The sequence below is a fragment of the Hemiscyllium ocellatum genome, chromosome 3 (genome assembly GCF_020745735.1).
Source record: "Hemiscyllium ocellatum isolate sHemOce1 chromosome 3, sHemOce1.pat.X.cur, whole genome shotgun sequence".
Lineage (NCBI taxonomy): Eukaryota > Metazoa > Chordata > Chondrichthyes > Orectolobiformes > Hemiscylliidae > Hemiscyllium > Hemiscyllium ocellatum.
In genome coordinates this window covers 103,482,738-104,052,026 of record NC_083403.1, presented here as the reverse complement: position 1 = coordinate 104,052,026, position 569,289 = coordinate 103,482,738, and the positions used below count along the sequence as shown (strand labels likewise).

The 569,289-nt window shown below is 42.1% G+C and overlaps 6 protein-coding genes across 10 annotated transcripts; 2 read left to right on the top strand and 4 right to left on the bottom strand.

Annotated features, from left to right (window-relative positions):
- Positions 1 to 10,412: 10,412 nt before the first annotated feature.
- eif2ak2 (eukaryotic translation initiation factor 2-alpha kinase 2) lies at positions 10,413 to 71,876 on the bottom strand. Its single transcript, XM_060821471.1, has 21 exons — positions 71,806 to 71,876; positions 65,165 to 65,295; positions 60,618 to 60,735; positions 58,321 to 58,460; positions 54,501 to 54,630; positions 52,701 to 52,780; positions 48,963 to 49,032; positions 45,312 to 45,424; positions 44,766 to 44,874; positions 37,458 to 37,498; positions 34,667 to 34,742; positions 33,055 to 33,083; positions 32,209 to 32,272; positions 30,411 to 30,451; positions 28,874 to 28,993; positions 27,248 to 27,331; positions 22,461 to 22,656; positions 18,679 to 18,804; positions 14,026 to 14,130; positions 12,728 to 12,790; positions 10,413 to 12,629 (listed from the first exon to the last, which is right to left on the bottom strand). Exons 2-21 carry the CDS (start codon positions 65,281 to 65,283, stop codon positions 12,546 to 12,548), a joined length of 1,908 nt encoding a protein of 635 aa, XP_060677454.1. The 5' UTR covers positions 65,284 to 65,295; positions 71,806 to 71,876; the 3' UTR covers positions 10,413 to 12,545.
- A 9,366-nt stretch (positions 71,877 to 81,242) lies between these two features.
- Positions 81,243 to 96,096, bottom strand: gpatch11 (G patch domain containing 11). Of its 2 annotated transcripts, none has more exons than XM_060821449.1 (8): positions 95,995 to 96,096; positions 93,728 to 93,954; positions 92,484 to 92,525; positions 90,639 to 90,759; positions 88,932 to 89,022; positions 85,449 to 85,562; positions 84,474 to 84,555; positions 81,243 to 82,112 (listed from the first exon to the last, which is right to left on the bottom strand). In XM_060821449.1, the coding sequence occupies exons 1-8, from the start codon at positions 96,072 to 96,074 to the stop codon at positions 82,057 to 82,059; spliced, it is 813 nt and encodes a 270-aa protein (XP_060677432.1). In that variant the 5' UTR covers positions 96,075 to 96,096; the 3' UTR covers positions 81,243 to 82,056. The 2 variants fall into 2 exon arrangements, with proteins under 2 accessions (XP_060677432.1, XP_060677442.1); XM_060821459.1 differs by having other exon boundaries at positions 95,983 to 96,026.
- A 323-nt stretch (positions 96,097 to 96,419) lies between these two features.
- Positions 96,420 to 220,747, top strand: heatr5b (HEAT repeat containing 5B). Of its 2 annotated transcripts, XM_060852486.1 has the most exons (36): positions 96,420 to 96,576; positions 100,737 to 100,957; positions 102,495 to 102,706; positions 105,555 to 105,663; positions 119,926 to 120,075; positions 121,373 to 121,544; positions 126,474 to 126,631; positions 132,129 to 132,378; positions 140,456 to 140,608; positions 142,225 to 142,475; positions 145,695 to 145,806; positions 147,717 to 147,869; positions 150,144 to 150,243; positions 155,145 to 155,254; positions 159,392 to 159,555; positions 169,322 to 169,497; positions 173,471 to 173,576; positions 174,030 to 174,220; positions 176,001 to 176,160; positions 176,250 to 176,439; positions 177,221 to 177,390; positions 178,809 to 178,953; positions 182,088 to 182,267; positions 187,563 to 187,814; positions 188,721 to 188,902; positions 190,965 to 191,033; positions 193,241 to 193,420; positions 194,396 to 194,630; positions 199,893 to 200,141; positions 200,734 to 200,861; positions 206,473 to 206,620; positions 209,048 to 209,320; positions 216,388 to 216,612; positions 217,101 to 217,252; positions 217,995 to 218,208; positions 220,195 to 220,747. In XM_060852486.1, exons 2-36 carry the CDS (start codon positions 100,832 to 100,834, stop codon positions 220,500 to 220,502), a joined length of 6,153 nt encoding a protein of 2,050 aa, XP_060708469.1. In that variant the 5' UTR covers positions 96,420 to 96,576; positions 100,737 to 100,831; the 3' UTR covers positions 220,503 to 220,747. The 2 variants fall into 2 exon arrangements, with proteins under 2 accessions (XP_060708469.1, XP_060708470.1); XM_060852487.1 differs by lacking the exons at positions 96,420 to 96,576; positions 100,737 to 100,957; positions 102,495 to 102,706; ... (1 more) ...; positions 119,926 to 120,075; positions 121,373 to 121,544 and adding an exon at positions 122,073 to 122,101.
- A 13,320-nt stretch (positions 220,748 to 234,067) lies between these two features.
- On the top strand, positions 234,068 to 380,774 carry strn (striatin, calmodulin binding protein). The gene is made up of 18 exons (XM_060852478.1): positions 234,068 to 234,627; positions 290,732 to 290,835; positions 299,807 to 299,880; positions 306,760 to 306,838; positions 307,540 to 307,707; positions 311,390 to 311,540; positions 317,619 to 317,757; positions 334,514 to 334,624; positions 336,558 to 336,701; positions 336,863 to 336,999; positions 340,957 to 341,132; positions 345,072 to 345,119; positions 345,228 to 345,349; positions 347,745 to 347,912; positions 352,613 to 352,750; positions 365,541 to 365,645; positions 374,058 to 374,144; positions 378,171 to 380,774. Exons 1-18 carry the CDS (start codon positions 234,382 to 234,384, stop codon positions 378,338 to 378,340), a joined length of 2,367 nt encoding a protein of 788 aa, XP_060708461.1. The 5' UTR covers positions 234,068 to 234,381; the 3' UTR covers positions 378,341 to 380,774.
- Positions 380,775 to 392,157: 11,383 nt separating this feature from the next.
- vit (vitrin) lies at positions 392,158 to 464,395 on the bottom strand. 3 transcript variants are annotated; one of them, XM_060852445.1, is made up of 20 exons: positions 464,163 to 464,395; positions 453,765 to 453,896; positions 451,818 to 451,877; positions 450,052 to 450,208; positions 447,478 to 447,611; positions 445,475 to 445,552; positions 444,696 to 444,890; positions 442,681 to 442,740; positions 442,507 to 442,569; positions 440,482 to 440,547; positions 439,584 to 439,646; positions 437,753 to 437,803; positions 437,467 to 437,532; positions 436,951 to 437,007; positions 410,264 to 410,320; positions 403,758 to 403,905; positions 403,486 to 403,589; positions 402,034 to 402,260; positions 398,768 to 399,281; positions 392,158 to 392,863 (listed from the first exon to the last, which is right to left on the bottom strand). In XM_060852445.1, the coding sequence occupies exons 2-20, from the start codon at positions 453,796 to 453,798 to the stop codon at positions 392,685 to 392,687; spliced, it is 2,313 nt and encodes a 770-aa protein (XP_060708428.1). In that variant the 5' UTR covers positions 453,799 to 453,896; positions 464,163 to 464,395; the 3' UTR covers positions 392,158 to 392,684. The 3 variants fall into 3 exon arrangements, with proteins under 3 accessions (XP_060708428.1, XP_060708437.1, XP_060708446.1); XM_060852454.1 differs by having other exon boundaries at positions 453,765 to 453,863; positions 464,163 to 464,394; XM_060852463.1 differs by lacking the exon at positions 437,753 to 437,803 and having other exon boundaries at positions 464,163 to 464,394.
- Positions 464,396 to 471,353: 6,958 nt separating this feature from the next.
- On the bottom strand, positions 471,354 to 557,984 carry opn6a (opsin 6, group member a). Its single transcript, XM_060854922.1, has 14 exons — positions 557,879 to 557,984; positions 557,010 to 557,215; positions 555,657 to 555,756; positions 554,541 to 554,645; positions 552,073 to 552,296; positions 550,528 to 550,916; positions 489,258 to 489,324; positions 487,158 to 487,213; positions 486,255 to 486,321; positions 480,125 to 480,180; positions 479,222 to 479,288; positions 473,204 to 473,259; positions 472,301 to 472,367; positions 471,354 to 471,359 (listed from the first exon to the last, which is right to left on the bottom strand). The coding sequence occupies exons 1-14, from the start codon at positions 557,982 to 557,984 to the stop codon at positions 471,354 to 471,356; spliced, it is 1,572 nt and encodes a 523-aa protein (XP_060710905.1).
- Between the last annotated feature and the right edge of the window lie 11,305 nt (positions 557,985 to 569,289).

Here is a 569,289-nt window from a genome sequence, read left to right as displayed (position 1 = left end):
AAGGTTAGTTATGAGGGAAGAATATAGAGGGGGGAAACCTCTCAACATTTCAGAAGTATTCAGATGATCACTTGGAATATGATAGCCTAAAGACTATGGGCCAGATGCTGGGAAATGGGACTAGGTGTTTGACACCCAAGGTGGATGTGATAGGCCGAAGGGCCTCCTTCAGGCTGTGAAACTCGACAACACTAACTGGCGGCCCTGGTTGTTTTCTTGGAAACAGAGGAGGTTGACGGAGTTCTCACTGAGTACAAAATTGAAGGGCCTAGAAAGAGTGCTTAGGAAGAACCAAGTTGAGACATCTGAAACCAGGAGGCATAAAATAATTGGCGGAAGAATTGAGCAGGGATTTGAGGTGATAAGATTTTGATCAGAGGGGCTGTAACTTAGGATGGAAACACCAGAAAACTCAACACCTCAAAAATACTGAAGTGTTATAACCTAGAGAGTTAGGGACCAAGAGCTGGAAAAAGGAATGAGGCTGGAGAGCTATGTTTAGGCTGGCACAGCCCTACTCAGCCAAATAGCCATCTACTGTACCGTAACCTTTCCTGTTTCAATGGCTTGATGTGTATGTGCTTTCAAATGTGATGGGAATTTACAGCACAGGAAGAGACCACTGAGCTGCTTATGCTGGTTCCATTTCCCCTCTATCCTTTTATATTCCTCCTCTTCAAATAGGTATCCAATTACTTTTGAAAAGATGTTCTAACGCCTACATCACAAGTGTTTATGGCAGTACATCCCATGGTTCACTAGTCCTGAATCACACCCTTTCCGCTGGACTATTTCAGGAGAATCTTTCACCTCCATCACCTAGTTCCACATTCATCCCTCAATACAAACTCTCATTATAGAGCTAGAACCATTTTCCAGGTTTAGTTCTCTGCTGCACTCCATCTCCCTCTCTCCACCTCAATCTATTTCCTGGTGTCCGTCCCACTCTCCCTGTCATTCTCTCCTCCTTGTGTCTCTCCGACTCTTCCCCTTACTCAGATTGTGAGTGTAGATGTGGGTGACTGTCAGTGATGGCAAAAGATGAATGAGGTGTAGGTGTTGGTGCAGGTATACATTGACATGGGTATGGTTGTAAATTGAATGACTGGGCATAGATGTTGGTGAGAGAGGATATAAGTTTTGGTGTGAGTGGGCACAAGTGTCAGTGGGACTAGGAGGCTGTAGATATTGGTGTGGGTGACTGTGATGTTGGTGTGTGTTGGTAACGGTGATCAGGTGGTTGTAGCTGCTGGTATGAGTGTAAGTGGGTGTTACAGTGAGTAAAGCTGAGTGCATAGGTGGATGTAGGTGTTAGTATGAGTATTGGTGTGACTATGTATATGCAGCTGTTGGTGTGAGTGCAGGTATATTGTTGGGACAGGTATTGGTGAGAATGTAGGTTTGAGTGTTGCTTTCAGTTTAGATGTGAATGAGTGCGTATTGGTTTGAGTGTAGGTGTGCTAGTGTGAATGAGTGGGTATTGGTTTGAGTGTAGGTGTGGGTGTTGGTGTGAATGAGTGGATGTTGGTTTGAGTGTAGGTGTGGGTGTTGGTGTCAATGAGTGGGTGTTGGTTTGAGTGTAGGTGTGGGTGTTGGTGTCAATGAGTGGGTGTTGGTTTGAGTGTAGGTGTGAATGAGTGGATGTTGGTTTGAGTGTAGGTGTGGTGTTGGTGTGAATGAGTGGGTGTTGGTTTGAGTGTAGGTGTGGGTGTTAGTATGATTGAGTGGGTGTTGATGTGAATGAGTGGGTGTTGCTTTGAGTGTAGGTGTGCATGTAAGTATAGATGCTGGGGTGAGTGTAGGTGTGACTGCAGGTATGGGTGTTGCTGTGGGTGTGAGTGTGAGTATTGGTATGGATGTTAGTGTGAGTGCAGGTGTTACTGTGGGTGTGACTGTAGGTGTTGGAGTACAGTCATAGAACATAGAACAATACAGCACAGAACAGGCCCTTCGGCCCACGATGTTGTGCCGAACATCTATCCTAGATTAAGCACCCATCCATGTACCTATCCAATTGCCACTTAAAGGTCGCCAATGATTCTGACTCTACCACTCCCACGGGCAGCGTATTCCATGCCCCCAACACTCTCTGGGTAAAGAACCCACCCCTGACATCTCCCCTATACCTTCCACCCTTCACCTTAAATTTATGTCCCCTTGTAACACTCTGTTGTACCCGGGGAAAAAGTTTCTGACTGTCTACTCTATCTATTCCTCTGATCATCTTATAAACCTCTATCAAGTCACCCCTCATCCTTCACCGTTCCAACGAGAAAAGGCCGAGAAGTCTCAACCTATCCTCGTACGACCTATTCTCCATTCCAGGCAACATCCTGGTAAATCTTCTCTGCACCCTCTCCAAAGCTTCCACATCTCTCCTAAAGTGAGGCGACCAGAACTGCACACAGTACTCCAAATGTGGCCTAACCAAAGTCCTGTACAGCTGCAATATCACTTCACGACTCTTGAATTCAATCCCTCTGCTAATGAACACTAATACACCATAGGCCTTCTTACAAGCTCTATCCACCTGAGTGGCAACTTTCAAAGATCTATGTACATAGACCCCAAGATCCCTCTGTTCCTCCACCTGACTAAGAACCCTACCGTTAACCCTGTATTCCGCATTCTTATTTGTCCTTCCAAAATGGACGACCTCACACTTGGCAGGGTTGAACTCCATCTGCCACTCCTCAGCCCAGCTCTGCATCGTATCTAAGTCCCTTTGCAGCCGACAACAGCCCTCCTCACTGTCCACAACTCCACCAATCTTCGTATCATCTGCAAATTTACTGACCCACCCTTCGACTCCCTCATCCAAGTCATTAATAAAAATTACAAACAGCAGAGGACCCAGAACTGATCCCTGCGGAACTCCACTTGTAACTGGGCTCCAGGCTGAATATTTACTATCTACCACCACTCTCTGATTTCGACCGCTTAGCCAGTTTTCTATCCAATTGGCCAAATTTCCCTCTATCCCATGCCTCCTGACTTTCCGCATAAGCCTACCATGGGGAACCTTATCAAATGCCTTACTAAAATCCATGTACACTACATCCACTGCTCTACCCTCATCCACATGCTTGGTCACCTCCTCAAAGAATTCAATAAGACTTGTAAGGCAAGACCTACCCTTCACAAATCCGTGCTGGCTGTCCCTAATCAAGCAGTGTCTTTCCAGATACTCATAAATCCTATCCCTCAGTACCCTTTCCATTACTTTGCCTACCACAGAAGTAAGACTAACTGGCCTGTAATTCCCGGGGTTATCCCTATTCCCTTTTTTGAACAGGGGCACAACATTCGCTACTCTCTAGTCCCCTGGTATCACCCCCGTTGACAGTGAAGACGAAAAGATCATTGCCAACGGTACTGCAATTTCCTCTCTTGCTTCCCACATAATCCTAGGATATATCCCGTCAGGCCCGGGGGACTTGTCTATCCTCAAGTTGCTCAAAATGTCCAACACATCTTCCTTCCTAACAAGTATCTCTTCTAGCTTACCAGTTCGTTTCACACTCTCCTCTTCAACAATACGGTCCCTCTTGTTCGTAAATACTGAAGAAAAGTACTCATTCAAGACCTCTCCTATCTCTTCCGACTCAATACACAATCTCCCACTACTGTCCTTGATCGGACCTACCCTCGTTCTTGTCATTCTCATGGTTCTCACATACGCATAAAATGCCTTGGGGTTATCCTTGATCCTATCCGCCAAGGATTTTTCATGCCCTCTCTTAGCTCTCCTAATCCCTTTCTTCGGGTCCCTTCTGGCTATCCTGTATACCTCCACTGCCCTGTCCGAACCCTGTTTCCTCAACTTTATATAAGCTTCCTTCTTCCTCTTTACTAGACATTCAACCTCCCTCGTCAACCAAGGTTCCCTCGCACGACCATTTCTTTCCTGCCTGATAGGTACGTACATATCAAGGACATGTCATATCTGCTCCTTGAAAAAGTTCCACATTTCCACCACATCCTTCCCTGACAGCCTATGCTCCCAACTTATGCTCCTCAAATCCTGTCTTACAGCATCGTAATTTCCCTTCCCCCAATTGTAAAATCTACCCTGTTGTGCGTACCTATCTCTCTCCATAACCAAGGTGAAAGTCACAGAATTGTGGTCACCATCACCAAAATGTTCACCCACTAACAAGCCCATCACTTGTCCCAGTTCATTACCGAGTACCAATCCAAAATGGCCTCCCCTCTGGTTGGACAATCTACATACTGAGTTAGAAAAGCTTCCTGGACACACTGCACAAACACCGCCCCATCCAATCTACTTGATCTAAAGAGCTTCCAATCAATATTTGGGAAGTTGAAGTCGCCCATGACTACGACCCTGTGACTTCTGCACCTTTCCAAAATCTGTTTCCCAATCTGTTTCTCCACATCTCTGCTGCTATTGGGGGGCCTATAGTAAACACCCAACAAGGTGACTGCACCTTTCCTATTTCTGACTTCAGCCCATACTACCTCCAAAGGCAAATCCCTCTCAAACTTCCTTTCTGCAGCCGTTATACCATTTCTAATTAGCAATGCCACCCCCCCTCCTTTTTTACCACCCTCCCTAATCTTACTGAAACATCTGTAACCAGGAACCTCCAACAACCATTCCTGTCCCTCATCTATCCACGTTTCCGTGATGGCCACAACATCGTTGTCCCAGATACCGATCCACTCCTTAAGTTCACCCACCTTATTTCTGATACTCCTTGCGTTGAAGTATACGCACTTGAGCCCATCTCTGTGTCCGCAAGTATTCCCTGTCAGTGCTACCTTCTCCAAAGCCTCCCTACATTCTTGGACATCCTGACAAACAGCTAGCTTACGGTCAGTGCGGTTGTAAGTGTGAGTGCTACTGTGACTGCCGATATGGGTGTTGCTGTGAGTGTAGGTGTTGGCATTGGTATGAGTGCTTGTGTGGGTGTAGGTGAGAGTATCAGTGTTAGTGTAGATGTGGGCGTGCATGTAGATGTTGGAGTGAGTGTAGGTGTGGGTTTAGACCTGGGCGCTGTTGTGAGTGTACATGTGGGTGTATGTGAGAGTGTAGGTGTGGGTATAGGTGTACTTGTAGGATGTACAAGTAGATGTGCAGATCTAGGTATTGGAACCCATGACCTTCTACAGAAATGAGAGTAATGCCAACACTGAGTCTATAGCTGACATTGAATGAAAAGAGCCAACAAATCTGTTGTGTTCAGAGAGAGGGAGCAGGTTTTATTTTGAAGATTGAGATACATCAAGCACTGAGTACGGTGACTCCAAATGACACCAACGCCAATCACCAACATTTATTAAATTTTATTGAAAAAACAAAGAGCTTTCACAGGGTCATTCCTTGTCAGGGACAAATCCTTAAAAACAATTTCATGTAGATGACATGAAACAATTGTTTGTGCAATGAAACACATACCATAAATTTATCAATAAACTGTTACTAGAAGGTCTATTCAATGAGCATGGAGTTCAGTGTGTATATTGTGTATACGTACAATCCACACTTCTCTAAGTACACTAAACTATAGCCAATGCAGAAAGAAGCCAACTGGGTGGTATTTGTTTAACCAGCTACATCAGATCTTTCAAAATGTCTTACAAAATGTCCAGCTAGCTCCATAGTCCACAGTACAGGCAGAAAGGGCGTGGGAGAATGACTCATCCAGTCCACCATTTCATAGAAACCTGGGATCCACCGTTCAAATGGCTCTTTAATGTCGAGCCCTCACCAGATAATGTTATGAGCAATGTTTGGTTGGATCCTTTGTTTACTGGACTTATAGCGCACAAACTAACCATTCAGCCTATCTGATCTCTGCTGGTCTTTGTGGTCCATATGAACCTCTTCGCACAATACTTCATTTGACCCAATCAGGATAACCCTTGATCAGCTTCCACTTAAAAGTACCAATATATTATTCCATATGGTAGCATGTTTCACATTCCAGCCACTCTCTGGATAGAGATGTTTCCACAGAATCCCCCATTGGATGTACCAGTGGCTCACAAATTTACATTCCTTATTTTGGTCTGCTCCACACACACACAAACGTTATTCCTACACCCACTCTGTTCAACCTTCTCATTGTTTAAAAGACCCCCTTAGGTCCCACCTCCACCCTCAGGATGCCCCCACACCCCAAAGTCCTCCTATCTCAAGACCTGTTTCCAGAGAAGAATCCCAGCCTGTGCGGTATTTCCTAGGCCGCAGGCCTGGATTTACACCAAGTTGGCATGGCTTGGGAGCCCTTTATAAATCTCCACCATATCTGCTCCCAGGAGGAACAATTCTACCCCAGGTATCCTCCTATTTCAAGGACCGCAATTTCCCCTCCCACATGATCAACAACACTCTCCGGCACATCTCCTCCACCTTCCGCACCTCCGCCCTTGAACCCCACCCCTCTAACTGCAACAACGATTGAACCCCCCCCCTTGTCCTCATCTTCCACTCCACCAATCTCCGGATACAGTGCATCATCCTCCACCATTTCCACCACCTACCCTTGGGATCTTCCAACAACACAGCATTCACATCAATTTCACCAGTTTCCTCATCTCCCCTCCCCCACTTTATCCCAGATCCAACCCTCCACTTCTCTCTTGAACATCCTACCTGTCCATCTTCCTTCCCACCTCTCCGCTCCACCCTCCACTCTGACCTATCACCTTCCACCCCCCCACCTTCATCTACCTATTGCCTCCCCCCACAGCCCCACATCCCCTCCTATTTATCTAGCAGCAAACCCCCACCCCACATCCCTGATGAAGGGCTTATGGCTGAAATGTCGACTCTCCTGCTCCTTGGATGCTCCCTGACCTGCTGCGTTTTTCCAGCACCACACTTTTTGACTATGATCTACTCCTCCACAATGTTTATAGAGTTGAACTGTAGTTCATGATTTGTCATAGTTTACTCCATCTCAAAAGTGTCATGAACTTTTAAAAGACATTTCGATAAGTACATGAATAGGCAAGGTTTGGAGGGATATGGGCCAAGCGCAGGCAGGTGGGACTAGTTTAGTTTGGAATTTTGATCAACGTGGATGGTTGAACCAAATGGTCTGTGTGCGTGCTGTATGACTTCATGACTATGACCAAGCCTGTTCCTCACATTCTCTGATGTGACTCACCTGTCAGATTTTGGTGAGTAAAACCACTACAAACAAACTTGGGACAATAATCATAGAGTAATTGGTTTGGAGAACAGTGTGATGTCAACAGCGTGGGTTCAATTTCCATCACTGGTTTGAGGTTACTATGAAGGACTCTCCTTCTCAACCTCTTCCCTCGCCTGAAGTCTGGTGGGCCTCAGGTTAAATCACCACCAGTAGCTTCTCTCAAATGAGAGAGCAGCCCCTATGGACTATGGGAACACAGCAAAAAGAGTAATACAGCGTGGAAACAGGCCCTTTGGCCCAACTCATCCATGCTGACCCAGTTTCCTAAACTGAACTAGTCCCATTTTAGAGGGATAGGCTTTTGGCCCATATCCCTCCAAACTGTTCCGATCCATGTACCTGTGCAAATGGAAAGTGTTGATAATTAAAAGAAAATGGAGTAAGCAGACAAGTGGCAGGTAACATCGGATCCTGGGAAGGCCCCAGGGAAGCGCAAGTTGTTCAGTTTGCCAATGGTAAGGAAAGATGGGGCACTAGACAAAGACGAGTTGCTGAAAAGGCTGCCAGTGTGCAAAGCAGAGAAGTCCCTGGGCCTGGATAAGTTGCAGCCTACACTGTGGAGGGAAAGGAGATGGGAATTGTGGTGTCTGGTTTTCCAGTTCTCCGTGGATTTGGCAGCAGAATATCGCAAACATTACATCCTTGTTGAAAGAAGGAGGTGATATACTCAGAGGGATAAACTTTAAGAGACACTAACTAAAGGCAAAATGAACTGACAGTTGGGAAAATGCGGGCTAAAAATGAAAGCATGGGTTTATTCAAAATTATCATTGACTCAGTTATTCTTTAGTCAGCTCATTGAACAGGCTGATGGGTAACACTGGGAGAGACTGAAATGGATAAACATGGCTAATCAAATTCAGGAAAGTGTGATGTAATATTGTTTTTAGAAGGAGGAATGGCTTCAGGAAATATCAATTAAATTACACCATTTCAAAATGGGTGCAGGAACTGGGAGACTTGGGGCTTCAAATAGAAAGATCTTTGAATGTTGATGAGTGTGTTTCAAAGAACAAGCAGCATCCCTGGCTCCATAAGTAGAGTCAGAAAAAATAAACACTAGCAAGTCTAAATCCTAAATCTAAGGAAACATTGTTCAGACTCTAGCCTGACCGATCCAAATCTGGGCCTGTAAGGAGAAGGCCAGGGCCTGAGAGAGAGTGAAGAGAATGATCCCAGGGATGAGGTATGAATCTCAGAAAGACTTGTCCTCACAGAGAGAGTTTTCCATCTGAGGACATTCCAAACAATGAACATGGCATCAATGACCATTGGGCAGTTAAAAATCAAAACAAATGTGAAACTTGTCATTACTCACCCCAAATTTCACCAGAAGCTTCTCCAAGTCCTTTCTGACAAACATCTTCCAAACTTTAAAGATCTCCATCAGGGCCCCTCTTGAACTTGTCCAGAGGAAAGAGCTCTGTACCAGCGCAATCTCTTCTAGGATTCCGTTAAAGTCCTCATGAAGCCGTTCTCCCACACCTGGCACCATCTTTGCAAGTCCCAGCCTAACTAGCCTCTCCTTATAATTTAAATCCTCCTTTCCCAGCAATATCCTGGTAAATCTTTTCTGAATCTTCTCCAGCTTAATAATATCCTTCCTATAACTGGGTGATCAGATGGGACACAGTATTCCAGAGGAGGCCGCACCTATGTCCTGAACAACCTCAACGTGACATCCCAGTTCCTCTACACAAAGGTCTGAGCAATGTAGGCAAGAGTGCGAAATGCCTTCTTAACCACCCTGTCTACCTGTGACACAAACTTCAAAGAGTTATGTACCTTAACCCCTGGGTCTCTCTGTTCTACAACACTGCCTAAGGCCTGACTTTTAATTGTATAAATCCTACCTTTGTTTTAGCAAAATGCAATACTTCACATTTAATCAAATCAAACTCCATCTGCCACTCGTCAGCCCACTGACCCAATTGATCAAGATCTTTTTGTACTCATCTTCACCACTCTACCACAAATTTTGGTGTCATTTGCAAACTCACTAGCCATGTCGTTAGTTGGGTGGCACGGTGGAACAGTGGTTAGCACTGCCGCCTCACAGTGCCAGGGACCCAGGTTCAATTCCTGCTTTGGGTGACTGTCCACATGGAGATTGAATGTTTTCCCCGTGTCTGCATGGGTTTCCTGCAGGTGCTGCAGTTTCCTCCCACAATCCAAAGATGTGCAGGTCAGATGAATTGGCCATGCTAAATTGCCCGTAGTGTTAGGTGTATTAGTAAGGGTAAATGCAGGGGAATGGGTCTGGGTAGGTTACTCGTTCGTGTGGACTTGTTGGGCCAAATGGCCTGTTTCCACACTGTAGGGAATCTAATCTAATCATGCCTTCTATATAATCATCTAGGAGTGCAGAGTTGTAAAAGTGTAGAAACAATGGTGGCCAATTTGGACACAGAAAGATCCCATAAAGTGATAATAAACCAATCATTTGTTATAGTAATGTTGGTTGAGGGTTCAGGAGAGCTCCCCTGCTCCTTTGTTGCCTACCTATGTGGAAAGAAAGGATCCAGTTCACCTCCAGCAGCACAAGGTGATTTGTCCTCAAGTCCCAGACTGAGAGGGGAGAATGCTATGCATTCTCAGGCTATACATGAGCTATGGTCAACACCAGCAGGCATTAACAACAGAGACTTACTCGTGTAGTGCTGTTTCTGGATTTCAAGTTCACACCAACATATATAAATGACAAACAAAAATGGACCCGACACTAATCCCTATGTAGTAATGCTCGTAACAGGCCTCTAGTCAAATAAAACCCCCTCCACCACCACTCTCTGTCTCCTGCCATTAAAGCCAATCTTATACCCAATTGGCAAGCTCACCCTGAATCCTTTGTGATCAAATTTTAACCAATTAGTGTTTGCAATTTTAGAGAAGATTTGTAGCCTAGGTTTTGGGTTTGCTCGCTGAACTGTTAGATTTGCTCTCAGCTATTTCAAGAGGGCACCATCACTTCCAGTTCTTTTTCTGAGAGGTAGGTAATTGGGGTCCAAATCGATATGTTTGTTAATGGAGTTCTGGGTTGAATGCCAGGTCTCGAGGAATTCCTGTGTGTGCCTTTGTTTAGCCTATCCCAGGATGGATGTATTGTCCCAGTCCGACTGTTGTCCCTCTTCGTTTGTGTGTATGGATATTAGTGATAGTTGGTCATGTCTTTTGGTAGCTAATTGGTGTTCATGTATCCTGGTGGCTAGTTTCCTGCCTGTTTGTCCAACATAATGTTTGCTCTAGTCCTCGAAAGCCTATACAACGTCTGCCGATTCCTGCAAAACAGACTTAAACAAGAAGACACAACATGCCCAGAGACTGTAGCCACCCTGCCATACATTAAAGGCATCTTGGAGGTGACGACCAGACTACTCCAGCCCCTAGGCATCATGATAGCCCACAAACCTACCACCTGACTGAAACAGCTCCTGATCAATTTACCAACCCTGTACCAACAGCCAGCAGAACAAATGTCACATACAAAAATACCCTGCAAGGACTGCAACAAACATTACATTGGACAGACAAGCAGGAAACTAGCCACCATGATACATGAGCACCAACTAACCACCAAAAGACATGACCAACTATCACTAGTATCCATACACACAGATGAAGAGGGACACCAGGTCGACTGGGACAACACATCCATCCTGGGACAGGCTAAACAAAGACATGCACGGGAATTCCTAGACACCTGGCATTCAAACCGGAACTCCATCAATCAACACAATGATTTGGACCCCATTTACCAACCTCTCAGAAAAAGAACCGGAAATGATATCACCCACCACAACAGACCAAGGCACATAAATAGCAAGTTGAACAGAGCACCAGTGCTTCATCGGAGGCTCACTGATGCTATTACCGAGCATGGTGGCAAAACATCTGAGAACAAATCTACCAGCTCAGTGAGTAAACTTACAAACTTTACCAATTACCATGTGGAACCTTGTAAAAGGCTTTACTCAAGTCCATGGTCAAGAGGACTACCTTAAAAGGAGAGACAGAGCAGTGTGAGCCAGGGAATTCCAGAGCTCTGGACCCAGGCAGTTGAATGAATGGCCATCAATGGTGGAATCATTAAACTCAGACAGAGAAGAGTGCAGAGTTATAAATGTTTTGAAGAGCAGTCACTGTCATAGTGCAGGAACTATGGTGGCCATTTTGGACACAGAAAATTCCCATAACATGATAATAAACAGATAATTTGTCTAGCAATCTTGGCTGAGGGGTCCGGAGACCTCCCCCTCTCCTTTGTTGTCTACCTAGGCAGATAGACAGAGCCCAGTTCACCTCCAGCAGCACAAAGTGATTTGTCCTCAAGTCCCTGACTGAGAGGGGAGAATGCTATGCATTCTCAGGCTATACATGAACCATGGCCAACACCAGCAGACATATACAACAGAGACTTACTAATGAAGGGCTGCTTTTGCATTTCAAATTCACACCAACACACTGGCCAATGGGGCCAATTTCCTCACTCTGTACTGTGAAGAAACAGGGTACTGGATCAGTGGTGCTGGAAGAGCACAGCAGTTCAGGGAGCATCCGAGGAGCAGCGAAATCGACGTTTGGGGCAAAAGCCCTTCATCAGGACAGTTTGGCTCCTCTGAAAGTCTGAGAAAACATGTTCAAAGCTAACAGGGACAAGATGGTTGTTGTTGTTGCTTGCAGCTGCTCTCACTGGGAGCTCACACGTATCTGTCTTATACGATCCTCACACTGCAACTCAACTTCAACCACCCACCCATCCAGTTATTCCCACATCTGACCCTCTGCTGTGCTGCCCCTCCACTTTATTCTCCCAAAGAGATCTCTGCAGGTTTTCAACTCTGATAAAACAGCCTGGAATTCCTGAAGTCTTATCGCCTGCATGTTTCTGGAAATTGAGTTCTGAGCATATCCCTTAGTGCTGACTGACACTTAACTCTCGTTCAACAGCAGTCAAACCAGTTGGTTTATTCATTGCTGTTCATGGGTTCTCACTGTTTGCAAATTGGTCACCACATTCATTATAACAGTGACATCAGTTACAAAGTACTTCTTGGTTATAAAGTGGCACCTTAAGGTTCTGAGGAAACCCCACAAAATACCTGGCCAAGCAACTTGAGAGGAGACCATATAATTTGACCAGGAATTCACATTAGATTAAATCTAGGTTCTTTACAGTGATCCAATTAGCAGACAAAGTAACATTCTATGCGTTCTGATAGTATTAAGTTTCAAAGATTGAATTTTGATCGTTAAGACTAACAGTGACCAACCCATTGACTTCTCAGTTCTAGTGTGCTATCTGGGAAAAGTCCTCTCACTTCAGATTTCTGGAAAAGCTTTTTGATTGCTTTGTAAGATTCAAAGTTCCAGATTCTCCTTGACTTCATTTGCTTCTGGTCTTTCACTCGCAGCCTGAGAGAGCATTTTTTGGATTATTGAAATCTGAGGACGAGAGACACAAAAGAGGTTTACCACTTACTGTTAACATGAAGTAACAGAAGTGATTATCCGGTATTACACGGAAACCATGACGCTGTTACCTTGACTTCAGAGTCCTTCAGACAGCATGGAGGGAAGTTTCCCTTTCTGACATCATTCCAAATCTAAATAAACCACAAACAAACACCAAGATTAGCAACTCCCCCGCTGGCTGTAACTGTGTTTTCCTTAATTAGCTCAACAGGAAGGCCAGCAAGTAACTGGGTCTTTAATGTGTGATCTGTAAAGGGATTCATCAGAGGCCAGTACTTCCAAGTCTTTTCTAAAATACACACGTCTATGTATTCAGTCCAGGTCTGAACCACATTCCTACCCCAAGGAGCCGATCAAAGCCAATCTTACTGTTACTTTGCAAAAGACCAAAGATTGGATCTAGACCCAAGGATTCGACACAGTTAGAAGGGCAATGTTGCTAGGAACATACTTACAGGTCATTTCTCAGTTATATGTGTCTTCATCCAAGGGTTTACATTTTGGGGCAACATGATCTCCATTAATGCTGACTGCTTGGCAGCTGTTTAATGCTCCATGGAGCGTCAATTAGCTAGATAGAGTTGTCTTTCACTTCGAAGAAAGCCCTGTCTGGGATTGGCTGACAACTCCACTGTGCCAGCAGGGCTCTTGGAAGCAGTGAGGGGCACCTACTGCTGCAGGGTCAGGCGGTGCCATCTGTCTGAGGAACCACAGAGAGCCCCCAGACCAGCTAGGGCACCCACCTACAACAGGGAGGTCCTGGTGGAGAGGGAATGAGTGTTATTGGTGGGTAGGTGGGGCTGGGTGTGAACACCCACTGGAGGGAGCAGACCCATAAGGCCATGATTGGGAAGGAGAACCTGAAAGGGGGAAGGAGGAGGAGGAGGAACCCTACTCCCTTTTCTGCCCTTCAGAGCCCTCCCGCTCCCCATTTACCCTGAGCTAACCCTACAGACCACAGTACTGAGACCTAGCAGGAAACAGTCCTGAAGTGGCCATCAATTGAGGTAACAATGCTCCAGGAACCTGTGAAACTGTGGACAGGTGAATAGGAAGGTGATGGAGTGCCCTCCCTGGGCACTCTGCAGCTACCCCCTGTCTGCAAACCTGTCGGTCAGGGTTTGTACACTTTGCTCTGGGTTTTAGGACAATGAAAGCAAGCTGCACAATGATAGTGTTGTTCAGAAGGCTATTTCATATGTCACCTGGCTTTTCAAGTTAATGCAGACGGTCAGGATTCAAGCTGGCCATCAGCACGGTGTGTGCACTCTTCTGGCCCAGATGCTTCCTTCCAGGCCAATGAAAATTCCCAGCTCTCCCCCGCACCCCCGTACTGCCGGCTGGTTATTTTAAGTGATCGAGATACCTTGCTTTTTTCCATTGTGGTCCCATGGCACATGAACAGAAGCTCAAAGAATATCAGCCCCAGTGCATAGATGTCGACTTTGTGATTATAGTCCTCGCCTGAAAACTGCATCGAGAGAAGGAAAACAAAGTGGAAATTTCAGCTGAGGACAGCTCTGGAATTTCCTGACAAAGAGTCTCTGCCCATCACCAAGTTACTCATTCAAATAGCTCCCAGTTGAGGCACAGTGTCATACTCCCACACAGTGCTCTGGCCCATTAGGAGTTATATTACATGCTGTTTACAGGAGAACAGGAGAAATAGGAAGAGGTGGAGATTGTGTGGGCCTGTTCAGCCTTCTCCATCATTTAATGAGATGGTGTCTGAATTCAAGTTATATATTAAGGATAAACAGGCAACGAGGGAGAGAATTGTACCCCTTAAAGATCAGCAAGGCTGCCTATATGTGGAATCGCAGGAGACAGGGGAGATACCAAACAAATATTTTGCTTCTGTGGAGAAGGAAATGAATAGTGCCATCTTGAAAAATGTCCATAATACAGAGGAGAAAGTTCTGGGTGTCTTAAAATGCATAAAAGTAGGCAAATCCCTAGACATTGATCAGGTGTACACTAGAGTTATATGGGAAGCTTGAGGAGTTATTGCTGGGCCCCTTGCTGAGATATTTGTATCATTGATAGCCATTGGTGAGTTGCTGGCAGTCTGGAGGTTGACTAATGCGATGCCACTATTTAGGCAAGGTGGTAAGGAAAAGCCAAAGAACTATAGACCAGTGAGCCTGACCTCGGTGGTGGGAAAGTTGTTGGAAGGATTCCTGAGGGACAGGATATACATGTATTTGGAAAGCCAAGGGCTGATTCAGGATAGTCAACATGGCTTTGTGCGTGGGAAATCATGTCTTACGAATTTGATTAAGTTTTTTGAAGAAGTAATGAGGAGGATTGAGAGGGCAGAGTGAGGGACATGATCAAAATGGACTTCAGTAAGATGTTCAACCAGGTTCCTCATGGGAGACTGGTTACCAAGGTTAGATCACATGGAATACAGGGAGAACTACCCATTTGGATACAGAACTAAGATACAAAGGTAGAAGACAGACGGTGGTGGTGGAGGGTTGTGTTTTTGGACTGGATGCCTGTGACCAGTGAAGTGTCACAAGAATCAGTGCTGGGTACACTGCTTTTTAACATTTATATAAATGATTTGGATGTGAACATAGGAGATAACACCAAAATTGGAGGTGTAGTGGACAGTGAAGGGGGTTACCTTAGAATATAATAGGATCTTGATCAGATGGGCCAATGGGCTGAGAAGTGGCAGATGGAGTTTAATTTAGTTAAATGTTTGGTGCTGCATTTTGGAAAGGCAGGACTTATACACTTAATGGTAAGGTCCTGGGGAGTGTTGCTGAACAAAGAGACCTTGAAGTGCAGGTTCATAGCCCCTTGAAAGTCACAAGTAGATAGGATAGTGAAGAAGGCGTTTGGTTTGCTTTCCTTTATTGGTCAGAGTATTGAGCCCAGGAGCTGGGAGGTCATGTTGCGGCTGTACAGGACATTGGTTAGGCCACTTTTGGAATGCCTCATCCAATTCTGGTCTCCCTGCTATAGGAAGGATGTTTAAAAATTGAAACGATTCAGAAAAGATTGACACAGATGTGGCCAGGGTTGGGGTTTTGAGCTACAGGGAGAGGTTGAACAGACTGAGGCTGAGGCTATTTTCCTGGAGCACTGGAGGCTGAGAGGTGACCTTACAGAGATTTACAAAATCATGAGGGCCTTGGATAGGGTAAATAGACAAAGGTCTTTTCCCTGGGGTCAGGGGGTCCAGAATTTGAGGGCATAGGTTTCAAGCGAGAGGGAAAAGATTTAAAAAGGAACTAAAGGGCAACCTTTTCACGCAGAGGGTGGTGCTTGTATGGAATGAGCTGCCAGAGGATGTGGTGGAGGCTGGTACAATTGCACCATTTAAGAGGCATTTGGATGGGTATGTAAGTAGGAAGGGGTTAGAGGGATATGGGCCAAGTGCTGGCAAATGGGACTAGATGAGGTTAGGATAACTGATCGGCATGGACAAGTTGGACTGAAGGATCTGTTTCCTTGCTGTTTATCTCTATGACTCTATAATTCAACTCCCTCTCCCACCTATTCAACATATCTCTTGATTCCTGAGAAACAAAAATTCTGTCTAATTTAGTGTTAAATATATTCAACAATCGGGTATTCCCAGTCTGCTGAGGAGGAGAATTCCATGGATTCGCAACTCTAAGTGATTTGAATCTGAATTTCCACTCATTTCAGTTCGAAGTGACTGACTCCTTATCTTAAGACAGTACGTCCCCGTTTTCTGACCAGTGAAAATGATCAATATCTTCCCTGACAAGCCCTGTCAAAGTCTCGTATGTGTCAATGAAACTGCTTCTGATCCCTCGAACCTCCAAAGGAAATAGACCAAATTTACTCAGCCCTCTCATCAGAAACAAGCCCCTCATCTGAACGACCAATTTAGTGAATCCTTGGCGTGCTATCTCCAATGTGACTATATCCTTCTGTGAATGTGGAGATGAAAACTACCCACTGCATTCAAGATGTGGCCTTTACCAAAACACAATACAATTGTAGCAAGACTTTTTTAAAAAATTCACATACACCAATCCCGTTGCACCAAAGGCCAATATGCATTTCTTTTCCTAATTGATGCTGCACAGATATACTAACTTTGTACATTTCCTGTATGAGAACTCCCAAATTCTCCTGAACACTTTAAAATTTCACATCTTTTGAATCATTTTTAGTGAATAACCTGACACTTCCTTATATTGTATTCAATGTGCCATCTTGTTGCCCACTCAACTTTAACTTTAAAATCTTTGTAGCCTCTCTGTATCCTCTCATAGCTGACCTTCCACCTAGCTTTGTATCCACAGCAAATTTAGACAATTTACTCTTCCTCTGGCCATAAATAAAGGCTGTAAGTAGCTGAGGTCCAAGTACTCAACCATGTGGCACTGCACTAATCACAGCTTGCCAACTTGTAAAGGTCTTATTTATTCCTACATCCGACTTGTATCCATTAACCAATCTTTTATCCATTAGGATTTTCCTTTAGGACAACCATGTTTATTTGTTGTAATCACACTATACTCCTCGTGTATTGGTTAAGACTTCCTTCATAATAGATTCAGCATTTACTCAAAAAGTGACATTAGGTTAGCCGGCCTGTAAATCACAGCTTTCTCTTCTTTCTTAAAAACTGATGTAACATTTTCTAACTTCCAGTTTGATGGGACAGCTCCCAAATCCTGATAACTCACTAAAATACTCACTAAATGTGCGATCTGCTGCCTTGTAAAATCACACCTCACCTATTCTGGCAGAATGTCAGTGTGATATTACAGGGGACAGAGGTAACCCAGCACTGGCAGTCAGGCCCGCTGGTCACATTCCCTTTTTGATGGCTGTCTCCTTTGGCGGCAAGTTCCACTTTCCAACTACGTTCTGAATTCTCTCCTTATTTCCTGGAGATATTGCGCACCTAGGTCCCTACCTTTAGATTCTTACAAATGGAAGTATTCTGTCCCCATCCACACTGCCATCACATTCATATTTTAAAGTCTTAATAAGATTTTTTTTTAAAAGAAGTGCACAATTGGGGCCATTCAGCCCTTTGTGTCTGATCTACCTTTCTCAAACAACATGGCTGTTCAGAATGTGGCCTCAGATCCACTTTCTTTCCTATCTGCCCCCTACTGTCCCATTAAGCCTTGGCTCCCCCATAATCAATCATCTTTGACTCAGCTTCACTGATCCTGAGAGAGGAACGTCCTAAACACTAATAATCTCCTGAGAGAATAAGTATTGCAGTGCTAAAGGAGAAACTCCCAACCAGTTTATTTTTCACAATAGCTATAATCTTTTTAGTTCTCATCTGTTTTATAAATCATTGCTTTCACTCCAGCCTTTCCTTGACTAATCTCAAGTGTGGTTAGAGCTGTGCACAGAGATATTGGTGCCTGAACGGAGCAGCTCCAATAACATTCAAGAAATTTAACACCATCCTGGATAAAGCAGCTCACCACCTTTAACATTCAGTCCAGTCAGTGTGGATTGTTACAGGATGCATAGCAGAGATTCACCCAGATTCCTTAGACAGCACCTTTCAAACCCACAACCACTTCCAGCTAGAAGGACAAGCGCAGCAGATATGTGGGAATACCACCACCACTTACCATCCTGGCTTGGAAATATATCGGTGTTGCTAGGTCAAAATCCTGAAATTCCCTTCCTAAGGGGATTGTGGATATACCTACAACACATGGACTGCTGCTGATCAAGAAGGCACTCACTACCAACACTTTAGAGCAACCGGGAATAGACAATAAATGCTGGCCCAGCTCGGGGCACCCATATCCCAAAAACAAATAAAATTATATTCAACAGTAACTTTACAAAAGGAATTTGGCTAGTTGGGCAAAACAGAGAATTTTGCAGGGCTATGATGAAACAGCAATGACTAAGACTAACTGGGGTAGCTCTATCTAAGACCTGGCACAGGCACCATGGCCCAAACAGTCTCCCTTTGTACTGTTGTCACTTTATGCTTCCCTTTTACAAAAACTCTGTGATGGTAAGAGGCTCAGCCTGTTTTCCTTACCTGTTCTGGACTCATGTATAAAGGTGTCCCAACGTGTCTGGTCAGTGCTTCCTGCTCATTCATCGTTGTAACAAGACCAAAGTCACCGATCTTTATGATCTCTCCTTTCAGGAAGATATTTGCTGGCTTTTTTCACCAAGATAAATTTAAAATAGAAATTTCAGTCCATTTAATGCATTGTAAAACATTACTTTCTAAAGACAAATAGAAAAATTCAGTCAATCATATGGCTGTGATTTCACCCATCACTTCAGAATAGCCCAGCTCTCCAGCTGGGGTTATATCCACTAAATCTGGGCTCCTACCAGAGGAGACACATTAAACAGACAGTAAGTATCAACTCTTTTAAGCATTTTAAGTACTCCAATTAGATCATTGCTCACTCTTCTATCTTTGAGGGAATAGTTAAATCTATGTATCCTGTCCTCAGAATTTAACCTTGTTCATCCTTGAGACAGTTTTGGTGAATGGATCCTCCCTTAGTTTTGCTGTGCAGAATCTAACACAATATTCATTTATTAACAATCAGGAAACCCCTGTGTTTATAAAAGTTACTGCTGAAAGGCAATACCTGAAGGCTAGGTATGAGCAGGAGCAAGGGAAGGACAGGAAAGGGAGGAGGCACGGAAAAAAGGAATGAAAATAAGAAAGTGTAAGAAAAATGTCTGTGCATTTCTAAAGCTTCTGCAATCTCAGGGCTTCTTAAAGAACCTTACATCCCAAGAAGTTCAGTCACCCTTGGAATGTAAGAAGTGTGGCAGCTAATGTGTGTACAGCAAGCTCCCATGAACAGCAATGTGTTGACCAGGCAATCTGTTTTAGTTGGGTTAGAATTTGCTTAAACTAATTGAAAAGGGAAACTGAGAAAATGAAACTGACCCTCCCAGAAATCAGAACTGTGGTCGTGCCTTGGAAACCAAAATCTCTGGGGAGACTGAAACTGGTTGAGGCCAAATAAAGGGATGCAGAGTCATCCAACCTTAATTGTAGGTGCAGACAGATCCAATGATTACATACAAACAATGGAAGAAGGCAGAGGCTGTTTTATTAGGGTATCAGGGTCTGAAAGGGTTAATGCTGAGGTTTGATTTAAGCACATGTTGATGTCAAATGAACTCAAGTGGGAAAACAACATTGAATTTCACAGGAATAACAGCAAATATTGATCTCTTTCTCATTGTCCCAGTCACTATATTTATAATACTAATGTAACTTGTATCTAACTGCTATCATGGAGTGAACTACTACTTGTTAAAACAAAGTTAATTCCATAGGCATGAGGACGGATCGGACCCTAGTGGACTGAGTGGGAAGATGAGAAGGTAGAACAGTTGATGACCAGTGTCATTAAGGAGATACACAATTGTTCCCAACTAAAATATGTTCCAGAAAGAAAGACTGTAAGACACGAAAAACAAAATACAAGGCTAAGCAAGGGAGTTAATGATAACATAAGGACAAAACTAAGGTATACCATATTGCAAAGGCCAGTGGCAGTTTGGAAGATTGGAAGAGTTAATCATAAAAGTTATAAAAAGAACAAAGGTAAATTATGAAAGAAAACCGGTGCAAAACACAAAAATGGACACCAAAAGCTTCTATAAGTAAATAAAAGGAAGAGAGTAGCTCAAGTAAATGTTGGTTTCTTGGAGGATGAGTCTGGGGAGTTAATAGTGCAGAACTAGTACCAGCCTCATAGTAAGAGTTAATGCAGGGGTTATGGAAAGAGAGGAACTTAGAACAATCATTGTCACTCAGGAAGAATACTGAGCAAACTATTGGGATTGGCGGTAAACAGATCCCCAGGGCCTGATAGCCTACATCCTATAGTATGGAAGCAGGCCCTTCAGCCCATCAAGTCCACACTGACTCTCTGAACAGTAACCCACCCAGACCCATCCCCTTACCCTATGTTTAGCCCTGACTAATGCATCTAATACTATGGGAAATTTAGCATGGCCAAGTCACTGACCTGCAAGTCTTTGGACTGTGGGAGGAAACTGGAGCACCCAGAGGAAACCCACGCAGACACGGGGAGAATGTGCAAACTACACTGTCAAGGCTGGAATCAAGCCTGGTCCCTGGCACTGTGAGGTAGCAGTGCTAACCACTGAGTCACCGTGTCACCCCAAAATCGCACACAGCAATTATTTGGAATTATATTCCCTTTCACCACAACAGCAGACATACGCTAGATTAGGTTCCCTACAGTGCAGAAACAGGCCATTCAGCCCAACAAGTCCACACTGACCCACACCCATTCCCTTACATTTACTCCTGACTAATGCACCCAACACTTTGGGTAATTCAGCACAGTCAGTTCACCTGACCTGCACATTCACCTGATGAAGGAGCTGCGCTCCAAAAGCTAGTGCTTCTGAATAAACCTGTTGGACTATAACCTGGTCTTGTGTGATTTTTAACATAGATCAGTCAGTTTAACACGTCATTTGGGAAATTGTTAGAATCCATCATCAAGGAAGTAAAAACGAAAGTCAAAATAAAACTGCATTGACTGATGGATTGCAGGAACATTTGACTCATTTGCAGAAGTTTTTTTTTGAAGGGGTGACAGGCAATGTGATCATGGGGAATCCTTCAGATGTGGTATATGTGGACCTTCTAGAAGGCATTTGACAAGGCGCAGCACAAATGGCTAATCCACCAGCTAAAGTCCCATGGGCTTGGGGGTAATTTATTAGCTTGGCTAGAGAATTGGCTAACCGACAGAAGGCAGGGAATCAGAATAAATGGGTCTTTTTCTACTTAGCAGGATGTAACGAGTGGGGTGCCACACATTTCTGTCTTTGAGGTCCAATCTATATTAATAACTTGGAGGCAGGAGAGAAAGAACTATAGCCAAATTTGCAGATGAAGGAGAGATGAGGTCCTGGAAACAGAGTTCAGGGAGTTTGGTAGGATGTTAAAAAGCAGGACCTCTAGCATTTTAATCTCAGGATTACTTCCTGTGCCACATGCCAGTGAGGCTAGGAATAGAAAGATAGCACAGTTAAATATGTGGCTACTCGGCAGGTATAGGAGGATCATTGGGATGAATTCTGGGATAGCTGGGCCAATACAAGGAGGACAGATTGCCTCTAAACCGGACGGGCATCGATATCCTGGCAGGGAGGTTTCTCACTTTCCATAGATTCCTTACAGTGTGGAAGCAAGCCATTCAGCCCATGGAGTCAAAACCAACCCTCTGAACAGCATCCCGCCCAGACCCAGCCTCTACCCCTATATCCCTGCATCCCTCATGGCTAACTCACCTAGCCTACACACTTTGAACAATTCAGCATGGCCAATGGACCTGACCTGCACATCTTTTGGACTGTGGGAGGAAACCAGAGCACCCGGAGGAAACCCATGCAGACACGGGGAGAATGTGCAAACTCCACACAGACAGACAGTTAGCTGACACTGGAATCAAACCGGGGTCTCTGGAGCCGTGAGGCAGCAGCGCTAACCACTGAGGCACTGTCTTCGTATCGCTCAGGAAAGTTTCAACTAATGTGGAAGTGGGATGGTAACCAGAACAATATGTCAGCGAGTAAAAGACTGAGCAGAGTCAGAGACTTAACGCCATTAAGACTGAGAGGCAGAAACAACAGCTAGGTTTTAGAGGCATCTTGACAGATCTTTGAATCGTCAGGGAATAGAGAGAGAGAGACAGACTGCGTAGACCCAGAAGGTTCTTAGTTAAGAAAAATGTCATGTTTTGGTACAATCTTGATGGGCTGAAAGGCCTGTTCCTGGGCTGTACTGTTATTTATTCTAACCTTCAGGTCCCGGTGAATCATTTTGTTCTGATGAATGTAAATAACTCCTTCCAATAGTTGATGAATAATGTTCATAATAACTCCATTCTGAGTGGATTCATTGTTTTGACGTTCCAGCATCCATTCTTTCAAGTTCTTCTCGTACAACTCCATTTGAATAAAGAGGGATTCCTTGAACTGGCGGCCTTTCCGGCAGCTTAATTTAAAAAAGCAAACGTACGATTTATTGAAACAGACGTTTAAAAATATGACCAATAAAAAATTGTTTAAACTTTCCAAAGCCGGTGAATTTCTTGTTTCGAGGTGAAGTTTGAACAACATTTTCCAGTTATCCAGCAATGTAGCAGAACACAGGAGCAATTATCTAAGAACATCCACAATCAAGTCACAAAAGACAGATATTAGAAACGTAACAGGTTCGTTTTAAAGTCATCTTAAAGGAGCAGAGAGACAGGCAGAGACTAAGAGGTTTATGAAGAGAATTCAAGAGGGTAAGGCAACTGAGAGCATGGTTGGCAAATGGAGAGGTGCAGCATGTGTGGATGAACAAGGAACTTTGGAGGAAAATACCTGTGTCACAGGCAAATAGCAACACCTGTAAAATAAAACAAGAAATGTGGATGCTGGAAATCAGAAACGAAAGCAGAAACTGCTGGCAAAACACAGCAGGGCTGGTAGCATCTATAGGGATTAATCAGGGATAACATTCCAAGTCCAGTGACTGTAATATCTCGAATGTTTTGAAGAAGGTGAAACATTAACTTGGTTTTCTCCCGACAGATGCTTTCAGACTTCTATGTTTTGCCAGCATTTGCTCCCTTTCGAATGTGATGACTTTGCTGGCAGGTAGAAAACAGTGGGGGAAGGATGATTGGAGGGTGATATTGTGCAGGAATCGGGTGAAATTTCTTCAGATCAACTGTTGCAACTTTGGGGGCAGTGTCACCGAAACTCCAACAATATATCAGCGTTCACATTTCAACCATTCTTCCAGCGGAGATTCCATTGGAAAGAATTTGGGGAGGTAAGCGGGATGAAACATCTATTTATTTTTCAGGAGGATCTGAAGTTTTATCACAAGGAGGACCTCTATTTTATGTAGCTACGTTTTGGTTTTCAGGAGCTCCTTTCTCAGTTGTGCTAAGTTATTTAAGTGGAGCAGTCACATAGGAGCCAAACCTTCTATGTTTGTGCTGACGTCGGGGCTATTTACCCTCTTCCTACCCTCCTCCCACCGTGTGGCAGCTTTCTGTACTCCCTCTCAGTCACTGTGAACAGGACGGAGACAGGGAGCGGACTGAGACAGAGACCCGGAGCAGAGTGAGACAGAGACCCGGAGCAGAGTGAGACAGAGACCCGGAGCAGAGTGAGACGGAGACCCGGAGCAGAGTGAGACAGAGACCGGGAGCAGAGTGAGACAGAGACCGGGAGCAGAGTGAGACAGAGACGGAGACCGGGAGCAGAGTGAGACAGAGACAGGGAGCGGAGTGAGACGGAGACCGGGAGAGGAGTGAGACAGAGACCCGGAGCGGAGTGAGACAGAGACCCGGAGCGGAGTGAGACAGACACCGGGAGCGGAGTGAGACAGACACCGGGAGCGGAGTGAGACAGACACCGGGAGCGGAGTGAGACAGAGACAGAGACCGGATGCGGAGTGAGACAGAGACCGGGAGAGGAGTGAGACAGAGACCCGGAGCGGAGTGAGACGGAGACCGGGAGCGGAGTGAGACAGAGACCGGATGCGGAGTGAGACGGAGACCGGGAGCGGAGTGAGACAGAGACAGAGACCGGATGCGGAGTGAGACAGAGACCGGATGCGGAGTGAGACGGAGACCGGATGCGGAGTGAGACGGAGACCGGATGCGGAGTGAGACAGACACCGGGAGCGGAGTGAGACAGAGACCGGATGCGGAGTGAGACAGACACCGGGAGCGGAGTGAGACAGACACCGGGAGCGGAGTGAGACAGAGACCCGGAGCGGAGTGAGACAGAGACCGGGAGAGGAGTGAGACGGAGACCGGGAGAGGAGTGAGACGGAGACCGGGAGAGGAGTGAGACGGAGACCGGGAGCGGAGTGAGACAGAGACCGGGAGCGGAGTGAGACAGAGACCGGGAGCGGAGTGAGACAGAGACCGGGAGAGGAGTGAGACGGAGACCGGGAGAGGAGTGAGACGGAGACCGGGAGAGGAGTGAGACGGAGACCGGGAGCGGAGTGAGACGGAGACCGGGAGCGGAGTGAGACGGAGACCGGGAGCGGAGTGAGACAGAGACCCGGAGCGGAGTGAGACAGAGACCGGGAGCAGAGTGAGACAGAGACCGGGAGAGGAGTGAGACGGAGACCGGGAGAGGAGTGAGACAGAGACCCGGAGCGGAGTGAGACGGAGAGCAGGAGCGGAGTGAGACGGAGACCGGGAGCGGAGTGAGACAGAGACCGGGAGAGGAGTGAGACGGAGACCCGGAGCGGAGTGAGACGGAGACAGGGAGCGGAGTGAGACGGAGAGCAGGATGGCGTCTCGGACCGGAGCGGGATGACTATATAAAGCATGAACACTGTTTGTATAATTATACTGCTCATCATAAATGATCTTAAGAAATCCGTAGCCTAACATTGGTCTGAATTGTAAATCAAAACACATAATGGCATGAAAAGAAATTCATTTCCTCAGCGTAACATTAATGTAATATCTTGACTCACAAATGTTGATCTGTTATCTGTGAAACACTAGGGTTGACTTTTACACAACACTGACATTTACTCCAGTATATACGGTAATTAGGGTCATGAGTGCAGCTTGAATGATAAGTCCCATTTGTTAGATTTCTTGTTCAAAGCTGAAAACCGTGTGGCAATGTCCCTGAGTTCCCTCTGACAGCACGGCACTCCCTCAATGCTGACTCTCTGACAGCACGGCACTCCCTCAATGCTGACTCTCTGACAGTGAGGCACTCCCTCAATGCTGACTCTCTGACAGCACGGCACTCCCTCAATGCTGACTCTCTGACAGTGAGGCACTCCCTCAGTACTGTATACCAAAATTGGAGGACGGTGAGGAAGGTTACCTCGGATTACAACAGGATCTGAACCAGATGGGCCAATGGGCCGAGCGGTGGCAGATGGAGTTTAATTTAGATAAATGCGAGGTGCTGCAGTTTGGAAAGGCAAATCAGAGCAGGACTTATACACTTAATGGTCAGGTCCTAGGGAGTGTTGCTGAACAAAGAGACCTTGGAGTGCAGGTTCATAGCGCCTCAGGTAAATAGGATAGTGAAGAAGGCATTTGATATGGTGTACCTTTAATGGTCAGAGCATTGAAATAGGAACTGAGAGGTCATGTGTGACTATACAGGATATTGGTTAGGCCACTTCTGGAATACTGCGTGCAATTCTGGTCTCCCCTGCTATAGGAAAGCTGTTGTGGAACTTAAAAGGATTCAGAAAAGATTTATAAGGATGTTGCCAGGATTGGAGGATTTGAGCTACAGGGAGAGGCTGAATAGGCTGAAGCCATTTTCCCTGGAGCACTAGATGCTGAGGGGTGACCTTATAGAAGTTTACAAAATCATGAGGGGTATGGAAAGGGTAAATATACAAGGTCTTTTCCCCAGGTGGTGGAGTTCAAAATTAAGGGCATAGGTTTAAGGTGAGAGCGGAAAGATTTAAAAAGGATCTAAGGGGCAACCTTTTCATGCAGTGGGTGGTGTGTGTATGGAATGAGCTGCCAGAGGAAGTGGTGGAGGCTGATACAATTACAACATTTAAAATGCATCTAGATGGGTATAGGAATAGGAGGGGTTTAGAGGGGTGTGGGCCAAATGCCAGCAAATAGAAATAGATTAATTAAGGATATCTGGTTGGCATGGACGAGTTGGACCGAAGGGTCTGTTCCCCGTGCTGGACATTTCCCTGACACTATGCATTTCCAACAGTGCGGCACTCCCTCAGTACTGACCCTCCGACAGTGCGGCACTCCCTCAGTACTGACCCTCCGACAGTGCGGCACTCCCTCAGTACTGACCCTCCGACAGTGCGGCACTCCTTCACTACTGAGCCTCCGACAGTGCGGCACTCCCTCAGTACTGACCCTCCGACAGTGCGGCACTCCCTCAGTACTGACCCTCTGACAGTGCGGCACTCCCTCAGTACTAACCCTCTGACAGTGCGGCACTCCCTCAGTACTAACCCTCTGACAGTGCCGCACTCCCTCAGTATTAACCCTCTGACAGTGCAGCACTCCCTCAGTATTAACCCTCTGACAGTGCAGCACTCCCTCAGTATTAACCCTCTGACAGTGCGGCACTCCCTCAGTACTAACCCTCTGACAGTGCGGCACTCCCTCAGTACTAACCCTCTGACAGTGCGGCACTCCCTCAGTATTAACCCTCTGACAGTGCGGCACTCCCTCAGTATTAACCCTCTGACAGTGCAGCACTCCCTCAGTATTAACCCTCTGACAGTGCGGCACTCCCTCAGTATTAACCCTCTGACAGTGCGGCACTCCCTCAGTATTAACCCTCTGACAGTGCGGCACTCCCTCAGTATTAACCCTCTGACAGTGCAGCACTTTGTCCTTACCGACTCTCCCTAATAGTGCAGCATTACCTCAGTCCGGACAGTACAACGCTGCCTCACACTGCACTCGACAATGAACTAAAGTATTGTGCTTAGGTCACTGATGTCTGATTTAAGCAAGAACTCACATTTATGATTGCTACACACATTGCTCCTTGTCAGAAGGTTAGAAATGTTTCTGACAGTACTAGCCGATCTTATCAATGTCTTCAGTTACCTTTTCCCAATCCAGGAGGTGTGGTATCGAACTATATTTCGATGTTCTGTCTTCGCCAAGGACTCAGCTTCACGTTTTGTTTTCCTAATTTGATTAAAAGGAAATTAACATATAAGAATCATAAAATCACGAGAAAGCAGGCCATTCAGCCCATCAGGTCAATGTCAGGTCTCATATGAACCACCAGTTTGAGCCCATCAGACTATTCTGAAAATGGCTGTTGGATTCTCGTTGAGAAGTATTGATGCATTCTGCTTCTACAATGGTGTGGCGAAGTATTCCCCCCATCCCCATCTGCATACAGACATCTTTCTCAGCTTCGTGAGTTGTGTGTGTTCGCTGACAGAGATTCTCAGTGCTCTGTCACTCAGCAGGGGTAACATTCCTCATCACTGTACCCGCCATCGTAGCAAAGATCCGAGTCAGGTTCCGAACCTTCCCTGTGATGCTGAACAAGGCCTGCAACTTTGTGAAAGAAGTCCAAGCAATGACACGGTGGTTCAAACTTCTGTGTGACAGATCATAAATTTAGTTGTGAAATGTCAATTGTCCTTTTCAAGGAGAGCAAACTAATCATGCTTAAGCACACACCCGCCCCTGCCCTAGCCTGGCCAATTCTGAAAAGATATCTCAGTAAGCCTATTGGAACCGTACAACACGTGAGGCCACACAGCCCACTATACCTGTGTCAGCTCCCTGAAAGAACTATCCAATTAGCTCCACTCATCTGATCCTAATCTAATTTCTTCTTGAAGCTTACTGTTAGATTGCCTTCCAGCGACTGTTCAAGCAGAGAATTCTAAATCTTAACAGCTCCTGCCACAAACAATGATTCTCCTCAAGTCTTCTCTGGGTTTTGAGTCAATTACCTTAAATCCATCACCTCAATTTGCTCATTCTTCTCCTATTAGTGAGAGCAGTTTCTTCTTATTCACTCTATCAAAAAGTTCAATTACATTTCCCAGCAAGCCTTTGTGCCACATGGAGAACAATCTCAACTTCTCCTGTATCTCCACAAGACAGAAACCTTGTGATCTCCAAATTGTTCCCTGCTGTTTTTACTTCCTCACTATAATGTGCTGCCTCAACTCCAACACAACTCTCCCACTGTCCCTTATTAACAAGGACAGATTCACACAGCATACAAGTGAGACCCACATAGTGAAAGGATCTGTTCATGGTGTCTTGAGGGGCTATGAATGCAGGATACCTTGGGGACTGGGGAACTCAGGGTGAACAGTGTCTTGGGGACTTCAGGTCTCCAGGTGGATGGTGTCTTGGGACTTGAAATCTCTGGGTGAAGGGTGCCTTGGGACTGAAGGTCTGTGGGTGAAGGGTATCTTAGGGACTGGTGGACGACGGGTGTGAGTACTGAGGGTCTTTGAGTGAAGGGTGTCTTGTGCACTGAAAGGCTACAGGTGGAGGATGTCTTGGGAACTGAAGGTTGGTGGGTGAAGGGTGTGTGGAGATTAATGGGCTCAAGGGTGTAGGATGCCTTGCGAACCCGGGGTCTATGGGTGAGAAGTGTCTCGAGGACTGAAGACCTTTGGTGAGAGTGTCTCGTTGCTTACATTGTACTTCTTTTTATAATAACAAAGAAATGAAGAAGGCTAAAAGTTAACTCACTCATTCTGCATTAAGACTTCCTTGATGGCATAGTACTGTCCATCAACATTGTTCTTAGCTTTGTAAACATGGCCAAAGGCTCCTCCTCCGATTTCTTCAAACTCTGAAAATCCGTCAATTCTAGAAATGTTCAGTACATCAGAACAATTAACAAGGAACACACAAGCATCCAAAAACTTCCTCATGCTCACATTTCCCCTGTCTGACAACAAGAATGAGTATTTATATGATGCCTTTAAAGGTGCTAAACCAAACCAGAGAGTTTCACAGAAACGTTTAAAAAAAAATTTCATGCTTAGGGTTCAACGAGAGGCCACTTTGTTAAAACCAAAACAGGACATGACCTATCAAGCCAGGTTTCAATCTGGGATCTGACATGTCCATTAATAACATCAGCTACAACCAGCACCAGCAAGGACTCAGCAGCTAAAGCCACAGTCACCAGGGATTCAGATATGTGCAAGAGGAAAGATTTCAGGAGTGCAGAGATTCTGCAGGGCTATGGGGGCTGGATGAGATTGAAGAGATAGGGAGGAACAAGACAATGAAGGGATTAGAAGACATGGTTGAGGATGTTAATATCGTCTTCAGTAAGCCTGGCAACAGCGTCGTTCAATGAGTACACGTATGATCAGGATTTACTAGAAGCTCGGACACCACAGTGTTGGGATGAGCTCTAGTTTGTGGAAGTGGGAGATGATGGCACCTACCAGAATATTTGGGCTAGAAAGGATGAGAGTGAGCTACATAATCCATTTCAAAAGTAGATGGTTAATTATTAACATAGGGTTAGAGGTACAGCAGGTCCTTCATTGTTACCTTTAACAGACAGAGAATTGGAGGAAGGGGAATTGCATGAGATTTGCCTTGCAAATCTTACCCTTCTGGAGTGCACTATATTTGTATTGAAGTATTGAAGCAAAAACACATAGGCCTACTGTTTGAGTGTGGGCCGAAAACTCCCATCATATACTGCTGTGAGGCAGTACCTCAATACTTTCATAAGATTCAAACACATTCTGGCAGGTTGGATAGTGCAGCGGTTATGTCAAACTTGAGTGTAGGTTCGACTGAGGCACTTTGGGAATTTGAATAGTTTAAAACTTAAACCCAAAAATAAAAAGTTGTTTGAAGTAAAGGGGACTGTGAAGGGGGAAGGAATAACTGCTCTCTTTGGTGAGGTCTAAATGTACATCCAATTCTGTCCAGAGAGATCCCATCAGGCAGGTCAGTTCAGAAACCTGGCTTTGGGACATTTTACATCCACCTGAGGAGTCAAAACAGGGCCTGAGATTATCCTTACACCTGAAAGGTGGTGCCTCTGACAATGTAGTTCTTTCAGGTGTACTGAGGTGGGTCTACACGTGTCTGAGCCACAGCTGAGAGCAGTATACACTGTTTGCCCCCTGTTATGGTGATCCCAATGCCACCTGATGGAGTGACACTTTCAAGGTATTCCACAGTGACCGGAACAAAGTGGCCTACATGAGGGAGTATTGTTCATTCACAGCATTTTAATGTTTGAACTATCTCTTACTTCATTTCCAGGCCTTGATCTTGTCCATTTTTATTGTTCATCTGTAAATTTAAAAGTGAAGAGGTCATTAGGTTTCTGTTTGGTTTGGACATAAGGTAGGACATATTCCTAGGAAAACATGAGGAACTGACAGTCATAGCTTCCACGACGACTGAGAGCACATGCCTGAATTCTTGTGGGAGGTTCCCAAGATCTAATCATTTGTTTCAGGAATGTTCAGAATGCGGATTTAATCCAGGGTAAGCCAAGGGCAAGGAAAACAGTTCTGAGGACAAATGTTTGAAAATATAGAATATTGTAATGGTTTGGAGAAATTGCATTGCTTCTATCCTTTGCAGGTCGCAATGATGCCTTCAAGTGCTCAAAGATTCACCACAAGGCTTCCCAAACCAATGGTCCCACAGACTGTGGGATACACTTGGCTCCAGCTCCTCTCTGCTGGTGTCCACCTCAGTCCAGTTCAATGGTCACAATCGTGCTCTAGGCAGGCTGCGCAGTGACTTAATATCTCATGCAGAAAACATTCTGAACTCAGCGACTCAAGCTCCTGAAGTGAGATTTGAACTCGTGACCTCCTGAATCAGTCATTGGAGGGCACAAAGAGTGGGTTAGGCATCTTGAGCAGCACAGTCAGTTACAATTTAGGTAAGCTCAGCAGCAATTTGTGTGCAGCACCCTCTCCCCCACACACAGAGTACAAGGTGAGTGATCAGACAATATTTCTCTGCTGTTGGTGAACAGAGAGAAGTATTGATCAGAACATTAGGAGACTTGATTCCCCATCACATCAGCCTGAGGAGATAGATAAGACTTTGGTTTAATGAGGCAGGGAGAATATTGGAGAGAATCTGAATAGAATTCGAACAAGGAATGTTCAAGGTGCCCCACAAAGAGACTGGGACCCACGCAGGTACCCACGCGGGACTGGGTGGGTTACTCTTCGGAGGGTCAGTGTGGACTTGTTGGGCTGGAGGGCCTGTTTCCACACTGTAGGGAATCTAATCTTTATTCCAGGAAGAAGCGGACGGTCCTGTGATCATCCCAATGGGAAAGTGTTACGGGATTGCATGTCCACTGAAAAAGAGAAAGTGGTTGCTGCCCACAAACTGGAAACTCTGAAACTGCTGTAAACCTGAAAATTATGTTCTGAAGAAGGGTCATTCGGTGTGAAACTTTAACTCAGCATTACCTCCACAGGTGCTGCCTGAGTTTCTCCAGCTAATTCCATTTTTGCATTATTTTAATGTCTTATCTGAAAATAACACCCCCAACTGTGCAGAAGTCTCTCAACACTACAATGGAGTGTTCACCTGTAGTTTGTGCTTTAGTCTCTGAAGCTCTGGTTTAGGAAAATCCCAGGTATTGTGATTTGAAGAATTAAGTGGAATTTAGGAGAAATGTTCTCATGAGTAAGATTCTTAGAACACAGAATAATTATCACCACTAGATCATTGATATGACAGTTATTTATATTATTTATATAAGAACTTTAAAAAGTTCCTTCATGAAATGTGGAAAATTGCGAGTAAGGTTGGGATTTGTTCCCATGCTTGATGATCCTTGACAAGGTGGTAGTGAGCTGCCTTCCTGAACCACTGCGGTTCATTTGGAAAACCAAGAGAAAAAAACAGAAGAGGGTACAGGGAATTTCCCACTCAGGTACACAGCTCTGCTGTGAGTAAACACAATGGACTGGAGAGAATCCTCTGTGCGGTAATGTCAGTCATCCTACAAAGGGAAACAGCGTTCAAACAGCAAGTCCTTGAACAATTGGTCTTTTGAGAACTGAATAGGGTACCTGAGAAGATGCAGAATCTGTTTCCGTGCTCAGACGAGAAAAGCTTGGTGCTAATGGCCTCGTGCTATAAAAAGAAACAATTTTCAATCACTCTGACTTTCCAAATCACCAAACATCCTTCGGCCCCGCCCAGAACAGATCTCCTAACTCACAAAGGGATGGAATGAAGAAACCTCACTGAATCAAAAACGATGATATAAAACACCAAAATGTAATCACTCACTGGTCAAGACTTTCGGTGCCAAGGAATCTTCCAGTGAGTGAAACAGCTTTGAATGCAGTCATTGTCGTAAGGTAGAAAATACCACAGCCAATTTGCTGACAGCAAACACACACAAAATGGCAATGGGCTAATAAAGACGAAAAGTGCTAGAGAAACTTGGCAGGTCTGGCAGTATCTGTGGGAGAGGGATGCAGTTCGGAAGAAGTCACTGGACTCAAAAACTGACAAAGTTTCTCGCTCTACAGATGGTGCCTCATCTGCCGAGTTTCTCCAGAGCTTTGCCTTTATTAATGTGTTTTAAACAGTAAATAATAACAAATATTCACCAGGTGCATTCCTTCCAAATAGTAACCGTGGGTTCCTTTGAGAGCCCTCAGATTGGGTTTAACATCTCACCTGAGAGGAGGCATCCCAGAGAAGATTGATTGGGGTGGGGGGAGGGAATCAAGCAGGATAACCTACTCAAGTCTCTGAGAGTGAGGCTTGAACATTAGATCTCCTGACTCACAGACACGATGCTTGCTCACTCAGGCACAGCCGCCACCATTAGCTATTGTATAAATACCAACAGAATGCACCAAAATCACAAGCAGAATGTATACTATGCCAATGAATAATCATACCGTTTTGATCTGGATCCAGTAGTAGAATCCTAGAAAACAAAAATTAGAATTAGTTCTGAAGACGAGAACTGACAGCTGATAACCAGTAGTCAAAGTTTGCTTTACTGTCATAACACAATCATAAATGGCACAGAAGGAGGTAATTCAGCCCATCAAATTCATGTCAGCCCTCTGTAGACCAATCCAGATGCCTCCATTCCCTCTGTCTACCCACTTAACACTACAGGTTCATTTCCTTCAAGTGCCAGTAGAATTTAGGTTTGAAATCATTCATTGTCCATTTGGACATGGACTGCTTCAGTATCTGAGGAGTTGTGAATGGTGCAGTCATCAGCAAATACACCTACTTTTTTTTTTAGATTCCCTACAGTGTGGAAACAGGCCATTTGGCCCAACAAGTCCACACCAACCCTCCGAAGAATAACCCACGCAGACCCATTCCCCAACCCTATTGTTATCCCTGATTAATGCATCCAACACTAGGGGCAATTTAGCACGGCCAATCCACCTGACCTGCACGATGGATTGCAAGAGTAAACCCATGCATTCACAGGGAGAACATGCAAACTCCGCACAAACAGTCACCTGAGGCTGGAATCGAACCCAGGTCTCTGGTGCGGTGAGGCAGCGGTGCTAACCACTGAACCACCATGTCACCCATACTTCTGACCTTATGATGGAAGGAAGGTCATCGATGAAGCAGATGAAGACGGTTGGGCCTAAGACACTACCCTGAGGAACTCCAGGTGAATGTAAAGTGCTTCTAGTTTGCATTTCCACAATCCAGGACTGCATCGTTTAAACAACTAATCACGTTTTGTATCAAGGGCAAAAACAGGATGAAAACAGGCTGATCAGTGTGGGGATGGGAACTGGGGATGCAGCGGGAAGAGTGAAGGGGAAAAGCAGGTCCTTCCTCCCAGCATGGAGCTGGTCAGGCACATACTGCAGATGGGCTGGGTGTGTGCTTGAGGTGTCCTGAGGTTGTGCCTTAATTTCAAAAGAAAAAAGAGAAATTGCATTTCTATAGCACCTTTCAGAGCTTCATGGTCTCCCAAAGCACTTCACAACCAAATAAACTTTTACAATGTAGTCACTAACATAAATCAGGAAATGCAGCAGCCAGTCTATACACAAGATCCAACAAACAACAAGCAATGATTGGTTAATGTATTTAAAGATGTTGGTTGAGGAATAAATTGATTTGTCCACCAGGGAAAATTCATCTGCTTCTCCAGGTAATAGTCTCAATGGATAAGAACAATGATTTCTCGTTAAAAAGAGCTGACTGGTAGTGAGTTTAACCTGAGGGTCACCATTCCTCAGGTGAGACTCGATGGGCCGAATGACCTTACTTCCACTCCTATGACTTATGGTCTTATGGGGACTGAGGAGACAACATAATCTCAGCTGTTGACATCATTCTAGATTGTGAACCAGCCAACTGAGCTAAACGATCACTTCCAAACGTATACTGTGGTCAAGCAACCTAACGAAGGGATTAGACAAGGCCTCAGTTCCATACCTAGTCTGACAGATAAGACTACAAAGCAAAGCTAGCAAACTAACACAGACAAGGGAGCTGGAATTTTGTCTGAAAAATGTACTGTACCATTGCACGAGAATGAGGTGCTTCTTTGGAGTCCATGAACACAATGAAGCTGGAACCATCCGACTTTTCAGAATCCCTTCAAAAAGAATCAGAAAGATGTGAGGAACACTCACTGAGTCTGTACATAGGTTATAATTCATTCCCTGCCACCAGTAAAATATACTGCACAGACCACCCAGGAGAAATATTACTAACCACCTCTGAAAGAATGGTCGAACACCTTTCTCAACAATTTGCAGGATGAATTTCATTCAATCAACTAAATCAAATAAAGAGGCGAGGACCACTTATATTTATAAAGCTGCCTTTAGCATAGTAAATGTCCTGAAAGATTTCAAGGAGCATGACCAGGTGGCATGTGGTTCAGAGTCACAAGAGGAAATATTGGAGTTCTTTGATGAAGTTACAACAATGGATGCTCAAGTGTAGTACATACACATTGTGCAGAAGTCCATTGTGTGCAATAGTGAAGTGTATGCAGAACTGCATTATGTACAAAAGTGCATTGCACGCAATAACGAGTGAATGTAGATGTAAATAGAGCACAGTAGATGTTCTATATATGCACCGTCAAAGGTATTTGATGAAAGTACTTTTAAACAAACCTGTTTGGAAGGAGGAACCATATGGTTTAGATTAGATTAGATTAAATTACTTACAGTGTGGAAACAAGTCCACACCGACCCTCCAAAGAGCAACCCACCCAGACCCATCCCCCTACATTTATCCCTTCACCTAACACTACGGGCAATTTAGCATGGCCAATTCACCTGACCTGCACATTTTTGGCTGGGGGAGGAAACCGGAGCACCCGGAGGAAACCCACGCAGACACGGGGAGAATGTGCAAACTCCACACAGACAGTCGCCTGAGGCGGGAATTGAACCCGGGTCTCAGGCGCTGTGAGGATGGTATTATGGCTACATCATTGGCAAAGGCGTAGAAGGCCTTTTCTAATAGTAGAGAAGTTTGCCTCAGTCCCCACTGTCACTATTAGGAACATTGTTGTGAATGACCTGGCCTTGGGTAAAGACAGTACAATTTTGCTGTTTGCTAATGATTAAAAATCCTTGGCAACGTTGCAAATAAGCCTGAAGGTAGAAGATAGCAGAAGGATGCAGAAGTGAGTGGTCAAGCCTATGGCAGATGCAGGACAGCATGGCTAAATGTGAGTATATTGTGTGCAATACAATGCGACACCAATGTGAAAATCAGTATTATTTAAATGGTGATGTATTGGGAAGTGTGGATATACAAAGGAATCTGCAAACGTAAATGTTCAGATGCAGCAAGCATATGGTATATTGGCCTTTGTTGGAACAGAATTTAAGTTCAGAAGTCAGGATGTCTCACAAGCAGTTACACAGGGCCTTAGTGAGTCCACACCAGGTGTATTGCATGCAGTTTTAGTATCCCTAACTAAGAAAGGATAATACTTGCCATAGTTTGAAATATAGCAGAGCTTCACTAGATTGGGAATGGCCAAACTGTTCTTTGAGGGAAGATTGGTTCAACTGAGTTTAGAATGATAAGAGGGGATCTGGTTGAAGTGCATGAAATTCTAACAGGGCTAGTCAGATTAGATACAGGGAGGATGTTTCCCCGGTTGGGGAGCCTAGAAACAGGGGACAAAGGTGAGGAAAGACTTCTTTGGTCTGAACCCGTGAAATTCTCTACCACAGAAGACTCTGGAGGCCAAGTCACTGAATATATTCAAGAAAGATTTTTTTAAAATTAAAATGTATCCAGAAGTATAGGCAGAAAGGAGGAATATGGCATTAAGAGACGATCAGTCATGATTATACTGAAAGACAGTGCAGGATCAAAAGATAAAAATATGGAGCTAACATTATAGATATTTTAAGTTTGACCTGAGGGTTATGATTGATGAGAAACTGAACTGGTCCTGTAACCATGACTGGGGCCTGGGCAGGGTGGGGAAAGGCATCAAATTCTATATCCATCTGCTCGAACTTCACTCCGATTCTTAAAGGTGCACAAATATTTGCGGCTAAATTCAATGAACCTTCCGTGGGAAAGAAGTCATTGGTAAACAATCGCTGAAGACTGAGCCACCACCCTCGGTCTTCTACTTTCAAGCCAGTTCTGTATCCAAATGCTAGTTCTCCTGTATCCCGTATGATCTAACCTTGTTAACCAGTCTACAATAAGGAACCTTGTCAAATGCCTTACTGAGGTCCCTGTATACCACGTCCATGGCTCTGCCCTCATCAATCCTCTTCGTTACTTCTTCAAAAAACTCAATCAAGTTTGTGAGACATGATTTCCTACGCACAAAGCCATGTTGACTATCCCTAAGCAATCCTTGCTTTTCCAAATGTATGTAAATCCTGTCCCTCAGGATTCCCTCCAACAATGTACCCACCACCAATGTCAGGCGCACCGGTCTATAGTTCACTGGACTTTTCCTTACCATCTTTTTTAAATAGTGGCACCATGTTAGCCAACCTCCAGTCTTCCGGCACCTCACCTGTGACTATCAATGATACAAATATCTCAGCAAGAGGCCCAGCAATCATTTCCCTAGCTTCCCACAGAGTTCTAGGGTACACCTGATCAGATTCTGAGGATTTATCCATCTTTATGCGTTTTAAGCCATCCAGCACCTCTTCCTCTGTAAAATGGATATTTTTCAAGAAATCACCATCAATTTCCCCACATTCTATTTCTTCCATATCCTTCTCCACAGTAAATAATGATGCTGTTTCGAACAGATTTCACGTCATTCAGATTATAGCACAGTTACCTGGGATATCCGTTACAAACTTACTTTAAAGAAAATCCATCTTGTGAAATACTGTTTGATTCGTTCTGTGCCAATCAGACAGCAAGACCAGATCCGGAACAGGATTGAGGGAATAAAGAAAACATTAAGTTAGAGTTTGAGAAAACAAACCCAAATCGATGTCTTGAATTGAATTACTTTATTTTTATTGTATATTTTGCATTCTTAATAAGAACCTCCCACTGTTAACAATAAGCTAACAACTGTTACTGGGGCATTTATCCAATCCAGGCTGTTGTATTTGGGTTTTGTTTCCAATGCACTTGCACAGTCCCTTGAAAGCTGACCAATTGCACTCTTTGGTTCATGCTTTGAGTATCTTCAGACCTATTGTCTTTACCTTACAAATGAGATTTAACTGTGAGATAATACCTACAAATATGACAACATAGATTTCTGAAATTCTCCCTTTCACAACATTACTTCAACTTTGTAGGCATTCAGCCAACAAGTCCATGGTAGCTCACCATTTGAGTCTCGTCTCAACCCTATACATCTCACCATCGGCACATCCAGCTAATCCTTTCTTCCTCATGTACTCAACCTGCCTGCCCTTAAATGCACCGACATGATGCACCTCGTTATTTGTGGTCATGAGTTCCACGTTCTCAACACTCTCTAGACACAGCAGATTCTCTTGAACTTCGCTGAATCCTGGAAACTGACAGCAGAAAGGCCATTCACCTATCATGCCTGTGTTAGCTCTTTCAAAGATTGGTCATGATTAGGGCCATTTGTATTTTGATCCATCACCTTGCAAAGTACCCATTCTGCACTCTTCTCACATTATTTCACCAATCATTTTCCATCTTCTTTTCAGTCAGACTGTTCTAGATCCCAAAAACTCTCTCTACGAAAACATTTCTCCTCATCTACCTTCTGGATCTTTACTAAAGATTTGAAATCTCTGACTTTACTGACACCTTCACCACAGAGTAACAGAAAAGTATGGAAGCAACAACTGTTGTCTATGTGGATTTGAAGAAAGTGATTCACAAAGTACCACACAACAGGTTGGTTAACAACTCGTGACTGAACATTTCAACTCCCCCTCCCAGTCCACCAAGGACATGCAGGTCCTGAACCTCCTCCATCGTCAAACCCTAACCACCCGATGCTTGGAGGAAGAACGACCTCATCTTCCACCGTGGGACCCTGAAACCACATGGGATCCATGTGGATTTCACTAGTTTCCTCACTTCCCTTCCCCCACCTTATCCCAGTCCCAAATCTCCAATCAGCACCACCTGCTTGACCAGTCCTACCTGTCCATCTTCCTTCCCACCTATCCCTCCCCTCCAACCAATCACGTCCACTTTCACTTTCATCTACCTATCGCATTCCCAGCTACCTTCCCCCCACCACGCCTCAACCCCCTCCTATTTATCTCTCAGCTCCCTGGCCCACAAGCCTCATTCCTGATGAAAGGCTTAATGCCCGAAACATCGGTTCTCCTGCTCCTCGGTTTCTGCCTGACCTGCTGTTTTTCCAGCATCACACTCTCAACTCTGATTTCCAGCATCTGCAGTCCTCACTTTCTCCTGTTAAAATGAGGGCCCATGTCAGCTCAGATGGAAATGGTTTAATGATAAAAAAGCAGCCAGTCAGAGTGAATGGTTATTTTCCAGACTGGAGAGGAGGAGACAGTGGAGTTCCCAAAGATATCTTAAACAATATATAAATAACTTGAATATTGGAATACAGAGTAATATTTCAAATGGTGTGGTCCATGAGGAGACATGACAGAATGGTTACTGGAATGGAGAACTTTAGCTACAAGGTTACGGTGATAAAACTGGCATTGTTTTCCTGGCACAAAAGAGACTGAAGGCCAATGTGATAAAGCAGTACAGGACTCTAAGAGGTTTGGATGTGGTAATTGATAAAAGAATTCCTCCAATTAGCTGATGCACAAGAAATAATGGACACAAATCTAAAGTTTTGGGCAAGAGATTCAGGAGCAATGTAAGGAAGAGAGTTCTTTTCCACAGCGAGTGGAACTCACTGGGCAATGGAAGCTGAGATAATGAACAATTTCAAACAGGAATCTGGATGGACACTTGAAGAAAATAAACTTGTACAGCATGGGGTTAGAATTGGGAAAGAGGATGGACTGGAATATTTCATGGAGCGCTGGCATAGACATGATAGGCCAAATGGCCTCCTGCACAGTAAATGACACTATAATGTGGGATATGAACTAATAGTAGACCAAGACCCGATAGGAGTAGCAGATTCCTGCTCCCAGAGGAAATGGAGGGAACTGATGGGGAAGCTGCTACCTGTATCTGGATGTAATGGTAATTCTGCAAACAGATTATTCCCTCTACCACTGAGCCAACTTCTATTCAAATTAATTATGCAGCTTGTTATTGGAAGAAAGAGGAGAATTGAATTCTGAATCTCTACCTTATAAATTCAATACTTAAAGCAATAGTCTATTCTATTACATTGCCAATGGTGCTTACAAGGAGCTAACCTGGTGCAATGGGCAAAATCCACGCGAAAATGTTAGACATACCACAATTTATCTGCAAGGTGCAGTCCACTCTAACATGAAACAAATGCTTAACAGCGCACAACATTCACACTGTCATATATTATACAAATGACACCAAGTGTATCGTCTCACATTACCGAACACAATCGTACATTATACAACACACACCAAGCATCTCATAACACACTTCCACAGAATACTGCGCAAACCGAGTGCACTGTCCTACATAATATAACACACAAAGCACATTACAACACACACTCCCACAGAATACTGCACATACTGAGCACACTGTACTACATTACACAACACACACCAAGCACATTACAACACACACTCCCACAGAATACTGCACATACTGAACGCACTGTACTACCTTACCCAACACACACTCCCACAGAATACTGCACATACCGAGTGCACTGTACTACATAATGCAACACAAAAGCACATTACAACACATACTCCCACAGAATACTGCACATACTGAGCACACTGTACTACATTACACAACACACCGAGCACATTACAACACACATTCCCACAAAATACTGCACATACTGAGCACACTGTATTACATTACACAAACCACCGAGCACACTACCATGCACACTCCCACAGAATACTGCACATACCGAGTGCACTGTACTACATAATCCAACACACACCAAGCACATTACAACACACACGCCCACAGAATACTGCACATACCGAGTGCACTGTACTACATAATACAACACACACAGAGCACATTACAACACACACCGCCACAGAATACTGCATATACTGAGCGCACTGTACTACCTTACACAACACACCGAGCACATTACAATACACACGCCCACAGAATATTGCTTATACTGAGCACACTGTACTACATAATACAACACACACCGAGCACATTACAACACACACTCCCACAGAATACTGCACATACTGAACGCACTGTATTACCTTACCCAGCACACACTCCCACAGAATACTGCACATACTGAGCACACTGTACTACGTTACACAACACACACCAAGCACATTACAACACACACTCCCACAAAATACTGCATGTACTGAGCACACTGTACTACATTACACAGAACACCGAGCAAAATACAACACACACTTCCACAGAATACTGCACATACTGAGCACACTGTACGACATAATACAACCCACACTGAGCACATTACAACACACATTCCCACAAAATAATGCACACACTGAGGGCACTGTACTACATAATACAACACACACCAAGCACATTACAACACACACTCCCACAGAATACTGTACATACTGAACGCACTGTACTACATTACACAGCACACACCGAGCACATTACAACACACACCGCCACAGAATACTGCATATACTGAGCGCACTGTACTACCTTACACAACACACCGAGCACATTACAACACACACGCCCACAGAATACTGCTTATACTGAGCACACTGTACTACATAATACAACACACACCGAGCACATTACAACACACATTCCCACAGAATACTGCACATACTGAACGCACTGTATTACCTTACCCAGCACACACTCCCACAGAATACTGCACATACTGAGCACACTGTACTACGTTACACAACACACACCAAGCTCATTACAACACACACTCCCACAAAATACTGCATGTACTGAGCACATTGTACTACATTACACAGAACACCGAGCAAAATACAACACACACTTCCACAAAATACTGCACATACTGAGCACACTGTACGACATAATACAACCCACACTGAGCACATTACAATACACATTCCCACAAAATAATGCACACACTGAGGGCACTGTACTACATAATACAACACACACCAAGCACATTACAACACACACTCCCACAGAATACTGCACATACTGAACGCACTGTACTACATTACACAACACACACCAAGCTCATTACAACACACACTCCCGCAGAATACTGCATATACTGAACACACAGTACTACATAATACAACACACACCAAGCACATTACAACACACACTCCCACAGAATACTGCACATACTGAACGCACTGTACTAGATAATACAACACACAATGAGCACATTACCATACACACTCCCACAGAATACTGCACATACTGAGCACACAGTACTACATAATACAACACACACCAAGCACATTACAACACACACTCCCACAGAATACTGCACATACTGAACGCACTGTACTACATTACACAACACACACCAAGCTCATTACAACACACACTCCCGCAGAATACTGCATATACTGAACACACAGTACTACATAATACAACACACACCAAGCACATTACAACACACACTCCCACAGAATACTGCACATACTGAACGCACTGTACTAGATAATACAACACACAATGAGCACATTACCATACACACTCCCACAGAATACTGCACATACTGAACAGACAGTACTACATAATACAACACACACCAAGCACATTACAACACACACTCCCACAGAATACTGCACATACTGAGCACACAGTACTACATAATACAACACACACCAAGCACATTACAACACACACTCCCACAGAATACTGCACATACTGAACGCACTGTACTCGATAATACAACACACAATGAGCACATTACCATACACACTCCCACAGAATACTGCACATACTGAGCACACTTATTACATTACACAGAACACCGAGCACATTACCATACACACTCCCGCAAAATACTGCACATACTGAACAGACAGTTATACAGAATACAACACACACCAAGCACATTACAACACACACTCCCACAGAATACTGCACATACTGAACGCACTGTACTACATTACACAACACACACCAAGCTCATTACAACACACACTCCCGCAGAATACTGCATATACTGAACACACAGTACTACATAATACAACACACACCAAGCACATTACAACACACACTCCCACAGAATACTGCACATACTGAACGCACTGTACTAGATAATACAACACACAATGAGCACATTACCATACACACTCCCACAGAATACTGCACATACTGAACAGACAGTACTACATAATACAACACACACCAAGCACATTACAACACACACTCCCACAGAATACTGCACATACTGAGCACACAGTACTACATAATACAACACACACCAAGCACATTACAACACACACTCCCACAGAATACTGCACATACTGAACGCACTGTACTCGATAATACAACACACAATGAGCACATTACCATACACACTCCCACAGAATACTGCACATACTGAGCACACTTATTACATTACACAGAACACCGAGCACATTACCATACACACTCCCGCAGAATACTGCACATACTGAACAGACAGTTATACAGAATACAACACACACCAAGCACATTACAACACACACTCCCACAGAATACTGCACATACTGAACACACAGTACTACATAATACAACACACACCAAGCACATTACCACATGCAATCCCACAGAATACTGCACATACTGAGCGCACTGTACTACATTACACATCACACACCGAGCACATTACAACACACACTCCCACAGAATACTGCATATACTGAGTGCACTGTACTACATTAAACAACACACCGAGCACATTACAACACACACTCCCACAGAATACTGCATATACTGAGTACACTGTACTACATAATACAACACACACCAAGCACATTACAACACACACTCCCACAGAATACTGCACATACCTAGTGCACTGTACTACATTACACAACACACCGAGCACATTACAACACACATTCCCACAAAATACTGCACATACTGAGCACACTGTATTACATTACACAAACCACCGAGCACATTACCATACACACTCCCACAGAATACTGCACATACCGAGTGCACTGTACTACATAATACAACACACACCAAGCACATTACAACACACACGCCCACAGAATACTGCACATTCTGAACGCACTGTACTACATTACACAACACACACCAAGCTCATTACAACACACACTCCCACAAAATACTGCACGTACTGAGCACACTGTACTACATTACACAGAACACTGAGCAAAATACAACACACACTTCCACAGAATACTGCACATACTGAGCACACTGTACGACATAATACAACCCACACTCCCACAGAATACTGCATATACTGAGTGCACTGTACTACATTACACAACACACCGAGCACATTACAACACACACTCCTACAGAATACTGCACGTAATGAGCGCACTGTACTACATTACACAACACACCAAGCACATTACAACACACACTCCCACAGAATACTGCACATACTGAATGCACTGTACTACATAATGCAACACAAAAGCACATTACAACACATACTCCCACAGAATACTGCACATACTGAGCACACTGTACTACATTACACAACACACCGAGCAAATTACAACACACACGCCCACAGAATACTGCACATACCAAATGCACTGTAATACATTACACAGCATACACCAAGCACATTACAACACACACTCCCACAGAATACCGCACATACTGAGCGCACTGTACTACATTACACAGCACACACCAAGCTCATTACAACACACACTCCCACAAAATACTGCACGTACTGAGCACACTGTACTACATTACACAGAACACTGAGCAAAATACAACACACACTCCCACAGAATACTGCACATACTGAGCACACTGTACTACATAATACAACACACACCGAGTACATTACAACACACACTCCCACAGAATACTGCGCATACTGAGTGCACTGTACTACATTAAACAACACATACTGAGCACAATCCCTCAGAATATTACACAGCTTGAGGAATACCTGCAGTTCATTCAAAGCAAGAACAGCAGCTCTCTGTTTGGCCTCCTGTTTGTTTTTTCCAGTAGCACTTGCAAAAGATCTGTCATTTATTACAAATTTCAGAGTAAATCTGGAAAACAGGATTGCTCAATTAGTCAAGAATCCTCCAAAAATTGCTTATCTGAAGTGAAGCGCAGCGACACCCACGTCATCTGTCATAGAACAGTGCAGCACAGAATGGGCCACTGAACCACTGAGTCTGCTCCAACTCCTCTGAGAGAGCTCTCCAATTAATGTCACTAGCTCTCTGTCTCTTTCCCCATAGCTCTGTAATTTATTTCCTTTGGAAACAATGATCTAATTCCCTCCAATGAAGTTATTTTTGAAAGGGCTTTCACTGCATTTTTAGGCGGTGTATTCCAGATCAAGTCATTTCACTTTGGATGAGAAGTTGGAACTGCAGGTGAGAGAGAGTCATCCAGCTTGTCAGCCTGTGGGTGGATTTGTTTAACAAGAAGTCAGTCTTTCCTTTGCTGTTGTAAATGACTAGCACAATCGCTCACTTACTCTGGAGTGTGGGATGGCCCGCGTTTAGCCACTTCCACAACCTTGCAGATCCAATTCCGTTTTTGGCAATACTCGTTCAACTCTCCGATGGCATTTTTCGAGCTACAGGAGAGCTACAGTTGATTAAAAAGAAACAGGGTGTTTAAAAGGTGTAGTTTGTTTCTATGTCCTCTTATGAAGATGAATTGTGCATGTTTCAGCTCAGCAGGCATTTGTGAATGTTACATAAAACAGCATGACTGGGTGGAACAAGGCCACCTTGGAGCTGTGTCCAAGACTGTGGATCACCTCACCTCACATCTGATGCAAAAACACCTGGACAAATCAAATGTGACCTATCCAACAACAACTTGCATTAATGTAGCACCGTGAAGACCATCAAATGATCCATGGGGCTCCACAGAAACATTACACAAGAAATCTAAACACGTAGCTAAGTATTTATAAAAGCTGGTTACCCCATTTGGTTTCATCAAAAAGAGGAGCTTTTTAAAATGTCTGAGAGGAGGAGAGAGATGGAGAAGGTGAGGGATGGGAATTCTGGGCTGTGGTTTGTCTAACTTTTTCCCATGGAGTGGAGGGCGCATTTCAATTTTTCTCTCACCTGGTTAGAGGGCTGGTGGGTAAACCTCAAAACAGCAAGGTTTAGCCTAACAGTAAAATGAACTTTGCGGTTCAAGGGGGCAGGAAATTGATAATTCCAAAACAATAAATTGATTATTCAAATAAATAAATAATAACAATGTCTATTTAAAGTCCAAGTAACAGAGCTAACTAATGAAGTCTTTTCTCTCACATAACTTTTGCTTAAATACAAAAGATCGAAAAAGGCCCTTAATCCTGATCAGCTGAGGATCTCCTGACCCCTAACTCCCGACCCCGATATCCCAACCCCCAACCCTCCCAACACCCTGACCCTCACTCCCCAACTCTCTGATATCCCAACCCCTACCCCTCCCAACATCCTGACCCTCACTCTCCACTCCTCTGAAATCCAAACTCCCTGCTATCCCAATCCCCACCCCTCCCAACATCCTAACCCTCACTCCCCAACCTCCACCCCTCCCAACATCCTAACCCTCACTCCCCAACCTCCACCCCTCACAACATCCTGATCCTCACTCCCCAACCTCCACCCCTCACAACATCCTGACCCTCACTGCCCAGCCCCCACCCCTCACAACATCCTGACCCTCACTCCCCAACCCCCATCCTTCACAACATCCTTACCCTCACTCCCCAACCCCCACCCCTCACAACACCTTGACCCTCACTCCTCAAACCCCACCCCTCACATCCTGACCCTCACTGCCCAACCCCCACCCCTCACAACATCCTTACCCTCACTCCCCAAATCCCACCCCTCACAACACCTTGACCTTCACTCCCCAACCTCCACATCTCCCAACACACTGACCCACACTCCCCAATCCCCAACCCTCACAACATCCTGACTCTCACTCTCCAACACCCACCCCTCCCAACACCCTGGCCCTCACTCCTCAACCTTCTGATATCCCAACCCCTATCCCATGAAATCCCAACACTCATCCACATATCCTCAACCCCAATATACCGACCCTCACCCCACACCACAAAATGCTGACCCTCATTCCCCCATCCCCAATATCCAGAATCCCAACCCCGATATCCCGGCACTCAATCCCCCGATATTTTGAACCTCACTCCCCCAGTCCTCCAAATCTCCCAAGCTCCAACCCCAATATCGCGACCCTCACATCTCCAAACCTGACATTCCAACACCCACCCCAGAAAATCCTGACCCGCATTCCCTACCCCTGATATCCCAAATCCTACCCGGATATCCTGACCCTCACTCTCTCCCTACCCAAAATCCTGACCCTCACTCTCTCACCCCTCAAAATGCAAATCCTCAATCCCCCCACCCCCTTGAATTCTGGTTCCCACCCCAGAAGTAAAAAAAATCCTGAACTTGACCCTCACCCCAAAATCCTGACCTCACTCCTCATCCCCTGATATCCCAAACCTCACCCCTATTTGGACCAGGCCAGACCCCCTCAAACCATTTCAAGAAGGAAGCCTAGACCTTAACTTTGCTAATTATTTCCCGCAGGTATAAAGTGGATATACCAGGATGATGCAGCTGGTCAAAACCCCTCAGTTTTAAACAAAACAGAATTTATTTACAGAGTACTGAATGAAATACAAACAAAAGAGAACAGAATACCGAATAACATATCTGAAAACCCAATAGACTAACCCAGCTTAATGATGCTGTTCCAAATGTCACCATTCCCCCTTTGGCAAAAAGGTGATAATCAGGCACAGGTTCTTACAGGAGAGAGAGAGATGGCAGGGAATTTAGCATGGAACTTCCTTCTACTGTAACTGTTTCAGTGGAATCCCCAGTTTAGCAGCTCGGAATAACCAAACTGCTAAAACCAAAACAAACCAGAGATAAACTGAGCTGGGAGAACTGGCCACTCCCCTTTCATTGTACAGTGTTTTTTTTTTAAAACTTGAAAGCATGTTTTCTGAGACAGGAGCTGTTAGCTATAATCAAATTGGTCCTGAAATTCATACAAACCAGACACAGCAGAACCTATGCATTAGATTAGATTACTTACAGTGTGGAAACAGGCCCTTCGGCCCAACAAGTCCACACCGACCCACAACCCACCCATTCCCCTACATTTACCCCTGCCCCTAACACTACGGGCAATTTAGCATGGCCATTTCACCTAACCCGCACATCTTTGGACTGTGGAAGGAAACCGGAGGAAACCCACGCAGACACGGGGAGAATGTGCAAACTCCACACAGTCAGTTGCCTGAGGCGGGAATTGAACCTGGGTTTCTGGCGCTGTGAGGCAGCAGTGCTAACCACTGTGCCGCATTTATGACCCCTCTCAAAAAAAACCAAAAGACCGAATAACATTGTCAAAGGAGCAGCATTGTCACACCCCTACAACAACCCGACATCCTGACCCCTTCTCCTATTCTCCATCATGTGACCCTTGATGGCCTGCCTCTGAGCTCCATCCTTTGCAGTCTCACTGAAAACCTCCCTTGTCCCTGTCCCATTCAGCAGGGCCCATCAGCACTGGCACCAGAAACTGCACCCAGTTAAACCAAACATGTTATCTTGCTCATTGCTCTTCCAATCAAGGTTGGCCTCCTTCCTGCATTTGTTGCTGATAGGCTGAGAAATCGTGGGAGGGAAACAGCCTCTCATAGAGCCATGATTATAATCAGGATTGGGGCACAACTGGGGCTCGCAGGTGGTTACTGTGAATGGGAGGGCAGGATCATGGAGAGAGATTTGAAAACAGGTTGAGGATACACGTTAGCGAAATCCTCAGTCACACTGTGTAAAAAGGAAAGGACTGGGATGCCAGATTATTGAGGAAAATCACAGACAAAAAGGGGGGAAATAAATAATCAATTCCTATCACCAGACTGTTGTTTACACTGGAAAGGTCTGACTTTGAAAAGGGAGTCCTATCCTCATCTACCATCAACAAAGAGTTATCCCGGCTCAGTTTGACCTGTAATGATAATGGATCACTCACTCGTGGAAGCCTGAAAAACTGTAAATATTTATCCTGAAGGAAGTGGGCTGCTCTGAAACAGCTTTACCATTCTGAAAGTGAAGTTTGCTACACTTACATCCATACTGACTGTGGAAATGAACTCGTCATCACCCTTCTCGACCTCACTACTCTGATCTTCCATGAACCTATAAAAGAACAGAACTTGCATTTACATAGCACCTTTCACCACCTCAGGATGTCCCCTGCTCTTTACAGCCAAGTAAATTTACAACACCGCAATGTCGAGAATAAAGCAGCAGCCAGTTTGTGAAAGCTGCTACCCAGAAGCAGTGCTCCTTAAATGAGCAGACCATAGGGATTCTGGTTATTGGCTGGGGGATAGACTCTGTCCAAGAGAGCTAACAGAGGCTCCTCTGAGAAACAGTTGCTGGTCTCGCTTATGCCCATGCAGGAGGACAAATGCAAGCTTGTTTTAACATCTCATCAGAACGATGATACTCCAAGACAGCAGCACTTTCTCAGGACCGCACCGGATTATCTGCACAAGTCAATCCCAGACTGAATTTGACAGTCAAATACTCGTGATTAACACTGACCAGTGCCCAGGGTCATCTCTGCTCTTGGAGCAATGGATGGAAGGCAGGGTAGGAGCAAACAAAAAGGCATTTACTTCGAATCTTAGAGTCATAGAGATGTACAGCACGGAAACAACCCTTCAGTCCAACCTGCCCATGCCGACCAGATATCCCAACCCAAGCTAGTCCCACCTGCCAGCACCTAACCCATATCCCTCCAAACCCTTCCTATTCATATATCCATCCAAATGCCCTTTTATGTTGCAATTGTACCAGCCTCCACCACATCCTCTGACAGCTCATTCCATACCCGTACCACCTTCTGTGTGAAAATGTTGCCCCTCAGGTCTCTTTTATATCTTTCCCCTCTCACCCTAAACTTGTCTATTTAATTTTGTAAACCTCAGCCTGTTCGGCCTCTCCCTACAGCTCAAATCCTCCAACCCTGGCAACATCCTAGTAAATCTCTTCTGAACCCTTTCAAGTTTCACAACATCTTTCCAATAGGAAGGAGACCAGAATTGTACGCAATATTCCAACAGTGGCCTAACCAATGTCCTGTACAGCCACAACATGATCTCCCAACTCCTGTACTCAATGCACTGACCAATAAAGGAAAGCATACCAAACACCTTCTTCACTATCCTAGCTACCTGCGACTCCACTTTCTTTCAAGAACTATCTGAGTTAACTTGTCACAGCAACTGTTGCACCAGCTCACAGTGAAATCCTACTCAGTCCACTTGGCTACAGATGCCTGCACTTGGTGCACGCCAGGGCTTTTGCTCCGCACTCCAGGGACTATAGCAGGGAGTGATCTAACACAGTGGGCAATTAAAGGCTAATCTCAGAATTCTATCCTCACCAGAGGCAGGGCCTCTGAGAGTGAAGAGAACAAGCTGATGATACAAATAGAAACTGCACGATTTTGTTTCAAGTGTCATTCAGCTCCATGGGGAAGTGGGCCATGTTATGGCTATTCTCTGTTGCAGCACACAGGAGCACAGCTGGAGGACACTCAGAGCTCCACTTGCTATCCTTGCCTCTTCCAGACAAGAGTGCATCAGATTAAACCAAGTAGCCCAAAGGAGGGAAGGGAGGTTGGAAGGACGGCGAGATCACAAGAGAAATGGGAGAGAAGGAGAGGGAGAGAGGGAGAGAAGACAAGGGGATAAAAGACAGAGGAGGAGAGGGAAGAGCAAGGGAGGAAAAAGAGAGAAGAAAGAGCTAAGAGACACAGAATGAGGAGATTAAGATGGAGAGGTAGGGGTTGTTAGATAGAGGGAGACAAATACGAAGGGGCAAGGAGACTGTTTGATACAAGATAATGCATGGCTTAGAAAGGGTGGACGCTGGGAATTTGTTTCTATTAGGTGGGAAGACTAGGACCCATGGGCACAGCCTTAGAATTAGAGGGGATCAATTCAGAATGGAAATGAGGAGACATTTCTTCAGCCAGAGGGTGGTGGGCCTGTGGAATTCATTGCCGCAGAGTGCAGTGGAGGCCGGGATGCTAAATGTCTTCAAGGCAGAGATTGATAGATTCTTGATGTCACGAGGAATTAAGGGCTACGGGGAGAATGCGGGTAAGTGGAGTTGAAATGCCCATCAGCCATGATTGAATGGCAGAGTGGACCTGATGGGCCGAATGGCCTTACTTCCACTCCTATGTCTTATGGTCTTATGTTTGGAGTGACAGAGAAACAGAGACAGTGTGCTGGGAACAGACAGAGAGAGAAAGAGAACACAATATTTCTCAAGTTGTGCTGAAAGGAATTAGATATTAAGTTACAGTGAATCAGGTTTTTCAGATGCAGTGTCACCGACAGACAGACATACCAACAAGGAACAGGAGCAGGGTATTCGAGTCTCTCCACCATCCAATAAATTCATGGATTATGTGACTGCAAACTCAAACCCTCGCACCCACCTATTCTGATAACCTTTCACCTCCTTGCTTACCTAGAATTTATCCACCTCTTAAAAATATCCAAAGGCTCTGCTTAAGTCTCCTTTTCAGGAAGGGTTCCAACGACTCAAATTTCTCAGAGAAAAGATTTACCTAATCTCTGTTTAAAATGTAAAACTCCTCATAGAGTCATACAGCACGGAAACAGACCCTTTGGCCAAATTCGTCCCAGGTGACCAGGTTTCCTAAACCGAACAAGTCCTATTTGCCTGCATTTGGCCCATATCCGACTAAACCTTTCCTACCCATGTTTACCTGTCCAAGTGCGAATCCTGATTTTTAAATAGTAATCCCTAGTTCTAGATTCTCCCACAACAGCAAACCCCCTTTCCAGCTTTCAACCTGTCACAACCCCTCAGTGTTTTATGTGTTTCAATCAAGTCACCTCTTACTGCTCTAAACTCTTGTGAATACACACCCAGCTTGACGACCCACCCATTCCAGGTATCATTCTGGTGAACCTTCCCTGAACTGCCTCTAATATATTTGCACCCTTCCTTAAATAAGGTGACTAGTACTCCAGATGTGCTATCACCAGTGCTCTATATAACTAAAGCATAATCTCCTCCCTATTTCATTCAACTCCCTTCGCAATAGATCATAGTATTCTATTAACTTGACTAATTAATAGCTATACCTGCATATTAACATTTTGCAATTCATGCACAAAGACACTCAGATCCCTCTGCATCTCAGAGCTCTGTAATCTCTCAACATTTAGATAATTTTTTTTATCCTTCTAACCAAAATGGACTATTTCACATTTTCCCATACTAAATCTAGTTACCGTATCTTTGCATACTCACTTAACCTATCGGTGTCCTTCACTCCTCTCCACAACTTACTTTTGGACTTATCTCCTGCATACAATTGTTTATATAAATTATAAAGAGTAGAGGCCATAGCACCAGACCCAGTGGCACACCCATCATGACATCATGCCAGCCTGAAAAAGACCCATTTATTCCTACTTTCGGCTTCCTGTTAGCTAGCCAATCTTCTATCCATTACAATGTTACCCCCCAATGCATGGACTTTTATTTTCTGCAATAACCTTTGATGTGGCACTTTATCAAAGCCTTCCGGTAATGTAAGTTTCCCCTTAAGCACAGCATATGTTACCTCCTCAAAGAACACCAGCAGGTTGGTCAAGTGTGATTGCCTTTTCACAAAATCATGTTGACTCTGGCTAACAATCTGGATCCCAAGCTCTGTTATAATTTATTAAATAATAGATTCTAATCATTTCCCTATCACTTAGAGTAACACACAAGAAAAAGTTATCCATTAAAACAAAACCTAACCATACCTTTTGAGATTCTGGTCGGTGGAGTCTTCTGCAGCGCTCTTGTGTTGTTCTTCATTTTCAACATTGAGTTTTCTCATATTCTTATTCACAAAGGGAGAAAACAGCAAGAATTTAGCAGTGTGTGTGTGAATCTGTCTGTGTGCTTGTCTGTCTGTGTGTTTGTCTGTCTGTGTGTGTATCTGTCTGTGTGTGTATCTGTCTGTGTGTGTATCTGTCTGTGTGTGTATCTGTCCGTGTGCTTGTCTGTCCGTGTGCTTGTCTGTCTGTGTGTGTATCTGTCTGTGCGCTTGTCTGTCTGTGCGCTTGTCTGTCTGTGTGTGTATCTGTCTGTGTGCTTGTCTGTCTGCCTGTGCATGAATCTGCACTTCCTCACGAGATGCACTTTTCATAAAATCATTGTTAAACAAATATCATCCCGTAAATGCAAATACAAAATTTCACTGCAGTTGTAGAAAATCTAAAAAAAAGTGAGCTCTGGAAATGCTCAACAAGCCTGAGAGCAACTACAAAATGAAAACAGGAATCTGTTGAAAGTTTATCAACCTGAATGTTTAACCTTGTTTCTCTCTAAGAAGCCTGAACTTTGAAGTAGTTTCATCATTTCCTGGTTTTAATAATTTCCTTTTCAAATATTCAATTAACTTTTATGACTTAATGCTTTTTAATTCCCTCTCGATGGTATGGGGCTAGTAAGTACCAAACATACTGCCCATTCAAAGTGGATCTGAAAACAAGTGGGAAAGATGTACTGTGCAGAAGAATCATTCTTTCTACATAAGGATTACAGTACTGTAATAGCATTATCACATTAGATCAGCCATTTGCACTGTACTTTTCTTGTATTTCAATGTCACATTGAACGCTCATCCTCTCAAAACTAGAATGAGAAATCCCAAGTAATGATCTTTAGAAAGTTGTAGGTGAACATTACCGGAAAACAGATTCTGTGATCAGTATAACCACTAGGGAAATAAATAGTTTTCTGGTAATGTGTTTTTTCCCTCTCCACTTTCCTAGTTAATGATGTATCGGAATGCTGAATTAGAGTGACAGAGACATAGAGATGTACAGCACGGAAACAGACCCTTCGGTCCATGCCGACCAGATATCCCAACCCAATCTAGTCCCACCTGCCAGCACCCAGCCCATAACCCTTCAAATCCTTTCTATTCATATACCCATCCAGATGCCTTTTAAATGCTGCAATTGTACCAGCCTCCACCACTTCCTCTGGCAGCCCATTCCACACACATACCACCCTCTGCGTGAAAACGTTGCACCTTAGGTATCTTTTATATCTTTCCCCTCTCACCCTAAACCTATGCCCTCTAGTTCTGGACTCCCTGACCCCAGGGAAAAGACTTTGTCTATTTATCCTCATGATTTTATAAACCTCTGTAAGATTATCCCTCAACCTCCGAAACTCCAGGGAAAACAGCCCCAGCCTATTCAATTTCTCCTTTTAGCTCAAAGTCTCCAATCCTGGCAACATCCTTGTAAATCTTTTCTGAACCCTTTCAAGTTTCACAACATCCTTCCAATAGGAAGGAGACCAGAACTGCATGCAATATTCCAACAGTGGCCACAACATCACCTCCCAACTCCTGTAATCAAATTGGTGGAATGGACAGAGAGAGGTCGTGGCCTGTTTCTAGCATCAGGCCCATGGTCCCCTAGGCTGATTAGGGCAGCAGTTTAGTGAAGAATTCCTGCCTTATTTCTCATTGTTGTCCCGATTTTCCATCCTGTTTGCAATAGGTGCTTGTGCATTTTCACTCTGTAATTATGCTGATCCACTACCTCAGAAAGTGACGGAAGTTCAGCAATTTCCTCATAGGCGAGTAGTGCAGCTTCATGCTTGGCTTCTTGTTTGTTTCGACCATAGCCTAATGGGTATTCTTTTTTGTCCATGAAAACATTGCATGCAAACCTAGAACACAATGCAAGAACATCATGTATTGTCATTCTAAACCTGTGCAATAAAGGAACTGACATTTAGATACCACTTTTAATGTGGAAAATAGTTTCAAAGTAATTCACACAGCCACCACAGAGCACGACAATGTCATGACAAAGAGAAAGTCGGAAAGGCTTGTGTTAATCTAGTGTCTTTCGTAATCTCAGCACCTCCCAAAGTATTTTACAACCAATAGTTACTATTGTAATGTCGGAACACAGCAGCCAATTTGCACACAGCTCCCACATATGCCATGGTAGCAATGTCCAAGATCACCTGATTTTGTGATGCTGGTGGAGGGCTACACATTGGTCAGAACATCCTGCCTTCCTTCAGGTGGTCTCGTAGGTTCCTACATATCGACCAAAGCGGCTGACAGGGCCTTGGTTTCAAGTCTCATGTGAAAGACAGCAACATGACATTGCAGCAATCCCTCAGAACTGAATTGGACCATTAGCCTGGAGAACGTACTCAGTTTTCTGCATTTGGAACTTGAACCCATAAGCAACTAAGTCAGAAATGTATAATCACTGATTTGCAGCTCACACTGTTATTAGCCAAAATATAAAGTCATAAAGATGTACAACATGGAAACAGATCCTTTGGTCCAATTTGTCCAAGCCAACCAGATATCCCAACCCAATCTAGTCCCATTTGCCAGCACCCGGTCCATATCCCTCTAAACCTTTCCTATTCATATACCCATCCAAATGAATTTTAAATGTAGCAATTGTACCAGCCTCCACCACTTCCTCTGGCAGCTCATTCCATACACATACCACCCTCTGTGTGAAAACATTGCCCCTTAGGTCTCTTTTATATCTTTTCCCTAAACATATGCCCTCTAGTTCTGGACTCCCTGACCCAGCGAAAAAACTGACTATTTATCCTAGCCATGCTCCTCATGACTTCATAAATTTCTATAAGGTCACCCCTCAGCCTCCGATGCTCCAGGGAAAACAGCCCCTGCCTGTTCAGCCTCTCCCTGTAGCTCAAACCCTCCAACCCTGGCAACATCCTTCTCTATCTTTTCTGAACCCTTTCAAGTTTCACAACATCCTTCCAATAGGAAGGAGACCAGAATTGCATGCAATATTCCAACAGTGGCCTAACCAGTATCCTATGCAGCAACAACTTGACCTCCCAACTCCTGTAATCAATACTCTGACCAATAAAGAAAAGCATAACAAACACCTTCTTCACTATCCTATCTACCTGCGACTCCACTTTCAAGGAACTGTGAACCTGCACTCCAAGGTCTTTTTGTTCAGCAACACTCCCTAGGACCTTACCATTAAGTGTATAAGTCCTGCTAAGATTTGCTTTTCCAAAATGCAGCACCTCACAATTATCTAAATTAAACTCCATCTGCTACTCCTCAGCCCATTGGCTCATCTGATCAAGATCCCATTGTAATTTGAATTAACCTTCCTCGCCGTCCACTACATCTCCAATTTTGGTGTCATCTGCAAACTTACTAACTATGCCTCCTATGTTCATACCCAAATCATTTATAGAAATGACGAAAAGGCAGCGGCTCCTTGTGGCACTCCACTGGTCACAGGCTCTTAAAGCTTGGGAAGGAAGGGATAGATAGGGGATTTCTTAGGACTGAACGCCCGAAGGATTAGCTATCAATGGCCAGGGGACAGCAGTTGGTGATGTCAAGTCAACAGAATGCAAAATTCGAAGCGAGGAGGAGGCTGGTTGAAGAAGCTTAGAGAAACAGAGGGAAAATTGTCTTAGAAGGGTTTAAACTGAAGCACATAAATGTGAAATCAGGCATTAACATGAAAGAGGAATATCACCACAATTAAGTACCTAGAATGCAACTGATACTCAGAGGACTTCAAATTCAGCTTAAAATCCACCCTTAACATCCATTTGAACCTGGATGTCTGGATGAAACAGCTAATCTGGGCTAATCCTGGATGACCATGCCTGATTAGTGCTGGTCTGGATTAATCCTGGATGACCATGCCTAGTTAATCCCGGTCTGGGTTAATTCTGGGTGATCCTGCTGATTAGTGCTAGCCTGGGTTAATCCTGGATGACCCGGTCTGGTTAGTGCTAGCCTTAGTTAATCCTGGATGACCTGTCTGGTTAGTGCTAGTCTGGCGAATGGATGGAACAATTCACAATGAAAGATACCATGTTGTTTCATTGGCCAGCATTTGAGTTTGCTTACCAAAACATCCCATTCACTTTACAATAACTTACATTAAAACAAACTTTAACATCCTATTCCATGTAATGCATTTGAAGTAAAATTTAATACTGAGCCAAACTCAAGAAGGTCAAAGAAGCAAGTTTTAAGAAGTGTCTTAAAGAGAGTGGAAGATAGAAAAATGGGGAGGTTTACGGAAGAAGGTCCAGAACTTAGGACCATGGGAACTGAGACAGTGGAGAAATGGGAATGACAATGTGAAAGAGACCAGACCTGAAGGAGAGTAACTATAATAAAACCACATAGTACAGAAGGAGCTGTTTGGCCCATCTGTACCACTAAAAATACACTACTACCTACAATAGGACTACTCTCCTAGGCCCATAGCCTTGAATGTTATAACACTTCACATGCACAACCAAGTACTTTTTTAACAGTTGTGAGATTACCCACCTCAACAGTCATCCCAGGCACTAGTGGCATGGGGAGGTGCCAGTACACAGGTTGACTGGTCAAAGAAAGTGTGATAACAATGGTCACTTTGTTAGATTATAAGAACTCTTAGTAATGAATGGTGTATTCAGTGAGGTTACCATTCTTTCACCAAGAAAGGCAGAGTATAAATTATTAACCAGGGAAATCTTGGGAAATTCACAGGCAGGTCCATTAACCAGGAACATAGGGAAAGCCACAAACCAAGGATGTGGAGAATCCATTAACCATGAACAAGGGAGGATCTATTAACCAGGAACGCAAGTAGCTTCATTAACTAGCAGTAATGGGGAGATCCATTACCCAGGAGCCAGAGGGGTTCCATTAGCCAGGGGTGTGGGAAGATCCATTTACCAGGGGCACGGGGAGGGAGGGGATTCTTTTAACCTGGAGCCAGAGAGGATCCATTCGCCAGAGCATGAGGGTATCTAGTAACAAGGTACAATGAGATCCTTGGATTTTAAAGATTTTTGCATGAACATAGTCATCACAGACTAGACCGTTGCCCATCCCTATTTGTGATGGCGAGTTGCCTGCTTGAAGCTGTATAGTCTTTGGGGCTAGGGACACTGCAGTGCTGTTAGGTAGGGGGCTAAAGGAATTTGACCCAATGACAATGAAGGGTTAGTTCAGTGTCTGATGATCCAGTTTAATTCCTTCGACACATTTCAGTCTTTCATATGATACAACTTGTTGGTTACTTCAGAGGACAGTTAAAATCAAATACATTGTTGTTGGTCTGGAATCCCTAATAGCCCTAAAGGAAATCAGTAAACCAGGCGAGGTTTTATAAAAACCAACAACGCTACATGGTCACTATTAGGTTAGCCTTGTATTCCAGATCTTACTGAATTCAAATTTCACCATGTGCAGTGGTGGGCTTTGATCCCATGTCCATAGATTATTAACCTGGAGTTCTGGATTACTAGACGAGTGAAATTAATAAGACACCTATCCACTCTTAGCAAGAATAGAAATCTGATTTATCTTTAAAAAAAACTAACTTTTGTACATGATCCATGCCTGTGTCCAGTTGCTGAAACCTGTACTCGAGATGTATGCCTTTCTTCTGCCCATACTCGTTGAGCTTGCTGATGTAGTTTCCCATGCTGGCAGGAGATATTCGAAGGCTACCGCCATCAGTCTACATGAAAGACAAATCAGAAGGTACGGTACTGCCTTTGTTTTTACAAGCATACACAACCCAAACTGAGGCTGCTTGAAAAGGTTATCACCTGTGCGCATCAAGTATCAGATACGTTCAATGACCCATTGAAAGTGTTTTCATTCCTTGTGATCATTCTTCTGACCAGACAGTGATGGCAAATCAGTCACTTATTTTTAATAAAGTCTCCCAATTCCACATGGATTTTAAACTAACTTCTAAACATGACCTAACAAAAAAAAAGTTGCTTTTACATATTTGAGCATGTTGGCTCAGTGGTTAGCACTGCTGCCTCACAGCACTGTGGTCCTAGGTTTGATTCCACCCTTGGGTGACTGGGTAGAGTGTGCATATTCTCCTCATGTCTACATGGGTTTCATCTGGGTGCTCCCAGTTCCCTCCCACAGTCCAAAAATGTGCAGGTTCGGTGGATCAGCCATGCTAAATTGCCCGTAGTATCCAGGCATATTTAGGCTAGGCGAATTAGCTAAGGGTAAATGTGGTAGTACAGGGATAGGGTAGGGGGTAGGGGGTGTGGGTCTAAGTGAGATGCTCTTTGGAGGGTCAGTATAGATTTGACGGACCTAGTAGCCTGTTTCCACACTGTAGGGATTCTATGGATTCTATTAAAGATAAACGGACCAGATTTTGAGAGAAACTGTTTGCCCAATCAGCAGCAAAAAGGGGCTTTTGACCAGAATCTGAGAGATCCAACTAGGGTTGGAGAGTGAATTTTATTTATTCACCTTGTGAGTCACTTGCTGCACCAGCATTTATTGCCCATCCCTAGTTGCCTTTGAGAAAGTAGTGGTGAGCTACCTTCTTGATTTGCTGCAGTCCGTGTGTTGCAGATCGACCTATAATACCCTTAGGGAGAAAATTCTAGGATTTTGATCCAGCAACAGTGGCAGTATACTTCCAAGTCAGGATGGCGAGTGGCTTGGAAGGGAACTTGCAGGTGATGGTGTTCCCATGTAATTGCTGCCCTCGTTCTTCTAGATGGAAGTGGTTGTGGGTTTGGAAGGTGTTGTCCAAGGATCTTTGGTGAATTTCTGCAGTGCATCTTGTAGCTAGTACACTCTACTGCTACTCAGCATTAGCTGGGAATGGAGTGGATGCTTGTGGCTGTGATGCCAATTGAGTGGGTTGCTTTGTCCTGCATGTTATCAAGCTTCTTCAGTGTTATTGGAGATGTACTCATCCAACCAAGTGGGGCGTATTCCATCACCCTCCTGACTTGTGCCTTGTAGATGGTCGATAGGTTTTGGGAGAGTCAGGAAGTGAGTTACTGGCTGCAGGATTCCTAGCCTCTGACCTACACTTGTTCCCACAATATTTACATGGTTAGTTCAGTTCAGTTTCTGGTCAATATCAATGCCCAGCATGTTGATAGTTGGGGATTCCTTAATATCAATCAAGGTCATTGATGAAGCAGCTGAAGACGGTTTCATGCAGGACACTACCCTGAGGAACTCCTGCAGAGATATCCTGGAGCTGAGATGACTGACCTCCTACAACCACAATCATCTTCCTATGGGCCAAGTATGACTCCAACCAGCGCAGAGCTATAATTGTGCCTCTGGAGCAGAGGATCTCTGTGCTCCCAGAACATCTGGTCAAATTCCAATGCAGTTAAGAGTGTGAGGACAGTCTCTGGTTCCAACTGCATGTACTTGAGCTTTACAGGTAGTTACTAACCAACATTTAACAGACCAGCAGGGGTGAAGGAAGTGCAGGAGTTTATGAGAATGGAGGGCATGACAGGGTGGGTGTTTATTCGTTGCACTACGGCTGGGATTAGGGAACTGTGAGAAAAACAAATGTGCAATTTGGAGGGGGTGATCAAGATGAAGAGTGACAAGAATGTTGGGTTGGGCTAGACAAGGAGAGGAAGGCTGATATGAAGAGGAATGAGGGATGGGATAGGGTGGGGAAAAGAACACAGCCTGAAAATAATCAGAGAGAATAATTTGAAATGTATCCAATCTCCCTGTGCATAGACTTCTCGGAGACACAAAGCAATAACTTGTCTGGAATTGAATGAAAGTTCTCCCTAATTGAAGAAACCTTTAAAATGTAGAGAAAATAAAACCCTAATTGATTTTTTTAAAACAAAATGCAACACAGACTACTCACCAAGTCAATGTTCAATTTCTCCAGCGCAAGTTTGGCAGCATTGTGCTTAGCTTCCTTCTTGGTTTTCCCCTTGGCTTCTGGGAATGTTTCTTCATCAATCACTGCATTGAATATGAACCTACATCAAAAGGAACATTGGAGGAAGGGCAGTATAGCACAATTCTTTTATCCTGCCTGTACCTTTACTGATACGTAAGATAGGTATGAAGATGACTTGAGGGACCTCAGGCTTCACAGAGATCTCCTCCACTTTGTGTTCCAAGTGTATTGAAACTAAAACTACTTCATCAGAAAGAGTGAACAGAGTGGCGCTCTCTGTCTTTCAAGAAAAGAGAAACCTGCAACAGGGTCTTCAAAAACGGCTTGACAGGGTGGATCCACAAGGTGTTTCCACTTGGGGGAGAGACTCAAATAATGCCCTAAATGTAAGATAGTCACTAATAATTCCAGCAGGGAATTCAAAATTTTTTTTCATCCAGGAATGGTGAGAATGTGGAACATGGGAGTGAAGAAGAATGGCAGAGATGCATTTAAGGGGAACTTGCGAAGGGGACAGAAAGGGAAAGCTGTCGATGGATGAACTGAAGAGAGTGGAGGAAGCTGATGGAACACCAGTACTGGTATACACCTGTTGAGTTGCAGTCACTGAGAGGAAGCATGCTGATATAGTACACAGCGAAGAAGGTAAATGATATGTTGGCCTTCATATTGAGAGGATGTGAGGACAAGAGCAGGGGTTTTGTTTTTGAGGAGGTAACAAGTAGGATGTTACAAGGAATGATGTAATATATGTGGAGTTTTAGAAGGCTTTTGATGAGATACCACACTTGATAACAGTGTTGAAGGCAGGACTTTAGCATGGATAGAGGTTTGGCCGACTAATAGACAGAGAATTGGGATAAGGGGAGAATTTTTAGGCAATTAATCTAAAACTATATTGGAATGCAATAGGGATCAGTGCTGGGACTACAACTATTTACAATACATATCAATGATTTGAATGAGGAAAGTGAATATACTGTAGCCAAGTTTTTGTGGATAATACAAAAATAGGTTGGAAGGCAAGTGCTGAAGATGGCTCGGTCTGCAGAGGGATGCAGAAATTTAAGGGAGAAGAAAAAACTTGGTAGTTGGAATATAATGTGGGAAAATGTGAAGTTATGTACTTTAGCAGTAAGAATAGAGAAGCTGAATATTATTTAAATGGGAAAGACAGCAGAAAAAGGTACAGAACAGAGGGATTTGGGAATCCACATCCTTCAATCACAAAAAGCTGGCATCAATGGGGAAGGCAAAAAATATGCTGACTATTATTTCAAAGGGAAAGAAACATAAAAGTAGGGAGGTTTTGCAAAAACTGTACAAGGCATTAGTATGCAGATGGAATATTGCAGACAGTGTTGGACTCCTTATCTAATAAAGATGTCCTCTCATGGGAGGCAGGCCAGAAAAAGCCTGCTAGATTGATAGTAGGTTTGGAGGGACTTTCTTATGAAGATAGGTTGAGTAGATTGAGCCTGAACTTGTTGAAATGCAGAAGAATAAGAGATAACCTTATTGAAGTATACAGGATTGTTATGGGACTTGAGAGGGTAGATGCAGAAAGGTTGTTTCCACTTCGGGCAGAGTCTAGGACTAGAGGGCATAATCTCAAAATAAGCAATCACACATTTAAGACAGAGATGAGGGGAATCTCTGCTCTTTAACGGTAGTGAATCTATGGAATTCTTTACCACAGAGGACTGTTAAGATTGGGTCATTGAGTATATTGAAGTCTCAGGCAGACAGATTTTTAGTCAGTAAGGGAATCAAGGGTTATGGAGAAGGTGCAAGAAGGTGGAGTTGAGGGTTTTCATATCAGCCATTATCTCTTTGAATGGTGGAGCTCACACAATGGGCTGAGTGGCCTATTTTCACTCATATGCCTTATGATCTTATAGATGCCTTGCTACAATTGTACAAGGCTTTGCTGAGACCCTACCTGGAGTATTGTGTGCATCTTTGGGCTCCTTATCTGAGGAATGATGTTCTTGAGAGAGTGCACTAATGGTTGACCATACTGATTACTGGAATGAGAGAACTGACGTACGAAAGGAGACTGGATCAGTTAGGGCTGTATTCACTGGAGTTCAGAAATAGTGAGGGGAGAATCGTGCAGAAACCAATAAAATTCTAACAGGAATAGACAGATGTGATACTATGGACTTCAGAACTTTAACAATTCTTTGAAGGGATCAACAATGATAACCATTTGTATGCAGAAAGAATCAACAATAACTCTGTCTGAAATAAACTCTTAAGGGACGTGGATAACCTTATAGAGAAATTAGCCATGTCTGGGAGAAGAAGGAATCAAACTGACATGAATGAAACTGTTTTAACTGGCTGCCTTGTCCCACAAGGATAACTAATTACCTTGCAGAAGAATCAAAAGAGTTAATCACAGGAAAGCTGTGTCTTCAAACAGGCAGTCAGTCCCAAATATAAGAAGGAACACAAACGTTATTTCAGATAAGAAGGCAAGCTGCAGACTGAAGTGTTCCATAGGGGTAATCGACTTTTTGGATGAATGGAGTCTAAAGAATCATCAATCATATCACACTATGGACCTGAAGGATGAAAATTATTCTCATGTATGACTCTATGACTCCACCTTAATCTTTCTCAGGGACTGAGCCTCCACTGCCCTCTGGGGTACAGATCTCCAAAGGTTCACAGCCCTCTGAGTCTCAGACCCAAAAGGCATCCCTTTTACTCTTACGTTGTACCTCCTGATTCTGTACTTCCTACCTAGGGGAGACATCTTACTTGCATTTCCTGTCTATCCCTTGACATATTTTGTAGGCTTCAATGTGATCTCCTTCCATGCTTCAAAACTCTCGGGATTAAGGCTCCAATTTGCTCAATTTCTCTTCATAGGACAGGCCCACTATCCTGGAACAGTTCTGGTGAACCTTCAAAGCAAAATATCTTTCTGGATATAGGAGACCAAATCACACACAGCTGCAGTCTAACCAAGCTCTTTCAAATTAAAGCAAGACTTCACTACTTCTATACTCAAATCCTTGTCGATTTTTGTCCAGTTATTCTTTTCTTTATTTCTTCATGGGATGAGGGTATCACTAACAGGTCAGCATTTGTTATTTATCACATATCACCCTTGAGAACTGAATGGCCTGCTGGGCCATTCATTGTTAAGAGTCAATTACATCACTGTATGCCTGGAGCATACGTAGATGAGACAAGGCAGGAACAGTTGACTTCCTTCCTAAAAGACATTAGTGAACCAAATGGACTTTGACAATATTTGATAACAGTTGACGTCTTCACCATTACTGAGAGTAGCTTTCAGTTCAAGATTGAGTAACTGAAATGAAATTGCCATGGTGGGATTTGAATATCTCTCTCTTTGAGTTTGTTTCCATTGATGAAGCCAAAACGTGACGAGCGGTCTGCGCAACCTTTCAATGTGGAGCCTAGGAGTTTGTTATTTCTGTGTGACACTCACACAGCCAAGTAAAGGCATGGAGTGGCAATGGAAGCTAGCTTATTGCAAAGAGCAGTTTTTGTCAATAAGAACTGAGTTCATCTTTAAAATGTATTCATTCTTGGAATACTGTCATTTCCAGCATTTAATATCCACTCCTTGTTAGCCTTTTCAAAGGAGTTGGTGTGTCTTCTTTGATCACTGCACCCATGGGATTATCAGGATTCTCTGCAATCTTGATACAACAAAGTGGGCCATTTCTGAAAATAGTCAAGGGTCAGTCACACTGGTTTGGGGTGAGAGTTACCTATGAGCCAAACCAGATAAGGGAAACACATTTCTTCACTAGAAGGACAGCAGTGAGTGATTTAGATTCTTACAACCATTAACAGCTTTGTGGACATGTTTACTGGTAACAGTAAAAACTGAATTCATTTCTCAAACAGTTCAAGGATGACCACAGCAGTATCAACAGCACCCTACCATTGTACACAACACAATTAACAAGCAAAGTTTGCTGCTGTCACACAGAAAATGGTCACATCACATACAGCACATGCAAATTCCAAAACCAAAACGCATACTGGCCTCGGCTAGTTGGAAGCTCACGATTATCACTGAAGTTGCAAGAAGCATTCAATAGTCACTTGCATTGATATGGCACCTTTAATATTGTAAAATGGTTTGGGATGTTTCACAAGTGCGCTATCAGTCAAGATTTGATCTCAAGTCTCGTGAAGTATTAGAACAAGTGAGCAAAAGCTTGATCAAAGAGGAGTATTTGAAAAGGTCAAGCGAGGGTTAAATGGGTGAGAGGCTTACAGAGAGGATTTCAAAGGTTACAGCTTCAGCAGCTGAAGACATGTTTGCTAATGGCAGAGTGATAAAAATCAGAAACTCACACGAGCTCCGAATTGGAAGAGCAGTTTGATCTTAGCAGGTTGTAGAACTGGAGGAGGTTACAGAAATAGGGAGGAATGAGGCCACCTAGTGTTTCTTGGTGTGGAATGATACAGTTTTGGACAACAAGGTGAAAGAAATATATTTCTAAACCACTTACACAATGTCGTGAGGGGGCCCAAACTGTTTGCATTCCCATTTCAAAGTCTTTCCAATTTTATTTGCGTGCAGCTGGAGTTGCTCCACAGCTTTGTATAAATGAGGACTCGAAGTTGCCATTTCTTCCAGAGGCTGCAAAAATTAATATTTTCAATCAAACCATACAGGATATGATGAAATAATAATCAATAGCTTGTTATGGTCTAATCATGAACCATAAACAACTACATGAAATCCAAACACCTCGCTTTAACATAAAGAACTGCACTATGAAATTTCAATTTTTAAAATAATAGCAAATTTTTATGTATAACATTGTCTTAAACAAACCAAGTGGTATTATCCAAGCAATATGCTTTCTAATGATAATACGCTATACGTGTAGTTTTTATTTGTCCCAAGAACTCTCTTAAATTTTATGGTATCATATTTGCATCTATCAGCACCACACAAAGGTATGCCACAGTCATCTGGAACTTCACTTTAGGGTTTCTTAGTATTCCAACTATTGACAGAGGTAAGACTTTCATTTATTACTTCCTTAACGTGGCTGCCTCAGTCCCTTGCTATTATGGCTTTCTCATTACCTCAGCCATTTCTGTTGATCGCTTGATTTTGCCCCAAAATCTGTGAGGATCTCTGTCAATTCTTCTAGTAGCTTCAACCCACACAATCATCCAGCTTCTGTTCCCTCCCAAAGTTCAAACTGAGATGAAGCCTCACCCACATTCCACATGGTGAGTGATGAAGTTGTTATTTTCACCATTCAAAATGCAAACCTAACTATCATTGACTTTGATGATATCCTTTCAGTGAGCTGCTACTGCATATACCTGGTGCAAGCTGCAACTAACTCTTTCAGCAAACACTGAGATACACTAAAACCAGAGAAACATCTTAAGTTCCACCCATTTCCATGACAATATAGTATGATCTTGAACTGACCTTATGATTAAGTACCCTATCTTTGATCTGATTTTTTAAAAATTAATTTACTGAATTCTTTTAGGGTAATTTGCCTCTAACTTAGAGATACATCATACATTGTTGAAGTTGCTCCATCTTTATGATCTTACATTGTTAGCTGTTAACATTTTAAGACACCAAGGCCAAACCTTTTAATGGCAATAGATTTTGAGTGTCTTTTAATTTGACATACCCCATTTTCCACAGTTAAACTTTAAATTTCTAAAACAAAAAGTTCTTTATCGCCAAAAAAAAACTCTCAAGCTGGAGTTAACGGAATATTTTATAAATGAGATTGGTAGATTTTGTTTGACGGTGAGTGGTATTAATATTACAGAATCAAGATTCTGATCTAACAGAAGACTCGGCTCAGTGGTGCGCACTGCTGCCTCACAGCATCAGAGTCCCAGGTTTGATCCCAGCCTCGGGTGACTGTCTGTGTGGCGTTTGCACATTCTCCCTGTGTCTGCGTCAGTTTCCTCCCACAGTCCAAAGATGTGCGGGTCAGGTGAATTGGCCATGCTAAATTGCCCACAGTGCTAGGTGCATTAGTCAGAGGGAAATGGATCTGGGTGGGTTACTCTTCAGAAGGTCAGTGTGGACTGGTTTGGGCCGAAGGACTTGTTTCATCACTATAGGGAATCTAATTTAATCAAGACTTAAGGACTAAACAGCCTTCTCCTTTTCCTACCCTTTCTCTCAGTCTAAACATAGAAATATAGGAAGCAGGGGTAGGCCATTTGGCCCTTCAAACCTTCTCTTCCACAGAATATGACCAAGGCTGACCATCCAACTCAGTACTGCTTTGTCCCCACAGCCTTCAATCCTTTTAGCTCCAAGAACTACATCTCCTTCTTGAAAACATTCAACACTTTGGCGTGACAATAAAAATCTAAAATCTAAATCTAAATCTAAATCAACTGCTTTCTCAACCGATGCATGATCAGACAACAATCATCAAGATTATCCCAGGTCAAGTTTAGTTTAGAGTCGAAATCCCAACATTGCCATCTGTCACCTATCATTATTGACGAAGCATTCAGATATTTCATAGATTTTTGGTTCACATCCAATGGCTTGGAATTTGTTCTTTAACACCAACAGTGACCTAATCCTTTCAATCACTCAACATAACAGACCTATTAAAGATGAAAACCACCGTAAATATATCTGGATGTGACTACACTGCCTCAGCTTGCCAGACTTGCACGTTAACACTCATTGGCAGCCTTTACACTTGGTGCCTGTCACTCATGCTTATCAAATATTTTATGAAAACCATCAATTACTAGCTATACAAAACCAAGTTAAACCCTGTGTCACGAGCTTTTCTAAGAAAACTGACAGTGTAGTCGGTCCACTGTCCTTCTGAAGACTGGCCCTACTCTCACCATCTTTCACAACACAGTCCCACAGATCTCTGTATATCATGTCACGATCTCTCTGATCCTTAGACTGTGTTTAAAATATGAAATAAAATTTCTCCATATTGAAGTAGCACAAGTATCACAGACAAAAAAGAGACAGACTGCCAAAGCTTTTGGTCTTGCACTCAACTGGACAGGCACAAGAATGCCTAAGTTCAAAGGGAGCAACAATTTGTATTGCATGGGAAAAAAGTGCTGATTGGTTGGCAAGTTGAGTCTGATCAGTCGTGACATTACCATGGAGAGTGCAGCAAAAGCTTGGTTCCCTCAAGCTTTTCTTTATAGTGTCTGGAGCTATCCCTTATGCCTGTAGAAAACAGATTCCTGTATATGAATATTTTCCACCTTTTTGGAAGCCTTGTTAAAAAGGCTTGAACTATTTGCTCACCATACAAAAGTATGGTGTCAAAATGGGGTACGCTAAAGCTATAATGCAAGACAATAAATATTGTAATCACATTATTACCTGCTGTCTACTACAAATCTTACAAATGGCCTAAGGCCGCTGATTTCAGATATTAAAAGTGTCCAGTCTATCTGAAGATATTCTGGAAGGTTCAAAAATCTAAGTAACAGGTAAAGACAGTTATTTCATGCTGCTACTATGTAGTAATGATACAACTGATATTTTCCATTAACAGGATTCTGCAATCAAGTCAGGAACATAGTCTACCATACAAATGTTCAAGCTGTTTTCTTCATGGCACACAACTGAGTGATGTGGTATGTGAATTTCAGTGCCAGTGTAATAGCACATATATTGTCATGTGTCCCAATGATTGTTGAGTTGTGTTAAAAATCACGTCCCTTTGGCTGCCTGTAGTAGGCAGACTACTGGCCATGCTTGACTCACAAATGTTCAATAAACGCATGTAATGTTCTAATGATAGATGTAATTCCCTGTTTTGATATCAGTTATTGAACAATCCTGTGGGTGACATGCGTTATGCTAAAACCAATTTAAGACAATCCATTGGGCTCACAATCTGGCCAAACAATCAGCACACGTTTTTCATGAGATATCAATCATTACTCTCCACCATTGCACTTTGGAATTCTTGTGACTGTCCTGATGAACACAAGACAAAAGGCTTTGACGGGCTATCTCTTTCTCACCACTACAGAACTGTTGTTGCAAGGGATTGAAGTGTTAATATCAGACCACCTGGTGACTTTCACAGGGAATGAAACTAGGAGTCACGTAGAACAGGCAGCAGATCCAATATTGCCTGATGTAAACTTTCATCCAAATCTAAATCATCTCCCCCACCCCCACCACCACATAGATAGCAACAAGACAACTACAAACTGGATGCAACTTTTCCAAACACTTCCCATAAAACTCACATTACAGCTGGTAGGAATCCTGGTAGGAACATCTGTTTGTCCTAGGTACAGGAAAATGTATTTACTGAAGCCTTGAATTGGAAAGCTGGAACAGTTTGTGTGCAACGTTGTCTAAGATTCATTCACACCACAAGCCTAGCATCCTGCAAAGTAATTTCCTGGTCTGACTTAGCTTTAGGGCAGTGCACAAGCTAAACATACATTTTAAACCCAGAGTTAAATTTATTCCAAATATACTGAGATGTGATCTTCAAGGCTGACACATCCATTGAGTGCTGTCCCAGTTCCTGTCTTTTCAATAAGACCTTTAGGTGTCTAGCTGCTTGCGTGCACACAAACGTTCCCAGTGACACAATGTAAAGAAGCTCAGGAAATTCTCTCTCATGTCCTGGCCAATATTTCACCATCAAACTCTCAGAGGGTTGAGAGTCTTTGGAACTCCTGGCCACACAGAGCTGTGTGGACAAAGTCTTTATGTAGATATTTGAGTCTGAGATAGGGAGATTCTTCATCAGCTGGAGAATCAAGGATTATAGGGAAAAAGCAGGAAAGTGGACATGAGGAATGTCAGATCAACCAAGATCCTACCGAAGTGCAGAACAGCCTCAGTGGGCTGAGTCACCTACTCTTGTTCCCATTGCTTATGGTCTTAGAAAGAGACACGTCAACTTTCAGTTTAAAAGAGAAAAATGAGATTTGAAGATTTTTATCGTTCCCCCAATCCCTGCACACCCAAGGAAATGAGCTATAAAATGGTGGTACTTCTGTCAGCTCCTGAAGGAAGCTAATTACTGTTATATGGAATAGGAAGGTGACTGGTTTAGGAGAAGGTCAGATGTCAGCAGAGAAACATTGGCTGAATGTACACAATTCAGTCACTGGCAGACTAATTAGTAAAGAATTTCCCTTCAACACAATCAAATGTTCCACTTAACACTCTGAAACGTCTAGATAATTTTGATAAAAACATGTTTAGTGTAGAAAATATATAGGCTTTTTTCTCCAGTTATATCATTTCAATTTCCTTTCCTTCAATTCTCTATTAATTCGATGTGAACATAGGAGGTATAGTTAGTAAGTTTGCTGATGACACCAAAATTAGAGGTGTAGTGGACAGCGAAGAAGGTTACCTCAGATTACAATGGGATCTTGATCAGATGAGCCAATGGACTGAGGAGTAGCAGATGGAGTTTAATTTAGATAAATGTGAGGTGCCGCATTTTGGAAAAGCAAATCAGAGCAGGACTTATACACTTAATGGTAAGGTCCTAGGGAGTGTTGCTGAACAAAGGTACCTTGGAGTGCAGGTTGATAGCTCCTTGAAAGTGGAGTCGCAGGTAGATAGGATAGTGAAGAGGGTGTTTGGTATGCTTTCCTTTATTGGTCAGAGCGCTGAGTACTGGAGTTGGGAGGTCATGTTACAGCCATACAGGACACTGGTTAAGCCATGGATATAAGTTTGCTCACTGAGCTGGAAGATTCATTTTCAGACATTTCGTCACCACACTAGGTGACATCATCAGTGAGCCTCTGCTGAAGCACTGGTGTTATTTAAGCCACTTTTGGAATACCATGTGCAGTTCTGGTCTCCTTCCTATAGGAAGGATGTTGTGAAACTTGAAATGGTTCAGAAAAGATTTACAAGGATGTTGCCAGGGTTGAAGGGCTTGACCTACAGGGAGAGGCTGAATAGACTGGGGCGGTTTTCCCTGGAACATTGGAGGCTAAGCAGTGACCTTATAGAGGTTTATAAAGTCATGAGGGCATGGATAGAGTAAATAGACAAAGTCTTTTCCCTGGGGAGGAGGGAGTCCAGAATTAGAGGGCATAGGTTTAGGGTGAGAGGGGAAAGATTTAAAAGGGACCTAAGGGGCAACTTTTCACTCAGACGGTGGTACTTGTATAGAATGAGCTGCCAGAGGAAGTGGTGGAGGCTGGTACAATTGCAACATTTAAAAGGCATCTCGATGGGTACATGAATAGGAAGGGTTTAGAGGGATATGGGCCAAATGCTGGCAAATGGGACTAATTTAGAATATCTGGTTGTATGGATGAGTTGGACTGAAGGGCCTGTTTCTGTGCTGTACATCTGTACAACTTTATGACTGTATTTAAGCCAGCAATAAAGATGCGCTAATACAAACAATATATAACAAATAATAGTAAGAAAAGAGGACTAAAGATGCTGGAAATGTGAAACAAGCAAAAAGTGCTGGAAAGTAGCGGCTCTGTCAGCATCTGTATAGAGAGAGAGAAGCACAGCTTACACTGGAGTTTACTGACCACTTTCTGATCCTTCTGACAAAGGATCACTGAATTTGACTTTGCATTCTGTCTCTGCAGGCGACTCTGAGTCAGACTTTCAGCAGTGAAATGAGGAAACCTTTCAACAAGGGTGTGGAAAAATCAAATTATCTTGAGCAACAGTCAACCAAAATGATACAAACTGATTTAAACATGCAGAGATTTATGGATCTTTGTAGGAAGATGGGGGAAAGCATGGAAAGTAGATCAGGCATCTCGCGGGATGGTGGAACAGGCTTGTGGGGGTAAGGTCTGGCCCTGTTCCTATGTAACACAGGCAACATTTGCAAAGCTGTCTAAGGCCAAGGGACCGATAGAGATCGGTTGTAAAAAGATACTAGTCTCCCAGATGTTCCAGGTGGATGAGAGGTGCTGACAGACTAACAGTGAGGGTGTTAAACCCCCAGCCTGCCACTCAGAGAGCGCCCGCGTAGCTGACAGTGAAATATTAATTAAATAAGCTGGAAGGAGGGTTTTGAGCGGTGAGCCACACACTTCTCCCCTGCCTCGTTTACCATGCATTGCCCACCCTTTTGGACAGAGTCTAATCTAAGATTATTCCGTAATATGTTCAGACCCCAAAAGAATGTCAACTCACAGTCAGTGTTCACAGACGCAACCTCCCGTCTCTCGCAGCGGAGATAGAGTCAACGCAATCTGCCTCCCCCTTCAGCCGGAAAGAGAGTTTCGTTTCTCGGCCTCTGCTCCTTTCACTTTCGCTTTCTTGCGGTGTCCCTGTGCAGCCGAGAGGCGCAGAGCCCTCCCTCAGAGCTGGGAGCTGCTAGTGGGGCCCACACTGCAAACACACGATCATGTTTCAGGCAATGAAACCGGGCTTGGATGCCGCAGGGGAGGGTGTTTCAATACACACTGAGGTTTTGGAGCAGGGGATTGGAATTCCCATTGCTGGACCTGTTTGAAGGGAGGGTCATACACATTGCTCAGCTGATAGGGAGTCAGGATGTTAAGTATCGTCAATATCTCCGCCACCAGGATTCTGTTCTGTGAGGTACAGCTGCATCATGGTTACTATCGAGTGCACACACTCTTCAATGGAAGCCATCAGTTTGCATTTCAAGGTCTGTTAGGTTCCACGTGGACCCCTTTCCAAAGGATGGAAACCCAGCTCCAGCCTCGAGTTTTCTCTTCAGCTTGTTCCTCCTCTGAGCAGGAACTTATTGCCCCCCCCCCCCCGCGTCCCCTTTATGACAATAGCTAAGTCAGATGTGGAGGGCTATTGACACAAGAAGCACCATCCCCGACTCATTGCAGATCGATACCCACCAGCTGGCAAGGCTGCTTGGAATGTCATCTTGAGAAACGCAGGCAGACACTCCCAGTGTGCTCATGTGTAAATCCCTGGGTAACTGGTCATAGTCGTAGAGTCATAGAGATGTACAGCATGGAAACAGACCCTTCAGTCCAACCCGTCCATGCTGACCAGACATCCCAACCCAATCTAGTCCCACCTGCCAGCACCTGGCCATATCCCTCCAAACCCTTCCTATTCATATACCCATCCAAATGCCTCTTAAATGTTGCAATTGTACCAGCCTCCACCACATCCTCTGGCAGCTCATGCTGCGGCTGTACAGGACATTGGTTAGGCCACTGTTGGAATATTGCGTGCAATTCTGGTCTCCTTCCTATCGGAAAGATGTTGTGAAACTTGAAAAGGTTCAGAAAAGATTTACAAGGATGTTGCCAGGGTTAGAGGATCTGAGCTACAGGGAGAGGCTGAACAGGCCTGGGGCTGTTTTCCCTGGAGCATCGGAGGCTGAGGGGTGACCTTGTAGAGGTTTACAAAATTATGAGGGGTATGGATAGGATAAATAGACAAAGTCTTTTTCCTGGGATCGGGGAGTCCAGAACCAGAGGGCATAGGTTTAGGGTGAGAGGGGAAAGATATAAAAGAGACCTAAGGGGCAACTTTTTCACACAGAGGGTGGTACGTGTATGGAATGAGCTGCCAGAGGATGTGGTGGAGGCTGGTACAATTGCAACATTTAAGAGGCATTTGGATGGGTATATGAATAGGAAGGGTTTGGAGGGATATGGGCCAGGTGCTGGCAGGTGGGACTAGATTGGGTTGGAATGTCTGGTCAGCATGGACGGGTTGGACTGAAGGGTCTGTTTCCATGCTGTACATCTCTATGACTCTACGACTATGACCAGAAGTTCTTCAAGTCTATTATGTCCTGCAACCTAAAGCACCTTAACAGACCTCATTTCAATTACAATTTCAAGCCCTGTATGTAACACGAACAATATTTGCAAAGCTGTCTAAGACCAAAGGACCGATAGAGATCGAGAAAGGGGTTGTAAGAACATACAAGTCTCACAGTTGTTCCAGGTGGTATTTGGAGCTCCAAAAAAATACACATGACAAATATCATGTTAAACCATGCTGTAAATAAGTGTAATCTCTCAACAACATCTGTGCACTCCAGCCCTGACAGGGAGAGGCAGTTAATGCATAAGCTCACCATCATGTCCAGGTTTCTTCCCACTGCACCATTCAGACTTGGCCCAATATCAGTTGTTGCTTCAGGATCGTTAGGTTAGGATCCTGATTCAGCAAGACTGAAGAAATAACTGTTTTTCATTTGACTTGGATGGGAGATTCGAAATGGTGATGTGTTCCTATACATTTGCTGCCTTTGTTTCTTGTTTTTGGAAATAAAAGTAGTGTTTGTGAATTATTTTTCATTTGTTCATGGGATGTGGGTGTCACTGACTGGGCCAGCATTTATTGCCCATCCCTAAGTTACCCTTGAGAAGGTGGTGTGAAACTGCTGCATCCAACTGTGACCAGTCATTTGTGGACAAATTTCCTCATTGTCCAGTAGATGCGAGTGAAGAATCATAGAATCCCAACAGTGTAGATCCAGGACCTTCGGCCTAACAGGTCCACACTGATCCTCAGTACAGTAACTCACTTAGACCCATTACCCTACATTTACCCTGACTAATGCACCCAACCTACTCATCCCTGAACACTATGGGCAATTTAGCATGGCCAATTCACCTGACCTGCACACGTGGAAACTGGAGCACCCGGAGGAAACCCATACAGACACAGGGAGAATGTGCAAAACCTACACAAATAGTTGCCTGAGGCTGGAATCGAACCCAGGTCGCTAGCGCTGAGAGGCAGCAGTGCTAACCACTGAGCCACCATGTTGCCTCATAGCCTCCATTGTAACCAGTATCTCCACTAACTTGGTGATATCATGTGGAGTGATTCAAACTCTCTGAAGTTCCAGCACAGCCAGTCAGGCAGCATCCGAGGAGCAGGAGAATCGACGTTTTGAGCAGAAGCTCTTCATTCCTGATGGACTTATGCTCAAAACATCGATTCTCCTGCTCCTCGATGCTGCCTGACGGCTGTGTTTTTCCAGCACCACACTCTTCAACTCTGATCTCCAGCATCTGTCGTCCTCACTTTCTCCCCGTCTAAAGGTCCAGACTGGTTGAACATTTAATCCCTATAATTGATCATAAAGATTTGTTTGCACAGAGTTTTGCAAGCTCAGGTTTAGTATTTTTCACTTAAAGTCTATCCTCCATGGGCTGGTCCAGTCCACGTTACCTGTATTTATGAAAATACAGTAAAACCTGTATAAATCACCATAATTAATCAGGCACCATTTTAATTACATAAATTATTTTTTTTAAAAATGCAAATAAAGTCAAGACAATTTTGTTTTGTTCCGACCACAGCTTCTTGATTTCATAAATGGCTACCTGACATGCCAAAGCTATCCCTGAGGCCACAACACCAAGGAGGAGGCACGCTGAAGCAGCAACTCCCCCACCCCTCCCGACCAGAGCCAGAATACTGTCTCTGCCAAAGGTCCCTCTGCTGCTGACACTCTACCCCCCACCACAGCCAGGAGACTATCCCAACTCTCAAGGACTGCGTCCATTCTCAACTTCTGATGCCCGACAAAACATCCAAATTAATTCCCAAGGATCCAGGGATCACTCACTTCACCGCCATTGCAGATACCACTGAAACACCAAAGGAAAAGAACCCACCCCAATCCATTAACACTGGAACAGTTGCACACATGGCCACAAAGAATGGGCTGGATCCACCACTCATCAGCTCCCTGCAACCTCTCCCCACCACCACCACCATCGAAAGGAGAAAAAAATAAATTTGATTCAAAAGTTAAATGAAGAAAAATAAAGGATGTGGTTGGCCGTATGAGAGGGAGTGGACGATCCAGGAGCCTGAACACCTCTACCCTGCCACCTCTGCCATCTTATTCCTACTTTGGAAATAGAACCAGTGTGGTTCAAGATTGGGATACAGACAAACTCTAACCTCACACCTTTAATGCATTGTCTGAGCTGAGATGTCACCTTTTTTTTAATAAAACCTTGTTATGTCGAGGAAGTGACTTGGAAGAAGTTCTGGGATTTACATATTAATGAACCAAAGCCTGCAACCCATTCTAAAAGATGAAAGACTTAACAGCAATCTAGGTTTGTTCAATATATCGTTTTGGTTACATGGCACTGTGATCTTTTGCTATAAATTTTGTGTCTTATGATCCTGTTCCACAGCTACCTGATGAAGGAACAGCACTCCAAAAGCCAGTGCTTCGAAATAAACCTGTTGCACCATAACCTGGTGTTGTGTGATTTTTAACTTTGGCCACCCCAGTCCAACACAATCACCTTCGCACCACGACTGTAGAGGATGGCATTTTACTGTGAGGAGCAACAGTGATTGTTCTGAGCAGAAGTTGCCAGCAGATACGGGCTGACCTCCACCAGGGTCATGCCGGGGTGTCCAAAATGAAGATGTTGGCAAGAGGTTTGGTCACCGGGATTGGGTGCAGACATAGCCGTGTTGGTGGGGCAAGAGTACCAACAAGGATAAAAATTACTGCCAGAAATTCTTCCACATTCGTGAGAATGACTGGGTAAACCCTGCACTCAGTTACATATCAATTATGCTGCTCCTTTCATGGACTCAATGTTCTTAGTCGTTGTGGACTCCCACTCAAAGTGAAAATGTGTGGGGCTAGAAAAGCACAGCAGGTCAGGCAGCATCAGGAACAGAGGAGTTGATCTTTCAAGGATAAGCCCTTCATCGGGAATATTGTACATGTGTAGACTTCACTTGTCAAACACGGGGACAACAATAGAAAAACTGCACATGGGTTTTGCAATGCTTGGGTCCTGGAAGTGTTGGTCACAGACACCGGCCTTATTTTACCAGCAGGGAATTTGAGTATTTCCCAAAGTCAGCTCCATACCATCCATCATCCAAAAGCCTGGCAGAAAGAGCAGTCCAAAGTTTGAAAGCAGATTTAAAGAAACAGCCTATAGCTTCACTCAAAACTGGGTTTCTATTTATTTATCAGACCACCCCTCATGCAACCATAGGGGTAGCTCCAGCAGAGTTGCACATGGGGAAAACAGCTTGCACCAGGTTAAACCTGATCTTCCCCAACATAGGGTGGGGTGCAGTGGGGGAACAGTGTCAGGGGACACAAAATTCCTTTAGGTGAGAGAGACAGTTTACCTCAGGGGAAGACATTTGGTGCTAAAACCACAGAAATGGGTAAGAGGTGAGGTCAGGTGCCATGACATGTAAAGTTCAAATAGGTGAGGCAGTCCTGAACAAGCATGTGGACCACATGAAAACTGTAAACTTGCAAATGGAGTAGAAGCAAAATCTACCCTGTCCCTTGGAACACGTGCAAAGACTGTTGGAACTGACGAGTTCTCCCCTGCCTTCTAGCATTGAAGAAACCTTGGAGTCTGAGATGGACATGGTGGATGTCACAACCCTGATGTTTTTACTGCCTGAAGAGAATGAATTTCTTCTGAGATGATCCAGGTGCACAAGGAGAGCTACGGTCTGGTACACACTGTTTGCATGTGAGGCTGAGTAGGAGGAACCAGGAGAGACAATCAGGTGAAGAACAGGCTTATGTCCCTGAACTTAGGAGGGGAATGGATGTAGTGATTGTAACGAGGTCAGCCAGGTGGATCTCATGGAATGGTGGTTTCTGATTGGACCGGATTAACAGCCCCAATCAGGGAGTGTGGGCTGACAGATATAAACAGGCACACCAGCGATTCTGTTCAGTCAGATCAGTGTCAAGTAGGATGTGCATGTGAATAAAGGGTGACTCGGGGATGAGTTATCAGCCTCTGCGGTGGTATTTCAATTACTGACTAGTAAAGTTTGACCAAAACCTCCCTACTATAATATGTTGGGTTAGATGAAATTGAATTTAAATATCTGCTTTGAAATCTTTCGAACTGTTACATGCAACTTTATTTTCTATTTATTCTATTTCATCTTAACTTCATTTACCTAATAATGAACATCGTTGAATGTTAAAACAAACCAGCATCACGCGCTTCTGTTTCAGTGAAAGACCATGTTACAGAAAGAAAAAACAAAATAGATTTGTCAAGCCAGATTTCAGTCTGGAATCTGACTTGTCCAGTAATTGCATCAACTGGGATCATAAGTGTAATATGAGAAGTTTCAGCAAAATGTGCATTCTTTCAATAATACTCAAGTTCTGAACCATCAAACATCATGTTCAGTCCTTTGATGAACAAACGTAGGAAATAATTACACACACACACACACACACACACACACACACACACACAGTAGATATTTGGAACTTTGTCCTACAAATGACATTTGGCACAAAGTTTAATTCTGAGATTGAAAGTTTTGTTAACCAAAGATATTAAGTGATATTGGACAAAGGTAGATAACTTGGGCCATATCTTCTGATCAGTGGTGATGCCATGCACATCATTGCTGACTGCAGAAATCATTGTACCAATAAATGAAATGCACATTCAACCCAGCTGAAACTACAAAGTCTCATCACAATCTTGGAGAAGACTGGCAGACAGGACCAGAGAGGGTGCATGGCACATTTTGCAAATATTAAATGAGCTGTTGTATTAAGAAGTGATCTTAAAATTCTCAAATGATTCAATGGGGAGACCAATAGTTTACATTGTGGATGGGAGAGTGATGGTGGTGAAAGAGGAGATGGGAATGGATAGTCAGATTTGGGATCAGGGAATGGATAGTCAGGACTTGGCAGTGGTGGACATGGTAATTTGTAGTGAGCTGAGTCACGTTATTTATCAGTTACATTAGAGCTAAAGTGGAAGTTAAATGTCTAACAAGTCAACTCTAGGGTTATTGGTTTAAAACAGGTGGAGACTTGATAGAAGGTTCACCGATTCCAACCCTCTTCCCAGCTTTGCTTCAGAGTTAGCTGGACAACTGACAATCCTGACTTCAAACTCTGCTTCTGAGTGCTGCATTTCTTCGTCACCAGAGACCACCTACTTCCCCCTTCTACGGCTTTGACCACCTCTGTCTTGCCTATGTTCATTTGCTGCTCAAACCCTCAAGCATGTCTTAGTTACCTACGGACTCAACAATCAACTGCTCCCTCGGCCAGTTCCCTATCACCTATAAATCACACCTCACCCAAAACTCTGCTTTCTGTGCCCTATAAGACACCAGGTTCCATTCACCTAATGCCCATGTTCTTGTTGATCTACACAGGCTCAAAATCTCCCCAATGCCTACAATTTAACACATTCATTCCTGTGTTTAAATTCTTATCAACTCTTTCGTTGTGCATCCTTTAACTCACCACTTGAGGGCAAATGTTCAGCCTAATCCTCAGTTTTAGTAATTTCCTCCTCCCCTCCTAATGCCCAGACAGGCAGGAGTGCACAACAATTGGCACAAGTGATGTTACTTTCCAGAGCAGCACACTTTGTTAGAATGCGACATTTTGTCTGTTTATATACACAAATGATTCCAACCTTCAAATCACAGGGAAAATGTTAAAAGTATAGGCTGCTCCAAATACAGAAATAACTTGTGCCCTTTAATCTAGGAAATATCCCAAAGCAGAAATAAAGACACTTAGTGGAACAAATGGTGGGAAAGATTGGGAAGGATGACCAAGGGCTTGGTTGAAGATTATCTAGTGGAGAACTCAAGAACAAGGGCATAGAATCTTAAAATGGGCCACTCAGGAAATCAGAAAGCATTTTTTCCACATAAAAACGAGCAGCAATCTGGAATATCCTTTCCAAAAGATAAGGTGGTTATCTAGAAAGTAGACAGATATATACGAGTTAATGCTGAGGAAAGAGCTAGCCATTATAATGAAGATATGGTGGAGTTTGATATTGTGTAAGGAATGGAAATGTCTTGACTTTGGATGTAGGTTTGCTCACTGAGCTGGGAGGTTCATTTCCACCAACAAGCCACAAAAAGACATGACCCTCTCTCACTAGTATCCTCACATACGGACAAGGAAGAACACTAGTTCGACTGGGACAACACATCCACACTAGGACAAGCCAAACAAAGACACGCATGAGAATTCTAGAAGCATGGCATTCCAACCGGAACTCTATCAACAAACACATCGAGTTAGACCCCATCTACCACCCCCTGAGAAAAATAATAGGAAGTGACTTCACCACAGGAAACGACATCACCACAGGAAATGACACCACCAACCCAAACATAAATAGAAAGCAGGAATGTTCAGCAGTGCTTCGCCTGAGGCCACTGACGCTGTTACCTTGTAGGGTGACGAAACATTGGAAATGAACCTTCCAGCTCAGCGAGCAAACCTACATCCAAAACCTCAACCTGAGCTACAAATCTTCTCAAAATTCACTATGTCTTGGCTCTTCCCAATTTGTGGATTCAATTTCTATATTACATAAAACATAGCACAGTACAGGCCCTTCAGTCCTAGTCCAAGATCAGACTAACCTACATGCACTTCATTGTACTACCTTGCGTGTCCAATCCGAGTCGCGTTATTGTCCCTATTGCATCTGACTCTACACAGAGTGGTGGGTATGTGGAATGCACTGCCAGCATTGGTGGTAAAGAACTTTCCTCTGACACCTCTCCTAAACCTTCCTCCAATAACCTGAAAATTATGTCCGATTGTGATAGACATTTCTGCCATGGGAAAAAATCTCTAGCTGTCCACTATATCTATGCCTCTCATTATCTTGTACACCTCTATCAAGTCACGTCTCATCCTTCTTTGTTCCAATAAGAAAACCTGTAGCTCCCTCAACCTTTCTTCATAAGGCATGCCCTCCAGTCCAAGCAGTATCCTGGTAAATCTCCTCTGCACCCTTCCTAAAGCTTCCACATCTTTCCTATAATGTGACAACTAGAACTGAACACAATATTCCAAGTATGGTCTAAGCAGGGCTCTACAGAGCTTCAGCATAAGCTCACGACTCTTAAACTCAACTCTCCTGCTAATGAAAGCCAATGCACCAAATGCCTTAACAACCCTATTAATCGATTGGCAACTTTGAGTGATCCATGGACATGGACCGCAAGATCCCTCTGTTCCCCCACATTGCCAAGAGTCCTGCCTTTAACCCTGCACACTATCCACAACTCCACCAACCTTCATGCCATTGGCAAACTTACTAACCCATCCTTCCACTTCCTCATCTAAGTCATTTATAAAAATCACAAAGAGCAGAGATCCCAGAACAGATCTTTGTGGAACACACTGGTCACTGAACTCCAAGCTGAAGACGTTTCATCTCCCACCACCCTCTGTCTTCTATGGGCCAACCAATTCTGTATCCAGACACAGGTTTCCTTGTATCCCATGCCTCCTTACTTTCTGAATTACAAGGGTCACTACTACACTTTAAAAGTACTTGATTAGCTGTGAAGCTCTGAAGACAGAGGTTATGGAACGCACCATGTAAATACAGTTTCTTTCTTTATTTCAGTTAGCAGATATCAAATAAGGATGGGAGAATGATCTAAACACTAAAATACAAAGCAAGAAATAATGTGAATATCTATAACACTTTTCACAACCCAAGCACATCCTATCATGCTCTATAGAAGTAATACTTTCAGAGTGTCACTGTTATAATATGAAGGCTAGGGTATGTTACATATATGTTATTTTTCTGTTACTATTCAATCTGATAATCATTGCACAAAAGGCATGAAGCAAAAACAGTTTATTTTTAAATCTGTAATTTATATACAAACAGAAACAGAAGAGTAATAGGGAATATAGAATCTAAAATGAAAAATCTGCAGTAGATTGAAAAACTGATATTAATCATGTGTCCAGCACATATTTACCACACACTAGGCTTTATCCTTTAACAAAGATTACAGAACAAATCATCATTGATGAGGAATCTGAAATTTACAAGCAATTGCCCTCTGACTGATCTCGGGTATAGGCGAGATAGATGAATATTATAACTAACTTCTAAGCACAAAACTGCTAATGATTCCATTGTAAATTTGTGAACAAGAATGAAAACATCTTATCTTCTTAATCTTTCCCATCATCTACACATATCCATTTACCTTTGCACTCAGCTGTCTTCATGTCAGACCATGAAAAGATCTTGCTGTACCTTGTCGGGATTCAGACTTAACAGGCTTTGATCCACAAACTGAAATTTCAAAACGACAAAGGCAGTATTCCCAGTGAATTGTTTTCAGGCAAACAAAGCCACACAATACAAGTCAATAAATACAGAGGTACTTTAATGTAAAATAACAAAAACATAAATATTTTACATGTACTGTAGCCCATCTGTCAAAATGGCATCATTTAGTTCATCTTCTTCAAATACAAGTTAGAACACACACTGTTGCCATCAGCATCCAGCTTGGAATTGACAACTGAGTTTTGGAAGTTTTTTTTCATATTCAGAACACTCCATTCCAGTTTCAGCACAACAGTTCCAGAGCTGCCACCATCAGTGCTATTTCTGTCTACTCTTCAGTGCGCTTCATCAGTCAGCAGTGGTCAGCAGCACAATCCCCAGGACAGTTATCAGACAGGTCCTCCTCATCTGCCACAAATCATAAGCAACATTTTTTCAAAATGCTGGAAAGAAGCAAATGTGAAACAGCAGGATATTTTGAAAATATTAACACGAACAGAGTCAACATGGTTTTGTGTATGGGGAGTATGTTTGACAAATTTGCTAGAGCTCGATGAGGACATAAGCAGAGTTGAGAAAGGGGAACCAATAAACTTAATGCATTCAGATTTACGATAAGGTGCAATAATTTAGCACAAGAGGGAGCTGAGTTTTGGGTGGTTCTGTATTGGCATGGATTAAAGATTGGTTAACACACAAACAGTTTAGATCAATGGGTCTTTTTCAGATTGGAAAGACTGGTGGAATGGCATAAGAATCAGTCTTCAGGTCTCAATTATTTACTGTCTATATGAATGAATTGGAGGGGCAGAGCATAATGCATCCAAATATGCCTGTTATACAAAAATGTGGGAGGGCATGTTATGATGAGGACCTGAGGAATCTGTAAGGGGATTAGATATGTTGAGGGCATGGGCAAAAGCTTGGCAGGTGGAGTTTAATATAGAAAAACAAGGGGTTAGGCAGATATAGAAAGAATCAAAAGGCAGACATTATTTAAAAGGAAGAACACTCCAAACAAGCACAGCAGAGGGATCTGGGAGTTCTTGGCCACAAAACAAGCAGTTAGCATGCAAGTGCAACAAGTAATTAAACAGACAAATGGAATTTTGGTCTTTATTGAGAATGAGTTAAAATTTAAAACTAGGGAAATCTTATTACTAGTGTACATGGTATTAATAGGGCTGCACCTGGAGTACCGTGCACAGTTTTGATCTCGGTATTTAAAGAGGATGTAATGGTGTTGAAGGCAATTCATTTTGTTGAATGAGTAAAGTGAAATACCACCTCTGGACAGGATAAAGAGTAGGGAGGAAACAGGATGTTTGATGAAGGCATTTTTAAAACCTTCACTTGTGGGACCAGTGTGTTGCTGGCTGGGCCGCATTTATTGCCCAGTTGCCCTTAAGGTGGCAATGAGCTGCCTTCTTTAACCATTGCAGTCCATGTGTAGAGGCAGACTCACAATACCTGGAATTTGACACAAATGAACAGCAACATGTTGTCAAGTCAAGATGGTGAGTGGCTTGGAAGGGAATTTGCAATTAGCGGTGCTCCCACTTATCTGCTACCCTTGCTCTTCAAGATGGAGGTGGTCGTGGGTTTGGAACATGTTGCTAAAGGATGTTTGGTGAATTTCCTCATTGTTATCTTACAGACAGTACACACTGTTGCTATTGAGCATCAGTGGTGATGTTTATGGATGCCAATCAAGTGGGCTGCTTTGTTCTGGATAGTATCAAACTTTGAGTGTTGTCAGAGTTGCATTCATCCAGGCAAGTGAGGGGCATTCCATTACACTCCTGACTTGTGCTTTACAGATGGTAGACAGACTTTGGGAAGTCAGGAGGGCATTTACTTGTTTCAGTATTCCTAGCCTCTGACCTGCTCTTGCAGCCATTATACTACTTTGGGGAGTCCAATGAGTTTCTGGTCAGTAGTAACCGTCAAGATGTTAAGAGTGGGGGATTCAGTGATGGTAAAGCCACTGAATGCCAAAGGTGGTCAGATTATAATTTATTGGAGATGGCCATTGCTTGGCAATTGTTTGCCTCTTTACAGCACAAGCCTGATATTGCCCCAATCTTATTGCATTTGGACATGGACTGCTCCCATCTGCCATTTCAAAGACCCCATGTAGGACCAGATGAGATGAATGGAAATTAAGAACTGGGATGCTGTGTTAATTGAGGGAAGATGGAGTGGGGGTGTCAGGGAAGAAGCTGTAGAAATCAGCACAAATTTTGCACTGCAATCCTCTGATTTCTGTTTCCTCTAGCTCTGGTTTCTGGGACATTTATCACTTCTTCCTCCCTAATGCTGAGACAAGCTATTAGCTGCTTAGGCCCTCAGCTCCATAAGAGTGTTGGCTGCAGTTCAAAAAAGAAGAAAACAGGCTACAAATGGTTTCAAGATATTGAGGTCATGTAAGATGCAAAATAAAAGCAGTCCACTCCAGTGAAACATGTAGTAGGTAAAATACATCACAAAACAAGAAAACTACTTTGCATTATTTGTCAAATACAAAAGAGGGATATTCAAAATACAGTTGGATACTGAACAGCCCAGTGTTTGGAATTTTAATGGGCTGAAGGACATTTATGCAACAGATTTTAAAAAGAAATGTTATAAAACATAATTTATGGGAAATCAACTCAACTCTTATAGTTAACCATACAAACCAGAATACTTCACTTCTGTAGAATGGGAATAAAAGGAAGCATGCAACAATCTCAAAACTTTCTAAAAATAGGTACAGTGTATTTTTACCTTGGTAAGAAATTGCACACCAGACACAGTAAAAGTATTTCCTCCTGAGATATCTGGTCAAAATCAGCAGTTTTTCCTCAGTCTGAAAAAAGAAAACACTACTCCAATTAACAAGCTTATCTTCTACAAAGAAAATGACAACTTGACAACACATCACATTCCTGCAATCCACAAGTGGTAGTCCACTGTGCTCCCCTACTGCAGACGTTCAAACCCATTGTAATTGTGTGATCCTGATGTGGTCACTCACTGTACTCCCACACACCAGATTAATAATGTGTTGCCTTCTCCTACATCAGATCCACTGTGTTCCTATATGAGGTGAAGGGTGTAACTTTTGTCCAAATGGCTTCAGGCAATGTGGGATGATGACAACAGCCAAATATCATGTAGTTTAAAAGAATTTCCATTTAAAAATCAGCTTTCATGAGTTAAACACTTTTCATAGCTTTTCACAGTCACTTTTTGAAATGCAATATTTTAATGAGAACACTTGTTAATGATTGAGGAGAGGGAACACTGCAGTCAAATTGTGCACAGCAAGACTTGACAAACAGCAATGTCATAAATAGATAACCTGTTGTCAGATGAGGGATAAATATGGTCAGGTTACCAGGAGAATTTCTCCTGCTTGTTCTCAAATAATGCCACAAAATCATCTGCATTCACCTATGCAGAGAGACAGGGCCTTGTTTCAAGGTCTCATCCAAAAAGTGCACCTTTGACACTGCAACAGTCCGTTGGTGCTGCATTAGAATATCACCCTTATTTTGCACTTAAGGAAATGAAGGAAGACTTGAATTCCCAACCCTCTGAGGTAAAACTGCTACACATTAAAGTGTGGATGGGTTCAATGAAGGGATGGGTGTTACTGATCGAGTTGAGGCCAGTAGGAACCAGGAAAACATGTCTCTTAATTATTGTACACAATCTTTAACGAAGACTTTAATAAGTTCTGATAAAATAGACTTTTACTGTGTGAATCATTTCATAATCTTGTCCACTTGATTCTTCATCTTCCTCCTTTCCACCATCATCATCAATGGAAGTGGGTAACCAATACCATGTTTCTTGTGGAACATCTATACCCTGTACATGAAATAATGAAGGACATTTAATATAACATTAATAGCAGATACATTTAAGTTCTGTATAATCGCATTCTATCTTATCACACTTATACAATTTTGTTAACATGTTTCTGGGAGGAATGTGTTGAGATAACGACATTCCCTTACATAGTGCTTGCACTAAAAGCAAACAGAAGCTCAAAGTGCTCAAGAATTTGTTACATCTTGGTCTCTGACAAACAGTTAGGTCTGGGTATTTGACAGGAATATTGGTTTTTCATGTTTCGGGGGATTTCATAACATTCCCAGCACTCAGGGTGACAGTGAATGCCCACTATTAAATCTACAGCTATACCTCCAGAGGTTACTTAAAGTAGGCACAAACACATTCGCATCCCAGTGTGAAAAAGTGAATCAAAGATAGATAAATTGAAGTATAATACTTTCTAAATGCTTACAAACAAGGAACTGCAGAGAGATTTGAGATTCCAAGTATTGAAATCATTAAAAGCTAGCAATCACGTGCCAAGCAAAATCAAAATAAGCTAATGGGTTTGGGGACCAGTGGCCTAAAGAAGCTGGTTTACCAAGAGAAGGAAGTTGCAATTCATTCTAGAGTTTTGGTCCCATTAGGTCTAGTGCATTTGATTCTGGGCACTGTATCTCAAATGATGTAACTGTAGCCTTCCAGTGTGGAAATCTATTGCTTGTAGACTCCAATTATCTAGAAATGCTGCAGCAATCCAAAACAACCTACAGCATCCTTCTACAACTGTATTTTAGGAAATGGAACATAAATTTCATATTGGGATAAGTGAAATTATTTGTATTAGCTATTATTGCTTTATGACTAAGGAACAAATAACTACTTTTTTTCCCTTATTCATGAGATGTGGGTATCATTGGCTAGGCCAGCACTTATTGCCCATCCCTCATTGCCCAGAGGGCAGTTAAAAGTCAACCACATTGCTTGGGTCTGAAGTCACAGGTAAAAATGGCAGCTGCCTTCCCTAAGGGACATTTGTAAATCAGATGGGTTTTTCCTCCAAAAATCAACAGTGGATTTGTGGTCATTGTTAGACTCTTAATTCCAGGTTTTTTAAAAAAAAACTTGATTCTGCATAGTGGAGATAATACCACTAGGCAATCATTTCACCCTATTTACAAATAAGGAGTCTCCCACTTAAGAGGAAAAGAAGTGCTTTTTGGAATGAAAATATTTTGTGCAGAAGACAAAGATCAGTTGATCTCTATGAAGAAATCTCTCTGCTAAAGTTACCAGTTTCCAGCAATTCATCAAGTGATAGGAAAAAGCATGGGTGCCCATTATTCCACATTAGAGATATAAGTGAAACACCTCTAGTAAATGAACTATGGAAAGTAAAGGTTCAAAAACAGTTCTATTGAAAACTGCAGAACTGGTCAGGTAGGTTGCAGTGACAAATGGAATTTAGCCTGGAGAAGCGCAAATTGATGCACTTGGGGAGGCCAAACATACCAAAGGGATCCACAAGTGTGACCTTGAAGGGAATGTCCATAGAACTCCAAATGTAGTTGGTAAAGTAGCTCAGGCAGCATGTGAAATGTTTTCCTTAGTTAGTTTGGCCACAGCTTGAGAATGGTGTGTAATTCTGGCCAAATCATTAATAAAAAGGTGTAACAGCATGAGCAAGGCTTTAAAGGAGACTTATGGAGGATGATGCTGGGACTGGAAAGTGCAAGAGTGAGGAATGATCAGATAGGCTTGGATTACATGTGGTTGGGGAAAGTTAGTTAAGAGGTACAAAAGTGTGAGGGGGTCTGAATAGAATTATGGGAAATGCCTATTTACCTGAGCAGAGAGTTCAGCAATTACGGGCATAGATTTAAATGAGATTGATAGAAAGATTAAAGGATTGGTCAGGAAAGAGAGGGTGGTAGTGGTCTGTAACTCACTGCCCAAAAGAAAAAGAGAGGCAGAAACCTTCAACTAATTTAAAAGATGTCTGGATGTGAACCTTGAGTGCTGTAACATGTGGGATTAGGATAGGTGGTTTGTTTTTAAGACATTACGACCAAATCAGGCATAGTGGCCTCTTTCTGTGCCTTAAGCTTTCTATGATTCTATAATAAGACAGGATTCAGAGATATTATGCTGCATTGTCAGCGGAACAAAATTAAAGTCTACAATAATTTTCGGAAGTTTTTATCAAATATAAAAACATACTGAAAATTAAGTTTGCTGCAGGAGTTTTTGCGCACAATGGCTAGAAGGATGAGGGTGGAGTGAAATTCTGCATCAAAATTGGGTGAAATGAGTGCTCCAGTTGCCTGCATAAAGGACACAGTGGCCTCCTGTGGGTCATGTTCAGATTCCATATAACCGATGAGACCAAAAAGCACTGACTAAGAAATAAACAAGTGTATAAATGGAGAAGTCAAAATTCCACAGTTCAAGCTTCAGATGTGTGCAACAAAAAGCCGTTCAAGGATGATGGCTGCACCAAACAAAATCATTAGATGGTTAATTAAAAAAAAAGTTTCACAAGGAATCCTGCTTGAATTTTTGTATGACGTTGTCATCAAATTGAGTTGTTAAGGTACAATCTAATATCAAATTGTTCAAAAACTGGACTACCAGACTCAAAGGAGAGGAAGATGATCTGTTGTTGAGGGATGATTTTGAAACCAAAAATACCAAATGTTACCATGGAATCCTCATGATGGCACCATAACCAAAATGACTCAATGAATTAAATGACCTATTTCTTGTCAATGCAAAAGACAATGATTTTTCTGGTTTTGAAAATATTTTGATTGTGGTTAAAGATATACTTGCAAAACACATTCAATAAAACATGGCACACTGATTTAATTTGAATTACTGGATTTGTTTTCACATTTCAAACTTTGATCACCGATAGCAATAGGCAATTAGCTGCAGGTCATATTTATACTAAGCCTGCAAGTGGATTCCCATTTTTGGAAGGATTCCTCGAGATTTCAAAGGCTTATTTTTGTGGTATATCCATGGTGTTCTTCAGTTCATTCACTAAAATTCTGAAATTCAGAAATGACTTGACCCCAACCTTCTGGATTGGAGAGCCTGTAATAGGTTGGATTTTCGGATTTATTTGGGGGAGGAGGGCAGTGCAGATTCACCCAAACAATATCAGGACACAGGGAGTTCAATGGCACGGTCTGAATTTGGCTTGTAATTTCTCAAGTGGACAAGTCTGAAAGAGGGTCAGATTGAACTGTTTGTGCTACTAGGGCCATGCAGCTAAGAAGGATAAATGACATTGAGGCACAGATCAACCCTGATCTAACAGAATGGGTGAGCAGGCCTGAAAAGGCTGAATGGCCTACAACCTGTTCCTACAACCATGTTGAAAGTTATTTGGAATACCTTCTGTAAATCCAGCTGTTGACAGGCAACTTGACTCTTCCTTAAATCTCCTTCCATCTGAAGTTGATCCTTTTTTTTCCGGACCTGTAGCCTGGGAAAGTCAGAAATTAGACAGCCATATTGAAACCACGAGCTGATTTTTAAAAGCACCAAGTCTGGACAATATAATAATGAATAACAATCTATATTTAAAGAACATCTTTAACACACAAAATATCCAAAGGAAATTTCACAGGAGTATTAACAAACAATATTTGCTCTAAGCCACATCAAGATATTAAAATAGATGACCATACATTTGGTGAAATAGGCAGGTTTTAATAAAAGAATTAAAGGTGGTGAGAGAGGTGGAGAGGTTGAAGGATAGAATTCTAGAGCTTAAGGCCTCAACCACAAAGCATGGCTGCCGTTGCTGGTGATTAAAAAAAACACTTCTCAAAAGAAATTCATGTCTTTCCAAAGTACAATGCCTAGAATTGAACACAATACTTCAGTGGAGGCCAAATCATAGCTTTAAAAGGGCTCACCAAAACTCTTATTTTTGTATTCCATATTTCTACTTATAAACTCCAGGATTCCAGATTCCTTTTCAACCACAAGGTCAGCACGATGGCTCAGTGGTTAGCACTGCTGCCTCACAGGGACCTGGGTTCGATTCCAGCCTCGGGCAACTGTGCAAACACCACGTTCTCCCCATGTCTGCATGGGTTTCCTCCAGGTGCTCCGGTTTCCTCCCACAATCCAAAGATGTGCAGGTCAGGTGAACTGGCCACGCTAAATTATCCAAAGTGTTCAGGGATGTGTAGGTTAGCAATATTAGTTAGGGGTAATTGTATAGTAATAAGGTAGGGGAGTAGGTTTGGGTGGGATACTCTTTGGAGGGTCAGTGTGAAATTGTTGGGCCGAAGGGTTTGTTTCCACACTGTAGGCAATCTAAATTCATTTGCTCAATGCCCTATGTTTAGTAATTTGTGCACATATGCCACCAATGCTCCATTGCCGTTTTAGAATTGTACCTATACTTCCTCCAATTGTTTTTTGAATGCGTGGATCCCTGAGGTCTGTGCATCACAGTGACTTCTGAAAGTGCTGACTGGGGCTGCGTGGAACCTTGGAGGAGCTTCACTGCAGCTGCATGGCTGTGCAGCTTAGAGGAAACGAGGACTGTACAAATTAGTTTGTTGCCTCTCAGCTAAAATTTCTTACTTCACACTTCCCTGCATTTAATTTTATCTGCCATGCTTTTGCCTTATCCCACCGTCCTGTCTGCCCTCCTAAAGTCTGTCACTATCCTCCTCACGGTTCACAATACTTCTTGCTTCAACTCTATAAATTTCCAAGATTTCTCCAAGTGAATGCCTCCTCCAATTCTGGCCTCTTGAGCATCCCTAATTTTCAGTGCCCCATAAGTCTTGTGTCATCTGCAAATGTTGAAGTTGCGTCCTGTAAACACATTATGCTGTGATTATACAATCATCAGAAATGCACTGTAGTGGCCCCACTATTGAGATAGCTTATGTGACAGGTTCACATAGGCAGGTGACATTATAAATATGTACAAAGGAATTTATATCAGAATAAATTGATAAACATTTTATGACTTTACATTAGGCTTAAGTTTTAAAATGGATACGATTTACAAACTGTTCTTTTTCTTTATTTTTAAAAAAACTGAAAATTCAGCTATCAGTCCAACACGCACTATACCTATATTCATTAAGGGCAAATTCCTCTGCTCGTTTCTTCACTTGTGACATTTGTTTGTGATGTTCAGTCTTTTCCTCAGCTCTCCGTTTTTCTGCTGCCTCATGGCCAATTCCACCGCGTCCTGCAACGATAAAACATCATTCATCAACAGCTTGTACATCAAGTCAACCACATATAAGATTAGACTAGATTCCTGAAAGTATGGAAACAGGCCATTTGGCCCAACAAGTACATATTGACCAATTGCCCTACCCTATATTTATCCCTAGCTAATGCTCCTAATACTATGGACAATTTAGCATAACCAATCCACCTGACCTGCATATCTTTGTGACTGTGGGAGGAAACCAGAGCACCCAGAAGAAAACCACAGATACGTGCAAACCCACAAATATGTGCAAACTCCATATCTGTTCTTATCAAAACACTGTTACGCTTTATAAAAAGGTTTGCAGCATTGCTGTTTATTATTAAAGTACATCTTCACATATGTATGTAAGTATTTATTTACAGGTATAAGTCCCAGCAATCATTGAACTAACCACATCTGCAGTTTGTCTAATTAGGAAAAGTCATTTTTAAAACAACCTGCCCAGAAACGTAATGACATACCTTGGGGGAAGGTGAGACTTTTACCCAGACTGTCTGGCTCAGAGATAGGCTACCAACTGTGTCGCAAGACCCTACTTAGAAAGGTCAATCAGGCAACAGCTCTTCACTGTGACAGAAACAAGTCATGATAATGTGTGCATCTGGTTTCAAATCAGGAACCTTTTGTGTATAAAGCAAGTCTGATAACCACTACATTACAGAAGCAATACTTATAAAGGACAGAATCCACAGTTAATGCCAATAAGCTAAGTTAAAGATTACTAATATAAAATTAACATCTAACAGTCATCCTCAACCACACAGAACTGCTTCATTCCTAATCTCTGAAGCTATCCAAATATCATAACCTTGCCTCCTGCATTCTTACTTCAAAATGATTTGCCCTAGTTCTCTCTCTCCTTCTCTTCTGTTTCAGTGCTGCTGGAGATTTTGAGATAACAGAAACCTGAGGAAGATGCCAATCAAATGGACTACTTTAGAGAATTAATCAACTCTCTCCAAGACTTGCCCCACAAGTTCTTTACTAGAAATAAACTGATCCTCACTACTCATGGAGCATCATTGTCTGGCCACACTGTTGCTCAGCCTAGTCATCTTCCACAGGTGTGTTTCGATCACTGTACTACTGTTTCCCTTTCCATTGTGTCAGTGCTGATCTCATTAATTCACTTCTGCATCTCCCCCTATACAGATCAGCCTGCCCTTTCTCCATGTGTGTACAACAAACACGTCATTGAAACATGGTTACAGTAGGAAACCAAAACAGTAAGGACAAGGAGATTCCCTGGCTTCAAAACACATTGATAAAGAAAGCTTCTGGACAAAGAAGGATTCTTCATACTAAACCCAATCCAGAAGATAGACATACTTCAAATAACTTGTATAGCTACCCTAATTCCTCATTACTTCCTTCTCCAATCTCCCAGATTCTTCTCACCAAACGCATCATCTCTGTTTAGCCTATCTCCTGTTCCCACAATGTCTTTCCCACTCAACTCTTAACAATTCAATTATTCTTCGCTCTGTAATGCACTGATCATTTAAATGATGTCCCATAATATAACTGTATCACAATCTTTAGCATAGTGGTTTTGGAGTGAACTGGATATGAATACTCCCAACATCTGTAGCTTTCTTTTAAAATCCATACCAACGCTGATCGAGTATAAAATTTGTTGCAATAAGAGAATGGAGATATCTCTAAAAAATCATGGCGAACTAGGATCAACTTACCAGTTTTAATCTGTAGTGGAATAGGTTCAACAATCCCATTTCCTGAAAAATGAAAGATTGGACTTAAAAGATTTTAATGACACAAGCTTGAATTGTATAATTTATTAATCACTAATAATCCTGTGATGAATTAAAGAGAAACATCTTGACCTGGATGACTGGGACATGGAACTCCAGTGAGTGGTTGAGAAAAATAGTCAGGATGAATTTAAGAGGGAGTACTTTTGACAACATGTGAAAGAAAGGATAGAATACACATATGGTAAAATAGTATTAACAGAAGCTCAACTGATTGGGCTTGGGAAGAGGGAAAGGGAGAGGGAGCGTGTGTATCTGTAAGACAAAATAAACCTTCGGTTAAACTAGGTCATTCTGCAAGCAATTCCACACCAAGGCTGTTGGAAACCTTGGGTTCTCCCCCGCCACAAAAAAGCTTGCTGATGATAGGGTTATTTGGTATGAGTTTATTTTATTGTATGCATTCAACATATAAACCCAGGCTGTGCACATCCTGAATCCGGCCTCACTCCAGTGTTGTCACCGCTGGCCATTATTTCAGTATCTTTAGAAAATATTTGGTGGGTGGGGATATTATACTAATGGTTCCCAAAGTATCTGGTACCTCCTTTGCAAATTTGAGCTCATATCTGTCTCTTTTCTCCTTCAGCTTGATAACACTCCAGGATTTCTTCAACTGAAGGCTTTCTCCAATTCTGGCCACTTGAGCATCCCCAATTCTCCATGCCCCAAAAGCAGTGGTCATATAAGCAACTGCCTGGGCTCTAAGCTTCAGAAATCCCTCCCAAATCTCTATGCCTTGTGACTTCTTTCCTCCTGTCAGACATTCCTTAATATCTACCTGCTTACCCAAGCTTCTGGTCACCTGTCTCCAATCTCCTGATGAAGCAATGGTGTTGAATTTTGATTTACGTTATGTTCTTGTGAAACACTTTGCAATGTTTTACCACATTTATAAATGTTGTTGCAACACCATGAAGTGATAGAACATATTGAATGTTTTACCACATTTATAAATGTTGTTGCAATACCATGAAGTGATAGAACATATTGAAATCCTACAAAAGCAATATTTTGTTTCAAATGGAGTTACCTTTTGTTGTCATATTACATTTAAGACTTTATCATTGCAATTCACACAAAAGTCCGTAAATACTGTGATTAAATGCAACTGTCCACACACACCTCAAAACAGTGTCTTAGGTCTAAGATGATTGACAACGTACCACTTTTGCCAAGACCATGACCTTCTTTATATCCCATCTTCTGAAGCAATGTGAAGCCCTTGTTTTCACTTCCTAACGAGCTTTGTAACATGGTCTCGCGTCTCTCTTTCTCCTCTTCCTTTTTGCTCTTCTGCTTGTTTTCCAGGATCAATTCCATTGCACGCTCCCTCTTAAGGATTTCTTCTTTCACTCTTCTGACCATAACCAGACCTGGTTTAACATCCTGCCTAGGTGATCACAAATAGGAGTATTATCTTTAATTTTCTCTGAAAATTATGATAAGGCAAAGAAATTTGACAAAGGTATTGGCTTTCCATTGATGGGACACAGTTTCCACACGCTGCTCAATGAGTGGTTCCTCAAGGACCCCTTTTTTGGGTCCACATATGTGGCTATTTGACCATAGTAGGAGAAAGTGAGGACTGCAGATGCTGGTGACCAGAGTTGAAAAATGTGATGCTGGAAAAACACAGCAGGCCAGGCAGCATCCGAGGAGCAGGAGAATCGACGTTTCGGGCATAAGCCCTTCATTTCATGAATGAGGCTGGTGTGCCAAGTGGGCTGAGATAAAGGGTGGGGGAGGGGATTTGGGGGAGGGGTGCTGGGAATACGATAGGTGGAAGGAGGTGAAGGTGAGGGTGATAGGCTGGAGAGGGGGTGGGGGCGGAGAGGTCGGGAACAAGATTGCAGGTCAAGAGGGCGGTGCTGAATCCAGGGTTGGGACTGAGATATGGTGGGGGGAGGGGAAATGAGGAAGCTGGAGAAATCTACATTCATCCCGTGTGGTTGGAGGGTTCCTAGGCGGACGATGAGGTGCTCTTCCTCCAGGAGTCGTGTGGTCAGGGTCTAGCGATGGAGGAGGCCAAGGACCTGCATGTCCTTGGCGGAGTGGGAGGGGGAGTTAAAGTGTTCAGCCATGGGGCGGTTGGGTTGGTTGGTGCAGGTGTCCCAGAGGTGTTCCCTGAAACGTTCCGCAAGTAGGCGGCCTGTCTCCCCAATGTAGAGGAGACCACATCTGATGCAGCGGCGGATACAGTAAATGATGTGTGTGGAGGTGCAGGTGAATTTGCAATGGATATGGAAGGATCAATTGGGGCCTTGGAGGGAGGGGAGGGGGGAGGTGTGGGCGCAAGTTTTGCACTTCTTGCAGTTGCAGGGGAAGGTGCCGGGAGTGGAGGTTGGGTTGGTGGGGAGTGTGGACTTGACGAGGGAGTCACGGAGGGAGTGGTCTCTCTGGAACACTGATAGGGGAGGGGAGGGGAATATATCCCTGGTGGTGGGGTCTGTTTGGAGGTGGCGGAAATGATGGTGGATGATATGATGTATCCAGAGGTTGGTGTAGGGGGCATCTATCTTAATTTTCAACTAACACAGGCAATAAATGGCAGCATTGCCCACATCCAGGAAAACAAACAGTCAAGCAGAAGATGTCTCCCCTCTGCTCTGGAAAACACTATTACCAGAACAACTTAATTTGTCACCTGGTTGCTACTTGTGGGAACATGGCTGTGCACAAACTGCAGTACCACATTTGCCTATGAAATTAGAATAATTACATGTCAAAAGTAGTTCACTGCTATAACAATAGAACAGACCATTCAGCCCCTCAAGTCGGCTTCGCCATTCAACTTTATCAGAGCTAATCGTCTACCTCAGTGCATTCTTCCCATACTACCTCCTGAATTTGACATCTTTAATATGTAGAAATGTATGAATGTCTGTCTTGAATGTTTCAGCCTCCAAAGATCTGACAATTCACCGCCGAGTGAAGAATGCCTCATTTCTTGATTAATGGCCAGTACTTACTCTGAGAGTGTGTACCCTAGTTCTGGACTCCCTAGTCAGGGAAAACATCGCTCCTGCATCTAACATCAGTCCTGTAAGAATTTCGCATACTTCAATGAGATCATTTCTTAGTCTTGTAAATTTTTAAGAATACAGGCCCTGTTTCCTTAAGTTAGAAATCACACAACACCAGGTTATAGTCCAACAGGTCGCTCTAAAAGCTAGTGTGCTTCCAATTAAACCTGCTGGACTATAACCTGGTGTTGTGTGATTTTTAACTTTGTACACCCCAGTCCAACACCGACATTTCCAAATGCTGACGGTTTCCCTGAGTTCTCTTTGTGAAGACAATCTGCTCTCTGACCCGCTGCCGTTCTCCTCATCCCCCTCACTTCGATCGTTTTTCTGTCTCGAGTCAACACTCTCTACAACTGGCCTCTACTCCTTCTGATAGGACCGTGACCACGGACCCGAACTCTTACTGCAAATTGACGAACACATCCGACATGTAATCATCTTTCTCCTCCTCGACCTGCTCCGGCCGCACGCCCCCAGCCGCCATTCCGCCAGCCTCAGCCTCTGTCAACGTCGAAGACTGGCCAGTGCACATGCGCAGAGCTGCCAGCAGGCGAGAGACGCGCGTGCGCAATGTGGAAACGGACACCCTGTGCTGTAAGTGCACATGCCCAGAGCCGGTGGTCGGGCAGCACGCTGTGACTGCGCGTGCGCGACTCTGTGTGTAGGGAGAATGCCGTGACTGCGCGTGCGCGACTCTGTGTGTAGGGAGAATGCCGTGACTACGCGTGCGCGACTCTGTGTGTGGGGAGAATGCCGTGACTGCGCGTGCGCGACTCTATGTGTGGGGGAGAATGCCGTGACTGCGCGTGCGTACTGTCGGTGACAGATGGTGGTTGTGGTGGTGGGGAGCTGCTGATGCTGGCGCTGGGGGCGGCTGCGGTCTCGGTCTCGGAGTAACTGACAGACTGAACAGCAGTCCCTCCCTGCCCGCGGCGGAGAGAAGCCCTTACCGGATTCCCAAGCTAGGATCTGGAAGCGGAGAGTAGGTGAGTAGCTGGGCCGCAGGGTGAGGCGCTGTGGCCCCGGGGATTATTGACTCGGCGCATCGGCCTGTTGCCGGCCAGACGCCGGGAGCTGAGGGGGACAAGGCATTGTTCAGATTCCTCTCATCCCAGCCTCCCACTGACTCCCTCCCCACCTAATCCCCACCCCCCCACTCTCCTTCCCACCCCCCCACTCTCCTTCCCACCCCACCCCCCCACTCTCCCTCCCACCCACCCCCCCCCCCACTCTCCCTCCCACCCCACTCTCCCTCCCATCCCCCACCCCGCCATCCCCCCACTCTCCACCCCGCCATCCCCCCAGTCTCCATCCCCCCAGTCTCCATCCCCCCAGTCTCTACCCCCCCATCCCCCCAGTCTCCACCCCCCCATCCCCCCAGTCTCCACCCCCCCATCCCCCCAGTCTCCACCCCCCCATCCCCCCACTGTCCCCCCACTCCCACCCACCCCTCCCACTCTCCTTCCCACCCCCCCCACCCTTCTCTGCCCTCAACCTCACTCAACCCCCTCCCCACTCAATCCCCTCCCCACAATTAGAACATTTAGGAGCTTCTAGCTACACATTGAGGATCTGGTATTCTTAAGGTAGTGCTCACTCCTCCCTGATCTGGGCTGACAACTCATTCTTATTTAAAGTACGTATTGAGTAACACATTGATAGGAGGAAATGGTTGAAGTATCCTCCTGTTTAAACTCATGAGCCAGTAGGGTTGAGTACAAATCCACATTTTTAGTTATAGGAGTACAGGAGGGACATCAACATGCGTACAGAGTGAAACTGTTAATATTTCAGCTCAATTACATTTATCTAAGTCTTATCAGGAATTCAGCTTCTTCGGTTTATTCTGTCACCCACTAAGGTAATTACTGTGTATACAGGAGGACAAAGAAATTGAAAAGAGAGAATATGAATATAAAATAGCAAATGTAAAAGCATGGTGTCAAAGCCTCTCTAAGTATGTAAACAGAAAATTAGCGAAAGCAAATGTGGGTTTGTTACAGGCCAAAGCAGGAGATTTATAATAGGAAATAAGGAAAGTGACAGGTTTTAAACTGATACTTTGTATGTGTATCTTCATAAATTAAGATACAAGCAGCGTCCCTGAAATAATTAAAATCCAAGCCTCTTGTGAGAGTGTGGAATTGAAAGAAAAACTGAAAATTGTATTATTGGAGATATTCATGGGAAAGTTGACAAATCTATGGGAAATCATCCAACCCCAGGTTATAGTCCAACAGGTTTGATTGGAAGCACACTAGCTTTCGGTATGCTGCTCCTTCAGCTGGTTGCCAACCACCCGTTGAAGGAGCGGTGCTCCGAAAGCTAGTGTGCTTCCAATCAAACCTGTTGGACTATAACCTGGTGTTGTGAGATTTTTAACTTTGTACACCAGTCCAACACCTCCAAACCATGGGAAATCATGATCTTCATCCCAGTTCAAAGAGCTGGCTACAGAGATATTGGATGCATCGGTCTTCAAAGTGTATTAACTCTGCAGTAATGTCTGCAGATTGTAAAGTCGTAAATGTATCTGCACTTTAAAAATGGAAGGAGCGGAAAATGGAGAGAAGTAGGGAAAATATTAGAATCAATCATATAGAACATGATTCCTGCATTTTTAAAAATATAATTGTCTGATTGGACAGAGTCAGCATGGATTTATGAAAGGGAAATCAAGTTTGACAAACTTGAGACTTTTTGAGGATGTTAGAAGCAGAGTTGAAAGTGAGAACCATTGGATTTTCAGAAGGCTAATACAGGAGTCTAGTACAAGAGATTTAGCAAACAAAATTTAAAGTTCAAGGAATCATGAGTAAACTATTAACATGGATAGAATAATGATAAATGCGAGAACACATTAAAAAGGTAAATGGGTCATTCTCAGATTACCAGGCTATGACCAGTGGGATGGCATAAGGATCTATGCCTGGACCCCAGCTATTCACAATATAGGTTTACTTGAACTTTGAGGCTTTTGATAAGATTCCGTACAAGAAATTAGCATGTAAAACTGAAGCACTTGAGAATGGAGGTAGAATACTGACATGGATGGAGAACTGGTTGACAGACAGGAAAGAAAAAGTAGGAATAATTTGGTCATTTTCCAAATGGTAACCAGTAACTAGTGAGGAAAGATCAGTGCTAGGACCCCAGCTATTCATAATAGATATTAATGGTTTAGATGAGGAATTAAATTAGATTAGATTAGATTAGACTTACAGTGTGGAAACAGGCCCTTCGGCCCAACAAGTCCACACCGACGCGAAACCCACCCATACCCCTACATTACCCCTTACCTAACACTACGGGCAATTTAGCATGGCCAATTCACCTGACCCGCACATCTTTGGACTGTGGGAGGAAACCGGAGCACCCGGAGGAAACCCACGCAGACACGGGGAGAACGTGCAAACTCCACACAGTCAGTCGCCTGAGTCGGGAATTGAACCCGGGTCTTCAGGTGCTGTGAGGCAGCAGTGCTAACCACTGTGCCACCGTGCCGCCCAAGTTTGCAGATTACACAGCGCTGGGTGGGAGGGTGACGAGGATTCAGAGATGCATTAGTGTGATTTGGATAAGTTGTGAATGAACAAATAAAGTATAAAATGGATGAATGTCCAAAGGAAGGCAGATTATTATCTGAATGATGACAGATTGGGAAAGGGGGAGGTGCAAAAATATCTGGGCGTCCTTGTACACATTAAGCATGTTGGTGCAATAGGTGGTGAAGAAGACCAATGGTAGTTGGCCTTCATAGTGAGAGGATTTGAGTACAAGATCAAAGATGTCTTGCTTCACCTAGTAAATGGTCATCGCACCGTCTCCATTGCCTCAAATCCTTTTTTTATGCTATTGAGCCTGGAACAGCGTAGTACTCCAGGTGTGGTCTAATCAAAGTTCTATATAAATTTAACATGACTTCTCTACTGTTTAACTCTGTTTTCTGGTAGAGAACCTTTCGTGCTTTGTTTGTTTTTAGTGGCCTTATTAACCTGGCAGGTGCTGGGTCCACTGTTTTTGTCATTTATGTAAATGATTTGGATGTGACAATAGGAGGTATAGTTAATAAGTTTGCAGATCCCACCAAAATTGACGGTCTAATGGACAGTTATCTCAGTATTATGCAATCTTGATCAGATGGGCTGAGGAGATGGCATTTAATTTAGATAAATGTGAAGTGTAGCATTGTAAGGCAAATCAGGGCAGGACCTGTAGACTTAATGGTAGGATGAAAGTTCCTTCAAGGTGGAGTCACAGGTAGACAGGGAAGTGAAGAAGGCATTTAGTACACTTGCCTTTATTGGTCAGTGCATTGAGTATAGGAGTTGGGATGTCATGTTGTGTTGTATAGGACAGTGATTAGGTCACTTTTGGAAGACTGTGTTCAATTCTGGTGTGTCTGTTATAGAAAAGATGTTAAATCTTTTCTGCACCCTTTCAAGTTTACAAGAATTTTGGGGTTGAAGGGTTTAGCTGTGGGGAGAGGCTGAATACACTGGGGCTATCTTCCATGCATTGTCAGAGGTTGAGGGGTCACCTTAATGAGATTTATAAGATCATGAGAGGCATGGATAGGGTGAATCTTTTTCACAGGATAGGAGAGTTCAAAACTAGAAGACATAGTTTTAAGGTGAGAGGGGAAAGATATAAAAGGGATCTAAGGGGACAACTTTTTCACACAGAGGTGGTACGTGTAGGGAATGAGCTGTCAGAGGAAGTGGTGGAGGCTGGTACAATTAGAACATTTAAAAGCATCTGGATGGTACATGAATAGAAAAGGTTTAGATGGATATGAGCCAAATACTGGCAAATTGAAATAGATTAAGTTAGAATATCTGGTCGGCATGGACGAGTTGGACTGAAGGTTCTGTTTCCGTGCTGTACAACTCTATGACTCTGACCCGTTTTGATGCCTCTTGTGATACAGTAGTAGTGTCCCGACTGCTAGACCAGGGGATATGGGTTTAAGGCCCACCTGCCCCAACAGTGTGTCATAATTTACCTGCATAGGTTTATTCGAAAATATCTAGACTGGTCACTCTTTGCACCACATGCTTAATTTTTGAAATTGTTCTTCCTGAATAAGCATAGTGTGATTTGTCATTTGTGTAATGCTGATCTAAATAAATGTTTTTTTTAACAGAGCTGAATTGTAACCCTGGATTGTTATGAGAGGCTGAATCCTCAGTCTGCTTATTTTTATTTACTTGTGGGCTCGCGCCCAGATAATTGAGTGGAATGGAGCTAGCCCACAGCTTACTGTTAAATGAAGAAGCTCTGGCACAGATAACTGAGGCAAAGAGGCCTGTGTTTATCTTTGAATGGCTACGATTCTTAGACAAAGTGCTTGTGGCTGCTAATAAGGTGAGTAAAAGTCTGAATTATTCAGGGTTTGAGTGTTTCATGTCTGAAAAAGGCTAAAGAGCAGGTTGAACTAAATGAAGATGCTGAATTGGAAAACAGCATGAATTGTAAATGATTGACTCGTTGGCATTTTAGTGTACAGGAGAAAGTAAGGACTGCAATTCCTGGAGATCAGAGTGTGGTGCCCTTCATCAGTATGCCCGAAACATCAATTCTCCTGCTCCTCGGATGTGGTCTGTCTTGCTGTGCTTTTCCAGCACCATACTCTCCACCCTTTGTGTGTAACAGCATTTCTAGTAAAATAATTGATTACGATTTTTAAGTAGGTGTCAGTCTAGAAGTATATTCCTACAAGTTTAAAGAGGATACAGAATTGTGTAATGGAAAGGAAGATATCAAGTCAAGTGCCAGGGCAATAAAAGTGAAACGTGAGGTCTGCAGATGCTGGAGATCAGAGCTGAAAATGTGTTGCTGGTTAAAGCACAGCAGGTTAGGCAGCATCCAAGGAACAGGAAATTCGACGTTTTGGGCCAGAGCCCTTCATCAGGAATGAAAGTGAAACCACTATACTATCATTTCCTGAATAAAGGAATCGCTCGACTGGTTCCTTTTTCCCTTCTCCATGCTCCAGAATACACACATCTGCCCAGCTGAATGACCTTCTGTATTTTTTCTTCAGGCTGCAATGATATTGTCGTAGGCTTCTGGGATTGGAAGCTTCTTTGATAATAGTAAAGGGGAAAAGGCAGTTATTGCCCAAGAAGTCAGGGTCAGATGACCAAAGGATCTGGAAGAGATGCAAGGGTGAAGGGGTAAATGAGAGCTTAGAGTAGTAGGTGAAGGTTTTAAACATTGAGGTGCTTGGTGTAGTATAGGACAGGGGTGATGCATTTAAGAGACCAGTTCACACATGGAAGTGTTTGGGTAAGTTGGAGCATATGGGAATAATTAGAAGTTAGTTGAGACAACATTAAAGTAATGAGTTACTGTTGCAGAGTTTGATTAGTAGGGGCACTCAGGTAAAGGTGCTGACTGGCAATATTACCCCGAAAAGGGAAAACATTCTTGCTCAATGACGTAAGAGATTTGAAACTCTGCCCTACATTAAATGGGCGTCAAGAGTTTGCAGCCAAAGAAAGGATGTAGTCAGTAACAAGGGAGATGACTTACTGGCAGGAGCCAAATATCAGTCTTCCTGCGCTGTCAGAGAAAATTGTGACTTATCTACGGTCTGATGTCAGACAGACAGTCTTAACATAAGTTTGAAGGAGAGGAATTGGGTATCAAGAATGTGTTTAGAAGTTGACCTCATAATATTCTGAAAGATCAGTATAAGGAGGAAGATGAGGGAGACCCCTGGGTGACTCCATAAGTACAAGGATGGGAAGTGTCAGGTTGTTGTAAAATGAAACAGCTCAGCTGCATTTATCACCAAACAGGTCAATAATATAAGAATTTAATTTATCCTTAAATATTACTTCTCAATCTCAACTGATTTGTATTCCTTTTTTATTTTTTTCCTGCTTGGTGGCATCAGGTGGATGTGAAAGAAAAGCAAAAGAAACTGGTAGAACAGCTAACTGATCTAATAAGCGGCTCATCAGGCCCTCCCACACGCAAGCTGTTGGCTAAGAATCTTGCTACCCTCTACAGCATTGGGGATACCTTCACAGTCTTCCAAACTTTGGATAAGTGTAACGACATCATTAAGAATAAAGATGACACATCTTCTTACCTGCCTACCAAATTGTAAGTGCAAAACAAGGAAAAAATATATGGTATAGCTGATGTGACTAGTTTAAATGAAGTAGGTAGTCTGTGCAAGAGCTAACTGTGGAGATTGTATGAAATCTTACATCACAGCTCAAGGCCAATTGGTCTGTACTGCCTATGCACCACTTTGAAAGATCACATGAATTGCCATTTGAAAATTGCTAGCAATGCCAGCAACCTGAGAAGTTTTACCTCCATTCAGCATATCTGCGTGAGACTCTTTGAATGAAAAATTGGCAAATAGTTTGTCCGAAGAAAATAATAAATTTTCCACAATACTCCAATTAGGATTTATTTTATAATGTCTTCATAAAGTGCATTACGAAGACTTGGCATAACTACTTTTTTCTGTACTGTGTCCCTATTTATAAAGTCAAGGATTCTGTATGTTCTTGTTTTAACAATCTTCTTACCTTCTGTCACTTTTGAAGATTTATCTACACATACCAATGTGGCCTGAACATTCTCTGTGGAATACTGTTGTACTGTGCACTTATCCCCAGTCTAAAAAAATCACTCCCACTACTTGCTTTCTGTCCCTTAGCCAATTTTGTAACCAATCCCATTGGCTTCACTTTTTCTAATAAAAGTGCTGAGGCTTAGGTGCATCCTGTGAGGAATTCCAGGAAATTCAGCAAGTTTTCCATCTGTTGACCCAGACTTAGTTTGATTTTATTTTTGTAAAATGATGGAAGACATTTTCAAAGTGAGTGAGTAGAAGGCTTGCTGACATCTGGAGGGAAGTAGTGGTATAGAGTTGATGGTCTGAATGCCTCTTAATGGACAGAAACAACCCCACAGTAGAACCAAGCAGAATGTTTTCTAACTCTGAGCATAATTTTTAAAGACTTCTGCTAGCTTCTTTCTTGCTGTTTGCTCACATTCCCCAAAAACCTTTGCAAGAGTTTAGTAATATGGAGATAGGGGTAGAGCCTGCTCTGCCACTCTGATTATGACTGGTTAAGTACTTTTGAGTCTTTTTCCCCACATTATACCCATGTTACTCTGCATCATTGGTCTGTTGAAATCTATTAATCTCCGCTTTTAAATATACTCAAAACATTCAAGCTTCCACAACCTGCTAACATGGCAAATTCCAAAGATTCACAGCCTTCCTGAGTAAAGATATTCGTAATACACTCAGTCCAAAGTGGCACCCTTATATTTTTAAATTATGCCTCCCTGATTTTAGATCCCATAACATGCCTCTCCCCCTGCTCCATTTTGGTCTAGTCCCTGCCCACTCTCCCTAACCTCCCAGCATGTCCCGCCTGCCACCCCCACCTCGTTCCTATCTTTGATGGTTTGCAATACCCGTAATGCGCTTTGCTTGTAAATGCTTAATTGGCTACATGGTATTTTTACTTGTGGTTATTAGTTTTTTTTTGAAAAACGTCAGTGGTTTTGGTGGTGGGAAGGTCACTGAGTTGTGTGTGATAACGCATCTGGGTAGACAGCAAAAGGAAAACAAAGTCTTGCCTCCATCTGCTCTTTCTATCTTGTTTAAGTATTTCGTGCATTTCAATGAGATTACCTCTCATTCTTCAAATCTCTAGAGGACAACTCAGGAACACGTCTGGTGAACTTTCGTGGCATTATCTGGATGGCAATAATATCTTTCCTGAGAGAAGGAGACCAAAACTGTATGCAGTACTCCAGGTGTAGTCTAACCAAGATCCTGCACAATTGAAACAAGATCTTGTGACTCCTGCACTCAACCCCTCTTACAATAAAAGCTAACATTTCATTAGTCTTTCTAGTAGTTTGCCCACCTGCATGTTCGCTGCCTTTGATTTATTGACAAGGCCACCTGTACGTCTCCACATTTTAAGAATAACTCTGCCTATTGGTTTTTCGTGCCATAGTTGATAACTTTACATTTTTCTTTGCTATATTACATCTGCTCACTCACAGTCTGTCCAAACTTTTTTGAAGTCACTTTGCATCTTCCTCACTGCACACATTCCCACTATTTTTGAAGAGTAATGCAACCCATTCCCCATATTTATATTTTTTGGTTTCCCTGTTGCGTTTCCAACATAACTTTCCCTTGTCAATGTCTACGGTACTTCATTTCTCTCTCCGTTCCCAATTGTGTATCTCCAGCTTCTTTCCCTTCCTTTCTCTGCCCTATTATTCGCATCTAGGGCTTGATGTAGCCTTTTATGCTTCACCTTACATCATTTCAGCTGCTCTCAAAATTGTTTAGTTTTCATCTGTATGTTTCCTTTCACAGTTTCCATATTAAATTATTAAAGGGATTAAATTATGAGGATAGATTGCATAAACTATGCTTTTAATCCCTTGAGTATGGAAAATTTAAGAGGTGACCAAATTGCTATATATTAAGATTCTTCATGGATTTGATGATGTAGCATGAGAGAAGCTATTTCCTCTGGTGGGAGAATCAGAGCGAGAACACACAACTTTCAATCTTGAATGTATTGCTGTAATTTTAATGTGAGGGAACTCTTAATTCACATGAAGGGAAGTGGAAATCTGGAACTTTTTGTTTGCTTGCTGTATCTGAGTCTTCTCTACTCGATTCCTATTGTGTGTGCACTCACCACCACCACCTATTTTTTCCCTTCTCCAGAAAGGTTTGGGGAGAGTGCCCTGTCAAATGAAAATGTACACAGATTTTGTTTTAATTCAGTAAAGGTATTAAAGGATATGAGTCCATTGCAGATAGATGGGGTTAAGACACGGATCAACAATGGGCCAACTGAATGGTGAAACATATTGGAAAGACTGAGCGGTCTCCTCCTGCCTTTTATGTATGTGAGAAAATAAGATTATTCATGCTGTGTTTCGTTGTCGACAGGGCGGCTGTGGCCTGCATTGGAGCATTTTATGAGAAGATGGGCCGAATATTGGGTAGCTCCTTTCCTGAAACTGTCAGCAATCTTTTAAAAGCCCTGAAAAGCGCAGAGGTAAGCCGAATGCTTATAAATACCATGTGGGTGGTGTGGGATTTACGTGGTGTACAAGTTTTCAGAGTGAAGCCTTGTTAGTTGGAATATTGAGTAGAAAGGAATTATACTGTCTTCAGGAGTCATCTGCTGCGTAAAATCCATCTGTGCTGATGTATAAACATTTTAAATCAAGCATAGGCAAGGATACAGTTAATGCAACTATAAGCAAAAATGTCAGCAATGTCATATAGAGTTAGTGTTCCAAATTTTGGCAAGGTCACGATATTTTGGTGGACTTATAGTCGGGCAATGTAATGTTGCAGAAGACTAACTGTGACCTGGAATAAGTTGGTTGTATCAATGTTCCTTTTATCAGTGGGTTGCATCTAAGTGCCATAAAGTGCTTTGCTCTACAGCTGGCTAAATAGGATGACAGCCCTTACCCTGAGCATGGTTAGGATCTGTAGAGTACAGATGAGTGTAGCAGAGTTTTCTGAATTATTCACTCCCCTTTCCTCCTTTCAGTCATGCTCACCAGCATGTTGCCCAAATGACACATTGCAATGTAGCCTGTAACTGAAGGAAGTTCAGTCCCATTAACAAAGGAGTTCAGTGCAGGAACGTAATCACATTTACTTTACAACTGCTGGTTAGTCTCAGGTTAAAGATTGCTTTTGGCTTGTGACTGTTGTTATGGACCAGGACAGACCCCCTCAAAACATTTTAAGAAGGTAGCCCATACCCTAACTTTTTATTAAAAAGGCGAATGTAAGGTAGATATTCCAGGAGTGATGCAGCTGGTCAAACCACTCACCTTTACGCAAAACAGAATTTATTTAAACACTGCAGTTGAAACACAAACAAAAGAAAACAGAATTTGGTATAACTTATTTGAAAACCCGACTGACTTAATATCACAACTTAATAAGGGAGCTATTTCAATCCCTGCAATATGCCATAAACACACCCCTTGGCAAAAGGTAAATTCAAACAAGGTACTTACAGGCAGAAGAGATTTCAAAGAGAAAGTTCAGGCGAGGAACATCCGGTGAAGCATGGAACCTCTTTTCACTGTAGCAGCTTCTCTGCTATCAGCAGTTTCTGACTTCCTGCGAAAAAAAACCAAACTAGGAAAAGACCTGAACTGGGAGAGCTGGCCACTCCCCTACCATTGTTTAAAGTAGCCACGTCCAACTATATCAGCACCCCTGTCTTTACTACCCTTCTTGAAAAACAGCAAGGTTAAAATAACCTTGTTAAAGGGGTAGCATCATCACGTCTCCCCTCCCCTAAGAAGAAGAACCATCAATAGACAAAGATGGCTTCATTTTGAAACTGCCTAGTCTTACCCTGCTAGTACATTACAATACATATACATTAACTATAACCTTGCAAACACTCTATTTCAGTCTGTTTACTGCTGCCACCAAATGCCTCAGTTTTTCATCTTAATAGGTTATGATCAATATATTTGATTGTTTCAGACAGATTACTGGCAACATAAATGTTGTAATGCCAACACCAAGCTCAAAGTCTCCCTCTCAATTGTTGAACATTTGTGTTGATGAATGTTCAATTTCCTGGAGAAATATTCAATAGGTCTTTCTATTTTCTCATCGTTGTCTTGTAAGAGTACAGCACCAACACCCACATCACTCGCATCGATAGCCACCTTGAAGGGCTTTGTGTAATCAGGTATGGCCAATACTGGGCAGTGGTAAAGACAACTTTCAGGCTGTCAAGTGCTTCTTGACAGTCAGCCGTCTACTGAAACTACTTGCATTTCTTTAGTAATTCAGTGAGTGGAGCAGCCATACTGCTAAAATTTGAATTTCCAATAGAACCCACTCAATCTCAGGAATTGTAGCACTGCTCTCTTTGCCGATGGTATGGGAATCTCCCCAATAATTGTTATTTTTACATTCAATGGGGTCATTTGTCCATGGCCCAGGAAGGTGACTTGCGCTTAGGTAAATTCACTCTTAGCGAGGTTTATCACCAAGTCTGCTTCCTGAAGTCGATTGAATAATTCTCATAAGTGCTGCAAATATTCCTGTCATGTGTGACTAAAAATTACCAGGTCATCGATGTAAACCACACAATTGGGTAATCTGGAAATGACTTTATTGGTTAGTCTTTGAAATGTAGTTGGTGCATTTTTCATTGCAATTGGCATGACTCGAAATTGTGACAGTCCATTCAATGTTAGTAAACCCAAAATTGGATTTGCTGTATCGGATATAGGTACCTGCCAGTATTCTCTGAGTAAGTCCAGCTTAGAAATATAAGTTGCTTGTTCCACGTTTTCAATGCAGTCTTCCAAACATGGAATCAGATATGAATCAGACTTTGTAACTGCGATAATCCGCACATGATCATTGGGTGCCATCTGGTTTTGGCACCATTACTATGGATGAGCTCCAATCACAGCAACTCACTTTGATTATGTTGCCGAGGAGCATGCATTCAATCTCTTTTTGAACATGTGCCAACTTTAGAAAGTTAGATCTTTAAGGATGTTGTATAATTGGAGCAGCATTTCCCCTACATCTACATCATGCATAATTAGGTTAGTTCCCAGAATATTTCCCAATGCGATAACAATAACTCTTTCACATCATTTCAATTTTCCTCAAGAAGGTAACTCAATAATTTAACCAATTTTTGACAACTTCCTCATTGTTGAATTTAATTTGAGGAATATCTAATTACGAATCCTCTGAATTTTGGTCTTCCCTCTGTGATGTAACCAGTAACGCATTCTCCGTTTGCTTTCCTTCCCTGCTAAAATCTATCGAGCATATCCATGTGACACACTGAGATTTCTTTTATCTGGAGTCCTTACCAAATTGTACACCTCACTCAATCTCCTTTTGATTTGATAAGGTTTGCTAAATCTTGCTTTTGAAGGTTCACCTATCACTGGAAGTAATACTACCACTTTATCTTCGAGAGCAAAATTGTGAGATTTTGATTTCTTGTTTGCTTTCTGTTTCATCGTATGCCGTGATATTTTTAAATGCTGTCTAGCTAACTCCCCTGTTCTATTTTACCGTTTCCTAAAATTTGACACACAGTCCAAATATGTGGTCTTTGAATTCTGATTCACCAATTTCTTCTCCATAAATTTTAGTGGTTCTCTCACTTCATGCCCAAACACTACTTCAAATGGACTGAATTTGGTCAATTCATTTGGTGCATCTCTAATGGAAAAAAGTACAAACTGAATTACCATAATCTCCTAGACCATCCATAACCTCATCACCTCAGGGGATTTCCCATCCACCGCCTCCAACCTCATAGTCCCACAACCCCACACCGCCCGTTTCTACCTCCTGCCCAAAATCCACAAACCTGACTGCCCCGGCCGACCCATTGTCTCAGCCTGCTCCTACCCCACCGAACTCATCTCCGCGTACCTCGACACGGTTCTGTCCCCTTTAGTCCAAGAACTCCCCACCTACGTTCAGGACACCACCCACGCCCTCCACCTCCTCCATGATTTTCGCTTCCCCGGTCCCCAACGCCTTATCTTCACGATGGACATCCAGTCCCTGTACACCTCCATCCCCCATCACGAAGGACTCAAAGCCCTCCGCTTCTCCCTTTCCCGCCGCACCAACCAGTACCCTTCCACTGACACCCTCCTTCGACTGACTGAACTGGTCCTCACCCTGAATAACTTCTCTTTCCAATCCTCCCACTTCCTCCAAACTAAAGGAGTTGCCATGGGCACCCGCATGGGCCCCAGCTATGCCTGTCTCTTCGTAGGATATGTGGAACAGTCCATCTTCCGCAACTACACTGGCACCACCCCCCACCTTTTCCTCCGCTACATCGATGACTGTATCGGCGCTGCCTCGTGCTCCCACGAGGAGGTTGAACAGTTCATCAACTTTATCAACACCTTCCATCCCGACCTCAAATTCACCTGGACTGTCTCAGACTCCTCCCTCCCCTTCCTAGACCTTTCCATTTCTATCTCGGGTGACCGACTCAACACAGACATCTACTATAAACCGACTGACTCCCACAGCTACCTGGACTACACCTCCTCCCACCCTGCCCCCTGTAAAAATGCCATCCCGTATTCCCAATTCCTTCGTCTCCGCCGCATCTGCTCCCAGGAGGACCAGTTCCAATACCACAGCCCAGATGGCCTCCTTCTTCAAGGACTGCAGATTCCCCCCAGACATGAGTGACGATGCCCTCCACCGCATCTCCTCCACCCTTGAGCCCCGCCCCTCCAACCGCCACCAAGACAGAACCCCACTGGTTCTCACCTACCACCCCACCAACCTCCGTATACAGCATATCATCCGCCGTCATTTCCGCCACCTCCAAACGGACCCCACCACCAGGGATATATTTCCCTCCCCTCCTCTATCAGCGTTCCGCAAAGACCACTCCCTTCGTGACTCCCTTGTCAGGTCCACACCCCACACCAACCCAACCTCCACTCCCGGCACCTTCCCCTGCAACCGCAGGAAATGTAAAACTTGCGCCCACGCCTCCTCCCTTACTTCTCTCCAAGGCCCCAAGGGATCCTTCCATATCCGCCACAAATTCACCTGCACCTCCACACACATCATCTATTGCATCCGCTGCACCCGATGTGGCCTCCTCTATATTGGGGAGACGGGCCGCCTACTTGCGGAACGCTTCAGGGAACACCTCTGGGACGCCCGGACCAACCAACCCAACCACCCCGTGGCTCAACACTTCAACTCTCCCTCCCACTCCACTGAGGACATGCAGGTCCTTGGACTCCTCCATCGGCAGAACATAACAACACGACGGTTGGAGGAAGGGCGCCTCATCTTCTGCCTGGGAACCCTCCAACCACAAGGAGTGAACTTAGATTTCTCCAGTTTCCTCATTTCCCCTCTCCCCACCTTGTCTCAGTCGATTCCCTCGAACTCAGTACCGCCCTCCTAACCTGCAATCTTCTCCCCCCCCCCCCCCACCCCACTCCAGCCTATCACCCTCACCTTGACCTCCTTCCACCTATCACATCTCCATCGCCCCTCCCCCAAGTCCCTCCTCCCTACCTTTTATCTTAGCCTGCCTGGCATACTCTCCTCATTCCTGATGAAGGGCTCTGGCCCGAAACATCGAATTTCCTGTTCCTTGGATGCTGCCTGACCTGCTGTGCTTTAACCAGCAACACATTTTCAGCTCTGAATTCTTTTTATCCCAATCATCTGGATAATCTTGACTATAAGGCCTCAACATGGTCTTTAATGTCTGATGCCACCTTTCTAGCCCACCCTGTGATTCTGGATGGTACACAGTGGATTTGAATTGTTTTATTCCTATGCTGTCCATAACCACCTCGATTAATTTTGATGTAACATTTGACCCTTGTATCTCTATGAGTAGTTCATATCTAGTGAAAGATTTGAGTGACTCTCCTATAATCCTTTTACTGTGATAGTGTGTAAGGGAATGGCCTCTGGAAATCTAGTGGACACATCCAATATTGTTAACAAATTCTGATTCCCACCTTTCATTTTAAGTAGGGATCCTACGCAAACAATTAAGACTCTTGTAAAAGGTTCCTCAAATGCAGGAGTGGGTATTGAAGTGGGGGTTTTATTACTGCCTGTGGTTTTCCAATTACCTGACATGTCTGTCAAAATTCAACTACATTCCTGTGCAGTCCAAGACAGCAAAAATATTTTTGTATTTTTAACTTGAGTTTCTCTTGACCCTAAGTGAACTCCTACTGGGAGTTCTTGCCTTACCTGCAACAGCTCCTTTCTATTACCTACTGGTAATACTACTTAATGAATCTCTGCCTGTTTATCATCTGCCTGAATATGTGATGGTCTCCATTTCCTCATTAAGACATCATTTTAAGATAGTGGCACTCAGGGATACATTCAGATTATTCTTCCTCGTATGCTTTGTGATACAATTGCTTCAATTTTTCATCTTTCTGTTGTAACTTAATTAATTTGTCTGAACTAAAGATATCCACGTTGTTCTCCACCTGTTCCTGTTTCGTTTCAGTCATTTGATCAAGTACGGTGTCTGATAATTCTACTTCAACTTTCTTATTTGTACTCTGATTTCTCCTTCTGTTTAAACTGGTGGCTTTGTGATCTTGTTACCACACTGTCAGGAAAAATCCCAAAATATGCTTCCTGTAATACCTCAGTTGCCTAATTTTCCACTAGCTTTTCAACCACAGTAGGCAGCATTCCTACCTGTGACCCGGCTATATCATTACAAAGGACATATTGTATTCTTGGAGCCAAGAGTTCTTCCAATACTCCTACCACTGCTTCTCCACCTTTCACTGCACATTCTAATCTCATTCTACATAATTGAGGACTTCTTGTCTCACCTTCGATTCTGCAAACAAGCACTTTTTATGGCATATTCCTTTTGAATTACATGTCGCCTCATCTCTCAAGGATTGACATGATCCTATATCTCTCAATATTGTAACGTCTTTACCTGCTGCTCCTGGCCTATGCGAATAAACCTTATCATTGCAAGTAAATGATTTAAAAAGTTCTGGCACTTCCTCCTTAACCAACCTCTGACCAGGTTGTACATTCTGGTGGATAAGGACATTGGATATGATGCTTTTTAGCCTCCACTGTGCTTTCTTTTATCACTCCAACAAAATTCACCGGCTTATCCCGTTCTCCTAAATTTAGCTTCCCAGTGCTTTCCTAACCCATCAACACTGATTTCGTGCGGCCTACTTTATTGTAGTGAAAACTCCGGAGCTTTTTAACTTCTCTTTCTCCTTCATGGGTTTCCTTTTTAGATTAGATTACTTACAGTGTGGAAACAGGCCCTTCGGCCCAACAAGTCCACACCGACCCGCCGAAACGCAACCCACCCATACCCCTACATTTACCCCTTACCTAACACTACGGGCAATTTAGCATGGCCAATTCACCTGACCCGCACATCTTTGGACTGGGGGAGGAAACCGGAGCACCCGGAGGAAGTCCACGCAGACACGGGGAGAACGTGCAAACTCCACACAGACAGTCGCCTGAGTCAGGAATTGAACCCGGGTCTCAGGCGCTGTGAGACAGCAGTGCTAACCACTGTGCCACCATACCACCCTGTGGTAAGTTATCATTATGATCTTCACTGAGATCTACTTTTCCCTTACCACGTGAGGATTTTTCTTTTCCCAAATTTCCACCCTTACAGATTGAAGTTGATGTTGGAAGCCAAGCTTTGACTTATGGACTAACTCATAATCATCAGCCATTTCAGCTGCTAATGTTGCTGTTTTAACTCTCCTCTTCCACATGTGTTTTCACTACCTCAGGGAGGGAATTTTTGAACTCCAAAATAATCCAGTCCGTAAGAGCGTCATATCCAATGTCTTTATCCACCTGTCAAAATTATTTAGTTTGATCCTTTCAAACTCAACTGTGGGTTTGACCAGAGTCCGTCCTTAGATTCCTGAAGCGTTGCCTGTAGGTTTCTGGTACAAGCTGACATGCATTTAAGATGGATTTCTTCACCACCTCATAATCCCCAGATACCTTCTCTGATAGTGATGCAAATATCTCACTTGCTGTACCTATCAGTTTTGTTTGCATTAAGAAAACTCACATGATCACTGGCCACTTCATTTGTTTAGCCACCTTCTCAAATTAGATGAAAAAGCAATTCTGCTCGTCAAATTTAAGCAATGCTTGGACATATTTAAACAGAACCCCACCAAGCTTTTGACTACAATAGGTTTGCACATCCTCACTATCTTCCTCATTAAGCTTACCTTCTACCTTCGCCTCAGTTCTTTTAAGCCGATTTTCCTGTCTAAGTGCCAATTTCTGAAGTTCAGTCTCCCTCTCTTTCTCCCTTTCCTCTGCTTTTAATCGTAATTCAAATGCTTTATTTCTTTTTGTCTTTCTTTTCCTTTTGCCTCTAACTGAAGCTGCTTCATTTTCAATTGAATTTTAGCCATTTCCAAAGATTCTGGTGGCATTTCCAACAAAGAATGACTAGCTTGGGGCCAGTCAAGGACAGTTGTGGGAAGTTGTGCGTGGAGTCTGAGGAGTTAGGGGAAGCACTAAATGAAGATTTATCGTCAGTATTCACACAGGAAAAAGACCATGTCGTTGATGAGAATACTGGGATACAGACTGAGGCCAGATAGGGTTGAGAATCATATGGAGGAGGTGTGAGCAATTCTGAAAAATATGAAAATAGTTAAGTCCCCTAAACCAGATGGGATTTATCCTAGGATTCTGTGGGAAACTAGGGGTTGCAGACCCTTTGGCTTTGATCGATATATCATCATTCACGACAGGAATAGTGTCAGAAGACTGGAGGATAGCAAATGTTGTCCCTTCCTCAAGAAGGGGAGTAGAGACAACCCTGGAAATTATAGACCAGTGAGCCTTATTTGTGTTGTGGGCAAAGTTTTGGAAAGGATTGTAAGAGAGAGGATTTATTATCATCTAGAAAGGAATAATTTGATTAGAGATAGTCAACATGGTTTTGTGAAGGGTAGGTTATATCTCAAACCTTATTGAGTTCTTTGAGATGGTGACCAAACAGTTGGATGAGGGTTAAGCAGTTGATGTGGTGTAATGGATTTCAGTAAAGCATTTGATAAGGTTCCCCATGGTAGGCTATTGCAGAAAATAGAGGCATGGGATTGAGAGCGGTTTTGGGGTTTGGATCAGAAATTGACTAGCTGAAAGAAGACAGTGTGGTGGTTGATGGGAAATGTTCATCCTGGAGTTCAGTTACTACTGGCGTACCACAAGGATCTGTTTTGGGGCCATTGCTGTTTGTCATTTTTATAAATGACCTGGATGTGGGTGTAGAAAGATGGGTTAATAAACTTGCGGATGACACTAAGGTCGGTGGAGTTGTGGACAGTGCGGACGGGTGTTGTAGGTTACGCAGGGGCATAAATAAACTGCAGAGCTGGGCTGAGATGTGGCAAATGGAGTTTAATGTGGAAAAGTGTGAGGTGATTCACTTTGGAAGGAGAAACAGGAATAGAGAGTACTGGGCTAATAGTATGATTCTTGGTAGTGTGGATGAGCAGGGAGATCTCGATGTCCATGTGTGTAGATCCTTGAAAGTTGCCAGCCCAGATTGATAGGGTTGTTAAGAAGGCATACGGTGTGTTAGCTTTTATTGGTAGAGGGATTGAGTTTTGGAGCCGTGATGTCATGCTACAGCTGTACAAAACTCTGGTGCGACTGCATTTGGACTTTTGCATACATTTCTGTTCTCCGCATTACAAGAAGAATGTGCAAGCATTGGAACGGGTTGCAGAAGAGATTTTCTAGGATGTTGCCTGGTTTGAAGGGAAGGTCTAATGAGGAAAGGCTGAGGGTCTTGAGGCTGTTTTCATTAGAGAGAAGAGGGTTATGAGGTGACTTAATAGAGGCATGCAAGATGATCAGAGGATTAGATAGGGTGGACAGTGATTTTTCTTGGATGGTGATGGCTGGCATGAGGGTACATAGCTTTAAATTGAGAGGTGATATTTTAGGACAAATGTCAAAAGTAGGTTCTTTATTCAGAAGTAAGGGCGTGGAATGCCCTGCCTGCAACAGTAGTGGACTCGCCAATTTTAAGGGCATTTAAATGGTCATTGGATAAGCATATGGATAATACAGTGGAGATTAGATGAGCTTTAGATTGGTTTCACAGTTTGGTGCAACATTGAGGGCCAAAGGCCTGTACTGTGCTATAATGTTCTATTAAATGCCGAGCTATTGCTGTAATTATCTCTCCTTTTCTCACGGATGAAGGCAACTCCAACTCCAGCTTATCTGTCAATTCCAGCAGTTTTGCCTTGTTCACCTTTTGTAAAATCTCCAAAGTGATGTCTTCCACCCCCAGAAAATTCTTAGTGACTGAAAAAGCTATTAATACATCAAGCACTGTTTATACCAATCCAATTCACCACCTGGAACAAAAGACACTAATACCTACCACTCACTACCTTTGAGTACAAGAACCCTAATCCCAAATTGGAATATTAGAATAAATTCCACCAAGAGCCCCCAATCTGTTATGGACCAGGACAGACGCCCTCAAAACATTTTAGGAAGGTAGCCCAGTCACTAACTTTTTTTCTTATTTTCAAGGGAAATGTAAAGTGGATATTCCAGGAGTGATGCACCTGGTCAAACTACTTCACTTTAAGAAAGAGCAGGATTTATTTAAATACTACAGTTGAAACAAGAGCAAAAGAAAACAATTTAGTATAACTTATTTTGAAAACCCAACCAACTCTATATCGCAACTTAACAAGGGAGCTGTTCCAATCTGCTACCAGCAGTTTCTGACTGCCTGCTGAAACAAACCAAGCTAGAGAAAAGCTGAACTGGGAGAACTGGCCACTCCCCTGCCATTGTTTAAACTAGCACATCCAGATATGCTGGCACTTCTGCCTTTAAAATCCTACTTGGAAAAACCCAAGGACAAAATAACCTTGTCAAAGGGGCAGCATTGTCACATTGTGTTGGCATGGCAACCTTTTCAAATGAGAGCTAGAGTTTTCGACTCAGGGCTGCTCAATTGCTAAGTCTGAAGTTCTGATTTTTTCACAGAAGTTAAAACAGTATTCCTCCTTAGTTCAGTCATTACATTAGTAACCTGATTCTTTAAAGTGTATTTGAATACTATTTAATGTTTGAATACTTCCAATATTTTAATAAAAGCAAAGTCCTGCGGATGTGGGAAATCTGAAACAAACCATGGTTAATGCTGGAGAAACTCTGGTCTGGCAGCATAATTGGAAAGAGAAACAGTTAACATTTTGAGTCCAGTGTGAGTAGTCTTCAGAAATGCGAAAGATCAAAGACCACCATTGATAAGAAACTCCTATGTCAGATCAGCTGTCCCAGCTCAATGACGGTTTGACAACAAGGACCTCTGCAAGCAACAATTGAGCTATTGCAGGCCATACTCTTGAGCTGCGGCCAGACTTGATTTGTATCAGTGACATGTAGGAGCACTGGGGAAATTCCAATATTTACTCCTGAATCCTCTGGCTGTAATGCAAGGACTGTCAAGCTGATGCTGGTGTCCTCCAGCTATCGTTCTGGCAAACACCTGCAAAATTTGATGGAGTGGACACTGTTCGAATGACCTAATAGCATCTTTCCCATGAGATCTTGCTTTCTTAGATTTCAAATTCCAGCATTTCTGGAGGAGGACAAAAAACATGAGGGGCACATGGAAGCTCTACTTGGGAACAGCTTGCTACAAGTCATTTCAAACACTGATAGTTTGTCCAGTAAGCTGCATGGTGCCTTGTTACTTCATCCTGCTGAGGCAATGTTGGCAGAGAAAGAGAAAAGTAATCAAGTCCCATGCTTTGGGTTCCATTACCTCATATATTGCCATGCTCCGTGTTCCAAAAAACCCTGAGTAGACGTCATCCTTGAATTGAAGGATAACAAACAACAGCAGCTTTTTATTGTAAACACCAGAGTGTGGTGTTTAACCCTGTCTGTTGTGAGCCTGTTTCCTTCCACCTCAGCTGCCAGCTGATCCAGAGTGAGAGAGCAATGCCCAGTAGCACTGCGGTAAAGTGAAGGCCCAAAATGTTGGGCCAAATAACAGAGAGATGAGTGACAAAAGTACTTTGAAAGTGAGAGTTTTAAATAGCTGTTTAAGTTTGACTCTGTTTCACTGCACACGCCTAACTACTCAGCTTCAAATTATGCCTTTAAACTGTTTAATATGCACAAGAGACCAAACCAGCAGGCAAGAGATTAAACTCTGACATAGCAAATAATATCAACATTTATTTAAAAGAAGATAAATTTACTAAAAATGTACAACAGACATTTATAACTTTGGTCAGCCTGGGCAGAGGTGTAAGTCCATCCTAGTTTCCTGAGCTAACAGGAATTCTCTGAAATCCTGGGAACACTGTACCAATAAAGGCCAGTCTAACTCTTACAACTGTCTTCACATTTAAATTAGCATTACCTCAGCCTGATTCCAGCACAGTATTACAAGGCAATTGGTGGTTGTTGGGTTAAATTAGCTTGTGACACATTTGGTATTTGGTACAAATTCCTGGTGTCCCATCACAATATCTCAGGGTAATTGGAATATTGGTAGAGTATTCTTTTTGAAATTAGTTATTTATGCACAATGCTCCCTGGAGTGAACAGTGAAATTGTCTGTGAGATCTCTCTCAACTGATTTTATACAAGCCTTCATTCATTCTTTGGATACATCATCCAGATGGTCAAGGTCAAATGGAACCTGTGTGTCATATACTATCTGAATACTTTGTTCACACAGAGAAAGCTTACAGCAGTAAAATAACACATTAAACTCCAAGCATTAAGAAATTATCCAGACTTCTAACTACTTCACAGAGCTCTTGTGGCACAATGGTAGTGTCCCTCACCCTGGGCCAGAGGATCTGAATTCAAGTTCCGCATGCCCCAGACATGTCAAAACATATCCAAATGGGTTGAATAAACATATGTGTAGTTACTTGGCAAGCCACTTATTGTTCAATTTCTATGTATTTGATATTCACTACCTATTAATTTGTTTTCATTCTTTACTAACTATACAGTAATTCTTGTTCAATACATATAGTATTCTGCACTTAAAATGATTCCTTTGACCCACTCTATTGAAATTTGACCTTATTAGCTTACTATAGTAAATTCTGTCATATTACTTGTATTATTTGTAAGTAACTGATTAAATAGCATGGATTCAGTTTACTTGAAAATCTCATACAGATTTATTGAACAGCTCTGACTGATCTAGAGTTACAGATAACTAGGTATGCATCCAGACTTCAGCTTGTTTCTACTAGAACAGCAAATGGCATGTAGTGGTTTATTCCTGGTCCTTGGCCCATTAGCTGTTAAAGTAATAACTTGGGAAATATAAAACACAAACTTTGGTCAATTTCAGTTGAACTAAATTAACCTCTATTGCCCAAATCTACTTGCAAGCACCTTAAGCTGGTAAGCCTCCATATTCTTGGAATGTCTCTATAGAGTTGTTTACTTTCCCTGAGAACAGTTTAACCTCCTTAATTGAAAGGCGAAAGCTCTGCTCTTGTCTCGATATCTCCGTTTTGCATTTAGATAGAACATTTCACAACCTCAGGAATTTGTATAGTCACTGTTGTACAGTAATGTCGGAAACAGGTGCCAATATGCACATAGGATAAGCTGTTGCAAATAATATTGTGATTATTACGTCTCGTATTAGTGATATTGATTGAAGGATAATTATTGGTCAGAATATGAGGATGTACTTCCTATGGTGTCAGCCTATGGTGTGTATTCAGGTATTGATGTTGGGCTTGAACCCATGACTTTCTGGCTTAGGCTAGAGTTCTGCCATGGTAACAATGTTCCTGGTATGAAAAGTCAAACTTTGTAGGTAGCAGTAGCTTGAAAATTGAGAAGCAACAATGTGGCTGATTGGTGCAGACAATTCAGCCACTTATTGTAAACTTGAAGACTGCGATCAAGTCACCCATTCAGACTGAGTAATGAAGCAGAAGCATTTCCCAATATCACTCCCAAATAGTTGTTTTCCATCTATGATAGCTTCAGAATGAGTGAATCTTCTCTGACCCTTTTCCCCACAGTTTCATCATATCCTGTGGAATACACTACCGATGTTCCAACTACCTGAGATTTTGTGATGGGACACCAGGAATTCTTACCCAATACCAAGTGTGTAACAAGCTGATTCTGCCCTTGAATGGTTGTGAAGATAGCCGCCTTGTATTATTAAGCAGGTGCAAGAAGTGTTCTTGTGTGCTTCTTGCACTGCTGCAGATCATGTGCGTAGGTAAACCCATAATGCCACTAGGGAGGGATTGCCAGGAATCTAATCCAGCAATAGATTTCTAAATCAGGATAGTGTCTCACTTGGAGGGGTATTTACAAGTGGAGGTGCTCTCATGTATCCTTAGACATTGGAGGTGGCTTTAGAAGATGCTGTTCAAGGAGCTTTGGTGAATGTAATAAGTCAGTTACACTGTCAAAGCAGCTTAGAAAGTGTTGTGACTTGTGTTTTTCCTTTCAATTCAATGCAAATTATAACCAGGTATTGCTATTCTGAATGCTAGGATGAGGGGGTTTAAATGCTAATTTTAAATATCTTGGCTGGTTCTATCACCTCAGAAGAAGTGAAACAGATTGCCTCAGTCCATTCTTATCTACCTATCTCGAAACTTGCTTCATCTGAATACCATCACCTGGTCTTGACTCTATGGGTGCAAAGCCCCAGAAGGTCTGTTACTCTTTAAAGTCTCTGTATTTTCAACAGTCACAGGGTCGTACTGAAATCCTACTGAGTCTACAGAAGGTACTCAGTGGTTTGGGTGGTGCAGCTGCTTCTTGCCATCGGGATATCTACAAAAATGCCCGCTCAGGTTTGACTGACCGATCCATGGCTGTTCGGTGTGCAGTTGGTAAGGTAAGGGCTGTGGTTTTGAATTTTTGCCCTCTTTTCAGATTTTCAGAAACTCTCCAGATGCAGTATTGTTGTGAAAGGTGCAGTATTGTTGTGAAAGGAAAGTTGACAGCCAGCTTGCATGCAGGTAGGTCTCTTCGTGATTGGTTAATCAGTGTGGAGTGGTGTTGGGTTAAAGCGAAATATTGATTGAAAACCGAAAGAATATTCTGTTGTTATTTGGATGGTGACAGTGGATTTTTTTACCTCTCCTATAAAGTGTATTCCGTCAGTACTGCTCTAGGAATATCCATCTGGGTTTGGAGGTTGAATTCACAATTCTGACTTGGGCATAACTGTGACCATTGGAAAATGGCTGGCCATCAGATTACTGACAATCAGTTGTGCAGTGTTTAAAGTAAAGTTTATTTGGCAATTTTTCTTGGTCAGTGATAACATACTTAAATATAAGTAAACATGTGAGTATAGGAGTTGGAAGGTCATGTTGCGGCTGTTAGGCCACTGTTGGAATATTGCATACAGTTCTGGTCTCCTTCCTATCGGAAAGATGTTGTGAAACTTAAAAGGGTTCAGAAAAGATTTACAAGGATGTTGCCAGTGTTGGAGGATCCGAGCTACAGGGAGAGACTGAACAGGCTGGAGTTGTTTTCCCTGGAGCGTCGGAGGCTAAGGGGTGACCTTATAGAGGTTTACAAAATTATGAGGAGCATGGATAGGATAAATAGACAAAGTCTTTTCCTTGGGATCGGGGAGTCCAGAACTAGGGAGTTTAGGGTGAGAGGAGAAAGATTTCAAAGAGATCTAAGGAGCAACTTTTTCATGCAGAGGGTGGTATGTGTATGGAATGAGCTGCCAGAGGATATGGTGGAGGCTGGTACAATTGCAACATTTAAGAAACATTTGGATGGGTATATGAATAGGAAGGGTTTGGAGGGATATGGGCTGGGTGCTGGCAGGTGGGACTAGTTTGGGTTGGGATATCTTGTTGGCATGGAAAGGTTGGACCGAAGGGTCTGTTTCCATGCTGTACATCTCTATGACTCTATGTATTATGATTGTTTCTGGTCTATAGCTATGGATTGTGAATGAAAGATGTTGCAACAAGAACGTCGGGCTTCATTTCATGTTCAGGTCTCTGGATTGCAGCTTCAATCCACAGCTTTGAGTTGAGATGAGAGTGGTATCCACTGAACCATGTCTGTAACTCTGGCCATGAGATGGAAAGAAGGAGGGCTATGGATTTTTGTTGGACATGTTTCTGAGAGCATGTGCACTCCTGAGAATGCCTTTTATCTCCTAGTGTCTTCTGGAACTACAAAAGGAGTCGGTCTTCATGTGGACCACAGAACTGGAAAACCTAGCTACTCTTTGCTTTAAAGCTCTGGAAGGATCTAATTATGGGGTCAGAGTTGCAGTGTCCAAATTACTCGGGACCGTCATGGCAACAGCTTTAACACCCAAACAAGCAGCAGGTAAGCATTACAGAAAATAATGTATTGGTTTGTTTCCCAAGAACATAGGAATGTAAGAATGTAGAAACATATGGACAAGAGTACGTCATTCAGCCTGTTGAGTCTGACTCACCATTCAATACAACCACAGCTATCTGCATATTTTCAATGCTGTTTCCTCACCATATCCCCATAACCCTGTACCACCGGCAATTAAAAATCAATCTTAAACAAACTGAAAGATTGCCCACCCCCAGCCCTCTGTGGCAGTGCATTTCAAAGTTTCACAACCCTCTGAGTAAAAACGATACTCCTCATTTCAGACCCAAGAGTCATCCCTCTGATTTTTAAATTGTGCTTCCTGGTTCTAGACTCCTCAATCAGAGGATTCATTGTGTCTTTACTCTGTCTATCCCTTTCTAAGGATTTTGTAGATTCCAATGAGATCACCTCTCAATCTTTGAAACGCGAAAGAACAAGGCCTGCTTTACCCAATCTCCCTCTATAGGACAGTTCTGCCATCCTGTGAACAAGTCTGGTTATTGCACTCACTCTGTGGAAATTATATCTTCCATGAGGTAAGGAGATCAAAACTGCATACATTACTTCAGGTGAGGTCTAACCAAGCCCCTATAAAACGGAACCAAGACTTCACTATTCCTGCACATTCGTCGTCTTGTGATAAAGGCTAGTGTTTCATTACCTCTCCAAATTGCTGGATGCAGCTGCATATTAACCTTCAAAAAGTTGTTGAAAAGGACGCCCACGTTCCTTTGTACATCTACACTTTCCAACCTCTTATAATTTAAGACGTATTCTATACATCTGTTTTTAACCACCAAAATGGATAGCCTCACCTTTTCCCTCTGCTTTGTTCTTGCCCATCACTTTCTGTGGATGCTGATACATTACCGACTATCCCATGTCCTTTTATCTTTCCAACCCCTAACCCTGTAGGGGATTTTATCTAAAGGCTCAAGTATATAATGTCTATTTTATCAATTTTGTTCGTAACATCTTCAAAAAAAAACCCAAGTTCAACAAGCACAAATTTCCATTCGTGACTCTAGGCATTCATGAGGCTCTGTGGTCCAGCAACAACAGCAGAATTGTATTCCACAATCTGCAACCTCATGGCCCATCATATTCACCACTCAGGTTTCGCAAATATCCCCGTCCTCAAATGATGGAAAAGCCCAACACTTAAGTGCAAAAGATGAGGCTGAAGCACTCACAACAATCTTCAACCAGAAGTGGCAAGTGGATGATCCTCCAGTGGTCCCCAGCATTATAGATGCCAGTCTTCCGCCAATTTGATTCACTCCATTTGATATCAAGAAATGGTTTGAGGCACGTGATAATGCAAAGGCTACAGACCTTGACAACATTCCGGCAATAGTACTGAAGAGTTGTGCTCCAGAACTTGCCACTCCCCTAGCCAAGTTGCTCCAGTACAGTTACAACATCTACCCGATAACGTGGAAAATTACCCAGGTCTACCTTATATGCACAAAAAGCAGGATAAATCCAACCCAACCCCATCAGTCTACTCTTGATCATTAGTAAAGCGATGGAAGGTGTCATCAACAGTGCTATCCATCAGCACCAGTTCACTAACATCCAGTTTGGGTTCCACCAGGGCCACTTACTTCCGGACCTCATTACAGCCTTGTTCAAACAGGGACAAAAGAGCTGAATTCCAGAGGTGAGGCAAGAGTGGACATGAGGATTGCATTTGACAGAGTGTGACATCAAGGGACCCGAGCAAAACTGCAATCAATGGGTTTTGGGCAAATTCTCTGCTAGTTGGAGTCATATCTGCTACAAAGGAAAATGGTTGTGTTTGTTAGAGGTCAGTCACCTCAGCTCAGGACCTCTTTGCAGGAGTTCCTCAGGGTAGTGTCCTGGGCCCAACCATCTTCAGCTGCTTCATTAGTGACCTTCCTCCGTCATAAGGTCAAAATTGGAGATGTTTACCGATGATTGCACAATGTTCAGCACCATTTGCAATGACTCAGATACTGAAGTAGTCCACGATCAAATGTAACAAGATACTAACAAATCCAGGCTTGGGCTGACAAGTGGCAAATAACATTCATGCTGCACAAATGCCAGGCAATGACCATTTTCAATAAGAGACAATCTAATCATCACCCCTTGACATTCAAAGATGTTACCATCACTGAACTCCTCCACTATCAACATCCTTGTGGTTACCATTGACCAGACGTTAATTGGACTCGTCACATAAACACAGTGGCGACAAGAACAGGTCACAAGCTTAGAATATTGTGGAGAGTAACTCACTGTCTGACTCCCCAAAGCCCGTCCACCATCTACAAGGCACAAATCAGGAGTCTGTTGGAATAATCCCCTGTTGCCTGGATCCATTCTCTGTCTCCTTTAATGGTCCTCAGTGTTCCACCAATTTGAGTTTCTCCATGTGATATCAAAAAATAGTTGGAGGCACTGAATAGTGCAAAGGCCTATGGACCTCGACAAATTCCAACAATAAACAAAACTCAAAGAAGCTTAACACCATACAGGACAAAGCAGCCCACTAATTGGCATCATACCCACAAGCATCCACTCCTTCCACCACCAATGTTCAATAGCAGCAGTGTGTACTTTCTGTAAGACGCACAGCAGAAATTCACTAAAGATTCTTGGACAGCAGCTTCCAAAACCCATCTAGAAGGCCAAGAGCAGCAGGTATATGGGATCACCACCACCTGCAAGTTCCCCTTCAAGCCACTTACCATCCTGACTTGGAAATATACTGCTGTTCCTTCAAAAGGGCCAAAACCCTGGAATTCCGAACCTCAGGACACCGTGGGTTAATTCAGTGTGTGGACTACAGTGGTTCAAGTGGCAACTTACCATTACCTTCTCAAAGGCAGCTAGGGACAGGCAATAAATGCTGGCCCAGGTAATGATATCCAGTGCTCATGAGTGAATAAGAGAATCCTTACTGTCTATATCCGATCAAGTAATTGTCAACAGATGTCTATTTATATGATCCTTTAATAGATTCTGGCATTTTCTGTATTACTAATGTAAGTTTAACAGTCTGTATTTCCCAGTGTGTTCTCTCATTCTCTTCTTACACAGTATGTTTATGTTCAAAGTTTGTGAGAAGATTTGTAGCTCGGGTGCTCGTTGTTATGGTTCTGTTCACCGAGCTGGGAATTTGTGTGGCAGACGTTTCGTCCCCTATCTAGGTGACATCCTAGGATGTCACCTAGACAGGGGACGAAACTTCTGCCACACAAATTCCCAGCTCGGCGAACAGAACCACAACAGTGTGTTTACAATCTGTAGAAATCATTAAAGAATCTATAGAATTCTTTAGAATGTAGGTCAATAGAATGTATATAGATAGTTGAACCACTCGAGCACTCTGAAATGTAGACCATCAGATTTTGGAGATTTGTCAACTTTCAGCCCCAATAATTTCTCCAGTCCTATATTCTTGCTAATACAAGTTTCCTTCAACTCCTCAGTCTCTATAACCACTTGCATCTTTAGTTCTGGTACCTTTTTGGTATTTTTCTCAGTGAAAACAGACACAAGGCAATAATTTAGCTTCTCTGCCATTTCTCTATTCCCCATTATACATTTTCATGACTTTTCCTTTAATGGACCCACATGTTTTTTAGCCAAACCTCTCTTAGGTACATAGAAGCTTTCACAGTCACTGTTTTTTTGTCGGGTTGCATTTAAGTTCTATTTTACTTTTCCTTATCAATATTTTTGTTGTCCTTTGACGTATCAATGAACATCCCAATCCTCAAAATTACTGCTATATCTAGGAGCTTTTTATGTTTTTCTGTCAGTCTTATACAATCCTAAACTACTTTTGTTAGCCATGGTTACTGGCCTTTGTGGTTTTTACACCTTGAGGGAATGTATAGTTGCTATAAGTAATAGTTCTGTAAAGACTATCTATTGATTGTGTCAAGTCATTTTTTTATCCTACTTTGCCAATCAATCTCAGTCATACTTGTGCCTCATGCTTTCATTATTTCCCTTATTCAAATTTAACACCCAGAATTAACTGCCTTATTTTCAAATGTAATGCCATGTTCTGTGTTAAGTGGTCACTCATTCTTAAAGGTCCTTTTGCAATAAAATGGTTAATTAGCTTTTTACATAATACGAGATCTAAAATAGCATGTACTCTAGAAAAATAGAAGCAGGTGTTCACCAGTCAGTCCTTCTCAAGACAACTCGAATATTCAATGAGAAATGGCACATCTACTTCAAAGAAAGTTTTCTGCACTGTCTACACATTCCAGAAGGATCTGGAAGGACCCTGATATGTGTGCTTCCTTAGAAATTATTTCAAAAGCTTTTTTTTGTCAAATGGGCATCTGTATTCTTTAGCAATCTGGAGATATTTAAGGTCTATCGTGCATATTTTTAAAACACTGCTTTCTGGATACAATTTTCTTCTCTGCCTTTTCTTTAATCCTGTGTAAATTTATTACTGCTAATTCCATCATCATTTAGGATAGACATTCTGACGTCAGACGTACAATCCTGAACCAAAACACTGCCTAACAACTCCACACCAGTGTCTATATTCCACACAGGCTTCTTCCCCCACCTAATCTAACCATACTAACAATCCCTTCTGTACAATTCTTGCAGATATTTTGCTGCCTTCCTCCCTGGAATAGCAAGCTCAATGTTTTAACCTCTCTTTTTGAGTGTTTTCCTGAATTTCCAATTGGAATTATTAGTGACCATCTTGTATTTAACAGGACCCAACTTTTTCTCATCCTTGCAAATGGAGACATTGTCTCTTGCTTTATCTAATGCCTTCATAATTTTATAGACCTTTGTCAGGTCACACCTCAGCCTTCATTTTTCTTGAGAAAAGAACCCAGCTTATTCAGCCACTTCTGCTATCAAACATATAGTTAAATATACATATTTTCTTTCTAGTGATGCGGCAGAACGTAAAGCGTGCCACCCTGGAGGAGGTCTTGGAACTGTTGGCAACAGGATTTCTGCGTGGTGGTACGGGATTCCTGAGGAGTGGTGGAGAGATGCTGAAAGGTGGCGGGTCTGTCAGCCGAGAGGTGCGAGTTGGCGTAACACAGGTGAGTAACTTCAGGTGGCAGAACTGAATATGGTGCAGAGCTGGAAAGGTGTTTTTAAATGAGGGCTTGGAATTAGACCCTAATCTGAATTTCATTTATTTCCCAGCCTCTGCAATATTGCAAGTTTATTTTAGTATTCAGTTAGCTACTGTTTGTCTTCCAGGAACGTCCCACTTGGAAAGGTTGCTTCTTTCTTGATCATGTGATTTGAAACTGTCAGCATGACATCAGCCACCCCAATCTCTGTCCACTTAGACAAAAAATGGACATGAAATGCTTAGTGTTTCTTTCTTTCTCCCGCTCTCTCCCTATGCCAACTGAATATTTTCTATCTTTTTTGTTTGCTTTTATTTATTTCTATCATCTGCAGTATTTTGTGTTTGTTTTACTACTTAAGCAGCTATGATTTCATTGAACCATCTCACCTCTGTGAAAATCTGTCCATAGTGTTGTTCAGTTTTTTTGGTAACCTCTATTCTTGCTCAGGAATGTTATGTAAAATGTCCTGTTTCCCTCCTTTAACTCTGCCACATATCCTTCCTTGTAAAGTTCACTCATCTAAAATCCACTCTGTTCCTCTACTCCAGCTTTTTCATAATCGTCTGACTTTTATCCAAAGTGACTTTGACGGTCTGAATTAGAAATGGAAATGCTATTGTTCTATTTTTTCCTCACAGTGGTTACTGTTTCTTCTTGTATCTCCAGTGTTGCTGCAATTTCTAAACTCTGACTTTGCTGTTCGATTTCTCCACTGTCTTTCTCCTAAAAGGCATGGCACTGTGGAGTGGGAGCTGGGACTCCTGTTTTCTTAATGAAAACATATGTGGTAAAGGAAATACTGGAGCCAATCTTCCTACATTTATATTTCACCTTGGAGTTACACATTACAAGCACAAATCCCCTAACCCAACAACCGGCTTCGGTTTGTATCTATTTATAAGGAGCCTAATGAAAGTCCAATTAAAATATACACATTTTGCCAAAGGTGCCAAGTGGATGATCCATCTTTGTCATCCTCTATCAAAGACGTCAGTATTCAGTTTCACTCCACATGATGTCAAGAATAGCTGAAGGCACTGGATACAGCAAAGGCTATGACCTCAATAATGTTCTGGAAGTAGTAGTGAAGATTTTACTGCAGAAACAAAAACAGAAGTTGCTGGAAAGTCTCAGCAGGTCTGGCAGCATTTTTGGAGAGTTAATGTTTCAGGTTCAATGACCCTTTCTGATTTCCAGCATTCACAGTTCTTCAGTTTTTATTTGTACTCCAGAACTAGTTGAGCCCATAGCCAAGTTGTTCCAGTACAGCTACAACCCTGGCATTTACCCTGACGTGATAAATTGCCTGCAAATGTCCAGTCAAAACAACAGGGTAAAAAAGCAAGATACATATTAGCCACTTATCACCCTTTCAGTCTCTCCTCCAGACCTGCATAAGCTGTACCAGGGATACAACTACATCACTCGCTTCTAAAGACAATGAAAAATTGCCCAGTGATGTCTGGTCGTTAAAACAAGGCTTGTCCAACCTGGCCAATTACTGCCCCAGCAGTCTACTCTCAATTATCAGTAAATTGATGGAAGATGTCAATCAGCAGTGCTATCAAGTGGCAATTGATCATCATAACTTGCTCACGGATTCCTAGCTTGGGTTCTGTCAGGACCACTCAGTTCCCAACCTCATTAAAGCCTTGACCCAACACGGACATAAGAATTGGAGAGGTGAGGTGGGGTTGACAGCCCTGGACAGCAAGGCTGCATGGGACTGAGTGTAGCATCAAGGATCTGGAATCAGGGTCAAACAGTTTGCTGGCTGGAGTCAGAGCTGGCACATTGTAGGAGGTTGGTGATGATTGGAAGCTGAGAAAAAAGATTTAGAAGGCTGCAATCCTGGTAAACATTGTGAAAAATATTTAAAAATTGATTGTTTTGGGCTTGGTGATAGCAATTTATAAGTGATGAGAGTTGTATTCCATGTAAAATAGCTGGCATAATTTATACTGATGCATTCTTTTGTGAGAAACCTATGCTGTTGAGTAAACCATCTTTAAGGCAGAAATGAAACTGGACTTGGAGAATGGTAAGACACAGTGGGCACATACAGATCAGCTGACCAATCAAGCTTCAGATATAATATCATGTGTATGATTAATTAGGGTAAGAAAAACATTCTATAAGTAGCATTTTGATTTAGAGTTGCTCTAGATTTAATGCTATAGCTGATGAATTACAAGGTTTTGCGGGTGACGACTACGAATTTCAGAAACCCCTTTCTCTGAAAAGTATCGTTCTTCAGAAGAGTCACTAATATATTGATATGTTTCCAAAAGGGCTAAAATGATTTAAGGTTACTTTTCCAGCTTTGGGAGGGATCATTCTGACTTCAACTAAGGAGACCAAAACTGCATTCAGTATTCGAGATGTGGCCTCACCAATACTCTGTATAATTGAAGCATAGCATCCTTACCTTTGTATCAGTTCTTCTCAGAATGAAAGATGACATTCCATTAGTCTCCTTGATCTCATGCTGTACTGCATACTAATGTTTTATGACTCCTGCACAAGAATGCTTAAATCCCTCTGCAGTCAATCTCCGGTTATTTTTATTCTGTCTTCCAAAATGAATAAATTGACATTTTCCCACATGATACTCCACCTCCCACATTTTTGTCCACTCACTCAGTTATCTTTTATCCATATGCAGACTTTGGTATTGTCTTCACAATATATATTCCTAGCAATCTTTGTGTCATCTGCCAATTTAGCTACCATGCCTTTACTGCCCTTGTCTAAGACATCATTGTAAATGATAAAATGTTGAGGCTGCATCCCAGATCCCTGTGAGACTCATTTGTTTTTTAAAAAGGTTCCTAGGAAGGCGCCCATTTGTGCTCGGAGACTTGCAAGCTCACAACACCATCAGTTTGATTAGTTCTGCCTCCCAAGTGATTATAATTTCTCTAAGTGTCTATTTCTTCCACCCCCTGATTTGCAGCTAATAATTGAATGTTTTTTGTATGTTTTTGTGCTGTGGAGACAGAAGCAACATATGTCAATTTCAATCATAATTTCCTTTTTGTCTACTATTAGCTCCCCATCCTCACCCTTGAGAGGACCAACACTGAGTTTACTTCCTCTTTTCCATTATATTTATCAAGTGAAATTCTTGCTGTCTGTTTTCAAATTCCAAGCTAGCTTCCTCTCTCACTCTAATTTCTTTCTCCTGATTAGTCATTCTCAGCCATTCTTTATATTCTGACCATTCATTTGAGCTGCTACTCACCTTTTTGCAGTTTTGCTTTTTTCTTCAGTATTATGATTTTCTTAAATTCTTCAGTTAACAATGAATGGTGAGTCCTTCTTTTAGAACTTTGAGTAGAAATATACTTATTCTCATTCTGAAACATCTCCTTAAATGTCTGTCACTGTCTCTTTTGATCTATCCCCACCTTAATATGCCAGTTAACTTTACCTAGCTCAGATTTCATGTCAGCATAGTTGTTTTTATTTAAGTTTAAGATAATAGTCAGCCCCAGGTTTCTCCCTTTCCAACCACATCTAAAATTTAGTGATCTTGCGGGTGCTATTAGCTGGGGGGTGGGGGTGGTAGCTGTGAAGTCATTAATCTGTTACATTATGCAATACCAAGTCTAACATAACCTGCTCTCTGGCTGGTCCCAGAACATGCTGCTGTAAGTAACTCTTTCAAAAAGCGTTCTGAGTTACTCATCCAGATCACTGATTTGGATTTTTCCAGATTATATGTCAAACCCAATATTTCTCTTTGTATACTTTCTTCTACGTTGTGGGTAGTGTTAGGAGGCATGGAGACAGTCCTATTAATGATTTTCTTCTCCTACTGTTCCTCTGCTGCAACCAAACTAATTTTATGTCCTGATCTCCTGAACAAAGGTCAGCTGTAATCAGAAAACTAGGTATATCTTTGTGTCATTATGTGTCTTTGTCTCTGAACTCATCCAATACAACAAATATATCAGCAGAGATATTAAGCCATGCAGCAGTTACTGAAGTATTAATTATTTGAATTGATTTATAGGTGAAAACTTTGCTTTTTTTTGTTCCAGAACATGAGCATTTTCTTGTTGTGGTTCTGTTCGCCAAGCTGGGAATTAGTGTTGCAGACATTTCGTCCCCTGTCTGGGTGACATCCTCAGTGCTTCTGTGATCTTTCCTCCGGCATTTATAGTGGTTTGTCTCTGCCGCTTCCGGTTGTCAGTTCCAGCTGTCCGTTGCAGTGGTTGGTATATTGGGTCCAGGTCGATGTGCTTATTGATTGAATCTGGATGAGTGCCATGCCTCTAGGAATTCCCTGGCTGTTCTCTGTTTGGCTTGTCCTATAATAGTAGTGTTGTCCCAGTCGAACTCATGTTGCTTGTCATCTGAGTGTGTGGCTACTGAGGATAGCTGGTCATGTCGTTTCGTGTCTAGTTGGTGTTCATGTATACGGATAGTTAGATGTCTTCCTGTTTGTCCTATGTAGTGTTTTGTGCAGTCCTTGCATGGGATTTTGTACACTACTTACAAAGTAGTCCTAGTGGTCGTAGTAGTCTGGCTGTCAGTTCAGAAATGTTTTTGATGTATGGTAACATGGCTAGTCCTTTGGGTTGTGGCATGTCCTCATTCCGTTGTTCTGGAACTAAAAAAAAAAGTTTTCACCTATAAATCAATTCAAATAATTAATACTTCAGTAACTGCTGCATGACTTAATATCTCTGCTGATATATTTGTTGTATTGGAGTTCAGAGACAAAGACACAACAACAAGCACCCGAGCTACAAATCTTCTCACAAATTATGAGCATTTTCAAATGATTGCACCAAACTTCTGAAAGAGTGCAAACTTGATCAATAATTTTCAAAATACATTGAATAAGCATCAGAAAGGGAAGTCTGCAGGACTTCATGAGCACACTTACACTCTCATTCTCTGCTGTATGATTCGGTGATTCTGAAGCCTCCCCTCACCCTTTGACCCTAATTGTAACCACATCCATCAATGCTGGTATAGTGCATTAGGTGGTGGGTCTTTGCAGTGCTTTCCTGAACTACACCAGTTCTGGCTATGTAAAAACATACACTGTGAAAAAGTGTGGATGAGGTGTTTCTCATGAATACTTCACCTACAATTTTTGTCTATCTTTGCCACTGTCGAGAGTGTAGTGCTGGAAAAGCGCAGCAGGTCAGGCAGCATCCCAGGAGCAGGAGAATTGACATTTCAGGCATAAGCCCTATCTTTGCCACTGCTCATCTATGTCGCTGGTCCCATGCTCCAGTTTCACAATAATAATAGCCACCTTTGAATTTGCAGCTTTTGAAATGCGCTGGACTGATTCATTTGTTACAAACAGTAGTTTTGAAATGGACTTCAATGGCAATGGAAAATTATTAACATAATTTGCCTACAATAAGTGAGGACAGAAAGGATGTTGCGTGTCTTTAATTCTTTGGTTAATCCTTTTCTATTGCCTTTGTTTCAGGCTTATGTTGTTTTTGTCACCACACTTGGGGGACAGTGGCTGGAGCGTAACTTTGCGACATTCCTTACCCATGTCCTAGAGCTTGTGTCACATCCCCGGGCCACTCAAAGTCATGTGGAAGCAGTATACTCTCGGCGTTGTGTCTCATTCATTCTTCGAGCGACTGTGGGCAGCATCCTTGGTGAAAAGGCTCAGATAGCAGCTGCAAAGGATGTGTGTCAGGCCATTGCCAAACACATGAAGACAGTGGGTAAGAGAAAGATAGAAAGTGACCATTCAGCCTTCTCTAAAAGAGGTATTCAAATCACACCATTCCCCCTCTCATTTCCCATAACAGTATATGACTGTCTCTACTGAAGCTATTTTTCTAGCATTGGATGTGAACTAAGCCGATAACTTCAAAGAATCAGAAGGACACTATTTAGCCCATTTCTAGCTCCAGTTATCTAGTTAGTCCCATTTCCTCCTGTTCATTTTCCTAAATGGTTCATTTTAATACCATTATCGCCATAGTTTAGTCCGACAAGATATGGTGAAAGAGTTGAGAAAATGTATTTGCTCATGTCTAGTGTTTCTTGGCCTTTCATGGGCTTTGTGAACTCCCTGGGTCAGATCTGATCCGGAAAACAAACAGTGAAATTCACAACTGATCTTGGAGGAACCTGTTTGGGAGAGGTCACAGCACAGAAACAGAAAAGTAAATAGTTTTAAGTATAGCCTGGCTATAAATGTACATTAGTGAGTAGAGTGGGTCTTTTCTTGATTATGATTAGATTACCTACAGTGGGGAAACAGACCCTTCGGCCCAACAACTCACTTATTTTCTCAACTGCGCTAGTCTCAGATTGATCTCTTCCTTACTATCTCCCTGGGTCCCATGCCCCCCACCCAGCAACATCTGTCTGTGCCCCTGACTAGAGAGTCCCCTAGCACAATCAATATCTTGGGACCCGATGTACCCCTCACCAACCCTCTGGAGAGCAACGCACCCAGACCCATTCCCCTACATTTATCCCTTCACCTAACACTACAGGCAATTTAGCATGGCCAATTCATCTAACCTGCACATTTTTGGAGCACCGGAGGAACCCCACGCAGACACTGGGAGAATGTGCAAACTCCACACAGACAGTTGCCTGAGGCAGGAATTGAACCCCGTTCTCTGGCGCTGTGAGGCAGCAGTGCTAACAACTGTGCCACTGTGCTACCCATTTTTTTTGTGTTTTTGTTGGGATAGATCTCTTGAGTAATTTTTAAAAATATAAGCCATATGTAATAAGTTAGCCTGGAGCAGTGTTTTACAGAGCAATAAAATGATGCTATTTTCCGGATCTGTAGATTGGACGGAGCAAAATGGGCTTTGGTAGAGTAATATGCTCTTCTTGTCGGATGTGGGAGTTTCAGGAGAGTTTAAGGGTTACTGAGGATTGTATCTGCAATAAATGTCGTTGTTGGTTGTGAATCCTGTCAGATCGAATGGATCACTTGGAGCAGCAATTACAGGCAGTGAGGAATTTACAAGAGCTAGGGGGTCAGATGGATGCCTGTTATAGGAAGGGGGAAAAGCCAGATAGATGGGTTAATTCCAAGAAAGGGAAGAGAGGTAGGTGAGTAGTACAAAAGTCTTCTGTAGCTATCCCCATTTCAAACAAGTATGCTGTATTGGTAAATGTAGGGGGTGATCAACTTTCAGGGGAATATTGCACGAACAGCCAAGTTTCTGGTATCAAGACTGGCTCTAATGCAATGAGGGGTACATCGGGTCCCAAGATATTGATTGTGCTAGGGGACTCTCTAGTCAGGGGCACAGACAGATGTTTCTGGGTGGGGGGCATGGGACCCAGGGAGATAGTAAGGAAGAGATCAATCTGAGACTAGCGCAGTTGAGAAAATAAGTGAGTTAAACAGTCAGGGCAGAGAACAAGGTAGGACTGATAAATTAAACTGCATTTATTTCAATGCAAAGGGCCTAACAGGGAAGGCAGATGAACTCAGGGCATGGTTAGGAACATGGGACTGGGACATCCTAGCAATTACAGAAATGTAGCTCAGGGATAGACTGGGCTGGCAACTTAATATTCCAGGATACAAATGCTACAGGAAGGATAGAAAGGGAGTCAAGAGAGGAGGGTGAGTGACATTTTTGATAAGGGATAGCATTACAGCTGTGCTGAGGGAGGATATTCCCAGAAATACATCCAGGGAAGTTATTTGGGTGGAACTGAGAAATAAGAAAGGGATGATCACCTTATTGGGATTGTATTATATACCCCCTATTAGAGGGAAATAAAGAAATAAATTTGTAAGGAGATATCATTTATCTGTAAGAATAATAGGGTAGTTATGGTAGGGGGTTTTAACTTTCCAAACATAGACTGGGACTGCCATCGTGTTAAGGGTTTAGATGGAGAGGAATTTGTTAAGTGTGTACAAGAAAATTTTCTGATTCAGAATGTGGATGTACCTACTAGAGAAGGTGCTAAACTTGACCTATTGTTGGGAAATAAGGCAGGGCAGGTGACAGGTGTCAGTGGGGGAGCACTTTGGGGCCAGCGACCATAATTCTAGTAATTTTAAAATTGTGATGGAAAAGGATAGACCAGATCTAACAGACAAAGTTCTAAATTGGAGGAAGGCTAAGTTTGATGGTATTAGGCAAGAACTTTCAAAAGCTGATTGAGCACAAATGTTCGCGGGTAAAGCGACAGCTGGAAAATGGGAAGCCTTCACAAATGAGATAACGATAGACCAGCAAACGTATATTCCTGTCAGGGTGAAAGAAAAGGCTGGTAGGTGTAGGGAATGCTGGATGACTAGAGAAATTGAGGGTTTAATTAAGAAAAAGAAGGAAGCATATGTCAGGAGAAATCGAGTGAGTCCTTAGGGTATAAAGGCAGTAGGAGTATACTTAAGAGAGAAATCAGGAGGGCAAAAAGGGGACATGAGATAGCTTTGGCAAAGAGTTAAGGAGAATTCAAAAGGTATTTACAAATACGTAAAGGACAAAAGGGTAAGTTGGGAGCGAATAGGGCCCCTCAAACTTCAGCAAGGCAGCCTTTTTATGGACCTGCAGGAGATGGGGGAAATACTAAGTGAATATTTTCTATCGGTGTATGCAGTGTGGCGAAGGACATGGAAAATATAGAATGTGTGGAAAAAGATGGTGGCATCTTGAAAAAGGTTCATATTACAGAGGAGGAAGTGCTATACATCTTAAAACGCATAAAAGTCGATAAATCCCCTGGACGTAATCAAATGTACCCTAGACCTCTGTGGGAAGCTTGGGAAGTGATGGCTGGACCCCATGCTAAGATATTTGTATCATTGATGGTCACAGGTGAGGTGTCAAAAGGCTCGAGGTTTGCTAACATTTAAGAACGGTGATAAGGACAAGCCAGGGAACAATAGGCCAGTGAGTCTGATGTCGATGGTGGCCAAGTTGTTGGAGGGAATCCTGAGGGACAGGATGTACATGTATTTGGAGAGGCAAGGACTGATTAGGGATAGTCAACATGACTTTGTGCGTGGGAAATCATGTCTCACAAACTTGATTGAGTTTTTTTTTAAAAAAAAATAACAAAGAGGATTGATGAGGGCAGAGCGGTTGATGTGATCTATATGGACTTCAGTAAGGCATGTGACAAGGTTCCCCATGGGAGACTGGTTAGTAAGGTTATATCTAATGGAATACAGGGAGAACTAGCCATTTGGATACAGAACTGGCTCGAAGGTAGAAGTCAGAGGTTGGTGGTGAAGGGTTGTTTTTCAGACTGGAGGCCTGTGACCAGTGGAGTGCCACAAGGATCGGTGCTGGGTCCACTACTTTTCATCATTTATATAAATGATTTAGATTTAAAGATAGGAGGTACAGTTAGTAACTTTGCAGATGACACCAAAATTGGAGGTATAGTGGACAGCGAAGGTGGTTACCTCTGGTTACAACAGGATCTTCATCAGATAGGCAAATGGACTGACATGTGGCAGATGGAGTTTAATTTAGATAAATGCGAGGTATTGCATTTTGGGAAAGCAAATCTTAGCAGGACTTATACACTTAATGGTAAGGTCCTATGGAATGTTGCCCAGCAAAGAGACCTTGGAGTGCAAGTTCATAGCTCCTTGAAAGTAGAGTCGCAGGTAGATAGGATAGTGAAGAAGACATTTGGTATGCTTTCCTTTATTGGTCAGAGTATTGAGTACAGGAATTGGAAGATCATGTTGCGGCTGTACAAGACATTGGTTAGGCCACTGTTGGAATATTGCATGCAATTCTGGTCTCCTTCCTATCGGAAAGATGTTGTGAAACTTGAAAGGGTTCAGAAAGATTTACAAGGATGTTGACAGGTTGGAGGATTTGAGCTGTAGGGAGAGACTAAACAGGCTGTTTTCCCTGGAGTTTAGATTAGAGTGGTGCTGGAAAAGCACAGCAGATCAGGCAGCATCCAAGAGCAGGAAACCGCGTTTCGGGCAAAAGCCCTTCATCAGGAATAGAGGCAGGGTGCCTCCAGTGTGGAGAGATAAATAAGAGGAGAGTGGGGGTGGGGAGAAAGTAGCATTGAGTACAATAGGTGAATGGGAGTGGGGATGAAGGTGATAGATCAGAGAGGAGGGTGGAGTGGATAGGTGGAAAGGAAGATAGGCAGGTAGGACAGGTCATGAGTACAGTGCTGAGCTGGAAGGCTGGAGTTGAGGTGAGGTGGGGGAACGAGAAATTAGGAAATTAGTGAAATCCACATTGATGCCATGAGGTTGAAGTGTTCTGAGGCAGAAGATGAAGCATTCTTCCTCCAGGCATCAGGTGGTGAAGGAGCAGTGGTGGAGGAGGCCCAGGACCTGCACGACCTCTGCAGAGTGGGAGGGGGAGGTGAAAGATTGGGCCACAGGGCAGTGTGGTTGATTGGTGTGGGTGTCCCGGAGATGTTCCCTAAAGCACTCTGCTTGGAGGCGTCCAGTCTCCCCAATGTGGAGGAGACCACATCGGGAGCAACGGATGCAATAAATGATATTGGTGGATGTGCAGGTGAAACTTTGGATGTGGAAGGCTCCTTTGAGGCCTTGGATAGAGGTGAGGGAGGTGGTGTTGGCGCAGGTTTTGCAATTTCTGTGGTGGCAGGGGAAGGTGCCAGGAAGGGAGGGTGGGTTGTTGGGGGGCTTAGAACTGACCAAGTAGTCACGGAAGGAAAGGTCTTTGCGGAAAGCGGAGAGGGGTGGGGAGGGAAATCTATCCCTGGTGGTGGGGTCCGTTTGGAGGTGGTGGAAATGTCGGATGATGTGGTTTACGCGAAGGTTGGTAGGGTGGAACGTGTGCACCAGGGGGGTCTGTCCTTGTTACGGTTGGAGGGGTGGGGTCTGAGGGCGGAGGTGCGGGATGTGGGTGGGATGTGTTGGAGGGTATCTTTAACGATGTGGGAAGGCAAATTGCGGGTCTCTAAAGGAGGAGGCCATCTGCTGTGTTCTGTGGTGGAACTGTCCTCCTGGGAGCAGATATGGCGGAGGCGGAGGAATTGGGAATACAGGATGGCATTTTTGCAGGAGATAGGGTGGGAAGAGGTATAATCCAGTTAGCTGTGGGAGTTGGTGGGTTTGTCAAAAATATCAGTGTCAAGTCTATCATCATTAATGGAGATGGAGAAGTCCAGGAAGGGGAAGGAGGTGTCAGAGATGGTCCAGGTGAATTTAAGGTTGGGGTGGAATGTGTTGGCGAAGTTGATGAATTGCTCAACCTCCTCGCGGGAGCATGAGGTGGCACTAATGCAGTCATCAATGTAGCGGAGGAAGAGCTGGCGAGTGGTGCCGGTGTAACTACGGAAGATGGACTGTTTTATGTAGCCAACAAAGAGACAGGCATAGCTGGGGCCCTTTGGTCTGGAGGAAGTGGGAGGATTCGAAGGAGAAATTGTTAAGGGTGAGGACCAGTTCAGCCAAACGAATGAGTGTCAGCAGAAGGGTACTGATGGGGACATCGGGAGAGGAAGAAACGGATGGCTTGGAGGCCAAGGTCATGGCAGATGGAGGTGTAGAGGGATTTGATATCCATGATGAAGATGAGGCATTGTGGGCTGGGAAACTGAAGTCTTGGAGGAGGTGGAGGGTGTGGGTGGTGTTTCGAACGTATGTGGGGAGTTCCTGGACTAGGGGGGATAGGACAGTGTCAAGGTAGGTGGAGATGAGTTTGGTGGGACACGAGTATGCTGAGACAATGGGTCGGCCAGGGTGGTCAGGCTTGTGGATCTTGGGAAGGAGGTAGAATCGGGTGGTGCGGGGTTCCCGGACTGAGGTTGGAAGCTGTGGGTGGAAGATCTCCTGAGGTGATGAGGTTCTGTGTGGTCTGGGAGATGATGGTTTGGTGGGGGTCATGGTCGAGGAGGCGGTAGGAGGAGGTGTCTTCGAGTTGGTGTCTGACTTCAGCAGCATAGAGGTCAGTGCGCCAAACTACCACTGCACTCCCTTTATCTGCTTGTTTGATGGTGAGGTTGGGATTGGAGCAGAGGGAGTGGAGGGCTGCACATTGTGAGGGTGAGAGGTTGGAGTGGGGGAGGGGGGTAGACAAACATTTCAACTCCCCTCCCACTCTGACGCTGAAGGAAGAACGCCTCATCTTCCCCCTCGGAACACTTCAACCCCATGGCATCAATGTGGATTTCACCAGTTTCCTCATTTCCCCTTCCCCTACCTCATCCCAGTTCCAGCATTCCAGCTCAGCACCGTCCTCATGACCTGTCCTACCTGCCTACCTTCCTTTCCACCTATCCACTCCACCCTCCTCTCTGACCTATCACTTTCATCCCCTTCCCCCATTCACCTATTGTACTCTATGTTACTTTCTCTCCACCACTGCCTCCCTCTCATTTATCTCTCCACCCTGGAGGCACCTGCCTCGATTCCTGATGAAGTGCTTTTGCCTGAAACGTCGATTTTCCTGCTCCTCGAATGCTGCCTGACCTGCTGTGCTTTTCCAGCACCACTCTTATCTAGACTCTGGTTTCCAGCATCTGCACTCCTTGTTTTTACCCTGTTTTCCCTGGAGTGTCGAAGGCTGAGGAGTGACCTTACAGAGATATATAAAAGCATGAGGGGCATGGATAGGATAAATGGGCAAGGTCTTTTCCCTGGGGTGGGAGAGTGCATAACTAGAGGGCATAGGTTTAGGGTGAGAGAGGAAAGATATAAAAGGAAACTAAGGGGCAACTTTTTCACGCAGAGGGTGGTGTGTGTATGGAATGAGCTGCCAGAGGAAATGGTGGAGGCTGGTACAATTTTATTATTTAAAAGCGTATTTGGATGGTATGTGAATAGGAAGGGTTTGGAGGGATACGGGCCAAGTGCTGGCAAATGGGACTAAATTAGGTTGGGATATCTGGTCAGCGTGGACGAGTTGGACCGAAGGGTCTGTTTCTGTGCTGTACGTCTCTGTGACTCTATGACTCTTCAGTCAAATCCCCAGTGGCAGCGTATCTGCCATTAGATGGCAGCAACAGGATTTCCTTTCCCTTTACTGGCAATTTATAGAAGGTTCACAGTGGTCAGCCTAACTACATAACTTCAAATTATTTTGTCAGCTAGTTTTTGCAGTGAATTAGTTTTCTTTCCGATTATGATTGATCTGCCTCCTGAAAATTTGTGGAAAATGTTTTTTAAAAAATCTGCCATTACAGCTGTTTCTGTCTGTCCTGTACTCCTAACATTTGAGTTACCTGGGAATCCATTCCCAATAGATAGCTGAAGGAGAAGGTCTTGAATGGCTTTGAGTGTAAGTTTGGTAAATGGGATGATGGCTATTTTATTGAGTGGGGTTTATATACTGAAGGTGTGGTTGAATCAAATGGCCAATGTTTTATCTGACAATGGGGAGTTCTGAGTCTATTCCTTTCGTTTCATTTCTGGAACCTCGATCTGATTGACCAAACTATTAGTCTGCAAATATATTTTGTGATTATGTTATTGGAACCCTGGACAAGTCATTCTGAAACTCGCACTTCAAACCCTAGTGCACTTTAATGTCTGGAAGTAAAAAGCCAGTTTCAGTGATATGGGCCATGAAGCTATTGGATTATTATGCACTAATGCCATTTTCAGGAAGCACTTTTATCGTGTCTACAAGTCTGTCATTCCAGTCCTACACAAATGCAATTAATTCTTAAATGCTCTTGAAGCAGTCTTAAAAAGCCTATCAAACTGTTAAGTATAAGGGTTGTTTATTTTCTCAGTTTTTCATGCACTCATTGCATGAAATAGAATTCAGTATATGTGTTTTCTGTTTGGGAATCATGTTATTTAAAATGAACCCATGTTAATGATCTTAAGTCTCTTTATTTCATTTATGGTAGAATCTGTGGTGAACGATGCCAACAATGACAAATCAGGTGCAGCTGACGTGTCTGCCAGTCAACATGTGATGGTGTGTGCCCTACAAGAACTTGGCAGCCTGGTACAGAGTCTAAGTGCCACTGCCTCTCCTCTCCTCCAGGAACCCACCATTGGTATGTGACCACGCAGTTGCTGCAAAATTTCATACAAGCGTATTGCCAAAAATAGGAGCTTACATTTGTAAGCCACCTCTAATGTAGTAAAATATCTTAAGTACTTTGCCTCACCATCTTCCAAAGCTAGTTTAAAACATCTGAAGTGCAGTCTTGTTGTAATGTTGGAAATTCAGGACTCCATTTGCTCTCAGTAGTTTCTTACAACTGGTTATGTGATAATGATCGGATAACTTATTTTATTGTTATATTGCGATTATAAAGATTAATCACAGCATCGAGGTTTACTCCCCTGGTGTTGAATAGTATCCTAGGATCTTTTTATCCAAGAGGGCTTACTGAAGTGTCAGCCTTGATTTTAGTGCTCGTGTCCTGGATGGGATCAAACTCCCAATCTTGTGTCCCAGAGGTGAAAGTGCTATCTACTGAACCGCAGCTGAAATTTTCACAGAAATGTTTTTAAGCAAAAATCACCCACTGAGTTAATGAAGGAGTACGTGGATTAGGTGACCTACAGTTTGGTCAGATGTAGATTTTAAGAAAAACTCTTAACGATCATTGTAAAGTTTTAATGAGGGAATTCCAGAGCTTGTGGCCAAGACAGCTGAAGGCAAATCCACAGTGAAAGGAGGCAGGGCATTTTAGTGACACCTGCTTTTCAAAGAAAAAAGCCTTCCAAGAGTAGAGATGAATGAGTAGGATTGAATAGCTGTCTACAGTCTGGAATCTGAGACTGTCAAGATCCCACAATTGCTCTGCATGGTATGTATTAGGACTGTAGGGCAAGTATAGTTCAGTGAATAAGTGCAAGATAAAAGCGTGAGGCCTGTATTCTCAGCTGGGAGTGAACGTAGAATTTTACACCACAAGACGGAGGCCTGTATTCCTTGTACCGGCTCTTGGCAAGTTCTGTTTGTCTTAATCTCGCACTCCAGCTTTTTCCCCCTAATGAATTATCTTCAAGCACATGTTCAATTGCCTTTTGAATGTTACTGTGGTTCTGCTCCATCAACCAAATAGTCAGTTCCAGCTTAGAACAACTGTCTATGTGAAATAAGTTACCCTGGCTTCCCCTCCAATTCTGTTCTAACTATTTTTAAGACTTTGACTAACTAGCCAGTGTAAACTTTCTATATAGTCCATTATAACTTTGAGCAATTCTTATTAAATTCCTGAGAGAAGGGAAGATTAATCTCAGCATCTCCAGAGTTTTCACATAATAGAAGTCCTTCATCCCAGGTGTCATTTGTGTAAACCCCTTCTGTATTCTCTCCAGGGCCTTGTCATCTTTCCTAAAGTTTGATGACCAGAATTATATACAGTACTGCAGCTGGGTTCTAATCATTATTTCAGCATGTTTTCTGTAGCACAGTAAACATGTATCCTGCCATCTAATGACTGGAGCTATGTTGCTGGCTGGAGAGATACATCCCAATCACAGTTCATCTTTGTTCTTTGTGCCTGGAGAAAGAATTTGCTCAGAATCTAAATTTTAAAATATTACAGAACAATCATTGATAAAATAAAGTCTCCAAATTAAATGTCTTGGGATTTAGAAAAGATAGTTTGATATTTTACCATTGATTCTTGATTTTTTTTTTGCCTCTTCTTCAAAGGTCTTCTGGAGACAGTGACCTCAGTCCTCCTTCATCCTAGTATGGCAGCCAGACTAGGTGCCGCCTGGTGCATGCGCTCTATAGCTGTGGCATTGCCTTACCAGCTGACTCCACTGCTGGACAGCTGTGCAGAACGCATCAACAGTCTGAAGACATCACCAGAAGCTGTCACTGGATACAGTTTTGCAATGGCTGCATTGCTGGGCAGTGTACACCAGTGCCCTCTTGGAATTCCTCATGCCAAAGGAAAAGTAAGTGCAAAGACTGGCATTTGTATAGGGCCTTTCTTGACCTCAGGGTGTGCCAAAGCATTTTACGGTGAGTGAAATGCAGTCACTGTTGTAATGTTGGAGGTACAACTGCAGATTTGCACAAGGCAAGCTCTCACAAAGCAATCCATCAATGGCAGGTGATATGTTTTAGTAATACTGGTTAAGAGCTAAATTTGGTCATAGTACCAGGGTGAATGTCTATTCTCTTCACAATATTGCTGTGAGCTTTCCTACATTTATCTGACGGGAAAACAAGGCCTCAGTTTAACATCTCATCTGAAAAATGGTATAAAGTGCAGCACACTCTCTCAATGCTGGTTGGGACTGTTTAATAGATTTAGGTACTCAAGTTTCAGGGGACCTGACCCTGTGATTTTCTGATCCAGAGGTATGAGTACTATCAACTGAGTCACATCAGTCAGCACAGCATGCTATGAGATCTAAGAGCTACACTGGATGCAATTCTCAAATAAGAGTTCAAATCTCACCCAGACTAATGAGAATAAAACCCATCTGATGACAAACTCTGAAAATCCTTTCTTTTGTTCTTTATCATTTCTTGGGCTGTGTGCTCTCCTGGGAAAGTGCAGAGGAAATTTTACTCTGCAGCTGAACTGAACAAATCTGAAAGGTTGCTGGCTGTAATGACTTTATAATGGCATAGGATTGTGTATTCAGCTCTTTGGAAAAAGCTACTCAATTTGCTTTCCTCTCCTGTTCTTTCCCCACCAAATTACAGTTTATTTTCTAACTATATCAGTTATTCCCTTTAGCAAGTTACTATTGAAGCTGCTGTCACTGTTTATCAGGCAACACGTTCCAGATTGTAACAATTTGTTCCATTTAAAAAATTATCATCTCGTTTCTGGTTCTTTTTCTGATTATACTAAATCTTTATCCTTTTTGGTTATTGATCCCTGTGCCACTTCTGGGAAACTATTGCTCTGTATTTACTCCATCAAATCTATTCTTAAGTTTTGCTATCTCCCTTAACCACCTCTGCTTGAAGGAGAAGTCCCTGTTTCTGATGTAAGTGAGATTTAGTTCCCAGTATTCTGATTGCATGTTATGAATTATAGAACATAGAACATCAAAAAGTACAGCACAGAACAGGCCCTTAGACCCACGATATTGTGCCGAGACTTAATCCTAATGTAAAATAGTAACTTAACCTACGCACACCTCAATTCACTGCTATCCATGTCCAGCAGTCGCTTAAATGTCCCCAATGACTTCACTTCCACCACCTCAACCTGCAATGCATTCCATGCATTCACAACTCTCTGCGTAAAGAACCTACCTCTGATGTCTCCTTAATACCTTCCTCCTAATATCTTCAAACTATGACTTCTCGTATCAGTCAGTCCTGCCCTGGGGAAAGGTCTCTGGCTATTGACTCTATCTATTCCTCTCATTATTTTGTACACCTCGATCAGGTCTCCTCTCTTCCTCCTTCTCTCCAGAGAGAAAAGTCTGAGCTTATTCAACCTTTCTTCATACAGCAAGCCCTCCAGGCTAGGCAACATCCTCGTAAACCTTCTTTGCGCCCTCTCCAAAGTCTCTGTACCTTTCCTATAGTAGGGCAACCAGAACTGGACACCATATTCCAAGTGTGGCCTCACCAGGGACTTGTAGAGCTGCAGCAAAACCTTGTGGCTCTTAAACTCGATCCCCCTGTTAATGAAAGCTAAAACACCATATGCTTTCTTAACAACCCTATCCACCTGGATGGCAACTTTGAGGGATCTACGTACATGCACACCCAGATCCCTCTGTTCCTCCACACTGCCAAGAATCCTGTTTTTAATCCTATATTCAGCATTTGAGTTCGACCTTCCAAAATGCATCACTTTGCATTTATCCAGGTTGAACTCCATCTGCCATTTCTCATCCCAGCTCTGCATCCTATGTCGCGCTGCAGCCTGCAGTAGTCCTCTATACTATCGACAACACCTCCAACTTTTGTATCATCTGCAAGTTTACTAACCCACCCCTCAACCTCCTCATCCAAGTCATTTATAGAAACTACAAAGAGCAGAGGCCCAAGAACAGAGCCCTGCGGGACCCCACTCAACACTGTCCTCCAAGCAGAATATTTTCTATTTACAACCACTCTTTGCCTTCTGTCAGCCAGCCAATTCTGAATCCAGATAGCCAAATCCCCCTGTATCCCATACTTCCCGACTTTATGAATGAGCCTACCATGGGGAACCCTATCAAATGCCTTACTGAAATCCATATACACCACATCCACTGCTCTACATCGTCGACCTGTCTTGACACATCCTTAAAGAACTCGATAAGATTTGTGAGGCATGACCTTCCCCTCACAAAGCCATGCCGATTACCTTTAATCGCACTATGCTTTGCCAAATAGTCATAAATCCTATCCCTCAGAATTCTTTCCACAACTTTGCTGACCACAGACATAAGACTGACTGGTCTGTAATTGCCAGGGATTTCTCTATTATCCTTCTTGAAAAGTGGAACAACATTTGCCTCCTTCCAATCCTCCGGTATACGACTCCCATGGAGAGCGAAGAGGTAAATATCCTCACCAGCGGCTGAGCAATCTCCTTTCTCTCTTCCTGGAGCGGCCTAGGATAAATCTGGTCTGACCCTTGGGACTTATCAAATCTTAATGTTTTCCAAAATTTCTAGCACATCAACTTCATCAATCTTGATCTGGTCAAGACTGTATCCCAGCTCTTCTAAGTTTTCATTTACAACAAGTTCCATTTCTTTGGTGAAAACTGAAACAAAAAACTCATTTAGGGCTTCCCCTATCTGCTCAGATTCCACACACAAGTTCCCTCTGCTATCCCTGATCGGCCCTACCTTCTCCCTGACCATTCTCTTATTTCTCATGTATGAGTAAAACACCTTTGGGTTCTCCCTTATCCGTCTTGCCAAGCCTTTCTCATGCCTCCTCCTGGCTCTCCTTAGTCCATTTCTGAGCTCCTTTCTAGCAAGCCTGTAATCCTCTAGAGCTGTGCTAGATCCTTGCTTCCTCCACCTTATATATGCTGCCACTTCCCTTTTGAAGAGAAGTTCCTCTGTTCTCGTCATCCAAGGTTCCTTAGTCTTACCCCTTACCTGTCTCAGAGGAACAAATTTGTGCATCACTCACAACAACTGCTCCTTAAATAGCCTCCACATGTCTGCTGTGTTGATTTGCTTCCATCTCTTTCTCTGTAGATGGTGGTGAGTATTGCGGAGGACCTGTTGCGCACAGCTTCTCAGAACAGCCGCCTGTCACTACAACGCACGCAGGCTGGGTGGCTTCTCCTGGGAGCGTTGATGAGCCTAGGTTTGTATATGGAGGACACTGAACCTAAGAACCTGCTAATACAGCAGTTCACAGCATTACATTCTTGTAAAATTACTGAGCAGACAAAAGGAATACAGAACTTTTTTGGTTCTTTGGTGTTGGCTGTGAGCAATTCCAGCACAGTCTGGAACTGAGCATAGCACAGTCAGGTGCAGATTCCACTTCCCTCACATCTACCCTGGCAATGACTGCCTGCCCCACTTCAGTAGAGCACCCATCTTACATGGCATCATTTCCAATTCCTGCAACCATGCTTAGACTAGTTATAAGTGACATTGTCAATTATTTGGAACAATAGGATGTGGACTGAGAGTGGTCAGCTCTATATTTTAGAGAGGATATGTGTATTCAGCAGACCAGCCAGTCCAAGGGATAAATGACCAACTGTACACTCATTCACCTTCACCAAGAATGACATAACAGGCTAAATATCCACCTGCAGTTGTTGAGGGAGCTACTTTGGACAAGATCATTTAAGTCCAGTGTAGCTTTAGGTAGTACATTGCTTTTGGAACATTACCACTTCCTCAACATGATTCCCTATGACACTATTTGTACCATCCACTGTCGTTCTGCTGCAGACACAATGCTGAAGAATTTCAGCAGATCTCCTACCATTCTGTGGAGAGAGAAACTGAGTTAATGTTATCTCCTCTTCAGTTCATACCGAACTTGAAATGTTGGCTCTGAACAAACTCATGTTCTCTCACCATGGATGCTGCCAAACCTGAGTTTCTCCAGCATTCTGTGTTTGCTTCAGGTTCCCAGCATCTGCAGTATTTTATCTTTATTTTCTTTTAGTCATTCACAAGGTTAGATTAGATTAGATTACTTACAGTGTGGAAACAGGCTCTTCGGCCCAACAAGTCCACACCGACCCACCGAAGCGCAACCCACCCATACCCCTACATTTATCCCTTACCTAACACTACGGGCAATTTAGCATGGCCAATTCACCTGACCCGCACATCTTTGGACTGTGGGAGGAAACCGGAGCACCCGGAGGAAACCCACGCAGACACGGGGAGAACGTGCAAACTCCACACAGTCAGTCGCCTGAGTCGGGAATTGAACCCGGGTCTCAGACGCTGTGAGACAGCAGTGCTAATCACTGTGCCACCGTGCTGCCCACAAATGTGGGCATCACTGGCCAGTTCAGCATTTATTCCCAATTCCTAATTGTCGACAGGCCAATTAAAAAATCAACCAAATTGTTGAGAGTCTGAAGTCCGGTGTGCCAGACCAGGCAAGGACAGCAGATCTTTCCTAAATGGACATTAATGAACCAGATGGATTTTTCCAGCAATCAACAATGGTCATCATTAGACTCTTAATTCCAGATTTTTTTTTGAATTCATATTCCAAGATCTGCCATTGTTTTGGGCTGGATGACTTCTCTTGGGTGCATTGATAAGCCTAGGCTTGTATATGAAGGCTGGATTTGAAACTATTAATTCAGAGACCTAAATAGTCCAGTGATAATACCACTAGGCCATCACCACCTCTCTGTCGTTCTGCCAGTATGGACCACATACCCCTTCCTTCGGAAGGTCAAGTTAGAATCCAAAACTCTAAACGCCACTCACTATTGAGGTTTTATATTATAGCCACAGCTTGTATCCATGGAAACTGTCAGGTAGTGAGTAGTTATGACGATTTCAAAGCGTAGTCTTTTGTTTACTGCTTCCACAGATTGGATTAGTATCCAGGAATTTGGCTCAAATTTCTCTAGTAATCAGCAGTGAAGTAGGGGTTGGTTAGACTCTATTCAGGTTATTATTTTGAGGCAGCAACTTCTCTACAGCTTAAATGGCTTAATGTTTATGACCATGCAGATGTGTTCTTGCTAAGCCTCTATCTATAGATGAAATGTTAACCTTTTCCCTCAGGCCCTTCAGTTGTTCGATATCATCTCCCCAAGATGCTGCTTCTGTGGCGCAATGTGTTTCCACGTTCCCTAAAAGAACTGGAAGCGGAGAAAGCTCGAGGAGATTCCTTTACGTGGCAAGTGACCCTGGAGGGGCGAGCTGGTGCATTATGTGGTAAGGAACAACTCTCAACAAATCATGTGTCACCAGCTTGATTGAGTTTTTTGAAGAAGTGACAGAAAGGATTGAGCAAGGCAGAGTGGTGGACGTGATCCATAATGACTTCAGTAAGGCGTTCGGTAAGGTTTTGATAAACAGAAGTTGCTGGAAAAGCCCAACAGGTCTGGCAGCATCTGTGAAAAGAAATCAGAGTTAACATTTCAGGTCTGGTGACTGTTCCTCCGAACTCACGGTAGGCTGGTTAGTAAGGTTAGATCACTTGGAATACTGGGAGAACTGGCCATTTGATACAGAATTGGCTCGAAGGTAGGAGACCAGGGTGGTAATGGAGGGTTGTTTTTTGGACTAGAGGTCTGTGACTAGTGGTGTGCTGCAAGGATCAGTGCTGTGTTCACTGCTTTTTGTCATTTGTATAAATGATTTGGATGTGAATGTAGGAGATACAGTTAATAGACGATACCAAAATTAGAGGTATAGTGGACAGCGAAAAAGGTTACGGGATAGCGATCAGTTGGGCCAATGGGCTGAGGAGTGGCAGATGGAGTGTAATTTAGATAAATGTGAGGTGGTGCATTGTGGAAAGACAAATCAGAGAAGGACATATACACTTAATGGTAAGGTCATGGGGAATGTTGCTGAACAAAGAGATCTTGGAGTGCGGGTTCATAGTTCTTTGAAAGTGGAGTTCCAGTATGCTTTCCTTTGTTGGTCAGAGCATTGAGCATAGGAGTTGAGAGGTCATGTTGCAGCTGTGGAGGACATTGGTTAAGGCACTTTTGGAATGCAGGTCAAATCTGCTATAACGCACGTTTCGTTAACAGCAATTCGCTGTTATACAATTGACAAAGTGGGGGCACTGTTTCTAAAGTTTTATATGAAGTTTTATTGCAATTCCAGCCCCGTTACTTTAAATGGTGCTGCTAACACAATTTTCTTATAACATGGGATTGCACAAGAACAGCACCACCATATTACTGTACACCATACAGAATTACTGTATAGTGTCTAATCTTGGTCTCCCTGCTATAGGAAGAATTTTGTGAAACTTGAAAGGGTTTAGAAAAGATTTACAAGGATGGTGCCAGGATTTAATGTTTTAAGCTATCTGGAAAGGCTGATTAGACTGAGGCTGTTTTCCTTAGTGTGTTGGAAGCTGAGGGGTGACTTCATGGAAGTTTAAAGAATTGTGAGGGCTTGGATGCAGTGAACAGCCAAGGCCTTTTCTGTAGGATGGGGAACCCAAAGCTAGAGGGCATATGTTTAAGGTGAGAGGCGGAAGATTTAAAAGGGACCTAAGGGGCAATTTTTTCTCTCCGAGGGTGGTGCATGTATGGAATGAGCTGCCAGAGGAAGTGGTGGAGGCTAGTACAATTACAACATTTAAAAGGAATCTGGATGGGTATATGACTAGGAAGGATATGGGCCAAATGCTGGCAAATGGGACTAGATTTATTAAAGATATCTGGTCGGCATGGACTAGTTGGACCAAAGTGGTCTGTTTCAGTGCTGTACATTTCTATGACTCTATACGAACAAGAGTCGACCATTCAGTCCTTTGAGCCTGGCCCATTGTTCAATAAGATAATGATTGATCTGATTTTAACCTCAACTCTACTTTCTACATACCGCTAGTAATCTTTCATCCTCTTGATTATATCGGCTAATGTCTTTCATGGCATTGTTTGTGGATTATTAAACTCCCCTACTGGTCACCTGTTCAGCATAAGATCATTGGTATGATTGGAGTGAAATTTGAATAGCAGGCCTTTTAGCTATATTGCTGTCTGCCATGTTAAAAGTCACGTTAAGCCACCACCTACTTTAATCCCAATTCCGCATCCTAAACCACCCCTCCCCTCCTTAATTGCATTTTCCGTCATAGCTTTCCCAACGTTTCCCTTCAAGATCTCAAAAGTATCTTCTTCAACTACAAATGGTAACAAACGTGTCTTCTCACCACTCTGTGGAAGAAATAAGTCACTAGGCTGAAAGAGTTGGTATTTCTATTTGCTTTTAAGAAGTGTTATTTTTTAGCTAATTGTAGTGTCGGTGTGCATCCACTGTGCTTTCCTCTGTTGGTTCCCATTTCTTCAGTACAGTCCACTGAGGAATGACCACTTGGACACAGTTCTTGACAAATGTGAATACAGTGCTGCGTGAGATTTCAGTACCTTCAGTGGAGATGGAGAGGAGGCTGTGAGGAAAAATGTTTTAAGAAAATGAGCAATATTTTTAAAAACAGAACCTACTTCTTCCTCTCTCCTGCAGCTATGAGGAGTTTTGTGGCTCACTGTCCTGAACTTCTCACCGAAGATGTAATTCGTAGACTAATGACTCCAATTGAATGTGCGATGCTAATGCTATCACAGTGAGTATCTCACAGCAGCTTTGCCTCACAGCTGAGATTAGTCCTTGCACTTAGCAGTATAGATATACACCTATAAATATTTAAACTAAACCAGTTAACGTTTATGGTAGGTTCTTGATACTGAAAACTACTGACCATTCTTTGCTTATTAATGACTAAAATAACAAAATGAATACCAGCTGGGGGAATGTTGGGAGAGTGTTGTAACAGTGGAGTTTGGAAGTGCTATGTTTGAGAGCATTGATCTAAGGAGCTAAGTAGATGCTGGAAGAACTGGCCAGTGACTTTGTTGGGGACATGCTCTCAAGCACAGACACAAATAAGCCAGTGTGCATGGAAAGGGTTAGCAATCAAACTTCAAGCACACTGGACAAACGAATGACAATGAAAAGAAGGATAGTTAATACATGACTGAAAGTGTTATTTCTGAATGCATGCAGTATAAGGAATAAGGGAAATGAGCTTGTGGCGCACATCGAAATTGGCAGGTAAGACATGGTGGGCATCATGGAGACATGGCTGCAAGGGGTTCAGGATTGGGAGCTGAATATTCAAGAATATACATCTCATTGAAAAGATAGGCAGGTGGGCACAGGCAGTGGGGTTGCCTTATTAGTAAGAAATGAAATTAAACCGATAGTAAGCGAATGAAGTAAGGTCCGATAGTGTAGAACCTATGTGAGTAGAATTGAGGAACCGTAAAGATTAAAACACCATAGTTGGAGTTATACACAGGCCTCTGAAAAGTAAGCAGGAGCTGGGGCGCAAGATACACCAAGAGATAGAAAAAATGTGTGGGAAAAGCAAAGTTACAGTGATCATGGGGAATTTCAATTTGCAGTGGACTGGGAAAATCACGTTGGTAGTGGATTGCAAGGAAAGGAATTTGTGGAATGCCTACAAGATGGCTCTTTGGAGCAGCTTCTGATGGAGCCCATTAGGGAACAGGCAATACTGGATTTGGTGTTGTGCAATAAGGCAGACTTGATAAGGGAGCTTAAGGTGAAGGAATCCTTATGAGGCAGTGATCATAATGTATTTGAATTTAATCTGCCATTTGAGAGGGAGAAGTCAGAATCACACATAACAGTACTACAGTTGAATAAAGACAACTACAGAGGAATGTGGGAGGAGCTGGGTAGAATTGACTGGGAGAGGTGCCTAGCAGGAAAGACAGTGGAACAGCAGTGGCAGGAGTTTCTGGGAATAACTCAGAGAAGCACAGCAGGGATTCATCCCGAGGTAAAAGAAGCACGGTACAGGGGGGAATGAAGTAACCATGGTTGACTAGGGAAGTCAGGGATAGCATAAAAGCAAAACAGAAAGCATATAATGTGGTGACAAGCAGTGGGAAACCAGAGGATTGGGAAGCTTACAAAAACCAACAGGGGGCAACAAAAAAAAATAAAGATGGAGATATGCGGGTATGCTAACTAGTAATATAAAGGAAGGCTATAAGGGTTTCATTAGATATATAAATGCCATCATTGCACTTTTTCCTAACTACTTACTCAACCCGCAAATTTTCCTAGACTAGAATTCCCAAGTCTACTATAAAAGATAGGCTCTGGTCAGACTACTTTTGGAGTATTGTGGATACTGATTGCTGGAGAGATAGTAGTGGGGAACAAGGAAGTGGCTGAAGAACTGAGGAACTAATTACTTTGTGACAGTCTTTATGATGGAAGACATGAGTAATAAAAATTCAAGAGAGTGAGGGAGCAGAGCTGAGTATAGTGGCTATCACCAAGGAGAAGGTGCTCGAAAAACTGAATGGCCTGAGGGCGGATAAAAATCACCTGGACCAGATGGACTACACTCCAGACGCCTAAGGGAGATAGGTAGCTGAAGAAGTAGTGGAGGCACTAGCAATGATCTTTCAGGAGTCGCTAGAATTAAGGAGGGTCCCAGAGGACTGGAAAACCTCTGACGTGACACTCCTCTTTAAAAGGGGAGTAAGGGAAAAGATGGAAAGTCGCTGACTGATTAGCCTAACTTCTGTCATGGGTATGATCCTGGAACCCATTGTGAAGGATGAGATTTCTGAATACTTGGAAGTGTATGGTAAAACAGGGCAAAGTCAGTATGTTTCATCAAGGGGAGGTCACGCCTGACAAATCTGCTAGACATCTTTGAGGAAGTAATGAGCAGGTTAGACCCAGGAATGCCAATGGATTTCAAGACTGCCTTTGACAAGGTGCCACACAGGAGGTTATTGAGTAAGGTAAGGGCCAATGGTGTTAGAGGCAAGGTGCTGACATGGATAGTAGCTCGGCTGTGGCAGGAAGCAGAGAGTGGGGATAAAAGGGTCCCTGTCAGGATGGCAGATGGTGACAGGTGGAGTTCTGCGAGGCTCACCACTTTATACATTAACAATCTTGATGAAGGAACTGAAGGCATTCTGGCTAAGTTTGCAGATGATACAAAAAAGGTAGCAGGACAGGTAGTACTGAGAAAGTGGGGAGACTGCAGAAGGATTTGGACAGGTTGGGAGAGTGGGCAAAGAAGTGGCAGATGGAGTACAATACAGGAAAGTGAGAGGTCATGCATGTTGGTAGGAAGCATAGAGGCATCGACTATTTTCTAAATGGGGAGAAAATTCAGAAGTCTGGATTGCAAAGAGTTCTATTCCAGGATCCTCTCAAGATATACTTGCAGGTTGAGTCAATAGTTAGGAAGGAAATGCAATTAGATTAGATTAGATTCCCTACAGTGTGGAAATAGGCCCTTCAGCCCAACAAGTCCACACCGACCCTCTGAAGAGTAACCCACCCAGACCCATTTCCCTCTGACTAATGCACCTAACACTATGGGCAATTTACCATGGCCAATTCACCTGGCCTGCACATCTTTGGACTGTGGGAGGAAACAGGAGCACCTGGAGGAAACCCACACAGACACAGGGCGAATCTGCAAACTCCACACAGACAGTTGCCTGAGGCTGGAATTGACGGTGGGACCCTGGTGCTGTGAGGCAGCAGTGCTAACTGTTGAGCCACCGTACCACATTTATGATGGCATTTATTTTGAGAGGACTTGAATATAAAAGCAGAGATGTTCTTCTGAGGCTCTATAAGGCTCTGGTCAGACCACATTTGGAGTATTGTGTGCAGTTTTGAGCCCCATATCTCAGGAAGAATGTACTGGCCTGAGAGCGTGTTCAGAGGAGGTTCACGAAAATGGTCCCAGGAATGAAAAGCTAAACATATAAGGAATGTTTGAGGACTCCGGGTCTATACTTGATGGAGTTTAGAAGAATGAGAGGGGGAGGAGGGATCTAATTGAAACATACAGAATATTGAATGGCCTGGACAGAGTAGATGTTGGGAAGGTGTTTTGAATGATAAGAGAGACTAGGACCTGGGGGCACAGCCTTCAAGTAAAGGGAATATCTTTTAGAACGGAGATATGGAGAAACTTCTTCAGCCAGAGAGTGTTGAATCGATGGAATTCATTGCCACAGAAGGCTGTGGAGGCCAGGTCATTCAGTATATTTAAGACTGAGAGAGGTTCTCGAGGGTCAGGGGTTACAGGGAGAAAGCAGGAGAATGGGGTTGTGAAACTTTTCAGCCATGATTGAATGGTGGTGCAGACCCGATGAGCTGAATGGCCTAATTTCTGCTCCAATGTCTTACGGTCTTATGCTGTGTTTTTTTGTGGAAAGGGTGTATAGTACATGGTGGGAGAAATGCCCTGAGGTGAATGTAGCCAGTGTTTGGTGGGTGTGTGTGGTTTAGCAGCTTGGCTCAGGTTAAATAAAAAATTGGGCAGAATTTATCTGATGCCAGGGTTTCCTGCTCTGCTACTGGACATGTTAGCAGGTAACACATGCTTTGCCACTAACTGAAGTCTCAAGGACTGTTAGTTGGCAGGAGGTGAAGCTTCTGCACTTCATTCAAGTGGAAGACCCACCTCTGAGTGCAGTTGGCTAATCCAATTAGCCAGATACTCTTTATGTCATTGCTAAGTAATATCCACTGCTGGGACAATGAAGACTCCTAGATTCCAAGTACCAGAGCCCCAAGTTACAGAAGTTTGTGGTCTTCATGTGTGGTCAAAAGTTGTGAAGGGAGCACTTGGGGGATGAGTGTGGTGGTGAAGTGACCAATATTGAAGGGGAACCTGTAATGGAAATAGGCCTCTTGCCTGAGTGGGATTACCTGCTGGTCTTCAATCATCCTTCCTGAGCCCCTCCTGCCTGTGTCACAATTGTGCAGAGGTGTGAAGATAGTGTGGAAGTGCCAGAATGTTTTATGGTCTTGTTGACCTGCCAACAAAGACCCATAAAATCCTGTCCACTGTGACTACGTACATTTGAGACCGAACCAAGAAAGAGAGAGATCAGTACGTACATATAAATCATGGCAGAGTACATCAGCGTCAAAGCCAATGCCATCTGTTTGAAGTCCAAGTAGATAGCTATCACTTGTGTTTACTGACTATCACCATTGTTCCACATATGTTTGTATGTAGAATTTATAATGTAGAAACAGGCCATTTGACTCAACTGGTCCAAGCCAGTATTTGTGCTTTACACAGGCCTTTCTTTTCATTTAAGTTTATCAGTGTCATACTCCAATTCTTTCTCCTCCTTAGCCTTTAGCTCCCTGGTAAATGCATATGTATTATTCACTCAAACCACTGTCTGGTAATGAGTTCCACATAATCCCCACTTTCTGGTTGAAGAAATTCCTGATTTGATTTCTTGATCAACATCTTGTGTTTTCCAAATTATGCTTTGTGTTGTTTACAACTCAACATCAGACATTTTCAAAGGTTGCATGAAAAGGTTGAAGTTTATACCTCCTTTTTAAAACCCAAGAAATGACTAAAAATAAAACCTGAGTAACAAGACTCAAGAAGCAAATCCTCCTTGTAACCAGAAATCATTAATTCACCAGCATTCCGTCAGTCATAAAGGCATATGGAGCACAGCTGAAGGCAAGTGCAGCAATGGTGCGTTTGCGTCTCTATGACATTCTAGCTCTTCTGCCTCCGAAAACCTATGAAGGTAAATTCATTTCCTTTTGAAGTACAAAAAAACTATTTTAACTGGCACCTTATGAACCAGCACTTTTTCTGTATTATTCTGTCCAATGATTATAGTTTATTTGTTTACTTCTGTAAATGTACTTGTTAAATTGAATGGCCACATTAAATATCAACAGTTGATTCAATTTTAAGTCAGTTTCTACTCAAATACCACGATTTGTGACAATGACCAAGTAGTTGAGGGTGTGTGAGAATTTTTTCTGCTGGTAAATTTTATTTAAGGCAAAGTTGCATTATTATTTAAGATATGTAAACTGTAAATTAAGTATAACAGTGATGCTTATACTCCCTGCATTATGTTTCTATTATTTAATGATTATGCGGACCTCTTGATTATCTGGAATATTTGATCAACCATAACACTCCTGGTCTGACCTGTGTTGGTTTATAAAAGGTTTGCTGTATAATGTAATTGCAAATGAATTTTATTAAATTTGCCATCTGTAGAAATTAAGGAAATTATTTATACGTACCTACAGAAATAATCCATTGTGCTTGTCCTGTCTATGTTGATATTTGTGCTCCATCCAAGCGTCCCCCACCCTCTCCCTATTGACATAATTTCCTTTTCCTTCCTGCTTTATGCTTACCCTGCTGTCCCCTTATATGTCTAAGCTATTTTCTTCCATCACTCTGTGCTACTCGCCAGTCTCTGAGTTAGGTTTTACCTGAGTTTCTTATTGTATATTCATTCACAGGATGTGGGTATTGCTGGCTAGACCAGCATTTATTGCCCATCCATAATTGCCCAGAGGGCATCATCCACATTGCCAGTCAACTCATTTATTGGTATCTAGTTTGTATTTATGACACTTTTGTCTTTAGTTCCCTACAAATGGAAATATCTTCTTCCATTCAATTCTATCTGACCCTTCCTAACTATTAAGAGTTAGGGTTGTATAGTATGGATATAGGCCCCCCTCAGTGCAACTCGTCCACGCTGACCAGGTATCCTAAATTAATCTAGTCCCATTTGCCAGTATTTAGCCCATACCCCTGTAAACCTCTACTCATATACCCATCCAGATGCCTTTTAAATGTTGTCACTGTACCAGCCTCCACCACATCCTCTGGCAGCTCATTCTATACACACGCCACCCTCTGTGTGAAAAAGTTGCTTGTTATGTCCCTTTTAAATCTTTCCCTTCTCATTTTAAAATTATGCCGTCTGGTTTTGGATTCTCCTACCCTTTTAAAAAAAAAAGACCTTGGCTACTTACATTGCCCATGCCCCTCATGATTTTAGAAATCTCTGTAATGTCATCTCTTAGTCTCCAATGCTCCAGATAAAATAGCCCCAGCCTTTCCCTATAGCTCAAACCCTCCATCCCTGGCAACATCCTTGTAAATCTTTTCTGAACCCTTCCAAGTTACACAACATCTTTTCTATAGCAGGGAGACCAGAATTGAACACAGTATTCCAAAAGTGGCCTCAAATGTCCTGTACAGCTGCAATTTGACATCCCAACTCCTATATCAATGTTTTACCAAGTCCACTAGATTAGATTACTTACAGCGTGGAAACAGGCCCTTCGGCCCAACAAGTCCACACCGACCCGCCGAAGCACAATCCACCCATACCCCTACATATACCCCTTACCTAACACTATGGGCAATTTAGCATGGCCAATTCACCTGACCCGCACATCTTTGGACTGTGGGAGGAAACTGGAGCACCCGGAGAAAACCCACGCAGACACGGGGAGAACGTGCAAACTCCAATAAAGTTGAGAAAACCAAATGCCACTTCTCTATCATGCAACTCAACTTTCAATAAACTTTAATCCTTCACACCAAGGTTTGGCAACATACTCCATGACCTTTCTATTAAGTGTATAAGTCCTGCCCTGATTTGTCTTACCAAAACCCAAAACCTCACAATTATCGAAATTAAGTTCCACCTGCCACTCTTCAGCCCATCTGACCAAGGTCTTGTTGTTCTCTGTGACAGCCTCCTTCACTGTCCACTACACTACCAATTTTAGTGTCATCTGCAAAATTACTAACCCTGGCTCCGATATTCAAATCCATATCATTTATATTAATGACAAAAGCAGTAGATCCAGCACTCCTCCTTGCTGGTCTCAGGCCTCCAGTTCAAAAAACAGCCCTCCACCACCACCCTCTGTCTCTTATGTTCAAGCTAATTTTGTATCCAAATGGCTAGTTGCTCTGAATTCCATGTGATCTAATCTTGCTAACCAGTCCACCATGTGGAACCTTGTCAGTCACCTTGCTGCATTCCATATTGACAATATCCACTGCTACACCTTCATCAATCATCTTTGTCACTGATTCAAAAAATCTCAATTTCGTAAGTGAGACACTATTTCCCTCGCACAAAACCATGCTGACTATCCCTAATCAGTCTTTGCCTTTCCAAACATATGTAATCCTGTCCCTCAGAATCCCATTCAACAACTTGCCAACCACTGACATCAACCTCATTAGTCTATAGTTCCCTGGCTTTTCCTCACTATCTTTCTTAAATAATGGCACCACATTAGCCACCCTCGAGTCTTCCAGCACCTACCGTGGCTATCAATGAAACAAATATCTTTGCAATGGGCCCAGCAACCCCTTCCCAAGTTTCCCAACTGATCACATGCATTTTAAGACCTCTGTTTAATGGACACTTTTCAAGATGTCACTATTTATTTCTCCAAGTTCTTTAGCTTTCATATCCTTCTCTGCAGTAAACACTGATGTAAGATACTTGTTTAGTATCTCACCCATCTCCTGCTGTTCCACTCTGATCTTTGTTGATCTTTAAGGCTCCCTATTCTCTCCCTATTCTCTCCCTAGTTACTCTTTAATCTTTAATGTATTTGTAAAGTCCCTTTGGGTTCTCTTTAACCCTATTTGCCAAAGCTGTTTCATGTCCCCTTTTTTTTCCCTCCTGATTCCCCTCTTGAATGTACTCCTGCTGTCCATATTCTCGTCTGTCTTATTTCCCAAGAGAAGATCATGTTTCGCTCATCCTCTACTAGGTGCATTCACATACTGTACAAGCTTAACAAATTTATCAGTCTTACCCCGTTCTCTGCCTTGCTGTTGCCTGTCTTGACTATTTGACTTTGTCCTTTTCAACTGTACCAACCTCAGACCTATCTCTTTTCTCACTACTTTTTGGATCCCACTCCTGCACTACCTGGCTACCTTTTATACTTTTCCGAGAGGTAACCCAGCTCCCTGACTGTATCTGTGGTTTTTCTACTTTCCTGAAACTGCCCTTCATCACACTCCCAACTCCTATAAATTCCTGATTGCCTTGAAATGTCGCTCCAACTGATCCATGTGGATTGGCAACCAAACACACTTTCTGCAGATATAGTCTTCAGGAACATTGAAATTCTCCCTAATTTCCCACATATGACAGGAAGATCTCATCACTCTACAAAAGACCATCTCTGCATCTTAATAATTTACAGACCAAGAACATAGCACAACCTTACTGCTATAAAAACACTACTCTAGGATAGCTTGGTTAAACATTTTAAAATATAAAACATAGATATAAAGAGACAGATTTCAGTAAAATATTTTTTAAAACCTTCACCTACTCATTATTAAATTGTTAAAAGGGTATAAATTATCAGTTCTGGTATAAATCTATCTGTCCCTCTATATCCTACTTTACAAAATGGAGACAGAATTATTCACAGTAGCAAATTCTAACTTCCTGTGTGTTTTGGAATGTGTGCATGCTGAGTTATCTGTTGATGTTAATGTCTAACATTTCACAAGTCACTGTCTCCCTGGTTAGCTTTGGTACTGTTGATCCACTTTTTGTTTGTGATGACTGATATCTGTATCCAACCAGCTATTGCTACTATATTAACAGCACTGAATAATGTCTTTGGTTGTTCAGAACAGAAGCTGCTCATGCTTAGTAATCATGACACCTGCTGAATTGGCAGACTATGACCTATCATGTGCTGCCATAGAGCAAATAATGACCGTGAAAAGGCTATGTAGAAAAGATCATTGCAGAATTTGTCTATTATTTTGACTGCATGATCAAATTGAATAATGTATCAACATTTCCGTCACTATCTTGTGAAAATGCCACTTAACTATGCTTCATTCCCAACAGGCAGCTTCAATGCTCTCCTAAGGGAGCTAGTTGCTGAATTTACATTAACTGACAATTCTGCTAATACAACTACTTCCCTTTTGCGGTCGCTCTGCCACTATGATGATAGTGTTCTCCTTGGCTCCTGGCTTCAAGAAACAGACCATAAGTCAATCGAGGATCAAGTGAGTAGTGAAAGAGCCTCTGTTCCACAAAATAAACATGTTTTATTTTCCTTCATTGATGCAAACAGTTGAGCTCACAAACATTCATAGTTGCGAGGATTTGATTATTGGCAAACTTTTCAGTCATTGTTCACTGGGGTACAAAGCATTGTGGGATTTCCACGATGACTTGAGCGGTCATGTTAAGCTGGCAGTCTGTAATAGGTCTGTCAGGACACAAGGCAGGCAAGAAGAAAGGGAGGTTTATCACCTATTCTGACGAGTTCCAATAGGCCATTTATTGTTGCTGTTCAGAATAATGGCAGTCATTGACAGATAAACCTGTCAACGGGATTGTCTGCACCAGATTGGCTGGTTCAGATACTGACCATCCCAAATGATAGTACTTGGCCATTGAGCCCGGTCCTGAGGTTCAACACTTTGACAATTGCTGTTCTGGGCCCTGCTGCTTTGTACAGCCCCCTTAGAGTTTGGAGTCTCAACCACCAAATTTGTCACCCAATCCAATTGTGGATCACAGGCCATGTTTTGGAAAGCCCTCCTTGAGGATGACTTGCTGCACTCTGCAATGAAAAACATCCATTTCCCAGATCTAATCACTTATGTAGGTTACGTAGCAGCCGATTTCCCCAAACAACAGGATCCTGGAGATAGTGGGTGTGATGACAAACCAGTTATCTGTTTTGATGATGCTGATTGAGGGATAAATATAGGTTCAAACCCAGTATTAGCTGGTTGGCAAATACCCAATGCAGCCCTCATGGGGAGAGCAAGTGTTTCTTCACTGAGTGTAAGTTAAAATGGGATTATAGGTTTTCTCTCAGCAGTTTCCCACCACTGCTTGAGGTAGGGGTCAAGAAAGACTTTTCGGGCAGGGATCTATACATAAGGAATAGAGGATAAAAAGACAAAAAGTGGAAAGATGTTATGATGCTTTCAGCCGAGGTTGGCCTGAGAAGTCGTGGATTTGTCCAAAACTCTCAGTTCTCATTCATTCCATGACTCAGCTTCCTGATTCATAAGTGGAAAAGCCGGAATGCTGCAGCTTGTGTACAGTGATCTCTGATATCCAGTGGAGCACGACTCCCTGATGTGAGTAGATTACTTGTATGTCAGGATTGGGGGGAGCAGGTGTACTTGGTGTGTATATTTTCCAACTTGAAAACAAACACTAACTCTGCTACTTTCTTCTATTCTCACCATTTTCATGTCAGCCTAATCTAATATCTCTCCTAAATCATTCAGTGAAGAAACTGTATTTTGTTTGCATCTTGCCGTTTGCACAGAGGTCCATATGTGGGTTACCTTGATCATTTCCTTCTCAAGCAGACCTGTTACATGCAAAATGTGGTAACAAATTCCTAGAATTTCTACAAATTCCATTCTCAAACAACTATTGAACTGAACAACTTACCTAGTGGTATTGTTCAAAGGAGTAATAAGAATGTAATAAGTAGTAGCTGGAGTAGGCAATTCAGCTCCTCACGTCTGTGCCATTATTAAATATGATCATGGCTGATCTCACCTTCAGCTTCCTGCCCACTGTCCATCATCTTTTAATTTATTACTAATTAAAAATCTCTCTATCTCCTCAAAACTTACTCAATGTTCCAACATTCTCCATATTCTGGGGTAATCATTTCTATGGAATCCTGACCCTTTTGAGAGGTGTAATGACTCTTCATCCTGTTCTAAATCTGCAGCCCTTTCTGCTAAAATTATGACCTCTTGTTCTAGATTTGCCCCATATGAGAAAGCATCTGCTTTATGTCTACCTTGTCAACCCTATTAGCATCTTGTATGCTTCAATTAAATGAAATCATCACACATTTTGACAGATATGTTGGCCTAGAAAGAGTTTAATACAGGTTTACAAAAATGATATCTGAACTTCGGGTCAAATTATGAGGAAAGATTACATTAATTAGGCATGTTTTCTCTCGAATTTACAAGGTGAAGGGGTGATCTGATTGAAGCCTTCCAAGACAATAATGGGAAAAGGCAAGGTAGATTAGCCCCACTGGTGGGGATTTTAGAACTCTAGGGAATGGCCTAAAAATTAGGGTCAGACCATTTACGATAAAATGTACTTTCCGCACACAGTTTGGTAGAGGTTTGGAACTACCTTCTACAAATAGCAGTGGATGCTAGATCAGTTCATTTTAAATCTAAGATTTTAGTAAAGCAAAGATGTTAAGGTATATGAGCCAAAGGCAGGTATATAGAGTTAGGCCACAGATTTGTAACCTCATTAACAGCCTTGAGGGGTAGGAGGTCCTACTTCTGTTCCTATATCCCCTTATTCTTTTGTTATTCATTCTGATGTTGGGCAAGGCACAAGAATTCCCTGCTCCTCCTCTTTCCCATCCACTGAGAGGAGAGGTAGGGCCTCAGTTTAACATTTCATTTAAATGATTGCATCTCTGACAGTGCAGCACTCCTCCAGTTCACACTTAGAGTATTGGTCTAGATTATGTGTTTGAATCTGAAGTATAACTCCAGTATTAATTTGGCACTTTAGTTACCTTCTCTTTTGATTCCTACAATCCATTTGGAGGTCGGAACAAGTGTATTATTTTAAAAACCTTTGTTTTCAGTAACCGAAAGTCTACAAGGAAAAGTTGATCCTTGTTGCAGATGTGACCAGGTTTAATTTGACAAGTGAAGGAAGAAATCCAAGCTCTGCTCATGAGTAAACTGGAGGGGTCCTCTGGACTCAACAGAGTAAACTCTGTTAGAGGCAGTACTTTTCAGATTAGGCACCTTAATCCAAGTTTCGGTCTTCACAGCTGAACATGAAAAGTCCATAAAACTATTTTGAGGAAGAAAAATGACAACTATTTATGGGATGTTGCCATTCGCAGCTGAACAAGTATATATTTCCCATCCCTAGTTGCCCTTGACTAGGTGGTGATGAACTGCCTTTTTGAACCACTGCAGTCAATCTGCTGTAGGTAGACTGACAATGTCATTAGGGAGGGAGTTCCCGAACCTTGATCCAGTGACAGTGAAGGAATGAGGAATTGCAGTATGTTTCCAAGTCAGGATGATGAGTGGCAACTTTAACACTATAACATGGTTGACACTGAGTCATAAGAGCCATAATATTTCTAAAGAGGAATAGGACAAGTGACCAACAATTTGCTCAAAGGGGCAGGTTTTCAAGAACCCTGATAGACAATTGATAGGAAGAGCACCAACAACTATTGGAAGTGAATTCAACAACTTAGATCTTAGATAGAAGGAAACATGACCACAATTGGATTGCCCCAGTTTTATGGGGCAATCCAATTGCCCTTATACCCTTAATCAGTATAACTAAAACAGATGACCTGATCAGTTGTCGCATTGTCAAATATGAGGCACTCTTAAGTTGTGCATAAACTGGCTGGCATATTGGCCACATTTAAACAGTAATAATAAGTACTTAATCAGCTGGAAATCATTTTGGAATTCATGAGCTAATGAAAGGTGCTAGTAAACATAACTTGTTATTAATTTTAAACTCTGCTGCATTTCTGAAACAGTCAAGGTAAGGAGCTACCTGCTTCCCTTGTACCGTCCCACTCTACAGTTATTTCTGCATTTTTGAATTTTCACAATTATAAAGTTACATGTGAATAACTAACTATAGGTCTGAGAACAGGAAAACTGTATAGATGTTTACCTGAAACAGTGTGAAAAGATTGTGAATCAGTAATAAAATAGTCTGTCTTATTCTAGTTGCTTATCTAGTTTCTCTACAATACCCACCTTTTCTGGTGTTATAAGTGTAATCAGCTGACCTTTTGCTGCAAGTATTTTAAATGCTGTGATGATCTCTTGTTTAAGAAAAGTCAAAAGTATATCCTGGGATTGATTTGGCTTTGTTCAGAAGGACCACTGTAAGAGAAGATGAGAGGGAGAAGAGAAAGAAATGAGAGAGATAGAGAACCATAAAAAGAAATAGAGGGAGACATCTAATGAAAGGAATAAAGTAGTTTCATAACCTTGATCTGCATTTTCCCACACTACACAGTCAGCATGTCTCCCCCTCCTCTCCCCTCCCGGTTCAACACCACCAAAGTCACCAGCTGTTTACTACCTTCTATCTGAGCATCATGTGAGCCCAGGCCTTTTCAGTTTGTTGCCACACAAGTGTGGAATGATAAGTCCCTGAATTGTTAACTTGGGTCAAACGCTTTCTAGACTGGAGAGCTTGTAAATTCAAAACCAATGTATATATTAGTTCACCGTTATAAATTGACATTAAAATAATTATCAGAAAATGTCATTTTGCTTGTAATGATGTGATATTTAGAAAGAGAAATCCATGTGTCTTTGGAGCTTCCTTCCCCATCTAAAACGGAAGAATTTAAATTTCCATCTTTCACAACCTTGTATCCTAAAGTGCTATTCAACCAGTGAAGTATTCTTTTGAAGTGTTGTCACTGTCATAATGTAGAAAAAAATGAGGTAGATGATGTGTGCCCAGCAAGCTCCTACAGCCAGGATTCCAATTATGATTGGTAGTTGAGCAGTAAATATTTGGTCAGGACACTGAGGAGAATACCCCTGCCCTCCCTCATAAAGTAGAATGGACTCTCTCAATGGTTTTCAAGTCTCAATGAAAGAATTGTACTTTCAAGCATTGCTGTATTTTCTCAGTATTGCTCTGAAGTGTTGGTATAGACTGCATACTCACGTTCTGGTGTACCAGAATCCACAACGGTATCTTGAATATATTCCATCGTTTTTCTACAGTGGTGCTTATTGGCTTCAACATACAGTTAACTGTAATCATTTATCAGCATGAATCTTTATATATTGTATATATCATCAATTCATACATGTCCATTAATATCAAAAATATCCAAAAGGATAAATTATGAAGAGCAAGTGAACAGGAGAGGACCATTGTACATTATGGCTGATCTGTGAATTCATTTCTTTTTCCCATTGTCCCATCTCTCTTAATCTCCTTAGATCAAAAGAATCTTGGATTTATAATTTACAGTTGATATAATGATCGTTACCTTTTGTGTGAGAGTTCCAGACTTATACCATGAGAGGAGGAAGTGGAGTATAAAGGAGTTGGAGAGGCACAAGGGTTTTAAAGAGGGAATTCTAATGGGTAGACATTTTATACTGAATAATTTATTAATGATCATAGTAGATGTTGAGCTATGGACAACCAAGAGGGAGTTCCCAACAATCCACGAGTAAACACAATAAAAGAGCTCCCATTATCCTGTCTGGAAGAGCTGGTGTTGGATCCAAGTCTCCTCATTGGCCAAAGGGTCAACACCCAAGGCACTACTGACTTTTGGATGAGATGTTGCAATGGATTTGAAAGATCCCTTGGAACTATTTCAGAGAAAAGAAGGAGATCTCTGTCTGGTGCCCTTACCAATACTTATCCGTCATCCAACATTGCTGAATCGGATTATCTGGCTCTTCATCATGTGATTGTTTGCAGGATTTTGTTGTGTGCAGATTAACAGATGCTTTTCTTAATATTGCAGTAGTGGCTCTGTTCAAAAGCACTTAATTACTGTTTGACATTTTGGAATATAACAAAGTCATGAAAGACACTATAGAAGAATAAGTCTTGGTATTTTGCACGACAGAAAAGGCTTTTCCCGAAAATATGCCTACCTAATATACATTAGATTTGTGGAAACAAGCCCATCGGCCCAACACGTCCACACTGACCATCTGCAAAGTAACCCACCCCTCTGACTAATGCACCTAACAACTATGGACAATTTAGCATGGCCAATTCATTTGACCCGAACATCTTTGGAATGTGGGAGGAAGCCCACACAGACACTGAGAGAATGTGCAAACTCCACACAGACAATCACCTGAGGCTGGAATCGAAGCTGGGACCCTGGTGCTGTGAGGCAGCAGTGCTAACCACTGAGCCACTCAATGTTTATGCAAATTCCATTTCCTGTATCCAAGGATCTTCAAGGGATAATTCCTTTTTGAAAATACTAATGTATTGGTGAGAGTGCTGCGATAAAGAGTTGACTTAGCTCTTTACAGCTTACCTACGGGAACAACGTTCAATAAAATCATTAGGCAGTTTTATTGAGTCTAAAGTGCTGGTTCTGAACAGCAGGGTAGAAAAAAACCTTGGGAACCTCATAATGAGGCTATTACACTTTGAGAGTCATGAAATGCCATTCACTAATACCAATGGAATGGACAAATAGTTCAAAGGAATATGTTCTCAGGGGTAAACAGTTGAATAAAAATATTTATTTGTGGGAGAATGCAACATGTCCTCCCAAGAGTCAAATAATATGAAATAAATTGGGTTGTTGAAAAGAATTAAGAATAGGAAGTGACTATTCATACCTTTTTAAGACTGATTCATCATTCCTTTAGATTATGACTGATCTGTATTTTAATCCCATTAGATAACCTTGGTTCTATATCCTTTAATATCTTTGCCAGAAAAGAATAAAATCTATACCTGCAAGTTGAGAAATTTTTAATTGAACCCCATCCTAATAGTGTGGACACACAGACAATAGGTTTTCACAACCCTCTGTGTGAAGACTATCCTATGCTGTAGAGGAGAAACATAGCTTCAAGTTACCAATATCATAAGAGATCTCAGCATCTCATTGCAGCACAATACAGACTTCATATACAGTCTGAGGCTCTATAAGGCTCTGGTCAGACCATATTTGGAGTATTGTGGGCAGTTTTGGAATGTATGTTCAGAGGAGAATCACGAGAATGGTCCCAGGAATGAAAAGCTTAACAAATGAGGAACGTTTGAGGACACTGGGTTTATACTCAATGGTGTTTAGAAGGATGAGAGGGGGATCTAATTGAAGCATACAACTTACTGAATGACCTGGACAGTGATGTTGGGAAGTGGTTTCCATTGGTGGGAGAGACTAGGACTCGAGGGCACAGCCTTAGAGTAAAGGGAAGACCTTTTAGAACACAGATAAGGAGAGTGGTGAATCTATGGAATTCATTGCCGCAGAAAGCATGGAGACCAGGTCGTTGAATATATTTAAGACTGAGATAGATAGGTACTTGAGGATCAAGGGTTACAGGATAAGGCAGGAGAATGGGGTTGAGAACCTTATCAGCAATGATTGAATGGCGGAGCAGACTCGATGGGCTGAATGGCCTAATTTCTGCTCCTCTGTCTTATATGGTATCTGATTTGAATATACCGAAAATACCAACACAACCAAGGTTTTACCATGATCTGAATCCCAGTGAACAACTTATGTTGGAGTTAATTGGAATATCACTGGAAAACTTAAATATCATGAGTCATCCTTTGGTGGTAATATTTATTACAGTACTTTCTAACACATTGCAGAAAAGCCAAGGATGGCCCCTCATTCTGTGATGCTCTGTATACCATGTCGTGTTCATTTGATTTGCTTGAAACCTCACTGATGCCCTTTGCAATCTGATCGCGAAGTGCCTGATCTGAGTGAGAGCTGTGAAATGAACATGACTTTCCTCAACCATCTGGAGGTTGCTGCTTCATCACAGCGAATCTGTGAGACATGGTCTTTTTTTTTTGTTCATTCAGAGAATGTGGGCATCACTGGTTATACCAGCATTTATTGTCCTTGACAAAAAAAAACCTTGATTTTCTGGCAACTTCATGATAAGCTGCCTTCTTGAACTTCTGCAGCCTCTTTATGGATGTATCCCACAATACTGTTAGAAACAAAATTACAGAATTTTGACCTAATAACATATTTCTAACTCAAGATGGTTTGTGATGTAGAGACAAGCTTGTAGGTGGTGGTGTTCCCATGCACCTGCTGCCCTTGTCCTTCTAGGTGGTAAAAGTCGTGGATTTGGAAGGTGCTGTCTAAGCAGTCTTGATATGTTGTTGCAGTGCTGACTGCTGCTACTCAATGTCCGAATGGATGTCATAGGTATCCGAATAGGTGCCAGTCAAATGGATTGCTTTGTCATAGATGATGTTAAGTATCTTAAGAGTTGTTAGAGTTATACTCAGCCAGGCAAGTGAAGAGTATTCCATCATGCTACTAACTTGTGCCTTGAAGGTGATGGATGTGCTTTGGGAGAAAGGTGAGTTACTAGCTGCAGAATTCCAAGCCCCTGAATTTCTCATCACTACACTGTTTATTTTGTTCCTGCAGTTCAGTTCTGATCAATGGTAACTTCCAGGATGTTGATAAAGGAAAATTTAGTGATGGCATTGAATTTCAGAGGGTGATGTTTGGATTCCCTCTTGTTGGAAATACTGACATTGCTTCACTCTTACGTGAGGAGAAAGTGAGGACTGCAGATGCTGGAGATCAGAGCTGAAAAATGTGTTACTGGAAAAGCGCAGCAGGTCAGGCAGCATCCAAGGAACAGGAGAATCGACGTTTCGAGCCTAAAGAAGGACTTATGCCAAGTCCTTCTTTAGGCTCGAAACGTCGATTCTCCTGCTCCTTGGATGCTGCCTGACCTGCTGCGCTTTTCCAGCAACCTATCTTTCAGTTTTGACTCTTACGTGACACATGTTACTTGTCGCTTATCACCTGAAGCCGAGATGTGTCCAGGTCTTGCTGTATGCTTGTGTTGTCAATATATCATTGGATTAGTGTACAGAGAATGTGAACTGCTATCCCATCATAGTTTGACAATTTGAATTCCATCCTAAAAAGCTAATGTTAGAGAGAATAACAATAAATTATCAAGATGTCATTGAAAACCCAACAGGTTTGCTAATGTTCTTTAGGATTTCTGCCATCCTTACCTGATCTAGTCCTATGTGTGGCTTCAGTCACATGAGTATACCAAGTGCTCCACAAAGCTGCGAGTTATTTACAGGATGGTTCCAACCTCCAGATGACAGGAGAATAGGAAGATAGATGGGTAAGTGATGGGATGAAATAGATAAGGAAGAAATAAGTATCCAAGAGAATAAAATTAAAAGCTGGTGTGACTAGGCGAGTTGAAGTGAAGTAAAATTAATGACTGAGCTTGAAGAAATGGAGACCAGAAGTAATGGCACTGGTATTGAGCGACAGCCCGATGTGCATGCACAAACGACAGAGAATTCGTAATGTGAGGTACATAAGGATGAGGAGATTAGGCAAAGTTCTACACAGAAGAAAGGGAGAAAGCAACAGTTACATGTTAAGCATAGATTTAATCCTTCTAATCTGGATTTAATCAGTGGGAGCTTTCTATGCTCAAAATGGCTGTATCACTTTCTATATAACAATTATGTCTATGTTTAAAGTCCTTAGTTGGTTGAAAGGTAATTTGTGTCCTGAAAGGGTTAAATGCATTTTTTTTTTGACAAAGGAATAGTGAGCAGATATCTTTAGGTTAATTGGAGCATTTATTCTAAATCGTTGTGGTTCTTTGCAACATAAAAATGGAAGAAGCAGGAATATGCCATACTGTTCCTCAGGTCTGCTTTGCCATTGAATGAGGTCTCAGCTGTGATTTATTTCGTTACACTTTACTGTCCTATTCCCATACCGCTCAATACACGTATTCACAACCTTCTGAAGTAATTCCATCTCATCACAGTTTGAAATAGCTGCCTCTAGTTTTAGATTCCCAAGTCAGGGAAAACATGAGACGTGGACCAAAAACGTTGAACAAAAGTTGCCTTTCTGTTAAATGTTCTGCTGTGCGATCAAACCTAACACATGCAACCCACTTCGATGCAGTGTTCCCCAACTGATATGAATTGTATTTTTTGTTGATGGTGTAACACCCACGAGAAGAGCGTGCTTCATTAAGACTCAGTACAATTTTTTTGCAGCTCCAGCCAAACAGTGCATCAGGAAGCGGAGCTTTGGAGCATGATCCATCCTCCATCTACCTGCGTATTCCTGTAGGTGAGGCAGTGCCTGGGCCTCTTCCACTCGGTGTATCGGTCATTGATGCCTCAGTTGCCCTCTTTGGTGTGGTCTTTCCTCATGTCTCTTTCAAGCATCGGTGAGCACTTGACTCAACTTGAACATATATCAAAGTCAATATTAATGTACTGGATAAGTTTGGGAGCAATTGGATCATATAGGGATGAGTGTTTGTCTTGAGTTTGATGGATTAGATGCTCTGTTCCTGCCGACCAATTTCTTATGTTTGCCAATTGTATCCTACAAATGAACATCAGCCTCGATCTCTATGGGTCTTTGTACTAGTGAAGTAGAAGAAGATATGTCTAAGACACCCAGGCTTTTAAGTTCCTTCAGAGAGGGAGTCTGTGGGGTTCTTCCTCTATTATTAGATATACTGTCTTCACCATTGAAATAGTCCATACTTGTTATGGGTAATCTGTTCTGTGGAGGTACTGATAGAAACTATTTTTCCATCCCATAGGCATCAACAACAAAAATGCTGCTTATCCCATATTAAGTGCAAAGCTATTTGGGCAGTTCAATCATTCTTGTTCACCAGTATAGCAGAAAACGTTTTGTTCCTTCTTACTATCATAACAAAGAAGTCTTTTTTTTTCTGTTGCTATTCATTCACGGCAACCCCAGTCCATTATGAGAGTTGTGACCATTCTGAGGAGTGAAGCCTTGGGGCTGATCTAGTTTTAGTGTACAAGAGAAAGATACGGAAGGAAACCCACATTTCAGAATGTACAAAGCACAATCATCTGTTTATAGTCTGAAACTCGAGCGTGTCTCTGACTTGCGTTCCATTCCTAGATCATGTGGTGGTTGGAGGATCTATCCTATATGTTGAGAAAAGCACGTTAACTACTGTATACAAGCCTGCTCTGAGTGGTGACTGTGTTATGAAGGGTGTTATCTATGCACATGTTAATTTTAAAGCTGTTGGGTTTAAGAAAATTGGAAAGATGAGTAAAACAGCACTAGAAGTGCTCCCAGATCAGTAGCATTAGCTGAGAGAGAATCAGCTTTAATGTGTCAGGTCAGTGATGTTTCATCAGCATTAAGAAAAGTTAGAAAAGGTTTTAAGCAAGTGAAGACTGGGGGAAATATGGTAGATAAAAGAACAAAAGAGAGGGTAAGCATGAGAGATTAAATGACAAGGGTCTCATGGTGCAAGGACAAAAGGAATGATGACAAGCATGATAAAGAAACAAATGGATATCGCACACAATGATGATCTTTTGCCATTGTAAGACAACAGTAAGATACAACCCAGTGAAGAAAACATGTTAAAATGGGGGTAAAAGGTTATAGTCTGAAATTGTTAGCTCTAGAAGGTTGTAAAGTGCCTAACTGAAAGATGAGGTTTGCTTCTGGAGTTTTGTATTGAGCTTCATTGGATCACTGGAAGCCAAGAACTAAGAAGTCAAAGTGAGAGAAAGGTGAACAATTAATCTGACAGATGACTAGAAGCTGGGAGTCGCGTTTGCATGGTGGGAGGTGTTTCATTAGACAGCCATTGAAATGGAGAGTTTGAGTTCCCTGATGTAGAACAGACTAGACTGAGAGCAGTAATCTTAGTGTACACACTGGAAGAAGTACATACACTTCATCTGGAAAATTAGGGACTTAGGTAGTGAGACTGAGAGGGTGTTACATCACCTGCACTTGCTGTGGGATAGCAGGGGGGTGTTGGAATTGGCAAAGTTGAACAAGGATTTCATAGAAGGAACAATTCCCTTCAGAATGCTGTAAGGGGAGGCGAGGTATTTGGTGGTGACATCAGGTGACGATGGAAATAGCAATACCTGTTGAATATGGAGGCTGGTGGGAAGGTAGTTGAGGACATAACAATCCTTATAATGATTCTAGGAAGGAGGAGAAAGGGTGATAGCAAAATGTGGAAATTGGGACAAAAACAGTGGAAGACCCTATAACCATAATGGGAGGATTCTTCAATAAGGAAAAGGAGCATATGAGAGATGCTGGTGTGTAGAAGGTTCCTTCAACAGAATAGATGTGACTTGAGAGAATGGAATGAAATCCCTACAGGAAGCAGGGCATGAGAAATTGTAGTCAGGATAGCTGGGGCAATTGGTAGGCTTAATGTAAATATTCACAATCTATTTGCATAAGTGGGAATAGAGAAGGCGAGGAAGTGAAAGATCAAAGATAGATCCTGTGAAGGTGTGAGAAAGGTGGAAATTGAAAGTATGATGAATTTTTTTCAGTTCAGAGCAAGAGCAGGAAATAACACCATACATCCATAACACCCGAAAAATGGAGGAATGGAGTAAGAAATATTTCTTTATCCCACAAAAGACAGGTCTTGCTAGGCCCATACAAGAACCCATGGAAGGTCATTTTATTAGGAGGATGAGGGTGGAGTTAAAGGAGAAGTTGAGAGTGGAAATGAGCTCATTAAGGTGGAAGGGAAGGTGAGTGGATGGACACTGGTGGGCCTCCATTGGGAAAAGCTTCAACCTTCCCTTCAGTCATGAGAAACAAGCATACCCTTCTTACTGTTTTGCACCAGTTATCTGGCAATTAAAATGGCCTTTAGGGTGTACTCCTGGAAACCAGACAAAGTAACCCTAATGAATAATTATTATTGCAGCAACACATATACAGCAATACTCATCCCTCCAATCCCTCCAAGGAGGAAATATAGCAATTTAATAACTTCCTTGAATAGCAAATCATTGTGCTTACTCTGATCAATGATTAACCTTTGTATCCTGTCTCAGACCACAGATTTTGCTCTGTTCTAAGAAATAATTATCTTTGGTTGTCAGTTCCCTGGAACTTTGATTTGGAAAGAGGCAGGAGATCACAAATTCAAGGCAGATACTTTCATGAAGAGTTCTGGTAATTAATGCAATTGCCATTATTCCAATTTTTGCAGTTTGCTGATATTTTGGGAATAAAGCATGAATCACTTTGATTAGAATGGAGCTTGTATAATCTTTGTATCCAAGTGTTGAGTATTCAGAGAATGGTCAAAATCTGGGGTTGAGTCTTCTCCATCACTATACCCCTGTACCTGCTTGACCCACAGTTACACCTTCCTATACCTAACCATTGGCTAGTTCCAAAGTTCTATTTAACCTAACAAGTGTTTTTGCCTCCTGGAACTAAGTGTCCAAGTGTATTTCTGTACCTCTGATACCTTTCAATGTTAGAGCCAAACCCATGCCAACAACCTTGGGCCAAAATTGCTTATGCTGCAGACAAGATGTGGGTGTACAGGATTGTGATGCATTCCACAAACTCCTACATACTGCATTCATTGGCACATCAACCTTGCTATGTCTGTCTAACTTTATTCATTTGATTTAACAGTTGATTGACAGTTAACTAGCACTGCCAGGTAGTTCCTATTAACTAGGTATCTTAACTAATTTTCAGGGTTGTTTGCAGTTAAAAAGTACTAGGTAAAACTCTCTCAATTAAAATTGCAACTTGGGTAACACTTAGCAGAGAGATCTCACTTGTACCGGATTACTGACTTGGCATTTGGTTCCTGAAGCACTCTGTCTTTAGATCACACTGATATCCAGCTTCAAAAGTCCAGTGACGAATTCTGTGCTGCTTTCTAATCGTGTGGAGAGGCAAGAAAAGCAGAAGCAGAGAGATATTAGGATAAGAAAAGACAGTGAGTACGGGAAGTACGAATTTGGATGGTTTTGTTTAGCACTTCTCATTAATCCTCTTCATTTCCAAATCAAGTCTCCAGATGATTGAGAAAGGTGAGCCAATCCCGCTCAGTGCCACAGTACATCTGATCACTAAGTGAGGACGTATGCTGAAAATGAAGATTGGACGTTTACTGATTGCCTATCATGAATTTGTGCTCGTAACAATTGTAGGTGCTGTATGTTCTTGCCAGGCTGCTGCTAGTCCTATCCTTTTGGATCAATCAAACTGCCATATATAAACTTTCACTATAAGAGTTGTTAATTTGTTGATTGTGTTTTAAATTCATCTAACATTAGAGAATGAAATCTGTAACTTCAACACACAAGTCATTAAAGTGCTATTTGTGTTAAGCTGATGTGTTTCCACAGGCTCCAGATGTTGGATCATTTTGCTGAATGCATCAAGCAGGCGAAAGGGGTTCGTCAGCAGGCTGTACAGATCAATATCTTCACTGCTGTTCTTAGTGCACTCAAGGTAGGGATATTTCACTGAGGTCCAAAGAAACTCCAAAAGGGCAACAAGACCTTGATCCATCATCTCAACCAAAAGTTGACACTTCCAACATTACAGCACTCCCTCAGTTCTGCACTGGGAGAGTCAGCCTAGTTTTATATGCTCATGTTTTTGAAGTGGTGTTTAAACCCTTAACTTTCCCAGACAAGTGTGAGTGCTACTTTCCAATCCATAGCTGCCACTTGACTAATTCCTAACACAGGCCTACACCTTGGTGTCATTTGTGCACTATGATATTTTTGACACTTTCGTCATGTGGCAGTTTATACAAAGCACTAGGCTTTCATTAGAATGGTGATCACCAAGTGACCTGTTGAACTAATCTTTTTCTACCTTGTGCAGTTCCTACATTGTCACCTATGAGAGTGAAGCAGCAGAGAGCACTGTTACTAAAAGTGTCGTTCTCCTTTCTAGGGTCTAGCAGAGAACAAGAGTACTCTGGGACCTGACGAGGTACGGAAGTCTGCACTGGCACTGGTCATGGGTGCTCTTGATAACCCCAATCCAATTTTGCGATGTGCTGCTGGTGAGGCTCTGGGGAGGATGGCACAGGTGGTAGGAGAGGCCACTTTCATAGCCAGGATGGCACAGCACAGTTTTGACAAGTATGATTTCAAATAACTTTGAAGCTTCAGTTATTGTCGTTATCGGTGTCTTGTCTCTTTTACTAGTCGGCTGCTCACCCCTCCGTTCTTGTCAACAAATCCTTTTTTTATTGTGCATTGTCACTGTTTTGTGTTAAATTACATTGAATATAAAATCGGCAACACAGAAGTCAACATTTGGGTCAACTATTCCATGTTAATTCTTATGTTCCTGACAGGAACCTCCATCTACCCCTCTTCATCACAACGACCAACATATCTTCCAATTGTTTCTATCAGGTGCTTAACTACCTTCATCTTAAAGGATCTTTTGTTATTTGGCTCAACTATTCTCTGAGGGCTCTTGTAATACAGTGGTAGTGTCCTTAACTGTGAACTGGGAATCGCAGGTTCAAGTCCCACCTACTCCAGTGGTGTGTATTAACATCTCAGAACTGGTTGATTAGAAAAATAGGTCACCTACTCTTGGAAGTAGGTCACCTGCTCTTGGAGGAAATGCCGGACTTTGGAACATTTCTTTTCAAATCAGTGTGTGCTAATTAAGTGAATCTGCGATCAGAAAACATAACAGAGATGATCGCAAACCATTTTAGGTTTATGGCCAAGTCACTGCTGATACACATCTCACTCATTGGATTTCATAACTCTTGGCTGTTCCCTTACCAACATCAGTGCAAACTTTAATTTGAGAAAAAATACAAAAAGGTCCCGTTTTTGAACAATGCCAGTTTTTGGGGAACCAGATTTGAGAGAGAGAGATCCTACCCATTTCTCCCTACTGTCTGACCTATCACCTTCATCCCCATCCCCATTCACCCAGTGTACTCTTTGCTACCTTCCCCCACCCTCCTCTCTGACCTATCACCACCATCCCCACCCCCATTCACCTATTGTACTCAATGCTACTTCCTCCTCACCCCCACCCCCCTCTCATTTATCTCTCCACTCTGCAGGCACGTTCCCTCTATTCCTGATGAAGGGTTTTTGCCTGAAACGTCTATTTTCCTGTTCCTCAGATGCTGCCTGACCTGCTGTGCTTTTCCAGCACCACTCTAATCGAGACTTTGGTTTCCAGCATCTGCAGTCCTTGTTTTTATCCAGATTTGAGAGAGAGTACCTGTGACTAACTTTGATTCATGTCCGTAGTTTTTTGATTTCCCAACACGTTACAACAGTACTCTACCAATTCGTACTCCCATTTCCTCCCTTTCTTACATCACTTTGTTCCAAATAGGAATTGTTACGTTTCTCACTGCAAAGGTTTCCTGAATGGGATTATTGATTTGGGCTATTACTGGGAGAGCTATTTCTGGTCAACCTGTTCAGCAATGCCATTAGACATCCCTGGAACAGATGGAACTCGAGGCTCAGAGGTAGGGACACTATCACTAACACCACAATAGCCCGTTATTGGGGGAGATTGCACAAAAATTGCTGGAACATTTTCATCCAGATCTACATTAAAAAGCACCTTGAACATAGTAAAATGTCACTAAATACACTTCCTATTCCTGTGTTTTTTTTAAAAAAGGCTGTTTCAACCATTGTTTTATTCAATGCAATAACGACACCCACTGTTTAAATCTTAAGTTCAGTATCCCCATTGAGTTAAAAGGAGCTTTCCATCATTGTGAGTACAGGGGCATAGACACTGGTGGACTATACACCTTTGCTCTGAAAATATCAGCTACGTTTAAGAACTAGACAATTCATAGATTCTGCTCAATATAGGTATTGGGTTTATCAAAATGGATTTCCTTGTTAATTTTTGTTTTGGTAGACTAAAATCTGCTCGTGATGTGGTGTCCAGGACAGGGCACTCACTTGCACTTGGTTGCCTTCATCGATATGTTGGTGGAATAGGGTCTGGTCAGCATCTGAAAACAAGTGTCAGCATCCTGTTGGCACTTGCACAGGATGGTACATCCCATGAAGTACAGGTAAATCCATTCAGGATCTGAACTCGTAATGTGTTGACTCTACATACTTCAGTAATGGTGATGCGTTTGACTGTCTTTATATCTTCCAGACGTGGGCTCTTCACTCACTGGCTCTGATTGTGGACTCCAGTGGTCCCATGTATCGTGGATATGTGGAGCCCACACTGTCACTCGTTCTGACATTGCTGCTGACTGTACCACCATCACACACCGAAGTGCACCAGTGTTTGGGTCGTTGTTTGGGTGCACTAATCACAACTGTTGGACCAGAACTGCAAGGTAGGTTGATGGAAAGTGGTGAGATGTGAACAGCTAGGGGAATTAATTGCTGGGTATGACTAGATCAACATCTTTCAAGTAACGTTTGCTAGGAGTGTGAAATGCTCTGAATGTTGATTGTGTGGTATTTTTACAATCAACCATCCAAGTTGTAGAAAGAATTAACTTTGTAAATAGTTGCTGTTCACCTTGTCAATTGTGCTAAAAGAACAATTATTTGTGCAATGGACTCTCTTCTGAGTCAGTGTTGTGGGAAACATTTGAGACACTTGAATGCAATCTCTTGGCTGACACTCCCAGTGCATCATTGAGGGATTGTTGCATTGTCAGAAGTACTGTCAGAGTGGTTAGACTGAGGCACTGTCTGCCCTTTCCAGATAGGCGCCAAAGATTCTGTGACACTAAATTAAGTAGTGCAGGAAATTCTTCTGGGGTCTTGGCCTCCTTTAATTGATACCACTAAATCAGATTGTCTGGTCATCAATGTGATTTGTTGTTTCTGTGCACCACTGTGTGAAATAGTCCATTTTTTAATAGTGACTGTGCTTTTAGAATATTTCATTGGGTGTAAGTTACTTTGGAAAATACTGCAGATGTGACAGGATCCAAATTTTTCCCATCATGTCTCAACTCTTATCTGCTTCCTAATGGAATAATAATCCATCTTTAGCAAAAGTGAACCCTTTTGCTTCACAGAATTGTTTGTATAATGTGGAAGCTATTCAGATTTGCTGTTGAAATTTCTGCCTATGTTATTCATTAGTTTTTTTATTCTTTCTAGGTAATGGAGCCTCCACATCCACAATACGTTCTTCCTGCCTTGTGGGTTGTGCTATCATGCAAGACCATTCTGATTCCCTTGCCCAGGCAGCAGCAATATCCTGCCTGCAGCAACTTCATATGTTTGCACCACGTCATGTCAATCTGTCCAGTTTGGTGCCCAGTCTCTGTGTAAGTGGTATTGATCAATATCAGTGTAGTTTGATGTAGCGAAACTCAGTAGCTGACACTCACCTGAGTCAGAAAGTGCTGCATTCTAGTTCTACTCCAAGCACCTGAGTGCAGTCTTTGCTGTTAGTTCGGCTGCAGTATGGACAGAATGTTGAAGTGTTATCTTTCAGATCTGACATTAAGCCAAAGCTCCATCTGTCCTTTGGGTCAGCGGTAGAGTTTTTGTGGAAGAATCAAAGGGGGATTTCTTCCTTGTGATCTGACTGATCTTTGTCCCTAATCAACATCACTAAAATAATGATTAGTAGTCAGAATCCACGCATTTTGTTGCTGTCATTTTTCCACTTTGAGTGTGACCAAACTTTAAAATCACTTCATTGACTGCGAAGCAGTTTAGAGTTTCCTGAGATCATGAAAGGTGTTATCTCAATGCCAGCCTTTTATTTTTACTTGATATTGTTATTCAGTTTGGAATAGCTTTCTCTCAAAACATCCTGACTGTTAACTTCAGGCTATCTTTGGGCTTGGGATGACTGACAAGTAAGATTGAATGCAACTGAGGTATCCATGCAGTAGTCTATCACAATAACCCAACTATTATCATGACTTTCTGAAGTGGTTTTGTTTTATTTTTAATGGTGGTAAAGGTTTTGTGGTTTTTGCTGTCCTGTGATGTAGGACCTAACCGCTTCAGTTTTGAGCTCCAGCTGTTAACCAGTGACAGCAACACAGGAAATCATTGGTGGTGGAAGCAGCTGACTCTCGGCAATGTCCTGTGTCTCGGACAGAATTCTTGTAAACAGCATCCCTTTATGTCAGGTGCAATGTTGGATATGACAGTGACTTCATTGTCTGACTTTGTACAACAGTAATTTCATGGAGTATTTGTAGTGAATAGATTAAATACATACTCTGGACAGCTAGACAAACACATTATGAAAGGGTTTGATAGGGTAAACATAGAGAAAATGTTTTTAATTAGGGTGCAATAAATATACAGTAAATATAGGTTAGTCACAAGGAATTGAAGAGAAGCCTACTGACACAGAATGGTGAGAATATGGAACCTCGTACCATGTGAAGTAATTGTCATGAATAACGTTTAAGGGGAAGCTAGTTAAACAAATTAGGGAAAAAGAAAGAAAAATATATGCTTAAAGTGAGATGAAGCAGAGTGGGAGGGGGCTTGTCTGTAGAAGAATACCGATGCAGACCAGTTGGGCTGAAAGGCTTGTTTCAATGCTATCAATGTTACGTAACAGCAAATGATATGTTATTTAACATAGACGATTGAATGCTCAGAGCGCAGGTCTACATTTATTCCAATTATTATGAATGCTCACAGTCCCTTCAGCCTCAATGGGTTTGTAGCAAAGTCAGAATTTAACAGCTAACATCAGATACTTTACCTGCTGCAGGTCCACCTTTGCAGCTCTCACCTGCTATTGCGCAGAGCAGCAGTCGCCTGTCTCCGTCAGCTCGCTCAAAGAGAGGCAGCTGAGGTCTGTGCCTATGCAATGACTCTCACTCGGAGTGCTGGAAACAAAGAAAGCAGTGGCATTGGTGAGTAATTAATTATAGAGTCGGGGTGGAATAGAGACACCTCTGTACTTAGCTCAGTGTGGAGACATAATTTGACAATCGCTATTGCTGAGCGCATTAGACATGTGCTTGTGTGCTGTTCACCTGGCCTCTGTTCAAATAAAATAAAAAGACAACAGATAGTAACATACCAAATCGTGATAAGAGTTGACATGATTGGGTCATTTGTCCATCAGTCACACCTGAAGATCTCATCAGCCTGAGTTAACATTTCAAGTTTGTGATTATCTGGTTCTGATGCAAGATTGGTGACGTGGAACATGAACTCGCTTTCTGTCTCCACAAATGCTCCTGAATTTTTTGTTTCTCTTTTAGATATTTATCATCTACAAAATTTGCCTTTTGTGTTCTACCAGAGAGTCTATTGACATCTCTGTCAACTAGTAAATTGAAGGTAGTCAGAACCTATGGCACAGTCATATCAAATAAACTATTTACTCAACAAATAGTCTATTTAAACAGTTCACTACAGCAAACAATCTAGAATCTATTTCACAAACATAGAATTGTATCAATGCAAAGATATATGTAGGCCCTTTGGGCTTACACAGGCTTTCCAAATGAGCAGTTCACCCAGTGCCGCACTCCCACCTTCTCAATGTTGCATGTTGAGCCTTTTCAGACTTGTCCAACTTCATTCGAAAGTTTCTGTTGAATCTGCCTCCACCACACTGTCATGCAGCACATTACAGTCTTTAATGACTTGCTGCATGTCAGAGTTATTCCTCATGTTGCTTCTCCTATTTATACCACTACTTCAAATCTTTGCCCTCTTATTTCTGATCCTGTCATGAGTGGAAACAATTTCTCCATATCTACCATGTCTCTGTCCTTATGATTTTGAATACCTCAATCAAATCTCTTCTGAGCTGTATTTTCTCTATGGAAAGCAATCCAGACTTCTCCAATTTATCTTCATAACCAACATTCCTGATCTCTGAAACTATCCTCATGAATCTTTTCTGCACTTTCTCCAATGCCTTCACATCTTTCCTAAAATGCAGCTGTCTGTTGAGCCCAGAGTGTTATAAAAATTTAACATGCCTTCCTTGCTTTTGTGCACTCTGTTCCTATTAATAAAACGTAGGATACTGTTTGCTTTCTAATCATGCTCTCAACCAACAAACTTCAGCACTTTGTGCTCTTGTCTACCCAGTTCTCTCTGCTTCTGTACCCCTACAGAATTGTGCCCTTTATTTTGCTCTGTTCTTCAGACCAACTGAATCTCTTCACATTCCACATCATTTGCACAAAAAGGAAATGTCTCTGCTCCAGTGATCCAGCTTCCATTGTACCAGTCTGTGAATCCTAAAGTTATACATTCCCCTTTCCAATCAGGATTCCACCACCACCATCCCCTGCCCCAACCCATCCGCCACAAACAAAACATAGATGCCTTGGAAAAGCTTCGTTGAAGGTGGTTAGTCAGTGATATTTAAATAGGAGATGAAAAACCCTGGGGCATTTTCCATCTCTTGCAATGCTGCCATACTGAAGGAAGCCATTTGTTCTTTTTTGCCTGTGCTGGCTCTTTGAAAGAGTTATCCGATTAATCCCATTCCCCTGCTCCTTTATACAAGCTTTTCCTTTTCAAATATTTATTCTCCTCCCTTTGATAGTTAGTTTTCAATATCCTGTTAAACAGTACCTTCAGTTAGTGTCATTGCGTCATTGAGATGTACAGCACGGGAACAGACCCTTCGGTCCAACCCGTCCATGCCGACCAGATGTACCAACCCAATCTAGTCCCACCTGCCAGGACCCGGCCCATATCCCTCGAAACCCTTCCCATTCATATACCCATCCAGATGCCTTTTAAAACTTGCAATTATACCAGCCTCCATCACTTCCTCTGGCAGCTCACTCCATACACATACCACTCTCTGTGTGAAAAGGTTGCCCCTTAGGTCTCTTTTATATCTTTCCTGTCTCCCCTAAACCTATGTCCTCTAGATCTGGACTGCCCCACCCCAGGGAAAAGACTTTGTCTATTTATCCTATCCATGCCCCTCATGACTTTATAAACCTCTACATGGTCACCCCTCAGCCTCCAATGCTCCAGGGAAAACATCCCTAGCCTATTCAACCACTCCCTATAATTCAAACGTCCAACCCTGGCAACATCCTTATAAGTCTTTTCTGAACTCTTTCAGGTTTCACAACATCTTTCTGATAGGAAGGAGACCAGAATTGCATCCAATATTCCAACAGTGGCCTAATCACTGTCCTGTACAGCTGCACATGACCTCCCAACTCCTGTACTCAATACTCTGACCAAAAAAGGAAAGCATACCAAATGCCGCCCTCACTATCCTTTCTACCTGCGACTCCACTTTCAAGGAGTTATGAACTTGCATTCCAAGGTCCCTTTGTTCAGCAACACTCCCTAGGACCTTACCATTAAGTGTATATGTCCTGCTAAGATTTGTTTTCCCAAAATGCGGCACCTCTCATTTATCTAACTTAAACTCCATCTGCCACTTCTCAGGTAATTTTTGCTCTCCACCACACCTCCAATTTTGATGTCATCTGCAAACTTACTAACCAAATCTCTTATGCTCACATCCAAATCATTTATATATATGATGAAAAGTAGAGGATCCAGAACCAATCCTTGTGGCACTCCACTGGTCACAGGCCTCCAGTCTGAAAAACAACCCTCCACCACCACCCTCTGTCTTCTACCTTTGAGCTAGTTCTGTATCCAAATGGCTAGTTCTCCCTGTATTCCCCGTTCTCCCAGAAGTAGCAGCATTCTTTGCAAAAACAAAAATCTCTAAGTCTCACTCCTGGTTCTTTTACCAGCTTTCTTACATCTTTGTTCACTGGTGACTGCTGGAAACAGTTCCTCCCACGCAACTCTGGTCAAAATCTTTCTGTAATTTTGAACGCCCGTATTAAAATTCTGTGTGCGACTATGTCATAACTTATTTTTATTGCCTGAAATGTTTTTGAGATGCATAAGATATTCCTGCACTGGTGTCTATCACCAGTTTCTAACTAAGACATCTGAAGTATTCTGAGAAACAGGTTTGACTGGAATTTCAATATTTGTGGCAGTGAAGCGATTAAAATCTGCACAATTTCCACATCAGATGTGAATATCACAGAGACTGGCCTTGAAGGAGTGTTGTTTGGAATGCTGGATCGTGAGACTGACCGCAAGCTGTGCGCTGACATTCATGACACTTTGGGCCACATGCTTTCATCGTTGGCAGTGCAAAAACTTTCACACTGGCTAAAGCTGTGCAAAGATGTCCTGGCTGCATCAACTGGTAAGAAATCAAATCAGTACGCTGCTTGAATGTGTCCTGGTTAGTGGCTTGTGTTTTCAGACCTGCTGTTTCTCTACTTCCGCAACACAAGGCTGTCATGTTTACACATTGTGAGTCTGATATTTGAGAACATTAGAAAAGGTGGAGACTATTTCTACTTTGAAGCTGGTTCTGTTCAGTAGATCCTGGCTGATGTTATGATTCCAGCTGATGTTATTGCTGGACAAGTCAGATAACAATTTAGTTTGATAGAGGTGCACGGAAAATTATGGAAAAAGTTTAAAGGATGGTAAGGCTCAGCAGAGGGTTATTCCAGTTTACAGAACAAAGAAGAAAACAGAACATGAAGAAACTTAGGCACACAGCAGATAAGGAGACAACTATGAACAGGAGAGCAATCAACACATCACTAAGGGTGTTGGACACTTTCATGCACACCGTATATGAAATGAAGTAAATGAGCTTGCAGCACAGATTGAAATTGGCAGGTACGGTGTTGTGGGTGTCACAGAGACTTGGCTGTAAGAGGATCAATGTTGGGGACTAAATATCCAAGGATATGTGTCCTATTGAAAGGGCAGGCAGAGGGGGTGGGATACCTTGTAAGAAATGAAAATAATTCAATAGCAAGAAGTGATATAAAATCTGAAGGCGTAGAATCTGTAAGCTGAGAGTTGCAGAGCTGCAAAGGCAAAAGGGCCCTGATGGAAGTTGTATACATACTTTCTAGCAGTAGTCAGGATGTTGGAAAGAAAATTATTCAGGAACTGGAAAAGCTATGTAAGAAAGGCAATTTATTAGGGAGTTTAAGGTGAAGGAACCCCAAGGAGGCAGTGACCATAATACAATAAAATTCACCCTGCAGATGAGAGGGATTAGATGAAATCAGATGTAACAGTATTACAATTGAGTAAAGGTAACTACAAAGACATCCAGGAGGAGCTGGTCATAGAGTCATAGAGCCGTACAGCATGGAAACAGACCCTTCGGTCCAACTTGTCCATGCCGACCAGATATCCCAACCCAGTCTAGTCCCACCTGCCACTCCCGGTCCATATCCCTCCAAACTCTTCCTGTTCATATCCATCCGGATGCCTTTCAAATGTTGCAATCATACCAGCCTCCACCACTTCCTCTGGCAGCACATTCCATACACATAACACGCTCTGCATGAAAATCTTGCACCTTAAGTCTCTTTTATATCTTTCCCCTCTCACCACCCTAAACCCATGCCCTCTAGTTCTGGACTTCCCCACCCCGGGAAAGAGACTTTGTCTATTTATCCTACCCATGCCCCTTATGATTTTGTAAACCCTGATCAGATCACCCCTCGCCCTGATTCTCCAAAGAAAACAGCCCCAGCCTATTCAACCTCTCCCTATAGCTCAAATCCTCCAACCCTGGCAACATCCTTGTAAATCTTTTCTGATCACTTTCAAATTTCACAACATCCTTCCAATAAGAAGGAGACCAGAATTGCACACAGTATTCCAAAAGTGGCCTAATCAATGTCCTATACAGCCGCAACATGACCTCGTAACTCCCGTACTTAATATTCTAACCAATAAAGGAAAGCATATCAAATGCCTTCTTCACTATCCTGTTTACCTGCAACTTTCCTTTCAAGGAGCTATGAACCTGCACTCCAAGGTCTCTTTGTTCAGCAACATTCCCAGGATCTTACCATGAAGTGTATAAATCCTGCTAAGAATTTGCTTTCCCAGAATGCAGCACCTTGCATTTATCTAAACTCCATCTGCCACTTCTCAACCCATTGGCCCATCTGATCAAAATCCTGTTGTAATCTGAGGTAACCTTCTTCGCTGTCCACTACACCTCCAATTTTGGTGTCATCTACAAACTTACTAACTATACCTCTTAAACTCACATTCAATTCATTTATATAAATGACTAAAAGTAGTGGACCCAGCACTGATCCTTGTGGCACTCTACTGGTCACAGGCCTCCAGTCTGAAAAACAACCCTCCACCACCACCACCCTCTGTCTTCTACCTTTGAGCCAGTTCTGTATCCAAATGGCTAGTTCTCCCTGTATTCCGTGAGATCTAACCTTGCAAACCAGTCTCCTATGGGGAACCTTGTCAAACACCTTACTGAAGTCCACATAGATCACATCCACCGCTCTGCCATCATCAATCCTCTTTGTTACTTCAGAAAACTCAATCAGGTTTGTGAGACATGATTTCCCACGCACAAAGCCATGTTGACTATCCCTAATCAGTCCTTACCTTTCCAAATACAATTACGTCCTGTTCCTCAGGATTCCCTCTGACAACTTGCGCACCACCGAGGTCAGCTCACTGGCTTGTCCTTACCACCCTTCTTAAACCAAAGTTGATTTGAAGGAGAGCGAAGCAGGGAAGATGATGAAAGAGCAATGGCAGGAGTATCTGGGGTAATTCAGGAGGTATAGCAAAAATTCGTCCCAAGGAAGAAGAAACAATCTAAGGAGAAGACAGGGAGACAGTGAAGTCTCCAGATGTTGGAGATCAGAGTTGAGAGTGTGTTGCTGGAAAATCACAGCATGTCAGGCAGCATCTGAGGAGCAGCAAAATCAACATTTTGGGCCAGTGCCCTTCATCAGGAATGAGGCTGGGAACCTCGGGGGTTAAGAGATAAATGGGAGGGGTGTGGGGCTAGGGAGAAGGAGAAGACAAGGAAACTGTGGCTGCCAAGGGACGTCAGGCACAGCATAAAAGCAAAAGGCAAAGCATATAATGTGGTGAAGGTTAGTGGGAAGCCTTTAAAAACCAGCCAAGGATAACTTAAAAATGCGATATTGAGGGAGATGATAAATTATGAGGGTTAGCTAGACAGTAATGTAAAAGAAGCTTTCAAGAGTTTATTTGGACATATAAAAGGTAAGAGAGAGGCAACAGTGGACATTGGACTGCTGGAAAAAGAGGCTAGAAGTGAGGAACAAAGAAATAGTGAAGCAACTGAATGGGTGCTTTGTATCAGTCTTCACGGTGGAAGACACCAGGCAGCATGCAGTCAGGAGCAGAGGTGTGTGTAGTGACCATCACTAAGGAAAAGATGCTGGGGAAGCTGAAAGGTCTAAAGGTGGATAACTTGCTTGGACCAGATAGACTGTACCCATCGAGATTTGAACAAGATAGCTGAGGAGATTGTGGAGGTACTGATTGTCTTTCAGGAATCACTGGAGTCAGGGAGGTTCCCAGAGGACTGGAAAATGGCCAATGCAATACCCCGTTTAAGAGGGGAGGCAGAAGACAGGAAATTATAGATGCGTTAGCATGACCTCTGCTGTTGGTAAGAGTTTAGAGACTCCATTATTAAGGATGAGAGTGCTGAGTACTTGGAAATGCCTGGTAAAATAGGGCAGACTTAGCACAGTTTTGACAAGAGGTCAGGCCTGACAAATCTATATAATTCTTTGAGCAGGGAATGAGTAAGTTAGACAAAGAACTAGTGGATGTGATCTGTTTGGATTTCCAGAAGGCCTTTGAAAAGGTGCCTCACAGACAGCTGTTGAGTAAGAGATGAGCCCATGGTGTTAGGGGCAAGGTACCAGCATGAATAGAGGATAGACTGGCAGAAGGCAGAGTGCAGAGATAAAGGGGTCTGTTTTGGGATGGTAGCTGGTGACTAGTGGAGTTCCATAAGGGTCAGTTTTGATACCATTCACACTGTACGTTAACAATCTGTACGAAGGAACTGAGGCCATTGTTGTTAGGTTTGCAGATGACATAAAGATAGGTGGAGGAACAGGTAGTGTTGAGAAAGTGGAGAGGCTGAGGAGGACTTGGATAGGCTAGAAAAGTAGGCAAATAAATGGCAGATGGAACACAATGTGGGAATGTGTGAGGTTATGCAGTTTGCTTGAAGGAGTAGAGTTTTAGACTGCTATGTAAACAGGGAAAGGCTTCTGAAATCTGAAGCAGAAAGGGACTTGTGTCCTAGTTCAGATTCTCTTAAAATTGACATGAGGCTCAATTAATAGTTAGGAAGGCAAATGAAATATTAGCATTCATTTCAAGAGTGGTTAGAATACAAGAGCATAGATGTACTACTGAGGCTGTATAAGGCTGGTCAGATTGCATTTGGAATATTGTGAGCAGTTTTGGGCCCAATATATAAGAAAGGAATTGCTGATGTTGGAGGTGGACCAGAGGAGGTTTACAGGAATGGTTTCAGGGATTAAGGGCTTGTCATATGTGGAGTGATTGAGGACTCTCAGTCTGTACCCAATGGAGTTTCGTAGAATGATGGAATTACAGAATACTGAGAGGCCTGGATAATGTGTAAGTGGAGAAGATATTTCTTCTGACATAAGAGCATGACCTCAGACTGAAGGACAACCCTTTAGAACTTAGATGAAGAGAAATTTCTTCAGCCAAAAGATGAGTCTGTGTTAGTCATTGCTGCAGAAGGCTGTGGAGGCCAACTCATTGAGTGTGTTAAAGACAAAGATAGGTTCTTGATTCATGGGGATCAAGGTTTACAGAGAGAAGGAAGGAGAATGGAGTTGAGAAACATATTGGCCATGATTGAATAATCATGCAGACTCAATGGGTCACATAGCCTTATTATGTGTCTCATGGAAAATTAAACTCACAAAACTGCAGGTTGGGTTTTGACAAGAAAGCAGTTTATTATGCAAAGCAAAAAAGAAACAGAATAACCAATAGAAAAGCCAAACTATTTATACATAACACGAGTTTAAAGATTTCAAAGCACACAGTAAAATACAATCCCATCAAATCCCCTCTCTACCACATCTGCAGGGCTTAACTGTAGCTTCAATTTCCAGTCTCAAGAATATTATGTCACAATTCAAAACTATCTCCCTTGTTCGGAAGCAACTTATCATCCAGATTCAGCCAAGACTTCTGCAAATCTGAACCCAAAAGGTTTCTTCAAGCTGTGGATATCTTGGATTTCAGGGAAGTGTTAAACCCATGCCCAGCAACCAGTATGTATAAAGAAAGACACTGCAAATGGCAATATGATAATGTCCAGATTATGTATCTCAATAAATGTTGGCCAAATTGCTGGAAAGAACATTACTTCTCTTCAGAATAATGCTATGATGTGTTTTATATTCTCTTGAAAGGGCAGATGGGACCTCAAATTTAAAATCTCATCTGAAAGATTGTGAATGTGTGTGTGGCACTGGACTGCCAACCTGCATCTTGTGCTTGTTGGAGTGAGGTATATAAATCCTCCATGTTCTGAGGCAGGCTAGAGTAAAAGAACATTTTGTTTTTAAAAGCGCCATAATCTGATTTAGGATTTTTTTTGGCTTCACAGATGCGAGTGCAGTAGATCCATTAGAAGCAATGAAGGATGAGGATGGAGAGAAAAAGGATGAGATGGATGATGACATTATGTTCACCAGCATAGGTGACGATGAGAAATCCAAGCCCTGTGTTGCCCCACGGTGGGCTACCCGTGTGTATGCCGCCGAGTGCCTGTGTCGTATCATCATGCTGTGCAAGAACACGGACGAGACACACTTCGATCTTGCCAAGGCTAGGGTCTTGAGACTGAAGAATCCCAAAAGTAGGTTGTGTGATTATGTTGTTCAGGAGTTGATGTGCATTCTCAGGAGAGCAAAGTCTCACTCACTTTGTGTGACTTACCAAGTCTGTGACAAATACTAATAATTCCATAAAGCTGTTGCATAAACTTTAAAGTGCTTGTGTTATAATAGTATTTAAGTAATAATGGTACCTATAGTATGGCAGTTCCTTTATAAACTTGCTTAAATTGCAGTGTTTCAGTTTTGATACCACTAGACTTGATTATTCCTGAGGTCTCCTAGGCGGCATCCATTTCTTAAACTTGAGCCTCTCCTGAACTCTGCCCTTACCCTAACTCCCTCCCAAGTACCATTCAATATCTTTCCCCCCCCCTCCCCCAACATATACAATGGCCTCCATTAGTTCCCTGTGATATCTCTTTTTTTAAATTTATCACTCTTGTGTAAATCCCTCCATCATCTCCACCCTTTATCTCTGTAACCTCCATCAAACAAACAACCCTCCATGGTCCCAGCACTACTTCATCTTTAGCTTCTTGTCCATTCCCAATTTTCATTGCTCCACAATAATTCACTGTGCCACCAGCATTTGTTTTATTTCTTTGTCCTCCTTTAATATCTTTCTACCTGCCTCTTTGACCAAGTTTTTGATTACATGCCCTTGTATCTCCTTAAGTAGCTCAGTGTTAAATTGTGATTGGTATTTTTGCTGTGAAGTTGTTTTACGATGGTAACAGTGTTGTCCAGGTGTAGCCTGATGTAGTATAAAATAAGCAGAACAAAAATTAAACTAAACTATTATCACCAACAGAACAAACAAGTTTAAAACAGCTCCGGTTTTTACAGGGATGAGGTGACTTCTGAGATTGTGCCTATGTTTCCCAGATTGCCAGTCTTTCACTGTCGTCTTTTTCACCATGGTATAGGTGAACTGTTGGTGTTGCATCTTTCTGACCTTATTCGCATGGCCTTCATGGCTGCCACTGACCACAGCAACCAGCTGAGAATGGCTGGCCTTCAGACACTTGAGGACATCATCAAGGAGTTTGCTTCTGTTCCAGAGCCCGAGTTTCCAGGTCACGTGATCTTGGAGCAATATCAGGCAAATGTAAGACAAGCACCATCAGTTAGTGCAAGCTACTAACATGAGAGTGCTTAATTTGTCTCAGTTATATTGTGCATTAACCAAATTAGTGAAGCAATTAACAGAAGAGGTGTTCACATGCACTTGCTCGCAACTTTTTGCCACCACCTTTTATAATAGACATTGCCTGTGTAAATTCATTGTACTTTAATTACAGCCCCTCATCATGGGAACTTCCCCATAATTACAGCCCCTCATCATGCCATACTTCCTTGGCAAGGAAGTATATTTGCAATTGTACCAGTTTACATGTTTTATAGATGTGCATGTGGGGCACTTAAAATGAAATATAAAAATAATATTTAAACTTCAAATGAGAAGTGAGTTATGTTTGTGTACTTAGTTCACATTGTCCACCCTCTTGCATGCCTTCTCTAAGAAGAAAAGTTTGGTTTTGATTCCCAGTGTGCCATAAAGTCTTACTGCTTTTCCATTGAGTGCAAGCACAATTTAAAGACTTAGAATTTATCCATCAATAAGCTCTCTGTTAACATGATTTGCAGCAGAAAACATAGTAATATTGGTCGTAGATTTTATAATGTGAAATGCAGCTTATTATTTTGGTCAGTGAGAGACAACAAGGCATCCATAACAATCTTCAGAAAGTGGTTGTTGCTATTTATAGGCGTAGATCTCTGACTTGGAGCCTGCCTGTTTGAGAGTATTTTGATATTGCAGTTCACAACTGACAACTTTCTGTCCATAATTGAACAACTCTGTGCAGTGCAAGAAATCAAGGTGAGGCTCAGACTAACTCTTGGGTAAAACTAGTAGTGAGTTATTCCTGGGGACAGTCCTCCTGCACCACCCCACAGTTATGTCAGATCTCCACTGCAGATTTATATTTGTGGGATGCAAAGTGAAATAATTTTAATTGCACACTGAGCTATGCAAGGATACATGTACTATCAATTCCAAAAGCTTGAACTAAAGCATGCCAAAGTTTTACCCATTTTATGGCCAGTGAAGTAGAATACAGAGGTCATGCATCGATAAGTTTATTTAAAATTTTAGTGAACCTATGCTGGAATACACTGCAGCTTCAGACTGTTCCAACATTATGTACAATGTTGAGTCAAAAGATAGGTTTTTAAAAATTTGTTCATGGGATTTGGGCTTTGCTGGCAGAGCTAAGATTTGTTCCCATCCATTGTTGTCCTTGAGAAGATGGTGGTGAGTTGCACTCTTGAACCGCTGCAGTCTGTTTGGTGTCGGTAGATTCACAATGCTATTAGGGTGGGAGTTCCAGCATTTTCATCCAGTGGCACTGAAGGAATGGCATTATATTTCCAAGTCAGAATGGGTGGCTGGGAGGGGAACATTCAAGTGATGGTGTTCCCATGTATCTGCTGTCCTTGTACTTCTAGATGAATGTGGTTGAGGGTTTGGAAGGTGCTATCTTTGGTTTACTGGGAAGCTGCCTGGTGTGAATAAATAAAAATATGAAGCACAATTTTGACAAATTGGGGCTGTTCTCAGTCTGGTGATTTGTTTAGCCTGAAGGTATGAGAGAGAGTAGATCATTAATGATCGAGGAATCTGAAGTGAAAGGGTGTAGCTATTAAGTGTTAATGTGTTAGGTCCCAACAACATTAATATTGGGAATGTACACGGAGCCATGTCCTCCCATTTGTTATTGTCAGTCACCATGCATGCCTGAATGGAGCAGGACTGTGTAAACATGTTGTGAGATCAATTACCTCTACCTACACTAAGGGAGATCCAGGTCAGAGGTGGGCGTACAACACTCTTGTGCTTTGACCGGCACCACACTGGGAGAGTAGGATTACTAAAATTACCAAACATCCTTTTGTGGTTAGCCCCATCATTACAAGTGAGAGTATGCTATGGATAAATTATCTGAAAATCCCCAGGCTGTTGTTTCTTGGATCCTATTTGTGGGTGAAGAACAAGGAGGACTATGTTGTTATGACTTGTGTTGTCATTCTGTGAGCAGGATTGCTTATGCTGTAGTAACGGTAACCTGAATTTTCATTATCTGTGAAGTATATTGATTTCAATTCAGGTTGGAGCAGCCTTGAGACCAGCTTTTTCCCAGGATACTCCATCCGACATTACTGCTAAAGCCTGTCAGGTAATTTATTAGTCACTTTGCAATTCTCAGTAAAGTATTTGATCATTAACACTTCACTGAATAAAAGTGTTTATTTTTGTTTCCATAAATCGTAAATTTCTGACAATACTCCTCACAATGACCCTCTAATTAAGAATGGCTTGCATTGCTATCATTTTCAGTACAAGGTCAGATTGTGAATGGGGAAAGACAATGGTCTAATGGTATAATTGTTAAACTATTAATTCCAAGACCCAGGTCATATTCTGGGGATCTGGTTTGAATTCTTCCATAGTAGATGTGAAATTTGAATAAAGAATCTAATAATGACCATGAAACAGTATTGATTATCGTAAAACCCAGCAGGGCTGGCCTACATGTGATTTCAGACCCACAGCGATGTGATTTGATTCTTAAATACCTTTGGGTAATTAGGAATGGCCCACTTCTCGTGAATAAAGATAAACATTTTAGGCCAAAGCAACCTTTGGTGATTCTCCTGAATCCCATTTGTTTACAAGCGTTTGTCTAACTCCCTGTTGAAGCCAATTGAAGATTTTAGTCCTATATTGTGTGTCAATAAATTGTTTCACCGTAAAATAAGCTTTACCTGCATTTCCCATTTCCTTCATTAATCACAGGAGGAGGCAGTGAACTCCTCAGACATATGATATTCAGAAATTCACTGATCTGTGTTGCAATCACATTTGCTTGCCTTTCCCACTTATCCAACAAAAGTCTGTCTCACTCTCAAATCTCCAGCATCCACATTTTTCTGGGGATTTTAGGGCTTCAGATTTCAGTTACTGTTTGAGCATTTTCTCAGTTTCAGTCCCGAACAGGGAACTAATTTTAAGATTGGTAAATTCAAAAAGTGGTGTCTCAATCAGAGAAAATAGTTTCATTGTATTAAGACTTAATTTTTATTATTTAAATAATGCAATGAGGTCATTTTTTAGCCTTCTGAACTTGACGGAATAGAGCCATGTCTAAGCAATCAATCCTATCTTTAACCCCGAAGCCCTGATATCCCAGATTCTGCAGTTGAGATGAGGGCCAACATGTCACACCCTTTTCATTACTACTGGTGGCACTGCACTGAATTTTCAGGATTTGTATATTGGACAAGCATCACTTTTTTCTTCCTCCACGTCTCCTAGTCTCCCGCCATTCAGAAAATATTCCTGTTTGTCCTTCACAAATTAAAGTTAGATAGCCTTATAGCTTCCTTATATTGAACTCTGTCTGCAGCAGTTTTGTCCACTCTGTAATTTCCTGCTACCATCTACACAACTAACTTCACAATGTCTGTCATAGAGTCCTCTGCAAACTAAATACCTAGCTTTGTATTCTTTTATCCAGGTTATTAGTGCACGTTGTGAGAAGCTAAAGCAGACGAGATGATACTGGGGAACTTGTCGCATCCCTCAAATCAATCCTCAATCTGGAAACATGACTCAATTTGCTTACATTTCTAATATGTCAAAAGAACAATTACTGGTATCCAATTTGACCAAAATAATCTGAATATTAAATGTTCATCTCTTCATCACTTTTATTATATCCCCTCTCCACTTTCTCTCTCCAAAGAAAATTTGCTCCCATGATATTAATGGAGGGATGAATACCACCTCCCAGACACATTACTTCCAACTTGTAAACTTGACAAATGTGGATAGTGTAAAACCATCTTCTGATTTTAAGAGGCCTCAGAGTAACAGTTGTAAAACTGCCATATTTTGGGTGATCAGTTTATCACCTGTGAATGCAGCAAAAGTTTGCTGTTAAAATCCTTCTCCTGATGTTTCAATCTCTCAGGCCCAGCCTCTCTCCTCCCTACCTCTTATAATCTCACCCAACCATTCTGAGTCTCTACACTTCTCTAATATTGGTCTTTGGCACTTTGCTAATTTTAATCACTGTATCTTGTGCAGCCATTCCCAAGGTCCTAAGCTCTGGGATTCCTTCCCTTAAGGTTTCTGCCTGCCTCCCCCCTCCTCCTCCAAGGCAGTTCTTAAAATGTATCTCTTTGATCATGTCTTTGGTCACCTCCCTAATATTTCCTTATGATTTTGTGTCAAATTTTGATTGATATTACTTCTGTGAAATGTCTCCAAATGTCAAAGGCACTATATAAATACAGTTTGTTATTTTTAAAAGTTGTTGATGTGTAAAATTGTCTTAACTAGTTTTATACTGGAATTAGCTTTTGTTATTACTTGATGCAGGTTTGCAGCGCTTGGATTGGAAGTGGAGTGGTTAGTGACCTAAATGATCTACGCCGAGTACACAATTTATTGGTATCCTCTTTAGACAAAGTGCAATCTGGAAAGGGCTCCCTGAGTCAACTGTACAGTGAGAGTGCTACCACGATGGAGAAGTTGGCTGTGCTTAAAGCTTGGGCAGAGGTAAGCTTGCAGGGGTGAGTGTAGAAAAGAAATCAAAACACTATAGTCAGCAGAAGAAATATCCAAGTGAAAACATTACTCCTTTCTGACCTGTCAATTGTTTATACTGAGCTGAGTCCCATGAGTACAGTACCTTGTCCATTTAGTTTCAGCAGTTAGTCATTTGATTGTGGAGTGCATGTCTGTCAAGGGGCAATCCTGCTGTGAACAGAAACTTGTTTTCCATTAAAAGTGAACACATAGCTACAAGGAGCTGGAGGACTAGCTGAATTTATTAAAAGGTACAACCTAATAATAGAATACATTTCTATCTTTCTAAACTTGTTTTGGAATTGTCTGTTCCCTTAACTGTGACTTCGGTACTTGAGCTTAAAACATACTGGAATGTTCACTGTAATGGCTGCTTAGCCCGTGAGTTTTGTTTCATTGATATTTATAATCCCTGTAACAATCAGATCTTTTACTGTGACAGTCTATCTCCTGGTAGCAGATAGCAATGACATTTATACTTCACATTAAAAATGGGTTGTTTTGACAGCTAAGTATTAATAAACTCACCTCTGCATCCAGATCAATCTTAGTGACAGTTTCTGTATTTCTTGTTGTAAAATCATCTTCGTAGTCTTCTAATCCCAGTAGAGTGGGAAGTTTGGGTTAGTGAATTGACAGGGTCAGTTGTTATCCTGACCCTGTCCTGTGCATTTAAAATGCAACTGCACACTGGGAACTTCATCTTAGGATGATATCAAGTATAATATGTAAGAAGCTCAACAGCAATCCAGGCAGCTACATATCTTTTTCCCCAATCCCAATGTTTTTAACTTTTAGACTTAACTTGGAAGAATAATTTCCCTTTTCTATGTGCTGAGTTCAAGAATTGTCATGTCAATTAAAATTGAATAAAAGAATTAGTAGTCTTAGAAACATCATTTTCTCCTTTTGACTTAGCCCAATGCTTGCCTACCATCTCTTCAGGTCTATGTTGTAGCCATGAAAACCAAGAAGGAAGCAGAAGCCAAGCCGGTGACAGCTATGAAGAATAAGGAAGAGGACAATGGTTTCGATGCCATGGATGAGCTCCCTCCAGACAGCTTGATTACATTGGTTGAGCCGGAGCTGCCTATTCTAAGTCGCCTCTGGCTTGCAGCACTGAAGGACTATGCCCTTTTAACTCTGCCACCTGAATTTGCCAGCCAGTTGCCATCTGATGGTGAGAAGTGTTGTGTTTTTACCTGAGCCCTGCTTTAGCTCTGTTAAGTTTTACACTGTTTTATTAACACCCTCCTTCAGATCTAGTTTTGCACATGCTATGGATTTTAGCCCATAATCAATGCTAATAAGTTCAAACAAGTCCATGGTCCTGCCTCTTCATTTTTCTATGACCATCCCCTTTAGAACTCTGAGATCTCCGTGCTCCTCCAATTTTTGGCTCCGATTTCTAATCGCTCCATGATTGCTGACTGTGTCTTTAGCAGCCAAAGGAGCAAGCTCTGAATCGCTCATCCTTTTCCTATCTTTACTGTTGACTGTTCCTTAAAAATATCCTTTCAAATATACCACTTTTCCTAACATTTTATTCTTTATCAGACCTTGTCAGATCTTGTCTGACAACACTTCAGCATCATGGCATGTTTTACTACATTAAAAATGCTACATAAATGCAGTTTTTTGTTCATTTTTCACATTTTGGTTGTAACAGGGCATTGTTTGGTTTCTCTGTTCAACGTACAGAGTCTACAGCCCAAACATTGATTCTCCTGCTCCTCGGATGCTGCCTGACCTGCTGTGTTTTTCCAGCACCACCCTTTTCGACTCTGACTCTCCAGCATCTGCAGTCCTCACTTTCTCATAGTACAGAGTCCACATTCTGCTGTTGCCCTATTATTGCCAGGCCCAGTTAATGCACAATGGCAAGTTGCCATGCAGCTACTGCAGTCTTGTGAACTTTGTATAGTTACATCATCTTATCAGTGAAACCTTGTCAATCAAAGGTTCCAGTTTTACCACATAATCTGTCCACCACTCTCTTGCTTGGCAACCACATTCGCTGAGATGGGGTTTTGCAGGACTTACTGGCAGCAAATTAAGTAACTGGTTTCCTTATCTCAAACTTAGAAACTTCTGCGGCGAACCATGTGTGGCTTCAAAAATATGTCCAGAATATAGATAAATGTGATTAAATGATAAGATTATTGAATCAAAGACAACACAAGCTTGTCACCTGCCAAGTGAAGTTAGAATGTTTTGGCCTTTTACTGTGTTTGTCAGCTCTCTGAATTAAAGGGCCAGATTTTATCAATGTACAAGTCATCCAATAACTTGTGGAATATGCAATATATCCTGTGATTGTGAATCACCACAAACCACTAAGTGTACTGCACCATTCCATCAACTTGAAGTCAGCATCTCGTCCTCACTTCCCCTATCAGTTTTATGAAATTGCCACATTTGCATCTTAATTATCCATTAATCTGGTCACAAAGTTAATTGAAAGCTTTTTATTGTGTGATACATTGATTGGCAGTCAGTGACATTTATCTGGCCCAGAAATTTAATAGGGACCTAAGGGGCAACTTTTTGGCGCAAAGGATGGCGTTTGTATAGCATGAGCTGCCAGAGGAAGTGGTGGAGGCTGGTACAGTTACAGCAATTAAAAGGTATCTGGATGGGTATATGAATAGGGAAGTGGTACAAGTACTGGCAAACGGGACTAGATTAAATTGGGATATCTGGTCAGCATGGATGTATTAGACTGAAGGATTTGTTTCCATGCTGTACACCTCTACGACTCTATGACTAATTATATGTATGAGTCTCATTTCTCAATTGTGAATTCTTTGAAAAAGATTAAAAATGTTTATTTTCTTTTCTGCCTCCCTTTCCTAATCTGATTTTTGTTCCTGTTTATTTCTCTGTACCTGATTTGACTTTAATTTGTGACACACCCCCACCTCAGTCCTTTCTCCATTTATAAAGGAGATAAACCACCATTCATCAAGTCTCCCGATACCTTCACCACGCTGTTACCAACTTGTACTTCCATCAACTTTGTGGGAAAAAAATTTTGAAGTCTAAACTTGCACAAACAATACTATTGAATAGACTGGCTAAATGTAGGTTGCTAATTTAAAAGATTTTTTATGTTATCACTGACAAAGCCATGAATCATAGAGATGTACAGCATGGAAACAGATCCGTCGGGCCCACTTGTCCCTGTTGGCCAGATATCCTAAATTAGTCTACTCACATTTGGCCCACATCCCTCTAAACCCTTCCTGTTCATGTATCCATCCAGATGCCTTTTAAATGTTGTAATACCTCCCTCACTTCCTCTGGCAACTCATTTCATACAGGCACCATCCTTTGTGAGAAAAAGTTGCTCCTGAGGCCCCTTTTAAATCTTTCCCCCCCTCGCTCTAAATCTCAGCTCTCTGGTTCTGGTCTCCCCCACCCCAGTGAAAAGACCCTGTCTATTTACCCTATCCACGCCCCTCATGATTTTATAAACCACTATAAGGTCACCCCTCAGCCTCCGCCTCCAACGCTCCAGGGAAAACAGCCCCAGCCTGTTCAGTCTCTCACTTAACCTCAAATCCTCCAACCCTGCCAACATCCTTGTAAATCTTTTCTGAACCCTTTCAAGTTTCACAACATCTTTCTGATAAGGAGGAGATCATAATTGCACACAATACTCCAAAAGTGGCCTGAACAATGTCCTGTACAGCTACAACATGACTTCCCAACTCCTGTATTCAATACTCTGACCAATAAATGAAAACATATTAAATGCCTTCTTCACTATCCTATCTACCTGAGACTCCACTTTCAAGGAAATATTGAACCTGCACACCAAGGTCTTTGTTCAGCAACAGTCCCCAGAACCTTACCATTAAGTGTATAAGACCTGCCCTGATTTGCCCTTCCAAAATGCAGCATCTCACATTTATCTGAATTAAACTCCATCTGCCACTCCTTGGCCCATTGGCCCATGTGATCAAGGTACCGTTGCACTGTGAGGTAACCTTCTTCACTGTCCACTACACCTTCAGTTTTGGTGTCACGTGCAAACTTACTAACTATACCTCTTACACTCAAATCCAAATCATTTATTTAAATGATGAAACGCAGTGCATCCAGCACCGATCCTTGTGGCACACCACTTGTCACAGGCTTCCAGTCTGAAAAGCCACTCTCCACCACTACCCTCTGTCTTCTACCATCAAGAACAGCTAGTTCTTCCTGTATTTTATGTAATCTAACCTTGCTAAACAGTCTACCATGAGGGGCCTTGTCGAATGACTTACTGAAGTCCATGTAGATCACATCCACTGCTATTCCCTCATCAATCCGCTTCATTACTATTTCAAAAAGCTAAGTCAAGTTTGTGAGACATGATTTCTCACTCACACAGCCATGTTGACTATCCCTGATCAGTCCTTACCTTTCCAAATACATGTAAATCCTGTCTGTCAGGATTACCTCCAAGAACTTGCCCACCACCGATGTCAGGCTCACTGTTCTATAGTTCCCTGGCTTTTCCTTACCACTTTCTTAAATAGTAACACCATGTTAGCCAACTTCCAGTCTTTGGTTCATTGTAAATACTGCCTGCAGAATAGTAGACCTACTGTCCCCCATGACATCATTAAATCATGCCTGATTGAATCTACATTTCTGGCTTCCATTCCTGTATCAAGAACCTCCACTTAAAGTGCAAAAACAGAAATTGCTGGAAAACCTCTGCAGATCTAGCAGCATTTATGGAGAGAAAACAGAGTTAATGTTTCGGGCCTAGTGACCCTTCCTCAGAACCATTTAAAGGTTTTCTCACTTTGTGCAAAATTTTCTTTTGAAAGGCTTTTCAAATTTTCCATCAACCTCCAGATTTGTGGCTGAGAGAAAACTTTCAGATAAGTTCCTCATTGCAGAATATCAGCCTCTGACATTATGTGATAGATATGGTGGTAATGGTGCTGCACCTGAAAACAAGTGTATCCAGCAGAACCCCAATTGAAAACCTTTATGTAAATCCTTAAATTAGTTTTGGTTTTTCATTTGAACCAGAGTGAGTCCTAAAATTCCTGAAGTTCCTGCATTTGGGGCAAAATAATTGATCAATCTGAAAATATGGGTCAAAAGTCAAGACGTTGCTCCTTCCTTTATGTATTTTCAAAATGGATGAGATGTGTAAGTGAGTTTTCCTTGCTTTTATCTTCTGCTGTGGTAACTGAAAGAAGTACGTACTTTTTTTTGTGAAGATGTTCACACCCTCAAGATCTCCCAAAAAATCTTGCAACCGATGAATTGATTTTTTTCTGCCTTGCATTATCCTTTTTAATATAGAAAATTCTGCAGTCCACTTCTCCACAACAAGACCTCACAAAGAGTAATAAGATAATGATCTGATAACCTAACTCGATTCAAGAGATCAGAGTCTAGATTAGAGTGGGTGCTGGAAAAGCACAGCAGGTCAGGCAGCGACGGACAAGCAGGAAAATCGACGTTTCAGGCAAAAGCCCTTCATCAGGATTGAAGGCAGGGGGCCTCCAGGGTGGAGAGATAAATGGGAAGGGAGGTGGGGCTGGAGGGGAAGGTAGCCTAGAGTACAATAGGTGGATGGAGATGAAGGTGCTAGGTTAGAGGGGACGGTGGAGCAGAAAGGTGGGAAGGAAGAATGGCAGGTAGGACTGAGACATAGCTGACACCCAATGGGAGTCATGATACATAGGAATTCTTACTGATTTGAGTTTCATTATTCCTGCCTCCCTCTCTGGTAGACTTAAAAGCCTAAGGAATCCAGGTTTTAATTATCAAGCAATAAATAGCTGTTGATTCAAAGCAAATTGAAAATTAGGCTTTTCTAATTTAATGCGTAACAATTTTTGGGATTTCCTGCTATCCCAATTGGCAAAACGAAATGTGAGACAAAGTTATGTCAAGTTGAAGATTTGCACTTTAGTCCATTCCTGGGGAGCTCTCTGGAATTTCTGGTCCACAGTTTGGGTGAAAAGTTGAAGCTCCGACCGTAGAGTTGTCCAGCACAGAAGGAAGGCATTCAGCACACCATGTCCAAACCAGTTCTTTGTCGCAGTTATCCAGTTCTTCCATGCTCAGAGCCCTACAAATCCACTCTAGAACGTATCCAAATCTGCAGCTAGTTGTGGTGCATAAGTTAATGCTGTTATTGAATTGGAAATGATTGTATATCTCTGCTTCCGGATTTTAATCACTCCACCGTTTACGCCGTGAATTTGGGAATTGCTTTAGATGTCTCAACTTCTCTTGCTCTACATTTTTGACCAAGCTATAGATCACCTCTCCTCATACCTCTCTCCTTCTTGGTATCAAATTCTGTTTGATTATGACTTTCTTTGAAGATTCCTTGGATTGGATTGGTTTGAAGGCATCGTATGATTGAAGGTTTCTCTGAAATGTGTTGAATGTTTTGGTTTATTAGTGTACTTTGTTACAGGAGGTGCCTTCTATACGCCTGAAACAATTGACAGTGCCCGTCTACACTACCGTGCTTCCTGGGCTCCCATCTTACATGCAGTGGCACTTTGGTTGAACAGCACAGGATTTTCTGTTCCGTGCGAGCTGACGACCCTGCCAGTTCAAAGTGGGCACAAGAATCAGTCGGGCACCTTTCTAGCTCAGGCGTCTGGAACTTCAACCAAAACTCTGCAGGAGATTAACACAGACAGATTACAACTTATTTTTGGTAAGTCAATGCTTTCAGGCTGATGCAAGTTTTCACTTCAGATCAAAAGCTTCTGTACATTTAGAAATAATTTTCAAATGATACAACATGGAAAGAGACCATGTAGTTAATTGTGTTTATGGCAACTCTTTGGTGGGGTTATCCAATTAATCCCACTAGCCCTGCATTTTATCCTTGACACTGCAATTTCTTTCAACTTCAGTCATCTATTAAATGTGCTTTCATGTCTCTTATAGATAGTGTTTTTGGAATGGTAACAATTTGCTGTGTAAAATAAATCCACCTCTTCTCCCCAACCTGGGCCAATTAACATGAAGTGATATGTTATTTATACACAATCATGCCTATAGGAAAAAAATTCTCATCTATCCTGCCAAATCACTTCAACTTTAGTACCTCCATCGAAGTTCACTATAACTTTCTCTGCTCGAAGGAGACCAATCCCAGCTTTTTGTGACAGCCCCTGCGCTGTAATCTCTCAACGCCGGTGGTATTGTAAATTTTCTACATCCTTGCCATGATCACAATTTGAACATTTTCCTCCATTTAAGAAAACTGAGCCTGAAAGAGGGGATTTGGTTCTTATTTGCAGGTATCAGTATTGAGTTCCTGTGCTCTCCTCGACCTGAAAATCCCCTCGAGCATGTAACATCCTGCCTGAAGGCGCTTCATACTTTACTGGACTCCCCTTGTGCTAGAACATACATCGGAGAAGATCAGGTACAGTGCTAAAGCGCAACTTACTATTGTTATGATTCCAGTTGAAAATGCTATGGGCCAATACTTCTCATCCCAGCCGGGTCACCTCCGAACTATGCTAAAAGCTTTCAATCTCCGGGTTTCCTGAGCCAAAATTAATTCTTGATTATTCAAAACTAAAACCCAGCTAATAACTTTTAATGTTTACCCTATCTACCAGAAACAGCTACAGTTTTCAAAACAAAATTCCATTAATGCATCCCAGGGGTTCTAAGTCACCTGTTCTCTGAAACATACTGGATTATGTTACTAGTGGACTGTTTGATTTCTTTTTTAGAAGTCCCTGCACACAAAAAACTAATATACACATGCCACTATTGTGGGCAAGTTGTTGGAGGGAATCCTGAGGGATAGGATGTACATGTATTTGGGAAGGCAAGAACTGATTCAGAATAGTCAACATGGCTTTGTGCTTGGGAAATCATGTCTCACAAACTTGATTGAGTTTTTTGATGAAGTAACAAAGAAGATTGATGAGGGCAGAGCAGTAGATGTGATCTATATGGACTTCAGTAAGGTGTTCGACAAGGTTCCCCATGGGAGACTGATGAGCAAAGTTAGATCTGCTGCAAATGTGTTGCTGGTCAAAGCACAGCAGGTTAGGCAGCATCTCAGGAATAGAGAATTCGACGTTTCGAGCATAAGCCCTTCATCAGGAATTTTTACTCGAGCAAAGTTAGATCTCATGGAATACAGGGAGAACTAGCCACTTGGATACAGAACTGGCTCAAAGGTAGAAGACAGAGGGTGGTGGTGGAGGGTTGTTTTTCAGACTGGAGGCCTGTGACCAGTGGAGTGCCACAAGGATCGGTGCTGGGCCCTCTACTTTTTGTCATTTACATAAATGATTTGGATGCGAGCATAAGAGGTACGGTTAGTAAGTTTGCAGATGACACCAAAATTGGAGGTGTAGTGGACAGTGAAGAGGGATACCTCGGATTACAACAGGATCTTGACCATATGGGCCAAAGGGCTGAGAAGTGGCAGACGGAGTTTAATTCAGATAAATGCAAGGTGCTGTATTTTGGGAAAGCAAATCTTAGCAGGGTTTTGTGAAGGTTTGTAGCTCAGTTTGAGGTTTAGGGTGTAGGTTTGCTCGCTGAGCTGTAGGTTTGATATCCAGGCGTTTCATTACCTGGCTAGGTAACATCATCAGTGGCGACCTCCAAGTGAAGTGAAGCTGTTGTCTCCTGTTTTCTATTAATATCTTTCTCCTGGATGGGGTTCCTGGGGTTTGTGGTGATGTCATTTCCTGTTCGTTTTCTGAGGGGTTGATAGATGGCACCTAGATCTATGTGCTTGTTTATGGCATTGTGGTTGGAGTGCCAGGCCTCTAGGAATTCTCTGGCATGTCTTTGCTTAGCCTGTCCTAGGATAGATGTGTTGTCCCAGTCGAAATGGTGGTTTTTTACATCCGTGTGTAGGGCTATGAGGGAGAGGGGGTCGTGTCTTTTTGTGGCTAGTTGGTGTTCATGTATCCTGGGGGCTAACTTTCTTCCTGTTTGTCCTACGTAGTGTTTGTGGCAGTCCTTGCATGTAATTTTATAGATGACGTTGGTTTTGTCCATGGGTTGTACTGGGTCTTTTAAGTTTGTTAGTTTTTGTTTGAGAGTGTTGGTGGGTTTGTGTGCTACTAGGATTCCGAGGGGTCTCAGTAGTCTGGCTGTCATTTCTGAAACTTTGATACATGGTAAGGTGGTTAGGGTTTCTGGCTGTGTTTTGATACATGAACACCAGCTAGCCACAAAAAGACACGACCCCCTCTCCCTCATAGCCCTACACACGGATGTAAAAAAACCACCATTTTGACTGGGACAACACATCTATCCTAGGACAGGCTAAGCAAAGACATGCCAGAGAATTCCTAGAGGCCTGGCACTCCAACCACAACGCCATAAACAAGCACATAGATCTAGGTGCCATCTATCAACCCCTCAGAAAACGAAAGGAAATGACATCACCACAAACCCCAGAAACCCCATCCAGGAGAAAGATATAGAGTCATAGAGATATACAGCATGGAAACAGACCCTTTGGTCCAACCCGTCCATGCCGACCAGATATCCCAACCCAATCTAGTCCCACCTGCCAGCGTCCGGCCCATATCCCTCCAAACCCTGCCTATTCATATACCCATCCAAATACCTCTTAACTGTTGCAATTGTACCAGCCTCCACCAGCAGCTCATTCCATACACATACCACCCTCTGCGTGAAAAAGTTGCCCCTAATGTCTCTTGTGTGAAGATCCATGGGAATAAATAGAAAGCAGGAGACAACAGCTTCGCTTCATTTGGAGGTCGCCACCGATGATGTTACCTAGCCAGGTAATGAAACGTCTGGATATCAAACATACACCTCAGCGAGCAAACCTACACCTAAATCTTAGCAGGACTTATACACTTAATAGTAAGGTCCTAGGGAGTGTTGCTGACCAGAGAGACCTTGGAGTGTAGGTTCATCGCTCCTCGAAAGTAGAGTCGCAGGTAGGTAGGATAGTGAACAAAGTGTTTGGTATGCTTTCCTTTATTGGTCAGAGTACTGAGTACAGGAGTTGGGAGGTCATGTTGTGACTGTACAGGACATTTGGTTAGGCCACTGTTGGAATATTGCGTGCAATTCTGGTCTCCTTCCTATCAGAAAGATGTTGTGAAACTTGAAAGGGTTCAGAAAAGATTTACAAGGATGTTGCCAGGGTTGGAGGATCTGAGCTACAGGGAGAGGCTGAACAGTATGGGGCTATTTTCCCTGGAGCGTCAGAGTCTGAGGGGTGACCTTATAGAGGTTTACAAAATTATGAGGGGCATGGATAGGATAAATAGACAGGGTCTTTTCCCTGGGTTTGGGGAGTCCAGAACTAGAGGGCATAGGTTTAGGGTGTGAGGGGAAAGATATAAAAGAGACCTAAGGGGCAACTTTTTCACGTAGAGGGTGGTACGTGTATAGAATGAGCTGCCAGAGGATGTGGTGGAGGCTGATACAATTGCAACATTTTAAGAGGCATTTGAATGGGTATATGAATAGGAAGAGTTTGGAGGGATATGGACTGGGTGCTGGTGGTTGGGACTAGATTGGGTTGGGATATCTGGTCGGCATGGACGGGTTGGACCGAAGGGTCTGTTTCCATGCTGTACACCTCTATGACTCTATCTAAATCCTGTCTCTCAAAATAAAATATAAGGTATCTGATGATCACAATACTATCAACTCTCTAAGTTACTAATTGTTTTATGGAAGATGTTTCATCAGGTGATGGTTGTGAAGGAGTTATGCCCTTATTATGTTGAGCTCAGCCAGTCTGGTAATGCCACGCAGATTGTGGGTGAAGATTGTGAGTTCTATATTCACCTTCATTGGAAGCTGATGTCTTCTGTAGAGCTCCAGAGAGTATTAGTAATCATGCCTGACCTGTAATTTAGCTTGTACTTATTACTGTAATGCAATAAACCATCTTGTTAACTAAGAACAGTACCTCTTCTGGAAAGATTGTACAGTAGTGTATCCTCTGCCACTTAGGTAGTGATAGGACCTACACAAAGAATAGACAAAGGATTAGTAGCATTGAAATATCTCAACACCTTTCCTTTGAACCACATGCTGGCAGAGGTGCCTGCAGTGGTAGTCAGGCTAATACTACAACAGACGGCATGAATTATGCTACAGTTTGGTGGTGCCAATCAACATTCCCTCTAAACTGCGTGCATGCTCCAATGTTCCATGCATAACAACTGGCATACTGATGGGGATTGCAGCATCGTTTTCAGATTCTGGAAGCACTGCCACGCATGGACCTTTTGTAGGTACACGCAGAAGGCAAAGAAACAGGGAATGCCAGTGCTAACCAATTCTTCCTGGCTCCTGGATTGAGATTAATAAGTCTATTGCATGCACACAGCTCTGACAGCTGGTGGAAAAAGCATTTGGCTGATTTGTTTGACTACATTCCAACGCAGGTCCCACAGGTCAAAGAATCTAGTTTCCCCTGGCTTAGGAACTGATAATTAATGTGCTTCTAGAGAACATGTGCCTTGACTTTATAAGAATGCATTGTTAATATTTTGACCCCAGTCCAGTTTTGTGTATAATGGAATAACTGAGTCACCTTACAACAACAATGTGTCTTTTTACACCACGTTTATGGATTGAAGTCTCCCAAAGATGCCTCAAAGGAAGATTACCAAATTAAATATGACACAAAGCTAAAGGAAGAGACATTATACTGGTGACTGACATTAAAAGTCAACATGATCCTGGAAGTTTCAAGGTGGAACTTAAATAAGGAGGAAACAGCATTGGCAAACAGAAGAGGCTTTGGGAGAGGATAACAGCTTAGGGCTTGGCAAGCTGTAGCCACACAGCCATTAGTGGTGTGTTAATCGAAGTGGGAGGTGCACAAGAAGCTTTAGTTGAAGGAATATGAGAGTTCTTGCAGGGCTGTAGATCAGAGGAGGTTCTAGACAAGAACTCCTGACTATTCCAAAACCAGCAGCACATTAATATTAATGAACTCAATTCATGCTACTAATTAACATTTGTTAAGGGACTGAAAATCACAAAATTAAAAATGGGTCAATCAATCGATGAGGTTTCTGGCGTTAGAATATAATTTTATTTTACCTTTGCTGGAGAACAGTTTCACAGTAAACCAGGTACTTTAGGTGTGGGATGAACTCTGGAACCCCAGAATATCCTGGGTTAGTCTTGCAGCAAAAGGAGAACAAAGCCAGCAATAGCTCCAAATTCCAATCATTATTTTTGTATCATTTGTAGGAATTTGCATTTAATCTGTGAAAAACATTTTTTGCAGTGAAGAGTTTATCAATGATCACAGAAAACTGGGGTTGGTCCAGAGTGGCAGGATCCAGCTGCATTTCCTTCAATGCTCATTAACTTAGGAATACAACAGAGTTTTTGAAGAGATTAAATTTTACTTGTAGAGCACTTTGAAATAAAACTGGCAATGAATATATTATGTGATCATGCAACATGCTTTCAAATGGACAGGACGATGTCAGGCCATACCAAAGTGCTTTGCAGCCATAAACTACTTTTTGAAGTAGTGTCACTGTTGTAATGTAGGAAATGTGACAGTCAATCTTAACGTTGCAAACTCATGCAAGCAGCAAGATAATGAACCAGGAAGTGTGTTATAGTTATTGCTTGAGGAATAATTTATTGCCCAGAATTCTAGGGAGAGCTTCCCTGTTCTTCAAAATAGTGCCATGGAATCTTTTAAATCCAGCTAAGAGAGAAGCCTAGGCCTCAATTTAATGTCTCATTCTAAAGATGGCCCCTGTGACAGTGGAGCACAATCTCAGTATTGCATTAGGTGTGACAGTGGATTTGGTGTTTAGTCTGACTTGGACAAGAGCAAATTGCTTATTGAACTGACATCTGAATTATTCGAAAACATGAAGATTTGGTAACCTTTCCAACAGAATATGATCAAACTAAGAGCTGAACTGAAATTTGTTTCATTTTGCCTTTTAAGTAAAAAGAAAATATCATTTATCGAATCACGTTCATCAGCCGTTGCTTCTGTTTTAAGCAGTCTTTCTTTGATTTTGTTACAGCTGCTCACCGTTGAGCTTTTTAATGTGTTGCATCGTCTGTTACTAACCTGTGGGCCTCCCTCTGTTCAACAACAAGTGACTATGGTTATACAACAGACTATCCGAGCTGCTCAGGATCATCTTCAAGGTCTGTTAAAGCAGAATCGTGGTAAGTTGAAGAGGAAAAGTGGTTACTTCTGAGATGTATCCAGTGAAAACTTTGTGTTAGAGTCTGCTTTATGGATATTGAAAGGCCAAAGTCACAAGTGCAGTTCCAGTTGTCACAGGAATGTGCATCAGGGATTTGTATCCACTTGTACCCACACTTTTATATTTATTTAAAGGCAAGTATAAGATGCTGTGTTTCAGATGTGATTCAATTGGTCCATCATCACTCGTCTTTAATCAAAACACACATTTAATTCTTATAACTCAGTCAAAATACAAAAAAAATGAGTACAGCTTTAACTCTATTGACATATTTAACAAGACAATATATTATTTACAGGGGAACCTCAATTATCCGAACGAGATGGGCGAGCACTATTTTGTTCAGAGAATTGATTATTCAGTTAATCGATTCAATGCCTTCTGTCTGGGGCTTGGAATTTTCTATTACGTCTGCTCGCTGTTCAGACAAGGCAGCGGCACACAGCGCACGATAGCCTCCGCTGCCCCACCTCCATCCCATACAACACTGCTCCCTGTCTAACACCACCCTCCCCCTAACCCAGTCGAACACCAGGCCCCTGCCCACCTCCCAACTCTATCCAACAGCATCTCCCCCACCACCCCCCCCAAAACCCCATTCAACACCGGCGTCCACCCACCCCCAATCCCATCCAATACTTTTCCTGCCCGCCTGCCCCACCACCCCGCCTTTTCTCGGGAGCAGCTAGACTGGACACCCACGATAAGACTGCTGCCGCCTTTTTGGGTGGTGAGTCCACGCAGGGACACACACACACACACACACACACACACACACCAGCACAATGTTGGAGAGGTTATATGGGGAAGGGGGTGGGGTTAGGGTACACTCCTGTATAGAACTCCAGGGTAAGTGTGGGGAGGGAGAGAGAGAAGGAAGGGGGGTGAGTGGGAGGTCAGTCATTTAGAGATGGTGCCTGCACTCCCATCAGTCCAGGACTGTTCTCAGCAGCACGTTTAATCACTGTAAACAAAAGACGCGATCAGTGTTGGACAAACGTCTTTGATGTAACGTTTCTATTGGGACCTCGAGATCTCCTTCATATAATCCAATTTTTGGATAATTGGTATTCGGATAATCAAGGTTCCTCTGTAATCATTAATAATCAGTTGTTCCAATACAAGCAGCAACCCACAAACATACCCTTTGACAGAAAAACAATTCAGCAAAACACTTATGGTTCTTATGTGCTATCTTTTTCCAGTTCAGAAGAAAGAAACAATCTGCCACTTTTAAGTTTTAAGAGAAATCTCACTGTCTAAGACTTCTCTGTCACAACTAGGAACCCAAGTTTTTACCTCTGCAGCCAGCAGAAAACCCTCTCACTAACTCAAAGCAGAAGCTAAAAACCTTCCTGAGTCTGCGTGAACCCTGACCCCATCCACTCATGATTTGTTTTTTCAAAAAGAAACCCACCCAGGAAAGCCTCAAACTTTGTACCAACTGCCAGTCTGAAGGAGACATTCCAGCATCACTGTGGCAACACTCCTCTGCAACAGCAATAGCACAGAACATATCTCTTAAAGGACAGTACCGTCACAATCCTACCCAGCTTTCTAAAGTGTGCTCTCAAAAGTGAGGTCTAGGTCAGGAGCTCCACGTTTTGTCACGGAATGAGAAAACCCATCCACATCCGGTACCCTTCAATATCTTTCACTTGTGGGCATATATGAGCAGAATCATATTGTTTATTCCTATCTCTTTACAAATAATTATGGAGTGAAATTTTATTCAACAAGGAAAAGGCCATAGCACCCTCAAGCCTGGTCCACTGCCATTCAACTGAATCAATGGTTTGGGATTGGTCAGCTCTATCTTCTTGCCTGTTATTTCCTTTATTCAAGTAATGTACCAGCATTTATAGCTCATCCCTCAAATGCCCAGAGGTCAGTTAATAGCCAGCCATATCATTGTCGGTCTGGAGTCGAACGTAGGCAAGACTTAGGTACAGGGTGACAGATTTCTATCCGTGGACTTTTAGGACAATCAACAATGATTATTGATAGCTATTACTCTCTCTTTTTCACATTGAATGTATATTTTACGAGGTACAGAACATTAGCTTGGGGTTCTGGATTGCTAGTCTAGTGACATAACCACTATTCCCATCACTACTTATTCCTTGACACTTCAATTCCCTTAGTGTCTAAAACACTCTCTCAATCACTGTCTTGAACATCACCTGAATATCCAGTCCTCCAGGTAGAGAATTTCAAAAATCCAAAACCCCAAGCTTTTCCTCATTTCAGTCCTAAATGGTCTCTTATCCTGAGAATAGAGCACATGATTCTAGAACCCTCAGCCAGGGAACACAGCATTTACCCTGTCAAATCTGCAATTTTCTTTGTTGATGCTTTGTTTAAATTGAACTTCGTTGTCTTCCAGATGACAAATGTGCACCTGAGGAGGACCCACTAACTACTTTAGGGGAAGGAGGGAAATCTGGTGGCTTGATTCCTGGCAAATCTGTTGTGTTTGCTGCATTGGAGCTGCTTATGTTCATTCTGGTACGACACCTCCCACAGCTGAATCCGAAAGTGACAGACTCTCCTAGTCACGTTGCCAGCAAGACGCAGTCATTAGCAGATGAGAGTGCCCAGCTTGTAGCTGTCAGTGTTTCCATCCTCGCTGATTTACCATCGCTTTGTTCTCCAACAGGTAAAAACAACTTAGAATATAACTTCTAAATGAGTACTATTTAAGACACAATGATTTGGGCAGTGTTTTCTGGGTGGAGTGAATGAGTTAAATTTACAGATCTTTGTCTTAATGTTTCCCACTAACCTGTTGATAATAGCTGGATTTTGCATCTTTTTGTATAAACTTAAAATTAATTTGGTTAAACTTTACTTAGAATTCCACAGACAATGCGCAGCCCACTGGTCCATGTCAAGGTTTATGCTCATCAGAGATCTCCAGCCATCATTCTTCATGTCACTGTCCTTCTGTTCCTTTCTCCTACTTGCAGTTATCCAGCTTCCCCTTCAGTGCATTTATACAATTCACCACAGCTACTCTGAATTCCAAACTCTCATCTCTCTGGGTAAATAGACTTATCCTGAGTTCATTTTTGGATTGATTAGCAATTGTCATTTTATTGTGGTCCTTAATTTTGGATTTTGTCACAAGTGTGAATGATTTTCCACATCTACCCTCTTAAACTCTTTAATCTCAAAGATCTCTATCAGTTCGTTCCTTTAGTCTTTCCTTATTTGGAGGAAGAGTCCCAGCCTATTTTTAAAAATCTTTTAACTGATAATTTCTGATATCAGATTTGTGATTTTTTTTGGAAACGGACCCTTCAGTTCAGATATCCCAACCCAATCTAGTCCCACCTGCCAGCACCCAGCCCATATCCCTCCAAACTCTTCCTATTCATATGCCCATCCAAATGCCTCTTAAATGTTGCAATTGTACCAGCCTCCACCCATCCTCTGGCAGCTCATTCCGTACACATACCACCCTCTGCGTGAAAACATTGCCCTTAGGTCCTTTTTATATCTTTCCCCTCTCACCCTAAATCTATGCCCTCTAGTTCTGGACTCCCCTACCCCAGAGAAAAGACTTTGCCTATTTATTCTATCCATGCCCCTCATAATTTTTTGAACCTCTATAAGGTCACCCCTCAGCCTCCGACGCTCCAGGGAAAACAGCCCAGCCCATTCAGCTTCTCCCCATAGCTCAAATCCTCCAACCCTGGCAACATCTTTGTAAATCTTTTCTGAACCCTTTCAAGTTTCACAACATCTTTCCGATAGGAAGGAGACCAGAATTGCACGCAATATTCCAACAGTGGCCTAACCAATGTCCGGTACAGCTGCAACATGATCTCCCAACTCCTGTACTCAGTACTCTGACCAATAAAAGAAAGCATACCAAACGCCGCCTTCACAATTCTATCTACCTGCAACTCCACTTTCAAGGAGCTCTGAACCTGCATTCCAAGGTCTCTTCATTCAGCAACACTCTCTAGGACCTTACCATTAAGTATAAGTCCTGCTAAGATTTGCTTTCCCAAAATGCAGCACGTCTCATTTAACTGAATTAAATTCCATTTCCCACTTCTCAGCCCATTGGCCCATCTGGTCCAGATCCTGTTGTAATCTGAGGTAACCCTCTTCGTTGTCCACTACATCTCCAATTTGCAAACTTACTAATTGTCCCTCTTATGGTCGCATCCAAATCATTTATGTAAATGACAAAAAGTAGAGGGCCCAGCACCGATCCTTGTGGCACTCCACTGGTCACAGGCCTCCAGTCTGAAAAAAACCCTCCACCACTACCCTCTGTCTTCTACTTTGAGCCAGTTCTGTATCCAAGTGGCTAGTTCTCCCTGTATTCCATGAGATCTAACCTTGCTAACCAGTCTCCCATGGGGAACCTTGTTGAACGTCTTACAAAGTCCATATAGATCACATCTACCGCTCTGCCCTCATCAATCCTTTCGTTACTTCAAAAAACTCAATCAAGTTTGTGAGACATGATTTCCCACACACAAAGCCATGTTGACTATCCTTTGTTAGTCCTTGCCTTTCCAAATACATGTACATCCTGTCCCCCAAGATTCCCGCCACCGAGGTCAGGCTCACTGGTCTATAGTTCCCTGGCTTGTTTTTACCGCCCTTCTTAAACAGAGGCACCACATTAGCCAACCTCCAGTCTTCTGGCACCTCACCTGTGACTATCGATGATACAAATATCTCAGCAAGAGGCTCAGCAATCACTTCTCTAGCTTCCCACAGAGTTGATCAGGTCCTGGTGATTTATTCAACTTTATGCATTTCAAGACATCCAGCACTTCCTCCTCTGTAATATGGACCTTTTGCAATCGTTTTGAATGACAAAGAATTGGTAGATGAAAGCAAGCATGTAAAGCAAAAGAAAATGCATTTATACAGCAGCTTTCATGAATGCAAGATGTTTGGGTTGTAGTGTAGTAAACACACACAGTCACTTCCCACAAACAGATGCTGACCAGGTAGTATGTTCTTTACTTCAGTAAAGCTTGCCATCAGTAACTTCTCATGGTCAGGAAGGAGAGATCACATCGAGAGAGAGGCAGCCCAAGTATACAGTTCAGGGGATTTAGAAGCTACTTGGGAATTCAGTGCAGAGGGGAAAAGGTACTTTTAGCTTTACTTTTGATCCATTGTTTGTAAGGTTTCTTAACAGGACAAATTGAAGCCCAAGGTCAGGGGTCCACATAAAAAGTGACATCACAGGTAAACCATAAGCTGCCTGCCTGGTGCCTGGGTTCAGGAAATCTCATCAGGGCTGTAGAGGAAATTGGAGTGGGAGGGGAAAGATCCATTTGTCATCCATCCATAAGTACTAACGATATAGGTATAGGTAGGGAACAGATTCTGCTGAGGGCATATGAGCAGCTAAGGACTAAATTGGAAAGCAGAACCAGAATGGTGGTAATCATTAGATTCCAGCAAGTTGGTGCAGGGTCAGCAAGATTAAAGAGGTAACTGTGATTCAAAGCTTGTTGTGGGAGGAACAGATTTGAATTCATGGGATATTGGCACCAGTATTGGGAAAGGAGAGACCTGAACGATGGGATGGGCTCTACCTGAATCATGCTGGGACCAGAGTTCTTGAGTCTCATAATTCGGGATATGGATATTACTTTAAACCAGATAGTGGGGGTGAGAGTTCAGTTGCATGGAACTTATGGAAAACGTAGAGCTCAACAGAGGTTAAAGTTTCCAGAACAATTACTAGGACACGGAACAGTCAATGTAGGATTTGAGGGTGTTGTGCTTAAATGCATGCACTACACAAAACAGGGTAAATGAACTTGTAATGCAGATTGAAATTGGTGGTGACAATGTTGTGGGTATCACAGAGACGTGGCTGCAAGGAGATCAGCGCTGGGAATTAGATATCCAAGGATTTGCGTCCTGTTGAAAGAACAGGCAGATGGGCAGAGGGGGTGGGTTATCTTGTTAGTACAAAATGAAATTAAATCGAAAGCAAGAAGTGTTATAGAGCCGGAAGACCTAGAAGGAATTTGTGTGGGCAGAGTTGAGGATCTGCAGAGGGGAAAACAAAATCTGATGGGAGTTGTGTACGGGCCTCCCAGCAGTAGTCAGGATATGGGGAAGAAAAAATATCACGAAATAGAAAGGGCATGTAAGAAAGACACTATTAAAATAATCATGGGGCGGGTCTTCAATATGCAGGTGGACTGAGCAAGTCAGGTTTGGAGTGAATCTCAGGAAGAGGAATTCATGGAATGTCTTCAAGATTTCCTTTTTGGAGCAGCTAGTGGTAGGGCCCACTATGGACCAGGTAATTCAAGGTTTAGTGATGTATAATAATGAGACTTGATTAGGGAGCTTACGATGAGGGAATGCCTGGGGGACAGTGACCAGAATATGATAGAATTCACCCTGCAGTTTGAAAGAAAGAAGATTTGAATCGGATGTAAAGGTATTACAATTAAGTAAAGGTAACTGCAAAGATGTGCGGAAGGAACTGACCAGATTGGATTGGAAGGGTAGATTAGATTAGATTACTAGATTAGATTACTTTACAGTTTGGAAACAGGCCCTTCGGCCCAACGAGTCCACACCGACCCGCCGAAGCGCAACCCATCCATACCCCTACATTTACCCCTTACCTAACACTACGGGTAATTTAGCATGGCCAATTCACCTGACCCATACATCTTTGGACTGTGGGAGGAAACCGGAGCACCCAGAGGAAACCCACGCAGACACGGGGAGAACGTGCAAACTCCACACAGTCAGTCGCCTGAGTCGGGAAATGAACCCAGGTATCAGGCGCTGTGAGGCAGCAGTGCTAACCACTGTGCCACCGTGCTGCCCACTAATAATGAGACAGGGGATAATTCTGGAGAGACAGCAGAAATCCTTCCTTGGGGAAGCATGCTAATAGGAGGACGAGGCGACCATGGTTGATAAGGAAAGTCAGGGTGGTGATCTTTGTGGAATTACTGGAATCAGTGAGGATCCAAGAATACTGCAAAATGGCTAATGGAATACCCCTGTTCAAGAAGGGTAGCAGGCAGAAGACAGGAAACTATAGACTGGTTAGCCTGACCTCAATAGTAAGATTTTAGAGCCCATTATTACGGATGTGTTGCAGAGTACTTAGTAGAATATGGTAAAATAGGGCTGAGTCAGCACAACTTCATCAAAAGGAGGACATGCCTGACGAATCTGTTAGAAGTCTTTGAGGAGGTTATGTGCAAGTTAGACATGATCTATTTGGATTTCCAGAAGGCCTTTGACAAGGTGCCACCCAGGAGGCTGTTAAATACAATAAGAGCCCATGGTATTAGGTACAGGGTGCTGGCATGGATAGCTGACTGGCAGAAGGCTAAAGGGATAAAGGGCTCTTTTACAGGAGAACAGCCAGTGACTAGTAGAGATCCACAGAGGTCAGAGCTTAAAAATGTGTTGCTGGAAAAGCGCAGCAGGTCAGGCAACATCAAAGGAGAAGGAGAATCGACGTTTCGGGCATAAGCTCTTCAGGAATGAGGAGGGTGTGCCAAGCAGGCTAAGATAAAAGGCTTGACGCCCCTCCTTCAAGTCCCTCCAGCCTACCTTTTATCTTAGCCTGCTTGGCACACCCTCCTCATTCCTGAAGAAGGGCTTATGCCTGAAACGTCGATTCTCCTTCTCCTTGGATGCTGCCTGACCTGCTGCGCTTTTCCAGCAACACATTTTTAAGCTCTGATCTCCAGCATCTGCAGTCCTCACTTTCTCCACAGGGGTCAGTGTTGGTACCTCAACTATTTGCGCTATGCACTAATGATCCATACAAAAGAACTGAGGGCATTGTTGCTAAATTGCAGATGGCACAAAGATAGGTTGAGGGACAGGTCGTGTTGAGGAAGAGGGGAACTGCACATGGATTTGGACATGCTAGGTGAGTGGGCAAAGAAGCGACAGATTGAACACAATGTGGGAAACTGTGAGGTTATGCATTTTGGTAGAGGTGTAGACTATTTTCTAAATGAGAAAAGGCTTCAGAAATCTGAAACACACAGGGACTTGGTCCAGGATTCTCTTAAGGTTAACATGCAGGTTCAGTTCGTGACATTCATTTCAAAAATGCTAGAATAGAGGACCAGAGATGTACTGCTAAGGTTTCGTAAGTCTTGTTCAGACTGCATTTGGAATATTGTGAGTAGTTTTGGACCCCATATCTAATGAAAGATTCTGGTTTTGGTGGGAGTCAGGGGGAAATTTATGAGAATGATGCCAAGCTCAAAGGGCTTGTCATATGAGGAGCGGTTGGGTCTCTGGGTTTGTACTAAGTAGGAATTTAGAAGGGTGGGGGGTGATCTGATTGAAAGTTCCAGAATACTGAGAGGTTTGGATAGAATAGACATGGCGAAGGTATTTGTTTCACTCACAGAAGAGACTGGGGCCTTAGAGCACAGCCTCAGAGTGAAGGGATGACCCTTTAGAACAGAGATTAGGAGGAATTTCTTCGGCCAGAGGGTGGTGAATCTGTGGAATGCTGTGGGAACGAAGCATGCCATGGGAACGAAGCATGCCATGGGATCCTCTGAATTCACCCATCAGACCACATGGGGTCTTGGTTTTTAGATGACAGTGCAGCCTCAGTACTGCACTGCAATGTTCAGCTTAGGTTTTAGGCTTGAGCCTCTGAGTGGAATGTGATAAACCACAACCTTTTGATTCCCAGGTGGGATTACTACCTGCTGAATCATAATCGACACTCATATGGGGATTATGAGAATAAAATCCTTTTTAAGTTGCTACTGTTGTATCAATACCTTTTATTTTGTCTATGATATGAAATTTTACCAGATGTTTTGTTTTGAGAAAGAATAAGTATGAGACAGTGTTATCCTTTAAAAGTTGCTTCAGTTGCATTAACATTTGGAAAACACATTCTCCTATTAGTTATTTAAGCTTCTGAACAATTTGCCCTCCTTATTTATCTAATTTCATCCAATAGTCTATGACATTTAACATTGTTCAGAACCTGCAAATGTTTACAACAGCAGTGGGTGACATGGTGGCACAGTGGTTAGCACTGCTGCCTCAGCGCCAGAGACCCGGGTTCAATTCCCACCTCAGGTGACTGACTGTGTGGAGTTTGCACATTCTCCCCATGTCTGCGTGGATTTCCTCTGGGTGCTCCGGTTTCCTCCCACAGTCCAAAAATGTACAGGTTAGGTGAATTGGCCATGCTAAATTGTCTGTAGCGTGAGTAGAAGGGATAAATGTAGGGGGATGGGTCTGGGTGGGTTGTGCTTTGGCGGGTCAGTGTGGACTTGTTGGGCCGAAAGGCCTGTTTCCACACTAAGTAATCTAATACAGCAATGTCAGATCAGAGCATGGTGGTGGACAATTGAAGCTTGGCATTATTATCATATGTACTGATCTGGCACTGGGCTGTTTGATGAGTTCACTGAACTCCAGTACAAACATGTGAGAACAAAGAAGTGAGTATGACACAGACTGGAGTGGTGGGGAGCATGAATTACAGAATACAGAACAGCCCATCATGGCTGTTCTGATGCAATCTTTCCAATTGGATCCAATTATCTGTATCCTGTTTCCCTGCTATTTCCTGTTGTCTGTTTATATTTTTCTTTTCAAATCCAGTTCTCTTTAGGAGATGTAACAGTGCTTGCTCAGCCACTTGTAGTAAAACATGCAATATCTTTGTAAGGCATATATAACAATGGCTTGTATTTGGTTCAATTTTCACAGGCAGTATGACTGTACTACCCACAATCCTTTACCTAATCACTGGAGTGCTGAGAGAATCAGCAGTGAAGTCAGCTGATAACCACGTGTCACTCCCAGTCAGTGCAGCACTGCAGGGGATCAAAACTATCATTACTTCTCCATTGGCCAAATCGGATGAGATTCACAAACAGTGGAAAGATCTGATCTGCAGCACCCTGGCTTCCATCTTGGAATATTCCAAACCAGGTAGGGCACATAAAACACAGTTAATATTTAGTAGTTGGCCTTTTAAAAATAAATGTTGTCTTAGTTCTTCCTGGCTGGTTTTTTGAGAACCTTAACTCCCTTTTGTCTCACAATGGCCGACTAAGGATAGAATTGCTTTTAGTGATGGAGAATCCAACATTCAAAGTCGCTTGCTTGTTTCAGAAGCCAGTAGCCAGGAACAAGATTAAAGTGGTTTGCAATTTCAGGCACAGGAATAACTGTCTGTCAGAGCTCAAGGCCTTGTACACTTAATTCAAGTGATCTGAAGAGATCGGTATTGACGGTGCGAGGACACACTGGGTTCAGGATTGATCAAGAAAGGATGATCTGTATATCAAGCTTCTAAGGTTTAATATAAATGTGCTTTGCACTAAACCTTCAGCGCTTGATACCTAGATCATCGAGGTATCATCTACTCCTGTGCTAATTCAGTAATTACTGTCACTTGGTTCCCGTCTTTCCGTTAGATGAATCAAAGCCGAATGTGGATGAAGTGAGCATGCTCACAGCAATCACTCTTTTCCTGCTATCTGCCAGTAATGAGGTGGTTGGGATTTCGTCTCTCCAGAATTGTTGCATCGAGAGATTTGCAAGTGCTTTAAATTCAAGAGACCCCTGGGTAAGACTTATTGTACGTCTCCTTTTCTCTCAGAGCCAAAGGCAAGAAATACTAGATGAAGATTAATAAATGCCTGGGAAAATTAATCATTGAACTTGGAGTGTTGTCAGCAGAATGGATTCTCTTTCTTTTAATTCATGCTTCCCCCTCTCCCCCACCCCCTCCCCCTCCAGTTTGTGCCTTACTCACTTCTTTGTTCTCACATGTTTGTACTGGAGTTCAGTGAAATCATCAAGCAGCCCAGTGCCAGTTCAGAACATATGCTGATAATGCCAAGCTTCAATTGTCCACTACCATGCTCTGATCTGACATTGCTGTACTTTCCCAATATGTTCTTATTTAAACCAGTGGTTCCTGCACTTCAGTGAAACCTGATCTGTGCTAGACAGATCCTACTTGTTCTGAACTCCACAGATCTAGATCCATGGTGCCTAGTTCTACCTGGAAGCTTTGTTCTCTCCCCATCCCCACTGCAATCCTCTCTCCCTGCTGCTCTGCTTGAGCTGAAGGGTATCAGTCTTGGTCTCTCTGCTCAGAAAGCCAGCCTCACCTCTCTGGCCCTGAAACAAATAATTACATTTATAGCCAATATGTTGTAAGCCTGTTGGTTTGTTTGTTGTGGAACCTCTAGGAAGTTTTTTTTTGTGACTGTGCCTGTTTTCCAGGAAATGTGAATATTTGTATATTTTTTGGCATTGGCATAACGTGAAACTGAGACATTGGCTCCTCTGTCTTTTTTTAGGTTCAAGCAAAATGTTACCAGTTGCTGCTCTCGGTTTTCCAACAGTCAAACCGAGCCCTCTCCTACCCATATATTCATGCCTTGGCTCCACTGGTCGTTGAGAAACTTAAAACGGTGGGGAATCAGAAACTGGCCAATAGTGCTGAGCTTCAAGCAGCACAAGAAGGAATCAAAGTTCTTGAGACCCTGGTAAACCTCGCAGGGGAACAAAACAGTAAGTAGATCCCTGTACTATGGTAGCTCCTGTTGTATCAGTCCATCAGACAATGAATTGAAGAGAGGCTCAGCCCCTGTGTGATCAGTCCATCTGACCATAAGCTGAAGACCAGAACAGCACCTGCAATGTATTACTTTCTCATTGCTTGACCCAAAGATGCAAGCCTGCATATTGTACTTCAGTCTCTGGAATGGGATTTAAAACTTTAACCTTCTGAATAAGCTAAGAGGATTATCCATTAGCAATGGCAATAATCTAACGTGCTGGAGTCCCACCATTGAGTATGGAGTTATATGTGCAACCTTGATCTTCTGTTACTCGATGCATACTGTGTCAAGACTGACACCGTGTTGACTGAACGTTCACCCAAATTCTGATACTACTTCCCATTAATGCTGCAGCTGGTGCTGGCATATTTGCAAATGACTGTCTTCAATAAATTTAGCTTTATGAACCAGAATTAATATTCTTTCAGGCTTTGATATCACTTTAAGAATAACAAAGCTTACCACTTTAGCCTCTCAACATTAGCGTAAATTTGGACTGAACCATAATGCTTATTTCTGGTCCATTATTCTAATCACACCTTCAGTTACCTCGATAGGAAAGTTAAAGGACCTTTACCCAAGAATGATTTGTGCTATAGCCTGTTTTCTTTCCCTTTCCTTTACCCCAGATTGAAAAACATTCCAGAAATGTGTGGGTGTTCTGGGATACAAATAATATTCAGTATAAGTTTGTGTAGGGGAATTGTTGACTTATGCAGTGATGGTTTAGGGTAACTATGATATGTGATGTGCTCAGACCATCTGTGTCACTGCTACACCAGTTTGTGGAATCAGCTGTTGCATTGGCCAGTACACCAAAATTTATTCCATTTCTCTAATGCCATTCTCAGAATCACTGATTTAAACAGAGCTGACATTTATACCATGGCTCATCACCAGACAAATTACTGAAGAAGTAGTTGATATGCAGACAGCCAAAATGAGGATAGAAATCATCGAATGATACTGCACAAAATTAGACTATTCAAAATTTGCCTTTGTCAAACATGGAGAAACTAGTCAGCCCAATGGCCCAGCAGTTTTTCTTTTTCTAAAATATCTATCCAGTTCCCTTTTTTGACAACTGTTATTGAATTGGCTTCTACTATCCTTTTAGATAATACATTCCAGATTGCTATCAATTGCATTCTCCTCAAAATTCTCCTCAACTCCCTTCTGCCTAAAATCTGAGTCTTCTACTTACCTATCTGGAAACCACATGCCTCATTCATAACTTCCTACAAGATTCCAGATTTAATGTTGAGGATTCTTACACCTACTTCCTCTTGACTGTTCACTACTGTGGTACCACCTCCTCCAGTGGGTCTGTTCTACTGATTGGTACAGAACACCCCCAGAATGATGATGGAACTGTCTGAGACATTGGACTCAAAGCAAAGAGAATATCGCTGTCGCACTTAATACCAGATGTAGGTGAGAACAACTTTGCAGGTTTGACTAAGAATGCTGTGGCTGTGTAGTTCCCGGTGTCGAGGTCAATGCTGAGTGATCAATCAAGCATTTTACTCTTATTCATCTTTTTAATAATTTGATTTTGATATGTTTGAGTGACTTGCAGGTCATTTCAAAGCACAACTAATAATCAACCCAAATTGCTGTAGATCTGGAGCTCCATGTAAGTCAGACCAAGTAGGCAAGGCAGATTTCCTTCTCTCTCTGAAGCAGATGTGTTTCTATGACTGTACAGTAATTTTGTGGTCATCATTATTGAGAGAAACTTTTTATTGCAGATTTATTAGCTAATTGAATTTAAATTGCTGTGATCACTTTGAACTCAGATCTCTAGATCACGAGCTTGTCCATCTGCATTAGTCCAGAAGCATCAGCACAATGCTGCATTCTAGTAATGGTATACACTCAGGGACGAGCATCTCTGGATTATTGCCCTAACGAAAGCTCCCTCCTTCCTTCTCAGGAAGCCAGCTGCTTGCTCTTCTGGTCCCCACTCTCATTTCGTATCTGCTGGATGAGAAGACTTTCGGCTCGGCTCCCACAGCCTCCAAGGGTCTTCATGAGCTTGCTCTGCAGGATCTCATGCGCATTGGTCCCCTCTACCCTGGTGCCTTCAAGGCAGTGATGGGGGCAGCACCTGAACTCAAAGCCAAGTTAGAGGCTGCTATCCGAGCTAGCCAAGCCAGTTCCCGGGCCAAAGCTGCAAGCCAGCAAGCCAAGCCAGCTGTGCAAGCTGCACCCACCATCAAGCTCAAGACAAGCTTTTTCTGAAATTAATTGGAGGTGTTTTCACATTGGTACATCTCTACGACTTGGAAAAGTATTAAACTTCCCCTTCCCTATTGTTTGAGTCAACTCTCCTGATGTCTTCTGTACAGGTTATGATTTCTGTTAGCTTGTAAATTGTTCAATGAAGAAAGCAATTTGGGTTTAAAGGTTTAAAATTGTTTGTGTATAGATATCACAATTATATCACAAAGAATGTTATAAATAAAGAGGAAAAGATTTTTTTTAAAGAGTATCGTCATTTTTTAAATCATTTGCAGTGACCTATCTCTTATGTAACAATTCAGTGTGTTACTCCTACTTCAATATATTTCTGTTCTTATAGATCATTGAAACTACCTCATTAAAAATAAAAATACCCTCAACAGCTGCCTGTCACATGGTTGCCTGGTACTGTCATCCTTTGTTCACTTGGCTCTGATTACAAAGGTCTTAAACTCAAACTTAATGTAAATTTCACCAGAAACATTCCACATCTCCTGCGTTATCGTTTTGACTTTTTACATCAGTGTTTTCTTGAAGGTATCACCCAAATACCTTCCCTCTAGATCCCCTTGTATGTCTGAATGCAAATGATGTGATTGATACATTTTGGGAAATATATTCAAAATACTTGTATCAGTATCACTAGGTCTACCGAGCTACAGATTATTTTCCAATGAGTTAAGGAAGTTTATGCTCAGTCATGTTTTTGAAATTATTCAAAAATATTAGAGGTGGAATTTACAACTCTTTATGCATCAACAACAACATGCATTTAAATTGTACTTTTTTAACTTAGTAAAATATACCGAGACACTTCTAGGGAGTATTATCAAGCAAAATTTGACGCTACACCGCATGTGACGTTAGGACAGATGACCAAAATCTTGGTCAAAGATGTAAGTTTCCACGAGGGTCTTCTAAGTGGATTGACGTTGGGGAGTTCCAGACCTTAGGGCTGGCCTGTCAGTGGTTATGATTAAAACTAGAAGTATGCAAGAGGCCAGAACTGGAGAGCCACCTTTAACAATAGATTTTCCAGAGATGGAGAGGGACCATGGCAGCAAGGAGCTTGATGAGATATTATAGGTGAAGCGATACCAGACTGGGAGCCAATGTAGATCAATGAGCATATTTGTATTAGATAAGCAGGACCTGGTTCAAAATCACTTCATCTGAACTATCGTCATTCTTTCTCCTCCCAACACTACAACCCTCCCCTTCCACTCTTGCAAAATGCTGTCCCCCTCCACAGTTCAATTTGGCCCTGATGAAGACTCATTTAGACCCGAAACCTTAGCTTGCTTTCTCTTAGTGAATGCTGCCTGGCTTGCTGTAATCTCTAACGTTTTTTTTCAGTTCAAATTCCAGCATCTGCAGTAATTTGCTTCTACTTGGTTCGAGTAAAGTTCATCTTTTAAAGAGAGATTGTCAAATAAAATCACATTACTGCTCAGTTCACATCTGTAGTTTGTTTTTATACCTTTCAGAAACCATACTAACCTGAGAAAAGCTGTCCAATTTTATTTCATTTATCAAAATTTGTCTTTTAAAAGGAAATCTCTAATCATACTGTCTGTTTTGTTGACTAAAGATGTAAACATTCTACTTATCCACATCAGTGTGTGAGGAATATAGACAAAATCTTTCCTCATCTTAATTTACCTTCTATTATAAGTGGTTTCATGGTGAAAACAAAGCAAGTCTCTTATTGAAAAGGAAGGTGAGAGATGACTGTTCTCCAACTTGCCCTGAGGAGATTTTGCTTTTATTCACAGGATTCAATGGCACAAGCAAGACCAGTATTTATCATCCACATCAATTTGCAGCTTGCCTGTTTCAGGTGGCATTTAAAATTCAACCACATTGCTGCGGGTTAGGAGTCAGATGTTGGCTAGGCAGGGTAAGAATAATATATATCCTTCCGTAAAGAACATTGGTCAATCAAGTGGGTTTTTACAATGATCTAGAAATTAGAATTACTACAGTGTAGAAACAGGCCCTTCAGCCCAACAAGTCCACACTGACCCTCTAAAGAGTAACCCACCCAGACCCTTTTACCCCTGATAATAACCTATATGATGGGCATCTTAGGATGGCTAATTCACCTAAGCTGCACATCTTTGGATTGTGGGAGGAAACACCCACAAATATGGGGAGAATGTGCAAACTTCACACAGTCGCCTGAGGCTGGAATCAAATCTGGGTCCCTAGTGCTGTGAGGCAGTAGTGATAACCACTGTGCCACCCTTAAATAGATGCATTTAATTAATTGAATCTAAACTGCACTGGTGGAGACAAACTCCCATTTTGGACGGCATGGTGGCACAGTGATTAGCACTGCTGCCACACAGTGCCAGAGACCCGGGTTCAATTCCCGCCTCAGGTGACTGACTGTGTGGAGATTGCACATTCTCCCCGTGTCTGCGTGGGTTTTCTCCAGGTGCCCTGGTTTCCTCCCACAATCCAAAAAGTATGTAGGTTATCTAAATTGCCCGTAGTGTTAGGTGAAGGGGTAAATGTAGGGGAATGGATTTGGGTGGGTTGCACTTCAGCAGGTCGGTGTGGACTTGTTGGGCCTGTTTCCACACTGTAAGTAATCTAATCTAATCATTGCCTGATTATTAGACCAGGCTTTGGAATTATGTTTTCAGTTAAAATAACAATGCTGCCATATATATTCTCAAGTGTAATGGGAGGAGAGTTGGTGGAGGATTGAAAATGAGGTGAAAGCAAGGACGGACAAGAAAACTAGGAGTTTTGATGGTCATACAAAGGGAAGACAGAGTAGGGCTGGAAAAGGGAGAAGGGATGGGAGGTCTATAGATATGGGAGCAGAATTGAGCTATACGGCCCTTCAGTCTGTTTGACCATTCAAGCATGGCTGATAAGTCTTAACCCCATTCTCCTGCCTTCTCCCTGCACCACTTCTTAATCAAGAACATATCGATTTGACATAAATAGTTTCCCCTACTAGTGGAAACATTTTCTCCATGCCCACTCTATCCTGGCCCCTCAGTATTCTGGAAATTGCAATCCGAAACCCCTTCATCTTTCTTGTACTTCTCCCCTGAACTCCCTCGTAGCACATACTTCCTTAAAAACAAAACTGCTCACAGTATTCAAAATGCAGTCTGAACAGAGCCTTATACAGCAGCAGCAGAACATTTCTACCCTCTTATTTTAGCCTGCTTGAAATGAATGCTGACATTGCATTTGCCTTCCTAATTGACAACTACACAAACATGTTAATCTTAAGAGAATCTTGAACTAGGATTCCCAAACCCCTTTGTGCTTCCGATTTCCAAAGCCTTTTTCCATTTAGAAAGTAATCTATGCTTCCATCCTTCCTACCAAAGTGCATAACTGTGCACTTTCCCATGTTGTATTTAAACCACCACTTATTTTCCCACTTTTGTAGCCTATCCAAATCCTCCTGCAGCCACTCCACTTCCCGAACACTCTCCCTTCATCTATCTTTTTGTTACCTGTAAACCTGGTGACAAGGCCCTCCGTTCCTTCATCCAGATTGGTATATAAAATAAATGGTTGTGGTCCCAGCACTGATCCCTGCGCAACTCTACTTGTCATTGACTGCCATCCTGAAAAAGACTCCTTTATCCCTACTGTCTGCCTTCTGCCCATCAGTCAATCCTCTAACCATGCCAGTACCTGGCCCTTCATATCTTGGGCTGTTATTTAAAAGCCTTATATGTGACACCTTATCAAAGGTCTTCTGGAAATCCAAGTAGATCATGTCCATGGCTCTCCTTTGTCTAACTTGCTCAGTACTTCCTCAAAGAATTTATGGATTTGTCAGGCATGACCTCCCCTTGATGAAGCTGTGCTGACTCTACCATGTAAGTGTGCAAGTACTCTACAACCTCATCCTTTATAATGGACTGTAAAATGTTACCAATGATAGAGGTCAGCCCAACCAGCCTATAATATCCTGCCTTTCGTCTCTCTCCCTCTTAAATAGAAGTGTTTCATTCACCATTTCTCAGTCCTCTGGGATTCTCCCTGAGTCCAGTGATTCCAGAAAATTCACCACCAATGCATCGAAGGTCTTCTCAGCTATCTCCTTCAGAACCCTGGAGTGTATTCCATCCTGGTGAAAGTGAGGACTGCAGATTCTGGAGAACAGAGTTGTAAAATGTGGCACTGGAAAAGCACAGCATGTCAGGCAGCATCCGAGGAGCAGGAGAATCGACGTTTTGGGCATAAACCCTTCATCAGGAATGGTGGTGGAAATGGGGCTGAGAGATAAATGGGACGGAGGTGGGGCTGGGGCGAAGGTAGCTGGGAAGGCAATAATAGGTGGATGCTGGGTTGGGGGTGATAGTGATAGTTCAGAGCGGGTAGGTGGGGAGGACAGTTCAGGGAGGTGGTGCCAAATTGGAGGGTTGGATCTGGGGTGAGGTTGGGAGAGGGGAGATGAGGAAACTAGTGAAATTGACGTTGATGCTGTGTGCTTGGAGGGTCCCAAGGCAGAAAACGAGGCACTCTTCCTCCAGCTGTTGGGTGGCTAGAATTTGGCGGTGGAGGCGGCCGAGGACTTGCATATCCATGGGAGAATGGAAGATGGAGTTGAACTGGTCGATACAGGGTGCTGGGGTTATTTGGTGCGTCCGTCCAGTCTGGATGATCTATCTACCTTTGATCTTTCAGCTTCTGCAGCACCTTCTCCTTAGTGATGGCTATTACACTCACCTATGCCTTGTGTCTCAAAGTTCTGGTGTGCTACTGGTTGACATAACTGTCCCTAAATCAGTTTATTTAGCCATCTTATTAAACTTTTAATTAGACTACTGAATTTTAAACTTTTGAAATGGAGAAGGAAAAGAAAGATTTACCTGCTCTTTTCCTATGCTGCCTCTGAATTCCCCAAACTATATACTCACTCAGATTCTGGCTCACTCTAGATGTGATCTCAGCTTCCTGGCCATGCATATTCAACAGGCTCTCTTAATAAAGCTGAGGACAGCATTAAGGGCCAATCTTCCTTACAAATTACTCCTGAATAACTGTTTGAAGCCACAGATGGCTTGTTATCCTGCCAGGCTAAAGTGAGGACTGCAGATGCTGGAGATTAGAGTCGAGAGTGTAGTGCTGGAAAAACACAGCGGGTCAGGCAGCATCCGAGGAGCAGGAGAATCATTGTTTTGGGCAAAATTCCTTCATCAAGAATCATCAGAACCTTTCCTGATGAAGGGCTTTTCCCCAAAACGTTGATTCTCCTGCCCTTCGGATGCTGCCTGACCTGCTGTGTTCTTTCAGCACCACATTCTTGTTATCCTGCCAACAACCAAAAGAAAAAGAAAAACTGGCAAACCAAAATTTAGTGAGCAAAGGCAGACGAAGTGCAACATTAGACTCACCAGCCAGACCCCATCTGCGGCCATGTCTAAGGAAGGACATAGCAACCCTCTTAGTGGGTGCATTGCACATTCACCAGAATTATAATAGAGCTCTGCTATGAGGACAAGTTGCATAAACCATACTCCCTAAAATGTTGAGCATAAACTCCATGGAGGGTTTAAGCTTATTTGTTAGGAGATTGGGAACCCAATTACATCTCTATAAACAAGACAAAGTACAGAAAAAATTCAGAGGGCAATAGCACTAGAATAAAAATTGTAAGGTGGGATCAGACCAGCCATGGATGGCACAGTGGCGCACTGGTGAGCACTGCTGCCTCACAGGGCCAGGGACCAATTCCGCCCACTGGTGACTGTCTGCAGGGAATTTGCAGATTCTCCCCTGTTTGCTTCGGTTTCTGCCGGGTGCTCTGGTTTTCTCCCACAGTCCAAAGATGTGCAGGTTAGGTGGGTTGACCATGCTGACCTGCCCATCGTGTTCAGGGATGATTAGGTTAGGTGTGTTAGCCATTGGAAATGTAGGGTTACGGTGAAAGGGGAGGGAGATATGTCTGGGTGGGATGCTATTTGGAGGGTTGGTGTGGATTTATTGGGCCAAATGGTTTGATTCCACACTATAGGGATTCTATAAATTAGACTTACCATGTATATTTGTGAATACATGAGTAGTTTGGTGTACAATTGGTCACACAGGAATAAGTTTAGGTGATAATAATTGAGACCTTGCTGAAAGAAGGATTGGATCCCAAATATTCCTAAAAATAGGATGTTCAGGAAAGATAAAGGAGGAAAAAAAGGAAGAGGACCAGCACTTTTGGATTAGGAGAATATTGCAATATGGGACAGAGAGGATTCACCAGACTCAAAACGTTAACTCTGATTTCTTTGCACAGATGCTGTCAGACCTGCTGAGCTTTTCCAGCAACTTCTGTTTTTGTTTCTGATTTACAGGATGCACAGTTCTTTAGGTTTTCATTGTTTGAAGGTTTGTTCTCAGAGCAGGGTTCTGCAATATGCACCCTGATTTCGCACAACACATAATCAGATCTACTTTCATTTCCACTCACACATTCAATCCTACTCTCATATCAATAGCTATTCTAAAACTAATTCATGTACCCCTTATGATCTTTCATTCCCACCATCACATTCTTTGATAAGTATTGAAGAAAAAAAACCCTATACGTAGTGTTTTCAACAATCTCCTTTTGCCCTATCTCAATATCTCTTTCCATCTTTGATCAACACTGACCTTTCCTTAACTATTTTACTCAATTTATGTTGAGAAAGAACTTTAAAGAAAAACTCATATTAAAATGGTACATTTCAGGACAGGCACATTTGAGTTCAGGACACTCCAAAGTGCTCTGCAGCCATTGAAATACTTTGCAGCATAGCTACCACTGTATTCTAGTGAATGTAGCAAGCAATCTCAATAAACAACAAAGTTCCACTGACAGCAACTTGATAATCACTGGTTAATTTGTTCTTGTAATGTTTGGTGAGGGGTAAATATTGTCCTAGATATTAAGGAGAACTTTCCTGGTCCTCTTCAAATGGGAAATTTTATAATCACCTGAGAGGTGAGACAAGGTATTGGTTTCATGTTCTTTCAATGTAATTATAGCAGTTCTGATAATACAGCACTCGATTTGCATTGGATTGGAAGTGACATCCAAGATTACTTGATCAAGTATCTAGAGGGGAACATGAAGTTACGGCCTTCTGTCTCAGATGCTGGACTATTTTTTCTCTAATTATTTACAAGATTTTCACCCTAGTCTTTCTCAACTATTTTTGTTATATTCCCTCTACATTTTCTGTTTTGGGGTTGGTTTTATTTTAAATTATTATTCCAATAATTTTCTTTCTTTTCTTCATTTATCCACATTTTCTTCCTGTTGGCCAAGTCTGATCTGTATTGTAGTCACCTCGCTTTTGTACATTTCCTGGTGTACTTTCCCCCTCCGCCTCGCTCCTCCTTCTACCAATTTATCCAAGTTAATTCCATTAAATCCTCATTAAAGTTGGCTTTTGCCACAGTTAAATATCTTGATCATTGACTACTCCTTCATCTTTCCAATTTTTAATTCAAGCCTAGTATTTTCAAGATTCTTACCTACATGTACCCCTACCCTAACCTTAGCAAATTATTTCACTTGATCTAGTTAGCGTGTTTGTTTAAATGAAACAAAAGGAGAAAATGTCATAACTGCGCATGAGAAATTCAGCAATTATGAATAAATGAGACTTGGCCGATATAGAGGTTAAATAACTGGCAGTGTATTTATAATACTTTCTATTCTTAGCTTACATTTTCAGCTTTTACAATTTCTTTTTTAGCAAAAGTAAAGATAGAAAATGTAAGATAGCATGAAGAAAATAGTGTAAACACTTCAGGTCTTTCATCAAAACAATGCAGCCAATTTAACCCGACACAAAACTCAATTTCACAAATTCTGAAATACCTGCATCTATGTAATTTTTTTCAGGACTACAAGAACCCTCAAAATGCTTTATAGTCAATAATGGTACATTCTGCAAAAAGAGTGGTAGGGATTAACCAGGAAACTTCAGGTCAATATGTCTAAGTATTGGAAAACATTCTGAGGGACAGAATTAATCTACTTGGAGAGTCAAGATTTTCCAACATGGCTTTTGTCAAGGTCAGATTATGTTGATTAAGTTTTTTTGAGGAGTTGGCTAGGTTTGTAAGTGAGAGCAGTACAGTTGATATAGTCTACACAGACTTCAATAACTCTTTTGACAAGGTCTCGCAAGGTAAATTATAAAGCAAAGAGTCCTTGGGATTCAGGGCAATTTGACAAATTGGATCCAAAATTGGCTTAGTTGCAGGAAGAAATGAAGATAACATAAACAGCTAATCAGATGAGCTGAACAGTGGCAAATAAAATTTAGTCCTGAAAAATGTGAGGCAATTTTTGTTTATTTCAAAAGTATACTTTATTCATAAAACAACATTTTGGTATCTGTACAATTGGTGATGCCATTCATATTTATAGATTGCATTTCTTTACGTACAGAGATCAGACTTAATCATTTATATCTACAAGTCTGTGTGTTGACCATCCAAATGTTTAACTGAGGCGTCAGCGGAGCCCAATTACTGGGTGGGCCCCCTGTTCTTCTTCAGCAGGCAGACCTTACACAGTGGTCTTTCCCCACCATGCCTTGGCAGCAGCTGCCCCAGGCTTCAGCACGTCCCTCAGCACATAGACCTGGACCTTGGAATGTGCCAGTCTGCAACACTCAGTCAGGGTCAGCTCCTTCAGCTGGAAGATCAACAGGTTTCAGGCAGACCAAAGAGTGTCTTTCACCGAGTTGATGATCCTACAGGCACAGTTGATGTTCTTCTCAGAGCACGGAGTCCTGCATCACGGCGCTGCTCGGGATTAAACCCCTCGACAAACACCACTGCATTCCTCTCCAGACTTCCTTTGCATAGGCACATTCCAGAAGGAGGTGTGTGACAGTTTCGTCCCCTCCACAGCCGCTTCGAGGGCAGCGTGTGGTGGGGCAGAGAGTCCGGGCGTGCATAAAGGATCTCACAGGCAGAGCCCTTCTCACCACCAGCCAAGCCATGTCTTGGTGCTTGTTGGAAAGTTCTGGCAATGAGGCATTCTGCCAAATGGCTTTGACAGTCTGCCCAAGGAACTGCTCGACAGGATCCGCCCTCTCCTTTTCCCAAAGGGTCTCAAGGACACTATATGCTGACCACTTTCTGATGGACTTGTGCTCTGATAAGAACAGATTTTTTTACTTCAAAAATATATTTTATTCATCAAAAATATTTTGATATTTGTACAATTGGCGATGGCATCCACATGCATACACCGCACCTCTACACACAGAGACCAGACTTAATAATTTGTATGTCCAGATGTTTAGCTGAGGCGTCAACGGAGCCCAATTAATGGGTGGGCCCCCTGGTCTTCTTCGGCTGGCATACCTTACACGGTGGTCTTTCCCCACCGCACCTTGGCGGCAGCACATCCCTCAATATGTAGTCCTGGACCTTGGAATGAATGTGAGGTGATGCATTATGAGACAAATAACAAGGCATGGGAGTGTAACTTGAATGGTAGCACTCTTGGAAGTACAGAGGAATAGAGACACCTTAAGAGTATCTGTACATAGATTCTTGAAGGCAACAGGGCATTATCATTAGATAAAGATGGATAAGAAGGCATACAGATTCTTGTGTTTTTTTTTGTTGAGGCAGTGAATCCAAGAGCAAGGAGGTGATGATGAAGCTGGGTAAATCATTAATTAGATCTGTTCACTGCATGAGGAAGGATCTCATTGCACGAGGTGCAGAGAGGATTTACCAGGATGTTGTCTGGGCTGGAGTATCTCAGCTATAAGAGAAACTAGATAGACTGAGATTGTTTTACTTTGAGCAGAGAAGGCTGTTGGGAGACCTCATAGGTTATGAGGGGCATAGACAGGAAAAAACTTCTCTCCTGAGTAGATGGGCCAATAGCTGAAAATGTGTTGCTGGAAAAGCGCAGCAGGTCAGACAGCATCCAAAGAGCAGGAGAAGGGCTCATGCCCGAAACGTCGATTCTCCTGCTCTTTGGATGCTGCCTGACCTGCTGCGCTTTTCCAGCAACATATTTTCAGCTCTGATCTCCAGCATCTGCAGTCCTCACTTTCTCCTAGAGGGACCAATAACCAAGAAGTTTAGAAATAAGGTATGGGGCAGGAGATTTAGAGGGGATTTGAGTTTATATTCACATTGAGAGCAAATACCTGAAATTGTGGCACAACATTTGAGAAATATTTGGTTGAGCAACTAAAATGCCTTAGTACAGAACACGATAGTCCTAAAAAATGGGATTGGACTGGTGCTTGATGGCTGCCAAAATAGGACAAAGGGTATTTTGCCATGCCGTAAAACATGACGACTTTAAGTACTTTTTAGGTTATAAAGAAAGATTTAGTGCAGGAAGCCAACAGCAATTTTGTGCACAGCAAGGTTGCATAAACATTACCGAGATAAAGATCAGAACATGTTTTTGGTTGAGAGATAACGATTGGATTAAGTTTTAAATAACAGGTTTGTTATTACCTGTAATTTTTGAACATTTACTTGAGGGACATGGACATTTATTGCCCAAGCCTAGTTGCCCTTGAAAATATGGCAGCAAGCTGCCTTCTTGAACTACTGCAGTCCACGTATTGTAGGAAAACCCACAATGTCTTTTGGTGAAGGAGTTCCAGGAGTTTCAGCCAACAACATTGAAGGAATGGCTACATATTTCTAAGTCCGGATGGTAACTGGCTTTGAAGAAAGCTTGTAGTCGGTGGTGTTCCCATGTATCTGCTGCCCTTGTCCTTCTAGATGGAAGGAGTCATGGGATTGGAAGGTGCTATCCATGGATCTTAGGTAAGTTCCTGCAGTACATCTTGTAGAGCATAGAAACTGCTGATACTGAGCATCGGTGGTGGAGGGAGTGGATGCTTATGGATGTGACACCAATCAAGTAGGCTGCTTTGTCCTGATGGTGTTAAGCTTGAGTATTCTTGAAGCTGCAGTCTTCCAGGCAAGTGTGAAACATGCCATCATACTCCTGGCTTATTCCTTGTTATTGGTAGGTGGGCTTTAGGGACTCAGTATCTGAGATACTCACTACAGTATTCCTTTCCATCTGACTTGCTCTTGTAGCCATAGTGTTTATATGGCAAATCCTGTTGAGTTTCTTGTCGATGGTAACCCCAATTGATAGTGGGAGGTTTAGTGATGCTAGCACTATTGAATGTCAAGGGATAGTGATTAGATTTACTCTTACTGTAAATGGTCATTGCTTGTCACTTGAATTATTTGCCACTTATCAGGTCAAGAGTTGAAAAATGTGGTGCTGGAAAAACACAGCAAGCCAGGCAGCATCCGAGGAGCAGGAGAATCAACGTTTCGGGTATAAGCCCTTCTTCATTCGTCATTCCTGAAGAAGGCCTTATGCCCGAAACGTCGATTCTCCTGCTGCTCGGATGCTGCCTTGCCTACTGTGTTTTTCCAGCACAACATTTTTCAACTCTGGTACTCCAGCATCTGCAGTCCTCACTTTCTCCTAACTTATCAGGTCAAGCCTGGATATCATCCAGATCTTGTTGTATTTGAACATGGACTACCTGAGAAATCGCAAATGGTGCAAAACATTGTGCAACCATTGGCAAACTTACCTTCTTCTGACATAATGATAAAGGAAGATCATTGATGAAGCAGCTGAAGATGGTTGGGCCTAGGGTACTACCCTGAGGAACTGCTGCAGAGGTGTCCTGGGGCTGATGGCTGACCTCCGACAACCACAACATTTTTGCTACATGCCAAGTGTGTCCCCAACCAATACTGTGGAGTAACCAGTTACTCCAGTTTTGCTGGGATTCCTCGATGCCACACTATGTCAAATGTAAAGGAGGGAAGGTCTTACGAGGAAAGACTGAAGGGACTTGAGGCTGTTTTTGTTAGAGAGAAGGTTGAGAGGTGACTTAATAGAGACATATAAGATAATCAGAGGATTAGATAGGGTGGACTGGGAGAGCCTTTTTCCAAGTATGGTGATGGCGAGAACGAGGGGGCATAGCTTTAAATTGAGGGGTGATAGATATAGGACAGATGTCAGAGGTAGTTTCTTTACTCAGTGAATAGTAAGGGTAGGGAATGCTTTGCCTGCAATGGTAAGGATTCGCCAACTTTAAGTACATTTAAGTCATCATTGGACAAGCATATGGACGTACATGGAATAGTGTAGATTAGATGGGCTTCAGATTGGTATGACAGGTCGGTGCAACATTGAGGGCCGAAGGACCTGTACTGTGCTGTGATGTTCTATGTTCTAAGAAAGAAATTAGGCTTTTTTTATACATAGTGGCCCGTGTGTGGAGTAACTTCCTGAGAAAGTGGTATATGTGGGTACAATTACAGCATTTGGATAGATACGGGGCTTATGCCCGAAACATCGAATTTCCTGTTCCTTGGATGCTGCCTAACCTGCTGTGCTTTAACCAGCAACACATTTTCAGCTAGATACATGAATAGGAAACATTTGGAGGGATATGCACCAGGAGCAGGCAAGTGGGACTAGCTTAGTTTGGAATTATGTTCAGCACTGACTGGTTGGATCAAAGGGTCTGTTCTGTGCAGTATGACTATAATAACAATAAAAACTGTCACTGTTGGCTGGCCTCTAGAATTCAGCCGTTTTTTCCATGTTTCAACTAAAGCTGTAATGAGATCAAGGACTGATTGGCCCAGGCCTAACCCAACTTGAGCAAGCAGGTGCCCAGGTTGGAGAGCAGGCTTCCGAGTTTAAATTGTTGTTCTTTTATTGGCCAAGTCCAGCGTTACACTTTTTGACTCAAACACATCTGACAAGAGACCTTCCATTGGATTTCACTGCAACCCACTCTACCCTTCCGGATGGGCGGGACTGAGACGGTGCAGGTCTGCACATGCGCATTGTGGCTCAGAACGCGGCGCCCGCCCCGTCAGGGACGCTTCCAGGTGCATCGGCATGAAATTAGAAATCCAGCGCAGGCGCAAAGCTGGTCGGCCCCGCGTTTGAAATCAAAAAGCGCGGCGGGTGGGGGTGGGCCCTGGATGACGGTTGGGGACGTCATGACGTTGCGGCACGAGCGGCTAACTTGAAAAAGAACCTGTCGGCGCATGCGCAGGCAGGGTCATGTTCTGTCCAAAGGGGGCTTTGGCAAAGGACGGGCCGTCAAGAACGGTGGTAAAAACCAGACATTGCTGGGGGAAAATTCAGCACGGGTGAAGAAAATGTAGAGTAAACCGGGGACCCACCTTCACAACTTGTCAACCACAGAGCAAAAGAACTGCAGATGCTGTAAATCATAAAACAAAACCAGACGTTGCTGGAGAAGCTCAGCAGGTCTTGGCTGCAGAGAAATCAGAGTTTAGTTTCTGGCCCGGCGACCCTTCCTCAAAAACTTTGAATCCCCCCCCCGAGGAGTGGAGTGGGGTGGGGTCTGAGGAGGGAGGGCGGGCGAGAGAGGGATTGGGATGGGGTGTGAGACGGGGAGGAGAGGGGAGGGGTCTCGACTGGAGGAGGTGAGAAAGGGACGGCTGCAGAGGGGGCGGGGGGGGGCAGGCAGTTGCGGCGAACGCGCATGCGTCTCCGCGGTGGGCGGGGCCAGAGCCGGAGAGCGAGCGAGCGGCCAACCGTCAGTGGGCGGTTTCTGTTGGTGACAGCGGAGTGAGAGCCAGCGGCGGCGGCGGCAGCAGCAGCGTTATTAACATTATCAACGCCACCAAGCAGCAGCAGCTCGAGCTGGCCGCGGCCATGGAACACCCGGCGCGGTTTAAATTTTAACGGCCGCCCTCGCGCGCGCCGAGCGGCCAGAGGGCAATCCAGGGCCGGTGGACTCAGCGAGCACCCGGGGCGGCGTCACTGCCACCCGCGGTCGCAGCCGCCGGTGTGGAGGCCGAGGGGACGGACGAAGGGTTTTGGGCCCCGGCCATGGACGAACACCCGGGAGCCGGGGTGTTCTTCGGCAATAACTCGGTGCTGAGCGGCGGCGGCGGAGGAGGAGGCCCCGGGCTTGGCAGCAGGAACCTGCAGCCGGCGCAGCAGCCGCCGGGGCCCGAGGGGGAAGCTCAGAGGCCGCAGTACAACATCCCGGGGATCCTGCACTTCCTGCAGCACGAGTGGGCCCGCTTCGAGGTAGAGAGGACGCAGTGGGAGGTGGACAGGGCCGAGTTGCAGGTAAATAACACGCCCCTAGTCTAGGCCGCTCGTCATGCTTGGAACCTCGATTACTGACCACCTCCCCCCTTGATCAACAGTCAGGGGGCGGTGGATACAGTAAGATGGCCGCCTGTCAAAAAGGGAAGAAGAGGGTGGTGGTGATTTTTATTCAAAGACCCTCATCTTTGCAGCTTTTCCCCAACGACGATGGCGCTTTAAATCAGAGGAGGTTTGCATCATCGCTCCAGAGGAAGTGTGTGTGAAAGGTGTCTTCAGTAGCATTCTTAAACTGAATTGGGCAAGTTGTGTGTAGCTACAAGTTAGCAGGACCTTGAAGAAAGAGCAAGTGGGTGTCTTCATTTGAGTTCTTTCCAAGAACCAGGACAGGCACGATGGGTCGAATGGACTTCCTGTGTGCTGTCTGATTATGTGGAATGTTACTGAAGAAATATGGCCAGTTAATTGGTCAGGATTGTCAGTAACTAGCGGGAACAGACTTATAATAGACAACAAGAGCACCAGACGGACAGAAGGTTTTTTTTGAGACAGCCAGTTATGATGTGAATGCACTCTCCGGAAATAAAGAACGAACAGATTTATTAGTGGGAACTAGATAAATATTGGGAGTAGGAGGAGATTTCAGAGGTGTGGCTCAAGATCGGGGAGTGTATGTAACTGGATAGCTCTGTGAAAGAATTGGGAGTGGAATGATCTGTGCGGTGTTGGGAAATCTTTTTCCCTGCCTTCTCCATGCAATACCCTTTACCCTCACCAGTCCTGGTGATCCAGCTTGTATGGATCGATCTGCATTATTTTGCATCTATTAGAATGTTGGTTCTTTCTTGAGTAGTTCTAAAGAGCAGTGATTTAAATTGGTTGTATAGGAGCAAGGTTTCATATTGAGTTGAAGGGTTCACAAAGAGGAGAGTTACCTTTGGCCTCATTACAGATTTAAACATCAATAATTTAACAATCTTTGTTCGGTGTTTTGTGTTGTTAGCTATCAATGAATCATAGTAACCAAAGGTTACGCAATAACATTCCAAACGAAGTAAAGCAGTTCTGAATAGCTTAATGTTTTTGTTATATTGCAGAGGATTCCACATGACGTATCAAACCAAAACCTGAGGAGTTTTTGATTATTATGCACCTTCCTCTTAAACTTTCAAATATGTTTATTAGTTGTGAAATTGTAGTCATTTACATGCCTTGTTTGGAATTTCTGAATTTGGAATATCTATGACAAGTCATTATGCTTAATATTATAGTTCGGGATTGCCTTTCAACAATTTGCATTGTGCCTTGAGCATAACATTTTAGTTTTAGGAAAACGTGTTAGGAGAAATTGACAAGTCTGTTGAAAAGAATGATGAAAAAAGTCATTTCTCCATTATTATAGAGCCAGGCCCAAATTAGAGATCTTAGTTTTGTGTATCTTGTGAGCTCTCTGCCATTTACGTATTATCAGGGAGTAACCATGGGATACTGTTCATGCAGCTGGTTCTATTAATATACCTATTGCATTGTTTTCAGGAACCTGCAGGATATGAAACACTCCCAGCTTTTCTATTTGTATAAATTAATGTAAAACCAATTGGAAAGCCAAGATGTTTGTGTACCCTGTTATGCATGAAATATAATTTACTTAGCCAGATATTCTATGGCTTTGGCACTTCAACATTCATTGTCTTTAAATATGAATTCTAGAATTACCTATCAATTCAGTATGTGGAAATAATTCTTCTGGAAGATAGTACTTTCAGTATCTTTAACATATCCCCACTGCTTTCCTGTTGTCTGTTCCCTCTTGAGTTCCTCTGACTTGGTATTGAACCTAGGATTCTGGAAACAATTGTCTTGTTGAAATGTTGATAAAGTGCTTACAACAACAATTAATGGCTACTTATATAGAGCAGGAGCATTGTTAAACAAATCTTGATACTTATCCACATGGGGACCACAAGCTTAGTCAAAGAAGAAACCTCTTAATGGCGGAGAGAGATAGTGTATTTTAGGGAATGAATTCCAGAGACACCCCACTGGCCACAGTTTTCAATCATTCTACATTCAGAGCTAGGATTGTGATACGTTGGCAAGGTACAAAGGTAACTAAGGCATGAGGTTTTCAGCAGAAGGTGAGCTCATTTAGACAATGTTATGAAGATGGAAGATGGCATGGCTATGTAATTGGAATCTTGCCTCGGGTTTAAAAGGACAGGTTTACAGGTAACATGGTGAACAGTCAGACAGCTGTTAGGGAAAAGAATGGAGTTTCTGGTGGGAGCAAAAACAGTAATCGTGCTTTTAATAAAAGTTTCAATCTTGCTGCAACTTTACAAATATGCTAATCAGATTGTACCTGATGTACTGTGAGCTGTTTTGGTCTCTTTTATTTAAGAAAAATATTGGAGGTTATTCTGGGAAGTTTCACAAGGATGCTTCTGGTATGGAGGGATTGTTTTGAGTGAAGGCTAAACAGCTTAGGACTTGCTGGAATTTAGAAGAATGAGACATCATCTCATTGAAACGTATAGAATTCTTAAGGGGCCTAATGGTAAATGCTGAGTGTTTTTCCTTAGGAGAGTCTAACGTCCGAGGGCATACCCTCAGAATAAAGGGGACTTATTCCTGATGAAGGGCTTTTGCCCAAAATGTCCAAATGCTCGGATGCTGCCTGACCTGCTGTGCCTTTCCAGCACCACATACTCAACTCTAATCTCCAGTATCTGCAGTCCTCACTTCCTCCTCAGAGTAAAAGGATGCCAATTTAAGACTGAGATGAGGAAGAATTTCTTCCGAGAGTTGAGTCTTTGGAACTCTTGGCCATGGAGAGCTCAGCGGACAGAGTCCTTGTATACATTTGTATTTGAGGCTGCTTGTGATCAGTAGGGGAATCTAGGATTGTGGGGAAAATGCAGCAATGTGGACATGAGGGATGTCTGATCAGCCATGATCCTATTAAATAGCAGAGCAAGCTTCAGGGGCTGATCTCTTTACAATGAGATCACGAATTAATTCAATATCAGGTCTAGTGTAAGTTGCTTTCTGGTTTATTGCAGAATGTGCTTTTCTTAGAAACCATCCTGAGACAAACTTCTCACCTAGGCTACCTTTGACCTTTTTTCCAGTTGTAATTAAAACATTCTTGTATTTATTGCCATACTTTTCTGACAAGCCTTTTTTTTTCTTCCTTCATACTCCATCATCTTTGTGGTTACTATTAGTGAGCTTGCTCTCGCTGTGTGTTGCGAAAACTTGTCTTTGTAATTTCTCGTCTCTACCCAAACTGCTTCTACATTCTGGTTTCCTGAACTTGGGTTATCCATCTTGACTGCGATAATACCATCATTAAATTACATAGCCACCCCTCTATCTTTCTGCTGTTTCCTCAACTTGAGGTCAAGTTCCAAGACATCTTCCAGCCATGTCACTATAATAGCTATCGGATTGTTCTAATTTAGTTGAGTTTTCCTTATCAGTTAATCTATTTTGTCTCAAATGCTGCATACTTTCAGATACAGAGCCTTTACTTTTGCCACTTTGTTTTTGTCGCCTCCAGCCTTTGTTTGCTTACTCTTAAATTTGTACAATCTATTTCTTCCTATTGCTGTTTTTCATTTCCCATATAAAGGCCCTTCTCTCTTGGATAACTTTCTTTTAAACCAGGTCTTCTTAAATTTGATTCCTTAGTCTCATAAGAAATAGGATTAGGCTCTTCAGCCCCTCGAACCTCCTCTGCCATTCAATAGCATTGTGACTGATCCGACACTTCTCACTTCAACATTCTTGATTTTTCCTCATAACCCTTGGTTTCCCCTACTGATCAAGAATCTAGCTATCTATCCCAACCTTAAATATACACACAAGGGCTCAAGCTCCCACAGGTTTCTGTGGCAAGTTGTCCCGAAGACATGTAACCCTCGAGAAGAAATTCTGTCTCATCTCAGTCATAAATTGACATCCCTTAATTCTGAATCTATGCCTTCTAACTTAAGCTCTCCCATGAGGGGAAACATGCTCTCAACATTTACCCTTTCGGACTCCTTAAGAATCCTGTACGTCTCATTCATCTAACCTCTAGAGTCCCAACCTACTTAATCTTTCACATAAGGCAATCTCGATATGCTAAAGATCATCTGAGTAAGCCTCTGTATTGTCTCCAATGAAACACCTTTTCTTAACTAAAGGGACCAAAACTGCGCTCAGTACTCCAGATGTGGTCTCACCAGTGTCTTGTACAGTTGCAGTCAGATGTCCCTACTGTTATACTGTAATCTCCCTGAAATACTGTCCAACATTCCATGAGCCTTCCAGATTACTGCTGCACCTATGTGCTAGCTTTCTGTGTTTTGTACATTAAGTACCCTTTCGCTTTGTAGCTTTCTGCAGTTTTTTCTCCATTGGTAATACTTTTTTTTAAACCTCCCAGAATGAACAATTTCAAATTTTCCCTCACGTTATATTTCATTTGCTAACTTTTTGTTCACTTAACCTATCGCTATCTCTCTGTTAACTGTTTATATCCTTTTCTCAATCTGCCCTTCCACCTATTTTTGTGTTGTCCGCAAATTTGGCCACAGTCCATTCGCTTCCTTCCTCCAAGTAATTAATATGAATTGTAAACAGTTGCACTCCCAACAATGATACGTATGGAATCCAACTAGTCATGAGTCGCCAACTTTTTAAAAAAAAATCTCTTATCTCCACTTGCTGTTTCCTGTTCATTAGTCACTTCACTATCTATGTCAATATAGTACCTCCAATACCGGGGGCTGTTACCTTATAACGTATCCAGTGCCTTCTGGAAGTCTGAGTACAACACATCTGCTGTCCCCCTCTCTCCACTCTGAGACTTACCCCAAAACACACTCATAAATCATGTAGACACAATATTCTCTTTCATGAAGCCATGCTGACTCTGCATGATTTTTCAAAGATTCTGCTATTGTTGCTTTAATAATTGATTCCAATACTTTTCCAACAATAGATGTTAAGCTGATTGGCTTATAGTTACACCCGTTTTGCCTCCTTCACCTTTAGATTAGGGCTGTCACGTTGGCAGGTTTCCAATCCTCTGGTACATCTCCAGAGTCCAAAGATTTTTGGAAAATTGCAACTAATGGACCCATTACCTCTTGGCTACCTAGTTTAGGATCCTAAGATGCAAACTGTCAGGGCCTGGGGATTTATCAGCTTTTGGCCCTGTTAGTTTGTCTAGTACTACTTCTCTCATGATGGTAATGGTTCTTAATTTCTCCCCTGTATTCTTTAGTATGAATGAAATGTTCAAAGTACTTTCCACCACAAAATCTATTTAATATCACTGCCATTTCCTTGTTCCCCATAACCGTCTCCCCAGATTCCTTTCTAAGGGTCCTATGTTCATTGTGACCTCTTCCTCTCTAGATATGTAAAAGAGCTTTTACTGATATTTTTTACATTCTTTGCTAATTTGCCCTCACAGTTTATTTTATCTCGCACATCTTTTTAACCCCTTCCCTGGCGACTTTTTTTTTGGAGAAAATGTTTCATTTTCAGATAAATATTTTTATTGCTTTTTTATATTATTTTTAATGCTGATTATGGAAATAACTTTTTTGTTTTTATCTATTTCCAATATTTTACTTGAAATTTTATTTTGAAGATACCATTTTCGGCAAAATAAAATTGGTCTTTCAAGTAGTTCATCTTTCGACCAGTTCATTTCTTGATCTGGCATTTTCACAATACCCCCAAGCATTTTCAAGGTGAAAAACACACAAATTTCTGCCTTTGTTCAATCTCTTTCTCCAGTTTGTTCAGCAAAGCGATTAGTTTTGTCCACAACTCAATCAATAATTCTGCTGTCACATAAAAGACTAAAAAAATCCAAAGGAGTCATATCAGCTGTGTCTTGATCAATTGATATTCCAGGATTTCCAGTGAATGGGAAGTGTGGTGGTGGAGGAAGCGTGCATTCTTCCGACACCACGTGTCGGACACCAAATTCGTCCATCCTCCTCCTCGCTTGAGAGAGAATAGCCATTATCAGACGAGCTTGCACTCCCATCTGATGTATCCAAGCTTCTAATGGAAGGTTCATACTCATTGTCATCTTCTGAGCCTGACATCTGGGCGTAATTTGTAAAAAAAAACAGAAAAAACTGAACGACAGTGTGTGCCCAAAAGTGGTGCGTCAACGCTTCTTGCAATGCCTGAGGCGGAAGGGACACAGCTACCAGACGTATGAGTCACCGAGTATACTCGTTTCTAGCTGAGAAGGGCCCAGAAATGCCAAGAATTGACGTATCAACTCGCCTGTGGCTGTTTTTGAAATTGTGTTTTGGACGAGTTTACTCGTCGCACTCTGATTAACTTGGGTGAAGACAAGTTACCTCGTCTTTGTCAGGTAAGGGGTTAATCCTCCTTTGCTGAATTCTGAATTTATTCCAAACTGAGAGACTATTACCTGCCCGCTTATAAGCATTTTCTTTCACCTTAATACTCACCTTAACTTGCCATGGTTAATATTGCCTTCTCTTTGAATGTTGCGTCATATTGTTTGTGAGAGTCATGAGTTATCTCCTTAAATGTCTGCTAATGCTTGCTTAGTGACATTCCTGCTAATCTGTCTGAGCAGTTCACGTTACCTAACTCCATCCTAATTTATTGTAAATGCTTCTATTTAAGGTGGATTAAATTTAGATACATGTGAGCTGTTGCATTTTGGTAAGGCAAACCAGGACAGGTCTTACATGGTGAATGGTAGGGCTGTGGGCAGTGTTGCGAAATGAAGAAACCTAGGGGTACATGTGCATAGTTCCTTGAAAGTACAGTCACAGGTAGACAGAGTGGTGAAGTTGCTTGGCATACTTGCCTTCGTTGGTCAAAATGTTGAGTTTAGGAGTTGCGGCTACGCAAGACATTGGTGAGGTTACTTTTAGAATACTGTATACAACTCTGGTCGCCCTTCCATTGGATGGACGTTGTTAAATTTGGGAGAGGGTGCAGAAAAGAATTAAGGATGTTGCTGGGACTAGAGGGTTTGATTTATAGGGAGAGGCTAAATAGGCTGGGGCTCTTTTCCCTGGAGTGTCTGAGGCTGAGGGGTGACCTTATAGAGGTTTATAAAATCATGAGTAACATGGATAAGATGAAGAGCCTAGGTCTTTTTCCTACAATGGAACTAGAGGGTGTAGGTTTAAAGTGATAGGGGCAAGATTTAAAAAGGACGTGAGGAGTAACTTTTACATGCTGAGGTTGGTGCATGTGTGGGAACAAGCTGCCAGAGGGGTGGAGGTAGATACAATCATAATATCTAAAAGGCATCTGGATGGGTATATGAATAGGAAGGGTTTAGAGGGATATGGGGAAAAGGGGTTAGGTCAGATTGGGATGTCCGGACAGGGTGAATTCGTTGAATCAAAGGGTCTGTTTCTGTGCTCTGTGACTGTAAGTTACACACAGTTGTTTCCAGCACAAGTTTGTCATTCTCAAACTGACTACTAAGTTCACCATGTTATAATTGCTATTTTGTAGGCAGTCTTTTATTCTAAGGTCGTTTATAAAGTCTGCTTTTTACCCATTTCCAGATCCAAGATAGCATGCTCCCTTGTTTGCTGTGACATGGCCCTTGGAAACTATCTTTAATGCAAGTTATCAATTCGTTGCTCATGGTTTTGAGGGCTTTGAATCTGTAGGAAGAGCAGAAATCTCATTGAGAGCATTCAAATATAGAATGCCAGGAAAGATGGATGTGCACTTGGGAGATGATCGAGAATTTGAAGACTTTTGAGAGGAGAGAGAGGTTGAAAACAGGTGATCAACTTGTAAGCATAAATATGTTGTTAATTATTGAGGGGGGAGTGATGGTGGCGGATTCTAAGTACACTTAGTATGCAAGTTGATTGATCTAATGTGGGAGCCAGGAAGGAAGTTGGGTCATCAGGAGGTGGATCTGCTAAACAATTAAAATAGTTTTCAAAATTAAAATAGTTTTCAAAATTCAAATTGTGTCTTGCTCAAAAGTTTGTTGTCTTATTGTAAAGCTGGTACGTATGGATCTGTCATAAGAACAATTGATGACTTAAAGTAATCATACAAGAATACCCAGTGTTGGAATTTTTGTTGAGATTTTTCTATGTAGCTTGCTGGACCAGTATGATATGATGACCGTCCTATGGACAGATGATGTGAGCAATCTGGACATTGTTTTATGTGTGGAAAAAGGGGTCTTTTTTACATGATAAGTTGGGCACTTGATTTTTGATCTGTTGCGAGTTAGTGTCGTTTCTTTGCCAGTTTTCATCTTACACAAATATAATCAATGTCACCAGTTAAACCACATGCAACATAGTTGGTTAGTAACTGAGGAAAGCTAGCAGAACTACTGGCAGAGAAAGAACAGAAATGAAATGCATTGAATGTGTGCTGTACCATAACAACAATATTTCTTGGATGCGCATATACTTCAGTATCTGATTAATTTTCACTATTTAATGTTTGATGTTAATTAAGAGACTTCATACACTTTGGATCTTGACTTTTCTATAAATATTATACATTATTTCCTCTTTGTTCTCTGCAAGTGTTAAGTTTCTGCAGCTAAGATTGTTCTTCCTACAAAATAAACCAACATGCATACAAGACATCTGATTAGGCATTAAGTGAATGAGAAATCCATTCTCCTTTGGAGTATGCACCAGAAATAGTTTGAGATGTCATGGTACATTTTTGATATCTGTGAACTGTTTTAGTTTGGATTACCTATTAATTTGAGTTGAGGTAACTTGTGCTATCAAAAGCAAAAATGAACAGGAGATAGATTACAGAATCCTCTAACTTTGTGTTATCTATTCTGTTCATTGATATTGAGTCATGATTGAATGACAAAGCTTCAAATAGAAATGAACCTCACTGATTTTTTTTAAGTTCCTGATTTCTAAAACAAAATAGAAACCTGAAGGCCATAAGACTAGGAACAGAAGTAGCCATTCAACCCATCAAGTCTGCTCTACCATTCAACGAGAATATGGCAGATCTGATATTTCTCAACTTCACAATCCTATCTTTTCTCCATAACCCTCAATTCCATGGTTTATTTTAAGTCTGTCTCAGCCATGAATATATTAATGACAGCCTCGACAGTCCTCTCCTGTAAAGAATTCCACACAGTCACTACTGTCTGAAAAGAAATTCCTCCTCATTTCTGTTTAAGTATGTCACCCCATACTTTGAGTTTAAGGACTCTGGTCCTAGACTCCACAATGGGAAACAACTACCCAGCATCTACTCTGTTAGGCCACCTTAAATCTTGTCTTTCAATAGGTTCATCTCTGATTTTTCTAAACTCCAATGAATAGATGTCCAACCTACTCAACCCTCCTCATAAAATCCCTCCATGCTTATGATCAAACTAGTGAACCTTTCCTAAGTGGCCTGCAGTGGCTGTACATTTTTTCCTAACTATAAGGGGACCAAAAGAATTCAAAATATTTTAAATGTGGTCTAGCTAGTGCCTTGTATTGTTTTTTAGCAAGACTTCCCTGTTTTTATTCTCCATTCCCTTGGAAATAATTACCAACATTCCATTTGCCTTCCCTGTTACCTGCTGAACTTGATCCTAGCTTTTGTGATTTATGCATGATGACCCTCAAATCCCTCTGTGCTGCAGCTTTCTGCAAATATGTTTTCTATTTATATAATATTTCAGCTCCTGTATTCTTCCTGCCAAAGTGTATAACACTCCCATTTTCGCATTGTTTTCCATCGGGCAAGTTTTTGCCCATTAACTTAACTGCCTTTGGAGACACCCTATCGTCTTCACCACTGGCCTTCCAACCTATTTTTATCATCGACAATCTTGGCACAAGTGCATTTCTCAACTTCATCCAAATTGCAAATACATAGTATAAATAATTGTGGCCCAAACAATGGTCTTTGTGGCACCCCAGGAGTTACATTTGACACGCTGAAAATACCCCCCCTTATCTTAAATGTGTCTTTTATCATTTATTCAATTTTCTAGCCATGACGGAGTACTGCCTTCAGTACCATGGGCTCTTATCAAGTAGGATTATATGCTGTGCCATATCGAACACCTTTTGACAATCCAACTCTATTACATCAACTGGTTCTCCTTTGTTTATGCTGTTTATTCCTTCATCAAAGAACGAGGGAAGGGATGGTTACTGCTTGTGTGAGCTGTGGCCTCTAATCAGACAATTTTTTTTTAGATTAGATTACTTACAGTGTGGAAGCAGGCCCTTCGGCCCAACAAGTCCACACCGACCTGCCGAAGTGCAACTCACCCATACCCTTACATTTGCCCCTTACCTAACACTACGGGCAATTTAGCATGGCCAATTCACCTAACCTGCACATCTTTGGACTGTGGGAGGAAACCGGAGCACCCGGAGGAAACCCACGCAGACACGGGGAAAACGTGCAAACTCCACACAGTCAGTCGCCTGAGTCGGGAATTGAACCCGGGTCTCAGGCGCTGTGAGGCAGCAGTGCTAACCACTTTGCCACCGTGTCAGAAGTGCTAGTGAGCCTTCCAGTTGGAGTAGTATTGAAGGTATGGACAGACTTGGAATTAATTGTTGAGGTATGGTATAAATTTTATGAAATCAAGTAACTTCTTAACAAAAGAGCTGGTAATTTTCTAATAAATTGCATTAAAGCTTGAAGTTTAATCTCCAGGACGACGAGCCTTTTTTTTTGTTGTTGGATACTCTTGATAGCTGTACCAAATTCAATAATACCTTAATAGTATCCTGTTTTTGTTTGAGGAACTACCTTTGTTATGTGAAGAAATTTTTAATTTGCATTGATTAAATGTGATTAATAATTAAATACTGTAACCGGGGATTGAAAATAGTTGTGGAAGTTCAAGTTTTAGCTGTCTTTTCGCCTCAGTTCACTTTTATGTGGCTTTTCTGTAATTGTATTCCAAAATGGCACACAGATTTGCTTGAAAAATGAAGTAAAGGTGTTTATGAACTTCTATCCATTGCGGTTAATGTGGAAAGAGGATTGAACCATGACAGTAGGATGGGTGTACAGCAATAGATACATTCTAGATCCATTTTGCTGTGTTTGTGTGAAGATCCGAATACAGATCTTTACACCAACAGCACGGATGTCAGTACTTTAGTTAATAAAAGTTGGATGTAGAATTATGTTATTTTGGAATAATGGAGAGACCAAAAGGTGATTTTGATTTCACAGAGGAGATGGTGAATTAATATGGAGTTCAATTGTAACACATTATAATAACTATCTCTGCGGAACCATTTGTGTAAAGGTTAGTGAATTCATTAACTTGGAACTTGCTTCATTGCAGCAGGATCAATGGATGAGAGCAGAATATAAATGATGTATGTGTGGTGATTCCTCCTATTAAATAAAGTATATTGATCTTTAAGCTATCCATTACCGCTTCAAGTTCAAATATATGTAGTTAAGAATTGGATGTGTGGGTGATTTAGCACACAAGTTCTGGGGCAAGAGTACTTATTTGAGGAAGCAGTTTTCAGGTCTTGAATAGGTCCTGCTATAAGGACATGAGATTTAGGCAATTAATTGCACTGTATCTTGGATGGCAGATCTATCAAATAATGCACAAAGTGTGTGCCCCATACTGCAACAGGGCCTGTGTAGTACAGTGGTAGTGTCCCTCTGAGCCACAGGTTCAAGTCCCAACTGTAGAGATGTGTAATAACACCTCTGAACAGGTTGATTGGAAATTTGGGATATGTATTTAAATATAGCTCTAATATGTTACATTTGGAGAATAGTTACTATGAAATCAGGAGAGTAAGAGGTAATTATAAATGAAAAAAAATTGTCTTTGTGTTAGGAATACAGAGGAATATTATCATTTGTTAATGCAATAAGTTGGCTGTTTAATTACAAAGCTTCGGGAATTTTCATAATATAGGAGTGTACAAACATTTTAACACAATGGAGCATTCCGGTTCACGGGTTTAGAGATTGCATGTCAGTAATTACAATACATAACAATACGATGAAGAATTGTCTTAGACATGGTGTTCCCTTGGAGTGCTTCTTTGCAGCTTCATCAGAATGATAACCTGGGTTTCGAGGATTAATTAAGACAATTTGTAGGGACTCGATTTGTATTCCATTGAATATAGGAGAATGGAGTTGATCAGAAACAAAAATGATGGAAATACTCAGCACAGCAGGCAACATCTGTGGAGAGAAGGAGTAAGTGTTTCAGGGTTCAATGATCTTAACCGTAACACCATAATAAATAGTAGCAGCATTACGTCATTTGTTCCTTTAGAATCTGCTCTGCCATTTGATCATGACTGATATGTTTCTCAAACTCATTCTCCTGCCTTCTCCCTGTAACACTTGATCCCCATACTAATTAAGGACTTATCTATCTCTGTCTTAAATACACTAAATGACTTGGCCTCTATAACCTCTGCAACAATGAGTTCCACTGATTTAATCACCCTCTGGCTGAAGAAATTCCTTCTTGTTTCAGTTGTAAAGGGTTTTACCTTCACGCCAAGGCTGTGCTGTTGGGTTCTAGTCTCTCCAGCTAGCAGAAATATCTTCTCCACATTTACTCTAGGTCTCCTGAGATCTGTGTGGGATGCTCCTGTTCAGAAAGCCAGTGCAGACTCAACAAGCTGAATGACCTCTTTCTGCCCTGGAGGGATTCTGTGACTCTTTGTATATTTTAATACCGTGATCAAGAAAGTGCGTGCATGGTGACTTGGAAGCCAAGAGCAGCTGTGGATAATTTATAATACATAAATGCAAATTAATGTGAAAATAGTGTTGGCTGAACAGAATATGTATTGACAAACTCTTTAAATTTTTATAGCTGGAAATCCAAACTTTAATCACAAATGGCAAGTAACATTCATGTCACACAAATTCCAAACAATGATCACCTCCAATAGTAGACCATCTAAACACCATCCTTTGACATTCAATGGTAGTAGCATCACTTAACATTCTAGGAGTCACCATTGCCCAAAAGCTCAACTGGACCTACCATATAAACTGGTGCTACAAGAGCAGGTTAGCGGCTAAGAATTCTCATACAATCCCTACAGTGTGGAAAGAGGCCATTCTGCCCAACAAGTCCACCGAAGAGCATTCCACCTAGATCCATCTTGGTATCTATGAAGTTCCCATGGCTAATGCACCTAACTTACACACCCCAGAACACTATGGGCAATTTAACACACCAATTCAGCTAACTTGCACATCTTTGGACTGTAGGAGGAACCGGATCACCCGGCAGGAACCCACACAGACATGGAGAGAGCGTGTAAGCTCTGCATGGACAGTCACCTGAGCTTGGAATCAAACCTCTCTTCCTGGCTCTGAGAGGTAGCAGTACTACCCACTGAGCCACCGTGCTGCCCTCAATATTGCAGTACTCCCCTAAGTCTGCCCGCAGTCTACAAGGTATAAGTCAGGAATCTGATGGACTACTCCCCAACTGCCTAGATGATTGAAGCTCCAAGAGCACTCAAGAAGCATGACACCATCTGGGACAAAGCAGCCTGTTTGATTGGCACCATATCTGCAAGTGTCCCATCCCTCCACTACTGATGCTTAGGAGCAGCACTGTGTACGATCTACAAAATACACTGCAGAAATTTGCCCAAGATCTTATTCAGTACCTTCCAAACCCATATCAACTTCTATCTAGAAGGACAAGGGCAACGCACATCTGGGGCCACCATCACCTGCAAGTTCCCTTTCAAACCACTCCCCATCCTGAGTTGGAAATATATCATCATTCCTTCACTGTTGATGGGTCAAAATCCTGTAATTCTCTCCCTCAGTGGATCTACAGACAGCACGTGGACTGCTACATTTCAAGAAAGCAGCTCAACAATACCACATCATGGTACAGGAAATAAATGCTGGCTAGCCGGTGGTGCCCACGTCCCATCAGCGAATTAAAAAAAATACGTGGCAGAAGCTAGATGATCCAGCCAAGCGGATGATAAAAGATTGATGCAGAGGAAGTTGAATAAGAGTGAAAAACAATTAAAAACTATGATCTTGAAAGTAGAAGGCAGTGTGCTATCATAGTTGCATCTAAACTGACTATAATGTTGGCTTAGCAGTTTAATGAAATATGTTTTTGGTGTCACCGCGCAAGTTGTGACAGTACTGATCATTTAAGTCTAGTCTAAGTCCTCGGACCTGCAGCTTAATGAAACTGGATAATGAATCAAGGTGATGTGCATCCTGATTTGACACTTTCCTGATGGGAGAAGCTGGAAATGCTTGACAGTTGTAAAGTTTTTAAAAAATTTTCATGCACTTCATTTATAACTGTTCCTTGCAAATTACAAGGCAATTATGAATATTCCCATAGAATCCCTACTGTGTGGAAACAGGTTATTTAGCCCAACAAGTCCATACCGACCCTCAAGGTATATCCCACCCAGACCCATTCCCCTACCCTGACTACATTTCCCCTGACTAATGCTCCTAACCTACACATCCCAGAACACTACGGGCAATTTACCATGGCAAATTCACCTCCCTGCACACCTTTGAACTGTGGGAGAAAGCCAGAGCACCCAGAGGGAACCCACGCAGACAATGAGAATGTGCAAACTCCACATAGTGGAATCTGGGCCACCATATGTACGGCAAAGATTCACTAAAGGATAATTCCTGTAAATTCAGCCCTAATTTGTTCCTGACTGAGGCTGTGACATCCTACTCTTCTCACCCTCTTGAATAAGTTTTGTGAATTATTTGCTTTATTATTTTGGATTGTAAACTGAGATTGATTTAATTCAAGCAGGATAATTAATCACAGCATTTATGACATTAATGCTTGAACACTGGCAGATATCATAAGCACCAACCTTTAAAGTTGATTCCCCTCAAAATGCTTTGAGTTGATTTGCAGATTTTATTGTTGGATCCATTTCTTAGACCCGAAGATTGTTATGGTACTATGTTTCCTGTTATAAAAATGTCTAAGTACTGTAAGATGAACTTTCCATTGGTAGGTTATAAAATTGCTGTTAATCTGTTTTTGCCAAAAAGCTTGTTTTTTCGTGACTTTTATTACAAAATGAATCCATTCTCTGTGAATAATTTTAACAACTTTCTCTGAATAATTTATCGTAATTGTCCTAAAAATGACAATCCAATCTTAATTTGCCTGTGAATGAGTCACTTATTGCTCAGCAGTCAGCACTCTAAAGAAAACTCTTATCAGTGTACAGTTTCATTTCCTTTTTCGTGGAGTAAAATCTGAAAGTTTACTGTCTCTACTTTTTGGGTTTGATTGATTGTCAACCTGCAGATCTCACTTTTAAACAGATTTAAAAAGTGAAGTCTAATGCTTGGAACAGATGGCACTGAAATGATTACTGTTAAGCACTGTAAAGATTTGTGTTTTGGGGCAGATGGTCTAATTAATTCTAAAAAGCATATAAATTGATTCAATTTTTACGAATGTAATTTTTCAAAAGGTGGTTAGCATCCCTTTGCTTCCTGCAAATTTACAGACTGAGTCGATCCCTTGAGCCAGCTCCACCATTCAGTAAGATCCTGATTGGTCTGATTACTCCATAATCCTTCCTGCCTGGAAAAACTGTCACACCCTTGCTGATGAAGAATCACTGGTAAAGTGATAGAATTTAACAATGAATTTTCTCGGATAACAATGGAGGGAAATCTTTAACACTAACTTCTTGCACTGTGCCCATGATGATGAGTATAGAACAAAGAAAATTACAGCACGAGACAGGACCTTCGGCCTCCAAGCTTGCGCCAATCCAGATCATCTATCTAAACCTGTCGCCTATTTTCCAAAGATCCGTATCCCTCTGCTCCCTGCCCGTTCATGTATCTGTCTGGATACATTTTAAAAGATGCTATCGTGCCTGTCTCTACCACCTCCACTGGCAACAAGTTCCAGGCATCCACCACCCCTTGTGTAATGAACTTTCCACACATATCTCCCAAAGAACAAAGTAGGTCTGGAATACTAATACCTCCAGCCCTCAAACATAAAGAACAGCATCACCATCTCATGAGCAGAGCTGCCTGGATCAGGGACAAGTGTGTGGTGTTGATGGTTACCTGGGGGGGGGTTCCCTAATTTGGGGCCAGTTGTTTACTCAGGAACGGGGCAGGGGACGACAGGATATTTTTTGTGTGGCCAAACATGGTGCCCACTGGTGGACTTAAAATCTGAAAATATTGGGATTATCGCACTGCAATTAGTGGTTTCGTGGCTTGATGTGTCCCAAAGCTTCAGGACAATGTGATCCTCTTTGTCTCATTATCCTACACATCTCCAGGAGGTAAGACAGAGTCTTGCTTAGCATTTACCACAGGAAGAGGCATTTGGACCTGAGTCCTGTTGTTTATGGTCTGTCAGACCCTCCATACACCCACTCTTCATCTGAACCCAGCAGCATAAATCCCAATTCCTTTTCCTACCTCCCTTTAAGAGCATTGATGCGAATTGCACTGTGGTTGTGACAACATGCAGACTTTAATTACTTTAAAGTGTGAATTCAGGTGTGCCTATTGATGAGTTTAACCTGAGAGTCACCATATCTCAGGCAAGGGGAAAGGTTGAGAAGGAGCATAACGTTAGATACAGAGCAGATTAGGAAACTTCCACTGATCCCTGTGGGTGTATCCCATTGTGAAAAACCTGGTGTGAATGTCAGTTTTAGTAATTAAAAATTGAAAGTGTGGTGGGATGGGGTAGCATGCTATGATTACCTAATAGCTACTGATTTGTGCTACCTAACTGAATCCCACCTTCCACTCCAAGGAGAGCTCTGTATGCAGTATTTATAATGTATTAAGTGTTGATTGGACGTTTCTTGTTATACAAAGATATCAAAAGTTATTGGAGGTAGATGGAAGTGTTAGATTCAAAACAAACAAATCAGTCATCTTTCTGAATATTAGAGCAGGCTTGAATGGTTGAGTGGTCTACTTGTCCTATTCTCATAATGTTAGTACTCTTTAAAATAACTCCCATGTTTATAATGTGCCCTGTTCATTCCCATGCCAAAATGTTTCAAGGCGCCCTGGAAAGTCTTCAATCTCTGTTCCAAAAAAAAGTTCCTGCCATACTTCAGCTACACAGTCACTTATCTCTCAAATGGAAACTGTTCACGCTGTCCTTCCTCACTTCTGACAAGGTTTTGTTTTGTTTCTACCTTTGCTATTCACTATAAGAGTTGTAGAGTCGTAGAGATGTACAGCACGGAAACAGACCCTTTGGTCCAACTCATCCATGCTGACCAAACATCCCAACCCAATCTAGTCCCACCTGCCAGCACCCGGTCCATATCCCTCCAAACCCTCCCTATTCATATACCCATCCAGATGCCTTTTAAATGTTGCAATTGTACTAGCCTCCACCACCAAGTTTGGCAGCTCATTCATACGTGTACCACCCTCTAAGTGAAAAAGTTATCCTATCCATGTCCCTCATGATTTTATAAACCTGTATAAGATCACCCCTTAGCCTCCAACGCTCAAGGGAAAACAGCCCCAGCCTATTCAACTTCTCCCTATAGCTCAAATCAGCCAACCCTGGCAACATCCTTGTAAATCTTTTCTGAACCCTTTCAAGTTTCACAACGTCTTTCCGATAGGAAGGAGACCAGAATTGCACGTAATATTCCAACGCTGACTTAACCAATGTCCTGTACAGCCGCAACATGACCACCTAACTCCTGTACTACATACTCTGACCAATAAAGGAAAGCATACCAAACGCTGCATTCATTATCTACGTGCGACTCCACTTTATGAACCTGCGCTTCAAGATCTCTTTGTTCAGCAACACTCCCTAGGACCTTACCGTTAAGTGTATATGTCCTGCTAAGGTTTGCTTTCCCAAAATGCAGCACCTCACATTTATCTAAATTAAACTTCTCCTGCCACTTCTCAGCCCATTGGCCCATCTGGTCCAGATCATGTTGTAACCTGAAGTAACCCTCTTTGCTGTCCACTACACCAACAATTTTGGTGTCATCTGCAAACTTACTAACTATACCTTCTTACGCTCACATCCAGATCATTGAAATAAATGATGAAAAGTAGTGGACCCAGCACCGATCCTTGTGGCACTCCACAGGTCACAGGCCTCCAGTCTGAAAAACAACCCTCCACCACCACCCTTTATCTTCTACCTTTGAGTCAGTTCTGTATCCAAGTGGCAAGTTCTCTCTGTATTCTATGAGATCTAACCTTGTTCACCAATCTCCCATGGGGAACCTTGTCGAACATCTTACTGAAGTCATGTAGATAACAGCTACCGCTCTGCCCTAGTCAGTCCTCTTCGTTGTTTCTTCAAAAAAAACTCAATCAAGTTTGTGAGACATGCTTTTCCAGGCATAAAGCCATGTTCGGTTTGTATTTTCCTTTTCCAGTACTTATTCAGTTCCATTTTGGAGAAGAGAGTCTCGATAAGCACTTTGGTTTTGTCTTAATTCTCTGCCTACACCCCTCCTTGGCTTTCGGAACTATGGAAACATTTACTACTTTTATCATCTCAAAATATTTCCCAATTTTAAGAAACCACTGTTAAATCACAAACACCTGATAAAGGAGCGTCGCTCCGAAACCTAGTGTGCTTCCAATTATACCTGTTGGACTATAACCTCGTGTTGTGTGATTTTTAACTTTGTAAACCCCAGTCCAACACCGGCATCTCCAAATCATGACTATTAAATCATGTTAACCTTGTGTTTCAGGATTGGAATATTTCAATTTTTAATCTTTCCGAAAGTTCTAACTGCTGTACCTAGTGTTATTTGCTACCCTGTCTTCAATTTCATTGCAGTAATGCTGTGTCCCTGTTTGGTTTACAATGATACAGGGAAAGTCATTATTTTTCCAGAGGACCCATTGGCTACTGTTTGAGAGGAGTGACTGGCGCAGAGTTTATCATGCCTTCAGCAATGGAAGAGGTTGAGAAGGTGGCACCTTCATGGTGATCGCAGCCATTATGTCAATTGATTTCCCCATTGTTGATGTTATTGCATTGCAAACCAGTTATCCAGCCAACTGAGTTATTCACCAATGTCCCGTTTAGAATAGTTTTTAAATATTGCCCAGAAATTCTATAGTTACAAATAGATATGATATGGGGAGCTGGCTTGTAACAGTCTACAGTTGCATAAATGAAATATTATAGTACCACTGCTATTGTGTAACTAATCACACCCACTCTTTTAAAATATTTGTGACGATGTAGTTCCCTCCTTGAGGAGTGCCTTCTGTGGGTGCTTGAACAAACGTAGACTTGTGAAACAACTCAACAGTGTGCACATTCTCTCCACTTCCTTCTCTAAAGCTTTCCCCAGTAGATGATATTGCATCCTTTTCTATATGTACTTCAAAAGGTTTATTCAAAGAGCTTCAATATTTACAAGTTAACGGCAAAAATGGTTCTCTCAAATGGATGAGGAGCACAGGTACTTCCAGAGTAATGGTGAGCTACCTTTCAAAGACACTTTTCCATAAGTCTTTGGGTGCAGTATGACCTAAAGAGCAATAAAAACAGTCACCTACAATGTTAGTTTACAAGATGAGCTAACTGATAACGAAGTGTAAAATTTGAGAAGATCTGGAAGAATTCTCAGAACTTTGGGCTTTAATGATGAGTATGCTGTGGGCAAAGTAGAATGAGACCTAAATGTTGAGATATTAGAGCTGCTTAGTTTAACTAAAAGCAAATTAGAAGCAGTATGAATGATGAGGCTGGCTAAAGACTCAACAGCTAGATCTTGGAATAGCTTGTACAAGCCAAGAGTGCAATTAGTTATACAGTATAGCAACATACCCTTCAGTTCAAATCATTTGTGCCAACCAGACATCCCACTCTGACTTGGTTCCATTTGTCAGCATTTGGCCCATGTCCCTCTAAGCCCTTTCTACTTGTGTAATATTGTAATTGTACCTGCCGTCACCACCTCTGGCAGCTCATTTCACACATGCACAACTCTCGTGTGAACACGCTGCCCCTCTGGTCCTTTTAAATCTTTCCTTTCTTACCTTAAGTCCATGTTTAAAGACCCCTCGGGTGGCACAGTGGCTCAGTGGTTAGCACTGCTGCCTCAACGTCAGGAACCTGGGTTTGATCCCAGCCTCTGATAACTGTTTGTGTGGAGTTTGCATATTGTCGTCGTGTCTGTGTGGGTTTCCTTCAGGTGCTCCGGTTTTCTCCCACAATCCAAAGATCTGCAGGTTAGGTGAATTGGCCATGCTAACTTGCCCATAGTGTTCAGGGATGTGTAGGGTAGGTACTTTAGGGGTACATGTAGGGCAACAGGGTAGGGGAAATGTCTGGGTGTGTTAGTGTTCTGTGTAGGGTCAGTGTGGGTTTGTTGGACCAAATGACTTTTTTCCACACTAGGGATTCTATGATGTTAGCAGCTGAGACACTTGACTAAGTGAGCAGATTATTGCTGAGCAGGTGCTGCTGAATGCAGTGCTGATGACACCTTCCACCACTTTACTGATGATTGAGAGTAGACTGATAGCATGGTAAATGGCCTGGTTGAATTTCTCCTGTTTGTGTATAGGACACTGCAGTAATTTTCTACATTGTTGGGAAGATGCCAGAGGTGTATCACTACTATTTGGACGGCACGTTGGCTCAGTGGTTAGCACTGCTGCCTCACAGCGCCAGCGTCCCAGGTTTGATTCCAACCTTAAATGACTGTGTGGAGTTTGCACATTCTCCCCGTGTCTGCGTGGGTTTCCTCCCACAATCCAAAGATGTGTAGGTTACATGAATTGGCCATGCTAAATTGCCCATAGTGCTAGGTACATTTAGTCAGAGGGAAATGAGTCTGGGTGGGTTACTCTTCGGAGGGTTGATGTGGACTGGTTGGTCAAAGGGCCTGTTTCTGCACTGTAGGGAATTTAATCAAATTTTGGGGAGGAATGGTAGCTCAGTGGTTAGCATTGCTGCCTCACAGCACCTGGGTCCCAGGTTCGATTCCAGCCTTGGGTGACTGTGTGGAGTTTACATTGGTTTCCTCTGGGTGCTCTGGTTTCCTCCCACAGTCCAAAGATGTGCAGGTCAGGTGAATTGGCCATGCTAAATTGCCCATAGTGTTAGCTGCATTAGTCAGAGGGAAATGGGTCTGGGTGGGTTACTTTTTGGAGGGTCGGTGTGGACTTGTTGGGCCGAAGGGCCTGTTTCCATGCTGTAGGGAATCTAAGCTAATCTATTATTGCTAGGATGTTGCTCAGAGCCTTTGTGTTATTCAGTTAATTAAAGCACATAACATCCTGCGACATAAAATTGAAATATGGTGTTCAGGCACGAGTAGGTTATACTAAAGCTACATAAAGTACTGACCTGGCCAAGGAGGAAATTGGAGAGAAGCAGGAATGTTATTGGAGTAAATTGAGATCCAAATAATGTAGAAACATTGTGCTGGAGCAACTCAGCAAAACTGGCGCACTCTGTAGTGAGAAAAGCTGAGTCAACAGAAGGTGCTATGGAAGCAATAATCATAGAAACCTACAACACAGATTCTTTACCCTACTGCATCTGTATCAGTTAAAAGCAGCCACCTCACAATTCTAATCCCATTTTCTAGCATTTGGTCCATTCTCTTGCATGCCTTGGCATCACATACACATTGTCAAGTGAATGTTTATTGAATGTCGTGAGGGTTTCTGCATCTACAGTCCTTTGGGTGAAAAATTATTTTCTTCACATCTCTAGGCCTTCAGCCTGTAACCTTAAATCTTTGCATTCTGATCATTGATCTTTTCACAATGCAAGAAGTTTTTCTGTCTATCCTATTTGTGCCTCTCATAATTTTATGTATCTCAATCGTGTTCTTCCTCAATCTCCTCTACTTGAAGGAAAACCACCCCAGTCTGTAAAATCTGATTTCATAACTGAAATGGTACAGCCTAGGTAACATGATGGGAAAACTCCTCTGCACTCCCTTCAGTGCTATCACATCCCTCCTACAATTTGGAGTTCAGCACTGCACACCATATTCTAGCTGTGGCCTAACCAACATTTTATACAGTTCCAGCATAACCCCCCTGCCCTTTAAACTCTATGCCTTGACCTGCCCAAGTGCATCACCTTACTTTATCTAGATTGAATTCCATTTGCATCGAATCGTAGAGTATACAAGATGCCCTTCAGTCCATTGAGTCTGTACTGATCAGCCCATCTGACCAGCCTGACTATATCCTTATGTAGTCTGAGGCTATTCCCCTCATTATTTACCACCCCAGATATTTTTGTATCATCTGCGAACTTACTGATCAATCCTCCTGTGTACAAGCCTGAATCATTAGCATAAACCATAAACAGCAAGGCCTCTATTACTGCCTCATGTGGAACCCCACTGGACATAGACCTTCAATTGGGCAACAGCACCTCAAACCTCTGCTTCCTGTTACTCAGTCAATTGTGGATCTAATTTGCCAAATTTCCTTTGATCTCATGATACCTTTGCCACCAGTCTCCCACTGGGGACCTTAATAAAAGCCTTGCTGAAGCCCATATAAACTACTTCAAAAGCCTTCATTTAGACACCTGGTCACCGCTTCGAAAAATTCAATCAAGTTAATCAGACATGGCTACCTCTTAAAGTCATGCTGATTGTCCTTAATTAGTCCTTGCCTCTCTAAATGCAGATTTATTCTGTCCCTTGGAATTGTTACCCCACCACCAAGGTTGGACTGATCGGCCTGTAGTTGGTATTTGAAACAAGCAGAAACTGCTTTCTAAATTTTGTTAATAGCCGATTAAAAAGTATTGGGAGAGAACCTACAAAAATATATTTAAATGGGGAGTGCAATGATAGAACTGGGAACTTGTGAAATGTAGAAACTTGAGGAAGGAAAAGGCCATTTCCCTTGAGCCTGTTCCACCAATCAATATGATCATTGCTGATCCTCTCTCTCAATGCTTTGATGCCTTTAAACCTAAAATGTTATCTGTCTTTTCTTGAATATATTCAGTACATAAAGTTTGCCATAGTTTTGGATTTGGGGCTCTTGCTGTTTGTGGTTTATATTAATAATGTTTGTTAATTTTAATGACTTTTGTTAACCTGTGAAAACAGGATATGCAGCTGTACAATGGAAAAATAATTTCTTTAGTTTTGATTCCTTTCAAAATACACAAATTCAAATGTATCTATAATTGATTGCAATGTTGTGGGGTACCTGGTTATTTAGTATAAATGATACGCATGATTTTAATGGTTAAAAGCATGATATTTAAAGAACATCCTTATTTTGGATTGATTTTGAATCTGATGTGTGTGGCTGTAGGTGTCATTCTTGGATGTGTTACAGAGACTACTTTTTAAAATTGTATTCTGAATGATGAGGTGAGTGAAGTTCCATTACATATTTTTCTTCCTTCCAGCATAGCCTTCTGCTATACATTCTCCATCAGAGATTGATATTATGCTCCTTTGCCTAACCACAGCTGGCAGCAATTAGTTTGACCAGTAGGAACAAGATAAAGGAGATTTGGTTAGATAATATTATAAACAAAGAACTCAGCTTTTCTATATGTGAATTTGCCCTCTCAGTTGGTAATGCTTAGTAGAAAAAGTATAGATAAACTGATCACAATCTTCTGTGAATCAAAATTAATAAATGGCATTTGGAACCAATGCTGTTGTCCTTGTCTGCTGTGTTTGTCTGGTGAGAGAAACTGGTTTGTTATATTAAGAAAAGCATCTTGTTTGGTGAAGAAAAGGGTGCACTCTATCTTCAGACTGTGCAGAATCAATGAAACCGAATTAAGACAATCAAGTTTACGTAGAAGTTCTTGAAACATAATTTCTCTAATATTTTTAGTCCTAACACAAAGTTGTACAGAATTATCTCACTGAAATGTGGCCATCCAACTTTCCTCCAAGGTTTTGGTTATAACAACTTTCAATTTGATATTTATGTATTATTGTGACAGTTGGGGTTGACCGACCTTGTTTTTTTTAAATGTTCTGTAATTCACACTTTGCTTCTTCCTTATAGATCTCAAGTAAATCTACTGCATTCTCCTCCTCTACAGTATAGTACATTTGTATGCATCCAAGCTAGATTGTAGTGGAGATTGCTAACTGGTCTGATGAGATCAGGTACCATTGAAATTGGGTGTTTCGGTTCAGTCTACTGTATTTGATGTACTACCTATTTCATATAGAATCTACATAGACTAGTTTTGATCATTATTTGGTATTAAGTACCTGATGAAGGAGCAGCGCTTCCAATTAAACCTGTTGAAGTATAACCTGGTGTTGTGTGATTTTTAACTTCATAGAACAATGTTGTAAAGAAGGTTAACATGAATCTGGGTGGGACAGAATGAAGGAAACAAGCTCCTGGTTGAAAGATTATTCGTAATTAGAATTGTTAAATACAGTAATCCCCTGAAAGCTCATCAGGAGGAACTTTGGCATAGTCGAAATGAGTATTTTTCCTCTTTCCGATACAGTGACCATAATTGTTCTTGTCAAACTTAAAAGTTGTGGAATAGTGAGAAGAAAATCCTGTGTCACATTGTGGAAGAAAGATGGATGGAGCTGAGAGGAAATGGGAAAGGAATACCAAGGTTTGGAAGTAAGACTTTAGGGACGGCTGAGGATCCTGGGATTGTATTCATTGGGGTTTAGAAGATTAAGGAGAGATCTAATAGAAACTTACAAGATAATACATGGCTTGGAAAGGGTGAACACTAGGAAATTGTTTTCATTAGGCGAGGAGAGTAGGACCTGTGGACACAGCCTTAGAATTAGAGGGGGTAAATTCAGAACAGAAATACGGAGACATTTCTTCAGCTAGACAGTGGTGGGCCTGTGGAATTCATTGCCGCAGAGTGCAGTGGAGGCCGGGATGCTAAATGTCTTCAAGGCAGAGATTGATAAATTCTTGATGTCACAAGGAATTAAGGGCTACGGGGAGAATGCGGGTAATTGGAGTTGAAATGCCCATCAGCCATGATTGAATGGCGGAGTGGACGCGATTGGCCGAATGGCCTTACTTCCACTCCTATGTCTTATGATTGGGAACAGTTTTGAATTTTAGTACTGGGAGCGGATGCTTTTGGTTCAGTACAGAGGGACTTCAACACCTTCTAACAGAAAACCAGTTTAGTGTTGGGAAAATAAGGTAAAATGCAATAACTGATCGATGACAGATAAATTGGTAGCTTCAGTGGCAACAGAAGGCTAAGGGGCTTTATTAGATTAAGGAGGATGGAGATTACTTTGGTGAAAGTATTGGCTAGGATTGAGGTATTGAAGTAGAAAAAAAGTGACAGTAAACCATTAAATATGTTATGTTGACTGTGTTGGACAGAAAGCAGTTCTTTAGAATTGTGTACGGTGGCAAATGGAGCAAGTGAACAGACAATCAGTTGCTTGGTAGTTTGTACAGTACCTGAATATTGTTGAAAGAGACGCATATTAAACCCAAATATTAGTACAACTTAAATTTCAACATTTCTCTTTTTTGTTTTGCATCCTCTCACTGAAATTACACTTAAAACGAGAAAGCCCTCGCAGTGGACCACGTGGTACTGCAGTCCTAGCCACTCTCTACTCCCAGAACGAAGACTCACTGAGATTCAAATTTCGCCACTAGGGGACTTTAACTCCATTCTCACTTTACTGCTCATGGGGGCTCAAATCCCACTCAAACACGCAGAGTTTGAACCCCAATACCGCGCAGGGGAGATGAACCTCAAATCAAACCCACCCCAGAGGACTCGAACCATTTCTTAAGTGGGAACCATTGTAGATCAGTAAACAGGCATCTTGGAGGAACTGGACTTATTGCAAGTCAAGACGTGGGTAGCAAAGATTTGAATGACCACCGGTTTAAAGGGTGTAATGTGGGAGACTAGCCATGACTGCACCAGAATAGTTGCTTTTAGTAGTAATAAAGTCACAAATCAGGGTTTTATCATGAGGACTCTAACCTTAAGTCTTCCCCACTGACCCTCTGAAAAATCAAATCCTAATACTGCACAGAGGACTTGAACCTTAATTACCCACCCAGGTGAGTCGAGCCCTAGTACCTGCGCAAAGGACTCGAACCTCAATTACATCCCCTTCCCCCCCCCCCCGTTGCAACACAGAGGACTGCCTGCCAGCGCACTTCACTGAACTAATTACCGTTCAAGGATTCCATAGCATAGAGAGTGATTGAATTAGGGAACCGTCTCTTACACACAGAAATATCGAGGGGGTCCAAGGTTTAAAATCTTACCTTGTGGGCCCGTCTGTCTCAAGACACTAATGATCTGAGCAGCCACTGACACCGTCTGATTGTAACTATTTGTTTGGATCCTGCTGACTATGCCACTCATTATATCCTGCCACTCCGTAAATTACTCGTTTAAGCCATCCATTGCTTCATACTGGCCAACTAATACTCTATCCATGATAATTCGTTAACCCATTACACTACAAGCTCTTAATTTGAATTGTAACCTTTGATGTGGAACCTTGTCAAATACTATGTTTTTTTTGTTTCTAATAAAGTCACCACAGTCTCATCAGGCCATAAGTCTGCTCTTTCATTCAAGAGAGATGTCTGTTAGAGCTTTAACCCAAGGATCACCATACCTCAGGCGAAGGAAGAGTTTGAAAATGGGAGTCTTTCATGGTAGACCTAGCTTGTGAGAATTGAACCTACGCTGTTAATAATCTATATCATAAACCATGCCCATGTTTAGAAAATGCCTTTGTTTTGCAACTGCACAGAGGTTTTGAAGAATGTCAATTCCATTGTGGTGTTTGTGTTTATTTTCTATGAAAGACTATGCAGAACACATTGGGCCTTTTATATGTACTTACAGAAAAAGTTTATGAATAAAGTATATTTTACAAATTAAAAAAAGTCATAAACCAGTCGTCCAGCCAATTCAGCTGATCAACCCCCAAGCGCACTAAAAATTACACTAATGACCAATTTAATATGATCAGTCAAGCTCATCACATGGCTCATTTGCATTTCATAATGACATTTATTCATATACTGAGATCTTTTCTTTGTAGCAAAAGGAATATCTTCTAGCTTTGTGATCTGTTTCAACTACCCAGACACACGGGGAGCCAATTGTTCTTAAATAAAACACAGAACTGCAGATGCTGAAAATCTGAAACATTCATTGAAATTGCTAGAGAAACTCAGCAGGTCAGACAGTATCTATGGAGAGAAAGAATAGTCTGAAGAAAGGTCACCGAGCGCATATTTCTTAGTTGCTTTCTCCAATGCAATGCCTCCGTCAATCAGTAGACTTCTCGATCAACTGCAACCCTTTTGTGATTATTTGAAATTTAGTTTCCTTGCATTTGTTCTAATGAATGCAATGTTAAGGTCTTCAGCAACCTATCTCTCTCTCTCTCGACATTAATATTGAGTGAACAATATACAGGCTAAGAGGGTGGCAGTTGGGAGTGTGGTGCTGGAAAAGCACAGCAGGTCAGGCAGCATCCAAGGAGCAGGAGAATCGACCTTTCGGGCATAAGCCCTTCATCAGGAATGGGGTGGGCAGTCATCTATACCAAAGACGTGATCATTGCGTTGGTAGGAAGAGTCTATTTACTTATCTGGGATCAGGACTGTTATTAATTCAAATCTTCAATATCTTTCAAAACAAAATGCGGGTGTTGGTAAAATTGATCAGTTGAGAAACGTTTTACATTTAATTGATTTAACTGTCTGGCTTCTTGGGAAAAGCAATCTCTGATTTATATTATCTGAACTGAATATATAGTATTTGTGAATTTTTACCTGAAAATTAATTTTGCATCTTCCTGGCATGGAATGCTCAAGAGATGCACAATGCTTTTGTGTTATGATTTGCACTGTGACTGTGCTAACAGAAATATACTGATAAATGATGGAAAAATTCTACACAAGCTTGCGTTGCACCCCATGCCTCAGGCTACCAAATAGCTCTGTGGTAGAACATCCAGCTTTAGATGTTGAGAGACTAACGTCTTTCCATAAACACTGTTCATGAAACTGCCTTATACTGAATTCAGTTTATATAGTGTTATAGGTACTGACACATGTTTCTGTGGCCAGCAGAGAAAAAACATAATGGTGTATTGTTTCCCTGGTGCCAGGATCAAGGCTGTCTCCGAGAGGATGCAGAATGTTCTCATGTGGGAGAGGCGCCAGCAGGAGGCCATTGTCCACATTGGAACCAATGACATTGCAAGTGAAAAGGTTGAGACTCTGAAGGGAGATTACAGAGAGTTAGGCAGAAATTTAAAAAGGAGGTCCTCAAGGGTAGTAATATCTGGATTACTCCCAGTGCTACGAGCGAGTGAGGGCAGGAATAGGAGGATAGAGCAGATGAATGCGTGGCTGAGGAGCTGGTGTATGGGAGAAGGATTCACATTTTTGGATCATTGGAATCTCTTGGGGTAGAAGTGACCTGTACAAGAGGGACGGATTGCACCTAAATTCGAAGGGGACTAATATACTGGCAGGGAAATTTGCTAGAACTGCTTGGGAGAATTTAAGCTATAAGGTGGGGAGGTGGGACTCGGGGAGATAGTGAGGAAAGAGATCGATCTGAGACGGATACAGCTGAGAACAGAAGTGAGTCAAAGTCAGGGCAGGCAGGGACAAGGTAAGACTAATTAATTAAACTGCATTTATTTCAATGTAAGTGTTCTAACAGGGAAGGCAAATGAACTCTGGGCATGATTAGGAACATGGGACTGGGATATCATAGCAATTACGGAAACGTGGCCCAGGGATGGGCAGGACTGGCAGCTTAATGTTCCAGGATACAAATGCTACAGGAAGGATAGAAAGGAAAGCAAGAGAGGAGAGTGAGTGGCATTTTTGATAAGGGATAGCATTACAGCTGTGCTGAGGGAGGATCTTCCTGGAAATACATCCAGGGAAGATATTTGGGTAGAATTGAGAAATAAGAAAGGGATGATCACCTTATTGGGATTGTATTACAGACCCCCCCCCCCCCCCCCCCCCCCCAATAGTCAGAGGGAAATTGAGAAGCAAACTTGTAAGGAGATCTCAGCAATATGTAAGAATAATAGGGTAGTTATGGTAGGGGATTTTAATTTTCCAAACATTGACTGGGACTGCCATAGTGTTAAGGGTTTAGATGGAGAGGACTTTCTTAAGTGTGTACAAGACAATTTTCTGATTCAGTATGTGGATGTACCTACTAGAGAAGGTGCAAAACTTGAACTACTCTTGGGAAATAAGGCAAGGCAGGTGACTGAGGAGTCAGCGGGGGAGCACTTTGCGGCCAGCAACCATAATTCTATTTGTTTTAAAAAAGTGATGGAAAAGGATTGACCAGATCTAAATGTTGAAGCTCTAAATTGGAGAAAGGCCAATTTTGACGGTATTAGGCAAGAACTTTCAAAAACTGATTGGAGGCAGATATTCGCAGGTAAAGGGACGGCTGGAAAATGGGAAGCCTTCAGAAACGAAATAACAAGAATCCAGAGAAGATCTATTCCTGTCAGGGTGAAACAGAAGGCTGGTAGGTACAGGGAATGTTGGATGACTAAAGAAATTGAGGGTTTGGTTAAGAAAAAGAAGGAAGCATATGTCAGGTATAGACAGGATAGATCAAGTGAATCCTTAAATTTTAAAGGAAGTAGGAGTATACTTACGAGGGAAATCAGGAGGGGCAAAACGGGGACATAGCTTTGGCAAATACAATTAAGGAGAATCCAGAGGGTTTTTACAAATATATTAAGGACAAAAGGGTAACTAGGGAGAGAATAGGGCCACTCAAAGATCAGCAAGGTGGCTTTTGTGTGGAGCCACAAAAAATGGGAGAGATACTAAATGAATATTTTGCATCAGTATTTACTGTGGAAATGGATATGGAAGATATAGACTGTAGGAAAATATGGTGACATCTTGCAAAATATCCAGAATACAGAGGAGGAAGTGCTGGATGTCTTGAAACAGGTAAAGGTGGATAAATCCCCAGAACCTGATCAGGTGTACCCGAGAACTCTATGGGAAGCTAGAGAAGTGATTGCTAGGCCTCCAGCTGAGATATCTGTATCAGCGATAGTCACAGGTGAGGTGCTGGAAGACTGGAGGTTGGCAAACGTGGTGCCACTGTTTAAGAAGGGTGGTAAGACAAGCCAGGGAACTATAGACCAGTGAGCCTGACCTCGGTGGTGGGCAAGTTGTTGGAGGGAATCCTGAGGGACAGGATGTACATGTATTTGGAAAGGCAAGGATTGATTCGGAATAGTCAACATGGCTTTGTGCGTGGGAAATCATGTCTCCCAAACTTGATTGAGTTTTTTGAAGAAGTAACAAAGAAGATTGAGGGCAGAGCAGTGGATGTGATCTATATGGACTTCAGTAAGGTGTTCGACAAGGTTCCCCATGGAAGACTGATTAGCAAGGTTAAATCCCACGGAATACAGGGAGAACTAGCCATTTGAATACAGAACTGGCTCAAAGGTAGAAGATAGAGGGTGATGGTGGAAGGTTGTTTTTCAGGCTGGAGGTCTTTGACCAGTGGAGTGCCACAAGGATCGGTGCTGGGCCCTCTACTTTTTGTCATTTACATAGATGATTTGGATGTGAGCATATGAGGTACAGTTAGTAAGTTTGCAGATGACACCAAAATTGGAGGTGTAGTGGACAGCGAAGAGGTTTACTTCAGATTACAACAGGATCTTGACCAGATGGGCCAATGGGCTGAGAAGTGGCAGATGGAGTTTAATTCAGATAAATGCGAGGTGCTGCATTTTGGGAAAGCAAATCTTAGCAAGACTTATACACTTAATGGTAAGGTCCTAGGGAGTGTTGCTGAACAAAGAGACCTTGGAGTGCAGGTTCATAGCTCCTTGAAAATGGAGTCGCAGATAGATAGGATAGTGAAGAAGGCGTTTGGTATGCTTTCCTTTATTGGTCAGAGTATCGAGGACAGGAGTTGGGAGGTCATGTTGCAGCTGTACAGAACATTGGTTAGGCCACTGTTGGAATATTGCATGCAATTCTAGTCTCCTTCCTATCGGAAAGATGTTGTGAAACTTGAAAGGGTTCAGAAAAGATTTACAAGGATGTTGCCAGGATTGGAGGATCTCAGCTTACAGGGAGAGGCTGAACAGGCTGGGGCTGTTTTCCCTTGAGCGTCGGAGGCGGAGGGGTGACCTTATAGGGGTTTACAAAATTTGAGGGGCATGAATTGGGATAAATAGACAAAGTCTTTTCCCTGGGATCAGGGAGTCCAGAACTAGAGGGCATAGGTTTAGGGTGTGAGGGGAAAGATATAAAAGAGACCGAAGGGGCAACTTTTTCACACAGGGTGGTACATGTATGGAATAAGCTGCCAGTGGTGGAAATGTGGTGGAGACTGTTACAATTGCAATATTTAAGAGGCATTTGGATGGGTATATGACATAGGAAGGGTTTGGAGGGATATGGACTTGATGCTGGCAGGTGGGACTTGATTGGGTTGGGATATCTGGTCGGCATGGATGGGTTGGACCGAAGGGTCTGTTTCCATGCTGTACATCTCTGACTCTATGACTCTATATGCAACAATGTATTATTCAAAATTGTTACCTCATACACTCAAGCTGATTAAAAATTAGTTCATTTTGAAATTGTTGATGAGCTGTTAACAGTTTATTAAATGTTGTCAAGAATTTACAAAGACTGTGCATAATGAAGGAGTTGATGCTCATTATTTGGTGCATTATCAGGTGTTTGAGCTGTTGAAAAGATTTGGTGGGAAACAACTTGTTGGTATAGAAATTTTATCCAGTACTGCTACAAGATTCTTGATTGTAGTGTGAATTTATTAAGGTAAATTACAAACATAAAGTGCATCTATAAATGTTAAGTCATGATCAGTGTGTAGGTCTAAACATTTATTTTCAAGGGTCCTAAATTTTTGGTTAGATTTACACTTGTGCATTTAATCAATACTAACACATTAGTACAGCTCTTGATGGAACTGTTCAGTTTGTCCCTTCTAAGTTATATTATAGTCAGAAATGCAAATTATTAGACCCATTGCTCATATTTATTAAAAAATAAAATAATAATCTAAGCTGGCTCATATTTTGTAATTGAGTTTTAATGGTGCGCGGCTTTGTTTAAAAAGAAAGCACTTGTCATAAGTTGTGTTTTTATGTTGAATGTCACTTTATTCTAAGAGTAAAAAATGAGGTCTGCAGATGCTGGAGATCACAGCTGAAAATGTGTTGCTGGTCAAAGCACAGCAGGCCAGGCAGCATCTCAGGAATAGAGAATTCGACGTTTCGAGCATAAGCCCTTCATCAGGAATCGACGTTTCGAGCATAAGCCCTTCATCAGGAAAGGGCTGATGAAGGGCTTATGCTCGAAACGTCGAATTCTCTATTCCTGAGATGCTGCTTAGCCTGCTGTGCTTTGACCAGCAACACATTTTCAGCTGTCACTTTATTCTGCCTTGTTTGAATCAGTTTGAAATTGAGATTGGCTCAGTCTTCTAGATGCAATCTTTTCAAAATGAGTTTTTATCACTAAGAGGCTTTTTTTGAAATGTAGAGAATGAAGATGTATATGTGTATTGTTAACTAATCAAATTAATTAAACTAAATAAGAAGCGCGAGGCAAAGGCAAAAGGTTGTTCTGTCTCTGCAAACATTTTTAGGTCTTCATTTCAAGGATCAATTATTCAGCCTACTTTAATTATGCAGTTCTACTCTATATTAGTTGCAAAGGAAATGAATCAATTCAGCTACACAACTAAAAAGTTAAGAAATATACATCTTGATCAAAAAGGATCTGTTGAATTGTCATGAATGGTTTCAATTTTCCAATTATCAGTTGCTTTAATGCAGTAAATAAATTTTTGAAATTTCAATTAGAGGCGATGAATCAAATCCAGATACTGTGGGCCTTGGCAAGTGTACGTTTACATGCTGATTTTTAAATTTTTTTTAATGTGGTCATCAGTTTTAATTGTGCATTTTTACTGACCTTTTAATGCAGATACATGGATACTATCACATTATTAATGATTAGACAGTATAGCTTATATTTCAGTGGAATCCAATAATATTCAGCAAGCCACTAGGAGGCATGTTTGAACTTTGTCATGTTCTCTGTCTTCAACAGTTTGTTTTTGTCAGCTATGAATAAGATGTACTGTACACCAGCTTAGCCTGCTGTAGAGAAAACTGCAAGCTGTGCTGTCACACTTTGCCTAAAAATAGGTGTTTAAACTTTAGCAAACATCTCATAAACACTGAACAGTTTGCTTACTCGCATATTAATCTATGCCAGGCAATGCCAAAAACTCAGAAAACATCTGATAGATTGAGAACGTGTAAACTCATCAAAAAATACTTACCCATTTCTGGTTTTCAGAGCTCATCTCAAAAATCCTTTTCAGATCCTTTCATGCCCTATTACTTTCATATTTACCCTACAACACTCCTTTGCAACAATCCCAACTGAAGATACAGCCACCAATGTTGGGAAAAGAATTGTGGAAGGGAGGCTGATATAGAGGCAAGAGCATAAAGAGATTTGAAAGCAAGCATGATGTATTTAAAATGAAGCCATTGCTTAAGTGGGAACCATTGTAGATCAGTAAACAGGCATCTTGGAGGAACTGGACTTATTGCAAGTCAAGACGTGGGTAGCAAAGATTTGAATGACCACCAGTTTAAAGGGTGTAATGTGGGAAACTAGCCATGAGTGCACCAGAATAGTTGCTTTTAGTGGTAATAAAGTCACAAATCAGGGTTTTATCATGAGATAAGACAGCACAAAGTCGAGCATTGTTAGAAGTAGAAATAAACAGCCTTAAGAATAGCATGAATGTGAGGTCAAAACCTCATCATGGTGTCAAATATTGCATCCATGTTATGAACAGACTAATTTCTGTCTGTTGTGAAAATGTTGCATGTCATTGTTAGCTAGAGAACAGAGTTTCGAGTAGAAGGACCAAAAACGATGGCTTCAGTGCAAAACAATGACCTGTAAAGATAAATGGTAGTAAAAAGGGTCAAAAAGGGAAATTAAAAAAAAGCAAAGGTAATGGCACTTGATTGCTCATAGTATCTAGAACGCAAAAATTAGTTAACTGCATGAATACAGGCTAAAAAGTATGATCTTGTAGCCATTTCTCTGTGATGGCTATAAGGAGATCAAAGCTGGGAACTAAATCTTAAAAGATATTTGTTTTTTCGAAAAGGCGTGCAGAAAGCAAAGTGTGGTAGGGTAGCATTTGGTAATGACAGAACATGTTAGAATAAGTATAATAGCAAGAAATTGTCTTGAATTAGAAAGTGTAGAATCTGTATGGCTGTATGTAAGTATTAAAAAAGACGACGACGCTGGTAGGGCTGAGCTATAGGACCCTTCACAATAATCATGCGAGATAGCAAAGGCTTGTAACAAAGGCAGTACAGTACATTAATCATTGAAGACTTTAATGATTGGGATAGTCAGATTGACGGTGGAAGAATTCATAGTGTATTTGCAACAGTTTTGTAGAATAATATGTTGACAATCCAACGAAGGCCCAGACTATTTTGGATTTGATGTGTAATGACGCAGGCTTAGTTAATGATGTCAGAGTGAAAGATCCCTTTGGGAACAATGCTAAATTCTAGCCCATTATGGTCATTCAGTTTGAGCAGGAGGAACTTGAGTCAGACATAACTATGCTGAGCTTTAAGAGTAATTACGAAGGAGAGGGGGCAGAGCTAGCTGGGGTGGATGGGAAAGTAGTTTAGCAGCAAAAATGGTTTTAAGGATCAATGGCAGACATTTAAGAAAGTAGTTAAGTGGAATAGAAGGATTCTAGGAAGGGACTAAGCCAACTACGGTTTATTAGGCAAGCTAAGGAGAGCATCAGATTGAAAAAAAACATGCAATGTGGCAAAGATTAATGGTAAGCTAAAGGATTTGACAAGTTATAAAAACTGACAAAAGCCAACTGAAAAAAAAAGAAAGAAAATAAACTTTGAGGATAAACTAATAAGTAAGACATGAAGAGTTTCTTCAATTCTATAAAAAGGAAAAGAGAAGTCGAAGTGAACAAGGCTGTTTAGATAATGAGTTTGGGGAAATAATGGGGAGCCAGGGAACAGCAGATGAGTTGAATAAATACTTTGCATCGGAAAACTGTAACAGCATTCCAAAATTGCTAAATATTCAAGGACAAATGGACAGGAAATAAATACATTCGAGAAGTAGTCCTGGGGAAAGCAAATTGGGCTAAAGACTGATAAGTCCCCAAGACCTGATGGGATGCATCAAAAGACACGCAAGGAAGTATCTACAGAGTTGGTGGATGCTCAGGTATCTTTCTAGACATCCTTAGATTCTTAAAAAAAAAGTCCCAAAGGATTGGAAAACTATTAGTATAACCCTTTTCTTCAAAAACAGAAGGAAACTGAAAACTATACGCTAAGTAACAACATCTATTATTCAAAAAATTGTTAGTGTCTAGAAGTAAAGGAAGTAATAACAAAACAAAGGGTATTCCAAGATGGAGGATGGGAGAACTTTCTGGCTGTAACAGGCTGCTCCTTTTTTTGCAGTATTTTAGGTGTTGGAGGTGATTTCCTCGAATTGCAGGAGCAGCAATTACTGTTTTATATGCTGTTGCAATTGTTTTGGAACTTTGGGGGAAAAAAGGTTAAACCATTAACATTAACTTTCTTCAGGCTTATGCCCGAAACATCAATCTCCTGTTCCTTGGATGCTGCCTGACCTGCTGCGCTTTTCCAGCAACACATTTTCAGCTCTGATCTCCAGCATCTGCAGACCTCACTTTCTCCCCTCAAAGATCAGTAAGGCAGCCTTTGTGTAGAGCCGCAGGAGATGAAGGAGATACGAAACGAGTATTTTGTGGAGAAGGACATAGAATGTAGGGCAATAGATGGTGACATCTTGAAATATGTCCATATTACAGAGGAATATCTTGAAATGCATAAAGGTGGATAAATCCCCAAGATCTGATCAGGTGTAGCCTAGAACTCCGTGGGAAACTAGGGAAGTATTGCTGGGCACCTTGCTGAGATATTTGTATCATCGATAGTCACAGGTGAGGTGCCAGAAGACTGGAGGTCGGCAAACGTGGTATCATTATTTAAGGACGGTAGTAAGGACAAGCCAGGTAACTATAGACCAGTGAACCTGACGTTGGTGGTGGGCAAGTTGGAGGGAACCCTAAGGAACAGGATTTATACATCTTTGGAAAGGCAAGGACTGATTAGGGATATTCAACATGGCTTACGTAGGTAATCATGTCTCATGAACTTGATTGAGTTTTTTTGAAGAAGTAACAAAGAGGATTGATGAGACCAGAGCGATCAGTAAGGCATTCAACAAGGTTCCCCATGGGGGAATGCTTAGCAGAGTTAGATCTCATGGAATTGTTATGGGGAAAATCGCCAGAGTCAGAGTCAGGGTTCAATAACAGAGTTTGTTGTACAAGGAAATACTGGAGCTCCGGGGAGAGAGAGAGAGACACCAACAGCACAGTGGTCAGCTGTGAGTCTTCTCTCAACTCGGAGCACGTCAAGGTACTTTTATGCATTTTGCAATATAGTAGGTCAATGATTTCTTTGTAACATAGTTTGTTTATTGTAAACATTTCAGAAATGTTGATAGTTTTGGTGCAGTTATTGTCAGTTCCGGTGCAGCCTTTGTTAATTTCAGTCCTGTTGTCAGTTTCAATGTCTGCGTGGAAGTCCATTGCTGTAATAATGGGTGCTAATCATGCTTCCTGAACTGGAAGATTACTGCAGCCCTGGATCAGTGGTGTTGGAAGAGCACAGCAGTTCAGGCAGCGTCCAATGAGCAGCGAAATCAACGTTTCGAGCAAAAGCCCTTCATCATGAATAAAGGCAGTGAGCCTGAAGCATGGAGAGATAAGCTAGGGGAGGGTGGGGCTGGGGAGAGAGTAGCATAGAGTACAGTGGGTGAGTAGGGGAGGGGATGAAGGTGATAGGTCAGGGAGGAGAGGGTGGAGTGGATATGTGGAAAAGAAGCTAGGCAGGTCGGACAAGTCATGGGGACAGTGCTGAGCTGGAAGTTTAGAACTCGGGTGAGGTGGGGGAAAGGGAAATGAGGAAGCTGTTGAAGTCCACATTGATGCCCTGGGGTTGAAGTGTTCCGAGGCGGAAGATGAGGCATTCTTCCTCCAGGCATCTGGTGGTGAGGGAACGGCGGTGAAGGAGGCCCAGGACCTCCATGTCCTCGGCAGAGTGGGATGGGGAGTTGAAATGTTGGGCCACGGGGCAGTGTGGTTGATTGGTGTGGGTGTCCCGGAGATGTTCCCTAAAGCGCTCTGCTAGGAGGCGCCCAGTCTCCCCAATGTAGAGGAGACCGCATCGGGAGCAACAGATACAATAAATGATATTAGTGGATGTGCAGGTAAAACTTTGGATGTGGAAGGCTCCTTTAGGACCTTGGATAGAGGTGAGGGAGGAGGTTTGGGCACATGTTTTACAGTTCCTGCGGTGGCAGGGGAAAGTGCCAGATTACTGCAGCCCTGGCTATTAGCACTTTGTATTGAGTCCGTATCAAACTGTTAGCATTTCTATCAAAGGTGTTGTCTGGACCCAGACACTTTGGTGAGCAGTATACACTACTCATGTGTATTCTCTCCCCCACCTGCCTTAAACTAATCAACTGGATTGAGAGTGCATTGTGCTGGCATTCTGGTGGCCCCAGGCAGTATCTGTGTTTGCTCTGCTGTCTCTCTCTACATTGTTCAGCAACACTTCCTTGGACCTTACCATTAAGTGTATAAATTCTGCTCTGATTTGCTTTTCCAAAGTGCAGCACCTTGAATTTATTTAAATTAAATTCCATCTGCCACCCCTCAGCCCTTTGGCCCATCTGATCAAGATCCAGTTGTACTCTGCGGTAACATTCTTCATTGTCCACTACACCTCCAATTTTGGTGTCATCTGTAAACTTACTAACTATACTTGATATATTCATGTCTAAATCATTTATATAATGACGAAAAGTAGCACATCCAGCACCGATCCTTGTGGCACTCCACTGTCCACAGGCCTCCAGTCTGAAAAACAACCCTCCACCATCATCCTTTGTCTTCTATCTTTGAGCCAGTTCTGTATCCAAATGGCTAGTTCTCCCTCTATTCTGAAGTGGGCAATGGCACGGGGCAGGGTGACACTAGGCACACGGACACACACAAAATAACCACCGAACCATAAGTTGGCCACTTGACACACAATATGGAGAGAGACTGCAGAACAGAGGGGTTTGAGAATCCTTGTCCGTGAATCACAAAATGCTAGCTTCCAAGTTCAACAGATACTAGGGAAGGCAAATAAAATGTTGGTCTTTATTTCAAAGTGAATGGGATATTAAAATAGAGAGGTTTTGTTAAAAATACAGAAGGCACTCGACAATCTACAGCTAGAATACCGTGAACTGTTTTAGTTCCCTTATCTAAGGAAAGATATTAGAGGCAGTTGGGAGAAGGTTCACTAGGCTGATGCTGGGAATGAAAGGACTGTCTAATGAGCAGATGTTGAATAGGTTGGGCCTATACTCATTAGAATGTAGAAAAATGAGAGGTGACCTTATTGAAAATACAAGATTCTGAGAGAATTTGACAGAGTAGATGTGGTGGGATTATTTTCTGCTGTGAGTGCGTCTAGGACCAGAAGATATGATCTCAGATCAAGAGGTTGCACGTTTAAAAAACAGTGAGGAATTTATTCTGAGTGTAGTGAATCTGTGGAATTCTTTACCTCAGAGGGCTGTTGTGGCTAGTTCATGAAGTATATTTCAAGGTTGAGGTAGACAGATTTTTAATTAGATAAAAACAATGACTGCAGATGCTGGAAACCAGATTCTGGATTAGTGGTGCTGGAAGAGCACAGCAGTTCAGGCAGCATCGGAGGAGCAGTAAAATCGACGTTTCGGGCAAGAGCCCTTCAGTCAAGGAATTCAAGGTTGCACGGAAAAGACAGGCAAATAGAGTTGAAGACTATCATCTCTGCTTTGTTCTCATTGAAAGGCCTACTTTTGCTCATGTCTTTATGGCCTAACCCATTCATTCCAGGTTATCAGTGTAGTAAATCTCCTCTCAACTGCTCCAACACATTTATTTCATTCCTTGAAGGAAATCGAAGTTGCATCCAGTATTTGAAGTGTGGTTTCACCGATGCCCTACTTCACTCAAGCATAATATTCTTACCTTTGTGTTTAGCTCCCCATAGGCCTTGATAATATTCTGTATCTGCATACTAACTCTTTGTGACTTATGACAGAATGGTCTGTATTCAAGAAAGGAGAGATGGAGAATGTGGAATTAAATACTATTTAATTTGGCATCAGTACTAGATAAAAGTACTAGAGTCTGCTTTATTTTGAGGGGGTGGCGCGTGATCATTACCAGGGAGTTAGAAAATAATTGTCACTGGGCAAGGTCAGCATAAATTCGAGAGAGAGAAGTCATGTTTTGCAAATGTTCAATTTTTTGAGATTATAGCTATCAGGGTAGCTAAGGAGATAAGGTATTTGAATTCTTGAACATTATTTGGTAAGAAATATAAGAAATTATTTCATTTGATTCATGGCATTAGCACGAATTAAAAATTGGTTCCTGAACAGAAAACACTTCTTTTCAAGCTTGCAATCTCTTACCACTGATGCGGCACAGATCATTGCTGAGACCTCAGTTAGCTGTAGTTTATCTAAACAACCTTGATGAGGGAAATAAATATACATATTGGAGCTCCTGTTGTATATTAATAATGCCCCTTCCTCTGAATCAGGAGCCCTGAATTGAATTTCCACATGCTCTAGAAGTATGTAATAGCATGTCTGAACACAGTGATTAGAAGATATCTATCATATCCACATTTGCTAACAACGACAAAGTTAGGTGTGAAAGCAAGGTGTGAGGAAGATGCAGTAAAACAAATTGTACAGATTAAGGAGACAAGAAAGTGTTAGGTGGAATATAATAGAAAGAAGTGTGAAGTTACTCACAGGATAAATAGAAAAATGGAATATTTTTCAACTGGTGGGGAATTGAATGTTGGTATTTAGAGAGGCCCAAGGTCCAGATAGAAACATTACATCAAAGAGGTGTTTCCAACACTGATCGAGGCTTTTATTTACAATGACTAAAAATGAACTCAGCTTACTGAAATGCTGCTGAGAACAGTCCTGGACATGGATGGGTGTCCAGGTACTGTCTCCAATGACTCCTGCCGCAGCTCCCTTATACACGTGTGTGTCTGCTCAGAAACAAACCCTAAGACAGAGAGGAGCAAGGCAGGGAGAGCGAGGAAAAAGGAAACTTCAGAAAACTCCAAGGACAGGCATTGAATCAATTATCCGAATGTAATAGTACCCGCCCATCTCTTTCAGATAATCAAGGTTCCTCTGTATAGTGTTACATTTCTTCTATAATACACAAATGTTTGAAGGGCTTCTGTCCTACCAGAGAGGAGATGGGTTAAAATGCACTAAATGCTGTCCGCTACTTCTGATGGGATGTTTGTCTGGTTTGCTTGCATAATTAAAAGGTGTTAGACTTTTTGTCTTTTAATTTAGCAAATGTTAGTAAAAATACTAGGCTATATGCTCTAAATAAGTTAGAAATTGTAATAAAAGAATAAAGGATATTAAACTGATTACTGCAGCTGTATGGTGAGTTTCTTCCTTCCATGCTATTTCATGCAAGCACTGTTTTGTCAGTTAGTTTCTTTTTTTATAGATATTTTTATTGGAAATTTAACATTTTTACAAGTTTACAAAAATAAACAAAACACTCAAGTACAAACATTGATATACAATTAAATCTTAAAGAAATAATAACCAAAATTTAACAGAAGAAAAATACCGAGAGGAAAAAAAACTCAACTAACTACTAATCTAACCTACAACTAACCGGAGTGTATAATTAAGTCTCTTACATTACTCAAATAAGAGAGAGAGAAAAAAAACAGATAACACAGAAATTGGTTAGTGAGATACATGCTCGGAATGTGTTAACATCAAATGTAAAAAAACCCATATTCGTGCGGGATTCCTCTCCCAAGGGGCCACGGACCAGCCAGGTTCGCAATCTCAATTAAGTAAAAGCCCTTGTTAGGATAGCCGAAATATCTGTATTTATATAATTCAAGAAGGGCTGCCATATTTTATGAAATATTTGTAAGGAAGTCAAGGGGAATACATTCCATAATTAATCTGTGCCAATTTGAAAGTCCAGGGGGGCCCTCAGCCACCCAGTTTACCAAAATATTTTTCCTTGCACAGAAAGAGAGAATAGAAAATAATCTCTTCCCGTGCATCTCCAGGGAGGGTAAGTTCGAAAAGCCCAAAAGGAGAATATCTACGGATCTTATGACAGGCCCATAGGTAATGTACAAGAATGCCCACGTCTATTTTACATTTGGGACACATTGGAGATGCCCCCGTCTTAAATTTTGCCAATCGATCCAGTGCTATATGGGCCCTATGAAGTATCTTCAGCTGGATAGCCTGAGTTCTGTTGCAGATGGTGATTCTTCTGGTGCTTTCCCAAATGTCATTCCACGTTTCAATAGAGATTTCTAGTCCCAATTCCTGATCCCATGTTTTAAGTAGATTGTCCATATCTCCTGATATTTCATCATGTAGTAAATGATAAATAGTACTGAAGGAAGATACCCCCATTGGCCATAGCACTCTACATTCTCGATCTGATTTATAAAGACTATCTAATAACGTAGTCTTCTATATATAATCTCGAATTTGGAAGTATCGAAAGAGGTCTCCATTAGGTAATCCAAATTTCTAACGCAGCTGTTCAAAAGACATCAGGACCCCTTCTTTAAATAGGTCCCCTAAACATGAGAGCCCTGGATCTCCAGAGTTTAAAAGTGGCATCTGTAAATCCCAGATGAAATCCCCATGCTTCCACTATCGGAGCATAGGGGGATGTTTTATATGAGTTGCCCTCATTTTGCCACATTATATTCCAAGCTTTAATTGTGTTTAGTATTACGTGGTTTTTACTGTGATCCATAATGATTTTCCTCTTGTCTGAAAATAAATGGTTAATAAGTGGGCATTTTATTTGAGAAGCCTCGATGTCCAGCCAGATTGATTGCAGGTCAGACAAGACCCAATCAGCTATGTAACATAATAGGGAACTTTACTGATATTTACTAAAATCTGGGAAATCCAATCCTCCCCTTGCCTGTGGAAGCTGTAGCTTCTTCAGTTTAATGAGGGGCCGTCTATGATTCCAGATAAAGGAACCCAACCGGCCATATAATTTACATAGTGCCAGCCTCGGCAGCATCACCGGGAGCATTCACATAGGGATAGGAGACGGGTTAGGACACTTATTTTAATAAGTGGTATTCTATCCAGCCAGGAAATTGGAAGGTCTCCCCATCGCTGGAGGTCCTGCCTTGTCCTTTCCAGTAAATGCACAAAGGTAGCCCTGTATAACTGACCAAATACTGGGGCAATAAAAATACCTAAATATAAGAAACCCTCCAGGGACCACCGAAAGGGAAAGTGGGATCCATCCACTAAATGGGGTATCATAGCAAGGCCACCCATTGGCATAGCCTCCGATTTTGAGAAATTAATTTTAAAGCCTGAGAATGCACTAAATGTATTAATAACTTGGATTAAGCGAGGCACGCACATCAGAGGATTACTGAGGAATAGAAGAATATCATCTGCATAAAGGGTAATTTTATGTTCACCTGTACCAATCCTCAGGGCCGTTATATTAGTGTCAGCCCGTATAGCTTCTACTAGTGGTTCAATTATTAGCGTAAATAACAGTGGTGAGAGAGGACATCCCTGACGGCAGCCCCTATCCACACTGAAGCTATCCGAATCTAATCCATTGGTAATCACAACTGCTTTGGGATCACTATACAATGTTGAGACCCATTTGGTAAACACCTTTCCAACACCAAATCTTTCCAATGTGTAAAACAAATATGACCATTCAACCCTAACGAATGACTTTTCTGCGTCTAATGAGACTACTACTCCTGGTATCTTTCCCTGCTGGCAGGCTTGAATCATATTCAAAACCCTTCTAACATTAATGATCCTTGGCTGATCCTCCTTGATGATATGTGGCAATACCCTTCCTAGTCTCGATGCTAACGTTTTAGAAAGGATTTTAAAATCTACATTTAGCAAGGATATTGGTCTGTATGACACGCAATCTTCTGGGTCCTTTCCTTTTTTTTAAGAATAAGAGAGATATTTGCCTCTTTCAACGAAGGCGGGAGACAGCCCTGACTCTGTGCGTAGTTATACATGTCCATAAGTGGACCAGCCAATATTACTGTAAATTCTTTATAGAATTCAGCTTGAAAGCCATCTGGGCCAGGTGCCTTACCACTCTGAAGTTGCCTGATTGCATCAAGTATTTCTTGGACTGTTAGGGGAGCTTTTAAGACCGATACCTGTTCCGGAGTTAGGTCCGGAAAGGTCAAACTTTTAAAAAATGATTGCATCCTCCTAGTCCCGTCTTCACAATCCTGCGATTTATATAAATCAGAATAAAATTTTCTAAAGATTGCGTTAATCCTTTTTTGATCATGAGTCAAAATACCTGTACTTTCCTTGATAGACGTGATAGTTTGAGGGGCGTTTTTTTTTGCAAGAAATGCTAAGTATCTACCTGGTTTGTCGCCAAATTCATATAACCTTTGTTTTGCAAATAATATTTCCCTCTTAGCCGTTTGGGTAAGCATGGTATTTAGAGCTGTCCTAAGGGCCGTAATCCTTTGCAATTTGATAATGGAAGGTCTATCAGCGTATGCTGTTTCAGCTGCTTTTAAGCGAGCTTCGAGCAGATGCTGTTGTTCTCCCTTTAATGTTTTCTGGGTCGCTGAGTATGGGATGATCAAACCTCGCACGTAAGCTTTGATGGTTTCCCACATCATTGATGGGTTGCTAGCAGTACCTAAATTAATTTCTAAAAAAGTTTTAAATTCTTGAGAGAAGTACTTTATAAATTGACTACCTTTCATCAGAAAGGGATCCATGCGCCAATGCCACGGGGATGTCCCATTGTTCCTCGCCTTGATTTCCATATATACAGCAGCGTGATCGGAAATTGCTATACTACCTATTTACAGGATGGTATGGAATTTTTAAAAATCGAGGGGGCAAAAAACATATCAGTTCTGGTGTGACATTTATGTGGATTGGAGTAAAAAGAAAAATCTCTGCCCTGTGGATGAAGACATCTCCATACATCTTCTAATCCTAATTCTTTGTTCAAGATTGTCTAGATCTGGGAGATACTCCTGCAGGACTCTTGGGAATCCTATATATTTCCGGATCCATAATACAATTAAAGTCTCCCCCTATAATTGTATGATGGGCACCGAAAGCCATCAATTTTGAGAAAGTTTCCGTTATAAATTTAAAAGGATGCGCCGAGGGGCAATACAAATTTAAAATCCCATATTCCTCTCCATTTATGAGGGCTTTAATCAGAATATATCGTCCAGATTCGTCTTTTATCTGATTTAGGATTTTGAGAGGGAAATTCTTCCGAATAAGAATAACAACTCCTCTGCTTTTTGAGCTAAAAGAAGAAAAAAAGGCCTGATCAAATCCACCCTGTCGTAATTTCAACTGTTCTTTATCCAACAAGTGCCTCTCCTGTAGGAGAGATATATCAACCCTTTCTTTCTTGAGATTTGATAATATTTTCCTCCTTTTGACTGGCGAATTACTTCCCTTGACATTCCAGGTGCACCACTTAACCGACTGATCAACCATAATCATCTGGGCAAATTCGAGACCCCTCGGGAGGAGAAACCCTATCAGAACATCTCGAGCATAGAGCATATAAAATTCACAAAAATAAAGGCTCTCTAATACACTCACAACAGTATAGTAAAAAACTATTTCTAACTAAAAAAAAACGTATTTAAATGGAGATTTCCCCTCTTGTTCCCAGGGGGTATCACTTCCTTTCCAAAGGTCCATCGGATCCTCTCCCAACCAGTGCCCCATCCTTGACCCAGGCACTCCTCAATAGGATGAGAAAAATTTAAATATATTACAGAGCTAGAGTTAACAGTGAGCACCATCCCCCCCACCCACACCAACACCTGGATATATTTGCTAATGTTAATACCATGTATAAACATATAACTATAAAATTACAACCTCAACAAGTAATAATTAAATATAATAATACAAAATAACAAGGGAAAACAACCCTGCTCCTAGAGACAGAGGTAAAATAGAATAAGGTAACCACCTCCCCCCACCAACATTAACTAGACCCCTAGAGAACAAATAAATCAATCCCTCTCCCACCCCCCAAGATAATATTAAATAGTAAGGTATAAAAAAAAGGAAAAGGGGGGGATATAAACTGGAGTGGGGGGCAGGCAAACCAACATCAATTTATCTAAGTCCAAAAATTCCTTAGCCTTTTCCGGTAATCCGAAGTTATACACGGATCCTTCATAGTTAAAGCGTAGCGTCGCTGGGTAGCATAAGGAGTACTGAATATTTAAGCCCCTTAAACACTTCTTCGCCTCATCGAATGCCTTCCTCTTTCGGACCAGACCTGGGGAAAAGTCCTGGAATAACATGATCTTGGATCCTTTATAGGTCATGGCTTGGGGATCTTTTCCAAGATTTCTAGAGACTTCTAGGAGTATCTGCTGTCAGTTAGTTTCTTAGTGGGATAATGGCCTAGTTTAAAGGTATTTAACAGGTACTTAATCTATTCAGGTCCAGGAGATGGTTGGTAAGCATGATTAATATTATGATATTTTGCGGAGACACGATGTGAATAGTATTATTCTGTATGTTGATAAGGTGTAGAAATGCAGTAATCCATTTGAAAGGGTTTTTTTAAAAAAAATTGGACGCTATTGAACTGTGGTTTTATTAATGGTTTGATGAAACTGTGTTATAGTAAATAACTGGTTAGTAAAGGGTTATGAATGAATAAATGGGAACCCAGTATTAATGAATGTAGCGAGCTAGTGAGTGAGTTAATAAAGATAGCCTATAAAATGGTATCTCATTACACAACATCTTACAGAAGCCAGTAGGCCCTTGATTCCTTATGAAGGGCTTTTGCCCAAAACTTCGGTTTTCCTGCTTCTCTGATGCTGCCTGATCTACTGTGCTTTCCCAGCACCACACATTTTACTCTGATTTCCAGCATCTGCAGTACTCTCTTTCACTTTAATTCCCCTGGACTTGCGGTTCCAGTGTCAGTAATCGAGCCTCATCGGTCTTGGAATCTTTAAAACTCAAAGTATATTTTATGAAAGTGGAGTTTGCAATGAGTAGATTCTAAATTTTTGAAGTCCCAGAAAGACACATATGATATTAAGTTGAAAACAGCTATGCTGTAAATTGTCCCTTTTCTTCTGAGATGAAAAGTAATTAGGATCAGGGGGCAGTTACTTCACATATCTGTCTAGGTAAAAGATTGATGTGTTTACCATTGCTATGGGGAAGAGGGAATAGGAATCCACATTTTGAAATGCTGAAAACACTCCACAGATCAATCTGCATCACGGGAAAGAAATGGAGTTAACATTTTTTAGTTTGATTTACGTCAGAACTGAAAAAGAAATGTAAAAGTTTTTAATCCAGTGGAAAGGAGAGTGTCAGAAGAACAAACCGGAAGTTCTGTGATTGTTTGGAGACCGGGAATATTAAACCACAAAAGGTTCCATTGCAACACCTGAGAGAGTGGTACACTTCGTTTTGCTATAATGTGTGTTTTGTGACCACGAATTCACTGTAATGCAGTTGACAATCTGGGGACACTTTCTAAAGCACAAAGTTTTAAAGTGTGTATTAACTATAACGCAGTTCCGGCCCCATTAGTTTAAATGGTGTTGCTATTACTCAATTTTCTCATAACATGGGATTGCACAAGAATGGAACTACCACATTACAGCAGAACTGACTCTAATGGATGCTAGTAAAGAAACAAAGGCTGTAAAGGCGGTGGAGTGGGAAGGAGAGAAGAGCATGAAAGATTAAAATCCTGTGTAATAAGTTAAAAAGGAAAAAGTGAAGAAAAGCTTATTTTAATTTCTATAGGTGCAATTTTCATACTGTTGAGTTACAGACTGCATACAGTTCACATGGGTGCCCACATAAGTTCAGTATATCAGTCTACTGAATGAAAGTTTAAAATCCTATAGGACTCAATTGCTTTTTTATATGAAAACACAAGTTTTTAGAGCATGCAGGCTGCTTTACTGTTGTGCAGTAACGTTGGACCTGCTGACATCTGCGCTAGTGAAACCTTCTCTATTGTCAGACCAAGAGGGTACTCCCCCCATTGCTTCTTTTGGTTAATGTACATTATTCTATGTGGTGCTGAGCCACACAGCTGGAAAGTGCCAGGTTTCCCAATTGAGACACTAGTGATACCCTTCTGAGCAGCTTCCTGATGCTTTACAGATCTCAAATAGGACCCACATTGGTTTTGTGGGAGAGGGACCAAGCAAGTTTCCATTGTCTGTGGAACTGGACCCCACATAAACCTTGGAGAAGAGAGAATTTGGGACGTGGTTTGTTGAAAATTCTACAAAATGATTGGGTGAGAGCCCTTTCAACTGTGCTGCATGGAATCCTCAATTTTGGAAAAAATTGTGTTAGAAGTACTGATATGAAAGGCATCATCACAAAAGAGACTGAGAAACTCAGAATGTAATAGAGTCCTTGCAGGAAGAAGTGTATGAGAAAATCTAGTTGAGAAAGCCATGGGAGTCTGTGGGTTTGTAGCAGACATCGGTAGATAGTCTATCTCCAGAAATTGAAGCAGAGAAGTTTGGGAAGACGGGGGCCTGGTAAAGTTGAGCGAAAAGTGGAAACAACATTAATGAAGTTTGCCAGCTAATGTCAAGACAGGAGGCGCTCCCAGTACATTTTTGAGATCAGATTACTGGCTGTCTTGCAAATCAGTGAATATCATAGAAGTACCATTAAGTGTATAAGTCCTGCTAAGATTTGCTTTCCCAAAATGCAGCACTTCGCATTTATCTGAATTAAACTCCATCTGCCACTTCTCAGCCCATTGGCCCATCTGGTCCAGATCCGGTTGTAATCTGAGGTAACCTAGGATAGTGAAGAAGGCGTTTGGCATGTTTTCCTTTATTGGTCAGAGTATTGAATACAGGAGTTGGGAGGTTATGTTGCGGCTGTACAGGACATTGGTTAGGCCACTGTTGGAATATTGCATGCAATTCTGGTCTCCTTCCTATCGGAAAGATGTTGTGACCCTTGAAAGGGTTCAGAAAAGATTTACAAGGATGTTGCCAGGGTTGGAGGATCTGAGCTACAGGGAGAGGCTGAACAGGCTGGGGCTGTTTTCCCTGGAGCATCAGAGGCTAAGGGGTGACCTTATAGAGGTTTACAAACTTATGAGGGGTATGGATAGGATAAATAAGCAAAGTCTTTTCCCTGGGATCGGGGTTTCCAGAACTAGAGGGTATAGTTTTAGGGTGAGAGGGGAAAGATATAAAAGAGGCCTAAGGGGCAACCTTTTCACGCAGAGGGTGATTCGTGAATGGAGTGACCTGCCAGAAGATGTGGGGAAGGCTGGTACAATTGCAACATTTAAGAGGCATTTGGATGGGTATATGAATAGGAAGGGTTTTAGGGGATATGGGCCGGGTGCTGGCAGGTGGGACTAGCTTGGGTTGGGCTATCTGGTCGGCGTGGACGGGTTGGACCGAAGGGTCTGTTTCCATGCTGTACATCTCTATGACTCTAATGTATGGGCAGCAGAGATGGCCTGACTTTGTAAGCTGCACCAGCAGGAGTAAGAGAGTCCCCAGTCAATGAGGTGCATCCTGTAGCTCTGTACAGATTCCTGAAGATATGTTTTTGTACCGCCAAGGAAAAGAATAATCATCAGAACAGACTTTGCTATTGGTGGCAGATTTAAGAAGCTCTGGAGAGAAAGTGTGGTCAGTCATTCCACCACTTCCAATGGAGCACAATAACCCATTTGGAAGATGGAGCAATCTGGAGAAACTTTGTATCAGGTGTGATGTATTTTGATGTAAAAGAGAGAATGTTCTCTCTTGTAGCTTAAAGTACAAAACGGTTACCAAAAATGTATTTTGTTATGCGCTTATTACAGTAAAAGTTTAGAACTTGAAACATTGATGTTATGTTAACTGAATATTTGAATTTTTTTAAACAATATCAATCTTGCTTTTATGACTGCCCTCAATGCCTCCACATTTATATTAAAGTGTGATGTCCAGAAATGGATGCAATATTCCTGTCAGGTCAGATCAGTGTTTTGTAACTTTCTTGCCTTTATACTCCATTCCTTTGTTTATAAAGCCCAGAATCCTAAAATGCTTTATTATCCACTCTCAACTAGCCTGTTGTCTTTAACAATTCATACATTTATAACCCAGGTCCCTCTGTTCCTGCACCCCTCCATTCAAATTGTGTATCCTTTATTTCATATTTCCTCTCTTTGTTCTTCTAACAAAAATGAATCATATTACACTTCTCTGCAAGAAGTGTCATTTCCATTTGTCCATTGATTCCACTAAATTTTCTGTTTGAACCCCTTTAATGAGGTGACCACCTTTTCCATAGCATCAAGATAGGTCTAAAACTACAAAAAACATGCGCTATGACAAAGGTCTATTATTGTTCCTTGTCATTTTCAAAATTTCTGAGCCATTCATTTGATTATATCTTCCTCCTTCTGCACTTAGTATTTATTGCCCAGTTAAAAGACAGTGCTCTCACTTGGTTCCACTTCTGTATTTGCTGGAAGTCAGGACATTCCCAGAACTGGATTCCTTCTCCAGGCTGACATTGTCACCTTTTATTTTCTTCATGTCCATCCCTTGTTCATGTTCTGCCCTTGGTGACATTTGCCAAAATGTGGAATGAAATCCATTCACTCTTTCTATAATCACAGCTAACATTTTATTTATCTAACTCAAACAGCGAATATATTAACAGAACCACTAATAAACCAAACAACTCCCCTTTAACTACTAATCATTCCCGATTAAAACAAAATTCTAATGGTATGCTGTTTCAATAAATCAAGTCTTCCTTATATAATAAAATAGTAGAATTTAATGTCTCACGATGACAGCCAGGTTATGTCTTCCAGACATTTCTGTCTTTTTCGTTGATCTTTTAGGAACACCTCTCCCTTCAAATTCTTGTGTCAAGAATGCCTCTCTGCTGACTTATGGTGTTAGGCTAAGAATGCCGCTGTACCTTCACTTGGAAGGTGGTTACTCTGAGAGACCCAACCTCTTTTAGATGGCAGTTTGCTCTCTGCCAATTTTCAAATGCTGTCTTCTTTTATACCATTAACCTATTGATTTCTTTACAATCAGATTGGTTCTCGGTTATCAAAACCATCAGATTTAACTTAGTTGGTCCTTAGTCTCCAAGTGGCTGGTTTAAATTAATTGGCTAAATTTAAACACTTGTTGTCTTGGTAAAAATGCTGCTTTGCCTGGTGACAGTATAGCCTTATGTTGCAATTCAAGCATCTGCAACTGGCAAGCTGCTGCCCATAGGCACTCATTTTCAACTCATTAAGCATAGAAAAAACATCATCTTTTAAAGGGACCACAAACTCTTCACCCCCCTCCCATTTTATCAGTTTAAAAACATAAAGTTCTAACATCCTGTCTTCCAATCCACAGATACTAAACTTCACAACAGTAATGCCACTAATGTTAAGTGCAGTGGTTAGTTTGTCACTTACCAGAGATTGTTATTACCTGACATTTGTGTGGTGTGAATATTACTTGCCACTTTTCAGCCAAGTACGGATGTTCTTCAGGCCTTATTGCACTTTAACATGAGTGCCTTGAGTCGCTAAAGGTGCTGAACATTGTACAACTGTCAGCAAATATCCCCGGTTCTGACTTTATGGAGGGTAGGTCATTGTTGAAGCAGCTGAAAAAGGTTGGGCCTTGGATACTCCCCTGAGAACCTCCTGCAGAGTTCTCCTTCTCCTGAGATGACTGATCTCTGACAACCAAGATCATCGTCTTATTACCAGGTATAACTTAGCAGTGGAGAATTTGCCCCTAATTCCCATTGTTTATAGTATTTTCCAGGGCTTCTTGATGTCATACTCAGTTGAATGCAGCCTTGACATCAAGGGTTGTCATACTTGCCTCACCTCTGGGATTCAGTTGTTTGGTCCAAGGCTGTAATAAAGTCAGGAGCTGAGGGGCCCTTTTGGAACCCAAACTGGGCATTGCTGAGCAGGTTATTGCTGAGCAGGGGCTGCTTGGCAGTATTAGTGATGACTCCTTCCATTGTTTCACTGATAATCGAGAGTACACTGATGGGGCAGTAATTGACTGGGTTGGGTTTGTCCAAACATTTGTGTGCATGACATAGTTGGGTTGTTTTCCATATTGTCAGGTAGATGTTGTGGCTATACTGGAACTGCTTGGCTAGTGAAGGGACAAATTCTGGAGCATAGGTCTTCAGTACTCTTGCAGCAATGCTGTGAGGACATACAGCATTTGGAGTATATGATACCTCAAGCTGTGATACTGTGGACTACTGGCAAGGGAAAGATGGATTATCCACCTGGTACTTCTGACAATTAGAATTGTAGAGTGTACAGCAAGGAAACGACCCTTTGATCCAACTCGTCCTTGTCGACCAGATATGCTAAATAAATCTAGTCCTGTTTGCCAACATTTGGCCCATATCCCTCTAAACTCATCCTATTCACATGTCTTTTAAATGCACCACTTCCTCTGACAGCTCATTCCATACACGCACTACCCTCTGCGTGAAAAAGTTGCCCCTTTTAAATCTTTCCCATCTCACCTTAAACCTATGCCCTCTAGTTTTGAACTCCCCCACCCTGGGGAAAAGACCTTGTCTATTTATCATATCCATACCCCTCTTAGTTTTATAAACCTCTATAAGGTCACCTTTCAGCCTCCAACGCTCTGGGGAGAATAGTTCCTGGCTATTTAGCATCACGCTGTGGGGAAAATAGTTCCAAGCTATTCAACACCTCCCCATAGCTCAAACCGTCCAACCCTGGCCATATCCTTGTAAATCTTTTCTGAACCCTTTCAAGTTTCGCAACATCCTCCCTACAGCAGGGAGACCAGAATTGGATGCCGTATTCCAAAAGTGGCCTAACCAATGTCCTGTACAGCCTCAATGTGAACTCTCAGCTCCTATACTCAGTGCACTGACTAATAAAGGGAAGCATATTGTCTTCACTATCCTGTCTACGTTTGAAGGAACTATGAATTTGCACTCCAAGGTCTTTTTTTTAATTTCAAAAATATACTTTATTCATAAAATATTTTGATGATCTGTACAATTGGTCATGCCATACATGCGTAAACATTCCATTTCTTTGCATTCAGAGACACATTAATCATTCATATGTACAGGTTTATACGATTACTATCCACATATTTAGCTGGGGGGTCAGCAGAGCTCCCTTACTGCGTCGGCTCCCTGTGCTTAGGTAGGCAGATGTTACACAGTGGTCTTTCCCCGCCGCGCCTTGGCAGCAGCTGCCCCAAGCTTCAGCGTGTCCCTCAACATGTAGTCCTGGACCTTGGGATGTGCCAGTCTGCAACACTCAGTCGGGGTCAACTCCTTCAGCTGGAAGATCAACCGGTTTCGGACAGCCCAGAGAGCGTCCTTTGTCCTTGATGATCATCCAGGCACAGTTGATGTTCGTCTCGGTGTGCGCCCCGGGGAACAAGCTGTAGAGCAGAGTCCCGCGTCACGACACTGCTCGGGACGAACCTTGACAAACACCACTGCATTCCTCTCCAGACTTCCTCCGCATAGGCACATTCCAGAAGGAGGTGTGTGACAGTCTTGACCCACCGCAGCCATTTTGAGGGCAGCGTGCGGTGCGGCAGAGTCCAGGTGTGCATAAAGGATCTCACCAGCAGATCCCTTCTCACCACGAGCCAAGCCATGTGTTGGTGCTTGTTGGAAAGTTCTGGCGATGAGGCATTCTGCCAAATGACTTTGACAGTCTGCCCAAGGAACTTGCACTCCAAGATCTCTTCGTTCAGCAACACTTCCCAGGACCTTACCATTAAGTGTATAAGCCCTGATTTGATTAGCCTTTCCAATATGCAGCACCACACATGTTACACATGAACTCCATCTACCCATCTGATCAAGATTCTGATGTAATCTCCTTCGCTGTCCACTACACTCCAATTGTGTTGTCATCTGCAAACTTACTAACCATACCTCCTATGTTTACACCCAAATCTTTTATATGAACGATGAAAAGCAGTGGACCCAGCACCAGTCCTGTGGCACACCACTGGTCACAGGCCTCCGGTCTGAAACCCTCTACCACTACCATTCTCTGTCTCCTTCCTTCAAGCCAGTGCTGTATCAAAATGGCTAGCTCTTCCTGTATTCCATGTGATCCACCTTTGCTAAGCAGGCTACCATGAGTAACCTTGTTGAATGCCTTACTGAAGTCCATTTGAACACGTCCACTGCTGTGCCCTCACCACTCCTGTTCATTACTTCTTCAAAGGACTCAATCAAATTCGTGAGACACGATTTCCAATGCACAAAACCATGTTGACTATCCCTAATCAATCCTTAACTTTCCAAATACATTTAAATCATGTCCCTCAGGATTCCCTCCAACAACTTAACCACTACCAATGACAGGTTCACCAGTCTATAGTTCCCTGGCTTTTCCTTACCATTTTTCTTCAATAGTGGTATCACATTAGCCAACTTCCGATCTTCTGGCACTTTACCTGTGGCTATTCATGATACAAATATCTCAGCAAGGGGCCCAGCAATCACTTCCCTAGCTTCCCACAGAATTCTAAGGTCCGCCTGATTAGGTCCCAGGGATTTATCTACTTCTATGCGTTTTAAGGCGTCCAGCACCACCACCTCTGTAATATGGACATTTTTCAGGATGTCACTATTTATTTCCCCAAGTTTTCTGTGTTCTATGTCTTTCTACACAGTAAACACTGATGAAAAATACTTGTTTAGTATCTCCCCTATCTCCTGCGGTTCCACACGTAGAGAGCCTTGCTGATCTTTAAGGGGCCCTGTTCTCACCCTCATTACCCTTTTGACCTGAATGTATTTGTAGAATCCCTACGGGTTCTCCTTAACCATGTTCACCCAAGCTATGTCTTGTCCCCTTTTTGCCCCCCTCAATTCCCTCTTAAGTATACTGCTACTGCCTCAATGCTCTTGGAAGGATTCACTTGATGTCTGTTGTCTGTACCTGACACATGCTTCCTCCTTATTCTTGACAAAAGTCATCCAGCATTCCCTTCACCCTAACAAGAATGTACTGTCCCTGGGCTCTTGTTATCTTCTTTTTGAAGGCTTCCCATTTTCCAGCTGTCCCTTCTGTTGTGAATGGTTCGGTATAATTTTTTGGAACCGAAGTGCTCAGCCTTTGCTTGCCCTCCTGAACTCTCCATTGAACCAGTCCTGATCCTTTGGCTTGTTGGTAATGGTTGAGCGGCAGATATGCTGGGCCACAAATTTGCAGATTGTGTTGGTGTATGAATCTGCTATTGTTGATGTCCCACAGAGCCTCAATTATGCCCAGTCTTGAGTTGCTAGATTTATTCCAAGTCTGCCCTTTTAGCATGATGATGATGCCATGCAACACCATGGTGGGTATTCTCAACATGAAGATGGGACTTTGAGTCCACAAGTTCTGTGCAGTGGTCAGTTTTACCAATACTTCATGGGCGGATGCATCTGCAGCATTGGTGAGAATGCGGTCAATTATGTTTTTCCCTCTGTGAGGGCTCTGCAATGCATGACTTAAAACTTCTCCCAGAAATGATAGAGGGACCTTGGGGTTTGAGTAATAGTTCCTTGAAAGTGGCATCCCAGACAGGGTGGTGAAGAAGGTATTTAGCACACTTGCCTTTGATGATCAGAGCATTGAGTATTGAAGTTGGGGCATCATGTATACCCAAACAAGATATTGATGAGGCCACGTTTGGAGTATTGCATATAGTACTGGTCACCCTGATACAAAAATGATTTAAAAGCATGTTACCAATGCTGGAGGGCTTGAGTTACAAGGAGAAGTTGGGTGGGATGGGACTTTTTTCCCCGGAGAAAGGAGGTTGAGGGGCTGACCTTATAAAGGTTTATAAAATCCTGAGGAGCATAGTAAAGGTATTTTTCCCAGGATAGAGGAGTCCAAAGCTACTTGGGTTATGTTTAAGGTGAAAGGGGCCTGAGGGGCAACTTTTTCACATACACGGTGGTGTGTATATGGAATGGACTGCCAAAGAATGTGGTTGAGATGGATACACACATTTTAAAGACATTTGGACAGGTACACGAATGGGAATGTTTTAGAGGGGTATGGGCCAAATGCTGCCGGCAAATAAGACTAGTTCAGTTTAGGAAACCTAGATGGACAAGTTGGATCGAAGTATTTGTTTCCATCCTGTATGATTTTATGATTCTACCCATAACTCTAATCTATAATGGCATCTCCAATCTATCATTACACTGAAGTAATGCGTCGATGTCTGCCGGTCAACAGCAATCCATTTGTACAATCCTAGAATTTCTATATCAATTTCAGATTAATTATATCATTTTCAGTGCTTGAATAGGAACTTGAAATAAAATTTAAAAACCTATTCCCTCTAGCCTTTCACATCTTAAGGATATGGAATGATGAGGAAGGTGTAGCCAAAATGAGTGTTGTCAACAAATTATACAACAGTGCAATTTTGCTTTCTGTTAAAAGGCATTTCTTCTCCACTACAAAGAGATAATGGTTCTCTATTTTAGCGGTACAGCATCTTGGCGTGATATGTTAAGTCCTTGCCTCATTGCTCACCTTTAAAGAAGATTTTTATATTGCAAATGGAGTTGGTAAAAAAAAATTGTGATTAATCTTTTATTGCATTAAATTATGACTTTAATCATTCAATTTAATGACCTGCATTTGCATCATGTATGGTGACTATCAATTTTACCTTTGAGATGGTATATTACTACTTTGCCAGACAAATGTTTTCAAATGCTTTTAAATCTAAAATTGTCAACCTGAATCTTTCTCTTTCTTATAGATATAGGTAGCTGATGCTCCTCTTTATCATTTCAGGCGCAGATCTCATTCTTGCAAGGAGAGAGAAAAGGCCAGGAGAACCTGAAGAAGGATTTGGTTAGAAGAATTAAAATGCTTGAATATGCTTTAAAACAGGAAAGGTGTGACTTTTTTAATGACTACACTCCAGACATAACAAAAATCTACCTCAGTAAACAAAACACATCTAAGTTCTTCAATTTGAAGATTCCTGTTCTTGTGAAATAAATATTGTAAACTCGTATAGACTTGTATACTGTTTTTCACATTGAGAAGAACTGTTAAAATAAGTTATATTTTCTATTTCATGTTCACATTCCTAAAAAAGTCAGGTTTATACGTAAAGCTTTGAGAATAATAACAGAAAATGTTAGAAATATTCAACATTTTGGCACTACCTGGAGGGAAAGGCGGAGTTAACACTTCATCAGTCTAAAAAATTTGCTCTATTTTTCTCTCTATAAATGCTGCCAGACCTATGGAATGTTTTCAGCAGTGTGCATTGATTTCAGATTTTTAGTGTCCTCATTATTTTATATTTGTATGAATTCTGTGGTAGTTATAGTAGACCTTAAAACTGGGCTGTTGACTGCATAGATTTTCATTTTCAACTAACATTCAGAAGCAGGCTATAAGTCAGTTTGGTCATTTTTGAAAGGCAAGCGCTTGAGCTTAATTTATTTCATTACTGTAGGCATTTCCTGTTGCTGGATAGCTACCTTTCATAAAGAGGAATATGGGCGAGTGTGATTGTGTATATGCTTAATTTGTTACCAGTTTCTTTATTAGGTATTCACAATTAAAACTTTGCTCTTATTGGCGCATGTGAAGAGTTTTGATATAGTATATTGTTACAAAGGTTAATATTCATTTACCCAACCCTAGTTGTTTCTAGAATTTGGAGATTCTTTAACTTTGCTTTGGTCATGCTGTCAGGGAAGAAGTTCTGAGATTTTGAGCTCAGTGACATTGAGCGAGCAGTGATATTTGCTCAAGCTGGGATTGTTTCCTTTTGGAGGTGACAGTGTACTTTTGCACCTGCTGCCCACATTGAGCAGTTTGGTCACTGCTGCTGGAGAGAGTTGGTATGTTGCTGCAAGTACATACTTTCAGTAGTATACACTGTAACTACAATATACTGGTAGTGGAACAGTGAATGTTTAGGTTAGTGGATGAGATGCCACAAAAGAATGCTGCTTTATCGTGAATGATGTTAGGCTTCCCAAATGTTATTGAAGCTGTGACCCCCCCTCAAGAATGTTTGTTAAGGGTATTTCATATCATTCCTGACTTGAGTTAGTAGAACAACTTGGTGGATTTCAGAGGTTAGCCAGTCAAAACTGAATATCTAGTTTCTGACCTGTATATGTTTAACTGCATCTTTATAAAAATATGGTTACCTCAGTAAGCTCAATTTTCAAATTAATTTTCAGCAGTTGCAGGAACCTTGAAGTGGCTGTGCAGCTTAGAGGAAATACTGCTGTTCAGATCTTAAAACTTCAGTAACCATGGGAGTCAGTTTTGAGTCACACTTAGATGAATTGACTATTGTAACCAAATTTGTTAATGATGTTTAGATAGGTGGATAAGCAAGATGTGAAGAATGTACAAAAAGTCTGCCAAGTGATATAGACAGATTAATTTTGCAAATATTGAGAAAATGAGAGGTTGTCTGCTTTGGCAGCAGGGATGGGAAATTAGAATGAGGGGTTGCCTTAGGAGCAAAGTTTTTGCAGGTTAGACATCTACTCTTTGGAGCTTAAAAAAATAAGAAATAATCTCATTGAAGCATGTAGGATTCTTAAAGGACTTGACAGGGTAAATGCTGAGAGGATGTTTCCCCTCGTGGAGAGTCTAAGACCAAGGGTATAGTCTCAGAATAAATGGGCACCCATTTAAAACAAGATGAGCAATTTCTTCGGTTGAGTGTCTTTCGAACTCCTTGCCACTATGACTCTACAGTGGGCCAGAGTCTTTGTGCATATCTAAGGCTGAGAGAAATTTTTGATCAGTACGGAAATCAAATGGGAAAAGGCAGGAAAGTGGGAAATGTCCTATCAGTCATGATCCTATTGAATTGTAGTGCAAACTTTTGAGGGGCTGAATGGCCTTCTCCTGATTCTATTTCTTATAGTCTTATTATCAAGACTGCAAGATATTGCCATGTAGAGGAATTAGGATGTCCTTGTACACAAATCACTAAGAATGAGCATGCAGGTACAGCAAGCAATTATGAAGGTAACAGCATGGCCTTTTTGGCAATAGCTTGAAGATGAAAGCTCGGAAAATTGTACTACAAACTGTACAGGGCATTGATGAAACAATACTGAAAAATGTATTGCTGGAAAAGCACAGCAGGTCAGGCAGCATCAAAGGAGCAGGAGAATTGACGTTTCGGGCATAAGCCCTTCTTCAGGAAACAATTGGTGAAGCAATACCTAGAGTACTACCTACTGTAAGATTTTCGTCACCTTACTAAGGAGGGATATACTTGCATTAGAAGCAGTTTGGAGAGAGTTCACCAGGCTGATTCCTATAATGAATGGATTGCCATATGAGGAAAGATTGGGCCTATATGTATGGCATTTTACAAATCTAACAATCTGCACATGCCTGACAGGGCAAGCGCAGAGGATTTTGAAAATAGTCATGAGTACTGATTGGGCAGATAGAAAAGTGGAGTTGAGGCCACAATCATGTGAACAACGATCTTATTTAATATTTTAGTGTCTATTTTAATGCAAGAAGTATCAGGAATAAGTGTGACGAACTCAGATCATGGATCAGTACTTAGAACTATGATGTTGTGACCATTATGGAGACTTGGATATCACAGGGATGGGAATGGTTGTTGAATGTTCCAGGTTTTGGATGTTTCAAAAGCAATAGTGGGGGGAAGGTTAAAGAGGTGGAGGAGTGGCATTTTTAATCAGGGATAGTATCACAGCTGCAGAAGGGGGGGGTGGTCATCGAGGAGTGTTTGTCTGCAGTCAGTGTGGAAAGGAGCAGTCACTTTATTGGGAGTCTTTTACAGACCCCCCAATAGCAACAGAGACACAGAGGAGCATGTTGAGAGGCAGATTTTGGAAAGGTGCAGAGTAACAAGGTTATTGTCATGGTTGACTTTAACTTCCCTCATATTGCTTGGAACCTACTTAATTCAAATAGTTTGGATGAAACAATTTTTGTCAGGTGTATCCAGGAAGGGTTCCTGACGCAATATATCGATAAGCCAACGAGAGGGCAGCCCATATTGGATTTGGTGCTTGGCAATGAACCATACCAGGTGTCAGATTTCTTGCTGGGAGAGCATTTCGGTGATAGTGATTACAACTCCATGACCTTTACTGTAGTCATGGAGAGGAATCGAAGCAGACGGTATGGGAAAGTATTTAATTGGGGGAGGGAAGTTACAATGCTATTAGCCAGGAATTGGGGCACCTAAATTGGGAACAGATGTTCTCTGAGAAATGCACAATAGAAATGTGTAGGTTGTCTAGGAAGCACCTGCTGATAATGCTGGACAGGTTTGTTCCACTGAGGCAAGGAAGGGATGGTAGGTGATGTGGCACATCTAGACAAGAGGAAGGAGGAAGCTTACTTAAGGTTGAGGATGCAAGGATCAGACAGGACTCTAGAGGGTTACAAGGTAGCCAGGAAGGAACTGAAGGGTGGACTTAGGAGAGCTAGAAGGAGGCATGAAAAAGCTTTAGCGAGTAGGATTATGGAAAACCCTATGGCATTCTACACTTTGTGAGGAACAAGAGGATGGCCAGAGTGAGGGTAGGGCCGATCAGAGATAGTGGAGGGAACTTGCACCTGGAATAGGAGGAGGTGGGGGGGTTCTTTAATGAATACTTTGCTTCTGTATTCACTGCTGAGAGGGACCTTGATGTTTCTGAGGACAACGTGAAGCAGACTGATATGCTCGAACAGGTTGATGTTAGGATGGAGGATGTACTGAAAATTTTGAAAAACATAAGGATAGATAAATCTCTCGGGCCAGATGGGATATACCCAAGGTTACTACAGGAAATGAGGGAGGAAATTGCTGCAACTTTGGCGATTATCTTTGTGTCCTCACTGTCCACTGGAATAGTACCAGAAGATAGGAGGTTGACAAGTATTCCTTTGTTCAAGATAGGGAATAGGAATAATCCTGGGAATCACACACCAGTCAGTCTTGCGTCAGTGGTGGGCAAAGTATTCCATCTGAGAGACAGGATTTATGATTACTTGGAAAACCATAGTTTGAATAGAGATAGTCAGCATGGCTTTGTGAGGTCATGCCTCACAGATCTTATTGAATTCTTTGAGGATGTGACGAAACACATTGATGAAGGTAGAGCAGTGAACGTGGTGTAAATGGATTTTAGCAAGGCATTTAATAAGGATTCTCATGGTAGGCTCATTCAGAAAGTCAGGAGGCATGGGATACAGGGAAAGCTGTCTGTCTGGATACAGAATTGGCTGGCCTACAGAAGACAGAGGGTGGTGACAGATGGAAAGTATTTAGACTGTAGCTCGGTGACCAGTGGTGTTCCGCAGGGATCGGTTCTGGGACGTCTGCTTTTTGTGATTTTTATAAATGACTTGGATGAGGAAGTGGAAGGTGGGTTAGTAAGTTTGCTGATGGCACAAAGATTGGTGGAGTTGTCAATAGTGTGGAGGGCTGTAGTAGGTTGCAACAAGACATTGACAGGATGCAGAGCTGGGCTGATAAGTGGCAGATAGAGTTCGACTGGAAAAGTGTGAAATGATTCACTTTGTAAGGTTGAATTTGAATGTAGATTACAGGGTTAAAGGCAAGATTTGTGGCAGTGTGGTGGAACAGAGGGATGTTGGGATCCAGGTTTATAGATCTCTCTCAGTTGCCGCCCAGATCGATAGGGTCCTTAAGAAGGTATATGGCATGTTGGCTTTCATTTACAGGGGGATTGAGTTTAAGAGCAGCAAAGTTATGTTGCAGCTGTATAGAGCCCTGGTTAGACCACACATGGAATATTGTGTTCAGTTCTGGTTGCCTCATCATAGGAAATATCTGGAAGGTTTAGAGATGGGTCAGAGGAGATTTATCAGGATACTGTCTGGATTGGAGAAATGTCTTCTACATTTCTGGAGCAAAGAAGGATGAGAGGTGACTTGATGGAGGTTTACAAGATGATGAGAGGCACATCAGATAGTGGATAGCCAGAGACTTTTTCCCATGGCGGAAATGTCTATCACAAGGGAGCATAACTTTCAGGTGATTGGAGGAATGTTTAGGGGAGATGTCAGAGGGGTAGGTTCTTTACACAGGGAGTGGTGAAAGACGCTGCCAGCAGTGATGATAGAGTCAGATACAATAGGTATATTGAAGTGACTCCTAGATAGGCATAGGGAAGGTAGTACAATGAAAGGTATGCAGGTTAGTCTGATCTTAGAGTAGGATAAAAGGCTAGTACAACATTGAGGGCCTGTACTGTTTTATTGGGCTGTTCATGATCAAGGAGCCAATGACTTACTCTTGTTCCTGCGTATGTTCTTACAACCTGCATGCAGCAAGACCTGTTCAACATTTAAGTTTGGGCTGGTAAGTGGCAGGTAGCATTTCATAGATCATAAAATCCCTACAGTATGAAAGCATGCCAATCGGTCCAACAAATCCACATGCTCTCTCGGAAGAGCATCTCACCCAAACCCACCATCCTTTCCCTGTAACCCTACATTTTCCACGGCTAATCCACCTAACCTGCACATCCCTGGGCTCTAGAGGAAATTTAGTGTGGCAATCTACCTAGCTTGCACTTCTTTGCTGAATCCCTCACTATTCAAATCCATTTGATTACCGTTGACCAGAAACTGGGAGGTACTGCAGTGTATCTTGTGGATTGTGCACACCACTGCCACTATGCCTAACTGGTAGAGGGAGATAATGATTTAGGAGGTTTTTGGGTACCAAACAAGTAGATTGCTTTGTCCTGATGGTTTTGGAGCTGCATTCTTGTCGGCAAGTGGACTGTATTCTATTACACTTCTGGCTTTAGGGAGTTAGGATGTAAGTTAATTGTTGCTGAATTCCAAGCCTCTGAGCTCCTCTTGTATTTAAATACTTATATTTAACAGGCTGGCTTAATTCAGTTTCTGACCCTTTGAATGTTGATGTTGACTACAGCAATTCACGAGGTAGTTCACCACTAGTTCATCAAGTGCAATTAGGGAGGAACAGCAAATTACTGGTTCTTGCAATAACATGCACCCCATGAAATAACAAAATGTGAGCAGCAGCATCTTTGAATTCAGCATTGGTCCAGACGTATCGTATTTACAAAGAATAAATTAAGGCCTGGACTTTGAATTAACAATAATGAAGAGGCTAGCATTGCTCATTATTATAGAGTTATGGCATCCATACTTGAATATTTAACCATAGAAAGTTGACACCCAAAACACTCATCTCTCCTCTCTCCTCTTCATGGTATACCATAACAGTTGTCACTCTTAAATTGCAAACTATAGCAAAAAAAAAGTTAGGGCTCGTCTTTTCAGGAGTAAGTCGCACATTTATGATGTGATGACTGATAAATACTGCCAAACAATCTCGTTTGCTTTGTAGATTGAAGTTCGTAAATTTGGAGTCCCATTTCTTCATAAGATAATTATTATTGGAGATTTTAGGAATATCATTTGTTTGCCTTCTACCTCTCTGTTAATCCTGTCTGTTTCTCCCAATTTTTGTTCTGCTTAATTCATGTTATTTGAATCTAATTTATGCTTCCTGCTTTAGATTCTGCAAGCCGCAATGATGATTCTTCAATCCAGTTGGTTGAAGGGCATTGTTTCTTGTCATGTTCACAAGATGTCACCGTGTCCCTTTAGAGGATGACATCCAGGATTAGACGGTGGATTTTAATAAACTTTTCTATAGTCCATGAAAACACTTTGTGGCTGGCTGTCAGTGGCATGAACGGCACAAAACCTGGGCAGTTGGGTTTCTTTCATGAAAGAGAAGATACAGCTTTATCCATATATTAAAGCTAAATATGAAAAGAAATAATGATAGGGGAAGGATTCTGCGGAATCCAAGATGAAGCATGGGAAGTAATTGTGGCTGTAAGAGATGCTCGTATTTGGAGGTACTTTCAGTGTTGGAGCTGATTTCCTCGAATTCTAGGAGAAATAATTACTGTTTTATAAGCTACTGCATTGTTTTGGAGCTTTGTGGGGGTTGGGCGAAGATCAAAACAACACTTAAAAAGGAGGAAGAAAAGTCATTTGAATGGGTACATGTTTAGGAAGGGTTTAGAGGGATACGGGACTAGATTTGTTTTTAAAATCTGGTTGGCATTGGCGAGTTGGATGAAGGATCTGTTTCCATGCTGTTCATCTCTATGACTGACTAACAGATGTAGTCCTTTCTAAAATGTAACCCAGTTTTATTAGTCACAGTCGTCAGAGTTCACATGCATTCTAAGATCACATTTCACCAATCTTATTGACTTTTTTTAAAAAGAAAGATCAGGTTGAGAATCGATTACCTTGCTATTAGTCTTCAATCACGTGTAGACCAGATCAAGTAAGGACAATTAGTTACCTTTCTTAAAGGGTTTTAGTGAACAATCTGGGTTTTTATTATTAGTTCCTTAGTCATCATTACTAGATTACTGAGCCTAGATTTTTAATCCAAATATATTAATGAATTGAACTGAAATTGCTCACTGGGGTATGATCTCATGACCCAGACCATTATGCTGGCCTCTGGATATTAATCTAGTAAGATAACCAATAGGCTTTTGCGTATGCACTTACAGAATGTCTTTCATAAGGTTGTAGAATGTACTGAAAGTTAGCAACAAAAGTTAACTCTAAGTTTTAGAATTGAGACAAATCTATTGCATTACCCAGAAGTGGTGATGTAGTGTATGTGCAATATATGTACTGGAATCGGTGTTCACCACACTCTCAAATGATTTGGACTAGAAAATTCGATATATGGTGTCAAAATTGCAGTTGACGCCAAATTGGAGAATGACAGTAATGAGGAAGACAAAACCTAAGAGCAAGAGGACATAAACAGGTTTCCAGGAAAAAAGTAAAAAGAAATTCAGTGTGGAAAAGTGTTAAATGATTCATCTCAGTGTAAGGAATAGGAGAAGAAGCCTTGCAACTGAACTCTGGCTGACTGGAATATACTGTCATTATCTGACTTTGGTAGCTAGAAATACATTCAGATAATATGTTATATTTGCAATAAAATAGCTGGATGATGTAATGAACATTGTCTAAGTAAACAGTCAAAAACAAAAACTCAATACAGTAACTTTGTGGTATTTAAAGATGTACGATTGTGTTTTAAATGTCAGAGACCTCTGAGGCTTTAATATAAAATACAGTGTTGAAAAAATGTAATATATTTTTCCCCTATCTGCTGGATTTAGAGGTGAGGGAAGAGTGCTATTGAGATCATAAAGCATGACTTTGTATCGGCAGAGCCTTTTTTTTATGGAAAAATTAAACGCTTTATACGCAATACAAAAATTCTTTCGAGTGACAATTGAAGGAAGGTTTCTGATAGTTGTTTTAATACGTGAGAACTCAAGTGCCCTTTAAAATCCACCAATTTGCAGCCTTTTAATACCCCAACACAGACCACCCCACTCCACATCCCCGACCAGCTTTGGAATTTAGAGCAGGAATCTCAGTTCTGACATGAGGCATTTCGGGATTGAAATTATGAAATGACTGTACTCAGAGGGTTGTGAATCTTTGAAATTATCTGCCCCGAGAATTAAAGGCATTCAATAGTGGAAAACATTGAAAATTGAGATCTTAACCCAACTGTGTAAGGGCAATATGGCCACCCCTAGTCTTATTTCTCATGTTTAGCTGTTCAGTTCTTTGAAAGTATTTCTCTCGAGTTTGTCTTGTTATTTTTTTTTACTTCCATGGTTCTCTGCTCTAATTCTTTTTGGTTTTTTTGCTCTGGGAATTGTTTTGCTGGCCAAAGGATTGGTGTGCGCTGCATTAGTTCAGGATAACTTGGTTTCTTATAAAACAAAACCGATTTTATAGATGTTTTATAAACCTAATAAACATTTTGCATATTTCTTTCAGAGCCAAACATCATAAATTGAAATATGGGACCGAATTGAATCAAGGGGATATGAAGCCTCCTAACTATGACTCTGGTAAGATATGAACACTTTACAAAAAGTAGCAAACCCATCTCTAAGTATAAGTAAACTGCATTTGTCATTGAGTTGTGAAATGCAGAGTTAGAACAAGCATTATATTTGGCTATGAGATTTAAACTTTCAAGTTACTTGGCTCCTGGTGTAAGGAAGAAATAAATTACTGAACTAGATTACAAAACCTTCTGCGTTTTTCAAAGTGTTGAAAAAAGCATTAAATCACTAAGTTTCTGTTCAGAAAAGTAAAGGTTCAAATTACTAAATAGTATTATGTATTTATATGGGACAGTAGAATGAAACATCATCTGAGTGAGGTATGATATTTCAAAGAATTCAGGAATGCTTAGTGGTAGAAGCCACTTTTCCATTTTGACTTTTGAAGAAATAGATTTTTTTTCAGTTTATTTTCTTCTTCTCTCAACACTTCATTGCACACTTGTGCCTGCTGTATCACTAAGCAGATCAAAGTTACCTATGGAATTCCTAAATATCGTACCCCTCAGTGACATATCCGAAATGTAAGATTACAGAGGGCCTTTGCAGAACGGACTTGTACAAAGATTGGTATTTTGGCACCTACTGTGTCTGATTTTACATCAACAATCTTGGCTCAGTGGTTTAGTGTCAAGTGGTTAGATTTGTCAACAATGCAAAGTGCTTGAGTGAATCTGAGGAGGTGGCTTTGAAATTAACAAAGTGAGTTAGATTAAATATATATGTGGGTAGACTACTGGCATTTTAAATAGACAATTGTAATATACTGTACATAATGGATCGTAAGTGCACGCTTGTCAAATTCACCAGGGCTGCAGTTGAAAGAGCCAGCAGTTTTAATAAATTTGATTCTCAACATGTCTTCTCTGGAGCAAAAATTGGCAAAACATACAATTTTGAACATGCAGGCACAACATATATATTTATGTAGGCCCTTTGAGGTTTTTCTTATATTTAAAAATGCTTTATTTTGGGGTTGGCTCAAGCAAGAGTTGGAAGAATGTTGGGGAGCAAGTATTAGGAAGTAAAAGTTTTTAAAATAGGGAAGGTTATAGCAAGAATGAGGATCTTCTGGGGTGAGAGTAAGTTACTTGAAGATTTTGTCAATTGGTAGGATGGTGGAGGACAGTACTTGAGGTCATTGTGGAGAAAGAAAATGTACAGTGGATCACCATTGTGCAGATATAGGATAAGGGACTGCAATGTTTCAAGAAGGCAGCTCACCACCACCCTCTCCAGGATAGTTAGAGATGGGTAACAAACACTAACCGAGCCAGAGATGCCCATATTCCATGAATGTGTTTAAAAAGGAAAAGAAGAGTGAGGCCAATGAAGGCTTTGAGTATTTTGCACTGAGAAACTAGGAGCCATTCATGATTGACAAATTGTAGATCGGTGAGTGGGAATATGATATGGTCAAGAGTTCAGGCTATGGCTTACAGCTAAATGAGAAGCTGCAAAGCATTGTTATATTGATCCCCAACCTGAATTTCCTTCATAATTGTGCCATTAACAAGTACACTTTCTTGCACCTCCACAGCATTACTCTCATCTGCTCTTGCCCCTTCCTCTATTAACATGTAAAATCCTTGCTTTGTTGTTTTTGTTTTCTCATTTATATCCAAAATAAAAAAAAGAACTGTTTTAAACCCAGGGATTGCAAGAATCAGTGCATGTTTTTGAAAACAAGAAATCTGACACTCATTGTGAATACAACAGGCTGTGTTTTAACCTCATCTTATTAACTGACACTCTTCATTAACATTAACAAAACACCATGAAGTTTGCGGTATTATTCTGTACAGTTATTACTGATTTTTAATTTATTTACACCATTGTAAATATAATTTGTTCAATTGAATGGCCACCCAAAATATCATCAGTTGATTCAATTTCAAGTCAATTTCTCCTCAAATACCACAATATACAGATTGTTCGGAGATAACGCATGTTTTGGCAGCACAGTTTAGCTATAACTGCTGAAGAATTAGGGAACAGTATTTTCAGTAACACTTACCTCCATTTGTAATAGCGTGATTCCAGTGGGGATCAGTTTGTGCACTTCGTTCTGCGCATTTCCTGATGTCTGTGTCTGTGCTATTCTGCTCATGCACCAATGTCAGCTGCTGACAGAGCAGCTTTCTGTGACAGATACTGTACAAATAGCAGCTTTCTTACATTTATTAAATGTACTATGTTAAATTTACTTGTTTCGTTAATAAATATAATTGCAACCTTCATTCAGCCTGTGCTATTCTGTGTTAAACCTTTGGGTGATTTTTGAGATGTTGTTAGTGATATTTTTTGCTGGTCTGCCCCTAATCCCTCTTTTCCCAGAGGCCCCATTATTTCTATGAAGTGATTTTTCTATTAAGCGGGTTTTTGCTGGAAGGTAAAAGTGTACAGTGTTAAAGGAGAACTGCTTGTACTGAAAAGTACAAGTACAGAGGAACCTCAATTATCCGAGCGAGATGGGCAGGCTCTATTTTGGTAGGATAATTGATTATTTGGTTAATTGATTTAATGCCTGACTTTGGGCTCGGAGTTTTCTGAAGTTTCCTTTTTCCTCGCTCCCTCTCTCTGTCTCAGGGTTTGTTTCTGAGCAGCCAAACAGTTATGTATAAGGGACCACCCCCCCAAAAAAAAAACAGTTCAGTGGGATTGGCACAACGAGCACTTGCTAAGTCCACTCTCTGTTCAGGAGACTAGGCAGCAGCACACCGTGCACGACCCCCCAACTCTTGCCTCCTACCATCCCCGGGCCAGTCAGACTGGCCACCAACAGTAAGACTGCCTCTGCCTTTGGGGAGGATGAGTCTCAAAATAACACAAACACACACTTTTTTATTGCAACTTTTTGACAGGTTCCACCTTTGCCCTGTACAGGACAATGTTGGAGAGGTTATCTGGGGAAGGGGGCTTTTGGGTCCACCCCTGTGTAGAACTCCAGGGAAAGTATCGGGGGGAGGAGAGAGAGAGAGAAAAGGCAGGAGGTCAGTCATTTGGAGATGGTGCCTAGGCTCCCATCGATGTCCAGGACTGTTCTCAACAGCTTTTCAGTAAGCCGAGTTCATTTTTAATCATTGTAAACAAAAGACGTGATCAGTGTTGAAACACCCTTTGATGTAATGTTTCTATCGGGGCCTTGAGATCTTCTTCAGATAATCCGAAATTCAGATAATTGATATTTGGATAATCAAGATTTCTCTGTAGTCATTTGAGGTTGCAAGTGAGAAAACTCTCTGCCAGTAAGTCTTATTTAAGGAAAAGTTGCATTATTATTTGTGATTTATGCTGTAAATCAAGTATAATAGTGATATCCCCTGCATTACATTTCTATTAGTGTCTGTTTTTACATTGATTATATGGACCTCTTGATTATCCGGAATATTTGATCAATTGACACATTCCTGGTCCCATAGGTTCTGGATAATTTTACTATGTATGCAGCTGCTGGTTTAAGGAGTAGTCAGAGAAGTTTAAAAACAAACTGGAACTGAAGTTTTGTGCACAAAAGCAGTGTTGGTTGACAGCAGATTGGTAAGTGGTCCATAATGGGCAGAGATGGATGCTGCAGATGCTGGAGATTAGAGTGGTGCTGGAAAAGCACAGCAGGTCAGGCAGCATCTAAGGAGCAGGAAAATCGACGTTTCGGTCAAAAGTCCTTCATCAGTATTCATCATTCCTGATGAAGGGCTTTTGCCCGAAATGTCAATTTTCCTGCTCCTTGGATTCTGCCTGACTAGTCTGTAATAGTGTGCAAATAATTGTGATTGTTTCTCAGATGACTGAACACCTTAGAGTTGTGAAAAAGATAGGGAGAAGCCTTCAGGCAGCCAGCAGTTTGGGAACTCTTTCTATTCACACCAGAAAGAGCCACTTCAGTTGAAGAAAGTCATTTTTCCTTTTGTTCAGCAGTTGTTATAAGCTGCGAGTTTTAATTGATAAGTCAGAGATCTTTTATAAGTGAACTAGTCAGCTTGTGCATCTTGGAAACCATTGGAAGCTTCCAGAAAAGGATGGCTGAGAAGCAGCATTTTGACCAGCCTAAGAATAGTCTTAGCAGCCCTTGTGAACAGGAGCCACTGAATTGTTTTACGTGTTAGAATTTATTCACTTGCAGTAAATTGTAGCTTTTGCCAGGTATAGAAACCTGGTGCATGTTATCTGCCATTCTGGATTGAGAAGGCAGGTAAATGAGGATTTTGTTTATTTTTTAAATCTTTAGCTTGTGACAACTCCGGAATAACAGGGCTTGGTTTCCACTGCACTGCCCCAGTGAGTCAGTGCTCTTTTCCGACTTAGCTTAACATCTATAAATCGCCCCTACCTACCTTTCTTTCCCTTGACTTCAACAAATCATAAACGAATATTTCATCTGCACAGTGTTAACAGCCTCATCTTTTCCAAGCATCTTTGGCTTTTTCTACCTTAAGCATTGACTTCAAAAACCTTGTTCTCAATTTCAAGTTATTCTACATTCCTTCCCTTTTTGCTGTAGCAGGCTTTGTTGCACTAACTTTATAATCTGCACTATGGATAACTACTTTCTCTGTTTCACTTTTCTTGAATTGTACGTTGATACCCCTCTTACCACCTTGCCCTCCATGTTCCTTCTCATCTTTTCCCTTTTCCCCACTTCCCTCATATGCTGTTATCCTACACAATTCAATGCATTTTATGCTATCTTCCTGTACGAGGGGCAAGAGAGAAAACGTAAGTTTTGCTGTGCCACAAAACATCTGCATACTGCCACATTGTCCTGCATACATCAAAACTTCAATAACTAAATACTGTAAATTGTTAAAATGAAAATGTAGCCTATAAATTCCTTCCCTGAGTAGTAATATGAAGCTAGATATTTATATTTCTTAATCAATTGACATTTACAAATGACTATGTTAAGGTACAATTTTTTTTGAACTATTTCTCTCCACTAAAAATATTTAAAAGACGTTTGAATAAGTACATGAGTAGGAAAGGTTTGGAGGTCAAATGCAAGGTAGCAACCTAGTTGGGATGGACTGATTGGATCGAAAGGTCTATTTCCGTGATGTATGACTCTTAAAACAAAGTCTTTGAGTTTTCAAATACTAGTGAAAGGTGCAAGCTGGCTTTAATGTCTTATGATTCTGTTTTGGTATTAAGTACCATAATTGAGGGGATTCTGACTGGTAGTGTGAAAATGACTTTTGCCTGTCTCAAACCAGCTCATAACATGTAGGAATTTCCGAACTCATTGGTTATCAATTCAGATTATGAGCCCCTTCAGTCATTTTTGATCATCTGCTCCAGTTTATTAATTGTGCAGTTTTATTTTCAGCAACTGGTCTTCTTTTGAGAATGTAGAATTTGATTGTATTGAAGACTCCACACCCAACTTATTCCAGTCCAACGGAAACAGCCACTTGTCAGGGACTTCCAGTGTACATAGGAATACTCTTTCTGATAATCAGCTAAAATGTTTAAACTTGCTAGAATAAAGCACTAATGAGGTTCCTGCTGCTTATCGCTTATCTAACTCTGGCTATCTGACCCATTAGACATTGGTTGTATTAGTAAGAAAAATAAAATGCTATGTTGCATTACATGGGCAGAATTGCAGTCCTCGCTGATGGGTTTGCCATGTCAGGATCTATTAATAATCTTAATTTGTTAGAATAATATTCCATTAACAGGGTGCTTGGCTTGATCTGGAAATGAAAACAATCATATCTGCCCAGTAGTAGATGCTTTTCACAGAGCAATAGACTGGTTGGCTAAATGCATAGAATGAGAGCACTTTGTCAACACTGGATGACTGGAAAGTATTTATTTCACAGCAGCAATGTTGATTATCTTGAGTGTAAAATTCACCAGGATTTTTTTAAAAATTCCTTTGTGGTGATATATGCAGTATTATGAGAGTGAAGTGTGAGAAGGTAATGCAAATTGCAAATTTATTCTGTTAAAATTTTAAAATCTTTAAGTTGTTTGTAATGATGAGTTTAAAAATAGTTAGATTTAAACAAGATCCTAGAACGTTATTTGAAGCAACTCCAATGTTCTGACAGTGGACATATTGCTTTACACCATACAGTTATGTTATACTTCCTAGACAGCGTCAGTTTCTTACCAATAGAAGAACTACTTCATGTGTAACAGCTGCTGAACAATTATTCAGAATCTGCGGCTATATGTTAGGTAGTCTTGTATCATTTCAACTTTGTAGTACAAAATATCACACTTTTCACTTTCTCAGGAAGTCCTAAAACACTTCATGATGAATAAATTATTTTTGATGTGCCAGTCACTGTTATGCAAGCAAATGTTGGAACCAACTCATGCACAAGAATATGTCTCAAGTAGCAAATGAAATGAAGATCAGTTAAACTATTTTGTTGCAATTAGTGGTCCAATGCTAGGGGACTTAGCTACTCTTTAACTAGTCTCATGAAACATTTTATCACCATCTGAATAAGCAAACAAGAATTCTCCTCAATATTCCACCTACAAGACTGCTATCAATTAATACTGCAGTCCCTGCATATTGCTTTGATGTATCCATTCAGATTATGTTGGAATGGCAAAAGTGAGTACAAGTTCAACCACTAAGATGAGTGTTTAACTTTTGGTTTTAATTTTTTTTACTAAAAGGATAGACTACTGCTGGAAAGCAGTGATTAATTGCTATCTGCCTTTTTTTAATGTTACGCATTTAATCATCAGAGACTGTAACTTGCCCTGCTATTCCCTGATTAAAAATGCAGTTGGTGGAGTGCAACATGTAACTGTTAGTTGACAATAGTCTCGACTCAATTTGACTTCAGTTATTCCTGCAGCAAGGTTAATTGAACAGTAGTTGAGGAGTGAGGAATTCAGACTGAATCATTGTTTTTCTAGATGAAGGGAATGAAAATGAAATGCAGACATCACAAAATAATCAATTAACATGGAAGCAAGGACGACAGCTCCTTCGTCAGTGAGTATCTGCAGTTAGTTCTATTTCAAAAATGCTGTCTGATTCTGGTATCTTCAATGTTTCATCTGATCATCAAAGTTTTTCTTAGTCTAATTCAGGTAAGTAAAAATATTAGAATATCGTCTTAATTTAAATTGTAACATTTTAAAGTGTTAATATTAAGCATGATAATGTTCCAGATCAGGATAAAATAAGATCCTGGATAGGATATTGATTATTTTTTATCATTTAATTGGGCTAGCTTACACATGACATTTAGTCTAAGTGATTCAATATTTGCATGCTTCTGTTCTATATTTGATGTATATTTATTTTTGAAAATATTTAAAACCACCATCCCCCCCCCCCCTTACCCTGATCTAAAGAAGAAAACTGCTGAGTGTCTTACTACAGACAATGTAATGAATGGTGAATTGTTAACAATAGCCTTGTGCTGGGAGCTTTCATTTTCCTAGTGACTGTAGAGGCTGGTACTGGAAGAGACATACCAGCTGCAGGGTCAAAGTGGTACGAGTGACTTTTCTTTTGCCAGTACCCATTGCAGTTAAGTAGCGTATAGGAAAGGATTTGTGGTGTGTATATGCTCATCTTTTCTGAATATTGCATCATTTGTAGCTAGTGTGTTTTACGATACAAGTTGCGGTAAGATTTCAAGATATTGTCATTATGTTTAAGACTGCTCTAATTCACTGATTCCCTAGATACTTGCAGGAGGTGGGTTATACAGACACCATAATAGATGTGAAGTCGAGACGAGCACGAGCACTACTTGGCCTCTCTAGTGATCTAGATAAATTATCAGAAAGCAAAACTTTGGAGCCTGTTGTAAATGGTGGCGAAACTGTAATAAAAGGAACAAACATGATTGGGTAAGTGCTGACAATTCAGTACATGTTTATTTTGTTTAAAAGTGCAGTTTAATTTCTTTTGTGATAAATACATTGTCTAAGATTTTTACATACTGTTATTGCTGGGAGTGGTACATCCATGACTTCTTTATAAGGGTTCATTAGAATTTAACAGGTAAGCTTCTGAACTTGTCAACCAAGACAGATATATTGCAATGCTGAGGCCCAACAAACTGATTTACCCACAGAATTGATGAGAATTACATGCCGATCCAGTCAGGTAAATTCCTTTTACCTTTTCATATGGATGCAACAAGTAGTTGTATTTCTGTATTTTATCTAATATGGTAAGCAGAGACCACAAACTAAAATTCCGTAATGTTGAGTTAAAACCTCTTAGTAGTTGAAAATTTATTTTTGTGTGTTATTTGTTTGCTATCACCTATGTCTATGTTCCTTTCTTTTAGTTCATTATTGGATTCATTGATGAAAACAATAAATCTAGCATTACTATCAAAGTCAAAGAAAATGATTTATCCCATAAACAAGTACCTAAAGGGACAGAAGCTTCTTTGCTAAGTTTCTTTTACTGCAATTGAATCATAAGTTCATCCTTAATCAAAGGATGTTGGTTTGATGCAAACAATGTATTGAACAATAGGGTGCTTGACAGCATTAAAGAATGTTAGATCAGGTATTTTTCACTTTTCTTTCTTGTGACGTAAATTTCATTTTCCACACAGGTTTCTCTAATTTAAAGCTCATTCTCATGGCATGTTTTAATTTTAGTGCATTTTGTGAATTGGGAGAAATTCCCAAGTAGAGCTGCATCATTTTTTTATTCTAGTGTGGCTACTGTTTTTGCTGAGTTTTTAAACATATTGCCACTTTGCTCAACCCTCTCCTAAGCTCCTCATTCTCCCTCCCACTCATTTGTTTACTTCCCCCCCCAACTCTCCTGCTTGTCATTTTCCCCATCCCAAAATCTTGCTGTTTTTTGTTTGCCACCTTGTTCATTGCCCCAATCTCAAGCCTCTGCCGTGAGTGAGGACTGAGAGGGCAGTGAAAGAAACTTAATGAGTGAGGGAATGAGAGGTGCAATGAATGAGATAGAAGTAGACTGTCAGGAAGTGACAATGGAAGGATCAGGATAGGGTAGCAGAATAGTTGGAAGAGGTGGGCAGGGTAGCAGGAGTAATTGAGTTGTCAGAATTTTTAAAATTAAGTGAGAAGATTTTTTTAGGCCTGTTGTGATCAAGCTAGCCAACAACCTTTTGACGTAAAAATTTACTAACTGATCAGAAACACGTAACCTATTGTATTACATATTTTCTTGTGGGAAAGTGATTTTTATTCAATATTCTATTTTATAGGAACGGGTTAGGACAGCTAAGAAAGAGTCTGTTATTGTGCTCTTTGTTGTAAAAGGATGGAATTATAATTTAATAATCCCTAAAAAAAAATTACTGAATGTTATTCACACTAACTGGTGTTTTCTTTGCATTAATTCAGAGTTATTCTTGAAAAAGAAATAAATTGCATAGTGCAGTGCAGCATGGTGGAATGGAACTGATAGAATTACTGTACAGAGTTGGCATGGATTTGATGTGCCTAGTGTTCTCCTTCTGTGCCACAGTGATTTTACGATTCTTAAGTGGGACTAATTGAATAGTTCTTTCAAAGCAGCAACTTAGTTGTGGAATGACTTCCATTTGTGCAATAGATTATACAACAATATTATTTGATATATTTCTAAAGGCAATAATTATTCCTACTGCTTTGTGATTTTTTTTTATTTTTGGCCAACTGTTTTTTCAGGTTCATTTATGAATGAAAAGCCTGACTACATTCCAGACTCTCTCTTTACGTAATTTTGTATGTATAGGCCTGAGTCTTGCCTCGGAAGGGAAGTGAAAAATACATGAAAAAAAATTACATGCTATGTTGCAGTAGATGAAAAATGAAGAGTAGATTCTAACAAGAGTTTTTGCTTTCCTCTTAATGGTCTGTTAGAGTCATAATGTCATATAGTTGTACAGCATAGAAACAGACTCTTCAGTCTAATTCGTCCATGTTGACCAGACCATGTTGATCTAGTCCCTTTTGGCACCATTTGGTCCATATCCCTCTAAACCCTTCCTAATCATGTACCATCATGATTATCAAATGTAATTGTACCCACCTTCACCACTTCCTCTGGTAGCTCATTCCACATACGCACCACCCTCTGCAAGAAAAAGTTGCCCCTTAGGTCCCTTTTAAATCTTGCCCCTCTCATCTTAAACCTGTGCCCTTTAGTTTTTTGACAGCCCTACCGTGGGAAAAAGACATTGGTTATTCACCCTATCCATGCCCATCATGATTTCATAAACTTCTGTAAGGCCACCTTTCAGCCTCTGACACTCCAGAGAAAATAGCCCTCGGGTATTTAGCCTCTCCCTATAGTTCACAACCTCCAAGCCCTATAACATCCTTGTAAATATTTCAATGAACCCTTTCAAGTTCAACATCTTTCCTGTAACAGGGAGACCAGAATTGAATGCAGTATTGAAAAGTGGTCTAACCAATGTCTTGTATGGCTGCAACGTGACATCCCCACTCCTGTATTCAATGCACTGACCATTAGAGGCAAGCATACCAAATGCCATTCTACCCCGTCTACTTGTGACTCCACTTTCAAGGAACAGTGAATCTGCACCCAGCAATTCTTTGTTCGGCAACACTGCCCAGGACCCTACCATTAAGTGTTTCAGTCCTGCCCTGATTTTCCTTCTCAAAATACAGCACTTCACATTTAGCTAAGTTAAACTTCATCTGCTACTCCTTAGCCCATCTAATCAAGGTCTTGGAGATAACCACTGCTGCCTCACAGCGCCAGAGACCCAGGTTCAATTCCCGCCTCAGGCGATTGTCTGTGTGGAGTTTGCACATTCTCTCCGTGTCTGTATAGGTTTCCTCCGGGTGCTCCGGTTTCCTCCCACAGTCCAAAAAATGTGCAGGTTAGGTGAATTGGCCATGCTAAATGCCTGTAGTGTTAGATGAAGGGGTAAATGTAGGGTAATAGGCCTTGGAGGGTTGCTCTTCGGAGGGTCGTTGTGGACTTTTGGGCTGAAGGGCCTGTTTCCACACTGTAAGTAATCTAATTTAAACTAAACCACCTTCATTGTTCCACCAACAACTTTGATGTCATCTGCAAGCTTACTGAGTGTTCCTCCTCATTTTATTCACATCCAACTCATTTATGTAAATGATGAAAAGTAGTGGACCCAGCACTGATCCTTACGGCACACAGCTGGTCACAGGCCTCCAGTCTGAAAAACAACCCTTCACCGCTACTCCTTCTCTTCTACCTGCAAGCCAAATTTGTATCCAAATCATTAGTTCTCGCTGAATTCCATGTGATCTAACTTTGCTAACCAGTCTACCATGTTGAATGCCTTGCTGAAGTCCATATATAACAACGTCCACTGCTCTGTCATAGAGCATAATATGGCCAAACATGGGAACAGCTTGCTCATTATGTAAGGAATAAAACGTTGGAAGTCACTGAGAATAAAGGATTAGGTTTGAACCACAGCATGTTATAGAATTTTATCTTTACAAAATAACAGCACATTACTATTCCCCACGAATTTTGTCATAGATTGCCTGTGTTAAAAACGCATGCAAGATTATATAATTCAGTTTTGAATTTTTTTAAAAGAAATTCCGGAGAGAAGGTTAAACCACTTTCGACTGATTCAGCAGATGTTCTGGAAACATTGAATTTCCTTGAAAATGCTGCAGCGGAATTTAGTGATGAAGATGAAGATGATGAAAATGATGGAAAAGAGAGGACAATTAGCGATAGCTCGGTAGGTTAAATGATTGGGCTGTGTGTAAATGTTTTCAAAATGTAGTGTATTACTTACATGTGGTATGTTTGTGTGCTGAATGCTTTTTTTCCTGAAGAGGTTCAATTATAGTCCTCTGATCATATTGATCTAGAACTTGGAGTGTTGACAAGGCTGACATTTGGTGTCCATCCCTAGTTGCCCTTGAAGTGAATGGATTTATAGATCATTTCAAGGGTTAATTAAGGGTCAGCCACATTTCTGTGGAGTAGTATGTAGGCCAGAACAGATGAGGACAACAGTTTCCATCCACTAAGGATATTCACAAACCAGGTGGATTTTTATAACAATTGACAGTGGTTACGTGGTCATCATTAGCCTAAAATTTACATTTATATTTTATTTTATTGCATTGCAGGGAGTACAAGAATGATACCTGGACTTCAGAGATTAAATTATGAGGAGAGTAGATAAATTAGACTTCAATTTCTCTAGAATTTAGTAAGTTAAGGGGTGATCTGATCGAAGTCTTCAAGATAGTAACATGGAAATATAGGGTAGATAAAGACAAATTATTTTTACTGTTTGGGAATTCTAGCATTAGGGACATAGTCTGAGAAATAAGGCCAGACCAGGAGGTGGTAGATATTTGAACCTCTTTTCCATAAGAGTAGTGGATGCAGGATCTGTTTTGACACCATCACCTTGATAACTTATGATCTCTGTACCTTAATTAGTTTGTACAGTTTTGGATTACTTGTTACTTTGGTTAGACCCTCACGTGATTCATATACCTGACATGCTATTCCAGCCACTTGGTTTGTCTCTAGCACCATACTACTTTTGATTTTTTCTAATTATTTCTCTGCCTTAAATATTTGGGTCATAGGTCATCCTTCACTAGCTATTCAGCTATTGACACTTTCCTCTCACCGTTAAACACTTTTGATCACCTGCAAAGTCTAGTGATTCAGACTGTCAGCACTCCACTCACGCCATTTGTACTATGCTTTGACATTCTTAATAACCTAGAATTGCCTTGCAATGATTTCTCTGCCTATAAATTCTGTGCCCGTGAGCTTCCCTCCACTTCACCTGATGAAGGAGCAGTGCTCTGAAAGCTTGTGATTTCAAATAAACCTTTTGGACTATAACCTGATACCATGTGACTTATGACTTTGTACACCTGAATATGACATATAACTTGATCATTAAGTGGAAATATGTGAATAAGTGGTTGGAAACTCATCTCGAGGTCAAACACCAAGACTACAAACAATCTGGTTCAGCCTCTGTTTGAACAGGATTTGTGTTGGTATCCTGTGGTACCCAAAAATTCTAAAGACAGTAACTTAGTCTTTACTGAATTTCATTTCAAGAAATTTATGTTTATTGATGACTGACTACAAGACGAGCAATCTGACAATCTAGAGATATTAGAGAGAGGGAGTATTGTGAGGGTCAATTTACATGTACAACTTATAAAATAAATACTGTAACAAGAACACATTTACCTATCAGTGCACTCTCACTCAGTTATTGGGCTGTTTCTCAAACCAACACACTTTATCACTTACAAATTCAATTCTACCAAAAATAACCCAGCTGTACAGTGTGACGTTGTGAACTTTATTACACCTGGGTTGATTCGTTCTTATATGTTGCACGTTGTGTGTCTGTTCACACACACCTACTGTGGTTGAAGTTTAAAATCTGAAAGATAAACTGAAATTGAATATAATGAAGATGGAGTTTGGTAAAATCACTGCTCACAAATATTTCTTGTACCAATGTATACCGGAGGTTTTTCCTGTTCTGAATTTTCTGCACAAAAACTATGCTTCGAAATTAAATCCATTCAGAAGAAGTACCACAATACAATTTTACTTATAGAGTTTTTAATGTAATGAAATGTTCAAAAGCGCTTCTCTGAGTTAATCTAAAACAAATAAGATACTCAACAATGTGACATATTAAAGCAGATGACCAAATGCTTGATCAAAGTACAGTAGTAGGTTTTAAGGAGTACCTTAAAAGAGAAAAGCAAAGAAGAGCAGCAGGTGGAGGGGTTAATTTGCAGATCTTCCCAACAAAGCAGCTGAAACTTGCTATGGAGTTGTTAAAATCAGGCACATTCATGAGGCCAGAATCGGAGCAGCAAGGATATCTTAGATAGAAGTACAGACTTGCCAGGATAGATATTGAATTGGGTTGAAATAAGGTGAAACAAGTAAAGGTCAGCAAGCGGGAGGGTGATAATTGAATAAGATTTGTTAAGAATTCGGACATAAACATCAAGTTTATAGAGGGCAGAATGTGCAAGGTCGGCCTGGAGGTCCAGTCAGGAAATAACAAAGATATAGACAAGGGTTTCAGTGGTAGATGAGCTGAGACAGAATGGAGTCAGACAATGTTATAGCATTGGAAAATAGCTGCATATGTATTTGTAAGTTCATCTTGAGGTCAATCATTACACCAAGGTTGCAAACAAACTGGTTCAGCCTCACCATTTCAGAGCCAGTGATTGCATCAGTGTCAAAGAAACAAACATTTCCCACAGGTTTTGAAGACAATTTGCTTTGGTCTTCACTGTATTTAATTTTATGAAATTTCTGTTCATCTAGCAGTGGCTATCAGACCACTAGTTTGACAGTTTACATGAGTTGGTGGTGAGTTAGAGCTGGATGATGCTTAATAAAAGTGAGATGACATGACTTGAGTGTTTTGTGTATTAAATTTTATGTTTCATAACTTTGCTTGACTAGTCCATGTATTGAATGTAGTCCTGTGAACACAGCAGCAACAAATTGCATTTATGCAGTGCCTTTGAAAAGTGAAACAGAGCACTTGAGGTCAAATCCAAGATAAATGGTTGAAGAGCCATGGAAGGGGTGTGGCTACCAAAAGTTTAATTAAAAATGATTTTTTGAACGGACGTTGAGACTGAGTGTAGTAGAAAGAAATTTTAAGCAAACTGCCGACATCCTGTGTGGTATAGTGAGTTGTGAGGAGGCTTCAAAGTAATTTAAACAAATTATGTGGGCAAACACATGACAAGTGCAATTGAGCCAGTCTAAATGCGAAGTTATTCACTTCAATGTGTGAAAACCAGAGAAGACGAGTATTATTTGAACAGTGATATATTGGGAAGTGTGGATGTACAAAAGGATCCGTGTGTCCCTGTACACCATTCAATGCAAGTTGACTGATAGATGCAGAAAACAATTGGGAAGGCAAATGATATATTGGCCTTCATTGCAAGACCATTTGAGATCAAAAGAAGGATATCTTACAGCAGTTACACAGGGCCTTGGTGAGAACACACCTGGAGGATCATGTGCAGTTTTGGTCTCCCTACCCAAATATACCTGCCGAAGAGGGAGTAAAGCGGAGATTTACTAGACTGATACTGGGTATGGCAGGACTGATCTATGAGGAGAGATTGGTTCGACTGGGCCTGTAGTCAGTAGAGTTTAGAAGGATGAGACTGAACTGAAACACACACAATTCTAACAGGGCTAGACAGAATGGATGCAGGGAGGATGTTTTCCCAGGTTTGGAAATATAGACTTGGGGTTCAGGATACAGGGTATGCCATTTAGGACTGAGATTGAGGAAAAGTTATTCACTCAAGTTCTCTACCACAGAAAACTTGGAAGCCAAGTCACTGCAAGAAAAAGATTGTAAACATTTCCAGATTGTAAAGGAATTGAGGTTATAGGAAGAAAGCAGGAATATGGCAGTTTGAGAAGATCAGCCATGATCTTATTGAATGGTGGAGTTGTCTTTAAGGGTCTGTTGGCCTACTTCTAGCTTCTGTATTTTTCTAAATCCTAGTCAGAGGAGGGAAGTACTCGGGGTACTGGCTGCTAAAGTTTAGAAATGATTTGGAGACGCCGGTGTTGGACGGGGGTGTACAAAGTTAAAAATCACAGAACAACAGGTTATAGTCCAACAAGTTTATTTGGAAGCACTAGCTTTCGGTGCTCTGCTCCTTCATCGGGTGGTTGTTACAATCACCTGATGAAGGAGCAGCGCTCCGAAAGCTAGTCCTTCCAAAGTTTAGAAAGGAAGAGAGTGAAGCTATGATTTGAGGAGATGAGAATTTATAAGAAGAAAGAACAGGAGCTTGGAGATGAAGAATCTAAAGGAATGAAATCAGTTTGGAAACCACTTTGTCAGCAACATTTTTTTTGATGATCTTATTAACAGTCTCTTCAGGCATGCACAGTTGTAAGCAAAGTCCAGTTGTGTTGATTTTGGGAGGTACACATTCAAAACCTATGAATTAGAAGCTTTCTACCAATGACTAAATTAGTCATTCAGCTGGGGAAAATTTTCCTAAGCACTCCGAAATGTATCAGAAGGTGGAAGTAGTGTCAGATTACAAAGGAGGGGACAGGTGTTGTTGAAACAGGGCATGTGAATCATGTTTCATAAATGACTAATAAAGAAGCTATGGGACTTGTTAATGTCAAAATGACAGCCTCCTCTGCACATATTATCAAGACTTTATACTTCTGTGCAGATGACATTTTAATCAAGGAAATAGTTTCACAATATAGAGGGGGATGACCAACTTTTAAACCCTTGTCACTTGTGGGGAGAAATTGCTATTTTGTCCAGATGCTTTTTTTATCATGTGCCGCCACAGGTGCGTGGATTACCTGTGACCTATTTTATCCTTCAGCAAAACATGCAAATTACAAAAGATCTGTTATTTATACTTCCTAGACTACTTTGACCTTACTCTACCACTCAACATATGCTTTTGAGAGGCATCAAAAGCGGCATCGCCAGAAATTTTCTGACAGCTATCAGACCCATCTTCTCAGGCACTACGTGGTGGTCTGCAATGCCAGTCCAGAAATACAATTGAACCTAATCATGAGTGACCATTGATTAGCAGTAACCATACCACAGTCAGCCAGTGGATGCCATCATAAGGAAAGATCACAGCAGGTTTTTCTTTGATTTGAATTACCAACAGCCAAGACATAACAACAATAGTATGCCATTCAGCCTATTGAGCTGCCTAACTTCTCAATATGATTGAACGTTTTAATACTGTTTACTCACCATGTCCCAATCACTCAGGTTCCCTAATTACCAGTGATGCAATCAATCTCTGCCTTAAACATACTTTGAGATTATATGCCCACAACCCTCTGTTGAAGAGACTTGCAAAGGTTCGCAACTGAGTAAAATCATTTTTCCTTAATTTGTACCTAAATGGCATTCCCCTTCCTTATAAATAATGCCTCCTGGTTCTAGACTCCCCAAGCAGGTTAAAAATCTTACCTGCATTTACCCTGTCCAATCCTTTCAGTTTTTGTAGGTTTCAATGAGATCACCTCTCATTCTTCAAAACTGAAGAGAATGCAGGTTTGGTTTCCCCAATCTCTTAGGATAGCCCTGCCATGCCGGAACATCCAGGTGAACTTTCATTGCACTTAGTCCCTGAATAATATCATTTATGGGATAAGGAGATTAAAACAGTACTCTAGGTGTGGTCTACCCAAGCTCTTAAAGAATTGAGGCAAGACTTCACTGTTCCTGAGAATATTCACTAATTTTGAGACCTTAGAGTCTTTTATTCTGATCAAACAGAGTGAGAGGAAGAAGCAATTAGAAGGGAGATACGGAATCATTGAATAGAGAGAGATGGGCTGATACCAATCAAAAAACCAACACTTGGTTTCTTCATCTTTGCAATGATGTTGCTTGTTTTACAGGAAACACTTTGGTGTAGCACTTTCCAGTGGTGAATATTAAGAATTACAGTGGAGGAAGCAGAACAGCTAGAGGAGTTTTGATAGTAATAAGCGGCACATTATTATGGCATCATTGAACATCAAAGTATACTGCTTATGATGGCTACCGCAAGTCATGCATGCTAATATAAAATTTGGTCTAATGATAAAATATATTTCTGACAACGGCAATGTTTGTTAATTATTTCCACTGTGTAGATTTTATAGTGGTTGTGGAAGCTTAGACATGCATAATTATTTGCTTGGTTTACCTTCGTTGCTCTTTGTGTAATACTGTATAATGTCCATTCTGGTTCATTGCTCAAATTGTCATCTTTTTAACCAGTTTGTTAACAAAGGAGTGTCTTCTGATCCTGTGGACGATATGGAGACCGAGGAAGCACTGCGAGAGTTTGACTTTCTGGGAACATCAGAAGATGAAGGTGCAGGAGAGTTGAGAAGTTCAGGCAATGGAACAGAATGGGGTAAGATTTCACAATACTTTGTTACTACAGAGACAATTGATCTTACTTTCCTCCAAATTTTGTTTAAGATCAAAACTTATTGCACACGAGGAATACGTTAAAGATAACACTGTTCAGTTGATGATGTTTTCTTGGTGCATCTTGATAAAGGGCCAAATGCACAAATATTTATCAAATTGAATGTGTATAAACAAAAGTAGGCATATTTATGACCACCTTTCTAAGATAAATATTGTCCGCTCATCACTGTTTTATACTTTCTGCAAGCATGATGGATCATCTTGAGTTATAATGGATCATCTCAAAGTGTCATTGACTCAGTGAATTGAAGAATATGTTATAGAGTCATAGAGATGTTCAGCACAGAAACAGATCTTTCGGTCCAACTTGTCCATGCCGACCAGATATCCTAACCTAATCTAATCTCAATTGCCAGCATTTGGCTCATATCCTTCTAAACCGTCTTTATTCATGTACCCATTTTAAATGTAGTTGTATCTGCCTCCACCAGTTCATCTGGTAGCTGATTCCATACACACACCACCCTTTGTGTTAAAAAGTTGCTCCTTAGGTCCCTTTTATATCTTTTCTCCCCGCACCCTAAACCTATGCCTTTTAGTTCTGGACACCCCCATTCCAGGGAAAAGACCTTGTTTATTTACCCTGTGCATGCCCCTCATGATTTTATAAAGGTGACCCCTCAGCCTCTAATGCTCTGGGGAAAATAGCCACAGCTTATTCAGCCTCTCCCTATAGCTCAAGCTGTCCAACCCTGGCAACATCCTTGTAAATCTTTTCTGACCCTTTCAAGTTTCACAACATCCTTCTTATAGGAGGGAGACCAGAATTGCATGCAATATTCCAAAAGTGGCCGAACCAATGTCCTGTACAGCCACAACATGACCTCCCAACTCCGGTACTAAATACTCTGACCCAGAAGAGTGTTGGTCACTATTACAGCCATTCTAGAAATAATTTCTGTTGTAAATGTATTGCATTTGTTATTGTGCAAGAAAAAAATTGCCTGATTTTCCTGCGACTTGGGATCATTTTAGTTTTCCTCATTGAAATGGAAAGAATATTATCTTAATATGAATAAAAAGCACAAGAAGGAATACATGAAGGGACATATTTTTCAGGGGAGGTGGGAGGGGGGCAGTGGGGACAGGAGCCTCAACAGGAGGGGGAAGCAGCATTAGGATGACATCAATGACAGGGGTAATCATGGGAAGAAGTTGCAAGCGTGCTTTGTCAGTATTGCTTGAGTGTAAGTGTGTGATGGTTATAGTCATCATGCTGACCAGTCAATAGGCAGGACAGAATGGTGAGTTTGGTGGTTGTGGTACTCATTAGGTATGTATTTTGTCAGATTTTGGAAGAACACAGCATTTCTTATGGGACTGTGTTCGCAGGCTTTAGTGACGAAGCAGATGGATTGTATAGGGTGGGATTGGGGGATTCTGGGTTGGGAGAAATATGTCAAGGGGGGCATATTGAATAGAAACACAAAGGCAGTGGTACACGGGGGGTAAGCAGGAGGAACATGAGGGCAATACGTAGATAAGTACTAAGAATACATAAATGAGAAGTGTTATGGGGATACAGGCTGCAAGGCTGAGAAAATTACAGGAGTGATGCAGTGTTGAGGAATATGTCAATGAGGGTGGGTGTGGGGGCAATGGAGAGGGAGGGTCATGGGGACAACATGTTGGGGGGAATCCAGGTATTCTAACATGTCATTGAAACCCGAGAGGTACATCAGGGTGGGATTCAGCATAGGGTTGCCGGGAAGTAGTAGGTTTGGTGTTCTCAAGGGACATTGGGAGGGGGAGATCGTGGGGGTACATCAAGTAGGATGGTGGCATCAAACAGGGATGTCAATGGGAGGTGCATTGGAGAGGAATGTCAGTGGGGGATGAGGGGGAAGGAACATAGGTGAATGTCTAGGAGGTGTGGAACTGTAGAAGACAAGATATGTCATTGGGGTATTGGTGGCGTTGGCAGGGGCAACATGACAAGTGAGTACCTGGTGAAAGTGAGGACTGCAAATGCTGGAGATCAGAGTCGAAAAGTGTGGTGCTGGAAAAGCACAACCGATCAGACAGCCTCTAAAGATCAGGAGAATCGACGTTTTGGGCATATGCCCTTCATCAGGAATGTCAAGGCGTTCAGCAAGTCATGGGGATACGATAAGTAGGAGGGACAGACATGATGTGAGTTGCAGAGTGGGGCTATGGCGCAGTCAAGAAGCAGTGGTGGAATGGGAGATTGTATGGGAGCCAGACTCTGTATGGAGGTAATTACACAGGCTAGGGGACACTCTATAATAGGTGGGGGTAGTTGGGGTGTCATTGCATGTGTGCAATCAGAGGCAGTCATAACTGCTACATGTGCTCATTTGTTTCAGCCAGCATGCATGGCAGGGAATTCGTACACAATTTTGTGTTGAGGGGAAGGTAGTATTTTTGTGCAGTTTGTCAGGTGATGGCATGCTGTCACACGTGCTTGGTTGGGAGAGAGGGCTCATCACGCTTGTGAGCTTTGTCAAGATCTGGAATGGGCAAGTTGCCAACGTGCTTTCTCAGTGCTGCTGAAGTGTAGATGTGTGATGGTTACAGTCACCAAGCTGACCAGTCAGTAGGCAGGATAAGATGGTGTGTGGCACTCATCGGGTATGTATTTTGTCAGATTTTGGAAGAGCACAACTGTGTTTACAAGCTTTAGTGATGAAGCAGTTGGATTGATGGTGCTGATGAATTTGAAATAGTTTAATTTTACCAATAAACTGTTTTGAAAGTGTGTTTTAAGTCATTTATTAATTATATTTCTGGATAGTTGTACCTTCAGAATGCTGAAATTTGCTGGAGCTGTGTGCACTCTGTGGTCTGTGTATTTTTTTTATTACACATTAAATTGATAGTGCAGTAATGCTTTTTAGGAACAAAACAGAAAATTTAATTTAATTATTCTGCAGCTAGTTTGAAGATCATTGCAGAGTATTTGGATAAATGAATTCTTTTGAAAATGTTTGTTTAAAAGGCAACAAGTGGAAGCAGTGCGACATTGTGGCAAGTGAGGGTTGGTGTGAGGGCCCAAAGGAGATAACTGCTGGTTGCACAAAGGCAAGGTTGCTGCAGTTTTGATTATCTTTATGGGTAGAGTCCCATTGGTGTTTTTAACATTTCAGAAGTCTAGAACTTTATGGTTCACATTGTCTGTTTTGACACTTTACAAGAGCAATCAAAAGCCTGTTCTTTGCCCTGAATCATCATCTAGCTTAAAGGTAAGGGGCTTGATAGCCTTATATTGGTATTGATGCTGGGCTAATAACCCAGAAAAAGGCTGAAGAAGCGCTCATGCCTGAAACGTCGATTCTCCTGTTCCTTGGATGCTGCCTGACCTGCTGCGCTTTTCCAGCAATGCATTTTCAGCTCTGATCTCCAGCATCTGCAGTCCTCACTTTCTCCTAATAACCCAGAGACTTAGATAATGTTCAGAGGACCTAGGTTTGAATCCTACCACAACAGATGTTGTTAAATTCCAAAAAATAATTTGTAAAATTTATCTAATTCCCTTAGGGATGGAAATCTGCCATTTTAACCTGGTCTGACTCTTAACTGTTCTCTGAAATGGCAAATGACGTTTAGTAAATAGCGTGAAATAACACTGCTGTATCAATTGCTACAAATTCTAAAGAAAAGAACTGAAACCAAACTGACCACTAAGCATTGACAAAGGGACCCAAAATAAAAACAGTCAACCTTGAAATGTCCTTCTTAGAAACATCTGGGGGCTAGTGCCAATATTGGGAAAGCAGACCAATGAAACAATAGTCTGACAGTCATATTCACAGAATCATGCCTTGCACACAGTGTCCCAGACAATGGCTTCGCCATCCCAAGGTATACCCTGTTCCACTGGCAGGGCAGAGAGGTTGAGGCACTGCGGTATACAGTTGGTAGAGAGTTGCTCTGAGAGTCCTCAGCATTAACCATGAACCACATGATGTCAAACACCGGCAAAGAAGCTTTCTACTGAATTCTATGTTTGTGTCCTCCTGGCTGATCAGTCAGCACTTTCTTTATCTACTTCAATGAAGAGATACAAAAAGTCTTCAGTGTTTATTACCAAGAGTGACTAGGCAGTATTGTTATTGATGGAGCTAGTTGCATCCTAAAGGACATTGCTGCAGACGCAGTCTAACAGCAAGGTTTAAGGGAACCAACGAGAGGGAAAATAAAATACTTGACCTCATCCTCACTGATCCACTGGCTGCAGATACATCTGTCCTGACAGTATCAGCAAGAGTGACCAAAGCACAGTCCTGTTGTAAATAAAGTCTCATCTTCAAATGAGGATACATTTTCATTGTGTTGTGTGGCACTGTCACCATGCTAAATGGGATTCTATTTGAACAAACCTAGCAACTCAGAATTGGGCATGTACAATGCACTGTGGGCCATCAGTAGAATTGTCCTCTAATACAATATGTAACGTCATGGCCTGGCATATCCTCCCACTCTACCATCACCATCAACCCAGGGGATCAATACAAGTTCAACGAAAAGTGCAGAAGGGCATGCTAGGAACAGCAGCAGGAATATCGATAAATGAGATGTCAACCTGATGAAGCTAAAAAACTGGACTACTTGCTGCCAGGGAACAGTATAAGATAGTTAGGAGAGCTAAACTATTCCATAACCAATTAATGAGATCTAAACTCTGCAGTCTTGCCACATCCAGTCATGAATAGTGATGGACAATTAAACAACTCCCTGGAGGAGGAGGCTGCACAAATATCTGCATCCTGTACAATTGGAGAACCCAGCACGTCTTTACAAAAACCAAGACTAAAGCATTTGCAGCATTCTTTAATCAGAAGTGCCAGGGGAATGGTCCATCTCTGCCTCCTCCAGTGGTCTCCAGCATCACAAGCTTGTATTAAACCAATTGATTCTCTCCACACAATGTCAAGAAGTGGTTGAAGGCACTGTTGACTGCAAAGGCAACATACCCTGACAACATTCTGGCCGTAGTGCTGAAAACTTGTACTCCAGAACTTGCCAAGCTATTCCAGTACAGCTGCAACATTGGCATCGGTCAGGTGATCTGCAAAATTGCCCGGGTATGTCCTGTACACACAACAAAAATTCAACCCAGTCAGTTGCCGATGGAAGATGGCATCAGCAGTGCTATTGAGCAGCACTTGCTTACTAGTAGTCTACTTCTCACGCTCATTTAGGGTTTCAAAAGGGCAACTCAGCTCCTTACCTCTTTACAGCTTGAGTTCAAAGATAGAAGAGCTGAATTCCAGAATTGAGTGATCACCCAACATCTGTAATAGTGAATATGTTAAAAGCTATTATTGTAGATATTAAAACAAAGGCATTTCAATAGGTTTAAGCTAATCATAGTTTTGTCAAAGGGAAATAATGTTTAACTAATTTTTTGGCGTTCTTTGAAGAGGTAACGTTGCTGTGAATAAAAGAAAACCAGTGAGTGTATTGTACTCAGATTTCCAGAAGGCGTTTGATAGGTGGTACATCCAACATTATTGTAAAAAAAAAGTTCATGATGTTGGGGATAACATTTAGGGAAGGATAGAAAATTGGCTGGCTAACAGGAAACACAGAGTAGGAAATAAACGGATCTTTCAGGATATCACAAGTGGTGTGCCACAGTTGTCTGTGCGGAGGCCTCAACTCTTCTATTAATCTCAATATATAGATAAAGGAACCAAAGCTTTGATTACTAAATTTGTTGTAGATACTAATGTAGGAAAGTGAATTTAGAGGAGGGCATAAGGAGCTAACAAAGGGATATAATACATTAAGGGAGTGGACAAAGATTTGAATGGAATATAATGTGGGAAAGTGGGAAATTGTGCATTTTGGCAGAAAGAATGAAAAGAACACGTTATCTAAATGGGACATTTCAAAGCTCTGAGATGCAGAGACATTTGGGTCCTAGTGCTTGAATTGCAGAAGTGGGGGGTGCAGGTTCATCAAATAATCAAGAAAGCTAACAGACTATTATAGTTTATTGGAGGAGAATTGAATGCAAGAGTGGGGAGGTTATGCTTCTGTTACATAGGACGTTGGTGAGACCGTTTCAAGAGTACTGTGTACAGTAGATTAGATTAGATTACAGTGTGGAAACAGGCCCTTCGGCCAACAAGTCCACACCGACCCGCCAAAGCGCAACCCACCCATACCCTTACATTTACCCCTTACCTAACACTACGGGCAATTTATCGTGGCCAATTTACCTGACCTGCACATCTTTGGACTGTGGGAGGAAACTGGAGCACCTGGAGGAAACCCACGCAGACACAGGGAGAACGTGCAAACTCCACACAGTCAGTCACCTGAGGCGGGAATTGAACCCGGGTCTCAGGCGCTGTGAGGGAGTAGTGCTAACCACTGTGCCACCGTATTGGGCAATGTACTCATGGAAGGATGTAAATGCGTTAGAAGCAGTTAAGAGAAGGTTCACTAGATTAATACCTGGATTGGGTACCTTATGAAGAAAGGTAGACGTGTTCTTTTCATTCTTACTGCCAAAATGCACAATTTCCCACTTTCCCACATTATATTCCATTCAAATCTTTGTCCACTCCCTTAATGTATTATATCCCTTTGTTAGCTCCTTATGAAACAAGCTAGACCTATATTCTCTGGAGTTGGCTGAGTCATTAGTAAACTTAACTGAAACATGTAAGATCTTGTGAGGACTGGAATGGATGGATGTGGAAATGACATTTCCACTTGTGGAGAATCTAGAAGTAGCAACTGCCTTTTAAAAATCAGGCATCACCCATTTAAGACAGAGACTATTTGATTTTGAGGGTTGAGTGTCTTTAGAAGCCCCTTCTTCAAAGGCGTTGGATGCAGAACCTTCAAATATTTTTCAGGCAGGGATATCTAGATTCTTTATTACCAAGAGATTGAAAGATTATTTGGGGTATATAGTGTTAAGGGTAAAATCAGATTAGCTATGATCTTATTGAATGGAGGAGCAGACTTGAAGTGCTGAGTGGCCTACTCGTGATCGTTGTTTGTATGCCTTAATAGGGCTGAATTTGACTGAGGGTAGCATCAAGAAGCCCTAGTAGAACTCAAGACAATGAGAATTGGGGAAAACTTTCTGCTGGTTAGGAGATCAGTTATCTCAGCTCCAGGATACCCTTGCAGTCATTACTCATGAGAGTGTCCTGGTCCCAACCAACTTCAGCTGCTTCATCAATGAACTTTCATCGATTTTAAGGTCAGAGGTTAGAGTATTTGCTGATGACTGTAGAATGCTTAGCGCCATTCACAACTCTGTCATACTGAAGTGTCTGTGTCCAAATGCAGCAAGTTCCATACAAAATCCACGTTTAGGCTGACAAGTGGCAAGTAAATTTTGTGCCCACAAGCTTGGTAATGGCCACGTTCACCATTAGAGAATATTAATCTTACCTCTAAATGTTTAATGGCATTACAATTACTGAAGACCCTCTACCTCATTCTTGGTATTACCATTGATCAGAGGACTAACTATATCAACACTAGCTACAAAGCAGATCAGAGGCTAGGAATCTTGCAGTGAATAATTGACCACCTGACTCTCCAAAACCTGTCTAGCACAAGTTAGGAGTGTGGTGAATTACTCTGCAATTGCCTGCATGAGTAGTTCAAACAACACCCAAGACGTTTGACATCACCCAGAACAAAACAGACCATGTAAATCCCATCTACAAATGTGCCCTTCCTCTACCACCAACACTCCATAGCAATAGTGCGTACTTTCTGCAAGATGCACTGCAGAAATTCACAAGGCTCCGTGACAACACCTTCTAAACCAATAACTATTTTAATTCATTGGTGTGCTATCTAGGGATGGTGGGAATAAGGTTCTGCTTAACTTATTGAAATGTGGTCAATGCGTTTTCCACAAAGTCCAACGTTGGTATAATTCACATTCTACTGTAGCTTTTATCTCAAATAAAAGATGGTGGTTTACCATTGCCTCATCTCTTTGTTGAGACTTGGAGCCCTACTCTGACATGGAATACACTGGACTTTGAAGGTGCATGATTTGCTGACCTCTGATTTCTCTGAACCATTTTCTTGACGAGGCTTTTTCTTTTCGCTTATCTCTTCCAGTGCCCTTGCAAATAATCTAACTCCACAGGCCATGATGATCAGGAACTGTCTTTCTCTTGCCAGTGGTGATGTTTGCCATTTTCATATTTTGCTTGCTGATGTTCTTTAAATAGAAGTATGGACGTCCAAGAGATCATGACGTAGAAGCCGTTCATTTTACAAGTGGTCTTTGGTATTTAGCTGTTATCCACCTGCTAAACCTGGCCAAGCCAGTTTTGTGCCATTGGCTGAGCAGAGAGTATACGCTGATAGAATTCTAACACTTCAGGACCTCTAATATAAGATACAGGAAGAGAATTAAGCCATTTGAGCTACCAAGTCTGCTCTGCCATATGATCATGGTTGGTCTGTTTCTCAACTTCATTCTCCTGTCTTCTCCACACAACCCTTGCTCCCCATATTAATCAAGAGCCTATCTCTCTCTGTCTTAAATACACTCAATGACTTGACCTCTACAGCCTTCTGCAGCAATGAGTTTGACAGATTCACCACCCCGTGGCTGAGGAAATTCCTCCTCATCTCCATTCTGAAGGGACATTCCTTAACTCTGAGGCTGTGCTTTCAAGTTCTCGTCTCTCCTACTTGTTAAAACATCTTCAAGTCTAACCTATCCAGCACTCTCAGTATTCAGTAAGTTTCACCTGAAATTCCCCCCTCAACTTTGTAAGTAAAGTACAGACCCCGAGTCCTCAATCCGTTGTCAAGCCCTTCATTCCTGGAATCATTCTTGTAAACTTTTTCTGAATACCAGCTTATCAACCTTAGATAAAGGGCCCAAAACTGCTCTCAATATTCCACATACAATCTAACTAGAGCTTTATGCAGCTTCCACAGCACATCTCTGCTCTTGTATTCCAGTCCTCTTGGAATGAATTCTAACATTGCATTTGCCTTCCTAACTGCCAACTGAACCTGCATGTTAACCTGAGAAACCTGAACTAAGACTCCCAGATTTCTGAAGCCTTTCCTCATTTAGAAAATAGTCTGTCTCTCTATTCTTCCCATCAAAGTGTATGACCTCATACCTTCTCATGACCTATTCCAACTGCCTCTTCCTTCCCTATTCTCCTGGCCTCTCCAAGTCCTTATGCAGCCTCCCCACTTCCTCAAAACCATCGTCCCCCACCTATCTGTGTATCATCTGCAAATGTAGCAACAATGCTCTCCCATTCCTTCAACCCAATTGTTAATGTATAGCATGTTGTGGTTCTGTTTGCCGAGCTGGGAATTTGTGTTGCTTGCGAAAGCAACCACCCCAACGCACACAAAGGAAGTTGCATCAAGACACTGTTCAAAAGGGCCACAACACACTGCAGTACACCAGAACTGCAAAAAGAGGAAGAAGAACACCTATACAATGTATTCGCCAAAAACAGATACCCGTGCAATTTCATCAACAGATGCCTAAGGGAAAGACAATGGAATGAGGACATGCCACAACCCAAAGGACTAGCCACACTACCATACATCAAAAACATTTCTGAACTGACAGCCAGACTACTAAGACCACTAGGACTCATAATAGCACATAAAGACAGCTAACGATCCGCATCCATGAACACCAACTAGCCACAAAACGACATGATCAACTATCCTTAGTAGCTACACACTCAGATGACAAGCAACATGAGTTTGACTGGGACAGCACTACTATTATAGGACAAGCCAAACAGAGAACAGCCAGGGAATTCCTAGAGGTGTGGCACTCATCCACAGATTCTATCAATAAACTCATCGACTGGACCCAATACACCGGCCACTGCAGCGGACAGCTGGAACTGACAACCAGAAGTGGCAGGCACAAATCACTAAATGCTGGAGGAAACATCACAGAAGCGCTTCACAGGAGGCCCCCAAACACTGAGGATGTCACCTAGACAGGGGACGAAACATCTGCAACACAAATTCCCAGCTCGACGGACAGAACCACAACAATGAGCATCCGAGCTACAAATCTTCTCCCAAACTTTGAATGTATAGCATGATTAGTTGTGGTCCCAATACTGACTCCTGTAGAACCCCATTAGTCACCAGCTACCATCCTGAAAAAGCTTTATCCTCACACTGCCTTCTGCCAGTCAGCCAATCCTGTATTCATGCCAGTATCTTGCTCCAAACACCATGGGCTCTTATCTTATTTAGCAGCCTCCTATGCAGCACCATAACAAAATCCAACTAAAATCCACTGGCTCTCCTTTATCTGACTTACTCGATACCATCTTAAAGAATTCTAAAATTTGTCAGGCATGATCCCTCCATGATAAAGCAGTGCTAACTCAACCCTATTTTAACGTGCATAACGTAATAATGGATTCTCTAAAATCTTACAACTGAGGTCAAGTTTAACCGGTCTATAATTTCCTTTCTTCTGCCTCTCTCCCTCTTTGTATAGGGGTTCCATTTGGCATCTTCTAGTCCTCTGGGACCCATCTTGAAGCCAGTGATTCCTCAAAGATCACCATCACTACCTCTACAATCTTCTCAGCTATCTCCTTCAGAATGCTAGAGTGTAGTCCATCTGTTCTGGGTGATTTATCTACCTTCAGACCTTTCAGCTTCCCCAGCACCTTCTCCTCAACGACCACTACATTCACCTCTGTCCCTGACTTCCTTGAAGTTCTGATATGCCACTGGTGTCAGTTTTCTCCGCCATTTCTTTGTATCCCATTACTACTTCTCCAGCTTCATTTGCCAGTAGTCCAGTGTCTACTGTTGCCCCTCTTGCCTTTTAAATATCTAAAAAACTCGTACAATCATCTTTTATATTATTACCTAGCTTACCCTTGTTGTTTCTTCTCTCCCTTACTGCTTTTCTAGTTGTCCTTTGCTGGTCTTTAGAGGCTTCTCATAATCTTCACACATTGCACGCTTTTTCTTTTCCCTGAGTTCCCTTGACAGCCATGGTTGCCTTATCCTCCCCTTGGTATGTTGTTTCTTCCTTAGGATGAATTTTTGCTTTGCCTCCCAAACTCCCCCCAGAAACTCCTGCCACTGTTGGTTTACCATCTTGCCTGCTAGGCTCGCCATCCAACCAAATCTCCCTCAAGTCTTTGTAGTTAACTATACTCAATTGTACTATTATTACATCTGATTCAAGCTTCTGCCCCTCAAACTGCAGGGTGAGTTCAATCATATTATGGTCACTGCCCCCTCTGGGTTCTTTCACCTTAAGCTCCCTAGCACAAGCTGCTTCAAAACACCATCTCATAAACATTCCACAAAATTCTTTCTTGGGATCCGCTACCAACCTGATTTTCCCAGTCCCCACCCACATATTGAAGTCCCCCATGTTATTGTAATAGTGCTTTTATTACATGCCTTTTCTAACTCCTGATTTATTTTCTTTCCCACATCCTAACTCCTGCTGGAAGGTCTAGACATAACTCCCATCAAGGTCATTTTTCCCTTTATGGTTCCTTAACTTTACACACACAGATTCTACACTTTCTGACTACATCACTTCTTGCTATCAATTTAATTTAATTTCTTACGAACAAGGCAATCCCACCCTATCTGGCCATCTGCCTGATCTTTTGATAGAATGGAAGTCATTGCATTTTACTTCCCAGCCCTGATCCCCTTGCAACCACATCTGTGATACCCACAACATTGTACCCATCAATTTCAATCTGTGCTACAAACTCATTTATCTTGTTTCGTTTACTGTGTATTTAAGTACAACACCCTCAGTCTTGCATTCACTGCATCCCTTCTCATAGTTGTCATTTTATCTGCTTTGACTGAATTTAGATTCCTGATCCTTTCCATACACTGCCGTCCCATTTGTTCTGAAAACTTTAATAATCTCTGCTTATCTTTCCCCCTCACCCCCTTAACTTTTTCCATGCAACTGAACTCACTCAGCTACTTGTTTAGAGTCATTGCGATGTACAGGACAGAAACAGGCCCTTTAGTCTAACCCATCCATGCCGACCAGATATTCTATCCTAATCTAGTCCTGTTTGCCAACACTTGACCCATATCCCTCTAAACGCTTCCTATTCATATACCCATCCAAATGCCTTTTAAATGCTGTGATTATACCAATCTCCACCACTTCTTCTGGCAGCTCATTCCATACATGCATCACCCTCTGTGTAAAAAGTTGCCCTTTAGATCCCTTTTATATCTTTTCCCTCTCACCCTAAACCTATGCCCTGTAGTCTGGATTCCACCAACACAGGGAAAATATCTTGTCTATTTATCCTGTCCATGCCCCTCATGATTTTATAAACATAGAACATTACAGCCCTTCAGCCCTCGATGTTGCGCCGCCCTGTCATACTAATCTGAAGCTCTTTGTAAGGTCACCCTTCAGCCTCCAGCACTTCAGGGAAAACAGCCCCAGTCTGTTCAGCGCCTTCCTATAGCTCAAATCTTCCTACCCTGGCAACATCCTTGTAAATCTTTTTGAACCCTTTCAAGTTTCGCAACATTCTTCCGATAGGAAGGAGTCCAGAATTGCATGCAGTATTCCCAAAATGGCTTACCCAGTGTCCTGTACAGCCACATCATGACTTCCTAATTCCTATACTCGGAACTCTGACCAATAAAGGAAAGCATACCAAACACCACCTTTACTATCCAATCTACCTGCGACTCTACTTTCAAGAAATTGTGAACCTGCTCTCCTAGGTCTCTTTCTTCAGGAACAGTCCCTACGGCATTACCATTGTATAACTCCTGCTTTGATTTGTTTTTCCAAAACACAGCACCTCGCGTTTATCTAAATTAAATTCCATCTGCTACTCAGCCCATTGGACCATCTGATCAAGATTCCGTTGTAATATGAAGTAAACTTCTTCTCTACTACACCTCCAATTTTGGTGTCATCTGCAAACTTACAAACTATACCTCCTCTGTGCACACCACTGGTCATAGGCCTCTAGTCTGAAAAGCAACATAGATCACTTCTACTGCTCTGCCCTCATCAATCCTCTTTGTTCCTTCAAAAAACTCAATCAAATTCGTGAGACATGAATACCCATGCACAAAGCTATGCTGACTATCCCTGATCAGTCCTTGTCTATTCAAATACATGTAAATCCCACCCCTCACAATTCCCTTTGACCTTGTTATGCAATTTGCCAGGACTGTGGACCAAGCGCAAGTTAGATGAACCCCATCCCATTGGAACACCTCCCTCCTTCCCCAGTACTGATACCACTGTCTCATGAATTCAAACCCGTTTGTCCCACATCAATCTTTGAGACACACTTTTACCACTTTAATCTTGTTAACCCTGTGCCAATTAGCTCATGACTGGTAGTAATTCAGCAATTATTACCTTTTTGGTTCTGCTTTTCAATTTAGCCCCAAACTGCTCATATTTTCTCTGCAGACTCTCTTCCCTCTTTCTGTTTATAATATTGCTACTTACATAGACCACAAGAATGGAATCTTTTCCCTCCCACTCCAATTTCTCTGCAACCCAGATGAAATATCCTAAACCTGGGCACCAGACAGGCAACGCTGCCTTTAGCACTCTTAATCCTGGCCACACAGAATTGTGTTTATTCCCCGGAATATACTATCCACAGTTGCGTCTACATTTCTCGTTGCTCCCACATAGAGCCATAGAGATGTACAGCATGGAAACAGATCCTTCGGTTTAACCTGTCCACGCCAACCAGATATCCCAATCCAATCTCGTCCCACCTGCCAACACCCAGCCCATATCCCTCTAAACCCTTCCTATTCATATGCCCATCCAAATGCCTCTTAAATGTTACAATTGTACCAGCCTCCACCACTTCTTCTGGCAGCTCATTCCATACACGTAGCACCCTCTGCGTGAAAAAGTTGCCCCTTAGGTCCCTTTTATATCTTGCCCCTCTCACCCTAAACCTATGCCCTCTAGTTCTGGACTCCCCGACCCCAGGGAAAAGACTTTGTCTATTTATTCTATCCATGCCCCTCATAATTTTGTAAACCTCTATAAGGTCACCCCTCAACCTCTGACGCTCCAGGGAAAACAGCTGCAGCCTATTCAGCCTCTCTCTATAGTTCAAATTCTCCAACCCTGGCAATATCCTTGTAAATCTTTTCTGAACCCACATCTTGAATGGCTCCTTTACCACAGTGCTATGGTCAATTTGTTCATCCTCCCTCCAGCTCCCACTCTTATCCACACAGGGAGCAAGAATCTCAAACCTGTTAGCCAAGGTCAAGGGCTGAGGCTTTTCAGCAATATCTGCTGGATCCTTCTACCTGCCATGTTCATAGTCACACCCTCGTGCCCCTGAGCACTGACTGAACTTGAGATAGTATTCCCAGGGTTGTGACTGCCCTGAAACACACTTATCTAGTTAACTCTCCCACTCCTGATGTGTCAGTGTTTGAAGCTCAGACGCCAGTTCATTAACTCTGAACAGCAGTTCCTCAAGCAACCAATGCTTGCTACCGATATGGTCACTATGAACCACGATGGGGTCCACAAGTCCCCACGTCATAGGTACAGCACGTCACTTGGCCCTGTATTTCTGTTCTAGTTAGTTAGCTCTTAATTAGGTTTATTAAAAACATTCCTATTCGTCTTTTTGTCTGTAACCTGTAAATATTTACCCTATTTACCTTCAATCGGAAAGTAACCTACAATAGATACTCAAATTGGTAGCTACTACCAACCAATGAATTTGTGGTTATCATATGATGTCAGTCTTTCTTTTGTGCTGGGCACTCGATCCTGTGTTTCATGTATCCTAAAAATAGACCTTACGAGAAAAGAACCAAAAAAGCAAGCAGAAGGCACCTCTTCCCCACCTGAACTATATACTCATTGGGACTGTGTGTCAGTCCAGATGTGATCTCTTCTTCCTGACCACCACTGTGGTGGCTTGTTGACCTTGTTCTGCCAAGCAGAACAGTGTGAGACAACGAATGTGAAACTTGTTCAGACTTTTCTCTGATCTAGCCTATGTTGTCCAGGCTTTGCTACTGTCAAGGAATACATTGGGTGCATAGGCTTGGTGGACTCAAACTTTGGTGTTCTGAGTCAATTTGCTGCTGTTCCACACGCAATCAACTTGAACAGTTGCAGCTTTTGTGAAGTGTGTTGACTTCAGCATCAAATGACAGATTGCTAGTGATTGTGGAACTTAGATATGTGAAGCTGTCACAACATCTAGTGTCACATTGCCAATGCTGATAGACAGTGATGTAGCAACATTCCAGACGTTCACTTTTCTGAGACTGATGGTGAAACCAAATTTTTATATTTGAGAGAATCTGCCCATTTGATGTTGTGCTCGTCAGTATGTAATGCTAATACTATATCATCGGTGTATCACAAAACTCTGAGGACTTGGTTCTTCATTGTCCTGGACTTCAGGTGAGCAAAACCAAATAGCAGCCTGTCCGTTCTGGTGTGCTGGGGATCCGGTAAATCTCAAAGGATTCCAATACTCTGACACCAATCATGTTTCATGCAGAGGAGATCACATTGAACAGCTTCAGTGGACAGCCAAATTTGTCAAGAGCTTGTATAAATTGCTGTACTCTCATGGTTGAATGTCTTGCTGAAAAATCATTTGGAGGCAATACATATTGCTCCCCCTTATTTAAGGCATTTCTCTTGCAGTTGCTGGATTGGAAGATTAGGTCTAATATCGATCTTCTAATTCTGAAAGTAAACTAGAATTTGGATGGATGTATTGAGTCAAGACCTGCAATGTGACACGGTCAGCATAAGCAAATACTTTTCCCATGATGCTTAACAAGAGATACCCAGTAGTTGTTGCAGTCACTGTGATGGCCCATGTTCTTGCACAGAGATCTGACCATCTTTCTTAGTCAATTAATCATCATCAAGCATCCATATTTGACGCAGTCCAACATAAGTAAAGTTCATTGGAGACGTGTAACCTGTGAATAACCTCTGTTTGCTTGTTCATTTGCTGGAAAATGGGATTTGAGTGGGTATGAAAAACAGGACTCTGGATTTAAATCTGTCTTCACAGCAGATTGTGTCTAGAAAGCGTGTCGATGATTTTAACTTTCACTGATACTATTTGAAAATCATATGACACTGTTTGATCCTGTAATATACAAATTGTTAATATGGTAAACTTGACATTAAAACCTATGACGTAACTTGTAATACCATAATTGTAATATCACAAAATATTATCGTCAGTGTTATAGATGCAGTGGTGGCTGAGAGAGAGTTGAAATGGTCTGACGGGTGCTTTCATATATTGATTGTATATATCTGAGTTACATAGCTGCTGTCTGAAATCTAATAAGTGGCTTATGAGCTTGTAGGCATGCATTTGTTGTTTAGCATGCAAGCTTCATGCCTTGTTCCTGGAACAACCAGCAAATATGAGACTTGTTTTGTTGTTTTTGAGTTAGCTCAAAATTGAGAATACTCCAGTATAGAAATACTTTTTTTCCTTGATGGTGAATTTTATTTTGATTATTAAAATCTGAGAATGAACCTGTCTTGAAAAGGTTCCCATGGACCCGAATTGTCATACTTCAAGTAAATTTTGCTACTGAGTTGTTTGTAATGATATGGTTTTTATACTAATATGTTGAAACTACCCTAGTAATGGTATAAGATTGTTCCATGAAGCGATCTCTGATTTGTTTCACTATGCTGTGTTTAGACAAGGAAGATGTATGTCCCACACCAGAGAGCTGGGACGTGGACCAGGGACTAATAACCAAACTCAAGGAGCAGTACAAAAAGGAGCGAAAGGGGAAAAAGGGGGTGAAGAGTAAGTGCGTATGAAATCTGGTATACGTTTGGTTCGTAAGCCCTCTCTCGCTGCACTTTCTTTTCAGAAAAGTATCCAGATACTTTTTCCGTTCCTTTAAAGCTACTTGCTCATGCTCAGCTACTCTTGATCCTCTGTCGTACCGTTGGCTTGGTTTAACTTTTTTTGGAAGTTGCTACCCAAAACTACTTCTACTCTTCTTTCAGTTTTCATCTGCAATTTTTAATTTTTGCCATTTCATTTATTTCTTGCAAAATGGAAATGATTTCAAGCCATAGATTTTGGGTTTGTGTACTGAAGGCCAGTCAAACATCACTAGTAATGAAAGGTAAGCAGTGGAAAAATTTGGAAAATTCATTTTGGTCAGTAATTAACATAGCCGGTGATCGTTCTTTTTTTCAACTGGAATTGATGACTTCTTAGGAGAGACGAGTTTTCTTTTGAGTATGAGTCTTAACATTGTGACTGGAAAAAAAATCTTTAAAATGTTACTATTGGTGATCTTGGTTTTGCTAAAATATCAAAACTGGTAAAGATCATAGATAATAGAATTTATCTCAATAATGACTTGATCGTAAGTACCCAAACCCACATTTGCTTTGACTCATCCCATTATTCTATGCGATAGAGAGATATTTCTGAAATTCACAGGATGAAGCTCTGGATTTGTGTTTGGCTCCTTCTCATTGCAGATTTGAATCTTCAGTGAAGAAGACCTGAGGTAATGGTATCAAATCTGAAAATGGAGCCAGAGTGGATGGAATAACTCCTTTTTGAGCAATCTAGGGGAATGTAGAAAGAGTTTGTCTAGTGTTTTAATGTGATCTGACGTTTAGATCTAGTTCCAGTTGTATGAAAGGCAGAAGACATCCCTCCTGTTTCATTTAGCATTGTGAATGTAATACACGATGACATACATTTATGAAACCCAAGCTTGCTATTTTATTTAAGTACATAAGTAGAAAAGTGCTGTGTTGGGCAGAGTACAGACTATTACTTTAAGTTTGTAATACTTTATCCAATAGGCCCTCACAATCAGCCTCACCAAGAAACCCATCCTCTATTTGCTTTATTGGAAGGAAACTTAAAAAGCAGAATTTCTCATTTTAGTAGTCATATTTTAGGCAGTTGATCTTTTGGGCAGTTGATCAACGTCTATCCTTCTCATCAGATAGTAAAAGTTTCATTAATGTCTATCCTTCTGATTATCAGACAGTAAAATGTATATAAATTTAGTGTCTGAAATTTATCTGGAGAAATGTCTATATTATTCAATCTCTTAATTTTCTGCAAAATATAGATTACTGAATAATCACCAAGCATGACTGACAAATGTAGATAATAATTACATCATGTCAAGTAATGGGTTGTCCTGGCAGAGCAGTGGCCAAAGCATTATATGAGTACAGTATCACTCAAACTATGGAAATAGGCACTATTCACATGTTTAGAATCCAATTTCTTTCAAGAGTAACAAAGATACAGTTCAAATACATAATTTTAATGTATTATCAAGTAACAAGGGACAAACATTTCCACTTTGAATGCTATACATGCTGGGCACTGACCTCCAGCAAAATTCAATACAATTCAATGCCATACAAGAATTTTATAGGTATATTGAAATAGAGGAATTGGACCTGATTGAAGGTTTATTTTCCCTGTTTCATACCCTAGTTGATGATCTGCTCATTTGAAGATGACATTAAAACTGCAGGCCATAACTGGGTAATTATAACTGTAATATTTCCTGTGTTTATTTTAATCATATTTTGATCCACTTTTTTCTACTTCAGATAAAGTTCTTATGAAAACATTGAACGAATATTTTAACACCAACATACTTGGAAATGTATAAGTAAGCCATTCTTTTCAAAGGCAGAGGCTCACAGAATAAAACATTACTTTTATCTCTCTCTTTGTTTCTTAACAGGGCCAAATAGATCAAAGTTACAAGATATGTTGGCTACTTTAAGAGATGTGGATGAGCTCCCTCCATTACAGTCTTCAGTAAACTCTCCACCCAGGCCAACTACCACACGACTGACTGAGCATGAAGCTGGCAGAACAGAAGAAGGTAGGTGAAGGGGAATCTGGGCAACTTAAGTTAGTGAACTGAGTCGTCTTTAAGTCATCTTTACCATGTTATTATCCTCATTTATTTTGGATTAAATTTAATATTTTTGAATGAAAGCTTTTGGTAATGTAAGTTTCTTTTCTTAAAACTATTCTTTCTAGTTGAGGCATTGACCTTTCCTCCAGGAGCAGGAAAGTCCTTTATCATGGGTCCAAATGAAGCACTGGAAAACGCATTGGGTCTTGGAGAGTTAGCGGGTCTTACGGTTGCTAATGAGGCAGATCCTCTAAATTATGATGTAAGTAAGAATTTCCAACAGCTCATCAGATTTATTTTATAAGACTAATTATTAATATTCTAGTGCAATTGGGAATTACTACCTATGTAGTTTTGTGATCAGCCAGTAAGAGATTGACCAAAAGTTTCTTTTGAGTATAAGCATCAAATGAGAGCATTTTTTTGTGGTGTTGGGAATTATTGGCAAAATCTGCTGCTTGCCACTCTGGCTTCCATCTCATTCTCTGTAGCATGATGTATTTAACATTTGATGCTTCTTAATTTATGTAATTGAACATTAAAAATGATAGCTTAGCTGAGTTGGTAATACTAAATTCAGTCAGAAACTTCTGTGTTCAAGTCCTATTTGAGAACTTGGAACAGCATAGCAACACTGAGGGAGTTCTGTTTTGTTGGAAGTATTATTCTTACGATTAGACTTCAGGGAAGCTATTCCACATAAATATCCCAGGATCCTAAGTAAATAATAAAAAGTTTTAAAAAAATTAAAGGTATAGAGTAGAGGGTAGAGATAGGGAGTTGGTTTTCAACTTTTTTTTCTTTATTAATTCATGGGATGAGGGCATCACTGACCATGGCAGCTTTTATTGCCCATCCCTAATTGCTCAGAGGGCGGTTAAGAGTCAACCACATTGCTGTGGGTCTGGAGTCACATGTAAGTCAGACCAGGTAGTTTCCTTCCCTAAATGACATTAGTGAAACAGACGGGTTTTGCCTGAAAATTGATATTATTTGTGGTCATCATTAGACTTTTAATTACTATTGAATTTAAATTCCTTCATCTGCCATGGCAGGATTCAAACCTAGTTCCCAAGAACATTATCTAGATTTCTGAATTAATAGTCCAGTGATAATACCAGGAGGCCTCGCCTCCCCCTTTTCCAATATTAGCTGAGAGCACTACGGTTGAGAGGGAACAGAATGATTAAAATGCATCCAGGAAAGCTTTTTAAAATCAGTATGTAGAAGGCCCCACAGAGAGTGGACAGTCTTAGACTTGATTGAAGGTAACAAAGCCAGGCAAGTAGTTGAAGTATCAGCGAAGGAGAATTTTGCAGTTAGATTCAAGATTGTTATGGAAAAGGACAAGGATAGGCTTAAAATTGAAGCCCTAAACTAGGGAAAGGCCGATTTTAATAAGATCAAATTTGAGCAGATTGGAATGGGAGCGTATACTTTCAGATAAATCTGTGTCAGAGTGATGGGATGCATTTAAAGGAGGAAGTGGGGCGAGTATGGCGCCAACATGTTCCAATATCGACAAAGGGTGAAACCAGTAAATCCTATGAGCCCTTAATATTGAGGGATATACAGGTTTAAAGGAAGGCTTACGGCAGATACCAAGGGCTTAAAAAGGCAGAAGCCCTAGTGGAGTACAGAATGTGTAAGGGGAAATGTGAAAAGGAGAGCAAAAAGGACTTTGAAAGAATACTGGCAGGTAAAATCAAGAAAAATACTTAGTCGTAATATAAGTTTATTAAAGACAAAAGTATAAAGAGGGAAAGAGTAGGGTGCTTTAAGGACCATGGTGCATGGAACCAGAGGAATAAGGTTGGGTTCCAAATTGCCCATCTCACTATTGAGCACTGACACAATATGGAGATAGAAATCACTGAGAAGGACTGTGATATACTTAAAGAAGTTAGCATAGTCTAGAAAGGAGTTTCTGACTGAACTGACCTACTTAAAAGTTGATGAATATTCAGGGCCAGATGAAATGTAACCTAGGCTGTTGATTGAGACGAGAGCAGAAGTGCTGGCAATAATTTTAAATTCCTCTGACTACAGAAGAGGTGTCAGAGGATTGGAGGGCAGTCAATGTTATACCATTATTTAAAAAAGGAGGAAGGGATAAACCAGGAAACGATAAGCCAGTCAATGTGACTTCATTTGCAGGGAAGCTATTGGAAGCAATTCTGATGAACAGAATTAATCTGCATTTGGAAAAGCAGGGCTTAATCAAGAATAGTCAGCATGGTTTTAAGGGGAGGTTATGTCTGACTAATTTGAGTAAAGTTTTCAGAGGTGACCAAGTGTGTAGATGAGAGCAATTTATTTGAGGGTGTCTACTTGGACTTCAGCAAGGCTTTTAATAAGGTCCCACATGCGTGACTGATAGCAAAGGTAAGCGCCCAGGAAATCCAAGGAAATTTGGCTATTTGGATCCAGAGTTGACTGAGTGGTAGCAAGCAGAGGTTGTTAGTCAAGTGCTATTTTTTGTGACTGGGAGTCTGCATCCAGTGGGGTATGGTGGGGATCAGTGTTGGGACCTCTGATGTTTGAGGTAGACATAAATGATTTAGACTTGATCAGGAAATGCACAGATGAAACAAAATTTGGTGGAATGGTCAATCGTGAGGAGGATAGTCTTAAATTACTGGATGGGCTGATCAGTGGCAAATGGAATTCAGTAAGTTTGAGATGACACACTTGGCAGGACAAAGAAGGCAAGGGGATACATGATGAAAGTCAGGATCCTGGAAGCACTGAGGATTAGAGGAACCTTGTTGTGCGTGTCAGCCAGTCTCTTAAAGTAAAAGGACAGGTAGATGAAATGTTTAAGAAGAAGCATGAGATATTTTATTAGCTGAGACATATAGTTTAAGAGCAGGGAGGTTATGCTGGAACTGTATAAGCTGTTAGTTAGGTCAAAGCTAGAGTATTGTGTGCATATCTGGAATCCACGTTTCTCTCCTGTAATTGGATAGACTGGGGTAGTTTTCCCTGGAGCAGAGGAGTCTGAGGGGGACCTGATTCAGATGTATAAAATTGAATGGCATACCAAGAAAGAGAATTTACTCATGGTGCAGGAATCAGTGACCAGGGGTATAGATTTAAGGGAAGGGGGAGGAGGCTTGGAGGGAATGTGAGGAAAAGGTTTTTCACCTAGACAGAGGTAGGAATCTGGAACTCACTGCCTGTAAGAGTGGAAAGGCACGAACCCTCATAACATTTAAGAAGTATTTAGACACATGCTTGTGATGCAAAACTATTACAAGGCTGTTAGCCAAGTGATGGAAAATACGACGAGCGTAAGTTTTCAACTGGTGCAGATTCAACAGGCCAAATAGCCTTTCACTATGCTGTAGACCTCTGATTGCTGATTTGTACATAATTGTTCAGCTGGTATACAACAACACAATAACAATGCAATAAGGCAAATCGAAAGTACAATAATCATTTTGGACTTAATGCCTGGTGTTCATCTACAACAGTGCTGTGAATTCCTTCCTTTAATCAAAATAATCAGAAACTGGTACAGAGTTAAAAATCGCACAACACCAGATTATAGTCCAACAGGTTTATTTGAAAGTACTAGCTTTCGGAGGCTGCTCCTTCATCAGGTAGTTGTGAAGGAGCAGTGCTCCAAAAGCTAGTGCTTCCAAATAAACCTGTTGGACTATAACCTGGTGTTGTGATTTTTAACTTTGTATACCCCAGTCCAATACTGATACCTTTAAATAAAAAACTGGTAAGTTGACATTATCACACAGGGCAAAAAAAGTCCATTCTCGAGAGGAATTTTGGTAGAATAAAGAAAGACGAATAGATAGATCAATAATCAGTGGTGATAGATTCAAGGCAATTGGCATAAGAGCTGTAAGGGAAATTGTGAATTTTGTTCAGGGAGTTATGATGATCTGCAGTGCACTGCCTGAAAAGCTGGTGGAAACAAATTCAGTAATTACTGTCTTAAAACAAAATGGACATTGATTTGGAAAAAGCTCTGCAGTTTGCTCTATGAATAAGAAGCAGTAGACTGAAACTAATTGTATAGCTCTTTCAAAATGATGGTCCAGGCATGATGGTCTGAATATCCTCCTCATGTGCTAAATGATTCTACTACATTCTAAAGAAATTTTATAATGAAAGGGAAAAATCCAACTCATTTAATGTTTAGGAGCTTTGAACAAAATTCCTTATTCACTATTTTCTGAAATGTTTTGGGATTTCACAGATCACTAATAATAAGGATGCATTAAGAAAGACTTGGAATCCTAAATTCACATTACGGAGCCACTTTGATGGAATAAGAGGCTTGGCATTTCATCCAGTTGAACCTGTTTTGGTAACTGCCTCAGAAGATCACACTGTGAAATTGTGGAATTTACAAAAGACTGCTCCAGCAAAAAAGTAAGTATGATGAAGGACAACAGTACTTTCTTCACACAATTATTATGGTGCAGAAGGAGACCATTCAGCCCATCAAGTCTACTCTGGTACTCAGCATATAACATAGACCATAAGAAATAGGAATAAGAGTAGACTGTTTGCCCCGTTTAGCCTGCTATACCATTCAATAGGATTGTAGCTGATGCATTTTCCTGTGTTTTCCTCATAACCCTGGATTCCCCCCACAGATCAAAAATCTACCTTATTCAGCCTTAAATATACATGAGGGCTCTGTTCCCACAGTTCTCTGTGGCAAGGAATTCCAATTACACTCAACCCTCTGAGAGAAGAAATTCCTCCTCATCTCAATCTGAAATTGGCGCTCCTTTGTTCTGCGACTATGCCATTTGGTCCTAGACTCTCCCATAAGGGGAGACATTCTCTCGGCATTTACCCTGTCAAGCTCCTCAAGAATCCTATATGTTTCAATGAGATCACCTCACATTATTAACTCCAGTGAGGAGAGTCCCAACCTGTTTAGCTGTTATTCCTAAGACAATCCTTCCATACCAGGGATCATCCTAGTGAACCTCCTTTGAATTGCCTTCAATGAAACGATATCTTAACTGAGGGGATCAAAACTATTGTCAGACTCCGGATGTCTCTACAGCATCTTGTACGGTTACAGTAAGACTTTCCTACTGTTATACCCCCTTAATATAAGGGCCTACATTTTATGAGCTTTCCTAATAACTTGCTGCACTTGTTGCTAGCTTTGTGTTTCATGTACGAGTACCCCAAGCCCCTTTGTGTTGCTGCTTACTGCAGTTTTTCTCCATTTAAATAATCCTTTTTTTCTTTTGTTCTTCCTCCCAAAATAAACAAATTCACATTTTCCCACGTTATATACGCCATTTGCCAAATTTTTGCCCACTTACCTAACGTACCAATATCTCTCTATAAACTTTTTATATCCCTCTTGTAACCTGTCTTTCCACCTATTTTTGTGTTATCTGCAAATTTGGCTACAGTACATTCACTTCCTTCACCTAAGTGATCATTATTATGTATTGTAAACAGGATCAGTCCCAACACTGATCCCTGTGGAACCCCACTGGTCATGAATTGATTGTCAAACTTGAAAAGAAGACCTCTTACACCCACTTGCTGTTTCCTGCCCATTAGCCAATTCTCTATGCATGCCATTATACTACCTCCTACACCATGGGCTCTTATCTTATAACTTAACTTTTTGTGAGGTATCTTGTTGAATACCTTCTGAAAGTCCAAATGTTTTATGGTTTAATGAAGCCATCCTGACTCTGCTTGATTAGGTTATAATTTTAAAAAAATGATTGATTCCAATGTTTCTCCAACAATAGGCGTTAGGCAAATTGACCTATAGTTACTCATTTTTTGCCTCCCTCCCTTTTTGAATAGGGGTGTCACATTGGGTGTTTTCTGATCCTCTGGTGCTTCTCCAGAATCCAATGATTTTTGGAAAATTACAACCAGTGCTAGTCTCTGTCCCTTCACATCTTTACTATCATGTGTAACCCAGAACTCTGCAATACTCCAGCTAAGTTCTAGTCTTATGAGAGGCCAGTATTTTTGCGGTATGGACTTAGTGGGTCAAAGTGCCTCTTCTATACTGGACGAGTCTGCGATTCTCTATGAATCAGAGTCCAGCATAACCTCCCTGCTCTTGTATTTTATGTTCCTGCTGATGAAGACTAGAATACTGTATGCTTTATTGATAACTCTTCACCTGTGGTGCCAGCTTTAATGATTTATGAATATATACACCAAGGTTTCTCTTATGTGCACTCTTCTTAATATTATCTGAAATGCAAAGTGTTCAAAACTTGCATAAATCTAGATGTATTTCAACTACTTTTTTCAGAACTATTAGTAAATAATTCATGCTTTCTATTTTTCAAGCAAAACATTCAAATTGTTGTCATAAGTAAATTTAATTCAAAATCAATGTCTAGAAAATCAAGACACCCAGTAGGAATTGAGAAAGAGAACAAAAAATTGTTCAAAAAGCTAAATTTTCACAATTCTTAACTCAGGAGCATAAGAATAGGAGTATGCCATTGGCTGATTGAGCCTGCACTGCCGTTTAATACGATCATGATTGAATGTTTCACGGTCTTTTACTCCACTTAAGATGAAGAAGACTTGGGGGATGTAATCCACTGTTCATGATTGTGTAAATTCCTTGATGTGCCACCTGTCATTGATTGGAGAGTTGGAAGGGCAAGGGGTGTGAACTGGGCATGATGCTGGAAGAGAATAGTGGGCTACAGTGAAAACATGTAATGTAAAAATTTGTCAGTCGGCAGGAGGATTTTGAAAACTATTAATTAAGTGACAGGAAGCCAATGAAAGAAAACTAAGGTGATGAGTAAAATGCCTTGGAGCACAAAAGGATGGCACATTTTATTCCTTGACATTGTAGTTACAATGCATGAAATTCTCTGTATTTTTGCTTGCTTCTCTACTGAAAGCAAAGCATTTTTTTGTTCGTTCATGCGATGTGATCACTGATTAGATCTGTATTTCGTATCTATCCGTGATTGCCGCAGAGGGCAATTCAGAATCAACCACATTGCTGTGTATTTGGAGTCACGTAGACCAGACTAAGTAAGGAAGATTTCCTTTACTAAAGGTCATTGGTGAACCAGAAGGATTTTACAGCAATTTTTTTTTATTAAATTCAAATTTCACCACCTGCCATGTAGGATATCAAGTACATTTCCCCATATACATGTACAATTTTGAAACCGCGTGGCTTAACTTGAAAAGGCACTGCTTTGTAGAAACTGTTCAGAACTGGATCTCCAGTCTTGATTTTAAGAATCATTCATCAGGCAGAAAATGATATTGCACCTAGGTACATGGGAACTCACCTATTCCCATTAGATCTCTCTACAGTGTGAACCATTAATTTGTATGTATGGTCAGTGGAACCTCCTTATAATTTGTCACCAACTATGAAAGACCTGACACTTTGTTGCAGAAAGTAATAAATGAAAAAGAATAAAAAGATGATGTAAAGCAGAAACTGATGACTAAGGCAGAGTTTGAAGTGACTTGATTTGTAATGGATATTAGCATTTTTGTTTAAAGTTTGAAGAGCAGAGCTCTGGATTTGTTGAACAATCTGGAAGATGAGACTCAGCAGGTTAGTGGGCGAGTGCTGGAGATTCTGTGGATAATGGTGGGTCAAGTAAGATGGCGGTGGTTATTTTTAGGTTGTGTTCACAATGTGTTATGATGTCACTTGACAAATTGTTCATTTCTTTGTAAAGACTTTATTTTTGATAATGGAAAATGGATGGTTTTAAAAATGAAGTGCTGTTAACACTTGTTTATTCAACCAGTAGGGTAAGTTTGTGGTTGCAGATGAACTAGTGCCAGGAGGTGTGTGTAAAGTGAGGCTCAGCTGGCAACAAGCAGCTTATTGGTCTGTGGAGTGGTGTCCCAGTTGTTGATAAATACCTTCTGCCGCCACTATATGATTGGTTCCCAGGAGGCTGAACAGCTTGTGGGTGTGAACAATATATCCCAGAAGTTTTTGGATCTCTGAAAGGGTCTTTTACAATTTTACAGAATTTATACCTCAAAGCTGGAAGTAAGTTCTGTTGGGGGCAATTTTTTTTAAAAGCCTGAAAATTGTAAAGAGGTAAATGATTGAGGCCCTTGGAAATCAGATGAGACCATTATTTAAATATCGAGAAAGAAGGTGACGGTGTGGATGAGAATGTTTGAAGCTTGAAAACAAAGACAAATCAATGAGTTTTGTTGTATTATTGACTCAAAGGTTTGTACATTTTATCCCAAAAAAGGTGTACTTCAAACTGATAATACAGCATCGGAGTCTCTCTTTCAGTTTAACCTTATGAAACACATCTGAGAAAAGGTAACAGTTATCTGTCTTTTCTAATTCCACAGGAGTACTTCGTTGGATGTAGAACCCATATATACGTTCAGAGCTCACAGGTATGCCTGAATAACTGTTCCATGTAATGCTAAGCATACTGTGCCCAAAATATATAAGAATGGAGAGAGATTTACCTTTGTGGTTTTTGTTACCTTTGTTTTGGATAGAGGCCCAGTGCTATGTGTTGTGATGAGCACAAGTGGTGAGCAGTGTTTCAGTGGAGGTACTGATGGATTAATCCAGTGCTGGAATGCTCCTAATCCTAACATCGATCCCTATGATTCATATGGTGCGTATGTTTATATTATTTATCAGCTGTTGTCATAATTGATTTGACAATTTAATTTTGAAGCAAACAATGAGCTATGAATGAATTGCTGAAGTTTGCTTGTGGAATTACTTGTAATTTAGCTCCTCTATTAACTCAACCAAATGTATCATAGGAGCAGATTAAACCATTCAACTTCTTGAGTCTGTCTTGCCAGCAAGATCAGTGCTAAAGGGGACCAATCTCAGATTTAACATTGAATTAGCTTTAAAGGATTTTCATGGAGAATGTTCCATACTTCCATCTTCCCATGAAAAAGTGGCCTGGATTTTCTGAGGAGTGGTAGTCGCAATCAGATTGCCACTCTGCTCTTATTTTATCCCTTTGGGACTGAGCTCTGCTTTTCTAACAAGCTTCCTAGCTAACCAGTTCCAGCTTCAGAAATGCACACCGTACCTGAAGTCAAACAGGTCCCCTGTCGTACAGGAAAGTTTTGGGGGCAGTCAAGACATGACCTTTTTTCCAGCACTGAGATTTAAATGTTCAGCAGCACAGCTGCCAATTTAGCCAGTTCCTGTAAAAGGGTAAGTATGTTGTTGCTGAAGATCACACATGCTGTCAAAGCTTTTCATTTTGCGCTCATCAGGATATTTAGCAAGATATGAACCTGCAAATGGCTCTCATCTATTTTGCTGAATTATAACAGACTGCCTGTGTGCCTGTTTTTTCTTTCTGCAAAGAACAGAGCCCCAAATATGAATATAAGTAGCTTCCAGAACAAGCAAATAGGCCACATTGCAAGCCGCTGTTAATCCAAGATTAGTTGTCAGCAATAATCATGTTTATTTGGAAGGGCAGAGCCCATAAAGAGTCACCAGAGGTTCTGTTGGGTGAATGGTGAATTGGAGGATCAGCTTAACAGTTGGAATGTTGGTACCAGTAACTTGAATAGAACTAGAAAGTAAATTTTAACAGTTAGGAGCTAAATTAAAAAAGCAAAACCTCTTAAGCAGAGCCACAGGCAAGCTGGTAAAAGACCAAGGGTTAAACGTGGTTCAAAGACAGGTGTGGGAGAAATTTGATTTAACTTCATGGGGTACTGGAACCTCCACTGAGGTAGAATGGGAGTTGTTACAGTGGATGGGATTCAGTTCAGCTGTGTTGGGACTAGTATCCTGGCAAATCAAATAACTAGGGCTTTAGAGATGGCTTTAAATAGTGCAAGACCATTCTGGAGATGAAATGCATATGTTTATAAAACAAAAGGACATGGCAATATTGCACAAGAGGTATTTAAATCATGATTACCCAGAGTGGGACAGAATATGTAAACATTGTTTTAAAAAAAAAGCAAATGGGGTTTTAGCACATTTTACCATTTACTAGCCTATGACAAGATAAAAGTTGAAACACTTAATCAATATATCTACCTTTCAGCAGTACTTATCCATAACATCGAAGCGTCCTTTTACCATTTATCAATTCCCCTTATACTATGGACAGTTGTCTGCCATGTTTACTTAAACATCTATGCTTAAGCTGAGTTCTTAGGGAAATCCACACATGTGTAGTGTGAAAAGATACAATGTACATGCAAAGATTTCTTCCTTTGACTGCTTTATTTGAAAGGGTTCAGAAAATATTTACAAGGATATTGCTAGGGTTGGAAGATTTGAGCTACAGGGAGAGGCTGAACAGGCTGGGGCTATTTTCCCTGGAGCGTTGGAGGCTGAGGGGTGACCTTATAGAGGTTTACAAAATTATGAGGGGCATGGATAGGATAAATAGGCAAAGTCTTTTCCCTGGGATCAGGGAGTCCAGAAATGGAGGGCATAGGTTTAGGGTGAGAGGGGAAGATATAAAAGACACCTAAGGAGCAACTTTTTCACGCAGAGGGTGGTACGTGTATGGAATGAGCTGCCAGAGGAAGTGGTGGAAGCTGGTACAATTGCAACATTTAAGAGGCATTTGGATGTGTATATGAATAGAAGGGTTTGGAGGGATATGGGCTGGGTGCTGGTAGGTGGGACTAGATTGGGTTGGGATATCTGGTCGGAATGGACAGGTTGGACCGAAGGGTCTGTTTCCATGCTGTACATCTCTATGACTCATGCACTTTTACAACTTGTGGCTTAAAATATATTTGTTACAAAACTTCTAATCGTTACAAAAACATGACTCTTCTTTTGTCTTTTAATTGTCTTTCATATAATGACTTAGCCTGCTGTACCTAGATTTTGTTTGTGTATACTTATAATATTATTATATGTCTAGAAATCTAAGTAAAGTCAGATGGAATATACTGTAGAATAAGATACAGGTTTCAGAGGATCATACAAGGGAAAATTCAATAAGACAAAACCTGATTATTTGAGTTTGTTCTAGTCCATACTAAAAAAAGACTATTTGTTTGCAGATGCTTCTGTGCTGCGAGGTGCTTTGGAAGGTCACAATGATGCAGTGTGGGGTTTGGTATACAGTGCAACACATCAACGTTTACTGTCATGTTCAGCTGATGGTACTCTGCGGCTGTGGAACGCCACTGAAATAGCACCCTCACTTTGCATATTTAATGAGAACCGAGGTATGGACTGAATTTGCCTCTACGATTCGTCTTGTACTCAACTCATTAGTCTCTTATGGTGTTGTGTTGAGAGCAAGTGTCTTTGAGGAAAGTAGGGTTAGAGAGGGGATAAAAAATGAGGTCTGCAGATGCTGGAGATCACAGTTGAAAATGTGTTGCTGGTTAAAGCACAGCAGGTTAGGCAGCATCCAAGGAATAGGAAATTCGACGTTTCGGGATAGTTAAACTGGGATGCGGGGATCTAATTTGGTCTGCGTAAGAAGTCATGTGTCCTCTTTATTTTTCCATTGTAAATTCCTGTGCCTACATTTCCAATGAAAACTAAAGATTTATTCCCAGCTCCTACACTGGTAAAGGGTGTAATTATAATGTTACAAGTTTAAGTAAGCAGTTTTGTTCAATGATATTGGCATAGGAGTCATGGAATGGAAAATGCTGTCCGGAAGTGCATGCAGGCATTCTTTCATTTGTGTGAAATATCATTAGTAAACAGAATCATTTGTATTTATGTTCGTTCTTTGAATATTGTGATCAAGTAATATTTTTATTGTAAGTATTGGTACAGTCTCAATCTTCAGCTATTTTAAAAAAAGAGCACTTTCCAGTTTCAGATTACATCACATTAACATAAATTATCTTGTGTTGCACGCACTGGAAATTTGATTGTGTCTAAACTTCAATGGGGTGTCTCTCTCTGTCCTCAACCAAGCCTCAAGGGCATGTATTGGAAATCCAGCCTCTCCCACCCATGAATTTTCATCCATCAAACTTATTGTGAAGCAATGCTCAAAATGCATGAGAGCAACAGGCAGTTGTACCCCTTACCACCCTCACTTGCACATACAGCCCCCACACTCACTCAGGCCCCACCCCTCCAAAAGAACATGTACACATGCCTTTCTACACCATAACACCCAGAAATACAATACTAAGATAATTAATTCCATGCAAAAGACTGTGAAATCTCTTAACTTAGCTTTTGAACCTGTGAAGCCACTACAGGCAATTCTTCCAGAACATGATAGTTAAGTTCCTGCGTGGCCTCATGCTATACAAAAATCCCGCAATAAAGACAACGCTTATGGTGTTGGCAATCTAATTGTATTATAGATAACGCACACTTTAAAAGTTCACGTTTTCAAAACAGTGTGCCCTATTCACCCAATCACGATACACCAATTCGCGTTAACAAAAGGCACATTATAGCAGAACTACCTGTTTTGGGTATATTTATTAGTGGATGTTGTTGTAATGATAACACTGCCAACTGTAAAGTTTAAATTTGATATTTAGCTCTGAGATGCAGTTAAAAACCCAGTAGTAACTATCCAGTAAATGTAAAATTTCCAGCTTTGTACACATGCAGTAGAAATACATTAGCTGGGACCTACTGGGGAGCTTTTAAACTAATGTGGCAGAGGGCTGGGAACCAGAAGGCAAGACAAGTAGACAGCAAGGTGGAAACTGTAAGAATCATGAAGCGAGCATTAATAAGGGAAGAGTAGGCAAAGAGCAGATGAATGTAAAAGAACTGGTGGTCTGAAGTGCATATACTTTAATGCAACGAGTATAGTGAGTAAGGCAGATGAACCTAGGGCTTGGATTGGTGCCTGGGAATATGACATTATTGCGATGACAGAGACCTGGTTGAAGGAAGGGCCTGATTGGCAACTAAATGTTCCAGGTTATAAACACTTCAGACAGGACAGGGAGGGAAGTAAAAAGGGGGGAGGAATTGCATTGCTGGTCAGGGATGATATCACGGCTGTGCTGAAGGAAGATACGATGGAGGACTTGCATAGTGAGGCATTATGGGTGGAGCTGAGAAATAAGGGTGCAGTTACATTGTTGGGGCTGTATTACAGGCCTCCCAACAGTAAACATGAGGTAGAAGAACAAATAGGTAAACAGATTATGGAAAGATGTAGTGGCAACAGGGTGGTGGTTATGGGCGATTTTAATGTTCCCAACATTGACTGGGATACACTTAGTGTCAGAGGTCTGGATGGGGTAGAATTTGTAAGAAGCATCCAGGAGAGTTTTCTAGAGCAGTATGTCAGTAGTCCAACGAGGGAAGGAGCCATATTGGATCTGGTACTGGTGAACGACCCGGACAGGTGGTAGAAGTTGTGGTGGGGGATTTCTTTGGGAACAGTGACCACAATTCTGTAAGTTTTAGAATACTCGTAGATAAAGAAGACAGTGGTCCTAAGGGAAGAGTACTAAACTGGGCCAAGGCCAATTATATCAAAATTAGGCAGAGGTTGGGAATGTGGATTGGACACAGCTATTTGAAGGGAAGTCCACGTTTGAGATGTGGAAGGCTTTCAAAGATAGTACAGGATAGGCATGACCTGTTGAAAGCAAAGGATAGGAAGGGCAAGATTCGTGAACCGTGGATGACAGGAAAAATCGTACAACCAGCCAAGAGGAAAAGAGAAGCATACATAAGGTCCAGACAGCTAAAAACAGAACGGGCCTTGAAGGAATATCGGGTGAGTAGGACCAGCCTTAAATGAGAAACCAAGAGGGCTAAGAGGGCTCATGAAATAGCTTTAGTGAGCAGAATTAAGGAGAATCCCAAAGCCTTTTTGTATAAGAAGCAGGCGAGTAACGAGAAAAGGGATTGGTCCAGTAAAGGATAATGAAGAAAGGCTGTGTGTCGAACCTGAGAAAATGGGTGAGATTCTGAATGATTACTTTGCATCAGTGTTCACTGAGGAGAGGGACATGATGAATGTTGAGATTGGAAATAGAAGTTTTATTACTCTGGATCACGTTGACGTAAGTAGAGAAGATGTGTTGAGTAGGCTAGAGGGTATTAAGGTGGACACATCCCCAGGACCAGATGGGATCTATCCCAGGTTATTGAAGGAGGCAAGAGAGGAAATAGCTGGGGCCCTGACAGATATTTTTGTAGCATCCTTAAATACAGGTGAGGTGCCGGAGAACTGGAGGGTTGCTCATGTGGTCCCCCGTTCAAGAAGGGTAGTAGGGATATTCCAGGTAACTACAGACCAGTGAGCCAGACGTCAGTGATGGGAAAGTTGCTAGAGAAGGTACTAAGGGATAAAATCTATCTATGTTTGGAAAAGAATGGGCTTATCAGTGATAGGCAACATGGTTTTGTGCAGGGAGATCGTGCCTTACCAACTTAATAGAGTTCTTTGAAGAAGTGACCAAGTTGATAGATGAAGGAAGGGCTGTTGTTGTCATATACATGGACTTTAGTAAGGTATTTGATAAGGTTCCCCATGGTAATGGAGAAAGTGAAGTCACATTGTGTGCAGGATGTTCTAGCTAGGTGGATAAAGAACTGGTTGAGCAACAGGAGACAGAGCGTAGTAGTTGAAGGGAGTTTCTCGAAATGGAAAAAGGTGACCAGTGGTGTTCCACAGGGATCAGTGCTGGGACCACTGTTGTTTGTGATATACATAAATGATTTGGAAGTTGGTATGATCAGCAAGTTTGCAGATGACACGAAGATTGGTGGAGTAGTAGAAAGCATACGGGACTGTCAGAATATAGATAGACTGGAGAGTTGGGCGGGGAAGTGATAGATGGAGTTCAATCCAGGCAAATGTGAGGTGATGCATTTTGGGAAGTCTAATTCTAGAGCGAATTATACAGTAAACGGAAGATTCTTGGGAAAAGTTGGTGGGCAGAGAGATCTGGGAGTTCAGGTCCATTGTACCTTGAAAGTTGCTGCACAGGTGGATAGAGTGGTCAAGAAAGCAAAAGGTATGTTTGCGTTCGTCGGACAGGGTATTGAGTATAAGAGCTGGCAGGTCGTGTTAACATTGTACAAGGCATTGGTTCGGCCGCATTTAGAATACTGTGTACAGTTCTGGTTGCCACATTACCAAAAGGATGTGGATGATTTGGAGATGGTGCAGAGAACATTTACAAGGATGCTGCCTGGTATGGAAGGTGCTAGCTACGAAGAGAGGTTGAGTAGGTTAGGATTGTTTTCATTAGGAAAAAGGAGATTGAGGGGCGACCTGATGGAAGTCTACAAAATCATGATGGGTATAGCCAGGGTGAATAGAGATAAGCTTTTTCTCAGGGTGAAGGATTCAGTAAAGAGAGGTCATGCTTTCAAGGTGAGAAGTGAAAAGTTTAAGGCAAGTCATTTACACAGAGTGGTAGGTCCCTGACACGTACTGCCAGCAGAAGTAGTAGGTTCATTTAAGATGCGTCTAGACAGATGCATGAGTCGGTGGGGAGCAGAGGGATACAGATGCTTAGGAATTTTACAAATGCTTAGGTTTAGACAATGAATTTGAATCGGCTCAGGTTTGGATGGCCGAAGGGCTAGTTCCTGGGCTGTAAATTTTCTTTGTTCTTTGACCTCTCAAGTTTGTGCAAGATGTGTTTAGAGGAACTTCTTGGTGTGCAGAATTGTGTTTTGGAAACAGACTAACTTATGCCTGTTGTCATGTGCCAGTTTAAATGCTGTGTTGCCTAGGAAATTAATATCTTCCTTGTGTTTTGTAAGTTGAAATGAAAATGAACTTCTGAAAATCAAAAGTAGACCTTCCAAACTGAAAGTGTAGCCCTTGAGAAAACTATCTACTTTTGCATATCTTTAGGATTTCTTTTCTCGGTATATTTTAACAAATATAAACAGATTTGTATTTGCAGGTGAAAGGTGCTAATTATTTTTGTGCAATATAGATGATTTTATTTTCCTTCTACAGAATCTGGAATCCCTACCTCTGTTGACATAGTCTGCAGTGATCCTTCTCATTTGGTATCCTCTTTTGTGAATGGACAGACAAGCATATTTGACATGGAGACATGTCAGCGAATCCTCACCTTTGAATCCAATACTGATGGTATGTTTTTTTGGAATAAGCAAAATAGATAGTGAATGGGAAAGTATTTAGCAGTTTGAGTGTAATGTGGGAAAATATGAACTTGTCCACTCTGACAGGAAGAATAGGAAAGCAGCATTTTATTAAAACAATGGTACTGCCAGACTGTGCTGTAAAATGGTATCTGGGTGTTCTAGTATAAATCACAAAATGTTGGTGCAACAAATAAATAGAAAACCAAATAGGATATTGTGTTTATTGGGGAAATGGAATGTGAAACTAGGGGGGAAAAGAACCAATGAACAGTAGATGCTGGAAATCAGAAACAAAATCAGAAATTGCTGGGAAAAACTTAGCAGTTCAGGCAATATCTGTGGTAGAGAAAGCAGACTTAATGTTTCTGCTTCAGTGGCCCTTCTTCAGAACTGACTGTGGCTAGGAAAAGATTGGCATATATGTTAGAGAAGGGAGTTGGGTAAGGACGTGGGAGAGAAGTTGTGCACTCCCTTTCTCTGTCCCTTCCTGCTTACAGCAGTGATTCTTCTGACACATTTCATTAGTTTCAGAATTTCCAGTTTGTGGGCCTCCTCTTTACCTTGGACATGCAATCCCTTTACACGTACATCCCCATCAGAATGGTTTCCGGGCTCTCTGCTGCGTTCTAGGGAAAAAAGGGCTTGAACTGTCTGTATCCACCAACACCCTCCTCCACCTGGCCTCAATTTGAACAACTCCTCCTTTAACTCCTCCCACTTTCTTCAGGGCATAGGGATGGCCATGGGTACTCGCATGGGCCCTATTATGCCTGTTTCTTTGTGTGGTATGTGGAACATTCCTTGTTTCAGTCCTACTCCAGCCCCATACACGACTCCTCCTTCAGTACATCAATGACACCATTGGTGCGGTTTTCCCCTTTCATCCGAAATTGGAAAAAAAATTCATCAATTTCACTTACAGTTTCGACCCCACTCTTAGCTTCACTTGGTTCATGTGTGACTCCTCAGACTGGCCACCAATATCGACTACAAGTCCTCCAACTCCCACATTTACCTTGATTATCCAATGTCGCACCCTGCTTCCTGTAGACTCTTCCATTCTCCCAGTTCCTCCATCTCCATTGCATCAGTTCCAATGATGTCAACTTTAACAAAGGGTCTCCCGGGGGGATCCAAGATGGCAGCGACCCAGCAAGACTGAGTCCACAGTGCTCTACCCAAAACTTGGGAAAAGTGGGCTATCCACCCCCACCACACTCACTAAACCATTTATAATAGTTGTTAACCTTAAATAGTTACCTATTAGTACATTTAAATAGTCTAATACTAGCTGGAAAATGAGTAAAGAGAAGGGAACAGGCGGCTCTAAGAAAGCAGGGACCCTTCCCCCACCCTCTCCCTCTTCAGCTGCAACAAAGGTGTCTTCAGCTACTTCAGGAGATTTACCAATGAAGATGAGCTTTGAGGAGATGTTTGCCAGGTGGGAGGCGAAGATTGATGCTTTTATCGATGAGTCTCGGCAGAGCAGAGAAGCACTATCAGCCGAGCTGCAGAAGCAGGGCAGAGACATTCAGGAATTGGAGTGCCAAGTCAGAGAGGTGGAGTCGAAGGCCGCAGCCTCAGAGACTGGGATAAAATCAACAGCCGACCACATCCGTTTTCTCGAGAATCGAGTCCAGAACCTAGAAAACCACATTGATGACCTCGAAAATCGATGTCGTAGAAAAAATATTCGGTTGTTGGGCCTTCCCGAGCAGGAAGAGGGAGGCCAGCTGACAGCATTCTTAGAGCATTGGCTGCCACAACTTTTAAATCTGCATAATGGATCAGGCCAGGTAAGGGTAGAATGGGCCTACCGGGTCACAGTACGTGGGCCCGGCTCAACCCAGCGCCCACGCCCGGTCCTGTTCCAGCTGCAGAGCTATAGGGAGAGGCAGATGCTCCTGGAAGCCTCAAGAAATCTGGGAAAAGATCCCCAAGCTATGACCCACAAAGGATCCAGGATCATGCTGTTCCAGGACTTCTCCCCAGCTTTGGTCCGAAAGAGGAAGGCATTCGATGAGGCGAAGAAGCGTTTAAGGGACTTAAATATCCAGTACTCCTTACAATATCCAGCGACGCTACGCCTTAGCCACAAAGGATCCATATATAACTTCGGATCACCGGAGAAGGCTAAGGAATTCTTGGACTCTCTTAAATAAGCTGTAAGAGATTGTGGACGCTGGTCTGCCTTTCCCATTATTTTGGTTTACATCCCTTCATCTTTTCTTATCTTTCCCCCTATGTGTGTATGTATATATATATGTTGGGGCGTTTGGTTAATGTTGATGGGGGGAGGTGGTTACCTTATTCTATTTTACTTCTGTTTTTAGGAGCGGGGTTGTTTTTCTTTCCCCTGTTATTTTGTGGTATTATATTTAAGTATTACGTGTTGAGATTGTAATCTTATAGTTATATATGGTATTAATATTCCCAAATATATTTAGATGTGGGTGTGGGTGGGGGTGGGGTGTTCACTGTTAACTCTAGCTTTATATTATATTTGAATTCTCCTCATTTTATTGAGGAACACCTGGGTCAAGGGTGGGGCACTGGTTGGAAGAGGGTAAGATGGACTGTGGGAGAGGAAGTGACGCTCCCTGGGAACAAGGGAGAAAATCTCCAATTCGGAATGTTTTATATTTTTTATACTTAGAAAGAGTTTTTTGTTATATTGTTTTGAGTGTATCAGAGAATCTTTACTTTTGTAAATCTTGTATGCTCCATGCTCGGGATGTTCTAGATAGGGTTTCCCCTCCCGAGGGGTCTCGGATCTGTCCAGATGATTATGGCTGAACAGTCGGTTAAGTGGTGCACCTGGAATGTCAGGGGGAGTAATTCGCCAGTTAAAAGGAAGAAAATATTATCAAATCTTAAGAAGGAGAGAGTTGATATAGCTCTCCTACAGGAGACACACCTGTCGGATAAAGAACACTTAAAATTACGACAGGGCGGATTTGATCAGGCCTTTTTTTCCTCTTTTAATTCAAAAAGCAGGGGAGTGGTTATCCTTGTCCGGAAGAACTTCCCTTTGAAAATTCTAAATCAGATAAAAGACGAATCTGGACGATATATTTTGATTAAAGCCCTCATAAATGGAGAGGAATATGGGATCTTAAATGTGTACTGCCCCCCGGCACACCCCTTTAAATTCATAACGGAAGCTTTTTCAAAACTGATGGCCTTTGGTGCCCGTCATACAATTATAGGGGGAGACTTTAATTGTATTATGGATCCGGAAATAGACAGGATTCCCAAGAGTGCCGCTGGAGTATCTCCCAGATCTAGACAACTGGCGGACCTGAATAAAGAATTAGGATTGGTAGATGTATGGAGATGTCTCCATCCACAGGGTAGAGATTTTTCTTTCTACTCTAATCCACATAAATGTCACACAAGAATTGATATGTTTTTTGCCCCATCGATTTTTCTAAATTCTATAGCAACCTGTAAAATAGGTACTATAGCAATCTCTGACCATGCCGCTGTATACATGGAAACTAAGGTAAAGAACAATGGGGCATCCGCTCGGCATTGGCGTATGGACCCCTTCCTGATAAAAGATAGCAAATTTTTAAAGTACTTCTCCCAAGAACTTAAAACTTTTTTAGAAATTAATACTGGTACGGCTAGCAATCCGTCAATGATGTGGGAGACCATCAAAGCTTATGCACGAGGTTTGATCATCTCCTATTCAGCGACCCAGAGGAAAATGAAGGGAGAGCAACAGCGCCTGCTCGAAGCTCGCCTAAAAGCAGCCGAAACAGCATACGCTGATAGACCTTCTATCACAAAATTGCAGAGGATTACAGCTCTTAGGACAGCTTTAAACACCGCGCTTACTCAAACGGCTAAAAGGGAAATATTATTTGCGAAACAAAGATTATATGAATATGGCGACAAACCGGGTAGATACTTAGCATTTCTTGCAAAGAAAAAGAAAGCCCCTCAAACTATTCCGACCATCAAGGAAAGTACAGGTACCCTGACTCATGATCATAAAAAGATCAATGCGACCTTTAAAGAATTTTATTCTGAACTATATAGATCGCAGGATTGTGAAGATAGGATTAGGAGGATGCAGTCATTTTTTAAAAATTTGACCTTCCCGGGCCTGACTCCGGAACAGGTGTCGGCCCTAAATACCCCTTTAACAGTCCAAGAAATACTTGAGGCAATTAGGCAACTTCAGAGCGGAAAAGCACCGGGCCCGGATGGTTTTCAAGCTGAATTCTATAAAGAATTTACAGGAATATTGGTTGACCCACTTATGGATATGTATAATTTTGCGCATAGTCAGGTCTGTCTCCCGCCCACGCTGAAAGAAGCAAATATTTCTCTTATCCTCAAAAAAGGAAAAGACCCAGAAGATTGTGCATCTTACAGACCAATATCCTTACTAAATGTAGACTTTAAAATTCTCTCAAAAATGTTAGCACTAAGACTAGAAAGGGTACTGCCATATATTATAAAGGAGGACCAGACGGGATTTATTAAGGGCCGCAGATCATCCAATAATATCAGAAGGGTCTTGAATATGATCCAAGCCTGTCATCAGGGAAAGATACCAGGAGTAGTAATTTCATTGGATGCGGAAAAGGCATTTGATAGGGTTGAATGGTCATATTTATTTTACACATTGGAAAGGTTTGGCATTGGACAGGTGTTTACCAAATGGGTTTCAACATTGTATAATGACCCCAAAGCAGCTGTTATTACTAATGGGTTAAGATCGGATGGCTTCAGTGTGGGTAGGGGCTGCCGTCAAGGATGTCCTCTCTCACCATTGTTGTTTACACTGATAATCGAACCATTAGCAGAAGCCATCCGGACTGATCCTAATATAATGGCCCCGAGGATTGGTACAGGTAAACACAAAATTACCCTCTATGCAGATGACATTCTCTTATTCCTCAGTAATCCTTTAATGTCAGTGCCTCGTCTAATTCAAGTTATTAATACATTTAGTGCATTCTCAGGCTATAAAATTAATTTTTCAAAATCGGAAGCCATGCCAATGGGTGGTCTGGCTATGGTACCCCACTTAATGGACGGATCCCCTTTTCCCTTCCGTTGGTCCCTGGAGGGCTTCTTATATTTAGGTATTTTTATCACGCCAGTATTTGGTCAGCTGTATAGGGCTAATTTTGTACAATTAATGGAACGGATAAGGCAGGATCTGCAGCGATGGAGAGACCTTCCGATTTCCTGGCTAGGGAGAATAGCATTAATTAAAATGAATGTTCTGCCCCATCTCTTATATCCTATGAGAATGCTCCCGCTGATGCTGCCAAGGCTAGCCCTACGTAAATTATATGGCTGGTTGGGCTCCTTTATTTGGAACCATAGACGGCCCCTTATTAAGCTGAAGAAGCTACAGCTTCCACAGGCAAGGGGAGGACTGGACTTCCCAGACTTTAGGAAATATCAGTTAAGCTCCCTACTAAGTTACATAGCTGATTGGGTTTCATCTGATCCACAATCAATTTGGCTGGATATCGAAGCCTCCCAAGTAAAATACCCACTTATTAACCTTTTATTTTCAGATAAGAGGAAAATCATTACAGACCACTGTAAAAATCCCATAATATTAAACACAATTAAGGCCTGGAATATAATGCGGCAAAATGAGGGTAACTCACATAAAACATCCCCCCATGCACCAATAGTAGGCGCATGGGGATTCCAACCGGGGATTACAGATGCCACCTTTAAACTCTGGAGATCCAGGGGCATCTCATGCTTAGGGGACCTATTTAAAGATGGGATCCTGATGTCCTTTGAGCAGCTGCGTCTGAAATTCGGAATACCTAATGGGGATCTCTTTCGATACTTCCAAGTTCGAGATTATATACAGAGGAAGACTACATTAATAGATAGTCTTTATAAATCAGACAGAGAACGTAATGTCTTACGACCAGCGGGGGCATCCTCCGTTAGTACTATATACCATTTGCTACATGATGGAGTCTCAGGAGACATGGATGACCTGCTTAAAACATGGGAGCAGGACTTGGGGCTAGAAATCTCTGAGGATATGTGGAATGACATTTGGGAAAATGCTAGAAGAATTGCTATCTGTAACAGAACTCAGGCTATCCAACTAAAGATACTTCATAGAGCCCATATAGCTCCGGCTCGACTGGCAAAATTTAAGGCAGGAGCATCTCCAATGTGTCCCAAATGCAAAATAGAGGTGGGTACTCTTGTACATTGTCTGTGGACTTGTCAGAAAATCCGCAGATACTGGACTAAAGTGGCAAATACCCTGACAGAAATTTTAGGAACGGAAATTAGGGTGGACCCTGTATCTCTCCTTTTGGGCTTTTCGAACCTCTCATCTCTGGATATGCATGGGAAGAGACTATTTTCTATTCTCTCTTTCTGTGCAAGGAAAAATATTTTGGTGAACTGGGTGGCTGAGGGCCCCCCTGGACTTTCAAATTGGCACAGATTAATTATGGAATATATCCCCCTTGACTTCCTCACAAATATGGTGCACCGAAAGACTGAATTATTTTATAAAATATGGCAGCCCTTTTTGAATTATATAAATGCAGATATTTCGGCTATCCTAACAAGGGCTTTTATTTAGTGAAGATTTCAGACCGGGCTGCTCCGGGGCCCCTTGGGAGAGGAATCCTGCGCGAATACGGGTTTTATTATATTTGATGTTTATACATTCCGAGCATGTAAGAGACTTAGGTATACACTCTGGTTAGTTATAGGTTAGATTAGTAGAAAGTTGAGGTTTTTTTTCTTTCTTTTTTCGTTTCTTTTTTTTTCTTTTTTTGTTTTCTTTCTTTCTCTTTTCTTTGTTAAATTATGACTATTGTATATATGATTTAATTGTACATCAATGTTTGTATTTGAGAGTTTTGTTTATTTTTGTAAATTTGCAAAAATGTTAAATTTCAATAAAAATATCTACAAAAAAAAACAAAGGGTCTCCCAAATGTCCACAGTCTTCCTCAACTGAGGATTCCCCACCACTGTGGTTGACAGGGCCCTCAGCCATGTCCAACCCATCTCCCGCACTTCAGCCCCCCAACCCCCCCCCCCCCCCCCCCCCCCCCCCCCCGCCCCCGTCCCCGTCCCTCCCACAAGAGGAATTTCTGATACAGTTATATACTGCATTGCTGAGACCAGATCTGCAGTAATTTGTAAAATTTTGATTCCCTAACTTAAGAAGGATATAATTGCATGTGAAGCATTGCAGAGAAGACTACCTCAACTACTTCGGGAATGCAGGACATTGTTTTATGAGGAAAGTTGAGCTGGTTGTTGGTGTTTAGAAGAGTGAGAAGCAGTCTTGACAAGTTGTATGTGAAAGGATGTTTCCTTTTAAGGTGAGAGTAGAATTACAGGCCACAGTTTAACAGTAAAGAGGCTTGCATTTAAGTCAGAGATTAGGAGATATTTTGTTATCTGAGGATCATTAGTTTGTCAGATTCTTTTCCCAGAGAGCAGTGGAGGCAGTGTCATTAATTATTTAAGGCTAAGTTAGATGGATTCTTGACTCACAAGGCAGTCAGAGAATGTCAGGGTAAACAGGAAAATAGAGGCCACAATTACATTAGTTATCATATCAAATGCCAGGGCAGGACTTGAGGGCTAAATGCCCTGCTCCTCCAAAGCAGCATTATAGGTCATATTAAGGTTATTATGAAACAGTAATTGCTGATAGCTAATTCTGAGGACAGTATTATGTAACTTGAGCTTTTAGTAATTTGAATGATCACTTATATTACACCTGTACTGTTGACTAATAATTTTTTTGTATGCAAATGTAATCTAGTAAAAGAAAAGCTGGCCATCTCTGTGTTTAACAGCAAGAGGTTCATGTTTTGCCTGTGCTTGAATGGATTGACGCTTATAAGTTATTAAAAAGTTGATTTTCAGGGCCACAGTGGCACAACAGTTCAACACTTCTTATCTCTGAGAACAGCATATCAATCTATCTGGATGTGGTTTCTGACTGCAGGTATCCCATTGTGAAACCTAGCTACCATTTGAGCTACCAGTGGCCAAAGCCCACACCATAATAAAAATAATCTGTGTAGTTTCGCAGAATTGGATTCATTTAAGCTAATGAGACCACAGTGATATTTGGGCAAGTAGCCTTAAGCAATTTTCTTTTACACTTTTTTTCATCCACCCTTCCACTGTAATGTTACACTATAAGTGTACATTATAGCCATAGTTATTTCTCACTAAACAAAAGCAGAAATTGCTAGACAAACTCAGCAGGTCTGGCAGCATCTGTGGAGAGAAAAAGAGTTGACTTTTCAAGTCCCATGACCATGAGAATGTTTCTTCCTCATTGAATAAATTTCCTCTTGTTCTCTGTTGTAACTCTTACACATAATCTGTATCCATGACTCTCCTTCTAGACCTCTCAATGACTGGAAACAAATCTGCACACCCACTGCAATTTTATCAGATTATACTTTAATTTAATATTTTCCCAATGATTGGGCAACACGGTGGCTCGGTGGTTAGTCCTGCTGCCTCAAAGCACCAGGGTCCCAGGTTCGATTACAGCCACGGGCAATAACTGTGTGGAGTTTGCACATTCTCCCCGTGTCTGCATGGGTTTCCTCTGGGTGCTCCGGTTTCCTCCCTGAATCGGTCATGCTAAGTTGGCCCTAGTGTTAGGTGCATTGGTCAGAGGGAAATGGGTCCGGGTGGGTTACTCTTCGGAGGGTCGGTATGGACTAGTTGGGCTGAAGGGCCTGATTCCACATTGTTGGGAATCTAATCTGTTTAGCAATCAAATTCAACAGTGCCCACTCCCTCAGCACGGATCCTCCGACAGTGCCAGCTCCCTCAGCACTGTTTGTACTCTGTATGGCATGTGAATAACTGATATGCAGGGTCTCTGTCACGTGTGAAACTAAGGGGGTCTTCTATTGACTGTCACGGTTTACATCTAGGTAACTATACCCATTCATAGAAATGTATCCATTGTGTAAATATGCAGGAGCTGTCTTTCTCTTGCACATGTCCAGCTCTGGGTAATGAGATAAAAAAAAATTCTGGAGAAAGCTGGGCTCTGATATTGTGCTGCCTGCTTAAAACCAGACAGCAGAAATAATTCTTTACCAGATTGCATTCCTTGTCTGAATGTGCCATCAGTGAGGGTGAAATTGCGTACTATAATCTGTTGGCTTTAACGTATAGTAGGCGGCAATAGCGTCTATTCCATCTACACAAGTTCCAAGAGAGATGTCTGAGGCTGGGTGAAAGGGGATGAAGCTACAGAGTTTGCCCAGGGTTTGAACTCCTATCACTGTCAAGATGATCTGTTGCTGGAAACTGGGCACCTTAGGCAAGGACAGGTATTTTGCAGTGCTTCAAGAGATATGGGTGTCAAATGCCTTGTCCCTCGTTGCTCCTTCAGGAGGTGCTGGTGAACTGCCATCGAACCACTGTACTCTGTGAGGGTAACAGTGTCTCCTGTGAAGGATGACGACTGACACACGCACTTCACCAAAATTGGTGATATGGTGGACAGTGAAGGAGATTATCTCAGAGTACAAAGGGACCTTGATCAGATGAGCTGATGGGTCGAGGAGTGCAGATGGAGTTTGAGATAAATGTAAGGTGTGGCATTTTGGTAAGGCAAACGAGGGTGGGACTTATGCACTTAATGGTAGGACCTTGAGTGTTGCTGAACAAAAAGACCTTGGGGTGTGGGTTGTTAGTTCCTTCAAAGTGGAGTCATTAGACAGACATTTGGTACCCTTGCCTTTATTGGTCAGTGCATTGAGTACAGGAGTTGGAATGTCATTTTGCAGCTGTACAGGATATTGATTAGAACACTTTTGGATTACTGTGTTCAGTTCTGGCCTCCCTGTTACCGGAAGGATCATGTTAAACTTAAAAAGGTGCAGAAAACATTTTTCAGAATATTGCCAGGGTTGGAGGGTTTGAACTGTAGGGAGAGGCTGTTTTCCCTCGAGTGTCAGAGACTGACGGGTGACCTTGTAGAGATTTATAAAATTACAAGCATTATGGATAGGGTAAATAGGCAAGGTTTTTTGCCCCCAGGGTGTGGGAATCGAAAGCTAGAGGGCGCATAGGTTTAAGGTGAGAAGGACCTGAGGACAACCTTTTCACGCAGAGGGTAGTGCATATATTGGAGGTGTAGTGGACAGCGAAGAGGGTTACCTCAGATTACAACAGGATCTGGACCAGATGGGCCAATGGGCTGAGAAGTGGCAGATGGAGTTTAATTCAGATAAATGTGAGGTGCTGCATTTTAGGAAAGCAAATCTTAGCAGGACTTATACACTTAATGGTAAGGTCCTAGGGAGTGTTGCTGCACAAAGAGACCTCGGAGTGCAGGTTCATAGCTCCTTGAAAGTGGAATCGCAGGTAGATAGGATAGTGAAGAAGGCGTATGATTATGCTTTCCTTTATTGGTCAGAGTATTGAGAACAGGAGTTGGGAGGTCATGTTGCGGCTGTACAGAACATTGGTTAGGCCACTGTTGGAATATTGCGGGCAGTTCTGGTCTCCTTCCTATCAGAAGGATGTTGTGAAACTTGAAAGGGTTCAGAAAAGATTTACAAGGATGTTGCCAGGTTGGAGGATCTGAGCTACAGGGAGAGGCTGAACAGGCTGGGGCTGTTTTCCCTGGAGCGTCGGAGGTTGAGGGGTGACCTTATAGAGGTTTAGAAAATTATGAGGGGCATGGATAGGATAAATAGGCAAAGTCTTTTCCCTGGGGCCGGGGAGTCTAGAACTAGAGGGCATAGATTTAGGGTGAGAGGGGAGAGATATAAAGGAGACCTAAGGGGCAATTTTTTCACACAGAGGGTGGTATGTGTATGGAATGAGCTGCCAGAGGATGTGGTGGAGGCTGGTACAATTGCAACATTTAAGAGACATTTGGATGGGAATATGAATAGGAAAGGTTTGGAGGGATATGGACCAGGTGCTGGTGGGTGGGACTAGATTGGGTTGGGATATCTGGTCAGCATGGACGGGTTGGACCGAAGGGTCTGATTCCATGCTGTACATCTCTATGACTCTATATATGGAACAAGGTGCCAGAGGAAGTGGTGACGGGTGGTACAATACAACATTTAAAACGCACCTGGATGGGTATATGAATCGGAAGGTTTTAAAGGGATATTGGCCAAATGCTGGTAAATGGGATATCTGGTCAACCTGGACGAGTTGGACTGAAGGATCTGTTTCTGTGCTGTACAACTCTAGGATGTTACAAATAGGAATTAAAATTAGCCAGAAACTCTTACATTTCTGTCTACACTATCCCAGTCAGTGATCTTTTTAAATAGTTCCATCCTGTCTCCTTGAAATATACAATCTAATCAAAAATGCTTGCATATTGGCGCATTGGGAGACATTCTGGATAACTCGAGCGCACGTTAGGGAATGAAGAGGTAGTTTCGCTGTGTTGTATTTGAACTGAGTCTTGAAATGGAAAAATGTCCATACTCCAGCTCTAGTTCCACATTTAGAAAAGACACTTGAAATGCAGAAGTCCATAATTACAATCTGTGGATTAGGTCAAACAGGCTTTGGCTGCCTCCTGGGAACGGTTTGGAGATGGTGAGATTGGACTAGACGTGGTACTCCACATTTGAAAGCCTATTGATGCTTAGTATTTAGCTCATGTACCATGAACAGCTGAAGATGTTGCTTATGTCAGAAGTCATGAATCCTTTGGTCACATCCAAATAATCCTTCAAAATAGGTCCTTTTGTCCTGCAATTCCTACTCTTGGCAAGACATTTAGTTTTATAGTGAGCTCCATCAATGGTAGACTAATTCTTAAGTTATCTTTGATTATGTTACAGTCACATTCATGGAAAGATCCTATCATATTTTTGATTACGGAATGAAGCAGGAAAAGAACTGGTTTAAAAGCCCAGGATTGTTAAAAGATTGTTGCATTTAAAAAGCAAATAACATGACATGCATTGTAAGTGCTTTTTGCACAACTGCCTGTTCAAGCAGTACCAGAAGCCTGGTTTGTGGACAAGCTGGAGCCAAGGAGTATGTATGTGAAACTTCAGCTAACAAAGAATGACTGTGGACTAGAGACCAGTTGTTGGTGACAAAGGCTTCCTGCCCGCCAATTTTGTGTGATTGACTCCCAGGTAGCTGAACAACTTTGAGGTGTGAATGTTTTTGCTGAAACCATAGGGTCCCTGGATGAAAAGGAGCTGTTTTTGCTCTGTAATTAGAAGCATTCTCAAGCCTGATAGCCAGTTTATTTCCCCGTTACAGTTGCTTTAGTTTGACTCTATTAAATGATGTCAAAGGCCTTTATAAATGAGAACCAGTTACACTTTTTTTCTCCCCCCTGTCTGTGTCTGTCTGTATGTGTGTAGAGCAGGAAGTTTAAAAATGATTGAGTTTTAACGTAGAGGCATATGCTAACAGTTCAAGATGTTTATCTGTAGCTCGAGTCTATTTATTTGTAATAAATAATAATTCTTGTTAAATATAGAAACCTGGTCCATCCTTTCTGTCAAGGTCTAAAGGAGGCAAATTGGGGAATTCTATGAACTTCTTAAAAAATCTTAACTTTGTGTGACAACTCTGGGAAAGCAGACCTTGATTTCCAGAGTGCCACCCCAATGAGGAGTAACACATCATGTTAGCGAAATATCTGTGTATGGAGTAATAGAAATGTTTTCATTTTATGACTTTTAAATTTAGAATGAACAAATGATTATCTAGGTTCTTATTTCAATGTCACAATTTCTTAATATACTTCCCTTTATTTGCCTATACAGCTTCTTCTACATGTCAGATTAATAAAGTCATTAGTCATCCTACACTTCCTGTTACTATCACAGCCCATGAGGACCGACACATAAAATTTTTTGACAATAATACAGGTAGGAAAATACTTATTTCTTCTCTGTATAGTGATGTTGTTTGTTGAAACTTGCATCTTTTGAATTATCCAGAGTTTGTCTCCTGTGTTAAGCATACCATTAACAGTAGAGACTTCAATCACCTTTTCCACCACTCCATTCCACTCTTATTTGTTTTTCTTCAAAACTTACATTGTGCGCTTCAGCTCTTTACATAGATATGTTATTCATTTCACAAGGTAAAAACAATGACTGCAGATGCTGGAAACCAGATTCTGGATCAGTGGTGCTGGAAGAGCATAGCAGTTCAGGCAGCATCCAACAAGCAGCCCTTACAAAGAAAACTCTCTGAATAAACAATTAGACTATATGCTGAAGTCTCTATAGATATGAATATTCCCAGTGTAATCCCAGCTTTCAAACTCATTTGGTTGAGAGAGGGACGAGACTGGCATCTTAAGTTTGTGGAATTTTAGATGTTTCAGGCAAGATCAAGAGAGATGTAAAAGAGATGGGAAATGGTATTACTGATCAGGGAGAATATCTCAGCTGTACTGAGGAGGACACTTATGAAGGCTCATCCAGCGAAATCGTATGAGTAGAGTTGAGGAATATGAAGAGTGCAATCACTTTGAGGTTGTAGTACAGGCCTCCTGACAATCAGCAGGAAATTGAGGAACAGATATGTGGACAGATTATGGAAAAAGATTTTTAAAAAAGCAGTCATTACGGTGGGTGATTTTAACTTACCCTGTGTTTTCCGGGGATCCCTTTGTGCTAAGGGCTTGGATGGGGGCAGAATTTGTTAGGTGCATCCTGGAGGGTTTTTTTGAAGCAATATCTAAACAGTCCAACTAAGAAAGGGGCTGCACTAGACCCGATATTGAGAAATGAGCCCAGTCAGGTGATGGCAGTTTCAGAGGGGGAGCATTTTGAGAATAGTGACCATATTTCCATAAGTTTTAAGTTATTTACGGATAAGAATAAGAGTAGTTCTAGGATAAAAGTACTAAATGGGGGAAAGCTAACTACCACAATATTGAAACAGGAGCTGGAGAATGTAGATTTTGGGCAGCATATCTAACATATACGTTGCATCAGTGCATACAAAGGAGAAGGACTCTGTAGATGGTGAGTCTAGAGGGGAGAATGTTGATATTCTTTGGGATGTCGATACTTTAAGAAAGGGTGTTTTGAAAACCACTAAGGTAGGGAGTGAGGACTGCAGATTCTGGAGATCAGAGCTGAAAATGTGTTGCTGGAAAAGCGCAGCAGGTCAGGCAGCATCCAAAGAGCAGGAGAATCGACGTTTCGGGAAAAGGGTTCATGCCCGAAACGTCAATTCTCCTGCTGTTTGGATGCTGCCTGACCTGCTGCGCTTTTCCAGCAACACATTTTCAGCTCTAAACCACCAAGGTAGTCAAGTTCCCAGGACAACATGGGATCTCTCCCAGAATACTGCGGGATGAAATTGCTGGGGACTTGTATGAAATCTTTGTGTCCTCTTTAGTCACAAGAGAGATTCCCAGAGGACTGGGGAATAGTTCACATTGTTCCTTTGTTTAAGATGGGTGACAAGGATAATCTGGGAAATTACAGGCCAGTGAGCTTTATGTCAGTGGTAGGGAAATTATAAGAAAATGTTTATGGATAAGATTTAGATTACTTAGATTTAGATTACTTACAGTGTGGAAACAGGCCCTTCGGCCCAACAAGTCCACACCGACCCGCCGAAGCGCAACCCACCCATACTCCTACATTTACCCCTTACCTAACACTACGGGCAATTTAGCATGGCCAATTCACCTGACCCGCACATCTTTGGACTGTGGGAGGAAACCCACGCAGACACGGGGAGAACGTGCAAACTCCACACAGTCAGTCGCCTGAATGGGGAATTGAACCCAGGTCTTAGGCGCTGTGAGGCAGCAGTGCTAAGCACTGTGCCACCGTGCCTGGACTTATTAGCATGGCTTTGTGTGTCTCAAACTTGATTGAGAATTTTAATGAAATGACAAAGATGAATGATGAGGGCAGGATGGTGGATGTTGTCAACATAAACTTTAGCAAGGTCTTTGACAACATCCTTTACATAGAAGCTGAAGTCATATGGCATCTGTGGTGAGCTGGTAAGATGGATACAGAACTGTCTTGGTCATAGAAGGCATAGAGTAGGAGTGGAAGGGTGTTTTTCTGACTGGAGATTTGTGGGCAGTGGTTTTCTACAAGTAATATAAATAAATAATTTGGAGGAGAATGAAGGTGATCTGGTTAGTAAGTTTACAGATGAGACAAAGATTGGGGAAGATGTGGATAGTGAGGAGGATTGCCAGATGATACAAAAGAATATAGATACACCGGAAACTTGGGTGGAGAAATGGCAGATCGAATTTGATCTGGACAATTGTAAGGTAATGTGTGTTGGAAGGTCTAATGCAAGAGGGAAGTATATCTTAAATGGCTAAAGCCTTAGAGGTATTAATATACAGTGGGACCTAAGGCATCAGGTGTGTAGTTCTCTGAAAATGACAAAGCAAGCAGGTAACATGGTCAAGAAGACATATAGCATGCTTGCCTTCATTGGTCAGGCCATAGAGTATAAAAATTGCCAAATCATGTTACAGTTGTATAGAACTTTAGTTAGGCCATGTTTGGAATATTATGTATAGTTCTTATAGATTAGATTAGATTCCTTGCAGTATGGAAACAGGCCCTTTGCTCCAATAAGTCCACACTGACCCTCTGAAGAGTAACCCACCCAGTCCCATTCCTCTACCCTATATTTACCCCTGACTAACACACCTAACACTATGGACGATTTAGCATGGCCAATTCACCTGACCAGCACATCTTTGGGTTGTGGAAGGTACCCGGAGCACCTGGAGGAAACCCATGCAGACACGAGGAGATCGTGCAAATTCCACACAGATGGTTGCGGGAACGAACAGGGGTCCCTGGCACTTTGAGGCAGCAGTGCTAACCACTGAGCCACTTTGCCGCCCTTGGAAGGGGACACCCCTGCTTCTGAACCGGGAATCTGTCACATGTGAGATGAACGTAATAACCACTGCACTATAGGAAGACAATGCCTTCTGGTCACCACACTACCAGAAGGATGTGGAGGCTTTGGAGAGTGTACAGAAAAGGTTTACTAGGATGTTGCTGGGTTTGGAGGGTATTAGCTGTAAGGAGAGCTTGAACAGACTTGATTGGTTTCCCCTTGAATGTCAGAGGCTGAGGGGTGACCTGATAGAAGTTTACAAAATTGAGAGGCGTGGATAAAAGGGGAAAGTTTAAAGATGATGTGAGGGGCAAGTTTTTTTTATATAGAGTGTGGTAAGTGTCTGAAATGCACCACCAAGAAAGTGGGAGAAGCATATGCAATAGCAACATTTAAGAGGCATCTTGACAGATGCATGACTAGTCAAGAATAAACGGGTTCTGACTGCTTGAAGGCAAAAGGTTTTTAGTTTAGAAAGGTGTCGTGTTGGCACAACCCAAAGAACATTTATTTCTTTGATTTGTCTTTCCCAACTGACAAATAAATGGAGTTTCTTTCGTGACAATTTAAATCAAAACAGTAAATCCAGGAGGGGGAATCCAAGGGCAGAAAAGTCCTGCAATTGGCAATCCCTTCTACTACCTCCATGCTGAGCAGCATTTACTACTTCGCCTGGTGGTGATGTGAGCATTGCCAGGGGAGACCATTTTTCAAAGACTTTGTCCTACTTGATGCCTGGTCAAGGGCAATAACTATGAAAATGTTCAGCGATCACTGACATTGAGCATACTGTTTCCGAACCATTAGAAATGGAAGGAAATTGGATTACAACAGACAGCTGCAGTTGAATAGAAAATACACCATGTATGTTGTAGTTACTATCTGTACAGTTAGTTATCAGTTTATTGGTTAGAGCAGCACATTAGTTGACTCTTGATAACATTAATATATCAAGCCAATTAATGTCCTGTCAGTTATGTGCATCTGTGGCTTTTGACTGCCTCAAATGTTCATCTGTTAGGCACACGGGATTCTGGATTTTCTAGGGATACAAAACCTATAGTGTCACAACTTTGTAAATGGTATCATATCCAGGGACAGAAGTTTAAAATCATCATTCAGATTTGTAATTGATATTTAAACATATTATCATTTGTAAAAACAGAAATTGCTGAAAAAGCTCAGAAGGTCTGGGAGCACCTGTGGAGAGAAAGCGGAGTTAACTTTTCAGGTCCAGTGACCCTTCCTCACTGGACCTCAAATGCAAACTCTGCTTTCTCTTACAGATGCTGCCAGACTTGCTGACCTTGTCCAACAGTTTCTGATTTATAACATTTGCAGTTCATATGGTTTTTATATTATCGTTCATACTTGAGAGAACTATTGACCACAGAAGAGCTGAGAGGATTCAACTGTGTAAAAGTTGATTGCTTGTACAGTCCAGATGGAACACGAGATCAAAATCAGTTGATTCAAAATTAACCTCTGGTTTGCAAAAATAAATCACATTTTGTGGGTGACCCATTGCAGTTTCATGATGAGTATTCCTGGTGACAGACGCTTATAGCACACAGGAAAATATTTCAAAATGAAATACTTTTTTAAAGTAAAAACAATGGAAGTGAGTAATAAGTATTGATTAAGAGGAATTTGACTACATGTAGAGAGAAAGCGTTTTGTTTATCCATGTGGTGCATGGGAATACCATCGTACTCTTAGCTTTCCTACTGATTGAATCCTGGATGAAAATTCTGGAACTAACCAACACTGAGGTTGCATCTAAGCAACAAAGACTGCAGTACTTTAAGGAGTTAGCTAGCTAAGAATTACACTCTTGAATTAGGAAAGAGCAAAGAATGCTGACTATTGGAGCTGCCCAAAGCTGAAGGTAACACAAAATGGCTAGCTGTGGTTTTAGCTAACATAAGATGGCTGAAGAGAATTGTGCGTTGAACATAGCAGTTTCCACAGTCTGAACCGTGGCTTTCATGTACATGGCAGCCAGATAAGACAAGGACGTGCCTCAAAGAAAGTGGAAAAGAACAAAGGAATGTAGACATCAGACATTTTTGATAAGGGAATCTCGGATGGAGGCCTTTCAACAAGCTAATTCAAAACTTGTTGTTTAGTAAGGACTAAAAGTTGTGACTTTTTAGGTAGTTTTATGTGCATACACATGTACACGCAAATATTCATACAATAATAGTTTTGACTTTAGTGTGTTAAACATCAGGGAATTTAAATAATTTCCTGTAGGCAATGGCTCCAGGCATAGAGACCGTCTTGATTGGGAGTACCTGTGAAAAAAACCTAGATATGCTCCTAATACCCACAAGTTTGTTACTTAGTAAAGTGTAGAAGGGAAAGTCTGATCCCACCATAGTTGAAGACTTTTTAAGTAATTGCCATAACATATTTTACAAGTAGGTATACTGTGCAACTAACAAACTAATACTAAGGAATTTAGCTGAAGTTCTTTAAACAAATGGGTCTAGGTAATAGAAAAAGCTCTATCCTGCCAGCACAAGGTATTGAAGGGCAAATGGTGTAAACAGGTAACCTCGTGAAAGAATACAAAGCAACAAGCATTGTAAGGGAACAATTGCAAAACATTACTTAGTCATAAATGACCTTGGGAAAATAAATAATTGCAGCTTCACAAGCTAATAAACAGCATCCACAAAGCACAATGAGACTGGCAAATGTCTGGGAAGGGGCATAATAATCAGAAGGTACTTGGCAAGCACTGATATCAATGTTGTATGCAATCATTGTAGTGCAACATGTATAAATATCATGTACTTTATTGGGAGAGTTAGTGTCTTGGATCTGTCTCCAGAGACCTCTCCCATATTGCATCACTAAAGAGCTTCGATCAGCTTGTGTGACTGAACACTGGATTCAAGACTCCTCTTTGAAATCTTTCCCCAAACCTGATCTTGCAAGGGAGATACATATCTGATGAATGAATTAGATGAAACTTTTCAGGCCTTCTCAAAATTTTAAGGCAAATGGCTGAATGGATTGCTTTTGAAATCAGCTCCCTATAAAGTGAATTAAATATAGAAACTATTTTATATTTCTCAATATCCCTGAGACAACAACTACATAGAGTCATAGAGATGTATAGCAAGGAAACAGACCCTCGGGTCCAACCCATCCATGCTGACCAGATATCCTAACCTAATCTAGTCCCATTTGCCAGCACTTGTCCCATATTCTTCTAAACCCTTCCTATTCATATGCCCATCCAGATGCCTTTTAAATGCTGTAGTTGTACCAGCCTCCTCCACTTCCTCTGGCAGCTCATTCCATACACCTACCACCCTCTGTGTGAAAAAGTTGCCTCTTAGGTCCCTTTTAAATATTTCCCCTCTCACCCTAACCTATACCCTCTAGATCTGGACTCCCCTATCCCAGGGAAAAGACTTTGTCTATTTATCCTATCCATGCTCCTCATAGATTTATAAATTTCTGTAAGGTCACCTCTCAGCCTCCAACACTCCAGGGAAAACAGCCCCAGCTTATTCAGCCTCCCCCCTGTAGCTCAAATCCTCCAACCCTGGCAACATCCTTGTAAATCTTTCCTGAACCTTTTCAAGTTTTGCAACATGCTTCCAATAGGAAGGAGAGCAGGATTGCACGCGATATTCCAAAAGTTGCCTAACCAATGTCCTGTACAGCTGCAACATGACCTCCCAATTCCTGTACTCAACGCTCTGACAAATAAAGGAAAGCATACCAAACACCATCTTCATTATCCTATCTACCTGTGACTCCAGTTTCAAGGAACTATGAACCTACACTTCAAGATCTCTTTGTTCAGCAACACTCCCCAGGACCTTATATTAAGTGTATAAATCCTGCTCTGATTTGCTTTTCCAAAATGCAGCACCTCACATTTATTTAAATTAAACTTTATCTGCTACTCCTCAGCCCGTTTGCCAATCTGATTAAAATGTCATTGTACTCTGAGGTAACCTTCTTTGCTGTCGACTTCAGCTCCAAATTTGGAGGTGATCTGCAAACTTACTCACTATATTTTCTATGTTCATGTCCAAATCATTTATATAAATGACGAAAAGCAGTGGACCCAGCACCAATCCTTGTGGCACTCCACTGGTCACAGGTGTCCAGTCTGTAAAGCAACTCTCCACCACCACCCTCTGTCTTCTACCTTTGAGCCAGTCCTGTATCCACATGGCTAGTTCTCCCTGTATTCTGTGAGATTAGATTAGATTACTTATTAGATTAGATTACTTACAGTGCGGAAACAGGCCCTTCGGCCCAACAAGTCCACACCGACCCGCCGAAGCGCAACCCACCCATCCCCTACATATACCCCTTACCTAACACTACGGGCAATTTAGCATGGCCAATTCACCTAACCCGCACATCTTTGGACTGTGGGAGGAAACCGGAGCACCCGGAGGAAACCCACGCAGACACGGGGAGAACATGCAAACTCCACACAGTCAGTCACCTGAGGCGGGAATTGAACCCAGGTCCCTGGTGCTGTGAGGCAGCAGTGCTAACCACTGTGCCACCGTGCCGCCCACGAGATCTAACCTTGCTAACCAGTCTCCCTTGAGGAACTTTGTCGAACGTCTTAATGACGTCCATATAGATCACATCTACCGCTCTGACCTCATCAATCTCTTTGCTACTTCAAAAATCTCAACCAAGTTTGTGAGACATGATTTCCCATGCACAAGGCCATACTGACTATCCCTAATCAGTCCTTGCCTTTCCAAATACACGTGAATCCTATCCCTCAGGATTCCCTCCAACAACTTGCCCACTGATGTTAGGCCTACCGGTCCATAGTTCCCTGGAGTGTCCTTACCATCTTTCTTAAACAGTGCTACTATGTTAGCCAACCTCCAGTCCTCTGGCACCTCACCTGTGACTATCGGGGATACAAATATCTGAGCAAGGGGCCCAGTGATCACTTCCCTAGCTTCCCACAGAGTTCTAGTGTTCACCTGATCAGGTCCTGGGGATTTATCCATGTCTATGTATTTCCAGACATCTAGCACCATCTTCTCTGTACTATGGACATTGTTGCAATAGTTGTGACTGAGGGAGAATTTTTTTTTTCCCCAGCATTCAGGGAGAGTAGCCTGCTCCTCTGAATACTCGCACAGAAATGCTTACACCCATCGAATCAGGAGCTGAAATGTTGCTTTAACATGATGTCCTAAAATTGACACTTATAAAAGTATAGAGTCATTAGTTATTTATTGCAGTGAATTGTTAGCCTAAATTATGTATTCAAATCTTCACTGGACTATTAGAGTTTAAAAAATGTAAGCTTACAATAAACAGCTGCAACTACATAAAAAGGCCTGTGGGTTCAATGGGTTAAATAGTCTCATTTCTTCACTAACTCCTGTCATACCACTCTAATACACCAATTTTTTTATTTCCAGGAAAAATTCTTCATTCAATGGTAGCCCATTTGGATGCTGTCACAAGTTTAGCTGTCGATCCAAACGGCTTGTATCTGATGTCTGGCAGTAAGTATTTATTTAAAATACATTAATTTGGATAATGTCATAGAGTCATCAAGATGTACAGCACAGAAACAGACCCTTTGGTCCAACTCGTCCATGCCAGTTGGATATCCTATTCTAAATTAGTCTAGTCCCATTTGTCAGCACTTGGCCCATATGCCTCTAAACCCCTCTTATTCCTATCCATCCAGATGCCTTTTAAGTTTACCAGCTTCCACCACTTTCTTTGGCAGCTCGTTCCATTCAGACACCACCTTCTATGTGAAAAAGTTGCCGCTTAGGTCCCTTTTAAATCTTTCCCCCTCACCGTAAACCTATGCCCTTTAGTTCTGGACTCACCCATCTCAGGGAAAAGACCTTGTCTCTTTACCCTAAGCATACCCCTCATGATTTTATACACTTCTATCAGGTCACCCTACTAATGCTCCAGGGAAAAAAGGGGAACCTATTCAGCCTCCCCTTATAGCTCATAGGAACATAGCATGGGTAGGCCATTCATCTCCACCATTCAATACAATAATCCACTTGAATCCAATTTCCCATATTATTTCCAAATCTCTTTATGTAATTTGCATTTAGAAATCTGTAAATCCTTTCCTTAAACTTATTGAGTTAATAAGTTTCCATAGTCCACGGGAGTGGCAATTTCCAAACATTCGCAACTCCTCTGGGCAAGAAAACAATCTCATCTTGGTCTGAAGTGGTTTTTCACTTAGTTTGAAATTATGTCCTGGATTCTAGATTCCCCGGTCAAAGGAAACATTTTACTGCATCTAATCTTTCAGTATCCTGTAGATTTCAATAATATTGCCTCTCATTCTTTGAAACTCCAGAGAATACAAGTCCAGTTTGCTTATTCTCTTTCCATGAGACCGTCCTGTCATCCTGAGAACATATCTGGTGACCTTCACTGCACTCGATAATAATAATATCTTCCCTGAGATAATGAGTCCAAAACTGCACAAACTCTAGGTGCTTTCTAACTGAGGCAAGACTTCACTACTTATGCACTTCAGTTGTCTTTCAGTAAAGACAAATATCTGATTCGCCTTTCTAGTAGTTTGCAGTACTAGCATGTTAGCCTTCAATAATTTATGGACAAGGATTCCCAGGCTCCTTTGTGCATCTATAATTCCTAACCTCTTACAATTTACCAAATACTCTACACTTAAGTTCCTGCTACCTGATATGGGTAACCTCGGAATTTTCCATTGTTATACTCTGTCTGCCGTGTTCTTGCCCATTCATTTAAGCCCATCTAAATCCTCGTGAAGCCACTTTCACCATCCTCACAATACACATTCCCACCTAGCTTTGTTGCCACCTACAAACTTGGAAGTAGTGCATTTGGTCTCCATGTCCAAATCATTCATATAGTGAACAGTTGGGGCCCAAGTACTGATCTTTGCCGTATTCCACTAGTCATAGCAACAAATCAAAAATTACCTATTTATTCCTACTGTTTTTAGCCAACCCTAATCCATGTTAGTACATTACCTCCTATCCAATTCATAAGTCAATGCTGACTATGCCCAATCAGATCATTGTTATCTAAGTGTTCATTCATCACATCCTTTATCATAGATTCTAGCATTTTGCATACTATTGATGTAAGCCAAACAGGTCCGTAATTCCCTATTTTCTGTCTTCCTCCAAGCTTAAATAGTGAAGTTATACTTGCTACATCCCAATCTGCAGGAACCATTCCAGCATTGGTAGAATTTTGGATGATCAGTAATCCATTCACTATCGCCACCTCTACTCTTTCAACACTGGATGTTAGAAATCACCTGGCAGGGACTTATCATCCTTTAGTCACAATTTTTCCAACACAATCATCACACTATACTAATTTGCCTCAATTTGTCATTTTCCCTTGTTCTCTTCACAAACACTTAATTATCACCTCCAAACAAATGCGCACAGATAAACAGGCTCCCTTTCACATACTCCTTCCTGCACCCTTGCACAAAATCTCCTTCACTCATTCATACACACACCCTCACTCTCCTACACATCCACACACTACCTGATTCACTCAAACTCTCATAGCCCCTTTACCTCAATATTTTACTTCCTCACTTATTAGTCCATTCTATTTTTATTGTTCTGCCCACTCCTGCCTGTGCTGTGCCGCTTGAAACCTCCTCTGTCTCTACCCCTTGCTCTTGCTCTCTTCCCTCCCCCACCCCCCACCTTGTTTGATCATGCTCTCTGCCCACACCACTTTTGCATGCTCTCTACCCATTTCACTCACACTTCCCCATCCCTGAACATTCTTCTCTCTCTTTCCACCCCGGCTCACACTCTGCTCTCTCTTCGCCATCCCACACCTCACTCGTGTTGTCTTCTCTCCTCTGCACACATTCACACTATCTCTCCCCTCCAACCCACAGTCCCCCCTTTGCCCCCTCTCCTCACTCGCCCCCTTCCCTTCCCTCCCCGCCACCCCCTTGCTTGCTTAGGGGGCACGGTGCTGCTGCTCTTATTAGAGTGAGTTTATCTTCCCCTGATTTGTCCTTCAACTGGAGCCTTTTTCTCTGACTTGATTGGCAAGTCAGTTCCACCCCCAACCTGCCTCCTGATTGGACTGCCAGTTCACTTGCTGAGTTGATGCCAACTCCCACACCCAGCAACTACTGCCATCAGCCCAACAGGTATCATGTCCTTTACAGTTTCCTGTAATCATTCCCTCTGTCTAAGCTTTGGATTAAATGGGAGGAGGGACATTCACACTAATAGTTCCTCAAATTAGGGGGCATTTCTGTTCCTACCAGCAGTAAAGGAGGGAGTGAAATGGTCTCTGATTGGAGGAGTAGTTCCTTGCAGAACTTTCCACTTATATTTGGAACCCTGGTTGTGTACCAGATAGAGTTCCTCATTGGTGCCCTCTTGGACAAACCTGTGAGAGATGATCGCATGCCTGTATCTTCTGGTAAGAAAGTTGTCAGCCTAGCAACAGCTCAGATTTGTTCCTGATCAGACGCTATTCATTAAGTAGTGAGTACTTACTTTGGAAAGAGGTAGAGAGGAATCTTTGGGGTTGTGTTGGCTTGATACCTGAATATTTATTCCTCCCTAGCAAAGTGAATTGGTCATTAAGTAGTCAGTGGACAGATAGGCCCAAGCTTAATTTTCCAGAATGTAATTCAGGCACAGGGATGAAGGTGGCAACATTCTGGGTTTTGAATCCTGTGCCTTTGAAAGACAGGCTGTAGTGTGGCCTGGCTGAGGTAGAGGTTAGATTGCCACCAACGTCTGGAGGACTCTTTAACCCCCCCCTCCCACTCCCCCAAAGCCATGCAGGTCCTGGGCCGTCTCCATTGTCAAACCCTTACCAGCTGACGCTTGGTGGAAGAACCTTGGAACCTTGCAACCATGTGGAACCAATATGAATTTCATCAGTTTCTTCATTTCCCCTCTCCCCACCTTATCCCCAGATCCAACCTTCCAACTTGGCACCTCACTCTTGACCTATTCTACCTGTCCATTTTCCTTCCCAGCTATCTGCTCCACCCTCCTCTCTGACCTATCACCTTCATGTGCCTATCGCATTCCCTGATGAAGAGGTTATGCTCGAAATGTTGATTCTCCTGCTCCTGATGCTGCCTGACCTGCTATGCTTTTCCAGCACTGCACTCTCCAGCAGTCTTCACTTTCTCCCATTCTTACCATTAAAACAATACTTTAAAGAATCAAATTGGATAAATATTGGGATGGTAACCAATGTATTCTGCTGGTTTTAGCCAGCTAAACTTTAGCAGTACTTCTGAACACTGGTATTTGGTCTTGGCTCTGTACCTAGGTTCTTTAAATTGGGAAAATAGGGTGACGGTGGTTCATATTTGATATGTTGAGATTTGCATTTGTTGAATTCCTGCTAGATTGGTTCAGAGACTATAGGCACTGTGGTGAATCTCGCTGTATGGCTGACCAAGTAGAAAATTCTGACTTTTGAAACCTTTCTGATAAATATTAATTATTTTTAAACTCTCTCCATTTTCTTTCTTCTCCCCTCCCCACACCAAGGTCATGACTCTTCCATTCGTTTGTGGAGTCTCGAGACCAAGACATGTATTCAAGAATTCACTGCACATCGTAAAAAGTTCGATGAATCCATCCATGATGTGGCATTTCATCCTTCCAAATGTTACATTGCCAGTGCTGGGGCCGATGCATTGGCTAAAGTATTTGTATGACAGTTTTCTGTATGACTATTTCAGACCCTCTATTATCAATTAGTGTCTATGACACTGCCAGACATAGGGATATCCTTTACTGCCTAGCAATCCTGACACTTGGGTTGCAGAGTCTAGAGTTCTGAAACACTTGTATTTTCTGCAAGTTTTTTTTTCACCTGGTTTGTTCAGGCTGCTCTGAGTCCAACTATGCTAAGGTCTGAGGGATTTGCTGTTCAGTTCTTCTTAAGTTAATTTCTGTAATCTGGGGCTGCCCTGTTTATCCAGGCAGGCCTGGATAAAGTAGGGATGGGGTATATTTCCTGTTTTTAGAGAAATAAAAATACATCTGGCAACATCTGTAAGAAAGGCAAAGTCTGTTCTCTGTGCTGGACAGCTAAATTGTTTGAGGTAACATGGAATGTTAATGAATGTACAGCCAAGCTGCAGCCAGTGCAGCAACTCCAGGTTAAAGGGAGATGTAGAAAGTCCAACATTAGAGTATTTTTGAAGACAAGATGCCAAACATTTGCTAAACAAAAGAAGACCTCTTAAACAATTGTACAATAAAAGCTGAATGTTTACATATGGGATATAATATCTGTAGTCGATTATTGTTCTAGCTGCCTGATTGTATTAGACTTGTGCCAGCAGTGTGATCCGTGAACATGTTTCTTCTTAAAAACAGTTTTAAAAGTTTTTAAGGTAAATTTGGATTGTCAGTAAATTTAATCAACACTTCATTCAGAATTGTGTAGAAATATGCATTCAAAGTATTGTTTAGCACTTATATAAACACTGACATTTTTAAATACAACTATAAACAGGTATGCATTCTTTTAAAACACAATGGTAGATTTTTGCCTTTAAAAAGAAACTTTAATTCTTTAATATTGGGTATTTGAATGTCTAGTGCTCTCACAAATTGCGTTTTAATTTCAGATAGCCTGACGACTACATATTGTAAACATGGCAGTGTTTAATGGTATTATAGTGTTGGGGCATTTTATTTTTGGGTATTTTTGTAATAAACCTCGACATTAACACTTCCTTGGACTGGTAAGTACACAATGGGTGGTGGTATGGTGAATTGAATATAGTGCTGCACTATTTTGTTAAGAGATTTTACTGATCGAATTTTCAAGAGACATGCCATCTGTTTTCAGTGGTGTGTCAGATGCAATTGAACATTGCTGGGCATAAGACCAAGTTAATTTTACAGCAAGATTAATTTGCATGGAGATTAAAACTGGTTTTAATTCAAATAGCCAGTTCCTTACTCTCTCGAGCAAAAAATGAGTTTAATCATTGGACATTGACCAAAATGTGCACCTGTTTGTTTTTCAAATTGGAAATCCTACTTTAAAGTTAGCTTGCTAAAATCTCCCATTTCCTGGTACAATAGCCCACTATTTCAGAGGGGAAATAAGATTTTTTGAAATTAATTCATGTACATATAAAGTATCTCAAAATGGATCATCTTTAATACTGACAGTGGTTTGTATTTGAAAGTAGAGATGCTAATGAAGTGAGTGAGAGAGTTTGGTATGTGTATGGGGCACGTTTTCTATATCTACCTACTTTTTTTTTAAAAAGAGTGATCATGTTTAGGTGGAACTGTATAGAAGAGGTTTCTAAGCATCATGGTTATTTGAGTTTTACTAAAAGCTAATTTTCTTGTAAAAAGCTGATTGTTATTCTATGATGTACCAATCTCTTTTCTGAAATGAAAAGTGTCTGATAGATTTATTGGTAATAAAAAATCCCATCTTTCAGAAATTAATACATTTGCAGTGTGTAAGTTTCGTTGAGGCTTCTGATCTGTCACTGCTAACTGTGAAATTGCAACAAAACAGTAATTGACTTTATAACAATGACCCGACATTTTAAAACAATGGATTTTGAGTATCTAACTTCTGTTATTAAATCCACTGTCTTAAGTAAACTTTATGGTAATGTGTGATATGAGTAGCATCAAGTGTTCACCCAATCAAATTAAAAACTGATGTTTTTAATTGGGAATCCATGGGTTCTTCATTGTAATTGATTCCCTTTGATAACTGTCTCTCCTTCCTTTTATTGGTATTGTGAACATGGTCTGAAAAGTCAAACTGGATTTTGTTTTTAATTTTTGGCTGGTCCTTCAAAGATATTTCTCATTCCTTCCTTATGTAAATACCCATATCCGATTATTAATTAAATTCACTGGCCAGCCTTTTTAATATTGTTCATGTATATGGTGACAGAATTTCACAATCCCCACTCCACCTATAACAAAATGTCCCCACCTGGGTGCACTGCTTACAATTGCAGGAAAAATAATTAAATGATTTTCAGAGAGAAGACTCTACTCAGCTGGATTTCTTATCTACGATAGTGTTTTTTTCATGAGTAAAGTCTGTCAGCCTCTACAAATATATTGTCATCCTGTCCATAATAAAGCTATTTTATCATTTGGGCTTGTTGGCTATGTTTTGTTTTCAATGTCATGGTTGAAACATAATGTTTGTGTTATTCTCCTTGCACCAAGGTAATCGCCCTTCCCATGGTTTAATGATAGAAGTTTATTTACCAATCTTTTCTCTCTGGTTCATCCCAAAGTGATGAGATTGCAAATCTGGCTGAGCAAGTTGACTTCAATCTCCAACATGCCCAAGGTAGAGTTGGGGCTGTTGCTCAGGCATGAGTCTGTAATGGAAAGTTACCTATGATTTTGTACCAATAGTGCAATCAAAATTTCACATCCATATGGTAGCCAAGTATATCACACTTGTGATCCAAATTAAGGACAAGATTGCTTGGAAAACTACGAGGAGAAAGTGAGGTCTGCAGATGCTGGAGATCAGAGCTGAAAATATGTTGCTGGAAAAGCGCAGCAGGTCAGGCAGCATCCAAGGAACAGGAAATTCGATGATTCGGAGGAAGGGCTTATGCCTGAAACGTCGAATTTCCTGTTCCTTGGATGCTGCCTGACCTGCTGCGCTTTTCCAGCAACACATTTTCAGCTGTGCTTGGAAAACTAGTTTGAAACTGATAGAAAAAGTCTGCTTGAGCGAGAGTTATGGTAGGGTCCCAGATTTAGAAATAAAGTGTTAACTGCTTGAGTTTTAATGAATGGGGATTGTTTAAGGAAGAGATTGTAGTTCATGCACTGGCCAATAAGTAGAAAACAGTGAGATCTGCAAATGGATGGAAATTACTGTCACTTCACAGTATATGCAGCGAAGAGCAAATTATGAATAGGGAGGCAAAGTACACAGGCCAGGGGAAGCTTTGAATCAAAAGTTCAAACCAGTTTACATAAAATCTAAACGGTGACAGAAGTCAATATCTGAAAATTTGAAATGCACATCTGCAGCATTTCTCCCCCTGAAAGTTGTCCCTCAACACTCAAAATTTGAGAAGATTGAACGTAATCTGCATGTGTAGTTTCAATATGTTAATATGTTAATTACTTGCAATCTGCATCATATGTGAAACTCTTCAGGCATGAGACATTGAAGTAAAAAGAGTAGATGAAGATTTGTGGGTCTTTGTCAACGTGTTTTAGACAATAAGATTTTTTTTTCAAGGGAAGGACTTGGTGTGCTCTAGTCTCCTTTATGACTGTCCACTTGGTGAAAAATCATCATGTATTGAGAGGGGGGGAATAAATGAAACAAATGGATTTTTATGACAAATTAAAGAGTTACAGGCTAGGTTTTTGTTAATTCCAGATTTAAATTTTACCATCTTCCATGGTGTGATTTGAGTTGATTTCCCCAGAAAATTAGCTTGAGGTTCTGAATTAATCACTAGCCACCACCTCCCTATTGACGTGTATCTCGTGCTGAAGTCCTTTAAGTGGGTCTTGATCCTGCAATCTTCTCACTTATGTAAGAGTACTACCAATTGAGCAGGGTAGGATGAAGAGAATGTGATTCATGGGACTCTGGCACCTGCACAGTGGAAAGAGAAGTATTTCATTGCTCAGTGCCATAGGACCTGCACTTGGCTGAGATCTTCAAGGGATAGAATCACAATGGATGGAGATGAGGAATAACGAAAAGCTCGATAACACACATGATAAAAACTATATCTTTGGATGTAGAAATAATCCAGATATATTACGAATTTATAACCGTATATGCAATCATCGAGGAGAACTTTAATCTATCTTCGAGACTGGAACAGATCTAAATAGCAAAGTTGGACTGGAGGGCAAGTTTGTGGAATGCACCCATGACAGTTTCTCAGAACAATACAGAATGTGAAATACAACGAAGAATTACCAAAACGGTTGAGGGAACAATTAATACAAGAGAAATTTGGCCAAAAATATAAAAGTAGATACGAAGAGTTTCTTTATGTATTTTTTAAAGAGAGTTAACAAAGTAAGCATTGGTCCTAGAAAGTGAGTCTGGAGAATTAATAATGGAAAAGAAAGATGGTAGCTGAATTGCTCAGATGTTTTACAACAGTCTTGTTAGCCCTGCTGCCTCACAGCGCCAGAGACCCAGGTTCAATTCCCGCCTCAGACTGTGTGGAGTTTGCACATTCTCCCCATGTCTGTGTGGGTTTCCTCCCACAGTCCAAAAATGTGCAGGTTAGGTGAATTGGCCATGCTAAATTGCCCATAGTGTTAGTAGAAGGGGTAAATGGAGGGGATTTGGTCTGGATGGGTTGAGCTTCGGTGGGTCGGTGTGGACTTGTTAGGCCAAAGGGCTTGTTTCCACACTGTAAGTAATCTAATCATTATAGAAGAAATAAGTAACATTGCAGCGCAACAATAAATCAGTAGATGGAAGAGAAGGGGAAATCGCAATCACCAGAGAAGTGGTACTGAATCAATTTGTTGGGGCTGTGGGCTAGAATCTGACCATTCTGGAATGGACTTCATCCTAGGGCCTTAAACAAGGTAGCAAGTGATATAGTTGATGAATTGGTTTTATTTTTTCAAAACCCCCTTGATTCCGGGAAGAATCCATTAAATCAGAAGGTACTAATAAATGTAACACCCTCATTCTAAAAGGAAGACAAAGCAGGAAACTATAGCCATTTAGCGTAACATCTATCATGGGCAAACTATTAGAAGCTCTTATTAAATAAGATGTAGCAGGCACTTGGTAAGATAATCAGTCAGAATCAACATTGTTTTGTGAAAAGGAAATTGTCGTTGACCAATCTATTGGATTTCTTTAAGGAGATAATACATACTATGGATAAAAATGAACCAGTGGATGCACTGTACTTACATTTCCAGAACATTTGATAAAGTACCACAACAAACATTATTGCTGAAAGTAAAAGCTCCCGATGTAGTGATAAGTGTATTGGCATGCATTGAAGATTGGCTAACGGGAAACATAGGCATAAATGGGCCTTTTACAGGTTTATATGATATAACAAGTAGTGTGCCATAGATGCCAATCCTGGGACCTCAAGTGTTTAACATTGATATAAATGACAAGCATGAAGGAACAAGACGTATGATTACCAAATTTGCTGAGATTGCAAAGTTAGGTTGGAAAGTAAGTCGTGAAGAGAACATGGAGGTCAAGTTGGTGTTGTCTTTGTGTTCTTATTGCCTGTCACACTTATTCTCTTGCTGTTGATGTGTGCAGATGGTGATGCCAGTATTCTGAATTTTCCACCCCCTGTGCCGGCCTTGCAGACATTGTGGAGCAGTACTGTTGTAGAAAACTTTATCCTGTAGTTTTTATTCTAGACTCTGCCCTTCCTACTGCCCATTTTTGGTGTTGTGTGAAGTCAGCACCATTACCTACAAAATATTGCATGTTTATGGCATTCTTGTCTCTGGAAGAGATGTTGCCAAAGAGAATGCACCAACTCAATGATGACTGCTAGTACACTTGCTGAGCGTTAATTTTACATCAGGCAGGTTAGCCCTAATTAGTTGAGGCATTTCCCTGAGAATTGAACGACAGGATGGCTATCACCAATTTCGTTGAGCTGAAACAGGCATAGTGTATGTACGTGTTACTTACATCTGATACGCGTAGGACCATGTGATTTAATATATGTAATTTCCAGTAATCACAAGTGTACCACAATGTGAGCCTGACTGACTGTCCTAAATTGGTTAGGCAAAAGGTTGGGCGGCACGGTAGCACAGTGGTTAGCACTGCTGCCTCACAGCGCCAGGGACCTGGGTTCAATTCCCGCCTCAGGCGACTGACTGTGTGGAGTTTGCACATTCTCCCCGTGTCTGCGTGGGTTTCCTCCGGGTGCTCCGGTTTCCTCCCACAGTCCAAAGATGTGCCGGTCAGGTGAATTGGCCATGCTAAATTGCCTGTAGTGTTAGGTAAGGGGTATGGGTGGGTTGCGCTTCGGCGGGTCGGTGTGAACTTGTTGGGCCGAAGGGCCTGTTTCCACACTGTAAGTCTAATCTAAAAGTGAGGACTGCAGATGCTGGAGATTAGAGTCGGCAATGTGGAGCTGGAAAAGCACAGTAGGTCAGGCAGCATCCAAGGAGCAGGAGAATCAATGTTTTCGTGTAAAAGCCCTTCATCAGGATTCTTCTGCTGCTCAGATGCTGCCTGACCTGCTGTGCTTTTCCAGTACCATACTCTCAATCCTAAATTGGTTGTCAACATAATTCTTCTCACCCTCCAGGTTACTCTGCAAATGTTATCCAATCATGGAATCACGTGTAATATTGGACACTTTTGAGTTTTGTAAGCACAGTCTTGCTGAACATGGTCAGTACCTTGCTTGTGAACTGCCAAAAGAGTGTATTGTTTTGATACAATCTACTAGTCTTTGGGGTCACAGCCTACAGGACCAGCATTACATTGGCACTGAAATTCCCTACCATGTTATTCATTTGTGTGATAGGCAGAACATCAGTCAGAGCGAACTTCCACCAGTGAGTGCTATTTTATCATAGAGCACAAATATTCTCTTCCTTTACATTGAGCTGCCATCGATCAGCACTATTGTCATCGAGCATAAATCTTCTTTTCCCTTACATTAGTATTTATAGTGAATTGTCCTGATGAGTGCAAGATAGAAAGCTTCAGCAAAATGTTTTTTGGGGGAGGGGGTGAGGGTAGTACTCCAAATTCTGTAGATTGGTTTATTTTTTGGGCAAATACTGGTATATTCTTCAGTTTTGTCAGCCTCCATGGGAATGGGATAATTTGGTTATGAAATCATGATCAGACTTATTGAATTTTGATCAATCACTTAGGATAACCCTTGCATTCTGCATTATGATATCTCAGGAGTTTTATTTAATCTTCAAGGAGAGACTCACTGTAGAAGTGGCATTTGATACAAAATACAAGCTAACAGTTAAGTGAAGCATCACAAAGTAACTCTGATTAATTGACTTGAGTTATTTTAAGACATTGTTGGACCCAAATATGGAAGCATGTTAGTTTAATTGAAACGCCTAGTATATGAAAATCATTCAAGTGGACATAGTATGAACATTTTATAGTTTGGATTTTCTATTTTTCATCCTAGTTGAGTGAATGTGCATCATTTTTCTTTTGATATTTATATTTTCTGCTTGTCTTCATTCCTGTGAGGTTATTGCAGTACCACTTAAAACTAATATTTAGCAACGTTTGATTACTTAATCTCCATGAAGATAATGGATGTGACACAACTTGATAAATCCGAGTCCAAGACTAAAGGGCATAGGTTTAAGGTGAGAGGGGAAAGATTTAAAAAGAACCTGAGGGGTAACTTTTCACGCAGAGGGTGGTGCATGTATGGAACGAGCTGCCTGAGGAAGTGGTGGAGGCTGATACAGTTACCACATTTAAAAGGCATCTGGGTATATGCATTAGAAGGGTTTGGAGGGATATGGGCCAAGTGCTGACAAATGGAACTGTTAGATTGGGATGTCTAGTTGGCACATATGAATTAAACAGAAGGGTCTGTTTCTGTGCTGTACAACTCTATGACAAGAAAATTACTAAAAGATAAAACTAGGTTTAGTGAGGTGGGCAAAGATCTGGCAAATGGAGTATAATATGTGTGAATTTTTTCCCCACTTTGGCATGAAGAAAAAAAAATATGAAAATGATGAGAGATTGTAGAGCTCTGAGAGAGGAATCTGGGTGTTCTAGTGTACTAGTGACTAAATGTATGTGGGTTCAAAAGTAATTAGGAATGCCAATAGAATGTTATCAATTATCATGAGGGAAATTGAATAGAGAAGTAGGAAAACTGCTTCAGTTACACGCAACACTGATGAGACCATATCTGGAATGCTATCTATAATATTAGTCACCTTATTTAAGGAAGCAGTTCAGAGAAGGCTTACTACCAGAACCTGGAATTAGTGTGCTATCTTATGAAGAAAGGTTACATAAGTAGGATAGGTTTATATCTGCAGGATTTTGAAAGAGTTTGTGGGCAACTTGATTGAAACATAAGATCCTAAGGAGAATTGACAAGGTGGAGGTGGAGATGTGCCCTCTTCTGGGAGAATCTATAACTAGGAATGACCTTTAAAAATGAGAGGTCAGCCACTTAAAGCGCAGCTGAAGTAAAATTCTGAGAGTTGAGAGTCTATAAATTTCTGAAAAAGGTGATGGAAGCCATGTCATTGAATATTTTTCAATGTGGATGAAGTAAGTCAGGGGATGAAAGCTTATTGAATGGTGAATCAAGCATGAGCTAAATATCTTACACCATCTTATTTATATCATGGAACCAACCACGATAAATCTAATTTAAGATTTGTTCGTATACTGAGATAGAGTTAGGTTTATGGAGCAGAGCGCAGAAAGGAATTCCATCCTTGGCAGTGATATACCTGGGAATTAAAGTTTTAGATTTAAAGCCAATTACTTCAATATGTGAGAAATTTGACTAAGGTTGATTGGGAAAGGAGATTTAAAGAAATGGAAGTAGCTAAGTCGTAGGCAATATCAAAGAAAAACTCAACAAATATACATTCTGCCATGGTGGTCATCAAACCTGGGTTCTCCCTAGACATTATCTGGGTCTCTGGATTACTAAATCCAGTGACAGTATCGCAGAGACAATATCTAAGGAAAGCTTATTGTAAAGGTAGTAATAGAAAGATTAATTCAATTTTAACCGGTTGTGTTTCCCAGAGACAATTTCTGATCAAACATCAATCTCATATCACAACTATTCTAGGAGACAATGAGTAGGAGAGTATGAGTGGAGCAAATTAAACCATCTCCAGCAGGAAAAAGATGTCATCAAATCTTCAAAACTGTGATTTGAGTTCATTGCATTCCATATCCCAATGAGTACGATAAAAGAATTTGTATTACTTGTCATTGGCAAATCACTTTAAAAGGCTTAAAAGAAATTGACTCATTGAGTTAGTCTATGGACATGAAGTAGGGCCTAGGAAAAGGGGGTCCTCTCAGTGCAAAATATTTTGGGCTACGGGACTGAGCAGCCAGACTTGACCATTTTCCCCTTCTTCCTCAGCTTGCTGCCACTGCAGCAGGGAAGGAGTTTAAGTACCTTTCCAGACTAGCACTGTTTTAACTTCAAGGATGTCCTGGGTCACACAAGAAACAGGAGAACTTAATTCCTGAATTTCCTTTTACTGATGACTGCAGTTTCCTGGCCTACAGTTTGGTAATGTATAACTCCGCATTTTACCGAGGCAGCACAATTCTTCAGGTTTCCTAAAATTGACTTTTAGTCTGAAGTCCTACATCTTAACAAGGATACAGACCACTAAGCAATATCATCAGGGAACCAAGGTGAATGCCATCAATTAAATTAAACTATTAGACCATCATCTTGTTTGATATCATGATGGACAAGGAAGTGGACAATAGACTTTCTGAAGCAGTTATTTGACCAAAGCTACAAACAAATGTGGAGCAATCATAGCTTTACAACAGATTAAACTCAGAAGTATGCAAAGCCCTAGGCCTCATCACCCTCCCTTTTGTGCTGAGTTATGGGCCCTGTATTGCTATTGTGTGCATCTTTTATAGAGTTCCTCTCCCACGGCTGCCTCTGCAGAATCTCCAAGACTCTCTGGTAGGACTGCATCGCAAACATTAAAGTCTTGGAAACAGCCAACATCATGAGCACCAAGTTCATCCAAATTGTGTGGCAGTGAGCAGGGTACATTGCCTGAATGGACAAAGTGATGTAGAGAGACCTGACAACTGGCAAATCTCAGCAGTACCCCTTTGCTTCAACTGAGGAAACTGGAGGGCAGTATTAGACTTAAAAAAAAAAGTTTAATCAAGCAATCAATCACATTTAGCATCTTTTTTTTCCAATCCTTAGGATCTTTGTGAGACCAATGGGTATATCATATCAATGAGAGGTCAGTCAAAGAGTGAACTTACTACAGGTAGTAAAATTTTTTTAAATGACACTTGAGGATTCAAACCATGAGTTAAAGATTAAAAGTTCTTATATTGAACTCCAGTGCTGAAATCTGCAAATAGGGATATGTTTAAAACTTTGGATAGAAGGGTACGTTGCCTTCCAAAAAAAGTCTGAGGCTGCCATAGCCAAATTGCTTAAACATAAAAGTCAGTGTGTCAAGGGAAGCATGTTAAGCTATGCATGACACACTTGCAGAAAATGCTACACCCATTAAACTAAATCCTTACAGACTCAATCCTGGAAAATGAGCTCAATTGGGAGAAGAAATTATAGCCATATTGTATAATGATATCATTGAACTCAGTCAAAGTGGTTGGAATTCTCCATTCTTACTAGTATCAAACCCTGACACATCATGAAGATTCTCCTTTGATTACAGGAAAGTTAACAGTGTAAAAAAAAAACTGATTCTCAACCAAAATGGGTATTGAGTTGGAATGCTTACTTTGTTAACAAGATTAATTTGCCCAAAGGTTTTTTCTTGGTTTGGTTTGTTCGTGGAACTTGTCAAAGAAATCTCTGCTTTTGTAACTATCAACACCTGTACCAAAGTAAGGTGTTACAATCTGGAATGAAGAACACCCCTACAAGATGACAATAATGGAGTAGGGAATGTATTCAGTAATCATCCAAGAGAACATAATACATATCAAAGAAAATACTCCATAATTGAGAAGGAAATGTTAAATCTTGGTAGATAGTTTGAATAAATTTTCAAATAATCAAGGAGAAACATTAATTTAAATTGATCATAATCCACTGGTCTTTTTGAAGAAGTTTTGTACAAAGAGTTCTTCTTTTGTTTTGCTTGAGTTTGATGTTGCGACCCCAATAGAGCTTGTTGCCATGAAAAACAATGCAATTTCTACTGCTTCTTTCAAGAGTTTAAAGAAGGACAATAATAATGAAGGCAGACTTGAGTTATGGTAATTCTATAATGTTAGAATCCTGCTGGTCACAATTTTCAATCACTTATTTTTACTTTAGAATTAATTGATATTCATGCATTGCAAGCATGAAAAAGTGACTGTATAGTAAAGCTGTATTTTGCCCAAGGGGAGACAAGTGTGATGGAATCCACTATTTCAAAACTTGTATTTCTGAGACAGACCCTCATTGAAGAGGGGAATCAAAAATAGAAACGGACCTTTGCAGTTTCTATTCCCACTGCCACTCCCATTCCTATTCCCATTCCCACCCTGTCCCTGTTCCACACCTTGGAAAATGAAGAATTGGATATTTGAATGTTCAAAGAATGTGGGAGTCAAACAGATTGCATCTGTGTATAATTTTAAGGTAATTCCAAAATCTAGTCAGACAAAATTTGACATCGATTCACAAAAATTAAAAATTTACCGAAACAATGCTTTTAAAATGTAGGATAAGTAGAGATTTGAGAAGGGAATTTCAGAGTTTGGGTCTAGGCAGTTTCCAGATATGTTTATAACATCACAAGGTCCATCATGAACAGCAACAGAGCACAGCCCATCATTTTGAATGCCTGTGACTTGTTTATTTGGATATGGAATTAAACATTGTAATTACACTAAAGCCCAGACTCATCAGAAAGCACCTTTTAGAATCCATTCTAAGCACTGGACGTCGTTACTTTTCAGATATTAAATATTTGGTTTTAGTTAATAGACCAGCTGTATACATATCATACACAATTGCTCTTATATTGCAACTTCAAATGAGTATTTAAGCCAGAAGAACTCACTATGTCAATCACTATGCATGGATATGTCTTAAATATTACCCCAATGTAAATAATTCTTATGAAGCAAGATGCAGTGATTTCATGCTTGGGGTGCAGTTGACTTTGGTCAAGCAAGATTTGGAAACCAGACTGAGCGAGACTAACAGGTTCCTTTCCTTCCGCGGTACGTCAGCGGACCAGGGAGCTTTGAACAAAAATGTTGTAGTTTCAGTCATTTCACCACCAAACCCACACCTCAAACCCCACTGCCCCTCCAACTGTTACTCACAACATCCAGATGTTATTCAATTCCATTTTTACTCATGTGTGCTCGCGGGTCCCATGCCTTAGCCACCAAGCAATTGGCTCTACTGGAAATAAGATCCACAAAGGCTGCTCACCTTCCCAAACCACAACAGCCTGTAAAATGTGACTAATTCAGCCACGGTGCCTTGCAGACAAATGCTGCAGGAACCTTTGCCGAGCCTGATCCTGACTCTGTTCCAACAGCCATGTCTGATAAAAGGCTTGCTGAATGGTTTTCGAATTGTGATGGATTTTACCCATGCCTGCTACCAGTGTCAAAACACAGATAAAGCAAGGCTTTTAAAATAAAACCCAGAACTGTGGGATGCTGGAGACCTGAAAACAAAAGCAGGATTTACTGGCAGAACTGCCAGTCCTGAAGTAGTCCCTTGGCTCAAAATATTAACTCTGCTTTCTTCCTGCAGATACTGCCAGAGCTGCTAAATTTCACCAGCAATTTCTGTTTTTGTTTCAAAGAGAAGACTTATTGCATTTGCTGCTCATGAGGTTATACTGTACGTCTCAATAATAGTCATCACAATTCACTTGCAGCACTGAAGAAAGCGATTTGCCCCGTTGTGCCTAAGCTGATATTGGGGAGTTAGGGTGTCCGGGAAGCACATCTGAGATTGTGAACCTGGGATATCTGGCATTTCAATCCTAGTGTCTTTCAAAGCAGAAACCATACATCCGGACTAAGTAAGCTGTTGTTGTAGAGTACTTTGAGACATCTTCAGCAGAAGGTGAGGGTCTATCTGAATTTATGCTCCCTTCCAACCCTGTAAATAAGGCCATTTGCATCTCTTCAGCACAGGCTGAGGACTGAGAGTGGGCACTTGCTGACACGTGGTTCTGAAGTTTAATGGTGGGATTACTAAGCAATCAATTTCTTGATCCTTTTATAAAGTACATGGTAAACAGTGTTTTGCCTAAGAAAATGGAAGACAGACAATGTGTTTGGAATTATCCAAATGAATGTCTAATGGGCAAGAACAGGAAGTTCCAGAATCTCAGATCCCAAAATTCCAAACTGCATTAAAGCTAGATCGGAAAAAAGGTTTCCTAACCTCAGGGGATCCCAAAAAGCTTGAAGTTGTTTTGAAGAGTTCTGCCTCCTACAGTTGTAATGTAGGAAATGTGGCAGCCATTTTGTGTACAGCAAGCTCTCACAAACAATAAGATAATGACCACAGACATTCCACCTCAATCCTCATCTGGTTTAGATGAAGAACATTTTGTACCATTCTCTTATATAAGCGGCAGAGACTGGCAGGTAAGGACGGTCAGTGGATTTTCTGGATATTCACTTCACATAAAGGAGGAACAGTTCGGAGATGGTGGGGTGATTTCCCAGACTGGCCCATAAATTCTGCCCCTGCTCCATGAACAACACTGAAGAGTTAGAGTGTCCTTTTGAGGATTCCCAAATAATGTCAACTGTCCCTGCGCTCCCCACATCCCCCTCCCCCCACCCAACCACTTCCTCCCCCCAAACCTCACCCTCGACCAAGGACAGATTTGACTATCTCTTCTCAAAGCAGTAGATTTCCTTACAGTCATTTTGTTGTTATTCTCCTGGTACAGGTATACTTGTCTTCTTGCTCCTAATAATAAGTCTAAGGAAGGCGAAAGATGATGGAGGCAAGTGTGAGTTGCTACAGCTGCGTGTAGGAATGGAGAGCTGCTTGTGGGTACTGTTGGACTCATCATCACCCATCTCCAGGATTTGGGAGGATAACCTTGGGAAACTACTCTACAAGGGGTTGGGACCCCTCCAGGGAAATTCGGGGCTGTGGCAAGGAATTAAATGGGCAGCTAGAACAGTGAATGCAAAGGGATCAGTAACTGCATGCCATCAGAGCTCCATATCTAACTGCCTCTCAAATTTGGTGTCTGCATGAAAATAAGGAACCAAGTCTGTCCCTTTCACTGAGTAGATTGAAGCTTGCTTTTTAAACAGTTTGTGTTGAACAGTCTCTCCATCTGTTCGGGGGAGATGGAGTTTTCTCAGTTACGAGGCTGAGAGTTGAATTCTTGACAGATATTGTGCACGATCCGGGGCACAAATTGAAATAAGTTGTCAAACTCATCAACAAAGAAGGAATGGTCCTTTTTGGGGTCTGATGCAATGTACTCCAGCTCATCCATTGCTGCCCAGGCAATACCTACAGCATATGCAATCACACCTGCAAAAAAAAACAAGTAATCAGACTTCTTACATCGAATTATAGCACAGAAACACAGAGCTCCATGCCAGTATCTATTCTTGATTTGAGCCAATTTAATTCATCTCCCCCTATCACTATATCTTTCTATTTCTTTCTCCTTCAACTGCTCATCACCCGCCCCCTGCAAGACATTAAAATTCTTTGTGCCTCTACATTCCCATCACTCTCCAGCTGAAGAAATTACCCCTCAACTTCTTCTTGAATTTATTCGTGACAAGCCTATATTTACGATTTCTGCTTTTTGAAACCTCCACAAGTGGAGATATTTTCCTGGAGTTGACCCAATCAAGTGACTCCACTATTTTAAAGCCTTCTATTAGGAGCAGTGACTTCCACCCAACATCAGCAGGGATTGGGGTGACATGATTGAGCCCACCAGGGTCAATCTGTCCAGATTGATTGGGCCTGTCACTCAGAGAAGATTTATGAAGATAATGCCAGGGATGAGACTTCGGATCACAGGAACTGTCCCTTTAGCCCCTCAGGTCTGAACTACCATTCAGTAAGATCCATGTCTGAGCTTCATATGTGCTGAGTATCCCTTGATATATGTGGATCACAAAGACCCATCATCTCAGATTTAACATTTCCAGTTGGATTAGCAATGAATCCCATTTTCAAAGCAAGTTCCCAGCATCTAGCACCTTTCTGTGGAGAGAGGTAGCTCCATGATTAACTCCTGCTGAATAGTTTGGTTCACGTCTTCAGACACCGATCACGATCTCAAACTTTCCTGAACAGCAGGAATGATTTTTCGGTTTCGACTTTATCTGTTCCTTTTAACATTTTGAAAATTTCTCACAACTCACCCCTTAACCATCTAAATTCCTGGGAATAGCACTGTATTTTATATAATTTCTCTAAGGAATTTAACCCTTGGAGTTCAGGTATCACTCTGGTGAATCTATGTTGTAATCCCTCAATGCTGACATACTCTTCCTAAGATGTGGTGCCCAGAACTGCTTGAGTTTTCCAGGTTAGGTTTTCGAGTCCCATAAATATAAAGGTCAGTGTTAATTAAGTTTCAGATTATTTTATATGTTTTGTGACATTTTCATGATTTACGTACATGCACCTCCCAAATCTCACTGAAGTTTCAGTGACTAACATTCCCATCCTTATTGGCTGTAAAATAAATGACCTCATTTTTTTTAACATCGAAAACCATTCACCAGAATTTTGGCCATTCACTTGATCTATCAATGTCTCTGTAATTAAGTTTCATCCATAGTGCTTAAAACAATATACATCTTCATGTTATCAAAGTAAAATACTGTAGATGCTCGAGATCAGAAATAAAACCAAAGGGCTGGAGAAACTCAGCATCTGTGGAGAGTTAATGCTTCAAGACCAATGACTCTTCGTCAGAAGAAATCTTTGTGATATTGGTGAATGTATATAGGTAAAGGAATAAAAATATATTGTTAATAAATACTGTGAATAATTCAAACACCTCTACTCACATTCTGTCAATAAGAGCTACCTGCCTATTATTCCTATTTCCTGTCTCCTGTCTTTGACCAACTTTCTGAACAAATTAAAAATTTACCTTCAAATCCATGAGCTTCTAGTTTAACTAACAGTCTCATGAGGCACTTTATCAAATGCCTTCTGAAAATCCATAAAACTACCAGCCATGGACAGTCCCCTTTCCACATCTACAGTCAGCTCTTCGCAAAATTCAACCAGGCATTTCAGGCAGACCCTGCCCCTTACTAGGCCCTGCTGGTTCCCTCTGGTTGGGTGAATATTCCTGTCAGCTGTTCTATAATTGGAGATTCCAGCAGGGGCTTGATGTTTAAGTGTCACCGGGATCCACGTCAGGGAGTGTTGGCCTTTTTAATGCATAAACTGGTCCTGCATTCCTCTATCTGAACTGTTCACAGATTTGCACAGCTTACTGTGGACAATCTATCTCATCCTATTGTAGTCAGCCTTCCCCAAAGCTAGAATTTTAGTAGACATTAGTAATTATGTGCAGAAATTGGGATTAGTCACAGATTAAATAGGTTAAGAGAGATTTAATAAACTGTACAGAGTTATAAAACAGTTTTGGGTGAGTAAATGCAGAGTACTGTTTCCACGGCTGGAGGGTCAGTAATCAGAGAAGACAGGGTCAAGGGACTGAGAAAAGGTGGGGGGAGGGGAAATGAGGAAGCTGGAGAAATCTGAATTCATCCCTTGTGGTTGGAGGGTTCTTAGGTGGAAGATGAGTCGCTCTTCCTCAAGGCGTCCTATTGCCATGGTCTGGCGATGGAGGAGGCCAAGGACCTGCATGACTTGGAGGAGTGGGAGGGGGAGTTGAAGTGTTGAGCCACGGGGTGGTTGGGTTGGTTGGTCCGGGTGTCCCAGAGGTGTTCTCTGAAACGTTCCACAAATAGGTGGCCTGTCTCCCCAATGTAGAGGAGGCCACATCGGGTGCAGCGGATGCAGTAAATGATGTGTGTGGAGGTGCAGGTGAATTTCTGATGGATATTGAAGGATCCCTTGGGGCCTTGGAGGGAAGTGAGGGGGGGAGGTGTGGGCGCAAGTTTTGCATTTTTTGCGGTTGCAGGGGAAGGTGCCGGGAGTGGAGGTTGGGTTTGTGGGGGGTGTGGACCTGACAAGGGAGTCGCAGAGGGAGTGGTCTTTTCGGAATGCTGATAGGGGAGGGGAGAGAAATATAGTCTTGGTGGTGGGGTCCATTTGGAGGTGGCGGAAATGACGAAGGATGATCCGATGTATCTGGAGGTTGGTGGGGTGGTAGGTGAGGACTAGTGGGGTTCTGTCCTGGTGGCGATTGAGGGGCGGGCGTCAGGGGCGGAGGAGTGGGACGTGGAGGAGATGCAGTGGAGAGCATCGTCAACCACGTCTGAGTGGAAATTGCAGTCTTTGAAGAAGGAGGCCATCTGGGTTGTTCGGTATTGGAATTGGTCCTCCTGGGAGCAGATGCGGCGAAGGCGAAGGAATTGGGAATACGGGATGGCATTTTTACAGGGGCAGGGTGGGAAGAGGTGTAGTCTAGGCAGCTGTGGGATTCAGTCGGTTTATAGTATACGTCCGTGTTGAGTTGGTCATCAGAGATAGAAATGGAGAGGTCTAGGAAGAGGAGGGAGGAGTCTGAGACAGTCCAGGTAAATTTGAGGTCGGGGTGGAAGGTGTTAGTAAAGTGGATGAACTGTTCAACCTCCTCGCGGGAGCACGAGGCAGCGCCAATACAGTCATCAATGTAGCGGAGGAAAAGGTGGGGTGTGGTGCCAGTGTAGCTGCGGAAGATGGACTGTTCCACATATCCAACGAAGAGGCAGGCATAGCTAGGGCCCATGCGGGTGCCCATGGCAACTCCTTTAGTTTGGAGGAAGTGGGAGGATTGGAAAGAGAAGTTGTTAAGAGTGAGGACCAGTTCAGTCAGTCGAAGGAGGGTGTCAGTGGAAGGGTACTGGTTGGTTCGGTGGGAAAGGAAGAAGCAGAGGGCTTTGAGGCCTTTGTGATGAGGGATGGAGGTGTATAGGACCTGGATGTCCATGGTGAAGATGAGGCGTTGGGGACCAGGGAAGCGAAAATCATGGAGGAGGTGGAGGGCGTGGGTGGTGTCCCAAACGTTGGTGGGGAATTCTTGGACTCTTGGTGTCAAGGTATGCAGAAATGAGTTCGGTGAAGCAGGAGCAGGCTGAGACAATGGGTCGGCTGGGGCAGTCAGGTTTGTGGTCCCAGACCATCCATAACCTCATCACCTCAGGAGATCTCCCATCCACCACCTCCAACCTCATAGTCCCACAACCCCGCACCGACCATTTCTATCTCCTGCCCAAAATCCACAAACCTGACTGCCCCGGCCGACCCATTGTCTCAGCCTGTTCCTGCCCCACCGAACTCATTTCTGCATACCTTGACACGGTCCTGTCCCCCTTAGTCCAAGAACTCCCCACCTACGTCCATCTTCCGCAGCTACGCTGGCACCACACCCCACCTTTTCCTCTGCTACATCAATAACTGTATTGGCGCTATCTCTTGCTCCCACGAGGAGGTTGAACAGTTCCACCCTGACCTCAAATTTACCTGGACCATCTCAGACTCGTCCCTCCCCTTCCTAGAACCCTCCATCTCTATCTCTGATGACCGACTCAACACAGATGTATACTATAAACCGACTGACTCCCACAGCTACCTCGATTACACCTCTTCCCACCCTGACCCCTGTAAAAACGCCATCCCATATTCCCAATTTGTTCGCCTTCGCCGCATCTGCTCCCAGGAGGACCAATTCCAATACCGAACAACCCAGATGTCCTCCTTCTTCAAAGAGCACAATTTCCCCTCAGACATGGTTGATGATGCTCTCCACTGCATCTCCTCCACGTCCCGCTCCTCTGCCCTTTAACCCCACCCCTCCAATCGCCACCAGGACAGAACCCCACTAGTCCTCACCTACCACCTCACCAACCTCCAGATACATCAGATCATCCTTCGTCATTTCCTCCACCTCCAAATGGACCCCACCTCCAAGGATATATTTCCCTCCACATCTCTATCAGCGTTCCGGAAAGACCACTCCCTCCGTGACTCCCTTGTCAGATCCACACTCCCCACCAACCCAACCTGCACTCCCGGCACCTTCCCCTGCAACCGCAAAAAATGCAAAACTTGCGCCTACACCTCCCCCCCTCACATCCCTCCAAGGCCCCAAGGGATCCTTCAATATCCATCAGAAATTCACCTGCACCTCCACACACATCATTTACTGCATCCGCTGCACCCGATGTGGCCTTCTCTATATTGGGGAGACAGGCCACCTACTTGTAGAAAGTTTCAGAGAACACCTCTGGGACACCTGCACAAACCAACCCAACCGCCCTGTGGCTGAACATTTTAACTCCCCCTCCCACTCCGCCAAGGACATGCAGGTCCTTGGCCTCCCCCATCGCCAGACCATGGCAACAGGATGCCTGGAGGAAAAGCGACTCATCTTCCACCTAGGAACCCTCCAACCACACGGGATGAATGTAGATTTCTCCAGCTTCCTCATTTCCCTCCCCCACCTTATCTGTCTCAACCCTCAGACTCAGCACCGCCTTCTTGACCTGCAATCTTCTTCCTGACCTCTCCGCCCCCACCCCCCTCTCCGGCCTATCACCCTCACCTTAACCTCCTTCCGCCTATCGCATTCCCAACACCCTCTCCCCCAAGTCCCTCCTCCCTATCTTTTATCTTAGCCTGCTTGGCACACCCTCCTCATTCCTGAAGAAGGGCTTATGCCTGAAACGTCAATTCTCCTTTTCCTTGGATGCTGCCTGACCTGCTGCGCTTTTCCAGCAACACATTTTTAAGCAGTGTCACTGGGAGCCCTGTCCCCAGTACAGTGTCACTGGGAGCCCTGTCCCTTGTACAGTGTCACTCTGAGCCCAGTCCCCAGTACAGTGTCACTCTGAGCCCAGTCCACAGTACAGTGTCACACTGAGCTCATGCCCTGTGCAGTGTCACTGGGAGCCCTGTGCCCTGTACAGTGTCACTGAGAGCGCTATGCCCTGTACAGTGTCACACTGAGCTCTGTCCCCAGTACAGAGTCACTGGGAGCCCTGTCTCCTGTACAGTGTCACTCTGAGCCCAGTCCCCAGTACAGTGTCACACTGAGCTCTGTTCCCTGTACAGTGTCACTGGGAGCCCTGTCTCCTGTACAGTGTCACTCTGAGCCCAGTCCCCAGTACAGTGTCACACTGAGCTCTGTTCCCTGTACAGTGTCACTGGAAGCCCTGACCCATGTACAGTCTCACACTGAGCTCTGTCCCCAGTACAGTGTCACTGGGAGCCCTGACCCTTATACAGTCTCACTCTGAGCTCTGTCCCAAGTACAGTGTCACTCTGAGCTCTGACCCTCGCCCTTACCGTTGCTGTGAGCCACACGTGCTGGCTCCCGCACATCATCATAAGACCGTCCATCAGTGATGACAATCATGAGCTTCCTTTTGTTGGGTTTGGAATTGCTGAATAGATGCTTTAACGCATAGCTGACAGCTTCTCCTGTACTGGTGCCACCGCTCCAGTACCTGATGTCCGTGATGGCGGTGGTTAGGGCCTCCTTGGTGCTGTGCTTGTCGAAGCCAAACTCGAGTCTCTGCTCGTAAGTGTACTGCACCACTCCCACCCGTGTCGCTGTGTCAGAGATCTCAAACTCCCAGCTTATATTGGCCACAAACTGCAGGACAGTGCGGAAGTTGCCGGTGCCCACACTGCTCGAACCGTCCACTACAAAGCCAATGTCAGCCGAGTTGAGGCAGGTCTTGCTGCAGGCCAGCAGTTCGGTATCACATACCCGTTTTACCAATGGACCCACCACCTGGTACAGCTTAAACCAGCTGGGCACATTGATGGAGAAGTAGCCATTTGTCCTGCACACAGCCTGGAAAGGATAAGAGAGAGATGCGTAAACTGTATTCCCCTGCATCCTTCACAGCTTTATTCCGATTTTAGTCTGCCTTTCTATGTCTCATTGTAATTTCCTGCTCCTATTCTGCGTCAAAACCTTATTAATTGATTAATTGATGTTGGGGCAAGTGGGAGTGAGAAAGACAGCTACGTTGAGAAAGGAAAAGTGAGTGGGGGCAGACAGAAACAGGGTAGCAGAGAAAGAAGCAGACGCAGAGAGTCAGAAGGAGAAAAGATCAGTGAAACGTAGAGGGGCAGTGTAAGTGTAGAAGGCAAGCAGGCAGAAAGAGGAGGTCTTTGGAACCAGGCAGAGAAGGAGGAGACAGTTTGGTTTGTGTTTATGTGGAAATGTCCATGATCTCCATGTGGAACATACTATTTCAGTCTAGCCCTGTTGAACCTGCAAAGTCCTCCTCACTAACATTTAGGGGCTAGTGCCAAAAGTAGGAGAGCTATCTCACAGACTAGTCACGTAACAGCCTGACAGAGTCATACACATGGAATCATACCTTACCTCCAATGTCCCAGACACTGCCTTCACCATCCCTGGATATGTCCTGTCCCACTGGCAGGACTGACCCAGCAAAGGTGATGACAGTAGTATAGAGTCAGGAGGGAGTTGACCAGGGAGTCCTCAGCATTGACTCTGGGCCTCATAAAATCTCATGGCTTCAGGTTAAACATTGGCAGGTGATGGACAATTAAACAACTCATTGGAGGAAGAGATTCCACTGACGATGGAAGAGTACTTTAGCGCAAAAGATAAGGCTGAAGCATTACAGTAATCTTCAGCCACAGTTGCCAAGTGCACAATCCATCTTGGCCTCCTCCAGTGGACCCCAACAATACATATACCGGTCTTCCGACATTTCAATTCACTCCATCTGATATAAAGAAATGGTTGGAAGTATTGGATAATGTAAAGGCTATGGATCATGATAAGATTGCGGCAATAGTACTGAAGACCTGTACTCCAGAACTTTCCACTCCCCAAAGCTGTTCCAGTACGGTTGCAACACTGGTATCTACCCAACTATGTGGAAATTTACCCAGGTATGTCCTGTACAGAAAAAACAGGACAAATCCAATCTGGCCAATTACTATCAGTCTATTCTCGATCATCAGTAAAGTGATAGAAGGTTATCTCAACACCGCTATCAAGCAGCACCTGCTCAGCAACAATCTGCTCGGTGACACCCAGTTTGGGTTCCGTCAGGGCCACTCAGTTCCTGACCTCATTACAGCCTTGGTCCAAACATGGATAAAAGAGCTGAATTCTAGAGGGTAGGGGAGAGTGACGGCCCTTGACATCACGGCCATATTTGACCAAGTGTGGCATCAAGGAGCCCTAGCAAAGTGGAATTAATGGGTATCGGGGGCTGGAGTATTGTGCTGGAGTACAATTCTGCTGCTGTTGATGGCCTACAGCACCTCATGGATCCCAGTCTTAAGTTGCTAGTTCTGTTCAAAGACCGTCCCATTGAGCACGGTGGTAGTGCCACATAACAAGACGACAGGACTTTGTCTCCAATATGTAGTGGTCACTCCCATAATTATGGTGTGGCCGAACACAGATTGGTAAGCAGGAAGTGGAATATGATTTCCCCCAGGTTGGTTTCCTCACCACCTGCCACAGACTCAGTCTAGTAGCTATTGCCACCAAGATTATATTTAACATCCTTGCCACCCTCAGGGCTTCCTCAAAGTGGAGGAACCGATTCTTTTAGAAAAATGGAGCAGATTGAAGATAACCAGGATTGGCTGCCTCATGCCATGTCAAACTTTAATCATTATCTGAAGAGGATGGGGAAAGTTCATGTTTAATAATACTTTTTTGTGAGATAATTTATTTTGATACTCGGCTCAGCGGTTAGCACTGCTGCCTCACAGCACCGGGGATCCAGGTTCAATTCCAGCCTCAGACAACTGTCTGTGTGGAGTTTGCACATTGTCCCGGTGTCTAGGTGGGTTTCCTGTGGGTGCTCCAGTTTCTTCCCATAATGCAAAAGATGTGCAGGTTAGGTGAATTGGCAATGCTAAATTGTCCATAGTGTTCAGGGATGTGTAGGTTAGGTGCATTAGTCAGGGGTAAATATAGGATAATAGGGGAGGGGAATGGGTCTGAATGGATTACTTTTCGGAGGGTCGGTGTGGTCTTGTTGGGTCAAAATGGCCTGTTTCCACACTGAAGGGATTTTATGACTTGTAGAAGTTTGTGCCTGTCACCTGTGTGCGGGAGATTCTTCCTCCACACCAACACTTGTACCTGAAAGGGTCTTCAGGCAGAGAGCAGGTACAGGGCTGCCAGTGGAGTCTATTAACTCTCCTGAAAGGGTGTTGTGTAGTGATTTGAAAAAGAGGAATATTCAAGTGGGAATGGGGGAGAGAGAAGGAAAGTGAGGTTCAACACATAACTCACTGCAGAAGCCAAACTGACAGATTCAGTTGGATGGTTTTGACACTTCTACAGCCAACAGCAGAGAGAAGACAATATTCACAGGTCTGGCCATTAATAGCACATGGGAACACTGATGTAGCTTTTATGTACAGACCCACCAGCTTTGAGCTAAACCCTATGTTAATTATCAACTTTTGCGAGAATATTATAAGGAATAAATGCCAGGCACTTCACATCCCTAAATTGGAGGGCACACCAATTGACACGATACCATGCCACCATGCTGTGGCTGGCCCACAATCACTGCATCTAGATCACATGACTTCACCTTGTCCACGAAGTCTCTCTCAACCAGGTCCTGCCTCTCGCTCTGGTCTGCACCTTCCACTGTGATGAAGAAGATGTTGATGCCAGACTCACGGGAGAGGCGGGCAGCTTCTTCCACCTTGTCCGTGGGCCAGCCATCAACCAGGACCACCACCACATTGGGCGCTCCTCCACGATTCCCCTGCTGCTTGGAAAAGAAGTTCCCAAGGGCGTGACTGAGCGCTCTCCCTGCAAGAAGAAAGATTCCATACCATCCAGTCAATCCCTGTGTTTGCACCGAGTCTTATATGATTCATAGTGGCCTGTGGCATCAATGACTATTGCACTGCATTGAAGCATGGAGAAAGTGAGGACTGCAGATGCTGGAGACCAGAGTTAAAAAATGTGATGCTGGAAAAACACAGCAGGCCAGGCAGCATCCGAGGAGCAGGAGAATCGACGTTTTGGGCATAATTCCTGAAGAAGGGCTTATGCCCGAAACGTCGATTCTCCTGCTCCTCAGATGCTACCTGGCCTGCTGTGTTTTTCCAGCATCACATTTTTCAACTGCATTGAAGCATGTCCTGGAACTTCAGCTGATCCAGTTAATTGTGATGTTAAACTTATGATGGAGGTTCAGCTTTGTGTCTCAAGAGGTTAAGGGAGGGCACTCGAAGGAGATGGTGCAGATCCACCAACTGTGTTGCACAGGGTTTGTCTCAAGCAGGCAAGGATCATGGGGGGGAGAGGAGGGAAGGATTCAGGTTTCCACAAGAACAGAATGAAACAAGCAATCCTTCAATCAAATTTGAATGCATGTCCTTTTGAAATCCAGAGAGCTATCCATCAGGTTTTTAAATAGTCATATATTAAAACACAATCACAAGCATGGCTACTTTTAACAATCTCTTCAAGATGTTGCACAGAGCAGTTAAATACCTGAAAGATAAGCCCTGTCCAGCAGGATATAAAGAACTGTTCTCATGAGAATTAAACTTTGTCCACAGGTATCCTCCAAATGTTGCAGACGGTGTTGTGGCATATGTTGCCAATGTGTCCTAACCAGTGCCTCGGTGATATTGTTAACATCATGTAGTTAAATCAGTAATGTGCACTTACTTTTAAACTAAACCCAACACCTTACAAGAGACCACGAGCATCTTGATGTTAGTAGCTTCCAAGTGAAATATGATCAATCTAATCTTTTTAATTGACGCCGAGTCAACCTTCTACTTGAGTACATTGTGTAGGTATCCTCCCCCACTCGGTATCAGTGATGCAACTAATACCAATAAGCAGGACTGCTGTCAGTGAATCGAGCCACAGGATATTGGCAATACTGGTAATCAATGTTAAAACACCAAACTCCTGGGCTGGAGGTCTGCTCTTAACTCACTGATACCACCTTCCTCCAACTGTTGGAAGGTGCAAGATGAGATACGTGAGCACACATTGGGAAGGGTGGGGTACTTACCCACGTTGGAGACACCACCTCGCTGTGGAATCTTCTCAATGGCATTTTTAAGATCATCCGAGTTTCGGTAAGTCTGGAGGTTGAACTCCGTGCTAGCATTATTCCTGGAATGACAAAAAGTCAATGTTGCTCAATATCTGGCAAAATGAAAGGAGAGTAATGTGGATTTGTATAGCACCTATCATGATCTCAGAAAGTGCCAAAGTGCTCCTTTTCCCCTCCTGATTGTTTGCAATCTTCTCAGATTGAGGAGAGATTTTGGTGCTACTCACCCAAACTGAACGATGCCAATCAATGGACCTGCTATTCCAATGTCAAGGGCTTGAGCAATCTTCATGAGGAAACTCTTCTGAATGCGAAACCTCCGCCTTCCAATGCTCCAACTTCCATCCATCAGGAACGCAAGGTCAACCTTGCAATCTGCAACGGTGAAAACAGCAGTGCCTTATTCCTAAACCTGACAGCTGACCTAATACTGCACAGGAGAGGCTTCAAAGGCTGTGATAATGCTGGAAATACTCAGCAGATTGTCTCCCTCTCCACAGAAGCTGACCAGAGTTCACATTTCAGTTCTGTGAACTTTCATCAAAACTCAGGAGATCTTTTAGGGCATTGAAAACGGTTTGATAGTGTAAATGGGAGAAGTTACTTTCTCAGGCATGGCGTTCCATAACCGTAGGAGATGGTTGTTTTTAAAATCAATACCCCTGGAGCAGGTAAGACCTGATCCCAAGCTTCCTGGTCCTGAGCTAAGGACATGACCACAACGGCTATTAAACTGATGGTTTAGCTAGACCATTTCGGGAAGTACTGCTGTAAACCAGCAATGCTCTACAAGCCAGATATGTTGTACCCGAACAGAACTGGAACAGAGAACCTTGTGGGGTGTTCTGTTAGTGCAGTGGGAAGAGCTTTAAATTGATTCAGCAGGAGTACAGGAAACGGGAAAGTGTATCAGGGAGGAAGAGTAGGCTGCACAAAACCCTGGGAGAAAGTGAGGACAGCAGATGCTGGAGATCAGAGTCGAGGGTGTGGTGCTGGAAAAACACAGCAGGTCAGGCAGCATCCAAGGAGCAGGAGATTTGACATTTCGGGCATAAGCCCTTCATCAGGAATGCACAAAACCCTAGGAAAGACAGATATCATTGGGATAGAGAACAATAAATTAATCAGGGAGTGGCAATCAAGTCTAAATCAAGTTTGCACCAATCGATTGTAAATGCATGGGGTATAGTTAGTAAGATTGGGGAGCTACAGGTCCATATCATCATCTGAGATTATAATGCTGTGACAATAATAGAAACCTGCCTTAAGTAAGTATGTTAAATATTCCTGGTTAGAAAAGTTAGGAAAGGAATCAAAAGTATGAGTGACATTTTTGGTTATGTAGGGCATTATAGTGTGGCAGAGAGGATGTCCCAGAGAGGATGTCCCAGAGAGGATGGCCCAGAGAGGATGTCCCAGAGAGGATGGCCCAGATAGGATGGCCCAGAGAGGATGGCCCAGAGGGTTCAAAGGCACAGTTGATTGGGCTAGAACTAAGCAACAGAAAGGGTACAATTACATTGCTCGGTGTGGTCTATAGACCCATCGACTAGTAAAAATGATGTAGAGGAACAAATCTGCAGACAAAATACAATGAGACACAAAGGTCAGGCAGTAGCTATATTAGAGCACTTTAATTAACCAAGTGTGGGCTAGGATTGTAGTGGAGTAAAAAGCAATGAGGGGCAAGTGTTCCTAAGTTGTGTTCAAGGAGAATTTCCGACAGCTGCATGTGTCCATCCAACAAAAAAGAAGGCTTTGCTAGGTCTAGTTCTTGTGAATAAGATTGACCAAGTTGGTCAAATAACTGTTGGAGAATATTTGGGGGATGGTGATAATTGCATCACAAAGCACAAAGGATAACCCAAAGTAAGAATAATAACTGGAAGAGAGCTGACTTCAGTAGGCCAAGGAGCTGAATAGACTGAAACCGAAGATTAGGGAAAATAAACTGTATCTGATAATGGACCACCTTCAAAGAGAGGGTGGCTCAGTCACAATCAAGATAGTTTCTCTTAAAAGGGAAAGTTAAAAGGTAGGAAAAGACAAATCCAGAGCTTCCTGAACAACAAAAGGGATAGGGATTATAATAAAGAACAGTGAGAAATTGAGAACCACGAAGAGTACAAAAGTCTTTGGGGAACTGACTAATACAGATTGAGAGAAAAGACTAACAGCCACCATAATGGAATCCCAAAGTCTGCAATAGGCACAAAAACACTAAAATTGTGGTTAAAAAAAAGGTAGGGCCCAAAAGGTGGATTTACACATGGAGTCAGGGGGTAAGGTTGAAATGTTAAATTAATACTTTGCCTTTCAAAAGAAGGAGATGCTGCCCAGGCCATAGTGACAGTGGAGGAACATCCGTCAATAAAAGGGTCCAGAATTGATAAGGAGCGATTTTGGATATAGTATCGAGTCTTCAATTTGATAAGATACCGGGACCAGATGAGATGCATCCAAGGATATTGAGGCACTTGAGAGAGGAAAGTGCTGAGGAACTGGCTAAAATCTTTCAGACTTCCCTGGTTCCTGAGGTGATTTTGGAGAACTACAAGTTTTCAAAAGGGATTGTAAGAGCAGCAATTACTGGGCAGCCAGTTTCACCGAAATGGTGGGCAAGCTTCTAGAAACAATTTTTTAGAAAAGAATTAATAGTTGTATGGGAAAACAAAGAGCCTGCACCTATCTCTAAAGGGAAAATACTGTCTGACTAACTTGCTGGTGTTTTTGGAAAAAAATAACAGAGCGTTGATGAGGTGTACATGGATTTCCAGGATGGGTTTAATACAGTGTCACATAACGGTCAATCGATTTTTTTTTAGCTTGAGGAAGGTTTGTAATGGAGTTCCCCAGAGTTTGGCATTGGTACCTTACCTTCCCTGATACACATTAATGATCTAGATCTCAATATGCAGGGGACAATTTCAAAGTTTGCAGATGATGTGAAACTTGGGAGAATTGTAAGTTCTGAAGAGGAAAGTGTACAACTCCAAAAGGACATTGATAAGTTGCCGAAATGTGCTGATAGGTGGCAGATCAAGTTTAATACTAGGCAAGTCTGTGGCGATTCCTTTCAGTAGAAGAACATGAAGGTCCAGTATAAAATAAAGAGTGTGTTGGAGCAGAGAGTCATACAGTTTGGAAACAGACCCCTCGGTCTAACTCAACCATGTTCCCAAACTAAACTAGTCCAATTTGCCTGTATTTGGCCCATATCCCTCTAAACCTTTCTTATTCATGTACCTATCCAAATGTCTTTTAAATGTTGTAATTGTACCTGCATCTACTACTTTCACTAGAAGTTCATTCCACATAAGAACCACCCTCTGTGTGAAAAGTTGCCCCTCAGGTCCCTTTCAAATCTTTCTCCTCTCCTTAAAAATACACCCTCTGGTTTTGAACTCCCCTACCCCAGGGAAAAGACATTTGCTAATCACCAAATCTATGCCCCTAATGATTTTATAAACCTCTATAAGGTCACCCCTCAATCTCCTACGCTCCAGTGAAAAAGGTCCCAGCCTATCCTTATAACTCAAACCCTCCAGTCCTGGTAACATTCCTGTAAATCTTTTCTGCATCTCCTCCAATTTAATAATATCCTTCTTACAACAGAGTGACCAGAACTGTACACAGTACACCAAAATGGCCTCACCAACATCCTGTACAACTGCAACATGACAGCCCATCCCCTACACCCAATGGTTTGAGCAATGAAGGTAAGTGTGCTGAATGTCTTCTTAACCACCCTGTCTACCTGTGATGCAACTTTCAAGGACCTATACACCTGAACCCCTAAGTCCCTCTGTTCTACAACACTACCCAGGGCCCTACTATTAACTCTGCAAGTCCTGTCCCTGTTCATCTTACCAAAATGCAACACCTCCCATTTATTCAAATAAAACTCCATCTACCACTCCTCAGCCCATTGGCCTAAATGATCAAGATCTCTTTGTAATCTTAGATAACCTTCTTCACTGTCTACTATACGACCAATTTTGGTGTCATCCATAAACTTGCTAACCATGTTTCCTATATTATCCAAATCGATAACAAACGATGAACAACAGGAGACCCACTTATGGACCAAAGTTGATCACAGGCTTCCAGACTGAAAAACAATCCTCCGACTGCACCTTTGTCTCCTGCTGTCAAGCTAACATTATATCCAATTAGCAAGAACTCCCTAAATCCCATGTGACCCAACTTTACTAATTAATCTACCATTCAGAACCATGTCAAGGCTTTACTAAGTCCACTTAGATAACTTGTATTGCTCTGCCCTCATCTATCTTCGTGGTCATTTCCTCAAAAGACTTGGTTGAGTTTGTGAGACACGATTTCCCATACACAAAGCCACACTGACTATCCCTAACTATCCTTGCCTCTCCAAATGCATGTTAACCCTGTCTCTCAGAATCCCCACCAACAACTCACCCATTGACATCAGATTCACCAATGAGCCACCCTTCACTCTTTCATCTCCTCAGTCAGGGTTGTGGATGATATAAATATCTTTGCTAGGGGCCCTGTAATTTCTTCCCTAGCTTCCCACAATATCCTGGGATATACTTGATCAGGTCTCAGAGATTTATCTACTTTTATGGTTTTTTAGGATCACGAGCACCTTCTCTTGTGTAATGTAGCCTCTCTTCAATAATCACTATTTATTTCCCCAAGATCCCCATCTTTCTACACAGTAAATACTGAGTCCTGGACGTATATGTACATAATTCACTAAAGGTGGCAGGACAGGTCCAGTGAGCAGTTAATAAAGCAGACAGTATTCTAGGTTTTATTGATAGCGTCACAGAGTACAGGAACAAACAGGTTTGTGCTTACATTTCTGAGCTGTACATTTTAGGATGGACATGAATGCATTGGAAAGAGTGTAGAAGGTTAACAGAACAGTTCCAGGGCTATAGAGATAGGTTGGAGGCAATTTTCTTTGGAGAGAAGAAAGCTAAGGGGACATTTGTTTGGAACTTTCAAAATCATGAGTGGATTGGATAGAATAGACAAGGAGAAACTGTTGCCTCTGATAACTAGAGGGCGCAGATAAGGTCATTTTCGGAAGAAGCAAATATGATGTGAGAAAAAGGTTTTCTCAGACAGTGAGTAGTTACGGTAAGGAATCCACTGTCTGAAAGTGTGGTGGAGGCAAGTTCAACCGAGGCATTCAACAGGGGATTAGATAATTATCCAAGTACAATTTGCGGGGTAATGGGGAAAAGTCAGGAGATTGTCATGAAGCTATAATGTTCATTCAGAGAGATAGTGCAAACACAATGGGCTGATTGGTATTTTGTTATTCTTTGCAGCATCTTGATAGAACTAAATGGTTAACTTGACCAATTCAAAGAATAATTCAGAGTCAACTTTGTTGATGTGAAACTGGAATTATGTACACGTCAGACCGATCAGCAAAAACACCAGCCAAATGTACAACAGGTTTAGCCAGAGGACTGAAGGGTATGGCAATCTAATCAAAAAGCCTCCCATTTCCATGCTCCTATGGTGTGTTTTTTTCCCCTTCTGAAGGTTAATCTTTTAATTCCCAGAGACTTCAAGATGATTCAGGACAGTCAGTTATTCTGCTGAATATACAGATTTTTACAGGTCAAACGCATTTCCCTGACACCCAATATCTGGGAATGTTCTCCATCTACCTCCATATCTGGGTAGCTTTAAGTTGAGGCAATTTTGGATAGTGGGAAGATTCCATCTCCCTGTTCCTCCCCTGTCCTCATCTTCACTTCATCACCACCCCCAAACAAGCAGATCCAGCCACATAGTCTCCTGGGTCAAGTGAATAACAGCAAATTAAGGGTCAATCAAGGAAAAGGAATTCTCTGGAAAAACCCTTCCAATCAAAAAACTCAAAACCAAAAGCAGAGAGCCCCATTTGCTCAGTTGTCACTTTTGCAACAAAGAAAATGGTAGTTTCCTCTGTCTACCTTGGACAAGCTTTTTGAGATGTCAATCACTCTTTAAAAGGCTTGGCAAGGGTTATAAGTAACATTATCAGAGGAAAACTTTTTTAAAAACACAATTTATGGGCTCATGTTCTTGGAAGCGTTAAACTGTTTTGCTTGTAAGATGACAGGCTGATAGAAAATGGAGTTGAGAGTGTGGCGCTGGAAAAGCACAGCAGAGTCGATGTTTTGGACATCAGCCCTTCTTCAGGAATGGTTCATTCTCCTGCTCCTCGGAAGTTGCCTGACCTGCTGTGTCTTTCCAGCACAACACTCTTAACTCTGATGTCCAGTATCTGTAGTCCTCACTTTCTCCTGATACAAAATGGGGTTGACTAGATTTATTGACTGGAGAAAAATGGTCTAAGTTGCTCCAATGGACTACAGAAATCCTGGTCAACCTTGTCTCATTCATTTCAATGGAAGATCTCTCCTTGACCTCTCAGAGGCGAAGAATTAATGACGCCATTTGGTGGCCTCAGCCTTGAAGGATTCACACCAGGAACAGTAAATTCAAGTCTGCACTTCAATGGAATTCAAGCCTGGATGTCAATGCATGCACCTTACTTACTGTCCATCAAAAATAGTGGGGTAGTAAGTTGTGCAAAATGTTCAATGTGTACTCCCACCACTTTTGTTTGGGAGCGTTTGTATAATTGAGCCCATGATTTCTGTGCAGCCAGTGGTAGAGGGGAATTTCACTTTATTGTTTTGCTATCTAATGCTTTAGTCATTTCAAGAGGCAAGAAACTAGATACTTGGATCTCCTTGCGAAATTGGGTCCTCAATGATGTCTTGGTCCTTTCTGCTGAAGCCTGGTTAGAAAGAAAATGTAAAATCAGTGCATTTATCAGCATTGGTTCCTCCTGATCTTCTACACAACTAAACATCATGTCTCAGGACTTGGGGCAGAACATCTGAACATCTCCCTGTGATTGCTGTCAGGACATGTCACCTTGGCCACTCAATGCACTCCTGGTCAACCTGATATCATAAACCTGAACACGTTTAGATCTTATCCAAAACTCTGCTGCCAGCATCCTAATGCCAATCTCCAATTCGAGCATCCTGTGCATCCTCAATTATAACTGCAGCACCATTTGTGGTCACACCTTGAGATGCTGAAGGACTAAATTCCGGAATTCCCTCTTAGACCCCACCAACTCTTCAACTTCCTCTAAGGGCTGCAAACGTTTAGACATCGTCTCTAGTATGTCCTATGTGTCGAATTCTGTTCGATGATGTTGCTGTGATATGCACTGGGGTGCTTTATTATGTTTTTTATTCAGTCACAGGATGTGGGCATGTACAGGCTGGGCCAGCATTTGCTGCCTGTACCTAAGTGCACAGAAGGCAGCCTAGAGTCAACCACAGGGCTGAGGCTCTGAAGTCACATGTAGGCCAGGTCTTATGCCCTGAAGAACATTAGTGAACTAGATGTATTTTCCCAACAATCGACAGTGGTTTCATGGTCACCACTAACCCTTGGTTCCAGATTCTTTATTGAATTCAAATTCCAACAATGACCATGGTGGGATTTTAACCTGGCTCCCAAGAACATTACCAGAGTTTCAGGATTAATAGTCTAACAATCATACCACAAGGCTATCGGCTCTCCTGGAAGACGAAATGCTATGTAAATGTAAGTTGGTGTTGTTGTTGACTTATTAAAGTGACCTTCAGTATTAGAGGAACAGCTTCCCCCTCTCATCTATGTTCCAACTCTGCATCCCGCCCCCCCCCCCCCCCCCACCCACCCCCCCACCCTCACCCGCCACCCAACTAAATGCTGACGTATCACCTGGCTCCAAAAGTCTCTCTCCAACATTTCACATGGAGCCCAACATTAAACAATTCATTTCCCTCAAGTTTTCACCCCTCACGCAGGAACCCAAGTCAAATACGTGAAGAACCCCTCCCCCCTCACAACACTCCCCAGTGACCTGGGTCCCTCATCCCCCTCCCCCCCATGACCCGGCTCCCTCACCTCCCCCTGCCCCAGTGAGCCGCCCACCCACCCCCCCCGTACCTAGTGACCCGGCTCCCCCCACCTCCCGTGACGCGGCTCCCTTCCCTCCCGTGACCCGGCTCCCCCCCCCTCCCGTGACCCAGCTCCCTTCCCTCCCATGACCCGGCTCCCCACCCCACCCCCGGTGACCCAGATCCTTCGTCCCCTATTGGCCTGATTTTTAAGCCCAAATTGTTAACATACACCACAAACAGCAAGGGCCCTAGCACTGGGCCACAAAAACCCCTCTGAAAACAGACTTCCAATCACAGAAACATCATCCTCTGCTTCCTGCCTCTCAGCCAATGCCACTGTTGCATTTTGCCATGGGTCCCATTGGCTGACCACTCCATCATGACTGACCTTGTCAAAGGTCTTGTTAAATTCCACTGAGAACACACCAAATGTATTGCCCTCATCAACACTCATGGTTAACTCCTCAAAATATATGATCAAATTTGTCAAACATGACCTTCCCTTAACAAATCCATGCAGACTAACTCTGATTAACCTGTGTCTCTCCTAGTGCAGATATATTGTGTTCCTCAGAATTCTTTCTAACAGCTTCACCATCACTGAGGTTAGATTGGCTGGCCTGTCATTTCATAATCTATCCCAACCTGCCCTTTTAAATAAGGAACAACGTTAGTAGATCTCTAGTTCTCTGGCACCTCAGTTGTGGTCAGAGAAGATTTGGAAATTACTACCAAGGCCCTGCTATCTTCTCTTTTGCTTCCCTGAAAGGCCCAGAATACATTTTATCTACAGCTAAACCAGCTGCTAATGTTTTTCTGTGTTAGTTTCTTCTAATATTTCACGTTCCGCCATCCTGTTGTCTGTATCTGTGTGAGGCATCGAGGACTATGCCCATGTCTTCCCTGCAAATCATATTATCTTAGTAAAATTAACTTCCCCCAGTCTAGAGCTTTTCCTACTAGGCCTTAACCTTGTCTTTTTCCATTACTATCTGAAATCTAATCGAGTGATGGTCACTACCTCCAAAATACCTTACATCATCCTGGGCTCAATTCTGAATATTCAGTTGAGATCTGCTACCTCCTTTATTGGGTTTCCTATGTACTTGTTTAAAAATCCCCTGAATGCAATCGAAGAATTTTACTCACTCCTTTCCTTGCACACTAGGGCTATCCCAGTTAATAATTGGTTAGTGACATCACCTATAAATACCGCCTCCCATTTCCCTGAAAGTTGATTACAGACTTGAACATCCACCTCGCTCTGACTGTTCTCTCTGGCCTACAGTTCACACCCCAACAGTGCGCTCACCCCTACAGTACACACCCCAACAGTGCGCTCACCCCTACAGTACACAAACCCAACAGTGTGTTACCCCTACAGTAGACAACCCAACAGTGCGCTTACCCCTACATTACACACCCCAACAGTGCGCTTCCCCGATCAGTAGACAACCCAACAGTGTGTTTACCCCATAGTACACACCCCAACAGTGTGCTTACCCCATAGTACACACCCCAACAGTGCGCTTCCCCCTACAGTAGACAACTCAACAGTGTGCTTACCCCTATAGTACACACCCCAACAGTGCGCTTCCCCCTACAGTAGACAACCCAACAGTGTGCTTACCCCTATAGTACACAACCCAACAGTGCATTTACTCCTAAAGTTCACAACTCAACAGTGTGTCTATGCCTACAGTACATAACCCAAAAGTGCGCTTACCCCTACAGTACACACCCTACCAGTGTGCTTGTTCCTACTGTACACTACACAACAGTACACTTACCCCTGCAATACAAAACCCAACAGTGCACTTACCCCTGCAGTACACAACCCAACAGTGCACTTACCCCTGTAATACACAACCCAACAGTGCGTATACCCCTACAGTATACAACCCAACAGTGCATTTACCCCTACAGTACACAACCCAACAATGAGCTTACCCCTATAGTACTCAACCCAACAGCACGTTTACCCCTACAGTACACAACCCAAAAGTGCATTTACCCCTACAGCACACAACCCAACAGTGCGCTTACCCCTACAGTACACACCCCAACAGTGTGTTTGCCCCTACTGTACACAATCCAACAGTGCACTTACCGCTGCAGTACACAACCCAACAGTGCACATACCGCTGTAATACACAACCCAACAGTGTGTTTACCCCTACAGTACACAACCCAACAGTGTGCTTACCCCTATAGTACACAACCCAACAGTGTGTTTACCCTACAGTACACATCCCAACAATGCATTTACCTCTACACTACACACCCCAACAGTGTATTTACCCCTACAATATAAAATCAACAGTGTGCTTACCCCTGCAGTACACAACTCAACAGTGTGTTTACCCCTACAGTACACAACTCAACAGTTCATTTACCCCTACAGTACACAACCCAACAGTGTGTTTACCCCTACAGTACACAACTTAACAGTTCATTTACCCCTACAGTACACATCCCAACAGTGCATTTACCTCTACACTACACACCCCAACAGTGTATTTACCCCTACAGTACACACCCTAACAGTGTATTTACCTGTTACCTACAATATAAAATCAACAGTGTGCTTATCCCTACAGTAAACACCCCAACAGTGCACATTCCCCTACAGTACACACCCTAACAAAGTGCTTACCCCTACAGTACACAACCCAACAATGTGTTTACCCCACAGTACACAACCCAAAAGTGCATTTACCCCATAGTACACAACCCAACAGTGCGTTTACCCCTATACTACACAACTCAACAATGCGCTTACCCCTATAGTACACAACCCAACTGTACATTTACACTACAGTACACACCCCAACAGTGTGCTTACCTCTACAGTACACAACCCAACAGTGTGTTTACCCCTACAGTACACAATTCAACAGTTCGTTTACCCCTACAGTACACATTCCAACAGTGCATTTACCCCTAAAGTACACACCCCAACAGAGCGTTTAACCCTACAGTACACACTACAACAGAGCATTTAACACTACAGACAACAACTCAACTGCGCTTTTCCAGCAACACATTTTCAGCTCTGATCTCCAGCAACTGCAGTCCTCACTTTCTCTAAAGTTAACATCCCAACAGTGCGTTTATGTCTACAATACACCCCAACAGTGTGTTTGCCCCTAATGTACACAACCCAACAGTGCATTTACCCCTACAGTACACACCCCAACAAAGTGCTTGCCCCTACTATACACAACCCAACAGTGCATTTACCCCTACACTACACAACCCAACAGTGTATTTACCCCTACATTACACAACTCAACAGTGCACATTCCCCTACAGTACACACCCCAACCATGTGCTTCCCCCTACAGTACACAACCCCACAGTGCGTATACCCATACAGTACACACCATAACAGTGTGGTTACCCCTATACTACACAAACCAACAATGAGCTTACCCCTATAGTACTCAACCCAACAGTGCGTTTACCCCACAGTACACAACCCAACAATGCGTTTACTCTACAGTACACAACCCAAAAGTGCATTTACCCCTACAAAACACTCCCAAACAGTGTGCTTGACCCTACTGTACTCAACCCAAAAGTGTGCTTACCCCTGTAGTACACAACCCAACAGTGCTTTACACTACAGTACACACCCCAACAGTGCGCTTACCCCTACAGTACACAACCCAACAGTGCGTTTACCCCACAGTACACAACACAAAAGTGCATCTACCCCTACAAGACACAAACCAACAGTACACTTACCTCTGTAGTACATAACCCAACAGTGTGCTTACCCCTACAGTACATAACCCGACAGTGTACTTACCCCTATAGTACACAACCCAACAGTGCATTTACCTCTACAGTACACACCCCAACAGTGTGTTTACCCCTACAGTACACAACCCAACAGTGCATTTACCTCTACAGTACACGCCCCAAAGGTGCGTTTACCCCTACAGTACACAACCCAACAGTGTGTTTACCCCTACAGTACATAACCCAACAAAGCACTTACCCCAACAGTGTGCTTACCCCTACAGTACACACCCCAACAGTGCATTTACCCCTACAGTACACTCCCCAACAGTATGTTTACCCCTACAGTACACACCCCAACAGTGTGCTTACCCCTACAGTACACACCCCAACAGTACGTTTACCCTGCAGTAGATAACCCAACAGTGCGTTGACCCCTACAGTACACAACTCAACTATGCACTTACCCCTATATAGAACATTGAACATAGAACATAGAACAGTACAGCACAGAACAGGCTCTGCAATCCATGATGTTGAGCTGACCATTGATCCTTATGTAAGGTAAACCTAATGTATGAACCCTCAAATTTCTATGACCATATGCATGTCCAGTCATCCCCAATGACCTCGCTTCCACAACTGCTGCTAGCAACACATTCTATGCTCTCTCTGCGTAAAGAACCCACCTCTGACATCCCCTCCATACTTTCCGCCAAACAGCTTAAAACTATGACCCCTCGTGTTAGTCATTTCTGCCCTGGGAAAAAGTCTCTGGCTATCAATTCTATCTATGTCTCTCATTATCTTGTACACCTCAGTTAGGTCCCCTCTCTTCCTTCTTTTTTCCAATGAAAAAAATCCAAGCTCAGTCAACCTCTCTTTGTAAGATAAGCCCTCCAGTCCAGGCAGCATCATGGTAAACCTCCTCTGAACCCTCGCCAAAGCATCCACATCTTTCCTATAATAGGTGACCAGGACTGGACAGTATTCCAAGTGCGGTCTAACCAAAGTTTTATAGAGCTGCAACAAGATCTCACAGCTCTTAAACTCAATCCCCTTGTTAATGAAAGCCAAAACACCATATGCTTTCTTAACAACCCTGTCCACCTGGGTGGCAATTTGAAGGGATCTATGTACCTGCACACCAAAATCTCACTGTTCCTCCACACTGCCAAGAATCCTGTCTTCAATCCTGTATTCAACTTTCAAGTTCAACCTTCCAAAATGCATCACTTCGCATTTATCCAGGTTGAACTCTATCTGCCACCTCTCAGCCCATCTCTGCATCCTGTCAATGTCCCGCTGCAGCCTACAACAGTCCTCTATACTGTCAACGACACCTCCGACCTTTGTGTCATCTGCAAACTTGCTAACCCATCCTTCAATCTCCTCATCCAAGTCATTAATAAAAATTACGAACAGTAGAGGCCCAAGGACAGAGCCCTGTGGAACCACTCACCACTGACTTCCAGGCAGAATATTTTCCTTCCACTACCACTCACTGTCTTCTGTTGGCCAGCCAATTGTGTATCCAGACAGCTAAGTTTCCCTGTATCCCCTTCCTCCTGACCTTCTGAATGAGCCTACCATGGGGAACTTTATCAAATGCCTTGCTGAAGTCCATGTACACCACATCCACCACTCAACCCTCATCAACTTGTCTTGTAACATCCTCAAAGAACTCAATAAGGTTTGTGAGGCATGACCTGCCCCTCACAAAGCAGTGTTGACTGCATTTAATCAAGACATGCTCTTCCAGATGGTCATAAATCCTATCCCTCAGAACCCTTTCTAACATCTGGCAGACAACAGACGTGAGACTTACTGGTCTGTAATTGCCAGGGATTTCCCTATTTCCTTTCTTGAAGAGACAAATTACATTTGCCTCTCTCCAGTCCTCAGGTACGACTCCAGTGGAGAGCAAGGATGCAAAGATCTTCGCAAGCGGCGAAACAATCACAATTCTCGCTTCCCAAAGCAGCTAAGGACAAATCTGGTCTGGCCCAGGCAACTTGTCAATCTTAACATTTGTCAACATTTTTAGCACATCAACTTCTTCAATCTCTATCCGTTCCAGCATGCTTACCTGTTCCTCAATGGTTTCATTCACTACAAGGTCCTTTTCTTTAGTAAAGACAGAAGCAAAACAATACATTTAGGGCGCCCCCTACCACCTCAGACTCTATACATAAGTTCCCTATGCTATCCCTGATCGGCCCTACTCTTTCTTTAATCATTCTCCTTAATCCTTCCTGCCAAGCCTTTTTCGTGCCCCCTCCTGGCTCTCCTCAGACCATTTTTTGAGCTCCTTCCTCACCTGCCTGTAACCCTCTGGAGCTGAGCTGGACCCTTGCTTCCTCCACCTTATGTAAGCTGCCTTCTTTCTTTTGACGAGAAGCTCCTCTGGTCTCGTCATCCAACGTTCCTTTATCTTACCCCTTCTTGCCTGTCTCAGAGGAACACATTCGTGCATCACTCGCAACAACTGTTCCTTAAACAGTCTCCACATGTCTATAGTGCCCTTTCCATGGAACAATTGCTCCCAATCCATGCTTCCCAACTCACAGCATCTGATAGCATCATAGTTTCCTTTTCCCCAATTAAATATCCTCCCATTGTGCCTGTTTCTCTCCTTCTCCATAGCTATGTAGAATGTGAGGCAGTTGTGGTCACTATCACCAAATTATCTCCCACCATAAGATCTGACACCTGCCCCGGCTCATTGCCGAGCACCAAGTCTAGAATGGCCTCTCCCCTCGTCGGCCTGTCAACATTACTGAGTTAGGAAACCCTCCTGAACACACCTTACAAAAACAGCTCCTTCCAAACCATCTGCTCGAAGGATGTTCCAATCAATATTGGGAAAGTTAAAGTCACCCATTACAACAACCCTACTACGTCCACACTTTTCCAAAATCTGCCGACCTATGCTTTCTTCCAGCTCCCTGCTGCTATTGGGGGGGCCTGTAGTAAACCCCTAACGAGGTGACTGCTCCCTTGCTGTTCCTAATTTCCACCCATACTGACTCGGTAGGCAGACCTTCCTCGACAATGGTAACTTCTGTAGCTGTGATACCCTTTCTGATTAGGAGTGCTACACCCCCTCCTCCTTTATTCCCCCCCCCCCCTCCCTATTCTTTTTAAATGCTCTAAACCCTGGAACATTCCAGCAACTATTCCTGCCCCTGAGAAACCCACGTCTCTGTTATGGCCATATCATAGTAGCACCAGGTACTGATCCATGTTCTAAGCTCATCACTTTTATTCCTGATACTCCTTGCATTAAAGCAAACACACTTTAACCGATCCCTTGGTTCTTTCCCAGGAAATTCCTTCCCACTGGTTGTGCTACCTCTTGCTATTGCTTCATCTCCATCAACTCTCACTTCTGGTATAGAGCTTAGGTTCCCACCCCCCTGCCATACTAGTTTAAACCCTCCTGAAACACTCAAGCAAACCTTCCACCCAGGACATTGGTCCCCTTCCAGTTCAGGGGCAACCTGTCCTTCATGTACAGGTCCCACCTTCCCCAGAAGGCATCCCAATTATCTACATATCTGAAGCCCTCCCTCCTACACCAGCTGCGCAGCAACGTGTTAAGCTGCGCTCGCTCCCTGTTCCTTGCCTTCCTATCCTTGATCCTTTTCCGGGCTATATCATTGGTGCCAATATGTAACACAATTTCTGGCTGTTCGCCATCCCCTTTCAGAATCTTATACACCCGATTGGAGACAGTACACACCCCAACAGTGTGCTTACCCCTACAGTACACAACCCAATAGTGCGCTTACCCCTAAAGTACGCAACCAAACAGTGCATTTACCCCTTCAGTATACAACCAAACAGTGCATTTACCCCTACAGTACACAACCCGATAGTGCGTTTACCCCTACAGTACACAACCCAACAATGCACTTACCCCGATAGTACACACCCCAACAGTGAGCTTACCCATACAGTACACATCCCAACAGTGCGCTTACCCTTTAGTACACACCCCAACAGTGCGCTCACCCCTACGTACACACCCCAACTGTGCGCTTACCCGTACAGTACACAACCCGACAGTGCATTTACCCCGACTGTACACAACCCAATAGTGTGCTTACCACTACAGTACACAACCCAACACTGTGTTTACCCCTACAGTACACAAACCAACAGTGCATTTACCCCAACTCTACACAACCCAACAGTGCGTTTACACCAACAGTACACACCCCAACAGTGTGCTTGCCCCTATTGTACACAACCCAGGCGTGTGCTTACCCCTACAGTACACAACACAACATAGCGCTGCCCCCTACAGTGCACAACCCAACAGAGCGTTCACGCCTACAGTATACAACCTAACAGTGCATTTACCCTTACAGTACACAACTCAACAGTGCGCTAACCCCTACAGTACACAACCTGACTGTGTGTTTACCCCTACAGTACACAACCCAACAATGCGTTTACCCCTAGAGTACACACCATAACAGTGTGGTTCCCCCAACAGTGCATTTACCCCGACAGTACACAACCCAACAGTGTGGTTCTCCCTACAGTACACAAACCAACAGTGTGCTTACCCCTACAGTACACAACCCAGTAGTGCGTTTACCCCTACTGTACACAACCCAAAAGTGTATTTACCCCTACATTACACAACCCCACAGTGCATTTGCCCCTACAGTACACACCCCAACAGTATGTTTACCCCTACAGTACACACCCCAACAGTGCGCTTACCCCTACAGTACACACCCCAATCGTGCACTTACCTCCAATAAACACCCAACAGTGTGCTTACCCCATAGTACACAACCCAACAGTGCATTTACCCCAACTGTACACAACAGTGTGTTTACCCCTACAGTAGACAACCCAACAATGCGTTTACCCCGACTGTACACAACCCAACAGTGCACTTACCCCTATAGTACATACCCCAACAATGCCCTATAGTACACAATCACAACAGTGCATTTACCCCACAGTACACAACCCAACAGTGCGTTTACCCCTATAGTACACAAACCAAAATGCATTTACCCCTACAGGACACAACTCAATAGTGCGCTTACCCTTATAGTACACAATGCAGCAGTGTGTTTATCCCTACATTACACAACCCAACAGTGCATTTACCACTACAGTACACACTCCAACAGTGCGCCTACCCCTATTGTACACAACCCAACAGTGTGTTTACCCCTACAGTACACAACCCAACAATGCGTTTACCCCAACAGTTCACAACACAACATTGCGCTTACCCCTACAGTGCACAACCCAACATTGTGGTTACCTCTACATTGCACAACCCAACAGTGCACTTACGCCTACAGTACACAACCAAACAGTGCATTTACCCCTTCAGTATACAACCTAACAATGCATTTACCCCTACAGTGCACAACTCAACTGTGCGATTACCCCTACAGTGCACAACCCAACATTGTGGTTACCTCTACAGTACACAACCCAACAGTGCACTTACGCCTACAGTAAACAACAAAACAGTGCATTTACCCCTTCAGTATACAACCTAACAATGCATTTACCCCTACAGTGCACAACTCAACTGTGCGATTACCCCTACAGTACACAACCCAACAGTGCGCTTACCTCAACAGTGCACAACAGAACAGTGCATTTACCCCTGCAGTACACACCCCAACAGAGCGCTCACCCCTACAGTACGCAAACCAACAGTGCGTTTACCCCTACAGTACACAACCCAACAGTGTGGTTCCTCCTACAGTACGCAAGCCAACAGTGCGCTTACCCCTACAGTACAAAACCCAACAATTTACTTACCCCTACAGGACACAACCCGACAGTGCACTTACCCCTACAGTACACACCCCAACAGTGCGCTTACCCCTATTGTACACAACCCAACAGTGTGTTTACTCCTACAGTACACAACCCAACAGTGTGTTTACCCCTACAGCACACAAATCAACAGTGCGTTTACCCCAACAGTTCACAACACAACATTGCGCTTACCCCTACAGTGCACAACCCAACATTGTGGTTACCTCTACATTGCACAACCCAACAGTGCACTTACGCCTACAGTAAACAACAAAACAGTGCATTTACCCCTTCAGTATACAACCTAACAATGCATTAACCCCTACAGTACACAACTCAACTGTGCGATTACCCCTACAGTACACAACAGAACAGTGCGCTTACCTCAACAGTGCACAACCTAACAGTACATTTACCCCTACAGTACACACCCCAACAGTGTGCTTACCCCTACAGTACACAACCTGGCAGTGTGTTTAACCCTACAGTACACAATCCAACAGTGTGGTTCCTCCTACAGTACGCAAGCCAACAGTGCGCTTACCCCTACAGTACAAAACCCAACAATTTACTTACCCCTACAGGACACAACCCGACAGTGCACTTACCCCTACAGTACACAACCAAACAGTGCATTTACCCTTTCAGTATATAACCTAACAGTACATTTACCCCTACAGTACACACCCCAACAGTGTGCTTACCCCTACAGTACACAACCTGGTAGTGTGTTTACCCCTACAGTACACAATCCAACAGTGTGGTTCCTCCTACAGTACGCAAGGCAACAGTGCGCTTACCCCTACAGTACTAAACCCAACAATGTACTTACCCCTACAGGACACAACCCGACAGTGCACTTACCCCTACAGTACACAACCAAACAGTGCATTTACCCCTTCAGTATATAACCCAACAGTGCATTTACCCCTACAGTATACACCCCAACAGTGCGCTGACCCCCTACAGTAGACAACCCAACAGTGCATTTACCCTAACAGTACACAAGCCAACAATGTGCTTACCCCTACAGGACACAACCTGGCAGTGTGTTTACCCCTACAGTACACAACCCAACAGTGCATTTACCCGTAGGGTACACACCCCAACAGTGTGGCTCCCCTAGAGTACACAACCCAATAGTGCGAATGCCCCTACAGTACACAACCCAACAGTGCGTTTACCCCTATAGTACACAAACCAAAATGCATTTACCCCTACAGGACACAACTCAATAGTGCGCTTACCCTTATAGTACACAATGCAGCAGTGTGTTTATCCCTCCATTACACAACCCAACAGTGCATTTACCCCTACAGTACACACCCCAACAGTGTGCTTACCCCTATTGTACACAACCCAACAGTGTGTCTACCCCTACAGTACACAACCCAACAGTGTGTTTACCCCTACAGCACACAACCCAACAGTGTGTTTACCCCTACAGCACACAAACCAACAGTGCGTTTACCCCAACAGTTCACAACACAACATTGTGCTTAGCCCTACAGTGCACAACCCAACATTGTGGTTACCTCTACATTGCACAACCGAACAGTGCGCTTACACCTACAGTACACAACAAAACAGTGCATTTACCCCTTCAGTATACAACCTAACAATGCATTAACCCCTACAGTACACAACTCAACTGTGCGATTACCCCTACAGTACACAACAGAACAGTGCGCTTACCTCAACAGTGCACAACCTAACAGTACATTTACCCCTACAGTACACACCCCAACAGTGTGCTTACCCCTACAGTACACAACCTGGCAGTGTGTTTACCCCTACAGTACACAATCCAACAGTGTGGTTCCTCCTACAGTACACAAGCCAACAGTGCGCTTACCCCTACAGTACAAAACCCAACAATTTACTTACCCCTACAGGACACAACCCGACAGTGCACTTACCCCTACAGTACACAACCAAACAGTGCATTTACCCCTTCAGTATACAACCTAACAGTGCATTTACCCCTACAGTACACAAGCCAACAGTGTGCTTACCCCTACAGTACACAACCTGGCAATGTGTTTACCCCTACAGTACACAATCCAACAGTGCATTTACCCGTAGGGTACACACCCCAACAGTGTGGCTCTCCCTAGAGTACACAACCCAACAGTGCGAATGCCCCTACAGTACTCAACCCAACAATGTGGTTGCACCCACAGTACACAACCCAACAGTGCGTTTTCCCCTAGAGTACACACCCCAACAGTGTGGTTCCCCGTAGAGTACACAACTCAACATGCATTTACCCCGACAGAACACAACTCAACAGTGTGGTTCTCCCTACATTACACAAACCAACAGTGCATTTACCCCAACAGTACACAACCCAACAGTGTGCTTACCCCTACAGTACAAAACCCAACAGTGTGGTTCCTCCTACAGTACGCAAGCCAACAGTGCGCTTACCCCTACAGTACTAAACCCAACAATGTACTTACCCCTACAGGACACAACCCGACAGTGCACTTACCCCTACAGTACACAACCAAACAGCGCATTTACCCCTTCAGTATATAACCTAACAGTGCATTTACCCCTACAGTACACACCCCAACAGTGTGCTTACCCCATAGTACACAACCCAACAGTGCGTTTACCCCAATTGTACACAACCCAACAGTGCGTTTACCCTGACTGTACACAACCCAACAGTGCACTTACCCCTATAGTACATACCTCAACAATGCGCTTACCCCTATAGTACACAACGCAGCAGTGTGTTTACCTCTACTGTACACAACCTAACAGTGTGTTTATCCCTACATTACACAACCCCACAGTGCACTTACCCATACAGTATACACCCCAACAGTGCACTTACCCCTACAGTTCACAACACAACATTGCGCTTACCCCTACAGTGCACAGCCCAACATTGTGGTTACCTCTACAGTGCACAACCCAACAGTGCACTTACGCCTACAGTACACAACCAAAGAGTGCATTTACCCCTTCAGTATACAACCTAACAGTGCATTTACCCCTACAGTACACAACTCAACTGTGCGATTACCCCCACAGTACACAACCCAACAGTGTGCTTACCTCAACAGTGCACAACTGAACAGTGCATTTACCCCTGCAATACACACCCCAACAGAGCACTCACCCTTACAGTACACAACTCAACAGTGTGGTTCCCCCTACAGTACACAACCCAACAGTGCATTTACCCCTACAGTACAAAACCCAACAATTTACTTACCCCTACAGGACACAACCGGACAGTGCACTTACCCCTACTGTACGCAACCAAACAGTGCATTTACCCCTTCAGTATACAACCTAACAGCACATTTACCCCTACAGTACACACCCCAACAGTGCGTTGACCCCTACAGTATACAACCCAACAGTGTGTTTACCACTACAATACACAACCCAACAGTGCATTTACCCTAACAGTACACAAGCCAATAGTGCGCTTACCCCTACAATACACAACCTGGCAGTGTGTTTACCCCTACAGTACACAACCCAACAGTGTGTTTTCCCCTAGAGTACACACACCAACAGTGTGGTTCCCCGTAGAGTACACAACCCAACAGTGCATTTACCCCTACAGTACACAACTCAACAGTGTGGTTCCCCCCACAGTACACAACCCAGCAGTGCATTTCCCCCTACAATACACACCCCAAAAGTGTGGTTCCCCCTACAGTACACAAACCAACAGTGCATTTACCCCGACAGTACACAACCCAACACTGTGGTTCCTCCTACAGTGCACAACCCAATGGTGTGCTTACCCCTACAGGACACAACCCGACAGTGCACTTACCCCCTACATTACACAACCCCACAGTGCATTTACCCCTACAGTATCCACCCCAACAGTGCGCTTACCCCATAGTGCACACCCCAACAGTGAGCTTACCTCTAATACGCACCCCAACAGTGTGTTTACCCTGACTGTACACAACCCAACAGTGCGTTTACCCCTATAGTACACAACCCAACAGTGCACTTATCCCTATAGTACACAACCCAAAATGCATTTACCCCTACAGTACACAACTCAACAGTGCACTTACCCCTATAGTACAAAACCCAACAGTGTGCTTACCCCTACAGTACGCAAACCAACAGTGCGTTTACCCCTACAGTACACACCCCAACATTGTGTTTACCCCTACATTGCACAACCCCACAGTGCATTTACCCCTACAGTGCACAACCCAACAGTGGGTTTACCCCGACAGTACACACCCCAACAGTGCGCTTATCCCTAATGTACACACCCCAACAGTGTACTTACCCCTATAGTACACAACCCAACAGTGCGTTTGCCCCTACAGTACACAACCCAACAGTGTGTTTACCCCAACTGTACACAATCCAACAGTGCGCTTACCCCTATAGTACACAGCCCGAGAGCACACTTACCCCTGCAGTACACAGCCAGACATTACACTTACCCCTTCAGTACACAACCCAACAGTGCATTTACCCCTTCAGTGTACAACCTAACAGTGCATTTACCCCTACAGTACACACCCCAACAGTGTGCTTACCCCTACAGTACACAACCTGGCAGTGTGTTTACCCCTACAGTACACAATCCAACAGTGTGGTTCCTCCTACAGTACACAAGCCAACAGTGCGCTTACCCCTACACTACAAAACCCAACAATTTACTTACCCCTACAGGACACAACCCGACAGTGCACTTACCCCTACAGTACACAACCAAACAGTGCATTTACCCCTTCAGTATACAACCTAACAGTGCATTTACCCCTACAGTACACACCCCAACAGTGTGCTTACCCCTACAGTACACAACCTGGCAATGTGTTTACCCCTACAGTACACAATCCAACAGTGCATTTACCCGTAGGGTACACACCCCAACAGTGTGGCTCTCCCTAGAGTACACAACCCAACAGTGCGAATGCCCCTACAGTACTCAACCCAACAATATGGTTGCACCCACAGTACACAACCCAACAGTGCGTTTTCCCCTAGAGTACACACCCCAACAGTGTGGTTCCCCGTAGAGTACACAACTCAACATGCATTTACCCCGACAGAACACAACTCAACAGTGTGGTTCTCCCTACATTACACAAACCAACAGTGCATTTACCCCAACAGTACACAACCCAACAGTGTGCTTACCCCTACAGTACAAAACCCAACAGTGTGGTTCCTCCTACAGTACGCAAGCCAACAGTGCGCTTACCCCTACAGTACTAAACCCAACAATGTACTTACCCCTACAGGACACAACCCGACAGTGCACTTACCCCTACAGTACACAACCAAACAGTGCATTTACCCCTTCAGTATATAACCTAACAGTGCATTTACCCCTACAGTACACACCCCAACAGTGTGCTTACCCCATAGTACACAACCCAACAGTGCGTTTACCCCAATTGTACACAACCCAACAGTGCGTTTACCCTGACTGTACACAACCCAACAGTGCACTTACCCCTATAGTACATACCTCAACAATGCGCTTACCCCTATAGTACACAACGCAGCAGTGTGTTTACCTCTACTGTACACAACCTAACAGTGTGTTTATCCCTACATTACACAACCCCACAGTGCACTTACCCATACAGTATACACCCCAACAGTGCACTTACCCCTACAGTTCACAACACAACATTGCGCTTACCCCTACAGTGCACAGCCCAACATTGTGGTTACCTCTACAGTGCACAACCCAACAGTGCACTTACGCCTACAGTACACAACCAAAGAGTGCATTTACCCCTTCAGTATACAACCTAACAGTGCATTTACCCCTACAGTACACAACTCAACTGTGCGATTACCCCTACAGTACACAACCCAACAGTGTGCTTACCTCAACAGTGCACAACTGAACAGTGCATTTACCCCTGCAATACACACCCCAACAGAGCACTCACCCTTACAGTACACAACTCAACAGTGTGGTTCCCCCTACAGTACACAACCCAACAGTGCATTTACCCCTACAGTACAAAACCCAACAATTTACTTACCCCTACAGGACACAACCCGACAGTGCACTTACCCCTACTGTACGCAACCAAACAGTGCATTTACCCCTTCAGTATACAACCTAACAGCACATTTACCCCTACAGTACACACCCCAACAGTGCGTTGACCCCTACAGTATACAACCCAACAGTGTGTTTACCACTACAATACACAACCCAACAGTGCATTTACCCTAACAGTACACAAGCCAATAGTGCGCTTACCCCTACAGTACACAACCTGGCAGTGTGTTTTCCCCTAGAGTACACACACCAACAGTGTGGTTCCCCGTAGAGTACACAACCCAACAGTGCATTTACCCCTACAGTACACAACTCAACAGTGTGGTTCCCCCCACAGTACACAACCCAGCAGTGCATTTCCCCCTACAATACACACCCCAAAAGTGTGGTTCCCCCTACAGTACACAAACCAACAGTGCATTTACCCCGACAGTACACAACCCAACACTGTGGTTCCTCCTACAGTGCACAACCCAATGGTGTGCTTACCCCTACAGGACACAACCCGACAGTGCACTTACCCCCTACATTACACAACCCCACAGTGCATTTACCCCTACAGTATCCACCCCAACAGTGCGCTTACCCCATAGTGCACACCCCAACAGTGAGCTTACCTCTAATACGCACCCCAACAGTGTGTTTACCCTGACTGTACACAACCCAACAGTGCGTTTACCCCTATAGTACACAACCCAACAGTGCACTTATCCCTATAGTACACAACCCAAAATGCATTTACCCCTACAGTACACAACTCAACAGTGCACTTACCCCTATAGTACAAAACCCAACAGTGTGCTTACCCCTACAGTACGCAAACCAACAGTGCGTTTACCCCTACAGTACACACCCCAACATTGTGTTTACCCCTACATTGCACAACCCCACAGTGCATTTACCCCTACAGTGCACAACCCAACAGTGGGTTTACCCCGACAGTACACACCCCAACAGTGCGCTTATCCCTAATGTACACACCCCAACAGTGTACTTACCCCTATAGTACACAACCCAACAGTGCGTTTGCCCCTACAGTACACAACCCAACAGTGTGTTTACCCCAACTGTACACAATCCAACAGTGCGCTTACCCCTATAGTACACAGCCCGAGAGCACACTTACCCCTGCAGTACACAGCCAGACATTACACTTACCCCTTCAGTACACAACCCAACAGTGCATTTACCCCTTCAGTGTACAACCTAACAGTGCATTTACCCCTACAGAACACACCCCAACAGTGTGCATACCCCTACAGTACACACCCCAACGGTGCACTTACCTCTAATTCACACCCAACAGAGTGCTTACCCCATAGTACACAACCCAACAGTGCGTTTACCCCAACTGTACACAACCCAACAGTGCGTTTACCCCGACAGTACACAACACAACAGTGCACTTACACCTATAGTATATACACCAACAATGCGCTTACCCCTATACTACACAATCACAACAGTGTGTTTACCCCTACTATAGACAACCCAACAATGTGTTTATCCCTACATTACACAACCCCACAGTGCACTTACCCATACAGTATACACCCCAATAGTGCACTTACCCCTACAGTACACAACACAACATTGCGCTTACCCCTACTATACACAACCCAACAATGTGTTTATCCCTACATTACACAACCCCACAGTGCACTTACCCATACAGTATACACCCCAATAGTGCACTTACCCCTACAGTACACAACACAACATTGCGCTTACCCCTACTATAGACAACCCAACAATGTGTTTATCCCTACATTACACAACCCCACAGTGCACTTACCCATACAGTATACACCCCAATAGTGCACTTACCCCTACAGTACACAACACAACATTGCGCTTACCCCTACTATACACAACCCAACAATGTGTTTATCCCTACATTACACAACCCCACAGTGCACTTACCCATACAGTATACACCCCAATAGTGCACTTACCCCTACAGTACACAACACAACATTGCGCTTACCCCTACAGTGCACAACCCAACATTGTGGTTACCACTACAGTGCACAACCCAACAGTGCGCTTACACCTACAGTACACAACCAAACAGTGCATTTACCCGTTCAGTATACAACCTAACAGTGCTTTTACCCCTACAGTACACAACTCAACTGTGCGATTACCCCTACAGTACACAACCCAACAGTACGCCTACCTCAACAGTGCACAACTGAACAGTGCATTTATCCCGGCAGTACACACCCCAACAGAGTGCTCACCCTTACAGTACACAAACCAACAGTGCGTTTACCCCTACAGTACACAACCCAACAGTGTGGTTCCTCCTACAGTACACAACCCAACAGTGTGGTTCCTCCTACAGTACGCAAGCCAACAGTGCACTTACCCCTACAGTACTAAACCCAACAATGTACTTACCCCTACAGGACACAACCGGACAGTGCACTTACCCCTACAGTACACAACCAAACAGTGCATTTACTCCTTCAGTATATAACCTAACAGTGCATTTACCCCTACAGTACACACCCCAACAGTGCGCTGACCCCCTACCGTACACAACCCAACAGTGTGTTTACCACTACAATACACAACCCAACAGTGCATTTACCCTAACAGTACACAAGCCAACAGTGTGCTTACCCCTACAGTACAAAACCTGGCAGTGTGTTTACCCCTGCAGTACACAACCCAACAGTGCGTTTACCCCTATAGTACACTAACCAAAATGCATTTACCCCTACAGGACACAACTCAATAGTGCGCTGACCCTTATAGTACACAATGCAGCAGTGTGTTTATCCCTACATTACACAACCCAACAGTGCATTTACCCCTACAGTACACACCCCAACAGTGCGCTTACCCCTATTGTACACAACCCAACAGTGTGTTTACTCCTACAGTACACAACCCAACAGTGTGTTTACCCCTACAGCACACAAATCAACAGTGCGTTTACCCCAACAGTTCACAACACAACATTGCGCTTACCCCTACAGTGCACAACCCAACATTGTGGTTACCTCTACATTGCACAACCCAACAGTGCACTTACGCCTACAGTAAACAACAAAACAGTGCATTTACCCCTTCAGTATACAACCTAACAATGCATTTACCCCTACAGTGCACAACTCAATTGTGCGATTACCCCTACAGTACACAACCCAACAGTGCGCTTACCTCAACAGTGCACAACAGAACAGTGCATTTACCCCTGCAGTACACACCCCAACAGAGCGCTCACCCCTACAGTATGCAAACCAACAGTGCGTTTACCCCTAGAGTACACAACCCAACAGTGTGGTTCCTCCTACAGTACGCAAGCCAACAGTGCGCTTACCCCTACAGTACACAACCCAACAGTATGGTTCCTCCTACAGTACGCAAACCAACAGTGCGTTTACCCCTACAGTACAAAACCCAACAATTTACTTACCCCTACAGGACACAACCCGACAGTGCACTTACCCCTACATTACACAACCAAACAGTGCATTTACCCCTTCAGTATACAACCAAACAGTGCATTTACCCCTACAGTACACACCCCAACAGTGTGCTTACCCCTACAGTACACAACCTGGCAGTGTGTTTACCCCTACAGTACACAACCCAACAGTGTGGTTCCTCCTACAGTACGCAAGCCAACAGTGCGCTTACCCCTACACTACAAAACCCAACAATTTACTTACCCCTACAGGACACAACCCGACAGTGCACTTACCCCTACAGTACACAACCAAACAATGCATTTACCCCTTCAGTATACAACCCAACAGTGCATTTACCCCTACAGTACACACCCCAACAGTGCGCTGACCCCCTACAGTACACAACCCAACAGTGTGTTTACCACTACAATACACAACCCAACAGTGCATTTACCCTAACAGTACACAACCCAACAGTGTGCTTACCCCTACAGTACACAACCTGGCAGTGTGTTTCCCCCTACAGAACACAACCCAACAGTGCATTTACCCGTAGGGTACACACCCCAACAGTGTGGCTCCCCTAGAGTACACAACCCAACAGTGCGTTTACCCCTATAGTACACAAACCAAAATGCATTTACCCCTACAGGACACAACTCAATAGTGCACTTACCTTTATAGTACACAATGCAGCAGTGTGTTTATCCCTACATTACACAACCCAACAGTGCATTTACCCCTGCAGTACACACCCCAACAGAGCGCTCACCCCTACAGTACGCAAACCAACAGTGCACTTACCCCTACAGTACAAAACCCAACAATTTACTTACCCCTACAGGACACAACCCGACAGTGCACTTACCCCTACAGTACACAACCAATCAGTGCATTTACCCATACAGTACACACCCCAACAGTGTGCTTACCCCTACAGTACACATCCTGGCAGTGTGTTTACCCCTACAGTACACAACCCAACAGTGCATTTACCCGTAGGGTACACACCCCAACAGTGTGGCTCCCCTAGAGTACACAACCCAACAGTGCGAATGCCCCTACAGTACTCAACCCAACAATGTGGTTGCCCCCACAGTACACAACCCAACAGTGCGTTTTCCCCTAGAGTACACACACCAACAGTGTGGTTCCCCGTAGAGTACACAACTCAACATGCATTTACCCCTACAGAACACAACTCAACAGTGAGGTTCTCCCTACATTACACAAACCAACAGTGCGTTTACCCCTACAGTACACAACCCAACAGTGTGCTTACCCCTACAGTACATAAACCAACAATGCGCTTGCCCCTACAGAATACAAACCGACTGTGCGCTTACCCCTACAGTAAACAACCAAACAGTGTGTTTATCCCTACATTACACAACCCAGTAGTGCGCTTACCCCAACAGTACACACCTAATAGTGCGCTTACCCCTACAGCACACACCCAACAGTGCGCTTACCTATACTGGACACAAACCGACTGTGTGTTTACCCCTACAGTACACAACCCAACAATGTGTTTACCCCTAGAGTACACACCATAACAGTGTGGTTCCCCCTACAGTACAAAAACCAACAGTGCGTTTACCCCGACAGTACACAGCCCAACAGTATGTTTACCCCTACAGTACACAACCCAACAGTGCGTTTACCCCGACAGTACTCAACCCAACACTACGCTTACCCCTACAGTACAAAACCCAACAATGTGCTTACCCCTACAGGACACAACCCAGTAGTGTGTTTACCCCTACTGTACACAACCAACAGTGTATTTACCCCTACATTACACAACCCCACAGTGCATTTACCCCAACTGTACACACCTCAACAGTGTGTTTACCCCTACAGTACGCACCCCAACAGTGCGCTTACCCCTACAGTACACACCCCAACAGTGCACTTACCTCTAATGCACACCCAACAGTGTGCTTACCCGATAGTACACAACCCAACAGTGCATTTACCCCAACTGTACACAACCCAACAGTGCGTTTACCCCGACTGTACACAACAGTATGTTTACTCCTACAGTATACAACCCAACAGTGTGTTTACCCCAACAGTACACAACCCAACAGTGCACTTACCCCTATAGTACATACCTCAACAATGCGCTTACCCCTATAGTACACAATCACAACAGTGCGTTTACCCCTACAGGACACAACTCAACAGTGCGCTTACCCTTATAGTACACAACGCAGCAGTGTGTTTACCCCTACTGTACACAACCCAACAGTGTGTTTATCCCTACATTACACAACCCCACAGTGCACTTACCCATACAGTATACACCCCAACAGTGCACTTACCCCTACAGTACACAACACAACAGTGTGTTTACCCCAACAGTACACAAACCAACAGTGCTTTTACCCCAACAGTTCACAACACAACACTGCGCTTACCCCTACAGTGCACAGCCCAACATTGTGTTTACCTCTACAGTGCACAACCCAACAGTGTGCTTACGCCTACAGTACACAATCAAAGGGTGCATTTACCCCTCCAGTATACAACCTAACAGTGCATTTACCCCTACAGTACACAACTCAACTGTGCGATTACCCCTACAGTACACAACCCAACAGTGCGCTTACCTCAACAGTGCACAACTGAACAGTACATTTACCCCTGCAATACACACCCCAACAGAGCGCTCACCCCTATAGTACACAACCAAACAGTGCATTTACCCCTTCAGTATACAACCTAACAGCGCATTTACCCCTATAGTACACAACCCAACAGTGCGTTTACCCCTACAGTATACAACTCAACAGTGTGGTTCCTCCTACAGTACGCAAGCCAACAGTGCGCTTACCCCTACACTACAAAACCTAGCAATTTACTTACCCCTACAGGACACAACCCGACAGTGCACTTACCCCTACAGTACACAACCAAACAGTGCATTTACCCCTATAGTGCACATCCCAACAGTGCGCTGACCCCTACAGTACACAACCCAACAGTGTGTTCACCACTACAATACACAACCCAACAGTGCATTTATCCTAACAGTACACAAGCCAACAGTGTGCTTACCCCTACAGTATACAACCTGGCAGTGTGTTTACCCCTACAGTACACAACCCAACAGTGCATTTACCCGTAGGGTACACACCCCAACAGTGTGGTTCTCCGTAGAGTACACAACCCAACAGTGCATTTACCCCTACAGTACACAAACCAACAGTGCGTTTTCCCCTATAATACACACCCCAACAGTGTGGTTCCCCCTACAGTACACAAACCAACAGTGCGTTTACTCCGACAGTACACACCCCAACAGTGCGCTTACCCCTACAATACACACCCCAACAGTGTGGTTCCCCCTACAGTACACAAACCAACAGTGCGTTTACCCCGACAGTATACACCCCAACAGTGCGCTTACCCCTAATGTACACACCCCAAAAGGGCGCTTATCCCTAATGAACACACCCCAACAGTGTGCTTACCCCTATAGTACATAACTCAACAGTGCATTTGCCCCTACAGTACACAACCCAACAGTGCGTTTACCCTGACTGTACGCAACCCAACAGTGCGCTTACCCCTATAGTACACAGCCCGACAGTGTGGTTCCCCCTACAGTACACAACCCGACTGTACGCTTACCCCTATAGTACACAGCCCAATAGTACACTTACTCCTACAGCACACAACCCTACAGTGTGGTTCCCCCTACAGTACACAACCCGACATTGCGCTTACCCCTATAGTACACAGCCCGACAGTGCGCTTACCCCTATAGTACACAGCCCGACAGTATGGTTCCCCCTACAGTACACAACCCGACAGTACACTTACCCCTATAGTACACAGCCCGACAGTACACTTACCTCTACAGTACACAACCCGACATTGCGCTTACCCCTACAGTACACAGCCCGACAGTACGCTTACCTCTACAGTACACAACCCAACCGTGCGTTTAACCCTTTTATATTTTTTTACTTCTACCGAACTGGCCTCATTTAATGATCCTTTCAGAATGTCATCCCTTTCACTGCTATAATAGATTCCTTGAACAATATTGCAATCCCACTCCTTGTGTATAACCCCTCTATCTCGCCCTAATATGCCACGAATATTGAGTTGCTCATCCTGCCCATGTTTCAGCTGTCTCACTCATAGCTGTGATATTGCACTTCCACCTGTGTCTCTATGCTCTCAGCTCATCTGTCTTATTCCTCAGGTTCATCGCATTAACATGTGTTGTATTTACTCTTGCTAAACTTACTCCTTTCTTATCTGTTTTGTCTGCCTTCCAGACTTAGCTACTTGCATTTTAATTTCCAACTAATTATTAGGATCCTATCCCTCTGCCAATTGAAATTTTACTCACCCAAACAACATTAGAGAACATCATGAGGATATTGGTCCCATTCCATAAATACAGGTCCCACATACCCCAGAAATGGTCCTAATGCCTCAGAAATCCTAAGCCCTTCCCCCGCACCATTTCTCCAGCCAAGCATTCATCCACACTATCCGTCTTTCCCTACGTTCACTACTGAGTGGCACTCGGAATGATCCAGAAATTGCTACCTGGGAAATCCAGCTTTTCAATTTCCTATCTCCCTGTAGTTCCCGAAAGTCTGGTTACAGGATTTCTTTCTCTCCTGTCATTTCTCTTTCTTCCTACATCATTGGTCCCAACATGGTCCACAACCTGTGGCTGTTCACCTTCCAAGACATTCTTGAGTGTGGCATTCGGGAGGTGTGCTATCCTGGAGTCACATCTATCACCACAGAAGTGTCTGTCTACTCCCCACACTAACAAAGCTCTGCTGAGCTGCTGCTCAAGCTTCAAACCCCAGAGGTCCAGCCAAAGGCACTTCCTCCCAGGGTCATCCAGGAACATCCAGGGGTTTCCCACATTGTACAAACCTTCTTTAAAATTAATTCATGGGATGTGGGTGATAGTGGTTAGAGAAGCAGTTGATGCCTATCCCCAAATGCCCAGAAGGCAGTAAAGAGTAAGCCACATTGCTCTGGGTCTGGAGTCACATGCAGGCAAGACCAGGTCAGGTTGGCAGATTTCTTTCTCTGACGGACATTAGTGAACCGGGTGGGTTTGAACAACAATCGACAGTGGTTACACAGTCACCAGTCGGGCCAGTTATATAAATCCAGATTGTTAGTAAATTAAAATTTCATCATCTGCCCTGGTGGGATTTGAACCCATGTCCCTAGGACATTAGACTGAGGCTCTAGATTACTAGTCTAGTGACAATTAGCGAGGCCTCCCCAGACACCTTAATGGAGTAGAACACAAACTCTTGCTTTTGGTTTATCCTCACTCCTACTTAAGTATAGACCAAAATAATCTAAATCTTGTCTTTTTAAGACAATCAGAATTATTTAAGCCTATCAGGTGAAGAAAGTTAGTTTTGAAGTTCTAATATATTAACGATGTATGTAAAGTCTTTACGTTGTATTTATAGTCTTCATTTAAGCCAACATTCAGTCACAAAAGATAAGAGAAATATCCAATAATTACCTACTTAATTAGAATGTAGCTGAGTGGATGCTATTCTGAACAAGGTCCTTAAACTGTTTCTTTGATCATGATTGTTTTGACATTAATTGTATCATTTGACTTGTACTATAAATTTTGTTTCTGTCTGATCATCTTCCATATCTGCAAACTTAATGTTGGATTTAGCCTTCGTGGAGTCACTGTCAGAATGATACTACAGAGTAGTAGACAGTCATGTAGTGAAAGAGTACTTGCTGGTCATACTGATTGCTCCTTCACTCATTTGTAAGACAGAAAGTTTCAACTCAGCAATGCACATGTGCTAGTGCAGACCCTGTGAGATTAGAGGTAAGATCCATCTTAAATATGGACTTTATCAAACAGAAACTCCACCACCTGCCCTGGTGAGATTGGAACACACATGTCCAGCATTTTAGCTTGGCCATTTTCTGATTACTAGGCCAGTTACGTGACCACCAGTTCCATCACTTAATTCATATAGTTAAGCTACACTGCAGCTGCGTAGTGTGGCAATTTAGGTCTATACCAGCTGGAGTTTAGAATAAATGAGAGGAGAGATCATTTGAGGTATACACGATGCTAAAAGGAATTGACAAAGTAGAAAATGCTTCAGGCAATCTAAAATGCAACGTCAGAGATTTAGGATAAGATTTCGGATAAGGGGTAACTGATTTAAAACTGAAATGAGGAGAAATTACTGCTATTAAAGGGTCGTGAATCTGTGAACTTCAATACCCAGAGTGTGGATGCTTGGAGTCAGATAGAGTTTTAATTATTAATGGGTGAAAAGGTTACGGAGAGCAGGCAGGAAAGTGGGGTTGAAGCTGAGATGAGCTCAGCTTTGATCAGATCAAATGATGGGACAGGCTCAAGGGGCTGAATTGTCCTTAGGTCATATTAGAATCACATGCTCAAAGTTAAACTCACCCTCTCTGTCAAAGTCAGGGTTCCAAAAATTAATCTCTGTTTCATCTGTATTCTGACCTAGATGAGAGAGAAAGAAAACAAATCTTGAGTTTCAAGTCAAGTCCTTGGAAAAGGAAATGAGCTGTGATTATTCACAAGCAATGGACTCATGCCCAGTGTCTGGGGAAGATACAATGTGGCTCCCACTCTCGCTGCATTAATGAGCTTGTGCTGCAGAAAACCCTCAGAAAGATCTGGGCCGAGTAAGACTTCAACCTAAAACAATGGAGACTCAGGGAAGTCTATAACAAATAAAACCATCAGGGGCTTGAACTACATCCATTCTCATTCAATACAATAACCCCTGCCAGATGAAGACGTGCTGTCCAATAGCAGAGGCGTTTGGACTGAATACTCCTTTCTATTCTGTAGTTTCACTGCTATTCAGGGGATCTATTGTCCAGCTCCAGTTTTCCAAAAACCAGGAGAGAGCCAGAACTGCCTGGCAACTGATTACATAGAATTAAATTTACATACTTTGTGTCTCGAATGATTCTGGGCTAGATCCCCACAGTTGGCTCCCTCTCTGCCCATGTCTTTGACCTTCAAAAAGAAAAGGGAAATGTTTATTAGTAACTTTAATGTCCATAAGTTGCATAAACGATATTAAACCTATTTGGACAAAGGTTCGGGATCTCTGTTCCCAGAATGAAGCCTAACTACATTTCACAACATTCCAGGTACACACACACACACACACACACCTGCAGCATTTACGATGATGCTGCTCCTGAACCAACTCCTGAAAGACAGACTCACTCACCAGGGGCGAAAGAGTCCAACTTCCACAAACCGGGATCCTGGGCTCTGTGACCTGCCAATGATCACAGCACAGGGATTACCAGACCAAAACAAATTACCAATGTCCATCCACTTTGCCTGCTCTTGTTCTGCTAGTCACATGATATAATGATGCAAAATTGTTGAGTAATCAGTGATCCCTCTCTGCCAATGTGTGACCCAGAGGGGCACTGAGGCACTCCAGTGATAAAGACCTTCAGAAGAAAGGGTCATACTCTAAGTTTCAAATGACATAGAATTACAGACTTTCCAGCACAGGTAAGTGCTGGCCACTCTGCCCATTCAGTATTTATGATTCACCTCGGTCTCCTCCCACTTTACTTCATCGCACACTCTCTGTATATCCTTTCCTCCCTCACACATTTCCCTTCAATGTACTGCTGTGTGGTCGAAAGTTCCACAGTCTCTTTACTCCTAAGATTATCAGATTTGTTTGTGATTATCTTGTATTTAGGATCCATAGGCCTTCATTTCCACAAGCAGAAATGTCTTCTCTGCATCTGATTCAACAGCTCACTCATATGCTCCATTCTCAAAATGTTATTATCTGGAGAAAATACAATTGTCCCACTTTGTAATTGAACGAATAAACACTAACTGTTTCTGGGAGTAGATTGTGATCCTCACATTTTCATGAGGAGAGCAATACCAAATTCATCAGCCTAAGGCAGGCAAATCAAAGGTCAAACGACCAGATCAAGGTCTACTCCCTGAGTTGCGCTGCCTGGAGGTGTATCGCCTGGTGAATTGTCCTTCAGGATTTCAATGCTATATCAATGTGTAGGCAGGAAAAGGAACTGAGCAGTGTGTCTTTATCTCAAATACCTGTCGAAGGTCACCATGTACCAAACCTGTGAGAGTCTTCATTAGGTGATAACCTAAAACTTCAGTGTCAAAATCCTGCTTTTACATGCAATGTGTCAGCTACATGCAGAGTGGTTGCACTCTCCCTCTCTTCCCAGTCAAGTAAAAGGAGCAAGGTACGCAGTGTGGCCCATTCACCTCTCCCTGCTCCAAGTAAGTATTGGCTCTCTTTAATAACAGTATTTAGAATCTAACCACTGACCATTGACATTCAATGGGGTTACCATCATTCAATTTCCCACTGCCAACATCCTGGGGTTGATCATTGACCAGAAACTCAACTGGACTCGCCACATGAATACAGTGGCTACAAGTGCAGGTCAGAAGCTAGGAATACTGCGCTGAGTAACTCACCTCCTGCCTCCCCAAAGCCTGTCCACCAGCTACAAGGCACAAGTCAGGAGAGTGATGGGACACTCCCCACTTGCCTGGACAGATGCAGCCGCAATGACACTCAAGGAGCTGGACACCATCCAGGACAAAGCAGCCCACTTGATTGGCACCACACCTATAAGCATCCACACCCCCCACCACTGAAACTCAGTAGCAGCACTCTGTGCTAGCTACAAGATGCACAGTAGAAATTCACCAAAGATCCTCAGACAGCACCTTCCAAACCCACAGCCACTTCCATCTAGACAGACAAGGTCAGCAATGACATGGGAACACCACCATCTTCAAGTTCCCCTCCAAGCCAATCACCTTCTTGACTTGGAAATATATCATCATTTCTTCATTGTCACTGGGACAAAATCCTGGAATTCCCTCCTTAATGGATCGACCCACAGTAGGAGGACTGCGGCAGCTCACCACACCTTCTCAAGGGCCACTACGGAGTAGCGATAAATACTGGCCCAGACAACAATGCCACATCCCACAATGAATAAGTGAAAAAGGTCTAGAAGAAAGGTAAGACCAAATGTACTCACTGCCTTCCTCATGGCTGAGAACCCATTTCCCGTAGTCCAATAATCCAGGCTTGGAGCTGTAACCTAGGGAGCAGAAGCTCAATTTAAAAGCAGCAGTGATTGCATAAACCATGGCAGGGGGACTGGATCGGGTTGGGATATCTGGTCGGTATGGACGGGTTGGACTGAAGGGTCTGTTTCCATGCTGTATATCTCTATGACTCGGCAACTCTATGAGTGTGAGGGTTAGACAGCCCCATTCTGTGCAGATTGGCATATGCCTTCCCCACATCCTACACACTGGCACTGAACAGCCATCCAGTGTGGAGATTAAGGGACACTATCCGACAACACCTGGAAATCAGTGGGACATGCCCAAGAACAAAGTGGACACATTAACTGGAATCGTACCGGAGCTGAGGGACTGGAGAAGATGGGAATGCTCTCCTCTCCTCAGGGAAGGCAGGGCAGCTGCTACCGGGTCTATGTAGAGCAAAGCAGGAGAGGTCAGCAGCAGGAGATCATTAATAAAAGAACCAGAGGGAGAAGCAGAGAAGTAATTTTATACGGAATTGTTGGGACCTGGAATGCCTTGCCTCGAAACAGTGAAGGGGACAAACTCTGTAATAATGTTCAAAAGGGTATTAGATAAATACCTGAAGAGGAGGTGTTTACAGTTTGGAAGGAATTGGATAGCCATATCATTGGGCTGGAGCAGTCTTAATGGGCCGAATGGGCTCACTCTGTGATGTCTGAATTAGAGCCTGGGATTTGGTGTGATATCCTGCATTCCCATGCTGTATCTCAGGTGGGAATTTGGGAACTACTGGGAATTTCAACCTCTCTCAGTGGGTCCCCTCCCTCCCCAGATTGTGTGCAGGGGAGGGGAGACAGTTCACATGCTGCATGTGTGCCTGACCTGGTTTGTTGTCGGTCTTCGTGTCTGTCCAGGCGTATGCAGGGTCAGTCATGAGCTCACCGTTAGCTGTTGCAAACACAGAAAAGTGTCAGTGGTTGAAACTGCATCCTTCTGCTGTTGGCCAAGTGACAATAGGAACTACCAAACATTTGAGACCAACGTCTCCCCCAGAACAAGCTGCCTGGTCCTCCTTGCCACCCTCCAGTCAGTTAAAATACAATCTTGTGGGAAAAGACATGGAAATAGAAGGCTCCCATTGCAGTTATAATGAAGCAACTCACTGAATTGGAATCGATTTGTTTTGCATCTCATACACAATAATCCACAATTGTCCAAAACTACGACAATTACATTCAAATACAGTTGGTAAGAGTTCAGTTGGATTCTGATCATACAAACATTTTTTCAAATCTTGTTATTTTCTCAGTAATAGTAATCTCTGTTTTATCTGCTCCATCTCATGTGTCCTGACAATGTCTCAGCTAACCTGCCCCCTCATGTTGGTTTGCAACATAGAGTGATACCGAGCATGCAATTTCAATTCCTGCATTGGCTGAGGTTAACATGAAGGACTCTCCTTCTCAGCCACTCCTCTCACCTGAGGCATAGACACCCTCAGGTTAAACCATCACCAGTTTGTCTCCCTCTCTCTTGCTCTCTCTAGTGAGAGTAGCCCTGTGGATTATGGTGACTTTGACTTTACCTTTTACAATGTACAACTAGCCTGCAATTAGTCAATCAAGTTTTGGAAGAAATATGGTGAAAATGTGGAAATCTTATAAGAAAAAGAGAGACTTGTATTTTTATAGTGCTTTTCACACCCTCCCAAAATGCTTTATAACCAATACATTTAATGTTGCAATGTAGTCAGTTTGAGAACGCTTGACCTTCCCTGGTGAATGGCCTGTCCAGCCCCAGCGATCAATGACCCGACAGTGTGAGATGCAGAAGCTGTCTGAGGTCCCTGCCAAAAGATCAAGGTGCACTCAGCAAGGAGAGTAGCAGCTGGAACACTGGCTTGCTGAAGGAGTCACTCAGAGTTGGCCATGCCCTGTGTCGTGTGAAACCAGAAGGTAAGAGAGAGACACATCCCAAATGGTTGCCTTATTCAACCACAGAGGCTGTCTCGGGCTGCCCTGGAATACAGCACACACACACACACACACACACACACACACACACACACTCACACACACACTCACACTGACCCTCCCTACACTGACACAACCATACACACTCACGCTGACACATTCTCCCACCTGACAGACATATACTGACACACCCACCCACCCGACAGACACTCACACTGCCACACACAGACACTCACACTGACCCATCCCTACACCGACACAACCATACACACTCACACTGACACACTCTCCCACCCAACACACACTCACAATGACACACACACCCACCACCGACAGACACTCACACTGACACACACACCCACCCACCTGACAGACACTCACACTGACACACGCACACAGACACTCACACTGAACCACCCCTACACCGACACAACCACCCACCCACCCCTCCACACACACTCACACTGGCACAATCCCCCATCCCCGACACTTACATTGGCATACATGCCCACCCACCGACAGACACTCGCACTGAAACACACACAGACACACACACTCACAGACACTCACACTGACCCACCCCTATACCAATACAATCACCCACCCACCCACCCACAGACACTCGCACTGACACACCCTCCCACCCCCAACGCGCACTCACACTGACACATACCCACCCCCTGACAGACACTCACACTGACACACACACACACACAAACACACTCACGCAGACTTTATTGTGACCATTTGACCATTGTGCGGCATTTGGAGAAGGAGAGGTGAGAGGTGAGAGGAACAAGGCAAAAGAAAGACTGAGGGAATGGAAGATGAAGGAAGAAGAAAGAAAAACAAGAAGAAAAGCAGAAAACAAAACCTCTGGCGGAGCAGAAGCAAGTTGTCCAGCGTGTTGTGAAAGTGTCAGGACCGAACATACCGAAACTAGCACCCAAACTGCCCGTCCTGCGCAATGTGATGGCTGGCTCCTGGCGGTGGACTCCTGGGGTGGGGGAAGAGGGTGACAAAAGCAGAGTTCAGCATTACACAGTATGATCCCACAGTATTATGCGACTCAGGTAAACACAAAGTTGGTTCAGCATTAGCCCGGTACCTGCACGGGGTGGAGGGTAATTCCTGCTGGCGAAGTCGGATGCGGGAAATCCTCGGAATGCTGGAAAGGAAACCATCAGTCCATCAATCAGGATTCCTCTGGCATTACAAACCCGAAACAACGCAGATAGACAAACGGAGTGGATACGTAATGCACTGCCTACCTGATCACTGTCCTGGACCACCGCGAGGGGAGAGGAAGTGACCCACAATTGACATCATTCATTTAAAAAGAAACAGTGGGTGATACCAGCAAGTACTCCAAGCTGCTGAAACGTTCCGAAAATGGAGAGGTCCCAAACAGCTGTAATCCAAAGGGTCTGATGTTATATAATCTGGTGAGACCCTCAGGAATAAAGCAATGGGAGGACAGGGATGGTCATTACAGAGGAGGACTGCTACAACTTACAGCAGCACTTCAATAAACTTGCAGAATGGACAAATAATTGGAAAGTGATGCTGCACCAGATAAAATGTGAGGATGGAAGAACAGGGAGGACATTAATGACCTGGAACATGGGAGTTTCGGTAAAATAGAGGAACAAGGAGTAGAAGTACACTAAATGTTGAAAGTTACATCCCTGGTTAGCAGGAGGGTTAAAAACCAAAGCAAGCACTGTATTTTATTTCGAGGGGGATAGAATTGAAGCATGGGGTCTAATACTAAACCTGCACTGACCCTTGGTTAGGTCACACTTAAAGAACCAAATACTGTCTGGCCTCTGAAATCAAAAGGAAACATTGACACTAGACGGGGCATGAAGCAAATCGTACAGAAATGTGGGGGCAAACACATCAGGAAAGGTCTCATCTATCTTGGGGAAAGGCTGAGGCAGGGCCTATTCAGGGTCTTTAATATTAGAAGGTTTTGACATAGAGTGATAGAGATGTACAGCACGGAAACAGACCCTTCGGTCCAACCCATCCATGCCGACCAGATATCCCAACCCAATCTAATCCCACCTGCCAGCACCCGGCCCATTTCCCTCCAAACCCTTCCTATTCATATACCCATCCAAATGCCTCTTAAATGTTGCAATTGTACCAGCCTCCACCACTTCCTCTGGCAGCTCATTCCATACACGTACCACTCTCTGTGTGAAAAAGTTGCCACTTAGGTCTCTTTTGTATCTTTCTCCTCTCACCCTAAACCTATGCCCTCTAGTTCTGGATTCCCCCACCCCAGGGAAAAGACTTTGTCTATTTACCCTAGCCATGCCCCTCATGATTTTATAAACCCTAATAAGGTCACCCCTCAGCCTCCAGGGAAAGCAGCCCCAGCCTATTCAGCCTCTCCCTGTAGCTCAGATCCTCCAATCCTGACAACATCATTGTAAATCTTTTCTGAACCCTTTCAAGTTTCACAACATCTTTCCGATAGGAAGGATACCAGAACTGCATGCAATATTCCAACAGTGGCCTAATCCTGTACAGCCACAACATAACAGAGTAGATACAGGAAAAAAACGGTTCCTCTCACGGCAAAGGATCTTAACACAACTTCTTCAGGAGGAGATGCTCACTGAGGAATCCTGAACACCTCCAGGCCCAGTGCCCCAGTTCCCCAGTTCCACAGTGCCCCAGTTCCACAGTGCCCCAGTTCCTCAGTGCCCCAGTGCCCCAGTTCCCCTTTTCCCCTGTTACCCAGTGCTCAGTGCCCCAGTGCCCCATTCCCCAGTGCCCCAGTGCCCCAGTTCCCCAGTGCCTCAGTGCCTCAGTTCCCCAGTTCCGCAGTGCCCCAGTGCCTCAGTGCCTCAGTTCTCCAGTTCCCCAATGCCCCAGTGCCTCAGTCCCCCAGTTCCCCAGTGCTCCAGTGCCTCTATGCCCCAGTTCCCCAATGCCTGAGTGCCCCAGTTCCCCAGTGTCCCCGTTCCCCTGTTCCCCAGTTCCCCAGTTCCCCAGTACCCCAGTTCCCCAGTGCCCCAGTGCCCCAGTTCCTCAGTTCCCCAGTGCCCCAGTTCCCCAGTGTCCCAGTTCCCCAGTTCCCCAGTACCCCAGTTCCCCAGTGCCACAAACCTTCATCCCTCATCGGCTGAGAGCGAGCAGGCTGCTGGGAGGGGCTGCTTAGCATGAAGGTCCTTGGCTCATGGATTTTGCTGGTAGTGACGTCATGTGCAACCTGCTGAGGTTGCTGTGTGGGACTCTTGCTGCTGGTTGGTTTGAGAGTTGTGGTTGCAGTAGTGGGTGGTGTCTTGGTCGTCTTCAGCTTCCCTATATAAAATAGCCCATTAACCAGAAAAGAAACATATTCATAATATGCCACAAGTTAACTTTGAATCAAATCAAAATGGCCCTTTCCCTTGATGGCTTCATTCAAACAATTCGCCCCGACACCCCAAAACCCACAACCTTTGGCATGGTTTCAGAAAGAAAATCGCTCAACTGCCAATCTAACTCCAATCTCAGTGGAGTATGAGGCCATTCGGCCTACTGTGTTTGCACCGGATCACAAGGTAGTGATCAGAAGGGGAAACGGGGATGCTATTTCCTCCCTCTCTCTGCAAAGGGTCAGTGATGCATAATCTCCAGCCCCTCATAGCTGACTTTCAGCTAACCCAGCACAGACTAGGGCCGACTCTGAGCCAAGGCTCCTATCCCTAGTACCTGTTTCCATTGATACTTTGTACTTTTGTGGCAATGCCATCAGTGTTTCTCCAAATGGAAAAGTAGAATTCTAGCTGATCTGTTTGGCTGAGGAATATTCTGGGCTTCAGAGAGTCTCTAACTGGAACACCATGATTAACAGAGCAGGTCATTCCTGTCCCGGGTCACCAGCTCCATGACAAAATACTCACCTGTCCTAATTCTTGAGGTTCTCGAAGGAAGAAATTCAAGAATTGATGGATATGTCACTCCTTTCTGTTGTTTGGGGCCTGGAGGGACAGGCAGAAGGAGAGTTTGGTTAATGTCTGTTGACAAGGCCTAACATCACAGAGAGCACAGTCATATCTCAGACGGGCTTGTCATGGCTCAACGGACGATACTCTCACCTCAGTCTAGGAGCTTCTGAGCTCAGGCCACTCCCAAAACCGGAGCACAAAAAAATCAGAAGCTGCCGTTCAGGTGCAACACTGCCAAAGGAGCTACCTCTCAGGTGAGACAATAAACTGAGGTGCCTGTCTGTCCTCTCTACTGATGTTAAATAATGCAGGCCTCGGTTTGAAGGAGGATCAGAGAGTTTCTCCTCAGCGTCCTGGCCAATTACCTATCCCTCAATCATATTCACAAAAACAGATGATCAGTTCATTATTACATTGCTGTTTGTGGGAGCTTGCTGTACACTGATTGACTTCCATAAAAGTAGCTCGTTGGCTCTGAAGTGGTTTCAGATATCTTGAGGATGTGATGTTGATATATAAATGCAAATCTTACTTCTGACTCCTATCCTCATAAATGTAGCTGTGAACTGTACACAGTCTCTCTCTCTCTCTCTCCCTCTCTCCCTCCCTCTCTGAGAGTGGCGCTCTTAGGCAGGGCGTCCTATCATCCACACAGACTCATAATATTCACTTCAACATTACTAAACAGTTCCACATTGCTATAGAAATAAGGAGCTTAATCAAGTTCACACACCTTCCAGAGTAATGACCTTTGGAGTATCACAGGAAATGCAGCAATCTATTTGCTCACACCAAGCTTCCACACACAGGAAATGAGACAAACTTTTTGTTGTGATGGCAACTGAGGCATAAATATTGGCCAGGACACCGGAGAGTACCCTGCTCCTCTCATAAAGTTCCTGGCATCTTTTACACCCACCTGAGAGGGCAGAAGGGAGCCCCTGTTAATTGTCTCAGTGGAAAGGAGACAAGCCTGATAATGATTTTGTCAGATAGTTAACAAACGTTCCACAGTTACACAAGGTAAAACAGGATCATTTATCGGGTTCCCAACACTCCAGATTTTGTCAGGAATTTCCAGGAATGTAAAATCCTTTGGATACTACAGTGAGTAAAAGCTTCAGGAGACCTTCATTACAAAGATTATAAAAGGCTGTTGGACCAGGCAGTGTGGTTAGATACAAAGTTAAAAATCACACAACACTAGGTTATAGTCCAACAGGTTTTATTGGAAGCACACTAGCTTTCGGAGTGACGCTCCTTCATCTCCGAAAGCGAGTGTACTTCCAATTAAACGTTTTGGACTATAACCTGGTGTTGTGTGATTTTTAACTTTGTACACCCCAGTCCAACACCGGCATCTCCAAATCGTGGTTAGAGACAAGTGGTCATGTGACGAAACCTCCGGGAATACATCCAATCAAATTTGACAAACCTGACTATTTGTTTGTGAGCCAAGGTAGTTTGATTACAAAGTAGTTATGATGCACAAAGTATGCATTAGAATTGACTGAACTCTGGCAGGAAATGATTGTAAGAAGACAGAGTTAACCTTAGAAGGTGTTTCTTTTTGGGGGGGAGGGAGGTAGGCAGGATAGATGAGCCCCACCCACTGGGTGTTGATTGGGAAACCAAGGCTTGTTTTTTTTCATTTCCTTCTCATCAATTGCAATGACTGGAATTAGGATCTGGATCAATGGTGCTGGAAGAGCACAGCAGTTCAGGCAGCATCCAAAGTGGAATTAGGAGCTTGATTTGACATCTACATCTGACTCTTTGATCTCCTCTCCCTCTGAATGAGGCTTCACAACAAGAGCTAGTAAGCAAAAACAACCTATCGCATACTTCAACCTTATTTCTAATCGCCAAACACCAAATAACATCATCACTAATCAAATAGACAAAGCACAGTCTTCAATTGAGCTTGTTAATTAAATGTGAAGCTTGGAAATGGTTACCTGACACTACGAAAGACTCTCTCCACCTGGGGAGTGACAGGGATCGAACACCATAGGAGAAAGTCCCTTTGAAACTGGAGCTGCTGGGCACCTTCCGCACGTGAATCTTCCCTCCGCTGTTGTCGATGACACCACTACAACAGACAGTGGGCAGGTTAACAACTCTCTGCTCCAATTCTCATCCACATTCTCAAAATCCCTTCCTACCTCGGTAGCCTCCTCCAGCCCAGCTACCCTCCAAGATCTCCACACTCATATAGGAGCAGGAGAGGCCATTCAGCCCATTGAGTCTTCTCTGCCATTTGGTACCATCATGTCTGACCATCCATTTCAATGTCATTTTCCCACATTAGCCCCATATCCCTTCACTTCATTAGCAATCAGAGATCTGTCAATCTCTACCTAAACATGCTCAATGACTAAGCCTCCACAGCCCTCCGCTGTGGTAAATGCCAAACATTCACAATTCCTCATCATGCCTTTAATGCAGTAAACCCTTAGAAATGCTCCATAAGAGTTCTTATATACATCTGACATGACCCTTATAAGGAGACATTAAGGTCAGTGACCAGAAGCTGGCTTCAAAGGTTAAACTATAAAGATCACCTTAAATGAGAGCAAACTTTAGGGAGGGAAATCTGAAGACAAAATGAAAACTGAGATAGGTGATTAAAAATGAAGAAGTGGCAAGTAGCCAGGATTGGGGCAATGCAGAAAGTTTGGAATGAATTACGGCGATAGGGAAGGATGAATGAACAGGACCAAATTTCCAAATGCACGGTTCTTGGAAATAGGAGACAACAGCCCAGGACCTGGTCAATATCCTTAACTGCTTTACCCAATAAAAGTCTCAATCTCAAGACATTTTCCATTGGTTACGTTGAGCCAGTACAGAAGGCTGTAAAGGAATCACTCAAGAATTATGGCTTTAACTGGGTAATTTTTAAAAAAATGTTGAACATGTCATGGGAAAGCTTAGCAAATATTAAATCGCTCCAAATCATGGAACACAAATGAGCAGGTAGCAGGGCCTTAGAGACTCACTCTTTCAGAGAGATGGTCCAGGGGCTGATTGGGGAAGATACTCAGGAATGGATGTTCTGTGGTCTGCCCAAAACTTCCAGAACAAAGAGTTGACATTGACCAAGTGTTGCAGACTGGCACATTCCAAGATCCAGGACTACGGGCTGAGGGACACGCTGAAGGTTGGGCAGCTGCTGCCACAGCGCGGTGGGAAAAGACCACTGAAGTTAAATGGGGGTCCGTGAAGTTATTGGGCCCTCCTAGTGCCTCAAATGCATGTAATACATAATCTTGTACAAGTAAGAGACGCCTTTGGTTTGTTTATTGGATAGGGACATACTCTAATGTTTGCTATTGGCAAAGTCAAACTGCTTTTGTAACTGAGTGCGCGTGTGTGTGTGTGTGTGTGTGTGTGTGTCTGTGTTGTGTGTGTGTGTGTCTGTGTGTGTGTGAGAGAGTGTGTGTGTCTGTGTGTGTGTGTGAGAGTGTGTGTGTGTGTGTCTGTGTCTGTGTGTCTGTGTGAGAGTGTGTGTGTGTGTGTGTCTGTGTGTGTGTCTGTGTGTGAGTGTGTGTGTGTGTGTCTGTGTGTGTGTGTGAGAGAGTGTGTGTGTCTGTGTGTGTGTGTGAGAGTGTGTGTGTGTGTCTGTGTGAGAGTGTGTGTGTGTGTGTGTGTGTCTGTGTTGTGTGTGTGTGTGTCTGTGTGTCTGTGTGTGTGTGAGAGTGTGTGTGTCTGTGTGTCTGTGTGAGAGTGTGTGTGTGTGTGTGTGTGTGTGTGTCTGTGTGTCTGTGTGAGAGTGTGTGTGTGTGTGTGTGTCTGTGTGAGAGTGTGTGTCTGTGTGAGAGTGTGTGTGTGTGTGTGTGTGTGTGTGTGTGTGTGTCTGTGTGTCTGTGTGAGAGTGTGTGTGTGTGTGTGTATACATATATAATATACATAAATATATTATGCATATTTTTGAAATAAAGGGGTGAAAGGTGAGCTTTCCCAGAAGACAATGTGAGAACATATGATATACAACATGTGGCCCTTCCAGCCTGCCTTGTCACTCAATAACCTCATGAATGCATTCGGTTCTAATCTCCCATAATATTAGTACCTAAGTCTTTTAGGAGCTAAAAAACCTCCCAATATCTGTCTTGAACATACACAGAAAGGGAGCATTTTCAGCTCTCTGGGGCAGAGAACTGCATTTCCCATTTGACCTCATTTTGGTCCTTGTTCTTATGTTATGGTCTATGGCTCTCAGTTATCCACCTTGAGAAAATGTCCTCTTTCTGTTAATTCCCTGCTAAGACCTCGAGGAAATGTTATACTTTTCAATCAGTTCACCTCACATTCTCCTAAACCCCAATCTCAATCTCAACCATCCAGTCCCACATATCAATCTAGTCATCTAGCAATGGGTTGAATGGCCTCCCTCTGTGCCTGTGCCTTCGGTGAGTCTAAGCAGGTTGAGATCCAAGATAAGATGACCTATGTTTCCAAGGAGAGAAATTATATTTGTGAACTCTTACAAAAAAAGACAAATGTTACAGAACTGCAGAGATATTGACCTGTGAATAGCTGCTCCACACACACTGGAAATGGAGGCGTAGATGTCAGTGCCCCACACAGCCTGCTTCGAGCCCAGACATCCTGGTGGGCACCGGGCTACAAACTCAGACACCTTTATCTTCCCTGCTCTGATGTCACAGTCTATCTGAGGCACCGCTGGGGAATTAAACACAGACAGACAATGAAGACAAGATTTGAATTCACTTAAAACTCATTCACTCACCTACACAGAATTAAAGTCAGGCTCCATCAAATGAGAATCAAAGCACAGAGTGATAACAGGAAAGTGGGAAGGCAGGAGAATTCATGATTAATCTATATCCAATATTGGTTTATTCCCACCTTGAACCATTATTCCACTTCTGATCAGTCCTGGGCCAGGAATGATCTCAAAACTGTTGAGGTAACAAATTTCTCCTGAAGTCCTGATAGAATTTAGATCCGCTTGCATACATATGGCTTCTATTTGAAACAACTTCCCCACAAGTGGAAATATTCTCCCCAACTAAACCACAACACAATGCTGAAGATGCCCATTGGGGAGACAGGCGGAACGTTTCAGAGAACACCTCTGGGACACCCACACCAACCAACCCAACTACCCCGTGGCTCAACACTTTAACTCCCCATCCCATTCTGCCAAGGACATGCAGGTCCTTGGCCTCCTCCATCGCCAGACCATGGCAACAGGACGCCTGGAGGAAGAGCGCCTCATCTTCTGCCTGGGAACCCTCCAATCACAAGGGATGAATGCAGATTTCTTCAGCTTCCTCATTTCCCCTCCCCCCACCTTATCTCAGTCGCAACCCTCGGACTCAGCACCGCCTTCTTGACCCGCAATCTTCTTCCTGACCTCTCCGCCCCCACCCCCTCTCCGGCCTATCACCCTCACCTTAACCTCCTTCCACCTATTGGGGCGGCACGGTGGCACAGTGGTTAGCACTGCTGCCTCACAGCACCAGAGACCCGGGTTCAATTCCCGACTCAGGCGACTGACTGTGTGGAGTTTGCACTTTCTCCCCGTGTCTGCGTGGGTTTCCTCCGGGTGCTCCGGTTTCCTCCCACAGTCACAAAGATGTGCGGGTCAGGTGAATTGGCCATGCTAAATTGCCCGTAGTGTTAGGTAAGGGGTAAATGTAAGGGTATGGGTGGGTTGCGCTTCGGCGGGTCGGTGTGGACTTGTTGGGCCGAAGGGCCTGTTTCCACACTGTAAGTCTAAGTCTAAGTCTAAGTCTATCACATTCCCAATGCTCCTCCCCCAAGTCCCTCCTCCCTACCTTTCATCTTAGCCTGCTTGGCACACCCTCCTCATTCCTGAAGAAGGGCTTATGCCTGCAATGTCGATTCTCCTGCTCCTTGGATGCTGCCTGACCTGCTGCTCTTTTCCAGCAACACATTTTTAAACTCTTCTCTCAGTCTCCTGTATTCTAGAAGTAAAGAGCTGCAGCCTATTGAGGCTCTCTTCATTCTTCGTTGGCTATCAGAACCTGTCTCCAGTGCCTCGGAATCATGTTGTCATTGTGTTGTCTGAAATTGTGCACAGTCCTATGTGATCTAACCAAAGTTTCACACAAATTTATCTAAACCTCTCCACTTTCCAATGTAAACCCTGACGCCCAACCCAGCCTATTTGCTCTTCTTCCTAAGAGGCACTTCCAGAGGTGAACCCCAGCTGGCTGTGCCTGGTGCACGAGTGAAGGGCTGGATGGACCCTATCTGCAGGAAGGAGTCACGTGGAGCCTCGAGGTCAGAAGTGTTCACTCACATGTTCGTTTACTTTTCCGTCCCTTCTCTTTCACACCTCCTGTTAAAGTCAGCAATAGGACTGCAAAGAAAAGACAGAGGACTGTCAGCACTCAGTCTGCCTCAGCTTGTTTAACCTGCACCACTTCATGCCCTGCAGTGGAAGGATGCCATACACTTGATGCTCTCCATCAGGGCAGCACGCTGTATAATGCCAGTCAGCTCCTGGCCATGCTCTCTTGCTTCACCTTAGCCACAAAACTCTCACAGTGAGTATTATTGGGTGGAAGATCACAGCCCCTGTGGTCTCCTGCTTGGTATACCCTGAAGAGTTGGGATTCTGTGCCACGTGGGTAGATTTTGAATATTCACCTGCAAATGCTCAGCGCTAACATGAAAAATGGTGGAAGCCACAGTTTATGGCCATAAATCTCAAGAGCCAAGGGTTTTCTGAGGACTTACCATCAAAATGATTAAAATGTGAGTAAACACTGAAAGGTAAACTGATTCCTTAAAGAACCTCAATTACTGTCACCCTTTCCTCATGTCAGAAGATCAGCTCTAAGCCCTTCACAGCCAGTGTGGGACTGACTTCCTGCTAGAGTGTAGGAAATGCAGCAACTTACAGACAGGAATGATAGAAATGAGCTGGTGCCCTGTTGTTCTCCAAATAGTGCCGCAAGAAATTGTACATCTACTTGGCAAGGCAGCTAGGACCTGAGCTTAATGTTTATCTGATGGACAGTGCCTCTGACACTGCAGCACTCCCTCAGGACTGCATTGGGAGTTTCAGTGTGGATTTTGTGCTCAAGAAGACAAGGGACAAGGACAATAATAACAGACCCCTACAAGTCCAGGCCCAGATCTGAACTGTAGCCCAGTTATTGGATGCCGACGTACCTATCTGTCCTGGATTCTGCTCTGGACTGGAGTCTGAACCCTCAACCTTGGGCCCTGGAGTGCAAGTGCTGTCCACTAAGCTATGGCTTACACCTCATAAAAAAGAACCACACTGTGGATGCTTCAAGCTGAGGTGAGAACAGATAGACAAGGAGGAAGCGTGCAGGTCAGGCAACATCTGTGCAGGGCTAGCTTGAAGGTTCATCTACTAGAAACTTGAGGAGATTCTTGCTGGGCTCCCAACCCTCATCAATTCTGAGGTAGGAAAGGTTCCCTTGGTGGGAGTTGGTTGGCTGCCCTACTGGAAAATTAAAGACATCCCCAGGTCACTGAACAGTCAGTAAAGTCCTTCCCCAAGAAGGGATTGCCTGCAGTTGTGAACTTTGTTTGGGTCATTGACAGGAAGCTCTGATGGTCTTCCATCCTGACACTGCAGAGACCACCTCAGCCATGGAATCATTCCCAATAGCAGGAATGTGCTGTCAGATTGTGGTCCCTTGCTGGGATGTTTTGAAAACTGCCTGACCCCTGGGTGGTGGGGAACAGATTCCCGTGACAGTCCTCTCCCAGGAATCCTACCCAGAGACAGGACAGCACCAGGAAACTGTCGCCACCATTATCCATCTGAATCTCCCCTCTATAAGCCTCTGCCTCTAGCAAAATTCAACCCATTAACTCCAATTCTGCAGACTCTGACTCCATAAGAGTGACTGGTTAGATTCTCCACAACAAACAACTATTGAAAGCAGTGTCCTTCAATCTGTTGAAGAAGGGAATTAGATAGTGCCTTATGAAAAAAACAAACCATGAGAAAGCACATGGAAGTGGGATAAGTGACCTTTGAGGAGCGAGACAGAGAGGGGATTTGTTTGTGACTGAAATGATCCTATAACCGTTCGTCATCAAAGGGATTAACTGATTTGGGAAAACAACTGATAGCATTTCAATTTAAACAAGACATGGTACACAAGGTTGTTCTTTCTGGAACCTGGTCCCTTTTTGTGTTCAGTACAACGTCTTCCTCCATCCAGAGGGAGGGGGTGTGGGGGGCTTCATGTCTGCTACTTACCGAAGGTGAGGACACTTATGGGAGATGAACCCATCGTAGGATTGAGGTCAAGTCACGAAACACACCGCCAATGAGGTCACTTTACGAGCACAGCTCCTGCTGATGAAATGGAAGCACACATTGTGTCATCATCTGAAGCAGAAATAGAATTACAGAAAGTGTCAGAACTCAGCTTGCATTTATACAATGCCTTTGATGTAGCAAAATATCTCATAACAGAATAGTCACTCAACATTTGACACAGGACCGCAGAGGGAGATATTGAGGCAGATAAATAAGTATGAGGTACATTTGAAGTAATGCAAGGTTTGGAGGGATATGTACCAAGGACAGGCAGAATTAATTTAATTTGAGGGGTCATGTTTGGCACAACATCGTGGGCCGAAGGGCCCATTCCTATGCTGGATAGTTCTTTGTTCTATTTTCTATGTTTGAAGAAAAGCCTGAAATAAAGATGGAGGAATAGATAAGGTTATGAATGAACTCCAGTAGAGCTGAAAACCTAACCAGCCAATGGGGAAGTGATTAACAGGACAGAATTATAGGAGGGTCGACATTGGGGTGATTAATGAGTGGCTAGGTAAGCTGGTGTGTTACTCTGAGAACTTTGAAAGAACGGGAGACGATCTGATTGAAATATAGATTCTGAAGGGGCTTGAAGAGGCGACAGTGAGATTATTTCCCCTGGTCAGGGAATCTAAAGCATGTGATGTGAGGGAGAAGGGGTTGGTTCACAATCTCAGAATAAGTCGCCAATCATTTAGGACTGAGGTGAGGGGAAATCATTTCACTCAGAGATCTACATCTCTTGGGAATTCTCAATCCCAGAGTGTTGTGAACGCTCTATTGTTGAATACGCTTACAGCTGGAATGGACTGAGTTTGGTCCCTAAGGGAATTGAGGGATATGAGAGAGGTTAGAAAGTTGAAGCTAAAGCCCATGTTGATGGTGCTAAATAGCTGCACAGGTTCAAGGGACTGTACAGATTGCACCAGCTCATTAGTTCTTATGTTCTTGACATTGTCCCAGAGTAAGAGAGGGGTGAGGCCACAGAGAATTGGGATAAAAAATTTAAATTTGAGGCAATTCAGACTTGTGACAATCACTGGTTGGAGGATTTGAGCTATAGGGAGAGGCTGAACAGGCTGGGGCTGTTATCCCTGGAGCGTTGGAGGCGCAAGGGTGACCTTACAGAGGTTTACAAAATTATGAGGGGCATGGATAGGATAAATAGACGAAGTCTTTTCCCTGGGGTTGGGGTCCCTAGAATTAGAGGGCATAGATTTAGGGTGAGAGGGGAAAGATATAAAAGAGACCTCAGGGGCAACCTTTTCACACAGAGGGTGGTATGTGTATGGAATGAGCTGCCAGAGGAAGTAGTGGAGACTGGTACAATTGCAACATTAAGGAGGCATTTGGATGGGTATATGAATAGGAAAGGTTTGCAGGGGCCGGGTGCTGGTAGGTGGGGCTAGATTGGGTTGGGATATCTGGTCGGCATGGACGGGTTGGACCGAAGGGTCTGTTTCCATGCTGTACATCTCTGTGACTCTGTGACACTGAATGATGACCTTTATGGATCATCAACGCCACACTCACAGGAATCCGATTCACGAGAGAAGAAGAAAAGGATAGCCAACTCCCATTCCTAGACGTGATAGTACAGAGAACACCGAACGGAGAATTCACCACAAGGGTACACAGAAAAACAACACACACAGACCAAGTCCTAAACTATGAAAGTAACCACCCCAACACACACAAACGAAGCTGCATCAGGACACTATTCAAAAGAGCCACAACACACTGCAGTACACCAGAACTGCAAAAAGAGGAAGAAGAACACCTATACAAGGTATTCACCAAAAACGGATACCCACGCAACTTTATCAACAGATGCCTAAGAGACAGACCACGGAACGAGGACATGCCACAACCAAAAGGACTAGCCACACTACCATACATCAAGAGCGTTTCAGAACTGACAGCCAGACTACTGCGACCCTTAGGACTCATAACGGCAACACATTTAACCAGCAACACATTTTCAGCTCTGATCTCCAGCACCTGCAGACCTCACTTTTTACTCATAACGGCACACAAACCAACAGCCACGCTCAGACAACAACTCACTAGAACAAAGGACCCGATATCCAACATGAGCAAAACTAATGTAGTTTACAAAATACCATGCAAGGACTGCACAAAACACTATATAGGACAAACAGGAAGACAGCTAACAATCCGCATACATGAACATCAACTAGCCACGAAACGACACGACCAGCTATCCCTAGTAGCCACACACGCAGACAACAAGCAACATGAATTCGACTGGGAAAACACTACTATCATAGGGCAAGCCAGACAGAGAACAGCCAGGGAATTCCTAGAGGCATGGCATTCATCCACAAACTCCATCAACAAACACATCGACCTGGACCCAATATACCAACCACTACAGCGGACAGCTGAAACTGACACCCGGAAGCGGCAAGGACAGACCACTATAAATACCGGAAGAAACATCAAAGAAGCGCTTCGCAGGAGGCTCCAGAGCACTGATGATGTCGCCTAGCCAGGGGACGAAACGTTTGCAACAAAAACTTCCAGCTCGGTGAACAGAACCACAACGAGGACCTTTACACTTCAAGATGCGTCACACATCTTACAGAGCCTCAGATGTAAAGTTTTATTGTTCTAAAGAAGCAAAACAATAAAGGGCATATTTATATCATGATGTTGGTTGAGGGATGAATATTGGTTAAGACACTGGGAGACCTCTATTTTTCATGCCCTGGGATCATTAACACCCACTAGAGAAGGCAGTGGAAGGCCTTCAGTTAGTGTCGCACCTGAAAGACAGCACCTTCAGAGTATGAAAACTAACAGTCTCCTTCCCTTAAATCCGCACTTCCAGAATACAGCAATTCATTTTGAAGATAAACTTTGAATTCTTCCAAGAAGGTATTAGATATAGCTTTTCAGGCTAAAGGGATCAGGTTACAATACTGAATTGGATGATCAGCAATGATCCTATTGAATAGCAGAACATGCTCAAAGGGCTGAATGGCCTAGTCCTGCTCCTATTTTCTTTATTTTGATGTATGTTTCCGTGACAATGTTATAGGAATACAGGAATAGTCCATTCAGGCGAAAGTGAGGACTGCAGATGCTGGAGATCAGAGTCGAGAGTGTGATGTTGGAAAAGCACAGCAGGTCAGGCAGCATCCGAGGAGCAGGGGAGTTGATGTTTCAGGCAAAAACCCTTCATCAGGAATAGCCCATTCAGCCCGGTAAGTCAGTCCCTCCATTCAATATGCCTTTCCCCTTAAACATGCTCAAGGACTCAGCCTCCAGAGCTCTCTGACAGAGAAAAAGGTACACAACCCTCTGATCAAAAAGATTTCTCCTCATCTCAGTCCTAAGTGGTAACCCCATTATTTTTAAATTGTGCCTCCTGGCTCTAAACTCCGCAGCCAGGGGAGGCATCGCACCTGCATCTCTCCTGTCTGTCTCTTTTAAGTATTCTGTTGGTTTCAATGTGACCACCTCCCATTTTCTTCACAACTCTTTACAGGCCCGGTTTACCAAGTCTCTCCCAATAGGACAATCTCACCATCCTGGGAACAACTCCGGTGAACCTTCATTGCATTCCCTCGAGGGGAATAATATCTTTCTTGAGATATGGAGATCAAAGTTGTGCACAGCATTCTAGTCTAACCAAACTTATTTGAAATTGAAGCGAGAGTTCATTATCCCTGTACTCAAACCTTCCTGCGTATTGGAATAATGAACATGAGAACAGAAGAAACAGGGCAGGAGTAGGCAATTCAGTCCTTTGAGCTTACTTCATCATTTAATCCTGTCACGGCTGATCTCGCCTTGGCCTCAAATCCACTTTCCTGACCACTCCCCATAACCTTTCATCCCATTACTAATTAAACTTCTGTCTACCATGTTCAATTTAGTCAGTGTCCTGACATCCACTACACTCTGGGTAATGAATGCCACTACCTCTTGAAAGAAACAATTTCTCCTCAAAGACTCCCTGACCTCAAGAAATACAACACAGATATCAACATATGGGTGACCCTCATTCAGAAGAAACTAACTGGGAGAAAACTCTCGTATGAAGGGATACAGTTCTGCAAGAGTATTTGGCAGCAAGAGGAATATGGAAAGGAACTGGAAGAAGGAATGTTTCTTGAGATCAAGGATCACTTCCACCTCCTTGGAACACCTGCTAAATATGTGGTCACAGATGCAGCTCGAGGATTGGTCTCAGTCTTCGTGACCCACAGAACCTATGACCAGTGACACAGAACCTCCTCGGTGGACAATCATACTCATTAGCAAGTGATTACCAATGACACATCTTAAACAGCCCCACTCCCGGACACAAGCAAATCAGAACAGCGTAAGAGATACATTATCGACACATTTACACACGTGGTTTTCTATCCCATCATTTATGTTGCTGAGAAACGCTATGAATAGTTGAGGTCCCAACATAGATCCTTGCTGATACATCATGCCATTCAGTGTACTTGCCTATTATTCCCACTTTCTTTCTCTTGTTACTCAGCTAACTCTTAGACAGGTCAATAATTTGCCCTCAGTACCACAAGTGTTGATTTTAGCTGGCAGGGTTAACATTCCATGTCCATTATATTAGGGACTTTTTCAAAATTCAGTCAGACTCATCAGGAATGACATACCCTTTGCAAAGCCTTCTGCCCAGATCCCCCCCCTCCCCCCCTCTGTTCAGCTACAGGTCTGAGGCGTTCAGTCACACCATCATTAATTAGAGTCTTGAGTCATTTCCCAACAACAGGCTAATGATCTATAATCCTCTGGCTACTCTCTCTCCTAGTTCTTACTGACTGTGACAGAGTGACATATATAATCTTCTAATCTGAATGGATGATTTCCAAGTGAAGAGAATTTTGGAACAATCACAATGAGAATACTTTCAATGTTCTCACCCACACACTTTAAAATCTCTGGGGTGGAAAACCACCCGCTTCCGGGGAATTGTGACTTTCTCCAAGTTCCTCTTTCTTTCATTTTGTTGATGTTAATTTGAATGAGTCTCTCTCTGTGTTCATGATTACAAGTTCTGATATGTTGGCTTCCCCTCCCACTGAAACAAATAACTGTTCAACATGCCCCTCAATTCCTTCTTCTCATTTTTCATCATCCCTCAAAGGGTCAATGTTGCTCCTGGCCATTTTCTTTTCTATTAAGATATGATGTTGATTTTAAAATTCTTTGTAAGTTTCTTTTTGTATCTTTTGCCAGCTCTTATAGCCTGTCTTGTCATCCTTTGTGGAGTATCTTTCCTGGTTAGGTGTAGCATCTGTGTTCTTTTCATTGTGCTTTCGTTTGCTTTGTATTTTTAACTTTGTGCTGTACCTCTATCTTTACCATCCTTTGTGTTTTTGTCAAATAGGGATATAAACCACTTCTTTGTCACATTCAAATCTTTTTGAAAAGCTGTAATAGAGCCCCTGGCATTTTGCTTCTATTTCCCAGTTTCCTGTGGACTCTCTCAGTCCCATCCCATCAAGGTCAGCCTTCCCTAAATCATTCACATTTGTCTCCTTCACACTCTGCACTGAACTCAATCAATTATGACTGCTGTTAAATAAATGTTCATGCATCATTGGGCTATTAATTTGATCTGGCTCATTGCTGTAATATGGCCTGGTCCGTTCACACTGTTGCAGTAAACTATTGCAGACACACTTGAGAAATTTCCTCCCTTTCTGATATACGCTGATCTATTTACCCCAATCCAATAAGAAAATTAACCCACTCCCACCACTTCATTTAAAACTACTCTCCCTTTGGTATGTCTTTGCCTAACTTTGGTCTTTATAGAATCTACCACTACACAATTGTGACCAGTAAGTCTTTATGTAAATCCTGTACAATGTTAAATCTTCTTGCACTCCTTCATTCTACCCTGCATGATCTAACGTCTGCTTTTCGCCTGCTACATACTCTCTTACCACTGAATAGAATTCATCATTTACACAAGTCTAGCCCAGCCCAGCACAGATCAGTAGAACATAAACCTCTGAATCTAACTCTGCTGAACGTAGCCCAACGTAGGTCAGCCCTCCACTGCATTCAAGGTGAAAAATCCATTTTCTGGAGGGGATTTAGGCTTTTATAATTAAAAACATAGAGATTTGTCTGAAATAAAAACAATAAGATGTTTCTAAGCAAGAGGGAGAAAGTGAGGACTGCAGATGCTGGAGATCAGAGTCAAAAAGTGTGGTGCTGGAGAAGCACAGCCGGTCAGGCAGCACCTGAGGAGCGGGAGGGTCAACGTTTCAAAAATAAGCTCTTTATCAGGAATGAAAAGCTCTTCATTCCTGTTGAAGGGGCTTGTGTTCGAAACACCGACCCTCCTGCTCCTCGGATGCTGCCTGATCGGCTGTGCTTTTCCAGCAGCACTCTTTTTGATTCTGTTTCCAAATAAGACACGATTGAGTAAAGGTCAGGGAATTCCCAGAATCCAGGAACTCTACCCATGTTGGGCCTGCCATTAACGTTGAAAAGTGGGAGCAACACATACTGATGGTCTGTGTGTCATTACTCAGTTTAAGATCTCAAGAATTAGGAGCAGGAGTCAGCCACACAAACACTCAAACCTTCTTCACATTTCCTTAGAGGCCAAGATATATCAACATTAGATTTGAACACATTCAATGACCATTCACAGCCCCTGGGATAGTCTGCAACACATATTCACAATTGTTTGAAGATATTCTTTTAAATTTTTTTATGGCATGTGACCATTAATGGGGAGACATTTGTTGCCCATCTCTATTTACCCTGAACTATGTTAATTAAGGTCATTTCAATGGGTGGGGGTTATGAGTCACCCATATTGCTTTGGGTCTGGAGTCACATGTAGACCAGATCAAGGAAAGATGGCAGTCTTTCCCCATGTCAGCATTAAATGGCCAACTCCTTATCCTGAGATCACAATCCCTCATTCTTAATCCTCCAGTTTAGGGAGCCTCTCCAGCTCTCTAAGGAGTTTATACAGTTCATTGAGATCACCTCTCCCTCTTCGAAACTCTGGGGGAGAGAAGCCCATTGGCTAATTGATGGAGCTCTCTGTAAGGCATTCCAGTAGGAATGCTGGGAGCTGTTGATCAGCAATACAGCTCCGCTTGTCTGAGATGTAGATCTGAGTGGTGAATGGCTCGACTGGAATTGTGACACTGTAAAATAGGATTAAGGCCATTTCTCTTTCAATGAGGCCTGAATGGACTCTTTCTTAAACTGCCCAAGTGTGTCCTCCGATCCCATAAGTCATGTGTCAAATTAACCATCACCTTGGAAACAGCGAGCGAAGCACAATAGAAACTGCCACTTGTTCTTTCTAAACAATCTGGAGCTTAACCTTTTCTCAATGGAAACAGGTCAGTCATTCATTAACCGAGGTTGTGACAATGGTCATAGTGGCTGAGTTAGTAGTTGTGCACCTTCTGTTCTGGGAGAGTTTGTTTAACAAACTGGACGGCAAGTAGTTCTTCCCTTTGCAGAGCAGTGAGACTCAGAAATACATTGCCGACTAACGTGGTGGCTGCTGATTCTCTAGGCGGACTTAAGAGGGAGTTGGACCAGTCCCTGTCCGAGATCTGGGATCCCATCACACACCGACAGAAGGTCAGTCATTATACAGGCCACACTTGGTCTGTATGATCATCTTTAACTGATCAGATGGAGGCTGTGTTTCTACCTGAGGCTGGACAAAGGAAATGTGGGGACAATCTTGGGACAATTTTTCAAAGCACGGAATGCTGAAAACAAGGCAAAAATTAAAGGGAAGCTTCTTCAAGAAGGGGGGGTCCATCCTGCCCAGGTTTCATTCAGCAACTTGCCACTTCCTTGTAGTGACTGTGTGGCAGCAGGAAATCCCAAAGCATTTTACAGCCAATGAAGGACTTGTGAACTGTAGCCACTGTTGTAATTTTTAAAACCCCGCAGCTAATGAATGTACAGCAAGCTCGCACAAACAGCAACATGACAATAATCAGGTAAACTGTTGTGTTTGAGGGATAGATACGGACCAGGTCATTGAAGGGTTATCCTCTGCTCTTCTTCAAATAGCATCATTGGGTCTTTTATGATGTGGAGGAGCCGCTGTTGGACTGGGATGGACAAAGTTAAAAATCACACAACACCAGGTTAGAGTCCAACAGGTTTATTTGGAAGCACTAGCTTTCAGAGCGCTGCTCCTTCAGCAGGTGGTTGTGATCACCTCAGTTTAACGTCTTCTCTGAAAAGCTGCACCTCTGAAAGCACAGCATTCACTTGGCCCTGTGCTGGATTATCAGCTCTCTGAATTGGGAATCAATCCCCCAATCTCCGGATTGAGAGATTAGTCTGTTACCCACCGAACCGCTGCTGACAGAGAGGGAATTATGCCTTTGTACAGCACAGGGGCAGCAAACAGACATTCAAGGACCAAGGGATAGAGGTTGGTGGTGGATAAATGAAATTGAGAAATGTAGTTAATACAACAGTAGAACTGGACTGAATGGCCTACTCTACTTCCCACGGTAGAACCTGGTGCTGTGATAATCTCAGCTGTAACTGGATGGATATCAGAGTTCTAATGAGTCTTAAAATTCCCTGAGTTTGCAGCATTTCACCATGAAGCAGCCATTTGAGCCAGTGTCTGGTGTATCAATAATTCCATGAAGGTTCCTCACAATAGGGGTGGCCTGGTGACCCAGTAGTTACCACTGCAGCCTCACAGCACCAGGGACCTGGGTTCGATTCCAGCTTCAGGCGACTGACTGTGTGGAGTTTGCACGTTCTCCCTGTGTCTGCGTGGGTTTCCTCCGGTGCTCTGGTTTCCGCCCACAGTCCAAAGATGTGTGGGTCAGGTGAATTGGCCATGCTAAATTGCCCATAGTGTTTGGTGCATTAGTCAGAGGGAAATGGTTCTGGGTGGGTTACTCTTCAGAGGGTCCGTGTGGACTTGTTGGGCCAAAGGGCCTGTTTCCACACTGTAGGGAATCTAATCCAATTCCAGCTGAGATCTTTGACAAAAATCCCATTTGGTGTACAATTTTTTAATGATTTAGTTTCATGTTGCGATGCATTAACACGAAGGAAATGAAACAATTGAGTTGGGAGGTTGGGATGGTTCGGCTCCCACATTCCTGATGAAGGGTTTTTTCCTGAAACGTGGACTCTCCTCCTTGGATGCTGCCTGACATGCCCTGCTTTTCCAGCACAACACTTTTTTGACTCCCTTCTGCACTACCGGTTGTATCCAGACGGTGGCACATCTTCCCGATGCCAACACAACATCCAAGTTCAGACTCTCAATAAAATGTATGACTCCAGGCAATTTTATTCATGTTTGTACTGGTTTGGCAGACCCAATGCACTCTCAGTTTATCTGGATGTACAGTATTCATTTCTTTATGCACATTTCCTGCACATTTCTCTCACAGATACAATAAACAAGGAAAGAAATCCAGGATTAGGATCCTGTTCCCAAATTTCACCTCCTGCCCCATAAAGCACACAGAATGAATACCACATTGAGAAACAGAGACACGTAGGAACAGAAACACACACATTATATATATATATACTGAGAAACAGAGACAGGGAGGAAAATACAGATACAGAGAGTCCGCGGAACACACGGTCAGGGAGAAACACCGATCGGGAGACACAGAAATAGGAGTGATAAACAGCTACAGAGACAAGGAGTAATGTACACAAACACTGAGTAACGCAGACAGGGACAGAGAGAGAGAGACACACACACGCACACACAGGAACACACATACAGATACAGGGACACAGACAGTGGAGAGACAGACACAGATAAAGAAACACAGGCACCGAAAGGGACACCGAGAGAAAACTGCACATAGATAGAGGGACACAGAAACAAGAGACACAGTGACATACAGACACAGGTAGACACACACATATGGTGAGGCACATAGACATACGCACAGATAGAGAGACACAGAGCAGAGAGAATACTGATGGACACAGACACGAATGGACATACTCACCGATACAGAGGCATACACAGATGCAGAGACACAGGTAGACACACTCAGATACAGGAACACAGACACACACACACAGATATATACCGCTCAGACGCCGTGTCTCCAGGTGGTAGCCCTGAAATGTTAGTCTTTCGATCACAGCACCCCCCTGACTGGAGATTAGAGTAGATTCCGAGAGAAATCCGAATATCAGAAACTTGTGAGGCTGGGCGCAGTGAGATGGTGTCTGCAATTGGTTAAAACACTCTGGTGGGTGCACCGTGTACAATGAACAGAAAAAGCCGAAGGACATTGAGGAGGAGGAGGAGGAGGAGGTGAGACTCACCGGTACAGCTCTGTGTCCCAGAGACTCCAGTCCACATGATCCGTTCGGCAGCACGGAACCCACTGAGTCCGGACAGAGAGAGCTGGGGAAGCTGGACCGCTCCGACAGGCTGAGAGTTACTGACTGGGAACAGGGGGCGGGTCTGCTCCCTGCACAGCACACTCAGGGACAACACCACCTCAAAGGCACAAAGGACTACCCCCTGGAGCACAGCATCTTCACCGGAGAGAGACAGGAGCACTGAGGCTGAAACACAATGATCACCAACAGTGACACACACACCACCAACACTAGCAACAGGAACATCCGCATCAACTAACACCAGTAATACCTGTAACAGCTAACACCAGCAACAGAAACATCTTCACCAACTAACACCAGTAATACCAGGAACAGAAACATCTCCAACAACTAACACCAGTAACGGCTGTAACAGCTAATACTAGCAACAGTAACATCTCCATCAACTATCACCAGTAATACCTGTAGCAGCTAATATCAACAACAGAAACATCTCCAACAACTGACACCAGTAATACCTGTAACAGCTAATAACAACAACAGTAACATCTCCAACAACAAACACCAGTAACACCTGTAACAGCTAATACCAGCAGCAGTAACATTTCCAACAACAAACACCAGTAATACCTGTAACACCTAAGAACAACAACAGTAACATCTCCAACAACTCACACCAGTAATACCTGTAACAGCTAATAACCGCAACAGTAACATCTGCAACAACTAACACCAGTAATACCTGTAACAGATAAGACTAACAACAGTAACATCTCCAACAACTAACAACACTAATACCTTAAAAAGCTAATACCAGCAACAGTAATATCTCCAACAACAAACACCAGTAATACCTGCAACAACTAAGACCAACAACAGTAACATCACCAACAACTAACACCAGTAACGCCGGTAACAGCTAATACCAGCAACAGTAACATCTCCAACAACTAACACCAGTAACACCTGAAACAGCTAATACCAACAACAGTAACATCGGCAACAACTCACACCAGTAATACCTGAAAAAGCTAATACCAGCAGCAGTAACATCTTAAACAACGAACACCAGTTACACCTGGAAGAAATAAGAACAACAACAGTAACATCTCCAACAACTAACACCAGTAATACCAGTAAGAGCTAACACCAGCAACAGAAACATCTCCAACAACTGACACCAGTAATACCTGTAACAGCTAAGAACAACAGCAGTAACATCTCCATCAACTAACACCAGTAAGACGAGTACGGGCTAACACCAGCAACAGAAACATCTCCATCAACTAACACCAGTAACATCTGTAACAGCTAATACCAGCAACAGTAATATCTCCATCAACTAACACCAATAACACCTGAAACAAGCAACACCAATAACAGTAACATCTCCATCAATTAACACCAGTAATACCTGTAACAGCTAAGAACAACAACAGTAACATGACCAACAAATAACAACAGTAATTTCTGTAACAGGTAATACCAGAAACAGAAATATTTCCAACAACTAACACCAGTAACGCCTGTAACAGCTAATACCAACAACAGTAACATCTCAATCAACTAACACCAGTAATATCTGTAATAGCTAAGACCAACAACAGTAACATCTCCAACAACTAACACCAGTAACGCCTGTAACAGCTAATACCAGCAGCAGTAACATTTCCAACAACTAACACCAGTAATACCTGTAACACCTAAGAACAACAACAGTAACATCTCCAACAACTCACACCAGTAATACCGGTAACAGCTAATACCCACAACAGTAACATCTGCAACAACTAACACCAGTAATACCTGTAACAGCTAATACCAAGAAGAGTAACATCCCCAACAACTAACACCAGTAACATCGGTAACAGCTAAGACTAACAACAGTAATATTTCCAACAACCAACAACACTAATACCTGAAAAAGCTAATACCAGCAACAGTAATATCTCCAACAACTAACACCAGTAATACCTGCAACAGCTAAGACCGACAACAGTAACATCACCAACAACTAACACCAGTAACGCCGGTAACAGCTAATACCAGCAACAGTAACATCTCCAACAACTAACACCAGTAACACCTGAAACAGCTAATACCAACAACAGTAACATCGGCAACAACTCACACCAGTAATACCTGAAAAAGCTAATACCAGCAGCAGTAACATCTTCAACAACAAACACCAGTTACACCTGGAACAAATAAGAACAACAACAGTAACATCTCCAACAACTAACACCAGTAATACCTGTAACAGCTAAGACCAACAACAGTAACATGTCCAAAAATTAACACCAGTAATACCTGTAACAGCTAATACCAGCAACAGTAACATGTCCAACAACTAACACCAGTAACACCTGTAACAGGTAAGACCAACAACAGTAACATCTTCATCAACTAACAACAGTAATACCTGTAACAGCTAAGACCAACAACAGTAACATCTCCAACAACTAACACCAGTAATACTAGTACGGGCTAACACCAGCAACAGAAACATCTCCATCAACTAACACCAGTAACATCTGTAACAGCTAATACCAGCAATAGTAATATCTCCATCAACTAACACCAATAACACATGAAACAACCAACATCAATAACAGTAACATCTTGATCAATTAACACCAGTAATACCTGTAACAGCTAAGAACAAAAACAGTAACATCTCCAACAAATAACAACAGTACTTCCTGTAACAGCGAATACCAGCAACAGTAACATTTCCAACAACTAACACCAGTAATACCTGTAACAGCTAAGAACAACAACAGTAACATGTCCAACAAATAACACCAGTAACGCCTGTAACAACTAATACCAGCAACAGTAATATCTCCATCATCTAACACCAGTGACACCTGAAACAGCTAATACCAACAACAGTAACATCGGCAACAACTCACACCAGTAACATCTGTAACAGCTAATACCAGCAACAGTAATATCTCCATCAACTAACACCAATAACACCTGAACCAACCAACACCAATAACAGTAACATCTCCATCAATTAACACCAGTAATACCTGTAACAGCTAAGAACAAAAACAGTAACATCTCCAACAAATAACAACAGTAATTCCTGTAACAGCGAATACCAGCAACAGTAACATTTCCAACAACTAACAACAGTAATACCTGTAACAGCTAAGACCAAGAACAGTAACATCACCAACAACTAACGCCAGTAATACCTGTAACAGCTAAGAACAACAACAGTAACATTTCCAACAAATAACACCAGTAACGCCTGTAACAGCTAATACCAGCAACAGTAACATCTCCATCAACTAACACCAGTAATACCTGTAACAGCTAATACCAGCAACAGTAATATCTCCATCAACTAACACCAGTAATACCTGTAGCAGCTAATATCAACAACAGAAACATCTCCAACAACTGACACCAGTAATACCTGTAACAGCTAAGAACAAAAACAGTAACATCTCCAACAAATAACAACAGTAATTCCTGTAACAGCGAATACCAGCAACAGAAACATTTCCAACAACTAACACCAGTAACGCCTGTAACAGCTCATACCAGCAACAGTAACATCTCCATCAACTAACATCAGTAATATCTGTAACAGCCATGACCAACAACAGTAACATCTCCAACAACTAATACCAGTAACACCTGCAACAGCTAATGCCAGCAGCAGTAACATTTCCAACAACTAACACCAGTAATACCTGTAACACCTAAGAACAACAACAGTAACATCTCCAACAACTCACACCAGTAATACCTGTAACAGCTAATACCCGCAACAGTAACATGTCCAACAACTAACACCAGTAATACCTGTAACAGCTAAGACCAACAACAGTAACATCTCCAACAACTAACACCAGTAACACCTGTAACAGGTAGGACCAACAACAGTAACATCTCCAACAACTAACAACAGTAATACCTGTAACAGCTAAGAACAACAACAGTAACATGTCCAACAAATAACAACAGTAATTCCTGTAACAGCTAATGCCAGCAACAGAAACATTTCCAACAACTAACACCAGTAACGCCTGTAACAGCTAATACCAGCAACAGTAACATCTCCATCAACTAACACCAGTAATACCTGTAACAGCTAAGACCAACAACAGTAGCATCTCCAACAATTAACACCAGTAACACCTGTAACAGCTAATACCAGCAGCAGTAACATTTCCAACAACTAACACCAGTAATACCTGTAACACCTAAGAACAACAACAGTAACATCACCAACAACTCACACCAGTAATACCTGTAACAGCTAATACCCGCAACAGTAACATCTGCAACAACTAACACCAGTAACACCTGTAACAGCTAATACCAGCAACAGTAACATCTCCATTAACTCACACCAGTAATACCTGTAACAGCTAATACCAAGAAGAGTAACATCTCCAACAACTATCACCAGTAACACCTGTAACAGCTAAGAACAACAACAGTAACATTTCCAACAAATAACACCAGTAACGCCTGTAACAGCTAATACCAGCAACAGTAACATCTCCATCAACTAACACCAGTAATACCTGCAACAGCTAATACCAGCAACAGTAACATCTCCATCAACTAACACCAGTAATACCTGTAGCAGCTAATATCAACAACAGAAACATCTCCAACAACTGACACCAGTAATACCTGTAACAGCTAAGAACAAAAACAGTAACATCTCCAACAAATAACAACAGTAATTCCTGTAACAGCGAATACCAGCAACAGTAACATTTCCAACAACTAACACCAGTAATACCTGTAACAGCTAAGAACAACAACAGTAACATGACCAACAAATAACAACAGTAATTCCTGTAACAGCTAATAGCAGCAACAGTAACATTTCCAACAACTAACACCAGTAACGCCTGTAACAGCTAATACCAGCAGCAGTAACATCTCCATCAACTAACACCAGTAATACCGGTAACAGCTAATACCCACAACAGTAACATCTGCAACAACTAACACCAGTAATACCTGTAACAGCTAATACCAAGAAGAGTAACATCTCCAACAACGAACACTAGTAACATCGGTAACAGCTAAGACTAACAACAGTAACGTTTCCAACAACTAACAACACTAATACCTGAAAAAGCTAATACCAGCAACAGTAATATCTCCAACAACTAACACCAGTAATACCTGCAACAGCTAAGACCGACAACAGTAACATGTCCAAAAATTAACACCAGTAATACCTGTAACAGCTAATACCAGCAACAGTAACATGTCCAACAACTAACACCAGTAATACCTGTAACAGCTAAGACCAACAACAGTAACATCTCCATCAACTAACAACAGTAATACCTGTAACAGCGAATACCAGCAACTGTAACATTTCCAACAACTAACACCAGTAACACCTGTAACAGCTAATACCAGCAGCAGTAACATTTCCAACAACTAACACCAGTAATACCTGTAACACCTAAGAACAACAGTAACATCACCAACAACTCACACCAGTAATACCTGTAACAGCTAATAACCGCAACAGTAACATCTGCAACAACTAACGCCAGTAACATCTGTAACAGCTAAGACTAACAACAGTAACATCTCCAACAACTTACACCAGTAATACCTGTAACAGCTAAGACCAACAACAGTAACATGTCCAAAAATTAACACCAGTAATACCTGTAACAGTTAATACCAGCAACAGTAACATGTCCAACAACTAACACCAGTAACACCTGTAACAGGTAAGACCAACAACAGTAACATCTCCATCAACTAACACCAGTAATACCTGTAACAGCTAAGACCAACAACAGTAACATCTCCAACAACTAACACCAGTAATACCAGTAAGAGCTAACACCAGCAACAGAAACATCTCCAACAACTGACAAAAGTAATACCTGTAACAGATAAGAACAACTGCAGTAACATCTCCATCAATTAACACCAGTAATACCTGTAACAGCTAAGACCAACAACAGTAACATCTCCATCAACTAACAACAGTAATACCTGTAACAGCGAATACCAGCAACTGTAACATTTCCAACAACTAACACCAGTAACACCTGTAACAGCTAATACCAGCAGCAGTAACATTTCCAACAACTAACACCAGTAATACCTGTAACACCTAAGAACAACAGTAACATCACCAACAACTCACACCAGTAATACCTGTAACAGCTAATAACCGCAACAGTTACATCTGCAACAACTAACACCAGTAACATCTGTAACAGCTAAGACTAACAACAGTAACATCTCCAACAACTAACAACACTAATACCTTAAAAAGCTAATACCAGCAACAGTAATATCTCCAACAACTAACACCAGTAATACCTGCAACAGCTAAGACCAACAACAGTAACATCGGCAACAACTCACACCAGTAATACCTGTAACAGCTAAGACCAACAACAGTAACATCTCCATCAACTAACAACAGTAATACCTGTAACAGCTAAGACCAACAACAGTAACATCTCCAACAACTAACACCAGTAATACCAGTAAGAGCTAACACCAGCAACAGAAACATCTCCAACAACTGACAACAGTAATACCTGTAACAGGTAAGAACAACAGCAGTAACATCTCCAACAACTAACACCAGTAACGCCTGTAACAGCTAATACCAGCAGCAGTAACATTTCCAACAACTAACACCAGTAATACCTGTAACACCTAAGAACAACAACAGTAACATCTCCAACAACTCACACCAGTAATACCGGTAACAGCTAATACCCACAACAGTAACATCTGCAACAACTAACACCAGTAATACCTGCAACAGCTAATACCAAGAAGAGTAACATCTCCAACAACTAACACCAGTAACATCGGTAACAGCTAAGACTAACAACAGTAACATTTCCAACAACCAACAACACTAATACCTGAAAAAGCTAATACCAGCAACAGTAATATCTCCAACAACTAACACCAGTAATACCTGCAACAGCTAAGACCGACAACAGTAACATCTCCAACAACTAACACCAGTAACGCCGGTAACAGCTAATACCAGCAACAGTAACATCTCCAACAACTAACACCAGTAAAACCTGAAACAGCTAATACCAACAACAGTAACATCGGCAACAACTCACACCAGTAATACCTGAAAAAGCTAATACCAGCAGCAGTAACATCTTCAACAACAAACACCAGTTACACCTGGAACAAATAAGAACAACAACAGTAACATCTCCAACAACTAACACCAGTAATACCTGTAACAGCTAAGACCAACAACAGTAACATGTCCAAAAATTAACACCAGTAATACCTGTAACAGCTAATACCAGCAACAGTAACATGTCCAACAACTAACACCAGTAACACCTGTAACAGGTAAGACCAACAACAGTAACATCTCCATCAACTAACAACAGTAATACCTGTAACAGCGAATACCAGCAACTGTAACATTTCCAACAACTAACACCAGTAATACCTGTAACAGCTAATAACCGCAACAGTAACATCTGCAACAACTAACACCAGTAACATCTGTAACAGCTAAGACTAACAACAGTAACATCTCCAACAACTTACACCAGTAATACCTGTAACAGCTAAGACCAACAACAGTAACATTTCCAAAAATTAACACCAGTAATACCTGTAACAGCTAATACCAACAACAGTAACATGTCCAACAACTAACACCAGTAACACCTGTAACAGCTAATACCAGCAGCAGTAACATTTCCAACAACTAACACCAGTAATACCTGCAACAGCTAAGACCATCAACTTTAACATCTCCAACAACTTACACCAGTAACATCTGTAACAGCTAAGACTAACAACAGTAACATCTCCAACAACTAACAACACTAATACCTGAAAAAGCTAATACCAGCAACAGTAATATCTGCAACAACTAACACAAGTAATACCTGCAACAGCTAAGACCGACAACAGTAACATCACCAACAACTAACACCAGTAATACCTGCAACAGCTAAGACCAACAACAGTAACATCACCAACAACTAACACCAGAAACGCCGGTAACAGCTAATACCAGCAACAGTAACATCTCCAACAACTAACACCAGTAACACCTGAAACAGCTAATACCAACAACAGTAACATCGGCAACAACTCACACCAGTAATACCTGAAAAAGCTAATACCAGCAGCAGTAACATCTTCAACAACGAACACCAGTTACACCTGGAACAAATAAGAACAACAACAGTAACATCTCCAACAACTAACACCAGTAATACCTGTAACAGCTAAGAACAACAACAGTAACATCTCCATCAACTAACACCAGTAACACCAGAAAAAGCTACTACCAGCAACAGTACCATCTCCAACAACTAACACCAGTAATACCTGTAACAGCTAAGACCAACAACAGTAACATCTCCAACAACTAACACCAGTAACATCTGTAACAGCTAATACCAGCAACAGTAATATCTCCATCAACTAACACCAATAACACCTGAAACAACCAACACCAATAACAGTAACATCTCCATCGATTAACACCAGTAATACCTGTGACAGCTAAGAACAAAAACAGTAACATCTCCAACAAAGAACAACAGTAATTCCCGTAACAGCGAATACCAGCAACAGAAACATTTCCAACAACTAACACCAGTAATACCTGTAACAGCTAAGACCAACAACAGTAACATCACCAACAACGCCAGTAATACCTGTAACAGCTAATAACAACAACAGTAACATTTCCAACAAATAACAACAGTAATTCCTGTAACAGCTAATGCCAGCAACAGGAACATTTCCAACAACTAACACCAGTAACGCCTGTAACAGCTAATACCAGCAACAGAAACATCTCCATCAACTAACACCAGTAACGCCTGTAACAGCTAATACCAGCAACAGTAACATCTCCATCAACTAACACCAGTAATACCTGTAACAGCTAAGACCAACAACAGTAACATCTCCAACAACTAACACCAGTAACATCTGTAACAGCTAAGACCAACAACAGTAACATCGGCAACAACTCACACCAGTAATACCTGAAAAAGCTAATACCAGCAGCAGTAACATCTTCAACAACGAACACCAGTTCCACCTGGAACAAATAAGAACAACAACAGTAACATCTCCAACAACTAACGCTAGTTAGTTGAGTCCTTGTAATGTGGCGGGTGCATTCTTCATTCCAAAGGGCAGCACTTTAAACTGATATCGCCCATTTGGGGTTACAAACGCAGAAATGTCTTTTACCGTCTCTGATAAAGGTACCTACCAGTAACCACGCATTAAGTGCAATTTGGTGATGTAACTGGCTTGTCTGACTCTCTCAATACAGTACTCCAATCTAGGAATTGGACATGAGTCTGATTTTGTAACGGTGATAATCCACACAGAATCATCAACTAACACCAATAACACCAGAAACAACCAACACCAATAACAGCAACATCTCCATCAACTAACAACAGTAATATCTGTAACAGCTAAGACCAACAACAGTAACATCTCCGACAACTAACGCCAGTAATACCTGTAACAGCTAAGAACAACAGCAGTAACATCTCCATCAACTAACACCAGTAATACCAGTAAGAGCTAACACCAGCAACAGAAACATCTCCAACAACTGACACCAGTAATACCTGTAACAGCTAAGAACAACAGCAGTAACATCTCCATCAACTAACACCAGTAAGACGAGTACGGGCTAACACCAGCAACAGTAACATCTCCATCAACTAACACCAGTAACATCTGTAACAGCTAATACCAGCAACAGTAATATCTCCATCAACTAACACCAATAACACCTGAACCAACCAACACCAATAACAGTAACATCTCCATCAATTAACACCAGTAATACCTGTAACAGCTAAGAACACAAACAGTAACATCTCCAACAAATAACAACAGTAATTCCTGTAACAGCGAATACCAGCAACAGTAACATTTCCAACAACTAACACCAGTAATACCTGTAACAGCTAAGAACAACAACAGTAACATGTCCAACAAATAACACCAGTAACGCCTGTAACAACTAATACCAGCAACAGTAATATCTCCATCATCTAACACCAGTGACACCTGAAACAGCTAATACCAACAACAGTAACATCGGCAACAACTCACACCAGTAACATCTGTAACAGCTAATACCAGCAACAGTAATATCTCCATCAACTAACACCAATAACACCTGAACCAACCAACACCAATAACAGTAACATCTCCATCAATTAACACCAGTAATACCTGTAACAGCTAAGAACAAAAACAGTAACATCTCCAACAAATAACAACAGTAATTCCTGTAACAGCTAAGAACAACAACAGTAACATTTCCAACAAATAACACCAGTAACGCCTGTAACAGCTAATACCAGCAACAGTAACATCTCCATCAACTAACACCAGTAATACCTGTAACAGCTAAGAACAAAAACAGTAACATCTCCAACAAATAACAACAGTAATTCCTGTAACAGCGAATACCAGCAACAGAAACATTTCCAACAACTAACACCAGTAACGCCTGTAACAGCTCATACCAGCAACAGTAACATCTCCATCAACTAACATCAGTAATATCTGTAACAGCCATGACCAACAACAGTAACATCTCCAACAACTAATACCAGTAACACCTGCAACAGCTAATGCCAGCAGCAGTAACATTTCCAACAACTAACACCAGTAATACCTGTAACACCTAAGAACAACAACAGTAACATCTCCAACAACTCACACCAGTAATACCTGTAACAGCTAATACCCGCAACAGTAACATGTCCAACAACTAACACCAGTAATACCTGTAACAGCTAAGACCAACAACAGTAACATCTCCAACAACTAACACCAGTAACACCTGTAACAGGTAGGACCAACAACAGTAACATCTCCAACAACTAACAACAGTAATACCTGTAACAGCTAAGAACAACAACAGTAACATGTCCAACAAATAACAACAGTAATTCCTGTAACAGCTAATGCCAGCAACAGAAACATTTCCAACAACTAACACCAGTAACGCCTGTAACAGCTAATACCAGCAACAGTAACATCTCCATCAACTAACACCAGTAATACCTGTAACAGCTAAGACCAACAACAGTAGCATCTCCAACAATTAACACCAGTAACACCTGTAACAGCTAATACCAGCAGCAGTAACATTTCCAACAACTAACACCAGTAATACCTGTAACACCTAAGAACAACAACAGTAACATCACCAACAACTCACACCAGTAATACCTGTAACAGCTAATACCCGCAACTGTAACATCTGCAACAACTAACACCAGTAACACCTGTAACAGCTAATACCAGCAACAGTAACATCTCCATTAACTCACACCAGTAATACCTGTAACAGCTAATACCAAGAAGAGTAACATCTCCAACAACTATCACCAGTAACAACTGTAACAGCTAAGAACAACAACAGTAACATTTCCAACAAATAACACCAGTAACGCCTGTAACAGCTAATACCAACAACAGTAACATCTCCATCAACTAACACCAGTAATACCTGCAACAGCTAATACCAGCAACAGTAACATCTCCATCAACTAACACCAGTAATACCTGTAGCAGCTAATATCAACAACAGAAACATCTCCAACAACTAACACCAGTAATACCTGTAACAGCTAAGAACAAAAACAGTAACATCTCCAACAAATAACAACAGTAATTCCTGTAACAGCGAATACCAGCAACAGTAACATTTCCAACAACTAACACCAGTAATACCTGTAACAGCTAAGAACAACAACAGTAACATGACCAACAAATAACAACAGTAATTCCTGTAACAGCTAATAGCAGCAACAGTAACATTTCCAACAACTAACACCAGTAACGCCTGTAACAGCTAATACCAGCAGCAGTAACATCTCCATCAACTAACACCAGTAATACCGGTAACAGCTAATACCCACAACAGTAACATCTGCAACAACTAACACCAGTAATACCTGTAACAGCTAATACCAAGAAGAGTAACATCTCCAACAACGAACACTAGTAACATCGGTAACAGCTAAGACTAACAACAGTAACTTTTCCAACAACTAACAACACTAATACCTGAAAAAGCTAATACCAGCAACAGTAATATCTCCAACAGCTAACACCAGTAATACCTGCAACAGCTAAGACCGACAGCAGTAACATGTCCAAAAATTAACACCAGTAATACCTGTAACAGCTAAGACCAACAACAGTAACATCTCCATCAACTAACAACAGTAATACCTGTAACAGCGAATACCAGCAACTGTAACATTTCCAACAACTAACACCAGTAACACCTGTAACAGCTAATACCAGCAGCAGTAACATTTCCAACAACTAACACCAGTAATACCTGTAACACCTAAGAACAACAGTAACATCACCAACAACTCACACCAGTAATACCTGTAACAGCTAATAACCGCAACAGTAACATCTGCAACAACTAACGCCAGTAACATCTGTAACAGCTACGACTAACAACAGTAACATCTCCAACAACTTACACCAGTAATACCTGTAACAGCTAAGACCAACAACAGTAACATGTCCAAAAATTAACACCAGTAATACCTGTAACAGCTAATACCAGCAACAGTAACATGTCCAACAACTAACACCAGTAACACCTGTAACAGGTAAGACCAACAACAGTAACATCTCCATCAACTAACACCAGTAATACCTGTAACAGCTAAGACCAACAACAGTAACATCTCCAACAACTAACACCAGTAATACCAGTAAGAGCTAACACCAGCAACAGAAACATCTCCAACAACTGACAACAGTAATACCTGTAACAGATAAGAACAACTGCAGTAACATCTCCATCAATTAACACCAGTAATACCTGTAACAGCTAAGACCAACAACAGTAACATCTCCATCAACTAACAACAGTAATACCTGTAACAGCGAATACCAGCAACTGTAACATTTCCAACAACTAACACCAGTAACACCTGTAACAGCTAATACCAGCAGCAGTAACATTTCCAACAACTAACACCAGTAATACCTGTAACACCTAAGAACAACAGTAACATCACCAACAACTCACACCAGTAATACCTGTAACAGCTAATAACCGCAACAGTTACATCTGCAACAACTAACACCAGTAACATCTGTAACAGCTAAGACTAACAACAGTAACATCTCCAACAACTAACAACACTAATACCTTAAAAAGCTAATACCAGCAACAGTAATATCTCCAACAACTAACACCAGTAATACCTGCAACAGCTAAGACCAACAACAGTAACATCGGCAACAACTCACACCAGTAATACCTGTAACAGCTAAGACCAACAACAGTAACATCTCCATCAACTAACAACAGTAATACCTGTAACAGCTAAGACCAACAACAGTAACATCTCCAACAACTAACACCAGTAATACCAGTAAGAGCTAACACCAGCAACAGAAACATCTCCAACAACTGACAACAGTAATACCTGTAACAGGTAAGAACAACAGCAGTAACATCTCCAACAACTAACACCAGTAACGCCTGTAACAGCTAATACCAGCAGCAGTAACATTTCCAACAACTAACACCAGTAATACCTGTAACACCTAAGAACAACAACAGTAACATCTCCAACAACTCACACCAGTAATACCGGTAACAGCTAATACCCACAACAGTAACATCTGCAACAACTAACACCAGTAATACCTGCAACAGCTAATACCAAGAAGAGTAACATCTCCAACAACTAACACCAGTAACATCGGTAACAGCTAAGACTAACAACAGTAACATTTCCAACAACCAACAACACTAATACCTGAAAAAGCTAATACCAGCAACAGTAATATCTCCAACAACTAACACCAGTAATACCTGCAACAGCTAAGACCGACAACAGTAACATCTCCAACAACTAACACCAGTAACGCCGGTAACAGCTAATACCAGCAACAGTAACAACTCCAACAACTAACACCAGTAAAACCTGAAACAGCTAATACCAACAACAGTAACATCGGCAACAACTCACACCAGTAATACCTGAAAAAGCTAATACCAGCAGCAGTAACATCTTCAACAACAAACACCAGTTACACCTGGAACAAATAAGAACAACAACAGTAACATCTCCAACAACTAACACCAGTAATACCTGTAACAGCTAAGACCAACAACAGTAACATGTCCAAAAATTAACACCAGTAATACCTGTAACAGCTAATACCAGCAACAGTAACATGTCCAACAACTAACACCAGTAACACCTGTAACAGGTAAGACCAACAACAGTAACATCTCCATCAACTAACAACAGTAATACCTGTAACAGCGAATACCAGCAACTGTAACATTTCCAACAACTAACACCAGTAATACCTGTAACAGCTAATAACCGCAACAGTAACATCTGCAACAACTAACACCAGTAACATCTGTAACAGCTAAGACTAACAACAGTAACATCTCCAACAACTTACACCAGTAATACCTGTAACAGCTAAGACCAACAACAGTAACATTTCCAAAAATTAACACCAGTAATACCTGTAACAGCTAATACCAACAACAGTAACATGTCCAACAACTAACACCAGTAACACCTGTAACAGCTAATACCAGCAGCAGTAACATTTCCAACAACTAACACCAGTAATACCTGCAACAGCTAAGACCATCAACTTTAACATCTCCAACAACTTACACCAGTAACATCTGTAACAGCTAAGACTAACAACAGTAACATCTCCAACAACTAACAACACTAATACCTGAAAAAGCTAATACCAGCAACAGTAATATCTGCAACAACTAACACAAGTAATACCTGCAACAGCTAAGACCGACAACAGTAACATCACCAACAACTAACACCAGTAATACCTGCAACAGCTAAGACCAACAACAGTAACATCACCAACAACTAACACCAGAAACGCCGGTAACAGCTAATACCAGCAACAGTAACATCTCCAACAACTAACACCAGTAACACCTGAAACAGCTAATACCAACAACAGTAACATCGGCAACAACTCACACCAGTAATACCTGAAAAAGCTAATACCAGCAGCAGTAACATCTTCAACAACGAACACCAGTTACACCTGGAACAAATAAGAACAACAACAGTAACATCTCCAACAACTAACACCAGTAATACCTGTAACAGCTAAGAACAACAACAGTAACATCTCCATCAACTAACACCAGTAACACCAGAAAAAGCTACTACCAGCAACAGTACCATCTCCAACAACTAACACCAGTAATACCTGTAACAGCTAAGACCAACAACAGTAACATCTCCAACAACTAACACCAGTAACATCTGTAACAGCTAATACCAGCAACAGTAATATCTCCATCAACTAACACCAATAACACCTGAAACAACCAACACCAATAACAGTAACATCTCCATCGATTAACACCAGTAATACCTGTGACAGCTAAGAACAAAAACAGTAACATCTCCAACAAAGAACAACAGTAATTCCCGTAACAGCGAATACCAGCAACAGAAACATTTCCAACAACTAACACCAGTAATACCTGTAACAGCTAAGACCAACAACAGTAACATCACCAACAACGCCAGTAATACCTGTAACAGCTAATAACAACAACAGTAACATTTCCAACAAATAACAACAGTAATTCCTGTAACAGCTAATGCCAGCAACAGGAACATTTCCAACAACTAACACCAGTAACGCCTGTAACAGCTCATACCAGCAACAGAAACATCTCCATCAACTAACACCAGTAACGCCTGTAACAGCTAATACCAGCAACAGTAACATCTCCATCAACTAACACCAGTAATACCTGTAACAGCTAAGACCAACAACAGTAACATCTCCAACAACTAACACCAGTAACATCTGTAACAGCTAAGACCAACAACAGTAACATCGGCAACAACTCACACCAGTAATACCTGAAAAAGCTAATACCAGCAGCAGTAACATCTTCAACAACGAACACCAGTTCCACCTGGAACAAATAAGAACAACAACAGTAACATCTCCAACAACTAACGCTAGTTAGTTGAGTCCTTGTAATGTGGCGGGTGCATTCTTCATTCCAAAGGGCAGCACTTTAAACTGATATCGCCCATTTGGGGTTACAAACGCAGAAATGTCTTTTACCGTCTCTGATAAAGGTACCTACCAGTAACCACGCATTAAGTGCAATTTGGTGATGTAACTGGCTTGTCTGACTCTCTCAATACAGTACTCCAATCTAGGAATTGGACATGAGTCTGATTTTGTAACGGTGATAATCCACACAGAATCATCAACTAACACCAATAACACCAGAAACAACCAACACCAATAACAGCAACATCTCCATCAACTAACAACAGTAATATCTGTAACAGCTAAGACCAACAACAGTAACATCTCCGACAACTAACGCCAGTAATACCTGTAACAGCTAAGAACAACAGCAGTAACATCTCCATCAACTAACACCAGTAATACCAGTAAGAGCTAACACCAGCAACAGAAACATCTCCAACAACTGACACCAGTAATACCTGTAACAGCTAAGAACAACAGCAGTAACATCTCCATCAACTAACACCAGTAAGACGAGTACGGGCTAACACCAGCAACAGTAACATCTCCATCAACTAACACCAGTAACATCTGTAACAGCTAATACCAGCAACAGTAATATCTCCATCAACTAACACCAATAACACCTGAACCAACCAACACCAATAACAGTAACATCTCCATCAATTAACACCAGTAATACCTGTAACAGCTAAGAACACAAACAGTAACATCTCCAACAAATAACAACAGTAATTCCTGTAACAGCGAATACCAGCAACAGTAACATTTCCAACAACTAACACCAGTAATACCTGTAACAGCTAAGAACAACAACAGTAACATGTCCAACAAATAACACCAGTAACGCCTGTAACAACTAATACCAGCAACAGTAATATCTCCATCATCTAACACCAGTGACACCTGAAACAGCTAATACCAACAACAGTAACATCGGCAACAACTCACACCAGTAACATCTGTAACAGCTAATACCAGCAACAGTAATATCTCCATCAACTAACACCAATAACACCTGAACCAACCAACACCAATAACAGTAACATCTCCATCAATTAACACCAGTAATACCTGTAACAGCTAAGAACAAAAACAGTAACATCTCCAACAAATAACAACAGTAATTCCTGTAACAGCTAAGAACAACAACAGTAACATTTCCAACAAATAACACCAGTAACACCTGTAACAGCTAATACCAGCAACAGTAACATCTCCATCAACTAACACCAGTAATACCTGTAACAGCTAATACCAGCAACAGTAATATCTCCATCAACTAACACCAGTAATACCTGTAGCAGCTAATATCAACAACAGAAACATCTCCAACAACTGACACCAGTAATACCTGTAACAGCTAAGAACAAAAACAGTAACATCTCCAACAAATAACAACAGTAATTCCTGTAACAGCGAATACCAGCAACAGAAACATTTCCAACAACTAACACCAGTAACGCCTGTAACAGCTCATACCAGCAACAGTAACATCTCCATCAACTAACATCAGTAATATCTGTAACAGCCATGACCAACAACAGTAACATCTCCAACAACTAATACCAGTAACACCTGCAACAGCTAATGCCAGCAGCAGTAACATTTCCAACAACTAACACCAGTAATACCTGTAACACCTAAGAACAACAACAGTAACATCTCCAACAACTCACACCAGTAATACCTGTAACAGCTAATACCCGCAACAGTAACATGTCCAACAACTAACACCAGTAATACCTGTAACAGCTAAGACCAACAACAGTAACATCTCCAACAACTAACACCAGTAACACCTGTAACAGGTAGGACCAACAACAGTAACATCTCCAACAACTAACAACAGTAATACCTGTAACAGCTAAGAACAACAACAGTAACATGTCCAACAAATAACAACAGTAATTCCTGTAACAGCTAATGCCAGCAACAGAAACATTTCCAACAACTAACACCAGTAACGCCTGTAACAGCTAATACCAGCAACAGTAACATCTCCATCAACTAACACCAGTAATACCTGTAACAGCTAAGACCAACAACAGTAGCATCTCCAACAATTAACACCAGTAACACCTGTAACAGCTAATACCAGCAGCAGTAACATTTCCAACAACTAACACCAGTAATACCTGTAACACCTAAGAACAACAACAGTAACATCACCAACAACTCACACCAGTAATACCTGTAACAGCTAATACCCGCAACTGTAACATCTGCAACAACTAACACCAGTAACACCTGTAACAGCTAATACCAGCAACAGTAACATCTCCATTAACTCACACCAGTAATACCTGTAACAGCTAATACCAAGAAGAGTAACATCTCCAACAACTATCACCAGTAACAACTGTAACAGCTAAGAACAACAACAGTAACATTTCCAACAAATAACACCAGTAACGCCTGTAACAGCTAATACCAGCAACAGTAACATCTCCATCAACTAACACCAGTAATACCTGCAACAGCTAATACCAGCAACAGTAACATCTCCATCAACTAACACCAGTAATACCTGTAGCAGCTAATATCAACAACAGAAACATCTCCAACAACTAACACCAGTAATACCTGTAACAGCTAAGAACAAAAACAGTAACATCTCCAACAAATAACAACAGTAATTCCTGTAACAGCGAATACCAGCAACAGTAACATTTCCAACAACTAACACCAGTAATACCTGTAACAGCTAAGAACAACAACAGTAACATGACCAACAAATAACAACAGTAATTCCTGTAACAGCTAATAGCAGCAACAGTAACATTTCCAACAACTAACACCAGTAACGCCTGTAACAGCTAATACCAGCAGCAGTAACATCTCCATCAACTAACACCAGTAATACCGGTAACAGCTAATACCCACAACAGTAACATCTGCAACAACTAACACCAGTAATACCTGTAACAGCTAATACCAAGAAGAGTAACATCTCCAACAACGAACACTAGTAACATCGGTAACAGCTAAGACTAACAACAGTAACTTTTCCAACAACTAACAACACTAATACCTGAAAAAGCTAATACCAGCAACAGTAATATCTCCAACAGCTAACACCAGTAATACCTGCAACAGCTAAGACCGACAACAGTAACATGTCCAAAAATTAACACCAGTAATACCTGTAACAGCTAATACCAGCAACAGTAACATCTCCATCAACTAACAACAGTAATACCTGTAACAGCGAATACCAGCAACTGTAACATTTCCAACAACTAACACCAGTAACACCTGTAACAGCTAATACCAGCAGCAGTAACATTTCCAACAACTAACACCAGTAATACCTGTAACACCTAAGAACAACAGTAACATCACCAACAACTCACACCAGTAATACCTGTAACAGCTAATAACCGCAACAGTAACATCTGCAACAACTAACGCCAGTAACATCTGTAACAGCTAAGACTAACAACAGTAACATCTCCAACAACATACACCAGTAATACCTGTAACAGCTAAGACCAACAACAGTAACATGTCCAAAAATTAACACCAGTAATACCTGTAACAGCAAATACCAGCAACAGTAACATGTCCAACAACTAACACCAGTAACACCTGTAACAGGTAAGACCAACAACAGTAACATCTCCATCAACTAACAACAGTAATACCTGTAACAGCTAAGACCAACAACAGTAACATCTCCAACAACTAACACCAGTAATACCAGTAAGAGCTAACACCAGCAACAGAAACATCTCCAACAACTGACAACAGTAATACCTGTAACAGATAAGAACAACTGCAGTAACATCTCCATCAATTAACACCAGTAATACCTGTAACAGCTAAGAACAAAAACAGTAACATCTCCATCAACTAACAACAGTAATACCTGTAACAGCGAATACCAGCAACTGTAACATTTCCAACAACTAACACCAGTAACACCTGTAACAGCTAATACCAGCAGCAGTAACATTTCCAACAACTAACACCAGTAATACCTGTAACACCTAAGAACAACAGTAACATCACCAACAACTCACACCAGTAATACCTGTAACAGCTAATAACCGCAACAGTTACATCTGCAACAACTAACACCAGTAACATCTGTAACAGCTAAGACTAACAACAGTAACATCTCCAACAACTAACAACACTAATACCTTAAAAAGCTAATACCAGCAACAGTAATATCTCCAACAACTAACACCAGTAATACCTGCAACAGCTAAGACCAACAACAGTAACATCGGCAACAACTCACACCAGTAATACCTGTAACAGCTAAGACCAACAACAGTAACATCTCCATCAACTAACAACAGTAATACCTGTAACAGCTAAGACCAACAACAGTAACATCTCCAACAACTAACACCAGTAATACCAGTAAGAGCTAACACCAGCAACAGAAACATCTCCAACAACTGACAACAGTAATACCTGTAACAGGTAAGAACAACAGCAGTAACATCTCCAACAACTAACACCAGTAACGCCTGTAACAGCTAATACCAGCAGCAGTAACATTTCCAACAACTAACACCAGTAATACCTGTAACACCTAAGAACAACAACAGTAACATCTCCAACAACTCACACCAGTAATACCGGTAACAGCTAATACCCACAACAGTAACATCTGCAACAACTAACACCAGTAATACCTGCAACAGCTAATACCAAGAAGAGTAACATCTCCAACAACTAACACCAGTAACATCGGTAACAGCTAAGACTAACAACAGTAACATTTCCAACAACCAACAACACTAATACCTGAAAAAGCTAATACCAGCAACAGTAATATCTCCAACAACTAACACCAGTAATACCTGCAACAGCTAAGACCGACAACAGTAACATCTCCAACAACTAACACCAGTAACGCCGGTAACAGCTAATACCAGCAACAGTAACATCTCCAACAACTAACACCAGTAAAACCTGAAACAGCTAATACCAACAACAGTAACATCGGCAACAACTCACACCAGTAATACCTGAAAAAGCTAATACCAGCAGCAGTAACATCTTCAACAACAAACACCAGTTACACCTGGAACAAATAAGAACAACAACAGTAACATCTCCAACAACTAACACCAGTAATACCTGTAACAGCTAAGACCAACAACAGTAACATGTCCAAAAATTAACACCAGTAATACCTGTAACAGCTAATACCAGCAACAGTAACATGTCCAACAACTAACACCAGTAACACCTGTAACAGGTAAGACCAACAACAGTAACATCTCCATCAACTAACAACAGTAATACCTGTAACAGCGAATACCAGCAACTGTAACATTTCCAACAACTAACACCAGTAATACCTGTAACAGCTAATAACCGCAACAGTAACATCTGCAACAACTAACACCAGTAACATCTGTAACAGCTAAGACTAACAACAGTAACATCTCCAACAACTTACACCAGTAATACCTGTAACAGCTAAGACCAACAACAGTATCATTTCCAAAAATTAACACCAGTAATACCTGTAACAGCTAATACCAACAACAGTAACATGTCCAACAACTAACACCAGTAACACCTGTAACAGCTAATACCAGCAGCAGTAACATTTCCAACAACTAACACCAGTAATACCTGCAACAGCTAAGACCATCAACTTTAACATCTCCAACAACTTACACCAGTAACATCTGTAACAGCTAAGACTAACAACAGTAACATCTCCAACAACTAACAACACTAATACCTGAAAAAGCTAATACCAGCAACAGTAATATCTGCAACAACTAACACAAGTAATACCTGCAACAGCTAAGACCGACAACAGTAACATCACCAACAACTAACACCAGTAATACCTGCAACAGCTAAGACCAACAACAGTAACATCACCAACAACTAACACCAGAAACGCCGGTAACAGCTAATACCAGCAACAGTAACATCTCCAACAACTAACACCAGTAACACCTGAAACAGCTAATACCAACAACAGTAACATCGGCAACAACTCACACCAGTAATACCTGAAAAAGCTAATACCAGCAGCAGTAACATCTTCAACAACGAACACCAGTTACACCTGGAACAAATAAGAACAACAACAGTAACATCTCCAACAACTAACACCAGTAATACCTGTAACAGCTAAGAACAACAACAGTAACATCTCCATCAACTAACACCAGTAACACCAGAAAAAGCTACTACCAGCAACAGTACCATCTCCAACAACTAACACCAGTAATACCTGTAACAGCTAAGACCAACAACAGTAACATCTCCAACAACTAACACCAGTAACATCTGTAACAGCTAATACCAGCAACAGTAATATCTCCATCAACTAACACCAATAACACCTGAAACAACCAACACCAATAACAGTAACATCTCCATCGATTAACACCAGTAATACCTGTGACAGCTAAGAACAAAAACAGTAACATCTCCAACAAAGAACAACAGTAATTCCCGTAACAGCGAATACCAGCAACAGAAACATTTCCAACAACTAACACCAGTAATACCTGTAACAGCTAAGACCAACAACAGTAACATCACCAACAACGCCAGTAATACCTGTAACAGCTAATAACAACAACAGTAACATTTCCAACAAATAACAACAGTAATTCCTGTAACAGCTAATGCCAGCAACAGGAACATTTCCAACAACTAACACCAGTAACGCCTGTAACAGCTCATACCAGCAACAGAAACATCTCCATCAACTAACACCAGTAACGCCTGTAACAGCTAATACCAGCAACAGTAACATCTCCATCAACTAACACCAGTAATACCTGTAACAGCTAAGACCAACAACAGTAACATCTCCAACAACTAACACCAGTAACATCTGTAACAGCTAAGACCAACAACAGTAACATCGGCAACAACTCACACCAGTAATACCTGAAAAAGCTAATACCAGCAGCAGTAACATCTTCAACAACGAACACCAGTTCCACCTGGAACAAATAAGAACAACAACAGTAACATCTCCAACAACTAACGCTAGTTAGTTGAGTCCTTGTAATGTGGCGGGTGCATTCTTCATTCCAAAGGGCAGCACTTTAAACTGATATCGCCCATTTGGGGTTACAAACGCAGAAATGTCTTTTACCGTCTCTGATAAAGGTACCTACCAGTAACCACGCATTAAGTGCAATTTGGTGATGTAACTGGCTTGTCTGACTCTCTCAATACAGTACTCCAATCTAGGAATTGGACATGAGTCTGATTTTGTAACGGTGATAATCCACACAGAATCATCAACTAACACCAATAACACCAGAAACAACCAACACCAATAACAGCAACATCTCCATCAACTAACAACAGTAATATCTGTAACAGCTAAGACCAACAACAGTAACATCTCCGACAACTAACGCCAGTAATACCTGTAACAGCTAAGAACAACAGCAGTAACATCTCCAACAACTAACACCAGTAATACCAGTAAGAGCTAACACCAGCAACAGAAACATCTCCAACAACTGACACCAGTAATACCTGTAACAGCTAAGAACAACAGCAGTAACATCTCCATCAACTAACACCAGTAATACCAGTAAGAGCTAACACCAGCAACAGAAACATCTCCAACAACTGACACCAGTAATACCTGTAACAGCTAAGAACAACAGCAGTAACATCTCCATCAACTAACACCAGTAAGACGAGTACGGGCTAACACCAGCAACAGAAACATCTCCATCAACTAACACCAGTAACATCTGTAACAGCTAATACCAGCAACAGTAATATCTCCATCAACTAACACCAATAACACCTGAACCAACCAACACCAATAACAGTAACATCTCCATCAATTAACACCAGTAATACCTGTAACAGCTAAGAACACAAACAGTAACATCTCCAACAAATAACAACAGTAATTCCTGTAACAGCGAATACCAGCAACAGTAACATTTCCAACAACTAACACCAGTAATACCTGTAACAGCTAAGAACAACAACAGTAACATGTCCAACAAATAACACCAGTAACGCCTGTAACAACTAATACCAGCAACAGTAATATCTCCATCATCTAACACCAGTGACACCTGAAACAGCTAATACCAACAACAGTAACATCGGCAACAACTCACACCAGTAACATCTGTAACAGCTAATACCAGCAACAGTAATATCTCCATCAACTAACACCAATAACACCTGAACCAACCAACACCAATAACAGTAACATCTCCATCAATTAACACTAGTAATACCTGTAACAGCTAAGAACAAAAACAGTAACATCTCCAACAAATAACAACAGTAATTCCTGTAACAGCGAATACCAGCAACAGTAACATTTCCAACAACTAACAACAGTAATACCTGTAACAGCTAAGACCAACAACAGTAACATCTCCAACAACTAACACCAGTAACATCTGTAACAGCTAATACCAGCAACAGTAATATCTCCATCAACTAACACCAATAACACCTGAAACAACCAACACCAATAACAGTAACATCTCCATCGATTAACACCAGTAATACCTGTGACAGCTAAGAACAAAAACAGTAACATCTCCAACAAAGAACAACAGTAATTCCCGTAACAGCGAATACCAGCAACAGAAACATTTCCAACAACTAACACCAGTAATACCTGTAACAGCTAAGACCAACAACAGTAACATCACCAACAACGCCAGTAATACCTGTAACAGCTAATAACAACAACAGTAACATTTCCAACAAATAACAACAGTAATTCCTGTAACAGCTAATGCCAGCAACAGGAACATTTCCAACAACTAACACCAGTAACGCCTGTAACAGCTCATACCAGCAACAGAAACATCTCCATCAACTAACACCAGTAACGCCTGTAACAGCTAATACCAGCAACAGTAACATCTCCATCAACTAACACCAGTAATACCTGTAACAGCTAAGACCAACAACAGTAACATCTCCAACAACTAACACCAGTAACATCTGTAACAGCTAAGACCAACAACAGTAACATCGGCAACAACTCACACCAGTAATACCTGAAAAAGCTAATACCAGCAGCAGTAACATCTTCAACAACGAACACCAGTTCCACCTGGAACAAATAAGAACAACAACAGTAACATCTCCAACAACTAACGCTAGTTAGTTGAGTCCTTGTAATGTGGCGGGTGCATTCTTCATTCCAAAGGGCAGCACTTTAAACTGATATCGCCCATTTGGGGTTACAAACGCAGAAATGTCTTTTACCGTCTCTGATAAAGGTACCTACCAGTAACCACGCATTAAGTGCAATTTGGTGATGTAACTGGCTTGTCTGACTCTCTCAATACAGTACTCCAATCTAGGAATTGGACATGAGTCTGATTTTGTAACGGTGATAATCCACACAGAATCATCAACTAACACCAATAACACCAGAAACAACCAACACCAATAACAGCAACATCTCCATCAACTAACAACAGTAATATCTGTAACAGCTAAGACCAACAACAGTAACATCTCCGACAACTAACGCCAGTAATACCTGTAACAGCTAAGAACAACAGCAGTAACATCTCCATCAACTAACACCAGTAATACCAGTAAGAGCTAACACCAGCAACAGAAACATCTCCAACAACTGACACCAGTAATACCTGTAACAGCTAAGAACAACAGCAGTAACATCTCCATCAACTAACACCAGTAATACCAGTAAGAGCTAACACCAGCAACAGAAACATCTCCAACAACTGACACCAGTAATACCTGTAACAGCTAAGAACAACAGCAGTAACATCTCCATCAACTAACACCAGTAAGACGAGTACGGGCTAACACCAGCAACAGAAACATCTCCATCAACTAACACCAGTAACATCTGTAACAGCTAATACCAGCAACAGTAATATCTCCATCAACTAACACCAATAACACCTGAACCAACCAACACCAATAACAGTAACATCTCCATCAATTAACACCAGTAATACCTGTAACAGCTAAGAACACAAACAGTAACATCTCCAACAAATAACAACAGTAATTCCTGTAACAGCGAATACCAGCAACAGTAACATTTCCAACAACTAACACCAGTAATACCTGTAACAGCTAAGAACAACAACAGTAACATGTCCAACAAATAACACCAGTAACGCCTGTAACAACTAATACCAGCAACAGTAATATCTCCATCATCTAACACCAGTGACACCTGAAACAGCTAATACCAACAACAGTAACATCGGCAACAACTCACACCAGTAACATCTGTAACAGCTAATACCAGCAACAGTAATATCTCCATCAACTAACACCAATAACACCTGAACCAACCAACACCAATAACAGTAACATCTCCATCAATTAACACTAGTAATACCTGTAACAGCTAAGAACAAAAACAGTAACATCTCCAACAAATAACAACAGTAATTCCTGTAACAGCGAATACCAGCAACAGTAACATTTCCAACAACTAACAACAGTAATACCTGTAACAGCTAAGACCAAGAACAGTAACATCACCAACAACTAACGCCAGTAATACCTGTAACAGCTAAGAACAACAACAGTAACATTTCCAACAAATAACACCAGTAACGCCTGTAACAGCTAATACCAGCAACAGTAACATCTCCATCAACTAACACCAGTAATACCTGTAACAGCTAAGACCAACAACAGTAGCATCTCCAACAACTAACACCAGTAATACCTGTAACAGCTAATACCAGCAGCAGTAACATTTCCAACAACTAACACCAGTAATACCTGTAACACCTAAGAACAACAACAGTAACATCACCAACAACTCACACCAGTAATACCTGTAACAGCTAATACCCGCAACAGTAACATCTGCAACAACTATCACCAGTAATACCTGCAACAGCTAATACCAGCAACAGTAACATCTCCATCAACTAACACCAGTAATACCTGTAGCAGCTAATATCAACAACAGAAACATCTCCAACAACTGACACCAGTAATACATGTAACAGCTAAGAACAAAAACAGTAACATCTCCAACAAATAACAACAGTAATTCCTGTAACAGCTAATAGCAGCAACAGTAACATTTCCAACAACTAACACCAGTAACGCCTGTAACAGCTAATACCAGCAGCAGTAACATCTCCATCAACTAACACCAGTAATACCGGTAACAGCTAATACCCACAACAGTAACATCTGCAACAACTAACACCAGTAATACCTGTAACAGCTAATACCAAGAAGAGTAACATCTCCAACAACGAACACCAGTAACATCGGTAACAGCTAAGACTAACAACAGTAACTTTTCCAACAACTAACAACACTAATACCTGAAAAAGCTAATACCAGCAACAGTAATATCTCCAACAACTAACACCAGTAATACCTGCAACAGCTAAGACCGACAACAGTAACATGTCCAAAAATTAACACCAGTAATACCTGTAACAGCTAATACCAGCAACAGTAACATGTCCAACAACTAACACCAGTAACACCTGTAACAGGTAAGACCAACAACAGTAACATCTCCATCAACTAACAACAGTAATACCTGTAACAGCGAATACCAGCAACTGTAACATTTCCAACAACTAACACCAGTAACACCTGTAACAGCTAATACCAGCAGCAGTAACATTTCCAACAACTAACACCAGTAATACCTGTAACACCTAAGAACAACAGTAACATCACCAATAACTCACACCAGTAATACCTGTAACAGCTAATAACCGCAACAGTAACATCTGCAACAACTAACGCCAGTAACATCTGTAACAGCTAAGACTAACAACAGTAACATCACCAACAACTTACACCAGTAATACCTGTAACAGCTAAGACCAACAACAGTAACATGTCCAAAAATTAACAACAGTAATACCTGTAACAGCTAATACCAGCAACAGTAACATGTCCAACAACTAACACCAGTAACACCTGTAACAGGTAAGACCAACAACAGTAACATCTCCATCAACTAACAACAGTAATACCTGTAACAGCTAAGACCAACAACAGTAACATCTCCAACAACTAACACCAGTAATACCAGTAAGAGCTAACACCAGCAACAGAAACATCTCCAACAGCTGACAACAGTAATACAGGTAACAGGTAAGAACAACAGCAGTAACATCTCCATCAATTAACACCAGTAATACCTGTAACAGCTAAGAACAAAAACAGTAACATCTCCATCAACTAACAACAGTAATACCTGTAACAGCGAATACCAGCAACTGTAACATTTCCAACAACTAACACCAGTAACACCTGTAACAGCTAATACCAGCAGCAGTAACATTTCCAACAACTAACACCAGTAATACCTGTAACACCTAAGAACAACAGTAACATCACCAACAACTCACACCAGTAATACCTGTAACAGCTAATAACCGCAACAGTTACATCTGCAACAACTAACACCAGTAACATCTGTAACAGCTAAGACTAACAACAGTAACATCTCCAACAACTAACAACACTAATACCTTAAAAAGCTAATACCAGCAACAGTAATATCTCCAACAACTAACACCAGTAATACCTGCAACAGCTAGGACCAACAACAGTAACATCGGCAACAACTCACACCAGTAATACCTGTAACAGCTAAGACCAACAACAGTAACATCTCCATCAACTAACAACAGTAATACCTGTAACAGCTAAGACCAACAACAGTAACATCTCCAACAACTAACACCAGTAACGCCTGTAACAGCTAAGAACACAAACAGTAACATCTCCAACAAATAACAACAGTAATTCCTGTAACAGCGAATACCAGCAACAGTAACATTTCCAACAACTAACACCAGTAATACCTGTAACAGCTAAGAACAACAACAGTAACATGTCCAACAAATAACACCAGTAACGCCTGTAACAACTAATACCAGCAACAGTAATATCTCCATCATCTAACACCAGTGACACCTGAAACAGCTAATACCAACAACAGTAACATCGGCAACAACTCACACCAGTAACATCTGTAACAGCTAATACCAGCAACAGTAATATCTCCATCAACTAACACCAATAACACCTGAACCAACCAACACCAATAACAGTAACATCTCCATCAATTAACACTAGTAATACCTGTAACAGCTAAGAACAAAAACAGTAACATCTCCAACAAATAACAACAGTAATTCCTGTAACAGCGAATACCAGCAACAGTAACATTTCCAACAACTAACAACAGTAATACCTGTAACAGCTAAGACCAAGAACAGTAACATCACCAACAACTAACGCCAGTAATACCTGTAACAGCTAAGAACAACAACAGTAACATTTCCAACAAATAACACCAGTAACGCCTGTAACAGCTAATACCAGCAACAGTAACATCTCCATCAACTAACACCAGTAATACCTGTAACAGCTAAGACCAACAACAGTAGCATCTCCAACAACTAACACCAGTAATACCTGTAACAGCTAATACCAGCAGCAGTAACATTTCCAACAACTAACACCAGTAATACCTGTAACACCTAAGAACAACAACAGTAACATCACCAACAACTCACACCAGTAATACCTGTAACAGCTAATACCCGCAACAGTAACATCTGCAACAACTATCACCAGTAATACCTGCAACAGCTAATACCAGCAACAGTAACATCTCCATCAACTAACACCAGTAATACCTGTAGCAGCTAATATCAACAACAGAAACATCTCCAACAACTGACACCAGTAATACATGTAACAGCTAAGAACAAAAACAGTAACATCTCCAACAAATAACAACAGTAATTCCTGTAACAGCTAATAGCAGCAACAGTAACATTTCCAACAACTAACACCAGTAACGCCTGTAACAGCTAATACCAGCAGCAGTAACATCTCCATCAACTAACACCAGTAATACCGGTAACAGCTAATACCCACAACAGTAACATCTGCAACAACTAACACCAGTAATACCTGTAACAGCTAATACCAAGAAGAGTAACATCTCCAACAACGAACACCAGTAACATCGGTAACAGCTAAGACTAACAACAGTAACTTTTCCAACAACTAACAACACTAATACCTGAAAAAGCTAATACCAGCAACAGTAATATCTCCAACAACTAACACCAGTAATACCTGCAACAGCTAAGACCGACAACAGTAACATGTCCAAAAATTAACACCAGTAATACCTGTAACAGCTAATACCAGCAACAGTAACATGTCCAACAACTAACACCAGTAACACCTGTAACAGGTAAGACCAACAACAGTAACATCTCCATCAACTAACAACAGTAATACCTGTAACAGCGAATACCAGCAACTGTAACATTTCCAACAACTAACACCAGTAACACCTGTAACAGCTAATACCAGCAGCAGTAACATTTCCAACAACTAACACCAGTAATACCTGTAACACCTAAGAACAACAGTAACATCACCAATAACTCACACCAGTAATACCTGTAACAGCTAATAACCGCAACAGTAACATCTGCAACAACTAACGCCAGTAACATCTGTAACAGCTAAGACTAACAACAGTAACATCACCAACAACTTACACCAGTAATACCTGTAACAGCTAAGACCAACAACAGTAACATGTCCAAAAATTAACAACAGTAATACCTGTAACAGCTAATACCAGCAACAGTAACATGTCCAACAACTAACACCAGTAACACCTGTAACAGGTAAGACCAACAACAGTAACATCTCCATCAACTAACAACAGTAATACCTGTAACAGCTAAGACCAACAACAGTAACATCTCCAACAACTAACACCAGTAATACCAGTAAGAGCTAACACCAGCAACAGAAACATCTCCAACAGCTGACAACAGTAATACAGGTAACAGGTAAGAACAACAGCAGTAACATCTCCATCAATTAACACCAGTAATACCTGTAACAGCTAAGAACAAAAACAGTAACATCTCCATCAACTAACAACAGTAATACCTGTAACAGCGAATACCAGCAACTGTAACATTTCCAACAACTAACACCAGTAACACCTGTAACAGCTAATACCAGCAGCAGTAACATTTCCAACAACTAACACCAGTAATACCTGTAACACCTAAGAACAACAGTAACATCACCAACAACTCACACCAGTAATACCTGTAACAGCTAATAACCGCAACAGTTACATCTGCAACAACTAACACCAGTAACATCTGTAACAGCTAAGACTAACAACAGTAACATCTCCAACAACTAACAACACTAATACCTTAAAAAGCTAATACCAGCAACAGTAATATCTCCAACAACTAACACCAGTAATACCTGCAACAGCTAGGACCAACAACAGTAACATCGGCAACAACTCACACCAGTAATACCTGTAACAGCTAAGACCAACAACAGTAACATCTCCATCAACTAACAACAGTAATACCTGTAACAGCTAAGACCAACAACAGTAGCATCTCCAACAACTAACACCAGTAATACCTGTAACAGCTAATACCAGCAGCAGTAACATTTCCAACAACTAACACCAGTAATACCTGTAACACCTAAGAACAACAACAGTAACATCTCCAACAACTAACACCAGTAACGCCTGTAACAGCTAAGAACACAAACAGTAACATCTCCAACAAATAACAACAGTAATTCCTGTAACAGCGAATACCAGCAACAGTAACATTTCCAACAACTAACACCAGTAATACCTGTAACAGCTAAGAACAACAACAGTAACATGTCCAACAAATAACACCAGTAACGCCTGTAACAACTAATACCAGCAACAGTAATATCTCCATCATCTAACACCAGTAACATCTGTAACAGCTAATACCAGCAACAGTAATATCTCCATCAACTAACACCAGTAACATCTGTAACAGCTAATACCAGCAACAGTAGTATCTCCATCAACTAACACCAATAACACCTGAAACAACCAACACCAATAACAGTAACATCTCCATCAATTAACACCAGTAATACCTGTGACAGCTAAGAACAAAAACAGTAACATCTCCAACAAATAACAACAGTAATTCCTGTAACAGCGAATACCAGCAACAGTAACATTTCCAACAACTAACAACAGTAATACCTGTAACAGCTAAGACCAAGAACAGTAACATCACCAACAACTAACGCCAGTAATACCTGTAACAGCTAAGAACAACAACAGTAACATTTCCAACAAATAACACCAGTAACGCCTGTAACAGCTAATACCAGCAACAGTAACATCTCCATCAACTAACACCAGTAATACCTGTAACAGCTAATACCAGCAACAGTAATATCTCCATCAACTAACACCAGTAATACCTGTAGCAGCTAATATCAACAACAGAAACATCTCCAACAACTGACACCAGTAATACCTGTAACAGCTAAGAACAAAAACAGTAACATCTCCAACAAATAACAACAGTAATTCCTGTAACAGCGAATACCAGCAACAGAAACATTTCCAACAACTAACACCAGTAACGCCTGTAACAGCTCATACCAGCAACAGTAACATCTCCATCAACTAACATCAGTAATATCTGTAACAGCCATGACCAACAACAGTAACATCTCCAACAACTAATACCAGTAACACCTGCAACAGCTAATGCCAGCAGCAGTAACATTTCCAACAACTAACACCAGTAATACCTGTAACACCTAAGAACAACAACAGTAACATCTCCAACAACTCACACCAGTAATACCTGTAACAGCTAATACCCGCAACAGTAACATGTCCAACAACTAACACCAGTAATACCTGTAACAGCTAAGACCAACAACAGTAACATCTCCGACAACTAACACCAGTAACACCTGTAACAGGTAGGACCAACAACAGTAACATCTCCAACAACTAACAACAGTAATACCTGTAACAGCTAAGAACAACAACAGTAACATGTCCAACAAATAACAACAGTAATTCCTGTAACAGCTAATGCCAGCAACAGAAACATTTCCAACAACTAACACCAGTAACGCCTGTAACAGCTAATACCAGCAACAGTAACATCTCCATCAACTAACACCAGTAATACCTGTAACAGCTAAGACCAACAACAGTAGCATCTCCAACAATTAACACCAGTAACACCTGTAACAGCTAATACCAGCAGCAGTAACATTTCCAACAACTAACACCAGTAATACCTGTAACACCTAAGAACAACAACAGTAACATCACCAACAACTCACACCAGTAATACCTGTAACAGCTAATACCCGCAACTGTAACATCTGCAACAACTAACACCAGTAACACCTGTAACAGCTAATACCAGCAACAGTAACATCTCCATTAACTCACACCAGTAATACCTGTAACAGCTAATACCAAGAAGAGTAACATCTCCAACAACTATCACCAGTAACACCTGTAACAGCTAAGAACAACAACAGTAACATTTCCAACAAATAACACCAGTAACGCCTGTAACAGCTAATACCAGCAACAGTAACATCTCCATCAACTAACACCAGTAATACCTGCAACAGCTAATACCAGCAACAGTAACATCTCCATCAACTAACACCAGTAATACCTGTAGCAGCTAATATCAACAACAGAAACATCTCCAACAACTGACACCAGTAATACCTGTAACAGCTAAGAACAAAAACAGTAACATCTCCAACAAATAACAACAGTAATTCCTGTAACAGCGAATACCAGCAACAGAAACATTTCCAACAACTAACACCAGTAACGCCTGTAACAGCTCATACCAGCAACAGTAACTTCTCCATCAACTAACACCAGTAATATCTGTAACAGCCATGACCAACAACAGTAACATCTCCAACAACTAATACCAGTAACACCTGCAACAGCTAATACCAGCAGCAGTAACATTTCCAACAACTAACACCAGTAATACCTGTAACACCTAAGAACAACAACAGTAACATCTCCAACAACTCACACCAGTAATACCTGTAACAGCTAATACCCGCAACAGTAACATGTCCAACAACTAACACCAGTAATACCTGTAACAGCTAAGACCAACAACAGTAACATCTCCAACAACTAACACCAGTAACACCTGTAACAGGTAGGACCAACAACAGTAACATCTCCAACAACTAACAACAGTAATACCTGTAACAGCTAAGAACAACAACAGTAACATGTCCAACAAATAACAACAGTAATTCCTGTAACAGCTAATGCCAGCAACAGAAACATTTCCAACAACTAACACCAGTAACACCTGTAACAGCTAATACCAGCAACAGTAACATCTCCATCAACTAACACTAGTAATACCTGTAACAGCTAAGACCAACAACAGTAGCATCTCCAACAACTAACACCAGTAATACCTGTAACAGCTAATACCAGCAGCAGTAACATTTCCAACAACTAACACCAGTAATACCTGTAACACCTAAGAACAACAACAGTAACATCACCAACAACTCACACCAGTAATACCTGTAACAGCTAATACCCGCAACAGTAACATCTGCAACAACTAACACCAGTAACACCTGTAACAGCTAATACCAGCAACAGTAACATCTCCATTAACTCACACCAGTAATACCTGTAACAGCTAATACCAAGAAGAGTAACATCTCCAACAACTATCACCAGTAACACCTGTAACAGCTAAGAACAACAACAGTAACATTTCCAACAAATAACACCAGTAACGCCTGTAACAGCTAATACCAGCAACAGTAACATCTCCATCAACTAACACCAGTAATACCTGCAACAGCTAATACCAGCAACAGTAACATCTCCATCAACTAACACCAGTAATACCTGTAGCAGCTAATATCAACAACAGAAACATCTCCAACAACTGACACCAGTAATACCTGTAACAGCTAAGAACAAAAACAGTAACATCTCCAACAAATAACAACAGTAATTCCTGTAACAGCGAATACCAGCAACAGAAACATTTCCAACAACTAACACCAGTAACGCCTGTAACAGCTCATACCAGCAACAGTAACTTCTCCATCAACTAACACCAGTAATATCTGTAACAGCCATGACCAACAACAGTAACATCTCCAACAACTAATACCAGTAACACCTGCAACAGCTAATACCAGCAGCAGTAACATTTCCAACAACTAACACCAGTAATACCTGTAACACCTAAGAACAACAACAGTAACATCTCCAACAACTCACACCAGTAATACCTGTAACAGCTAATACCCGCAACAGTAACATGTCCAACAACTAACACCAGTAATACCTGTAACAGCTAAGACCAACAACAGTAACATCTCCAACAACTAACACCAGTAACACCTGTAACAGGTAGGACCAACAACAGTAACATCTCCAACAACTAACAACAGTAATACCTGTAACAGCTAAGAACAACAACAGTAACATGTCCAACAAATAACAACAGTAATTCCTGTAACAGCTAATGCCAGCAACAGAAACATTTCCAACAACTAACACCAGTAACGCCTGTAACAGCTAATACCAGCAACAGTAACATCTCCATCAACTAACACTAGTAATACCTGTAACAGCTAAGACCAACAACAGTAGCATCTCCAACAACTAACACCAGTAATACCTGTAACAGCTAATACCAGCAGCAGTAACATTTCCAACAACTAACACCAGTAATACCTGTAACACCTAAGAACAACAACAGTAACATCACCAACAACTCACACCAGTAATACCTGTAACAGCTAATACCCGCAACAGTAACATCTGCAACAACTATCACCAGTAACACCTGTAACAGCTAATAGCAGCAACAGCAACATCTCCAACAACTAATGCCAGTAATACCTGTGACAGCTAAGACCAACAATAGTAACATCTCCAACAAATAACAACAGTAATTCCTGTAACAGCTAATACCAGCAACAGTAACATTTCCACCAACTAACACCAGTAACGCCTTTAACAGCTAATACCAGCAACAGTAACATCTCCAACAACTAACACTAGTAACACCTGTAAAAACCAAGACCAATAACAATAACATCTCCATCAACTAACACCAGTCACACATGTAACAGCTTATACCAACAACAGTAACATCACCAACAACTAACACCAGGAATGCCTTAAACAGCCAATACCTGCAACAGTAACATCTCCATCAACTATCACCAGTAACACCTGTAACAACCAAGACCAATAACAGTAACAACACCGTCAACAACACCAGTATTACCTGTATCAGCTAAGACCAACAAAAGTAACATCTCCAAAAACCAACACCAGTAATACCTGTAACAGCTAAGACCAACAACAGTAATATATCCAATAAATAACACCAGTAATACCTGTAACAGCTAATACCAGCAACAGTTACTTCTCTACCAACTAACACCAGTTATACTAGTAACTGCTAATACCAGCAACAGTAACATCTCCAACAACTAACACCAGGTACGCCTGTAACTGCTAATACCAGCAGCATTAACATCTCCAAAAACTTACACCAGTAACGCCTGTAACAGCTAATACCAGCAACAGTAACATCTCCATCAAATAACACCAGTAATACCTGTAACAGCTAATTCCAAACACAGTAACATCTTCATCAACTAACACCAGTAACGCCTGTAACAGCTAATTCCAGCAACAGCAACATCTCCATCCACTAACACCAGTATTACCTGTAACAGCTAAGACCAACAACAGTAACATCTCCAAAAACTAACACCAGAAATACCTGCGACAGCTAATACCAACAACAGTAACATCTCTAATAACTAATGCCTGTAACAGCTAAGACCAACAACAGTAATATCTCCAACAAATAACACCAGTACTACCTGTAACAGCTAATACCAGCAACAGTAACATCTCCAACAAATAACACCAGTAACACCTGTAATTGCTAAGACCAACAACAGTAACATCTCCAAAAACTAACACCAGAAATACCTGCGACAGCTAATACCAACAACAGTAACATCTCTAATAACTAATGCCTGTAACAGCTAAGACCAACAACAGTAATATCTCCAACAAATAACACCAGTACTACCTGTAACTGCTAATACCAACAACAGTAACATCTCCAAAAACTAACACCAGTTACGCCTGTTACTGCTAATACCAACAACAGTAACATCTCTAACAACTAACGCCTGTAAAGCTAAGACCAACAACAGTAACATCTCCAACAAATAACACCAGTAATACCTGAAACAGCTACTACCACCTACAGGAGCAACTCCAACAACTAACACCAGTAACGCCAGTAACAGCTAATACCAGCAACAGTAACATTCCCATCAACTAACACCAGTAACACCTGTAAGAGCTCATACCTAACACAGTAACATCACCAAAAACTAACATCAGTAACACCTGTAACAGCTAATACCAGCAACAGTAACATCTCCGATAACTAACACCAGTAATAGATGTAACAGCTAATACTAACAACAGTGACATCATCATCAACTAAGACCAGTAACTCCTGTAACAGCTAATACCAGCAACAGTATAATCTCCAACAATGAACACCAGTAATACCTGTAACAGCTAATCCCTGCAACAGTAACATCACCACCAACTAACACCAGTAATACCTGTAACAGCTAAGACCAGCAACAATAACATCTCCAACAACTAACACCAGTAACATCTGTAAAGGCTAATACCAACAGTAAAATCTCCAACAACTAACAACATTCACATCTGTAACAGCTAATCCCTGCAACAGTAACATCTCCAACAACTAATAGAAGTAACACCTGTAACAGCTAAGACTAACAACAGTAACAGATCCATCAACTAACGCCAGAAACACCTGTAAAAGCCAAGACCAATAACAGTAATATCTCCAACAACTAACACCAGTAACGCCTATAACAGCTAATTCCAGCAACAGTGGCATTTCCAACAACTAACACCAGCAACACCTGCAACAGCTAATACCTGCAACAGCGACATCTCCATCAATTAACACCAGTAACGCCTATAACAGCTAATTCCAAACAGAGTAACACCTCCATCAACTAACATCAGTAACGCCTGTAACAGCAAATTCCAGCAACAGTGACGTTTCCATCAACTAACACCAGTAATACCTGTAACAGCTAAGACCAACAACAGCAACATCTCCAACAACTAACACCAGTAATACCTGTGACAGTTAATACCAACAACAGTATCATCCCCAACAACTAACGCCAGTAACGCCTGTAACAGCTAAGACCAACAACTATAACATCTCCAGCAAATAACACCAGTAATACCTGTAACAGCTCAGATCAACAACTGAAACATCTCCATCAACTAACACCAGTCACACCTGTAACAGCTAATACCAGCAACAGTAACATCTACAACAACGAACACAAGTAACGCCTGAAAAACTTAATACCAGCAGCAGTACCATCTCCAACAACTAACACCAGTAATACCTGTAACAGTCAATCCCTGCAACGGTAACATCACCATCAACTAACACCAGTAATACCTGTCATAGCTAAGACCAGCAACAGTAACATCTCCATCAACTAACACCAGTAAAACCTGAAAAAGCTAATACCAGCAACAGTACCATCTCCAACAACTAACACCAGTAATACCTGTAACAGCTAAGACCATCAACTGTAACATCTCCAACAACTTACACCAGTAACATCTGTAACAGCTAAGACTAACAACAGTAACATCTCCAACAACTAACAACACTAATACCTGAAAAAGCTAATACCAGCAACAGTAATATCTGCAACAACTAACACCAGTGATACCTGCAACAGCTAAGACCAACAACAGTAACATCACCAACAACTAACACCAGTAACGCCGGTAACAGCTAATACCAGCAACAGTAACATCTCCAACAACTAACACCAGTAACACCTGAAACAGCTAATACCAACAACAGTAACATCGGCAACAACTCACACCAGTAATACCTGAAAAAGCTAATACCAGCAGCAGTAACATCTTCAACAACAAACACCAGTTACACCTGGAACAAATAAGAACAACAACAGTAACATCTCCAACAACTAACACCAGTAATACCAGTAACAGCTAAGACCATCAACTGTAACATCTCCAACAACTTACACCAGTAATACCTGTAACAGCTAAGACTAACAACAGTAACATCTCCAACAACTAACACCAGTAATACCTGCAACAGCTAATACCAGCAACAGTAACATGTCCAACAACTAACACCAGTAACACCTGTAACAGGTAAGACCAACAACAGTAACATCTCCATCAACTAACAACAGTAATACCTGTAAGAGCTAAGACCAACAACAGTAACATCTCCAACAACTCACACCAGTAATACCTGTAACAGCTAATAACCGCAACAGTAACATCTGCAACAACGAACACCAGTAATACCTGTAACAGCTAAGACTAACAACAGTAACATCTCCAACAACTAACAACACTAATACGTTAAAAAGCTAATACCAGCAACAGTAATATCTCCAACAACTAACACCAGTGATACCTGCAACAGCTAAGACCAACAACAGTAACATCACCAACAACTAACACCAGTAACGCCGGTAACAGCTAATACCAGCAACAGTAACATCACCAACAACTAACACCAGTAACGCCGGTAACAGCTAATACCAGCAACAGTAACACCTCCAACCACTAACACCAGTTACACCTGAAACAGCTAATACCAACAACAGTAACATCGGCAACAACTCACACCAGTATTACCTGAAAAAGCTAATACCAGCAGCAGTAACATCTTCAACAACGAACACCAGTTACACCTGGAACAAATAAGAACAACAACAGTAACATCGGCAACAACTAACACCAGTAATACCTGTAACAGCTAAGAACAACAGTAACATGTCCAACAATTAACACCAGTAATACCTGTAACAGCTAATACCAGCAACAGTACCATCTCCAACAACTAACACCAGTAATACCTGCAACAGCTAAGACCATCAACTTTAACATCTCCAACAACTTACACCAGTAACATCTGTAACAGCTAAGACTAACAACAGTAACATCTCCAACAACTAACAACACTAATACCTGAAAAAGCTAATACCAGCAACAGTAATATCTGCAACAACTAACACAAGTAATACCTGCAACAGCTAAGACCGACAACAGTAACATCACCAACAACTAACACCAGTAATACCTGCAACAGCTAAGACCAACAACAGTAACATCACCAACAACTAACACCAGTAACGCCGGTAACAGCTAATACCAGCAACAGTAACATCACCAACAACTAACACCAGTAACGCCGGTAACAGCTAATACCAGCAACAGTAACACCTCCAACCACTAACACCAGTTACACCTGAAACAGCTAATACCAACAACAGTAACATCGGCAACAACTCACACCAGTATTACCTGAAAAAGCTAATACCAGCAGCAGTAACATCTTCAACAACGAACACCAGTTACACCTGGAACAAATAAGAACAACAACAGTAACATCGGCAACAACTAACACCAGTAATACCTGTAACAGCTAAGAACAACAGTAACATGTCCAACAATTAACACCAGTAATACCTGTAACAGCTAATACCAGCAACAGTACCATCTCCAACAACTAACACCAGTAATACCTGCAACAGCTAAGACCATCAACTTTAACATCTCCAACAACTTACACCAGTAACATCTGTAACAGCTAAGACTAACAACAGTAACATCTCCAACAACTAACAACACTAATACCTGAAAAAGCTAATACCAGCAACAGTAATATCTGCAACAACTAACACAAGTAATACCTGCAACAGCTAAGACCGACAACAGTAACATCACCAACAACTAACACCAGTAATACCTGCAACAGCTAAGACCAACAACAGTAACATCACCAACAACTAACACCAGAAACGCCGGTAACAGCTAATACCAGCAACAGTAACATCTCCAACAACTAACACCAGTAACACCTGAAACAGCTAATACCAACAACAGTAACATCGGCAACAACTCACACCAGTAATACCTGAAAAAGCTAATACCAGCAGCAGTAACATCTTCAACAACGAACACCAGTTACACCTGGAACAAATAAGAACAACAACAGTAACATCTCCAACAACTAACACCAGTAATACCTGTAACAGCTAAGAACAACAACAGTAACATGTCCAACAATTAACACCAGTAATACCTGTAACAGCTAATACCAGCAACAGTAACATGTCCAACAACTAACACCAGTAACACCTGTAACAGGTAAGACCAACAACAGTAACATCTCCAACAACTAACAACAGTAATACCTGTAACAGCTAAGAACAACAGCAGTAACATCTCCAACAACTAACGCCAGTTATACCTGTAACAGCTAAGAACAAAAGCAGTAACATCTCCATCAACTAACACCAGTAATACCAGTAAGAGCTAACACCAGCAACAGAAACATCTCCAACAACTAACGCCAATAATACCTGTAACAGCTAATACCAGCAACAGTAATATCTCCATCAACTAACACCAATAACACCTGAAACAACCAACACCAGTAACAGTAACATCTCCATAAATTAACACCAGTAATACCTGTAACAGCTAAGAAAAAAAACAGTAACATCTCCAACAAATAACAACAGTAATTCCCATAACAGCGAATACCAGCAACAGTAACATTTCCGACAACTAACACCAGTAATACCTGAAACAGCTAAGAACAACAACAGTAACATGTCCAATAAATAACAACAGTAATTCCTGTAACAGCTAATACCCGCAACAGTAACATCTGCAACAACTAACACCAGTAATACCTGTAACAGCTAAGACCAACAACAGTAACATCTCCATCAACTAACACCAGTAATACCTGTAACAGCTAAGAACAACAGCAGTAACATCTCCATCAACTAACACCAGTAATACCTGTAACAGCTAATACCAGCAACAATAACATCTCCAACAACTCACACCAGTAATACCTGTAACAGCTAAGAACAACAGCAGTAACATCTCCATCAACTAACACCAGTAATACCAGTAAGAGCTAACACCAGCAACAATAACATCTCCAACAACTCACACCAGTAATACCTGTAACAGCTAATACCCGCAACAGTAACATCTGCAACAACTAACACCAGTAATACCTGTAACAGCTAAGACCAAGAACAGTAACATCTCCAACAACTAACGCCAGTAATACCTATAACAGCTAAGAACAACAGCAGTAACATCTCCATCAACTAACACCAGTAACATCTGTAACAGCTAATACCAGCAACAGTAATATCTCCATCAACTAACACAAATAACACCTGAAACAACCAACACCAATAACAGTAACATCTCCATCAATTAATACCAGTAATACCTGTAACAGCTAAGAACAAAAACAGTAACATCTCCAACAAATAACAACAGTAATTCTTGTAACAGCTAATACCAGCAACAGAAACATTTCCAACAACTAACACCAGTAACGCCTGTAACAACTCATACCAGCAGCAGTAACATTTCCAACAACTAACACCAGTAATACCTGTAACACCGCAGAACAACAACAGTAACATCTCCAACAACTCACACCAGTAATACCTGTAACAGCTAATACCCGCAACAGTAACATCTGCAACAACTAACACCAGTAATACCTGCAACAGCTAAGACCAACAACAGTAACATCACCAACAACTAACACCAGTAACGCCGGTAACAGCTAATACCAGCAACAGTAACATCTCCAACAACTAACACTAGTAACACCTGAAACAGCTAATACCAACAACAGTAACATCGGCAACAACTCACACCAGTAATACCTGAAAAAGCTAATACCAGCAGCAGTAACATCTTCAACAACAAACACCAGTTACACCTGGAACAAATAAGAACAACAACAGTAACATCTCCATCAACTATCACCAGTAACGTCTGTAATGGCAATTACCAGCAACAGTAAAGTGTCCAACAACTAACACCAGTAATACCTGTGACAGCTAAGACCAACAACTGTAACATCTCCATCAACTAACACCAGTCACACCTGTAACAGCTAATACCAGCAACATTAACATCTACAACAACGAACACAAGTAACCCCTTAAAAACTTAATAGCAGAAGCAGTAAAATCTCCAACAACTAACACCACTAATAGCTGTAACAGCTGAGACCAACAACAGTAACATCTCCAACACCTAACACAAGTAAAACCTGTTACAGCTAATACGAGCAACAGTAACATCTCCAACAACTAACACCAGTAATACCTGTAACAGCTCATACCAACAACAGTAACATATCAAACAACTAACACCAGTAACTCCTGTTACAGCTAATACGAGCAACAGTAACATTACCAACAACTAACACCAGCAATACCTCTAACATCCAATACCAACAACGGTAACATCACCGTCAACTAACAACAGTAACACCTGTAACAGCTAAGACCAGCAACAGAAACATGTCATCAACTAACAGCAGTAACACCTGTAACAGCTAATACCAGCACCAGTAACATCTCCATCAACTAACACCAGTACTACCTGCAACAGTTAATCCCTGCAACAGTAACACCACCACCAACTAACACCAGTACTACCTGCAAAAGCTAATCCCTGCAACAGTACCATCACCAACAACTAAAACCAGTAACACCTGTAACAACCAAGATCAATAACAGTAACATCACCAACAACTAACACCAGTAATACCTGTAACAGTTAATCCCTGCAACATTAACATCACCAACAACTAACACCAGTAACGCCTGTAACAGCTAAGACCAGCAACAGTCACATATCCATCAACTAACACCAGTAACGCCTGTAACAGCTAAGACCAACCGCAGTAACATCTCTAACAACTAACGCCAGTAACGCCTGTAACAGCTAATACCAGCAACAGTAACATCTCCATCAACTAACACCAGTAATACCTGTAACAGCTAAAACCAGCAACAGTAACATCTCCATCAACTAACACTAGTAACATCTGTAACAGCTAATACCAATAACAGTAACATCTCCATCAACTAATACCAGTAATATCTGTAACAGTTAATCTCTGCAACAGTAACATCACCAACAACACCAGAAATACCTGAAAAAGCTAATCCCTGCAACAGTACCATCATCAACAACTAACAACAGTAAAACCTGTAACAACCAAGACCAATAACAGTAACATCTCCATCATCTAACGCCAGTAATACCTGTAACAGCTAAGACCAGCAACAGAAACATGTCATAAACTAACACCAGTAACACCTGTAACAGCTAATACAAGCAACAGCAACATCTCCATCAATTAACACTAGTAATACCTGTAACAACCAAGACCAATAACAGTAACATCTCCAACAACTAACACCATTAACACCTATAAAAGCTAATATCAACAACAATAACATCTCTAACAACTAACACCAGTGACACCTGTAACAGACAATTCCAAACACAGTAACATCTCCATCAACTAACACCAGTAATGCCTGTAACAGCTAATACCAACAACAGTAACATCACCATCAACTAACACCAGTAATACATGTAACAGCTGAGACCAGCAACAGAAACATGTCATAAATTAACACCAGTAACACCTGTAACAGCTAATACCAGCAACAGTAACATCTCCAACAACTAACACCAGTAATACCTGTAACAGCTAAGACCAACAACAGTAACACCTCCAACAACTAACACCTGTAGTATCGGTAACAGCGAAGACCAATAACAGTAACATCTCCATCAACTAACACCAGTAATACCTGTAACAGCTAATACTAGCAACAGTAACACCTCCAACAACTAACTCCAGTAATACCTGTAAAAGCTAATACCAGCAACAGTAACATCTTCAACAACTAACACCAGTGATACCTGTAACAGCTAATATCAACAACAGCAACTTCTCCAACAACTAACACCAGTAACGCCTGTAACAGCTAAGACCAACCACAATAATATCTCCAACAACTAACGCCAGTAACGCCTGTAACAGCAATTACCAGCAACAGGAACATCTCCAACAACTAACACCAGTAACACCTGTAACAACCAAGACCAATAACATTAACATCTCCAACAAGTAACACCATCAACACCTGTAACAGCTAATATCAACAACAGTAACATCTCCAACAACTAACACCAGTGACACCTGTAACAGATAATTCCAAACACAGTAACATCTCCATCAACTAACACCAGTAATACATGTAACTGCTGAGACCAACAACAGGAACATCTCCAACAACTAACACCAGTAATGCCTGTAACAGCTAATACCAACAACAGTAACATCACCATCAACTAACACCAGTAATACATGTAACAGCTGAGACCAACAACAGGAACATCTCCAACAACTAACACCAGTAATGCCTGTAACAGCTAATACCAGCAACAGTAACATCTCCAACAACTAACACCAGTAATACCTGTAACAGCTAAGACCAACAACAGTAACACCTCCAACAACTAACACCTGTAATATCTGTAACAGCGAAGACCAACAACAGTAACATCTCGAACAACAAACACCAGTAATACCTGTAACAGCTAATATCATCAACAGCAACTTCTCCAACAACTAACACCAGTAACGCCTGTAACAGCTAAGACCAACCACAATAACATCTCCAACAACTAACGCCAGTAACGCCTGTAACAGCTAATACCAACAACAGTAACATCTCCATCAACTAACACCAGTAACACCTTTAACAGCTAATACCAGCAACAGTAACATCTCCATCAACTAACACCAGTAACACCTTTAACAGCTAATACCAGCAACAGTAACATCTCCATCAACTAACACCAGTAATACCTGTAACAGTTAATCCCTGCAACAGTAACATCTCCAACAACTAACACCATCAACACCTGTAACAGCTAATATCAACAACAGTAACATCTCCAACAACTAACACCAGTGACACCTGTAACAGATAATTCCAAACACAGTAACATCTCCATCAACTAACACCAGTAATGCCTGTAACAGCTAATACCCACAACAGTAACATCACCATCAACTAACACCAGTAATACATGTAACTGCTGAGACCAACAACAGTAACATCTCCAACAATTAACACCAGTAATGCCTGTAACAGCTAATACCAGCAACAGTAACATGTCCAACAACTAACACCAGTAACACCTGTAACAGGTAAGACCAACAACAGTAACATCTCCATCAACTAACAACAGTAATACCTGTAACAGCGAATACCAGCAACTGTAACATTTCCAACAACTAACACCTGTAATATCTGTAACAACGAAGACCAACAACAGTAACATCTCGAACAACAAACACCAGTAATACCTGTAATAGCTAATCCCTGCAACAGTAACATCACCAACAATTAACACCATTAATACCTGTAACAGCTAAGACCAGCAACAGTCACATATCCATCAACTAACACCAGTAACGCCTGTAACAGCTAAGACCAACCGCAGTAACATCTCTAACAACTAACGCCAGTAACGCCTGTAACAGCTAATACCAGCAACAGTAACATCTCCATCAACTAACGCCAGTAATACCTGTAACAGCTAAGACCAGCAACATTAACATCTCCATCAACTAACACTAGTAACATGTGTAACAGCTAATACCAATAACAGTAACATCTCCATCAACTAATACCAGTAATGCCTGTAACAGTTAATCTCTGCAACAGTAACATCACCAACAACTGTAACAGCTAATATCAACAACAGTAACATCTCCAACAACTAACACCAGTGACACCTGTAACAGATAATTCCAAACACAGTAACATCTCCATCAACTAATACCAGTAATGCCTGTAACAGCTAATAGCAACAACAGTAACATCACCATCAACTAACACCAGGAATACCTGTAACAGCTGAGACCAACAACAGTAACATCTCCATCAACTAACACCAGTAATACCTGTAACAGTTAATCCCTGCAACATTAACATCACCAACAACTAACACCAGTAACGCCTGTAACAGCTAAGACCAGCAACAGTCACATATCCATCAACTAACACCAGTAACGCCTGTAACAGCTAAGACCAACCACAGTAACATCTCTAACAACTAACGCCAGTAACGCCTGTAACAGCTAATACCAGCAACAGTAACATCTCCATCAACTAACACCAGTAATACCTGTAACAGCTAAGACCAGCAACAGTAACATCTCCATCAACTAACACCAGTAATACCTGTAACAGCTAAGACCAGCAACAGTAACATCTCCATCAACTAACACTAGTAACATCTGTAACAGCTAATACCAATAACAGTAACATCTCCATCAACTAATACCAGTAATATCTGTAACAGTTAATCTCTGCAACAGTAACATCACCAACAACACCAGAAATACCTGAAAAACCTAATTCCTGCAACAGTACCATCATCAACAACTAACAACAGTAAAACCTGTAACAACCAAGACCAATAACAGTAACATCTCCATCAACTAACGCCAGTAATACCTGTAACAGCTAAGACCAGCAACAGAAACATGTCATAAACTAACACCAGTAACACCTGTAACAGCTAATACAAGCAACAGTAAAATCTCCATCAATTAACACCAGTAATACCTGTAACAACCAAGACCAATAACAGTTACATCTCCAACAACTAACACAATTAACACTTGTAAAAGATAATATCAACAACAATAACATCTCTAACAACTAACACCAGTGACACCTGTAACAGATAATTCCAAACACAGTAACATCTCCATCAACTAATACCAGTAATGCCTGTAACAGCTAAGACCAACAACAGTAACACCTCCAACAACTAACACCTGTAGTATCTGGAACAGCGAAGACCAATAACAGTAACATCTCCATCAACTAACACCAGTAATACCTGTAAAAGCTAATACCAGCAACAGTAACATCTTCAACAACTAACACCAGTAACGCCTGTAACAGCTAAGACCAACCACAATAACATCTCCAACAACTAACGCCAGTAACGCCTGTAACAGCTAATACCAACAACAGTAACATCTCCAACAAATAACACCAGTAACACCTGTAACAACCAAGGCCAATAACATTAACATCTCCATCAACTAACACCAGTAACACCTTTAACAGCTAATACCAGCAACAGTAACATCTCCATCAACTAACACCAGTAATACCTGTACCAACCAAGACCAATAACAGTAACATCTCCAACAACTAACACCATCAACACCTGTAACAGCTAATATCAACAACAGTAACATCTCCAACAACTAACACCAGTGACACCTGTAACAGATAATTCCAAACACAGTAACATCTCCATCAACTAACACCAGTAATGCCTGTAACAGCTAATACCAACAACAGTAACATCACCATCAACTAACACCAGTAATACATGTAACTGCTGAGACCAACAACAGTAACATCTCCAACAATTAACACCAGTAATGCCTGTAACAACTAATACCAGCAACAGTAACATCTCCAACAACTAACACCAGTAATACCTGTAACAGCTAAGACCAACAACAGTAACACTTCCAACAATGAACACCTGTAATATCTGTAACAGTGAAGACCAACAACAGTAACATCTCCAACAACAAACACCAGTAATACCTGTAATAGCTAATCCCTGCAACAGTAACATCACCAACAACTAACACCAGGAATACCTGTAACAGCTAAGACCAACAACAGTAACATCTCCATCAACTAACACCAGTAACACCTGAAACAGCTAAGACCAACAACAGTAACATCTACATCAACTAACACCAGTAATACCTGTAACAGTTAATCCCTGCAACAGTAACATCACCAACAACTAACACCAGTAATACCTGTAACAGCTAAGACCAACAACAGTAACATCTCCATCAACTAACACTAGTAACATCTGTAACAGCTAATACCAGCAACAGTAACATGTCCAACAACTAACACCAGTAACACCTGTAACAGCTAATACCAGCAACAGTAACATCTCCATCAACTAACGCCAGTAATACCTGTAACAGCTAAGACCAGCAACAGAAACATGTCATAAACTAACACCAGTAACACCTGTAACAGCTAATACAAGCAACAGCAACATCTCCATCAATTAACACTAGTAATACCTGTAACAACCAAGACCAATAACAGTAACATCTCCAACAACTAACACCATTAACACCTGTAAAAGCTAATATCAACAACAATAACATCTCTAACAACTAACACCAGTGACACCTGGAACAGATAATTCCAAACACAGTAACATCTCCATCAACTAACACCAGTAATGCCTGTAACAGCTAATACCAGCAACAGTAACATCTCCATCAACTAACACCAGTAATACCTGTAACAGTTAATCCCTGCAACAGTAACATCACCAACAACTAACACCAGTAACACCTGTAACAGCTAAGACCAGCAACAGTCACATATCCATCAACTAACACCAGTAACGCCTGTAACAGCTAAGACCAACCGCAGTAACATCTCTAACAACTATGCCAGTAACGCCTGTAACAGCTAATACCAGCAACAGAAACATCTCCATCAACTAACACCAGTAATACCTGTAACAGCTAAGACCAGCAACAGTAACATCTCCATCAACTAACACTAGTAACATCTGTAACAGCTAATACCAATAACAGTAACATCTCCATCAACTAATACCAGTAATACCTGTAACAGTTAATCCCTGCAACAGTAACATCACCAACAACACCAGAAATACCTGAAAAAGCTAATCCCTGCAACAGTACCATCATCAACAACTAACAACAGTAAAACCTGTAACAACCAAGACCAATAACAGTAACATCTCCATCAACTAACGCCAGTAATACATGTAACAGCTAAGACCAGCAACAGAAACATGTCATAAACTAACACCAGTAACACCTGTAACAGCTAATACAAGCAACAGCAACATCTCCATCAATTAACACTTGTAATGCCTGTAACAACCAAGACCAATAACAGTAACATCTCCAACAACTAACACCATTAACACCTGTAAAAGCTAATATCAACAACAATACCATCTCTAACAACTAACACCAGTGACACCTGTAACAGATAATTCCAAACACAGTCACATCTCCATCAACTAACACCAGTAATGCCTGTAACAGCTAATACCAGCAACAGTAACATCTCCATCAATTAACACCAGTAATACCTGTAACAACCAAGACCAATAACAGTAACATCTCCAACAACTAACACAATTAACACCTGTAAAAGCTAATATCAACAACAATAACATCTCTAACAACTAACACCAGTGACACCTGTAACAGATAATTCCAAACACAGTAACATCTCCATCAACTAACACCAGTAATGCCTGTAACAGCTAATACCAACAACAGTAACATCACCATCAACTAACACCAGTAATACATGTAACAGCTGAGACCAACAACAGTAACATCTCCAACAACGAACACCAGGAATGCCTGTAACAGCTAATACCAGCAACAGTAACATCTCCAACAACTAACACCAGTAATACCTGTAAAAGCTAATACCAGCAACAGTAACATCTTCAACAACTAACACCAGTAATACCTGTAACAGCTAGTATCAACAACAGCAACTTCACCAACAAATAACACCAGTAACACCTGTAACAACCAAGACCAATAACATTAACATCTCCATCAACTAACGCTAGTAACGCCTGTAACAGCTAAAACCAACAACAGTAACATCTCCATCAACTAACACCAGTAACACCTGTAACAGCTAATACCAGCAACAGTAACATCTCCATCAACTAACACCAGTAATACCTGTACCAACCAAGACCAATAACAGTAACATCTCCAACAACTAACACCATCAACACCTGTAACAGCTAATATCAACAACAGTAACATCTCCAACAACTAACACCAGTGACACCTGTAACAGATAATTCCAAACACAGTAACATCTCCATCAACTAACAACACTAATACCTGTAACAGCTAATACCAACAACAGTAACATCACCATCAACTAACACCAGTAATACATGTAACTGCTGAGACCAACAACAGTAACAACTCCAACAACTAACACCAGTAATGCCTGTAACAGCTAATACCAGCAACAGTAACATCTCCAACAACTAACACCAGTAATACCTGTAACAGCTAAGACCAACAACAGTAACATTTCCAACAACTAACACCAGTAATACCTGTAACAGCTAATACTAGCAACAGTGACACCTCCAACAACTAACTCCAGTAATACCTGTAAAAGCTAATACCAGCAACAGTAACATCTCCAACAACTAACACCAGTAATATCTGTAACAGCTAATATCAACAACAGCAACTTCTCCAACAACTAACATAAGTAACACCTGTAACAGCTAATACCAGCAACAGTAACATCTCCATCAATTAACACCAGTAATACCCGTAACAACCAAGACCAATAACAGTTACATCTCCAACAACTAACACCATTAACACCTGTAAAAGCTAATATCAACAACAATAACATCTCTAACAACTAACACCAGTGACACCTGTAACAGATAATTCCAAACACAGAAACATCTCCATCAACTAATACCAGTAATGCCTGTAACAGCTAATACCAACAACAGTAACATCACCATCAACTAACACCAGTAATACATGTAACAGCTGAGACCAACAACAGTAACATCTCCAACAACTAACACCAGTAATACCTGTAACAGCTAAGACCAACAACAGTAACACCTCCAACAACTAACACCTGTAGTATCTGTAACAGCGAAGACCAATAACAGTAACATCTCCATCAACTAACACCAGTAATACCTGTAAAAGCTAATACCAGCAACAGTAACATCTTCAACAACTAACACCAGTAATACCTGTAACAGCTAATATCATCAACAGCAACTTCTCCAACAACTAACACCAGTAACGCCTGTAACAGCTAAGACCAACCACAATAACATCTCCAACAACTAACGCCAGTAACGCCTGTAACAGCTAATACCAACAACAGTAACATCTCCATCAACTAACACCAGTAACACCTTTAACAGCTAATACCAGCAACAGTAACATCTCCATCAACTAACACCAGTAACACCTTTAACAGCTAATACCAGCAACAGTAACATCTCCATCAACTAACACCAGTAATACCTGTAACAGTTAATCCCTGCAACAGTAACATCTCCAACAACTAACACCATCAACACCTGTAACAGCTAATATCAACAACAGTAACATCTCCAACAACTAACACCAGTGACACCTGTAACAGATAATTCCAAACACAGTAACATCTCCATCAACTAACACCAGTAATGCCTGTAACAGCTAATACCCACAACAGTAACATCACCATCAACTAACACCAGTAATACATGTAACTGCTGAGACCAACAACAGTAACATCTCCAACAATTAACACCAGTAATGCCTGTAACAGCTAATACCAGCAACAGTAACATGTCCAACAACTAACACCAGTAACACCTGTAACAGGTAAGACCAACAACAGTAACATCTCCATCAACTAACAACAGTAATACCTGTAACAGCGAATACCAGCAACTGTAACATTTCCAACAACTAACACCTGTAATATCTGTAACAGCGAAGACCAACAACAGTAACATCTCGAACAACAAACACCAGTAATACCTGTAATAGCTAATCCCTGCAACAGTAACATCACCAACAATTAACACCATTAATACCTGTAACAGCTAAGACCAGCAACAGTCACATATCCATCAACTAACACCAGTAACGCCTGTAACAGCTAAGACCAACCGCAGTAACATCTCTAACAACTAACGCCAGTAACGCCTGTAACAGCTAATACCAGCAACAGTAACATCTCCATCAACTAACGCCAGTAATACCTGTAACAGCTAAGACCAGCAACATTAACATCTCCATCAACTAACACTAGTAACATGTGTAACAGCTAATACCAATAACAGTAACATCTCCATCAACTAATACCAGTAATGCCTGTAACAGTTAATCTCTGCAACAGTAACATCACCAACAACTGTAACAGCTAATATCAACAACAGTAACATCTCCAACAACTAACACCAGTGACACCTGTAACAGATAATTCCAAACACAGTAACATCTCCATCAACTAATACCAGTAATGCCTGTAACAGCTAATAGCAACAACAGTAACATCACCATCAACTAACACCAGGAATACCTGTAACAGCTGAGACCAACAACAGTAACATCTCCATCAACTAACACCAGTAATACCTGTAACAGTTAATCCCTGCAACATTAACATCACCAACAACTAACACCAGTAACGCCTGTAACAGCTAAGACCAGCAACAGTCACATATCCATCAACTAACACCAGTAACGCCTGTAACAGCTAAGACCAACCACAGTAACATCTCTAACAACTAACGCCAGTAACGCCTGTAACAGCTAATACCAGCAACAGTAACATCTCCATCAACTAACACCAGTAATACCTGTAACAGCTAAGACCAGCAACAGTAACATCTCCATCAACTAACACCAGTAATACCTGTAACAGCTAAGACCAGCAACAGTAACATCTCCATCAACTAACACTAGTAACATCTGTAACAGCTAATACCAATAACAGTAACATCTCCATCAACTAATACCAGTAATATCTGTAACAGTTAATCTCTGCAACAGTAACATCACCAACAACACCAGAAATACCTGAAAAACCTAATTCCTGCAACAGTACCATCATCAACAACTAACAACAGTAAAACCTGTAACAACCAAGACCAATAACAGTAACATCTCCATCAACTAACGCCAGTAATACCTGTAACAGCTAAGACCAGCAACAGAAACATGTCATAAACTAACACCAGTAACACCTGTAACAGCTAATACAAGCAACAGTAAAATCTCCATCAATTAACACCAGTAATACCTGTAACAACCAAGACCAATAACAGTTACATCTCCAACAACTAACACAATTAACACTTGTAAAAGATAATATCAACAACAATAACATCTCTAACAACTAACACCAGTGACACCTGTAACAGATAATTCCAAACACAGTAACATCTCCATCAACTAATACCAGTAATGCCTGTAACAGCTAAGACCAACAACAGTAACACCTCCAACAACTAACACCTGTAGTATCTGGAACAGCGAAGACCAATAACAGTAACATCTCCATCAACTAACACCAGTAATACCTGTAAAAGCTAATACCAGCAACAGTAACATCTTCAACAACTAACACCAGTAACGCCTGTAACAGCTAAGACCAACCACAATAACATCTCCAACAACTAACGCCAGTAACGCCTGTAACAGCTAATACCAACAACAGTAACATCTCCAACAAATAACACCAGTAACACCTGTAACAACCAAGGCCAATAACATTAACATCTCCATCAACTAACACCAGTAACACCTTTAACAGCTAATACCAGCAACAGTAACATCTCCATCAACTAACACCAGTAATACCTGTACCAACCAAGACCAATAACAGTAACATCTCCAACAACTAACACCATCAACACCTGTAACAGCTAATATCAACAACAGTAACATCTCCAACAACTAACACCAGTGACACCTGTAACAGATAATTCCAAACACAGTAACATCTCCATCAACTAACACCAGTAATGCCTGTAACAGCTAATACCAACAACAGTAACATCACCATCAACTAACACCAGTAATACATGTAACTGCTGAGACCAACAACAGTAACATCTCCAACAATTAACACCAGTAATGCCTGTAACAACTAATACCAGCAACAGTAACATCTCCAACAACTAACACCAGTAATACCTGTAACAGCTAAGACCAACAACAGTAACACTTCCAACAATGAACACCTGTAATATCTGTAACAGTGAAGACCAACAACAGTAACATCTCCAACAACAAACACCAGTAATACCTGTAATAGCTAATCCCTGCAACAGTAACATCACCAACAACTAACACCAGGAATACCTGTAACAGCTAAGACCAACAACAGTAACATCTCCATCAACTAACACCAGTAACACCTGAAACAGCTAAGACCAACAACAGTAACATCTACATCAACTAACACCAGTAATACCTGTAACAGTTAATCCCTGCAACAGTAACATCACCAACAACTAACACCAGTAATACCTGTAACAGCTAAGACCAACAACAGTAACATCTCCATCAACTAACACTAGTAACATCTGTAACAGCTAATACCAGCAACAGTAACATGTCCAACAACTAACACCAGTAACACCTGTAACAGCTAATACCAGCAACAGTAACATCTCCATCAACTAACGCCAGTAATACCTGTAACAGCTAAGACCAGCAACAGAAACATGTCATAAACTAACACCAGTAACACCTGTAACAGCTAATACAAGCAACAGCAACATCTCCATCAATTAACACTAGTAATACCTGTAACAACCAAGACCAATAACAGTAACATCTCCAACAACTAACACCATTAACACCTGTAAAAGCTAATATCAACAACAATAACATCTCTAACAACTAACACCAGTGACACCTGGAACAGATAATTCCAAACACAGTAACATCTCCATCAACTAACACCAGTAATGCCTGTAACAGCTAATACCAGCAACAGTAACATCTCCATCAACTAACACCAGTAATACCTGTAACAGTTAATCCCTGCAACAGTAACATCACCAACAACTAACACCAGTAACACCTGTAACAGCTAAGACCAGCAACAGTCACATATCCATCAACTAACACCAGTAACGCCTGTAACAGCTAAGACCAACCGCAGTAACATCTCTAACAACTATGCCAGTAACGCCTGTAACAGCTAATACCAGCAACAGAAACATCTCCATCAACTAACACCAGTAATACCTGTAACAGCTAAGACCAGCAACAGTAACATCTCCATCAACTAACACTAGTAACATCTGTAACAGCTAATACCAATAACAGTAACATCTCCATCAACTAATACCAGTAATACCTGTAACAGTTAATCCCTGCAACAGTAACATCACCAACAACACCAGAAATACCTGAAAAAGCTAATCCCTGCAACAGTACCATCATCAACAACTAACAACAGTAAAACCTGTAACAACCAAGACCAATAACAGTAACATCTCCATCAACTAACGCCAGTAATACATGTAACAGCTAAGACCAGCAACAGAAACATGTCATAAACTAACACCAGTAACACCTGTAACAGCTAATACAAGCAACAGCAACATCTCCATCAATTAACACTTGTAATGCCTGTAACAACCAAGACCAATAACAGTAACATCTCCAACAACTAACACCATTAACACCTGTAAAAGCTAATATCAACAACAATACCATCTCTAACAACTAACACCAGTGACACCTGTAACAGATAATTCCAAACACAGTCACATCTCCATCAACTAACACCAGTAATGCCTGTAACAGCTAATACCAGCAACAGTAACATCTCCATCAATTAACACCAGTAATACCTGTAACAACCAAGACCAATAACAGTAACATCTCCAACAACTAACACAATTAACACCTGTAAAAGCTAATATCAACAACAATAACATCTCTAACAACTAACACCAGTGACACCTGTAACAGATAATTCCAAACACAGTAACATCTCCATCAACTAACACCAGTAATGCCTGTAACAGCTAATACCAACAACAGTAACATCACCATCAACTAACACCAGTAATACATGTAACAGCTGAGACCAACAACAGTAACATCTCCAACAACGAACACCAGGAATGCCTGTAACAGCTAATAACAGCAACAGTAACATCTCCAACAACTAACACCAGTAATACCTGTAAAAGCTAATACCAGCAACAGTAACATCTTCAACAACTAACACCAGTAATACCTGTAACAGCTAGTATCAACAACAGCAACTTCACCAACAAATAACACCAGTAACACCTGTAACAACCAAGACCAATAACATTAACATCTCCATCAACTAACGCTAGTAACGCCTGTAACAGCTAAAACCAACAACAGTAACATCTCCATCAACTAACACCAGTAACACCTGTAACAGCTAATACCAGCAACAGTAACATCTCCATCAACTAACACCAGTAATACCTGTACCAACCAAGACCAATAACAGTAACATCTCCAACAACTAACACCATCAACACCTGTAACAGCTAATATCAACAACAGTAACATCTCCAACAACTAACACCAGTGACACCTGTAACAGATAATTCCAAACACAGTAACATCTCCATCAACTAACAACACTAATACCTGTAACAGCTAATACCAACAACAGTAACATCACCATCAACTAACACCAGTAATACATGTAACTGCTGAGACCAACAACAGTAACAACTCCAACAACTAACACCAGTAATGCCTGTAACAGCTAATACCAGCAACAGTAACATCTCCAACAACTAACACCAGTAATACCTGTAACAGCTAAGACCAACAACAGTAACATTTCCAACAACTAACACCAGTAATACCTGTAACAGCTAATACTAGCAACAGTGACACCTCCAACAACTAACTCCAGTAATACCTGTAAAAGCTAATACCAGCAACAGTAACATCTCCAACAACTAACACCAGTAATATCTGTAACAGCTAATATCAACAACAGCAACTTCTCCAACAACTAACACAAGTAACACCTGTAACAGCTAATACCAGCAACAGTAACATCTCCATCAATTAACACCAGTAATACCCGTAACAACCAAGACCAATAACAGTTACATCTCCAACAACTAACACCATTAACACCTGTAAAAGCTAATATCAACAACAATAACATCTCTAACAACTAACACCAGTGACACCTGTAACAGATAATTCCAAACACAGAAACATCTCCATCAACTAATACCAGTAATGCCTGTAACAGCTAATACCAACAACAGTAACATCACCATCAACTAACACCAGTAATACATGTAACAGCTGAGACCAACAACAGTAACATCTCCAACAACTAACACCAGTAATACCTGTAACAGCTAAGACCAACAACAGTAACACCTCCAACAACTAACACCTGTAGTATCTGTAACAGCGAAGACCAATAACAGTAACATCTCCATCAACTAACACCAGTAATACCTGTAAAAGCTAATACCAGCAACAGTAACATCTTCAACAACTAACACCAGTAATACCTGTAACAGCTAATATCATCAACAGCAACTTCTCCAACAACTAACACCAGTAACGCCTGTAACAGCTAAGACCAACCACAATAACATCTCCAACAACTAACGCCAGTAACGCCTGTAACAGCTAATACCAACAACAGTAACATCTCCATCAACTAACACCAGTAACACCTTTAACAGCTAATACCAGCAACAGTAACATCTCCATCAACTAACACCAGTAACACCTTTAACAGCTAATACCAGCAACAGTAACATCTCCATCAACTAACACCAGTAATACCTGTAACAGTTAATCCCTGCAACAGTAACATCTCCAACAACTAACACCATCAACACCTGTAACAGCTAATATCAACAACAGTAACATCTCCAACAACTAACACCAGTGACACCTGTAACAGATAATTCCAAACACAGTAACATCTCCATCAACTAACACCAGTAATGCCTGTAACAGCTAATACCCACAACAGTAACATCACCATCAACTAACACCAGTAATACATGTAACTGCTGAGACCAACAACAGTAACATCTCCAACAATTAACACCAGTAATGCCTGTAACAGCTAATACCAGCAACAGTAACATCTCCAACAACTAACACCAGTAATGCCTGTAACAGCTAAGACCAACAACAGTAACACCTCCAACAATGAACACCTGTAATATCTGTAACAGTGAAGACCAACAACAGTAACATCTCCAACAACAAACACCATCAACACCTGTAACAGCTAATATCAACAACAGTAACATCTCCAACAACTAACACCAGTGACACCTGTAACAGATAATTCCAAACACAGTAACATCTCCATCAACTAACACCAGTAATGCCTGTAACAGCTAATACCCACAACAGTAACATCACCATCAACTAACACCAGTAATACATGTAACTGCTGAGACCAACAACAGTAACATCTCCAACAATTAACACCAGTAATGCCTGTAACAGCTAATACCAGCAACAGTAACATGTCCAACAACTAACACCAGTAATACCTGTAACAGCTAAGACCAACAACAGTAACACCTCCAACAATGAACACCTGTAATATCTGTAACAGTGAAGACCAACAACAGTAACATCTCCAACAACAAACACCAGTAATACCTGTAATAGCTAATCCCTGCAACAGTAACATCACCAACAACTAACACCAGGAATACCTGTAACAGCTAAGACCAACAACAGTAACATCTCCATCAACTAACACCAGTAACACCTGAAACAGCTAAGACCAACAACAGCAACTTCTCCAACAACTAACACCAGTAACACCTGAAACAGCTAAGACCAACAACAGTAACATCTACATCAACTAACACCAGTAATACCTGTAACAGTTAATCCCTGCAACAGTAACATCACCAACAACTAACACCAGTAATACCTGTAACAGCTAAGACCAGCAACAGTCACATATCCATCAACTAACACCAGTAACGCCTGTAACAGCTAAGACCAACCGCAGTAACATCTCTAACAACTAACGCCAGTAATGCCTGTAACAGCTAATACCAGCAACAGTAACATCTCCATTAACTAACACCAGTAATACCTGTAACAGCTAAGACCAGCAACAGTAACATCTCCATCAACGAACACGAGTAACATCTGTAACAGCTAATACCAATAACAGTAACATCTCCATCAAGTAACACCAGTAATACCTGTAACAGTTAATCCCTGCAACAGTAACATCACCAACAACACCAGAAATACCTGAAAAAGCTAATCCCTGCAACAGTACCATCATCAACAACTAACAACAGTAAAACCTGTAACAACCAAGACCAATAACAGTAACATCTCCATCAACTAACGCCAGTAATACCTGTAACAGCTAAGACCAGCAACAGAAACATGTCATAAACTAACACCAGTAACACCTGTAACAGCTAATACAAGCAACAGCAACATCTCCATCAATTAACACTTGTAATGCCTGTAACAACCAAGACCAATAACAGTAACATCTCCAACAACTAACACCATTAACACCTGTAAAAGCTAATATCAACAACAATACCATCTCTAACAACTAACACCAGTGACACCTGTAACAGATAATTCCAAACACAGTCACATCTCCATCAACTAACACCAGTAATGCCTGTAACAGCTAATACCAGCAACAGTAACATCTCCATCAACTAACACCAGTAATACCTGTAACAGCTAAGACCAGCAACAGTAACATCTCCATCAACTAACACCAGTAATACCTGTAACAGTTAATCCCTGCAACAGTAACATCACCAACAACTAACACCAGTAATACCTGTAACAGCTAAGACCAGCAACAGTCACATATCCATCAACTAACACCAGTAACGCCTGTAACAGCTAAGACCAACCGCAGTAACATCTCTAACAACTAACGCCAGTAACGCCTGTAACAGCTAATACCAGCAACAGAAACATCTCCATCAACTAACACCAGTAATACCTGTAACAGCTAAGACCAGCAACAGTAACATCTCCATCAACTAACACTAGTAACATCTGTAACAGCTAATACCAATAACAGTAACATCTCCATCAACTAATACCAGTAATACCTGTAACAGTTAATCCCTGCAACAGTAACATCACCAACAACACCAGAAATACCTGAAAAAGCTAATCCCTGCAACAGTACCATCATCAACAACTAACAACAGTAAAACCTGTAACAACCAAGACCAATAACAGTAACATCTCCATCAACTAACGCCAGTAATACCTGTAACAGCTAAGACCAGCAACAGAAACATGTCATAAACTAACACCAGTAACACCTGTAACAGCTAATACAAGCAACAGGAACATCTCCATCAATTAACACCAGTAATACCTGTAACAACCAAGACCAATAACAGTAACATCTCCAACAACTAACACCATTAACACCTGTAAAAGCTAATATCAACAACAATAACATCTCTAACAACTAACACCAGTGACACCTGTAACAGATAATTCCAAACACAGTAACATCTCCATCAACTAACACCAGTAATGCCTGTAACAGCTAATACCCACAACAGTAACATCACCATCAACTAACACCAGTAATACATGTAACAGCTGAGACCAACAACAGTAACATCTCCAACAACTAACACCAGTAATGCCTGTAACAGCTAATACCAGCAACAGTAACATCTCCAACAACTAACACCAGTAATACCTGTAACAGCTAAGACCAACAACAGTAACACCTCCAACAACTAACACCTGTAGTATCTGTAACAGCGAAGACCAATAACAGTAACATCTCCATCAACTAACACCAGTAATACCTGTAAAAGCTAATACCAGCAACAGTAACATCTTCAACAACTAACACCAGTAATACCTGTAACAGCTAATATCATCAACAGCAACTTCTCCAACAACTAACACCAGTAACGCCTGTAACAGCTAAGACCAACCACAATAACATCTCCAACAACTAACGCCAGTAACGCCTGTAACAGCTAATACCAACAACAGTAACATCTCCATCAACTAACACCAGTAACACCTTTAACAGCTAATACCAGCAACAGTAACATCTCCATCAACTAACACCAGTAACACCTTTAACAGCTAATACCAGCAACAGTAACATCTCCATCAACTAACACCAGTAATACCTGTAACAGTTAATCCCTGCAACAGTAACATCTCCAACAACTAACACCATCAACACCTGTAACAGCTAATATCAACAACAGTAACATCTCCAACAACTAACACCAGTGACACCTGTAACAGATAATTCCAAACACAGTAACATCTCCATCAACTAACACCAGTAATGCCTGTAACAGCTAATACCCACAACAGTAACATCACCATCAACTAACACCAGTAATACATGTAACTGCTGAGACCAACAACAGTAACATCTCCAACAATTAACACCAGTAATGCCTGTAACAGCTAATACCAGCAACAGTAACATCTCCATCAACTAACACCAGTAATGCCTGTAACAGCTAAGACCAACAACAGTAACACCTCCAACAATGAACACCTGTAATATCTGTAACAGTGAAGACCAACAACAGTAACATCTCCAACAACAAACACCATCAACACCTGTAACAGCTAATATCAACAACAGTAACATCTCCAACAACTAACACCAGTGACACCTGTAACAGATAATTCCAAACACAGTAACATCTCCATCAACTAACACCAGTAATGCCTGTAACAGCTAATACCCACAACAGTAACATCACCATCAACTAACACCAGTAATACATGTAACTGCTGAGACCAACAACAGTAACATCTCCAACAATTAACACCAGTAATGCCTGTAACAGCTAATACCAGCAACAGTAACATCTCCAACAACTAACACCAGTAATACCTGTAACAGCTAAGACCAACAACAGTAACACCTCCAACAATGAACACCTGTAATATCTGTAACAGTGAAGACCAACAACAGTAACATCTCCAACAACAAACACCAGTAATACCTGTAATAGCTAATCCCTGCAACAGTAACATCACCAACAACTAACACCAGGAATACCTGTAACAGCTAAGACCAACAACAGTAACATCTCCATCAACTAACACCAGTAACACCTGAAACAGCTAAGACCAACAACAGCAACTTCTCCAACAACTAACACCAGTAACACCTGAAACAGCTAAGACCAACAACAGTAACATCTACATCAACTAACACCAGTAATACCTGTAACAGTTAATCCCTGCAACAGTAACATCACCAACAACTAACACCAGTAATACCTGTAACAGCTAAGACCAGCAACAGTCACATATCCATCAACTAACACCAGTAACGCCTGTAACAGCTAAGACCAACCGCAGTAACATCTCTAACAACTAACGCCAGTAATGCCTGTAACAGCTAATACCAGCAACAGTAACATCTCCATTAACTAACACCAGTAATACCTGTAACAGCTAAGACCAGCAACAGTAACATCTCCATCAACGAACACGAGTAACATCTGTAACAGCTAATACCAATAACAGTAACATCTCCATCAAGTAACACCAGTAATACCTGTAACAGTTAATCCCTGCAACAGTAACATCACCAACAACACCAGAAATACCTGAAAAAGCTAATCCCTGCAACAGTACCATCATCAACAACTAACAACAGTAAAACCTGTAACAACCAAGACCAATAACAGTAACATCTCCATCAACTAACGCCAGTAATACCTGTAACAGCTAAGACCAGCAACAGAAACATGTCATAAACTAACACCAGTAACACCTGTAACAGCTAATACAAGCAACAGCAACATCTCCATCAATTAACACTTGTAATGCCTGTAACAACCAAGACCAATAACAGTAACATCTCCAACAACTAACACCATTAACACCTGTAAAAGCTAATATCAACAACAATACCATCTCTAACAACTAACACCAGTGACACCTGTAACAGATAATTCCAAACACAGTCACATCTCCATCAACTAACACCAGTAATGCCTGTAACAGCTAATACCAGCAACAGTAACATCTCCATCAACTAACACCAGTAATACCTGTAACAGCTAAGACCAGCAACAGTAACATCTCCATCAACTAACACCAGTAATACCTGTAACAGTTAATCCCTGCAACAGTAACATCACCAACAACTAACACCAGTAATACCTGTAACAGCTAAGACCAGCAACAGTCACATATCCATCAACTAACACCAGTAACGCCTGTAACAGCTAAGACCAACCGCAGTAACATCTCTAACAACTAACGCCAGTAACGCCTGTAACAGCTAATACCAGCAACAGAAACATCTCCATCAACTAACACCAGTAATACCTGTAACAGCTAAGACCAGCAACAGTAACATCTCCATCAACTAACACTAGTAACATCTGTAACAGCTAATACCAATAACAGTAACATCTCCATCAACTAATACCAGTAATACCTGTAACAGTTAATCCCTGCAACAGTAACATCACCAACAACACCAGAAATACCTGAAAAAGCTAATCCCTGCAACAGTACCATCATCAACAACTAACAACAGTAAAACCTGTAACAACCAAGACCAATAACAGTAACATCTCCATCAACTAACGCCAGTAATACCTGTAACAGCTAAGACCAGCAACAGAAACATGTCATAAACTAACACCAGTAACACCTGTAACAGCTAATACAAGCAACAGGAACATCTCCATCAATTAACACTAGTAATACCTGTAACAACCAAGACCAATAACAGTAACATCTCCAACAACTAACACCATTAACACCTGTAAAAGCTAATATCAACAACAATAACATCTCTAACAACTAACACCAGTGACACCTGTAACAGATAATTCCAAACACAGTAACATCTCCATCAACTAACACCAGTAATGCCTGTAACAGCTAATACCAACAACAGTAACATCACCATCAACTAACACCAGTAATACATGTAACAGCTGAGACCAACAACAGTAACATCTCCAACAACTAACACCAGTAATGCCTGTAACAGCTAATACCAGCAACAGTAACATCTCCAACAACTAACACCAGTAATACCTGTAACAGCTAAGACCAACAACAGTAACACCTCCAACAACTAACACCTGTAGTATCTGTAACAGCGAAGACCAATAACAGTAACATCTCCATCAACTAACACCAGTAATACCTGTAACAGCTAAGACCAGCAACAGTAACATCTCCATCAACTAACACCAGTAATACCTGTAACAGTTAATCCCTGCAACAGTAACATCACCAACAACTAACACCAGTAATACCTGTAACAGCTAAGACCAGCAACAGTCACATATCCATCAACTAACACCAGTAACGCCTGTAACAGCTAAGACCAACCGCAGTAACATCTCTAACAACTAACGCCAGTAACGCCTGTAACAGCTAATACCAGCAACAGAAACATCTCCATTAACTAACACCAGTAATACCTGTAACAGCTAAGACCAGCAACAGTAACATCTCCATCAACTAACACTAGTAACATCTGTAACAGCTAATACCAATAACAGTAACATCTCCATCAACTAATACCAGTAATACCTGTAACAGTTAATCCCTGCAACAGTAACATCACCAACAACACCAGAAATACCTGAAAAAGCTAATCCCTGCAACAGTACCATCATCAACAACTAACAACAGTAAAACCTGTAACAACCAAGACCAATAACAGTAACATCTCCATCAACTAACGCCAGTAATACCTGTAACAGCTAAGACCAGCAACAGAAACATGTCATAAACTAACACCAGTAACACCTGTAACAGCTAATACAAGCAACAGCAACATCTCCATCAATTAACACCAGTAATACCTGTAACAACCAAGACCAATAACAGTAACATCTCCAACAACTAACACCATTAACACCTGTAAAAGCTAATATCAACAACAATAACATCTCTAACAACTAACACCAGTGACACCTGTAACAGATAATTCCAAACACAGTAACATCTCCATCAACTAACACCAGTAATGCCTGTAACAGCTAATACCAACAACAGTAACATCACCATCAACTAACACCAGTAATACATGTAACAGCTGAGACCAACAACAGTAACATCTCCAACAACTAACACCAGTAATGCCTGTAACAGCTAATACCAGCAACAGTAACATCTCCAACAACTAACACCAGTAATACCTGTAACAGCTAAGACCAACAACAGTAACACCTCCAACAACTAACACCTGTAGTATCTGTAACAGCGAAGACCAATAACAGTAACATCTCCATCAACTAACACCAGTAATACCTGTAACAGCTAATACTAGCAACAGTAACACCTCCAACAACTAACTCCAGTAATACCTGTAACAGCTAATACCAGCAACAGTAACATCACCATCAACTAACACCAGTAATACATGTAACTGCTGAGACCAACAACAGTAACAACTCCAACAACTAACACCAGTAACGCCTGTAACAGCTAATACCAGCAACAGTAACATCTCCAACAACTAACACCAGTAATACCTGTAACAGCTAAGACCAACAACAGTAACATCTCCAACAACTAACACCAGTAATATCTGTAACAGCTAATATCAACAACAGCAACTTCTCGAACAACTAACACCAGTAACGCCTGTAACAGCTAATACCGACCACAATAACATCTCCAACAACTAACACAAGTAACACCTGTAACAGCTAATACCAGCAACAGTAACATCTCCAACAACTAACAGCAGTAATACCTTTAACAGCTAAGACCAACAACAGTAATGTCTGTAACTACTCACACCTGTATTATAAACATCTGTAACAGCTAACAACAACAGTAACAACTTTAGCAGCTAATAGCAGTAATTTTAACATCTCTCGCCGTTAACACCAGCAACAGTAATGTCTGTAACAGCTAACACCAGCAACAGTAACATCGATGACAGTCAACAGTAAAATTATCTAGCAACAGCAATGTTAAAAAGAGAGGAGAGGCGATAGCCCAGTGTTGTTAGCATTATATTATTAATCCAGTGACCCAGGTAATGTTCTGGGACACATGTTCAAATCCAGCCATGGCAGATGGTGGAATTTAAATTCAATATAAGATCAATCTGGAATTAAGAGTAGTAATTGTCAGGAAAAACTCATCTGGTTCACCAATGTCATTTAAAGGAGGAAACTGCCATCCTTACCTGGCCTGATCTCCATGTGACTCCAGTCCCACAGCAATGTGGTTGACTCAATTGCACTCTGCGCAATTAGGGATAGGCAATAACTATTGGCTTGATAAATATTAAATGACTAAATAAAAGGAACACCATAACAACAGTGAAACCAGCAACACCAAAGCCTGTACCAGCAACGGTGTCACTAAGAACAGTAACACCAACATGAATAACAGTGACAACACCTGTACTACTAACGCTGACAATTGTGCCTCTAACACAAAAATCAGTAACACTAACATCTGTGCCACCAACACAGCAGCAGTACCACCATTCACAGTAACAGTATCAGTAGCAACAGTCAGACCACCAAACCAACACTAGGAACAATAGCATCGTCATTCAATAAGATCATGACTGATCAGTCTCAGGTTCAACTCCTCTTTTATATCAGCGCCTCATAGCCCACAATTCCTCAATAACTCAACAATCTATCCACCTCCTCTTTAAATATTCTCATGTATCTAGCCTCAATAACTCTGTGGGATATAGAATTCTAGACATTTGCAACCCTCTGGAAGAAGAAATTCCCTTCCATCTTGTTTTAAACCAGAGCTCCATTAGTCTTCCACTAGAAGATTATGCAATGATCCAAGGAAGTTGGTGAAAACTATAAAAGGATTTTATACAGTCAGTAGAAAGAAATTATTTCTGGTTGAAGAGTTCACAGTAAAGAGCAATTACAGCTGGGTCATTTAGAAGTTACTTCAGAAAATACTTTGTCACACAAAAGGAAACCGGGACAACCCTTCCCCAAAAACCTGGGGGTGAACTGAAATATCCAAGGCTGAGATTGATAGAGTTCTGCTGGATGAGAGCAATGGAACTGAGGTAGGCAAATGGAGTCAAGCTGCAAGCAACAATGAATGGCAGAACAGGGTGAGTTTGAAATCAATAATTCCAACATGTCCCATCCTTCCTGCCCACATCCAAAGGTGAGAAATACTACATTTCTTTCTGGATTGTGAAGTTGTAGGTTGGAGTATCTGGGATGGCAGATTGGTCTTAAAACAAAAGATTGGGGAATTCGGATCTACGTCTACTGGTAATTGAAAGAATGTGGAGTGGCCTTATTGAAACTACCAAAAGGCTGTGATCGGGACAATGTAGACAAAAAGCATCCTCAGGCTGGTATGTCTAAAACCAGGGGATATCAGGGTGAGAGTAGGTTCTTTCAAAGTGAGATGAGGAGGAATTTCTTTGTCTAGAGGGTCGACCTTCCAGAGATCTGTGGAAGCTCATTCATTGAGCACGTTCAAACAGAGATTGACTAGATTCTGGAGAGTATTGGCATGAAGGATCAGGAAGTAATGTGAGAAACTGGAGATAATCAGCCATGGTCTATTGAAATAGTAGGAAAGGTTTGATGGGCTGAATGGCTTATTCCTATTATTATGTTCCTATTGCTTTTATGGTGAATACTTGAAGATTTAAAAAAAAGTAGAGGAAATAATAGGAGAGTGAAACTAACTGGCCAGTTCTTTCAAAGGGCCAGTGCAGACATGATGGACCTAATGGCCTATTTCTATGTTGGACACCTTTTATAGAAAGAACAAAGCAGGTATTTGGAGTGGGATGGTGTGGGTGTTGATGCGGGAATGGAATGGCCTCCTTTATAATATAAGGAAAAGATTAAGGGTATTTAGAGAAGTAGGTAAATGTAGAAAGCAGTACAGAGGAGACAGGGAACATAACAAGAAAAGAACAATTGTTACATCCGCAAATAGTTCAGCACAGTAAGGCTATATTGTTAAAGCTGTCTTGCAGGAGCTGATAGGAAGCTATAGATAGCAGGAGGCACAAACCATTGCAGTATGGACAAATTAAAGAGAGGGACACTGGAAAATAATACCAAGGTCAGTTAGTGAACTCATGGAGTTATCTTAAGGAGGTCTGTCAACAGCAGAAATACAAGAAAAGCATTGAACATGTATTCAAACCTGAAATTTCCACAGTTTCTTGAAATGGATCTCATACCATTTGCCTTCCCACCTGCATACTGCATTTCCAGGAGAGCTTTTACTGATTTATGAAAGAAATACTTGGGTCTCTTTGGCACTTGCACTTCTCAACCTTACACCATTTAAAAAATATTCTACCTTTCTGTTTTTTCTACCAAGTGAGTAATATCATACTCATTGTTTCATCTGTCAATTTGCAGCAGATTCACTGTGTCCTAGTCTACATGAACCTTCTTTACATCCCCCTCAGCTTACATTACCATCCGGTTTGGTGTCATCAATAAACTTGGAACAACTACTATTAATAACTACGATTAGTCCTCACATCAGGCCATCTTATTTTTACCCCTATTGCCTTTTGTCAGAGCTCTGTCTTAATACTGCTTGTTGCATGTCTGGCATAATTTTTTCCAGCCCCTACAACCTTCCTCTCTCTCCAACCTCCTCCAGCCCATATGACTTTTCCTCCATCTGTCCCCTCCTCCAGCCTCTACAATCCTTTCTCTCTTTGTACCCTCCGCTAGATCCTCCCCCTCTAAAAAACTTGCACTGATTTGAATTTGGCCTCTAGAATGTCCCTGATTTAAATCACTTTGCCATTGGTGTCCTTGCTTTGAGCTGCCTGGACGCTATACTATGGAATTTCATTCCTAAGCCTCGCTTTCCTCTTTTAAGGTGTTCCTTGACACCAACCAACTCTCTTCCATATGCCCTTGTGTGACTTGTTAACTCTTGTCCAAATGCAGCCCTTTCAGTTGTCTTGGGACAGTTTCCTATTGACAGGTGCTGTATGATTGTTGTGGTCAGTGATATCCATTTTCCAAGAATGAATAGGCAGGAACACACCCATTGGAACAGACTGCTGGATTCCAGATGGGCAGGAGATAACTAACTTTGAAAAGGTCTGGCAGCGACAAGCCTTAAGCTAAAAGTAGCTTGTCTGTATATTTTTATATTTCCCACCACAATTACCAAGGCTATGTAACCAGCACATTACCTGAGCTTACCAGATAACTCAGTAACCTGTTCTTTCAGCATTTTCAGCTGGTAATTTAAAAATCGACTTTAAAGTACAGTCAATTAAGCATAAAAGTCGTCTATTGTTCCAATTAGCAGTTGGTATGTACCACTGTACTAAATAATGATTTCCAAGTTTGCCTTTGGAATTTGGAACAAAATGCCTTCATTTAGTATTGAGCCCTGCAATTATATCTATAAATAAAAATACAAACTTTTTTTTGCTGTTGTCTGTCTGTGTGTGAATCTGCGCATGTGCATGCATGTGTGTGTCGTATATGGGTGGCATTTTACAGCACAGTAAGCAAATATTTGGTTCCCTGCTACCAACTCTCTGAAAGAGCTGTCCACGTAGTTCCAGCCTTTCCCACATCCATCACCCTGACATGGCAGGCAATTGAATAATGTGTTAAAAACTAATCTCTGGGAGAAAGGAATAACTTGCATTTCTCAGGTGGTCCCAACACGAGTCAGTGCCAAACTAGTAAGCTCTCTAGCTGAACCCTTGGACTCGAACAATGCCCTTCTCTAACTCCCCAATGACTAACTTCAAAAGTTAAATACTGGTTACTAGTATGAATTTTAATAATCGTCATTTATAATGACAGATATATTCTATGTGAGAAAGGAGAATATTATAAAACTTATTCTGCTTCTCATTGTTCTACACTTTTGGTGGACAGCAAACATTTCTGGCTGTAACAGGCTGCCCCTTTTTTTGAGGTATTTTAGGTGTTGGAGGTGATTTCCTTGAATTCCAGGAGCAGCAATTACTGTTTTATATGCTGTTGCAATTGTTTTGGAACTCTGGGGAAAAACCAAGTCAGAACAACAGCAGTTTTAAAAGAGAGAGTAACAGACAAAGGAAGCACATGGTGAGGTCAGTGCAGGAGAGAGAGAGAGCGAGAAGGAGAGAGAGAGAGGGAAAGAGAGAGAGAGAAACCCACACTGCTAACTGATACAACAGTGAATCTGTGCAGTTACTGCCTTTGCTGTTTGAATTCCTGTATCACTGGACTTCGGAGCGTGTCTGGGAAAATTAACAAACAATGAAATTCACAACTGATCTTGGAGGGAGAGGTCACAGCACAGAAACAAATAAGTGAATATTTTTAAGCGTGACCTTATAGAAAGTCTGCAGGAGTAAGTAGAGTGGGGTTCTTTCTTGATTATATGTTTTATTGAGATATGTCTCTTGATTAAACTTAAAATTATAAGCCACAAGTATTAAGTTAGCCTGGAACAGTGTTTTGTAGAGGAATAAGACAGTGTTATTTTCTGGGTCTGTAGATTGAAAGAAGCAAAATGGCCCTCAGTAGGGTGACGTGCTCTCCTTGTTGGATCTGGGAGTCTAGGGAGAGTTTATGGGTTACTGAGGATTATATCTGCAATAAATACCATTCTGATTTGGAGATGCCGGAGTTGGACTGGGGTGTACAAAGTTAAAAATCACACAACACCAGGTTATAGTCCAACAGGTTTAATTGGAAGCACACTAGCTTTCAGAGCGATGCTCCTTCATCAGTTAGAGGCAATGAGGAATTTACAAGAGCAAGGGGGTGTGATGGATGGTAGTTATAGAAAGGGGGGAAAGTCTCAGATACAGTCATATAGATGGGTTAACTCCAGGAATGGTAAGAGAGGTAGGTAGGTAATGCAAAAGTCTTCTGTGGCTATCCCCATTTCAAACAAGTATGCTGTTTTGGAAAATGTAGGGAGGTGATGGGTTCGCAGGGGAACATAGCACTAACAGCCAAGTTTCTGGTATCGAGACAGGCTCTAATGAGAGGTATATTGGGTTCCAAGAGATCAATTATGTGAGGGGACTCTCTAGTCCAAGGCACACTTAGATGTTTCTGTGGCCAACAGTGAAAGATCAGAATTGTGTGTTGCCTCTCTGGTGTCAGGATCAAGGATGTCTCAGAGAGAGTGCACAATGTTCTCAAGTGGGAGGGAGCCCAACAGGAGGTCACTGTACATATTGGAACCAATGACCTAGAAAGACAAAAGGATGAGATTCTGAAGGGTTAATGTCGAGAGTTAGGCAGGAATTTAAAAAGGAGGTGCTCAAGAGTAGTAATACCTGGATTACTCCTGGTTCTGTGCGCTAGTGCGGGCAGGAATAGGAGGATAGAGCAGATGAATGCATGGCTAAGGAGCTGGTGTATAGGAGAAGGATTCACATTTTTGGATCATTATAATCTCTACTGGGGTAGAAGAGACCTGTACAAGAAGGACAGATTGCACCTGAGTTGGAAGGGGACTAATAGACTGGGTAGGTAGATTTGCTCGAGCTACTCAGGAGGATTTAATTTGGTAAGGTTTGGGGGGTGGGGGAGAGGGTGGTGGCGGGGGGAGGGATGTGGGTGGGGTCGGTGGGACCAAGGGAGATGGTGAGACTGGTACAGTTGAGAAAGGATGCGAGTCAAAGAGTCAAGGTAGGCAGGGACAAAGCAGAGAGCAAGGTAGGACTGATAAATTAAACTGCATTTATTTCAAAGGAAGGGGCCTAACAGGGAAGCCAGATGAATTTAGAACAATTACAGAAACGTGGCTCAGGGATGGGCAGGACTGTAAGCTTAATGTTCCAGGATACAAACATTACAGGAAGGATAGAAAGGGAGGCATGAGAGGAGAGGGAGTGGCATTTTTGATAAGGGATAGCATTACAGCTGTGCTGAGGGAGGATATTCCTGGAAATACAGCCAGGGAAGTTATTTGGGTTGAACTGAGAAATAAGATAGGGATGATCACCTTATTGGGATTGTATTGTAGACCCCCCTAATAGTCAGAGGGAAATTGAGAAACAGATTTGTAAGGAGATCTCAGTTACCTGTAAGAATAATAGGGTGGTTATGGTAGGGATTTTAATTTTCCAAACATGGACTGGGACTGCCATAGTCTTCAGGGATTTATTTGAAGAAGAATTTGTTAAGTGAGGACAAGAAAATTTTCTGAGTCAGTGTGTGGATGTACCTATTAGAGAAGGTGCAAACATTGACCTACTCTTAGGAAATAAGGCAGGTGACTGAGGTGGCAGTAGGGGAGCACTTTGGGGCCAGTGACCATAATTCTATTAGATTTAAAATAATGATGGAAAAGGATAGACCAGATCTAAAAGTTGAAGTTCTAAATTGAAGGAAGGCTAATTTTGACGGTATTAGGCAAGATCTTTCAAAAGCTAATTGGGGGCAGATATTCACAGGTAAAGGGACAGCTGGAAAATGGGAAGCCTTCTGAAATGAGATAATGAGAGTCCAGTGGCAGTATATTCCTGTTAAGGTGAAAGGAAAGGCTGGTAGGTGTAGGGAATGCTGGATGACTAAAGAAAGTGAGGCTTTGGTTAAGAAAAAGAAGGAAGCATAGATCAGGTATAGACAAGATAGATCAAATGAATCCTTAGAAGAGTATAAAGGCAGTAGGAGGATACTTAAGAGGGAAATCAGGAGGACAAAAAGGGGACATGAGATAGCTTTGGCAAATAGAGTTAAGGAGAATCCACAGGGTTTTTAAGAATACATTAAAGACAAAAGGGTAATTAGGGAGAAAATAGAGCCCCTTTGCATGGAACCGCAGGAGATAGGAGAGATACTAAATTAGTATTTTGCATCAGTGTTTACTATGGAAATGGACATAGAAGGTCTAGAATGTTGGGAAGTAGATGGTGACATCTTGAAAAAGGTCCATATTACAAAGGAGGAAGTGCTGGATGTCTTGAAATGCATAAAAGTGGATAAATCCCCAGGACCTGATCAGGTGTACCCTAGAACTCTGTGGGAAGTTAGAGAAGTGATTGTTGGGCCTCTTGCTGAGATATTTGTATCATCGATAGTCACAGGTGAGGTGTTGGAAGACTGGAGCTTGGCTAACGTGTTGCCACTGTTTAAGAAAGGTGGTAAAGACAAGCCAGGGAACTATAGAATGGTGAGCCTGACATCAGTGGTGGGTGAGTTGTTGGAGGGAATCCTGAGGGACAGGATGTACATGTATTGGAAAGGCAAGGACTGATTAGGGACAGTCAACATGGCTTTGTGCGTGGGAAATCATGTCTCACAAACTTGATTGAGTTTTTTGAAGAAGTAACAAAGAGGATTGATGAGGGCAGAGTGGTGGATGTGATCTATATGGACTTCAGTAAGGCGTTTGACGAAGTTCCCCATGGGATACTGATTAGCAAGGTTAGATCTCAAAGAATACAGGGAGAACTAGCCATTTGGATACAGAACTGGCTCAAAGGTAGAAGACAGAGGGTGATGGTGATGGAGGGTTGTTTTTCAGACTGGAGGCCTGTGACCAGTGGAGTGCACAAGGATCGGTGCTGGGGCCTCTACTTCTTGTCATTTACATAAATGATTTGGATGTGAGCATAAGAGGTACAGTTAGTATGTTTGCAGATGACACCACAATTGGAGATGTAGTGGACAGCGTAGAGGGCTACCTCAGATTACAACAGGATCTTGATCAGATCGGCCAGTGAGCTGCGAAGTGGATAATTAATTCAGATAAATGCGGGGTGCTGCATTTTGAGAAAGCAAATCTTAGCAGGACTGATACATTTAATGGTAAGGTCCGAGGGAGTGTTGATGAACAAAGAGACCTTGGAATACAGGTTCATAGCTCCTTGAAAGTGGAGTCGCAGGTAGATAGGATAGTGAAGAAGGCATTTGGTATGCTTTCCATTATTGGTCAGAGTATTGAGTACCGGAGTTGGGAGGTCATGTTGCGGCTGTACAGGACATTGGTTAGGTCACTTTTGGAATATTGCGTGCAATTCTGGTCTCCTTCCTATCGGAAGGATGTTGTGAAACTTGAAAGGGTTCAGAAAAGAATGTTGCCAGGATTGGAGGATTTGAGCTACAGGAAGAGGCTGAACAGGCTGGGGCTGTTTTCCCTGGAGTGTCGGAGGCTGAGGGGTGACCTTATAGAAGTTTATAAATCATGAGGGGCATGGAAAAGATAAATAGACAAAGTCTTTTCCCTGGGGTGGGGGAGTCCAGAACTAGGGGGCAAAGGGTGAGAGGGGAAAGAAATAAGAGAGACCTAAGGGGCAACCTTTTCACACAGAGGGTAGTACGTGTATGGAATGAGCTGCCAGAGGATGTGGTGGAGGCTGGTACAATTGCAACATTTAAAAGGCATCTGCATGGGTATGTGAATAGGAAGGGTTTGGAGGGATGTGGACCAGGTGTTGGAGGTGGGACTAAATTGGGTTGGGATATCTGGTCGGCGTGGACAGATTGGACTGAAGGGTCTGCTTCCGTGCTGTACATCTCTATGACTATGAATTTCCACAAGCTATCTACTCGGAGTGATTCACATTATAATGGCTCACATGATGTAACAGATACTAACGGTTTTTACACACAGTTTATACAAACAATAATCATTACAATCAAGGTGGGTTGTACTAAACTGCATTCTTTGGTGTTATTTACTGATTCACAATTTTGGGATCATCATGTAGATTTATCAATTTGTAAAACTGTCAAGTGAATATGATTAGAAATACAACACTCTTCATGGAAATGTAGGGAGATCTGGATTTCTGTCAGTAAATGTGGATGTGTATCAGTAATTCTAGACCTTTCCCTCCCAACCTTGAGGCCTGTCTGTTCATGTATCGTTTCCTGACTTACTGATTCAGTTTTTCTGCAGCCTTCCACATTGTGCTCTTGTAGCATTGGTATTGTGCTCCAGAGAATTTTGCAACCTGAGGAAGTACTTTGGAAGCGCAGTTCCATTTTCACTTTCAGAGAGGCAAAGCAAGATCCCAGCAATGCGCTTTTCAGTCATGCTGATTGAGGGATAGATATTTGCCAAGATATCAGATAGGATTCCTCTTTCAGGATAGGACGCAGGAGTTTATTATTCACAATTGAGGGCAGATAGGGCCTTTGTTGTATTTTTTTATCTGAGATACAATGACAATCTTAGTGCAGCGCTTGCTCAGGTCTGTACTGGAGTATATGCCTCATATTTTGAAGAAACTATGGAATGGGACTTGAACTCGTTAACTGTGGGCCAGAAGTTGAAAATGTATCCACAAGCCACAACTGACATTTTTGTGGGCTGAGAAATTCTTTCAAGGCTGTCACTTAAAATTTTGCTCAAATCAGGGCCAAATTTAGTTTTAATTTACAGCCAAATATTCTTTTGATCTAATTAAAGATGACCAAACCAACAAGAGTGGAAATCAACAGAAACTGGCATGCCAAAGAAACTCAGCACATGTACACACGTCTCTCTCACATATACACATACACAAACAGTCATTTACACAGTCTCACTGATTCAGCCTAAGGAAATTCAGCATATCCATAAGGATTCTTTCCAACTTTTAAAGATACACCATGGAAAGCATTCTGCCTGGATGCATCACGGCTTGGTGCGACAATGTTCTATCCAGGACCGTAAGAAAGTACAGAGAGTTGTGAACACAGCCCAGTCGATCACGCAAGCCACCTTCCATCCATTGATTCCATCTACACTTCTCACTGCCTCGGAAAGGCAGCCAATGTAATTAAAGATCCCTCCCACTCCGGTTATAGTCACTTCCAACCTCATCCGTCAGGCAGAAGATACAAACATTTAGAAAACACATAGGTTCAAGGACTGTTTCTTCCCCATTGTTGTTAGACTGCTGAATGGACCTCAAATGTCAAATCTAATGTTGATCTTGCTTTTTGTGCACCTCCTTTGCAGATGTAACTTTGTATTCCTCACTCTGTTCAATCACCCTATAATCTGCCTATACTGTACACACAACAAAGCTTTTCACTGTACTTAGGTACATGTGACAATAATAAATCAAATCAAATCTTTTGCATACGTAGACTGAACTGTAAAAACCCACAATTTATCTTTTTGCATCTCTTTTACATCTTAAGCCACATACCCAATTACTGATCTGATATATTCATAATCGTATGTTAACAAGATGTTATTTATTTCCCACAGTATGCAGAGAAGGCATTGTTCTGACCCATCCATGGCCTCCCTCATCCTGCTGATCATGCAGTCTCTGCTGCATCCTTGTCTCCATCAGTTAGCCCCTAGCCTGGCTCTTTGCCATCTACTCATATTTATTTTACTACAAACACCGAACTGAACCCGCAGTTAGCCCTCTCAGCTTTAACCCTTTCAGTATTTAGTTGACTGTGAAATGCTTCAGAAGGCTCTGAGGGATGAAAGAAGCTATAGAAATTTAGATCTTTTCTTTACAACAATAAAAGTGAAGTGTTACATTAAACAAAGTGTTGATTTTGATCTGCATTTGTCAACTTTCCATGCAGAATGATTGAGTCTGATGTTGTAATCTAGTATCAATGAGATGCCAGGGCCAATGTTGCCCTCCCTTCAGTCTCCCATCATCTGATAACAGTCAGTACTCATTGTGCAGAAACTCCAGTTTCAGAATGAATTCCTGCCTGTCCTGAATGTCATTCAGGAACTTTCAGCCCCCATCATGGGTGATTTGTCTGGGCTATCAGGGTGAGAACATCGTCCTGTGTTGTGCTGCTGTGATAAAGGAGAAACTCACCTCCCCTGTTAACTCAAATAACTGCTTGGTTTGAAGCCAGCGCTATTGCTTCATAATGGGAAATAGATGAGGGAAGATGACAGAGCAACACCCCAGTGGCAAAATGTCTCCCCAAAACAAAGGTGCTAAAAGTTGACGGGAGCTTCATGTCAAACTAACTAGTGCAAAAGACTGCTCACCTACTTAATGCTTTCTGTTAAAAATCCCCAGTGTGACTGATGAATACAACTCTTTGCCAAACAGCACAGCCCAAGCAAACAATAGGAACATTAGTCTTTACTGGCCTCCATTCCATCCTGTCATTGGTGTTTACAGCACCCCTTTTCCTTCCCGTCACTGGTCCTTTCAAGTACCCCATTCCATACCATTACAATGCTCCCATTCCATCCTGTCAATCAACTAGGGAGTAACTGTTTATATTTTTTTTGTGGTACATTACTATGAAGAGTTTGTTAGTCCATCTGAAATCAATTCTGCTTTATGGTTTTTGAAGCATGCTGAGTTTCCACTTGACCTTTGCTGCCTACACAATTGCTAATACCCTCACAATCTTTCTATTTTCTTTGTGAGAGTATGCGGAATGATCGCTTTAGACGATGGGTTTCTTACAAAAATAACATTGGAACTTCACAATAAAAGACCTTGTGTATATTTGGATTGTTGAGGTCAGCAAATTTTGCACAAAGATAATCCTTTGAAAGCTGAAAGGCCTTTGTAGTGTTTCTCCAATGGCCTTTACACCATGATGTTAGATTATTGTGTCCAGCTTTTAGGGAAATGGCTTCAGAGAGTGAGTGAAGATCATGGAGAGTGGGGAGAAATGATTCAGAGATGTCTAGGTCAGATTGATGTGTCTGATCGATGCAGACGAGTTCAACCAAAGTACCTGTTTCTGTGCTGTAGGATTCTTGGACATGAGGGAAGAGATTTTAATTATAAGGAAAAGTTAGAGCAAGCTTCAATAGAAGAGCAGGGGGGGTCTGATAGAGGTGTTCAGACTTATGACAAGCTTTGGTAAGATATGTGGCAGGTCTGGGGAATGAGAGTTCTTCCAGTGAACTGAAGCAGGCTCGATGGGGTGAATGATCTCATGTACAAGGATTAGGTCTAAAACATCCAAGAACAAACAAGCACCACTAATAGCTCCTTATGATGTTCTTACAGCGTGGCCAAAGTGACTCAGGGCTGATCAGTTACATTTGAAGGAAATAGCATGACCTGTATTTAATGATTCTGGATGGGGGAATAGATGCTGCTGAAGGCACAGAGCACCACTCTCCCACATTTTTTCACAATAGGGCTGTGAAATCTTTTACTCAGTTTAACATCCCAGCCGAAAGATGTGCACTGCAATGTGCAAAACCAGTTCTGAGTTCACATTATTCTTTGAATGAAAGAATTGCTGTATTTTTGATCTCAAAGAACAAGTGTCCCAGAAAAGGTTAAACATTCCTTTCTTTACAGAGCAGTCTGCTCATAAGTTCTGAGGAGCTTTGTTACTTGATCAACAAGCACAGTGAATGCGTGAAGGTTTTGGAATTTGAATATTGAAAATGACCTTTACAAGTTGCAACAGCTCAAATAAACAGCAAGGACGTGATTAAAATGCTGAAAGGTCCTGATTGGGTAAACACTTTGAGAAACTATTTCCTCCCAGTGGAGGAAGGGAACATCAGCATCCAGTTTGAGTCACACTTGTCACACAGAGGGTGGTACAAATCAGGCACTCCAACCCCAGCTTGCCCTACAAAAGCTGTGGAGAACAGAGTTTTGAGAGACAGTGGCAGATCACTACTACATTAAGTGAACGACCAAAGCTGCCTTGCTCAGGAGAGGCCTGTGGCCTTGTATGTTACTGGACCAGCCTAGGCAGTCAGGCAGAGAGCACTATTGGTTTCAGAGACATTGCTGCGTCCATCTCCCATGTAGTGCAAAGTGTCAGACACAGCATACACAACCATCAAAGCCACCACAGAACAGGTAGTGACCTTCATTAACTGCAACCTCTCATTCCATCAACATCTAACGTCGCCAAAGTCGCCAAACATATGGCCTCCAATGTGCAAGGGAAGCAGACACACTGCCTATATGCCAAGGCAGTCCTAAGTGCCTGAGCGTTTCCAGCCTCACCACACCTTCTGAACAGACTCTGATGAAACAGAGTTCACAGTCACAGCATTCACAGGAGAGCTGAGCTGGTTTCCATTCCCTGAACCACAGCAATGACCAAGAGGCATAGCAAGCTCCTTTATGCTTGTTCATGCCTGAGCAACCTTACTGTATCCATAGAAGGATAACAGAGAGTTAATAGGGGTGCTATGGTAGACATGATGTATCTTGGATTTTCAAAAGGTCTTTAGGTGTGAGAAACTACTACAGAGCACACTCATGATTAAAAGGAGAATGTGTGGAATGAGGAGATAAGTGATTGGGTGGAAACCAAGCTGGATACAAAACAGTAAGGAGAGATTCAGGGTAGTCAGGTTGTTAAAAGATGGAAAATGATATTCCATGGGCATTGATGCTAGACCCATGAAAAGGTACAGTCCAGAAAGTGGCCATTCAGCCCAATGTATCTGTGCTGACCAAAAAAGAACCAGCCATCCATTCTAATCCCAGTTTCCCAGTTTTCCATACTTGCTCTGTAGCCTTGAAAGTTCCAGCTCTTTAGGTGCAGATCCAAGTACCTGTTTAAGAAGTTGAGGATTTCTATTTCCACCATTAAACCAGACAACATGTTCCACCTTAGAATCATAGAATCCTTGTAATGAAGATAAGGGCTATTCAGTCCCTCAAGCCCGCACCACCCCTCTGAAGAGGATCCCACCCAGTCCCTATAACCCTGCCCATTTCCCATGGCTAATCCACCTAGTCTGCACATCCCTGAATACCAAACAATATAGCACGGCCAATCCACCTAACCTGCACACTTTTGGACTATGGGAGGAAACCAGAACATACTGATGCAGACACAGGAAGAATGTACCAACTCCACTTAGACAGTCACCCAAGAATGCAATTGAACCCAGAGCTAATCACTATGCCACCCTTATGGATTAAAAGATTTTTTTTTCTCATGACCCCTCTAATCCTTTTGCCAATCACTTTAAATCTGTGCCACCCAGTAATTTATCTCTCCACTAGAAGACATGTATATTCTATCCAGGTTTTCAAAATTTTATACACTTCAATTTAGTCACCTTTCAGCACCCTCTGTTCCAGGGAAAACAAATCTAGCCAATCTGATCTTTCCCAATATCTGCATATTTACAGGACACATATACCATGCAGGAGAAAGTGAGGACAGCAGATGCTGGAGATCAGAGCTTAAAAATGTGTTGCTGGAAAAGCGCAGCAGGTCAGGCAGCATCAAAGGAGCAGGAGAATCGATGTTTCGGGCATGAGCCCTTCTTCAGGAATGAGGAATTTGTGCCAAGCAGGCTTAGATAAAAGGTAGGGAGGAGGGACTTGGGGGAGGGGCGCTGGGAATATGATAGGTGGAAGGAGGTTAAGGTGAGGGTGATAGGCCGGAGAGGGGGTGGGGGCGGAGAGATCGGGAAGAAGATTGCAGGTCAAGAAGGCGGTGCTGAGTCTGAGGGTTGGGACTGAGAAAAGGTGGGGGGAGGGGAAATGAGAAAGCTGGAGAAATCTGCATTCATCCCTTGTGTTTTCTGAGGGTCTTCCCCCAAGTCCCTTCTCCCTACCTTTTATCTTAGCCTGCTTGGCATACCTTCCTCATTCCTGAAGAAGGGCTTATGCCCGAAACGTCGATTCTCCTGTTCCTTTGATGCTGCCTGACCTGTTGCGCTTTTCCAGCAACACATTTTTAAGCACATATACCATGCAACCGAGCTACCCAAGCATGTCTTAGATTCAACTCACTCACATTAATTTTACCTTGGTTTACTTGCATTAACTTGATTTTATTTGCCTTCATCTAATAAATTTTACAAATATTGTTAAACCTTAACTAATACTGAAAAATCCAATTAATGCTTCATACACTTTACAGGAAACTTAAAGCACCTTTCTGCCATGTGAACCTAATTTGCTGCTCATTCAGTTTATGTCTCACCCAGGTGGACTCTCTAGACTGTGCACCCCTTATTGATCTTGCAGTTTATAAAATCGGTCTCTAACATTGAGCTTTTGATGGGTCACTTGCTAGTTTAGCTTCCTACAGTAACTAACACCAATTGAACGGACTACTTTCAACTGATTGACAGATAACTGCTACTACCAGTTCCCTGATTATTAAACAAGGTTATTATGATTAGATTAGATTCCCTACAGTGTGGAAACAGGCCCTTCGGCCCAACCAGTCCAAACCGACCTTCCGAAGAGTAACTCACCCAGATCCTTTTCCCTCTGACTAATGCACCTAACATTATGGACAATTCACCTGCGCATCTTTGGACTGTGGGAGGAAACCTACGCAGACACAAGGAGAATGTGCACAGACAGTCACCCAAGGCTGGAATCGAACCTAGGATCCTAGTGCTGAGGGACTGCAGTACTAACCACTGAGCCACTGTGCCAGTGGTTGTTGTCACTTCATTTGGAACCAGGAATTATACATCAGGTAGGTACAGGGTAAATATGAATAGGAACACTTTATTAGTGATGCTCACACCTCCACAGCTCCACAGCTAGTCACCTGATCAGCTCTCTTAAAGGGGCAGGCCCTCCAACTAAATACATAATACCCTTCCCCCATTATTTGAAAACTCCTATTAATAAACATACAACAAATATTAACACACAGAAATTATAACTATTAAACAAGCATTGTAGCACGTCGTCAGAAATATACACAAAAAAAAAAGCCAACCCTGGTCAATCAGTTTCTCAGGGTGATGGTGAATCCTTGAAGACTGTCACTGCGTGGCAGGAACCTTTTTTATTGTTGCCTCCCAGGTCTCAGGAAGCTTCTGTTGTTCCGCAGGCATGTCCTTCTCTGATTGGCTGTAGTTGCTCTGTGACACTGCTGATGTCTCCTCCCTGGGTATGGCCAGTCCTGGCTTGGAAACACATCCCAGTCCCATCTCGCCCGGTGTTCTGAGGGACATCACTCCACCCACATCCCATTGGTTGGTGAGGTGCAGTGACCAGTTGTTACATATGTCTCCTCCAGACTAGCTCATCCCTAGTCTGTAGTGTGTATGACAAGAGTCCTGTTTAAGCCACCATCACCATTGGGATCCATTTATCCCCAGATGTATAATTCCAGGTTAACACAGTCTCTCTTGTTTGGAATTCCTATGACCCCGAAGTGGCACACTAATGTGCAGGGTTTGCATGATCCCAATTCCACCTCAATCTGGGAGTCTACATTCGGCCACCAAAAGTAGTCTTTGACTATTTCTTTCATTCACACTACACCAGGGTGCCTTGGGTGCATTTGTTCTTTCAACGAGGGAGGAATAACAACTCACATTCTCCACATTAAACAGCCGTCTAATACAAACAACTCTCACCACCTGGACAGTAATGGCATAATTCTAGGCAGTTACTATGACTGGTCCTCTCTCTCAGCACTAAGCCAACACTCTGCTCAAAACCGGGTCATTCCGAGTAGTGTTCCACTAACACCGGCACCTTGACACCCTGGGAAAAGTACAGAATTTTCAGGATTCAGTCGGGAACATATTTACTCCCCAGTAGTGGGAACCTTGACAAGGCCTCTGTAATTCTTGTCTGCTATTTCATCTCATGAGTAGACTGAGTCTGTACCCATCTTTGCAGGCAAGCTGCCGCCATTGATGGTATTCCAGTATATGGACCACAAATGGTGGTTAGTGCCCTGTGTTCAGTCAGCAACATGAAGCGCCTGCCATAAAGCAAATGGATGAACATCTTAACTCCGAAGTCAATGTTCAATCTTCTTTCTCGACTTGAACTCTGGACAAACAGAAAACACAGTTGCACAGTTTGTGGGTCAATCCAGTTTACATTGCCAGCTGTTATGTTGGTGCTTCCACTGGGAACAGGAATTATAAATCAGGTCAACTATCTAGCACAGTGACCAATATGGTGGAACAGCCTCCTTCAGTCTTTTAGTTTCAGTGAGATGTTCAATCAAAATCCTTAATATTTTCAGATTTAATGTTGTGTTTTCTTCTGAAGAAAATACTATGCTTCTATATCGCGTAAAATATTGGTTCAAAATTTTAATGTTCACTGTGTGGGCATTTTGTAAAGTACTGCCTCATGTTGCTTGTTCTTCTGCAGAATTAGCTTCACATCATGAAGTAAATCTCCCCATTAATCAGTTACTGACTGTGTTTTAACTCATTACTCAAATGGAGAGCAGCAGGAATCATTTTACACTATGTGAGAGTTCATTACAGGACGTTTAAAAGACTACTTGAGGGGCTTTTATGGCATAGTGGTAGCATCACTACCTCTGAGCCAGCACGTCTAGGTTCAAGTCCCACCTGCTCCAGATGTGAGTCATGAAACATCTAAGTAACTTACTTCACATAACTAAAAGACCGATAGGGAATTGAGAAGTTATCGCCAGCTGCACAGGAGCTGTGAAACTTTCATCATATTGTTTGTGGTGTCTGTAAGCTGGGCTCAGTTTTCAAAAGACTTTGAAAGTTTGAAACATGGCATTTGAAGCAGAGCAGAATCTATAAACAGAGCTGGGCATTTAACCTTGACAAGATGTTTCTTCTACCTGCCTAGAAATCCAAACAATTTCTTTGTGGGATCCTACAGAGCTCAATGTCGCTGCTGCACTCTACAATGGGGCTGGCAATTCAGAAATACTTCATTGGGCTTTTAATGATTTGAGCTCTCTTCAGGAAGTGAAAAAGGTTACATAAATGCAATGTTTCATTCTCTCTTTCCTTCCCCACTTGTTTAGTGCAGGCTTCCAGTAACAGCAGGTTTTTCCCGACATAGTGGGTTAGTAGAGTCAGGGTAGGTTATTACATCAATTGGTTATTAGAAACAGTCTGAACTATTAGAGGCCGTGTCGGAGACTGGGTAACATATTAACATGGATAGAAGCTTGGCTGACTGTCTGTGTGGAGTTTGCACATTCTCCCTGTGACTGTGTGGGTTTCCTCCAACTGCTCCAGTTTCCTCCCACAGTCCAAAGATGTGAGGCCAGTTGAATTGGTCATGTTCACAATTTTAGGTACATTAGTCAGTGGGAAATGGGTCTGGGTTGGTTATTGGGCCAAATGGCCTGTATCCATACTGTAGGGAATCTAATCTAAAAGAAAAATTAATCTAGAGTTGCTTCTTAAAAAGTGGTTGTAGAAAAGGACATTGGATTTTGTTTTAAAAACACAACTTCATAGAAATCACACAACAATGATAACTCCTTGTTTTGCTGGAAATCTCCTGCTGGGCTGTTTGAACACTGACTGGCTTAGAGTTTGTTGTGGTCTTCAGTAGCAAGTCTTCATCAGTCTTGCTGAGCTGATCAGTTCCTGATTCAGGATGTGAGGTCAAGGTGAAAGTTGGTTCTTCAGGAAAAGTAGCTGAGAGAATCTCTTCATGTTGTATTTCCTGAGCAAGGTATCTCTACCAAGCCTTCAGAGACAACTGTTTAATGGAATGTTTACAGATACCAGACCACTGGATCAGAAGACAATGCGAACATTTCCCACCTCAGCGTTTTCCTCTTCAAAGATTAAAATCCATTGGCCAATGTGTTATTTTGCAAAAATGCAACTCTGCAGAGAAATCCATTTTACATCCTTTACCTGGTGTGTGTTTGTTGAGGGTGTTTTAAGTATTTGGGGAAATAAGGGTTCATACATCCATTGTAAACACTTTAGATATTGGCTGGTTTTGCATTTACATTGAATACATTTTGTGTTATATTAAATCAATAATCTTCCATTTATTAAATGAACCTAAGATATCAAAGTTTTTTTATTTTAAACTTGATATTGATAAAATATTCAATTAGCCATCTTGATAACTGGAGCAAAATGGTATCATTGTATTTTTTGGACCCAGGAGTAGTGAGCCTAAAGCAACTGGGTGCGTTTCCAGCATTGATCATAACAAGGGATATGGGCCGGGTGCTGGCAGGTGGGACTAGATTGGGTTGGGATATCTGTTCGGCATGGATGGGTTGGACCGAAGGGTCTGTTTCCATGCTGTACATCTCTATGACTCTATGACTCAAAGTGTTCTAATCCTATCATTAGACTCAGTATAGAGGGGCTGTACGGTGTTATAACCCTATCCTAAGTCCCAGTACAAAAGGACACTATAGTGTCCTGTCTCCTGTCCCAGTGTAGAGGGGCTCCATGGTGTTATAATCCTCCCACCTATCTCAGTACAAAGGGGCTCTATGGTGTTATAACACTGTCTCCTGTCCCAGTGCAGAGGGACTTTATCGTGTTATAACCTTAACTCCAATACCAATACAGAAGGACTCTTACAGTATTATAACCCTCTCTCTAATACAGAGGAACTCTGTAGTATTATAACCCTCTCTCCAGTCCCAGTATAGAGGGACTCTGTTGTATTATAACCCTCTCTCTAGTCCCAGTACAGAGTGACTCTATAGTGTTATAACCCTGTCTCCAGTCCCAGTGCAGACGGACTCTATTGTATTATAACCCTCTCTCCAGTCCCAGTATAGAGGGACTCTATTGTATTTTAACCCTCTCTCTAGTTCCCAGTGCAGGGTGACTCTATAGCATTATAACCCTGTCTCCAGTCCCAGTACAGAGGGGCTCCATGGTGTTGTAACATTGTTTCAAGTCCCAATACAGTAGGGCTCCATGGTGTTACAACCCTGTCTCTAGTCCGGGTGCAGAGGGACTCTATGATGTTATAATACTACCTGCAATCTAGTGAAATGCAATGGCAGAAACAGCTTGTCATCAATTTACAAGTCACCATGGTACACAATACAGGGTTGATTCTGGGATTGGACCACTAATCTGTCTCTGAATTTGGAAATGTTTGGGACAAGGGTTCCTATCTGAGCACACTTTGCTTGTTACAGTGCACCAAGGTGCTTACAGTAATGATACAGCTCTCTGTAGCAAACCGCTACAGTCTGTCACATTCATAACCTGAATTCGCAGAGTTGGGGAAGTACGATGATCCCTGGTCCCTGTCATTTGGGCTGTCCGGCCCAGAGTTGGGGCTGGCCCTTAGCACATCTGCCTCATATTCCAGGCCTCTCTCTGGACACCGTTTGATCCGTTTGAGCTTCACATTGTCCTTGTCGCTGACACAGAACAGGAGCATCAAGACATCCCGGCGGAACTTGGAATTCATTCCAAAGTAGATGATGGGATTGTAGAAGCTGGCAGACTTGGCAAAGAGGCTGGCGAGCAGGCTGGTAAGCTTTGGGACATGGTGCCCACTTGCTGACCACATGGAGATCACTGCATATGGTGACCAGGCTATAATGAATGCGGTGCAGATCACCATGGAAACCTGGAAATGGTGAAACAAGATTAGGTTAAGGAAGAGCAGCCACAGTCTGCCATCAATACTATAATTCCATAACTTCACTCGAACTGAACAGCACATTCACGGGACATGCTGTGCCCATTCACTGTTAAGTACTCAGCACCATCCCGGCCTGGGCTGATATTTATTGAGTAATGATTGTGCCACACAATGCCAGGCAATGACCAACTCCAACAAGGGGGAATCTAACCATCACCTCTTGACATTCAAAGGCATTACCATCAGTGAATCCACTACTATCCGCATCCTGAGGGCTTACCATTGCCCAGAAACTGGTGTCACTCTCCTCCAGTTCAGTGTCACTCTCCCCCCTACCCAGTGTTACTCTCCCATCAGCCCAGTGTCACTCTTCCCCCTACCCAGTGTCACTCTCCCCCATACCCAGTGTTACTCTCCCATCAGCCCAGTGTCACTCTCCCCCCTACCCAGTGTCACTCTCCCCCCTACCCAGTGTCAATCTCCCCCCTACCCAGTGTTACTCTCCCCCCCACCCAGTGTTACTATCCCCCCAGCCCAGTGTCACTCTCCCCCAGTTCAGTGTCACTCTCCCCCCTACCCAGTGTTACTCTCCCCCCTACACAGTGTCACTCTCCCCCCTACACAGTGTCACTCTCCCCCTACCCAGTGTTACTCTCCCCCCACCCAGTGTTACTCTCCCCCAGCACAGTGTTACTCTCCCCCCAGCTCAGTGTTACTCTCCCCCCAGCTCAGTGTCACTCTCCTCCTACCCAGTGCCACTCTCCCCCCAACCCAGTGTCACACTCCCCAACCCTGCATCACTCTCCCCCAGCCCCAGTGTCACTCTCCCCCCACCAGCCTAGTGTCACTCCCCCCCCAGCTCAGTGAAACACTCCCCAATCGTGTATCACTCTCCCCCAGCCCCAATGTCACTCTCCCCCCCAGTCCAGTGTCACTCTCCCACCCCCCAGCCCAGTGTCACACTCCCCAACCCTGTATCACTTTCCCCCCAGCCCCAGTGTCACATCCCATACACCCCCAGCCCAGTGTCACTCTCCCTCAGTATTAGTCTCACCAATGGGAACTAGGTATTTGTTCTTCCATGTAAGATTTGGGATTTAATCTGACCCTGAGCAGCAGGCCATGTTGTCGGAAAGCTCACCCGAGTTACATCCCTCTCCAGCTTCCTTTGCCGCTCTCCTTGAACCTCTGCTCCTGTCAGCGCCCGGTTTGACTTGACGGTGTTGATGATGGAGATATAAGAGAACAGCATGATGGACATTGGCAGGAAGAAGCAACAGACAAAGATGGAGACTATGTAGGATTTGTAGACAGTGGAGAACACTGCTCTGCCCCAGTCTATCTCACATGTTCCATACATCCGGTCTGTGCCAAAGGAAGAGAGAAGAGAGAGAAAAACACAGTTAGAAAGAGAGATTGAGAAAGACATTAAGATAAAAAGATGGACAAACCAATAAAGGAAATGATAAAGTAAAGTTAATGAAAGAGAAAATGTGGAAAAGTTATGGAAAAGATTAAGAGGGGAAAGAAATGGGGGAGAGGTAGTTAGATAAAGCTAGACAAAGAAATAGAGAAAATGAGAGAGATGGAGATAAACTGAGAGAAAGCACAAAAGAGACAACTAAAGACAGCAAGTACTAGCATTCATATACACTAATGCCTTTCACAACCTTATAATATCCCACAGTGTTTTACAGGAGAAAGTGAGGACTGCAGATGCTGGAGATCAGAGCTGAAAATGTGTTGCTGGAAAAGCGCAGCAGGTCAGGCAGCATCCAAGGAACAGGAGAAGGGCTCCTGAAGAAGGGCTTATTCCAGAAACGTCAATTCTCCTGTTCCTTGGATGCTGCCTGACCTGCTGCGCCTTTCCAGCAACACATTTTCAGCACAGTGTTTTATAACCAATCAACCACCTTTATGAACTGGAGTCATGATTGCAATATATGAAATTTGGCAACCAATTTTCACACAGGTTTCCATAAATTGCAGGATGATAATGACCAGATCTATTGTTTTTTGTGAGACACATCAGGATTTGAGAATACAAATCAGAATTGAGACACCAGTACAGTACTAAGGGAGTGCCACACTGTCTTTCCAATGAGATTGTCTAGCTTTATCTAACTACCTCTCCCCCATGTCTTTGCCCATGGGTGGATATAAAGATCTCATCGCATTATTTTGAAGCAGACCATCAGAATTCTCCCTGGTGTCCAAATGGAGATTTATCCCCCAATCAACATCACCAAAGGACATTATCTGATCATTGCTGTGTGTAACTTGCTGTGACCCCACTTCAAACAGACTTACATGGATGTTCTGTGGTTCTTTGAATCAACCATGATAGGATTTGAATTCATATTCTCACCAGATTAATAGTCCAAACCTACTTGATTTTGTAGGCCTTGGTTTAGCATCGCATCTGAAATACAGCACCTCGAACAGTGCAGCACTCCCTCAGTACGGCACTGGTATATTTATTCTGATGTTTGCTCCCAAGTCTTGGACTGTTTCACTAAAAAAAAGCTGATCTAGTCATTATCACGGTAGAAATTGTTGAATATGAATTGGTTATCAAATTTCACACTAATCTATATGTGCTCAGCTGGATGCTGGATAACTGGACTCTATTATCTCGTCAATACTGTAATGTAAAATATTAGCAAAGTGATGGCCATCTTCAGGTTGCTATGTCTCTAAACACCCAGGGTAGCCAGAATCACCTTCCTACAGCCAATTAGAAAGCAAATATATTCTTCCTGATTTGGTTGGGTGATTTGTTTTCTATCCATTGAGAAGACCTTTCTCACATCTCAGACCACAAATTGCCCAAGATGTTTTATTTTTATAAACACAGTGTTTAAATGTCTTTCTCATCCCTCAATTTTCTTGCTGATAAGAGTCCTGGAGATTTTTGTTTAATTGCAGGAGAGTCCAAGGCAAATGTGCAGAGTTAGCAACTCTGTCTCAATTCTCTAGCTCAGTGAGATGTGTGACTGCCTCAGCTGTGTAACTGTGACTGTCCTATGACTATGACTCATGTGTAACTGCAACTTAACGGTGTGACTGTAACTCTTCCTTGTGACTGTGACTCTCCCGTGTGACTGCACCTTACCTGTGCAACTGTGACTCTCCCTTGCGACTGTGACTCGCCCGTGTGACTGCACCTTACCTGTGCAACTGTGACTCTCCCGTGTGACTGCACCTTACCTGTGCAACTGTGATTCTCCCATGTGATTGCACCTTACCTGTGTAACTGTGACTCTCCCGTGTGACTGCACCTTACCTGTGCGACTGTGACTCTCCCGTGTGACTGCACCTTACCTGTGCGACTGTGACTCTCCCGTGTGACTGCAACTTACCTGTGCGACTGTGACTCTCCCGTGTGACTGCACCTTACCTGTGCAACTGTGACTCTCCCATGTGACTGCACCTTACCTGTGCGACTGTGACTCTCCCGTGTGACTGCACCTTACCTGTGTAACTGTGACTCTCCCGTGTGACTGCACCTTACCTGTGCGACTGCACCTTACTTGTGCGACTGTGACTCTCCCGTGTGACTGTAACTCAACTGTGCGACTGTGACTCTCCCGTGTGACTGTAACTCACCTGTGTAACTTCCCCATCCGAACAAAGGGGATGCTGACCAGAAGAGAGCAGTCACCCATATCAGTGTCATCAACAGGTTTATGTTCCGTCTGTTAATATATTGAGCTGCAGAAACATAATAGCAAACATTAAGCTGAGGCCTAGGACAGCTACACCACCTGTATCTAATTTTTGGTATTAGTTTGGTAACAGGGTGCCATCTTCAGTTTAGTGTCTCAGATGTTAATCTATCTCAGATACATTACAACCATCTGTAGGGGATTTCCAAACAGTTAGAAAATCTGCTCCAGGGGCCTCTCACCTAGGGACTGTGTGAGGGAAGTATCTTGAATGTCCTGGTCAGTTATTGCCTTTCCTCCTATTACCTACTATCCTGCCTTGTTCTATATTTGATCACTTGTCCCTTAGCCCTACTATAGTCCTTCTCTCAGGTCTGTCCTCATTTCCCTTTCAATACCATTTCCCTCTTCATCCCCTTCTGTCCTCCCCATTCTTTACCACCCTCATCAACTTCTACCAATCTCCATTCCCCTCCCAAATCAACCCCTTCTCCTCACCATTCCCCTCCCCCATCACCCCCACCTGTCCCTATTCCTCTCCCTGACATCAACATCCCAGCACACCCTGTTCCCCTCCCACCCCTCCCCATTCTCCTCCCCCTCATAAAACCCTTGTCTCCCATTGGCCCATCCCGTTTCCCCCCCCCCGCTTCAGCAATCCTCTCTCTATTCACCCTTCCCCTCATAAACCACATCACCCCATTTCCATTCATTGTGTTTCCCCTTTTCCCTATCAACTATCTCCCTCATTCCTAATCACTCCCTTCTCATGATACTCCTCATCCTCATCAAACTGCTTCCCACTCCATTTCTCTCACCTCATAAACCACCTCCCTTCCTCATTCCCTCCTATCCCCTGCCATTCTATCCCACATCTGATGTATGAATAAAGGAAAGGCAGTCCACCTTTATAACAAAGATTTTTCTTTGGAAGGCCAGGTTTCTCAACACGAATAGGGAGAATGTGAGTCTGAAACTCACTCTTCTTTCCAGTAGGTGGGTTACCATTGGCAACTCAGCCCTGAGAGATGTACCTTTTAAATAGAACTGCATTTACCTTTGTATGGGTGACAGCCTTTAATATATCTTATTATGCTGATTACCGTGAGAGTGTTAATACTGGACAGACCGAAGAGTAGTGTGAGGAAACCATCAACCTGAAAAGACAAGACTCACAATTAATGAGATCTCACTGTTGCCTGTTATAGATGATGAAGATTAACAATATCCTCAAGGATAGTGTCAGAGTCCTGATCTCAAGGTCATGGTGAATGGATGTGACTTGTGACAGAGTGCACAGAAAAAAGGAGCTTGTACTTTTGTTGTCTATTTCACAACCTCAAGAAATCTTGAGGTGCCTTATAGCCAATGAAGTACTTTTGATAGGACATAGAACAGTACAGGCCCTTCAGCCCTCAATGTTGTGCCGACCTTTTATCCTACGCTAAGATCAAACTAACTGACATACCCTTTATTGTACTATCTTCCATGTGCCTATCCAAGAGTCATTTAAATGTCCCTAATGTATCTGATTCTACTACCACTGCTGGCAGTGCATTGCATGCCCACCACTCTCTGTATCAAGAACAGACCTCAGACATCTCCCCTAAACCTTTCACAAATCACCTTAAAATCACCCCTCGTGACAGCCATTGCCTCCATGGGGAAAGGTCTGTGGCCATCCACTCTATCTGTGCCTCTCATCATCTTGTACACCTCTATCAAGTCACCTCTCATCCTTCATTGCTCCATTGGGAAAAGCCCTAGGTTCCTCAACCTTTCTTCATAAGTCATGCTCTCCAGTCCAGGCAGCACCCTGGTAAATCCTCAGCACCCTCTCTCAAGCTTGCACATCTTTCTTAAAATGAAGTGACCAGAACTGAACACAATATTCCAATTGTGGCCTAATCAGGGCTTTATAGAGCTGCAACATAACCTCGTGGCTCTTAAACTCAATCCCCCTGCTAATGAAAGCCAACACACCATACCCCTTTTTTGACAACCCTATCAACTTGGGTGAGAACTTTGAGGGATCTATGGACATGGATGTGGTTAAATAGTTACTATTAGGATGTAGAAAATATAGTGGGCAATTTGAGCACAGCAAGCTCTCAAAAGAACAGCAATCTAGTTGCATCCTGTTTTAGGCATGAAAATTAACAAGGATACAGGAGAGAATATTTTCAGTCTGTTTGAAATATTGTCTTGGTATTTTTACATTCACCTGAAAACGTAGAGAGGATTTTGGTATTGTTGTGTAAAGTGATGCATCTGACAGTATAGCACCCTTTCAGTACAGCACCGCAGCATCACAATCGAGTTTATGACTTTAAGGCTCAGTGTTGAGAGTTCTACAATGGGCAAATGCTCAGACAGAAACTAGTCAGACTACCTTGTCAGTGTGCCTTACCTGACACGTCCATATTGAGGTAATCAGAAACCTATCGTCTCGAAATACATTGAAAATCTCAATAATTCCACGGGAGTATCCAAACAGAGAGATACTGGCATCTGATACAGCCAGGTTAAAGGTTAAACAATCTGTTGCTTGTAGTGTTGTTTTCTGCCTGCACAGCACAAATATCACCACACTGTTTCCAAACCAGGAGAACCAACCTAGAGAAGAAACAGAGAGAAAGCAGATCACTAAGTCTCACCTTGAACGATTGCTGCCAGACTGAAGGAGATACTGATCAGGAGGGAAGCATATATGAAGCATTTTTTCACTACTAGATGACACCCCCATTTCCAATAGAATATCACACCTTACAACAGAATACACATAAAGAAGATTGCAGCTTCCTTTCCCTTAAAAAGAGAAGGCTGAGGCATGACCTGGTAGAAATCTCTGAAGATATGAAAGGTGGACTTGGAGCTGATTCCACTCATTAGTGAATACAACATCAGTCGTCATGAGTACAAACTGGCCACCAATAGCGAGTTCAGGAGGAACCTTTCTTCCCCGGAGAATGATTACAATCACCATTTCAAGTGGTTGAAGGGAACAGTACAGACACATTTCTGGGGGAAGCCAGATAAACATACAAGGGGGAAAGGAATAGCAAGATACATTAATGGAGTCAGATGAAAAGGAGTGCAAGAAACTTCCTGTGGAGTATAAACCCTAGAATGGACCAATGAGGATGAAGGAAATGTTTCCCTGCTGTACATTCTGTGTACCATGTGTGATTTGATGTAATCTGTACAATTCTGTATTGATCTTACACAATGTTTGTAAAATATATGCTTCAGCGTAGATTGTGAATCAATGCTACATACCGAGAGTCAGCAGGTAAATGCCAATTACAGTCTCCGCTTGTTCTGAGACGGTGGTCTCCTTTGGGTGGAAGCTGCTGTTCTGGCTCCTCCACAGACTATTGGTCATCTTTCCAAGGGCTGTTGACCAATTTCCACATTGATTAGGTCAAGGGCCTACAACTGATTGCCAGCTGTAGCTCAGGAGAGCTTCACTGAGCTCCATTCGACTGAGCAGGACAGTCTGAGTGCGAGACCATGAAGGAGAATGATGCATTTCAGAGAACCAATCCCGTGGCTCGATCTTGCTTCTTAATCCAGCCTAACAGCAGCTTTAGAGCTAACCTGCATTTGACGTCAGCCCGTTTAATCTCTCCTCAGGAGAGTTAGTTCAGCAGGGAGGACACAGGGCAGAACAATTTGCCTACAATCATGGCAATGTTGAGGAGATCGCCTTGCAGTGAAGGCAGGGAACTGCATAAATTATTAGGGACAGAGTGACCTCCTGGAGTATTTGCCATCAGAGAGAAATTTCACAAATATTTAATCTCTTGACATATCCAGGATTTGTTTTCAGTTTTTTTCACTTCTCCAAAGAGATCGCATGCTTTTAGATAGGGATTATATTTATTGCGATTGACAAGTTACATTTGTCAGGTAACTGTACGTACCTTACTATAAATAAAGGAAAAATTACACTTCATGCTGCATTTGAATGAAATAGACTTTGTAATAAAGGAAATGTGTGTTACAATTTCAAATGCATTCAATGTCAATAAAATATATTTGATCTCAAACCAAAAACATATTATAGGTTCAGAAAAGATTTACAAGGATGTTGCCAGGGTTGGAGGATCTGAGCTATAGGGAGAGGTTGAACAGGCTGGGCTGTTTTCTCTGGAGCCTCGGAGGCTGAGGGGTGACCTTATAGAGGTTTATAAAATCGTGAGGGGCATGGATAGGATAAATAGACAAAGTCTTTTCCCTGGGGTGGGGGAGTCCAGAACTAGAGGCCATTGGTTTAGGGTGAGAGGGGAAAGATATAAAAGAGACCTAAGGGGCAACTTTTTCTCGCAGAGGGTATATGGAATGAGCTGCCAGAGGAATTGGTGGAGGCCAGTACAATTGCAACATTTAAGAGGCATTTGGATGGGTATATGAATAGGAAGGGTTTGGAGGGATACGGACCTGGTGCTGGCAGGTTGGACTAGATATCTGATCGGCATGGACAGGTTGGACCAAAGGGTCTGTTTCTGTGCTGTACATCTCTATATGACTCTATATTATCTTGCATCATTGTTAAATCAGGGTACTACTTTCTATCTCTTCTAGCCCTACAGCCCTCAAAGAACTCTGTGTTCTTCCAGTTCTGGCTTCTTTACATATTCCCCCACTTCCATTGCCCCATTGTTGGCATCAATATTTCCAGCTGGTTAGATTTTCACACTTGTGATTCTATGTTCCTTTGCCTCTCACCTTCTCCTCACTCCAATCCAATCTCCACTCCCCAGTAGTAAAGTCATTAGACATTGGGGAAAACTATTCACTGGCTGAGGTCATTACTAGCACAGTGTTTTAGCTGTTGGAGGCCATGTAGCACAGTCCTAGTTCATTAGTGCAGGAGGTCTTCAAGGCAGTATCCTCGGCTCAAACCACCTTCAACTGTATTGACTTCCCTCAGCCTTAGACTCTGAAGAGGGACTGTTCAATCTGATGCCTTCACTCCCTGCTCTTCTTCTGAACCCCAGCCCAGGGAGTGTGACATGGGAGTGGGGAGACCATTCTCAGTGCTGATATACTTTCCCAGCTCCTGGTGAGTGACAGGTTTGGGGCTTACCTCATCACCAGCCTGACTTTAAACAACACTAACTCATAACATCATTAGATTGCCAACAAATCACCTCCTGTCTCCAACCAAACTCTCCTCATCAATTGCCATCATTGGTTATGAATCAGCCATGGGCCTTCACTGTGCAGAGTGGTCCACTCTCCATTATTTAAATGAGAAAATTCTTGACTGCCAGGAAAGCAGATATTATTCCCATAAACTGATATTTTAATTTTAACTGGTAAACAAAAACGTTTCAAGAAAAGAATGTATATTTTTTTAAACACACGAATTCCTGGATTTTCCACTCATTTAGTAGTGTCCGGGAAGTTAAGTGATAATCCTTTTGGACTCCAGGACAATCCTGGAGAACTGGCCACCCTACCACAGCAGATAGACTCAACCGACGTTTCAAAGTGAATGAGGTCCATTTTGACTCCCTTCTTGAGGCATGAATGGAGATGGTACTGGTTTTAAGATGGGTATCATCTTACTGTTGCTACTTAGACCAGGAGAGGCAGCAAAGAGGTGCCACTTTGAAAGGAATCTATCACCGAGTGCCCAACAAGCCTTCCTTCCTGCATCAGGCAGAAGGTGCCTTTAAATATGGGAATTAGGGCCCTGCGACCTTTGCACTTTGTAACTCCACTTCGGGTCCTCAGTCTCCAGAAATGAAAGTTTCATCCCCTAGGCACACGGCTGCCAGCAGAGGACCCAGGAGGAAAATTATGAGATTGTTTAAAGGAACAGGTTTTCTAAACTTTTACGTCAAACATTTTTGAGAATAGTTACAAAAATATTGGAGATAGTAGGGTTGTGGGTGGGGAAGCCGCTTGGGGGTTTGAGAATGTGTGTGTAAGTGTGGCAGGGTCAGTGGGAGCAAATTCCTCTTACGCTATGTAAAGAGGGAGAGGGGGTTTAATCACTTTGACAGAATTAGCTGGAACAGATGAAAATGTTACTACAGGTATCTCTGATCTCCCTGGATGTATAATCTGGATTACAATACAGTACAAAGAGCTGTACGAACAGCCAGAGGTGCTGGGAGCATTAGCCCAGTCTTATCAAGGGGCAGTGAAAATTTAAAGGGGAACACATCATAGAGCAGGACATCCGTAATCCCATGTTAAAATCCCTGTAAAAGGAGTGAGCATGCTTGGGTTAGATCATCCAAAGGGAGGTCAATACTTCTTGTAAACACACAGAAATTCATGTAGAACAGAACAGGTTTGGGCCAATCCTCTTTTATACAGAATCATCATAAATCGTACTGAACTCTCTAGCACTTTACATTTCCATTGCATCTTCGATGACCTCAAGCGCTTGAAAACCAATAATTTATTTATTGAAGATAGAGGAAGGATTACAGAAAGCTTCAGCACAGAAAGCCTTGGGGGTTCATGTGCATGAATCACTAAAAGCTAGCATACAGGTTCAGTGGGTAATAGGAAAGGCAAGTGTTATGTTGGCCATTATTTCAAAAGGAATAGAGTATAAAATAGGGAAGTCTTACCTAAACTGTACTATACTAGTTAGACTAGGCGGAAATGGGTACTGCAGATGCTGGAGATTAGAGTCGATTAGAGTGGTGCTAGAAAAGCACGGCAGGTCAGGCAGCATACGAGGAGCAGTAAGTCCTGATGAAGAGCTTTTGCCTGAATTGTCAATTTTCCTGCTCCTCGGATGCTGCCTGACTTGCTGTGCTTTTCCAGCACCACTCTAATCTTGACTATACTAGTTAGACCATAAGGGAAATACTGTGACCAGTTTTTGTTCCCTTCTTCAAGGAGGAATATCCTGGCATTGGAGGCTGTCCAGGGAAGGTTCACTCGGCTGATCTTGGTGTGGAGGGACTGGCTAATGAGGAGAGGTTGAGTATTTGGGATCTGTACTTGTTGGAATTTAGAAGAATGAGCGGTGACATTATTGAAACATATTAAATTCTGGTGGGACTTGACAGGGTTGATATGGAAAGGTAGTTTTCCCTTGCAGGACAGTCTAGGACCAGGGGTCATAATCTCAGAGTAAGGGGTCATCAGTCTAAGACCGAGATGAGGAGGAGTCTCTTCTCTCAGAAGGTTATGAATCTATGGAATTCATTATCATAGAAGGCTGTTAAGAATGTTCAAGGTTAAGATAAACTGATTTTTAATCAGTAAGGGAATTAGGGGTTCTGGGGAAAAGGCGAGAGCCTGGAGGTGTGGATTATCAGATCAACTATGGTCTTACGGCATGACAGAGCAGACTCAATGGGCTGAATGGCCTACTCTGCTCCTACATCTTACTGTCCGATGGAAGTGAAGTTACTGTTTTTTTTTGAAATGTGGAAACCAATTTACTGATGGTGAGTTCCCTCAACTAGCGATGTGTGACCTGTTCTGTTTGCAGGTGTTTTCGGTTGCATGTTTTGTGTTTCCAGAACACTGGGGAGGAATTGTTTGAAACAGCAGTGTAAGAGCAGATGGGACCTTGGATTAGTGACTCACCTGCAAGTAGGCAAGGTAAAATACCAGGTTTTCTGCTCGCAGGAGTGTGCCCAGGTGATGAAGCTTTTATTTTTCAGCAATCCTGAAGAGTTGGCAACCCCTATCTGTGATGGGCGTTGGAGCGTAGTGAATCAGCAGCCTCCTTTTATACTCCACCTTCTTCAACAGTTGGGTCCACAAGAAAGGTTGGTGTTAGGACATTGCTTCTGAAGGAGTTAATGTTCGTATTCCACTGAGGTCCACTCAATCTGATGATTGGCAGTGTCTGACTGAGAACAACAAATAAAAGTTGCTGGTTCAATGAACAAATTACATAAATGAACCTAATGTGACTATTTCTCTGAAGAGCACTTCAACATTCAATAACTTGACCAGAGATTTAACACGTGAGGGTCCGTATACTTTAAACAGCAGTTGCTATTGAAATACACTCTCCAGAGAATTCAGTCCAGTTCTTCGCACACCTGAAACATTAAGGGAGAAAGATGGACCTCTCCTTTGTTGGCAATTATATTAGTTGATTCAGGTGGGGTAAAGGGGCAAGAATTAGACTGGGAGAAGAATGAGGGGATTGGGCAGCTGTTAAAGAGTCCATGAAGAGTTCAGGATCAGGTGTTGTGGGTCTGGGGAAGTCGAAGGTGGGAGAGTCAGGGAGGTTTTCAGGCTGGGGTAGATCAGAGGGTATGGGTGTTGGTGGGATGGGGGAAGGGTTTCAGTGGGGGAATCAGAAGTTGTCAGTGGACAGATGAGTGTTAGAGGTAGTCAAGGGATTGGATGTCAGGATGGGAGGGCATGGCTGAGTCCATGGGGAATTGCGATGGGGGTGAATTGGATCCAGGAGGCAGGATATGTTGGGTCAATGTGGAACTATAGGTAGGGGTGTATTGAGTCTATTGGGAATTGGAGGTCAAGATGTGTTGGGTTTATAGGGAATTGGGGGTTGAGAATGTGTTGGATCCATGAGGATTGAGGTGTGTGTGTGTTGTGTCTACAGGAGATTTAGGGGTGGGGGTTCTGGATCCATGGGGAATTGGGGGGTTGGGTTGGATGTTGTTGGATCCAGATTGTGGGATGTCCATGAAAGTCAGTGGAGAGTTGAGTTTGGGTCAACTCAGGATGGGGGAGAATGGGGTGTCTGGTGTCATGAGGTTCAAGAGCTCAGTGGGAGGAGGAGGCAGTGGTCAGTGGTCACTTTGCAGAGGGATACAGTTAGTCAATTTACAATTAGTCAGGAGCTCCAACAGATTTTCATCCCTCTAAGCTTTCCTAGCTAACTAAGTCAGTCAGAACCTTCCAAGGTTTCCAATTCTAACTCAGAGTTGATGAATTTTTAGGTCGCACTCATTGGAAAAGTTTCAATTTCCCTGTCAATTCCCAGGGACTCAGCTGCACACAAATTGAGTCTACACTACACCAACAACCATGTTCCTAATAGAAGATCTGGGCCAGCGTTACTTCCTCTTGGAACAGAAGTGCGTTGATGCCCCTTCCACAAGAGGTAACAACAGTTGAAAACCATTGCTCTAGTAATTTTGGCTTTCTGCATATTTCCAATTTTGTAACTGCCTCTTCCTCTCCAACCATTCTACTCTCTTCCTTGGTCATTCCTTAAAAACCTCCTGCTTTGATGAAGTTTTTATGGACCTGTCTTTGACAGCACTACTGTCAAGTGCTTTGGGATATTTTGCTACAGGACAGGTGCTAAATTAATGCCAATTGTTGTTGCAAAGTCAGATATGGGTTGTCTCCATGTCATTTTAATCCTCTACCCTTGATGTGATGTACATAAGATGCCAAGTCAGCCTGGATGAGTGTAAATTATCCACACCACATATTGTGCCTCCCAGCAGAGTGACACAATGTAATTTGGCATATCGAGCTTTGCAATCCTTCCTCTACACCACGTAATGATCCCAGGACAGAATGGTAGGGGGTTGGGGGGAGGGGGGAGAACACCTCCTATCACGTCACCAATCAAAATAGGTTTCCTGTCAGCCTGTCACTCATTATCTCCACCCTGGAGGCTTCCTGTCTCTATTCCTGATGAAGGGCTTTTGCCCGAAACGTCGATTTTCCTGCTCCTCGGATGCTGCCTGACCTGCTGTGCTTTTCCAGCACCACTCTGATCTAAATTCATTATTCACATTCAACACCTTAATACAGAAGAGAGGTCAGGAGAAACTCTTTATCTAGTGGTGGGAATGTGGACTGTGTTCTTACTGGGAGAGATTGCAATAAAAAGCATAGATGTGTTTAAGGAAATATCAGATAAGTGAATAGAGAGAGAGGCACAGGCTAGGTTGCGAACTTGAAATTAATGTGAGGAAGAGAGGAAGCTAATTTGAGGCATTAACCAGGTGGCCTGAACGCACTGTATACTTTAAATAGTTTTTCAGTGAGATACTTGACTCAGGTTATGGTGCGGTCAGAGTGCTGAATATAATTTAGTGAGATGCTGGGGTTTCAAACATGTTCTTACATGATCATACACTGCTAATCTCCTGCAGAGTTCAACGACTGATTACAATATGGTAAGAGAGTAGAAAATAATTATGATCCAAAAGCACTCCTCTAATTCCTCCCTCATAATTGGAACTTCTTATCAATGAGCCTCAGAATGTTGGCTCCTACCATGTGCATCCACACAGCACTCCCTAACAGGAACTCCTCGGGGCCCACTCTGAATCACAAGCGTAATCTTCATTCAAGAAACTCAGGTCTAAACATTTCTGGGGCATTGAGAGGAGCAAACAGCAGGTCCTGGGGCCACACTTGTTGGGAGCTTGACAAGTAGCCTCCTAAATGGTTGTCTGTGGGGCTGCAGTCCGAATAAAGCAGGCAGTGAGTACAGGGAGGCTGCTCCCATTTCCTGATGAAGAGTTTTTGCCCTAAACGTCAATTTTTCTGCTCCTCGGATGCTGCCTGACCTACTGTGCTTTTCCAGCACCACACTCTCGACTGCTCCCATTAGAAGCCATGTCTCCATTGGGACTTATCTACTGTCGATGAAACAATCCTCAGATTGAGTGAACACACCCCTAATCTTCCTGGAAGTTAATCCACGTGGGAAAGCGCCCTGATAGCAGTGAGCCATACTAACATTGATCCCCACTATTTTAACAGTCCCTCCTCTGCCTCCAATCCCATCCCCTGGGCCCTGGAAAAATTCTATCCTTCAGTGTAAATTTGACAGTCCCAGGGTAGCTACACTGCCGGAGGCGCTGCATCTTTCTGCTGAGAATTAAATTAAACCAAAGTCTTGTGCATCTGCCTTAGCTCCAAAACACCTCACAGTCATTGTAATGAAGGAGACCAGTGGAGCCAACACACCACACAGTCATTGTAATGAAGGAGACCAGTGGAGCCAAAACACCACACAGTCATTGTAATGAAGGAGACCAGTGGAGCCAACACACCACACAGTCATTGTAATGAAGGAGACCAGTGGAGCCAACACACCACACAGTCATTGTAATGAAGGAGACCAGTGGAGCCAACACACCACACAGTCATTGTAATGAAGGAGACCAGTGGAGCCAACACACCACAGAGTCACTGTAATGAAGGAGACCAGTGGAGCACTTCCCTGGTAGTCTGGACAATGTTTACCTCCCAGTGAACAGTAGAAAATCCAATTATCTGGTTATTGATCTCATTCCTATTTTTGAAATCTCACTACAGACAAATTAGCCGCCATGTTTTCTACATTACAACAGTCACTGTTTAAATATATATATAAAATTTTCTTTCATCAAGCTGCTTAAATATGAAAATCCTTTCCTTCTGTAGTTAGGTTGAGACTGCAATCTTTAGGTGCCAGAATGTTGCTCAAAATGGACCAAAATGCGACTGTCTACCCCCGCCTCCGCTCTCAAATCATGTTTAATCAACAAACATGGAATTTTCCAAACTGTTCAACAGTTAAAAAGCTCCAGTTCAAGTTGGACGTCTCAGTTCAGTCAAACTGAGACAGAATCAAATGGGTGATCCATAATTAGTGTTTCTGCTTTTAGTCAAAATGTAATTCAGTATCAGAATGTGAGTCTTATTCACAGCCATAATGGCCACTGGCACTAAACAAAATGGCACCACAAAGTACGTTCCCTCTGCCAACAGCCAGTCATATCCAGTCATCATCCTGTGGCCACATGCCACATACAACTATATTAAGACTCAATCTCCACGGTATAGAGCAGGTTTTGTTATAAAAATAATGGATGACTGAATGTGACAGGGAGGAGAATAACCTGGTGATGTTGTGTCATTATTTTTGTTGGAGTTGGTCTTTAGTGTGACACTTTGTATCACAACCTCTCATTCAGGTGTGAGATCCAAGCTATGCATGAGCTCTGGACCTCAATCAGAAAGTGCTGCATGAGATAGCCTCTCCTAGTGAGTGCAGACCGGATCACTTATTGTTGAAACCCAGCAGGGCACATTCATTGGGGGGTAAGATAGGCTATACAAACTACCTGACAAATAGGACTAATCTTTTTACTAAACATTCTTCGACAGGAGGTAGGTGTCACTGGCTAAGCCATCATTTGTTGTCGATCTCTAATCATCCATTTAGTTAGGGCCATGGAAGGAGTGTACAAGTCATCATCTCTCATATTGTAATCTCGAAGGTTGAATGGGGACTTTCTTGACTCACTAGTAACCAGTTGGCCAATTAACTGCTCCTTATTGAGGACCTCAACTTGTCATCTGCCCAAGTATGTGCCTTTCTAGCAGGCAATTAAGGTTTCCAACAAGGTGACCTGCCCAACTGAGTTGTGAAAGGAGTCTCTATTTGCCTCAATTTGTTGTCAATCAGAGTTACAGATAAAGTGGCATCCAATCCACAGCCCTTTCTCCTTATGAGCCCATCCCATGAGAACAAAGAAAACCACTGACCTTCTTGACATTAGATTCCCTGAAGACTAGGCCTCAACTGATGGTCCTTAGGTTCGAGGAGTGCTGCAGGCCTTTGATTGGCTGTCAGCTTTGCTGAGCCTGAGATAGGGTTTGGGTTGGGAGCTTAAGTCCAGAAGCTTGTTGCTCAGTTCTTAATAAATAGAATCTTCCTGGAAGTTAATCTACGTGGGAAAGTGCCCTGATAGCAGTGAGCCACACTAACATTGATCCCCACTATTCTAACAGTCCCTCCTCTGCCTCCAATCCCATCCCCCGGGCCCTGGAAAAATTCTATCCTTCAGTGCAAATTTGATAGTCCCAGGGTGGCTACACTGCCGGAGGGCAGTAATCCAGTGGGCATTCACAGTAGTTGGGGCAGCAAGTCAGTCACCACTAAACTTGTCTATCCCCACACTCAAGCTGTTGATTGGAGAATTGTGGCCAATTGTCTCTGCAACAACATTTATTGTAAATAGCTGTTTGGTAGCACACAATTTGAATATTGCTGAAGTTTTCTCAAAGTTTTTCACCTGACACTCATCAGAACAAATAACAAGAAATACCCAAGTTCTGACATTGGTAGTGTGCAGGTTTTTGGAGGGAATCCTGAGGGACAGGATGGACATATGTTTGGAAAGGCAAGGACTGATTAGGGGTAGTCAACATGGCTTTGTGTGTGGGAACTCGTATCTCACTAACTTAATTGAGTTTTTTGAAGAAGTAACAAAGAGATTGATAAGGTCAGAGTCCACCGCATCTCCTCCACTTCCCGCTCCTCCGCCCTTGAGCCCCGCTCCTCCAACCGCCACCAAGACAGAACCCCACTGGTTCTCACCTACCACCCCACCAACCTCCGCATACAACGTATCATCCGCCGCCATTTCCGCCACCTCCAAACGGACCCCACCACCAAGGATATATTTCCCTCCCCTCCCCTATCAGCGTTCCGCAAGGACCACTCCCTTCATGACTCCCTCGTCAGATCCACACCCCCCACCAACCCAACCTCCACCCCCGGCACCTTCCCCTGCAACCGCAGGAAATGTAAAACTTGCGCCCACACCTCCACACTCACTTCCCTCCAAGGCCCCAAAGGATCCTTCCATATCTGCCACAAGTTCACCTGTACCTCCACACACATCATCTATTGCATCCGCTGCACCCGATGTGGCCTCCTCTATATTGGTGAGACAGGCCGCTTACTTGCGGAACGCTTCAGAGAACACCTCCGGGCCGCCCGAACCAACCAACCCAATCACCCCGTGGCTCAACACTTTAACTCTCCCTCCCACTCCACCGAGGACATGCAGGTCCTTGGACTCCTCCACCAGCAGAACACAACTACACGACGGCTGGAGGAGGAGCGCCTCATCTTCCGCCTGGGAACCCTCCAACCACAAGGTATGAATTCAGATTTCTCCAGTTTCCTCATTTCCCCTCCCCCCACCTTGTCTCAGTCGGTTCCCTCAACTCAGCACCGCCCTCCTAACCTGCAATCCTCTTCCTGACCTCTCCGCCCCCACCCCACTCCGGCCTATCACCCTCACCTTGACCTCCTTCCACCTATCCCACCTCCATCGCCCCTCCCCCTAGTCCCTCCTCCCTACCTTTTATCTTAGCCTGCTTGGCTCTCTCTCTCTTATTCCTGATGAAGGGCTTATGCTCGAAACGTCGAATTCTCTATTCCTGAGATGCTGCCTGGCCTGCTGTGCTTTGACCAGCAACACATTTGCAGCTGTGATCTCCAGCATCTGCAGACCTCATTTTTTACTCAATGTGACCTAATGGACTTCATTAGGGGAAAGGGAAAGTGAGAGGGGAAAGATATAAAAGAGACCTAAGGGGCAACCTTTTCACGCAGTGAGGGTGGTATGTGCATGGAATGAGCTGCCAGAGGAAGTGGTGGAGGCTGGTACAATTACAACATTTAAAAAGCATCTAGATGGGTATAAGAATAGGAAAGGGTTTAGAGGGATAAGGGCCAAATGCTGGAAAATGGGACAAGATTTATAAAGGTTGTCTGTTGGCATGGATGAGGTGAACCGAAGTGTCTGTTTCCATGCTGTATATTACAATGTCTCTATGACTCTAAGCAGAAAATAACATTTGTACTGCATGAGATGAGAGTACTGATTTGTTGGCAACTGTGATTGATGGAGCTCATGTCATGGAGAATGCATCAGTGACTGAGGACAGTCAGCTGACTGCTAAGTTTTGTTTGCTCC

Coding starts and splice junctions, on each gene's coding strand:
- eif2ak2 (XM_060821471.1), bottom strand. CDS start 65,283: ATGGCAACTTCGAGTCCTCATTTATACAAAGCTGTGGAGCAACTCCAG. Junction 49,033..52,700: donor ACCGACCAGAATCTCAAAAG/GTATGGTTAGGT, acceptor GTTCTTTTATAG/GTTCATGGAAGATCAGAGTA. Junction 22,657..27,247: donor ACCTCCTGGATTGGGAAAAG/GTAACTGAAGAC, acceptor TTTTAAATTAAG/CTGCCGGAAAGGCCGCCAGT.
- gpatch11 (XM_060821449.1), bottom strand. CDS start 96,074: ATGGCGGCTGGGGGCGTGCGGCCGGAGCAGGTCGAGGAGGAGAAAGAT. Junction 92,526..93,727: donor TCATGGTCTTGGCAAAAGTG/GTACGTTGTCAA, acceptor TTCATTTTTCAG/GAAATGGGATTGTTGAACCT. Junction 84,556..85,448: donor ATTATGAAATGATTCACACA/GTAAAAGTCTAT, acceptor TTCTTTTTTCAG/ACTGAGGAAAAACTGCTGAT.
- heatr5b (XM_060852486.1), top strand. CDS start 100,832: ATGGAGCTAGCCCACAGCTTACTGTTAAATGAAGAAGCTCTGGCACAG. Junction 120,076..121,372: donor TTCGGTGTGCAGTTGGTAAG/GTAAGGGCTGTG, acceptor TTTATCTCCTAG/TGTCTTCTGGAACTACAAAA. Junction 173,577..174,029: donor CTGTTCTTAGTGCACTCAAG/GTAGGGATATTT, acceptor TCTCCTTTCTAG/GGTCTAGCAGAGAACAAGAG.
- strn (XM_060852478.1), top strand. CDS start 234,382: ATGGACGAACACCCGGGAGCCGGGGTGTTCTTCGGCAATAACTCGGTG. Junction 234,628..290,731: donor TGGACAGGGCCGAGTTGCAG/GTAAATAACACG, acceptor TTATCATTTCAG/GCGCAGATCTCATTCTTGCA. Junction 317,758..334,513: donor AGGCAATGGAACAGAATGGG/GTAAGATTTCAC, acceptor TGCTGTGTTTAG/ACAAGGAAGATGTATGTCCC.
- vit (XM_060852445.1), bottom strand. CDS start 453,798: ATGGGTTCATCTCCCATAAGTGTCCTCACCTTCG. Junction 440,548..442,506: donor CAGTTTGGGTGCTAGTTTCG/GTATGTTCGGTC, acceptor TGTTTGCAACAG/CTAACGGTGAGCTCATGACT. Junction 437,804..439,583: donor TCTCAGCCATGAGGAAGGCA/GTGAGTACATTT, acceptor GATCATTGGCAG/GTCACAGAGCCCAGGATCCC.
- opn6a (XM_060854922.1), bottom strand. CDS start 557,984: ATGACCAATAGTCTGTGGAGGAGCCAGAACAGCAGCTTCCACCCAAAG. Junction 555,757..557,009: donor CCTCAATATGGACGTGTCAG/GTAAGGCACACT, acceptor TTGTCTTTTCAG/GTTGATGGTTTCCTCACACT. Junction 480,181..486,254: donor CTTTTTCAGGTATTACTGGT/GTGAGTTGTTGC, acceptor TATTTGTTCCAG/GTGGAACTGGTGTTCGTTGT.